Genomic DNA, 469,424 nt, shown 5'->3' with positions numbered 1-469,424 from the left:
GTCAGGAAAGACAATGAGTAGTGTCTTCACTTCCTACTGGCAGCAAGCCCTAGAATCAATCAAGCAGGGAGTCCACTCTGGGCTATTGTGCTCAAGTCAGATTGCATTTCACCACTCTAACCACCCAGATGGACAGTTTGGGGGCAATGGAGTTAAAATCACCACTGACTAAGCGATGTCCCCTTGCTGGAGACATTTCTAAGAGCTACAAACTAACAAAAAGGTTGCTCTGTGAAGAAACAGTCACTTCAGGGAACGTGAAAGTGGAATGTCATCAGTTAGACTGAACAGCATAGCGATAAGCCTGAAAAGCACTTTCACACTGAGCTTTGAGGGAGGGTGTACCCAGGGCCAACTTTTTCCTATGGAACCTACGTTGCAGTTCTGTTTCGGCAAGTGTTACTGAAAGCAAAATTTTTTTCAAGTCAGCTGTTATTGGTTAGAGTCCTGTGCTTGCAAACAACAGAAACTACCCCTGGCCAACCTAAGCCTACAGAAAGTATTGGAAAGACATGAGGTAGCTCAGAGAATGGAAATAAACACTGAAGAAGCAAGTCTCAGGCAGGATGGGAAGCACAGCTGATGAACAACAAAAGCCAACAAGCAGCCTCCTTATCAGCTTGACCTTTTTCAATCCTTGAGTCTCTCTCCTCAAGATTCAAATGCCCCAGAGAAGGTGATTGATCTAGGCTGGGTTACATGCCCATTTCATGGCCAGAAGGGTGCAGAACTTTGAAGGACAGTCCCACTAACTCTATATCTAATGGAAGAAGGATGGTTTCCCAAAGCTGTTGCCAGGAGAAGGGGGAAGGATTTCTGGGCAGGCAAAAGCATTAGATGTCCATTCATCAGCTTATTCACTGAGTGCACATTCAGGAAAATTAGTCTTCTCCTTGAGCCCCATAGCAAAGAACTATAGCTACCTATGGAATCCAGGCCAGTAACTTCCTGTGTGACCTTAGACAAATCATAAACCCTCTCTGGGCCACAGTTTCCTCATTTATAAAATCTATTGAATGGTTTGGACCAGATGATCCCAAGTGGCTTGTAGAGAGAAAAGAGCCAGAAGAGAGGATCTCCTCCCAGATACTGGCAATATGACCTTGGCTGACTCATTTGCCAATTCTGGGTTTCCCAGTGTGTAAAGGGGGTGAACTAGACACCTTCAGGTTACTTCTAGCTGTAAAAGTCCATGATTCTAAAAAAGAACAGATGGAAGTACCCAGGTCAGTCTTTCCTCTCAGAATCAATGAAATATCCCTGTTTTTAGGAAATATACACTGAAGTATTAAGGAGTAAAAGGGCCTTATGTATACAACCTACTCCCAAATAATCCAGAAAAAAAAACCTCATGTACATACATATATACATACGTGTGTGTGTCTCTGTGTAAAGAAAGGGTCTACAAATGTTAAAAAGTGTCCAAATGTTAAAAAGTAGTGAATTTGAATAAAAAGTGTGTGGGAGTTCTTTGAGCTATTCTTGAAACTCTTCTCTAAGTGTAATTATTTCAAAATGAACTCCAAAAAAAAAGTCAATGGGAAGGACAAAAGGAAATCTGTTCCTCTGCCTGCTTGTCCAAAGGCTTTCTGATGAATTATTTGTGTGACAAGTGAGTATTTGTATGTCTGTACTGCTAGATCCTAACTCTCTAGGGGAAGTTTTTAGTGCCAAAGCATGGACTCTACAATGCATTCTCACTACTAGTGTGACAAAGCTCCACTGTGAACCTGGAAGATACTGGATAAGGCCTGACTATTTACTGCTCCTGAGGAGTCTGACTAAGTGGGTGGAGATTTCCTGTTGGCTCTTATGCTTTTCTTTTGTTTTAACAGTGGTTTAGGGGAACATACTTCAGACACAGCATATATATTTAATGCTTTGTACTTTTAAATATTCATCTATAACTCAACAAATGTCTCTACCAACTACTTACTAACTTGATTTGAAGCCAAACATTACTACCTTCACACAATCACTTCTTACTGAAAATTGATTTCAGTATCTAGAAGGGTATTCATTGCAGGATCATATTAGCAAAATATTGGGACCAACCTAGGGGTCCAACAATAGTGTACCGGTTAAATAAATACATTCACGCAATGGAATATTGCGTAGATGGTAAAAAAGAATGAAGAAGCTCCCTAAGAGTGGCTGTGTGTGTGATCTCTAAGCTAAAAATAAATGAAGCACCCACGTATGAGTAAATATGGAACAATCCTCAAGGTATACTTTTAGAGAAATGTGCACAATTATGTGTAGGTATCATACAATTGTATTTTAAAATTGCTTGAAGGAGTAAGCAATGAGTGGACAATTAATGTTTTTGCCTGCTCAGCATATGCCTGTATATATATATATATATATATATATATATACACATATATATATATATATATATATATATGCAGAACATTTTCTGGGAAGAGATACAGGAAATCAGTAACAGTGGAAAACTCTGGAGAGGGGAACAATGGGTGGGGGTAAGAATCTGGGGAAGAAGGACAGGAGGGAGACTTGATTTTCACTTACATCTGTTGAGTTTTGTACCAAATTTAATGGAGGACTCAGTGCCCCTTCAGGAGTAGATCCTTCTGATCCTCCCTCATCATGTAGGCTCAAGGGAGGATAAATCACTGTAGTCAAGGAAACTGTCCTGTTAGGGTATGAGTATTCTGCACACTGGGTTCATGACTTATCTTTCTGTTCCCAGCAGCTATTCTTATCTTTGCTTAGTAATTGTTTATTGAATTGAGTTCAACTGGATTGATTTGCTGTGCTTTTAGGGGCACTTATTAGCCCTTCATGTGTTTCCCTCTTTTCTACCCTAAAGGGAAAAATATAAAACAAACATTTATTTTCCATTCTTAAGAATTTAAAACTTAGTCAGTGGATGTAAATTGGTGCCTCCTTTTTGGAGGGCATTTCGGTATCATAAATCAGCATGTAAAACGTACTCATGCTGTAACCCAGTACAGCATTTTGTTAAGATATAGAAACAGATCTTACATGTGTATGATCCCATTTTTATCGAATGTCATCCATATATCACTATATGTATATATGCATAGATATCTAGGAGAAATGTCTTCAAAATATTTAAAATGTTTATTCCTCCATGATGGGTGGTTTTCCTCTCTGTATTTTTTCATATTATTCACATTTTTCTGGAGTACACATTGTCATCATTTTTACCCAAAAATGAAACTATTAAAAAGAAAAAGCTGGGAATTCCCTGGTGGTCCGGTGGATAGGACTCAGAGCTTTCACTGCCAAGAGCCCGAGCTGGATCCCTGGTTGGGGAACTAAGATCCCGCAAGCCTTGCAGCATGGTCTAAATAAATAAATAAATAAATAAATAAATAAATAAATAAATAAATAAATAAATGATAAAGAAAAAGCATTCAAGTGATTTCACTAGTTTTACTCTTTGACTCATCAAATATTTGTTGATTGTACCACATTATTCTAGAATTATCTTTCCTATTTTACAGTCTGCTGAATTTTCTATGCACCCATTTGAGAAAGCACTGAAGCTAAATACTTATCAAGTACTTTTGAAAAATTTAAGCTCCAGAAAAAAAAAAATCAGAACAGTAGTTGTCTCTTCGGAAGTTGGGGATGAAGATAAACTGGGAAAGGTATGAAGGAAACTTTTAGGGTGATGGATAATGTTTTAAAGGTTTGGGTCACAGAGGTATATGTATTTGTCAAAACTCAACAAATTTAGCCAAGATTTGTGCATTCCTCTGTATGTCAGTTTTACATCAGAAGGAAAAAAAACAAATTGGATTTTAGTAAGTGATATTGATATCTGGAATTTACTTTGAAATGCACCGAAAACAAGATAGATTAACGGATGGTTTGAGGAATGGATAGATGAATACATAATAAAGCAAATATAATAAAATGTTAATTGTAAAATCTAGGTGATGTGTATATATATATATGTGTTCATTATAAAATTCTTATAATTTTGCACTTTAACAATTTTCATAATAAAATGTTGAGGAAAATGTAATCACCGATCTATTGATATACTGATATGTTGAATATGCTTATATTTTATTCTTATGAACTAAATTCAACAGATTAAGTTCTAGAAGTTGCGTCCCCCACCCTCCCAATTCAAACTTCTTGGATAGTTAAGCTATTTAAATATATATATATGATATAATTAGTGACAGGGCTGTCTTCATGACCGTGTTAACTATGCAGTCACACAGGGTCACGAAGTTGGTTCAATGCTCTGCTGTTGCTGTCTTGAAATTCTTATTACTTTTTAAACAAGGGGCCCTGTACTCTCATTTTACAATGGGCCTCGCAAATTATGTAGCTGGCCCTGACTAATGAGCAGTAATAATAATTACTAACATATATTATCTTCTCTTTTTGCCAGGCACTATGTTAAACACTTTATATACACTATTTCATTGAATCCTCAAAGACAGACTTAAGAGATAGTCTTAATATCCCCATTTTACAGATGAACATAATGAGGCTCAAAGAGGTTAAGATATTTGCTCAAATTCACACATTTAGTGTACCCTCAGTATGCATAGTAGCAAAGTACACATGGTAGATACTCAATAAATATTTACTAAATTAATAATAATAATAGTAATTATTATAGCAGCTCCCATTTATTGAGCACCTTCCAGCAGCCTACAATGCTCTGACTGAAACCCAACATGTTCTCCCTAACCCAGGCTCCCCACCTTTGGCATCACTACCTTAAGACCACATTCCCTGCCAGCCTAAATTGGGTCAAGTCTTCTCTTATGTTACCCTGTGCTTCTTTGTCATAGCAGTCATCACAATTGTAATTAGGTAGTTCTTTGTTTAATGCCTGTCTTCCCTTCTGGACTGGAACCTCAGTGAAGACAGTGACTCATTTTTATCTGCTCACCACTCTATTCCTACCATCCAGTGCTGTAGCTGGAGTGTAGCCTGCTTGCCAGGGCTGGATTATATATTTTTTCATTTACTCCTCAACTCTGTGAGGTAGAGATTGTTACCATCATTTTACATCATTTACAAGGCTCAGAAAAGTTAAGTCTGAGTTACCTCACCATAAGGGAAGCATCCACCATAACGTGGACCTACATTTGCCAGACTCCAAAATCTCTTGTCTTTTCACCGCAGCCCACTGTTTCTATATGACAATCTGCCTGACATTATTTTCTATCTCCAGGCACTACTTATTCCCTTCAGCTCCTATTTTTGCTGTCTGACCTCTGGGCTCTGTGATGAAGAGGAGACATGCTTTCCAGGACGTAATTACGGCAAGTGATATAACCAGGCTGGCTGAAGCCAGGATTTTATTTTTTAACCTTGATGAGTAAAGCAGCTGGAAATACTACCTTCTAAAAGCAAAGGATCCGATTTCCCCATGGTACTAACTCTTCCTTAGTGCTAGGAAACACCCTGAAGTCATCTCTTGGGCTATGTAGATATAAAGCAATCTACCCAGGTCTAGTCTTGGGGAAGGCCTAAAATAATTAAGGTAAAGCAAACGTAGATGCTTCAGGCTGTTAACAAGATGTCTCAGTAGTTTTAGGCTTCGATAGATTAAGATTTCTATGCGAAAATGTTTTTCCCTAAGTGTGGATTTGGACTATCCTATGCTTATGCATTGCTGCATATCTTTGCAGAGTTGAGAGGACTATTCTTTGGATTATTCTTTGTTTGTGAGGATCATAGAAGTGGGATGGAAAGGAATGCTGGGAGAGTGCACAGGCTTATTCTCTTCAGCTAGTGCTGGAGGACAGGCTGTGAACAAGAAATGGAGAGTGCTTGGCCCAGCATGCCCTGGCGTGGATGGTTGAGTTCTACCTGTGGTACTAAAATCCCAGACTGAAAATCCCAGACCTTAGGAATTAAGACTGATGACAGATTGTTCTGTACTTTGTCTTTTGTAGGACATAGGGCATCTGGTAGTGGTAGAGTTTCCAGAGGACCTAGGTTTGTACCATTCTGAGGATGTTCAGACTGTGGACATCTCAGAGTAGCCACTACTAATACCAGTGTAAGTTACCTGTCTATTACACTTCTTTTCTGGTATTCCCAAGCCTTCTGAAAAGACTTGTTAACTGTCACACCCTGGCCTCAGTTGTGCTCTTGAGCTTGTTCTACTTTCTTGGAAGAATATCAAGCGCTTCCTAAAGCTAATGATAGAAGCAATGGTGACAGTCATCTGTGCAAAACAGTGGTGCCCACTGTCCTCACAAGGGTGAGAGATAGTAAGGCTGCAGCAGGTCTAGAAAGTTGGGGCAGAAGTACAGGAGGGACTGTTTCTGAGAACACAAAAGCTATGTCAGAAATACAGAAGAAGAAAAAAAAAGAAATACGGGAGAGAAGGAGGTTGCCTTTTCCAGGAAATAGGCCATGAGGGCTTATGCCATCATAATTTGAACAATAAAAATAAGTATGATCATATTTTGTAGTCACTGGTTAGTGAGATAGGATGTACTGTATCTGTTACTCTATATGCCGTAGCCAGTCTCCAAGATGGTTCCCAGAGATCCTTGCTTTTTTGTATTTATGTCTTTATATAGTCTTCTTCTTCAATGAATCAGGGCTAGTCTATGTGAACAACAGTGTATGGCAGAGGTTACAGTGGTTGACTTCCAAGGGTAAGTTGTAAAAGACTTGCAACTTCTGCTCTGGTCCCTTGAATTGCTTGCTTTGGGGTAGGCCAGCAGTCATCTCATGAAGCCTCTTATTTATTTATTTTTGGCTATGCCACGCAGCATGCGAGATCCGAGTTCCCCAACCAGGGATGGAACCCTTGCCCACCTCCATTGGAAGCGTGGAGTCTTAACTACTGGACCGCCAGAGAAGTCCTCATGAAGACTCTTAAGCTGCTCTGTGGCAAGGCCTACAAGAGGAGGAACTGAGGCCTCTACCACCATCCAGGACCAACTTGCCAGCCAAGTGAGTTAATTCATTGAACGTGGATCTTCCAGCCCCATTCAAGCCTTCAGATGACTGCAGCCCCAGCTGACATTTGACTGAGCCTCATGAGAACACCCTATCCAGAACTCCCTAGCCAAGTGGCTCCCATATTCCCAGCCCATAGAAACTATAAGAGATAATAAGTGTTTATTATGTTTTAAACTACTAAGTCTTGGGATGACTTGTTATGCATCAATAAATAAAACACTATACTATAGCTTCTATGGAATAAACGTCTATGTGAAACTCTGCCTAAATAGATCAGCCAAGTCTTCAGAAAAAAAGAGGACATGGGTTGAGTCTTCAAAGATGAGTAGGAGCTTGCAGGTGGAGGTAAAGTGGAGAAAGGGGAATCATTTCAGGCTAAAGGAACAGCTTGACTATAGGGCCAGAAGTAAGAGGGCATGGCTTGTTTGAAAAAACAGCAATTAATTGAGCATGACTGGGGTGCAGTATGTTTAAAGAATGAGGTAGAGAAAGATTACAGGAGTAGACAGGAACAAGCTCAAAAAGGACCTTAAATGCCATGTTCATGTATTTGTTTTTTATCCTGAAGGCAATGAGGAGCCACTAAAGAATTTTTAAGCAGGCAACTGACATGATCAATTGTACATTTTAGAATGATGGCCAAATGGAAGATGGATTGGAGACAGAAAGACCATTTAGAAATAATTGCAAGTCCAGGTGAGAAATGATTAGCGCCTGAATTAAAGTCTTAGCAGTGTGAACGGGGGGCGGGGAATGGAGGGCTATTAGGAGGTATAATTTTCAGAATATGAGGGATGAGGAAAAGGGAATATGTGGGATCCAGGAGGAGGAGCAAGTTTTTTAAAATATTTATTTATTTATTCGGTTGCGATGGGTCTTACCTGAGGCACGCGGGCTCTTTGTTGTGGCACACGGGCTTCTCTCTAGTTGTGGCATGCAGGCTCAGTAGCTGTGACGCATGGGCTTAGGGATCGAACCCGTGACCCTTGTGTTGGAAGGTGAATTCTTAACCACTGGACCACCAGGGAGGTCTTGAGGAGCAAGTTTTGAAGGGGTGAGTTTGAGTGGTGTGTAGGACACCGAGGTAAACATGTACAGGGGACAACTAGAAACACTGGTCTGGCTTGGAACCCAAGAGGGAATGAAGTCAGGCTGAAGATGCACAGAAGTTTTGAAGGCTTTTTCATACAAGCATCCCTTCTTAAAAGGTAAGTAATTCCACGGGTGAAATGAAATCAAACTACAATTTAGAATTTTAGATTTATCTTTCATTGATAGCAAAGCCATTTAGAAATAAGATTTACAGTAAAAACCTGGGATAGGATCAATGGCATGAAGTCAGAACCAGGTACAGGTGGAAGGCCATTTTGTAGTATCTTCCAGTTTTGCTGGGGATTCAACCATCAGCAGAATCTGGTGACTAATTAAGTATAGAGATTGAAGGAGAGGGAAGAGTCTAAAAAATTAGTTCCCTCCCCCAAAGTTTCCTTTCTTAGATCTACATTTTCCATCATGTATAACATCTTATGATCTATGCCCCATTTCGATATCACTGATTTTAAAATTCTCTGAATTAAATTTTGCTTCCATTTTCTTCACCTATTTTCCAGTAAATTTATATGAGTTTCATGATCTTCTACTTCCTCCTTTTTTCCCCTTTCTCCTCTTCCTGCTTTTTGTGAACAAAAGAAAATAAAACCTCTTCCTTTACTGACTATATAACAGGTGTAGCAGAATTCTTGATTTTTTTAATTGAATATTTTACAGGCATTCATTCTTGATTCATTGTCAATAGCTGTCTAATTCTTTGAAATTGTTTTTCAACTAATACAGTGATTTTCATCTCTAACACCTAAGTATGGCCTAGTAGTCAACGCTCCAAGACTTGGAATTCACCTGATTTGACCTGATCTACTTATCCAAGAGGTATATATTTAGAAAGATCACATAGATAAATGCAGTGTCCATAGCACTAGCATTTCAAGGATTAAAGAAAAAGTAACTTGCCAGGTTATATAGTTTTGTAATCAAGTTGAGAAGAAAGATCACTATGATAAATGTGCTACAATCCCAGATTTTGAACAGGACTTTTTCTTTTAGTTGTTTCAAAACTATTTCTGCCTCAGTAAAAATTAATAGCAGTGGACTTCATGTCATCTTATTTGTGGAAATAACTGCGGTTAAAAAAAATAATTACCACTTAATTTTTGTTAGCAAGAAAGCCCAAGGAAAGTAATGTTAAAAATAAGGAAATGGAGCTGAGTGCTTAGTGATTAGCATCTGGAGACACCACTTAATGTACTTAACTTTTTCAACATTTAATTGATGAAAATTGAGGCTCAATAAAAATTTTCTAAGGAGCAAAATGTCTAATGAATATTTTATATCTAGCTTTAGATAAAACAGTTTTACAGCATAATTAAAGGTAAATCTGCAAAATCCTAGGTAATAGGGCTTCCCTGGTGGCGCAGTGGTTAAGAATCCGCCTGCCAATTCAGGGAACGTGGGTTCAAGCCCTGGTCCGGGAAGTTCCCACATGCACTGAAGCAACTAAGCCCGCGAGCCACAACTACTGAGCCTGCGCTCTGGAGCCCGCGAGCCACAACTATGGAGGCCCGCGTGCCTAGAGCCCGTGCTCCTCGACAAGAGAAGCCGGCGCACAGCAAGGAACAGTAGCCCCCGCTCGCCATAACTAGAGAAAGCCAGTGCGCAGCAACGAAGACCCAACGCAGCCAAAAATAAATAAATAAAATAAATTAATTAAAAAAAAACTTAGGTAACAGATTTTTTTCTAAGATGAAAAAGTTCCTTTGATTACATAATTGAGACATGCTCATTTAAAAAAAATTCAATTGATCCAGAAAAGCAGGAAATAAACTAAATTACATAAACCTCACCAGCCACAGATAAGCATTGTTAAAATTTTGTGAACTTGCTTCCAACCGTCTCTTCATACATATATTTGTGTATGCATATGTATGCCCGTAGCGTGACCTACACAGAATCATACCGTTCTGTAAACTGATCCTTTCATTTTGCAACACGTTGTGGACACCTTTCCATTTCCATAAATATAGATCTGGTTCCAGCTTTCTAAACAGATGCGTAGTATTACGCTCTATATAAACACCGTAACTTAACCAACCATTCCCACACTGTTGAACATTTGGGTTGTTCCCAAGGCTTTTTTTTTTTTTTTTTTTTTTTGCGGTACGCCGGCCTCTCACTGTTGTGGCCTCTCCCGCCGCGGAGCACAGGCTCCGGACGCGCAGGCTCAGCGGCCACGGCTCACGGGCCCAGCCACTCCGCGGCATGTGGGATCTTCCCCGGCCGGGGCATGAACCCGAGTCCCCTGCATCGGCAGGCGGACTCTCAACCCCTGCGCCACCAGGGAAACCCCCAAGGCTTTCTTTTAATTAGCAATACCATGGTAAACATCCCTGTCATATTTCTTTCTTTCTTTTATTATTATTATTTTTAAAGATTATTTGATGTGGACCATTTTTAAAGTCTTTACTAAATTTGTTACAAGATTGCTTCTGTTTCATGTTTTGGTCTTTTGGCCCTGAGACATATGGGATCCCAGCTCCCCGACCAGGGATCAAACCCACACCCCCTGCATTGGAAGGCAAAGTCCCAACCAATGGACTGCCAGGGAAGTCCCCTTATTATTTATTTATGTATTTATTTATTTGTTCATTCAAATAAAACATGGCTCGGGACTTCCCTGGCAGTCCAGTGGTTAAGACTCCGTGCTTCCACTGCAGGGGGAACAGGTTTGATCCCAGTTCAGGGAACTAAGATCCCACATGCCGCACAGTGCGGCCAAAAAAAAAAAAAAAAACAGAAACAGACAAAAAAAATATATGACTCAGAGCCCCCACTCATCAAGGTGGACAAGAGTTATTTCTGGGATTCTTTTCCCCGCTACAGTGAATTATATATGACCTCCAGGGTTTGAGTGGCCCTAGGAAACTGGATTGGGGTTATGCTATTGATCCTCCTTTGTCTGGCCAGAGACAGTCCTCTCCAGAAGTCTTCTCCATTCTAGGCAGGGAAGCAGCCCCGCAACACTTTTAAAGCTGCTTTCAGGATCTCAGTGCTTAGTGACCTGTCTCCCAGGCATCCTGCAGCCATCCCAGCCTGGGTCTGTTCTTTTCGAGGGAGATACTTGGAAATCCTAAAATTCCACAACCCCTCCCCAGCCTTAGTGTTGTCTTTATACTAGTAAAGGCTATTTTCTTGAGGAGATGGGGAAAAGGAACTACCACTAAACCTCTCCATATAAACCTATAACAGACAACTAGACAGTTGACTGTGGAGGAGTTACTTAACCTCCTGAAACCTCAAATTCTTTATCTATCTATAAGATAACAACAAATAGCAACTCCATCCTGCCAGTTGTAGAGACCAGAAAATTTAGTTGTCTTTAGCTTCCCTCATTCTCTCACTGCCACTCATATTCTGCCTCCTGAACCTTCAGAACAGAACGAGAATCTGACCACTTCTCTCCACCTACCCTGCTTCTACCTTGGGCCAAGTCTCCACCATGTCTCACTTGGATCTTTGCAGTAGCCTCCTAATAGGTCTCCTTGATTCTACCCTTATTCCCGTCATCAATTTTCTTTTGAAAAGGATGATGGCTTTCATCTAACTTTGAGGAAAAGGCAAAATTCTTAGACTAACCTAGAAAGCCCTCTTATATGACTTAGCACTACCTCCCCCACTTCTCTGATCTCAGTTCCAACCATCCTCTTCTTCAGTCACACTCCCCTTGCCAAAACATGTCAGGCATGCCTTTTGCATTATCCTCAGGATAATAGTTTCTCCATGCAGGTATCTGCTCAATTACCTTTAACATTATCCCCAGAGCCTGCTTCATTTTTCTCCACAGCACTTATCACTGACATAGAGTATGTTTATTTCACTATCTCTTAAAACTGGAATATAAGCCTGTTGAAGGAAGGACTTGTCTATTTCTATTTAGGTTTTCAGTGCCTAGAGAGTACCTAGCACACATTAGGGGCTCAATAAATATTTGCTGAATAAATGAATGGACAATTATATCTTTCAGAATTGGAGTGAGGGTTCATTCTGATAACGTTAATGCCTATCGAATAGGAAAGACTATTTGAGCACAGATTGTTGCTGTATCATCATTATTATTATATTTATACTAGTCTTTGAAGACTATATTAGAAAAAGGGTATTCCAGCAAAGAACTGACTGAAGCAGAGGCTTACAAGTAGGAAATACCCTGTAGGTAAGTGTGACCTGCACTGAAAACTAAATATTGGTAAGAGCTAGTGTTGGAAATGTAGGGATGAATATGGAGGGAACTGAATTCAAGGCTCAGAAGTACGGGTTTGTCCCTAACAGTGGGGAACCATGCAGGATTTTCAGCCAAGGAAGATGTGATAAAATCTTGGTTTTTGAAACTTCTGTGGTGATAATCAGTTATCCTGTGTTGCAAAGTTGCATTTTGTGGCTCGTGGGAGGTGTGTTTGTTAATCAGAGAAAACGGTGTGTTTCTTTAAGAAACTTTGCTGGACCTTTTTGTCTGATAGGACCTGGCCTGTGACCTTATTTATGATCCCCTCTTTTCATGCAGACACCAAACATCCTCCATGTGAAGAAAAAGAAGGCTGAGATCCAGAGCCTTGGTGATTCACTTTTAGTTATTTCCCCTTTCATGATTCTAATTTGCTCACCCTTTGGATTGTCTTCTTCAGACTGTGGCTGTATTTCATGTCTTGGTTTTCCACCTCACAGGCAATTTCTGACCATATCTTTCTCCATGACATAACCCCACTGTCATTTAAAATCTCGCCATCCAAAGTGCGGTCCTGGGACCAGTAGCACTGGCATCACCTGAGAGCTTGTTAGAAATACAGAATTATCAGGACCCACCTGAATTAGAATCTGCATTTCAACAAGATCCCTGGTGATCTGTGTGTACATTAATGTTTAAGAAGCACAACACTTAAGTATCCCTTAACCAATGGATGCACCAGTGTCCCCCAGGATCCCCTCATCACCTCAAATAAACATACAGAGAGGGCTTCCCTGGTGGTGCAGTGGTTAAGAATCCGCCTGCCAATGCAGGGGACACGGGTTCGAGCCCTGGTCCGGGAAGATCCCACATGCCGCGGAGCAACCAAGCATGTGCGCCACAACTACTGAGGCTGTGCTCTAGAGCCCGTGAGCCACAACTACTGAAGCCCGCGCACCTAGAGCCCGTGCTCCGCAACAAAGAATAGCCCCCACTTGCTGCAACTAAAGAAAGCCCACGCGCAGCAACGAAGACCCAGTGCAACCAAAAATAAATAAATAAACTTATTTTAAAAAAAACAAAACCAAAAAGCATACAGAGTGTTTGCTTTCTAAACAAACTTCCAGACAATTCCCCCTAGCCACCCTTTCCAACTGGAGAGCTTTCCACACTCTACCTTCTGTGCAGAAAATCTGAAGCAGCAATGCTTTGAATGTTCGGTGTTTCTCAAGGTACAATCCTCAGATCGCCTGCATCTGAACAACCTAGAGAGTTTGTTAAAAATGCAGATACCCCATCCTACCTACATTTACTGAATCTGACTCTTTAGGGGAAGGGCACTGCAAACCACTTTTTCAACTAACATATGATACATACCAACAATCAGAGAACCATCAGAAAACTCCTGGCTGCAAAAACAAATGCAGCTTTAATAGCTCCCCCTTCTTGGTATTGAAACCTTTTTCCAGCTTTGACTCCATTCCCTCATCCAGCCCTGCACTGGGTTATTTGAAATACAGTAATTTTAGCTATCATCCTATTGTTAGAGAGTGCTATTTTTGCAAGAGATCTCATCCAAGTGCTGCTCTGATACCTCTTTTACAAAACTATGTAAATAGCATTCCAGAATTTCTTTTTTACAGGTTATCAGTCTTAACATACAAATGAAATATAAATGTTTCTATCAAATAATTTAATGTTTATTTTTCTGCTTCTTAGTATTTTCTTATGCAATAAAAGATTTTTCCTGCGTCTGATGCTTCTTTAAAGTCACTGTGCTCCTCTTCATCAACGTCTCATATCAGGACGGTTAGTTTCATAGTCAGTCCTATTGGAAAAGTACCTAACATGACTTTATAATAACATTCTCTAGGGTCTGGGAGTTTGGGGGCAGGGATAAATGCTGAAACAGGGACTTGGTGCCTGCAGTTTGCTGGTCTACCTCTATTGCTACAGTCTACATCAAGGCCTTCTACCACTGACATGAAAGTTGAGCAGAATGGGTGAAAGAATGGCAGCACTAGTTGCATAACTATTATGAAATGAAATTACACAGTTTGAATCCACATTAATAGATATTAAATGTTAATATCTATTAACATTAGATGTTAATAGAAATGTTAATATCTATTATCATTTTATTACTAAATGATACCTCTTGCAAATAAAATTTAAACAAAGTCTGAATCTTAATGAAGAGGGATCAAGAGAGAATAAAATGTTTTCCAGACTTCCGCATCCACCCCCAACAGTGCTGTTTTAGATCTTAAAATCCTTCTTTCAAAAAACTAGAAAATCAAAACGAAAAATCTCTTTTCTCTCTTAAAGGGGTTCAAGACTTCAAAGGCATTCTTTAATGAGTCTATCTTTATGTATCCTTTTCTGAACCCTCAGCAAGATCTAATCTTATTCTTTTAGAGTGCCTATAGTACTTCCTTTTCTCATTTCCAGTTCTATTACTCTTCCTTGATTTGTGGTCATATCTGGGCCTCTCCTTCTCAGTTGTACTTCCTTGGCCAGTTGTAAATTTCTTTAGGCAGAAACTGTGTATTCTCCTTTTTGTACCTATCAACAATATTTATTGCATTCGTGTTTTTTTTTTTCTTTTTAAAAGCAACGTTAGGGGTTGAGCTATTCTTTTTTATTTATTTATTTATTTATTTATTGGGTCTTCTGTTGCTGCGCGCGGGCTTTCTATAGTTGCAGCAAGCGGGGGCTACTCTTCATTGCGGTGCGAGGGCTTCTCATTGCAGTGGCTTCTCTTGTTGTGGAGCACAGGCTCTAGGCAAACAGGCTTCAGTAGTTGTGGCACATGGGCTTCAGTAGTTGTGGCTCACGGGCTCAAGAGCGCAGGCTCAGTAGTTGTGGCATGTGGGCTTAGTTGCTCCGTGGCATGTGGGATCTTCCCGGACCAGGGCTCAAACCCATGTCCCCTGCATTGGCAGGAGGATTCTTAACCACTGCGCCACTAGGAAAGCCCTATTGCATTCTTTATGCTCAGCAAAGTGAGGCCTACAAAAGTATAAATTATAAAACAAACAGTTTAGCTTGGAAGAAAAATTTTACCCATGTAAAACTGTAGCAATTACTGTAAGAGAATATAAAAGTATATAACTAATAGAGACGTGAGTCTTGATCCCATACAGTTCCGTCATGGGAGGTGCAAAACCACTGAAGAAGGTGAGTATGGAAGCCCGGGCTCTCAACACTAAGCACATTTAGCCTTAGGATCTACACTTAAAATCCCAGTGGTCTAGAGAGGGTAGACGCCCTCAGTAAGAGCTGCTGAGATTCAAATTGAAAATGAGGTGGGAGTGAATATCTCCAAGCTACCATGATGAACCAAGGCCAAAGCTCTTGGTTCAATTTTTCTGGATTCCATAATTGCCAGCATTTCTGTATGCCTCAAGGGGCAAGGAGCACCTGAAGATCATTAACATTAGCCAGGCAGGTGCCATTCTAGTCAAGTCATTATTATCTCTCACTTGGATGGATGATTGAAATTGCTTCTTAAATGTTTTTTCCACTTCATTGTTATCTCCTCCTCCTCTGTGTCAGGGGTCCCCACGACCACTTCTCGTGTTCAATGATTTGCTAGGAAGACTTTAACAGGACTCAGAAAACATATAATCATACTCATGGCTATGAAGTATTACAGAAAAAGTGTTCAAAACAAAGTCAGCAAAGGGAAAAGGCACAGGGGGCAAAGTCTAGGGAAAACCAGGCCCAAGCTTCCAAGAGTCTTCTCCCACTAGAGTCACACAGGATGTGCTTAATTCCCCTGGCAATAAGTTGTGACAGCACATGTAAAATGTTGCCAACCAGAGAAGTTTGTTTAAAACTCAGCATCCAGGGACTTCCCTGGTGGTCCAGTGGTAAAGAATCTGCCTTCCAGTGTAGAGGACACGGGTTCGATCCCTGGTTGGGGAACTAAGATCCCACATGCCATAGGGCAACTAAGCCCGTGTGCCACAACTACTGAGCCCATGGGCCTCAGTGAGAGAGTCCACGTGCTACAGACTACAGAGCCCACATGCCACAACGAGAGAGAAGCCCGTGGGCCACAACAAAAGGTCCCCATGCCTCAACGAAGAATCCTGCGTGCCGCAACTAAGACCCAACACTAAAAAACTAAAACTTTTTTCTTTAGCCCAAAAAACTAAAGAAAATTAATAAATATAAAATTTTAAAAAAGAAAACCTCAGCATCCACAGATTGGGGGCAAATCACATAGACATGTTCTGCCTAGCAGGTACCAAAATCCCAGATTCCTCAAAGGAAAGCAGGTGTTCAACATACAGCACATTGTTTATACAAACAGTTCATGCAAAGTGAGCCAATCTTATCAACGGGGTGATGGGAACCCTCCCAAAACCCGAGTTTCCAGACACCTGCCAAGGACCAATCCTGTAAGCCAGATTTTCAAAAGACAGCACTCAGGCCTACTATGTCAACTCATTTCTGCACATCTTCTAACCCATTCTCCAGTCAATAACCAAAGGAATCTTCTTGAAATATAAACCAAATTATGTGTATTGTATTTGGACTAAAATCCAAACTCTTTACCATGGTCCACAAGTCCCTGCATGATGTCAATAACTCCTTCCCCTCAAACTCATCTCTTGTCACTCTCCTCAGCAACACCCTGCAGCCACTTTGGCTTCCTCTAAGTTTTGAAAACATCACTGCCCAACAGAACTTTCCTTGCTAACGGAAATGTTCTTCTGCACTCTCCAGTCATCTCTTGGTGTCCACCAACCACACACAGTTATTGAGCACCTGAAATATGGCTAGTGCAATTGAAGAAATGAATTTTTAATTTTATTTAATTCTAACTAATTTAAATTTAAATAGCCAAACGTAGGTAGTTTGGCTACCATACTGGGCAATGCAGCTCTAGAACACATTGAGTTTTTCCCATTTTAAGGCCTTTTGCTGTATGGGAACTTACAGATCAAACTAAAATGCTTGAATCACATAGTTTATTAAATTAATTTAAAACACAGCACAGAGCAAGGGAAAAGAGAAAGGGTAAGTTAACACACTATTAGGAAAGGTTGCATGAATGGTGGAAGGATCACACTGCTCAAATCCTGGGTTATGTAATGCTTGTATATCCTCCCTTTCTTTGCTGTGTCAGCCTTCTCTGCTGACAGACCAGAGTTGAGGTCCAATCAAGAGGGCCCACAGACAGAAGGTGCCCTGGGCCAGTGGTACACACTTGTTCTACCAGAAAGATGCAGGGACAAGTACACCTGGCCAATAGCTGTAGCTTGCCAATTACCCTGCTGAACAGCTATGAGTTTTTATGTTTTGGGCAGAAGACACATACACCAGAACAGTTATTACCAGTGAGTGGCTGGATTAAGAGTTCATAAATATTAAGTGCTCATGTATATTTAGTGTATCCTAGACATTAAATATCCTAGGATGTTCAACCACCAACATCCTAGACATTAAATATCTTGTATATATTTAATTTGTCATGAATATTTATTTAGTGCTTATGTGCCTTATGTATACTTAGTGCCTCTCAACTATTACTCTTGGTCTTTTAATTCCTTTCTATTTACATTTAACACACATGCTCTACCCACTAACTACTTATCTAAACTTAATATATGTTATGAGTTTCATTGATCCCATTTGCTTTTTCTTTTCTTCTGCCTCATAACTCAGTATTCTCAAGCAGTGTAACTAATGCACCTTATACCTCTGCACATATTTCTTCTCTGCATGGTGACCATCCTCTGGCTCATCCCATAACAAGCTCCAAGAGCCTTTAGGTCTCAGTGGAAACGTCACCTCCTCAGAAAGGCCTTCTCTGATCACCCATCTGCTATGGACTGAATTGTGTCCCTTCCCAAATTCACAGTTGAAGCCCTAACCCTAATATGACTGTATTTGGAGATAGGGCCTTTAGGGAGGTTAAATGAGGTCATAATCTGATAGGATTTGTGTTCTTATAAGAAAAGGAAGAGACACCAGAGATTTCTCTCTCTCCTTGTACACACTAAGGAAAGGCCATGTGAAAACACAGCAAAAAGGCAGCTATCTACAAGCCAGGAAGAGAGGCTTCACCAGAAACGAATCCTGATGGCACCTTGATCTTGGGCTTCTGGTCTCTAGAACTGTGAGAAAATAAATTTCCGTTGTTCAAGCCACTCAGTCTATAGTATTTTGTTATGGCAGAAATTTTTTTTACTCATGATACTTCTAACACCAAATGTATGGATATTTTCCTCACACTAACCAATTCTCCAACTCTTCGGACACCAAGTGGGTGTTCAACAATTCGATTCAATTCTAACACTATATACCTCGGGTTAGCATCGGATCCCTCAGGTGAAAGGGTTCAGTTCCACAAAACTGCCCCCACTTCGGACACCAGTCACGAGTCCCAGGTACTTCTGACCAACTGTCTATTAATCAGGAGTTCCCACAATTCCCTCCTCAGGTTTGATAATTTGCTAGGACAGCTCACAGAACTCAGGGAAACACTTTACTTACTATTACTAGTTTATTATAAAAGATGCAACTCATGAACAGCCAGATGGAAGAGATGCATAGGGCAAGGTATGGGGGAAGAAGTGCAGAGTTTCCATGGTCTCTCCTAGCACCTCCATGTGTTCACCAACCCAGAAGCTTTCTGAACCCCATCATTCAGGGGTTTTTATGGAGGTTTCATTATGTAGGCACAATTGATTAAATCACCAGCAACTGGTGATTAGCTCAATCTCCAGCACCTCTCCCCTCCCCTTCTGTGGGGTTGAAAGTTTCAACCCTCTAATTATGCCTTTCTGGCAACCAGCCCCCAGTCTGAAGCTATCTAGGGGGCCCCAGTCACCAGTCATCTCATTAGCATACAAAAGTCCCTCTTATCACTCCAGAGACTCCAACGGTTTTAGGTGCTGTATGCCAGCAACCTGGGACACAAATCAAATATTTATTTTTATCATATAATTCAGCCCTAGCAGACTAATACACCATCTATCAAATCCTTCTAAAGTAGGTCTTTCCCACCCCCATTAATCTGTATCTTACCACAATATTTACTTCTTTACACATAATTCATCATTATTTTTAGTTATTTGCTTGCTTACTTTTAAAAAAAATTTTTGGCTGTGCTGGGTCTTAGTTGTGGCAAGTGGGATCTTCGTTGAGGCATGTGGGATCTTTAGGTGCAGCATGTGGACTTCTTAGTTGCAGCACGCAGACTCTTAGTTGCGACATGCATGAGGGATCTAGTTCCCCAAACAGGGATCAAACCTGGGCCCCCTGCATTGGGAGCACAGAGTCTTACCCACTGGACCACCAGGGAAGTCCCTTGTTTACTTTCTTTTTACCTGTTTCCCACAACAAACTGTAAGCTCTGCTATGGCTGCAACTATGTCTGTTTTGCTCATTTTTGTAACCTCAGCTAGTTGTCAATGAATATTTATGAATGAAACTTCAAAGTACTTATTAAAAAATGAGTGAATGAAACTCTGAAGTACATATTATTGTTTGACAACAAACAAACCTATAATTCAGCAAACCTGGCTCTTGAAAATAATTGAAAATTATTTTCAATGTATGATTGTGCCTGAAGCCAACATTTTATCGTGGTAAAATATACATAACATAAAATTTACCATTTTAACCATTTTATGTATACAGTTCAGTGACATTAAGTCCATGCAGACTGTTGTTCAACCACCAAAGCTATCCATCTCTAGAACTTTTTCATCATTTCAAACTGAGACTCTGTACCCATTAAACAATATCTTCCCATTCCCTCCTCCTCCTAGTCCCTGGCAACCACCATTCTACTTTCTGTCTCTGAGTCTTATATGAGTCTCTAGGCACATCATATTAAGTGGAATCATATAATATTTGACTTTTTGTGTCTATCTTATTTCACTTAGCATCATATCTTCAAGGTTCATCTATGTTGCAGCATGTGTCAGAATTTTAATCCTTTTTCAGGCTGAATAATATTCCATTGTATGTATATACCACATTTTGTTTATCCATTCTCCTGTAGATGGACATTTGGGTTGTTTCCTCCTTTTGGCTATTGTTAATAATGTTGCTATGAACACTGATGTACAAATAATTGTTTGAGTCCCTGCTTTTAATTCTTTGGGGTATATACCCAGAAGTGGGATTGCTGTATTATGTGACAATTCTTTTTTTTTTTTTTAATGTGACAGTTCTATGTTTAATTTTTTTGAGGAACTTCTATACTGTTTTCCACAGTGGCTGCATCATTTTACGTTCCCACTGGCAATGTGCAAGGATTCCAATTTCTCCACATCCTCACTAACATGTGTTATTTTCTTTTGTTTTTGATTGTTTGTTTTTGATAGTAGCCTACTTAATGGGCGTGAAGTGGTTTCTCATGGATTTGATTTGCATTTCCCTAATGATTAGTGATGTTGAGCATCTTTTCATGTGCTTATTGACCATCTGTATATCTTCTTTGGAGAAATGCCTTTTTAAGTCCTTTGCCCATTTTTGAATTGGGTTGTTTTTTGTTGTCTTTCAAGTTGTAGGAGTTCTTTATATATTTTGGATATTAATCCCTTAACAGATTAATGATTTGCAAATATTTTCTCCCATTCTGTAGGCTGTCTTTTCACTCTGCTGATGGCATCCTTCGATGCACAAAAAATTTTTAATTTTGAGGAAATCCAATTTACCTATTTTTTTCTTTTGTTGCCTGTGCTTTTGCTGTCATACCCAAGAAATCATTGCCAAATCCAATGTCAAGAAGCTTTTTTTCTATGTTTTCTTCTAAGAGCTTTATAGGTTTAGCCCTTATATTTAGGTCTTTGATCCATTTTGAGTTATTTTTGTATAGGGTTTAAGGTAAGGGTCAACTTCATTCTTTTTTCATTCTTCTTCTATCTTATGGATATCCAGTTTTCCCAGCACCGTTTGTTGAAAAGTGTATCCTTTCCCCATTGAATGGTTTTGGTACCCTTGTCAAAAATCATTTGACCATATATGCAATGGGTTATTTTGGGGCTCTCTATCCTATTCCATTGATCTATATGTTTGTCTTTATGCCAGTGCCACAGTATTTTGATAACTGTAGCTTTGTAGTAAGATTTGTAATCAGGGTGTGTGAGTCCTCTGACTTTGTTTTTCTTTGAAACCAAATTTTTAATCCTACAAATAATTTCCAAAATTATTTGTAGGGGTTGCCATCTCAGCAACAGTGCAAAAATACACATTTCACAGCAATTATTTCCAATAAGAACTGGTCTTCTATGTAAATTCTTCACAAGAAGGTGTCTAGGAATAGCAGTCCTAGTTTGGAGTCACTGTATCTCTTTTATTTTCCTTAGACAAAACTCTTACTCACACTTGAATTAGAATTTGCAGTATCTTAGCCTTTTGTTCAGGCTGGCACTGCCCAGCTGGGATATCAGCCAAAGAAGACTTCCTGGATTAAGTTTAACTTAGGTAACTCTTTCAGTTTGGGCTATCAGGCTCCATTAGTTTGCCCAGAATACAGAAGAGAACAAACATGTTCAAAACAAGCTGGTTGGGATTTTATCAGGCAGGGTTGCTGCACATTCAAGGTTAGACTAAAAAAAAAAAAAAAAAAGTCAATGAGAGAAAAATCATAACAGAAAGTTAAAGGCAAACTCTCAAAACTAGGCAGAGCCTTTCTGGATTGCCTCTGTGTATGACAAAAAGAGAATCAAGCTTATTTTAGTGGGGTCTTTGAGATTTTCTCTCCATTTCAGGTTGTGCAGAAGAAAAATTATAGTTTGAGAAAGTTGCCTGGTATTTTGCTTTTCTCCTAACAGAGGTAGGGTGGGGTAGTAAGAAAGAATGTTGGACTGTGTCTAAGGAGCTCTGGCTTCCAACAGGATTTTGCCACTGACTTGCAATGGGAAATAAGTCACTGGCTCTCTGAGCTACAATTTCCTCAACCATGTGCTGAAAGAATTGTTGGATTTTTAAGAACTCTAACTGCTCTAATAATATGACAGAATCATGGTTTTTTGTGGGTTTTTTTTAACCTCCTCTAGATACTTCTCTCATTATTCTCTAATTCTTAGAAAATGGTGTAAAACGGTTATTAGCATTCATGTTTTGTCTGCTCTGCTAAATTGTACGGTCCTAGAAAACATCACATTCAGTTTGCTATCCCTCACAATTTAAGACTATAGCTTTTATAAGGTAAATATTTGAAGGAAGGAAGGGAGAATGAGTTGAGCTATCTTTTTTCGTGTGTGTGTGGCACGCGGGCCTCTCACTGCTGCAGCCTCTCCCATTGCGGAGCACAGGCTCCGGAAGCGCAGGCCCAGCGACCATGGCTCACGGGCCCAGCCGCTCCACAGCATGTGGGATCCTCCCGGACCGGGGCACGAACCCGCGTCCCCCGCATCGGCAGGCGGACTCTCAACCACTGCGCCACCAGGGAAGCCCTGAGCTATCTTTTTTTGAAGATTATGTTTCAGTGATAGTTGCTTCATAATTTTGTAGAGATAAATATCCTTTAGCTAGGTGATAATGATTATATTATAGTAATAGTATTTCTCCCTGTTTTGTCCAATTAAAAATAAATTGTGGATTATTTTATAATATAAAAACCCAGAAGCAATGCATTATGTGAGTTAGTATTCTATTATACTGCTTTTTTGGTAAATAAATTCTCAGGGAAGATTTCCTATGAGCAACTCGATGTGATAAAAGGCTAATGTAATGAATCAGGATTATTTACCATGTGCTGCAAATGTTAGAAGAGCTAGCTCAAACTAGTTCAACCAAAAAGGAAAATTTATTTGACTCATATATCTGAAAAGTTCAGGCTTGGCTAAATCTAGGGCCAAATGGATCTCTAGGGCCATTTCTTCATTTATGGTGGTAAGGCTGCTAACAGCGCCAAGCTATCCTCTCAGTAATTCTGGTGTTTGGACAGTGCCTCTTTCAGAACAGTTCTAATGCCTCCCAGAGTTGAGCTGCATCATTTAAATGAGTCACACATGGAAATGTGCCTGCATTCGTCATTGCTCTAGGTCTATGGAATACACTGATTAGCTAGGATTGGGTTGTATGCCCACACTGCAGTTCAGGGGTAGCATTTACCTCCTCCTGAACCTCATGGACTGAGAATGATCATGGGGTGGCTTCCTGTTGGGAAACTGGGGACTCTTTTTGCGTTTTTTTTGGCCGTGCCATGCGGCTTGCAGGATCTTAGTTCCCTGACCAGGGATCGAACCCGCAGTGAAAAGCGCGGAGTCCTAACCACCAGGGGATTCCCAGAAAACTGGGGACTCTTAAGCAGAAGATGCAATGAGTGATAGCCGAGTAGGAGCAGTGGGAATTCACAACAAAAAACAAATACTAGGGCTTCCCTGGTGGCGCAGTGGTTGCGAGTCGGCCTGCCGATTCAGGGGACACGGGTTCGTGCCCCTGTCTGGGAAAATCCCACATGCCGCAAAGCGGCTGGGCCCGTGAGCCATGGCCACTGAGCCTGCGCGTCCGGAGCCTGTGCTCCGCAATGGGAGAGGCCACAACAGTGAGAGGCCCCCGTACTGCGCAAAAAAAAAAAACAAAACACAAATCCTAGCTCTGCAAAACAAATTATTTTTAATTTTGTTTTTATATAAAAGTAATGAACTGAGAATCAACTCTATACACAAACTTGTTTCTAGCATTTAACTTCTAAAGCTTTCTGATGTAGCTTTGTACACTGTAAAAGCTTTAATGCAAAAGCTGACTCATGTCAGTTATGAATCACATCTGGCTGCAAATGACAGATCTAACTATAGTGCCTTGAACAGATAAGGGTTAATTTTGACGTTCAGAGGTAGAACTGCCTGCTATATAAACATATATTTTTCTTTTTTCCTGTGTACTTTTTTTTTTTTTTTTTGCGATACGCGGGCCTCTCACTGCTGTGGCCTCTCCCGTTGCAGCGCACAGGCTCCGGACGCGCAGGCTCAGCGGCCATGGCTCACGGGCCCAGCCGCTCCGCGGCATGTGGGATCTTCCCGGACCGGGGCACGAACCCGTGTCCTCTGCATCGGCAGGCGGGCTCTCAACCACTGCACCGCAGGGAAGCCCTTCCTGTGTACTTTTTAAAGAGTATAACCAGATGTTCTAATCAATACTCTTGCATACATCACATGGTCACGTATATCTTCTGTGAAGCTTGAGAAATGTAGTCTTTTAGTTGGGCTCAGTGCCACTCCAAATTAAACCAGCCTGCATTACTAAGGAAAAGGGGGATAATGGACATTGGGGGGCTGTCTCAGTCAGCGGGAGCTGCTATAACAAAGCAACACAGACTGGGTGATTTAAACAATAGATATTTCCTTCTCATAGTTCTGGTGCTGGCTAACTCAGTTCCCTGAAGAGGGCACTCCTCCAAATGGCCCTCTTCTTGCTGTGTCCTCACATGGCAGAGAGAGAGGTCTAGTTTCTTCTTACAAGGACATTAATCATATCAAGGGGCCCCACTATCATGACCTCATATAAACCTAATTATCTTCCAGCTCCAAATACCATCACATAGGGGGTTAGAGCTTCAACATATGAATATTCAGCCCATAACATTCCACCCCTGACAACCCCCCCAAAAAGTTTACATCCCTCTTGCATACAAAATACATTCATTTAATCCTGATGGCCCCCAAAGTCTTAACTCATTCTAGTATCAACTTTAAAGTCTACAGTTCAAAATCTCATTTAAACCAGATATGGGTGAGACACGAGGTATGATTCATCCTGAGGCAAAATTCCTCTCTAGCTGTGAACCTGTGAGACCAGGTAAGTTATGTGCTCCAGAATACAATGGTGAGACAGGTACAGGGTAGACTTTACTGTTCCAAAAGGGAGAAATTGGAAGGAAGAAGAGGGTATCAGATCCCAAGTAATTCCAAAACCTCATAAGGTAAATAATATTAGATCTTGAGGCCTGAGAATAATCCTCTTTGGTTCGATGCTCTGCTTTCCAGACCCAATGGGGTGATCCCACCTCTGTAGCTATGCCAGGTGGGGGGCCCCACCCCGCAAGCTCCAGGTGGCTGCAGTCTGGCCCAGCGAATCGGAAGCAACAGATCACCCCAACCCTTGAAACTGAGGAGGCAGCCCCGATGATCTCTGAATCACCTTTGTGGTCATTCCTCCTTTGCCTTGAAGAACAGCACACGTTTGCAGCTGCCTAGATCCACAGTCCAGTTCTGTGGGGTCTAAGAAGTCTGACAGCCTTCCTTCTGTGCTGGGGTGGCTGATTAGGTCTGTGGCTCACACTCACTATAAACAGGGTGAGAATTTTCCGAATTTTAAAGTTCTAGTTCATTTTTTGTCAACAATTCATTGTTTTGACTCATTTCTCTCTTTTGCGTTTAATGCTAAGTGGCCAGAAGGAACCAAACTGCTTCTTCATCACTTTGCTTAGAAATTTCCTCAGTTAACTATCCAGTTTCATAGCTTGCAAGTTTTTCCTTCCACAAAACACTAGAAAATAGTTCAGCCAAGTTCTTTTGCCACTTTATAACAAGGAGCACCTTTTCTCCATTGTCCAATAACATGTTCCTCATTTCCATCTGAGATCTCACCAGAATAGCCTTTACCACCCATATATATACTAACATTCTACTGATGATTTACATATTCTCTAAAAAGAGGGAAGCTCTCCCTCCAGTTCTCCCCTTCTCTTTGTGAGTCCTCACCAAAATCATTGCCCTTAATGGCCATATTTCTAGCAGGCACCTCCAAACTCCTCCAGCCTCAACCCCTTGTCCAATTCAAAGCCACTTCAATATTTTCAGGTATTTGTTACGGTAGCACCTCACTCTCAGTACCAAAATCTGTATTAATTAGCCTCCAGAGAAAAAGAACCAATAGGACTGAGATACATATACAGAGAGAGAGGGAGAGGGAGAGACTTATTATATGGAATTGGCTCATGCGGTTGTGTAGGCTGAGAAATCCCATGATCGGCAAAGGCAAGCTGGAGACCCAGGAGAGGCAATGGTATAGTTCCTGTCTGCGTTCAAAGGTCTGAGAACAAGGAGAGGGGATGGTGTAAGTTCCAGTTTGAGTCTGAGTCTTACCTAAGGCAAGATAAGACTGTTGTCCCAGCTCTAAGACAGTCAGGCAGAGAGGGAATTCTCCTTTATTCAGCCTTTCTTGTTCTATTATGTCTCCAATGGATCGGATGAGGCCCACCTACACTGGGGAGGACAAACTGCCTTACTCAAGTCCAGCAATTTAAATGTTAATCTCATCTAGAATCACCCTCATATACACACCAGAATAATATTTAACCAAATATCTGGGCACTCCATGGCCCAGTCAAGTTGACACATAAAATTAATCATCACAGTGGCATAGCAATTTCTGCCACAAAGATATTAGTGAAAACATTGTGATTTAATTCCTTTCCTTTGTTTCAGTTGTTTTCTTATTATATAAATATATATATAAAGAAAGCTTTTAGTTAAATAGATATTACACAGATAAAAAAAAGAAATGTTTAATTCTAAGCAAAAATTTTCTCCTAAGTCAGGATATTTTTTTATCAACTCCAGTGTCTTTTTTTTTTTTAGATAGTCTTACAAACAGGATCATTCATTATATTTTGTGACCTACCTTTTTCTACTTAAAATATATAATTTGAATATTTCTTTGCTACAAAATATTCTTTTATGACTTTTTTAACATCTTTATATGACATTTTTAATGACTGCTGAATTGTCTATTGAATGGCATTTTTCAGTCAATCTCCCCTTGTTAGACATTTAGTAGTTTCCAATTCTTCACTATTATAAGCAACTCTAACACACTCTTGGACAGTAGGACTCTCTCTTTTTTAAAAATTTATTTATTTTATTTATTTTTGGCTGCTTTGGGTCTTTGTTGTTGCGCGCGGCAAGCGGGGGCTACTCTTCGTTGTGGTGCGCAGGCTTCTCATTGTGGTGGCTTCTTCTGTTGCGGAGCATGGGCTCTAGGCGCGTGGGCTCAGTAGTTGTGGCTCGTGGGCTCTCGAGTGCAGGAGCAGTAGTTGTGGCGCACAGGTTTAGTTGCTCCGCGGCAGGTGGGATCTTCCCCGACCAGTGTTCGAACCCGTATCCCTTGCAGTGGGAGGTGGATTCTTAACCACTGCGCCACCAGGGAAGCCCTCGTTATCTCTCAGTGTTTAGTTACAAAAGCAATACATGCCCTCTCCAAATAACTAAAACAATACAGAATTGTGTAAGATAAAAAGCAAAGCTCCTTATTTCTATTCATCAGCACTTCTTTCCCCCAGCGTTTCTATTCCCCATGGGGCAACCACCATTAATAGTTTACTGTGTGTCTTTCTGAATTTGTTTTCTGACTTCTTTCTTCCTTTTCCTTCCATTCTGTTAACTGTAGGTTTTTGCTTCCTGCTCTTCTCATCCTCAGCCTCAAGCAGCCTCTTCACTCTTATTTGCTGCTTAGTCTGGAAAACCAGACTAGCACATCTACTAGAATTATGTGTAGATTTAGTCAAAATAATTTATGAGTAAAAGCCTCACACCTCTCTGATTAAAGAGCATGAACTTCACTGGTTATCCTTTCTGTTTGGCATTTCGTAGTGAGCCTTTTAAAGCTACCTCCTGGTACTAACTGGGTCAAACCGTTGGTCAAGTAACCTTCAAATAAAGTGAGGTGTTACTATGTTTACTTTTCATAAGCTAAGAGTGAACTACATTTAAGAAACATTTTTATGTTAACTTTTCACGTGTTCATACAACTGACCATGAAAGGAAATTTTTGTAAAATAGGAGAAGAGCAATTAAAGATTTTTTTAGTGTTTTCATTCATTCAGTAAATATTTGCTGAGTACCTGTCACATGTATAGATATTAGGAATGTAAAAATGAAAAACCGAAGCTCTTCATCTTCTTTTTTTACAGCTTTCACAAGTACTATTTAGGAAACACCTAACAGTATATTTTGTCTTCTTTGCCTGGATCCTCCCTTCAAAACGTGCATTTGAGCATCTTGTCTCTGAGTCATGTGGCAGTAAACTCAGTTCTCTATTGATAACACATTGGCACTTGAGCCCCTGTATTCTATGTTCTTGCCTGAGCAGCTGCAGCAGCATTTAGCTCAGGAGCAAGAGGAAGTCCTCTGGCTGCCCAAGTAGGTAGATATCCAGGACATCTGGATTCCCTTCAGGTCCTTTTGGTAAAACTAAGTCCAGAGACCTTGGCATTGCAATTCACACCATTATCTACAGCTCACCCTTTCCTTTTATCTTTCTTCTTCTTCAACTATGAAAATTGCTGAAATGCCAGGAGTTTGGTTACAGGTGAATAGGGAAGTATGGAATGTTTTTAATCCTGCTCTCAGTATTGCTGGTAATATTAGAAGATCAGCAGAGCCGTGAATCCAGTCACGCTCTTGGCTATAGCAGCCTACCCTGACTTAAGTGCTCCTCACATGAAAAAAGACCCAGGGCTTTAGTTGACAGTAAAAGCAACCTGAGCCAGCGATGTGACCTAGCTGCCAAAACTAGCCAATGTGATCTGAACCAGCATTAATCGAAGGCTGTGGCTGGGACAAGTAAGGTAATAGTCCCAGAGTACACTCTGCAGTGGTCAGACCACACCTGGAGGATGGTGTTTCCTCCTGGGCACAGCATTTTAAAAGTGATGTTGACAAGTTGGAGTACACCCAAGTTGGGCAACAGGATGATGAATGGCCTAGAAACTACATCCTTTGAGGAACAGTTAGAGGAACTGGGGTAGTTCACCCTGGAAACTAGAGGCATAAGGATGTGGGATAACCACTTCCAAATACTCGCAGGGCTATCATGTAGAAGAGTTGAACTCTTCCGTATAATCTCAGCAAGCACAACTTAGACCAATGGGTGTACATTACAAAGCGGTTGATCTTGTCTCCATAAAAGGAAGAATTTTCTAGCCCTTACGAACATCCAGAAAATAGGAGCTTTGCAAGGTAGTGACTTTACCTTAATAAGGGGTGTTAGAATGGTGACTGGCTGACCAAACACAAGAAGATTCACGAATAGGATGGGAGGTTTGGAGAGACAAACTGATCTAAGATCCTTACAGATTCAAAGGTTCTAATGACAGAACCTCAAGAAGGAAAGAAGTGTTAGTACCTTTTTGCCTCAGATCTCATACAAGTATTAACCATAGAAACTATGCTAAAATTGACTCTAAGGTCAAATATCAAAGTTATGAGGATGGAAGGAAAAAACGTCATAGGAACTTTCTCTTTTCCCTCGTGGTTGTCAATTTTGTGCATAAAGATTTGTGTAGTAGTGTTTATTTGTTATTTTCGAAGCAGATGGAATGCTTTTTTTTTTCTAAGATTCTTTAAAGCCCTGGTTTGCTTTCTTTCTCATCAAACTTATGGTTCTCTTAATAGTTTTCAGGATATTACATTTTGAAAAGATTACTCTTAATCCAAAATTATAAAGCAGCATTTCAGGGAATGGCAGTCTGTCCACATGTCAAAGAAGCAGTCCTGTGGAACAACTGGTGTTTAAAGCTCATTAATCATTAATAATGAGGTAGTGTCCAGTAAAACGTGTACGTTGCAATAGCTTGGCTCTTCCCCATAATCAGTTATGTAAGTAGACCAGAATGATCATTCCTATTTTACCAATGCAGAAACGGGGTCTTGGAGCAGCTTGCCTACCATGATTGTGGATGGAGCAGGTGCTAATAATCCAAATCCACTAGCACTTGTCTAGTGCTCTTTCTAATACTGTTTTCAATACTAAAAACTGTTACTGTTTTTTCCTAATAGCAGGTCTAGAGACTTACTTAAATGCAGAATATATTTTTTCTCTCTAACTACAGTGGTTCTCTGGAGTAGAAGGGCAGATAGCTTCGGGCAAAGAATTGGCCTCCTAACTTTAATGCTGTCTCTAGTTCATCTTAGGTCCTAAAGAAAAACTCTTGCAAACATCACTACTGATGTCTGAGAATGCTTGACCCTCTCCTTGAAAAGAGAGATGCTAACACTTACTTCAAATAAAAATCCTATGGATGTGGACAGAACAACGCTTGTCAGACAGGGTAGATTTGACTGGGTGGTGCAGCAAAATGCTTAGGAGCTCAGGTTCAGTGAGAGAGATGTGGGCTTAAGTCTTTGTTTTGCCACCTACTGGCTGTGACATTATCATCATCTCATGGAGCCTCAGGGCCCTTATCTGTAAAATGGGAAGAATAGGACCTACCTTTTTGGCTGTTGGGAGGATTAGGTAAGATAATGTGTGTAAAAGCATGAATACTGTGCTGTTTTTTAAAAACACGTTTATTGTGAGTTATTATTCATTGTCTTTTACTCACTTTTCTATTGGGGCATTATTGTGTGTTTCTGATTTACTTCCACTTTGCAGTTTATGCTCAGCACAGTAGGTGCTAAATAAATCCTAGTCTGTAGCACCACGCTGGACCCATAATCAGTAACAATTCAATAGACTAAGTGCCTCCTGGGTGCCCAGCCCAACGTCGATCTCCAAGAATACTAAGCTGCCTGAGACTAGACCTCTGCTGAGAGAAAGTGATCCTCAGGTTGTTGTAGAGGTGTTCCAGAAAGGTCTGGCGATGGATGAGTGCTGAGTGAGTCACAGGCAACCAGGCCAAGAAAGGTGGGAGGGGGCTCGGTGGAGAGGGGGCTGCTGAATGAAGGCACAGATCTCTGTCAACAGATTGCCTGAGTGAACTGTAAGCCTGCATCAGAGTTTTAATACTTGCTTGGCTAGTCACATAACCTCTCAGAACCTCAGTTTACCTGAAAAGAAATATACAATGATGACTACCTACTAGATTCAATGAAGTAATATTTGCAAATACTTTCTTGCCATATCATCTGGCACAAAGTAAGTGCTCAATAAATGTTAGCCACCGTTACCACTATGTTCTAACAATTTGATAATACCTTATAATTATGAACGGTGTCATTCCAAGAATAATTCATTCCTTGGCCGTTGGACTGCGAAGGAGGATTCCAGGATTCACTGCTTCAGTCTTGAAGAGCTTTAAAGCAAGGAGGCTTCACAATCCCAGTCAAGGGCCTGCGCGACGTCTTTTACTCCGGGAGGCCGGTACAGGAGGACCCATGCAGAGCCGGGCTCCCAGGGTCACATGGGCCGCGGCCCCGCCCCGGCCGAGCCCGTCCCCCGCGGCTGCGGCAGCTGTGGCTGCGTCTGCGCGGAGCCGAGCGCGCTCTGTGGCGCGGTCCGCAGTGGAGGCGGCGCAAACAGCCAGGGGGCGGCGGATGGCTCTGCGGGGCCTGGCAGGCTCGGGGCCCGGCTCCCGCGGGCCGCTGGGTCAGGCGGGGGCAGCGGACGAGGAACGCGAGGCGCCGGCCGTGGTGGCGGCGGGAGACGCGCCAGAGGACGTTGAAGAGGACGAGGGCCGCAGCCGGGGCCTGCTGCGCTGGGACGGCTTCTCAGCCTGGCTGCATTGCGTGTGTGTGGTGGGCTTCGACCTGGAGCTGGGCCAAGCCGTGGAGGTGAGGCCCGGCCGCACCTGGCCCCCGCGCCCCGTCCCGGTCCCCGCGCTGGGGCAGCCCCAGCAGAGCTTGTGGCCCGCGGGCCGACCGGCCTGGACCCTTCCCGCTGCGCATCCGGGCGTGGCCGGCAGCCCCTCCGCCGTCTGCCGGGCTGCGGTCCAGAGGCAGTTCCCGTGGGAGGATCGTGGGCTGTGGCTAAGGGTGAAAAGTTCTCTCTAGCCCCCTCCTAAATACTTGTTGATGGCCCTGTTTTCTTTTCTTTTCTTTTTTTTTTTTTTTTTTTAACCCGGTGTCACAGGAATAACTAGAATGGTTAGCGGCACCCGGAGAAGACTGCAGGCAGGATGTTTGGGACTTTTTCAAGAAGCAAACAATGCCCCTGACATATGGTGAACTATAATAGCCAGACCTCACACAACCAACTTTTTTTAGACTCATGGATTGTTTTGGTCATTTGCAGCGACTCTCAGAACATTCCACTTAGCCTGAGCCGAAATGCTTGTCTCAGTAGGGGTTTTCTCCTTTTCCTCCTTTTGTTCCTCATCTCTGTTATTTCTTGATGTTGCTTATGAGACGGCCTGAAAGCTAATAGCAAAACGAACATAAGGAAAATCGTTCGCTTGTGAATTTGTCAAGTTTTCCATTTTTATAGCGCCTTGTTGAAAGGCCTTGTAATCTTGACATTATTTAGGGTTCCTTTTGTAGCATAAGAGATTGCTTGTCTTTATGTAGCCAAGAAAAACGTAGAGTCAGAAGGACCTATGTTTAGAAGATTTTTTTGTTTGTTTTGGTGGCAATGACAGATTTTAATGAATCATCTCATTCTGACTTTAGTGGCATGAGTGGGCTATGAAAATTGGCCAGGGAGGTGTTTCTTAATGTGGAGTGTGTATTCAGCCTGTCTTCTCTGTGTTTTATCATTACACAGCTCAATACACTTTAAGTTTCCACTAAGATTTAGGCATTATCTTGGTTGTTGAGCAGACGTATATGAAAGATATACTCTAACCTATATTTATAGAGTAAGACTACAATTTAGAGGAGAGCCAAGAATTAATCACACCAGCAGATAGGGCTAAATGCAGTGCTTGGCACGTGACAGTGTTCAATAAAAAATTGATAGAGTGAATACATGAACAGTACTTTGAGCTGGAAACAACAGTTCCCAAAGACTGTGAAGAAGAGATTTATGTCATCTATCATTTACACTGACATATTAACCTGAAGCTATATGTATAGCAAAATACGATTTAATCAGAAAGCATAGGATTGAGTTGTTGTAGTCGATTACATTTTTGAATAGTTAAAGTATGGAGATCTTTTGGACTCTGACCCTTTGGGCATGCTTTATAACGTGTATGTTTTTTTCTGACCTAATAAACAATACTTAGCAAGTATTGAGGTGCTACAAAAATGTGAATCACTGAGACTATTTTGAATTTCATTTCCCATAGTATATGCTATTGCACAGAGTTTTCTTTAGGTCTTTGGTTCTTCACATTTTTAAAAGGTCCAGAATGCAGTTAAGTTATGAACTTCATGAACTCTCTCCCTAAGGAAAATGGTAATACAAAATCATGTATATGCTTCCATTGACTATCTGGGGGTCATTTATGGAGTTTCTGTTGCATTGTCCTCAGGTTAAGAATCACTGATTTTAGAAAGTGTAGGGTGAGGGTGGGGAAGATTCCCTAATAAAGGATCCCGAGAAAGATAAACACATTGAGAGGCAACACAATTTAATTTTGTTTTGTTTTCCTGAGGAATGTAGAATATTGCCACTTTTAAAATGGAGAAAAAGGAATACAAATTAATAATTAATATAACAAAATAGTTGAAAATATATTTCACTTTTGTAATATGGCCATATCCAGGCCAAAAATGGACAGGAGGGGTGGCTGTAATGGGGCAAGAAGGTAAGTATAGAATTGTTTTGGAGAAATGACGTAATAGCCCCACCTACTTCCTATAATGCACAACCATAGGGATTCAGAAGGGAAGTTAATTAAATAGGTTAAAAACTAAGTTTGGACAGTATATCCTCCAACTCAGTTGTGTTATCAGAAATGCAGTCATTTAGTCTTAGGCTTGAGAGAGACTTAAGAAGTCAGTTCTGCCATGATAGAAAGTACCAGTTGCAAATTTTAAATGCATAAACAGTGCCACTTATTTAAGCTTAAATCCCTACTAAAGAGATAATGTAAAATATTGACCAAGAACTCAGACCCTAGAGCTAGACTGCCTAGGCTTGAATCTGTGTGACTTGGGGTACGTTACTTAGCTCATCTGAGCCTCACACTCCTCTGTGACAGGATAACAGTGCCTATATCATGGCACTGTTGTGAGGGTTAGGTAAGTTTATGTTGATGAAGCATTTGGAACAGTGCCTTGGACTCAGCAAGACCTAGGTAAGTCTGTATTTGGGAAGCACTGAAATTCTCTTTTTCATTTTCAATGAAGAGAACCCCTAACTTTTGCTTTGTGAAGATGAAGCCTTCGGACCTTAGTTTTCTCACTAGAAAAATGAAGTTGAAGTACTAGAATCAGTATTCTTCTTTTTTTTTTTTTTGCGGTACGCGGGCCTCTCACTGCTGTGGCCTCTCACTGCTGTGACCTCTCCCGTTGCGGAGCACAGGCTCTGGACGCGCAAACTCAGTGGCCGTGGCTTACGGGCCCAGCCGCTCCGCAGCATGTGGGATCTTCCCGGGCTGGGGCACAAACCCGTTCCCCCTGCATTGGCAGGCAGACTCTCAACCACTGTGCCACCAGGGAAGCCCGAATTAGTATTCTTTGTAAAGTAGGGGAACTTTTTTTCTGGGTAGATGAAAATCAGATGTACCTCAGTGGCTAATCTGGTTGAAATGGGGCCTGTGTGTATATATTTGGTTGTGGACAACAGAAACTAAGCTATAGCTGAAGGAGAAAAGGCACATTTGCTGTAAGGCCACAGAGGTGTTTCAAGATGTCCAAGGTACAAATCTAGAGGGACTTCCAGAAAATGGCTAGAGCCCAGAACCAGGGAAGTCTCTTGTTTATGCTCTTGTTTTATGGATTTTGTTCATGCTTCATGCTCTCCTTTAAACTAACTTCTCTGCTTCTGTGATCTTTATGGCGAAGTTGCCCTTTTCGGCCACTTCAGCGAAGAGAGTGAATGTCATTCTCATTCCAAACACTGGAGGAAGGTACTCAGGCCTGGTTTGGAGCAGATTCTCACTCTGCTATTATCAGCTGAAAACCTGAGTGGTTGGAGGAGTGGTCTGTGTTGCATAAAATGTCTGTTGGGAACCCTGTCCTAGAAGAAGGGGACAGTAAAGGGGGTCTTTTGAGCTGGGAAGAGACTGCAAAAGGTGTTGACTACAGGAGGTATGCTCAGCCTCTTTCTTTTCCCCTGAGATGGCTCTGGCATCACCACAGTGACACTAAGGGTCTTCTGGAACAAGGTTTGAAATCCTCTGAATTTTATATACTCTTTGTCACTTCCAGCTCTGTGAAATTACCTGATTTTATAATAAAGCCTTAATTAATTATCTGAATCCAGAATTGCCTCATTCCAGTTTTTTTTTTTTCTCATTGAGTAATAATATGTTCATTGTTGAAAACTTGGCAAGAAAGGGAATTATAAACACTAGAAAACATCACTCATAATTATATTAAGAGATTAATACTTGGCATTTTTGTTAATGCTTTTTTTCTTTATATAATTTTGTATCTGTCAAGGATAAGTTTGATTGTTAAGAACAGAAATCCTCTCAAATTTAAGTGAAGAGAAATTGATTGTAAGGAATCTTTTGGAACCAGTTGCAGGAAGCAGGGTTGAACCTCATGGGATTTGGAAAGCCCCAGGCTTTTGCCTTTGTCTCTGTGGAGCTGTGTGGTCTTTTGTCTTTGCTTCTCTTTGCATGTCTGTTCTATTCTCTGTGCTGAGGCTGATTTCCTCTGCAAGGGTCTCAATTTCTGCTCCCCCATTTCACTTGACTTCGGGTTTCCACGGTACTGTTATTAGCCAAACTTCTACTTTTGTATTCTGGAACCAGGCAGAAGCTTAATTCAAATACTAGAGTATCTGATTGGTTCAGCATGGGTCAGGTGCTCCCTTTTGTTCAGTCAGTTGCGGTAAGGAGACAGTGTTTCAGTAACCGTAGTGGCCACTTAGGCTCACCCCTGCAAAAGGAGAGGACACTTGAAAGCATGGTCTGGGCAGCAGTCCCCCAAATAGGTCTGCTGTAAGAGTCTGCCATTACTGATAAGCATTCTCACAATTTGCCATATCGTTAAAGAGTCCTCATAAATATTTTTTTATGGACCATAATTTATTTAACCATTTTCTCTAATTTGGATATTTAGTAGTTTCTTTTTTTCTTCATAGTGTGAAGAGTTGTTTGCCACCTGTACACACTTCCTTAGAGATGGTCTTCATTTTTTGAGGGCCTTTAAATCATGTGAATTTACGGAACTCACAGAACATCATGGGAGGTGACACATCTGTAATTTGAGATTACCTCTTGAACCTCTCCAGCCCCCACCCCAATTTTATAAGAATCGAGAAATCATTGGTGGCTTTCCCCCTGTTGAAGGCTATGACCTATCAACTTTTTGGACAGTATCAATCTAGTGAAAAGAGTACAAGCTTTGGGGTGTTGAACATATGCTAATTGTCCGAGTTTTGACCAGTTTCTTCAGTCTCTGTGTCTCATTTTCCTCAATTATAAAATGGCAAAATAATATCCTGAGCGTTGTTGGAGGTACTAAGTGAGATAAAGCATGTAAAAATTAATTTCTGTCATTTAATGCATACCCAATATGTTAGCTACCCTTTTTAAAAATTTTTTAAATTTTTTTTTTTTTTTTTGGCTGCATTGGGTCTTCGTTGCTGCACGCGGGCTTTCTCTAGTTGCGGCGAGCGGGGGCTACTCTTTGTTGCGGTGCGCGGGCTTCTCATTGCAGTGGCTTCTCTTGTTGCGGAGCACTGGCTCTAGGAGTTCGGGCTTCAGTAGTTGTGACACGCGGGCTCAGTAGTTGTGGCACGTGGGCTCTCGAGCACAGGCTCAGTAGTTGTGGCGCACAGGCTTAATTGCTCCGTGGCATGTGAAAGCTTACTGGACCAGGGATCGAACCCGTGTCTCCTGAATTGACAGGTGGATTCTTTCTTTCTTTTTTTTTTTTTTGCTGTACGCAGGCCTCTTACTGTTGTGGCCTATCCCGTTGCGGAGCACAGCCTCCGGACACGCAGGCTCAGCGACCATGGCTTACGGGTCCAGCCGCTCCGCGGCATGTGGTATCTTCCCAGACCGGGGCACGAACCCGTGTCCCCTGCATCGGCAGGCGGACTCTCAACCACTGCACCACCAGTGAAGCCCGACAGGTGGATTCTTAACCACTGCGTCACCAGGGAAGTCTCTAGCCCCTTTTTTATAATTAGTGGCCTTGCACATTCAATAATCAGTGTGGGCCTATCTTGGCTATTCCCTCACTCCTATTATTTTGCCTTAAATTTATTTATAAAAACACACGGCTTTGGATGTGAATCATCCAAGCTAAGCTTGTGTCAGTCACAAGTACTTAAAGCACTTTCTGGGAATCAAGTTTATTAGGTTTCACTTTGCTGATAATCTATGACATAGCCTATTTGTATGTACGTATATGTGTACATACGTATATGTATATGTACATAGTTTGTATTTCACCTCTTTGGTGAAAAGAATTTCAGGCCAGTTAAATTATCTATAAAAAGCAGGACAATTTATAATCATTTCATTACTGATCCCCCCCTACTTTTTTTCTAACAAATTGAAGATAAATCCCTGCTTTGGGGTGAAGGCAAACTTATGCCGTTTTTAAAAGAGCAGGTAGCAGAATTGACTCCCCTTTTTTTCCCACTTCTGTTTTTTGTTGAGTCACTGCCTATTTATTACCCCTTATCCCCTAACAGGGTGGAACCTGGAGTAGTCAGCACAGTTTTCTTTATCTTAGCAAAGTTTCTGTTTATTTTTCTGAGAAGGGTAAAGGCAGTTGTGTGAAAGGTTTTCGTGTTTCTTCCTCTCTTCTGGGTGACCCATAGCCTCAGTATTTGATCCTCAGCATGTTCACTGTTTTAATTGAAATGGGTGTGTATAATTGCATGCTGCTATACTGTCTCAATGAGCCATCTATTCAGATATTTACTGGACAACTACCATATCCAGACAATGGTATGTTCTGGAGGTAAAGCCTTGATTATCCCTTCCTCATTGAGTTTGCAGTCTAGCATGGAAGGTAGACCATTCAACAGTGAATGATAGGATAGGATTTGCAGGGTACTAATAATGGCCTTTAAATTTCCTTGTGAAATAGTAGCACTTCATGGTAGCTTGATGTAGTTCTATGATTTGAGGTTTAAAACCTTAGTGACCTCTTGAGCTTCTTAGGCTCCCAGATTCTACAAAAGCTTCCTTGGTGTTACTAATCTCTGATTCAGTTATGAAATTATATAATCTGGAGATAATCTGGGACGTTCTAGTTAGTTAGTTAGTTCTGTCTAGTTAGTTCTTTCACAAGTACTTTATGGTTTTGTACTTACTGTGATGAATGATGTGAAACGTGGAAAACTGTACCTAAACTTTACTTTTTTTTGAGAAATGCTTTACCATCCATTCCATTTTCAAACTGATCAAGTTTTCTAGTAGAGTAATTTAACTTCAATCTTGAGAAAGTGGGAATCTTAGACTTGAGGATACTGTGATTTCAGGCCATTTTTTCCACTTTTTAAAGTAAGTAACATTCTCATTGAAGTGTAACACACATGTAGAAAAGTGCACAAATCCTAAATCTGTATTTTGGTGAATTTTCAAAAAGTGAGTATACCATGTCACGACCCTAGAGATCAAGAAGCAATATTATTACTGCCCCCAAATTTCCCTTACATTCTCTTTCAGTCATGACCCATTCTCCTTTCCCCTCCAGCTCCTGGCAACCACTTATCTACTTTGTCTCTATGGATTCTCCTTTTCTGTATATTTCATATGAATGGAATCATACAACACGTGGCCTTTTGTGTCTGGCTTCTTTCACTTAGTATGTTTTTAAGATTCATCCATGTTGTAGTATGTATTGGTACTTCATTCCTTTATATGGTTGAGTTTTATATCATTATATGGATACAGCACTTTTTTTTATAAGTTTATTTATTTATTTATTTTTAGCTGTGTTGGGTCTTTGTTGCTTTGCGCGGGCTTTCTCTAGTTGCGGTGAGTGGGGGCTACTCTTTGTTGCGGTGCGCGGGCTTCTCATTGCGGTGGCTTCTCTTGTGGAGCACAGGCTCTAGGTGGGTGGGCTTCAGTAGTTGTGGCATGTGGGCTCAGTAGTTGTGGTGCACGGGCTTAGTTGCTCCGCAGCATGTGGGATCTTCCCAGACCAGGGTTCGAACCCGTGTCCCCTACTTCAGCAGGCGCATTCTTAACCATTGCACCACCAGGGAAGTCCAGATATATCACATTTTGTTTATCCATTCATCATTTGATGGAAATTTGGATTGTTTCCACTTTTTGGCTATGATGAATAATGCTGTTATGAACGTTCGTGTACAGGTTTTTGTGTGGATGTATGCTTTTCACTTCTCTTGGATGTATACCTAAGAGTGAAATTGCTGGGTCATATGGTAACTCCATGTTTAATTTTTTTGGCTGCTTTGGGTCGTTGTTGCTGTGCACAGGCTTTCTCTAGTTGCGGCGAGCCGGGGATACCCTTCATTGCGGTGCGTGGGCTTCTTATTGCGGTGGCTTCTCTTATTGTGGAGCACGGGCTCTAGGCTCGCAGGCTTCAGTAGTTGCAGCATGGGGGCTCAGTAGTTGTGGTGCATGGGCTCTAGAAAGCAGGGTCAGTAGTTGTGGCACACGGGCTTAGTTGTTCCGTAGTATGTGGGACCTTCCTGGACCAGGGATCGAACCCGTGTCCCCTGCATTGGCAGGCGGATTCTTAACCACTTTGCCACCAGGGAAGTCTTCCATGTTTAATTTTATGAGAAGCTACTAAATGGTTTTCCAATGTGACTTCATTTTCACATTTTCATCAGTAATGTATGAGGCTCCTAATTTCTCCATATCCTTGCTACCACTTTGTCCTTTTGATTACAGCCATCCTAGAGGTATGAGGTGGTATCTTACTGTAATTTTATTTGTTTTTCCCTAATAACTAATGACATTGAGCGTCTTTTCATGTGCTTATTGACCTCTTGTATATCTTTTTTGGAGAAATTTCAAATCAGATCCTTTGCCCATTTAAACATTGGGTCATTTGACTTTTTATTGTTGAATTATAAGAGTTCTTTATAGATCCTGTACTCTAGACCCTTATCAGATATATGATTTGCAGATACTTTCTCCCATTCTGCAGTTCGTCTTCACTTTCTTGGTAGTGTTCTTAGAAGTGCAGAAGCTTTAAATTTTGATGAAGTCCAATTTATTTATGGTTGCTTGTGTTTTTGGTATCATAGCTTAGAAACCATTGTCTAATTCAGAGTCATAAAGATTTATTCCTATATTTTCTTCTAAGAGTTTTATAGTTTTAGCTTTTACACTTAGGTCTTTGATCCACTTTGGGTTACTTTTTGAATATGATGTGAAGTAGAGGTGTTACTTTTTTAAAAACCTTATTTTGAGATAATTTTAGAGTTATGAAAGTAATTCATTCAGCTTCCTTTAATGTTAACATTTTATATAAACATAGTACAATTATCAAATCTAAGAATATAACATTGGCATGATACTGTGTACTGAGCAACAGAGTTTATTCAATTTCACTAGTTTTTCTATTAATGTCCTTTTTTTTCAGGATCCAATCCAGGTTCCTGCATTGCATACAGGTGTCATAACTCCCTCTCCAAAATCTGTGGAAGTTCCTCAGTCTTTTCTTATATTTCATGACTTTGACACTTTGGAAGAATATTGGTCAGATATTTTGTAGTATGTCTCTCAATTTGGGTTTTTCTGGTGTGTTCCTATGATTAGTCTGGGGTTATGCATTATTGGGAAGAATAGATGTGCCCTTCTTGGTGCATCATATCAAAGAGTACATGGTGTTAAAATGTCTTATTATTGGTGATTTTAACCTTGATCACTTGGTTAAAATGATGTCTGCCAGATTTATCCACTGTGAATTTACTGTTTTTCTCTTCATAATTAGTAAATATTTATTTTGTGGGAGATACTTTGAGACTGTGCAGTATCTTGTTTCTCAAATTTGCTTGCTAATTTCAGCATCCAAAAGTGGATCTTTCCTGTAGTAACTATTATTACTCTGGTGTTCTAATAGTGATTTGCTATTTTCCATATTCCTTCTGCATTTATTAGTTGGAATTCTTTTTTTTAATACAGTATTTCAGTTTCATTTTTATTATTTTTATTTTTAAATATTTATTTATTTTTGGCTGCATTGGGTCTTTGTTGCTGTGTGCAGGCTTTCTCTAGTTGCAGTGAGCAGGGGCTACTCTTCGTTGCGCGGGCTTCTCATTGCGGTGGGTTCTCTTGCTGCGGAGCACGGGCTCTCCAAGTGCGTGGGCTTCAGTAGTTGTGGCACGCAGGCCCAGTAGTTGTGGCTCACGGGATTAGTTGCTCCGCAGCATGTTGGATCTTCCTTGACCAGGGCTCGAACCCACGTCCCCTGCATTGGCAGGCAGATTCTTAACCACCGCACCAACAGGGAAGTCCCCAAGGTTATGATGATGTTTGTTTGTAAGTTAATGTTTCTGTAGGAGATCAAGGCAAGGTTTCTTGGGAAATGTAGTCTCTGTCAGGCCTGGGACACCAGGCAGGGTCATGCAGTAGAGACAGATACCCAGTCACATGGCATCAGGTAGACACCCATTCACACACAACTTGGGTGCATGGCAGGCATGAATTTTTCCCATGTCCAAATGATACTGGCAGTAAGTTAGCTGGTATTTCTAATTTTCCTCCTCCTGGGACCATGATTATTTTCATACTGAGTTGGGAATGCTAGAGAGATGTAGATGTATGCAGAGAAATGTACCTTTGAATAGACCCATTTAAAACATTTTGTAATACTCTTTTCCAGTATATATATTAATATTTTTCTGAGACACATTTTTTCTATTGTAACATGATGTGAAATATGTCATCATTTTTAAGCCTTAATAATTATATCAAATAAAACTCACTTTTCTCTTCGGTTATTACCTGGCCACCTCTCCCTTATTTGCTGTAACATGGGAGATCTTAACATAGGTAACAAAACCAGAGTGACATTAGTTGATGCTCTCTGTCCCCCTTTAATGCCACCCAGAATGCCAGTGGTTGGGGGAATAGAGATGCCTTTACTTGAGCTATGGAGAGAGGAAGCTTCAAGTGAGAGGCATCTCCAGGTACTGGAGCTAATCCACAGTTGATTATTTCCCATATAGCTATCAGGAGCTAACTGACTAAAACTAAACTAACAGTGATTGCCCAAACTTATATTTAAACTTTTTTTTTAACAACATAAAGTATGTACACAGGTAATAATTCTAGTAACTGTGGCAATTTGCACAGTTCTAGATACTTGGTAGTGGTTACTTTTCTTTCTTTTGTTTTTTAAATAGGGAGTTGATGTTTTTAAAGTTAAGTATGAATTTTTCTTTTTTCTTTTTTAAAAATCTATTTTCACTTGTTTATTTTTTTCTTTTGCCTGTGCAGCAATCAGGATCTTAGTTCCCTAACCAGGGATCGAACCTGTGCCCCTGCAGTGGAAGCATGGAGTCTTAACCACTGGACCACCAGGGAAGTCCCTGAATTTTTCTGATTTTTCTGATCTTAGGTACAGTGTGGCCATTTCAGTAGCTGTAGCATATAAATATGCATTGTTTCTTTTTGAATATCATATTTGTTCCAAAATAAAACACTGAGTAGTTCTAACAGAGTACATTAAAATGAAATTCTAGATACTATTTGACAGTCTAGTACAATCAGAGTTTTTACTTTACTTTTTTTTCTTAAATTTAATTTTTGGCTGCGTTGGGTCTTCATTGCTGCGCACGGGCTTTTCTCTAGTTGTGGTGAGCAGGGGCTACTCTTCGTTGTGGTGTGTGGGCTTCTCATTGCAGTGGCTTCTCTTGTTGCAGAGCACGGGCTCTAGGCGTGTGGATTCAGTAGTTGCAGCTCGTGGGCTTAGTAGTTGCGGCGTGTGGGCCCTAGAGCGCATGGGCTTCAGTAGTTGTGGCGCGCGGACTCAGTAGTTGTGGCTCACGGGCTCTAGAGCGCAGAATCAGTAGTTGTGGTGCATGGGCTTTGTTGCTCCGTGGCATGTGGAGTCTTCCCGGATCAGGGATTGAACCTGTGTCCCCTGCATTGGCAAGTGGATTCTTGTGCCACCAGGGAAGTCCCACAGTCACAGTTTTTAAAAGGCAGACTGTTTTTTTGTGGGGTTTTTTTGGGGCTGCGCTGTGCGGCTGTGGGATCCTAGTTCCCTGTCCAGGGATCAAACCCGGGCCCCCTGCATTGGAAGTGTGGAGTCCAAACCACTGGGCCACCAGGGAATTCCCTGAAAGACAGATTTGATAGGTTCTGTAGTTTTTATATCCTTTTAACTTACTTAAATATATTGAGCATATATAAGCCCCTTAAATACATACATATACACACATATATATACACACACATGTTATATATATATATTTAAGGTACTCATATATATGGGTAAAACATACCAACATTTTTCTTCTATACTGTCTTGCTAATATTTTAAACCTTAGGAAACCAATGTCCAGATGAACCATGGTTGATATCTTTATGTAATAAAAAATGGAATTTTGTATATTTGCTTTTGAGTTGGTATTTTAATTTGAGGAAATAAAAATTTGAAGGGCATTCACATAAAAGTGAATTTAGAGTCTAAGATTAAGCTGTTACAGGCCACTAAACTTCTCAATATGTTTTAGACCAGCAAACTCCAGGTTAACTTAGATGTAAAGAGATTTTCATGAATATGGCCAAATAGGTTATAAGTTTGCCATTTCTCCTTTATTTTTATTTATTTATTACATATTTATTTATTTATTTATTTACTTGGCTGTGCTGGGTCTTAGTTGCGGCACGCAGCATCTTTGCCATTTCTCCTTTAAAGGTAACAAAGTAAAATGGTCTCAAGGTGAAGCAAGGAAGATCTATGTACACTTAAAGAAGAATTACATATTACTAAATACTGAGTTGTTTAACAGAGCTAATCTGAGAGTATATCCACTGATTGAAGAAATATTTTTTTAGTGTCTACTATGCACCAGAAACTGTTCTAGGTGTGAAGATAGACTGTTGAACAAAACAGACCAGGTTCTTGCCTTCATGAATTGTGGAGACAGAGGTTAAGTCAGGTCGGTCAGAACATGGGATACAAAGCAAAGTAGAGCGAATATTGGCTTTGGTGTCATTTTCTATTCCAGGAATGCTGGGTGGTTTTCATGTAACAATGCCAGCTCTGTAGACCCTCCTTATACTGCTGAATTGAGAAGGATTATATGCCACATCCTGGCTAGGGGAGGAAGAGGGTTGTGATTGTGAGTTAATGATTGCTACTATGGGTGGAGTGAGGAATGGTGGCTTGTGTACTTTGGAATCAGGCAGACCTAAGTTCAAGTCCTGGTTGTGGCACTTACTAGATGCTAAATTTTGGGAGAGTTATTTAACTACTGTGAACTTGTCCCCTCTTCTATAAAGATGTGAAGAATTGACAGAGTTGTGAAAATTAAAAACTCTAGAAGATGGTCAGTAATGTGAATTCTCCCCATCTTTTTTCTTACCTTAGTTTTCTTATAGGTAAAGTGGGGATACCATTACTAGCCTTGTCTATTACTGTGAGAACTAAATAAATGAAATAAATATGTGAAACCACCTTAATACAGTTTATAATGTGCTATTACTGTATGTTATTTCTGGAAATGTAAGATTTTCAGGCACCTGGGCAACTCTGGGGAATAGAAGAACTCATGGATTCTTCCAGAACTGGAAGAGCAACCTAGTATTAATGCAGTTCCGCTACACTTTGTGTTGTTTCCTCTCTTTTTGGTTACCAGCCACTAGCTAACCTGCTGCTCCGAATCCCATCTCTTCTTCACATTCCCGAGAGAATCTGTACTGGCCCACTTGAGCACTGGTATTCTCTTGGGCAGAATTTTCATACCCAGCCCCATCTGGGCACTTGGTTGATTGGCCTGTAGAGTGGGTGCCCTTGGGTCTGGTGTTTACTAGTACTTGTTCTGACAGGAGCTGTGCTGGCCTAGTCTTGCTTCCTTCGTGGGGCTGTGGGGCAGGAATTTCCCTCAGAAGGTGGCTGGGTCACTGCAGGCACTAAATTGACCTATCTAGGGAAGTGCTATGACTATTTAAAAGGATTGGAGGAAAACAGGATAGGCTTTATGGTGGGAAGATGGCCTTTGAGATTTCTTAAATTGCAGATGATCGTTTTTTCCTTTTCATTTTTCTTTTAATAAGTAGTTAGTAATTTGTATTACTTCTTGGAATCAATTGAAAATTATTATTTCTTGAAGTAGCTACAAGCTTATAGATCAAGTTCTCTTTAGATTTTAGGCTTCCAAAGAAAAGACTCAAAAACCTTTGAGTTATTAGCAATTCAATTGGTAAATTATTCTTTTTTTTAAAATATTTATTTATTTATTTATTTGGTTGCGCTGGGTCTTAGTTGCAGCACATGGGTTCCTTACTTGTGGCAGGCAGGCTCCTTTAGTTGCAGCTCGAGGGCTCCTTAGTTGTGGCTCACCGGCTCCGTAGTTGCAGCACATGGGCTTCCTAGTTGAGGCACGCAGGCTCCTTAGTTGCGGCTCACGGACTCCCTAGTTGTGGCATGCAAACTCTTAGTTGCAGCATGCCTGTGGGATCTAGTTCCCTGACTAGGGATCGAACCTGGGCCCCCTGCATTGGGAGCGCAGAGTCCTAAGCACTGCGCCACCAAGGAAGTCTCAAATTATTCTTGATAACTCAAAATTTCACCAATTTTTAGAGATAACTTTGAGTCAAAACTTTTTTTTGCCAAATGTAAATCCTCCTCAATTCTCCCAGCTTCTCCTGTGTTTCATTGTTAAATTTGTGAACTGTTTCTTAAACCAATTTGATCATAGCCGACTAGTATTTTAGAAGTACCTGCTAATGTTTACAATATATACTCCATATATTTGTCTAACAAAATTTAACTCTTCTTCTCCCAGGTAATTTATCCTCAACATTCCAAACTTACTGATAAAGAAGTAAGTAAAAATATTGCTCTATATAGTTTACTGTTTTATTTCTGTTTGTTTTTATTGGTGTATATATGTCAGCATATATAGTTTTTGTTTTCTTTTTCAGAAAACCAATATTTGCTATTTGTCTTTTCCAGATTCAAATTCAGGTAACTATTTTTCATGTGGTGTTTCTGTTGAATTTTATACTGAGAATACTGATTATACTCTTAATATATGAAAATTAATTGAAATAACATAGTAGAATGCAAACTCAATTTCATCCTAACAGATTAGTGATTTTGATTCCTACTTTTATGATCCTAGTCGTGTCTTACTTATTTTCGTTGGTTCAACTTTGAAAATAACTGTTATCTTGTAATGAGGTAAAACATCATGGAGCCGTAAACTGTTGAAATAATGAAGAGATTGAAAATCATCAACGCTGGTATGTTTGAGGATTTATATTAAGCAGTGTTCTTTTAGTTTAGGATTTGGGAGCTTGCCAAGAACTCTGTAAAAGCAGGGATTTAACAAAAATCAGGGTAAACATGGTTATAAAGCATGGCCATCAATTATTTGCAATAGTTTATGTGAGTTAGTATATATAAAGCATTTGAAATAGTGCTTGGGTATAGAAAGTACTTTATAAGTGTTTGCTATTATTATTAAGCTTGGTTTTGCTGGTCTCCTTCAAGTTCTTCCTTTGTGTGGTCCTATAAGTTGATATCTTTCAGGTTACCTTTTGTGTTTCACTTTGAAAATAATTTTTCAGGCTTACAGTGACCAGAACACTTAACTTCTTAGACCACACACTCAGAATCCCATGAAGCAAAGGCACTACAGTTCCCTTTCCTTTTGTGGTTACTTCTAATATACTGTTAATTTAATTTAGACAATCTGACTTGGGAGACTTGACATTTTAGCTTTTTAAAGCATTTTCTCTTTTCCTTATAAATGCTTCCAGAATTTTTTCCTATAGTTTTGGAACTCAGCTTTCATGAAATATGTTTAAAAAAAAAAAAGTTAAAAGGATGGCTTTGAGCGATCCCAGGACGGCTTTTGTTTTGACCTGGAATCATTGGAATCTTTTCACATGTTTTGCCTGTTAACGAGATAATGATACAGCAGTCTTATAGGATCTCCCCTTATTTCGGATAACATTTGCCTTACAAAGTGCACACATGTAGTTCTGATTGTAGTGAGTATTGGATTGGACTTCCATGACTCAAGGTCAGGTGAGTTGTGTGGATTACAGGATAAACTGACTTCATGTGATTATACTGCATGCTCTTCTTCAGGTCATGGCTGGTTTTCATGGCTCTCTCCCTTTCACCTCTCTACATGAGCATCAAGACTAAGAAGTTAAAAAAAAAAAAAGACTAAGAAGTTAATTGTATGATGTCTGATAGTCTTTTTTATTTCTAGTTTTGCAGTTAGTCTCTGTATGAGTCACTTTCTTACTGGAAGTTAAACTCAAGTGTAAATCTGTGTAAATGAGCATTTGTTCAGGGAATTCCCTGGCAGTCTAGGGGTTAGGACTCCGTGGGGCCAAAAAAAAAAAAACAAACCAATTTGTTCATTATTTTAGGCATTTGAATGACCTACAGATGTTTTGTAATGCCTTTTTTATAAGCTGCATATCAAAGGAAGTGTGGTTCATTTTATTCAAAGTATGGTTGGTACTTAGAAGTAAAGTCAACAAAAGATCTTAAAAATAGACACCTTGCCGTCTTAACAGAAGAATATTAATCTAGACAGCAAGAGACTATGCATTTATATATATTTGAGATCACTGTTCTCAATTGTGATTATCCAAATAGTTTGTTTCATTTATGTGTTCATTAAATGGAAGTTGGAATTAGTACTATGCCAACTTTGAAATGGATTTAATTTTTCCCAAGATAGCTTTATTGTTACAGAAGGTGCAGTAGAGCAGTCTTTAGGAAAGAATCATAACCTAGCTTTTGTTTCCACGGTGCACACTTAAAAAAAGTAAAACAACATTTAGACTCTATGGTAAATTATACAGATAAAGAAGAATACTTTTGGGATTCCCAATGGGAGGATTTGCCAGTCCTCCACTTCCTCCACCCACTACCCACACACAACTTAGATACTGTGACTTTAGAAAAAAGTTTTGTTTTGTTTGTTTTTAGCTTTCAGCTTTTTGTTCCATTTGAATGGCTTTTATCTTTAGGAGCCTAAGTTTAAAGAATGTTTTCTCTCATAAATATTTGTCAGATATTTTTCTCGTTATTTACCATTAATATCATCTGGATATATGCATTCCTGAGTCTTAAGCTGTGATAGGTACCCACGGACTGTAATCACTATGCTCTAAACAAGGCCAGAGAGAAAACTTAGCATGAGTAGAGAGAGTTTCAAGTGATGATGAATCCGAGGGAAATATCAATCCTTGTTCTGGATGGATTAGATGTGCAGATAATATTTGTCTCAACAGATTTTTTTCTATGTAAACAGCTGGGATGTCGTCATGTACTTTACACTTCCCAGTGGTGAAAGGAGTGCTTCTCACACTCATCTGTGTTGAAGGGCCATTTGGGTGTTTTAAGAATTTCCAGTCTGTTGTGGACCGGTGCTTTTATAAAATGCTGTATACATGAATTATTAGAAAAATGAAAGGGAGAAAAACCAAAGAATACAAAATAAAAGTCCAAATTTGTCATGGCAATATCAAATCGCTATAAGGGTTTCTAAGTGTGTATTCTCAGTTTGGGTATTTATTTTGTCATGTATTGTAACAAGAGTTTGTGGACTCGCATCACTCTATGGACTACACTTTGAGAAGTGTAGTCCCTGGTCTAAACTCCTGCTTCTCAGCGTTTCCAACTCTAATCACAGAGAGGGTGACTACATAGAGCTGAAGGCCAAGGATGGAGCTAGCTCTTAAGGTCTCATGTTTTATTTTAGTCTTACTCTGAACTGGCCTATAGCTGTTTTCCGCTAATATAAAAATACTCTGGGACTTCCCTGGTGGCGCAGTGGTTAAGAATCTACCTGCCAATGCAGGAGACATGGGTTTGAGCCCTGATCCAGGAAGATCTCACATGCTGTGGAGCAACTAAGCCCATGCGTCACAAATACTGAACCTGCACTCTAGAGCCCATGAGCCACAACTACTGAGCCCAGGAGCCACAACTACTGAGCCCATGTGCCATAACTACTAAAGCCTATGCGCCTAGAGCCCATGCTCTGCAGCAAAGACAAGCCACCGCAATGAGAAGCCTGTGCACCGCCATGAAGAGCAGCTCCCGCTTGCTGCAACTAGAGAAAGCTCACGTGCAGCAACGAAGACCCAACGCAGCCATAAATAAATCAATAAATTTATTAAAAAAACAAAAACAAAACTGATCAAGGGTCTTCCCTGGTTGTGCAGTGGTTAAGACTCTGTGTTCCCAATGCAGGGGGCCCAGGCTCTATCCCTGGTCCAGGAACTAGATCCCACGTGCATGCCAAAACTAAGAGTTCTCATGCTGCAACTAAGGAGCTGGTGAGCTGCAACTAAGGAGCCCATGAGCTGCAACTAAGGAACCCGCCTGCCACAACTAAGGAGCCCACCTGCCAGAACTAAGACCTGACGCAACCAAATAAATAAATTAATTTTAAAAAATAGTCTGAAGTTGTCTTTTCCCTTTAGAAGAAATATTTAAGCTTTTTTTCCCTCAAATCTCAAGTAATTTTTTAAAAATAAATTTATTTGTTTTTATTTTTGGCTGTGTTGGGTCTTTGTTGCTGCGCGTGGGCTTTCTCTAGTCATGGCGAGCGGGGGCTACTCTTCATTGCAGCACGTGAGCTTCTCATTGTCATGGCTTCTCTTGTTGCAGAGCATGGGCTCTAGGCGCATGGGCTTCAGTAGTTGTGGCACACGGGCTCAGTAGTTGTGGCTCATGGGCTCTGGAGCGCAGGCTCAGTAGTTGTGGCGCATAGGCTTAGGTGCTCCGCGGCATGTGAGATCTTCCTGGACCAGGGCTCGAACCTGTGTCCCCTGCATTGGCAGGTGGATTCTTAACCACTGGGCCACCAGGGAAGCCCCTCAAGTAATATTTTTGATACAGGCAAGTGTCTTCTGTTTATCTATAGCTTTGCAGTCTTGGTTTGATTGGCAGATGTAAAGAATAAAATCATCTGTGCCCTTGATAATTTTAAAATGGGAGGAGAGCAGTTTGTGGCTTACTACATGGCATTCGCATAGGAGGAGCCATGAAACCAGTGAGTGTCCCAGAAACCAGTGAGTTCAGCAACTCCTCAGTTGGAGGGGTGCTTTTCAGGACTTCGTTTTCTAAGTGAAGAATAGAAGCTTTTGATCTGCTCCAGTTGGCAGTGACGTAGCATTTAAAAAAACAAAACAATTTTATTGAGATATAATTCACCCATGTAAAATGTACAATTCAGTGATTTTTAGTACATTCAGAGTTGTGCAACTATTACCGAAGTCAATTTTAGAAAATTTTCATCACCGAAAAAGAAACTTCCTGCTCCAGTTTCCTCCTACCCACCTCTCCCCCTTAGCAACCACCTGTCTACTTTCTGTCTCTATGGATTTACCTATTCTGGATATTTCATATTAGTGGAAGTGGTGTTTTTGAAGTCCATTTTGACTTGAAAGAGCCAGTATAATGTAATGGTCAAGAGCACCAGCTCCAGAGTCAGATGTCATGGGCTCAAATTCTTGCTCTGCCATTTAGCAGATTTATTTCTTTGGATGATTACATAACTTTTCTGTGCCTTGGTTTCCTCCTCGCAAACAGGACTAATAATGGGACCTACTTGAGAAGCATGAAGACCAAATGAGTTAATGTATCTAAAGTGTTTAGGACAGTGCCTGCCACAGAGTGAGCATTCAGTGAAAGTGGTGCTCAATTCATGTATTGAAAGGGTGGAAAATCACTTCTGAAAGCAGACAAAATAATGAAAATAATTTTGACCTGGGATTCTGTTTGATTTCTGTTGTAAGAACTTAGTTGTTTGGAAAAGGATGTTGGGGGAAGGTTACAGGAATTTTCTTGGTTTAAAAAGTGTTGGGTTATTAGTTCTGTTTTCTGGGCTCGTAAAGATTATCTTAGATTAATTAAAGTGGAACTTCTCCTCAAGCTGTGGGGGTTTGCTGAGCAAATTTGCTGTTTCCTTAATTCCTGCTGCTTTATCAGGGAAAGAGTTTATGTGGTGCTTAGTCAAGAAGCCACGTGAAGGTGTATTTTCTTTGGAGAGCTGTCATTTAATCTTAAAATTTGTATAAATTCATCTTTATTCCTTGATTTATGTGAAGAAAAAATACTTTCCATTAAAGCTTTTTACCTTTTTTTTTGTTTGTTTTTGTTAATAATCAGAAAGCTATGGTGCACATAGCATAACTTTTAGGTCTTTTTGGATCTTTATATAGGTCTTTAGTTTTCTTAGTGAATACAGTGGGTAAGATGCTTGGAATTCAGTACAATCGTAGGTCAGTTGTGGAGATTTATTTTAGAATTATTGCATATTACTGCTGGAAGTGACTTTAGAGATTATCTTATGATGCCCCTTAACTTTTGTTTACAAGAAAATTGAGAACCTTGGGCGAAGTGACTTCTAGAAGGCTAATTATTGATGGACCTGGGACTAGATCCCATTGATTGTGGTTCCTTTTTCCTCAGATTATAACCTTTCCCTCATGTGCACAGTCATTTAACCATCTTTCATATGTAATCATTATACTGCTTATGTAGAGGTGCACTCTCCTGTTAAATAGGCAAATTGGATGGGTCATACTAACAAGGTAGATTTATTTTTGATGAGGTTGTAGGTTATCAGGATTGCCCTGCCCTCCACAGGTATCATTTTCTGCAACACAAATGTAACTAACCTGGTTGCCAATCTGTAACACCTCTTTTCCTGTCCCGTTAATAGTGAGGTCAGGATGGAGAACAAAGGTCTACCTAGATAAAGAGTTGGTTTTTCTTTAGTAACCTTTTGTGTGTGAGGGAACAGACTTCTGAAACATAAAATGGGAACCGTTTACCTCACTTCACAAAGACACTATGGTTAAAGCCTTTTTGACCTGGTGAACTAGCTTCCTGACCAGTTCTGTACAGCTTGCAGGTACAGCTGGTCATCGGAAAGTTATTACAGCATGCCCATGGTTTGGGAGTGGAGCCAGCGGTGGGTTGGGATTTAAGGCTGTGGGAGCTTCATTACTTTCTTTCCACAAAGCTCAGCATTCCTTACATTTTCCAGAGTTCATACATCTTTCTTAAAATCCATTGCATTTTTTCTGCTACATCTTGCTAGGTGTCTCAGAGAAATTAGTGTGTACTTCTCAGTGGATCTTTCTGTCTTCTGAAGAGAAAAACTGAACCATCTGTATATAAATCTGTTGAACTAAAACAATGCTAGGAGTATTTTCCATTATCTCAGGTCTCATGTATTTTCCTTATTTTGAACCATCTGCTATGACAAGTAAAGAAACTGAACTGACTCACCCTCCAGTCCCCTTTGTTTCTTCCCTCCTCCACCAAAGAAATACTAGTTTCTATAAGTGCATTTAGGTATATGTACTGAGTTGCTTTTTTTAAAACTTAAACATAATATCAAATTTCTGCTTCCTTTTTGAGAACTTGATGTGCTAAAGAAATATAAGTACTTCTGTGTGTAATAAAATCTTGAGCACATTTTGTATTTAATATAATCTCATTAGTTTTAAATACAGTAACTGGGAAGAATTTGAGTGACAGGCTACTTCTTGTGTCTTTCACTTTTTAGAGTATTTACAGTTTTTTGTAATTATTGCCTGACAGTTTAGGTAATATTTTAAGAGGTTTGCTAAAATGATTGAAGTTTAAAAACTTTATAATTAACATGATTAATATAGTAAGTCTATTACTTGGGCTCTTCCTGAGTCTGCTATGTTTTTGTTTTTTTTTTAAATTCTCATTGTGAAATATAAAACACATATAAGGTCAAGAAATAGAACTTTGCCAACACCGCAAAAGCCCCCTCATGTCTCTTCCCAAGCAGTATTTCCCTCCCCCGCACCTAAGGTAACCACTATCTTGATTCTTTTTTCTTTTCAATTTTTTACTTTTTATTAAAATTTTTTAAATATAATTTTTAAAGTTTGCCTTCCATTTACAGTTATTGCAAAATAATGGTTATATTCCTTGTGTTGTACAATAATCCTTGTAGCCTATCTCACACCCAGTAGTTTGTACCCTCCACTCCTCCACCCCTATATTCCCTGCCCCTCTGCCACTGGTAACCAACCATTAGTTCTCTATATCTGTGAATCTGCTTTTTTTTTGTTAGTTTTGCTTAGTTTGTTGTATTTTTTAGATTCCACATGTAAGTGATATCATACATATGTCTTTCTCTGTCTGACTTATTTCACTTAGCATAATGCTCTCCAGGTCCATCCATGTTGCTGCAAATGGCAAAATTTTGTTCTTTTTTATGGCTGAGTAGTATTCCATTTGTGTGTGTGTGTGTGTGTGTGTGTGTGTGTGTGTATCATATCATCTTTATCCATTCATCTGTTGATGGACACTTAGGTTGCTTCCATGCCTTGGTAACTGTAAATAAATAAGGCTGCTATGAACATTGGGGTGCATGTATCTTTTCAAATCACTCTACTGATTCTTATAGTAATAAGATTCTTGCTTTTCTTTATAGTTTTATCACCCAACCATGTATTCCTAAACACTATTGTTTAGTTTGCCTGCTTTATTAAAAAAAAAAAAACTATGTAAATTTGAACAATTTGTGTTCTTTTATATTTGGCTTCTTTTGCTCATAATTATGTTTGTGAATTATGTTTGTGAATCAACATGACATGCACACAGTTTTCAAAAAGTTTTAATTACATAGAGAAAATGGAATAGGAAAAACAGTAGAGGGACATAGGAGTTAAGATGCATAGTTTACTAATGGCTTTGCCTTTAACCAGCAAAGATAGCTTAGAGCAAGTCGAACTGTCAGGATCTCTTTTTTCTTCTCTAAAGCATGATAGAATGTGTTTCAGTAATTGATAGGACCCCTTTAGCTCTAAGATGTGATGAAACTGGATAAATAAATGTTATACTGTGCTGCCTTTAATTTCTCTCATTTTTGTTTTCATTAGGTTGCCTTGGAGATACCCAGTTTTGTTTTAGATTTCGACAGTCTTCTGGGAGGAGGGTGTCACTGCATTGTCTCCTGGATCAATTTGAGAAAGATTTACCAGTTTACTTAAAGGTTGGAAAAGTAGTAATAGAATAATGTCTATGTGAGAGGAAACTTTAGAACTCAGTTACTCAGTTACCTCTTATAGCATTCAGAAATATTGTGCTTTTGTTTTGTTACTGTATTATACTGCTGAATTTCCTGAGTCTAATTCATAAGGATTTAGCATGTGAAAGAGACTTTATAAAGTTACTATTCTTAAAACATAATGCCATTGTGAATTATAGAAATTAGAATGTTGAATTAATTTTCTTTCACGTGTTAAAACTCTTTGTTTAGATGTGGAAGTGGGGTGGTAGTATACCAGTAAATATCACCCAGAGTTGAAGATTCCCTGCGGTAATCCCTACCTGCTTTATAGTAGAATTATTGTTGTCTCTTTTTGATTTTTGAATAAGCTTTGGTTTATAGTTGTTGTTTATCAAAAACAATTTTAATAATTCAGATGATTCCTGAGTGTAGAATTTCTGTTTGGTACTTCATAGTTTTATCTCTAACTACATGAAGAACATTTCCATCTGGATGTCCTATTAGCACATCCAATAAGAACTTGACATCTTTTGCCTAAAATAAGTATTTACAGCTTACCTTCCTGGTTCCACTAATGACAGGAATCCTCTTCCAGTTAGCAAAGATGTTACCTTTTGAAATGTCTCTTATAGCCATCTTGTCCTTTTCATGACCATTTGCTATCACTAATAACATATTCTGTCAACTGCTGATAATAATAGCTACTACTTATTAGAGCTTTTTATGTTCTTGGCATTGTATCAATAAGCACATATTATCTTATTAATCCTCCCTATATTGTTCCAAAAGAGTTCCTTTTGCAAATGAAGGAATTGAGGGCTATTGAGGATAAAAATATTTGCCCAAAGACGTCCATCTTCTGTCTTTTTCAGTGCAATATATCTTACACAGTGTTCCCAGCTAAAGTGTACATATATATTACATAAAATAAATAAAATCTAAAATGATTACTTATTGCTTAATGAATAAAGAGCTAATGATAGTAATATTTCCTGGTTCTCACTTTTTGGGCCTTCCAAAATAAAACCTTTGCCTTTCAGATTTCCAGCTTAATCTCCTTTCTATACATGTGCCATATATTAGCTAAACTGAACTGTATGCTTTTTCCTGAGGTAGCTTGTATTTTTCTATCTCTGCGTGGTTTTGCTCAAACTCTTGGCTGTGTAAACTTGAAATGTCTTTGTCTTTGTTTAAATCATATCCATCCTTCAATGCCCAACTCAAAACCAGCTGCCTCCGCAAAATACTGATCGCCATAGACAGAAGTAACCTCTTCCCCCTTGGCCTCTTTGTAACACTTTGTGCTTTTTTGCATGGTACCTGCCCTCCTATCACATACTAGTCATTTTTGTACTTTTCTTATCGCTCTTAGTTTGTGATCTCCTTAAGGAACTGTGTCTTACACATCTTTTTATCTTTTCTAACACAATGCCTTGTTCAAAGTAGGTAGTCAATAAATATTTGCTTAAAGAATAACAATCAAATAAGGAACTGGACCAGAGTTTATTCCATTAGGATATAAAAACTTTTAAGTTTTTTGGACCTTTCAAATTGTATGTTGATAAATATTCCAGTGTTTCATTATTGTTGGGTAAAAATATAACTGTCTATGTAAGATTCATATTGGCATTTAACTCCTTTTATTTTCTCTCTTGAAATTTTGCATTAGTATACCTCATAAGACTGATGCCTAACTCAATTGTAGGCAGAATTTTTTCAAAACTAAGTATAGCATTGGGGAAAACAGAATTTGATTGTTTTCCTAACTTCCATTAACTACCACAGATATGAATAAAGAACATAAACAGAGTAAGTTATAGGGGGTAAAATCTGACCTTAGTACTTTAGTTATGATTATTTCATCTGTGGGCAAGTTAGCAGGTTTTTATCTGCCAGTTATTGTCATGATTGTTGTTTGCATTGGTGGAAAAGCATAACTAGTTCTTTGTGTGTACCTCATATCTCAGTTCAAGTTTATAAAGGAATCTGCTTTTAATAAGAAAGGATGGCTATATATATATATATTTTTTTTAATTTGTCACTTCTTTTATAGAAGGATCCTGCCTATTTTTATGGATATGTGTATTTTCGACAAGTTCGAGACAAAACTCTAAAAAGAGGCTACTTTCAGAAGGTAATTTTCATATACATTAACAGAAAAATATTTTTACATTGTGGTTAGAAGAATAGAAATTATTAGAATGAACAGTCTTTAAAGTGTTTGATATTTTATCTTTAAATATACTAGAATTTATATTTTATCTTTTTTTTTTAGATTGTAGACACCTGTCCTTAGTTTTTTTTGGCTGCATTGGGTCGTTGTCGCTGCATGCGGGCTTTCTCTAGTTGGGGCGAGTGGGGGCTACTCTTTGTTGTGGTGCATGGGCTTCTCATTTTGGTGGCTTCTCTTGGAGCACGGTCTCTAGGCACGCGGGCTCAGTAGTTGCAGCACGCGGACCCTAGAGCGCACGGGCTTCAGTAGTTGTGGTGTGTGAGCTCAGTAGTTGCGGCGTGCGGACTCAAGGGTGTGCGGGCTTCATTATTGTATTGTGCGGGCTCAGTAGTTGTGGCTCGCAGGCTCTAGAGCACAGGCTCAGTAGTTGTGGCACATGGGCTTAGTTGCTCCGCGGCATGTGGGATCTTCCCGGACCAGGGATTGAACACGTGTTCCCTGCGTTGGCAGGCGGATTCTTAACCACTGCACCACAAGGGAAGTCCCTAGATTTTTAACTGCTATTGAATTTTGCCTTCCTGCTATCTCTGTACTAGATTCCTGACAGTAAGTTACAGTTATTGTATGAAACTGTCAAAACTCAGAAGAATCTGTTTAATTTTCACATTTTAGAATAAGGGAAAGAGTAAACAGATTGTAACATAGTTACAGCTAATAAAAGCCTGCAATATCTTTTTTTTGAAGAACTAGTAAATATACTTGATCAACATCTTAGTCATTATTGTTCCCACTCTAAATGTACAATCTTTTTGTTTCTAAAGATATATATATATATATAAATATCAATTAATTCCAATTTAATCCCAGCTAACAGGGACACACCTTTACCTTTTGTAACCAGAACATGCCCTGACCACTAATTGATGCTTAATGGAAAGATAAAAAGTAGTTTTCAAGAAAATAGATTTTTAAAAAGTCAGCATAATCTATATCTGAAGTGGTCACAAACTATAGTCACAATTTCTAAGAATGTGGCTAAAACCATTGAACTCTAAAATAGTCATAGGTCTTAGTCAGAAAAAGCATCACAATTTGCGCTTTCCTTTTTAGGAAGAGTTTACCTAGCTAATTCCTAATATTGCTTTGCTGACAGCAGTAGTAGCCAGGCTTTGGAATTATCCATGACATTAGTTTGTTTATAGGAAATTCTTTTTCCTGCACAGCAGGAAAATCTATGAATGTGTCTTTATGCTCTTAAAATGTAGTAATAAGGTTAAACTTCTGGTGTTCTGCCACTATAGTTTTATGTTTCTTTTAACCATCTACTGTAAAAGCCTTTTTATTTTAAAATCCACACTTTTCGCTGAATTTGGCTTGTTAGTAATTGATTATATAAGAAATGGCAAACTAAAATTATAATCATTAAGAAATTAAACATTGTTTCTTTTTTCCCTCCAGTCCTTGGTTTTGATCAGCAAACTACCTTATATTCATTTTTTTCACACTGTGCTCAAACAGATAGCACCAGAGTATTTTGAAAAGAATGAACCTTATTTGGAAGCAGGTAAGTTAAACATTGTGTGAGTTAGGTACCTTTATGAAGGAGTTTTAAATTTTTTACTGGAAATGAATGAAAAAAAATTAGTTAAGAATTTTAAGGACTATAAGGTAGGAGAGAGAGGTAAAACAATTCTTCTGGCATATTTACCTACAAACACCAAAGATCCTATCTTTTATTTCTCCTTTTGCAGCACGGATGATGCCTATTTTTTAGGATAATAATAAACAAATATTGAGTTGCCAATTCTGATACTCAGAGTACTGTTAAACAGAAATCCTTATGTCACTCAATACAGAGAGAAGACATCTGCTAGGTGGTGTGCTTTTGTAGCTAATTTTAGTAGTAATAAATGAGTAGGAAAACTCCCTTTAAACTTATTCTGTTGCTTTCAAAACATGTATTAACCAATTTATATCCTAGAACATAGATGTATATCTGGTGAAATATAAGATATTTTCAGTACTTTTGCCTTTTATCTTCCATCCTTCCCAGTGTATTTTTTCTGCTATATAGAAAGCATAAAGTGGAGTTCCAACTTCTAATGTTCCATTTTTAATATTTTAGTATTTCCACTTATACTAAAGAAATATTTTACTATATTTTTCAGCTTGTAATGATGTTGATCGATGGCCTGCACCAATGCCAGGGAAAACATTACATCTGCCTATTATGGGGGTAGTAATGAAGGTAATAATAGCTTATATTTCATTTGTCTCCTTTTTTAGGAAGCTCACACATGAATTTTGCTTTTTAACTTCCTAATAACATTCAGTCCTGTTGTTGCTTTCACTTGTCATTGATGTGAGGAGTTACAAAGATACCGCAATTTATCCTGCTGCACAGAACCATTAGTCACACAACTCCAGGGGTCACCAGTCCCATTTTCATCCTGTAGAGTTTACATGATGCTGTCATTCTTATACAATGCATGTGAATGTAAATGCCACCTCCTAGAATTGTGCAACTTCATGGCCCTCCAGAAATGGATGGTATTGCAGAACACTTGTAGAATTGAGTATGAGTTAGTAAAATTTAAAAGAAATTAGGAAAGCCATTGGTTCTTAGTCGTTTTTTGTTTTTTTTTTTAATACAGCAGGTCATTGGTTCTTAGTCTTAAGTGATTTTTTTAATGTGTATTTTCAGACCAACATGTCCATCCCAGGGTATTGTTCTCTACTAAGGTTTTTTTTTAATACAATGAATTAGCATTTTGCTCTCAGGCTTTGTATGAATGTGCTGTAAGTGCTTTTGCAGTTCATTTTCAAGTTGAACTTATTTTTGGCAATGTTCTCTCTTTAGATGTGCTCATTTCTGTAGGACCTCTGTTCTGTTTTTTCCATGGGAAATCATCAAAAGTAGGTCTGGGTTGAGAGTTCTCATGGTTCCCTGTGAGATTTATCCCATAGTTTGGCAAGCTTGAGAGGGTGTGTTTGGGTGTGTGTATATTAATGAAGCAAAGATTGGAACAATAAACAGGAAGTGGTATGTAGTTGATGTCCTTTTCTGTTTTTCAGCACGTTTGCTTCTCAGTGGGTTAGTGATTTCTGTGTGTATGGGAATGTGGAGACCTTGGTTCACTTACCTTCTGTTGTGACTAAAAATAAATATGACTTTAGTTTTTAATCTGACATAAGTATTTTGTTTTTATGGCATTTTAGGCATTGTTGAGTGTACCTTTTTAGCATCAGGATAGAGTGCTTCTGATCCCTCATTGTAGCAGGACTCCCAAGTTATAGAAAGGTCATTCTTTTGTAGCCAAAGTTAATTTCTTCTCTTTTAGGTACGGATTCCCACATGTCATGACAAGCCTGGGACAACTCAAATAGTGCAGTTAACTCAGCAGGTAGTGTGCTACTGTGGTAGAATAATCCAGCATATATAGTCTCTTTAACAGAAATTTTAAACTAGCAAATGTAGAATTTCTTGGGTTTATGATTCATTTCTGAATATCACTGAAATATCCCATTAAATAATTTTTAATGAATTTATAATAAGCTTCCTATCAAAAAAAAGCTTCCTATTTTCCGATTTTTTTTTCTTGTTCTTTCTCTAGTAGACACTGGAGAACTCAGAATTTATACTGTAATTGTGAGGACAAGGAGAAAATTAGCTCTTGAAAAAGATTAAACAAGGTTTAATTCTAATAAAACCTCTTATCTTAGAAGAGTGGTCAACAGACTTCTGGTTTTAGGAAACTTAATCAAAAGGATTCTGTAGTTATAATTGCCCTTCATTTTCCCCAAAGTTACATTTGTTCATGGGTGGGGATGAATTTTTCATTTGAAATGATTTAACTGGTATATTAGCACTCCCATTGTCCTTTGAATTAAATAAAAATGGAGAGCAATAGGAAAACAAATTTTGCCTGTTATATATGTCAACTGGTATTATGGTAGTATTCATACAGTTGAGAATTAATCTAACACCTGACCACTGGATTAATGTTTTATCGGTGGAATCTATGTTGTCCTTGACCTGCTGTGTTAGGGGAGACTGTTAAGACCCATTCTCTTTGCAGCTGCTTCTGGAGGAAGAGACTCTTAGAAGACAGGGCAACATGGCTGATTGATTATGAATAGATAGGCATATTATAAAAGTCAGTTTTTGGCAATTTTGGTGACATCTTGTCTATTTTTTTTTTCTTTTTTATCTCTTAGGGAGACACACATATATCTGTTATTTTACCTACTGTTCATGAGGTGGATCTTTTCAGGTAAAGACTAAAAAATTTTGTTAACTGCCTTGTCTCATTTGCTTTATGATATTGTTGTTAATTTCTTTAGAAAGTGAATATTCCTATATAAAATGTGGAAAAACCTGGAAGAAAATAGTCATATTTCACATGTTGTAAATCAGTGGTTCATCCCTGACTGCATGTCAGTTGCTTTGACTACTAGGGAAATTTGGATATGGATTGGGTATTACATGGTAGACACAAATTATTTTTGTTTGGTTGGGTGTGAGAATGGTAAATAGATAATTTTTTTTCTAGGGATGGCCTTTTTTTGGGGAGTTGGGGGGAGTGGGTTGAGAGCATAAAGCATGATACTCCAGAATGGGAATATAAAAGTGGTGCTAAAAGAAGACTGTGATTTCCCTACAAACCCCTCATTTTAGTAATTCTACACTGCCGTTAATTTGATATATACCACCAATATCTATTAAAGGTTTCCTCTCTTGAATATTTAATACTTACCTCCCCCCAATAAAAACTACTTTGTGTAACAGATATTACTAGTGTAATACAGAGGTTTCAGAGAATGCTTCATCTTGCAATTGTACTTCCTATCTGTTTGTGCCCTTGCTGATAGATAACATTACTATACTTCAGAGAAAAACTAATTTGCAACTTTGATGCCTTAAGGGCATCGCACTATTAAAGTCAGTTGGTCAGATGTTTCCATATAGGTCTTTTCCATTTTTCCTTTGCTTATTTTAAAATTATAAATATACATATATAATATATATAAATTATATATTTTAAAAATTATACATATATACTGTACTGATCACTTTTCTGTAAATTTGTGATTATTTCAAAATTTTACATATATAAATATTTATATAAAGTTTATGTATCTGTATAAAATTTTGAAACAATCACAGATTTTACAGAAAAGTGGTCAGTATAGTAAACTTTTTTTTCCTAGACCCATTTGATGGTAAGTTGGAGAGCTGATGCCCCATCTTCCCTTAATACTTTAGTGTCTGTTTCCTACAAGTAAGGACTCAATGCAACCATAAAAATTGGGAAATTAACATTGATAAATTAATACTATCTAATACTAAGACCACATTCAAATGTGTCCAGTTGTCACAATAATATCTAGTTCAGAACTGTCTGTTGCATTTAGATGTCATGTCTGTTTAGTCTCAGTCTGGAATAGCTCCTCAGTCTTCCTTTCATGGCCCTGACATTCTTGTGGATTACAGGACAGTTATTTTACAGGAAATCCCTCAGCTTGGGTTTGTCTGGGATTCACTCATAATAAGATTCAGGCTCTGCATCTTTGGCCAGGAGGTAGCACACAAGGTTGGCTTGCCTCATGGCTGATAATGTTCACTTTGATCTCTTTATTAGTGTGGTGTTCTCCAAGCTTCTCCATTGATAAATTATTCTTTTTCCTTTTGTAGTTAAATATTTTGTGAGGAGATACGTTGTGAGGAGATACGTTGAAACTATGAAACTATTTATTTATTGTTGTGTAATAAGTTACCCCAATACTTAGAAGTTTGAAAGAACAAACATTATTTCACACAGTTTCTGAGAGTTAGGAATCTGGGGACTGCTCAGTTGGATGGTTCTAGTTCTAGATCTCTTGTGAGGTTGCAGTCAAGATGTCAGCGGAGGTTTTAGTCAGTTGGACAAGTGGGGCTGGAGGGTCTGCTTCCCTAGAAAGCTACTTTAGCTGTTGGCTGGTGGTCACAGTTCCTTGTGACTGTTGGCAGGAGACTTTCATTTCCAGCCATATGGACGTTTCCAAAGGGCTGCTTAAATTTTCTCACAACATTCAGCAGGTGATCTGAGAGAAAGCTGAAGTCACAATGTCTTTTATGACTCAGGCTTCAAAGTTGTATATTATTGGGACTTACCTGGAAGTTGAGTGGTTAGGACTCTGCACTTCCACTGTATGGGGCGCGGGTTTGATCCTTGGTCGGGGAACTAAGATCCCACATGCCACACGGTTGGGGTGACCTCGGAGCACAAAAAGACCTCCGAGTGATTAAAGCTTAGGCCCACTAGCCAAAGCATAATATCACTTATTGATCCAAAAATTGATCAACGGAACAAGTTACCCTAGGGATAACAGTGCAATCCTATTCTAGAGTCCATATTGACAATAGGGTTTATGACCTCGATGTTGGATCAGGACACCTCAATGGTGTAACCGCTATTAAATGTTCATTTGTTCAACGATTATTGAAAAAAAAGTTGTATATTATTGCTTTAATTTACTCTGTTCATTAAGTGCAAGCCACTAACCCAGCCCACCTAAGAGGGTGAGAAATAGGCTCAGTGCTTTAAAAGGAGTGCCAAAGAATTTGTAGAAATATTTTAAAACATTGCACCATGTATGTATATCTGTATGGATTTTTGGTTTCTTGTTTTATTCAACAGGTTATTAAAATCCATTATTCTCATCAGTTTTGGATGTTCAAATTGTCCCCAGTTTGGCCAGTGAGAATCCATTTCAAGCTGGCTTCTGTTTTTCTTTTTTTGTCATATCCTTTTCATTCTTGAAACACTAACTTGTTTGTTTCAGGCTTATCTTTTTTTTTTTCTAACTAAAAAAATTGATATATAATTCACATACATAATATTCACTCTTTCAAAGTATACAGTTCAGTTGTTTTTAATATATTCACAGAGTTGTGCAACCATTACTACTGTCTAGTTCCAGAATATTTTCATCACTCAAAAAGTAACCTTGTACCCCATTAGCAGTTAGTCCCCATGGCCTCTTCCCCGCAGCCCCTAGTAACCACTAATCCACTTTGTCTCTTTGGATTTGTCTATTCTAGGCATATCATATGGATAGAATCATACAATGTGTGACCTTTTATGTCTACCTTCTTTCACTGAGCATATTATTTTCATGGTTTATCCATGCAGTAGCATGAATCATTACTTCATTCTTTTTATGGCTGAATAGTATTCCATTGTATGGATATACCACATCCATTAATCCATTGAAGGACATTTGGATGGTTTCCACTTTTTGGCTGTTATGTATAATGCTGTTGTGAACATTTGTATATAAGCCTTTGTGTGGACATATGTTTTCAGTTCTGTTGGGTTCCAAGATTATCTTGTATTTTCTCTTCCCCAGCCCTGGAATCAGCTACTTAGTAGAGAACAGGATTTAGAAGTCAAGATCTGGGCACTAGTTGTGCTCCTTGCTAAGGGAATATCCCTCTCAGTGGGCAGAGCTAAGGAAAATATGTATCTGTAAATGCATGTATATATACACACTCATATATAGTATTTAAACACTTTTACATACATATTTATTTCTATATCCATATATATTGAAAACTATAAAGTCACACCAATACCCCTAATTCCGGTGCAGCATGACAGGGTTCACTCTACTTTTTTCCCTTTTCATATTTGTATTTCTTTTCTCTGACAGAGGAGCTACATCCTATTATCCTTGATTCATTTACTTATTTGATCAGCCCATGTTAGTAACCAATCTCTCGTCTCTGCTGCAACATTCTTCTCTGAGCAAATGCCTTTCTTATCCTTCTTGGGCTCTGAAACTGCCCACGTGGCTGCTCTTCTTCATGGACACCCTGCTTACCCTGCTTAGGCCCTGCTCCATGCCTGATTGACCCCCCACGTGGTTCCCCTCTTGCCCCAGTCAGGCTTCTATACCCCACGTTAGGCCACCTCTCTATGTGGATGCCATACTCACCCTGTCGTGCTCTGACTCCCAATGCCAAGCCAGCCCCCACATGGATCCCTCCTTTCCCTACTTGTGCTTCTACACCTTACTGCAGGCCACCCTTCCATACGTTCACCCTCATTCCTCTTCTCTGACATCCCACCATGGACAGCCTCCTCAGCCCACTCTGGCTCTGACCCTCTGCACCTGCTGCCCCTCCATGCCCCTCACAATTCCTGGGCTCTGTCACCCCAAATCAGATCACCTCCACACATGCACACCTTTCTCACTACATTAGGGTTCCAACACCCCCACGACAAGCCACCCCCTCCACATGGATGTCTGCCTTATCTCACACAAGCCCTGATACGCTCTTCAGGCCAACAGGGCTCTCTTTCCCTCTTGGCAGAGATGCCTACCATGCACTGTGTTTTGCTGTAGGATTGAATTGTTTAAGAAGGAAGGAGGAAGAGCTCCTTTGCCTTATCCTTGAACTGTTTATTGTTTTTATTTTTGGTTTTTTGCCCTTCCTTCACATTTCTCTTCTTGCCTTTGAATAGTTAAAATGAACTTTCCCTAATTTCCATCTCACAAATTTGTTTCATATTTTTACACTTAAAAGTTACTTGTATTTTTTTCCTTTTCTTTCTTGTGTGTGTATGTTTTCAGGTAGGTAGATTGGTTACTTTTTTTTTTTTTAACATTTACTTTATTTATTTGGTTGCACCAGATCTTAGTTGCAGCAGGCGGCATCCTTAGCTGCGGCATGTGTGCTCCTTAGTTGCGGCCAGCAGGCTCCTTAGTTGTGGCTTGCCAGCTCCTTAGTTGTGGCATGTGAACTCTTAGTTGCAGCAGGCATGTGGGATCAAGTTCCCTGACCAGGGATTGAACCCAGGCCCCCTGCATTGGGAGCACGGAGTCTTAACCACTGTGCCACCAGGAAAGTCCTTTGGTTATGATTTTTATAAATAATGTAGTTTTTTTTTCCCTCTAATCTACTAGGAAAAATTTTGACCCTACTAGGAGGAAATTACTAAATAAGTAAAAGTTATCAAATTAGGCTAGATAATGTACCAGAGTTTTGTCCTATAGGCCTCTGCCTAATTCCAGGGCTACTGTAAAAATATGCAACATTTCTGTAGGGGGAGGATCTGCTTAGGAAAGCATTCTGTCATTTGGTGTTAGAACACCTCCTTGTGATTTGTCTTCCTCATTCTTTAATATTGAAAGCATTGGCTTTGAAATTAAGTACATCCAGTAAACATCCTTTGGAAAATTAATTTTTCTTGTTTCCTTCAAAATAGAGTAGAAATTCAAATGTAACAGCAATATTGATAAACTAGATATACTATATGGTACAATAATTTAATAATTATTTTATATGCTTTTATCGTTTGTTAGCCATTCTATGTGTCAATATATTACATTTAATTTTGTAAAACTTGGAACAAGTAAAATTGCTATATATTTTTGTGTGGATAAAAGGAACTTATATCTATGTGCATCACCATATTATTATTATTATTTTTTGCCTGCGTTGGTTCTTCATTGCTGTACTTGGGCTTTGTCTAGTTGCAGTGAGCGGGGCCTACTCTTCGTTGCAGTGCGCAGGCTTCTCATTGCGGTGGCTTCTCTTGTTGCGGAGCTCGGGCTGTAGGCGCGTGGGCTTACAGTAGTTGTGGCTCACGGGCTCTAGAGCGCAGGCTCAGTAGTTGTGGAGCACGGGCTTAGTTGCTCCGCGGCATGTGGGATCTTCCCGGACCAGGGCTCAAACCCGTGTTCCCTGCATTGGGAGGCGGATTCTTAACCACTGCGCCACCAGGGAAGCCTGGCAGGTGGATTCTTAACCACTGCACCACCAGGGAAGTCCACATCACCATATTCTAAATGAATTTGTATATCAGGTCAAGGTACACATAGCTGGAAGAATTGTATCAATGTGAAGTTTTTAGAATGATTATATGGGAACTTAAAAAAAACAAGGATGGATAAATAACAGTGTCTCTGCTGCGTAAACACCTTTCAGGTGTTTCTGCCCAGTTTTCCTTCATAGTCAGATGCTTTGGGAGCTGGTGCTGTTGGGTGAGCCCCTCGTGGTCATGGCACCGTCACCATCAGAGTCGTCAGAGACTGTATTGGCACTTGTTAAGTGAGTATATTTGGTTCCTCATGGTGATAGTTGCAACAGTTTACCACCTGTGATATGTTTGCACACTAATTGCATTATCTACACAATAATCCTGTAAGAAGGTAGTGCTCATTATAGCACCATTTATTGATGAGAAAATTAATTCAGATTCCATGTTTTTGTTTTTCTGGGCAATAAGCACATTCATTCACTTACATAAAATTAGCACCTGATAAAAATCAGTTGTGTGAATGGTCAGTGTCTAGTAAAAGGTATGTAGCTAATGAATGATAGAGCCAGAATTTCACCCCGTCTTCTGCCCCCAATCCAGTGTGTTTTTGGTATGCCATCTACATTACATTTTTCCATTTGTCTTTCTAGTTTCCTTAAATGAGTTATAGATAGATGATCCCAGTGGGGTAAACTCTGTGTTTAGATATTTCATAGTTATTGAGTAGGGCCTTTAATTTCTGTCCTTTGTTTTACATGTTGTTCTTGCTCTACAGCTGTATTTCTCCATTAAAGTACTTCAGTGATTTCCGACCTTATTTCACTATTCATGATAGTGAATTCAAAGAATATACCACCCGTACTCAAGCCCCGTGAGTAAACAAAATAACTTTTATTGACCAAGTATTACCTTTATAACCAAATTATGTAGAATTATTTTTGGTAATAATTGAAAAGTTTAAATTTTGAACTTATTGGCAGATTGATTTTATAAAGGAAGCTTTGAGGAGCTGCTGGTAATAATTTCACATTTCAAGAGTCATTATCCTATTTTCTTTGAATGATCTTATTAGTGGAAGCTATATTGTCTTCCGCTAATTAATAGCTAATTCCTCTAATTTAATAGCTATCTGACTACTTTTACTTCTATCTTTGTTCTTTACTTCAGGACCCCTTATAGCATCAGTTATCTCTTCTTGCTCTGTAACTTCCTTTTCCTTCTCCCTCTTCACTGAATCAGCATATAAACATATAAAAATTCTTCCCAATCCGTAAAAGGGGAAGAAATATCTTACCTTTCCCCTTTAGTTCCTGCTCTGTTGTTCACCTTCTTTTCATAGCTGTTTCTAGAATAACAACAGAAATTTCCATTTACCCTCTCCACTTCTTGGTTTCCTGGTTGCTTCTCAGTTCGTTGCAGGTTGATTTCTTCATCTCCGCTGAAGTTCTTGCCAAAGTCATCAAGACCTTTCTCACTGCCTTGAACCTGTGGGCACATTGTTGCCCTGTTTCTCCTGCCTTCCCTTTCTTGTAACACTTACTCTATGGACGTTGAAAACATTTTAATCTTTGGTACCGTCTCACCTGGCTGGCTGGTGGTGCATCTCAGTCTCCTGTGCAGACTTCTTTTTCTCTGCCAACCCCTTAAATGTTGGTGTTCTCCAGTATTGTGTTCTGGGTTCTGATTTCAGACTGATATTTCTTTCTGTACAGTCTTATCTGTACCCACAGTCTCTGTTAACACCTATATACTGATGACTGAAATTTATCTTCCTAGTTCAAATCTTTGCAAGGTCTCGACCTCTGTCCAGGTTTTTGTTGTTGTTTTTTTATCGTATTGCCACCTGGACATCTTAATGGCACCCAAAATTAAACATGTTCAAACTGAATTCTTTTTGTCTCCTTCTTTTCTTCCCTAGTTCCATGCTTCTTCCTACTTCATGAATGGTGCTTCTTTTCACTTAGTTATCAAAAACCTAAATTGTCATAAATTTCTCGTTCTTAATGTTCTCCACGTGAAGTTTTACCAAATTCTGTCAATTCAACATCCTAAAATATCTCTCATAACATTTGTTATCTTCTTTCCAGAGCTCTCTTCCTAGTCTTACTACCTCCAGTCTTTCTCGTATTTGCTGTTGCTTTTCCCAAACCTCTTCCCCTTTTTGCAGAGCATCTTCCAAATTTCCCCCAGAGTGATCTTTCTAATAAGTACATTTTTGTTCATGTAGCATTCCTCCACTCAGTTCTCTAGTAGCTTCTGTTTGCCTACAAGATAACATCTGAATTTCTTAGCATATTAAGTTGGTACTGAATCATCTGGCCAGCATCTGCCCATCTGCTTTCATTTCTGACTATTCATTCTTCCTGCTTTGTGCTCTAGGAATGCTTAACTATATGTAGTTTTACAAACAGACCGTGATCTCACTTCATTGCTTTGCACATACTATTCATTCTCCTGCATCACATTTTCTTCCGTTATCCACCTGGCAAAAGACTCCTGTTCATAACTTATATCATGTTATATATCAACTATCCTTCAAAAAAAAACCTCCTATTCATCTTTCATAGCTTTGTGCAAATGTCATCTCTTTGGTGAGGCTGTCCTTTAATCCCCTGGTAGACATAGTTTCTCCTTTGTAATAATTGTACATTTTATACCACCTTCACTGTATTCTAATTTCTGGTATCATAATTGGTTATGTATACCGCTTTTCCTGTGTGCTTTTAGAAAGACTGTGTCTTTTCATCTTTATATACCTAGTGCTAAAAATGGTGCCTGGAATGTAGTTGATATGTGGTACCAATGAAGGAAAAGATTATCTTAGTAATCTTTGAGTAAACAGTAGTTCACTCAAAATAAATTGTAAACTGATGGAACATTCATTTTTTCCTCACTTTGGTTTTGTTTTGTTTTGTTTTAATGTAGGCCCTCAGTCATATTAGGAGTAACCAACCCTTTTTTTGCAAAAACACTCCAGCACTGGCCACACATTATTCGGATAGGAGACCTTAAACCTGCAGGTAAAGTATAAACTTGGTGTTCTCGTTGTAGTATGTAAGGTGGATGAGCAGGTTTATTTCTTCCTTTGTTTTCACTGCTTCGTTACTTTTTAATTATGTTGATGGCAACCTTCTTTGAGGCAACTTGAATAAAAGCCTTTGGAGAAGAGCATAACTTCCAGCTAAAATATACAGATTCTTATATGTATAACCCATCGTGCCCACCTACCAAAAAAATGCACTTACAGTGTTTTAAACATTGAATTATTTTGAGGTTTCATGAAACCTCAAAAATTTGAGCTACATTTTGTATATGTATAAGCCCAATTAAACAGGATTTTCCAACACTGCTTGAATAAAACCTTATAGAAAGTTCTAATTAATCAATTTGACACAAAATTCTCAACTAGGACTCCAAACAAGAATTATACATTTCTGTGGCACTGGTATTGATTAAGGAAGCGGTCAAAAGGCTGTGCTTTCCTTGAAAAAAGACATGTAGTACCTTGTTCATGGTAGCTGTTTAATGAATGTTTACTAAATGAGTAAATGATTCTGAAGTTGGCAATTTTGTTAACCTGGATGACAATTTAATGGTACCTCTGACATTTTCTCACTGGACATTCCTGAATTTTCCATGGAAATAGTTGAGACGTGAGCTATCTAGAATATTTCTAATAACTTTATGATATGTTACTTTTAAAGACTTTTCCTTTGGTGTACATGGGTATTATATTTAAGACATTATTTAATATGATTATTTTATAAAATATCCCTTCTGGAATATAAATAAATCTAGATGACATATTAGGGAATAACATTTTAAATCATATTATTTACAAATATCAGACTCAATCTTAGACTGAAATCCTTAGAAACCTTATGAAATAGAGGAAAGGGCAAAGGGCTTTACCTTGGCCATCAGATCTGTGTGACCTTAGGCAGAACAGCCTCTTTAAGCCTGCAATTCTTTGTCTGCTGGGAGGATTGAACACAGTATCTGACTTATGGCACTCTGTAAAGATCATGGTCCCTTACCATTTCATTAGTGTTCTGTCTGATAATTCAGAGCACAGCAGTCACCGGAGTCTCATCTATAAGAAGATATGGAAAGGTTTTTTTTTTTTAATCTTAATTTAATCTTGACATTTACTTTCTTGTTTTTTTCCTATTAATCTGGACTATTTGGTTAATCGTAATATAGTAGACTACTGTTTATTGTCTTTTTCCAATAAGAAAAGGCTTTCTGTTGGGGCTGTAAGTAGAGGAACTTTTGCAAAGATCACTGGTAAAGTAGCATGGGTTGATAAGTCTGTTTAACTTTTTAAGAAACTGCCAACCTGTTTTCTGGAGTGACCCACTATTTTACATTCTTACCAGCAGTGTATGAGGGCTCCTGTTTCCTCACGTCCCTGCCAACATTTGATATGGTCTCTTTTTTTCATTATAACCATTCTAGTGGGTTTAAAATGCTGGTTTTAATTTGCTTTTTCTTATTGACTAATGATGTTGAGCATCTTTTCATCTACTTATTAGTCATTTGTATATCTTCTTTTATGAAATGTTGATTTAAATCTTTTGTCCATTTTAAAATTAGGTTATTTTATTATTTTGTTGTACGAGGTCTTTATTTTGGACACAAGTTTGTTTTCAGATATATGATTTGCAGATATTTTCTCACAGTATTTGACTTCTCTTTTTGTTTTTTTAAAATTAATTAATTTATTTATTTTTGGCTGCGTTGTGTCTTTGTTGCTGCATGCGGGCTTTCTTTAGTTACAGCGAGCGGGGGCTACTCTTCGTTGCAGTGTGCGGGCTTCTCATTGTGGTGGCTTCTCTTGTTGCAGAGCACGGGCTCTAGGTGTGCGGGCTTCAGTAGTTGTGGTGCGCGGGCTTAGCCGCTCTGCAGCATGTGGGACACTCCCGGACCAGGGCTCGAACCCGTGTTCCCTGCATTGGCAGGCGGACTCTTAACCACTGTGCCACCATGGAAGCCCTCTTTTTTGTTTTCTTAAGGACGTCTTTTGAAGAGCAAAAGTACTTAATTTTGATGAAGTCTAGTTTATCAAATTTTTTATTTTATGAATTAGGCTTTTGATGTTTATCTAAGAACTTGTTGCCTAACCCAAGGTCACAAAGATTTTCTTCTATGTTTTCTTCTAAAAATTTTATTGTGTTAGCATTTACATTTAGGAACCACTTGGAGTTAATTTTTGTTTATGATGTGGGGTAAGGGTATAAAATCATCTTTTTTTGCATGTTGATATCCAGTTGTCTTAGCATCATTTGTTGAAAAGACTATCCTTTTGCCACTGAATTGCATTGATACCTTTTTGGAAAATCAGTTGGCCATAAACCTGAGGGTTTATTTCTGGACTCTTGTTTCTGTTGCATTGATCTATATGTCTTATCTTTGTACCAGTACAACCTCTTGATTACTGTAATTTTATAGTAAGTTTTGAAATCAGGAAATATGTCTTCCAGCTTTATGGTTCTTTTTCAAAATAGTGTTTTGCATTTCCATATAAATTTTAGGATTACTTTGCCAATTTTTGCCAACTGAACAGAAAACAAAAAAGCTAACTGGGATTTTGTTAGGGATTGTGTTGATTACATAGGGAATATGTAATCAGTTTGGAGGAGAATTGCTGTCTTAAAAATACTGAGTCTTCCATTCCAGGAACTTGGAATGTCTCTCCATTGTTTAGATCTTCTCTAATTTTTCTCAGCAATGTTTTGTAGTTTTCAATATACAGGACTAATTATGATGTTAGATGTAGGTTTTCCATAGATGTCCTTTATCAAGTTGAGGTAGTAGCCCTCTGTTCCTAGTTTGTTGAAAAAGATTATAATGAATTGGTGTTGAATTTTGTTAAATGCTTTTTCTGTATCTGTGGAGATCATCGTGTACTTTTTGTCCTTTATTAATACAGTATACTAAATTAATTGATTTTTTATGTTAAACCAACCTTACATTCCTTAAATAAATCCCTTTTGGTTATGGTGTATAGTCCTTTATTATTATTATTAGTTTGCTAATTTTTTTTGAGGATTTTTACATCTTTATCCATGAGGGATATTCTTTTCTTGTGATGTCTTGATAGCTAATATTTTTGCTGCTCTGAGAATCCTCTTCAGACAGGTGAAGTTACCATTTAAAACTAGGACCTAGGACCAAGGGAGGGAAGGGGACACTTCTTGAGTTTATTTTTCAAAATGGGCATAAGGGCATGTATGGAATATTAATTACACTTTATTTTTTTGTTTGTTTTTGTTTTTTTTGTTTTTGCGGTATGCGGGCCTCTCACTGCTGTGGCCTCTCCCGTTGCGGAGCACAGGCTCCGGACGTGCAGGCCCAGCGGCCATGGCCCACGGACACAGCCGCTCCGCAGCATGCGGGATCCCCCCGGACCGGGGCATGAACTCGTGCCCCCTGCATCGGCAGGTGGACCCCCAACCACTGCGTCACCAGGGAAACCCTACACTTTATTTTAAGCAGCCTATTTTAGGGATGAGATGCTGTGTTCCCTCTGATTATTTGTCACCAGAGTATTTGGACCATATCATATAGAAAAAGGTATCACTTTTTCTATAGGAGAGTGATGATGTTGTATGGAAACGTGTTTTATAGATCCTTAGTGGTCATTGAGGAGTGGATGGTAGAGAGTGTCAATGTCCTCAGTTTGGTCCTTGTTCAATTAGTAGAGGTGATACATTGTGAGCAATGACACCAGGGGTGTTTAAATAATTTTGAGCAAGACTATAGTACCTATTTCTGGGACTGGATTGTGTCGTTTGAGCACAGATCTTAACAGACGTGCAGAATTTCATTAAGTTTAGTATGTTTACGATACTTTTTCCCACTTATCTTAAAGTTTTTTTTAATATAGCAAAATATATATAACATAAAATTTACCATTCTAACAGTTTTGAAGTGTACAATTCAGTGGCATTAAGTACATTAACAGTGTTGTGCAACTGTCCATTTACACAACTTTGCATCATCTCAAACAGAAGATCTGTAGCCATGAAACAATAACTCTTCATTCCTGTCATCTCCCAGCCCCTAGTGAACTCTATTCTAATTTCTGTTTCTATGAATCATACAGTATTTCTCCTCTAGTGTCTGGCTTATTTCACTTAGCATAACATTTTCAAGATTCATCCATGCTGTAGCATGTTTTAGAATTTTATTCCTTTTTTTAAAAAGCTGTGGTAAAATATACATAACATAAAATTTACCATCTTAATCATTTTTTAAGTGTGCAGTTCAGTGGCAGTAAGTACATCGACGTGGTTGTGCTGCCATCACCACCATCTCCCCACAGAACTCTTTTCATTTTGCAGAACTGAAACTATTGCACAGTAGCTCCCTATTCATTCCACATCGCCCCACCTCCCACCCTTGGCAACTACCATTCCACTTTCTGTCTCTGTGAATCTGACTACTCTGGGTATCTCATGTAAGTGGAATTCTACCTACTTGTCCTTTTGTGACTGGCTTATTGCACTGAGCATAATGTCCTCCAGGTTCATCCATGTTGTAGTATGTGTCAAAATTTCCTTCCTTTTTAAGGCTGAAAAATATTCCATCATATGTATATACCACATTTTGCTTATCCATTCATCTGTTGATGGATACTTGGCTTGTTTCCATCTTTTAGCTATGTGAATAATACTGTGAACATGGGTGTACAAATATCTCCAGTCCCTGCTTTCACTTCTTTTGGGCATATAGTCATCCCTTGGTATCAACAGAGGATTGGGTCCAAGACCTGCCACAGATACCAAAATCCGAGGATGTTCAACTCCCATAGTTGGCCCTTTGTATCCACAGTTCCACATCTGTGGATTCAGCCAACTGCAAATCTTGTAGTACTGTATATATTCATCAGAAAAAGAAAATAATCCATGTATAAGTGGACCTGGGCAGTTCAAACCCATGTTGTTCAACATGGGTCAACATGTATACCTAAGGGTCAACTGTATACCTAAAAGTGGAATTGCTGGACCATATAGTCATCATGTTTAATTTTTTGAGGAACTGCCATACTGTTTTCATTTTATATTCTCACCAGTGGTGCACAGGGTATCAATTTCTCCACATCCTCACCAGCACTTGTTATTTTCTGTTTTCTTGATAGTAGCCTAATGGGTGTGAGGTCGTATCTTATTGTAGTTTTGATTTACATTTCCCAAATGATTAGTAATACTGAGCATCTTTTCATGTGCTCATTGGCCATTTCTATGTCTCCTTTGGGGAAATGTCTTTCCAAGTCCTTTTCCCTTTTTTTTTTAAAAATTAATTTATTTATTTTTGGCTCTGTTGGGTCTTCATTGCTGCGCACGGACTTTCTCTAGTTGTGGTGAGTGGGGGCTACACTTCATTGCGGTACGCAGGCTTCTCATTGCGGTGGTTTCTCTTGTTGTGGAGCACGGGCTCTAGGCACGTGGGCTTCGGTAGTTGTGGCACATGGGCTCAGTAGTTGTGGCTCGTGGGCTCCAGAGCGCAGGCTCAGCCGGTTGTGGCGTACAGACTTAGTTGCTCTGCGGCATGTGGGAACTTCCCGGACCAGGGATCGAACCCATGTCCCCTGCATTGGCAGGCAGATTCTTAACCGCTGCACCACCAGGGAAGTCCACTTTGCCTGTTTTTTAATTGGGTTGGTTTTTTTGTTGAGTTGTAGTTCTTTATATTCTGGATACTAATGCCTTATTAGATGGATGCTTTGTAAATATATTCTCCTGTGGGTTGTCTTTTCACTCTCTTGATAGTATCCTTTGATGCGCAGAAGTTTTTAATTTTGATGAAGTCCAATTTATCAATATTTTCTTTTATTGTCTCTGTTTTTGGTATCACATTCATGAAAATCCATTTGTCTTTTAATTTATGAGTACTGGGCATATATATTGGGATATATTTCTTTTCTACCCATTGATCTCAAGACTAGGACCACTGCATATGCTACACAAGTTAGGAAACACAACAGCTCTGCCTAGGATCCTGGCTTTGAAAATTCAAGACTATCTGAGAGGGTCAGTAAAACTGCAGATAAAGTATGTTCTGTAGGACCAGCAGGGAAGGCATAGCAGAACTGAGATTTTGCTCTCCTGGGCCCAGAAGTTCATAGTTTTATTAGAAACATATATATAGTTTTAACCCTGCAGAGAGGTCATTCCTCGTGCTATAAAGGGATTACTTCTTATGGGTTATACCTAGTTTTAGTTCACCCAAATCCTATTAAACGAAGAAATGTAATGCTAGGATAATGGTACTGAACAAGTATTCCTCAAAGAGAAAGTAATTCTACTAGTGTATATTGGATCACATTATAAACTGAATTTCTAACCAGAAATTGGGTTTGATGATTTAATCAAAGGTAAAACATTTGACCTAAATGTAGAAGATTCTTATGCAAATGTGCAGAGGTGCAGAACATTATTAATTTAATAATATTAAACCCCTCTCTTATGTGCATGTACATAACAGACATTGAATAATTATTTTTTAATTAAAATAAACAGCTGTAATTGTAGGACTTCAGTTCATTTTCTGGCATTCTTATTTTATTTTCCAGACGTATTTGACAAATACCATTTAACTTTTTTTGGCAATAGATAGTGTATCTTTATGACTAGTTTTCTTTATGTCTATTATGTACTGCAGTGTAAGAATTATGGTGGCTAGGGTTAGAGTTCGGTATGCATCTTACACCTGATGAGGTCCCTTGAATCAGAGGGGAATTGTGTGAGTGAAGATTGCTGCGCAGGTAGTATTCTTGTCTTTGCCTTTTAAAAAAAGCTGATATGGATCACTATATATCTTCATTGTTACCTAGAACTTATTGAATGTAAAGAATATATGAAACCTACTGCTGAATTATTCTCTTCCCTGATATTTGGTTCCTCTGCACAGTGAATTTCAGAAAATAATATATAATAAATGGCATTGGTGGATACAGGAGTTGCAAGTCCTTTGTGATCTAGACAAAAGGAAACAGAAAGTAGGCACAGGAATATTTAGACTTATTCAAAGCGCTGTGGTTTTGACATGTGATGTTCTTTGGGTTCTCAGAGGCAGAGGCAGATAGTGATTTGAATTTAGTTATCTGTATAGTTAAATATGCATTAATTCCGCACTTTAAGAAAAAAAAGTTTTACAAATCTTCTGCCGAGAAGCTACTCTGAACTCTGGAAAGCAAAACCGTGAGATAACATTCAAGATGAGAGACATTCTCATAAGAATTAGTATGTGGGGACTTCCCTGGTGGCGCAGTGGTTAAGAATCCGCCTGCCGATGCAGGGGGCCCGTGTTTGATACCTGGTCTGGGAAGATCCCACATGCCATGGAGCCACTAAGCCCGTGCACCACAACTACTGAGTCCGCGTGCCACAACTACTGAAGCCCGCACGCCTAGAGCCCCTGCTCCTCAAGAAGAGAAGCCACTGCAATAAGAAGCCCATGCACCACAACAAAGAGCAGCCCCCGCTCACCGCAACTAGAGAAAGCCCACGTGCAGCAACGAAGACCCAATGCAGCCAATAAATAAATAAATAAATAAGAATTAGTATGTGGGAATATATAGAATAAGTTGCCAAAGTAAAAACTGTGAGCTAATAAATCAGAAACATTCCAGAAACCTGAGTGTTTCTGGACTCTTTCCTATTGTTTCTCAGTCTGTCCCCAAAGCCCCTTGTTTTTAAATCTCCTCCACAGAGCTACAGTAGCTCACTTTCTTCTCTTTCCTTGCTGCACATGTCTTCAGATTTTCTTTCTACCCAGGAGCAGTATTCAACAAAGCATACATTTCGTCCTGTAATCTTTTCTCTCTTTTACTTCATACTCCTTTTTGCAACACAGCACCCCTGCTTAGGAGTCCAGAGTCCAGTCCACCTGTGGCTCAGGCCTGTGGTTGTGGCTTCCACTATCACCACCTGGTGGCAGTGTTTCTACACTGCAAAAGCAGAATTTGGGGCGGTACCAGAAAAAAAATCTTTGAATACTACATCTTCATACTAACTTAGGAGTTGCTTTCAATTCTCTTTACTCTTAAATGGTATTATATTTGGCATCATATTCAAAATGGTATCTTATTCATGTTTCATATATTTAGCACAAAGATTTTAAATTTTAAGTTGAGTGACAAAAAGGGAAATTTTAAAGTAGTGATAGATATTAATGAAAGATCAAATATCCATTTTATATAATTTACACAATTGTTTCTGTAATGCTGTTATATAGCCCAGTGTTCCCTTTATCCAGTTTTAAAGTACTAGGAATAAACTCTTAAATATTCACTGATGTTAAGAATACCTTAGCTACAGCATCCCTGACTAAGTACATAACAGTTAGTGGATTATCAGTCTTAGAAAATTCCAGTTTTGTGATATGTGAAATTCAAATAACTATAAGAATCTTTATGATGTTTCCTTCAGGTGAAATTCCTAAGCAGGTTAAAGTGAAAAAATTGAAGAACCTAAAGACTCTGGATTCTAAACCTGGTATTGACTTTTATTAATTTTTAAAACATATACTATATGGGTAAATGGGTCATACTGCTTACCTCATTTTCTTTTCTTTACTTCTTAGGAGTTTATACTTCTTATAAGCCATATCTAAATAGAGACGAAGAAATCATGAAACAATTGCAGAAGGTGATTACTTGCTCATATTATTAATTTAAATTTCCTTACTCAGGTATGCAGTATCCAGTAAAGCAACATGTGCTTTATGTACAATAATATGAAAAGAGGTCTTTCTGGACTCTGGACTTTGAACCAAAGCTTCATGAAAATCAGGAGACTAATGTAGCAGCAATTATGGGCTAGAAATATGGGACTGCAGCTACCAACCTAGTGCCAATCTTCCTGAAAACTTAGGAGTTATAGTGAGAAAGTCGTGGACTGTACTATGAGGTAGCTTAACACCTAAGAGAATAGTTAGCATTTTTTTGGAAAATGTAAATATTGTTAATACAACAAGTATGAAATAAATATAGTCTTTGTTGTGAGCTAATATTTTAAAGTATGGGATGAATGTCTTATATTTTTCTCTAAGGATTTTTTTACAGGATATTGCACAGTGAACTTCACATTAAATTACTTCAAGATGAAGTTCTAGGGTTTTTTTCCTATCAAGTAAAATACATATTTACATATCAGCTAAACTTCTATAAGCATTCATTGTTTTGTATTCTCTGACACTAGAGTATAGGTTCTCATTTTTTTCCTCTTTTAAGGGTGTACAACAGAAGCGTCCTTCTGAGGCTCAAAGCGTCATTCTCCGACGTTATTTTTTGGAACTGACACAAAGCTTCATCATTCCATTAGTAAGTTAGCATATGTATTTGCTTAATTTAATGATTTGTTGAAGGGCACATGAATGTTTTTTTCATCCATCAAAACTTTATCTTAAATTGTTTTGCATGCTCGTGTGTGTAGTGATTAAAATAGAGCCCTTTGCAAGACACCTGAATTCTTTGTTCTGGTATTAGCTGTGTAATTTGGTAAGTCACTTCCTTTCTTTGACCCTCAGTTTGTTTATCTGTAAAATGTGGCTGATTACACTTTCCCATAAAGACTTTTCAGGGTTGTTGTGAATCTTAAATGAGATAACTTTTATGAAATATTATATAATTATTGAATTTTGCACCTTAAAAGGTTCTACTGGAGCTTCTTTCCCTGATGTTATTTATTTATTTATTTATTTATTTTTGATCGGTACTTTTTATTTCATGCTAAGAGAGTCAGGTTGTGCTCCCCAAGCAGATGGGGAGGTTTTAAGCAGTGATGTTGTATGCTCATATTTCCATTTCGTCTGAGGTATCAGGACAAAGCTTGAACTGGTTGAAGGAGGCATTGGGGTAGAGATGAGGTTGAACATTTTAGGATTCTGTTATTAGTCCAAGATCCTACAATAGTACCTCTTCCTTGCAGAGCATACCCAAGACTTCCAATATTACATTCCCAGGATACTGTGCAGGTGAAAAAACATGTTTACTGATTATACTTTCTAAAGAATTAAATAGCAACTCCCTAGGATCATGGTCTGGGCTAAATAGATTTCACTGGGAAGAAGAACTTCACTATGCAGAGCTAAACAGGTGCTTTCTTAAGACTGCCAAGCACTGGCGCTAGAGACCAACAATTTGTTTAATTCTCCTAACAACTCTGTGAGGTAGCTGCCATTATCATCTGCATTTACTATAATGGAAAGAGCAGAAGTTTTGAAATCTGATATTATTTTCTTGAGCACAATTTGATATGATACCTGTGAGAATGTAGTTCCGTGATGTAGTTCCTTATCTGTCTTGTTCATTACCTTTTCCTCAGTCTGTCACATGGTAGCACTCAATAAATATTTACGAAATAAATGACTAGATGATATAGTTATTTTTTGAAGTTCAGTGGAACATCATGTTAAATTACTAAAAGTTATGCCTCACAGTATAAGGCAGTACCTTGATGTGGTCCTAGTCTGGAGACTGCATCAGAGAGAGACTCGTGTAGTTGTTAATGTAATCTATCTAAGAATATTATAGGAGGGCAGTCTGGAAATCTTTGCTATTATACTTTGAGAAGAAATATTTTTTCTTAGTCTATAGATGTCAATTTATTTTGTTCCATTTAAATCAACTTGCTTAAGTAAGTGAACTTTACTGTAGTGCTTAATTAAGAGCATGGGCTGAAGTCAAGTACACCTGAATTCAAGTTCAAGCTGTGTGAATTTGGGCAGGTTACTTAGCCTTTCGAAGCCTCAGTTTCCCAGTAATACCTGCCACAAAGGATAGTTGCAAGAGTTAAAAGAGATCACGCATGTAAAATGTTGAGTACATTTTCTGGCACACAGTTAGTCGATAAGGTTAATTATTATCATTAAAAATAGGTAGTTCTTTGGATTATCTGAGATTTAGTTAAATTTTTATTGAAAGTGTGACTTCTCAATTCAATCTGAATTTAGTGTATCTATTGAGACTGGTGATGGTGTTGTTGATGTCCATTGAAAGAGCATATGATGAAAAACTTGGAAGCCCACTTTTTTTAAGTAGGTCAGTTTAAACATTTTTGAAGACTCTCGGTAAGGACACCTAACTTTGACTAACTTTTTTTTCTTGGACTTAGGAAAGATATGTGGCAAGCTTGATGCCTTTGCAGAAAAGCATTTCTCCGTGGAAGGTATAAATATATTCAGTTAAATTCCTATTTGAGTTGTCTAACTGCAGTTAACTTCTGTGAATATATCCATTTTTAATTTTAAAATACAGTATGTCATGTTTTCTAGAGTCCACCCCAATTAAGACAGTTCCTTCCAGGAGAATTTATGAAAACACTTGAGAAAACAGGACCTCAGCTGACCTCTAGAATAAAAGGCGATTGGATTGGACTTTACCGGTTGGTCCTTTTTTTTCTATTTCATCCATCTATAGAGCTTTATTTAAAAATGAAACAAAAAACTGGGCTTAAACATATTCTTTTTTTTTTTTTTAATTTTTTGGCTGCGTCGCGTCTTAGTTGCGGCATGCAGGATCTTCATTGCAGTGTGCGGGCTTCTCTCTAGGTGTGTTGTGTGGGTTTTCGCTTCTCTAGTTGTGGCACAGGGGCTCCAGAGCACGTGGGCTCTGTAGTTGCAGCGCACGGTCTCCAGAGCTTGTGGGATCTGTAGTTGTGGCGTGTGGGCTCTCTAGTTGAGGTGCGCGAGCTCAGTAGTTGTGGCGCACAGGCTTAGTTGCCCCGCTGCACGTGGGATCTTAGTTCCCTAACCAGGGATTGAACCCTCGTCCCCTGCATTGGAAGGCAGATTCTTTACCACTGGACTACCAGGGAAATCCAACATATTCTTTTTTTAAAAAATTACATTGTTTCACATGGTTCTCCTAGCTATTGGTAGAAAAAGTATTGAGAGGAAGTTAAGTCATAATCAAACTTTGCTTTTTAAAAATTTATTTTTATAGGCATTTTCTAAAATCTCCAAATTTTGATGGTTGGTTCAAGACCCGGAGGAAGGAAATGACCCAGAAACTGGAGGCACTCCATCTGGAAGCTCTTTGTGAAGAGGTTAGAAAACAGCATGTTTGTGTGATGATTAACAACTATTGAAAATAAAGTTATTCATAGAGGCTGAAAGGTTATATCCATATCCACTACTTTATAAATAGTAATAGCTAACTTTTCCAGATCATGTGCTGTGTGCCAAGGACTGTGCAGGTGCTTTAAATGGACAGTCTTTTCATATTCATAGTTCATTGAAGTAGGTGTGTTATGATCTGCGTTATGAGACACTTGAGTGATTAATTGAGACACTTGAGTGATCCATTAATCAATTAAGTGATTTGCTTCAGATCACATCACTGCTAAGTAGTGGAACCAGCAGTGTGCTCGAGCCCACTTGCACTGGCTCACAAGAGCCAGCCGTGTGCATCTCTTCCCAGCTCTGTATTCAGTGATCTCAGGTTGGTAGCTTGAAATCAGCTACAGAGGGAGAATTACACCAGAGCAACTGGCAAATGGTATAAACCAGGAACTTTTCCTGAGAGCCAGTTGTTAAATATTTACTAGCACACCACTGGATGGAGTTAGAATTCAGATCCGAGCAGTCTAACTCAACACCTTTTCCACCATGCGTTATTCACCTTTCCCAGTTATTAATATATTTTTCCTGTATTTGGACTTTTTCGTATTCTATAATTTGTCAGCAGACTATTTTAAATTAAGCTACTTTTAAAAATATAAAGGATAGTCTCAATTTGTGTTTAGCTTGAGGTGGGCTAGCCTCAGTGTTAACTTTCTAATCATAAACTCTCAGTGACTGGTTTTCAGAGAAAGAATACCATGAAGGCAACGACAAATAAGCCCAGGAAGAGCTTATTTGAAGATGCAAAGTTTGTATACAGTAATATATTCATGTTCGCAATTATCTTGATTTGTTAGTTGATGTACCTTATAAATTACTCAATACTTACTGGGGTTAGGGGTTAGTATCGTACCTTAAGTTCCAATTTTGTTTTTCTTGATTGATCTAAAAGGGCCAGAAAGGAATTTCTTCCATTGTGTTTTACTTCTGAATATTAGACAGTCATTCTGGCTAATGTCAAAAAGTATCTGATTCACATTGTCAGAATATTATGTACAGAATTATACTATAATGCTATGTCTGGGTTAAATACCCTGTTCTCCTTTTCCTTCCTGTCCTTTCTTCCCAGTAGCCTTGCCTATTGAAATAGAACGATTTGAATATTATTTTGAGTATTTACTGATTTGAGATTTGTTTATTCTTCTAGGACTTACTTCACTGGACCCAGAAACACACAGAAGTAGAAACAGTAGACCTTGTATTGAAGCTAAAAAACAAGCTGGTATGTAGCCAAAGCAGCCAAAGATCTGTGAAGTTGTTTTGCTCTTATTTGAGGTGATAGCTTTGATGTATCACAGAAGTAAATTTTTAAATGAGAGGACTTATGATTGGTCAATTGATGGTAGATCTGACTGAAAATACTTGGTCACTCAAGCAGATCATAATGAAGCCATATATTTTTTTTAGTTATTTACATGGAGTCTAATGAGCTTTACAAAAAACATTGTGACTTATATTTAATACCACATGGTCTGCGTTGATATTATCTATTAATTTACATGAAGTCTTTTTTCGAGCTCAGCAATTGTACTGTTAAAGTGGCACGTTCTTTGCTTTTTTATAGATTCTGTAAATTCTGGTCTCAGTCTGAAGTTTCCAAATCTTTGACCATTAAAACTGTTTATTTAGAGAATATACTGTATTAATACAGCCTCAAAAGGTAATTTAAATGCTTCCAAATGTTCCTTATATAGTTGCAGGCTGATCGAGAGCATTTACCTGTGAAACCTGACACTATGGAAAAGTTACGGACACACATAGATGCAATTATTTTAGCATTGCCAGAGGACCTACAAGGCATACTGCTCAAAACAGGCATGACATGATATTTGCCAGGATTTTCCAGCCAAAAGGATTGTACACCATGAAGCATACTGACACTTCAACCAGACGCCCAAGATCTCTCGGAGCGGAAAATAGCCGTGAATGCTAGCTACAGGGTTGAAAGACTATACTGTATAAACAGACCTTTTTAGTGCATTAGTTTTAAAAAAATGGATATCTGTGGTGGTTCCACTTTAATACTGAAACACCAAAAGGCATTTCTATATTTTTAATCATGTTCTAAAGTGCTCTTATGAGAGACCTGTGGGGCCATCAGTTTAAGTGATTCCAAACTGCAGTGCTGGCATTGCAGATATTTTTTTTAAATTGGTGCTTCTCTGCCCAATCATGATAAAACTCAGGGGGATATAAAAATGACATTCACACTGGCTATCTTCTTAAGAAGAAGGAAAAGACTGAACTGTCAGACTGTAGTTAGGAGTGATTAATGCTTTTGTAGTGCCTTCCGTTGTCCTACGTGTTTCACAAAGCCCAGCTGCTAGTCTTGAAGCTTTTTCTTAACTTTATTATGATATGTAGTTTTTTATAAGGCATTCTTTTGAGTAATCATTGCTTAAAAATATGTTTTTTGCCTCCCATTGTTTTCATTATTAGTGGCATTGGTGTTTTTTTTTTTCAATTGTCATAGAGGTTTCATTTCATTATTTTCTATACCAGTTTCAAATTTAATCTGTTTCACCAAAGGGAAGAAGACATCTAGTATTAATTATGGAAGAGTTTATTTCCTCTTACCCTTTGCTAATTGGGCCCAAGTTAATTAGCTTGTCTGTTTTTCAAAGACATTCTAATTATAAACCTCATAATCAGCTACTTTTTAAAACAACTATTCTTATTTTAAAGGAATTTGTAAAACTTTTTTTTTTTTTTTTTTTTTGCGGTACGCACTGCTGTGGCCTCTCCCGCCGCGGAGCACAGGCTCTGGACGCGCAGGCCCAGCGGCCACGGCCCACGGGCCCAGCCGCCCCGCGGCACGCAGGACCTTCCCGGACCGGGGCACGAACCCTTGTCCCCTGCATCGGCAGGCGGACTCCCAACCACCAGGGAAGCCCTAAAACTTTTATGTGATAGTCATTTGAGCGATTATAAGATTGATTTCTAGCATTATTTGTTTGGTAGGGTTTTTTCCCCCAAAATTAATATTTCTCAGAATACTTTCCCTACTGTTGTTTGACATGGAACTTTTGCCTCAATCACTGTTATAGCTAGTTTTTTGTCATTGTTGTTTTTCTTTGTTTCTGTTTTGTTTACACTATACTACCTTGCCAAAAATAGAAGATTGTTGTTTGGTAGAATAAGGTTTTTTCGTTAGTGTTTGAATAGGAGTGTCCTGAAGAAGCCACTGTTTAAAATAGGCACACATGACATAGCACATATGTAAATAGCTGTGTCTTGAATTACCCTTTACATATCCAAATTTAGTTGTAGGTTGTAAAAGAAATGGCTTCAGGAGCTATCTCTTATTCTCTGTTAATGTAACTCTTAAGGGCACTCCTGACCTAAGAAAGGGTCCTTGGTGTTTGTAACTGTGGTCTTCTATCCAAATGTGCCCTTTTCTCATGGATACAAGTCTCTTGAAGCATACCTCAAAGTCATGGAGAGAATGTGGCATTTGAAAGGAATCATTTGCCTTGAATCACATGAGTTATTTTGTGAAACAACAGTTGTCCTCATGGAAAAGGGGCAACTACTTTTATATGCTAAAGTATTTCATATCTTCCTGGGAAACCTTATTTAGGTATAAATGGTCATCTTATTATTTTTCAAAAAGGTGTATTTTAATAATCTAACAATTTATATGTAGTTTGTGACCAGAGTTTGAAAGTTGTTAGTGTCATATCAAGGATCTTTTAAATTATACCACTACAGGATGTATCATTTCAACTTTATTTTGCACAGCTAAAGAGAAGCAAAGGATGCCACTTAGCATAATAACGGTATCTTCATATTTACTGTACTTAACAAAAAGCCTAACACATGTTGAAAACCATATCATACTTACTGGGTTTATCTATTAATTTCAAATTATGTACTTGTAAAAATAACTTAAAATTGCATTGGGAACCTGAGAAAGACTGATCACTTTAATTTTTGGGGTGATTTTCAGAGCTGTCTTTTTTTTTTTTTCCCGGAGGAGACATTAAGATCTAAAACCTGCCATTTAATGTGTATCTTCACCAGCACCAGAAGGAATCACTGGTTTCAGGGTGTTATGTAATGCCTAGTGCCTTCTGGTTTCAGTGAAAGGGGTTTTGAGAAGGCATTTATGGTCATTACTGAAAACCTAATTAAAGGCCTTAGATTTTAAAGCCCTTGGATATCTTGTATTATTTCTGAGTAAGATTGGAATGCTTGAAAAAATGCAGAGTAAGTGAAACCTTTGCATTATGGGATTCCTTTTAGTTTCTAACTTATTTTTTTTATTTAAATGAAAACCTTCCTCTGTTTACTTCATTATGAACAGATGAATAGTCCATTTTATTAACAGACAGAATTAAGTGATTTCATATCCTTCCTACCAGTGTCTTGATTTTTGTGAAATGTTCTGATGAAAAATTTTTAGCTTAATAATCTAGGTATTGTTAGATTCTCCGCTTGCTACCTTTTCTTTTCTAACCTTAAATCTCAAATTACTTTTATTTCTTTCTCTTCTTTTTTGAAAGTAGCTAGTATATAATACCGTTCTTTAGATTTTAATTAATTTATTTTTAAAAAAATTGTTTTCTTTTTGCGGTACGCGGTCCTCTCACTGTTGTGGCCTCTCTCGTTGCGGAGCACAGGCTCCGGATGCGCAGGCTCAGCGGCCATGGCTCACGGGCCCAGCCGCTCCGCGGCATGTGGGGTCTTCCCGGATCAGGGCACGAACCCGTGTTCCCTGCATCGGCAGGCGGACTCTCAACCACTGTGCCACCAGGGAAGCCCTTAATTTATTTTTTAATAATAAAATATATTGGATGTTATTCCTTTTTGAAGTTACTGGGTAATATCCTTCAAAGTATACTGTAAGATATATTGGTACATTTAGGAGAGATGCCATTAAAATTTGTCCTTTTGTTTTCACTTGCCCATAACTTAACTCACTTGTTTTTATATACCTGAATTTTACTTTCTTCTTTTAGCATAACTTGGGGGAAAAATTTTAACTACCAACTTTCTAATATTAGTCCTTTAAAAACAAATAGTTGAAGAAGGCAAAAACCTTCTCTAATTATGGATGAATGTCATTTAAATAACAAAATATGTTAACTCATAATAATGACTAAATTATCACTAATAACTTGATATCCCTTCTATATTGAAGATACAGTACTTATATGCCATCTACAACTTGGTTGAATTATGGTATTTATTATTATATCAATAGAAATTAGCATTTGTTAATAGAGCTCTGAGAATTTTCGTTGTTTGTTTGAAATAGATAAAGCATTTGATACAAGGTACAAAATCATGATTCCTAACATATATCCCACATCTAACCAATTTTTAGAAAAGCAAGTTTAAGGTTGATGGTTAGTTAGTGAAACAGGTTTATGACATTTATTTTGCAGTTATAACATTGCCTATCTCATGATGCACAAATGTTGAGGAAAAAGAAGATGGCAGTAGAATTCTGCTATATCCTAGTCTCCAGCGTTATTTCTGGACTTTTGAACACCAGCCTTTCTCTGTTACCCATTACTTGAATACCATGCTATGCCTTTCTTCAAATTAAGATTATTGTTGTCTAATTATCATAGGTTTCATCCGTTTTACTAGTGTTAACGCTAGGCTTGCGTTCTGTTTAAATTTTTTTTTTAAGTTTTATTGGAGTATAGTTGATTTACAATGTTGTGTTAGTTTCTGCTGTACAGCAAAGTGAATCAGTTGTACATTATACATATATCTGGTCTTTTTTAGATTGTATTCCTATATAGGTCATTACAGAATATTGAGTAGAGCTCCCTGTGCTATACAGTAGGTTCTTATTAGTTACCTATTTGATATATAGTAGTGTGTATGTCAATCCCAATCTCCTAGTTTATCCCTCCCCCCTTTTCCCCCTTGGTAACCGTAAGTTTTTTTTTCTACATCTGTGACTCTATTTCTGTTTTGTAAATAAGTTCATTTGTACCATTTTTTAGATTCCAATTTTAATTTTAGATTAGGTCCATTCATGTTGCTGCAAGTGACATTATTTCGTTCTTTTTTATGGATGAGTTATATTCCAGTAATCTTCCAAAGACGGTATGTACCACATCTTCTTTATCCATTCATCCATCAATGGACATTTAGGTTGCTTCCATGTCCTGGCTATTGTAAGTAGTGCTGCAGTGAACATTGGAGTGCATGTATCTTTTTGAATTACGGTTTTCTCCAGATATGTGTCCGGGAGTAGTATTGCTGGATCATATGGTAGCTCTATTTTTAGTTTTTTAAGGAACCTCCATACTGTTCTCCATAGTGGCTGTATCTATTTACATTCCCGCCAACAGTGCAAGAGGGTTCCCTTTTCTCCACACCCTCTCCATCATTTATTGTTTGTAGATTTTTTGGTGATGGCCATTCTGACCGGTGTGAGGTGATACCTCATTGTGGTTTTGATTTGCATTTCTCTAATGATTAGTGATGTTGAGCATCCTTTCATGTGTTTGTTGGCAATCTGTATATCTTCTTGGGAGAAATGTCTATTTAGGTCTTCTGCCCATTTTTGGATTGGGTTTGTTTTTCTGATATTGAGCTGTATGAGCTGCTTGTATATTTTGGAGATTAATCCTTTGTCAGTTGCTTCGTTTTCAAATATTTTCTCCTATTCTGAGGATTGTCTTTTCATCTTGTTTATGGCTTCCTTTGCTGTGCAAAAGCTTTTAAGTTTCATTAGGTCCCATGTGTTTATTTTTGTTTTTATTTCCATTACTCTAAGAGGTGGGTCAAAAAAGATCTTGCTGTGATTTATGTCAAAGAGTGTTCTTCCTATGTTTTCCTCTACGAGTTTGATAGTGTCTGGCCTCACATTTAGGTCTTTAATCCATTTTGAGTTTATTTTTATGTATGGTGTTAGAGAATGTTCTATTTTGTTCTTTTACATGTAGTTGTCCAGTTTTCCCAGCACCACTTATTGAAGAGAATGTCTTTTCTCCATTGTATATTCTTGCCTCCTTTGTCATAGATTAGATGACCATAGGTGCGTTGGCTTTTCTGTTTATTTTTGCCTCCCCATTTTCTTTGTCATCATACTATTTCTGCTTAGCCATTAGAAAGCTAAACTTCATAAATCCTTTTTTTTACTATCCCTCATGTTTTTCCATATCCACCAGGATGAATACTTTGTAGTATAAGTTGCTTCTATATTGAGATAATTTTGAAAAATAGTAACTTTATGTTCCCAAGTTATCATACTTGCTATTAAGTGAGTGGATATTTAGACTTCAGTAGGAAGCTATCAAAATGATTGATTTTGATCGAACGAAATGGGTAAATATTTTTACAGCCAAAGGCTCTGGTGATAGAATCCAGAAATTTGTGTTTTAAAAAAACAGCTTTACTGAGGTGTAATTGACATACAATAAACTGAACACAAAGTGTACCATTTGATAAGTTTGGACGTTTGAATACACCCATAGAACCATCAGCACAGTCAAGATAGGTACATGTCTTGTCACCCCCCAAAATCTTATGTTCCTTTGCACTCCATCCTGCCTCCCCTTTCCAAACAGCCACTGATCTGTGTTCTGTCACTGTAGATTAGTTTGTATTTTCTAGGTTTTACCCACAGTATGTACTTCTTTTTTTGATCTGGCTTTTTTCTTTCTTTTTTTTTTTAATCATCTTAACATAGTATTTTTTTGTCTTCCCTCTGTCGAACCCTGAGCCAACCACTTTCCCCAGGCTGCCTGGGGATGTGTAGGAAAAGGAACATACAGGGCCAATTAGACACGGTAGAAAGAACTATGGGAGTTAGAGAGGGAGGGCTCCTTAACATGGCAAAGAGAATGGAAAAGACTGCCATCAGGGAAAAGAGTCCCATGGCCTCCAAGAGGGCAAAGCCCAGAATGGCATAGGAGGAGAGCTGTTGCATCAGAGAAGAGTTCCCGGCATAACCAAGGATGAGGCTCCCAAACACAGTGCCAATCCCAACCACCCCAACTGTGGCAGCCCCAGCCCCAGTGAACGTGGCTGCTGTGTCAGTGTCCCTTCAGTGGCACTGGTTTGGAAGCTATGCCTAGGGATAAGGGAGATCAAGAACCCTGAGGCTGCCAAGCTGCTGAGGCTCTCATCTGTCAGCATCTGCAGTTGTTTCATCACTACTGCAGACAGTGGTCGGCCCAGCAGCTCAGAGGTACTCCTCACCAGGGAGGGGAGTAAGGGGCTGTGGCAGGAAAGTGGCTCCCAGTGCAGAGAGTGATCTGACTTCTTCCACTCAGCATAATGATTTTGAGATTCATTCATACTGCATGTTTAAATAGTTGATTCTTTTTATTGCTCAGTGGTATTCCATTATATGGCTATAACACAAATTTCTTATCCAGTCACCTGTTGATGGACGTTTGGGTCATTTCTAGTTTTTGTCTATTACAAATAAAGCTGCTATGAACACTCATGGACAAGTCTTTGTATGGACATATATATCCTTTTATCTTGGGTAAATACTAGGAGTGATAGTGCATGTGATAGCTGAATCATATGGTAGGTGAATGTTTAACTTTTTAAGAAATTGCCAGACTGTTTTTCAGAGTGGTTGTACTAATTTGTTTCCACCAACTGTGTATGAGAGTTTCAGTTTCTGCACATCCTACTCAACACTTGGTATGCGCAGACTTTTTTTTTTTGCCATGCCATGTAGTTTGCAGGATCTTAGTTCCCCGACCAGGGATCAAACCTGTGCCCCTTGCAGTGGAAGCATGGAGCCCTAACCACTGGACCACCAGAGAATTCCCTGCCCAGTCTTTTTAAATTTAGCCATTCTAATATGCTTGTATGGTTGTCTCACTGGGATTGTAAGTTGCATTTCCCTAATGACCTGTGATGTTGAACATCTTTCCATGTGCTTTCCATTAGTCTTCTGTATATGTTCTTTGGTAAAGTGTCTGTTAAAATCTTTGCTCTTTTTAAAGACTGAATTGTTTAAATTCTAGTGGTTGAATTTTGAGAGTTCTCTATATATTTTTTCTTTTTTAAAATTATTTATTTATTTTTTGGCTGCATTGGGTCTTCGTTGCTGTGTGCAGGCTTTCTCTAGTTGCGGTGAGCGGGGGCTACTCTTCGTTGCGGTGCGTGGGCTTCTCATTGCAGTGGCTTCTCCCATTGTGGAGCACGGGCTCTAGGTGCGCAGGCTTCAGTAGTTGTGGCACGCGGGCTCGGTAGTTGTAGCTCGAGGGCTCTAGAGTTCAGGCTCAGTAGTTGTGGTGCACGGGCTTAGTTGCTCCGCAACATGTGGGACCTTCCCAGGCCAGAGCTCGAACCCGTGTCCCCTGCATTGGCAGGCAGATTCATAACCACTACGCCACCAGGGAAGCTCGCTATATATTCTTGATGCAAATTCTTTTTCAGATATACGGTCTACAAAATTTTTCTCCGAAGTTTATATACCTTTTTTCATTTTCATAACAGATCTTTTGAAGAAGCAGAAATTTATGAATTTCTACACAAATTACTGCTGGTGATTGGGATTGTAAATTGGGGGAGAAGTGATATCTTAAAATTGTCTCTGATCTATGAACAAAATATATCTCTCCATTTATTTGTGTCTTCTCTAATTTCTTAGCAGTATTTTATAGTTTTCAAGGTACAAATCTTTCACATCTTCTGTCAGATTTACCCGTATGCCTATCATATGTTTGATATTGTTGTAAATGATATCACTTCATAAAATTCAATTTTCAATTTTCATTAAAAAGTCCCGTTCAAAATTCTTATAGTTGATTTTTGTATATTGATGTTGTATCCCACTACCTTACTGAATTCATTTATTAGATCTAGTAGCTTTATTTTGGCATATTCCATCATATTTTTTTACATAGAAGATCATGCCATCTATGAATAAAAATTGTTTTACTTCTCCTTTCCAATATGGATGACTTTTGTTTATTTTTGTTGCCTGATTTCACTGGCTGGAACCTCCAATGGAATGTTGAATAACATGTATGAGACTAGACATCTGTCTTATTCCTGATCTTAAAGGAAAGCATTCAGACTTTTATCATTAGGTCTGATATTAGCTGTAGGTTTTTTGTTGATGTCCTTTATCAAATTTATGAAGTCCTCTTCTAGCCCTAGTTTGCTGAGTTTTTATCAGAAATGGACTCTGGATTTTGTTAAATGCTTTTTCTGAATCTATCAAGATGATTATATGGTTTTGTTTTTTTTTCATTTTATGAATATAATTGGTTTGTTAACACTGATCAACTTTTGAATGATAAACCAACTGTATTCCTGGGATTAAACACCACTTAGCCTTGATATGTTATCCTTTTCATATAGTTTTGGATTTGATTTGCTAAATTTTTGTTTAGAATTTTTGCATCTGTGTTCATGAGCAGTATTGGGTTGTAGTCTTTTTGTAATGACTGTCTGGTTTTGGTATCAAGTCTCATGGACTGAGTTGGAAGACTTTGTGTCAAAATGGTATTATTTCTTCCTTAAATGATGGTTGGTGGGAAGGTGTTTACATGTTCAACTTTTAAAAAGATACAAGGCTGTTAAGGTTATCTATTTCTTCTTGAGTAAGCTTTGGTATTTTGTGTTTTTCAAGAACTGTGTCCATTTCATCTAAGTGGTGGCATTTAAGGGAATAAAATTGTTCATAATATTCCCTTGTTGTTCTTTTATTATCTGTAGAGACTATAGTGATGTAACTTTTCTCTTTCCTGATACTTATGAATTTTATTCATCTTCTTAAAGAACCAAATTTTGGTTATATTGATTTTCTGTTTTTCTGTCTTCCATTTCATTGATTCTTACTTTTGGCTTTCCTTTCTTCTGCTCACTTTGGTTTTAATTTGGTCTTCTTTTTTTTTAGTTTCTCAAGGTAGAAGCTGAGGTCATTGCTCTGAGACCTTTTCTCTTCTCTAATATAGGTTTTTAGTGCTATACAGTTTCCCCTAAGTACTGCTTTAGTGGCATCCCATAAATTCTGATATGTTCTATATTTATGTTCATTCAGTTCAAAATACCTTACAATTTCCTTTAGGATTTCTTTGATCCATGGGTTATTTAGAAGTGTTATTTCCTTTTCAAATATTTATAGATTTTCTAAAAATCTTTTTGTTCTTGATTTCAAATTTCATTTAATGTGGTCTGAGAACATACTTGGTATGATCTGAGTCCTTTTAAATTTTTAAGATTCGTTTTATGGTCCAGAATATGGTTTATCTTTGTAAATGTTCTGGGTACACTTGAGAACAACGTGTATTTTGCTGTTGTTGGGTAGAGTGTTATATAAATGTCAGGTCAAGTTTGTTGATAGTGTTGTTCACGTCCTTGCTGATTTTCAGCCTTCTTGTTCTGTCAGTTATTAAGAGAGGGCTATTGAAATCTCTTGACCATAATTGTAGATTTGTGTATACTTTGCTCAGAAATCTAGTCTGACATTAATAGAATTCCAGGTTTCTTATGACTATTGTTAGCATGATATATCTTTTCCATACTTTTACCTACTTGTATTTTTACATTTGAAATACTTTCGTAGGGTCTTCCCTGGTGGTCCAGGGAGTAAGACTCTGCACTCCCAATGCAGAGGGCCTGGATTCGATCCCTGGTCGGGGAACTAGATCCTGCATGCATGCCACAACTAAGAGTTTGCATGCCGCAACTAAGAAGTCCACATGCTGCAACTAAGAGTCTGCATGCCACAACTAAGAAGTCCACATGGGGGCTTCCCTGGTGGCACAGTGGTTGGGAATCTGCCCACCAATGCAGGGGACACGGGTTCGAGCCCTGGTCCAGGAGGATCCCACATGCTGCGGAGCAACTAAGCCCGTGTGCCTCAACTACTGAGCCTGTAATCTAGAGCCCGCAAGCCACAACTACTGAGCCCGCATGCCACAACTACTGAAGCCTACACGCCTAGAGCCCATGCTCTGCAACAGGAGAGACCACCACAATAAGAAGCCCACGCAGCGCAACGAAGAGTAGCCCCCGCTCACTGCAACTTGAGAAAGCCTGCACGCAGCAATGAAGACCCAATGCAACCAAAAAGAAATAAATAAAATAAATTTATAAAAAAATAAAAATTAAAAAAAAAGAAGCCTGCATGCCTCAACTAAGGAGTCTGCGTGCCACAACTAAGACCTGGTGCAGCCAAAATAAATAAATAAATATTTTTTAAAAGAGCCAGCTCTTCAATAAAATAAAATACTTTTGTAGGTAATGTAGTTCTTGCTTTTTTTTTCTTTTTCTGGCCACACTGAATGCCTTGTGGGGTCTTATAGTTCCCTGACCAGGGATCAGACCCAGGCCCATTGCAGTTAAAGTGTTAAGTCCTAAACACTGGACTGCCAGGGAATTCCCTAGTTCTTGCTTTTTTATCCAATTTCACAAATTTTGCCTTTCAATTGGTATAATTATATCATTTACAATTACTGTGATTATTGCTATGGTTACAAAAAAACTACATTTGAATCTATTATCTTGCTATTTGTTTTCTGTTTGTATTATCTGCTCTTGTTCCCCTTTTCTTTTTTTTCTGACTTCTTTTGTATTAATGGAATATTTATGATCTCGTTTTATCTCCTTTGTGGGATTATTAAGTATAACTCTTTGTTTTATTATTTTAGTGTAGTTGCTTTAAGATTTACAGCACACATTTGTAACTTATCAGTTCCCCCTCAAGTGATATTATGCCACTTGATGTATAGAATATTATAATAGTGTACTTCTGTTTGGCTCCTTCCAGTCTTTGTAATATTATTGTTCATGGATTTTACTTTTACATAAGTTATAAATACCACAATACATTATTGTTAGTTTTTTGTTTTTGTTTTTTTTGCGGTACGCGGGCCTCTCCCGTTGCGGAGCACAGGCTCCGGACGCGCAGGCTCAGCGGCCATGGCTCACGGGCCCAGCCGCTCCGCGGCATGCGGGATCCTCCCAGACCGGGGCACGAGCCCGTGTCCCCTGCATCGGCAAGCCCACGCTCAACCACTGCGCCACCAGGGAAGCCCTATTGTTAGTTTTGTTTAAATAGTTCATTATTTTTTTTAAAGTTTTAAATAGTAAGAAAACAAATTCTTACATGTATACTCTTATACCTAACCTTTTCTGGTGCTCTTTATTCCTTTGTGTAGCTTTTTATGGTATCATTATCCTTCTGCCTGAAGAACTTCCTTTAACGTTTCTTGTAGTGCAGATTTGCTGTTGATGAATTTTCAACTTTTGTATGTCTGGGAATATCTTTATTTTACCTTCTTTTTAAATGATGTTTTTTGCTGCATATAGATTTCTAGGCTGTTTTTTTTGCCTTCTAGTATTTTAAAATGCTGCTCCACTGTCTTCCTGCTTGCATTATTTCCAGTGAGAAATATGTCATCTTTATCTTTGTTCCTAGGTAGCTAATAAGTCTCTTTTTCTCTTGCTACTTTTAAGATTTTCTCGTTGTCACTGGTTTTGAGTTATTTGATAATGATAGGCTTTGATGTAGTTTTATTCAGGTTTCTTGTATGGGGTCAGTTGAGCTTCTTGAATATGTGGTTTTATAGTTGTAATCAAATTTGGAAAACTTTTGGTCATTATTTCTTCCAGTATTTTTTCTGTCCCCCTTCCCTTCTTTCAGGGACATCAGTTACCTCATGTGTTAGGCTGCTTTAGGTTGTCCTACAGCTCACTGATGCTTTTCATGTTTTTGTTTTACTCCTCTATTTGTATTTCATTTTGGATACTTTTGTATTGCTATGCCTTTAAGTTAGTCTTCTCTTTTGTATTGTCTAATTTGCTGTTAACTATCTAGTGTATTTTTCTTCTCAGACATGGTAGTTTTTATTTCTAGAAGTTTGATTTATGTCTTTCTTTTGTCTTTCATGTCTGTACTTTTTAAAAAAATTTATTTATGTTTGGCTGTGTTGGGTCTTTGTTGCTGTGCACGGGCTTTCTCTAGTTGCAGTGAGTGGGGACTACTCTTTGTTGCGGCACGCGGGCTTCTCATTGCGTTGGCTTCTCGTTGCAGAGCATGGGCTCTAGGTGCGCGGGCTTCAGAGCGCAGGCTCAGTAGTTGTGGCGCACAGGCTTAGTTGCCCCACGGCATGTGGGGTCTTCGCGGACCAGGGCTCGAACCCGTGTCCCCTGCATTGGGAGGCGGATTCTTAACCATTGCGCCACCAGGGAAGTCCTGTAGTTATTTAAGATAACATCTCTCTCAGTTCTGAGTTCATTTCGATGGACTACCTCATTATTATGGGTCATGTGTTTCTGCTTCTTTGTATACTCAATAATCTTAGGTTAGGGACTTCCCCAGTGGGCCAGTGGTAAAGAATCCGCCTTCCAATGCAGGGGACGTGGTTTCAGTCCCTGGTCAGGGAACTAAGATCCCACATGCCACAGGGCAAGTAAACCCTCACGCGCCACAACTACTGAGCTCACGTGCCTCAACGAGAGAGCCTGCGTGCTGCAAACTACAGAGCCCACGCACTCTGGAGCCCACGCGCTGCAATGAAGGAGAAGTCCATGTGCCGCAACGAAAAGCTCCCACATGCCTCAACGAAGATCCTGAGTGCCGCAGCTAAGACCTAATGCAGCCAAAATAATAAAGAAAATAAATAATAAAATAAAATAAATAAATATTTAAAAAATAATAATCTTAGGTTAGATGCCAGAATTTTACCTTGTTAGACGTTGGATATTTTTGTATTCTTAAAAATTTCTTGAGCTTTGATCTAGGGTGCAATTAGGCTATTTGCAAACAATTTGGTCCTTTCAGGTGTTTTATGACTTGTTAGGTAGGTTCGAAGTAGTCCTCAATATAGAACTAATTATTCTTCACTACTGAGGGGAGACCTTCTTGAGTATCCTACTCACTATCCCCTGAATTATGAGTTTTTTCAGTCTTGCTGATGGGAACAGGCACTGTTCTCTTTAATCCTTTGATGAGTCTTTGGCTTTTCGGTCGTTTCTGCACATGCATGTACTTATTGGTACTCTGCTGAATATTCTAGGGGAAGCCTTCTGTAGATCTCTTTCTATACAAGGTGTTTTTCTTTCTTTACTCTCTCTCTCTGGCATTCTGCCCTAAAGTTTGGTTTCCTCGGACTTACAGCTCAAGGAGTTCACCAGCCTACCCCTCTGTTCCCCTTTCTGTGCTATGGGCTGGAAACACTTTCAAGGCAGTAAGCAGGGGCAGTCTCAGATTCAGGCCTTACTGCATTCATTTTCTGTCTTTCAGGAATCATTGTTTTTCATTGCCTGGTGTCCAGGGTCTTGAAACCATTGTTTAATAAATTTTGTCTGTTTTTTAAAAAATTATTTTAGGTGAGGGGTAAATCTGGTCTTTGTTACTTTATCTTGACTAGAAGTGAGAGTCCCAGCAATCTGGTTTTAACAATCCCTCTAAGGAATCCTGATGCATGTTAAAATCTGAGAAACATACAGATATTTGAATTTAATGTTAGATGATTGTTTCACTATCAACCGTCATTTACCATGAAGACATGAGTCAGTAAATCTAAGTTTTGGAGGAAAAAATTTTTTGAGTAAATTCATTTCTATTTTGTAGCATGGAAGATATGTGAGTAATTATGAGACATTTGAAATATTTATACAGTCAGGATAGATGGAAATTTGGGTAAGGAGAAGAAGGTTTTCTGAAATAAAAAATGATGTTGATGTTGTTATGGTACATAGCAGTCTTAGACATTCAGCTTCATGCTACCTAATAATTTCTTTAACCATTGTTAAACACAAGGTCATTTCTGGGAGGAGTTGGAACAGCAGTTAAGTCCTGGTTTGCTGTAGTGGGTAAGGGGAAGCAAATGACTCCATTTTGGGTCTGCTTCTTCTTTAACAATTCCCCCCTTCTGATCAAACTCTCAGCATAAATGAGATGTGATAAAAAAAATTAAGGCATCAGTGCCACTCTCAGCTGCCATAGGTCACTCTCTGCATCCATAGGTCATGACACGTTTCCTTAAGCCCTGTGACATTCACAGGTCATGGTTCATAATCCTTAAATTGGTTACTCTCTTTGTTTCTTTTCTGTTCAAGTCTTAGGGTGATCATTTGCATGGTGGTTAGTGGCTGCAAACACGCATTTAAAGCTTTTGAGAGGATACAAAGCACCAGGGGGATTACTATGATTATAATAAGCAGGATAATTTCCAGTGTTTGGAGTGGACTTTGAAGCTATGGTCTCCAAGACCCAAACCAATCAAAGAAAGACCCCATTCAGAGTCATCTTCTTAAGCCAAGTGGCTTGCTTAATATGTAACTGAATTTCAACCCCCCCCCCCAGAAAGTCCAAGGATCTTTGCTGGGAGGCTATTGATTAGCAGTGGATCCTGCTGTACTTTCAAGAGTTAAGGAAAGGTTCCTGATCATAGCATCATTTGTATTTATTCCTAACCAGGGAAGTAGGGACCTGCCAAGGGAAGCAAATCCTGAATCATAAATGCCTCCTGGTAGGCCCTTTCGAGAACAGTTAGGGTCACAGTTAGGTAACTTAGGAGGCATTGCCCAGCTGTGCACCAGCCATCTAGGCATTCATATGCCCAAGGAGAATGATAACCACCAAAAAATAAATCCTTTCCACTAAGGTGGCATTGTTAATGGATTCATCTGCAAGAATTGTTGCATTTGCCCATTTAAGGCCGGGGTCGGTTAGATTTTTTTCCTAGCTTGCAATAAAAAGTTGTTCTAAATTCTAGAGATTACCTTCCTTAGCAGTGGCCTGGAAGATATGGCTGATGGCATTATCTTTCCAAGTCAGTGCCAGAATAAAGGAAAGAAGAAAAGATTTTATGTTTAGCTGAAATGGGAAGTCTTGATCTGGCGTCTTGGATGGAAGCAGTCTACATCGATGTCCACTACTTCTCATCCTTGTCAACTTGATTTGGAGGTCTCCCGTGTTTGTACAGGACCAGATGTCAGTTGGAGCCTCCTTTAGCTATGATATATGTATACAAGGCTTATTGCCTTCTAGTTTTGCAGCAGTGCAAGTGGCCAGAAGCACTTGATAAGTTTCCTTCCAGTGGGGCTTTGAGAGTGGTTTTTTTCTGATAATGCCTCCAGAATATCCAGTCACCAGGATTCAGACTCTGACCAACAAGTTTTCCCTAAATTGGAATATGGGAAAGCTTCTTTAACCTGTTGGTAATAGGCTTGAAAATAAGATATTAAAGACTTACAGTAGCTGATCATGCTAGCATGGGGCTACAAAGGATCAGCAGAAGGTTGTATACCAATAGACATTGGTCTGCCCATGATTATCTCATGTGGAGTGAGTTTATGTTTCCCAAAAGTGGTATTATGAACAGTCAGCAAGACCACAGGCAATACCTTAGGCCAGGGGAGTCCAGTATAGAGGTGTGACAGCAGCACTAAAATCTAATATCTACAAAGGTAAAAACTTAATTTTTCTCCTATAATTACTCCCATTTTTTTTTACTATAGATAATCACAGTAAAACTAAATTTGTTTGTATTAAACTTGGCCTGATTATTTATATACATGCAGCAAGAACAGTGATTGACCATATAAGTATTTTTGTAAGATTGCTTTGCTATAACCTTGTAAGCAAAATAACAGCTTGATTTTTCCAAGCAGTTCCTTGAAGCTGTCTGGTCATATGAGGCTATGTACGTTTCTCTCAAACATTACATTCCAGTGAAAGCCTTGGTAATTGTGTCCTTTTACAAGGAGAACAGGTTCTTTTTCTTTATTTCTTTTTTTTTTTTAACTTTCCTTTGCTATTAAATAAAACAAAAGCTGTTATTTTCCTCCATCTTCCATAGATTCCATGAATTCTAACATGGAGCCATAAAAGCAGTAGATTTTAGAAAATGTACTTCATAACATTACCTATGTTGACAGGATACAATCCAGAATGGTAATCTCCAACTCTAGATTTTATTGTCCTATCACAGGTCCCCCTTGTTAATGCAAAATCTGTTATTCATATCCCAATTAGAAGTAATGACAACAAAAGGCAGAAGATGAAAAGAATACTTCACATGTGACGATATAACAACCTTTGTATACTTAACAAATTTATGTCAACTAGTTACTAGCAAGGAAAATGGAAAAAGGCTCTTCTGGCCAACAAAATGTAATTTTTCTTATAGGAAAGATGAAATATATATAATGGGTAAGATATCCAGAACCTCCCACAGGAGGCCAGTTGGAAAAGTCCAACAAATGTCAGAGTGTCATTTCTCAATGACCCCTTACTTAGAAAACAGTTTTTTAACTATATAAAAATTGAAGCTCCTTGCATATTCAAAGTACACTTCAATTTACCCATGGATCCAGCAAACTTCATAATGGAAAGACAAAAATGTTATTAACTGATTTAATGAAAAAACATGACTTATTAAACTTATGTACTAGGGCTAAGAGTACTTACAGAATCATCTCAATTCAGTGTACATTGGTAAAAGTAACAAGCAGAATCCATGCTCCACAGAATTACTTTATGAATGAGGGACTGATTAAAAAAAATATATATTTATAACTGATAACTTTCATATTGTAAATTTTCAGGAGCATTATATGTGAATTAATTTGCATCAGGCTTTCCAGTACTACTTGTATTCGTGGGATTTCTCTCCAGTGGGAGTTTACATATGACTTTGATGGTATTTGTTGAAATTGAAAAATTTCCCATGTTTTTCACATTTATCTCGTTTCTGCCTGGTGTTCATTCTCACGTGATTTTGTAAGGATTTGGGCAAATTGAAGGCTTTCTCACTTTGCTTACATTCAAGAGATATCTCTCCATTCTGAGTTCTTTCATGGCTTCAAAATGTACTGCAGTAACTGAAGGCTTTCCCACATTCCTTGCATTCATAGGGTTTCTCTCCAGTATGAGATCTCTCACTTATCTTAACATAATTGGAACAATTGAAGGCTTTACCCATTGTTCCATTCATAGGGTTTCTCCCCAGTGTGACTCTTTTCATGTCTTTGAACAGACTGGTATTAACTGAAGGCTTTTCCACATTGCTTACATTCACAGAGTGTTCTTCTGGGGTGAGTTCTTTCATAGGAACAGATTTGTGGTAACTGAAGACTCTCCCACATGCCTTACATTTATATGACTTTTCTCTGTAGTCCTCATATTCGTATGGTTTGGGTGCAGTGTGAGAAGGAGAACAGATTCTTATTGAACTTATGCAGATAAATATATTGTCATGAAAATAAGAATATTCACTGAGAGATTCTGAATTCTGGAGGGACCAGGTAGGGAGAAAAGTAAATGTTTCATCTTTGTTCACAAAGGTATACTTTGCCAAACTTCCATTAAGTCCTAGATAGCTTCAGAGAAAAGGTTTCCTTAAATCTGGAAATCCAAAATGTTAGAGCATCCTCCTGAGTTTATGCAGTCCCATGTAATTAATATTTGCTCTGCTTGAAACCAGTATTTCCATTAGTTCTCTTGACCTTACCCGATGATTGAGGGTGATATAGGGACAGTGGTAATTCCAAGTAGTTTGTCAGTTTTTCATTAAGGCTCATATAATTTGCCCAATGAAGTGGGTACCTTGATCAGTGGAGATTGTGAAAGGTCTACCCAAAGTGGGAAACCAGTTGTCTAACAATTTCCTTGCCACTGTGAGGGCATCACACCTTATGGCAGAGGAAGGCATCAGCCCATCTGAAAAACATGCATACAATAACAAAAGCATATTGATAGCCCATACTAAGTGGCAGTTGAATGAAGTCCAGCTGCAGGTGTTCGAAGGGTCCAGAGGGAAGAGATGAGGCCTGTGCAGAAGGAATGCAAAAAATGAAAACTGGGGTTTGCCAGAGAGCCTGGAAAATCCAAGTGGCTGTCTTGGGTTTCCTATAGCCATGATTGTTTAAATTACAGCCATTGTTTACCCATCTTAATTTCTCTGTTTCTGGAACAGACCGTTGCCATGTTGGAAGGATATCAGAATGGCAAAGGTCTGGCAATGAGGGGTCTTTTTTTTTTTTTTCCAGAAGTAGAATAGACGTCATCCACAGGTACCACAATCTTTACGGATTCTGTTGCTACTGCCTTTGCATAAAAGCTAGGGCATTTCCCTGATATTCAAGTTCAGTCCTTTTATTGTGAGCCTCAATTTTGATGACAGACAACATTATGCCAGGACATATCAGACTTCCATGAATTTCATACAATTTCTGGAACACTTATTAACACATACCTATACAGACACAACATAAAGAAGGCTTAATGTTACTTATTAGACGATGCTTCCCATGTAATTTAACATGTCAAATAAGCCTAAATTGGTTTAACATCTCCCTTTTTATGAGATGAGAGAATAAATTCTTTGAGATATTTCAGGGGCCGCCTGAGAAATCCCGAAGTTAACTAGAGATCAAAAGGACTTCATATAGCATTTGATTTGCGGAAGCTATCAAAGAATATCAAAAGTTTGGACACTTGACTAAATAGGATCACAGATCGTGAAACAATACTTAATTATCTATTTGGCCAAAATGATAAAAAAAAACCACTGTCCTTTTAACAGATGAAAGGTAATCAAGTTTTAGTTTTACGTAAGTACACTACTAATTTTAAAGTGTAATTAAAAAACCCTTATAATTCAGTTTTATCCAGCTTGATTACACAAGGTAAAATTCTCTCTCACTGTCTTCTGAAATAACCAGAAGTTCTAGTTTAGACAAAATTACTCTCATTTCCTTCAACAAATTTGCATCTTTATTCCTCAAACCTCTTCTTAACCAAAAAACACATCATGCTGTCCTTACATACAGAGCTGTCTCCTCTACTATTTCCAGTAGTCTTAATTATAATACATGCATTAATTATAACTTTTAACCCTTGGAAACTTTTATTTCTACAAGCATGTTCTCCTTTTTCTTTAGTTTCTCTATAGTAGGAAGCCAAAAGTAGATGAACCTATATTTAGCAATTAATGTATCAGTATTTTATCCCATTTGGAAATGATCCAGATATTCAATAAACCCTATTATTATTATTATTTTTTTTTTTGCTGTATGCGGGCCTCTCACTATTGTGGCCTCTCCCGTTGCGGAGCACAGGCTCCGGATGCGCAGGCTCAGCGGCCATGGCTCACGGGCCCAGCCGCTCCGCGGCATGTGGGATCTTCCTGGACCGGGGCACGAACCTGTGTCCCCTGCATCGGCAGGCGGACTCTCAACCACTGCGCCACCAGGGAAGCCCAAACCCTATTATTTAATTTAACTTGCAAAATCTTTAAAGTTTCAAGTTACCTGAGAGATTTGAGAAATTTTTTTAAGTACACATAAAATATAATTATTGCTAAAGAGTTCACCTAAAAACGTTTTATCTTATATCTATTACCTGCTCCTAACACTCATACTTTGATTACTTTCATGCTGACACATTTTTTAAAAGAGGCAACATGAGCCTACCTGACCAGTTAACCCAGGTAAAATAAAAAATTTTATACTTGATGCTGATAATTCTAGAAACATGCCTGTTTTTACACCAGTGAACTTAAACTAGCTTTAATTTATCCTAGATCATACCAACTTGAAAAACATCTGGGTTAGTTTCTATATTTCTGAGTTTTAGAATACCCAATCCTTAATTTATATATATATATATATATATATATATATATATATATATGCACTTGTTTGTTTTTAAGCCAATCAAATAGAGCACTTTACAAATTTTTTTATAAGGGTTTCTTTTTTCCACAGTTTTAAATATTTTTATTTTATTTATTTTTTTGGCTGTGTTGGGTCTTTGTTGCTGCCTGTGGGTTTTCTCTAGTTGCAGTGAGCTTGTTACTCTTCGTTGCAGTGCGCGGGCTTCTCTTTGCGGTGGCTTCTCTTGTTGCAGCACACAGGCTCTAGGCGCGCAGGCCCAGTAGTTGTGGTGCCCAGGCTCTAGGGTGCACGGGCTTCAGTGGTTACGGCTCAAGGGCTCAGAACTTGTGGCTCCCGGGCCCTAGAGTGCAGGCTCAGTAGTTGTGGTGCACGGGCTCGGTTGCTCTGCAGCATGTGGGATCTTCCCAGGCCAGGGATTGAACCCTTGTCCCCTGCATTGGCGGGCAGATTCTTAACCACTGAGCCACCAGGGAAGTCCCTACAAATTAGTTTTGATAATACCATCCAGAGGTGGAGAATATCACACATTTACAACATGTATAAATATAAATGCACAGAGACACAGAGACCTTATAGTTACTAGTATTGTGTAAAAGTCACAAAAGTTTTTTTTTTTTAATGATTTTTACCCCTTTTGATAAGAATTACCTCCCTGGTGTTTGCATGTCCAAGAATGGCTTTTAGGTCCTAGAGAGAATGGGAGTATAAAATCTATATCACAAAGGCACAAAGTATCCAAGTTTTTTACAAGATGGATTTTTGGGGTATATCTGCAGGACAATTCTGTTTCTAATGTCACAATGTCTACAGGTATTTTAAGATGAATGGGGAGGTTTTAGGATTAAAAGGACTGACACACCGATTCACCTATTGTTTGAATGCCTCTTTCCCTTTGAGTATATTTAACTTAGGAGAGAAGGCCTAAAAAAATTCCTAGGAGGCCCTGAATATCAGCTTCTCCCATTTGGCCAAATTTCTAATCCTAAAGTTATCAAATCCTTTCAAATATATTGTCAGGTTTCATCCAGGACAAACAATAAATATTTCTGGTGGTATTCAATAACCTCATCAATTTTAATTTTTGTTTCCCCTTGGCTGTTTAAGGAAATACATAGTAGTTTGCCAGAAAATCCCTCAGAGAGTCATCAAATCTGGGAGGGACCCATATGAGGCCATTTAAGTTGATGCTAAAGAGTTTACATAGGGTTTTTGAGGATAGTTTTTTCCAGTGTCTCAGTTGATTGAAATTGAGACATCATTTTGGGGGCCAATGTTTTGATGAGGAAGCCTAGGAGGGTATAATGGGTTAGACCTAGTTATTGTTTTAGATACCTTTTGTGCCTGATTTTTCATTAGCCTTTTACGACAAGTATTTCAAAGAGGCTATCTGGGAATTTCGAAATCTTTTGGAGGCTTCTTCACACTAATTAAAATAGGTATTCCATTCTGTTTGTTCCATATGGGAACCCTTGCTTTTAAGCGTACTTAAAAGAAAAAAAAAAAAAAGGCAGTAGTACCATGGTTAAGGGTGTTGACATGAGAAGAAATGGGTTCTTATCCCAGTTCTTACTAGCTGTGATACCTTGGGCAGTTACTTAACCTCTCTGACTCTGATTATCCTTATCTTTACAATGAAGACATTTCAGTGGGCCATTATCCTGTTTTGTAACCTCCATTAGCTTCTTGATGCGTAGAAAATCTTAAAGGGAAATCTGAAAAATCTATTCCTGACATCTTCATTTGATTTTTTGGTTTAGGTTTTAGAGGCTAGTGATGGAGATCAGGATTCTTTCCATCTGTTTTGCTTAACTAAGAAGAACATATGGATTATATTTTGGAAGAAGTTATGAGGAAGGGGACCCATTTCATTTGTCTCGAGAAATTTAGAAAATCAATTTAAGAAGACCCTTAGATCAGGTGAACATTGTTTTAAGGAATTCTATAAAAACTCAAAGCAGACATAAAAACTTAAAGGATACGAGAATGTTTTATCTAGCAAGCTTCCAAAATGCAATTTTAAGTTATTCAACTGCTAAGCAACTCTTTATACGTATTTCCAGTGAAAAGGAAGTTTTCTTCTCAAAAAGGGAGATATAGTCTATAATTCTGTTTAAGTCAAATTCTGGGAAAATATGTGGATCTCTCAGGTAATTGCATAGACTTTGTTATTACAAAATCAAATAGCATTTTGTTGCACACCAGAAATTAATAAACATGTCTATTAAGTTGCTTTTAAAAAGTTTAAAAATCTGAGTGCAAAAATCAGTTGCTTACCCTTTGCATTTCCCTGTTCTTCAAATGTTGTATATTTAATTGAAATTTAATTTCACTTTGCTTAAGAATATTATTGGAACATTTGGAAATTTTTTAAAAAGAGGGCGGGGCAGAATAAACCGACTGGAATCTGTGAGTGGCTTTAACTTATCCACCTGAGTAAAGAAGGTTTTGGTTTTGATTGCTCAGGGTCACTCCTGAGAAATGACAGTTTCTGAAGGGTAGTTCTACGAAACGTAGTTTTACTCAGTAGGCCTTCAACAATATAAAGCTTACTCTTTTTGAAACTTTGCAGGTTTTTCTTATTCAACCCCATCCTGCAGAATGCACCAGCTGGAATAAGCAACTACAGAATCGCCTAGGATAGCACTATTAGGAAAAGATATTAAATCTTTATCCTGGCAATGGGTCTAATAACTGTCTTCATTTATTACTGGCGTAAACTCATAAAATTGCAGCAAAGCAAAAGCAAAATTGGAATGTCTGGACTAGTGACCAGTGAGGAAAAGAAACAAAGGAGTATTTAAATATTTGTTTTGGGAATTCCCTGGCCATCCAGTGGTTAGGACTCCACGCTTTCACTGCTGAGGGCATGGATTCAGTCCCTGGTCGGGGAACTAAGACCACACAAGCTGCACGGCCAAAAAAATATATTTATTTATTTTAAATGATGTTTCCAGTTTTCTCCATTACAGTGCTGTAATAAACACTGAACATCTTAAAAGTATTACATAGGAAACTTGAGGGAAATTTTGGTACCATAGATTATTGAAAGTGGAATTTTGATCAAAGAAATTCATGTTTTACAATTTGATAGATCAGTTAAATAAGTTATCTTACATGCATACAATGAAATGCAACCCTTAAAAAGAATGAGTTAAATCTGTAAGTACTTATATTTTAAAATGGCCACAGTATATTAGTAAATTGAAAAAGGAGTTGCTTAGCAGTATAAAATCCCATTAATATTTATAAAGGGATGTTAATATTTCAGAGAGTAAGATCTGGAAGAATAAATGTCAAACAGTAGTGAACTTATTCATTGAATTAAAAGATTATTTTTTAAATTACATAAGTGCATGAATAAATTCATCTTGTAAAAATAAGTTAATACAGATTCACAGACACTTGTACTCAAATGTTCAGTTTTATTCATAAAAGTCCAAAACTTCAAACAACCCAAATGGGCCATCAATTGATGAATGGATAAAGAAATTGTAGTATATCCATACAATGGAATACTACTCAGCAATAAAAAAGAACAAAGTATTGGTACATGCTATAACATGGATGAATCTCAAAATCATTCGGCTAGGAGAAAGAGGCCACACACAGAAGACTGACTACATACTGCAGTATTCCATTTACATGAAATTTTGGAAAGGGCAAGTCTATAGTGACAGCACATCAGTGGTTGGCCAGTGGCTTGAAGTGAGGGAAGAGAACGACTACAAAGGAGTATGAGAGAACTTTTGGGGGTAATATAAATGATTAATATCATGATTATGGTGTTGGCTACACTACTGTATACATTTGTTAAAATTCATAGAATTGTACACTTAGAATTGGTGAATTTTGTTGCATGTAAATTATATCTCAATAAAGCGGATTTTTAAAAGTATAGATAAAGCTCTTTTGACTACCACCCCCAAACTAGGTTCCCTCACTCTGGGGAAGGTGCCCTCCTCGCTCCACAAAGGTTAGACAGGTAACCAGTAACTATCATTACTGCAGATTCTACTTGAAAGTTATTTTTCTGCATTCACACACACACACACACACACACACACACACCCCACCCCGGGTGAAATCTACATTTTTATATTCCTTCACGGTACTTAGTCATTATTTGGCGTTTTTTCAGTAACTGTATCTCGGAGATCTTTTCATTAGAATTTATAGTTCTACATTCCTTTAACTCCTGAGAGTATTCTCAGGAATAGTAATGGATACACCATAGTTTACTCAGCTATCCCTCTATCATTCAACCATACGTGAGTTTCGCGGTGTGCCAAGCCCAGCGAAAACAACGTAATATAAAAACGGGCTAGAGGCCGGCCTTATAGAGTTTTCAGACAAGTGGGAGAGGGGAAGAGGGTTGTCAATAGTAATATTAAATGTGAAATCATAACTGTGAAGGGCAGTTATGATTTTTTTGAGCCTGAGTAATTTAGGAGGTCAAGAATGTATTTTCCCAGGGAGTTAAACTCTAAAGAGATCTGAAAGGTGGGTGAGCATGACTTAACCAGCATAAGGGTGTTGGTCGGGGGTGCTACTAATCCTAAACTGCACCAACAGTATGGAGGAAGGATGTAGGAGGCGAAGACTGTGGGGAACTTACGGATATATGTGTAGACATGTGTATTTTAAACAAGATGTACACCTTATTTTGTAGTCAGGAAAACACTAAGATCGTAAATATTTTTTAAGTGAGGAGGCTTTCCATTTTCTTAACATCGGGAATAAATCTTCCATGTTTCTTCTGGGAGAGAAGAGATACAAGAAAAGCCTTCCCCGTTGGCTTCTCTTAAAAAGCTTCAATAGTCGACGAAAATGTCTCGGAGTTCTCTTGTTCTGACAAAGGATTAGGAATCTTCAGTATGACCTGGCGTGGGGACCGAGGTGTTTAGGCCTAGCTTCATATGGGGTTGCTACAGCCTCTTCGCCTGCACGTCAGCTTTTAACAAGTTATCTCTTGGGAAAGCAGGGCCCGTTTTGGCCCCTCCATTAGGGCAAGTGTGTGGTGCCGTGCGTGAACCGCGTACCTTCGTAGAGCAGGAAATCCCCAACGCGCGTTCCCTTGAAGAGGCGGAAAGAATGGAGGTTCACTACCTAACCCGTAATGCACAGCCCGCCTTTCCGGAAGCAAGGAATACAACCGCCAGGATGCATTTCTCTGCGCAGAAACGTCCCTCCTTGAGTCTGATTGGACGTGGTGAAGCGAGGCAGTGTGGGACCGTGTCCGTCGCCCTTTACACAGGGGCTGACTGGCCTCGCCCAACTCCAGGAGCCACGTCCGGGGGGGGTGACGCCGGCCAGCGGCGCAAGTCAGCGAAGATGGCCAATTCCCCTGGTGCGCAGGCGCACTGGTTCGGGCAGCGCCGGAAGCGCAGGGGGATGGGGCGACGGTGACGCGATTCTGTCCGCGTTGGAGGGGCCGGGCCGCTGCCGGAGTCGCCGCCGCTGCTGCGTGACGTGGCATAGCCGAAGATTTAACGCCAGAGCCGGAGCAGCCCCGCCAGTCGTCAAGCAGGTCATCACCCCGCTAATTCCTTCCCGGAGGGGAGCTCCGTCCTACACATCGGCTGGCGAGCCGTCCCTGCGGCCCTCAGCTCCTCTTTCCTCCCTGAGTTTGCCGGGAGCGTGAAAGAAGGCTCGGGGTCGCGCCAAACCCCTTCTGCTTCTGCCCATCGCAAGTGCCACTACCGCCATGGGCCTCACCATCTCCTCTCTCTTCTCCCGTCTCTTCGGCAAGAAGCAGATGCGCATTTTGATGGGTGAGTCAGGGGCCGAGGGAAGAGGCCAGGCCCTGCTGGGGCGGCCAGGTCTCTTCGCTTGGGGCGGCCTCGGGGCCTGTTTCTTTACCCCCCGTCAGCTGTGGTGGGGGAGGGGCGGCGGGCTGGGGGTCGGGAGGAATTCTTAAGGGGGAACAATGGGGCGAAGGGTGGGCGGTCGCCCGAGATCTGTCGAAGAGGCTGGAACGGGGCCGCGGGCAAGGTTTCCTCCTGGGTTTGGCTTTCTCTTCGTGGTCTTATTGAAAGCCCGACACAGTTTGGCGGAGATGTGAGAGTAGCGGACTGTCGGATCTTGCCGAACCCGAAAGACACTGGCGAGGCCCATTCTGTGAGTGCGATCTGGCTCCCTTCTTCCCCGGGTGTGGGCAACGGTCGGGAGGGAGGCCGAGCGATTCCAGCCTTCCTCCTCCCCCTTTCTGCCCCGTGTACACACTCTGCCCAGTCCAATGGTGTGTGAGCGAGCGGTCGCCGAGAGCCCGGAGCCGGCCGGGGCAGGAAGTGACCGGGCCCAGTGTGGTGGCAGGGGAGCACCCACGGTTTCAGTAGAGTCCGGAGTCCTCAGCGCTCACTTCGCTAAACTTTGCTTCGCTCAGGATTCCGCCTCATATTTTTTTTCTTTTCCTTATTAATGTCCCTGAAAACTGAGTTTATCATGAATGTTTCGTTTGGCCACTCTCAAGGGCTAAATATATTTGGTTTACTCTCTTTGGTTTTAAAACTATGTAGTTTTTATACAGCTGGCTAAAGTTTAATGAAAAAAAAAAGGCTTAGAAACTAATTTTTTTAAGCCGGTGACAAATTTTCAGTAAGTGAACATCTTGACGCATAACTTTAGGGAGGCCTTGTTAAGCAGTAATTACAAGGGTGTTTTTTAAAATTCTTATGGAAAATGGGCTTTTTAAAAATTACTTTTTAGGGTCGGTTTTTCGCTCTGTTGAGGGAGAAGGGGCTTGTCACTTGAGTGATGTAAGCAACGCCTCCCTCGTAGTACTGTGAGTAGTCTTTACATCACAGCTAAGCTCCATGGACCTAAATAATGCTATAATGAGCCTCGCTAACTTTAAACATTGAATTTTGTTGGTTCATTAGCTTGTTTTCTAGAGAAGTGCAGTGGGGGAGGTTTTATTTGAAAGTTTCCCAAAGCAAGGTTCAGTAGTATTTCAAGGTATGTGAAGATTAAGGGTGTGCACATTTGGTTCTTTTTTCACTTTCCTCTTATTGCAGCTTATTCACAATCCATGAAACAATTGTTGATAATTCATTCACAAAGATAAATGAAAATGTTTTCTCTTTCAAAGTTTGTCAGGTTTCAATTATGAAAAAGATTATTTTAGCAGGGTAAACATATTATTTACGCTTTAAAAGTGCCTGAAAATCGACCGTCTAAAAAAGGATCTGAAGTCACTGGGAGAACTTTGGACTGTGCTAAATGATTTCCAGCCTGTTCCTTGAAGAGATTAGCTAGTACATGGTTCTGTTCCTGGAAGTGTAGTGTGTTATATTTGAAATGTAATGTGTAGTATTTTACTTAAGATTTTTTGTAAATTGTTGTTTCTCATTTCACTAGTTTTTTGTGATGGCTGACAGTTTCAGAGGGAGAAGAAAGGTAGAATTATATACACTATAACCACTTTCATATATTTACTATATTAGGGAAGCATTTCTCCCCCTTACTCCCCAGAAATGATTGATAGAAAATGGAAGAAGAAAAGTAACTTTGTGCATTTGTGCAGGGAATAGAAGTTATGATTTGAAATTATTCATTCATGTTAAATGTTTTATTACTCAGGTTTGCTGTTCTTGTTTTGCACTTTAACTCAGGATAATTAGGTTTCCTTGATTAAAAACAGGTTAGTCACAAGGTCACCTTTTATGGTAGCTCATCAAAGGAAGTATAACCTTATGGAGAATATGTGTATGGATAGTGAAATAGGTGATTTGGGGGTTTGATCATTCTTAGATTTTTATATCTAGCTTTATGAGTGATTGCATATATTATAGATCACTCTTAATGTGCCTGCCCCTATCCTAGTTTAGAATTACCAATTAATGATTGTTTTTTCCATATTAATTTTCTTTGACAGGCATGTGTTCTTTTCCTTTATATGGCTTAGGTAAAATTCATGCTTTCTTGAGTCAGTGACCATTTTAAAATGTTGTTGAAAGATAGCAGTTAGCTATTGAATCTGGTTTGCCAGATTACTTTTGGAGAAGTTTTAAATTTTATTTGTACACACTTTCCTAAAAGTTAAAGTAATTTTAAAAGGTGTTTGAAGTTGCAGCTTATGTTAACTAATTAAATTTTTTTTTTTCTTTTTGACCGTGCTGTGAGGCGTGCGGGATCTTAATTCCCCGACCAGGGGTGGAACCCACGTCTCTTGTGTTGGAAGCATGGAGTCTTTAACCACTGGACCGCCAGGGAATTCCCTAATTAAAAAATTTAAAATCGGGCTTACCTGGTGGCGCAGTGGTTGAGAGTCCGCCTGCCGATGCAGGGGACACGGGTTCGTGACCCGGTCCTGGAAGATCCCACATGCCGCGGAGCGGCTAGGCCCCTGAGCCATGGCCGCTGAGCCTGCGCGTCCGGAGCCTGTGCTCCTTAACCGGAGAGGCCACAACAGTGAGAGGCCCGCGTACCGCAAAAAAAAAAAAAAAATTAAAATCAACACAATGTATCAAATGTAACATCACTTAAACTATAGATTGACAGAAATTTTGTAGTTTTACAGAAAAAAATCTTGTAAATGATATTATTGAGCTTAAATTCAAAGATGACCAAGTTTTCACCTTAGAGTCCTCATGTAGTCCGTCATTATCCTGTTTTAAGTCTGATCTCCATATCTGTGGTGAGATGTAATTTTGGTAAATGACTGCCCAAATTTTGTTTATATTTGAAACAATATGTTCTGTAGAGGAAGTACTAATTCTTCTCTCTTTGAACTTGCAAGTTCTTGCCTGTTGAAAAGCTGAGAAAGTATTGCTTTCGAAAAGATTGCTAATACATACCAGTGTAGTTTTGTGTTGTCTTTCATGTGACAGTGGCTTTTTGGGACCAGAGAGGTTTTGGAGGAAAGGATCTTTTGCCAATTTGAAAAATACTAACAATATTTTAAAGTGAGTGGTGTCTCATACTTTTTTCCTAGCATATTTTATAAATACATTTACTATTTAATTTAAAATTTTTGGTCCTGATTCTAAAAATAATGTCCTTTTTGTTAAATTCAGAAAACATGAAAAACAATAAAGTGATAATTTCTTATCATTGCACCATTCCACTTTTAATATTTGTTATATTTACTCTCAGCCTTTAAGAGGAGGTTTTTGTTTCTCCAAAATTGTAGTCCTTTTGACTTAGTTTATTATGATCATCTTCTTAGGTCATTAGTTGAAAACATAATTGCCAGCCTTTAAAAAAGGGGGGGCGTGTCTTCTGATTAGTTATGTGATATAGGTAAACAATAAAAAAGGCAAAAATCCTTAGCTTCATGCCATTAGAAGTTGATACAACCACCCTTAGGTGTACCCTCCTGCATTATTATAAAGTATGACTATCAGAGGCTGATAATTTGCTGTTAATTAACACATTGATGGAAGTGCTGATATTCCTGACCTGTTAGGTAGAAGCAAAACTCAAGGTCATTATAGTTTTTCTGTACATATGGTAGCCTCAATTTCAGTTTTGATGGTCAAACCTCTGAGGAATTAGATAAAATATTAAGATAGTGTGTGTACACCAAAAAACCCTAAGGGCAGGATGGCAATATATGAATACTATTTGAGAGCTCTGGCATCAGACTTAGGATTGTTTCTTTTTAATTAAAAAAAAAATTGAGATGTAATTCACATACTGTTCCTTAAAAGTGTACAGTTCAGTGGTTTTTAGTATATCCATAAAGTTGTGTAACCATTACCACTGTCCCCCTCCCCGGTACCGCACAGCTTGCGGGATCTCAGTTCCCCGACTGGGGATCTACCTGGACCACGGGGCAGTGAAAGCCCGTAATCCTAACCACTAGGCTACCAGGGAACTCCCACCACTGTCTTAATTCTAGAACATTTTCATCAGCCCAGAAAGAAACCCCACACACGATAGCAGTCACTCCCCTCCTCACCCCTCCCTCTTGCAACCACTCTTCTGCTTTCTGTTTCTGTGGGCTTGTTTATTCAGGATGTTTCATATAACAGAATCATACAATATGTGGCCTTTAGTGTCTGGCTTCTTTCACTTAGCGTGTTTTCAAGATTCATCCATATTATAACATGTATCAGTACTTCATTCCTTTTTATGGCTGAATAGTAATTCTGTTGTATGGATATATTCCACATTTTGTTTATCATTCATCAGTTGATGGAAATGTAGTTGTTTCCACTTTTTGGTTCTTATGAATTATGCTGCTGTGAACACTCATGGAAAGTTTTTGTGTGGGCATATGTTTTTAATTTTCTTGGGTAGATAAGCTAGGAATAGGGTTGTTGGGTCGTTGTTAACTATGTTTAACATATTGAGGAACTGACAAACTTTTTCAAAGCAGCTACACCATTTTCCATTCCCACAGCTATATATGGATCTAATTTCTCCAAAAGACCTAGGGTTTTAAAATCTGTTTTACTACTCCTGTGATTCTGGGGATGTTTCTGAATCTCAGATTTTGCATCTGAAAAATGGAGAGTTATTGTGAGAATTAAATTACAAAATGTATGGAATCACCTAGTATTGTGTTTGGAACACAATAAGCACTCAATTTTTAATTATTGAAAAATTATGAAGTTTTTTTCAAGCTTCCTTGTAGAAAATTTGAAAGATAAAACATGAAGAAAAATATCCTAACTGAAACTTAACTGAAAATGTACTTTTTTCTTCTCAGTCGTTTTCTTTTCTGCGTTTGGTTGTTTCTCCAAGTTGAGATAATTGGAATCTAATTTTAAAACTTAAAATATAAGTATATCTTGCTGCCTTAATTTGGTAGACATACTTTTTAATGATTGGCAAAGATTTTGGGGAAAGTTTTGCTGCTTTTGACACTTTGGTTAAAGTGCAGGTCCAGTCAAGGAGAACAAGTAATTCCAGTATATCTTTCAAAACAGTGACTTGTTTATGAGGGTGAGAGGGAGGGGAGGACGTTACTGGACTGTACAGATTAGAGTCTTATCTTGGCTAGTTGAGAATTGGTTATAGTTTCATTTTGTGGAGAAATTTCATTGCCAAATATTGCAACATTAAGGAAATACATACTTAAGAAATCACTAAATGGGCACAGAATTGTTAGACCAACATGTTTTTGAGTGAGGAACTATATAATGAGTGATATACATTAATTTGTGCATCTTAAATCTCACAATAGAAATACCTTAAAAAAAACCTTCTGGTTTGCATTTATACAACACGATTTAATTTATTTATTTATATATTTATGGCTACGTTGGGTCTTCGTTGCTGCTCACGGGCTTTCTCTAGTTGCGGCGAGCGGGGGCTGCTCTTTGTTGCGGTGCGCAGGCTTCTCATGGTGGTGGCTTCTCTTGTGGAGTGCGGGCTTCAGTAGTTGTGACTCGCAGGCTAAGTAGTTGTGGCACACGGGCTCAGTTGCTCCGCGGCATGTGGGATCTTCCTAGACCAGGGCTCGAACCTCTGTCCCCTGCATTGGCAGGCGGATTCTTAACTACTGCGCCACCAGGGAAGCCCTACATTTTTTTTAAACTAAGGTCTGAGGTCAAGTTGGACCACCAGTGAGGACTGGTGTGTACCTTAGTTCTCAAAACTTAACGCAAGTGTTTTTTGTAATCATTATTTCAGTTTCAGTTCTTCCTACCTGGGCTACTGGTATTTGGACTTAGCTAAAGGTGAATTTTGCTTTATTTTAAAATTTGATCAAAATCTCCTGAGGAGGACTTAGGCTGTAAGGGACTTAGCTTTTTCTAACAATGAAAATATCCTGTTGTTCGCCTCCTCATTTTCTATATTTTTATTAAAGATGCCAAACTCTAAGGTAGCTGCTTTTGTTTCTTTGTGTATTTTTAGAATTATGTTTTCTGATATGTTTGCTCTTCTGTTCTGTAGTTAAAACATAAAACAGTTCCTGTTAACAGTTGGTTTTTCTTATGCCCGTGAGTGAGGGGGCTACTCGTTCTGACTAGGAAGTGTCATAGTATTTTGGACAGAATAAACAATCTCAGTATGAAGAAGTGGGGAACAGAGTTTGATCATAGGATAGAGGAGTAAGAAAGCATAAAATGCCTGAGTCTCCAGGGAGATCTTTTTTTTTTTTTTAAGCAAGGGTTTCCTGTGCTAAGTCATGCTCTGATATAAATACTAAACAACAACAACAAAACTATCCTTAAAAAACAAACAAAGAAACACGAAAAACTATCCTTGCTTAAATCAATACTCGGTTGAATTGATTTCAAAATCTGTGATAGTGTTAATCTAGGTGGCCAAATGTGATATCCTTAGACCAATAATATTCAGTGAGGTTTTTAGATATTGACCTTCCATTTATGAAGGCTTTAACAAACAATGTAGAATATGCAGCTTTTCAGAGATTCATACTTAAACATTTAATTTGCTTTTCACCCTCTTCTATACCTTCTTGTTGTAGTATGGATTTTTTTTGTTTTGGAAACAAGTACGTTCCTCCCTACTTCTATCTGCCTGCCTCAAAGGAATTATTTTAAGAATTTAGACATTATATTGGAGATGAATATGACAAGGCCTTCTTTACAACCCAAATTAACCAGTCTTTTGTTATCATTTCTGCACATGTGATGTTGAAATGGATTTAGGTAGGGGTAAAATTGGCCTCATCTTCCTTTCTTACATGTATATTTTCTCCCCTAGCATCAAGACCTTTTACCTAAAATTTGCTTGTTATATTAAAGGAAATTGAGTTTTTGAATCTTAAAGATAGTTCTTAATTTGTTTTTATGTGTTCTCTGATTCAACTTATAATTTGTGTTTTTTTTTTGTTTTTTTTGCGGTACGCGGGCCTCTCACTGTTGTGGCCTCTCCCGTTGCGGAGCACAGGCTCCGGACACACAGGCTCAGCGGCCATGGCTCACGGGCCCAGCCGCTCCGCAGCATGTGGGATCTTCCCGGACCAGGGCACGAACCCGTGTCCCCTGCATCGGCAGGCGGACTCTCAACCACTGCGCCACCAGGGAAGCCCTATAATTTGTGTTTTTAAAAATGGTAGTAGTTCATAGAATTAATGAGGACTTGAATTGGAAGAGATCTTAGATTACTTGATCTAGTCCCCTTATTTTATAGCTGATTTCTCTGGCCTCTTTCCCAAAGTGATTGTTTAAAGCCATTCAGCTATTGTGTGGCAAAGCAGATCTTGAGATTAGACCTTGTGCTGTCTCTCTAGGTCTAGAAAGAAAAATGGAAAGGCTTTTGTAGGAGGTGTTGCCTTTGGGAATCAGAAATGAGGTGATTTCATTTCTAACTCATTTGTGCCTTGACCAGTCAGCTTTTGCTTTCAAAATAAAAATTTGTTGTAAAATTGTTTCGTAGTGTGTGCTTTTGGTCTAGATTTAAAATCTGAAATGTCTTTTTCTAGTTGGGTTGGATGCTGCTGGCAAGACCACCATTCTGTATAAACTGAAGTTAGGAGAGATAGTCACCACGATTCCTACCATTGGTAAGAAAGTTTACAGTGATTTTAATTTATATCATTATAATGTATTATAAAGTAAAATAGAATATAGTTTAATTCTATTTTTTTTTCAGAGGAGTTTTTGGTTCACAGAAAAATTGAAAGGAAACTGCAGAGATTTCCCATATATCCACTCCCCCAACACGTGCATAGCCTCCTCCATAGTCAGCATCACTCAGTAGATGAACCTACATTGACACATCGTAATCACCCCAAGTCCATATACCTTAGGGTTGTCCTACATTCTTTGGGTTTGGACAAATATACAATGACATATAGCCATCATTGTAACTGTCTTGGGTTTTTACGTTTGTTGATTATCTATTAGGACTTTAAAAAAAAGCAATTCTGGGAGAATTCCACAATAAAGGGATTTATTTTCTGAATGACATTGTGCGCAGCAAACTTTTTTTTTCTTTTTTCTCTATAGGTTTTAATGTGGAAACAGTAGAATATAAGAACATTTGTTTCACAGTATGGGATGTTGGTGGTCAAGATAAAATTAGGCCTCTCTGGAGGCATTACTTCCAAAATACCCAGGTAAGTTAGGAATGCTATACATTTTTATAACTTTTTTTTATATGTTTCATGTTCCAAAGTTTATGTTAATATATAGTGTTTACTTGGATATTGGTGTTTACTCCATGAGTTGGCATTCTTCTTATCACTACTTCCATGTTCTTCAGTGGACTCTCTCATTCATGCCTTTGTAGGCTAAATAACCTAGGGTGGAAGAGTTACATAATTATCGTAGTAATATTTTGGAAGATGGGATGGGGTGTTTCTCAGGGTTGAATTAGATGTTTCTTCAGTAGTTCTATTGGTTTGATTCGTAGTTTAGGAAGTGAGATCTGTATAACTTTCTGTCATTGTAGTTTTAAATGAATGTAATACAATTAATAGCCCTTCATTTAACCCAGTTAAGTGTTTACTTTATTAAAATACATTAAGAAAAAATATATTAAGGTAGATCTGCTCTGTTGATTTGTACATAATTTTTATATTATCATGTAGTATGTGTAATGCTGGCATGGTAGAGACCTTAGTGATCCTGTAGAGCAGGAATTCTCAAATTTGACTGCACATTAAAATTACCTGGGGAGTTTTAAAAATCCCAAAGCCCTGATCATGACACCTGACCACTTGAATCAGAATCTCTGGGGAAACACAAAAGACCCCGAATAGCCAAAGCAATCTTGAGAACGAAAAATGGAGCTGCAGGAATCAGGCTCCCTGACTTCAGACTATACTACAAAGCTATAGTAATCAAGACAGTATGGTACTGGCACAAAAACAGAAAGATAGATCAGTGGAACAGGATAGAAAGCCCAGAGATAAACCCACGCACATATGGTCACCTTATCTTTGATAAAGGAGGCAGGAATGTACAGTGGAGAAAGGACAGCCTCTTCAATAAGTGGTGCTAGGAAAACTGGACAGGTACATGTAAAAGTATGAGATTAGATCACTCCCTAACACCATACACAAAAATAAGCTCAAAATGGATTAAAGACCTAAATGTAAGGCCAGAAACTATCAAACTCTTAGAGGAAAACATAGGAAGAACACTCTATGACATAAATTACAGCAAGATCCTTTTTGACCCACCTCCTAGAGAAATGGAAATAAAAACAAAAATAAACAAATGGGACCTAATGAAACTTCAAAGCTTTTGCACAGCAAAGGAAGCCATAAACAAGACCAAAAGACAACCCTCAGAATGGGAGAAAATATTTGCAAATGAAGCAACTTACAAAGGATTAATTTCCAAAATTTACAAGCAGCTCATGCAGCTCAATATCAGAAAAACAAACAACCCAATCCAAAAATGGGCAGAAGACCTAAATAGACATTTCTCCAAAGAAGATATACAGACTGCCAACAAACACATGAAAGAATGCTCAACATCATTAATCATTAGGGAAACGCAAATCAAAAGTACAATGAGATATCATCTCACTTCGTTCAGAATGGCCATCATCAAAAAATCTACAAACAATAAATGCTGGAGAGGGTGTGGAGAAAAGGGAACACTCCTGAACTCCTGGTGGGAATGTGAATTGGTACAGCCACTATGGAGAACAGTATGGAGGTTCCTTAAAACACTACGAATAGAACTACCATATGACCCAGCAATCCCACTACTGGGCATATACCCTGAGAAAACCATAATTCAAAAAGAGTCATGTACCAAAATGTTCATTGCAGCTCTATTTACAATAGCCCTGAGATGGAAACAACCTAAGTGCCCATCATTGGATGAATGGATAAAGATGTGGCATATATATACAATGGAATATTACTCAGCCATAAAAAGAAACGAAATTGAGCTATTTGTAATGAGGTGGATAGACCTAGAGTCTGTCATACAGAGTGAAGTAAGTCAGAAAGAGAAAGACAAATACTGTATGCTAACACATATATATGGAATTTAAGAAAAAAAAATGTCATGAAGAACCTAGGGGTAAGACAGGAATAAAGACACAGACCTACTGGAGAATGGACTTGAGTATATGGGGAGGGGGAAGAGTGAGCTGTGACAAAGCGAGAGAGAGGCATGGACATATATACACGTGGACATATATACGTAAGGTAGATAGCTAGTGGGAAGCAGCTGCATAGCACAGGGATATCAGCTAGGTGCTTTGTGAATGCCTGGAGGGGTGGGATAGGGAGGGTGGGAGGGAGGGAGAGGCAAGAGGGAAGAGATATGGGAACATATGTATATGTATAACATTCACTTTGTTATAAAGCAGAAACTAACACACCATTGTAAAGCAATTATACTCCAATAAAGATGTTAAAAAAAAAAGAATCTCTGGGGATATAAACTAGACATCAGTAGTGTTTCTCAGATGTTAATCTGCATATGAATCACCTGGGTATTTGTTAAAATAGAGATCAATTCAGTGGGACCTGGCTGAGTAAGGCCTGAGATTCTTCATGTCTAGCAGTTTCTCAGGTGGTGGTGCTGATGTTGCTGGTTTGGGACCTTACTTTGCATAGCAAGGCTCTATCTAGTACAGGGTTTTTCAACAGCAGCAGCGTTGACATTTCAGACTGGTTAATTCTTTGTCATTGAGTGAGGGGAGGGCTCTCCTTTGCATTGTAGGATGCTTAGCAGCATTCTTGGCCTTTACACACTAGTTGCCAGTAGTAGTCTCCCCCACCCAATCCAGTTGCAACAACCAAAAATGTCTCCACATATTGCAAAATATTTCCTGGGGACAAAATTGCTCCCTCTTGAGAACTCCTGTGGTAGTCTAACTCTTATATAAGAGGAAACTGAAGCTTGGAATGACTTAATTAAGAGTGGAGAGCTGGTTCTTGTTTTACATTTTTTATTCAAGTAGTTCCCAACTCTGTGGTGTTTTCTACCACGAGAGGTTTCTTATCATTTTTTGTTTACTACTGGAGTTGATAAAATTTTTTTAAAATAATGTATGAGGTTAGAAGCACTTCATATGTTTAAGATGTACAGATGTCTTTCTTGATCTCCAGCTCTTATAACATTGTAGACAAGTGATGTTTATTGCCACCGGGTGGCAGTGAATACCCTAGGTGAGTGGCTGGAACAACCAGGTTTAAGTAGCATGTCATGTTAAGTAAGTGGCATACATTTTTATTTAAAAATTAAAATGTTTCTGTTCATTAACAAAGCTGTGGTTAGGAAAGATGTTTTGATATGAGTTACATGCTTTTAAAAACTTTACTATGGAAATTTTTGAAAGTATACAAATGTAGAGAATAGCATAATAAGCTCCCACATATCTATGATATTACCCAACTTCAGTTATTAGGATATGGCCAGTATTCTTTAATCAGTACTCCTTTATAATGTATTTCACCTTTTGGATTATTTTAAAGTAAGTCATAGGCATTTCACTTAGGGAACACGCTTTTTAAATACATTTAGGTATGAAGTAAAACTGCTAATCCTAAGCCTGTAATTCTTTTTATTTTATTTTTAAAAATTTTATTGAAGCATAGTTGATTTGTGTGTTAATTTCTGCTGTACAGCACAGTGACTCAGTTATACATATATGTATTGTTTTTCATATTCTTTTCCATTATGGTTTATCACAGGACATTGAGTATAGTTCCCTGTGCTATACAGTAGGACCTTGTTGTTTATCCATCCTATGTATACTAGTTTGCATCTGCTAATCCCAACTCCCAATCCTTCCCTCCCCCATTCCTCCTCCCCCTTGGCAACCACAAGTCTGTTCTCTATGTCTGTGAGTCTGTTTCTGTTTTGTAGATATGTTCATTTGTGTCGTATTTTAGATTCCACATATAAGTGATATCATATGGTATTTGTTTTAGTCTTTCTGACTTCGCTTAGTATGATAATCTCTAGGTCTGTCCATGTTGCTGCAGATGGCATTATTTCATTCTTTTTTTATGGCTGAGTAATATTCCATTTATATATGCACTGCATCTTTATCCATTCATCTGTCGATGGGCATATAGGTTGTTTCCATGTTTTTATTTTTAAGCCTTTAATTCTTGACCAAGGGTAACCCTGCTCTTATCCCTAGACTTGTTTAGAATGCTTTTTAATTTACTTTAACTTGCAATTAGACCCATTCCTGGCCTCTGTGGACCACCTTAGAATCAAAAGTCCAAGTACTTCTGGGACTTCCCTGGCGGTCCAGTGGTTAAGACTTTGCCTTCCAGTACAGGGGGTGCGGGTTCATTCCCTGGTCAGGGAGCTAAGATCCCATATGCCTCATGGCCAAGGAACCAAAACGTAAAACAGAAGCAATATTGTAACAAATTCAATAAAGACTTTAAAAATGGTCCAAATTAAAAAAAATCTTAAAACCCCACAGAAATCCAAGTACTTCCTAGGGACTTCAAGGCTGCCGGAGAAAGCTTTACATCAAGGTTGCCTGATATAATCACAGCTAAGCTATTAAAGCTGTCTTTTGCAGCACTCATGATCAGTTCTTTTAGCTGTAAAATTTAAAAGAAACTAATTATTCCATTTAACCATGCTTCTAACTTTTATTAGCAATTCAGGACACAGTGTTTACTGTAGTAAATTCCTCTTACCTCATTATATAATTCAAATTATTTTCCTGTTCTAAATATTTGGCCTTTTAAGTAATCTTTTCTTAGAGTAGCTATCTTTAGAATCCTAGCTTTTCTACACTCTTGATTGTGCTGTCCCAGGAAGTGAATAACTTAGAATTTCTCAAATAATCCTCCCTGTCAGTAATGTTACTTTGGGACTGACAGTGTTATTTGCATTTTAAAACGATAACGGATTCTTAGTAGTCTAGATAAAATTAGATCCCTTTTAGAGGCATTACCTCTTCTAGAGAAGTAGGTTCTAAATAAGAGCGGTTTGGGGGATAGGAGGAAAAGGAGGAGACATTTACTAAGTGCCCGTGATATGCCAAGGACAATGCTTCATTCTTTTATACCTCTATGATTATGTTTAAAAATAGGCTTAAAAAATTGGTGGTATTTTATTTTCTAGAAGAGGAGGCATGTTCAAGGATTAGGTAATTTATATAACTAATAAGCATTGAATTTGGTATCTTCCCACTATGCCATACTAGCTCTGAGAGCACCAAAATTTTTTTCAAAGGGTAGGATGTTTAAAAATTAAGATTTCCTGCAGAGATAAAGGAAATGGGTTTCAAGTTTTTTAGACCAAAAGAAATTATGTCATTTAATGACCGTAGCCTAAAATAATTATTAAGTACCCTGGCAAGCTCAGTACTATGGTAATACTGAGGGGATTAATCCCTCAGTGGATTTAATCTGGTGACTTCCACAAATCAGTAGTGGCACAACACAGTTTATGATAAAGTGACAAATGATTAAAAATACTTTAGGGGTCAGGGTTGTGGGGAAAATAATACTTTAGTGTATATACTAAAGAATATACTTTAGTGTAATAGGAATAGATTTTAACAAAGCTATAAAATTCATCTGCCCTGTCTCTCTCTAACTGAAAATTTTATACTTTCCCATTTGAAAGTTTTTGGAAGAGTCTTCATTCAATTAATTCCTTCCCAATTCTACTTCTTTTGTAGTATAAAATTCTAATATTTGAATATCTTTAAGAATGGTTACTACCTTCCTTTTTGTTAAGAATTTCTTATTCGATCAAGTCAGCCTTGAATTTTTCTTGATAGATTTTGCTGAAGACTTTCTTCTCCTGATTCTAGAGCTGGCAGGCAGCATTCTACAGCAAGACTCTCTTTTCCTGATGAACTATATAAAAGCTACTGTAGTGCACTCCTTCCGCTTCTTTTTTTAGTTTCATTTTGTGCATGCTTTTGAATAAGGTAATTCAATTAGTAAATTCATGAATCCTTAGGATCTGTGGATTGTTGTTTTTCCTTTTGTGCCCACTTTGTGGCCATTTTGTTACTTCTACTTACCTGCATTTAAATGTGCAAAGGTAGGGGAAAGGGATAGAATTTATTCTTCTTAGCATAGTTGAAAAAAGTGATCAGTTGTTAAGAGGTAGATTTTTTTTTGGAAATAACATTGATAAGTTAAAATAACAAATAGTGCTCAAATCTGTAATGCCCTGTCTTTCCCTTTTTTTTTTTTTTGTAAGGAGACTTTCTCCCTTTTTTTTTTTTTTTTGTAAGGAGACTTTCTTCCTAACATGTTATTAACTCTTGATATGGTTTTGCTGCCTATGTACTTAGGTTTCATATTTAGTGTGTGCTTTAAATTTAACTTTTAATTTATTTCAGGGTCTTATTTTTGTGGTAGATAGCAATGATCGTGAAAGAATTCAGGAAGGAGCAGAAGAGCTGCAGAAAATGGTGAGAATAGTTTTTAAATTTATCATTTCCAAGATATGTTTTTCTGGGTGATAGTGGTGGTGTTAGTGGTCGGTACATTTTAACTGTAATTTGATTACATAAATCAACTTTTTAGAGCTAGAAAGAACCTTGAAAAACTATATATTATCACAGGTTCTTAAGACTGCACATAAAAATCTCCTGTAGAGCTTTTAAAAAAACTCATGGATGAGCAGTTACTTCAGTAAGTTGGGAGGAAGGCCCAGTTTGTTTGTAGAATGCTCCATTGGTGATTTTGATGCATATCTCTGGTTGAGGATTTTTACTTTAGTCCAGTCTTTTATTTTCTAGTTATAAAATCACCAGTTTTGAAGCTTTTGTGACCTAGGAATGCTGGTTCAAATCCCTTGTTCCCAAGGTCATTGGGTTCAGTTTTCTCTATACTATACCTATAAAATATACTTCAAAATGTCACATAATAGCAACCATGGTAAAAGAATTCCACCTAAGGCATGTGGCATTTTGGTTGATGGTGGCATTTTGGCCTTGCCAAATATTGGATAAATGTTTTCATATGTTCATACTGTTAAAAATCCTGAGGGGGAAAATTGTTGAGGAACTTTGCTAGAGGAACGTTGTCATGGTTTCAGACTTGTAGGTGTAAAATATTTACTGAAATATTCTCATTCAGTGCTCCTAAGACTGTAGTGCAGTTTGTAAAACCATTGTGCCCGTATGTGTGTAACTGGTGCTTTTTTTGTCTCAGTTAACTATTACCCCTTCTACTCTTTTTTTTTTTTTGTAAACAGCTTTATTGAGATATAGTTCACATACCATAACTTCACTCATTTGAAATGTACAAGTCAGTGGTTTCTGGTATACAAAATTGTACAATCATTACCACAATTGAATTTTAGAACATTTTCATCACCTCCAAAAAGAAATCCTATAACTATTAGCATTTGTTCCCCATTCCTTCCCCCATTCTACCCTGCCTGCATAAAATATGTGGTCTTTTGTTACCTTTTTAAACTTTTTGTTTCTTTTCACTTAGCATAAGTTTCCAAGTGTTGTGTCATACATCAGTATTTCATTCCCACCGGCTTCTGCTCTTGGTATAATTCTTGTATTTTACGTGATACTACTAATGCCCTAATCACTGTATTGTTTTCCCACTGTCGTTTGATCCAACTGGCTGGAAAGGATAAAAGTCCAAAAAGAATCATCGTCTAAGTATGTTTACTACTGAGTACCATAAGATCCTGCCATAAATGTTTATTCCCATGTGTGTTTCTTGTCCTTGCCAATCCTGACCATCCATGGATTATCATCAAGACTGAATGAATGATTTACCTTAATGGAGCATAGGATGATTGACTTGGAAAATAGTTTTGCTTTACTTGAAGGTGTATGATTATTGATTTGATGTTTGATAATGTATTTAATGTTGAATAAATGATGTACATACGTAGGAAGCCTGTTTTACTTAGTTTGTTACAATAATTGGATTCCAGTTTGGTAGTTGTTAATGTCTTTATTTTCAGCTTCAGGAAGATGAGCTGCGAGATGCTGTGTTGCTGCTTTTTGCAAACAAACAGGATTTGCCGAATGCTATGGCCATTAGTGAAATGACAGATAAATTAGGTCTTCAGTCTCTTCGTAACAGAACAGTAAGTATTTGGAGTTTCATATTAATCTCCTGACTATTAGATTATTAGCATGATTGTTTAAGCTGATATTTAGTTTAAACATTTATTAGTTAATTGTCCCCTTTGAAATAGATGATGAGCACATCATTTAAAAAACTACAGGAGGGCTTCCCTGGTGGCGCAGTGGTTTAGAGTCCGCCTGCCGATGCAGGGGACACGGGTTCGATCCCTGGTTGGGGAACTAAGATCCCGCATGCCTGGCAGCACAGCCAAAAGCAAAAAACAAAAAACACTAAGAGACTAAACAGTAAGAGACTCTTGCTTATATAAAAATGAGCCCTTTCAGGCTTTATTTCAAACCTTTGTAAATGTTGTATTCAACTTTAAAGTACGTTGATATCTTCTCCATTCTTAAACTTTTTAATATATATCCTTTAAGGATCCAAAGGTTTTAAATATCTTTATTTCGTTTGACTTTTGTTAACATTTTTTATTTTTTTGTGGTACGCGGGCCCCTCACTGTTGTGGCCTCTCCTGTTGCGGAGCACAGGCTCCAGACGCGCAGGCTCAGTGGCCATGGCTCACGGTCCCAGCCACTCCGCGGCACGTGGGATCTTCCCGGACCAGGGCACGAACCCGTGTCCCCTGCATTGGCAGGCGGACTCTCAACCACTGCACCACCAGGGAAGCCATAGCAGCCATATTTTAGATAATATTTTGTACTGTGTGCGTGGTAGCACTAAGAGCTTGTGGAGGGGCCTGTAATTATGATGTTAAACAAGTTTTGAGTTTAAAATTATAAAAAATATCTACTTGCTCTCCAGTAGCTTTACCATTTGAGATCAGTGGTTTAAATATTGGCGAAATACAATATATTGTTTTATTTATAAAGATGATATCACAAACTATTATTATGGTTTGTGCCTTACAGTAGTTTTTCATTAACTTGTCAACAAGGTGAAACTGTGGTGTGGCAATAACTGTATACAGTGTTTAAGATGTCCCAGCCCAATTTAAATAAGACAGACTGTAAATGATGCAGTTTTGCATGCTGTGAGGATATGAATTCATGCCTTTTTCCCAGCCTTCTAGGTTATTGGGGTCCTTGGTATTAAAGTAATAATTGGCAGCATATGGTAGACTTGAAGTGACTTTGCAACATTAAAGCAAGGTCTTTATTTTAAGGCAGAATAAAACTGGTCAGTAAAGAAAATTAATAAACCATCTCTAAAAGGTAATTAAATTGCTTTCTAGGTCTTTTTCTTGATATTTGAAACTTTTCATGGCATTTCATACAGTTACTGAAGATAATATTCATAAACATTTTAAAGATTGGAACTTGTGGGGGTACATGAGACTAAAGATAGTGAAACTCCCGAAAAAGCTTGCCTCTAAAATATCAATAATCCCTACTCTTTCAAAATTTTGCCTCTTCTACTCTGAACTTAGTTTTGTGGGAAACAAGAGCATCATAAGGACCAGGTGGGTAGTTTATTAGTTACTAATCTTCCCATGAATTTTCTTTTCAGATTAAGTAGTAGTTGGTTAAATGTAATGAATGGGTAGTAGTAGCTTTAGATATGAGAGGAGTTTTGTGAGAAGCAAGAGGTAGGAGAACAGTTCTAATCTATACAGTTACTGAGATCATTAAATATAAAATTAATCATTTGTGAAATATGATACTTTTAACACATTTACAACTTTAGTTCCTATGGCTTTATGTATTTTTCCTTTTTCTCTATACATTTATGGCACCTGCTCACTAATACCCCTGGAAAATAATTTTCTGAGTAAGGAATTTTAAACACTGGTTATATTAATCAAGTGTTTTCTCATTGTCCTTTCTTTACAGTGGTATGTTCAAGCCACTTGTGCTACACAAGGAACCGGTCTGTATGAGGGACTTGACTGGCTGTCAAATGAGCTTTCAAAACGTTAAATGAAACTGGATATCTAACCAAGGACATGTTTGATAGAATTGGTCTAGGCTTGTTACAACAAAATTAGTTTGCATCTTGGTTATTAAACAGTATGTGGGACTGGTTTGGGCAGAATATTACAGCGTTTAAACTTATTTTGTTGCCAATTATTGTTTACCAAGTATAATGTTGCCATTTAGCAATATGCTTGGTTTTAAAGAGATTCTCTTAACTTGGGGAAAAAAAGTGTCCTCTTTTAATTTTACTTCCCTTAAGCCTAAATGCCTGGACATAGCTAATGTGACACCTTTAAATAAATCCATTTTGAATGTTTTTTTGAGCCCACAACAAATAATGTTTTAAAGTTATCCCCTTGCTACTTTACTGATACGTTTATCATTCCTGGGACAGTCTGCTGATTTAAAAAATGTAGCATTCCATTTGTATTTATTTTTCTCCCTTGCCAAAAAAGATTTTTTAATACTGCTTGTACCAGCCAGGGAAATGCTCCAAAACACTATTCAGATCTTTTGCACTGAGGAACTTATATTTCCCTCCCATTATTAACTCCTGGCTTCCATCAGCCAAGCTTACCTTGGTGTGGTTTGGATTTGATAGCTAATTAGTTCTGTGCTAGTTGCAAAGAGTTCATATTGAGATGATTTTTAATACTCAGCAGATTGTCTTCCTTTATATTGTATCTTTTTTATGTTGCATGTTGCTTTTGGTATCAGCCTGACTCTTGGCCCAGTATATGATAGTTCTGCTGATGTTTTATTGTTTGTTGGTGAACATGTCTTCATTAAGAGTTTTGGAAAACTCATCAGACTCAATAAGTTTTCTTCATAACCCATTTGGAATTATTCCTAATAAAATGATAAAACATGTAATGGTGTTTGTTTTTCTTGAGTCTTGAAGATGTTTGAAATAGATTTTTCTTAGTTGATTTGCATATAATACATACTGTGAACAATAATAAAGATCCCAGTGAGTTTATTTATTGTTTGAATTGGAAATAAAATGTGGGTTGCTATTGTGTGTAACAGAGTGAGGAGCAATTTCAAGAATTTAGCCTTCTTTGATAAAATACCATTTTGATGCTGTACATTTCTAAAGTCAGATCAAGAGTAAAAAGCTGTAATAAAATGAATTGCTCCCAAAGTATGTATGCATGTGTTTGTTTCACAACTAACATTCGTTTTAAAAAAAATTCAAGTGTTTTTTGTATCTCATAATACATAGACGGTTAGTGATGCTGCTCTCCTATGTAGGAGAACAAAGTTCACAAACACTTTTCTTTTTTAGCTTCACAAATTTCAGAACTTCTGCAGAAAGTGACTAAATCTTTGTCATAGGGTAGTACCTCATGAATTACATGTCTGTTTATTTCTTAAGAACTCAACTTGGTAACCTTATGAGTAACTTAGTTTTTGTCTGTACTCTAACGTTTTATGTATTTCATAAACCTTGCATTTTTATGATTATTAATGGCTTAGATTAGGTAAATTTATGGATTGGAATCTTGGTTTCAAAGCCAATACATGCTTGTAAAATAATGTGTATATTTGAATTGTAAAAAAAACAAAACAAAAAAACTACTGGACAAAGCGAAAGGAATTTAGAATTAAGTAGTTGGTGATTGTGAAACAGGTTACTGGGAGAAAGTGTATGCTAAACTTGTGTTATTTCATGTAAGTGCATCTTCTCTAGCCCACTGGATGAATTCTTCCTTCTTCCCTCCAAATAAGAAAGGTCTCATTTCTTGGATAAAACTAAGATAAGGGTATATAGTATGTGTGGTTTTTATGGGGTTCAACTAGGGGATACAAAACTTCAGAGGTTCAATGATAGGATCATAGTTACCTATGATCAATGAACAATTACCATTGTTGTATTAATTTTTAAAAGACTAAACCAAGTAAGTCAAAGATGCTTTCATGAACTCTGAAGATAGAATAAAGAGAATCCATATAATCTTACTTTCAAGATATGGCAGCTCATACTACCATTGTTGGAAATAACTGCATTAGGAACCTAAAATTGCCTAAGTTTTGCTAAATGGGTTAAATAAAGATTTGCAAGATTGCTTGTTCTTTTTTATTTTTTAAAGAAAACATTAACTTGGCGATTTGGCATGGTTTTTTTTGTTTTTTTTGTTTTGTTTCGTTTTGTTTTTTGTGGTACGCGGGCCTCTAACTGTTGTGGCCTCTTCTGTTGCGGAGCACAGGCTCCGGATGCGCAGGCTCAGCGGCCATGGCTCATGGGCCCAGCCGCTCCACGGCATGTGGGATCTTCCTGGACCGGGGCACGAACCCGTGTCCCCTGCATCGGCAGGCGGACTCTCAACCACTGCGCCACCAGGGAAGCCCGATTTGGCATGTTTTTACCCCAAGAAATTATTCTTTTTCTTCAGTCCTTGTGGTAGTTTTTTGTTTTTGTTTTTAAATTAAATTGAGAAGTTACATTTTTTTCCAAGAAGAAGTGAGTAAATGCTTTGGGGAAAAGTGTAAATTGAGAGATAATCCCTAGAATGCCTTTCACTGTGTTTTAACATTGTTTGAAAACAATGCAAACTTATAAAATCACTATCACTGTCCTAATTTATTGACATGATCAGTACTCTTTTATGAAATACTTGACATTATATTCATTGCTTACTGTTTACACAAATGTTAAACGTAGTGTTGATCAATCAAAAAGAGGTCTCTGTGACCCTCCTGTATTATACAGAACAGTTGATTATACCCACAGATTAAAAAATACTCTGTCAAATAATTGTTAAGTATGTTAACAGAGAAGCTGAAGAGGGATTGTGGTTCCCTTAAAGGCTGACTAGCAGCATCAGAGTTGAGGATAGAACCATTTTCTGTTTTCTGTCCTTCTGTTAATAGGCTTTTTTGTTGTTGTTGTCCATAATATTCCCCATTGTCTTTTTTTCTCAAATCATTCAGTTGCTTTTCTGTGGTGGTATTTTGTTACATGTTTGCTTCCATGGATTCCCCCCTTTACCTTATATATTCTTCAATGAAAATAAAACGTTAAGTGAAATGTTTATCTTAATCTTCCAGAGTATCAATGTCTCATTTACTGAGACTTCATTTTCATTAGTGTATACACAGAATTATCTCATATGTAGTAATAATTATTTCCAGATATTTACTGGGATCAAACTGCATTTTTTTTTTTTTTTTTTTGGCCACGCTGCACAGCATGTTGGATCTTAGCTCCCCAACCAGGGATCAAACCCAAGCCCCCTACATTGGAAGGATGGAGTGTTAACCACTGGCCCACCAGGGAAGGAAGTCCCCAAACTGACTTTTAAAGTCCATGGGATGTGTAGTGATGTCCTCACTTTCATTTCTGATAATGGTAATCTGTATCCTCAGTCTGGCTAGAGGCTTATCAATTTTATTCATCTTTTCAAAGAACCAGCTTTCGGTTTAGTTGATTTTCTCTATTGATTTCTGTTTGTGTTTTTTTTTTTTCTTGGCTGCACTGCATGTCCTTCAGGATCTTAGTTCCCTGACCAGGGATTGAACCTGCCCCCTGCAGTGGAAGCGTGGAGTCCTAACCACTGGACTGCCAGGGAATTCCCACATTTAAATGTTTTTGAATTATGTTTGGAAAACTGGTTGGCTATTAGGAAAGATTTTCCCTCTTGAGTTGCCATGTGGGTCTTATGATAAACCAGTAGTGCAAACTTTTATCTTTCATTATATATGGGTTTTGGTTTTGTCTCAGACTAGTTTGTAGGGAATTTCTGCCTGTATTTCATAGCTGGAGAATGTGAGATCTAAAGGTGTCAATTTCCACCAGGGAGATTTTCCTACAGTAGTGTTCTTTGGACTTCTCCCCCTTATATTATGTTGCTCAGAGATCTACCTTTGGACTGAAACCACCACATTTTGATGACTCAAAAACGTCACCAACCAGTAAAATTCTTGAAAATTTGAAACAACTGATTTTAGTTTCTAGAATTTTAAAGAACATCACATAGCCAGAAATGATTTATTCACTAATGAATTATGAACTACCAGTGTGTATGTCTGTAGTGGCAACTGTATAAGAATTCATTTAGGGCTTCCCTGGTAGCACAGTGGTTGAGAGTCCGCCTGCCGATGCAGGGGACGCGGGTTCGTGCCCCGGTCCGGGAAGATCCCACATGCCACGGAGCGGCTGGGCCTGTGAGCCATGGCCGCTGAGCCTGCGCGTCCGGAGCCTGTGCTCTGCAATGGGAGAGGCCACAGCAGTGAGAGGCTCGCATACCGCAAAAAATAATAATAATAAAAAAAAAATTTTAAAAAAAAGCATTTAACAGGATATGTTCTGTAATAGTAGTTTGTCATTGATAACAAAATTTTCAGAATGTTAATTCCTATAGCAAGAACTTGTAACATCGTAAAATGTGGTTCACCAGAGTTACTACTTTCCATATTTTATAATTAAATGTACTAAAAAAAATCTAAATGTAATAGAAAAATTCAGTCACAGAGATGGCTTTAAACACTTAAACATTTCTGAATAACACTTTATTCTAGCTCATATACAAGGACATTTTGGTATGCTATTTATACAGTTTTCTTAGTGTTCCCTACATTTGGACTAACCATACTAACATATCTATATGCTAGAGATTTGACCAAAGTATATGCACTTCAAAATAATATTCTATATTCTAATATTCTGAAATGCCTGTGTACAATCTGATCATTGTTTAGTCAGCAAATATCAAATTTAAAGTATCAGGATGTGGAATGTTTGGTAAGTGTTGAGAATTTTTCTGACCAGAGTTCCATCTAGCTAGCTGTGGTGTTAATACAGGACCTGTATGTTTTTCTCATGGGCATGAGGATGTCATGTTACACTTTTATGTTTCTCAACTTTTTTGCTTAAACTTTTTCTCTCAACTTACTGTAATAAGTCCTGTCAACATGTTTGTTTGAAAGCAAACCAAAACCAAATATTAAAACGGAAAAAAAAATTGCTAAAGAATCAGATTCTGGCTTCAATATATTATTTCTATATTTGTAAACTGATGTTAAAAAATGCTTTCAAGATGCTTTTTAGGAAGGCACAATTTGGTAGCATCAATTTTTCACTTACAGCCTTTTCTAAACAAGATCCCAGGAAACTGCCACCCTAATTTTTCCGGCACGTACTTTTAAGCACTTCAAGTTTCAATCTGAAGTGCAAGTAAAACCCTCTCATTCTCAAAATTACTAAGAGTAAACAATACATTGGATAGTGAGCAGAATATGAAAATACAGGTTACTTTGTCAAAAGATGAAAGTTCTTACGGTATCGGGTTAGAGACTAAACGTGGAACGAAGGCCTTCATGACTGGAAAATCAGAGCTCTTGAAGTGAGCTCTAGCTCTCTAAGCTTAGAAGTTAAATGCAGAAAAATGAGAACATTTTGGTTCTTTTGAACAAGAGCACAACAGCTAAAACATTAAAAATAAGGTATGGTGATAATTGAGTTAGAAAAGCTCAGTTACTACTCTAGGCTAGACTCTAATCAGTAAAACTATACTTGGTAATTTTCAAGAGTTTGGCTTCATATTTAAAATTTTTTTTACAGTATGTAATTACATATACAGTGTTCTGTAACTCAAACTATAATGCTCAAGTCTATAAGAAGTTTATTCGAGAGATGCTCAAAAGCCCCACTACTACTCTCCCTTTCTCCTATTTAGAAAAAAACAACAATTTTGAAAATACTTGTAGCACAGAAATGCTCCATGGTTCATCCACAACTGCAAGCCCGTATCAATAGGCAGTTTCTCATATCTAACGTATTGTGTTATAGTCTAATATATGTCAAATACCCTGTTGATTTATGAACATTTTCCATGGGCAAGGGTGTTAAAGACAACAGGATCAAGTTGACGATGGTATTGTTCACTTTAAATACTAAATTGTGCTTGCATACTGAAAGTTAAAATGAGCTGCAAGTAAGAATGGGAATATAAATATGTCCATTTGTACCATACACTAAAAATTAAAATCCTAAAAGAATGAAGATGCCTTATGATAACTGAAAAATGAAAGATGAGAAGCAATAGGAATTGGTAATGGTATATTTTAATTTTTTGTTAAAGCTCTGAAGTTGTATTAAATTGCTAACCAAATTGAGGTAGAGGTAGACCCTAATGTTATTCCTTCCATGTGTCAGAATAAGCCTCTCACTTTAACTTGTATGCGCTTTCCCCCTAATTATATATACACGATTTAATTTGAAATGTGTGTTATGATAGAAAAATTACAGGATCATTCAAATGGTTATTTTTTTTTACAAAATTCTTAATTACTAGTAAAAAAAAGTATAAAAAGTACCCAATGTTCTTCTTGCTAGTCATAAATATATGTTTTCCTCCAAGTGTAGAAAAAAAAGTGTAGAGAAACTATATTATGCAACCATTATGATAGTCATGTAATGAAGACACTAGAACATAACTCGCATGGTAAGAATATTTTACCTTAGTGCCTAGTTTTCCTCTTTGAAGGTTACACATAGCTTTGATTCATATTAAATTTCCTACTAAAGCAGATTTAAATTCCATCAGACACAAATCTATTTCCATTTTAAATCACATACAAGTGCTAAGTGATCAGAGGGATGGGAAACACTAGGTAAGGCCTGGTGGGTGGTAACTTCTTCATGAGTAGGTAATGGAATCACCTGTTCAACCTCTAAAGCATTTAAGTCAATGAAAATGTAATCCAGACATCCATGAAAGCCACCAACGTAATTTGTGTAAGCAGGTTCACCACAAGCACTTTTCAGTTTGAAGAAATGGGTAAGAGACATGTTGCATCGTTCCTCTTCCCCATTGGAAGTCCAGTCTTCATGATCCTCTGGAATATTGCCACTGATGACAAAGTGATACATTCCTGTTGATGGGGTACTATTAAAGTCCCCACAAAATATAACTGGTATGCTGGGATACAGATCACAAGAGACGTGTCTAATGTGAGCCAAGGCTACTGCCATTTGAATGAGACGAATGTACCCACCTATGAATATAAAAAACATTAATGTTAAGTACTTTCTAAAGTTGCCTTTAAGTTAAAAAAAACAAAGAAATTAAAAAACAAACCACAGTATCTGGGTGACATTCAAGATATGTATTTGTATGTGTGGGGAGGAAGTGGATGAAGGTGGTCAAAAGATAAAACTTCCAGTTATAAGATTACTGGTATTGGGGATGTAATATACAACACAATGGCTATAGTTAACACTGCTGGGTGGTATATTTGAAAGGTGCTAAGAGAGTAAACCCCAGAAGTTCTCATCACAAGGAAAAAAACCTTTTGGGGGATATTTATATGAGGTGATAGATTTTAACTAAACTTATTGTGATAATCATTTTGCAATATGTATAAGTCATTATACCATACACCTTAAATTGTATAGCGCTGTATGTCAACTATATCTCAATAAAACTCAGAAAAAAAAAGATGTATTTGTGTAAAACAGCTTTTACCGACGTTACGTTACCACGTTCAAGCCACTTGAGAAAACCAATAAAACTTACCTTTGGGGTGCCAGTAGAGATGGGTATTAGCAACACATATCTTTTGAGAAGAGTCCTTTGTAGACTGAAGAACAGAAACCTAAAATAAACAGAAAATGCCAAGTTCAGATGCTATTTCCCAATCTGAATTTTTAAAAAATCTAAAACTATATGATGAACTGACATTTTATTCCATATGCCTCCCTGCTGATGAAGTATGATTGAAATTATGAAATTTAATTTTAAGTTTTGGAATATAAATGAATGGGATTCAGCATAACATTTTAGTAACAGTCCAATACACAGAGGTAGCATGAATACATTTTAGATGACAACACTAAGGTTGGAGCCCGTGTTTTAATGTGGGTAAGCGTGGGCTTTGGAGTCAGGCAGAACTCGCTTTGAATACCCACTCTACCATTTACAGCAGTGAGACCTGGAGAGGGACACTTCTTTTTCCTAAACCAGCTTCATCATGAGTAAAAAAGAGACAATATCATCCACCTCAAGGAGGACATTTAATTGTGTGGATTCAATTAAATAAGCTTACTCAGAGGTGCATGAGACACAGTAGGTGCTCAAAAAACGGCAGCTGCTCTTCTTACTATGAACAAAACCAACTACCTAAAAACTCTGGACAACAGAGTTTTAGAATAACATCTATAAAATGGGAACATTAGGATTACTATGAGCCAAAATTAAAATAACAGCTAATATTTACGGAGCACTTTGTACAACATGCCAGAGACTTAAAATTCAAATTCTTTAAAATGTGTCAAAACAGTGTTTGGCAAGTAGTAAGAAAATATTAGCTATTAAATTATTGTATTTAGCTAAACACTAAATCATAAGCACTATGAAAAGTTCCTGTTTGTCTTGTTCAAGGCAACCTGTAGTGTGCCTGGCGCATTACAGGTACTCAATAAGTATCTGCTCAATGATGAAGGAAGGAAGGAAGGCTAAATTACGTGCTTAAGATACAAGAGCAAACACCTTTCAGTAAAATCTGGGCTGTTTCTTCTCTATAAGCACCCCCGGCCCCGGCGCCCCTTCCAGAACGAGTATGTCGAGACTGGCGGAGTTACTCTACCTGAAGTACAGAAGATCTCTGGAGCACCCTCTCCTGCGCTGATGGGTACAAGGCCAGTTTCTCCAGCAGTTCTTTGTGAAGTGGGTCAGACTGCAGGGCTTCATGGAAAACAATGTCATGCTGGCTAAGGAGGCTGAACTTGGACTTCCGGTAGAAAGTGGCCAGGCCTTCGTGCTGCTTGATTCGAAACACGCCCTCCAGCCCAAAGGCCTCCAGGGCCGGCACCAAGCTGTCTGTAAACACGTTGCGGTCAACTTCCTGCAAACAGATGAGGTCGGCGTTGTAGCCCGTGAGTTCCTTTTGGATAAGGTTCTGGCGGTAGTCGAGTTCCAGGGCGTAAGGGGCACAGTACGGGTACAGGACCGTCCGCGAAAACTCAGTCTGAGCGTATGTGTCGGCCAGGATGTTGTAGGAGACAGTGCGGATGAGAGCGTCGTCCGTCACCTTCTTGGTGTACAGATGCCGGTGGTCAAAGGTGCAGGTGCCGGGCCCGGCCTCCACTGGACACACACTTTCCAACTCCCGGCTTGGCCCGAAGCGCTGCCCATTGCCTGGGGTGCAATGAAGTTTGAGCCGTAGCCCGATGTCGGCATTGGACGGGGTATAGACGCGCTCGTCCACACCCGTCTCAGTCCAACCAGGAGAGGGCGAAGAGGGAGACAACGATGAGGGTCCTCCTCCCTCAGGTTCTGCCGCGCCGGGTTTGGTTTCCTTGTACCAGCGGAAGAGGGAGCCGGCGGGATCCCCAAATTCGACGCCGAGCTTGGGGCACACCGGGAAGCCGGCCATGATGTAGCGCGGCAACTGCAGCTCGGTGAAGGCGGGAGGGTTGCGCTCCACCTTGTACTTGACATCGCCGATCTGCAGCACCGCACCGTCCTGCCAGGCGTCCACATTGAGCACGTCTTCAGCCACTGCCTCCTCCCGGTAGTACAGCTTCACCACGGGTTCGCAGGCTGCAGCCGGCTCGGGCCCAGGCCCCGCACAGGACACGCCGCCGCTTGCGTTTGGCCGGTTCTTCCTGCTCTTCTTGGCGGCGGCCGCCTTCGCGTGGCCTTTGAGGGCATTGGTAGCGATCCGGCTGAGGGCCCGACCCAGCGGCTCGCTCTGGTCGCGCTGCATGTTCTTGTGGCTGCCGTCGGCCAGCGCGAACGACAGACTTAGCTTAGGCTCCGAGGGCACACAGCGCACCACAGCGCGCTCCATCGCGCCTGCCACGGTCTCAGTCGCCGCCTCGGCCCGACTGTGCCGCTCCACTGCCGTACGGACCACACGAAGCGCGGAGCGGGCGCCTGGGAGCCTCCACATGAACCTGGTGGCCCAGAGGCTGACGACCTCTGAGGCTGGGCGACCGTTAAGCGTCAGGTAGAAACAGAAGAGGCGCAGCCGCCGGTTCCGGAACCCATTCAGTTCCTCAACTTCCGGCCGGCGAAGAGAGGGCGTACTGTGCTCCTGCCACGCACTTTCGCCAGGCCCGCTTACCAGCTCCTTTTTTCCATAGTCACTCCTGTCTCTAATCCATCACAGCTTAATTTTTATCTACAACCAAAGTCATACGGATGGAAAAATGAAGAAAATATAGAAGTTCCAGAGGGAAATATTAGACTCCATGTTTTTATCGAAAGTGCAGTTAGCGGGCGGAAGCGAAGGCGCGCCCAAGACGGAACTGGCTGGGGTGGTGTCACGGGTTTCGCTTCCCCGGCGGAGGCTGGCGCAGTTCCTGGTTGTTAACCCCGTGCCTTCTGGTGCTTGCTGGGGCTTCCTCGCGCGAGGGCGTAGGGAACTCCACCCGGATTGCCAGCCTGGCTTCGGGTGTGGAAAGTGTTGCTCACTTTTCCACAGCATTCCCGAGGCTGCTCACCGTCTTCCGAGGTGTGGTGGGTTCACCTCAGGCCTAGCCAGCGCCGACGCGCGGAGCAGAGCTTTTGTGGTATTAACTACGAACGATATATAGTAGCTCCCAGTCAGTGAGCGGTGACTGTGCTAAAAACGTCTTTTACGGATGTGAGGACCAGAGAGATTAAGTTACCTGCTCAAGACCAAACAGACATTGCTGAATGAATGGCAGGAGACTGAGAATAGCCAGTAAGTAAGAGGATATGAGAAATGTAGCTTCTTTGAAAGCCAAATGAAGCAAGTATTTCAAGAAACAGATTTTGTGTTAAATATAATTAATACTCTGATTAACTGAAAAAAAAACAACTCTTGAAGATTCAGAGAACAAATTGAGAATTCGCTTCTCTCGACAGGTGATATGTTTGTATGTACTTTCTCGTCTCCTACAACTAGAATGTTTATTTATTGGGTATCTAATAATAAGCCATACCCTTTCCCCTGGCTTACAATAAGGAAAATAAGCCTTTTCTAAAAGAAGGATGAATTTTGCAGTCATTTGAAATGTATATTCCTGTCCTCCCCTCTCCCCACGCAGCAAGCATTTGACAAGGTAACGATGCCTGGTGGTATGTATGTAATCTGGGGCTACAGTGTAGTGTAAAAGTCATTACATTGTATCAGTTGACTTAAAATAAGTCTCAGTACTCCAGTTCATAGTATCATAGTACCCACATTAACAAATATAAATTTTGAAATGGCATTTTTCTTCATGCATCTTTGCAGAACTCAATCTTAAATAAGCTGAAAGGTAAAAGCCCTATTAGGAAATGTGGGAATTCCCTGGCGGTCCAGTGGTTACACCTCGAGGTTTTCACTGCTGAGGCCCAGAGTTCAGTCCCTGGTCTGGGAACTAAGATCCTGCAACCTGCTCCGGGAGGCTAAAAAAAAAAAAAAAACCACCCTATTAGAAAATGACTCTCCTCCAAGCAAGCTGATCTAATTTAACTCTGTAGCACTGTAGCAGTCTTAATCCGAGTTTGAGACACATGCCTTGAAGTGTCATACTTTCTTTTAGGATTTATTTTTTTGATATTTAAATTTTTTCCAAGAGTAAAAATATATTTGTAGTGAAAAAAAGGTAATCTTCCCGCCTCTGACTTCTGTGCATGCACAAACATTTATGAATTTATACCCTTCCCCCCACTTTTTTGCACAGATAGGAACGTAGTATACCCATGGTTCAGTACCTTCCTCTTTTCACTATCTTACATTATCTTTTGTCAGTTCTTTCAAGAGAAAGTATCTGCAAGTGTTCTGAAAGTGTCACAACTTCCCAAAGAAAGTTTAATCTGAACTCTGCAGACTTAAAAATAATAAATGGTGTGTTTATTTTATGAGGCTAAACTGTAGCACAATTATGTATATAAATTATATACATTATATAATTAAAATTTGAGATTACAAGACTGAACCAATACTATGCTTTTCCTCATGCCAAAAGGAGAAGCATCTAATAGAAATCATTTTATTCATCCATTCTCAATTCATACCAAGAAACACAAGCTAACTTTCACTAATCAGAAGTTACGGTTGTTGGAGTTATTTTTATTACTTATACGTATATCTGCAGGAATTAGTGTGTGAAGACAAGTTTCTTGTAATTACCCTCACTTAGTTAATAACATTGGCATAGATCATTAATATACTTTTATCTTTTTTAACTTAAGGTCAACATGAAACTAATTTTGAGGGATAGCACTCAGAAATTTTGAGTAATTTTGGTGATAATCACTTCAGGGCAATCTATTTGCTCATATATTCAAAATTTAATAATTTTTTTTTTTTTTTGGCTGCATTGGGTCTTCATTGCGCGTGAGCTTTCTCTAGTTGCGGTGAGCAGGGGCTACTCTTCGTTGCGGTGAGCGGGCCTCTCATTGTGGTGGCTTCTCTTGTCACGGAGCACAGGCTCTAGGGCACGCGGGCTTCAGTAGTTGTGGCATGTGGGCTCAGTAGTTGTGGCACAGAGGCTTAGTTGCTCCAAAGCATGTGGGATCTTCCCAGACCAGGGATTGAACCCATGTCCCCTGCATTGGCAGGCGGATTCTTAACCACTGCGCCACCAGGAAAGTCCCCAAAATTTAATAATTTCTATTTGCTTTCTGTTTAAGGGAATCAATCTCTTCTATTTATTTGTTTTTTTAAAATTATTTTTTCCAGTTTTACTGAGATATAATTGATATATAACATTGTATTAGTCCAAGGTGTACAGCATAATGATTTGATATAGGTATATATTGCCAAATGATTACCGCAATAAGTTTAATTAACATCCATTATATCAATAGTTACAATTCTTTTTCTTGTGATGAGAATTTCTAAGATCTATTGTTTGCAACTTTAACATATACTGTAGTCACCATGTTGTACATTATATACCCAGAGCTTGTTTGTCTTATAACTGGAAGTTTTTACCTTTTTGATCACCTTCATCCATTTCCTCCATCCATCCCTACCCCCACACCAATCTGTTGTCCGTATCTATGAATTAATTTTCTTTTGATTCCACATATAATTGAAATCATACAGTATTTGTCTTTGTCTGACTTATTTCACTTAGCATAATGCCCTTGAGGTCCATCCATGTTGTCACAATGGCAGGATCTCCTTTTTTATTGTTGAATAATATTCCATTATATATCTATATCTATATATCTACATCATTTCTATATCTATATATCTTACATTTTCTTTACCCATTTATCCATCTATGGACACTTAACATTTAGGTTGTTTCCATGTCTTGGCTATTGTAAATAATGCTGCACAGAACATGGGGGTGTAGAGACGTTTTTGGGATATTGATTTTGTTTCCTTTGTGTGTATATATAACCAGAAATGGAATGCTGAATCATACGGTAGTTCTACTTCTAACTTTTTGAGGAACTTCTGTTTTTATAATGTTTTCCATAGTGACTTCATCAATTTACAGTCCCACCAACAGTGCTATTTGTTTCTTATATTTTAAAATATTTATCATAATTTATGATTACATTATATATTAATATACTATATAGTATAGTATGTATATGATACAGCTATATCATTTTTCTCATTTTTAAAATTGAGGTACAACTATATCACTTAATATAAGTATAATTAATGTTACTATAATAGCAATCATAAACTTAGTTCGAAGAAAAGAAATTCAGTCAAAGAACTTATGTAAAACAACACAGTTTAGCTCCATAAAGAACTCTTAAGCATATGGACTCATTTCTTTTTCCTGCACTCCCATTCTTAATTTTGAAATAACAATACATAGTTTAAAGCATAGTAAGTTTGTTTCATAAGTTCTCTTAGCATCTTCATCATTTCTATTAAGAAATAGAAAAAAACTTTTTGTATAGTATTGGAGAATCATATTTTTGTGTCGTTATCCATAAGTGCTATTATATAATCAAGCCTGGGCTTCCCTGGTGGTGCAGTGGTTAAGAATCCGCCTGCCAACGCAAGGGACATGGGTTCGAGCCCTGGTCCAGGAAGATCCCACAGGCTGTGGAGCAATTAAGCCCATGAACCACAACTACTGAGCCTGTGCTCTAGAGCCTCTGAGCCACAACCACTGAAACCCGTGCGCCTAGAGCCTGTGCTCTGAAATAAAGAGAAGCCACCACAGTGAGAAGCCCACACACTGCAACAAAGAGTAGCCCACACACACTGCAACTACAGAAAGCCTGCACGCAGCAACAAAGACTCAACATAGCCAAAAATAAAATAAATAAATTTATATTAAAAAAAAACCCTTACCATTGAGGACGATGTTGGCTGTGGGTTTGTCATATATGGCCTTTATTATGTTGAGGAAAGTTCCCTCTATGCCTACTTTCTGCAGGGTGTTTATCATAAATGGGTGATGAATTTTGTGGAAAGCTTTCTCTGCATCTATTGAGATGCTCATATGGTTTTTCTCCTTCAATTTGTTAATATGATTTATCCCATTGATTGATTTGCGTATATTGAAGAATCCTTGCATTCCTGGGATAAACCCCACTTGATCATGGTGTATGATCCTTTTAATGTGCTGTTGGATTCTGTTTGCTAGTATTTTGTTGAGGATTTTTACATCTACATTCATCAGTGATACTGGCCTGTAGTTTTCTTTCTTTGTGACATCCTTCTCTGGTTTTGGTATCAAGGTTATGGTGGCCTCGTAGAATGAGTTTGGGAGTGTTCCTCCCTCTGCTGTATTTTGGAAGAGTTTGAGAAGGATAGGTGTTAGCTCTTCTCTAAATGTTTGATAGAATTTGCCTGTGAAGCCATCTGGTCCTGGGCTTTTGTTTGTTGGAAGATTTTAAATCACAGTTTCAATTTCAGGGCTTGTGATTGGTCTGTTCATATTTTCTATTTCTTCCTGATTCAGTCTTGGCAGGTTGTGCATTTCTAAGAATTTGTCCATTTCTTCCAGGTTGTCCATTTTATTGGCATAGAGTTGCTTGTAGTAATCTCTCATGATCTTTTGTATTTCTGCAGTGTCAGTTGTTACTTCTCCTTTTTCATTTCTAATTCTATTGATTTGAGTCTTCTCCCTTCTTTTCTTGATGAGTCTGGCTAATGGTTTATCAATTTTGTTTATCTTCTCAAAGAACCAGCTTTTAGTTTTATTGATCTTTGCTATCATTTCCTTCATTTCTTTTTCATTTATTTCTGATCTGATTTTTAGGATTTCTTTCCTTCTGCTAACTTTGGGTTTTCTTTGTTCTTCTTTCTCTAATTGCATTAGGTGGAAGGTTAGGTTGTTTATTCGAGATGTTTCCTGTTTCTTCAGGTAGGATTGTATTGCTATAAACTTCCCTCTTAGAACTGCTTTTGCTGCATCCCATAGGTTTTGGGTCGTTGTGTCTCCATTATCATTTGTTTCTAAGTATTTTTTTATTTCCTCTTTGATTTCTTCACGGATCACTTCACTATTAAGTAGTGTATTGTTTATCTCCATGTGCTTGTAGTTTTTACAGATCTTTTCCTGTAATTGATATCTAGTCTCATAGCATTGTGGTCAGAAAAGATACTTGATACAATTTCAATTTTCTTAAATTTACCAAGGCTTGATTTGTGACCCAAGATATGATCTATCCTGGAGAATGTTCCATGAGCACTTCAGAAAAATGTGTATTCTGTTGTATTTGGATGGAATGTCCTATAAATATCAATTAAGTCCATCTTGTTTAATGTTTCATTTAAAGCTTGTGTTTCCTTATTTATTTTCATTTTGGTTGATCTGTCCATTGGTGAAAGTGGGGTGTTAAAGTCCCCTACTATGAATGTACTACTTCCGATTTCCCCTTTTATGGCTGTTAGTATTTGCCTTATGTATTGAGGTGGTCCTATGTTGGGTGCATAAATATTTACAATTGTTATATCTTCCTCTTGGATCGATCCCTTGATCATTATGTAGTGTCCTTCTTTGTCTCTTCTAATAGTCTTTATTTTAAAGTCTATTTTGTCTGATATGAGAATTGCTACTCCAGCTTTCTTTTGTTTTCCATTTGCATGGAATATCTTTTTCCATCCCCTTACTTTCAGTCTGTATGCGTCTCTAGGTCTGAAGTGGGTCACTCGTAGACAGCATATATATGGGTCTTGTTTTTGTATCCATTCAGCCAATCTGTGTCTTTTGGTGGGAGCACTTAGTCCATTTACATTTAAGGTAATTATCGATATGTATGTTCCTAATCCAATTTTCTTAATTGTTTTGGGTTCATTATTGTAGGTCTTTTCCTTCACTTGTGTTGTGCCTAGAGAAGTTCTTTAGCATTTGTTGTAAAGCTGGTTTGGTGGTGCTGAACTCTCTCAGCTTTTGCTTGTCTGCAAAGGTTTTAATTTCTCCATCAAATCTGAATGAGGTCCTTGCTGGGTAGAGTAATCTTGGTTGCCGGTTTTTCTCCTTCATCACTTTAAATATGTCCTGCCAGTCCCTTCTGGCTTGCAGAGTTTCTCCTGAAAGATCAGCTGTTAACCTTATGGGGATTCCCTTTTGTGTTATTTGTTGTTTTTCCCTTGCTGCTTTTAATATGTTTTCTTTGTATTTAATTTTTGATAGTTTGATTAATATGTGTCTTGGTGTGTTTCTCCTTGGATTTATCCTGTATGGGACTCTCTGTGCTTCCTGGACTTGATTAACTATTTCCTTTCCCATATCAGGGAAGTTTTCAACTATAATCTCTTCAAATATTTTCTCAGTCCCTTTCTTTTTCTCTTCTTCTTCTGGAATCCCTATAATTCAAATGTTGTTGCGTTTAATGTTGTCACAGAGGTCTCTGAGACTGTCCTCAGTTCTTTTCGTTGTTATTTCTTTATTCTGCTCTGCAGTAGTTATTTCCACTATTTTATCTTCCAGGTCACTTATCTGTTCTTCTGCCTCAGTTATTCTGCTATTGATCCCATCTAGAATATTTTTAATTTCAGATTGTGTTGTTCATCGTTGTTTGTTTCATCTTTAGTTCTTCTAGGTCCTTGTTAAATGTTTCTTGCATTCTGTCTATTTTATTTCCAAGATTTTGGATCATCTTTACTATCATTATTCTGAATTCTTTTTCAGGTAGACTGCCTATTTCCTCTTCATTTGTTAGGTCTGTTGGGTTTTTATCTTGCTCCTTCATCTGCTGTGTGTTTTTCTGTCTTTTCATTTTGCTTATCTTACTGTGTTTGGGGTCTGCTTTTTGCAGGCTGCAGGTTCATAGTTCCTGTTGTTTTTTGTGTCTGTCCCCAGTGCCTAAGGTTGGTTCAGTGTGTTGTGTAGGCTTCCTGGTGGAGGGGACTAGTGCCTGTATTCTGGTGGATGAGGCTGGATCTTGTCTTTCTGTTGGGCAGGTTCACGTCTGGTGGTGTGTTTTTGGGTGTCTGTGGACTTATTAAGACTTTAGGCAGTCTCTCTGTTAATGGTTGGGGTTGTGTTCATGTTGTGCTAGTTGTTTGGCATAGGGTGTCCAGCACTGTAGCTTGCTGGTCGTTGAGTGAAGCAGGGTGCTGGTGTTGAGATGGAGATCTCTGGGAGATTTTCACCATTTGATCTTATGTGGAGCTGGGAGGTCTCTTGTAGACCAGTGTCCTGAACTTGGCTCTCGCACCTCAGGGGCACAGCACTGACTCCTGGCTGCAGCACCAAGAGCCTTTCATCCACACGGCTCAGAATAAAAGGGAGAAAAAGTAGAAAGAATTAGTAGAAGTAGAAAGAAAGAAAGAAGGAAAGAAAGAAAGGAGGGATGGAGAGCAGGAGGAAGGAAGGGTAAGAAGGAAGATAAAGTAAAATAAAATAAAGTAAGATAAAATATAATAAAGTTATTAAAATAGAAAATAATTATTAAGAAAAAAATTTAAAAAACCCAACCACAACAACAACAAAATGGACAGATAGAACCCTAGGACAAATGGTGGAAGCAAAGCTATACAGACAAAATCTCACACAGAAGCATACACATACTCACAAAAAGAGGAAAAGGGGAAAAAAATCATAAACCTTGCTCTCGAAGTCCACCTCCTCATTTTGGGATGATTCTTTGTCTAAAGGAGGGAAGGAAGGAAAGAAAGAAAGAAAGAAGATAAAGTAAAATAAAGTTATGAAAATAAAAAATAATTATTAAGAAAAAAAATAAAACAAAACAAAACCGACGGATAGAACCCTAGGACAAATGGTCAGGGCAAAGCTGTACAAACAAAATCTCACACAGAAGCATACACATACACACCCACAAAAAGAGGAAAAGGGGAAAAAATAATAAATCTTGCTCTCAAAGTCCCCCCTCAATTTGGGATGATTCGTTGTCTATTCATGTATTTCACAGATGCAGGGTACATCAAATAGATTGTGGAGATTTAATCCACTGCTTTTTAGGCTGCTGGGAGAGATTTCCCTTTCTCTTCTTTGTTCACACAGCTCCCGGGGTTCAGCTTTGGATTTGGCCCTGCCTCTGCATGTAGGTCGCCTGAAAGCGTCTCTTCTTCTCTCAGACAGGACGGGGTTAAAGGAGCAGCTGATTCGGGGACTCTGGCTCACTCAGGCTGGGGGGAGGGAGGGATACGCACTGCGGGGTGGGCCTGCGGCGGCAGAGGCCAGCGTGACGTTCCACCAGCCTGAGGTGCGCCGTGCGTTCCCTCAGGGAAGTTGTCCCTGGATTCCGGGACCCTGGCAGTGGCGGGCTGCACGGGCTCCCCGGAAGGGGGGTGTGGATAGTGACCTGTGCTCACACACAGGCTTCTTGGTGGCGGCAGCAGCAGACTTAGCGTCTCATGCACGTCTTTGTGGTACGCGCTTTTAGCCGCGGCTCGCACCCGTCTCTGGAGCTCCTTTAAGCAGCGCTCTTACTCCCCTCTGCTCATGCACCAGGAAACAAAGAGGCAAGAAAAGTCTCTTGCCTCTTCGACAGGTCCAGACTTTTCCCCAGACTCCCTCCTGGCTAGCCGTGGTGCACTAACCCCCTGCAGGCTGTGTTCACACCGCCAACCCCAGTCCTTTCCCTGTGCTCTGACCGAAGCCTGAGCCTCAGCTCCCAGCACTGCCCACCCTGGTGGGTGAGCAGACAAGGCTCTTGGGCTGGTGAGTGCTGGTTGGCACCGATCCTCTGTGCGGGAATCTCTCTGCTTTGCCCTCCGCACCCGTTGCTGTGCTCTCCTCCGCGGCTCCGAAGCTTTCCCCCTCCGCCACCCACAGTCTCCCCCCGCGAACGGGCTTCCTAGTGTGTGGAAACCTTTCCTCCTTCACAGCTCCCTCCCACTGGTACACGTCCCGTCCCTATCCTTTTGTCTCTGCTTATTCCTTTTTCTTTTGCACTACCCAGGTACGTGGGGAGTTTCTTGCCTTTTGGGAGATCTGAGGTCTTCTGCCAGCGTTCAGTAGGTGTGCTGTAGGAGTTGTTCAACGTGTAGATGTATTTCTGGTGTATCTGTGGGGAGGAAGGTGATCTCTGCATCTTACTATTCCGCCATCTTCCCCTCGTCCCCCGGAACATACATTTTGATAATTACCTTAAATGTAAATGGATTAAATTCTCCAACCAAAAGACATAGACTGGCTGAATGGATACCCCCAAAAAATACCTGTATATATGCTGTCTACAAGAGATCCACTTCAGATCTAGGGACACATACAGACTGAAAGTGAGGGGTTGGAAAAAGATATTCCATGGAAATGGAAATTAAAAGAAAGCTGGAGGGCTTCCCTGGTGGCGCAGTGGTTGAGAGTCTGCCTGCCGATGCAGGGAACACGGGTTCATGCCCCAGTCCAGGAAGATCCCACATGCCGCGGAGCGGGTAGGTCCGTGAGCCATGGCCGCTGAGCCTGCGCGTCCAGAGCCTGTGCTCCGCAGCGGGAGAGGCCACAACAGTGAGAGGTCTGTGTACCGGAAAAAAAAAAAAAAAAAGCTGGAGTAGCAATATTCATATCAGACAAAATAGGCTTTAAAATAAAGACTGTTACACGAGACAAAGAAGGTCACTATATAATGATCAACGGATCAATCCAAGAAGAAGATACAAAATTTGTAAATATTTATGCACCCAGCATAGGAGCACTTCAGTACATAAGGCAAATGCTAACAGCCATAAAAGGGGAAGTTGACAGTAACACAATCATAGTAGGGGACTTTAACACCCCACTTTCACCAATGGACAGATCATCCAAAATGAAAATAAATAAGGAAACACAAGCTTTAAATGATACATTAAATAGGATGGACTTAATTCATATTTATAGGACATTCCATCCAAAAACAACAGAATACACTTTTTTCTCAAGTGCTCATGGAACATTCTCCAGGATAGATCATATCTTGGGTCACAAATCAAGCCTTGGTAAACTTAAGAAAATTGAAATCATATCAGTTATCTTTTCCGAGCACAACTCTATGAGAATAGATATCAATTACAGGAAAAAGACTGTAAAAAAATACAAACACATGGAGGCTAAACAATACACTACTAAACAAGGAAGAGATCACAGAAGAAATCAAAGAGGAAATAAAAAAAATACCTAGGAACAAATGACATTGAAAATACGATGACCCAAAAGCTATGGGCTGCAGCAAAAGCAGTTCCAAGAGGGAAGTTTATAGCAATACAATCCTACCTCAAGAAACAAAAATCTCAAATAAACAACCTAACCTTCCACCTAAAGCAATTAGAGAAAGAAGAACAAAAATAACCCAAAGTTAGCAGAAGGAAAGAAATCACAAAGATCAGATCAGAAATAAATGAAAAACAAATGAAGGAAACAATAGCAAAGATCAATACAACTAAAAGTTGGTTCTTTGAGAAGATAAACAAAATTGATAAACCATTAGCCAGACTCATCAAGAAAAGAAGGGAGAAGACTCAAATCAATAGAATTAGAAATGAAAAAGGAGAAGTAACAACTGACACTGCAGAAATACGAAGGATCATGAGAGATTATTACAAGCAAATATATGCCAATAAAATGGACAACCTGGAAGAAATGGACTAATTCTTAGAAAAGCACAGCCTTCTGAGACTGAACCCGGAAGAAATAGAAAATATAAACAGACCAATCAGAAGCACTGAAATTGAAACTGTGATTAAAAATCTTCCAACAAACAAAAGCCCAGGACCAGATGGCTTCACAGGTGAATTTTATCAATCATTTAGGGAAGAGCTAAGACCTATCCTCAAACTCTTCCAAAATATAGCAGAGGGAGGAACACTCTCAATCTCATTCTACGACACCACCATCACCCTGTTACCAAAACCAGACAAAGATGTCACAAGAAAAGACTACAGGCCTATATCACTGATGAACATCGATGCAAAAATCTCAACAGAGTACTAGCAAACAATCCAGCAGCACATTAAAAGGACCATACACCATGATAAAGTGGAGTTTATCCCAGGAATGCAAAGATTCTTCAATATACACAAATCAATCAATGTGATACACCATATTAATACACTGAAGGATAAAAACCATATGATAATAGATGCAGAGAAAGCTTTCAACAAAATTCAACAAACACCCAATTATTATAAAAAACCCTCCAGAAAGTAGGCATAGAGAGAACTTACCTCAACATAATAAAGGCCATATATGACAAACCCACAGCCAACATCATTCTCAATGGTGAAAAATTGAAAACATTTCCTCTGAGATCAGGAACAATACAAGGTTGCCTACTCTCACCATTATTATTCAACATAGTTTTGGAAGTTTTAGCCACAGCAATCAGAGACAAAAAAGAAAGAAAAGGAATACAGGGCTTCCTTGGTGGCGCAGTGGTTGAGAGTCTGCCTGCCGATGCAGGGGACGCGGGGTAGTGCCCCGGTCCGGGATGATCCCACGTGCCGTGGAGCAGCTGGGCCCGTGAGCTGTGACCACTGAGCCTGCATGTCCAGAGCCTGTGCTCCTCAATGGGAGAGCCCACAACAGTGAGAGGTCCGCATACCGCAAAAAAAAGAAAAAAGGAATCCAAATTGGAAAAGAAGAGTTAAAACTGTCACTGTTTGCAGATGACACAATACAATACATACAGAATCCTAAAGATGCTACCAGAAAACTATGAGAGCTAATCAATGAATTTGCTAAAGTAGCAGGATACAAAATTAATGAACAGAAATCTCTTGCATTCCTATACACTAATGATGAAAAATCGGAAAGAGAAATTAAGGAAACACTCCCTTTTACCATTGCAACAAAAAGAATAACACACCTAGGTATAAACCTACCTAAGGAGACAAAAGACCTGTATGCAGAAAACTATAAGACACTGATGAAAGAAATTAAAGATAATACCAACTGATGGAGAGATATACTATGTTCTTGGTTTGGAAGAATCAACATTGTGAAAATGACCCTACTACCCAAAGCAATCTGCAGATTCAATGCAATCCCTATCAAACTACCAATGGCATTTTTCACAGAACTAGAACCAAAAATTTCACAATATGTATGGTAACACAAAAGACCCTGAATAACCAAAGCAATCTTGAGAAAGAAAAAGGGAGCTGGAGGAATCAGGCTCCCTGACTTCAGACTATACTACAAAGCTACAGTAATCAAGACATTATGGAAGTGGCACAAAAACAAATATAGATCAGCGGAAAGGATGGAAAGCCCAGAGATAAACCCACACACATATGGTCACCTTATATTTGATAAGGGAGGCAAGAATATACAGTGGAGAAAAGACAGCCTCTTCAATAATTGGTGCTGGAAAGCCTGGACAGCTACATGTAAAAGAATAAAATTAGAACACTACGTAATGCCATACACAAAAATAAACTCCAGATGGATTAAAGACTTAAATGTAAGACCAAACACTATAAAACTCTTCAAGGAAAACATAGGCAGAACACTCTATGATATAAATCACAGAAAAGTCCTTTTTGACCCACCTCCTAGAGAAATGGAAATAAAAACAAAAATAAACAAATGGGACCTAATGAAACTTCAAAGCTTTTGCACAGCAAAGGAAACGATGAAGAAGACGAAAAGACAATCATCAGAATGGGAGAAAATATTTGGAAATGAAGCAACTGACAAAGGATTAATTTCCAAAATGTACAAGCAGCTCATGCAGCTCAATATCAAAGAAACAATCCAATCCAAAAATGGGCAGAAGACCTAAATAGACATTTCTCCAAAGAAGATATACAGATTGCCAACAAACACATGAAAGAATGCTCAACATCATTAATCATTAGAGAAATGCAAATCAAAAGTACAATGAGATACCATCTCACTTCGTTCAGAATGGCCATCATCAAAAGATCTACAAACAATAAATGCTGTGGATTGTGTGGAAAAAAGGGAACCCTCTTGCACTGTTGGCAGGAATGTAAATTGATACAGCCACTATGGAGAACAGTACGGAAGTTCCTTAAAAAACTAAAAATAGATCCACCATATGACTCAGCAATCCCACTACTGGGCACATACCCTGAGAAAACCATAATTCAAAGAGTCATGTGCCATAATGTTCACTGCAGCTCTATTTACAATAGCCAGGACATGGAAGCAACCTACGTGTCCATCGACAGATGAATGGATAAAGAAGATGTGGCATATACATAGAATGAAATATTACTCAACCATAAAAAGAAATGAAATTGAGTTATTTGTAGTGAGGTGGATGGACCTAGAGTCTGTCATACAGAGTGAAGTAAGTCAGAAAGAGAAATAACATATGGTAACACATACATATGGAATCTAAAAAATAAAATTAAATTGTTCTGAAGATCCTAGGGTCAGGACAGGAATAATGACACAGATGTAGAGAATGGGCTTGAGGACACAGGGAGAGGGAAGGGTAAGCTGGGACGAAGTGAGAGAGTGGCATTGACATGTATACTCTACCAAATATAAAGTATATAGCTAGTGGGAAGCAGCTGCATAGCACAGGGAGATCAGCTCAGTGCTTTGTGACCACCAGAGGGGTGGGATAGGGAGGGTGGGATGGAGACGCAAGAGGAAGGGTATATGGGGATATATATATATACGTATAAGCTGATTCACTTTGTTATAAAGCGGAAACGAACACAACAATGTAAAGCAATTATACTCCAATAAAGATGTTAAAAAAAAAAGATACCATTAAGAAAACGAAAAGGCAAGCTACAGGCCAAGAGAATATATTTGCAAATTATCTGATAAAGGATTTGTATTCAGAATGTAAAGAACTCTTACCCCTTAATGATAAAAATGGAAATATTCCAATTTAAAAATGGTTAAAAGATCTAAATAGACATTTCATCAAAAAAAAAGATATGTTAATGGATAATAAGCACATGAAAAGATATTCAACATATTTGCACTTAGGGAAATGCAAATTAAAACCACAATGAGATACCACTGTATGTCCATTCAAATACCTCGAATAAAAAAGATAGACAATACCAAGTGTTGACAAGGATATGGAGAAATTGGAATGCTTATATTTTTCTGGTAGAAATGTATAATCTTTCAGCCACTTTGGAAAACAGTTTGATAGTTTCTTAAAAGGTCAAACATACACTTATCATTTATCCCAGCAATTCCTACCAATGAGAAATGAAAATGTATGTTCATCCAAAGATTTGCACACAAATGTTCATGGAAGGATTATTCATAATAGCCCCGAACTGAAAGCAATCCAAATGTCCATCAACTTGTGAATGAATAAACCAAATATGATATATCCATATAATGGAAGACTATCCATCAGTAAAAAGGAATGAACTTCTCTCACATACAACATATAGATGAACCTCAAACACATTATTAAGTGAAAGAAGCCAGACACAAAAGACCACATAATACATGATTCCATGTATATGAAATTTTCAGAAGTTGTAAACCTATAGAGACCAAAAGCAAATCAGTGGTTGCCTAGGACTGGAGGTGGGAGTGAGGATTGACTGTTTATGACGTCAAGGGAACTTTTTGCAGTGATGGAAATTTTTTAGAACTGGATCTTGGTAATGGTTGCACAACTGTATAAATTTATTGAAAAACCCATTGAATTGTATACTTTAAAATGGTGAATTCTATAGTATGTAAATTATACCTATTAAAACCTGTTTGACAAAAGATGTACATTGTATTAGTTAGGATCTAATGAGGGAAGCAGAAGATTAAGATTATAACCAGTAGATTATATATATACCCTATATGTATCCATTGTTTGTATGTTTATATATAGGGTTTCTTACAGGGAACTGGCTTATGTAACTGTAGGGGCTCATGAAGCAAGTCCACAATCTGTAGGGGCAGGCTGTCAGGAAGGAAAGAGCCAGAAAGGGGAGAGCACCTGTACACCTAGCTGCTGTTTGGAGTCTAACTCAGGGCATGTCTAAAACTTTTTAAAAGGACTTCCACTGACTGAGTGAGACCCACACAGATAATCTCCCTAGATTAACATCAATTTACAGGGGACTTGAATTACATCTGCAAAATCTCTTCACAGCAGCCCTAGATTAGTATTTGATTGAGTAACTGGGAGAAGGTGAGTGCATGATATAATACTGTCCTCTGTTCAGTTCTGTAGTTTAGCCTAACCAAATTGACATGTCAAAAAACCATCACAGAAAGACAAATATCATGATATTGCTTATATGTGGAATCTGAAAAAATGATACAAATGAATTTATTAACAAAACAGAAATTGACTCACAGACATAGAAAACAAACTTACGGTTACCAAAGGGGAAAGGTGGGGGAGGGATAAATTAGGAGTTTTTGATTAAAATATGCACACACACACACACACATATATATGTATATATACATAAAATAGATAACAAATAAGGAGCTACTGTATAGCATGGGAAACTATACTCAATATCTTGTAATAACCCATAATGGAAAAGTATCTTAAAAAAGAATATATATATATATATATATATATATATATACTGATATATATATCACTTTGCTGTACACCTGAAACTAACACAACATTGTAAATCAACTATATTTAATAAAATTTTTTAAAAAGACACTGTGACAAAAAAATCACAAGTGTTTTGTTTTCCACAGAAAATAGTTTGTTTTTACAAGCTAGGAGGAATTTCAATTTGTTCATTCACTGACTCAAATGACATTTCTAGAGGAACAACTGTTTGCTAGACACAATAATGTAGGCTGTACTCATTAAAAAAAAATTCTTTACATGCCGACTGGCAATAGAAGATGCTCAAATATTTGTTGAATGAATATGCCATTAATACACCACCAGGATTTATTTATCTACCAATTTTATTTATGCACATGGTATTTGTGTAGGCTATTATCATTTAGATGGAGTATCCATTGTGCAGCCTCAAATAGCAAAGTTTCACATTTCTCTCTTCATGCATACTCAAAAAATTTACACAGCTTAATCTTCTCTGCCAAAAATTTTCTGAAAGAAGTGCTGTCTAAACAAATATTGGATAGAGAAAAAAGATAAATTAAAATCTTGATTAGTTATAATATTTACAGGGAAGTCGCTATGGGGACACTTGAAGACTTGATCCTCCTTGAGAGTGTTTATATAAATCTATTTTCCAACGGATCTGAATTTCCAGTCTTGCAGTTTTCCACAATTTGAAGATCCTGATTCCGTGCCCTTTCTAAGGGAAGAGAGTTAGGTAAAAAAGTCTCATTCACTGACCCTCCATTTACTCGAGTAATGAATTATTGTTGTGACAGGTAATCCTAATCTGTGGCAGCTCAGCAACTGCCTCTCCAGGCAACATTTGCCCAGTCTCTCTAGTTGCGACCGCGACAGTTTCTATGGCGACAACTTTGTTTCTACGGAGGCGACTGCCCAGCTCGGCAGGACCCCGTAGGGCGTTCCGGAGGATTCAACCCTGTTTTCTCTCTTCCTTTCACCAGTTCTGCAGGACCCCGTAGGGCGTTCCGGAGGATTCAACCCTGTTTTCTCTCCCGTTCACCATTAGAGAAGTTCATTGAGCGTACCCCTCTTATCTGAGCAGCCGGGAAGTAGTGAAAACAATCAGAGAGGTACTTTCTTGTTCTCAGCTTTTCTCTTCACCCCTCTCCCAGGGGAGGAGATTTTGAACTGCGCGCCAGGAGAAACTGTCTTTTTCAAGGCAGGAATCTCCAAATTGTGTGGGCATCTGCAGCAAATGCAGTTGATATCACAGTTAATTATTCAGCATTTATATGACATTTTAGATTTCTTATGCACTTAGCATGCCTATTTTTGTTTGGTCATAGTATGGCTTTCTAGGAAGGTAGCAAAACTAAGATACAATAGTGATGTTTAAAAATATTAATGATGTTAAAGTAGCAGCTTTTTGGGGAGAGGGTTTATACCTCAACAACTGGATTTTGTTGTTGTTGTGATTTGCTTCTTAGGGAAAATTTGAACTCAAAATTTTAGAACTGTACAGGTATTTAGAGAGCATCTAATCCAGTTCCTTAATTTCAGCCATGAGGAAACTGAAGCCCTCACTCACTGGGAAGTGACTGGCTTCATTTCTTCATAGCAATGAATGGTAGAGCTGTAACAGGAATCCCTGCCCATTTATCTCAACTGCCATCCTTGGGAAAAAGATATAAAGAGGCCTAGAATTTTTGGTATTGATATGTAATGAATATATCGAGGCTAGCTTTTACAATAATGGCTTTACGGACTTTTTCTCCTCAGAGTATATTTTAATCTTTAAGGGACCAAGATGTCAGATACAAACAAAACTGCCATTGCAGCAGAAAAAGAGGCTCTGAACTTGAAGTTACCTCCCATCGTTCGTCCCCTGGAAGACATAGGTGTTGGCGCACCAGCACAAAGTAAGCTGCTGAGTTACAGAAGATCCAAGGAGCAGCAGAAGACAATTAATCAGTTAGTGTAAGTAGCATATTAGTAAATAATCCTTGTTTGGAATTTGAGTGAAATAATTAGTGTTTGTATTCTCATAAAAAGTTTAACTATTTAGGTTGTTCATGGTCAAAATATCATCTTCAAATTCAAGTAGGAAAACAATTGAAAAAGTAATTGTAATGATAGTAAATGTTATATAGTGCTTACAGTGTTTATTCTAAGCATTGTTTTTATTGTTTTACCTATACTTCTCACAACAACCCTATACGATGGGTACTATTGTTATTTCTATATATAGATGAGTAAACTGAGGTGCAGAGAAGTTAAGTAACTTGCCGAAGGTCTCACAGCTTGAGTTTAGGCCCTGACAGTCTGGTCCTAGAGTTCACATACTTTGAACACCACGCTATTCCTCCTTGTGATATATTATAACCATACTGGTCCCTGAAAGTAAGACCAAGTAACTGGGCCTCTACAAATAGCATTGCACTGGAGCAAATACTTAATAAAATACCTTGAAACTACTTGTACTTAAAATTTTTTCTATACAAAAGAAAATACAGTCTAACATCCTACCCTTTCTCCTCCAATTTAGTGGAAATTAAAACTAATTTAGGTACCAGCTACCAAAGGCACTGATAAGGATGGTTCAGTCAATTCAGTAGTTACTGAGAATTTCCTAGGTACCTGACTCTGCTGGGCTCTAGGGATAAATAAGAAGAAAAAGATATTGAGCTCTGTACGCTTTGAACCTAACACTGAACTATAAAACAGGGAATTTCTTTCTGGTGGATTTCTGCTTCTCTTTCTGCATTCTCTTTCCCTCTTTGGTCTGCCTCCTTTATACCTATTTTTGCAACGGACTAAGTTTTATTCTCTGTTACATTGTTGATGATCATATTGTTGATGATCATATTGTTGCTAGTTAAAGTAATTTAAGTTTTTGCTGATTTTACTTTCCTTAAAATTAAACAGGTCTGTTAATCATATAACTTCTTTAAATTTACATTACTATTAGCCTGTCAATCTTCTAATCATATTTAAATCCAAACTTATAAGGTATATTAACTAATGGCAGTATATGTATTGTTAGATACCCTTTACCCCTTTAATTTCTAAGACTCTAACCAATGTTTCAGTAGATTTAGAGAATAGAAAAAGGGGTTCCTTAGGAGTTACATATTGTTCTTGCTCCAAAACCTTTTATAATCTCAGAATGTTGAACTACTTGCAGTTCCTTATTTTTACATTTAGTGAAAAATAAATTTCACAATTGCTCCCTGCAGTTTCCTTCACTGAAAAGTCTATCTGAATACTTATACAATTTATTCAAGGCTTAGTTTATGAATCACCTCCTCTGGAAAGCTTTCTCCTAATCCCCTTTGTGCAGCTTTAACCCTGTCTACATATTCTCTTACATCTATTTAACAGATATTAAATATCTACTGTTACCCAAACACTGTGCTTGTTACTAGAAAGACCACAGAGAACACAACAGAAAGGACTTTAGTCTTTCAGAAGCTTATATTCTGGTGGGAGGAGGCAGATAGTAAACACATTAAAAAAAATTATGTTAACCCTTTAAATGGTGATAAATACTATGAAGAAATAAAATAGTGGGATAGAGAGTGACAGGGAAGATGTTTCTAGGAACATTGCAGGAAAGTCCCGTGGAGATGATATATAGAGATCTAAAGAATAAGAAGTTTGTCATTTAAATAAACATGAGAACACCACTGTAGCAAAGGGGATAGCAAGCATGAAAGCCCTGAAATATGAATGCTTTCACTGTGTTCTAGGAATTGACAAAGGTCAATGTCACTAGAGTATCAGGGACCTGGGGAAGAGTATTATCAGGTGAGGTCTGTGGATAGAGAGTTCCAGGAGTAAGGTGGGATGTAAGGAGTCCTGGGCAGAACAGAGCCCTCTGCTGGGACCAGTTCCTCAGAACACTTGGCTGAGCAAAGATCGAAAATTGTTTTGTAGCTTTCCAGATTCCCATGAATGAGCCACTTCTTCCTTGGCCACTAGGAATCCCTCTTGATTCAGACCAGCCTTTCTCTCCTTCACCATATGTAGTCTCTTACACAGTCCTTTGAAATTATCCAATTTTGTTTATTTATCTGTTTTTGATTGTTAACACAGAAAGCAAAAACAGGGAGTGAAAACGCTAGCTCTTACATTCTTCTCAGCTCTTTTTATTTATATGAGTAGGAGAAAACACACTCCAGGAAATTATTGCTATATTAAAGGGTGACATTTATATATAAAGAGCTCAAGGAAGTTAGGCATATTTATGTTGGGATCATTACAGTGCAAGGTAGCTAGTGCCAACTAGCATACCAAAGTATAATCCTTGAAAGTATTGATCACTGAGAGCTAGGCTGCTCACAGAGAAAATGATGGATGAAGGGGAGTCTGGCCTGGGCCTTGACAATTAACAAAGAAAAGAGGAAGGAGGATATTCCAGGCACATTTTCTACTCCATGTGAGAAAGCCTTAGGAATTTTGTTTTTAATAGATCTTTATTGGGGTATAATTGCTTCACAATACTGTGTTAGTTTCTGTTGCACAACAAAGCAAATCAACCATATGCATAGATATGTCCCCATATCCCCTCTCTCATGAGCCTCCCTCCCATGCTCCCTATCGCACCCCCTAGGTCATCGCAAAGCACCGAGCCGATCTCCCTATGCTATTTTCCACCAGCCAACTATTTTACATTCGGTAGTATATGTATGTCGATGCTACCGTCACTTAGCCCCAGCTTCGCCCTCCCACCCCATGTCCTCAAGTCCATTTTCTATATCTATCTCTTTATTCCTGCCCTGCAACTAGGTTCATCAATACCTTTTTTTTTTTAGATTCCATATATATGTGTTAGCATATGGTATTTGTTTTTCTCTTTCTGACTTACTTCCCTTTGTATGACAGACTCTAGGTCCATCCACCCCCCTACAAATAACTCAATTTCGTTTCTTTTTATGGCCGAGTAATATTCCATTGTATATATATGCCACATCTTCTTTATCCGTTCATTTGTCGATGGACACTTAGGTTGGTTCCGTGTCCTGGCTATTGCAAATAGTGCTGCACTGAACATTGTGGTACATGTCTCTTTATGAATTGTGGTTTTCTCAGGGTATATGCCCAGTAGTGGGATTGCTGTGTCATATGGCAGTTCTATTTTTAGTTTTTTAAAGAACCTCCATACTGTTTTCCATAGTGGTTGTATCAATTTACATTCCCACCAACAGTGCAAGAGGGTTCCCTTTTCACCACACCTTTTTCCAGCATTTATTTTTTCTAGATTTTTTGATAATTGCCATTCTAACCGACGTGAGTTAATACCTCATTTTAAGGAGCTTCAAGGTGGTGGAAGAGTAAGACACGGAGTTCACCTTCCTCCCCACAAATACATCAGAAATGCATCTACATGTGGAACAACTCCTACAGAACACCTACTGAACGCTGACAGAAGACCTCAGACCTCCCAAAAGGCAAGAAACTCCCCACATACCTGGGTAGGGCAAAAGAAGAAAGAAAAAACAGACGAAAGAATAGGGACGGGAACTGCACCAGTGGGAGGGAGCTGTGAGGGAGGAAAGGTTTCCACAAGCTAGGAAGACCCTTCGTGGGTGGAGACTGCGGGTGGCGGAGGGGGGAAGCTTCGGAGCCACGGAGGAGAGCGCAGCAACAGGGGTCCGGAGGGCAAAGTGGAGAGATTCCTGCACAGAGGATCGGTGCCGACCAGCACTCACCAGCCCGAGAGGCTTCTCTGCTCACCTGCCGGGGTGGGCGTGTGCTGGGAGCTGAGGCTTGGGCTTCGGTCGGATCCCAGGGAGAGAACTGGGGTTGACTGCGTGAACACAGCCTGAAGGGAGCTAGTGCGCCACAGCTAGCTGGGAGGGAGTCTGGGAAAAAGTCTGGAGCTGCCGAAGAGGCAAGAGACTTTTCTTGCCTCTTTGTTTCCTGGTGCGCGAGGAGAGGGGATTAAGAGCACAGCTTAAAGGAGCTCCAGAGACGGGCACGAGCCGCGGCTATCAGCGCGGACCCCAGAGACAGGCATGAGGCACTAAGGCTCCTGCTGCAGCCACCAAGAAGCCTGTGTGCGATCACAGGTCACTGTCCATACCTCCCCTCCTGGGAGCCTGTGCAGCTGCCACTACCAGGGTCCTGAGATCCAGGGACAACTTCCCCGGGAGAATGCACGGCACGCCTCAGGCTGGGGCAACGTCACTCTGGCCTCTGCCACTGCAGGCTTGCCCCGCATCTGTACCCGTCCCTCCCCCCAGCCTGTGTGAGCCAGAGTCCCTGAATCAGCTGCTTCTTTGACCCCGTCCTGTCTGAGTGAAGAACAGATGCTGTCAGGCGACCTACACGCAGAGGCGGGGCCAAATCCAAAGCTGAACCCTGGGAGCTGTGCGAACAAAGAAGAAAAAGGGAAATCTCTCCCAGCAGCCTCAGGAGCAGCAGATTAAATATCCACAATCAACTTGATGTACCCTGCATCTGTGGAATACCTGAATAGACCACGAATCATCCCAAGTTGAGGAGGTGGACTTTGGGAGCAACGATATGTATATATTTTTCCCTTTTTCTCTTTTTGTGACTGTGTATGTGTATGCTTCTGTGTGTGATTTTGTTTGTATAGCTTTGCTTTCACCATTTGTCCTAGGGTTCTGTCTGTCCGTTTTTTTTACTTAAAAATTTTTTTCTTAATTATTTTTTATTTTAATAACTATATTTTATTTCATTTTACATTATTTTATTTTGTCTTCTTTCCTTCCTTCTTTCTTCCTTCCTTCCTTCCTTCCTTCCTTCCTTCCTTCCTTTCTTCCTTTCTTTCTTTCTTTCTTCTTTCTTTCTTTTCTCCCTTTTATTTGGAGCCATGTGGATGACAGGCTCTTGCTACTCCAGCCAGGCATCAGGGCTGCGCCTCTGGGGTGGGACAGTGAAGTTCAGGACACTGGTCCACAAGGGACCTCCCAGCTCCACGTAATATCAAATGGCGAAAAGCTCCCAGAGATCTCCATCTCAATGCCAAGACCCAGCTCCACTGAATGACCAGCAAGCTACAGTGCTGGACACCCTATGCCAAACAACTAGCACAACATGAACACAACCCCATCCATTAGCAGAAAGGCTGCCTAAAATCATAATAACACCACAGACACACCAAAACACACCACCAGATGTGGACCTGCCCACCAGAAAGGCAAGATCCAGCTTCATCCACCAGAACATGGGCACTAGTCCCCTCCACCAGGAAGTCTACACAACTCACTGAACTAACCTTAGCCACTGGGGACAGACACCAAAAGCAATGGGAACTATGAACCTGCAGCCTGCAAAAAGGAGACCCCAAACATAGTAAGTTAAGCAAAATGAGAAGAGAGAGAAACACACAGCAGATGAAGGAGCAAGATAAAAACCCACCAGATCTAACAAATGAAGAGGACAAAGGCAGTCTATCTGAAAAAGAATTCAGAATAATGATAGTAAAGATGATGCAAAATCTTGGAAATAGAATGGAGAAAATACAACAAACATTTAACAAGGACCTAAAAGAACTAAAGAGCAAACAAACAGTGATGAACAACACAATATGTGAAATTAAAAATTCTCTATAAGGGATCAATAGCAGAATAACTGAGGCAGAAGAACGGATAAGTGACCTGGAAGGTAAAATAGTGTAAATAACTACTGCAGAGCAGAGTAAAGAAAAAAGAATGAAAAGAATTGAGGAGAGTCTCAGACCCTCTGCGACAACAAGAAATGCACCAACATTCGAATTATAGGGGTCCCAGAAGAAGAAGAGAAAAAGAAAGGGATTGAGAAAATATCTGAAGAGATTATAGTTGAAAACTTCCCTGATATGGGAAAGGAAATAGTTAATCAAGTCCAAGAAGCACAGAGAGTCCCATACAGGATAAATCCAAGGAGAAACATGCCAAGACACATATTATTCAAACTATCAAAAATTAAATACAAAGAAAAAATATTAAAAGCAGCAAGGGAAAAACAACAAGTAACACACAAGGGAATCCCCATAAGGTTAACAGCTGATCTTTCAGCAGAAACTCTGCAAGCCAGAAGGGACGGGCAGGACATATTTAAAGTGATGAAGGAGAAAAACCTACAACCAAGATTACTCTACCCTGCAAGAATCTCATTCAGATTTGACAGAGAAATTAAAACCTTTAGAGACAAGCAAATTCTAAGAGAATCCAGCACCACCAAAGCAGCTTTACAACAAATGCTAAAGGAAATTCTCTAGGCAGGAAACACAAGAGAAGGAAAAGAGCTACAATAACAAACCCAAAACAATCAAGGAAATGGTAATAGGAACATACATATAGATAAGTACCTTAAATGTAAATGGATTAAATGCTCCAACCAAAAGACATAGACTGGCTGAATGGATACAATGACAAGACCCATATATATGTTGTCTACAAGTGACCCACTTCAGACCTAGGGACACATACAGACTGAAAGTGAGGGGATGGAAAAAGGTATTCCATGCAAATGGAAATTAAAAGAAAGCTGGAGGGCCTTCCCTGGTGGCGCAGTGGTTGAGAATCCAACTGCCGATGCAGGGGACACAGGTTTGTGCCCCAGTCCGGGAAGATTCCGCATGCCGCGGAGCGGCTGAGCCCGTGAGCCATGGCCACTGAGCCTGCGTGTCTGGAGCCTGTGCTCCACAAGGGGAGAGGCCACAACAGTGAGAGGCCCGCATACCGCAAAAAAAAAAGAAAGCTGGAGTAGCAATTCTCATATCAGACCAAACAGACTTTAAACAAAGACTATTACAAGAAACAAAGAAGGACACTACTTAATGATCAAGGGATCAATCCATGAAGAAGATATAAACATTGTAAATATTTATGCACCCAACATAGGAGCACCTCAATACATAAGGCAAAGACTAACAGCCATAAAAGGGGAAATCAACAGTAACACATCATAGTAGGGGACTTTAACACCCCACTTTCACCAATGGACAGATCATCCAAAATGAAAATAAATAAGAAACACAAGCTTTAAATGATACATTAAACAAGATGGAATTAACTGGTATTTATAGGACATTCCATCCAAAAACAACAGAATACACATTCTTCTCAAGTGCTCATAGAACATTCTCCAGGATAGATCATATCTTGGGTCACAAATCAAGCCTTGGTAAATTTAAGAAAATTGAAATCGTATCAAGGATCTATTCTGACCACAATGCTATGAGACTAGATATCAATTACAGGAAAAAATCTGTAAAAAATGCAAACACATGGAGGCTAAACAATACACTACTTAATAACCAAGAGATCACTGAAGAAATCAAAGAGGAAATGAAAAAAATACCTAGAAACAAATGACAAGGAAAACACGACGATCCAAAAACTATGGGCTACAGCAAAAGCAGTTCTAAGAGGGAAGTTTATAGCAATACAGCCCTACCTTAAGAAACAAGAAACATCTCAAATAAACAACCTAACTTTACACCTAAAGCAATTTGAGAAAGAAGAACAAAAATAACCCCAAAGTTAGCAGAAGGAAAGAAATCATAAAGATCAGATCAGAAATAAATGAAAAACAAATGAAGGAAATGATAGCAAAGATCAATAAAACTAAAAGCTGGTTCTTTGAGAAGATAAATGAAATTGATAAACCATTAGGCTCAATCAAAAAAAAAGGGAGAAGACTCAAATCAATAGAATAGAATTAGAAATGAAAAAGGAGAAGTAACAACTGACACTGCAGAAATACAAAGGATCATGAGAGATTACTACAAGCAACTATATGCCAATAAAATGGACAACCTGGAAGAAATGGACAAATTCTTACAAATGCACAACCTTCCGAGACTGACCAGGAAGAAACAGAAAATATGAACAGACCAATCACAAGCACTGAAATTGAAACTGTGATTAAAAATCTTCCAACAGGGCTTCACTGGTGGCGCAGTGGTTGAGAGTCCGCCTGCCGATGCAGGGGACACGGGTTTGTGCCCCTGTCCAGGAAGATCCTGCATGCTGTGGAGCGGCTGGGCCCGTGAGCCATGGCCGCTGAGCCTGCGTGTCTGGAGCCTTTGCTCTGCAAAGGGAGAGGCCACGACAGTGAGAGGCCCGTGTACCGCAAAGAAAAAAAAAAAAAGAAATCTTCCAACAAACAAAAGCCCAGGACCAGATGGCTTCACAGGCAAATTCTGTCATACATTTAGAGAAGAGCTAACACCTATCCTTCTCAAACTCTTCCAAAATATGGCAGAGGTAGGAACACTCCCAAACTCATTCTGCAAGGCCACCATCACACTGATACCAAAAGCAGGCAAAGATGTCACAAAGAAAGAAAACTACAGGCCAATATCACTGATCAACATAGATGCAAAAATCCTGAACAAAATACTAGCAAACAGAATCCAACAGCGCATTAAAAGGATCATACACCTCGATAAACTGGGGTTTATCCCAGGAATGCAAAGATTTTTCAGTATACGCAAATCAATCAATGTAATACACCATATTAACAAATTGAAGGAGAAAAACCATATGATCATCTCAGTATATGCAGAGAAAGCTTTTGACAAAATTCAACACCCATTTATGTAAAAAAGCCTCCAAAAAGTAGGCATAGAGGGAACTTTCCTCAACATAATAAAGGCCATATATGACAAACCAACAGCCAACTTTGTCCTCAATGGTGAAAAACTGAAAGCATTTCCTCTAAGATCAGGAACAAGACAGGGATGTCCACTCTCACTGCTGTTATTCAACATAGCTTTGGAAGTCCTAGCCACGGCAATCAGAGAAGAAAAAGAAATAAAAGGAATACAAATTGAAAAAAAAGAAGTAAAACTGTCACTGTTTGCAGATGACATGATGCTATACATAGAGAATCCTAAAGATGCCACCAGAAAACTACTAGAGCTAATCAATGAATTTGGTAAAGTTGCAGGATACAAAATTAATGCACAGAAATCTCTTGCATTCCTATACACTAATGATGAAAAATCTGAAAGTGCAATTAAGAAAACACTTCCATTTGACATTGCAACAAAAAGAATAAAATATCTAGGAATAAACCTACCTAAGGAGACAAATGACCTGTGTGAAGAAAACTATAAGACACTGATGAAAGAAATTTAAAATGATACAAATAGATGGAGAGATATACCATGTTCTTGGATTGGAAGAATCAACATTGTGAAAATGACCCTACTACCCAAAGCAATCTGTGGATTCAGTACAATCTCTATCAAACTACCACTGGCATTTTTCACAGAACTAGAACAAAAAACTTCACAATTTGTATGGAAACACAAAAGACCCTGAATAGCCAAAGCAATCTTGAGACAGAAAAATGGAGCTAGAGGAATCAGGCTCCCTGACTTCAGACTATATACTACAAAGCTACAGTAATCAAGACAGTATGGTGCTGGCACAAAAACAGAAATATAGGTCAATGGAACAGGATAGAAAGCCCAGAGATAAACCCATGCACATAAGGTCACCTTATATTTTATAAAGGAAGCAAGAATATACAGGGGATAAAAGACAGCCTCTTCAATAAGTGGTGCTGGGAAAACTGGACAGCTACATACAAAAGATGAAATTAGAACACTCCGTAACACCATAAACAGAAATAAACTCCAAATGGATTAAAGACCTTAATGTAAGGCCAGACAGCGTCAAACTCTTAGAGGAAAACATAGGGAGAACACTCTATGACATAAATCACAGAAAGATCCTTTTTGACCCACCTCCTAGAGAAATGGAAATAAAAACAAAAATAAACAAATGGGACCTAATGAAACTTCAAAGCTTTTGCACAGCAAAGGAAACCATAAACAAGTCCAAACGACAACTCTCAGAATGGGAGAAAATATTTGCAAATGAAGTAACTGACAAAGGATTAATCTCCAAAATTTAAAAGGAGATCATGTAGCTCAATATCAAAAAAACAAAAATTCCAATCCAAAAATGGGCAGAAGACCTAAATAGACATTTCTCCAAAGAAGATATACAGATTGCCAACAAACACATGAAAGAATGCTCAACATCATTAATCATTAGAGAAATGCAAATCAAAAGTACAATGAGATATCATCTCACTTCGTTCAGAATGGCCATCATCAAAAGATCTACAAACAATAAATGCTGTGGATTGTGTGGAAAAAAAGGAACCCTCTTGCACTGTTGGTGGGAATGTAAATTGATACAGCCACTATGCAGAACAGTATGGAGGTTCTTTAAAAATCTAACAGTAGAACCACCAGCAATATGACCCAGCAATCCCACTACTGGGCATATACCCTGAGATAACCATAATTCAAAATGAGTCATGTACCACAGTGTTCATTGCAGCTCTGTTTACAATAGCCATCGACATGGAAGCAACCTAAGTGTCCATCAACAGATGAATGGATAAAGAAGATGTGGCACATATATACAATGAAATATTACTCAGCCATAAAAAGAAATGAAATTGAGTTATTTGTAGTGAGGTGGATGGACCTAGAGTCTGTCATACAGAGTGAAGTAAGTCAGAAAGAGAAAAACAAATACCATATGCTAACACATATATGTGGAATCTAAACAAGAAAAAAAAGGTCATGAAGAACCTAGGGGCAAGATGGGAATAAAGTTGCAGACCTACTAGAGAATGGACTTGAGGATATGGGGAGGGGGAAGGGTAAGATGGGACAAAGTGAGGGAGTGGCATGGACATATATACACTACCAAATGTAAAATAGATAGCTAGTGGGATGTAGCCGTGTAGCCCAGCAAGATCAGCTCAGTGCTTTGTGACCACCTAGAGGGGTGGGAAAGGGAGAGTGGGAGGGAGGGAGACGCAAGAGGGAAGAGATATGGGGACATATGTATATGTATAACAGATTCACTTTGTTTTAAAGCAGAAACTAACATGTCATTGTAAAGCAATTATAGTCCAATAAAGATGTTAAAAAAAGAAAAAGGTACAGATGTAAAAAACAAAAAAAAACCTCATTGTAGTTTTGTTTTGCGTTTCTGTGATAATTAGTGACATTGAACATCTTTTCATGTGCTTCTTGGCCATCTGTATGTCTTCCTTGGTGAAATGTCTATTTAGGTCTTCCACCCATTTTTCAATTGGCTTGTTTGTTTTTTTGATATTGAGCTCCATGAGCTGTTTGTATATTTTGGAGTTTAATCCTTTGTCTTTTGTTTCATTTGCAAATATTTTCTCCCATTTTGAGGGTTGTCTTTTGGTCTTGTTGATGGTTTCCTTTGCTGTGCAAAAGCTTTTAAGTCCCATTTGTTTATTTTTGTTTTTATTTCTGTTACTCTAGAAGGTGGGTCAAAAAAGATTTTGCTGTAGTTTATGTCAAAGAGTGTTTTTCCTATATTTTCCTCTAAGAGTTTCATAGTGTCTGGTCTTATTAAGTCTTTAATCCATTTGGAGTTTATTTTTGTATATGGTGTTAGGGAGTGTTCTAATTTCATTCTTTTACATGTAGCTGTCCAGTTTTTCGAGCACCACCTATTGAGGAGGCTGTCTTTTCTCCATTGTATGTTCTTGCCTCTTGTGTCATAAATTAGGTGCCCATATGTGCATGGGTTTATCTCTGGGCATTCTATCTTGTACCATTGACCTATATTTCTGTTTTGTGCCAGTACCATACTGTCTTAATTACTGTAGCTTTTTGGTATAGTTTGAAGTCAGGGAGCCTGATTCCTCCAACTCTGTTTTTCTTTCTCAAGATTGCTTTGGCTATTCGGGGTATTTTGTGTTTCCATACAAAATGTAAATTTTTTGGTTCTACTTCTGTGAAGAACGCCATTGGTAGTTTGATAGGGATTGCATTGAATCTGTAGATTGCTTTGGGTAGTATAGTCATTTTCACAATATTGATTCTTCCAATCCAAGAACATGATATATTCTCCGTCTGTTTATGTCATCTTTGTTTTCTTTCATCAGTGTTTTATAGTTTTCTGAGTACAAGTCTTTTGCCACCTTAGCCAGGTTTACTCTTAGGTATTTTATTCTTCTGTTGCAGTGGTAAATGGGAGTGTTTCCTTATTTTCTTTTCCTGATTTTTCGTTGTTGGTGTATAGGAATGCCAGAGATTTCTGTGACTTAATTTTGTATCCTGCAACCTTACCAAATTCATTGATTAGTTGTAGTAGTTTTCTGGTGGCATCTTTAGGATTATCTACATATAGTATCACTTCATCAGCAAACAGTGACAGTTGTACTTCTTCTTTTCCAATCTGGATTCCCTTTGTTTCCTTTTCTTCTCTGATTGCTGTGGCTAGGACTTCCAAAGCTATGTTGAATAGAGTGGCGATAGTGGACATCCTTGTCTTGTTCCTGATCTTAGAGGAAATGCTTTCAGTTTTTCACCATTGAGAATGATGCTCTCTGTGGGTTTGTCATATATGGCCTTTATTATGTTGAGGTAGGTTCCCCCATGCCCATTTTCTGGAGAATTTTTATCATAAATGGGTGTTGAATTTTGTTGAAAGCTTTTTCTGCATCTATTGAGATGATCATATGGTTTTTATTCCTTAATTTGTTAATGTGGTGTATCACATTGACTTATTTGCGTATATTGAAAAATCCTTGCATCCCTGGGATAAATCCCACTTGATCATGGTGTATGATCCATTTAATGTGTTGTTGGATTCTGTTTGCTAGTAATTTGTTCAGGATTTTTACATCTATGTTCATCAGTGATATTGGTCTTTAATCTTTTTTTTTGATATCTTTTTCTGGGTGATGGTGGCTTTGTAGAACGAATTTGGGAGTGTTTCTCCTGCTGCAGTTTTTAAAAAGAGATTGAGAAGGATCTGTATTAGCTCTTCTCTAAATGTTTGATAGAATTCGCCTGTGAAGCCTTCTGGTCCTGGACTTTTGTTTGTTGGAATATTTTAAATTATGGTTTCAATTTCATTACTTGTGATGTGTCTGTTTATATTTTCTAATTTTTCCTGGTCAGTCTTGGAAAATTGTACCTTTCCAATAGTTTGTCTATTTCTTCATGGTTGTCCATTTTATTGACATATAGTTTTTTGTAGTAGTGTCTTATAATCCTTTGTATTTCTGCAGTGTCAGTTGTTACTTCTCCTTTTTCATTTCCAATTTTATTGATTTGCATCCTGTGCCTGTTTTTCTTGATGAGTCTGGCTAAGGGTTTATCAATTTTATTTATCTTCTCAAAGAACTAGCTTTTAGTTTTATTGATCTTTTCTATTGTTTTCTTCATTTCTATTTCATTTATTTCTGCTGTGATATTTATGGTTTCTTTCCTTCTACTGACTTTGGGTTTTCTTTGTTCTTCTTTCTCTAGTTGTTTTAAGTGTAGGGTTAGATTGTTTATTTGAGATTTTTCTTGTTTCCTGCGGTGAGATTGTATTGCTATAAACTTCCCTCTTAAATCAGCTTTTGCTGCATCCCATAGGTTTTGTGTCATCGTGTTTTAATTTTGATTTAGTCAGGCTCAGTAAGGCACAACAGGGAAATGAGGCTACTCATAAAAGCTAATTCAGTCTTAGTCTCTTTTAATAAATGAAGAATGTCTAGAATGTGGGAGAGAAAATTTTCACCCTCCATTGGTCAAGCAACATCTGCAATTCTGGGGTCACACTATAAGAGGGATGTTGCTAAACCATTATAGCTACCAATGAGAGTGAGGAATTTTGAAACTACCTAATTTGAAGGGAACTGATTTGCTTAATGGGGAGGAGTTTAGACAGGCCTGAATTCATATCCCATCTCTACAACTTATTAATGTGAATTTGGCAAGTCAGGTAACTTTGCTTATCCTCATCTTCCTATCTGTAAGATGGGGATAATATTATAATAATGGTTACCTCTTAGGATTTCTGTGAGAGTTAAATGAGATCCATGCATATAAAGATCTTAAGCCAATGCCTACAACGTCAGAAACTCACTATAAATGGTAACTTTTATTGACAGGAATGGTCAAAGGAACTGGATAGGTATTACTAAGTTTTGGAAGGGTAACAAAGAAGAGGAATATGACTTTTTTATATAGCTTCAGAGAATATAATTTAAAAGGATACAACTCAAGAAATTTATTTCGAAGAATATGAGCTAGCTGACAATAAATTGAGCTACCTCAGAAAGTGATGAATGTCATCTCCCCTCACCCATCCTGGGGTACAACTTGAAATTTTTGAGAGTATTCATGCATTAAAGAAAGTACTGAACTAGATATGCAGAATCTTTTCCACATCCACTACTCTGATCATTCATTCTACAGATATTTACTGACCTTGATGGACACTATCTAAGTGCTATGGATAGATCGGTGAGCAAAACAGACATGATCTTTTTCTTTATGGCATTTACTAGTTTATGCTTTTTTGGTGCTGGTGGCCATCCTTCCCTTCAAATTCCTTTTAGTTCTCCTTTTGCCTCTGACCATGTCTCCTTTGCCTCCTTCAGTTGTTCTTCCTCATTCCTGTCACGCTTGGCATCCTTCAATCTTCTTTCTTAAGTCTCTTTTTTTCCCTTGTATACTTTCTGCTTTGGCCATCTCTTCTAGTGTATTTAGCCTTTACAAACTGGTAGATTTGTCTTTCTAAAAATGTTCTCATGCTTAAAAACTCTTAGTGACTCCCCATTGTCTACTAATAAAAAAGCTTGCTATTTGAGACCCTTAGCTAGATATTCCAGTCCACTTCTCCAAACTTATCTCCATCTGGTTCCATAACTTCTGAGCAGATTGGACAACTCCTTATTTTCAATTTTTGCCTTTGATTGTTCCCTTGTCTTCCTGTTTCTTAGGGTCTTTATCTTTTCAGATCCATCTGCCCAGGAAAGCCACATCTCCAACTGAGATCCTCTTCTTCATTTCAAGCTTATTGCAAATGCTAACTTGTTCACATAACCTTCAAATATACCTTCAGGTGGAAGTGAACTTGTCCCTCCTCTGAACCATCAGGGTCCCATACTTTTTTTTTTTCTTTTTTGTGGTACACGGGCCTCTCACTGTTGTGGCCTCTCCCATTGCAGAGCACAGGCTCCGGATGCACAGGCTCAGCGGCCATGGCTCACGGGCCCAGCTGCTCCACAGTATGTGGGATCTTCCTGAACCGGGGCACGAACCTGTGTCCCCTGCATCGGCAGGCAGACTCTCAACCACTGCGCCACCAGAGAAGCCCTCCCATACTTTTTATATGGCGCTCTGATCTTATCTTCCTACACTTTCAGTTTATAAATTCCTTGAAACTTGTTGCTGCTATGTTTTAATAAAACCTAGTAGGGACTTCCCTGGTGGCGCAATGGTTAAGAATCCGCCTGCCAATGCAGGGGACATGGGTTCCATTCCTGGTCTGGGAAGATCCCACATGCCACGGAGCAGCTAAGCCCATGTGCCACAACTACTGAGCCTGCGCTCTAGAGCCCACGGGCCACAACTACTGAGCCTGCGTGTCGCAACTACTGAAGCCTGCATGCATAGAGCCCATGCTTCGCAACGAAAGAAGCCACTACAATGAGAAGCCCGAAGAGTAGCGCCCATGAGCAGCAACGAAGACCCAACGCAGCCACAAATAAATAAAAATAATTAAATTAAAAAAAAAGGTACTTTCCAAAAAAAAAAAACCTAGTAGGGTATCTTGCAGAATATAAACATTCAGTAAGTATTTGGTAACAGATGAACAGATTATATGATGATATAATTTTATTTAAAGAAGAAACTATATTTTATGGATGATAAATTCCTACATTCACAACTTTTTATTGAGCACCTACTATGTAGCAGGTACTATTCTGAGCATTGGGATAAGGCAATGAATAAAACGGTCTACAACATATAGTATGTCAAATGGTGGTAAGTACTATGAAGCAAGGTAAGTGAGGATAAAAGGGATGGATAGTGAAGGAAGTGCTACTTAATATAAGGGGTAAGGGTAGTCTTCTCTGACAGTGCGGCATTTGAACAGAGATAACACATACATAAGGGCCCACATGCATCAGGATGAACTTAAAAATTGTCATGTTATAATTGAACATTATTGATTATTGTTTTTAGTATCCTTTTATATTATACATGAATAATTTGAATATTAGGAGTCATTGATAATGGCAATTGAGATTTATTTCTTACAGAAAATTCAGTAAGATAAAGAAGTCTTGAATATCTCTTCTTCAAGTATAGTTGAAAAAATGTTCAAATTGTTATGTTTTAATGATATATCTTAATGTTATATTCAAGAAAGTCATACATTGTTCTAACTATAAATTTCAGAATTGAAGGAGCCAAACGAAATTTAGCCAGAACATTGGATAAAAGAACACCTTCATCACCAGAGCCAGATTATCCTCCAACTGTAGGTTTATATTTTCTCTTTAAAAAGTGTATCTTTATACTATTTTAATTCTTATTTTAAATCAGTCTCAATATAACTAGTATTTTTTAAAGAATAATACATATATTTAAAACTATTTATATTTTTGATTTAAAAAATATAAAATTACTTTAAAAACTTTCTTCTTGATTTAATTGTCTTGTTTGTTTGCTTTTGACAGATGACCAGTGAAATTAAAAAGAAAGGAGTGAGTTCAATTTTTTATATTTCTTGCTTTGAAAATGTTCAAACAAATTGTTACAGAGTAGCTCCTTCTAAGACCACCTGCTAAATTCCATCCCAGAGAAGAAAGAAATTTAGAAACAGATTATTTTCTCTGCCAAAGGTACAAGCGTGCCATGATGACAATACAGGTTTTATTTATTTATTTTTGGCTGCATTGGGTCTTCATTGCTGCACACAGGCTTTATCTAGTTGCAGAGAGCAGGGGCTACTCTTCGTTGCAGTGCGTGGCTTCTTATTGCAGTGGCTTCTCTTGTTGCAGAGCATGGACTCTAGGCACACAGGCTTCAGTAGTTGTGGCGCGCGGGCTCTGTAGTTGTGGCTCATGGGCTCTAGAGCGCAGGCTCAGTAGTTGTGGCACATGGGCTTAGTTGCTCCACGGCATGTAGGATCTTCCTGGACCAGGGCTCAAACCCGTGTCCCCTGCATTGGCAGGCGGATTCTTAACCACTGCGCCACCAGGGAAGGCCCGACAGTACAGGTTGTTTGTTTTTGTTTTCGTTTGTTTTGTTTTTTTTTTTTGTGGTATGCGGGCCTCTCACTGTTGTGGCCTCTCCCATTGTGGAGCACAGGCTCCGGATGCTCAGGCTCAGCAGCCATGGCTCATGGGCCCAGCCACTCCGTGGCATGTAGGATCTTCCCAGACCGGGGCACGAACCCATGTCCCCTGCATTGGCAGGTGGACTCTCAACCACTGCGCCACCAAGGAAGCCCCTATACAGGTTTTAAGAGTTACATTTTTGTTGCTATTCATTATTTGAGGATTAATTGTAAATATTTTTGTTGTTATTCCAAAGAACTGAAAAAATATCCAAAGTGGTAGTTATAAAGGAAAATACATCTCCCTTTTCATTGTCTTGATGTTGATATAATGATGACTGCTTATTTTGAATCCATTATGTGCCACCCACATGCTAGATGATAGAGATTAAAAAAAGACACTGACTGCATGGGTGACAACATGGGACTGTGATGTGATTGTTGGAAAGATGAAAACATGTAAAATTTCCTTAACAGCAAAGGATATGGAAAGTTATGGAGCTGGTTACACAAAAGAAGAATTTATGCAGCATGTTACCAGATGGGGGTACAGGCTTTCCAGAACCCTTGAAGTTCCCTCTTGGGATAGAGGGCTAAGGATACCTTCCTACTGACTGAGGATCTTTGGAAGAATCTCATTTTAGCTAATCCAAGTTTTTTGTCTTTTTAAAATACTCCTCCTCCTCCTCCCTCTGCCTCCCAACTTTTCCGGAGACTTGGGCTGTGGATTTGCCTCTTTCCTAGATGTAAGAACTGATATAAAACAACCCCAAAACATTTATAAATATTTAATGTGAGGCTGGGTGAACTGCAAGATATTTTTGTGTGTATGTGTTTAGCATCCTTATCCTTCCTCCATAGTTTTTGCCTTTAGTGTCTTACAATCTAAAATAGGTAGCTGGGTATGAAACAGTAATTCACTCTTAAACCCACTGCCTTGGCAATCTGGCTTCTAGGAACTCCACCACTTCATCATAAATGTCACCAATGACCACTAGTTGCCAAACCCAAAGGATATTTTTTCAATATTTCTCTCACTAGACCTTCAGCTGACTTTTCAAAACGTTTTACTTTTAAATAATTGAACACATGTATCAGTAGAACAGAAGAGATGACTCAGAAATAGACACACTCAGCTACAGCCAACTGATTTTTGACAAAGGTGCAAAAATCAGTTCAATGGAAAAAGGATAATCTTTTCAACAAATGGGGTAGAGCAATAGGACAACCATAAAATAACAAAAGAAATAAACAGCAAAAACCCCAAACCTCAGCCTAAACGTTGCCTCTTGTACAAAAATTAACTAAAAATTGATCATAGATTTAAATGTAAAACAAAACTATTTAAAAACTTTTAGAAGAAAATCTAGGACTTGGCCAAGAATTCTTAGACGTGACATCAAAAGCACAATCCATATTAAGGACCTAAATGTAAGATTGGAAACCATAAAACTCCTAGAAGGTAACATAGGCAGGATACTTTTTGACATAAATTGTAGCAATATTTTTTTTGGATTGGTCTCCTAAGGCAAAGAAAACAAAAGCAAAAATAAATGAATGGGACCTAATTAAACTTGAAAGCTTTTGCACAGCAGAACCATCAACAAAATGAAAAGAGAACCTACTGAATGGGAGAAAATATTTGCAAATCATATGACTGATAAGGGGTTAGTATCCAAGGTATATAAACAGCTCATACAACTAACTTAATGTCAAAAAAACAAATAACCCAATTAAAAAATGGGCAGAAGACCTGAATAGACATTTTTCTAAAGAAGACATACAGATGGCTAACAAGCACATGAAAAGATGCTCAACATTCATTTATCATTCATTCATCAGAGAAATGAAATCAAAAACCACAATGAGATATCACCTCACACCTGTCAAAATGACTACCATCAAAAAGACCACAGAGGCAGCCACTCCCATGGGCAAAAGCCCAGGGGCTGTTCCTGCCCTGTGCTCCCTCCCTCTGCCTTTCACTTCCCAGCTCCCAATATCTTGGAAGCTTTGAAGCTCAGCAAAGAAGGGAAATCCATTGAGAACAGTCTGTAAAGTGTCAAGCAATATCCAGATATCACCTGCACTGTGCCTGTCCCCTGCCTGAACCCGGAATTCTTCCACCGAGTGAATGGTACTGGGTCCCACATTGGCGTTGCTCATATGGTTGATGAAGACATATTGACAGAGTTATTGTTGCCATGTGGCTGACAGGGTCTTGGTGCTCTGGCTGGGTGTCAGGCCTGTGCCTCTGAGGTGGGAGAGCTGAGCTCAGGACATTGGTCCACCAGAGACCTCCCAGCTCCATGTAATATCAAATGGTGAAAACTCTCCCAGTGATCTCCATCTAAATGCTAAGACCCAGGTCCACTCAATGACCAGCAAGCTACAGTGCTGGACATACTATGCCAAACAACTAGCAAGACAGAAACACAACACCACCCATTAGCAGAGTGGCTGCCTAAAATCATAATAATGCCACAGACACCCCAAAACACACCACTGGACTCGGCCCTGCCCACCACAAAGACAAGATCCAGACTCGTCCACCAGAACACAGATACCAGTTCCCTCCACCAGGAAGCGTACACAACCCACTGAACCAAGCTTACCCACTGGGGGCAGACACAAAAAACAACAGGAACTACGAACCTGCAGCCTGTGAAAAGGAGACCCCAAACACAATAAGTTAAGCAAAATGAGAAGAGAGAGAAACACACAGCAGATGAAGGAGCAAGGTAAAAACCCGCCAGACCAAAGAAATGAGGAAATAGGCAGTCTACCTGAAAAAGAATTCAGAGTAATGATAGTAAAAATGATCCAAAATCTTGGAAATAGAATGGAGAAAATACAAGAAACGTTTAACAAGGACCTAGAAGAACTAAAGAGCAAACCAACAATGATGAACAACACAATAAATGAAATTAAAAATTCTCTAGAAGGAATCAATAGCAGAATAATTGAGGCAGAAGAACAGATAAGTGACCTGGAAGATAAAATAGTGGAAATAACTACTGTAGAGCAGAATAAAGAAAAAGAATGAAGAGAATTGAGGAGAGACTCAGAGACCTCTGGGACAACATTAAACCCACCAACATTCAAATCATAGGGGTCCCAGAAGAAGAAGAGACAAAGAAAGGGACTGAGAAAATAGTTGAAGAGATTATAGTTGAAAACTTCCCTAATATGGGAAAGGAAACAGTCAAGTCCAGGAAGCACAGAGTCCCATACAGGATAAATCCAAGGAGAAACACACCAAGTCAGATATTAATCAAACTATCAAAAATTAAATACAAAGAAAAAATATTAAAAGCAGCAAGGGAAAAACAACAAGTAACATACAAGGGACTCCCCATAAGGTTAACAGCTGATCTTTCAGCAGAAACTCTGCAAGCCAGAAGGGAGTGGCAGGACATATTTAAAGTGATGAAAGGGAAAAACTTACAACCAAGATTACTCTACCCAGCAAGGATCTCATTCGGATTCTACAGAGAAATTAAAACCTTTACAGACAAGCAAAGGCTAAAAGAATTCAGCACCACCAAACCAGCTTTACAACAAATGCTAAAGGAACGTATCTAGGCAGGAAACAAAAGAGAAGGAAAAGACCTACAATAACAAACCCAAAACAATTAAGAAAATGGTAATAGGAACATACATATCGGTAACTACCTTAAATGTAAATGGATTAAATGCAAATGGATTAAATGCTCCCACCAAAAGACATAGACTGGCTGAATGGATACAAAAACAAGACCCATATATATGCTATCTACAAGAGACACACTTCAGACCTAGGAACACATACAGACTGAAAGTGAGGGGATGGAAAAAGAAATTCCGTGCAAATGAAAATCAAAAGAAAGCTGAGGTAGCAATTCTCATATCAGACTAAAGAGACTTAAAATAAAGACTATTTCAAGACACAAAGAAGGACAGTACATAATGATCAAGGGGTCAATCCAAGAAGAAGATATAGCAATTGTAAATATTTATGCACCCAACATAGGAGCACCTCAATACATAAGGCAAATGCTTACAGCCTTAAAAAGGGAAATTGACAGTAACACAATCATAGTAGTGGACTTTAACAGCCCACTTTCACCAATGGAAAGATCAACCAAAATGAAAATAAGTAAGGAAACACAAGCTTTAAATGATACATTAAACAAGATGGGCTTAATTGATATTTATTGGACATTCCATCCAAAAAGAACAGAATACACTTTCTTCTCAAGTGCTCATGGCACAGTCTCCAGGATAGAGCATATCTTGGGTCACAAATCAAGCCTTGGTAAATTTAAGAAAATTGAAATCGTATCAAGTATCTTCCAACCACAACACTATGATACTAGATATTAATTACAGGAAAAAATCTGTAAAAAATTCAAACACATGGAGGCTAAACAGTACACAACTAAATAAGCAAGAGATCACTGAAGAAATCAAAGAGGAAATCAAAAAGTAGCTAGAAACAAATGACAGTGAAAACACAATGACCAAAACCTATGGGATGCAGCAAAAGCAGTTCTAAGAGGGAAGTTTATAGCAATACAATCCTACCTCAAGGAACAAGAAACATCTCTAATAAACAACCCACCCTTGCACCTAAAGCAATTAGAGAAAGAAGAAGAAAAATAACCCAAACTTAGCAGAAGGAAAGAAATCATAAAGATCAGATCAGAAATAGATGAAAAAGAAATGAAGGAAATAACAGCAAAGATCAATACAACTAACAGCTGGTTCTTTGAGAAGATAAACAAAATTGATAAACCATTAGCCAGACTCATCAAGAAAAAAGGGAGAGGACTCAGATCAATGGAATTAGAAATGAAAAAGGAGAAGTAACAACTGACACTGCAGAAACACAAAGGATCATGAGTGGTTACTACAAGCAACTATATGCCAATAAAATGGACAACCTGGAAGAAATGGACAAATTCTTAGAAAAGCACAACCTTCCGAGACTGAACCAGGAAGAAATAGAAAACATAAACAGACCAATCAGAAGCACTGACTGTGATTAAAAATCTTCCAACAAACAAAAGCCCAGGACCAAATGGCTTCACAGGCGAATTCTATGAAACATTTAGAGAAGAGCTAACACCTATCCTTCTCAAACTCTTCCAAAATATAGCAGAGGGAGGAACACTCCCAAACTCATTCTATGAGGCCACCATCACCCTGTTACCAAAACCAGAGAAGGATGTCACAAAGAAAGAAGACTACAGGCCAATATCACTGATGAACATAGATGCAAAAATTCTCAACCAAATACTAGCAAACAGAATCCAACAGCACATTCAAAGGATCATTCACCACGGTCAAGTGGGGTTTATCCCAGGAATGCAAAGATTTTTAAGTATACACAAATCAATCAATGTGATACACCATATTAACAAACTGAAGGAGAAAAACCATATGATAATCTCAATAGATGCAGAAAAAGCTTTTGACAAAATTCAACACCATTTATCATAAAAACCCCCCAGAGCGCAGGCATAGAGGGAACTTTCCTCAACATAATAAAGGCCATATATGACAAACCCACAGCCAACATCGTTCTTAATGGTGAAAAACTGAAACTATTTCCTCTGAGATCAGGAACAAGACAAGGTTGTCCACTCTAACCACTATTCTTTAACATAGTTTTGGAAGTTTTAGCCACAGCAATCCGAGATGAAGAAGAAATAAAAGGAATCCAAACTGGCAAAGAAGAAGTAAAGCTGTCACTGTTTGCAGATGACCTGATACTATACATAGAGAATCCTAAAGATGCTACCAGAAAACTACTAGAGCTAATGAATGAATTTGGTAAAGTAGCTGGATACCAAATTAATGCACAGAAATCTCTTGCATTCCTATACACTAATGATGAAAAATCTGAAAGAGAAATTAAGGAAACACTCCCTTTTACCATTGCAACAAAAAGAATAAAATACCTAGGAATAAACCTACCTAGGGAGACAAAAGACCTGTATGCAGAAAAGTATAAGACACTGATGAAAGAAATTAAAGATGATACAAACAGATGGAGAGATATACCATGTTCTTGGATTGGAAGAATCAACATGTGAAAATGACTATACTACCCAAAGCAATCTAGATTCAGTGCAATCCCTATCAAACTACCACTGGCATTTTTCACAGAACTAGAACAAAAAATTTCACAATTTGTATGGAAACACAAAAGAGGCCCAAATAGCCAAAGCAATCTTTTTCTTTCCCCCTTAGGTTAATTTTTATATTACTTATCATTGTACTGCTATAGCTAAATCAACTAAATATAATTTTACGTAGTGTTGCTCAAAAGATCTACAAACAACAAGGCTGATGCTTACCTTAAAAAGGAGCATTTTTAAAATAAAAGAAGAAAACAGTTATGTTCCAAATGAATGGAACTGGGCAAAATACATATTACCAGTAACATATTTAGACAGTGAGTATCAGGTGCCGATTGGTTTCTCTTAATATGCATAACAGGCTTGAATAAGATCTTGAAAATAATGTTCCTCCCTCTAAATTTTTAGCTTCTACATAGTGTCAGATGTTATAATTGATATGAAGTATAAATGCGTTTAGGCAAAAGTAAAAATCCACATACAAAGTAAAATAGCAAAATCTGTAGAGACTTTCTGTAGAAGGCTCTCTTCTCTTGTGGTAACATCCTTTAGTACATATCCAGGATAGATTAAATTGAAACAATATATTTTGATACAGTAGCAATACTTTCATATACTCTTACTAAATATTATAAAATTCCAAAAATACATAAATATTCCTTGTACCGTGCATTGTGCTCCATTTTGGGCCTGATGAGGTTGTGGTTACTATTTTAACAGTTAAACAGTGCACCTCAATAGTTCTGCCATCTATAAACAGTGAATGGAAACAGTGGTGAGGTCTCTAGAGAGATGGCAAACTACCTTTAAAGTGAAAATTTTTTATGGAGTGTCTCCAGATTAGAGGAGAGGAGGATACAGGGTAGGGGAGGTAAGCAGGGTAAAACAATTTTAAAATGACACTGCTTAGGAGTATATATTTAATGATAGCTACTATACCTTGTCTATCCTTTATAGTAATCTGGAATAACTGCATGTTTGTGCAAAATAAAGTTTCTACTTTATAGGAAGAGGGGCAGTGTGTTAGGAAAAGCATGTTCTTAGTCAGGGGAAGATGTGAAGACATCTCTCTCGTAAGTGCTATTTTATTTGGTAAATCTTTTGGCTACATCACTATATGCTATTTCAACCTCCTTATCACTGGGGCAGGTAGCCAAAGCAATGTTGAGAAAGAAAAACAGAGCTGGAGGAATCAGGCTCCCTGCCTTCAGACGATACTACAAAGCTACGGTAATCAAGACAGTATGGTACTGGCACAAAAACAGAAATATAGATCAATGGAACAGGATAGAAAGCCCAGAGATAAACCTACACACATATGGTCACCTTATTTTTGATAAAGGAGGCAAGAATATGCAATTGAGAAAAGACAGCCTCTTCAATGATTGGTGCTGGGAAAACTGGACAGCTACATGTAAAAGAATGAAATTAGAACACTCTGTAACACCATACACAAAACTAAACTCCAAATGGATTAAAGACCTAAATGTAAGGCCAGACACTATCAAACTCTTAGAGGAAAACATAGGCAGAGCACTCTATGACATAAATCACAGCAAGATTCTTTTTGACCCACCTCCTAGAGAAATGGAAATAAAAACAAACAAATGGGACCTAATGAAACTTAAGAGCTTTTGCATAGCAAAGGAAACCATAAACAAAATGAAAAGACAACCCTCAGAATGGGAGAAAATATTTGCAAATGAAGCAACTGACAAAGGATTAATCTCCAAAATTTGTAAGCAGCTTATGCAGCTCAATATCAAAAAAACAAACAACCCAATCCAAAAATGGGCAGAAGACCTAAATAGACATTTCTCCAAAGAAGATATACAGATTGCCAACAAACGCATGAAAGGCTGCTCAACATCACTAATCATTAGAGAAATGCAAATCAAAACTACAATGAGATATCACCTCACACCAGTCAGAATGGCCATCGTCAAAAAATCTACAAACAGTAAATGCTGGAGAGCGTGTGGAGAAAAGGGAACCCTCTTGCACTGTTGGTTGGAATGTAAATTGATACAGCCACTATGGAGAACAGTATGGAGTTTCCTTAAAAAACTACAAATAGAACTACCATACGACCCAGCAATCCCACTATTGGACATATACCCTGAGAAAACCATAATTCAAAAAGAGTCTTGTACCATAGTGTTCATTGCAGCTCTATTTACAATAGCCAGGACATGGAAGCAACCTAAGTGTCCATCAACAGATAAATGGATAAAGAAGATGTGGCACATATATACAATGAAATATTACTCAACCATAAAAAGAAATGAAATTGAGTTATTTGTAGTTGGGTGGATGGACCTAGAGTCTGTCATACAGAGTGAAGTAAGTCAGAAAGAGAAAAACAAATACCATATGCTAACACATATACATGGAATCGAAAAAAAAAAAAAAAGGTTCTGAAGAGCCTAGGGGCAGGACACGAATAAAAACGCAGATGCAGAGAATGGACTTGAGGACACGGGGAGTTGGAAGGGTAAGCTGGGACGAAGTGAGAGAGTGGCATGGGCATATATACACTACCAAATGTAAAATAGATAGCTAGTGGGAAGCAGCTGCATTGCACAGGGAGATCAGCTCAGTGCTGTGTGACCACCTAGAGGGGTGGGAGGGGGATGCAAGAGGGAGGGAATATGGGGATATATGTTTATGCATAGCTGATTCCCTTTGTTATAAAGCAGAAACTAACACACCATTCTAAAGCAATTATACTCCAATAAAGATGTTTAAAAAAAAATGACCACAAATAACTAATGTTGGTGAGGATGTAGAGAGAAGGGAGCCCTTGTACACTGTTGGTGGGAACATAAATTGGTGCAGCCACTATGGGAAACAGTGTGGAGGTCCCTCTAAAAACTAAAAATAGAACTACATATGACCCCGCCATTCCATTTCTGGGTATATAGCCAAAGAAAACAAAAACACTAATCAAAAAGATAAATGTACCCTAATGTTCACAACAGCATTATTTACAAAAGCCAAGACATGGATAAGGAAGATGTGAATTTATATACATATATATAATTTATATACATATATATATATATGTAATGGAATAACTCAGCCATAAAAAAGAATGAAAATTTTCCATTTGCAACAACAAAGATAAACCTGGAGAGTATTATGCATAGAGAAATGAGTCAGACAGAGAAAGGTAAATACTGTATGTTATCATTTATATGTGGAATCTAAAAAATAAAACAAATGAAGGAATATAACAAAAGAGAAACAGACTCACACATACAGAGAAAAAACTAGTGGTTACCAGTGGGAGAGGAAAGGGAGGAGGGGCAAGATAGGGGTAGGGGATTAAGAGGTACAAACTACTATGTATAAAATAAATAAGCTATAATGATACATGGTATAGCACAGGGAATATAGCCTATATTTTATAACTTTAAATGGAATATAATCTATAAAAATTTTGAATCACTATGTTGTACATCTGAAACTAATATATATTGTAAATCAACTGTACCTCAATTTAAAAAATCAGTCTGGGACTTCCCTCGCTGTTCAGTGGTTAAGACTCTGCACTTCCATTGCAGTGGGCATGAGTTCAATCCATGTTCGGGGAACTAAGATCCTGCATGCTGCGCAGCACGGCCAAAAAATAAATAAAAAGCACAATCCATAAAAAAACCAATAAATTTTATTTCATAAAAATTAAAAACTATAGGTGAAAGATTCTGTTAAGAGGATGAAAAAACATGCTACATACTGCAAGAAAATATTCACAAATCACATATCCAACAAAGGACTTGTATCTAGAATATTTAAGAACTCTCAAAACTCAACAGGATAAGAACAAAAAATCCAATTAGAAAATGAGTAGAAGACATGACTAGACATTTTACCAAAGAGGGTATATGGATGGCAAATAAGCACATCAAAGATGCTCCACATTATTAACCATTAGGGAAATGTAAATTAAAACTGTGATGAGTTATCACTACATACCCATTAGTATGGCTAAAATAAAAAATAGTGACAATTCCAGCTGAATTTTGACACTGCTGAATATTCATTTCCTTTTAAATGCCCTTATACTTGTTTTTCTAGTTCTCTAAATATTATTTCTCTGTCATCTTCATGGGTTTCGCTTCCCTGCATAACTGTGGCCCAGTGTTCTCTTTCCTTGAATCTTCCTGGATGATTCTCTTCTGATTTCAAGTACCTTCCATATTTTGATGACTCCCATAGATTTTGATGCACAAATACCTCAAATTCAACATGTCAGAAAAAATGAACTTATCAGCTTCTTCCATAAGACGTCTCTTCCTCCTTATTCTCTCTTCTGGTTATCACTATTTACCCAATCACTCATGCTTAATACACCTGAGTCTTAACTTCTTTTTCCCCCTCTCTCTGCCATACAATTAGTCCCCAAATGCTACGAATATTTCTCCAATCAGTCCTCTTTTTGTCCTAGCCTTACATCAGGTCTTCCTCTTTCCCCTTGACTACAATAGCCATCAGTGGCTTCCCATAACATACAGAATTAAATCTTAATGTGTATGCAAGGCTTTCTGTAATATGACTCCTACCTATTCTCCTGCCTCTCCTCTCACCATGCTCTGTATCATATTTTATGCTTCACCAACGTGGACTTTCTTATTCATCCTTGAGGAAACATAATTTATCTATCTATCTATCCATCCATCCTTCCTTCTATCATCTATCTATCTTAAAAACCATGAGTTTACACTTATGCCTCCTATTCCAATTTAATATCACTGGGTTCATTCTAGTCTTCCCTCTTTCCTTATTTGTTGCTCCCTTCTCTCCCAGTCAGAAACCTAGCTTTTATGAACCACAGTATATTTACTTATTTTGTTAAATTCTAGAATACACATAAACTGTTTTTAAATTGCTAACCCATAACATGTGAGAAACCTACTCTACACCACCAGGGAAGTCCCACCATCATAACTATTTTAAAATGTACTGTTCAGGACTTCCCTGGTGGCACAGTGGTTAAGAATCCACCTGGCAATGCAGGGGACACAGGTTCGAGCTCTGGTCCCGGAAGATCCCACATGCCGTGGAGCAACTAAGCCTGTGCCACCACAACTACTGAGCCCATGTGCCACAACTACTGAAGCCTGCATGCCTAGAGCCCATGCTCTGCAACAAGAGGAGCCACCGCAATGAGAAGCCCACACACCGCAATGAAGAGTAGCCCCCGGCAACCAGAGAAAGCCTGTGCGCAGCAATGAAGACCCATTGCAGCCAAAAATATATAAATAAATTAATTAAAAAGAAATAAATAGGGGCTTCCCTGGTGGCGCAGTGGTTGAGAATCTGCCTGCTAATGCAGGGGACATGGGTTCAAGCCCTGGTCTGGGAAGATCCCACATGCCGCTGAGCAAATAGGCCCGTGAGCCACAACTACTGAGCATGCGCGTCTGGAGCCTGTGCTCCGCAACAAGAGAGGCCACGATAGTGAGAGGCCCGCGCACTGCGATGAAGAGTGGACCCCGCTTGCCGCAACTAGAGAAAGCCCTCGCACAGAAACAAAGACCCAACACAGCCAAAAATAAATAAATAAATAAATATTTAAAAATAAATAAATAAAGTGTACTGTTCAGTGGTGTTAAGTATTTTCACACTGTGCAACTAATCTCCAGAATATTCTCATATTGCAAAACTGAAACTCTACACTCATGAAACAGCTCTCCATTTCCTTTTCCCCCAGTCCCTGGCAAGTGGCATTCTATTTTCTGTTTTATTAATTTGACTACTGTAGATACCTCATATAAGTGGAATCATAAGGTGTTTATCTTTTTGTCATTGGCCTATTTCATTTAGCATAATGTCCTCAAGTTTCACCCATCTCCTAAATTTTTAAGCATTCTTTCCCCTTTATTTGAGATATACTTTGCAAATATTTTCTCCCAGATTGTCAGTAGTCTTTTGACCTTTTTTATTATGATGTTTTTAAAACATGCAAACATTGAAATTTTATGTAGTCAGAATTTGTCAATCAGTTTTTCCTTTTTTGTACCTGGAATTTGAATCATAGTTATAAAGTCTTTCCCTATGCTTAATTATAGAAGAATTTTATCAGGTTTTTTCTGGCCTTGTATAGTTTTATTATTTAGTTTAATTAAATTTCTGATCTATTTGGAATTTATTCTTGTGTATGTTGGAAGATATGTGTTAAATTTATCTTTTCCCAAATGGCTAACCAGTTGTCCCAGAAATATTTACAAAAATCTTTATCTTTGCTTCAGTGATTTGGGGTGCCACATTTATCATATGCTACATTTTCCTATGGACTGAAGCTATTTCTGGACTTTCTATTTTTCTTTTTTTCCCAGTGGTGTTTCTATTCGTGTACCTGTACCACACTATTCTCATCAGGGAGACTTTATAGTATGTTTTAATGTCTCCTAGGAATAGTTCTTCCTTACAAATATTCTTTCTCAGGGATTTCTTGGCTATTTATTTTTCCACTTGAACTTTAGTCTCTACTTGTCTAGTTTCTTAGAAATGTGTGTAGATATTTTTATCGGTATTGCATTAAATTGATTTTGGGACAACTTTAAATTTTCATGATGTTAAAATATCTTTACCAAGATCAAGTACTGTCTTTCCATTTGTTCATGTCTATTTTTGTCAGACTACTCATTGTTATGGGAGAATTTATGAAATTATATTATGATGCTACTATACCAGAATAGTATCTCCATGAGAGTGGGGCTTTGTCTGTTTTGTTTATTACTATATCCTCAGCATTTGGAACAATACCTGAATATTTGTTGAATTAATGAATATTTGTTAAATGAAGGAATAGTAAGTTAGATTAAGGATGTTTGTTTTGCCTTGAGAAAGTGAAGAGTATACTAAGAACATTAATTTGGAGAGAACTCATCATAAATAAAAATGTAAAATAGTTTCTTTGTAGGTTGTACTTTTGGATAAAATATTTTTATTCTGAAAACATGTTATTTTTCATGATATTTTTACTCTGGAATGCTACATTTCACATGTATCATTGAAATGCTACACCATTTAGAACATTTAATTTTTTCTTATTACATTCTCAGTTCAACTATATTTATTTGAAACAATGTGTAGAGAGTAGTCCCATAGTACCTATTCAGCAGGAATGGCTGGATCACATGTTAATGCTGATACCTGAGTCTTTAAAGGAAGGGAAAGAAAGAGAAGAACTCATTCAAAGTCTCATAAATGAGGTGTCAAGTGATTTTGAAAAAAGCATGAAGAGATATTTGGGTAAGTGGCATTTAACACACACCAAGCTTGCTTGTTCCCCCACCTCTCCCAATCGAAAGTAGAAATATGAATAATGAACATTATATGTTTAGCTATATATATTTCTTAGATATTTATAAAGTTTTAACTTTGAGCCTATAACCTAGTCAAATCTTTGTAATTTAAGGACACTTTTTAAGGGTACTTTTTGTAATTTTTATGTGCTTAATAGCTTTTTAATTTTTTACTTTGTCTTTATGGTTATACTATTTACAGGATTGTAAGAAAATATTAATGTGTTTGGGGAGATTTATTAGGGATTTAACCTTTGCAATTTTTAATTGGGTTAATTGTTTTAAGTGACCATGCCAGTGACCTTTGAATAGATAGGATGAGAAAAACTGAGAACTTATTAAAGCTTTACTGTATCTGAATTCACCTCCAAAGCAGGGCTGAAATTGTACCAAGAGCATGATTTTGTTTCACATAAGGGATTTTTTTCTTATACTCATTTTGATTCATATTAAACTATACTATCCATTATCAAAAGTTAGAAACTTTGATTTCAGTTAAGTCTTGCAAGGATTTTCAAGAAGCATTAACCTATCTATCTATCTATCTATCTATAAAATATATGTATATATATACTTTTTTTTTTTTTTTGAGTGAGGAGTGTTCTTGTGAGACCTCCAGTTAAATGGCTTGAAGATGAAGGAGGCCATTTACCTGAATCCCCTGTGTAAGTAAAATTTTTATAAAACAGTACTGTATCTAGGTTTTGATAACAGATTGAAAATAAACAGATCTTTCATTCAAGGCTACAACTGTGAAGCTCAAAAGTGTTTTGAAAACATGTAAAAAAAAAATAGTACTACAGTTTTTGTTTTTCCCCAAAGGTATCCTCTACATTGAACTTATCTAGTTGTTGCTTATGCAATTAGTGGGAACATTTATGGATGTATAACTCAACTCGGCCTTAAGTAAGCTTTGGAGTATGCCAGACAGATTTCTCCGTCTCTTCTCTCCAATCCTAAGGACTGAGTTTGTTTATCTCTACCCAGGGTAACTGAGCCAGAGCACAGTGGAAGTTAGGGAACTCATGCCTGGCCCATCAGCCTGCCTTACACACAAATGATCTCTGATGTCTCCGAAGATAATGAACTCTCAAGATCTTGATGTATTTTTATTACATGCTTATCTCCTAAGTTTCCCATTGCTGAGTATATTTCTCTCTTCTCAATCCCCAGTCTTCTCACTTTGATACTAATTCCATGTCATAAATATTATTTCCTAAAATTTAGAATGTATCATTTGAATCCTGTTTGATATGGTGTTTTGCTTTTCCAGAGGCCTGGATTATTCTAAGCTTTGGCATTCTAACTATCTGCAGACAAGAAAACAAATATTAGCTAGTTTGTACATTGTTCATCCAACTATGAAAATGTTATTGGACCTTGGTTATACAACATTTGCCAATACAGTTTTGCTAGACTTAACTGGAATTAGGTAAAATCCCATATTTATTAATTAACATTTAAAATTTGAATGTCTCCTGCTTGAGTCTATATTTTGACTGTATAATTTTAAAAACTGATAAATACTCAGGACTTTTCTTAGGTTAAAAATAATTTTAATTTATCTTGTTTCAGTAATTTTGTATCATGACCAATATCTATTGTTTGCCTTAAATCATTTTTTTTCATAAATAGAGGTAAAGGCCCAATTGATTGTGGATCACTGAAAAATGATGTATCAATACAAGCTAGAAAGGCAGAAGAGAAGATAATGAACACTTGGTATCCAAAGGTTATAAGTCTCTTTACCAAGAAGGAGTCACTAGAAGGAATTAAACCTGAGAAACTGGATGCATTTTATAACTGTGTTTCCACACTTATGTCAAATCAGGTAAATAGGTTTTGTATATTTTAAATGATAATGTTATTGAAGTTACTTTAGTATTTTAAATACATCTTCTTTAGATATAGTGCTATATAATTATTTTGAAATAAATTAAGAAAGACTTTTACTATAATTTTGTTTAAATAACTTTAGCAGAAAAATGCTTCATTTCTGGAAGCAGTCTAAAAATGAGAGGTAAGGGCTTCCCTGGTGGCGCAGCAGTTAAGAATCTGCCTGCCACTGAAGGGGACATGGGTTCGAGCCCTGGTCTGGGAAGATCCCACATGCCACGGAGCAACTAAGCCCGTGCGCCACAACTACTGAGCCTGTGCTCTAGAGCCAGTGAGTCACAACTACTGAGCCTGTGTGCCTAGAGGCCTGCTCTGCAACAAGAGAAGCCACTGCAGTGAGAAGCCCGCATGCCACAACGAGGAGTAGCCCCCACTTGCTGTGACTAGAGAAAGCCCGTGCGCAGCAATGAAGACCCAACACAGCCAATGAATAAATAAATAAATAAAATCTAAAAATAATAAAAATAAAAAATAAAATGAGAGGTAAGTCTAGAAGTATGTGTCAATATTATGATTGATTACTGGATTCATGCTTAAAGGCTATAAGCTAATTATCTATAGCTTTATTGGAGTAAATTAACAAAAGTACTATCCTAGTGAACATATTTTTGAACTTATGAAATTACAAGTTAATTGATTCTTGTTTTGTTCTCAATAAAATCTTGGTTCGAAACGTTATTGATCGTCTTTAAATGACAAACAGAAAGAGAATATGAATTTTATACAATTATTTTATGGGCTCCTTGAATTTTTACTATTGTAGAAATATAATCCTAGAAAAATAGTTTTGAATAAAAACTTTTCCTTTTGGTAAAGACCTCCAAAGATTCCATGAATTTTGCCTCTTTTTTTTTAAACACAGGTAGAAGGACTTCCAAGCCTGCTGTATTTTTAAAATTAATTAATTTATTTTTATATTTATTTTTGGCTGTGTTGGGTCTTCGTCTCTGTGCGAGGACTTTCTCTAGTTGTGGCAAGCGGGGGCCACTCTTCATCGCGGTGCGCGGGCCTCTCACTATCGCGGCCTCTCTTGTTGCGGAGCACAGGCTCCAGGCGCGCAGGCTCAGTAGTTGTGGCTCACAGACCTAGTTGCTCAGCAGCATGTGGGGTCTTCCCAGACCAGGGCTCGAACCTGTGTCTCCTGCATTAGCAGGCAGATTCTCAACCACTGCGCCACCAGGGAAGCCCGAATTTTGCCATTTTTAAAGGGAATTTATATATATATATATATATATATATATATATATATATCTGGTATGTAATACTGTAACGAATATACATGATTTCCTTTTTACCTTTATCCTCTTAAGAGGACTATGATTATATGATAAGAAGTAAAGAGTTGAGGAATGTTTTGAAGATTATTTAGATATATGTTTGTGTACCTTGCTTAAATTTCTAATAGTTGGTTCTGCATAAGAAAGCATTATTCATACTTTGGTAACTTACAGTGCACGTTTCTAAGTTCCAGTGGCTTCACTCTCACCTAGTGAAGTGCTGGAAATCTGACCCCAGGAGAAAAAGCCCTGGTTTGTAGTGTTTGCCAATTTCCATGGGGTAAATATTCCCACCATGGTGATTTTCAAGCATCCAAGAGTTTAGTATCTGGCTCACAAGATTCTTGAATGTTTAACAATTGGCTCTTATAATTGTAGGAGCTAGCTCTAGTACACTACTGTCCCTTGCCCTGTATACATGTCACCTCATGAAACCCCCAAACTTAGGTTTCAGGCCTCTCCTCCTCTCAGTCTTTACCATATTGTTGGGTCTTCTGGAACTTTTTCTGTACCAGGGACAGAATTACTAAAGGATGTAGAAGATTCTGAGTTGCCATTTTAAGATTGTTGATATTCCATAGAAAAATTAAAGTTTGTATATATTGTCCTATTTATTTTAGACTATATTTATTAAGAACATATTGTGCTGAATGAAGATAATTTTCAGGACTAAATGGATTGGTAGAGTGAATTAATTATAGGCAATAGGTTACTGATTTTAGTTAAAGGTTCAGTTTGTACTTTCTAAAGTAATAATAACTTATGGCATCATGCAGCTAAAAGAGCTCTTAAAGAGAACTGTAGAAGGATTTGTAAAACTCTTTGACCAAGAAGATCAACGAGGGCTGCCGATATTTAAGATGGAATTGATGTTTGATGATGATAAAATGGAATTTTATCCTACTTTTCAAGATTTGGAAGATGTTGTTTTGGGTTTGGTTGAGCGAATAGCTGAAGCTCTGCAGGTATTTCTTTATTCTTATCCATTGGGTTTCTTTTTTTAAAAATTTTTATTAGAGTATAGTTGGTTTACGATGTTGCATTAGTTTCAGGTGTACAGCAAAGTGAATTGGTTATACATATACGCATACCCAGTCTTTTTTTTTAGATTCTTTTCCCATATAGGTCATTACAGAGTATTGAGTAGAATTCCCTGTAGGTCCTTATTAGTTATCTATTTTATATATAGTAGTGTGTATATATCAATCCCAATCTCTCAATTTATCCCTCCCTCCTCCTTACCCCCTGGTAACCATAAGTTTGTTTTCTACATCTGTGACTCTGCCCATTGGGTTTCTTTATATGGCCCTTTTTTGAACTTTTAAATTGACTTGAAGCTCTATAAAGTGTATATGTACATTAAATGTTATAACTCGTTGTTTTCTTTCCATCCTCCAGGTTATTTTAAGTTAAAAGTACTTTCTCTTTGAGAAAGTTTCCTGGCTTGAGATGACTTTTTTCTTCTTATAACTTTTATTGCAGTTATTGATTTATTGCAGTTATTGATATTTTTGTGTATGTCTCATGTTCCCTACTGAGTTGTGAACTTCTTAAGGACAAGATCCAAGTCATGTTTGTTCTTTCTAGAGCTTTCTAGTATAATTATTTCAACATTATAGTTCCTCAATAAATATTTGTTGAATGATAGAAAGCTAACCCAACTAAGGTGATAGAAAGCTAACCCAACTAAGGTTTTATATTAGACTACAGACAATTTTAAATCATTATTTTGCATCAAGTTATCTTTTCTTGGACCGCTGAAATCTGAAATGAATTTTTAAAAGTATAGTATAAGATCTACATATAGATCAATTGCACAGATATTTATTTCATGAATTGTCATTTTTATTTATGTTAGAATGTCCAAACAGTACCCTCTTGGCTATCAGGAACTTCAACAACTGTGAGTCTTGACACAGAACTTCCTGAACATGTGTTACAATGGGCTCTTGATACACTGAAGGTGGCAGTACATCATAACTTAGAAGGTGCAAGAAAACATTATGAGACATATGGTATATATGACACATAATATTATATCTCTTTTTTTGCCATAAAAGAATGCCATTTTATTTTTACTAGAATTTGGTCAGTTATTTGGTTGTCTGGATCTGTCATGAATGAGCAGAGAGCCAGCAGTGAGCATAGGCACGGCTTTTGGCAGAGTCATGGATCAAACCCAAGAAACTTGAATTCTGTTGTTCAGTCCAAAGGGTGAATGTTAACTGGAGCAGGGTCATAAAGCCAAAATGTAGAGAGAAGAGTTGTTGGCATAAGGAGAAAGTTAAATCAAGGGCAAAAGCAAGGTAATTTCTAAGAATAGTTTTGAAGAGTCTGCAGCTCAGTAGCCTCCTCAAGTGTGTTATGGGCTCAGGATAGATAGTTGTTATTTGACATTCTATTAACCAAAACCTTTTATTGACTGGCTTATCTGTACCTCTAAGTTATTTTACATACCCTATTATCTTTATTTTAAAAGTTTGCATTTAACCTGGTTTGCTTATTAAGTCTATTTTATGTTATTCTGTCTGTTCCTATTAGTGTATGTTAATAGTCTATTAATAATATTTAATTGAATAGGCTACTCCATTCTATGACTATACAAAACAAGCACTTTACCTTTTTAAGAGGATGTTACTGAGATTTAAGTTAGATTATTAATTTTCAGTTGAAAAATACAATTGGCTCCTTGATGGGACTGCAGTTAAGCTGATAGAGACTTTTCAGGCAGAAGATCATACTTTTGATGAATACACAGAGGTAAGTGTTAATTCTGTTTTTCATTAATGTCTTTGAATTTCTTTTTAAAATTAAGATCTTTTTGTTCTAAAAAATAAATGCTTCAGTCTAAGTTAACAGAATTTCTTATTCAAAACGTCATTTTAGTAAACTCATATGTTCATCTAATAATTTCCCTAGTCATTCATTTTTTTTTTTCCCTAGTCATTCATTTAACTCATTCATTGATTCCACAAAAATATCTTTCATCACATTCAGAGACATAGCAAGATTTTGGTGATGCAAAAATAAATAATACGTAAGCATTATCCTCAAGAGCTTGTATTTGGCATGGAAGCCAGACATCGAAATAACAACTGTAATATATTGAGATTAGTACTAGAATGGAGATAGGGACAAAGTGTTGTGGAAGCTCACAAGAAGGAATGGTTACTTTTGCTTTTGGAAATTGGTGGAGGTTTCTAGAAAAAATGAAAAGTGGGCTGGACTTTGAAGTAGATGTTTATAGTTGGAGAAGAGAGGAAATGTAACATAAGAAAAGGCCAAAAGTATTTAGAGGTGTTCAGAGAACGTCAAATAAACCCCAAATGGCTGAAGAGTAGGTAATTAGGGAAACAATATATGGGGTATTTTGTGTTTCCATACAAATTTTAGAATTAATTGTTCTAGTTCTATGAAAAATGCCATTGATGCTTTGGTAGGCTTGCACTGAATATGTAGATTGCCTTGGGAAGTATGGTCATTTTAACAGTATTAATTCTTTTACTTCATGAGCCTGGTATATCTTTCCATTTGTTTGTGTTGATTCAATGTCTTTCATCAATGTCTTATAGTTTTCAGAGTACAGGTCTTTTACATCCTTGGCTAGATTTATTACTAGGTATTTTATTCTTTTTGATGCAGTTGTAAATGAGACTGTTTTCTTAACTTCTCCTTCTGATAGTTCATTATTAACATGTAGAAACAGAACAGATTTCTGTATATTAATTTTGCATCCTACAACTTCCCTGAATTTATTTATTACTTCTTACACTATTTTGGTGGTGTCTTTAGGATTTTCTATATGGGTTATCATGTCATCTGCAAACAGTGACAGTTTTACTTCTTCCTTTCCAATTTGGATGCCCTTTATTTCTTTTTCTTGTCTGTTTGCTGTGGCTAGGACTTCCAATACTATGTTGAATAAAAGTGGTGAGAGTGGGCATCCTTGTCTTGCTCCTGATCTTAGAGGAAATGCTTTCAGCTTTTCACCATTGAGTATGACATTGGCTGTGTAATATAGCCTTTATTATGTTGAAGTATGTTTCTTCTATACACATTTTTTTGACAGTTGCTATCATAAATGGAATTTGCATTGTGCCAAAAGATTTTTCTGCACCTATTGAGATGACCAGATGGTTTTTATTCTTCATTACGTTAATATGGTGTATCACATTGATTGATTTACAGTTATTAAATCATCCTTGCATCCTTGGGATAAATCCCACTTGATCATGGTATATGACCCTTTTAATGTATTGTTGAATTCAGTTTGATAATATTTTGTTGAGGATTTTTGCATCTATGTTCATCAGTGATATTGGGCTGTAATTTTCTTTTTTTCAGTTGTCTTTTTCTGGTTTTGGTATCAGGGTGATGCTGGCCTCATGTAATGAATTTGGAAGCATTCCTTCCTCTGCAATTTTTTGGAATAGTTTGAGGATAGGTGTTAACTCTTAAGTGTTTTGTAGAATTTACCTACAAATCTGTCTGGTCCTGGACTTTTGTTTGTTGGGAGTTTTAAAATTATTGATTCAATTACTTTACTGGTAATTGGTCTGTTCATATTTTATATTTACCCTATTCAGTCTTGGCAGATTGTACATTTCTCAAAATTTGTCCATTTCTTCTAGGTTGTCCATTTTATTGTCTTATAATTGTTGGTAACAATGCCATGTGATCCTTTGTATTTCTATGAGTCAGTTGTAACTTCTCTTTTATTTCTGATTTTATTTATTTGGGCCCTCTCTTTTTTTCTTAATGAGTTTGGCTAAAGGTTTATCAATCTTGTTTATCTTTTCAAAGAACCAACTCTTGTTTTCACTGATCTTTTCTATTAATTTTTAAATCTCTATTTCCACTCTGATATTTATTTCTTTCCTTTTACTAATTTTAGATTTTGTTTTTCTTTTTGTAGTTCCTTTAGCTGTAAGGTTAAATTGCTTATTTGAGGATTTCCTTGTTTCCTGAGGTAGGCTTGTATCACTATAATTTATCTCTTAGAACTGCTTTTACTGTATCTCATATATATATATTTTTTATTGAAGTATAGTTGATTTACAATGTTGTATTAGTTTCTGGTGTACAGCAAAGTGATTCAGCTATACATATATATAAATATTCTTTTTCATATTCTTTTCCATTATTGTTTATTGCAGGATATTGAATATAGTTCCCTGTGCTCTACAGTAGGACCTTGTTGTTTATCTAATTTATATATAGTAGTTTGCATCTGTTAATCTCAAACTCCCAAGTTATCCCCCAACCCCCTTTCCCCTTTGGTAAACAAAAGTTTGTTTTCCCTATATATTTTGGATCATTGTGTTTCTATTTTCATTTGTCTCCAGATATTTTTTTATTTCCTCTTTGATTTCTTCAGTGACCCATTGGTTGTTTCATTGTGGTTTTAATTTGTATTTCACTGATGACTAATGATGCTGAACATCTTCTAATGTATTACTTTCCACCCATGTATCTTCTTAAAAATAAAGTGTCTGTTCTAGTAATTTTTATATTTTAAGTTGTGTTTTTTATTCTTATTAATTATAATGGATTTATTTTATTGGGCTATATTATTATAAAATTCTTATTATTGAGTTTTAAGCTGTCTTTATATATTTTGGCTAAAAGTCTTTTATCTGCAAAATGTTTTGCAATATTTTCTCCCAGTATGTGCCTTGACTTTTCACTTTTTGTAACCATGTCTTTCAAGGAGCAGGCATTTTAAATTCTATTGAATTCCAGTCTATCAGTTTTTTCTTTTAAGGTTCATTCTTTTTAAGGTCCTGTCTATCTTTTTGTTTCCCTACTCCATGGTCACAAAGATTTGTGCCTATATTTTCTTCTAGATGTTTTATAGTTTCAGCTTTTACATTTAGGTCCATTACCCATCATACATAATTTTAACATATGGTGTGGAATATGAGTCATGGTTCGATTTTTTCCATGTGGGTATCAAGCTGTACCAACATCATTGATTGAAAATACCATCATTGGGACTTCCCTGTTTGCGCAGTGGTTAAGAATCCTCCTGCCAATGCAGGGGACATGGGTTTGATCCCTGCTCTGGGAGGATCCCACATGCTGAGGAGCATCTAAGCCCATGTGCCACAACTACTGAAGCCCACGCACCTGGAGCCCATGAGCCACAACTTCTGATCCCACACGCTGCAACTACTGAAGCCTGCATTCTCTAGCGCCCACATGCCACAACTACTGAGCCCATGCGCCACAACTACTGAAGTCCACACGCCTAGAGCCTGTGCTCCACAGCAAGAGAAGCCACTGCACTGAGAACCCCGCGTACCTCAATGAAGAGTAACCTCTGCTCGCCACACTAGAGAAAGCCTGTGTGCAGCAATGAAGACCCAACACAGCCAAAAACAAAAAAAAGAAAATACCGTCTTTTCCCCATTAAATTATCTCGACATCTTTATTGAAATTCAATTGACTCTATGTTTGTGGGTCTATTTCTGGATTTTATATTCTTTTCCATTGATTTATAGATCTATTCTGATGTCAATACCATAATCTTGATTTCTGCAGTTTTACAGTAAGTTTTAAAATTAGGTATTAATTATAAGTTCTCTACTTTTTTCTTCTTTTTCAAAACTATTTTGAATACTCTATGTTTTCTGTATTTCCGTGTACATTTCAAAATCAATTTCTATAAAGAAGCCAGCTGGGATTTTGATTAGGATTGAACTGAATTTCTTTTTTTTTTTGGCTGCACTGCACAGCATGCAGAATCTTAGTTACCCAACCAGGGATCGAAGCCTGGGGCCCTGCAGTGGAAGTGTGGAGTCCTAACCACTGGACTGCCAGGGAAGTCCTGGTCATTTATTCACTTTTAGTATTATTAATATAGTTTTATTTCTGTCTGCTATTTTACTTTTTGTTTTCTATATGTCTCATGTCTTTTTTGTTCTTCTATTCTTCCTCTTTTACTGCTTTCTTTTACATTAAATGAATATTTTCTAATGAAGCAATTACGTTTCTTTAATGATTTTTTTCAATTTTTAAAAAAGTTTTTTTCAGTGTTTATTCTAGGGCTTATGAGAGAAGCCTAACTTAAATAGCTTCAGATTTATGCTAGCTTAATTCCAGTGAGATATAGAAACATTATTCCTATATAGTTCTATACCCTTTCCCCCTTTTTGGGGTATTATTGTTATACATATTACATATATTAATGTTACAAGCCCAACAATACATTGTTATAATTATTACTTTACCACCTGTAGTCATTTCCTTAGCCCAGTACAGCTTTGCCTCCACCTTTCTTCTTTGTACTCTTATGTTTATGTTTAAAATATATTTACATTTCTGTATGTTAGATGCCCAACAATACATTATTGTACATGTTATTTTATGCATTAAATATAATATAGATATATATGATGTGTATTATACATATTATTTTATACATCTCTTTTTAATATTGGTTAAGAGAAAGAGGGAGAAAAATATGTACTTATACTATCTTTTATACTTACGTAATTTGTTTTACTTGTACTCTTTGTTTTTCCTTACGAATTTGAATCATCATCTGGGGTTACTTGCTTTCAACCTGAGGAAGTCCCATTAGTATTTCTTATAGGACAGGTCTGCTTAAAAAATTCTCTCAGTTTTTGTATATCTGGAAATATCTTTATTTTATCTTGATATTTGAAAGATAGCTTTTCTGAATTTAGAATTCTTGGTTGACAGTTTTTAACTCTTGCTGATTCAAGATTTTCTCCTTGTCGTTGGCTTTCTGTATTTTTGCTATCATGTGTCTGTTTCTGAATCTCTTTGCATTTATCTTAAAGTGCTTTGAACTATTGGATGTGTAGATTGGTGTTTTTCAATCAGTTTGGGAATCTTTCAGCTATTGTGGTCTTGAATATTTTTTGTGCTTCTTTCTCTCTTGTGCTTCCTTCTTCGTTACACATGCATTGGTCCACTTAATCATGTCCCATATTTAACAGAGGCTCTGGTTTTTTCTTCATTTTTTTTTCCATTTGTTTTTTGGATTGCATAAATTCTATCAACCTACCTTCAAGTTTGCTAGTTCTTTCTTCTGTCAGTTCAAATCTACTGTTGAGCCTCTCTAGAGAATTTTCCATTTCAGTTTTTGTACTTTTCAACTCCAAAATTTCCATTTAGTTCTTTTTTTTTTTAATGTATAATTTCTAAACCTTTCATCTATCTGATGAGACATGGTCATTGTACCTTCCTTTACTTCTTTAAGCATGATTTCCTTTAATTCTTTGAACATATTTGTAATGGCAACTTTCAAGTTTTTTTCTGTTAAATTCGATTGGTTTTGGTTGTGCTGACAGGCAGTTTCTGTTGCCTGCGTTTTTTAAAACCAGTGTATGGGTCCTACTTTCTTGTTTCTTTGTATGTCTCATAATTTTCTGTTGGAATCTGAACATTTTAGATAATATATTTTAGCAACTCTAGGCCCTGTTCCCCCTTCCAGTTTGTTATTTTTATTTGCTTGTTTATTTGTTTAGTGACTGGGTAGATTATTTTAGTGAAGCCTGTTTCTCTCCCCCACCCTCTGAAGTGTTAAGCCTTTGATGTTGCTCCTTCAGGAGCCACAGCTTTTGGTGTGCCCAAAGTCTTCCTGGGAGGCCATGCTTTCAAATGGCTTTCTTCTCTCTTTCTCTGGCCACACATAGCTGTTAGTTTTCACTTTTTGTTGGCTAATTGCTGTATTGTTTTCAACAATGCCATGGAAGTATAAATTGCTCTACTGATTAATCAAATTCAGACTCCCTTGAAAGAGCAGTTCCCAGGGTCAGTGTTTGATAGTTATTCTACCCTAGGAGGGCTTCTACCAGCAGTCTCCTTCCCTGGCTCTCTCCCTCAAACTAGCCGGTCTGTGATTTAGCCCAAATCTTCACCAAATCCCTGAATCTTCCTCACAGTTGCTCCCTACCACAACCTCCAATGTTTTTGAGGGCACACTTAGGCTTGAACTTTTCCATGCTCTATTGCAAATGAAGTCAATTCCTTTGGGAAAAGATTAGGAGGTATCTATTTTATGACCTGCTTCCCCTTCACTTCCAGGCAAAATCTCTGAGCCAAGGCCCTGGAGCTGGGAATGGGGATAGTGACATGCTTCTCTCAGTGACAATCCCACTGAAGGGGTTGAACCCTCAGTGGAGTGAAGAGCCGTAACCTGAGGTTTTCCTGTCTTTCTTCTGATGTGGAACCACCACCTTACCAGCCAGGGAAAGTGTGATTGATGTCTCAGTATTCTCAGTGGTACCATGACCAAGGTAGACCCTTCCTTCCATGAGTGGTATCTGGGTGGAACAAGGGAGTCCCCACCTTCTAATTGTACTCACCAAGAACGTAGCTTTATCAACAGCTATTTAAGCCCTCCAGCTGGAACCTGTGTGGAAAGATAGCCCTGTGTTCTTGAGTACACTTATCTGGAGTGGAGTATCAACCTTGCTGAGCTGGGAACACGGAGGGAGGGAGCAATCCAGGTTCAAATACCACAGATTCTCACTTTTCTTACCAAATATTCATAGATTTTCGTGAATAGATGTTTCTTCATTTTCTGTATACTCTTATGACCATTTTCAGAGGCTTTAAATTAAATGCTTGTTTTTAAAATAATTTTCACCAGTTTCACTGGGGAGCAGGTCCACAAAGCTCCTCATGTTGTCATGCTGGAAGTGTTTTCTGGGTTTCTTTCTGTAATTTAAAAAATCTGGCTTCTTTTAAGATTTTCTCTTTTTTGTTGTTTCTCAGCTATTTGATTGTGAAATGCTTTTATATTGTTTCTTTTTTATTTCTTTTGTTTGAGAAGAAATACTGTTGAGATTCTTAGGTCTGTTTAGTTCTTATCAAACTTGGAAAATATTCAGACATTATTACTTCAAATTTTTTTGTTTGCCTCCTTCCCCCAATTATGGAATTCCAATTTCATGTATATTAGACTGTTTGATATTATTCCAGAGGTTACTGAGGTTCTGTTCAGAGTTTTCAGTTTCTTCTCTCTATACTTCATTTTGGATAGTTCTTTTCCATCATTTTAAGTACACTAAGGGCTTTCCTGGTGGCGCAGTGGTTAAGAATCCGCCTGCCAATGCAGGGTACACAGGTTCAAGCCCTGGTCCAGGAAGATCCCACATGCCGTGGAGCAACTCAGCCTGTGTGCCATAACTACTGAGCCTGTGCTCTAGAGCCTGTGAGCCACAACTACTGAGCCCTCGAGCCACAACTACTGAAGCCTGCACGCCTACAGCCTGTGCTCCGCAACAAGAGAAGCCACTACAATGAGAAGCCCTCTCACCGCAACGAAAAGTAGCCCCCGCTCGCTGCAACTAGAGAAAGCCCGTGCACAGCAATGAAGACCCAACGCAGCCAAAAATAATAAATCAAAATAAATAAATAAATAAATACATTTATCCTTTCTTCTCTGGTGTTAAACTGCTGTTACTTATATTAAGTAACATTTTTGTTTCAGATATTGTATTTTCCAAATTTTTTTGTAAATATTATTTTTGCTTTACTATGTTCATATTTTATTTTACATTCTTGAACATAATAGAGCATATTTCTAATAGGTTACAGGGAGGCTGGTCTGTATCATTTCAGTCCATCATATAGTGCTTTTCCATTTTCCCCCAACATTTTTGTGTTCTATAAGTCTTGTACTTGTTTCATAAAATATAATTGCTAAGTATTCTATTTTTTGAAGATGTTATACATGGAATTGTTTTCTTAATTTCATTTTTGTATTGTTGATTGTTAATGTCTAGAAATACAGTTGATTTTTGTATATTGGTCTTACATCCGGCAAACTTGTTGAACTTTATTAATCTTCATAGTTTTATGTGTATGTGTGTATATTGTGTAGGGTTTTCTATATATAATATGTCATTTGCAAGTAGAGATTGTCTTATTTCTCCCTTTTTAATATGGATGCCTCATTTTTTTTTCTGCTTAATTACCCTGGCTAGTACCCCTGGTATAATGTTGAGTTGAAGTAGTGGGAGTAGATACCCTTTTTGTTCTTGATCTTAGAGGGAAAACATTATTTTTTAAACCATTAAATATAATATTAGTTGTAGATTTTTCCTAGATACTCTTTATCAAGCTGAGGACGTTGGCTACTATTCCTGGTTTGTTAAGTGCTATTACCACAAAAGAGTGATAGATTTTGTTAAATCCTTTTTTAAAAAAAATTAATTTTATTTATTTTTTTATACAGCAGGTTGTTATTAGTCATCCATTTAATACACATCAGTGTGAACTTGTCAATCCCAGTCTCCCAATTCATCATACCACCACCACCACCTCCCGCCGCTTTCTCCCCTTGATGTCCATACATTTGTTCTCTACTTCTGTGTCTCAATTTCTGCCCTGCAAACCAGTTCATATGTACCATTTTTCTAGGTTCCACATACATGCGTTAATATACGATACTTGTTTTTCTCTTTATGACTTACTTCACTCTGTATGACAGTCTCTGGGTCCATCCACGTCTCTACAAATGACTGAATTTCATTCCTTTTTATGGCTAAGTAATATTCCATTGTATATATGTACCACATCTTCTTTATCCATTCATCTGTCGATGGGCATTTAGGGTGGTTCCATGACCTGGCTGTTGTAAATAGTGCTGCAATGAACATTGGGATGCATGTGACTTTTTGAATTATGGTTTTCTCAGGGTATATGCCCAGTAGTGGGGTTGCTGGGTCATATGGTAATTCTATTTTTAGTTTTTTAAGGGACCTCCATACTGTTCTCCATAGTGGCTATATCAATTTACATTCCCACCAACAGTGTAAAAGGGTTGGTTCCCTTTTCTCCACACCCTCTCCAGCATTTGTTGTTTGTAGATTTTCTGATGATGCCCATTCTAACTGGTGTGAGGTGATACCTCATTGTAGTTTTGATTTGCATTTCTCTAATAAATAATGATGTTGAGCAGCTTGTCATGTGCCTCTTGGCCATCTGTGTGTCTTCTTTGGAGAAATGTCTATTTAGGTCTTCTGCCTGTTTTTTGATTGGGGTGTTTGTTTTTTTAATATTGAGCTGCATGAGCTGTTTATATATTTTGGAGATTAATACTTTGTCTGTTGATTTGTTTGCAAATATTTTCTCCCATTCTGAGGGTTGTCTTTTCGTCTTGTTTATGGTTTCCTTTGCTGTGCAAAAACTTTGAAGTTTCATTAGGTCCCATTTGTTTATTTTTGTTTTTATTTCCATTACTCTAGGAGGTGGATCAAAAAAGATCTTGCTGTGATTTATGTCAAAAAGTGTTCTTCCTATGTTTTCCTCTAAGAGTTTTATAGTGTCCAGTCTTACATTTAGGTCTCGAATCCATTTTGAGTTTATTTTTGTATATGGTGTTAGGGAGTGTTCTAATTCCATTGTTTTACATGTAGCTGTCCAGTTTTCCCAGCACCACTTATTGAAGAGACTGTCTTTTCTCCATTGTATATCCTTGCCTCCTTTGTCATAGATTAGTTGACCATAGGTGCGTAGGTTTATCTCTGGGCTTTCTATCCTGTTCCATTGATCTATAGTTCTGTTTTTGTGCCAGTACCATATTGTCTTGATTACTGTAGCTTTTTTTTATAGTCTGAAGTCAGGGAGTCTGATTCCTCCAGCTCGGTTTTCTACCCTCAAGACTGCTTTGGCTATTCGGGGTCTTTTGTGTCTCCACACAAATTTTAAGAATTTTTGTTCTAGTTCTGTAAAAAATACCATTGGTAATTTAATAGGGCTTGCATTGAATCTGTAGATTGCTTTGGGTAGTATAGTCATTTTCACAATATTGATTCTTCCAATCCAAGAGCATGGTATATCTCTCCATCTGTTGGTATCACCTTTAATTCCTTTCATCAGTGTCTTATAGTTTTCTGCATACAGGTCTTTTGTCTCCCTAGGTAGGTTTATTCCTAGGTATTTTATTCTTTTTGTTGCAATGGTAAATGGGAGTGTTTCCTTAATTTCTCTTTCAGATTTTTCATCATTAGTGTATAGGAATGCAAGAGATTTCTGTGAATTAATTTTGTGTCCTGCAACTTTACCAAATTCATTGATTAGCTCTAGTACTTTTCTGGTGGCATCTTTAGGATTCTCTATGTATAGTATCATGTCATCTGCAAACAGTGACAGTTTTAACTCTTCTTTTCCAATTTGTCTTCGTTTTACTTCTTTTTCTTCTCTGATTGCCATTGTCCCTGATCTTAGAGGAAATGCTTTCAGTTTTTCACCATTGAGAATGATGTTTGTTGTGGGTTTGTCATATATGGCCTTTATTATGTTGAGGTAAGTTCCCTCTATTCCCACTTTCTGGAAGGTTTTTATCATAAATTGTGTTGAATTTTGTCAGAAGCTTTTTCTGCCTCTATTGAGATGATCAGATGGTTTTTATTCTTCAGTTTGTTAATATGGTGTATCACATTGATTGATTTGCATATATTGAAGAATCCTTGCATCTGTGGGATAAACCCCACTTGATCATGGTGTATGATCCTTTTAATGTGTTGCTGGATTCTGTTTGCTAGTATTTTGTTGAGGATTTTTGCATCTATATTCATCAGTGATATTGGTCTGTAATTTTCTTTTTTTGTAGTATCTTTGTCTGGTTTTGGTATCAGGGTGATGGTGGCCTCATAGAATGAGATTGGGGTGATCCTTCCTCTGCAGTTTTTTGGAAGAGTTTGAGAAGGATAGGTGTTAGGTCTTCTCTAAATGTTCGATAGAATTCACCTGTGAGGCCATCTGGTCCTGGACTTTTGTTTGTTGGAAGATTTTTAATCACAGTTTCAATTTCATTACTTGTGATTGGTCTGTTCATATTTTCTATTTATTCCTGGTTCAGTCTTGGAGGGTTATACCTTTCTAGGAATTTGTCCATTTCTTCTAGGTTGTCCATTTTATTGGCATAGAGTTGCTTGTAGTAGTCTCTTAGGATGCTTTGTATTTCTGTGGTGTCTGTTGTAACTTCTCCTTTTTCATTTCTAATTTTATTGATTTGAGTCCTCTCCCTCTTTTTCTTGATGAGTCTGGCTAACGGTTTATCAATTTTGTTTATCTTCTCAAATACCCAGTTTTTTGTTTTATTGATCTTTGCTATTGTTTTCTTTGTCTCTATTTCATTTATTTCTCCTCTGATCTTTATGATTTCTTTCCTTCTGCTAACTTTGGGTTTTATTTGTTCTTCTTTTTCTAGTTCCTTTAGGTGTAAGGTTACATTGCTTATTTGAGATTTTTCTTGTTTCTTGAGGTAGGGTGTATAGCTATAAACTTCCCTCTTAGAACTGCTTTTGCTGCATCCCATAGGTTTTGGATCGTTGTGTTTTCATTATCATTGTCTCTAGGTATTTTTTGATTTCCTCTTTGATTTCTTCAGTGATCTCTTGGTTATTTAGTAATGTATTATTTGGCCTCCATGTTTCTGTGTTTTTACCTTTTTTTCCCTGTAATTGATTTCTAATTTCTTAGCTTTGTGGTCAGAAAAGATGCTTGGTATGATTTCAATTTTCTTAAATTTACTGAAGCTTGATTTGTGACGCAAGATTTGATCTATCCCGGAGAATATTTCATGTGCACTTGAGAAGAAAGTGTAATCTGCTGTTTTTGGATAGAATGTCCTATAAATATCAACTAAATCTATCTGGTCTATTGTGTCATTTAAAAGCTTGTGTTTCCTTATTAATTTTCTGTCTGGATTATCTCTCCATTGTTGTAAGTGAGGTGTTAAAGTCCCCCACCCTTACTGCGTTACTGTCGATTTCCTCTTTTATAGTTCTTAGCAGTTGCCTTATGTATTGAGGTGCTCCTATATTGGGTGCATATATATTTATAATTGTTATATCTCCTTCTTGGATTGATCCCTTGATCATTATGTAGTGTCCTTCCTTGTTTCTTGTAACATTCTTTATTTTAAAGTCTATTTTATCTGATATGAGTATTGCTACTCCAGCATTCTTTTGATTTCCATTTGCTTGGAATATCTTTTTCCATCCCCTCACTTTCAGTCTGTATGTGTCCCTAGGTCTGAAGTGGGTCTCTTGTAGACAGCATATATATGGGTCTTGTTTTTGTTTCCATCAGCAAGCCTGTGTCTTTTGGTTGGAGAATTTAATCCATTCACATTTAAGGTAATTATCGACATGTATGTTACTATTACCATTTTCTTAAGTGTTTTGGGTTTGTTTTTGTAGGTCGTTTTCTTCTTTTGTGTTTTCCACTTAGAGACGTTCCTTTAGCATTTTTTGTAGAGCTGTTGGTGGTACTGAATTCTCTTAGCTTTTGCTTGTCTGTAAGGCTTTTGATTTCTCTGTTGAATCTGAATGAGATCCTTGCTGGGTACAGTAATCTTGGTTGTAGTTTCTTCCCTTTTATCACTTTAAATATGTCCTGCCACTCCTTTCTGGCCTGTAGAATTTCTGCTGAGAAATCAGCTGTTAAACTTGTGGGAGTTCCCTTGTATGTTATTTGTCATTTTTCCCTTGCTGCTTTCAATGATTTTTCTTTGTCTTTAATTTTTCCAATTTGACTACTATCTGTCTTGGCATGTTTCTCTTTTAGTTTATCCTGTGTGGGACTCTCTGCCCTTGCTGGACTTGGGTGACTATTTTCTTTCCCATGTTAGGGAAATTTTTGACTATAACCTCTTGAAATATTTTCTGGGGTCCTTTCTCTCTGTCTTCTTCTGGGACCCCTCAATACGAATGTTGTTGTGTTTAATGTTGTCCCAGAGGTCTCTTAGGCTGTCTTCATTTCTTTTCATTCTTTTTTCTTTATTCTGTTCTGCAGCAGTGAATTCCACCATTCTGTCTTCCAGGTCACTTATCCGTTCTTCTGCCTCAGTTATTCTGCTATTGATTCCTTCTAGTGTAGTTTTTATTTCAGTTATTGTATTGTTCATCTCTGTTTGCTTATTCTTTAATTCTTCTAGACCTTTGTTAAACATTTCTTGCATCTTCTCAATCTTTGCCTCCATTCTTTTTCCGAGGTCCTGGATCTTCTTCACTATCATCATTCTGAATTCTTTTTCTGGAAGGTTGCCTATCTCCACTTCATTTAGTTGTTTTTCTGGGGTTTTATCTTGTTCCTTCATCTGGTACATAGCCCTCTGCCTTTTCATCTTGTCTATCTTTCTGTGAATTTGGCTTCTGTTCCACAGCCTGCAGGATTGTAGTTCTTCTTGCTTCTGCTGTCTGCCTTCTGGTGGATGAGGCTGTCTAAGAGGCTTGTGCAAGTTTTCTGATGGGAGGGGCTGGTGGTGGGTAGAGCTGGCTGTTGGTCTGGTGGACAGAGCTCAGTAAAACTTTAATCTGCTTGTCTGCTGATGGGTGGGGCTGGCTTCCCTCCCTGTTGGTTGTTTGGCCTGAGGTGACCCAACACTGGAGCCTACCCAGGCTCTTTTGTGGGGCTAATGGCAGACTCTGGGAGGGCTCTTGCCAAGGAGTGCTTCCCAGAACTTTTGCTGCCAGTGTCCTTGTCCTCACGGTGAGACACAGCCACCCCCCGCCTCTGCAGGAGACCCTCCAACACTAGCAGGTAGGTCTTGTTCAGTCTCCTATGGGGTCACTGATCCTTCCCCGGGGTCCTGATGCGCACACTATTTTGTGTGTTCACTCCAAGAGTGGAGTCTCTGTTTCCCCCAGTCCTGTCAAAGTCCTGCAATCAAATCCCACTAGCCTTCAAAGCCTGATTCTCTAGGAATTCCTCCTCCCATTGCCAGACCCCCTAGGTTGGGAAGCCTGACGTGGGGCTCAGACCCTCCATTCCAGTGGGTGGACTTCTGTGGTATAATTGTTCTCCAGTTTGTGAGTCACCCACCCAGAGGTTATGGGATTTGATTTTATTGTGATTGCGCCCCTCCTACCTTCTTACTGTGGCTTCTCCTTTGTCTTTGGATATGGGGCATCTTTTTTGGTGAGTTCCAGTGTCTTCCTATTGATGATTGTTCAGCAGTTAGTTGTGATTCTGGTGTTCTTGCAAGAGGGAGTGAGAGCATGTCCTTCTACTCCGCCATCTTAAACCAGTCTCATTAAATGCTTTTTCTGTATCTATGAGATGATTGTATGTTTTTTCTAATTTGCATACTTTATACCTTATTTGGTTTTTGTGTGTTTATAAAAATACATAATGGATTCATAAATGCATTATTACTTTCATAAAATCAGTGATGGTATATTCTCTTTCATTTGTATTTTACCATATATCTCAATACAATGTTCTTCAGAGAATAGGCACAATAAATATTCTTTGAGCTAACAGCTAAATTTTTTGATCCTGGCCATAACTTTTAGCATCTGGAAACCCTAAATCTCTAGGCTGGGAACATGTTTCATTGGGTTTCACAGTGACTGTCTTCTTCGGCCTAGTATTTTGCTGTGAAATTTTATAGAATTTCATAATTTCTGGATGGTTTACATAACTATATAAAAATTTACTTTTAGGTTTAGTGATCTACCCCTGGACTTTTTGTCAATTATGACATACTATAGTTGTGAATTGTATGCCTATTTGGGAGAAATAAAAAATTATGAACTACACATATATGTAGAGGAAATGATATGATGCTTGGGATTTTTGTAAAAATAAAACAGAAGGGGAGTGGTTAGAGGTATAGAGAAAACAAGATTGGCCATGAGTTCGTAATGGTTGAAGCTGGAAAATGGGTACATTTTACCTACTTTTGTACGTTTAAAATATTCCATTAAAAAGTGTAATATAATACAAAAATCATGTAAAGCATATATGTACCGATTTATAGGTAATTATAACTTAATAACTACCTAGATTAAGAGTTAGAATTTTGCAGTATTCCAGAAGCCACCCATGTGCCTCTTTCCAACCATAAACTTCCCCCTTCTTTATTGGGAACTATTATCCTGACATTTCTTGCTGTTCTTTATAGTTACCACCTATGTATGCATTCTTAAATAATATAGTTTAGTTTTGCCCATGGTAAGTTTATATGAAAGATATCATATTACATGTATTTTTTGTGTTTTTAGTCTTTCATCATTATGAAATTCATCCATATTTTGCATATAGTCCTAGTTTATTATAGCATAGCACTCCAATATATGAATATGCCATCAATTCTACTGTAAATGGACATTTGTGTTGTTTCCAGTTGCCATGTTTTCTTTGATTCAGCCCAGTTTATTTTCCATATATGTTAATTACATCCCTGAAAAACTGGATGATGGCCTTTGAGAATGAGAAAACATCTTTTCTCCCTTCTCAGGTGCCATCAGCTCTATCAACTCTCTATTTGGTATATTTTTAACCAAAACCCAAGACTACTGAATATGGTCTTTAAACTAACTAATTAATATCCTCATTTCCTTTAAACATTGAAAATTTTAAGCCCAAACCACTAAATACTGGAGACTATAAAAATAGGGTAGATTTGAGAGAGAGGGAAATGAAGAAAAAGTCTCCTTAAGGAAGAATAAAAGGAATGTGAGGCCTTTTGGTGGAGGGTGGAGATGAGGTGAGGAGGAAGGTAGAGGCAACATTAAAGATGGATTGTGAGGGACTTCCCTGATGGTCCAGTGGTTAAGACTCCTGCTTCCAGTGCAGGGTGTGTGGGTTCAATCCCTGGTCAGGGAACTAAGATCCCACATGCCACGCGACATGGCCAAAAAATTAAAAAAAAAAAAAAAAAGGAATTAAAAAAAATGGATTGTGAAATTAAGTCAAAGTTACCCAAAGTTGGTAGATATGTTTCACTTTCCATAAAACTTATCACAACATAGCTTGCCAGGTTTTATTCCATACTACTTGGCTCAATTTAAAAAAATTATCCCAGTGTCTGGGTATTAGGAATTTGTATAAATTCCAATATCTTGGAATGTTAGTAACAGCAGGGCACAATGTTTCTCTCCTGGATTATTTTGACCCAAACCAAAAAATTTCTTTTATTTATTTTCCTGAAGATTGAATTAGAATTTTCAGTGAGGCCTCAGTAATGGCACAAGCAAGTATTGATATTAGTCAGCTACACAAATTGTCACATGATACAGATTTGTTTTTAAACCAAGAGATGAGTTGGCTTTGATGATAATTTTTTTAATAGTTACTGAGGGAAATTTCACCTTGTGTCATGTCCAGATATTGATGCTATAAATGTCATCGTATTGGATATTTACTGGTAGATTTGTCAATTCCTTAATGAAAGGACAGGTGAAAAAACATTCATGCAATAATGGAAAAAATATTAGTCACTTAACAAAAAGAAATGAATTTACATTTATATCATATAATTAAGAATTTCACCATAATACTGTACTATAAAATCACAGCTGAATTTAAAAATTCTAAGCATTTTTGTTTTAAATCCTTTTTTTTAAGTTTGTAGGAAAATTTTTCAGTCTTGCTTCAGAAATAATGCTTTTGCCTCAGTGGGCTCATTTTCCTATGGTCTGTTTGGATTGTGAAGGTTTGAAGACAGGCCTAACAAACAAAGCAAAAGCCTTTGCAAACATATTACTAAATGACATAGCTTCAAAACATAGGAAAGAAAATGAAAGGTAAGTAGAATTAGTTGCCAAACTCAGAATTATAAGGCTAAAAGAAATAGTTTGCTAGTAACAATTCTTGTTTAAAAATAAAAGATTAAAATATAAGTACTTGCAAGTTTTTCTCCATAGCTACTTCCTAAGAGGGTTTCGTTATAGTCTTGTTGGTTTGGTTTCTTTTCGTTTGATACTGTTTGAGACTAGTTTTGAGGCAACCCAGGATTTTTTTAAAAAAAGAAATTGACATACATCAGCTTTTGGATACAGGTTGCATGGTAATGAAAAAACCATAGACTTTCAGTGATATTGGGAAGATCTGGGATCATTCCTGACCATGATATTGACTTATTGTGTCACCTAGTTTATTTTTTGCATCTGTAAAATGGAGACAGTAATACCTAGTTGGCAGGATGGCTATAGATTGGATTCATGAACTAGTGGCCTACTAGCTGAATGTGTCATGCAAATGTGTTTTATTTGTCTCACATTGTTTTTTATTTTGTTTAAACTAATTTTGAATTTGCTATCAACATTTCAAAATTAGGAGTTTTCACACACACACACACACACACACACTCTCTCTCTCTCTCTCTCTCTCTCTCTCTCTCTCTCTCTCCAGATCTCTTACTTTTCTTGAAAAAGTGGGAAGACCATGCCACATTAGGCCTATAGTGGTAAATGGAGTTGAGATGAAACTTTCCCATTGACAGGGAGAATGGCCTCTGGTTTGTTCATCCAGTGCTCAAGCAACTGATCCTCTAAATAATTTAACTTATTTGTTACCTGTCTGGCTCCAGAGGACTTTTAGTTTGCAAATTCTATAAGGATTAAAACTAATATTTATATAAATCACCTAGCACAGTGCCTGGAACATAGTACTCAAGAAATGTTAGCCATTATGTTTATTTTCCCGGAAGCAATGTAAGAGAATTATGTGCCTTGGAATCAGAGAGGCCTGGATTTGAATCCTGTCTCTGCCATGAACTAGTTCCGTGACTCTAGGCAAGTTACTTAATTTCCCTAAGCCTCAATTTCCTGCGGTGCCAACTATGAAAAATAATACCTTCCTTGCAGGACTAATGTTAGGATCACAGATAACATTTGTAAAGTATCTAGCACCATGCTTGGCATAGAATAGGCACCCAATAAAGGGAGCTATCACATCAATAAATATTTTTAAGTGAATAAAAAATATATGACTCTCAGAAAGTTAAGTATTGGTCAGCTGTACTTTGTACAAAATTATACTACAAAAAGATGTTGAAGATGGTAAAGTATTAGACTCTTCATTTCTATCAATCCCGTTGAGTAAGAGCAGTGACAATAACATAGTTAATTAAAAAAATTTTTATGTTTGACATGACTTTTTTGGTATTTATTTTTGTAATATCTGTCACTTTTCTGGAAAATTCTTTCAACAAAATAACTGTCTTATTATAAACCCATGACATAAGAGCAGCTGAAAAGTCCATTTTCCTCTGCCTCATTCATTCTTTGATTCTTTCCGGTTTAAGTTCCATACTTGAGATAGGTAACATCAAAAGGAGGAAATATGTGCCCCTATATTAAGCACAATTTATTAAATAAATTAATAATTATTAAAGAACAATTTTCTTACTTCATAGTTTGGTTTAGTATCTGCTTGGGCCACCTTGCCCTCAGTAATATTGTTTGCCTCCTTTTCTTTTCTTTTGTTTTTGTTTTTGTTTTTGTTTTTGGCCATGCCACGCGGCATGTGGGATCTTAGTTCCCCGACCAGGGATCGAACCCATGCCCCCGCAGTCGAAGCACGGAGTCCTAACTACTGGACCGCCAGGGAATTCCGGCCTCCTTTTCTTTTGCTGTAATGTCACTCCCCAAGGAACTCAGATTCTGCTCTAGTAAGAAGAAAGCACCCACAGTAGAATCATCTGTCTTTTTTGCATTATCGACATTAATGCATCCTCCTAAAATTTTGATAATCAAGAATTAACTGTCAAGCCCTACATTATCTGATTCCTGCTTATCTCTGCAATTTCATGTTATGTCCTCTCCTTTGTATTCACACTGCCCTGCTTGCCATTCCTAAACTATGCTTTTGTATTCACACTGCCCTGCTTGCCATTCCTAAACTATGCGAAGCTTATTGCTACCTCAGGCTTTAATCCTTGCTATTTTTTCTTCCTTGGAAGCTTTTTTCCTGATATTTGAATGACTCATTTTTTCCTTCTCTCATCTTGAATATCACCTCTCTAGAGAGATATTTCCTGGCCACTTTATATGAAATACTGGCCCCTTCTCTATACTCCATCATTCTTTATCCCTTTACTTTGCTTTTTTTTTTTCTTCATAGCACTTTTTACTACTTAACATTGTGTTATATATTTATGTTCTCTTGTCTCTCTCATCAACTTGAATGTAAGCTTTATGATGGTAGGGACTTATCTATTTGCTGTTATATCTCCAGTGCTTAGAACTTTGCTTAGCACATTGTAGGTACTCAATTATTTATTAGATGAATGAATAAGTATAATTACTCACATAATATAAATGAAATACCTGCATGAACTAAAAGTTATTTTTAAAATCACTTACCTCTTTTGTACTTTGTTTTTGCAAGGGTTTTTTCTGGTATTTCTAATAATGGCATGACAGTACTGATACTGCCAAGTACAAGGAAAAAAATTCTATGAAATATACCTTTAGTTGAATAATGGCTATAGGGTATCTAGGTTCATACTTACATACATATATATTCTGAAAGAATCATAGATTTTTAAATGTATACAGAGGTTTGATCTTTTTACTTACCGCATTTCACAAGGGACACTAATAATAATAATAATTAAGCTGATGATTATACTAAAAATTATAGTTACCAGTAATTGAGAGTGTACTGTGTGCTAGGCTCTTTTACATTCATTATTCATTATTGTATTACAACAATCCTGCAAGATGAATGTTAATAACTTCATTTTACAAATATGGAAGCTAAACCTATGAGATTTACATAAGTTCTCAAAGCTAGTAGCAGCTGAGGCAGGATTTAGACGTAGGGCTGCTTGATCCAAAGCATGCTCTATGTCACACAGAAAATGTTACCTTAATTTTATAGATTTTATAGATGTATGATGTATCCTGAGTTATATCAGATAAGTTATGCTTAAATATTTTAAGATATATTAGTGAATTAACCAATTTTTTTAGGATCACAGTTCCTATTTTATAGTAATCATAATAAAATTTATTTAGTGTGATAGAGCATTAATTACTTTAACTATAATAAAGCAGGGTATTATGTCAGTATTTGCAGTGAATTTGAAGCAATTAAAGAGCATGCATTAAAAGTCCCTGAGACAACAGAAGAGATGATGGAGCTCATATCTTATGTAGAAAAAGCCCGGACTGTAAGAATTAATGAATTGGTTTCACGGATCAAGGTAAGACTTTTAAAATTTACATATTTTAAAATATTTTTTTCATTGTGAAATATGATAAACATATTGGAAGTGTATAAAACATATAGTTAAACAAAGTTATAAAAAAAAAACAAAGTTATAAAGTGAACACCTATGTTGCCACCACCAAGGTCAAGAAATAGGATATTGCCAGCACCCTAGAAACCCTCTGCGTATGACTATCTGACCATAACTCCTTCCCTTCCTTTACCTCCTAGAGGTGTCGACTTGGTTTCTACAGTAATCTTCTTTATTTTTCTTTAGTTCCACCATGTGTGCATCCTTAACAAAGGTTTAAAAAAATTTTTTCTTTTATAGTTTCTACATTTAGTAGTACATATGCTTATACTTTCCCCACCACAAGGTTATATACCTATTCACCTATATTGTACTCTAATTTTTGTTTAAAAATGTGAAATATAGCGACTTCCCTGGCGATCCAGTGGTTAAGATGCCGTGCTTCCACCGCAGGGGGCATGGGTTTGATCCCTGGTCGGGGAACTAAGATGTCACATGCCGCACGGCATGGCTGAAAGGGAAAAAAAATAATAATAATAAAAATACAATACACACCAAAAATTGCATAAAAAATAAATTGTACAATTTAAAATGTTATAAAGTAAACATCCAGTAATTATCATCCAGGGAAAGAAATAGAAGCTTGTCAACACCCTAGAAGCCCATTACAATCTCCTGTCTTTTTCTGGGTGTGAACACTATCCTGACTTTTATAGTAGTCATTTCCTGCTCTTCTTTGTAGTTTTACCATCTAAATATGCATTCCTAATCAATATAGCTACTTTTTGTTTCATTTTGATCTTTATATAAATAGAATCATACTATTTCTATTCTTTTGTGTCTTGTCAACATTATGTTAGTAATGTCATTGTTCCTTAACTTTCATTTATTTTCACTGATGTCTGGTACTCATATAACCATAGAATAATTTATTATTTTAATTTTACTGTTCTGGATAGTTGGGTTGTTTCTACTTTTGCTACTAAAAGCAATCCTTCTGGGAACATTTCTGTATGTGTACGCTGGTGCGTATATTCATGCATTTCTTCCAGGTGTTATAAGATATACTTATTTTCACCTTTACTAGCTAAGACAAAACTCTTTTCTAAAGTAGTTCCAATTTTATACTCCTATCAGCAGTGTTTAAGAGTCCTGTTGTTTTATATCCTTACCCATACCTGCTATTGTGAGATATTTAAAATTTTGCCAGTCTGTTGGGTGGAGGTTACTGTATTTTTAATTTGCATTTTCCTGAAAAAAAATGAACTGAACACTTTTCGTATGCTTATTGACCGTTTGGAGCTCCTCTTTTGTGAAATACTAGTATTTTTTTTTAATTAAAAGAAAATTTTATTTTTAAATTTTTCTTTATTTATTTATATTTAAAATTGAAATATACTTGATGTACAATATTATATAAGTTACAGGTGTACAATATAGTGATGTGCAATTTTTAAAGGTTATGTTCCATTTATAGTTATTATAAAATATTGGCTCTATTTCCTGTGTTGTACAATATATCCTTGTGGCTTATTTTATGCATAATAGTTTGTACCTCTTAATCCCATACCCCTATAATGCCTCTCCCCCTTCCCCCTCTCCACTGGTAACCACTGGTTTGTTCTCTAAATCTGTGAATCTGTTCCTTTTTTTGTTATATTCACTAGTTTGTTGTATTTTTTAGATTCCACATATAAGTGATATCATTCAGTATTTTTCTTTCTCTATCTGGCTTTCTTTCTCTCTATTTCACTTAGCATAATACCCTCCAAGTCCATCCATATTGTTACAAATGGGAAAATTTCATTCTTTTTTATGGCTGTGTAGTATTTCACTCCAGTACATGTCTTTTACCTATTTTTCTTTTGGGTTGTGTGTTCTTTTCTAATTGATTTATAGTAGTTTTTAAAAAAATTGTGATAAGATACACATAACATAAAGTTTACCATCTTTACCTTTTTTTTTTTGAGGGGGGGTTACGCGGGCCTCTCACTGTTGTGGCCTCTCCCGCTGCGGAGCACAGGCTCCGGACGCGCAGGCTCACCAGCCATGGCTCACGAGCCCAGCCACTCCGCGGCATGTGGGACCTTCCCAGACCGGGGCACGAACCCGTGTCGCCTGCATTGGCAGGCGGACTCTCAACCACTGCGCCACCAGAGAAGCCCCGTCTTAACCATTTTTAAGTGTATAGTTCAGTGTAGTAGTTTTGAATATATTATTGATAAATATCCTTTCCTTCACTCTGTAATTTATTTCAGTTTTTAATGGTGTTTTGATGAATGGAAGTTCTTAATTTTAATGTAGTCAAGTGGAGCAAATTTTTTTTTTTTTCTTTTTACAGCTACTGCTTTCTGTATCTTGTTTAAGAAATCCTTTTCTACCCAGGGTCATCAAGATTTTTTTCTTGTGTCCTTTTCTGGAAGCTGTTTAGTTTTGCCTTTCAGGTTTAGATTTTCAGTCTTCCTGGATTTTATTTCTGTGAATGATGTGAGGTCCTATTTAATTACTTTTTCATATGCATGAGCAGTTACATATTTATTGAAGAGACTATACTTTCCCCACTGCTCTGCAGTGCCATCTCTATTATATATCAAGTGTCCCTATATGCACAGATCTGTTTTAAGACATTCTATTCTGTTTTATTGGCCTTTTGTCTATCCTTGTATCAATACCACACTGACTTAATTACAACAGCTTAATTGTAATAGCAATAATAATTCTTGATTCCCGGTAGAGCATGTCCTCCCACTCTATTCTTCATCAAGTTTCTTGTTTGTTCTTGGCTATTAGTATTTTCATATAAATTTTAGAATTAGATGATCACAGCCCATAAAATAACGTTTTGGGATTTTCATTGAGATTGCATAAAATTGATAATAAACGTAGAGAATTAGCATCTTTCCAATATAAATTTTAGAATCAGTTTTTCACATTCTGCAAAAATCTGTTGGAATTTTGATTAGAAATGCATTAAATAGATGGAGAGAATCAGTACATACACTGTGGAGTCTTCCAGTTCATGATATATCATTTATTCATTTACCTCTTCTTTAACATCTCTTAATATTTTATAATTTTCTCTGTAGAGGTCGTGCACATCTTTTGTTAGTTATATTTTCAGGTACTTGATATCTTTTAATGTTATATTAAATTATATCTTAAATTTTTCATCTTATCTTAGTTACTTGAATACAAAAATACAATTAACTTATATTAATAGACCTTAAAAAAATAGTTTTAGATTTACAAAAGAAACCTAGTAGATAGTACAGAGAGTTCCCATATTACACACACATCCTCACACACTCAATTTTCTCATTATTAACATCTTACACTAATATGGTGCATTTGTTATAATTATTAAACCAATATTGATATATTATTAACTAAAGTCCATAGTTTATTTAGATTTCCTTAGTTTTTACTGAAAGCCCTTTTTCTATCTCAGGAACTCATCTGAGATACCACATTGTATCTAGTTGTCATGTATCCTTAGGCTTCTCTTGGCTCTGAGAGTTTCTTAGGTTTTCCTTGCTTTTGATGTTCTTGATAGTTTTGAGAAGTAGGAATTTGTCTGCTATTTTTCTCATGATTAGAACGGGGTAGTCGGTTTTTTGGAGGAGAATCACAAAGGAAAAGTGCCATTTTCATCACATCATGTCAAGGATACATATTATCAACATGGCATTTGATGTTGAGCTTGATCACCAGGCAGAAGTAGTGTTTATCATGTCTCTCCACTCTTTTCTCCCCCTTTCCATACTGTCTCCTTTGGAAGGAAGTCACTGTATGCATCCACACTTAAGAACCGGGAGTTGTGCTTTCCTCCTTTACAGTAGGGTAGCTACATTATTTATTTGGAATTATTCTGCATAGGAGACTTGTTTCTTCTCCGCTGCTTTTTAATTTATTCAATCATTTATTTATATGAACTTATGGATATTTATTTTATACTTTGACTATAATATAATATAAAATTTATTTTTATGTGCAAAGTAATAGCTATCACTAAATTTTTTCTTAATTAAAAAATTTTATTTAAATATCTTAACTTTAAAATTTATATGTTTTTTTTTCTCTTTTTAATTTTAACAGTTTATCTGAAGATTCTTTTGGAATGTCTACATATACTATTTTATAACTAGTAGTTAATGACAGTTTTGGTTTTGTCCTTATCAAACATTACACATTTCCAAAACTTTATTTTCTTTGCTACAATGGACTGGTTAGGATCTTTAGTACAATGTTGGATAGAAGTCATCTTGATCCCAATCTCAAAGGGAAAGGCTTCAAGATTTCACTATTAAGTATGAAATTTGCTATAGGTTTTTTATAGGTTCCCTTATGAAATTAGTAAATTCTCTTCTATGGGAGGATGGGGAGGATGCATTGGGAGATTGGGATTGACATATGCACACTACTATATATAAAATAGATAACTAGTAAGAACCTACTGTATAGCACAGGGAACTCTACTCAATACTCTGTAATGACCTATATGGGAATGGGATCTAAACAAGAGTGGATATATGTATATGTATAACTGATTCACTTTGCTGTACAGCAGAAACTAACAAAATATTATAAATCAACTATACTCCAATAAAAATTAAGTGAAAAACATTACTGTGAATGCATGTTGAATTTTATCTTTTTTTTTTTTGCATCTATTGGGATGATCTTATGCTTTTTCTCCTTTAATCTATTAATATAATTGATTACATGAATCAGATTTTATTAGGTTAATTTCTACATGCAACATAATACATATATGATGCATTCTGCATATTATATATATTATATACATATACAGCAAATATGTAAGCTATAGAGGGTAAAGATATTCAACTTCTCTATTCAGGTAAATCTATTGGTTTTAAAGGTTTTTGTTTTGTTTTGGTTTGGTTTTGCCATTCACCCCTAAACTCTTTCTAGACAATTGCTGTATGCTAATGGTAGGCAAAAAAAGTGGTACTGTCACTGAAGATGCAAAACAAAATAAAAGATGCTAAAATCTTTGTCAACAAAGATTCAAAAATTAAATACGTAAGAATAAAAAATGTAAAATCTTTTCAAAGAAAAAAATTTAAAGGGTTGCTGAACAAAAGCTGCATATTTCATCATCATTTTCAGTCATCTACATGGACACTCAAGAGTACCTTTCTGTTAAGTCAACTGCAAGTGAAAACTTTTAAAAAGCTTTGTTTCTGGTATAAAAATCTGCAATTGTGTGGTATGAAGCTGAATAAATAACCCTACAGTTATTGAAATACCCATGTGGTTTGGGTAATATGAAATATCAGTTAACGATGTGAGTCAGATTGAAATTTGAGAGAGTATTAGAAATTGTTATTGGTTCTCTTTTTCATAATGCTTTAGATTTTCTATATGGTTTAATATATCTGGAGTTTCTTCTGTAGGAATCCAAACGCCGGATGAGTTACTTTTTAGATGTATTTCTATTTCCTCCAGAAGACTTAACTTTAAATTCAGCTGTCCTTATGTGGCCTTGGAAAATTAATCCCATCTTTGATGAAAATGATGAGGTGAATATATTTTTCAATATGTATTTTTGTATTATGATATTTTAAGCACAGTGTTCATTTAATTTTCATACATACTTGCCATCTACCTTTAAAAATTATCTTCATGTGTCCATATGATTTTGGGGTTAGCCACATTTATGGCCCTGCAGGCTTAGGCTTAACCCACAAAGTTGTAAAGAGTGGGACTGACAGGGCTTCCCTGGTGGCACAGTGGTTGAGAGTCCGCCTGCCGATGGAGGGGACATGGGTTCGTGCCCCGGTCCGGGGGGATCCCACATGCCGCGGAGCGGCTGGGCCCGTGAGCCATGGCCGCTGGGCCTGCGCGTCCGGAGCCTGTGCTCCGCAACGGGAGAGGCCACAACAGTGAGAGGCCCGCGTACCGCAAAAAAAAAAAACAAAAAAAAGTGGGACTGACATTAAAAAAGTCAGAACTATTTACAAATAATAATTGTAAGCTCTGTGCTATTAAATCATTTAATACTCACAAAAATCCCAGGTGCTCCTATTTTCCCCATTTCATAGATGAGAAAAATGAGTTTCAGAGAAGTTAAGTAACATTCCCAGGAAGAAGTAGCAGATTCAGGATTTTATATAAGACTGAATATAGTTCAGATTTTGAAAAAGTCCTAATGTAAACTAGTTTCTCCTAAACTGGGAAGTGAGATGGTATAGTAGTAATGAAAAGCATGGACTTCAGTTAGATAAGCCAGAGTTCTAATCCAGATTTTGACTTTTATGATTTTGTGACATTGGACATGCCTCTTAACCTCTATATGCTTAAATTTCTTTACCTCTGAAATGAGGATACTAATACTTGTGGTAATATAGGTAGAGTGTTTAATAAATCTTGACATAACAAGTGCTCAATATATGGTAGCTTTTATTATTTTCCCAGAATCTGTTAAATAGTTAAAGTATCTATTTAATAAATAAGAATTGTTACAGTCACTTCAGAGATATAGGAAAGTTTTTCTGTGTGGTTTTGTGGTTTATTATTCTTTTCGTTTTTATATCAGTCAATGTTTTATTTTTGTACAATGTTTTATTTTTACTTCGCTGATGCTTTTTGTTACTGTATAAAGCATTCGGATTTCTGATTTGATGATTCTTTGCTTTGTAACAAAATAGTTAACATGAATAATTTTCTTTTAAAGCTCCTTGAGAATGCTAAACATAAAAAAGAAAATGAGCTAATAGAAAAGAGAGAGAAACTGATTTTGGAAGTAGAAAAGGAATCACGCCTCATGGAAGAGTTTGCAGAATTTGCAGAACTGGACCACATGCAGCAGGTCTGATAAATATAGACAGTAGCTATGACAGGCTGGTAGATTAATACAGGACATGTTTCTATAATATAGAAAAACCTGTGCTTACTAAGGCAAACAGAGTCCTGACTCTTAGGCCTGGGACTGCTGCTAATTATGTAATCTTTTTTTGTGATTTAGTTTTCTATTTGTAAGATAGACATAACCATACCTTTTGCTCTGTGTCATGGTAATGTTGTGAAGTTGATGTTTAAAGTTGCTATATAAATGCAAGGACATAGCCTATGCAGTATTATATAATTTTATTTTTATAACATTTCTTGGGTATTTCTTGAAATGAAAAATTATTTGCTTTCAGTATGTGACAGATGTAAGACAACTACAAAAACGTATTCAGGAATCTGAAGAAGCAGTTCAATTTATTAATAAAGAAGAGGAACTTTTCAGATGGGAACTGACAAAATATCCTGAACTGGATAAATTAAAAGTTAACATTGAGCCCTATCAGAAGTTTTTTAATTTAGTTTTGAAGTGGCAACGAACAGAAAAACGGTAATTTCTGGTAATGTAATAAAAAATTAAGTAAAGATATAAAGAGATTTATAAAATGTACATTGATTTTTGTTGTTGTTGTTGGCTAGGTGTTTAAAAGTAGGATTTATCTGTTCATTTGAAAGAGAAACCAAATATTATATAGGAGAAGCATCAAATGTTGCTAAGGCGCCACCTAGCCTTACTAATATAATATCTAAAGTCTCACCTGGGTTTTCCAGAGTTGATTCATTTTTTAATCCAATTAATTCATTTGACTCATTCATTTGACACTAAGAATTAGAAGTATGGAGTCAAATCAGCATTTCATCTGGATACTGTTAGTTGTCCGTTTACAGTCTGATTCATATTTTTGCACCTGCAGCATAGCTGAAATTGTGTTTTTAGTATTGTCTGTCATCGTTCTATCTGTGTGACTGAGAAAAACTGTTAATTGCTCGTGTTCTCAGTTGTTTCTATTATAAAATGAAGGGCCTAGCCTAAAGAATCTCTAAGACCTTTTCACACACCAGAAGTCTCTGAGTTTAATATTTTTTTAATTAAAATATCCTATTTTTTTCACTTAATTTTAATTCTGTTTTTAATCATTCTTCCTTAGTCTTTTTTTAAAGATAAATTTATTTATTTATTTGTTTATTTTTGACTGTGTTGGGTCTTCATTGCTGCACGCAGGGTTTTTCTAGTTGCGGCGAGCGGGGGCTACTCTTCGTTGTGATGTGCGGGCTTCTCATTGCAGCAGCTTCTCTTGTGGAGCACGGGCTCTGGGCGCGCAGGCTTCAGTAGTTGTGGCTCGTGGGCTCTAGAGCACAGACTCAGTAATTGTGGCTTGCGGGCTCTAGAGCACAGACTTAGTAGTTGTGGCGCACAGGCTTAATTGCTCCACAGCATGTGGGATCTTCCTGGACCAGGGGTCAAACCCGTGTCCCCTGCATTGGCAGGCAGATTCCTAACCACTGCGCCACGAGGGAAGCCCCTCTGAGTTTAATATTACTTTTTCTTTCAATTCAGGTGGATGGATGGAGGGTTTTTGGACCTTAATGGGGAAAGCATGGAAGCTGAAGTAGATGAATTTTCCCGAGAAATTTTTAAGACTCTGAAATTTTTCCAAACAAAGCAAAAGAAGGAATTACAAGAAAAAAGAAAGGCAGCAAAAAGACGATCTCTGGGAGAAGAGAAACTTGAAGAAGAACCAAAAGAGAATCCTACTATTACTATGTGCACTGCAGTAATGGAGCAGATAAAGGTTATTAAGGTATAAACACATTTAATGACATTTTTAAAAGCCCTGGTAGAGTTGTTTGCATCAAGTGCTAGTGAAGAGAAATGGAAAAACTGGAAAGCAAAACCAAAGCTGAATCCAGAAAACTTGACCTATTAATACATGCTTCATTCTTTCCTGATGATGTCATCGAAATCAATCCCTTCATAGAACAATACTTAACAAATAGAAAAGACTGTAATGACCAGTTACAATGATTTGAAGAGGGTAAAAAATTACTAGAATAAACAAGTTAGCCTATACTATGGGCAGCAACCCAGGGTACCAATTAGCTGAGAAAGGTTTGGAGTCACACTACCTAGGTTTATATCACAATTCTGCGCTTGGTAATGGCAATATGCCACTTGTGCAAGATATTTAACTTCTCATGCCTCAGTCACCTCATTTATAAATAGAGGATAATAACAGTTTTTGTGACAGTAAATAATACATCTACGTTCCCAAGGCAGTACTGGCAGTGGTTCTAGTGGTAGTGCCAAGTTTCCACTGTCGGCATGCTCAGAGTGCAAACTCTGCTTTTCAACATTGTTCCTGTCTGTGTCTAGCACTCTCAGATATACTATGAGCTACCTGAAAAATTTTTTAAAGTAACTACTTAAAATTTTTTTCAATATTTAGTAAATTTTCATGGTTTAAAAATATAAAAAGATATACCTGAACGGTCTCCTTGCTGTGTTTCTCACCTGTTATTAGGTTATCAATGTTACTACTTTCTGTTGTATACTTCAGAGTTTTTTTACATGTATAACAATGTGAATATATATTCTAATCCTTCCATCTTTTTACATAAAAACAGCATACTGAAAAAAAATAGCATACCGTTTATATTATTTCCCCCCTTTGTTTTAATTTATCTTGGAGACCTTTTCTTATTGTATATAGAGTGTTTTCATTCTTTTTTACACCTATAAATATTATATATTGGTGTAAAATTTCTGTGTGTGAAGGTGTGACTGTAAGGTAAATTGCCAAAGAGTAAATTCCAGGTTAAAATCTACAGTTGAATTACCTTCTGTATGGGTTTTACCAGTATGTACTCTCACCAACCTTGACAACAGAATATCATCAAACTTGGGTGTTTGTTAATCTGCTAGAAGAATTTCATTTTTCTTATTACATAAAATGTTAAGCCTAAATTAATATATTTAAGAATATTTTGTATTTCTTTGCCTGTGAACTATTTGGTCTTCTTGTCTATTTTTTAAATTGAATTAATGGTCTTTTTCTTACTGATTTCTAGTCCTAGAAACAGGAATAGGGAGATTAGGCTTTGTATGTTAATATTAATAGTATATTAATATTTTATTGAAGATTTTTGAGATTATGTTCAGAAGCGATGTTGGTCTTAATTTTCTTTTCTTGTAATATCTTTGTCAGGTTTTGCTATCAGGATTATGTTGGCCTTATGAAACAAATGGGAAGTTTTATCTCTATTTTCCAAAAGAGTTTTGTATAAAATTATTATTATCTCTTTTTTAAATATTTTAGAGAAACGTTTACTAGTGAAACCATTGACCTGGAGCTTCATGGGAAGGATTTTGAAAACAGTTTTAATTTTTAAAATAGATATAGGGATATTCAGATTTGTGTTAATTTTGTGTCAATTTTGGTAAATTGTATTTTTCAAGGAATTTTTCCATTTTCTAAAGTTGTTAAATTTATTGCCGTAAAGTTGCTCATAATATTTATTTATTATCTTTTAATGTTGGTGGAATCTATAGGGATAACTCCTTTTTCATTCCAAATATTAATGATTTTAATTTTCTCTCTTTTTTCTTAATCAGCCTAGTTAGGGATTTAGTTATAGTTTATTGTTAACATTTAAGCCTTTGGTCATTTTTGTTTTGTTTTGTTTTGTTTTGTTTTCTGGTACGCGGGCCTCTCGCTGTTGTGGCCTCTCCCGTTGCGGAGCACAGGCTCCGGACGCGCAGGCTCAGCGGCCATGGCTCACAGGCCCAGCCGCTCCGCGGCATGTGGGATCTTCCCGGACCGGGGCACAAACCCGTGTCCCCTGCATCGGCAGGCAGACTCTCAACCACTGCGCCACCAGGGAAGCCCGCCTTTGGTCATTTTTTAATTTATCTAAATGATATTCCTCCTTTCCTTTCTTATCAGTACCATCCATTATTCCTATCTTCATAACAGTGCATCATCATGTACTCTGAAAGTCATCTTGAAATGGAAGATAAACAAATTGTCCCATACCACTAGTAGTATCGCTAAATTTTTTCCTTGCAATTTTCTTTTCTTTTCTTTCCCTTTTTATTTTGGCCGCAGCATGTGTAATCTTAGTTCCCCAACCAGGGATAGAACCCATGCCCTCTGCAGTGGAAGCACAGAGTCTTAACCACTGGACTGCCAGGGTATTCCCATCCTTACTATTCTCTTCTTATTCTTTTTAGCCTCTTAATGTTGGAAAGTCTTAGGGCTAAGTCATTGGTCCGTTTCTTTCTCTACCCTCACTGTCTTGATGATTTCATCAATCTCATCAAAAATATAGGTGACTTTAAATACCATCTATATGCTAGCAACTCCCAAATGTTTAACTCCAGTCCAGACCTTTCTTCCAAACCCAAGATTCATATCTATAACTTCCTACTTGTAATTTTCCCTTGGATGTCCAATACACATGGCAAACTCAAAATTCATTTTTCCCAGTGACACCAATCTGGTCCAAATTACATCTTCTTTTACATCTATTTCTACAAGAAGGTCCTGTTGGGACTCCCTGCTTCTACCTTTGCCCCATCCCCTACCCCATTATCTATTTAAAATATAGCGACTAGGGACTTCCCTGGTGGCACAATGGTTGGGAGTCCACCTGCTAGTGCGGAGGATGTGGGTTCTAGCCCTGGTCTGGGAGGGTCCCACATGCTGCGGAGCAGCTGGGCCCGTGCACCGCAACTACTGAGCCTGCTGCCTAGAGCCCATGCTCCGCAACAAAAGAAGCCACCGTGGTGAGGGGCCCACGTACCACCGCAGCAGCAAAGACCCAACACAGCCAAAAATAAATAAATAAATTAAAAAAAATATATATAGCAACTAGAGTAAACTTAAGTCTATGGTTCTCCAATTTAAAAAAATTTACCTTATTATTATTTACAAAAAAACATGAAAACGTGACTGTCATACAAAAATAAAAATGAACATGTGTCAAATATTTTATTCTATTTATTAATTAATGGGAGAACCACTAAGGTGGTAAGGCTGGTTCAAAGAGCATTTGAGGGGCTGAGTATTTATAGACAATTTAGTAAAGGAATGTTGGCAAAAGTTGCTAGTATTGATATAAGGCTGGTTAATGTCATACAGGACAATAAACTCTAACATTTGGAATTATCCTTCTTATTAGACAGGAATTACTTGCATTTCTACTGGTCAAATCTACAAGTTAACATGTAATTTCTCAGTCTGGGACTTTAAGTAGTAAACAGTGAGTTGAACAAAATACACTCTTTAAACAGTTAAATTTTCCTTAGGTGACCCTGTACCCCATATGGCATTGAAAGGACATACCACCTCCCTCTTTTTCCCCAAGTTTTTAAATAATTTTTATTAACGTCTGCTGTAAAACCCCAAATTTGGGGAAACAGGGCCCTATAATATGATACTGGAAACAAAGTCATTGCTGGGTAATGTTGGTTGTTTGCTTTCTTTTTTAAAATTATTTTATTTTATTTTATTTATTATATAGCCGGTTCTTATTACTTATCTATTTTATACATGTTAGTGTATATATGTCAATCCCAATCTCCCATCATCCCACCACTCTCCCTTCCCCCCGCTTGGTGTCCATACGTTTGTTGTCTACATCTCTGTCTCTATTTCTGCCTTGCAAACCAGTTCATTTATACCATTTTTCTAGAATCCACATATATGTGTTAATATACGATATTTGTTTTTCACTTATATATATATATATATATGTATATATATATAAGTGGACTTATATATAAGTCCATGCCACTCTCTCACTTCATCCCAGCTTACGCTTCCCCCTCCCCGTGTCCTCCAGTCCATTCTCTACATCTGCATCTTTATTCCTGTCCTGCCCCTAGGTTCTTCAGAACCTTTTTTTTTTCTAGATTCCATATATATGTTTTAACATATGGTATTTGTTTTTCTCTTTCTGACTTAATCACTCAGTATGACAGACTCTAGGTCCATCCACCTCACTACAAATAACTCAATTTCGTTTCTTTTTATGGCTGAGTAATATTCCATTGTATATATGTGCCACATCTTCTTTACCCATTCATCTGTTGATGGACACTTAAGTTGCCTCCATGTCGATGGCTATTGTAAATAGAGCTGCAGTGAATATTGTGGTACATGACTCTTTTTGAATTATGGTTTTCTCAGAGTATATGCCCAGTAGTGGGATTGATGGGTCATATGTAGTTCTATTTTGAGTTTTTTAAGGAACCTCCATACTATTCTAAATAGCGGCTGTATCAATTTACATTCGCACCAACAGTGCAAGAGGGTTCCTTTTCTCCATACTCCCTTCAGCATTTATTGTTTGTCGAATTTTTGATGATGGCCATTCTGACGGGTGTGAGGTGATACCTCATTGTAGTTTTGATTTGCATTTCTCTAATGATTAGTGATGTTGAGCATCCTTTCATGTGTTTGTTGGCAATCTGTATATCTTCTTTGGAGAAATGTCTATTTAGGTCTTCTGCCCATTTTTGGGTTGCGTTTGTTTTTTTGATAATAAGCTGCATGAGCTGCTTGTAAATTTTGGAAATTAATCCTTTGTAAGTTGCTTCATTTGCAAATATTTTCTCCCATTCTGAGGGTTGTCTTTTCGTCTTGTTTATGGTTTCCTTTGCTGTGCAAAAGCTTTTAAGTTTCATTAGATACCATTTGTTTATTTTTATTTTTATTTCCATTTCTCAGGAGGTGGTCTAAAAGGATCTTGCTATGATTTATATCATAGAGTGCTCTGCCTATGTTTTCCTCTAAGAATTTGATAGTCTGGCCTTACATTTAGGTCTTTAATCCATTTGGAGTTTATTTTTGTGTTTGGTGTTAGGTAGTGTTCTAATTTCATTCTTTTACATGTAGCTGTCCAGTTTTCCCAGCACCACTTATTGAAGAGACTGTCTTTCCTCTATTGTATACTCTTGCCTTCTTTATCAAAGATAAGGTGACCTTATGTGTGTGGGTTTATCTCTGGGCTTTCTATCATGTTCCGCTGATCTATATTTCTCTTTTTGTGCCAGTACCATACTGTCTTGTTTACTGTAGCTTTGTAGTATAATCTAAAGTCAGGGAGCCTGATTCCTCCAGCTCCATTTTTCTGTCTCAAGATTGCTTTGGCTATTTGAGGTCTTCTGTGTTTCCATAAAAATTGTGAAGTTTTTTGTTCCAGTTCTGTGAAAAATGCCATTGGTATTTTGATAGGGATTGCATTGAATCTGTAGATTGCTTTAGGTAGTATAGTCATTTTCACAGTGTTGATTTTTCTAGTCCAAGAACACAGTATATCTCTCCATCGTTTGTAGCATCTTTAATTTCTTTCATCAGTGTCATAGTTTTCTGTATACAGGTCTTTTGTTTCCATAAGTAGGTGTATTCCTAGGTATTTTATTCTTTTTCTTGTAGTGGTAAATGGGAGTGTTTCCTGAACTTCTCTTTCAGATTTTTCATCATTACTGTATAGGAATGCAAGAGGTTTCTGTGCATTAATTTTGTATCTTGCTACTTTACCAAGTACATTGATTAGCTCTTGTAGTTTTCTGGTAGCATCTTTAGGATTCTCTATGTATAGTATCATGTCATCTGAAAACAGTGACACATTTACTTCATCTTTTCCGATTTGGATTCCTCTTATTTCATTTTGTTCTCTGATTGCTGTGGCTAAAACTTCCAAAACTATGTTGAAGAATACTGGTGAGAGTGGACAACCTTGTCTTGTTCCTGATCATAGAGGAAATGGTTTCTTCAGTTTTTCACTATTGAGAACGATGTTGGCTGTGTTTGTCATATATGGCCTTTATTATGTTGAGGTAAGGTCCCTCTATGCCTATTTTCTGGGGTTTTTTATTATAAATCGGTGTTGAATTTTGCCAAAAGCTTTTTCTGCATCTATTGAGATGATCATATTGTTTTTCTCCTTCAATTTGTTAATATGGTTTATCACATTGATTGATTTGCATATATTGAAGAATCCTTGCATACCTGGGATAAACCCCACTTGATCATGGTGTATGATCCTTTTAATGTGTTGTTGGATTCTGTTTGCTAGTATTTTGTTCAGGATTTTTGCATCTATATTCATCAGTGATATTGGTCTGTAATTTTCTTTTTTTGTAGTATCTTTGGTTTTCATATCAGGATGATGGTGGTCTTGTAGAGTGAGTTTGGGAGTGTTCCTTCCTCCGCAATTTTTTGGAAGAGTTTGAGAAGGATGGGTGTTAGCTCTTTTCTAAATGTTCGATAGAATTCACCTGTGAAGCCATCTGGTCCTGGACTTCTGTTTGTTGGAAGGTTTTTAATGACAGTTTCAATTTCATTACTTGTGATTGGTCTGTTCATATTTTCTATATCTTCCTGGTTCAGTCTTGGAGGGTTATATCTGTCTAAGAATTTGTCCATTTTTTCCAGGTTGTCCATTTTATTGGCATAGAGTTGCTTGTAGTAGACTCTTAGTATGCTTTCTATTTCTGCGGTGTCTGTTGTAACTTCTCCTTTTTTATTTCTAATTTTATTGATTTGAGTCCTTTCCCTCTTTTTCTTGATGAGTCTGGCTAAAGGTTTATCAATTTTGTTTATCTTCTCAAATACCCAGTTTTTTGTTTTATTGATCTTTGCTATTGTTTTCTTTGTCTCTATTTCATTTATTCCTTCTCTTATCTTTATGATTTCTTTCATTCAACTTACTTTGGGTTGGTTTGTTCTTCTTTCTCTAGTTCCTTTAGGTGTAAGGTTAGATTGCTTATTTGAGATTTTTCTTGTTTCTTGAGGTAGGCTTGTATAGCTATAAACTTCCCTCTTAGAACTGCTTTTGCTGCATCCCATAGGTTTTAGATCATCGTCATTTGTCTCTAGGTATTTTTTGATTTCCTCTTTGATTTCTTCAGTGATCTCTTGGTTATTTAGTAACATATTGTTTAACCTCCACATGTTTGTGTTTCTTACATTTTTTCCCCTGCAATTGATTTCTAATCTCATAGTGTTGTGGTCAGAAAAGATGCTTGATATGATTTCAGTTTTCTTAGATTTACCAAGGCTTGATTTGTGACCCAAGATGTGATCTATCCTGGGGAATGATCCATGTGCACTTGAGAAGAAAGTGTAACCTGCTGTTTTTGGATGGAATGTCCTATAAATATCAATTCAATCTATTTGGCCTATTGTGTCATTTAAAGCTTTGTTTCCTTATTAATTGTCTGTCTGGATGATCTGTCCATTGGTGTAAGTGAGGTGTTCAAATCCCCCACTATTATCATGTTACTGTCAATTTCCTCTTTATAGGTGTTAGCATTTGCCTTTTGTATTGAGGTGCTCCTGTGTTGGGTGCATATATATTTATAATTGCTATGTCTTCTTCTTTGATTGTTCCCTTGATCATTATATAGTGTCCTTCCTTGTCTCTTGTAACATTCTTTATTTTAAAGTCTATTTTATCTGATACGAGTATTGCTACTCCAGCTTTCTTTTGATTTCCATTTGCATGGAGTTTCTTTTTCCATCCCCTCACTTTCAGTCTGTACGTGTCCCTAGGTCTGAAGGGGGTCTCTTGTAGACAGCATATATATACGGGTCTTTTTTTTTGTATCCATTCAGCGAGCCTGTGTGTTTTGGTTGGAGCATTTAATCCATTCACATTTAAGGTAATTATCGATATGTATGTTCCTATTACCATTTTCTTCGTTGTTTTGGGTTTGTTTTTGTAGGTCCTTTGCTTCTCTTGTGTTTCCCACTTAGAGAAGTTCCTTAAACATTTATTATAGAGGTGGTTTGGTGGTGCTGAGTTCCCTTAGCTTTTGCTTGTCTGTAAAGCTTTTGATTTCTCTGTTGAATCTGAATGAGATCCTTGCTGGGTATAGTAATCTTGGTTGTAGGTTCTTCCCTTTCATCACTTTAAATATATCATGCCACTCCCTTCTGGCTTGTAGGGTTTCTGCTGAGATATCAGGTTTTAACCTTATGGGAGTTCCCTTGTATGTTATTTGTTGTTTTTCCCTTTTTGTTTTTAATAATTTTTCTTTGTCTTTCATTTTTGTCAGTTTGATTACTATGTGTCTCAGCATGTTTCTCCTGGGTTTATCCTGCCTGGGACTCTCTGCACTTCCTGGAATTGGGTGTTTATTTCCTTTACCATGTTAGGGAAGTTTTCGACTATAATCTCTTCAAATATTTTCTCAGGTCCTTTCTCTCTCTCTTCTCCTTCTGGGACCCCTATAATGCAAATGTTGGTGCATTTAGTGTTGTCCTAGAGGTCTCTTAGGCTGTCTTCATTTCTTTTCATTCTTTCTTCTTTATCCTGTTCCACGGCAGTGAATTTACCATTCTGTCTTCCAGGTCATTTATCCGTTCTTCTGCATCAGTTATTATGCTATTCATTCCTTCTAGTGAATTTTTTAAAATATATTTATTTTATTTATTTATTTTTGTCTGAGTTGGTTCTTCATTGCTGCACACGGGCTTTCTCCAGTTGTGGCGAGTGGGGACTACTCTTCATTGCAGTGTGCGGGCTTCTCATTGCGGTGGCTCCTTTTGTTGAGGAGCACGGGCTCTATGCGTGAGGGCTTTAGTAGTTGTGGCATGTGGGCTTAGTAGTTGTGGCTCATGTGCTCTAGAGTGCAGGCTCAGTAGTTGTGGCACATGGGCTTAGTTGCTCCATGGCATGTGGGATCTTCCCGGACAAGGGCTCGAACCTGTGTCCCCTGCATTGGCAGGCGGATTCTTAACCACTGTGGCAACCAGGGAAGCCCCTTTCTAGTGCATTTTTTATTTCGGTTATTGTATTGTTCATCTCTGTTTGTTCTTTAATTCTTGTAGGTGTTTGTTCTTTAATTCTTCTAGATCTTTGTTAAACATTTCTTTCATCTTCTCGATCTTTGCCTCCACTTGTTTTCCGAGGTCCTTGATCATCTTCACTATCATTATTCTCAATTCTTTTTCTGGAAGGTGGCTTATCTCCACTTCATTTAGTTGTTTTTCTGGGGTTTTATCTTGTTCCTTCATCTGGTACATGGTCCTCTGCCTTTTCATTTTGTCTGTCTTTTTGTGAATGCGGTTTTCATTCCACAGGCTACAGGATTGTAGTTCTTGCTTCTGCTGTCTACCCTCTGGTGGACAAGGCTATCTGGTTGATTGCTTTCATATCTGAATAAAAATTGTTATGTACTTATTATTTTATCATTAGTTTACTGTTTTTTCTTTGTTATTGGCTTGAATTTTTAATGATAGATTTATTGAGATATAATTCACATATAAATATTACAGAGTTGTGTGATCATCACCACTATCTAATTTTAGAACAACTTCCTTGCTCCAAAAAGTAAGCCCCTGACCATTAGTAGTCACTGTCCATTCCCTCCTCCTCCCAGGCCCTGGTGTCCTATGAATCTACTTTCTGTCTCTATGGATTTATCGATTCCAGACATTTCATATAAATGGAATCATGTTGTTATATGGCCTTGGTGACTGACTTCTTTCTTCCTAGCATGTTTTCAAGGTTAATCCAGGTGGTAATATGCCTCATACTCCATTCTTTTTTTTTTTTCTTTTTTTAAATATTTATTTATTTGGGTGCGCCTTAGTTGCGGTCTTAGTTGCGGCATGTGGGATCTAGTTCCCTGATCAGGGATTGAGCCTGGGCCTCCTGCATTGGGAGTGTGGAGTCTTAACCACTGGACTGCCAGGGAAGTCCCCATTCTTTTTTATTGATAAATAATATTCCATTATATGGATATACCACATTTTGTTTATCCATTCATCACTTAATGGACATTTGTGTTGTTTCTACTTTTTAGCCATTATGAGTAATGTTGCTATGAGTATTTATGTACAGATGTTTGTGTGCTTATATGTTTCACTTGACTTGGGTGTATATGTGGAAGTGGCATTGCAGGGTCTCATGGTAATTCTATGTTTAACTTTTTGAGGAACTGCAGACTGTCTTCCGAAGTGGCTGCACTGTTCCCACTTGCAATGCATGGGAGTTCCAGTTTGTCCACATCCTTGCCAACTTGTTATTGTCCATCTTTTTTTTTTTTTTTTTTTTTGCGGTATGCGGGCCTCTCACCGTTGTGGCCTCTCCCGTTGCAGAGCACAGGCTCCGGACGCGCAGGCTCAGCGGCCATGGCTCACGGGCCCAGCTGCTCTGTGGCATGTGGGATCCCTCCGGACCGGGGCACAAATCCTTGTCCACTGCATCAGCAGGCAGACTCTCAACCACTGTGCCACCAGGGAAGCCCTGTCCATCTTTTTGATTATGGCCATCCCAATGTGTGTGAAGAGGTGTCTCATTGTGGTTTTGATTTGCATTTACCTGATAACTAATAATGCTGAGCATCTTTTCATATGCATATTGGCCATTTCTATGTTTTCTATGGAGAAGTGTGTGTTCAGATCCTTTGCCCATTTTTAAATTGGGTTACTTATCTCTTTTTATTCAGTTGTACAAAATCTTTATATATTCTAGATACAAGTCGCTTATTAAATATAGATTAATTGATCAGAAGTGTGCGGATTTATTTTTCTGGGCTCTCTATTCTGATCCGTTGATCTATGTGTCTGTTTTTGTGCCAGTATAATATTGTTTTGATTACTGTATCATTGTAGTATAGTTTGAAATCAGGGAACATGATACCTTCAGCTCTTTTTTTTTTTTTTCTGTATTTTTGGCTGCGTTTTATTTTGGTCTTCATTGCTGCACGCAGGCTTTCTGTAGTTGCGGCAAGCAGGGGTTACTCTTCATTGCAGTGTGTGGGCTTCTCATTGCCGTGGCTTCTCTTGTTGGGGAGCACAGGCTCTAGGTATGCAGGCTTCAGGAGTTGTGGCACATGGGCTTAGTTGCTCCATGGCATTTGGGATTTTCCTAGACCAGGGCTTGAACTCATGTCCCCTGCATTGGCAGGCAGACTCTTAACCACTGTGTTACCAGGGAAACCCTGATACCTTCAGCTTTGTTCTTCCTTCTCAAGATTGTTTTGGCTCTTCAGAATCTTTTGTATTTTCATACAAATTTTAGAATTATTTGTTCTAATTCTGTGAAAAACCCTGTTGGTATTTTGATATGGATTGCATTAAATCTAGATTGCCTTGGGGGATATAGTTATTTAAAAAATATTAATTCTTCCAATCTATGAGCATGGTGTATCTTTCCACCTGTTTGTGTTGTCTTCAATTTCTTTTCTCAGTGTCTTGTAGTTTTATGAATCCAGGTCTTTTACCTCCTTAATTAGATTTATTCTCAGGGGTTTTATTCTTTTTTATATGATCGTAAGTGGGGTTATTTTCTTAAATTCTCTTCCTGATAGTTCATTGTTAGTGTATGGAAATGAACCTATTTCTGTATGTTAATTTGGTATCCTGTAAGTTTACTGAATTCATTGATGAGTTCTATTAGTTTATTGGTGGCATGTTTAGGATTTTCTATGTCATTATCATGTCATCTGCAAATAGTGACAGTTTTATTCCTTCTGTTCCAATTTGGATTCCTTTTATTTCTTTTTCTTGTCTGATTGCTGAGGCTAGGACTTCCTATACTATGTTGAATAAAAGCAGTGAGAATGAGCAGCCTTGTCTTGTTCCTGAACTTAGAGGAAATATTTTCAGCTCTTCACCATTGAGTATGATGTTATCTGTGGGCCTGTCATATGACCTTTAATATGTTGAGTTATGATCCCTCTATACCCACTTTGTTGAGAGTTTTTATTACAAAAAGGTGTCGAATTTTGTCAAAAACTTTTTCTGCATCTATTGAGATAATCATATGATTTGTATTTTTTCATATGGTGTATCACATTGATTGATTTGCAGATATTGAACCATGTATGTATCCTTGGGATAAATCCCACTTGATCATGATGTATGATTCTTTTAATTAATTGTTGAATTCAGTTTGCTAATATTTTGTTGAGGATTTTTGCATCTATGTTCATCAGTGATGTTTGCCTATAATTTTTTTTTTTTTGTGTTGTCTTTGATTTTGGTATCCAGGTGGTGCTGATCTTGTAGTATGAGTTTGGAAGCATTCCTTTCTCAGCAAACTTTTTGGAATAGTTTCAGGAAAGGCAATCCTTCTTTAATTGTTTGATAAATTCACCTGTGAAGCCATCTGGCCTGGACTTTTGTTTTTTAGGCATTTTTTATTATTAATTCAATTTCATTCCTGGTAATCAGTTTATTCGTATTTTCTGTTTTTTCCTGATTTGGTCTTGGAAGATTTTACATTTCTAGGAATTTATTAATTTTTTTCTAGGTTGTCTATTTTAGTGGTGTGTAATTGTTTGTGTAGTCTCTTATGGATCCTTTGTATTTCAATGGTGTCAGTTGTAACTTCTCTTTCATTTCTGATTTTATTTATTTGGCCTTCTTTTTTTTTTTTCTTAATGAGTCTGGTTAAAGGTTTATCAATTTTGTTTATCTTTTAAAAGTATCAGCTCTTAGTTTCACTGATCTTTTCTTTTTTCTTTTTAGTTTCTATTTTATTTATTTCCACTCTGGTCTTTATTATTTCCTTCCTTCTACTATCTTTGGGTTTTGTTTGTTTTTCTTCTCCTAGTTCCTTCAGGGTAAGGTTAGACTGTTTGAGAATTTTCTTGTTTCCTGAGATGGGCTTGTTTGCTATAACCTTTCCTCTTAGAACTGCTTTTACTGTGTCCCATAGATTTTGGAATGTTATGTTTTCATTTGTCTCAAGGTATTTTTAAATTTTCTACTTGAGCTTTTCAGTGACCCAATGATTCTCTTTTTTTGTGTGTATCTGTTATACGTTTTTGGTTTGTGGTTACCAGGAAGTTCCTATATAACAACAAATAGGTGTCTATTTTAAGTTGATTTCTTAAGTTTGAACACCTTACATTTTTACTAACCCTCCAAGTGTTTTATGCTTTTGATATCATATTTTACATCTTTTAATTTTTGCCATAACTACTTTGTAGATATAGATGATTTTTACTACTTTTGTCTTTTAACATTCCTACTAGATTTATAAGTGGTTGATCCAGTATTTTTACTCTATGTTTGCCTTTACCAGTGAGATTTTTCCTTTCATATTTTTAAATTTCTAGTTTTGGCCTTTTCCTTTTCCTTTAAGAAGTCCCTTTAACACTTCTTGTAACGTCTGTTTGGTGGTGATAAACTCTTTTTGCTTGTCTGTAAAACTCTTTATCTCTCCTTTATAGATAAAGATAAATCTGAAAGATAACCTTGCCAGGTAAATTATTCTTGGTTGTAGTTTTTTTCCTTTCATCATTTTGAATATATTGTTCCACTTCCTTCTGGCCTGCAAAGTTCCTGCTGAAAAGTCTGCTCATAGTCTTATGGGAGTTCCCTTATACAGTACATAACTAATTGCTTTTCTCTTGCTGCTTTTCAGGTTCTCTCTTTATCTTTAATTTTTGTCATTTTAATTATAATGTGTCTCAGTGGGTACCTGTTTAGGTTCATCTTGTTTGGGATTCTCTGTGCTTCCTAGAGCAGGATGTTTGTTTCCTTCTCTAGGTTAGGGAAGTTTTCAGCTAATGTTTCCTCAGATAAGTTCTCTGCTCCTTTCTCTCAATTTTCCCCTTCTGGAACCCCTATAACATGAAAGTGAGTACACTTGATATTGTCTCAGAAGTCTCTTAAACTATCCTCATTTTTTAAAATTCATTTTTCTTTTTTTCTGTTCAGCTTGGATTATGTCTAACACTCTGTCCTCCAGATCACTGATCTGTTCTTCTATATTATTCTATCTGCTGTAGATTCCTTCTAGTGTATTTTTCATTTCAGTTAATGTATTATTTAGCTCTGATTTGTTCTTCTTTATGTTTTCTAACTCTTAGTTAAAATTCTGTGTTCATCCATTCTTCTGAGTTCAGTGAGCATCTTTATGATTATTACCTTGAACTCTTTATTGAGTAGATTGCTTATTTGCATTTAATTTAGTTCTTTTTCTGAGGTTTTGTCTTGTTCCTTTGTTTGGAACATACTCCTCTTGCCTCCTCATTTTACCTGATTCCCTATGTTTATTTCTATATATTGGATAGGACTGTTATGTCTCTTGATCTTGGAGAAGTGACATTATATAGGAGACATCCTATGAGCTCAGCAGCACACTCCCTCCTGGCTACTAGACCTTATGCTCCAGGGGTGTCCTCTATTCATGTTGCATGCTCCCTTCTGTTGTGGAAGAGCTAACTGTTGACGGCATATTGGTTGGTGGGGCTGGCCCTTGGCCTGTCTGGCTGTGATGCTCTGACTCATGCAGTTGTTGTGGGTGCCCTGGTGGGCAGGGCAGTCTCCTGGTGAGGCTGACTGTGTAGCTAGGCAATGCACCCTCTTCGGGACCACAGGTAGGTGGGGTAGGATCCCTGTGCATTTGACTATGTGGCCTGGTGGTGCAGAATTGCTGTGGGCCCTCAGGTGCACAGGGCAAGCCCCCGGCACTAATAGGCTAGAGGGAGGATTTCTAAATGGTGCTTGCCAGTGCTGGAGTCAGTCCAATAGAACAAGATCCCAAAAATGGCTGCCACCAACATCTGCATCCCCAGGGGGAGTCCCAGAGGCCTCCTGCCTCTCTGGTAGGCTCTCCAAGATCAGCAAGTGGGTCTGACACAGGTGACTTTCAAACTACTGTCTTTTTGCTGGGACTTGGACCATGTAAGATTTTGCCTGTGCCCTTTAAGAGTGGAATCTTTTTCCTATAGCCCTCCATCTCTCCTGAATGGAATCCCCACTGGTTTTCAAAGCCAGACATTCTGGGGGCTTGTCTTCCCAGTGCAAGACCTCCAGGATGGGGAGGCTAACGTGGGTCTCAGACCCCTTGCTCCTCGGAGAGGACCTCTGCAGTGATGATGTCCTTTTCATTTGTGTGTCACCAACCTTAGAGTTTGGCTCCTGACAAGATTGCATCTCCACTCCCCTACCCATCTTATTGTCACTCCTTCTTTATATCTGTCATTGTGGAAAATCTTTTCTGCTACTCTTCAGATCATTCTCATAGATAGTTGCTCTATAAAGTAGTTATAATTTTGTGCTGTGCTCATAGGAGGAGGTGAATTCAGGGTCTTGCGATTCTGGCATCTTGATCCCCCTCCTCCCCCCATATCTTTTATTTATTTATATTATCTCAGTGGCTGAGACACTCAATACAGTGTTGATTAGAAGTATTAATAATGGGTATGCTTATCTTGTTCCTAATTTTAAAGGAAGTGTTCTAATGTCAGTATCAAAAGTGATGAACTGGGCTTCCCTGGTGGCACAGTGGTTGAGAGTCCGCCTGCCGATGCAGGGGACATGGGTTCATGCTGCGGTCCAGGAGGATCCCGCGTGCCGTGGAGTGACTGGGTCCGTGAGCCATGGCCGCTGAGCCTTCATGTCCGGAGCCTGTGCTCCGCAACGGGAGAGGTCACAACAGTGAGAGGCCCACTTACCGCAAAAAAAAAAAAAAAAGTGATGAACTAAGTGTTTTTGCTGGATATTTAATTTTTATTTCCAAACAGTTACATTTTGGCATTTTGTTTCAGGCTTTTTGCCATTTATGTTTTGTGTGTGAGTTTATAACTATATATTATATTATGTTGTGTTGTACTATATTTTTCTCCATATAATATATAGAATAAACTTAACTTTGTATTTCCATAATAATAATATGACAGTTTTAATTACTGTAGTTTTATCATATACTTTAATATCTTATAGAACATTTATATCCCCCCTTTTTCTTACTCTTATAGTTTTCCTGGCTATTTCTACATGTTTGTTTGTGCAGATGAACTTTAGAATAATTTTATTACTTTTTCTCCCCTTCCAAATCTAATTGGGATTTTGATTGTACTCATTAAGTATATTACCTAATTTCAAGTGTATGTGTATGGAATTCAAATGAGTGACTCATTATTGTTTCTATTTTCACCATTAGGAATACATCCCTACTGTCTCCATCCTATGCAATCCAGGAATGAGAACACGTCACTGGAAGCAGTTATCAGAAATTGTAGGCTATGACTTAACTCCAGACTCTGGAACTACAATGAGGAAAGTTTTAAAATTAAACCTTACACCATACTTGGAAAAATTTGAAGTTATAAGTGCGGGTGCAAGCAAGGTAAATATGAAGATCAACTGAAATACTTTATTTGATGAGTTTGTTAATCAAATAATCATAGTTTTTGTTGTGGTTGAATGTATAGTACTGGCTAGCAGTGGGAGGAGATGGGGTAAAGTGGTAGAAGACCACTCTTATTTTTCCCCACAAAGTGTCTGCTTCTCTATGATTTCCTTGTCCCGAATCCAGAGTAGAAATGGTTCCTTTGACCTCTTGTTAATTCTGCCACATTCTGATATGCATGGATGATATGCTAGTCTTGATATATAATTGCTCCATTAAGAATGGAAATAGATGCATGTGTGTGTGGCATGTGATGTGTGTGTATTCTAGCAGAGTAAGTAAGGCTGTCTAGTGTTCTCAAAATACACTGAAAACGTCTTCAGACTATAGACTGCAGAAAAGCCACTTTAGGGAAAATCCATCAGGTCTTTCATTCTGCTGTCTATTTTAGTACTGATAGCAGTAGTTTTCAGAGCAAGTGAATTTTTAAAAACTACATTGTCATTTTCCATAGGAATTTTTTAATTGTTTAAAAACTTTTCTAACTTACAGACAATTGCAGATTACCTTACAAAAATTGCTGTGTAATGCACTAAATTCTTTCTTCTTTTTCTCATTTAGGAATTTTCATTAGAGAAATCCATGCATACAATGATGGGAACTTGGGATGATATTGCTTTTCATATAAGTCTATATCGTGATACCGGAGTCTGTATTCTTTCTTCAGTAGATGAGATTCAGGCTCTCCTTGATGATCAAATTATAAAAACGCAGACAATGAGAGGCTCACCTTTCATCAAACCATTTGAAAAGGAGATCAAGGTATGTTAAATATGATAGTCAACTCCTAGTCATTTATAAAAACTGCAATCTTATTACATATATGCTCTTGTGAAAATAAGTCAGTTTGTTGGATAGCTTTGGTGAAATATAGAAACAGATAACTTAAAATTAATGTGAAAATATATAGAACAGATGAGCCATTAACTCTAATGATTTTTAAAAGAACAAATGATATTTTTATTAAGAAAAATCTTCTCCAGTGACAGTGATAGATTTGGAAGGAAAACGGTATTATTTAATCTAACTGTAGACAGCCTAGACCCTGTTTCATGCTATATTCTTTTTTTATTCCACTTTACTGAGTATTTTATTGACATAATCTTTGACCGAGAAACATAAAGTTTTCAAAATGTCTTTTCTTATAGGCAGAAAATCAATCTGGTTATTTTAATAAATATAATTGTGCAAAATGGTTGGCTGAGCAGTTAAAGAATATCTGCTGTCATTATTTAGTGGATGTGGGGCAGGAAAATGGTGTTGAACATGGAGGAGAAAAGAAGAAATAAATTTTCAACACTGGTGGTGCTATAAGGAAATGGTATTAAAGTGAAAGAACCAATATAATAATTTTGAGTTTATGCAGGAGTGTTATGTTATAAAACAAAATAGACTTTGGACATTTCTTATTTTTTTTTATAGAATTCAATAGCAGATAAGACAAAACATGAATTTTACACTCTGAATTAAAAGAAATATTTTCTTCAAAGGGCAATGAATAAATTCTCATTTAAAGATTGTTTCAAGTTGATGCTAATCTTCTTTTTTTTTAACATCTTTATTGGAGTATAATTGCTTTACAATGGTGTGTTAGTTTCTGCTTTTTAACAAAGTGAATCAGCTATACATATACATATATCCCCATATCTCCTCCCTCTTGCGTCTCCCTCCCACTCTCCCTATTCCATCCCTCTAGGTGGACACAAAGCACAAAACTCCCTGTGCTATGTGGCTGTTTCCCACTAGCTACCTGTTTTACATTTGGTAGTGTATATATATATGTCCATGCCACTCTCTCACTTCATACCATCTTACCCTTCCCCCTCCCCATGTTCTCAAGTCCATTCTCTACGTCTGTGTCTTTATACCTGTCCTGCCCCTGGGTTCTTCAGAATCATTTTTTCTTTTCTTTTTTTTTTAGATTCCATATATATGTGTTAGCATACGGTATTTGTTTTTCTCTTTCTGACTTACTTCACTCTGTATGACAGTCTCTAGGTCCATCCACCTCACTACAAATAACTCAATTTCGTTTCTTTTTATGGCTGAGTAATATTCCATTGTATATATATGCCATATCTTCTTTACGCATTCATCTGTCAGTGGACACTGAGGTTGCTTCCATGTCCTGGCTATTGTAAATAGAGCTGCAGTGAACATTGTGGTACATGACTCTTTTTGAATTGTGGTTTTCTCAGGGTATATGCCCAGTAGTGGGATTGCTGGGTCGTATGGTAGTTCTACTTTTAGTTTTTTAAGGAACCTCCATACTGTTCTCCACAGTGGCTGTATCAATTTACATTCCTACCAACAGTTCATGCTGTATTCTCATAAATTGTAGTGAAGTTCTATATACTATACTTTATATTTGGGAACAAATAACTTGAGGGTCTTTTAGAATAATTAATGAAATATTGTCCACTTGACAAAAACAAATGATATTTGAGACTGTAAGATTATTTAATGTCCTTATAGTTGATGTGGTTAAGTACACAAAGCAAGTAAATTATAATAACTAATAGTTTTATAGGTAGTATCAAAATTCAAACTGGAGACTATATAAAATGGTGAAAAGATCAACAGCAAATGGATTTTTCCCCTGATATTTATTGACTTCTAAATGTGTGCCAGATAGTACTCTAGGGGTTTTACATTTATTAGCCCATTTAATCCCCATAGCTGACCCTCAAGGTAGGCACTGTTATTATCAGTAGTCATAGTTAAGGGAACCAAGGCATAGAGGGATAGGTAAGTTACCCAAGTTCATGCAGCTAATAAACGACAAACCTGGAATTCAAAAAAGGCAGTTTGGTTTTAATTTAAGTATAAATAGTGTATTTATAGAACACCTTGGCTTTCAATATTTGGAGAAGACAAAGAGTTGTGTTCTTCCAAAAAGACATGAAGCTGCACATTTTCCCTTGAATCAGGCTGACCTACCCTTTCCTGGTAAGAAGTTATGCTTTTGCAGATATTTCTTGTTTAACAAAGGAGAATTTACAAGACAAGTTTGAAACCTCTCTTAGAGCTTTTAAAACAAAAATATGAGGCCAATCTCTTGATATATAGGACCTTAGGCCATATATTTAAGAAACAAAGAGATTATATGAATGATCTTTGGCTAATGAAATACCTTATGGATTCTAGGAGATGTGACAATAAGGAAGATTTTTCCCCCAAATGCATTGATGTACAGCACGGTTTCTCAACCTGGTTCTAATGACATTTGAGGCTAGATAATTCTTTGTTGTGGGGGCTGTCCTGTATATTGTAGGAAGTTTAGCAGTGTCCATGGCCTCTACCCACTAGATATTAGTAGAAATCTCACCCCACCAGTTGTGACAAATGAAAATGCCTCCAGACATTGTCAAATGTCCTTTGGGGTGGGGGCAAAATAGCCCCTAGGTTGATAGCTACAACCCTAGGTTGTAGAGCAGGATGTATTCCTGTATGCTTTTTGGACATGGGACAGTTCACCTAGAGATTAGGAAATTGGTCTAAATAACTACAGTCATTTGCAATTGTGAGTTCCAATGATTTAGGAAAATTTCAGACCTCCTAGAGTTTTTCAAAGCCCATGTGAGACACTATAAGTGACTTTGAGCTGTTTTGCATTGATTCAAAAATAACAATAAATTTAAAATACATATTCCTTGCTATAAGTTATGGGTTTTCTTTAATAACTGGAACTTAGAATACTATGCTTTTCATTAAGGCCTGGGAGGACCGTTTGATTCGAATACAAGAAACAACTGATGAATGGTTAAAAGTACAAGCTCATTGGCTGTACTTGGAGCCCATTTTTTGTTCTGAGGATATCATGCAACAGATGCCAGAAGAAGGGCGTCAGTTTCAGACAGTAGACAGATATTGGAGAGATATCATGAAGTTTTGTACAAAAGATCCAAAGGTGAAGTGTTTGTTTTCTCTGTTTCAAATAAAGGGGAATCTTTATTTTTGGCTATTACAGAAAGCATCTGGCTTTTTTTCCAAGTACAAAAATAAAACCTGCTCATTGTATACAAACGGGAAAGCTCAGAAAAATATAAGAAAGCATAGATAATTTTACTTTTCAATTCATAAGATACACTACTCATAACTCTTCAATATGTGTAGTGGAGCTGCTTCAAACATTCATTTAACTCACTTGGCTTCTACTATGTATACTCAGTGATCCCTCTTATAAAAATAAATAGTAAAATAAAATAAAATGAAGAAAGCAAGAGGGTGGGAGAGAGAGACAGAGAGAGAATGAATACAAACGAATGAGTTGCATGTGATTCACCTGAGTTTCTACTCAATGACTCTATATGCTTGGGGGTGATGGGAAAAAAGAGCAATTCTCTCAGTTGGTTTCACTTGCTGTGTGTCTCTCCTAGTGAGTATAGCACCTTGTTGAGTGTGATTTTAATGTTGAAAGACAGACCATGTATTTTTCATATGCATAGTATACAAAGTTCATAGATATATATATCCACTTTTTAATCTGGTACTCAACTTAAGAAATAACGATTTGTTTCAATGCTGGATGAAAAAGTAGCTGTGCTGGGGACTTCCCTGGCAGCACAGTGGTTAAGAATCTGCCTGCCTATGCAGGGGACACGGGTTGGATCCCTGGTCCAGGAAGATCCCATATGCTGTGAAGTAGTTAAGCCCGTGCACCACAACTACTGAGCCTGCACTCTAGAGCCTGCGAGCCACAACTACTGAAGCCCACGCGCCTAGAGACTGAGTTCCACAACAAGAGGATCTCCCGCTCACCACCCATGCACAGCAATGAAGACCCAATGCAGCCAAAACTAAAAGAAGAAAAAAAAAAGAAAATCTAGCTGTGCTGAACTGTTGAGGGTCAATAGTACTGAAATTTATGAGTTTCAAGGATTTCCCTTACATGTTGACTTTAGAACCTTTGTAAGACATTATTTCTTATGGAACAGAAGTCAGCAGTTTTTTCCTGCAAAGGGCCACATGGTAAATATTTTAGGCTTTGTGAGGCATACAGTGCTTTTTGTAACTATTCAATTCTGCTGTTGTTGTAGTAAGAAAGCAGCCAAAGACAATATGTAACTGAATGGATGTGTCTGTGCTACATCAAAACTGTTATGGACAACTGACATTTTCAGGTACCATGAAATGTTATTCTTCTTTTAATTTTTGAACCTTTTAAAAGTGTAAAAATAATTCTTAGCTTGATGGCCATGTAAAAACTGGCAGCACACAGAAGCAAGAAGAGCTACAATCCTGCAGCCTGTGGAACAAAAACCACATTCACAGAAAGAGAGACAAGATGAAAAGGCAGAAGGGCTATGTAACAGATGAAGGAACAAGATAAAACCCCAGAAAAACAACTAAATGAAGTGGAGATAGGCAATCTTCCAGAAAAAGAATTCAGAATAATGATAGTGAAGATGATCCAGGACCTCGGAAAAAGAATGGAGGCAAAGATCGAGAAGATGCAAGAAATGTTTAACAAAGATCTAGAAGAATTAAAGAACAAAGAAACAGAGATGAACAATACAATAACTGAAATGAAAAATACACTAGAAGGAATCAATAACAGAATAACTGAGGCAGAAGAACAGATAAGTGACCTGGAAGACAGAATGGTGGAATTCACTGCTGCAGAACAGAATAAAGAAAAAAGAATGAAAAGCAATGAAGACAGCCTAAGAGACCTCTGGGACAACATTAAATGCAACAACATTCACATTGTAGGGGTCCCAGAGGGAGAAGAGAGAAAGGACCCCAGAAAATATTTCAAGAGATTATAGTCGAAAACTTCCCTAACATGGGAAAGGAAATAGCCACCCAAAACCAGGAAGCACAGAGAGTCCCATACAGGATAAACCTAAGGAGAAACACACTGAGACACATAGTAATCAAATTGGCAAAAAATAAAGACAAAGAAAAATTATTGAAAGCAGCAAGGGAAAAATGACAAATAACATACAAGGGAACGCCCGTAAGGTTAACAGCTGATTTCTCAGCAGAAACTCTACAAGCCAGAAGAGAGTGGCATGATATTCTTAAAGTGATGAAAAGGAAGAACCTACAACCAAGATTACTGTACCCAGCAAGGATCTCGTTCATATTCGATGGAGAAATCAATAGCTTTACAGACAAGCAAAAGCTAAGAGAATTCAGCACCACCAAACCAGCTCTACAACAAATGCTAAAGGAACTTCTCTAAGTGGAAAACACAAGAGAAGCAAAGGACCTACAAAAACAAACCCAAAACAACTAAGAAAATGGTAATAGGAACATACATATCGATAATTACCTTAAGTGTGAATGGATTAAATGCTCCAACCAAAACACACAGCTTGCTGAATGGATAAAAAACAAGACCCATATATATACTGTCTACAAGAGACCCAATTCAGACCTAGGGACACATACAGACTGAAAGTAGGGATGGAAAAAGAAATTCATGCAAATGGAAATCAAAAGAAAGCTGGAGTAGCAATACTCATATCAGATAAAATAGACTTTAAAATAAAGAATGTTACAAGAGAGAAGGAAGGACACTACATAATGATCAAGGGATCAATCCAAGAAGAAGATATAACAATTATAAATATATATGCACCCAACATAGGAGCACCTCAATACATAGGGCAACTGCCTACAGCTCTAAAAGAGGAAATCAATAGTAACACAAAAATAGTGGGGGACTTTAATATCTCACTTAGACCAATGGACAGATCATCCAAACAGAAAATTAAAAAGGAAACACAAGCTTTAAATGACACAGTAGACCAGATAGATTGAATTGATATTTATAGGACATTCCATCCCCAAACAGCAGATTACACTTTCTTCTTAGTGCGAATGGAACATTCTCCAGGATAGATCACATCTTGGGTCACAAGTCAAGCCTCAGTAAATTTAAGAAAGTTGAAATCATATCAAGCATCTTTTCTGACCACAACGCTATGAGATTAGAAATCAATGACAGGGAAAAAATTGAAAAAAACACAGACACATGGAGGCTAAACAATATGTTACTAAATAACCAAGAGATCACTGAAGAAATCAAACAGGAAATCAAAAAATACCTAGTGGGCTTCCCTGGTGGCGCAGTGGTTGAGAGTCCGCCTGCTGATGCAGGGGACACAGGTTCATGCCCCAGTCTGGGAGGATCCCACTTGCTGCGGAACGGCTGGGCCCGTGAGCCATTGCCGCTGAGCCTGCGCGACCGGAGCTCCTCAACGGGAGAGACTGCAACGGTGAGAGACCCACATACCACAAAAAAAAACAAACCTAGAGACAAATGACAATGAAAACATGACGATCGAAAACCTATGGGATGCAGCAAAAGCAGTTCTAAGAGGGAAGTTTATAGCTATACAAGCCTACCTCAAGAAACAAGAAAAATTTCAAATAAGCAATCTAACCTTACACCTAAAGGGACAAGAGAAAGAAGACCAAACAAAAACCAAAGTTAGCAGAAGGAAAGAAATCATAAAGATCAGAGCAGAAATAAATGAAATAGAAACAAAGAAAATAATAGCAAATATCAATAAAACTAAAAGCTGGTTCTTTGAGAAGATAAACAAAATTGATAAACCAGTAGCCAGACTCATCAAGAAAAAGAGGGAGAGGAATCAAATCAATAAAATTAGAAATGAAAAAGGAGAAGTTACAACAGACACCACATAAGTACAAACCATCCTAAGAGACTACTACAAGCAACTCTATGCCGATAAAATGGACAACCTGGAAGAAATGGACAAATTCTTAGAAAGGTATAACCTTCCATGACTGAACCAGGAAGAAACAAAAATATGAACAGACCAATCACAATTAAAGAAATTGAAATTATGATTAAAAATCTTCCAACAAGGGCTTCCCTGGTGGCACAGTGGTTGACAGTCCACCTGCCAATGCAGTGTACACGGGTTGGTGCCCCTATCTGGGAAGATCCCACATGCTGCGGAGCGGCTGGGCCCGTGATTCATGGCCTCATGAGCCTGTGTGTCCGGAGCCTGTGCTCTGCAACAGGAGAGGCCACAACAGTGAGAGGCCCCTGTACCACAAGATAAAATAAAATAAAATAAAATCTTCCAACAAACAGAAGTCCAGGACCAGATGGCTTCACAGGTGAATTCTATCGAACATTTAGAGAAGAGCTAACACCCATCCTTTTCAAACTCTTCCAAAAAATTGCAGAGGAAGGAAAACACCCAAACTCATTCTATGAGGCCACCATCACCCTGATACCAAAACCAGACAAAAATACTACAAAAGAAGAAAATTACAGACCAATATCACTGATGAATATAGATGCAAAAATCCTCAACAAAATACTTGCAAACAGAATCCAACGACACATTAAAAGGCTCATACACCATGATCAAGTGGGTTTTATCCCAGAGATGCAAGGATTCTTCAATATAGGCAAATCAATCAATGTGACACACCATATTAACAAACTGAAGAATAAAAACCATATGATCATCTCAATAGATGCAGAAAAAGCTTTTGACAAAATTCAACACCCATTTATGATAAAAAGTCTCCAGAAAGTGGGCATAGAGGGAACCTATGTCAACAAAATAAAGGCCATACACGACAAACCTGCAGCAAACATCGCTCTCAATCGTGAAAAACTGAAAGTATTTCCTCTAAGATCAGGAACAAGACAAGGATATCCACTCTCACCACTATTATTCAACATAGTTTTGGAAGTCCTAGCCACAGCAATCAAAGAAGAAAAAAGAAATAAAGGGAATCCAAATTGGAAAAGAAGAAGTAAAACTGTCACTGTTTGCAGATGACATGATACTATACATAGAGAATCCTAAAGATGTCATCGGAAAACTACTAGAGCTAATCAATGAACCTGGTAAATTTGGAGGATACAAAATTAATGCACAGAAATCTCTTGCCTTCCTATACACTAACAACAAAAGATCAGAAAGAGAAATTAAGGAAACACTCCCATTTACCATTGCAACAAAAAGAATAAGATACCTAGGAATAAACCTACCTAGGGAGATAAAAGACCTGTATGCAGAAAACTATAAGACACTGATGAAAGAAATTAAAGATGATACCAACAGATGGAGAGATATTCTTGGATTGGAAGAATCAATATTTTGAAAATGACTATACTACCCTAAGCAATCTACAGATTCAATGCAATCAGTATCAAATTACCAATAGCATCTTTTACAGAACAAGAACAAAAAATCTTAAAATTTGTATGAAGACACAAAAGACCCCAAATAGCCAAAGCAGTCTTGAGGGAAAAAAACGGAGCTGGAGGAATCAGACTCCCTGACTTCAGACTATACAACAAAGCTACAGTAATCAAGACAATATGGTACTGGCACAAAAACAGAAATATAGAAAAATGGAACAGGATAGAAAGCCCAGAGATAAACCCACACACCTGTGGTCAACTAATCTATGACAAAGGAGGCAAGGATATACCATGGAGAAAAGACAGTCTCTTCAATAAGTGGTGCTGGGCAAACTGGACAGCTACATGTAAAACAATGAAATTAGAACACTCCCTAACACCATACACAAAAATAAACTCAAAATGGATTAGAGACCTAAATGTAAGACCGGGCACTATAAGACTCTTAGAGAAAAACATAGGAAGAACACTTTTTGACATAAATCACAGCAAGATCTTTTTTGATCCACCTCCTAGTGTAATGGAAATAAAAACAAAAATAAACACATGGGACCTAATGAAACTTCAAAGCTTTTGCACAGCAAAGGAAACCATAAACAAGATGAAAAGACAACCAACCCTCAGAATGGGAGAAAATATTTGCAAATGAATCAATGGACAAAGAATTCATCTTCAAAATATATAAACAGCTCATGCAGCTCAATATTAAAAAAAACAAACAACCCAATCCCAAACTGGGCAGAAAACCTAAATAAACATTTCTCCATAGAAGACATACAGATGGCCAAGAAGCACATGAAAAGCTGCTCAACATCACTAATTATTAGAGAAATGCAAATCAAAACTACAATGAAGTATCACCTCACACCAGTTAGAATGGGCATCATCAGAAAATCTACAAACAGCAAATGCTGGAGAGGGTGTGGAGAAAAGGGAACCCTCTTGCACTGTTGGTGGGAATGTAAATTGATATTGCCACTATGGAGAACAGTATGGAGGTTCCTTAAAAACTAAAAATAGAATTACCATATGACCCAGCAACCCCACTACTGGGCATATATCCTGAGAAAACCATAATTCAAAAAAACACATGCACCCCAATGTTCATTGCAGCACTATTCACAATAGCCACGACAGGGAAGCAACCTAAATGCCCATCGACAGACGAATGGATAGAGAAGATGTGGTACATATATACTGTGGAATATTACTCAGCCATAAAAAGGAACAGAACTGGGTGATTTGTAGAGACGTGGATGCATCTAGAGACTGTCATACAGAGTGAAGGAAGTCAGAAAGAGAAAAACAAATATCGTATATTTACGCATATATATGGAACCTAGAATATGGTAGAGATGAACCGGTTTGCAGAGCAGAAATTGAGACACAGATGTAGGGAACAAACGTATGGACACCAAGTGGGGAAAGTGGTGGGGGGGTGGGGGTGTGATGAACTGGGAGATTGGGATTGAATGTATACACTGATTTGTATTAAATGGATGAGTGGGGCTTCCCTGGTGGCGCAGTGGTTGAGAGTCCGCCTGCCGATGCAGGGGACACGGGTTCGTGCACCAGTCCGGGAGGATCCCACATGCCGCGCAGCGGCTGGGCCCGTGAGGCATGGCCGCTGAGCCTGTGCGTCCGGAGCCTGTGCTCCGCAACGGGAGAGGCCACAACCGTGAGAGGCCCGTGTACAGCAAAAAAAAAATAATAATAATAATAAATAAATAAAATGGATGACTGATAAGAAAACAATAAATAAACATTAAAAAAATAGTGGCAGCACAGTGTATACAGATATCAAAGCATCAAGTTATGTGTCTTAAATATATACAATTTTTATTTGTCAATTATACCTCATAAAAGCTGAAAAACAACAGCAACAAAAAAAGAAACTGGTAGCAGACTGGATTTAGCTCATGGGATGTAGTTTGCCAACTCATACCATAGATTGTTTATAGTTGACAGTTGTTAATGCAAAAATTAAATCACACACCAACCTAGCAGACTCTTTCCACATCATTGAAAACAATATAGGAGAAATGAAAATATGCATGACAATCATAATTTCTCATTTATAACTAGCATCTTTTGGTAAGAATATTTGTGATTTATTGAATTCTAATAGTTTTACATTATAAAAAAATTTCCTGACAATTTTCATAAACCTTTTGACACCTTAACATTTTTGACATATAAGTTAATGTTTAAGTCTTATCATCATATCTGATATATAAGTGCTGACCTGAACGAATTGGTCTCTTTTAGGTTCTTGCTGTTACTTCTTTAACAGGTTTACTGGAAAAACTGCAGAACTGCAATGAACTTTTGGAGAAAATTATGAAAGGCCTTAATGCATATCTTGAAAAAAAACGACTTTTCTTCCCTCGGTATGATGGATAATCAATTGTGCTATAATTAAAGCATTTTCTGATGTGTGATGAATTATAACTAAAACTTTTGTATTTGCATGTTTTTCCCTAGTTTTTTCTTCTTATCTAATGATGAAATGTTAGAGATTTTGTCAGAGACCAAAGATCCACTTAGAGTTCAGCCTCATTTAAAAAAATGCTTTGAGGGCATCACTAAATTGGAGTTCCTTCCCAATTTGGACATTAAAGCCATGTATAGCTCTGAAGGTGAGCGAGTGGAGCTGATTGCACTTATTTCCACATCTGCAGCGCGAGGTGCTGTGGAAAAATGGCTCATTCAAGTAGAAGATTTGATGCTCCGGAGTATTCATGATGTGATTGCTGCTGCCAGGCTGGTATGTTTCCTAGGACTTAATGTATATCCTATATTCTGTAAATGCTTTCTTTTAGGAGGCTTTGAATGGGTACCAGTAAATGAACACTTAAGGTCTTACTATTTTAAGGCTTTTATTATTTTCTTTACTCTTTGTTCCTAACATTATTATTAAAATAATAATAGTAGTAAGAATTGATAATAATATGTGATTAAGTGCTACAAAAGAAAAAAGGTGTTATGAGAAAGAATAATAAGGTGTATATAATTTAGAATGGGGGAGGTGGGTTGCTAGTGATAGGCTTTTAGAGAAAGTAAAATTGAAACTGAGACCCAAAGGTTAAGTAGTAACCAGATAAATAGCAAATGGGAGAGCACCTAAGTATCCTGTGTTAAGCCCCTGAGATAAGAAAGAACCTCAGACATGGGTGTTAAATGCATGATCTAGTTTACTTATTGCTATTTACACTCAAACAATTACTTAGAAACTCAAAATGAGATGAACCAACATTAACGGAGGATCTGTAATATTTAAGAGAAATATAACATGTAGGCACTACATGTACCTCACTTTTGCTAATTCAATTAACCTAATCTTGAATGATAAACTTCAGTATATTTCTTCCATTAGGATCACAAAGGAACAGTTGTGTAGCAAAAATGTCATTTAAAAAGGCTTTGCAGCCTTATATCCAGCAACTCACTTTATATGAGTGAGGAATCCTTTTCCTTCACCAAGAGCCCTATGAGAATCATCTTCTTGCAGTGACTATTCTGTTCAGCTTCAATGTTCCTGCAGATAAATCTTGACTTTTTCTCTCCTTTTTTCTATTTATGTTCCAAACAAACCAAAACACATAGGAAAGAATCAACATTGTCCATGAAAGTATTTCCTTAATCCATATAGAAATTTACCTTCTATGTACCTAGCAATGGCTCATCAATTCTTTGAAACTCAGCCTTCTTTGAAACTTAGGTTAATTTGTCATTTGCATTTATCTATAAATATTGCTAATAAAATGCATTTTAATAATAGATATTTGTATCCTTATGTTTAATATTCTTATATCTAAGGTGGTGTCATTGTATTAAAAATATAGTTTCCAGGGAACTCCCTGGCAGTCCAGTGGTTAGGACTCGACGCTTTCACTGCTGTGGCCCGGGTTCAGCCCTTGGTTGGGGAACTAAGATCCCGCAAGCTGTGCCGCATGGCCAATAACAAAAATATATATATATAAAGTTTCCTTCAGTATCGACTCTTCATACTTTGTTCTGCGGTTGTTTTTTTCAGTTTTTAATTTGGATCTGCTATTATCATTTACTTTTGAAACAAGTTATTTTTAAAAAGACTACCCCATCAATAAATCTATTTAAATGCATTTTGAACATAAAAATGTTAGAAGAAATGAAAGTATACTTTGAACTCAAAAGCATAGATTGTTCAGTTGTATATAAATGAACAAATATATTATTGTTTAAATTATATATGCTGGTCATACAAGTTTTTTTTTTTTAATTAATTAATTTATTTATTTTTGGCTGTGTTGGGTCTTCGTTTCTGTGCGAGAGCTTTCTCTAGTTGCGGCAAGCAGGGGCCACTCTTTATCGCGGTGCGCGGACCTCTCACTATCGCGGCCTCTCTTGTTGCGGAGCACACGCTCCAGACGCGCGGGCTCAGTAGTTGTGGCTCACGGGCCTAGTTGCTCTGCGGCATGTGAGATCTTCCCAGACCAGGGCTCGAACCCGTGTCCCCTGCATTGGCAGGCAGATTCTCAACCACTGCGCCACCAGGGAAGCCCCATACGAGTTTTTAGATAAGCTATGGATAAATAATATAAGGGTTCTAGCTACTAGGTCAGTTTTCTACTAGATGGCATAGTCTTCTTTTCAATTAAATATTGGTATCAATATATATAACCTATTAGACTGATTTATTTTGTACTTTAATAAACCCTCATATTTCATTATAATAGAAGTAATATGTATTCTATGTAGAAAATTGACAACTCCCCACAGCAAGGAAACCTAAAATTCCTATGGAAAATAATTTCCAGAAGAATCAATAGTCAAATCCTTCCAAAGATAACTGATTATTAACATATTTGTGCTCATCTTTCCATTCTTTTATAAATAAATATTTCAAAAATATGATTTGTAAAAAATTTTCAGGTCTTTTAAATAGTCATCTAAAATGTTTCATGACTACATTCTAGCCTACAAATGTACCAAATATTGCAATTCTTTATTGTTAAACATTAAGCTTTTTTCCCCTTTGTAAACTTTTAAACTTAGAAATGCATTTTAATTACTCAGGCTTATCCAGAATCTGCAAGAAGAGACTGGGTTCGAGAGTGGCCTGGCCAAGTTGTACTTTGTGTTTCTCAAATGTTCTGGACCTCTGAGACACAGGAAGTTATAAGTAGTGGGACAGAGGTAAATCATTACCTTAAATAACATTCTTTTTAAATAACTTTCTTTTCTACATGCTGTGTTCTTTTAGTTAGCTTATCTATTATTTGCAAAGGTAATCTTCCCTCCATTTCTACATGTAGCATTAAAATTGTACAATTATTTAAAAACTTGTTCTTAATTTTTCTTATGCTTAGACAAAAATCACTCTATTCGAGAACTCATTTCTATATTGGGCTAAATTATGATGTCAGAATTGTTAAAGAGTAAATGCATGAAATACATGTTTTAGCTACTATATAACATTAGTTTAATTGCTTTTCTTATTTTGTAGGGATTAAAGAAGTACTATAAGGAACTTCAGGATCAACTAAATGATATTGTAGAGCTGGTAAGAGGAAAACTGTTGAAGCAGACCAGGATTACTCTGGGGGCTTTGGTTACTATTGATGTCCATGCTAGAGATGTGGTTATGGACATGATTGACATGGGTATGTGACTCTTTTTAATTTTAAAAATAAGATATAGATAGCTTTTAGAAACAAGGACTTACACTGTATGTCTTTTTCTCTCTCAACAGAATTTATTTTATATGATCTTTTCTATAAGTTAGAAAACATGAATTATTTTAATATTTGCTGTTGTAAAGAAGATAAAATACTTATTTTTCAAATTATTTCCATTTCAGGATTATCTGTCTTGTTTTACTTTATTCCTTTTAGGTGTCTCACATGATACAGATTTCCAGTGGCTTGCTCAGCTTCGATATTATTGGGAATATGACAACGCTCATGTTAGTATCATTAATTGCAACGTAAAATATGCTTATGAATACCTTGGTAACTCACCTCGACTTGTCATTACTCCTCTAACTGACAGATGTTACAGAACATTGGTATGTGTTTAAATTATTTTAATTCACACATTAAAGATTCCTTTTTGGTTTGGTGTCATATTTTCTTGTCTAAATTTAACATGGCTATCCTCATTTTATTCTCTTATCTGTATAGTTGAATACAGCTATCCCTTCCTAATCCCAAATTCCCTTTATGTGAAGTTATAGTAATGAATATTTACTTCTGCGTGCTTTTGTAGAATACAAGAGTGTGTGAATTCTAATGTTTGAAAATCGTGAGTCACTCCCATTGGGGATAATTAGAAAAAGGAAGGTACTGGAGATTTAAAGAAGAAACCAGAGCTTCGGAAAATGGTATCAGTTTTTGCAGTGGAGTTCTGGGAGAGATGCCAAGAAGATGAAGGAAGCACATTTGGGCCTTAGAACTCCAAGTTAGTTTTGTTGAATAGGAGAGGGAGAGCTGAAATGTAGGCAGGTAGTACTGAGGGCTGTGCTTGTTGGGAAGCTATGGAAGATAAAGCCATGACTACAGAAAACAACAACAACAACAAAGTGAAACCCTGGGAATTGCGTTGTCCGATAAAATACAGGACTTTCAGGTAAATTTGAATTTCAAATAAACAATGAATAATTTGTTAGTAGAAATATGTCCTAATTATTACATGGGGCATACTTATACCAGCAAATTATTCATTGTTTATCTGATTTTCAAATTTAACTGGGCATCCTGTATTTTTATTTGCTAAATCTGGCAATCCTACCTGGGAATTGAGGAGATGCATCAAGAAACACCAATCCACCTGTGCTGAGTAAGTAAATTAAAGTGTCTGAGTTTTCTGGAAACAGAAATGAAATGGGGATTATTGGGCAAATGATTTTCTAGGGAATGCTCTCAGTAAAAACCCATAAGGAAATGAGGAAAGCAGGTGGGAAAGCTAAACAAAGATGTGGTTTTGATGGATGTATGGCCTTAGCCTGATCTCATGGGGAGCATTAGAGCATGAATGGCATCTCAGGGGTACTTCACTTTAAGGCAAAGGGGTCTAGCTTTTCTATCCCTTTATTATCATTGGCTATGGTTCACTCCTGCGGCTGGGGGGGTGGGGTGGGGGGTGAGTAAGCTTTCAGGTGTTTGTGGATAAGGGAGCTCCTATTAATTGAGGGCAAATCTCAGGAGAAAAGGACAGTTGTGAGCTATTTGTAGATGACTGACAGCAATTGGAAGGATGGATGCAATGACCAGTAAAAGAATCTGAGTAAGGTTCTAGTGCATCTATGATAAAAAGTTTCACCAAATCCTCTTTCTCAGGAAGCTACCTGAAGGCCAGACCACATCTGTCTTGTTCTCTCTCTAGTGATTGACAAGTACATAAGTTACTCCCTAAATGTTTGTTGAGTAAATGAATCTCAAGCTTCTGTGTCCTCAGACCTCACTGAAATGAGCTGTGAATTTGTAAGGTGGACGCTAAGGACTTTGAGTTATATAATCAAAATCACATTAAACACTTGTATACAACACTAAACATTGAAAGTCTCCTATTATATTTACTATCCATAATAAAGGGAACACATTTGTAAGCATTTTTTGGAAATTATAAAGAAGGGAAAGACTGAGGTTTCCAGCAATCAAGTTAATGGACATTAACAGTATAGCGTTTACTATAAATTTAAGATGGGTAAAATATCATTGATATTGCCTTTATTTAATGAGCTCTCTCTATTTTTTTATTTTAGTAAATGTGAAAATATTTAAGATTTTCATAGGTCTATCTATTAGTTTTTTAAAAACTTTATTTTTTTAGAGCAGTTTTAGGTTCACAGCAAAGTTAAGCAGAAGGAACAGAGCATTCCCATATACCCTTTGCCTCCCCAAATGTACAGTGTTGGTCCTTGAACCCTGTTTTACCTAAAAGGAGTTAAGTTTCACAAACTCTCATAGAAGTTTTCATGAAACAAACTTCATGGAGAGAGTTGACTGTAACTTGTATGCATATAAAAATTTCCAGCCATTTTTCTAGTCACTGTGGGGACCCAGAAAGAATTCAGATACTGCTGATGTTACTCTAAAGGAGCTTAAGGACTGGGACTTCCCTGGTGGTCCACTGGCTAAGACTCTGTGCTCCCAACGCAGGGGGCCTGGGTTCAATCCTTGGCCAGGGAACTAGATTCCACATGCGTGCAGCAACTAACAGTTCTCATGCCACAACTAAGGAGCCCACATGCAGCAACTAAGACCCAGCACAAACAAATAAATAAATATTTTTTAAAATTATTAAAAAAATAAAGGAGCTTAAGTACTAATTGAGAGGGAAAAAATGTACGTAGTTAACTGTAATGTGAGCGTTGCTGAACCAAATGAACCAGGTTCATTTGTCTGACTCTGCAGTAAGCCAAATGCTGAAATGCTGAGGTTTGCAGCAGAGAAAGTGCTTATTCACAAAGCAGCCAAGCAAGGAGATAGGAAAACAACTCAAATATGCCTTTCTGAAGGCGAAGGGCTCAGGATATCTATGGGATAAAGCTGAGGTGTGGGGAGCGTGGGGAAATGTAATTGAAAACAAGAAAAAGGTGAGGCAATCGTTGCTCTGCGCATATGCACCCAAGCCGTAGGCTTTTTCATGGGAGGAAAGCTCAGGAAGTAGCCTAGTTAGCAAGCTCTGAGGGTGGAGTTTTTGGCCTCTGACATCAAAATGTCACCGAGTGGACCCTTGCCCATGCCCAAGTGGAGGGTTGATGGTCTTAACCGTCTTAATCAGCTCAAGCTTGATTTGACACAGTAGACTCCAAATATGTAAAAAGCAACTTGGGCAAACATCCAAATGCCCAGGCTACAGGACGCTTGGAGGATATGCCAGCTTTCGTAAAAACAACACAAGTGAGTCCAACCAGCGAAGGTAGGTCACAGTTTACCATTTATCAGTGGGTAACTGATAACTACTCTGGGTTTCACAAGGTTGAAAGTGATACTACTGGTTAGAGAAGTACAGAACAATGCTATGGGGATGGATAAAATGAAGAACATACCAAGAGTGGAATGCAACAGCGAAGGTGAATCATAGACAAAATTATATAGTAGGTCATCTGTTTATTTTCCCACTGATGGGCCCCCACTTATGACCCTCACTTTTAGGTGTTTTCTCTCTTCGCAGCTAGCCGTAGAGGTTGTCATCATTGATCGCTACAACCATCTCCATAACCACTTCTTTTTTTTATTTTTATTTTACAGGAGATGGAGCAATCTGCTCTTTTTTTTTTAATTAATTGGTTCATTCATTCATCTCTGGGTGCATTAGGTTCTCATCGCTGCGTGCGGGCTCTCTCCAGCTGCAGTGAGCAGGGTCCACTCCCCGCCGCAGTATGCAGGCTCCTCACTGCAGTGGCCCCTCCGGGAGCTCTAGTTGTGGCACACGGGTCTAGGCACTCCGCGGCATGTAGGATCTTCTCGGACCAGGGCTCGAACCCGTGTCCCCCGCATTGGCAGGCAGATTCTTAACCATTGCACCACCAGGGAAGTCCCTCCATAACCACTTCTAATTAAACTTTTCTGACCAAATGTTAACACTTCAAGGCTGGATTCTCTTTGTTTTTAAAGGCAAATGGGATACACATGAAGTATTATAAAATAAGGAGACTTTGATGCAGTTTCACTTTTTTTTTAGATCCTTTAAACTGCTTTTTCTTTGTGCAGCTAGAAAATTGAGTGCTAAAAATTAACTGAATGATGTAATTGTATTATTGCCTCTCTGAAGCTACAAATAAGACTAAATCCACTTTATAAGCAATTGTCCTATTATGGGGTTTTTTGTTTGTTTTCAGTTAAGCATGGATTTCTCTTCACGTTTATTTTTCTTTTCAGATAGGTGCCTTCTATTTAAACCTTGGAGGTGCTCCAGAAGGGCCAGCAGGCACAGGAAAAACTGAAACCACCAAGGACTTGGCTAAAGCTCTTGCTGTACAGTGTGTGGTATTCAACTGTTCAGATGGGCTAGATTATCTAGCAATGGGAAAGGTAAAGTTACATATTAAATGTTACAAATTTACAGCTAGGTCAACCTGGATAAACTGAAGCAACTCATATAAAACACTGTGGTTTAAGCATTACTTGACCTTTTTTTTTTTTAGGGGTAAAGACGTTTTTATCCTTGGGGCTTTTATTAACTGTCACTTTTGACTTAAAAAGGTTAAATTTTTGTTTTATGGGCTTCCCTGGTGGCGCAGTGGTTGAGAGTCCACCTGCCGATGCGGCGGCGGACTCTCAACCCGTGTTCGTGCCCCGGTCCGAGAAGATCCCACGTGCCGCGGAGCGGCTGGGCCCGTGAGCCATGGCCGCTGAGCCTGCGCGTCCGGAGCCTGTTCTCGGCAACGGGAGAGGCCACAACAGTGAGAGGCCCGTGTACCGCAAAAACAAAACAAAACAAAACAAAAACCCAAAAAAGGTTAAATTTTTGTATTAACAAATGATGCCCTTTCCTACGAAAATCATCTCCTTTTTTCTTGTCCTCAGTTTTTTAAAGGATTGGCTTCTTCTGGTGCTTGGGCTTGCTTTGATGAATTTAATCGAATTGAATTGGAAGTGCTGTCAGTGGTAGCTCAACAGATCCTTTGCATTCAGAGAGCCATTCAACAGAAGATAGAAGTGTTTATTTTTGAAGGGACAGAACTTAAGCTCAATCCAAACTGTTTTGTAGCTATTACTATGAATCCTGGCTATGCGGGACGTTCTGAATTACCGGATAATCTTAAGGTAATATTTTTTTAAAGAGTGTAAATTTGGTAATCAAAAGTAACAGCATAATCTACTCAAAATGGTATAATTTTCTCACATGTATTTGTAATCTCCCTTTTACCTTTTCCATTTGCTATAAGGTAAACCTCTAAAAACTTTTTTAGATGTCTAAAAAAAATATTAGAGTACATAAAACTGTTAAAGTGCTACTGAAAAAATTACAAAGTTAATGAAAAGGTGCTTCACTGGGGGAGTAAACTTGGATATCAACACATTATCTTTGGGTGCTTATGCTCAGCTTTAAAAATGGTTTCCTTTATGTAAATAATATATTTCATTTATTATATACTTCAGGTTCTTTTTAGAACAGTGGCTATGATGGTTCCAAACTATGCCCTCATAGCAGAAATCTCCCTCTACTCCTATGGATTTTTGAATGCAAAACCTCTGTCTGTGAAGATAGTAATGACCTACAGGCTCTGCTCAGAGCAGCTCTCATCACAATTTCATTATGACTATGGAATGCGAGCAGTAAAAGCAGTTTTAGTGGCTGCTGGAAACCTAAAACTAAAATTTCCAAATGAAAATGAAGATATACTTGTAAGTATTAAATATACACGTTGTGAAAATGTAGAAAGTGTATCTGTAGAAAGATAACTTTTTCAGCAAGGTTGATCATGAACTATAGATAGGCAGATAAGAGAGTTGTTGCTTTGAGCCTTTTTACATGGGGTTGAAATGATAGTTTTGAGGTTCTGTTTTTCATTATACTTTGTATGAATCCAAGGACCATTAGGTTTGATAAGTGTAGTATTGGCTTTTTAGTATGGGGATTCCATGGAACCATGTAAAAGAAACTTTGACTTTGGTGGGGTGGGGGTGAAAGTAGGGCAAATACTGGCACTTAACTTATCTTGCACTTTTTGGATGGTTTTAGCTTCTTCGATCAATTAAAGATGTAAATGAACCAAAGTTTTTATCACATGATATACCCTTATTTAATGGAATAACTAGTGACTTATTTCCTGGTGTTAAACTTCCTGAAGCTGACTATCATGTAAGTAAACCTGTGAGAATGACTTGTTCTGCAAATAAATTCATCTGGTGACTCAATAGTTTTCCAAGTTTTATTAAATGAGCGACTTATTCTGTTTGGAGGATAAACCCCTATTTTGGCCACTTTAATTAATGAGGAAGAGTAAATTTTAGTACCTTATGTTATATGATAGTAGAGTTAACAAGATTCAGGTCAAAGATAATGTTTATTGTAAGAGAATACATATTTTATTTCCTATCTTGTGATTTATAATATTTACTACTATGTATACAATAATACTATTATATACCTCCACAGGTAGAAAAGTTGATAAACTGAAAGTGGTAAAACATCCTATAGTTTTTTTGTACAGCAAAGTGATTCAGTTATATATATATATATTTTTTGGATTATTTTCCATTGTAGGTTATTACAAGATATTGAATATAGTTCCCTGTGTTATACAGTAAATCCTTGTTGCTTATCTATTTTATGTATAGGAATTTGTATCTGTTAATTCCAAACTCCTAATTTATCCCTTCCCCATCACTTTCCCCTTTGGTAACCATAAGTTTGTTTTCTGTGTCTGTGAGTCTGTTTCTGTTGTGCATATAGATTCATTTGTATTATTTTTTAGATTACATATGTGAGCGTTATCATATAATATTTGTATTTCTCTGTCTGATTTACTTCACTTAGTATGATATTTCTAGGTCCATCCATCTTGCTGTGAATGTTAGCCTTCTTTTTTTTTTTTTAAATCTTCAAATTCAAATACTACTGTACATCCTATGGCAGAATCAGAATAAGGTGATTCTAGGCTGTTTTCCAATACCAATAACGAATTCTCTGATTCTCTAGACACCCACTGGGTGTTCAAAAATTCAATTCAATTCTGACACTAACTGCCTAGAGTTAGTGTCAGTCCTACAAGACTGCCTCTCACTTCATACGGAAGTCTCAAGTCCTGGCCACCTGTACTTCTGACTGACGGGCTATAAACCAGCGGTTTCCCTGACCCCTCCCCTCCCAGGTTTAATAATTTGCTAGAACAGCCCACAGAACTCAGGAACACAATTTACTTCTGCTTACCAGTTTATTATAAAGGATACAACTCAGGAACAACCAAATGGAAGAAATGTATAGAGCGTGGTATGGGCAGGTGGCAGCGTGGAACTTCTGTGCCCTTTCAGGGAGAGTCACCCTCCCTGTACCAGAAGCTCTTGAATCTCATTGTTCAAGAATTTTTATAGAGTTCAATCATCAGCCCCTTCTTCCCCAAAGCCTGGTAGGGCTGAAAGTTCCAACCCTCTAATCACTGCGTCTTTTTGGTGACCAGCCCAATCCTGAGGCTATCTAGGTTCCCACAACAAGTCACCTCATTAGCATAAACTCAGGTGTTATTGAAAAGGGCTCTTTATGAATAACAAAAGATACTCCTATCACTCAGAAAATTCCAAGAGTTTTAGGAGCTCTGTGCCAGGAACCAGGGACAAAGACTCTATATATTTTAGTATTATACCACAGGTGATTATCAAGATGATTCAAAATACGCTAATATGATTTTTTAAATCAAAATAAAAATACATAATTTTAATATTCTCTTGGAGAACTCTTGTACTCCTATGAATATAGCAAATAGTTTCATGGATTCATAGAATCCAGTTTGAAAAACACTACTAGGAGTCAATGCTGGGAGGTGTGTGGCTGAGCAACTGTGTATGCCTGCAACTGAGCTGCAGGGGAGCCAGGGTCATAGAAAAAAAAAATACTACAAGCATACCTCATTTTATCGCGCTTTGCAGATGCTGTGTTTTTTACAAATTGAAGGGTTTTGGCAAGTCTATCAGTCAAGTCAAGCAAGTCTATCAGTGCCATTTTCCCAATATTTGCTCACTTCTTGTCTCTGTGTCACATTTTGGTAATTTTTGAAATTTTGAAAAATTTTCGTTATTATTATATCTGTTATGGTGATCTGTGATCAGTGATCTTTGATGTTACTGCTATGCCTCACTGAAGGCTCAGATGATGGTTAGTATTTTTTTAGCAAAAAAATATTTTTAATTAAGGTATGTGCATTGTTATTTAGACATAATGCTATTGCACACTTAGTAGACTCAGCAGGGGTCCCCATACCCTGGGCCTCAGGCTGGTATTGATCCACGGCCTCTGGGCTGCACAGCAGGAGGTGAGCAAGCCAGGGAAACTTCATCTACCACTCCTATCGCTCCCTGGCGCTCACATTACCACATTATCGCCTGAACTATCCCCTCCACAACCCCACGCCCGTCTGTGGAAAAATTGTCTTCCACAAAACCAGTCTCTGGTGCCAAAAAGGTTGGGGACCACTGGACTACAGGATAGTGTAAACATAACTTTTATATGCACTGGGAAACAAAAAATTTGTGTGACTTGCTTTATTGAGATATTTATTTTATTGCAGTGATCTGAACCAAATCCACAGTATCTCTGAGGTATGCCCGTACTAAATATAATATCTTGCTTTTTTAATATGTACCGTATTACTTTGTTTTTCATCTACTGACTTCTTTTGGGTTTCAGGTAATGTTTATTACTTCATTAATCTTCTCTGTTGGCTTTTTAATTTTATCTCAGTGGTCACTCACAGGTTGCAATACACATCCTTGATTTATGACAGTTTACCTCGTTTGTATTCTAAACCATTTCAGACACAATATAAGAATTTTAAATGGTATAATTCCATTATCCACTCATCTCTGCCCATTGTACTGTTGTCACGTATTTTACTTCTACATATGTTATAAACTCCACATTTTTTGCTTTATGTATTTGAAAAAAAAAAGTCTTTTATATTTACCCTTTCTAGTGTTTTTTAATTGCTTCCAGCAGATATGTGCTTTAAACTGGGATCTTTTCCCTTCAACTTTAAGAACTTTCTTCAGTATTTATTGTGTACATGTTGAGTCTTCTGGCAACAAATTCTCTCAGTTTTTCTTTTGAAATATCTTTATTTAGACTTCATTTTTTGAAGAATATTTTCACTAGGTATAGAAGTCTAGATTGGCAGGAGTCTCCCCCGCCCCATCTTTTTAAAGATGTTGTTCCATTAATTCTTGGCTTTCATTGTTATGCTTAGAAGTCAGGAATTTTTCTTATGTATATTTCCCTGAATGTAATATGTTTTTTCCCCTCTGGCTGTTTGAAATATTTTCTTTCTTTCCTTGCTTGACTATGTGCCTAGTGTTGTTTGCTTTTTACATATCCTACGTGGGATTTGCTGCACTTCTTGAATCTGTGTATTGCTTTCTCCAGAAAATTCTCAGTAATTATGTTTTAAAATATTTCTTCTACCCTATTTTCTCTCCCCTGTCCTTCTGGGGCTCCAGTTACATGAATGTTAGAACATTTTATGTCATCTCACATGTCTCTTATGCTCTGTTTTTGCTTTTTGTTTTTTATTATCTGTACTTCAGTTTGGATAATTTTATTGACCTGTCCTTAAGATTAATGATCCTTTCCTTGGCTTTGTTCATTCTGCTGATAAGCCTATCCAATGAATTCTTTTCTTTTTTTTTGTGGGGGGGAGTACTGCACCATGCGGCATGTGGGATCTTAGTTCCCTGACAGTGGATCGAACGCTCGCCCCCTGCAATGGAAGCACCGAGTCTTAACCATTGGACCACCAGGGATGTCCCTATACAATGATTTATTTATTTATTTAAATAGCTCTGTATTGGAGTATAATTGCTTCACAATACCGTGTTAGTTTCTGTTGCACAACAAAGTGAATCAGCCATATGCATACACATGTCCCCATATCCCCTCCCTCTTGAGCCTCCCTCCCAACTTCCCTATCCCACCCCTCTAAGTTATCTCAAAGCACAAAGCCGATCTCCCTGTGCTATGCTGCTGCTTCCCACCAGCCAACTATTTTACATTTGGTAGTGTATATATGTCGATGCTACTCTAATTTCACCCCAGCTTCCCCCTCCCACCCTATGTCATAAAGTCCATTTTCTATGTCTGCCTCTTTATTCCTGCCCTGCAACTAGGTTCATCAGTACCTTTTTTTTTTTAGCGTCCATATATATGCGTTAGCATATGGTATTTGTTTTTTACTTTCTGACTTCACTTTGTATGACAGACTCTAGGTCCATCCACCTCACTACAAATAACTCAATTTCGTTTATTTTTATGGCTGAGTAATATTCCATTGTATATATGTGCCACATCTTCTTTATCCATTCATCTGTCAATGGATATTTAGGTTGGTTCCATGTCCTGGCTATTGTAAAAAGTGCTGCACTGAACATTGTGGTATATTCACTTCAGCACATAACTCTTTTTGAATTATGGTTTTCTCAGGGTATATGCCCAGTAGTGGGATAGCTGGGTCATATGGTAGTTCTATTTTTAGTGTTTTGTGGAACCTCCATACTATTTTCCATAGTGGTTGTATCAATTTACATTCCCACCAACAGTGCAAGAGGGTTCCCTTTTCCCACACCCTTTCTAGATTTTTTGACAATGGCCATTCTGACTGGCATGAGGTGATACCTCATTGTAGTTTTGATTTGCATTTCTCTAATAATTAGTGATGTTGAGCATCTTTTCATGTGCCTCTTGGCCATCTATATGTCTTCCTTGGCAAAATGTCTATTTAGGTCTTCTGCCCAATTTTTACGTGGATTGTTTGTTTTATTGATATTGAGCTCCATGAGCTGTTTGTATATTTTGCACATTAATCCCTTGTCTGTTGTTTCATTTGCAAATATTTTCTCCCAGTCTGAGGGTTGTCTTTTGGTCTTGTTGATGGTTTCCTTTGCTGTGCAAAAGCTTTTAAGTCCCATTTGTTTATTTTTGTTTTTATTTCTGTTACTCTAGAAGGTGGGTCAAAAAAGATCTTGCTGTGGTTTATGTCAAAAAGGGTTTTTCCTATGTTTTCCTCTAAGAGTTTTATAGTGTCTGGTCTTACATTTAAGTCTTTAATCCATTTGGAGTTTATTTTTGTGTATGGTGTTAGGGAGTGTTCTAATTTCATTCTTTTACATGTAGCTGTCCAGTTTTCCCAGCACCACCTATCAAAGAGGCTGTCTTTTCTCCGCTCTATGTTCTTGCCTCCTTTGTCATAAATTAGGTGCCCATATGTGTGTGGGTTTATCTCTGGGCTTTCTATCTTATACCATTGATCTATATTTCTGTTTTTGTGCCAGTACTATACTGTCTTGATTACGGTAGCTTTGTGGTATAGTTTGAAGTCGTGGAGACTGATTCTTCCAACTCTATTTTTCTTTCTCAAGATTGCTTTGGCTATTCGGGGTCTTTTGTGTTTCCATACGAAATGTAAAATTTTTTGTTCTAATTCTGTGAAGAATGCCATTGGTAGTTTTATAGGGATTGCATTGAATCTGTAGATTACTTTGGGTAGTATAGCCATTTTCACAATATTGATTCTTCCGATCCAAGAACATGTATATTTCTCCATCTGTTTATGTCATCTTTGATTTCTTTCATCAGTGTTTTATAGTTTTCTGAGTACAGGTCTTTTGCCTTCTTAGGCAGGTTTATTCCTAGGTATTTTATTCTTTCTTGTTGCAATGGTTAATGGGAATGTTTCCTTAATTTCTCTTTCTGATTTTTCGTTGTTGGTGTATAGGAATGCCAGAGATTTCTGTGCATTAATTTCGTATCCTGCAACCTTACCAAATTCATTTATTAGTTGTAGTAGTTTTCTAGTGGCATCTTTAGGTTTATCTATGTGTAGTATCACATCATCATCAAACAGTGACAGTCTTACTTCTTCTTTTCCAATTTGTATTCCTTTTGTTTCTTTTTCTTCTCTGATTGCTGTGGCTAGAACTTCCAAAACTATGTTGAATAAGAGTGGCAAGAGTGGACATCCTTGTCTAGTTCCTGATCTTAGAGGAAATGCTTTCAGTTATTCACCATTGAGTATGATGCTTGCTGTGGGTTTGTCATATATGGCATTTATTATGTTGAGGTAGTTTCCCTCTATGCCCATTTGCTGGAGAGTTTTTATCATAAATGGGTGTTGAATTTTGTCAAAAGCTTTTTCTGCATCTATTGAGATGATCATATGGCTTTATTCCTTAATTTGTTAATGTGGTGTATCACATTGACTGATTTGCATATATTGAAAAATCCTTGCATCCCTGGGATAAATCCCACTTGATCATGGTGTATGATCCTTTTAATGTGATGTTGGATTTTGTTTGCTAGTATTTTGTTCAGAATTTTTGCATCTATGTTCATCAGTAATATTGGTCTATAATTTTCTTTTTTTGTTACATCTTTTTCTGGTTTTGGTATCAGGGTGATGGTGGCTTCGTAGAATGAATTTGGGAGTGTTTCTCCGCCTGCAATTTTTTGGAAGAGTTTGAGAAGGATCGGTGTTAGCTCTTCTCTAAATATTTGATAGAATTCACCTGTGAAGACATCTGGTCCTGGACTTTTGTTAGTTGTAAGATTTTTAATTATGGTTTCAATTTCATTACTTGTGATTGGTCTGTTTATATTTTCTAATTCTTCCTGGTTCAGTCTTGGAAAATTGTAGCTTTCCAAGAGTGTGTCCATTCCTTAGTGGTTGTCCATTTTATTGGCATATAGTTGTTTGTAGTAGTCTTTTATAATCCTTTGTATTTCTGCAGTGTCAATTGTGATTTCTCCTTTTTCGTTTCTAATTTTATTGATTTGCATCCTCTCCCTTTTTTTCTTAATGAGCCTGGCTAAGGGTTTATCAATTTTGTTTATCTTCTCAAAGAACCAGCTTTTAGTTTTATTGATCTTTGCTATTGTTTTCTATGTTTCTATTTCATTTATTTATGCTCTGATCTTTATGATGTCTTTCCTTCTACTGACTTTGGGTTTTCTTTTTTCTTCTTTCTCTTGTTGTTTTAAGTGTAGGGTTAAATTGTTTATTTGAGATTTTTCTTTTTTCTTGAGATGAGATTGAATTGCTATAAACTTCCCTCTTAGAACTGCTTTTGCTGCATCCCATAGATTTTGGGTCATCGTGTTTTCGTTGTCATTTGTCTCTAGGTATTTTTTTTTTTCTAGGTATTTTTTGATTTCCTCTTTGATTTCTTCTGTGATCTCTTGGTTATTTAGTAGCGCACTGTTTAGCCTCCATGCATTTGTGTTTTTTAGTTTTTTTCCTGTAATTGATTTACAATCTCATAGCATTGTGGTCAGAAAAGATGCTTGATACAATTTTAATTTTTTTTAATTTTCTGAGGCTTGATTTCTGACCTAAGATGTGATCTGTCCTGGAGAATGTTCCGTTTGTACTTGAGAAGAAAGTGTATTCTGCCAATTTTAGGTGGAATGTTCTATAAATATAAATTAGATCTCTCTGGTCTATTGTGTCATTTAAAGTTTGTGTTACTTTATTTATTTTCTGTTTGGATGATCTGTCCATTGGGGTAAGTGGGGTGTTAAAGTCGCCTACTATTATTGCATTACTGTCGATTTGTCCGTTAATGGTTGTTAGCATTTGCCTTATGTACTGAGGTGCTCCTATGTTGGGTACATAAACACTTATAATTGTTGTATCTTCTTATTGGATAAATCCTTTGATCATTATGTAGTGTCTCTCTTTATCACTTGTAACAGTCTTTATTTTAAAGTCTATTTTATCTGATACGAGTATTGCTACTCCAGCTTTCTTTTGATTTCCATTTGCATAGAATATCTTTTTCCATCCCTTCACTTTCAGTCTGTATGTGTCCCTAGGTCTGAAGTGGGTTTCTTGTAGACAGCATATATATGGGTTTGTTTTTGTATCCATTCAGCCAGTCTGTTTCTTTTGTTTGGGGCGTTTAATCCATTTACATTCAAGGTTATTATCAATATGTATGTTCCTATTACCATTTTCTTAATTGTTTTGGGTTTGTTTTTCTGGGTCTTTTTCTTCACTTGTGTTTCCTGCCTAAAGAAATTTCTTTAGCCTTTGCTGTAAAGCTGGTTTGGTGGTGCTAAATTCTCTTATCTTTTGCTTGTCTGAAAAGCTTTTGACTTCTCCATCGAATCTGAATGAGATCCTTGATGGGTAGAGTAATCTTGGTTATAGGTTTTTCTCTTTCATCACTTTAAGTATATACTGCCACTCCCTTCTGACCTGCAGAGTTTCCTCTGAAAAATCGGCTGATAACCTTATGTGGATTCCTTTGTATGTTATTTTTTGTTTTTCCCTTGCTGCTTTTAATATTTTTTCTTTGAATTTAATTTTTTTTAGTTTGATTAATATGTATCTTGGTGTGTTTTCCCTAGGGTTTATCCTGTATAGGATTCTCTGTGCTTCTTGGACTTGGGTGACTCTTTCCGTTCCCATGTTAGGGAAGTTTTCAACTATAATCTCTTCAAATATTTTCTCAGACCCTTTCTTTTTCTCTTCTTCTTCTGGGGCCCCTATAATTCGAATGTTTGTGTGTTTAGTGTTGTCCCAGAAGTCTCTGAGATTGTCTTCAATTCTTTTCATTCTTTTTTCTTTATTCTGCTCCTCAGCAGTTATTTCTACCATTTTGTCTCCCAGGTCACTTATCTGTTCTTCTGCCTCAGTTATTCTGTTATTGATTCCTTCTACTGTATTTTTCATTTTAGTTATTGTGTTGTTCATCTCTGTTTGTTTGTTCTTCTGTTCTTCTAGATCTTTGTTAGACATTTCTTGTATTTTCTCAATCCGTGCCTCCATTCTATTTCCAAGATTCTGGATCATCTTTACTATCATTACTCTGAATTCTTTTTCAGGTAGATCGCCTCCTATTTCCTCTTCATTTTTTTGGTCTGATAGGTTTTTACCTTGCTCCTTCATCTGTGACATATATTTTTTGCCTTCTCTCTTTTTTTTTTTTTAATGAGTGGGATTGTGTTCCTGTCTCACTGGCTGCTTGGCCTGAGGCTTCCAGCGCTGGAGCTTGTAGGCTCTTGGGTAGAGCTGGGTCTTGGTGCTGAGATGAGGAACTCTGTGAGACCTCACTGATGAATATTACTCGGGGTCTGAGGTTCTCTGTTACTCCAGTGGTTCGGACTTGGAACTCCTACCACAGGAGCTTCCGTCCAGTCCCCAGCTCATGACCCAAGATCCTGCAAGCCATGTGGGGTGGCAAAAAAAAAAAAAAAAAAAAAAAGAGAACAATAGCAAAGTAAAAAATAAAATTAGACTAGGAAACTTAACAGATATGTTAGAAAGAATATAAAAATGAAAATATAGATGAATCAGCAACTGGAAGGTACATCAGTAGCACAATAATAAAAAAGAGGAAGAGGGAAAAGAAAAAAAAAGGTGAGGGGGAAGGCCCTGGCTGTGGAGGGTGGGGCCTAAGCAAGGGCAGGGTTTGGGTGGTGGGTTGGGCCTATGCTTAGTACCCACAGGGCTGGAAAAGGCCCTGGGGCTGTGGAGGGTGGGGCTTAGGTTCAAGGAACAGAAGGGGCCCAGGCATGCCCCCCACCCCTGGTCTCAGAGGGCAGGGGACCTCATCTGGGAGCCCAGCAGGCTTCCTGGGCTCGAGTGGGCAGGGAAAACACCCTCCTCTCCTCTCCTGCTCCTCCAGTGTGGGAGGACCCCTCCTACCTGCCTCTCCTGATCTCCCTGACCTCCCTCCTATGCTCCCAGGACCCACACGGGGCTTTGGAGCTCAGCAGCCTCCCCAGCCCGAGTAGGCCAAGCGATCACCCTCCACTCCTGTCCTGCTCTTCCCGGAGAGTCCCTCTCACCTGCCTCTCCTGATCTTCCCTGCCTCAGGGGTGCCAATCCTGTCTGGCCTCCACTTCTCCTCCCCTGTCAGTCCCCCCTATGTCCTACTGGTTCACTTTGGGGTTCCTCCCATCTCCTTGGGCATTGGAGTCCCCCACCAGCTGAGAGAAGGCGCCCTAGTTGTGGGGAGAAGCTAACTCCACGTCTTCCCACACTGCCATCTTGACTCCAGCTCCCCAATGAACTCTTAATTTCACATATTTTATTGTTTTCAGTTTTAGTGTATCCAATTTGGTTTTATTAAGAGATTCCATATCTTTGCTTAAATTCTTCATTTTTCATCTGTTTTTTGTCATATTGTCCATTTTTTAATACATTTATAAAATTTATTTATTTATTTGCCTGTGCCAGGTCTTAGTTGTGGCACACGGGATCTTCATTGCCGTGTGCAGGATCTTTGTTGCAGCATGTGGGCTCCTTTAGTTGTGGCATGCAGGATCTAGTTCCCTAACCAGGGATCGAACCTGTGCCCTCTGTATTGGGAGCAGAGTCTTAACCACTGGACCACCAGAGAAGTCCCAAAAGTTATTTTAATGTTTTGTCTGCTAATTATAACATCTAGGTCAACTGTGATTTTGTTTTATTTCATTTTTTTTTCTACTGATTATCAGCTTTTTTTTCCTCATGACTTGTATTAAAAATTGTGGGGCTTCCCTGGTGGCGCAGTGGTTGAGAGTCCGCCTGCTGATGCAGGGGACACGTGTTCATGCCCCGGTCTGGGAGGATCCCACATGCCACAGAGCGGCTGGGCCCATGAACCATGGCCGCTGAGCCTGCGCGTCTGGAGCCTGTGCTCCGCAACGGGAGAAGCCACAGCAGTGAGAGGCTTGCGTACCGCAAAAAAAAAAGAAAAAAAAGATTGTATAGAAAATAATTGTAGAGGCTGAACTGGTATTATTTTCCTACAGAAAAACCATGTTCTTCCTTTGTCAGATAGCTAGATTGAGCTGTTGATCAGTTCAATCAGGAGTTGACCTAAGCCAGAGTTTTGTTGCAGAATTATTGAGCTTTAGTTTACCTCTGGTTTCAAATGTCTTTATAGTGAAAATTGTCCTATTGTATAATAAGGCCCTTCCTATAGCAGCATTCTGGGATATAAGCATCTGAAGACTAAGAAAATCTCTCTCTTTGTGCCTTTCTAGCTAAGCCTTTGATTTCTTATGTCACTTCAGACTCAGCAAAAGCATAGGCCATGGGAAAACCAGCTTTGCATTTGAGGCTCCTCCAGTTTTTTGAGGTTCACATAAGTCCACATGACCATTAAAATATCTGTTATTTTCTCCTTACTTCAGCAAAGTCCCTCTGCCTATAGCAGGCTCAATCCAATGCCCACCTATGTCTATACTTGGTCCCAGAGGCAAAATTAGCTGTTGATCTGTGTTCACCTAGGAAAGGCTCATCCCTTTCTGAAGTTTAATTCCTTTAGACTTATCTGCATCCAAAGTTCTCCTGTATCTTTAAAAGCCTTATAATTTTTGTAACCTCTGTTTATTTCTCTTTACTATAGTGTGAAGGATTGTTTGGCATGTCCTTCTATATCCTAACCAAAAGTGAAATTCTGGAAAAACTCTTAAGAGGAGTTGTTTTCATGCAGTGTACACCCAATGCTATGGTGCCATGATCATTGATAACTTATAATGGGGAATACTAATATTTTTAAAGTATTTTAATTTTATTTGTTCCTCCTTTTAATTAAAAAATAAAGTTTCAAGAAATAATTTATAAATATAAGAAGATACAATTTTCTTATTTCTAAATGAAAAGTCTACATTTATAAGACATGAATGACATGATTTATAATACGATTTTGTAGAAATGCATTCCATTTTTCTTTTATTTTAGGAATTTTTGGAATGTGCTCATGAAGCCTGCAAAGTACATAATCTTCAGCCTGTTAAATTTTTTCTTGAAAAAATGATTCAGACATATGAGATGATGATTGTTAGACATGGGTAAGATTATAGATTATAGATAGTGTGCCAAAGTTAGATGTTGTTTTTTAAGTTAAACTATTAAAACAACTAAAATTTGTGAACTAAAAGACTCAGCAAACTTTGTATGCGAGGTAGGCTAGGGAACAACGCCCCCCACCCCCATCTCCATTCCAGTAGCTTAAAAACAAAGGTTTATTTCTCTCTCATGTTACCTATCCAAAAAGGAGTGTTAAGGAGTACTCATTCAGTGATGTAGCACTAATGACCACCACAATTTGCCCTTTTGATCATCAAATATGTTATTTGCTGTACTTCATGCACATAGAACACACTTTTCCTTTCCCAGGGTGACAACCTAAAAGATCTGATCAATCAATGAACCAGACTCAAAGTATAGGATCTCTAGGTGATGCATGATAGTTTGTGTATCAGATTTGGAAGTTGTTCTTGCTCCAAAGACCTAAAACTACAAAGACAAGTTATCTGCCCTGCATACATCCAGTATTATAATGGTGGGTTTACCAGAGCAGGATTATCAGAGCAAATACTCCCATTTAGAAACTGAAGAATGGGAGACAAAGCCAACACTTGTCAGTAGCAGTTCTGAAACCCAGCTGTGCGTGTGGGAGCCCAGTTCCAGAGATAGATTGTGAAACTACTGGAGTTTAAACTTCAGGACCTCTTATTAGTAGAGGCCCCTCCAGGGAGTCATAATCATTTTATATATAATTTATTGGAAAGGGTGTCATTAAAGTGGCGGTGGACATTTTTGTATTTGTAATTACATATATATTTTTTTCCTTAGAGAGCTTTCCCCACCAATTGTATAAACTGAAATCCCCATAAAACCTGGATCTATTTCTGCTTGATTTTGCTCCCTGAGAGAGTCTTTCCAGTAACCTCTGCTCTGTGGACTTCGGTTCAACCTTTTGAGAGGTCTTTCTATCTCCATTTTCTTCCCTGGTCACATGTGAGGTGGACAATAGAGAAAATATCCTTGGGAGCTGAGAAATGTTTTCAGCCCACTTACTGCCTATAGAAAGTTGAAATCTCAAAGGTCATGATTTTTTAAAGGCAAAATTAAAAAAAAAAAAAAAAACCTTTGTATCATATAAATTTTCAAACATATATAATAATAGAGGGAATTAGTACAGTCAACCCTCGTGCATTCAGTACCTGAGTCTTCTTTACATCTTAAACATTCACATGTGTTTTAGCCTAGACTCATGGTTTCTTTGTCAGTAAACTCTCTCAAAAACTATTTAATAAGTTTTTTTTCTATTTGATTCTAGGTAGTTCCATGTGCCAGTAGCCACAACGATAGTCCTTATTAAGTCATACCTTTCTAAACTTCCTCGTAGTATCCTTGAACATATTAGGCTTATTGATTTGATCCTTGATACTAGGCTGAGTTGATCTTTGTTGTTCAAAGATTTTCTCAATTTATGTTTTACCAATTGCAGGTGAGAATAAATGACCTCATTCAATCCCTCAAGTCTCTGAATTTCTCAACTCCCTCTACTTTCATTCCTGCTTGCAAACTGACCATATTTTCTTAAGCTTATTTCCTTGTTAAATACAGCCATCAGCTGCCAATATATACTAATAATATTCTGTTCACTATCCTTTTCCCCTAAAACTACAATTTCATTAGATATATTATCTATCTTCCAGGTTATCTCAGGGATAAATTTACCGAATGTTTGATCATTGCATAATATTAATTGCCAATCCTTTAGCCGCCACCCACAACCTAGCCTCTAAGCCAGTGCCACTTATTTTAGTCTTTTTTATTATGGCAAGAATACCTTTTGCCCTTCTAGTTACCAATTTCTATCAATAAGGATGGGCTAGGTTATTCCATAGAAACAATCAGCACCCAAATCTTAGTGACTTCAAAACAAATATGTATTTCTCATTTGTACTGTTTCCATTATAGTTTAACAGGGAGGTTCTGCTCATCATAATCACTCAGGTCCCAGGCTGTTAGAGCAGCCACCATCTCAGCATTGTGGGTCCCAGGTGTGCTAGAGGGAAAGGAGAGCTCTGTAATTTCCCTCACTGGCAATTGTCTATCCCCTAAGAAGTAACACTCATCATTTGCACTTATTACTCCTCAGTTACCTAGTATTCATTCCCACAAGAGAGTGCGGAATCCTATGCGCCAGGAGAGAGGAGATTCAGAAATATTTGGCAAGGAGCACTGTAGCAAGTGAAATCTTGAGGAAAAGTGAATCGTCTCCTCTCCTCTGCTTAGGAAACCCCAAGTCATTAAAAAAATTTTTTTGAGTATGCAGTTACTAAGTTTCCATTTTCATTTGGAAATTTTTTATTCTCTTTTGTAGATAATGGTATTAATGTCGAGAATTTGATTTAGAGATCAATCAGTTAAGTTAAATGTATTTCCCTTATATCTGAGAAAAATTAATATAATTTCAAAAATTATATGTAGTAATTATCATAGGGTAAAATTTCATATACCAATATATAGGGAAATAATTTAATTTACCATTATTTTTTAGAATTTTATTGTATAATGACTTCTTTTCCTTAATAGTTTTATGTTAGTAGGAGAGCCTTTTGCTGCTAAAACAAAAGTTCTGCATATGCTGGCTGATACTCTAACTCTTATGAATGAACGTGGCTATGGAGAGGAAGAAAAGGTCATTTATAGGACTGTAAACCCCAAATCCATTACTATGGGCCAACTTTTTGGACAATTTGACCCCGTGTCCCATGAGGTAATCTACAGTATAAACACTCTCATTGACAATGCACATTAAGCCAAGAAATTTGAAATGTTTTTGTATTATCACTTTATAATTTTTTAAGGACACTTTCCAACACTTCCTTTTTTCCTCCTCAGTGGACTGATGGTATTGTGGCTAACACTTTTAGAGAATTTGCCTTATCAGAAACACCTGACCGGAAATGGGTTGTATTTGATGGTCCCATTGACACTTTGTGGATAGAGAGCATGAACACAGTATTGGATGATAATAAAAAGGTAAATCATCATAATTAAAAGCAAAACAGATGCACAATATGAATATATTTAACACTACTGAACTGTAAAGTTAAAAATGGTTAATATGGTAAATTTATTTTTTTTACCACAATTTAAAAAAGCAAAGCAGATGCAGATAGGCTTAAACAATGTTATGTGTTCAACAACTAATCATCTCAGACTATATATTTAAAATAAGGGATGCAGCAAATTGAATAAGTTTATAAATTATCTTTTCAATGAAAACTATGCTGTAGTAAATTCTTTGCTTAATTTTTTAATTAGAATGCAAGTATATTAAAATTACTGTATTAGCAGCAAGGCATAGTAATGTAATGGGTGGCAATAAGTTAAGCGACTACAGTGTTAAGGTTTCTTATAGAACTTTAGTATTTTAGAAGAAAATAAAAAGCCCTCATTCTTTTTTGAAAACATCAGTTGCTTCAGTGCTTATATGTGGTACATTACCTTAAACCTATGAGATATACAAAAAAAGAGAAAATGGAAGTCTTCTAGTATTTAATTGAGAGATAACATAAGTATAAAATGTGCACTAACTTTAAGTTTAGATTCTAAGATTTTTTTACATATGTGTACACTCACATAACCATCACCTAAATAAAAGTGCATAAAATTTATTGTGCCCTACAAAGTTCACTCATGTCCCTACCCAATCAGTATACCCTCCCCAAGGGGCAATCACTATTCTGACTTCTACTCTGATAAACTAGTTTTGCCAGTTCTTGAACTTAATATAAATAGAATCATACTCTTTAGTGTTTTCTTTCATTTGGTCAATATAGTGCTCTGTGATATTTATATTGTAGATCCATTTTATTTGTTTATTATTCTTTTTGTGTCTGTATTAGTATTCTGTGTTAGTATATCAATTTATTTTTTTGCTTTTATGAAATAATTATAATACTAAATAAGCAAACTAATTTAATTAGCATTCAAACATATACTCCAGTACTTTATCATAGGTGGTTAGTCATTTGTTCATATTCTTTTTTTCATTCATTCAGTCAGTCATATTGATTGAACTAAAGGGGAAAGTAAAGAGAGGAGAAATAGTGATGATTCAGAAGAGAGGGGTTAATCAGTCCAGTCAAGTCTAAGGATTCAGAGCCAAATGGCAGGATTGTTTCATATTGGATGAGAGGAGAGCAGGAAAGGTGAATGTATGGCTTTCATAGTGGAAATTTGAAGGCAAATCCTTTTGATGATTTATGTTTTCTTTGTGCAGTGGCAGGCCCTGGTTCTTTGTATACTCAAGGAGAAAGGGGAAGATTTAAATTAGCCATCATGGAAAATGGGAAAGACAGCTGCCTGGGAAAACATAGAAGCATATCTGAGTGTTATAGAGAACCTGATGGAGTTAAAGACCATGAATTATAAACTATAGTGCCAAGGTCTGCCTTTGTGAGATTTTCTCTACCAATTTAAGCACCTTGGATGTGGGTGTAGACAATGTTGCCAGACTGGAAATACAGAAAGACTTTAAAGATATTGGCATGAGAACGATAGAAGTGCTGGACCATAGAACAGAAGCTACCTAAAGAAAGAAGTAAAAACAACAGGGATATGAAAATCTCTATGAAAATGAAGAGCAAATATAGTAGGAGTCAATGAGTGAGAGCGCTGGATGGAGCAGAGACTTGAATGCTCAGAACTGTGTAGTGTTCCAGGAGAGAAGGTCCCAGGTAGATAAGGTAGATGGCTGGAGTGGAGTAGGGGAGAAGTAAGTGAAGACAAGGTAGTTAAATACCGGAGGCGGGGGGCGGGGGTGCTGTAATGAGATGTTTCCCCTTATGAACATTGGATCAGGCCAGAGTTATAGTAGAGAGAAAGAGACTGAGCCAGATGCCAAAGGCTTTAGCCAAGCAGGGGTTGTCAAAGGAGCAAGGGCTGTAATAGAGGATGGAATAGAAGTAGTTGGGAAATAGCATGGGGGAGCGAGGAGAATGTTGACTCCCCCTCCCAAATTTGTAGCAAGGAGAATGTTTGCTGAAACAGCCTGGTAGAAACTTAAAAGTATTCTAGACAAGCATTGTCCAATAGAACTTTCTGTAGTGATGGACATATCTGCACTGTCCAATAAGGTAGCTACTAGTCACATGCAGCTATTGAGCATTTAAAATGTGGCTAAGTGCAATAGAAGAACTGAATTTTAAATTTTATCTAATTAAAATGAAATATAAATAGCCACATATGATTACTGTCTTATTGGACAACCCAGCACTAGACTGTTCATTCATTTTACAGGTAAGAAACAGATCCAGAAATGTTAAATGCTGAATTGTTGACGAACTAGATAGGGGCAAAATTGGGATTAGAGTAATGAATCAGAGATGAAGCACTGAAAAATAAATGTAGAGGAAGAATTTTAAAGACTTAATAATGCAATTAATTTGGGGTATCAACAGTTTATAATTATTACCAACATTATTAAAAGATAATGATAATTCCAAAGGTGGAAGCCAAGGAGATTGAGGGGATACAATGGCTTTAATAATAATGGACAAGATAGGAATTTGGCAGGAAGGACACAGTTGATAAATTCAGTTTTTCACATATTTGATTAAAGAGGAATGTTTTAGATTAAGAGAGACCAAGAGGACATGGCAAGCCCAATGCATAGTCCTTGATTGAATTTTGGTTTGAATCAATCAGTTGAAAAGACATTTGTACAACTGAGAATATTTGAGTGTTGGCTGAGTGTTAGATGATATTAAGGAATTATTGGTAATTTTGTTAGATGTGATAATGTTCTTGTGGTTATATAGAAAAGTCCTTATTTTTAAAGATGAATATTGACATATTTGGATGTGAAATGCCATGATGTTTGTAATGATCTTTAAAATACTTTTAAAAAAGACTAAGTAAATATGGCAAAATATTAACATAGGTTAAATCTACGAGATGGGTATGTGAGTGTTCATAGTATTCTCTATTTTTTCTATTTCTCTTTTTTTATTAATAAAAAAGGTCTTATGACAACTTTATAAAATCAGGAGTATTTCATGTAATTTTTTAATAACAAAAGCTGACGTTTGTATAGGATTTTATTTTTTTTTCAATATATCATGTAGTTCCCCTCTCCCTTAATTCTATGAGAGGAAAATTATCCCTTTTTATAGATGAAGAGACTGAGAGTCAGAGATATTATATATTTGCTTACGTAGTAAGTAATTGACAGAACTAGACCTAGAATTAAGATTTTTTCTGGCTTCCATTCTAATACTTATTCCATTATATCATAGGAGATACTTTAATAAATAGAATAAATTTTTACCTGAGAAGGTTGAGATTTTTTTAAAATAAACATTTGAAAAATTATTGCCTTCAGCTCTGCCTTATGAGTGGAGAAATCATTCAAATGTCCCCTCAAATGAGTCTCATCTTTGAAGCAATGGACCTTTCCCAGGCCTCAGTAAGTTCATAATTTAATCTAACAGTAGTTTTTGTTTGTTCATTTATTCATTTGTTCACTTTGTCAATAAGTACTTTTTATTGTGTCAGAAAGCGAGTTAGGCACAAGGAATACAAAGATGAATAAGACACAGTGTATGCTCATTTAGGGAGGATGAGAACCATGCTAATAAATATATATATATTCCAGTACAGAGCTACATGTTAAGTGCTCTAAGAATATGGAGGGGGCGAGCACCCAAGAGAGGAATGGGTAGAGGAGGACGACAATGGAAAATGTTTGAGTGTTTGATCTGGTTTTGAGGGGTAAGACTTCTCCACAGAGACTTGTTGGGGCTGGGCATTCCAAATCATGACAAGATAACTTATAGAGACATGGAGCCATGCCATATCTGGGGAACTGTAACTGCAAATGGTTTCATCTAGTGTATGTGAATGCTGTAGAGGAAGATAGGAGCCAGATCATGAAGGACCTTATAAGTCATGCAAAGAATTAGTTAATAACTACAAGATTAGTAAAGGAAAACTTGTCTTTTTTCTGTAGCCTGCCACTGTAAGCCGCTGTGGCATGATTTATTTGGAGCCCTCACAGTTGGGATGGGAACCACTTGTGTCTTCTTGGTTGAATTCACTGAAAGGACCTCTACAGGAACCAGATCATCAAGCTCTTCTGAGAGGACTTTTTGACTGGTTAATACAGCCCACTTTAAGTCTTCGTAAGAAAAAATGCAAGGTAACACTATAATTCTCTTATACACTCAAATTTCTTTACTTTCCATTCAGTTTGACTAAGTCTAAAGTCAGAATGGTAGGATAAATAACTAAAATCAGTTTCTCCTTAGACTTGTAGTATCCACTTTTTTAAAAAATTGAAATATTTATTATGACAATCCATGATTCACATGCAGTTGTAAGAAATAATACAGAGAGATCCCACATACACTTCACCTAATGTCTCCCCATGGTAACATTTTGTAAGACTGTATTATAATATCACAACAAGGATATTGACATTGATAATATCTATTGATCTTATCTACACTTCCCTAGTTATACTTCTACTTGGGGTGTGTGTGTGTGTGTGTGTGTGTGTGTGTGTGTTTGTGTGCATGCATTTAATTTTTTAATTTTAAAAATAAAAGTTATAATACTTAAAGTGTACATGTTGATTTGATATACATATATGTAGTGAAATGATTACCACAGTCAAGCTAATTAACATATCTCCTCAAATAGTTAACATACTTTTGTGTGTGTGTGATGAGAGCACCTGAAATCTACTCTCTTAGCAAATTTCCAGTACTGGTACATATTGCATCAGGTATTATTAACTAAAGTCATCATGTTGTACATTAGATCTCTAGACTTATTCATCCTGCATAGATGTAACTTTGTACTATTTGCCCAGTATCTCCCCATTTCTCTCACCTCCCCACCACTGGTAACCTGTTTTACTCTCTGCTTCTTTTTATGTGTTCAACTTTTAGATTTTGCATACAAGTGAGATCATGCAGTTTTTTCCTTTCTATGTCTGGCTTATTTCACTTAGCATAAAGTCCTCAGGTTTTGTTTATGTTGTTGAAAATGGCAGGATTTTCTTTTTTAAGAATGAATATTATTCCATTATATATATACCACAATATCTTTATCCATTCATCCACCAGGGGACACTTAGGTGTTTCCATATCTAGGCTATTGTGAATAATGCTTCAATGAACATGGGAGCACAGATATCTCTTTGAGGTACTTATTTCATTTCCTTTGGGTGCTGTATCTAGAGGAGGCATTGCTGGATCATATTGTAGTTCTATTTTTAGTTTTTTGAGGATCCTCCACACTGTTTTCCATAATGGCTGGACCAATTTACACTCCCACCACCAGTGCATGAGGGTTCTCTTTTCTCCACATTCTCATCAACACTTATTATCTTTTATCTTTTTGATAATACCCATCCTAACAGGTGTGAGGTGATATTTCATTTTGGTTTTGATTTGCATTTCCTTGATGATTAGTGAGGCTGAGTGGCTTTTCATATATGTGTTGGCCATTTGTATGTTGTCTCTGGAAAAAAATGTCTATTCAGGTCCTATGCCCATTTAAAAAATTGGGTTGTTTGTGTTTTTGCTGTTGAGTTGTATGAGTTCCTTATATATTTAGGATATTAATTCCTTATTATATATATGATTTGCAGATATTTTTCTCCCATTCAGTAGGTTGCCTTTTCATTTTTTGATGGTTTCCTTTGCTGTGCGGAAAAGCTTATTAGTTTGATGTAGTCCCACTTGTTTATTTTTGTATTTTTGCCTGAGCTTTTGATGTCATATCCAAAAAAATCATTGCCAAGCCAATGTCAAGGAGCTTCCCCACCCCCACCACCATGTTTTCTTCTAGGAGTTTTATGGTTTCAGGTTTTACATTTAAGTCTAATCCATCTCAAGCTGATTTTTATGTCTAGTGCAAGGTAAGGGTCCCATTTCATTCATTTACATGTGGACATCCAGTTTTTTCAACACCAGTTATTAAGGAGACTATCCTTTCCTCATTGTATATTCTTGGCACCATTGCCAAAGATCAGCTGACCATATATGGTTGGGTTTATTTCTACTCTGTTCCACTGGTTTATATGTCCGTTTTTATGCCTCTACCATTCTGTTTTGTACTAGAGCTTTGTAATATAATTTGAAACCAGGAAGTGTGATGTGTCCAACTTTACCCTTCTCTCTTAAGATTACTTTGGCTATTTGAGGTCTTTTGTGGTTCCATACAAATTTTAGAATTGGTTTTTCTATTTTTGTAAAAAATGTCATTGGAATATTGATAGTGATTGCATTGAATCTGTAGCTCACTTGGGTAGGATGGACATTCTTCCCAATCCTTGAGCACAGAATATCTTCCCATTTATTTGTGTCTTCAGTTTCTTTCATTACTGTTTTATAGTTTTCAGTGTACAGATATTCCACATCCTTGGTTAAATTTATTCTTAAGTATTTTATTCTTTTTGATGCTATCATAAATGGGATTGTTTTCTTGATTTCCTTTCTAAATAGGTCATTGTTGATGAAAAGAAATGCAACTGATTTTTGTGAGTTGGTTTTGTATCCTGCAGCTTTATTGAATTTATTAGTTCTAAAATGTTGTGTCCCCCTTCCCTCCCATCTCCGTGGAGTCTTTAGGGTTTCTACAAATAGGATTATGTCATCTGCAAAGAGAGATAAATTTACTTCTTCTTTTCTGATTTGCATGTTTTTTGTTTCTTTTTCTTGTCTCATTGTTCTTGTCTCATTGTGCTAGTACTTCTGGCGCTGTATTGAATAAAAGTGGTGAGAGGGGGCATCCTTGCCTTGTACCAGATCTTAGGGGAAAAGCTTTCAGTTTTACCCAATTATGATTTTAACTCTGGGATTTTCATAAGCGGCCTTTATTTTGTTGCAGGGATTTTTATCATGAATGGATATTGAACTTTGTCAAATGTTTTTTTCTGAATCTCTTCAGATGATTATGTGGTTTTATGTTTCATTCTGTTAATGTGTTGCATCACATTGATTGATTTGCATATGTTAAACCAACCTAGGATCCCAGGGATAAATCCCACTTGGTTATGGTGTATTCTCTTTTTGATCAGCTGTTGAATTCAGTTTGCTAGTATTTTGTTGGGGATTTTTGCATCTACATTCATCAGAGATACTGACCTATAGTTTTTTGTTTTTTTGTTTTTTTCTTGTGGTGGCTTTCTCTGGCTGCTGGCTTCAGAGAATGAGTTCAGAAGTATTCCCTCTACTTGTACTTTTTGAAGAGTTTGAGAAGGATTTTTATTAATTCTTCTTTGAATGTTCGGTAGAGTTGTGAAGCTGTGAAGTCATCTGGCCCTGGGAGTTTTTGTTGGGAAGTATTTGATTACGACTTCAATCTCCTTATCTGTTATTGGTCTATTCAGGCTTTCTGTTTCTTCTCTATTCAGTTGTGGTAGGGTGTATGTTTCTAGGAATTTATTCATTTCTTCTAGATTATCCAATTTGTTTGCATATAATTGTTCATAATAGTTTCTTATTATTTCTTTTTATTTCTGAGTCATCCATTGCAATGTCTCCTCTTTCATATCTGATTTTATTTATTTGAGTCTTCTCTCTTTTTTCTTGGTTAGTCTAGCTAAGGGTTTGTTTATTTAGTATATTTTTTTAAGAAACCAACTCTTAGTTTTGTTGATTTTTTTTCTATTGTTTTTCTAGTCTCTATTTGATTTATTCCTACTCTGATCTTTATTATTTCCTTCCTTCTGCCAACTGTGAAATTAGTTTGCTCTTATTTTTCTAGTTCTTTGAAGTGTAAAATTAGGTTGTTTATTTGAGATCATTTTTCTTTTTTAATGAAAGTGTTCATTGCTATAAACTTCCTCTTAGTACTGCTTTTGGTGTACCTCATAAGTTTTGGTATGTATTATTTCCATTTTCATTTGTCTCAGGATATTTTTTGATTTCCTCTTTGACCCAGTGGTTGTACTTATGTTATTTAGTTTCCACATATTTGTGAATTTTCTCTCTTTTTTTTTTCTGATTTCTAGTTTTAATCCATTGTGGTCAGAAAAGATACTTGGTATAATTTCAATCTTCTTAAGTTTCTTAAGACTTGTTTTGTGATCTGACATGGGGTCTATCCTAAAGAGTATTCTTTGTGCACTGGAAAAGCATGTATATTCTTCTGCTCTTGGGTGAAAAGTTGTGTATATATCTGTTAGGTATATTTGGTCTATGGTGTTCAAGTTCACTGTTTCTTTACTGATTTTCTGTCTGGATATTCTATTCCTTATTGAAAATGGGATATTGAAGTCTTCTAATATTATTGTATTGCTATCAGTCTCTCCTTTCGTATCAGTTAGTATTTGTTTTATATACTTAGGTGCTCTGATGTTGGGTGCATATGTATTTACAGTTGCTTTATCTTCCTATTCAATTGATCATTTTATCATTATGTAATAATAACCTTCTTTGTCTCTAGAGATAGTTTTTGACTTAAAGTCTACTTCATATTATTTAAGTATAGCCATTTCTGCTTTCCTTTGGTTACGGTTTGCATGGAATATCTTTTTCCATCCCTTCATATTCAGCCTATGTGTGTCCTTAAATCTAAAGTGAGTTTCTTATAGACACCATACAGTTGGATCTTCGTTTTTTTTATCTATTCAGCTGCTCTGTATCTTTTTACTGGGGAGTTTAACCTATTTACATTTAAGCTATCTATTGATAGGAAAGAATTTACTATTGCTATTTTAAAAACTATTTTCTGTTTATCTTGTAGTTCTTTTGTCCCTCTTTTCTATCTTGCTGTCTTCCTTTGTGTTTTGTTTTGTTTTGTATTGATAGGATTTGATTCCTCTTTTTCTTTTGTGTAACTTCTATAAGTATTTTCTTTGTTGTTACCAAGGAGCTTACATATATTATCTTAAAACAGGGTACTTTAAGCTGATAACAACTTAATTCATTTACATGTAAGAACTCTCCACTTTTATCCCTCCTTTCCCCACATTGTAGGCTATTGATGTCACAATTAACATTTATTTATAGTATGTATCCATTAACATAATTTAGTTATAGTTGTTTTTAATACTTTTGTCCTTTAGCTTTTATAGTTGAATTAAAAGTGATTTTACACAGCACCATTATAGCAATATCCACCTTTGGTTTTTATTTTATTTTATTTAGTTAGTTATTTTTGTCTGTGTTGGGTCTTCATTGCTGTTTGCGGGCTTTCTTTAGTTGCGGTGAGTGGGGACTACTCTTCGTTGTGGTGCACGGGCTTCCCATTGCGGTGGCTCCTCTTGTTGCGGAGCACAGGCTCTAGGCACATGGGCTTCAGTAGTTGTGGCACATGGGCTCAGTAGTTGTGGTTTGTGGGCTCTAGAGCACAGGCTCAGTAGTTGTGGCACATGGGCTTAGTTGCTCCGCGGCATGTGGGATCTTCCCAGACCAGGGCTCAAACCCATGTCCCCTGCATTGGCAGGTGGATTCTTAACCACTGCGCCACCAGAGAAGTCCCCACCACGCTGTGGTTTTATATTGCTGAAGTTACATCCGAATAACCCAGAGGTAAAATTTATTCCAGCTATACTCTTTGGATTAAAATTATCGTGACTAAAGATTTAAAAATTCCATATTTTAAAGTTATTTTAGGGAATTCCCTGGCAGTCTAGTGGCTAGGACTTGGCGCTTTCACTGCCAGGGCCTGGCTTCAATCCCTGGTCAGGGAACTAAGATTCCACAAGCCAAGTGCCCCCCCGCCAAAAAAATAAATAAATAATAAAAGGATTTTAAATATGTACCTTTAAAAACTCACATATACATATAGTATTTTGTGAGAAAACTTTACATATTGTGTTAGTTTCCTGGGGCTGTTGTAACAAATTACTATACACTTGGTGACTTAAAGCAACAGAAATTTATTCTGTCACAGTTCTGGGGCCAGAAGTCTGAAATGAAGGTGTTGGCCAGAATGCGCTTCCTCTGGTAGCACTAAGAGAGACTCTTTACTTATCTCTTCCAGCTTCTTTTGGCTCCAGCCTTTTTTTGACTTGTGCCTGCATAACTCTAGTCTTTTTCTTCATGTTCACATGGCCTTCTACTCTCTGTGTCTCTCCACTATGTGACTTTTATAAGGATTTAGGACTTTGAATTTAGGGCCCACCAGATAATCCAGAATGATCTCCTCATCTTGAGACTTTAACTTAATTACATTTTCAAAGACCCTTTTTCCAAATAAGATCACCTTTGTGGCTTCCTGGGATTAGGATGTGGATATATCTTTTTGGGGACCACCACATAATAGAGAAGGGAAAAGAGTATTCAGTAGATTTTTATCCTAAAATACTATTTTGGAGATAGGAAAAATACCCTGCATAAAATAAAAGAAGACAATTTCACTTTATGAAGATTCTGTACAACATCTCATAGAAAAAATATACAAATAATCATTTTTCAGTTTCTAAAATTTTAAAGCTAATACTATACGTTGTAAAAAATACAAAATAGGGGCTTCCCTGGTGGTGCAATGGTTGAGAGTCCGCCTGCCGATGCAGGGGACGTGGGTTCGTGCCCTGGTCCGGGAGGATCCCACGTGCTGCGGAGCGGCTGGGCCCGTGGGCCATGGCCGCTGGGCCTGCACGTCCGGAGCCCGTGCTCCGCAGCGGGAGAGGCCACAGCGGTGAGAGGCCCGCATACCGCAAAAAAATAAATAAACTTCATCTTTCTGATAATGAGTGATAGATTTTCTTTTCATAATTCATTCCCATATTTTCCATAGCCAGTTAGTCCCCAGCATCTATTGATTTTTCCCTCATTGCTAACTTTCGTATCTGTCTTCTCTCCATCGCAGTTCCTCTGACCACCCTACTTCATCCTGTCATAATAGCTTCAGTTCTGACCTTCATCATTTCCTACCTGAATCAGTACAATAGAGCTACTCTGGTCCAGTCTACATCCTGCTACCAGAATGAGGATTCCAAAACACAAATTCATTCCATTTACTCCCCTACTTAAAACCCTCCATTGGAACCCTCTTCGTCTTAGCATGACATCCTTAACATAGCCTATAATGCCTTTCAGGATCTGACCCCTGTCTGCTTCTCAGGTTTTATTTCTTGCCATTCCTCTCTCACACCCTCTTTTCACATCCTACAGAATCCCTTTAATACTCTGTGTCCACTCACATCTCCATGTCTGTATATATGTTGTTTCCCCTGCCTTGAACATTATTCCCTTCTGCACCTGGTTAACTCACACTTTCCTTCTAAATTCATCTCAGCTATTCCTTCATCTGGGAAATCTTCCTTGATTATTCCTCTCCTATTTCCCTCCTTGTCTTCCTACCTGGGTCTGGGCTAATTGTTTATCCCAAGTAATCTAGTAGCCTCCCACTACCTTGGGACTTACTCTGTCATGTCATTATTATACCATATTATTTTAGTCTATTTAATTTCAATATCACTTCTTTTCAGAGATCATGTGTTTTATTTTCATATCTCCTAGCTTGGTATATAGGTATACTGTGTTTTTGATAAATGTTTGTTGAATAAACAGATGAATAAATGGGTGTTACAAACTTCTTTTCTACTATCTCTAGAGCATTGTTTATTCTCTTACTAGTTTTCATTTCTCAAAGAATTCAGAATAAGAATATGTTTTGCATAACTGTGTAATGTAATATGCTAGACTAAAATATTTGAGAGATTTTTATCATGCCTACAATTTAAATTCCTTAAGTTTAAATTTTATAAAGACCTTAGGAAAACTACATTTTTTAAATGAAATGTTTATTTTCTTTTATTATGTAAATAAGATGAAAGTAAAGTATCTTATTCTTTTCACTTTGAAGGAACTGATTCCTACAAGCGATAGCAATGTAGTTGTATCTCTCACACGCCTCTTTGAAGTACTCCTGTGTAATGTGGTAGAAAACGATCCTACCAGCAAGCACATTCGTGTTTGGATTATGGTTGGTTTTATACTTATTGTGTTTTTTAATTATGGAATAAAATATGCCTCTGGCAAATGATACTTGTGTTGAGAAAGACATTACAAGACCTAGAGCGGTTTTTTGGTGAGCACCAAAAGAATACCTGAAGACATTAAAGTTGCCCTGACCTGGTATTCTGATTTAAAAAACGATTTAGAGAAAGTAAAATATGTCAGAATGAATCAAGACACCCTATTACTTATGAAAGATCATAATTTGATAAACACTTAATAAGGTGACAATATTAAACCAATATGGACTTCAGGTGAATTGATCTTGTCTAAATGTTAAGCTAGAGTTAGGCTACAACAAACTGGCTATGAAAGACTAGGAGCAGGCATCCAACCAGCTGGGTGGAGCATTGCAGGCAGAATTCATAGAGGATATATGTAGGAAGGAGTCAGTGGTCCAGGTTAGTTAATGTCTAGAGATCATAGAGAATGGCAGAGAATAAGGCTCTCAGGGAGCCAAAGGAAAGAGATGTTCTGTGCTCTTCCCTGGTCTATACTACTTTCCTATCCACCACCTTATTCTCAAATACCTCGATCTCCTCTTTCAATCTATCTTCTATTCTACTCTGTGGTAATAGCAGTTCCCTCCCATGGTTTTCCCTTCACTTTGTTGCCACAGAAAATTTTCTCTCAAAATATTTTTGATAGATTTTTCTAACTAGATAAGGCATGTACCTAGAGCAAAATTCAAAAGAGCAAAGTAAGTTTTCCACCCATACCAGTCCCCCAGCCACCCTCAAGGCAACCACTATTACCAGTGCCTCATGTAGCCTGCTAGACATATTTGATACATATCCTCTTCTATATGTATACATATTTTATACATGTTAGCGTACTATACATACTGATTTGCATCTTTTCTCACAATATATTTTGGAGATCTTTCCATATCAGTATTGGGTTACCTTTTTTTTTTTTTTTTTAAATAGCTACATGTATTCCAGCGTATGTAGCATATTCCAATTAAGCTGACTTCTATTGAAGAACATTTGGGTTGCTTCAGATATTTTGCTACCACAAACAGTGTTGCAGTAAATATTCTTGTACATATATCGTTTTGTCCAGTGGGAATATATTTGAAGATAAACTCCTAAAAGAGAAATTCCTAGGTCATTTGGCATGAGAATTTTAATTTAGATACATAGTGCCAGAGGAATGATTCGTTACGTGACTTAGATGTGCTCCATTCTACTTTATTTGTAAATCTGACCTTTTCCAAGTAGATTAATTAGAACTTAATGTACTATATTTTAGTTAATCTGTTAAAATTTCCTTTTAAATAGTTTAAATTAGTTTTTCTTTTTAACCAACAGGCTTGCTTTATATTTTCTTTGATTTGGTCCATTGGAGGAAGTTGTGATACAGATGGTCGCATTGTTTTTGACATTTACATACGATTAGTCATATTGGGAAAAGATGAAAGCAACCCAATACCTGACTCTGTGGGTAAATGGGAATGCCACTTTGATGAAAAAGGCCTAGTCTATGACTACATGTATGAGGTATGATATAAAATGCTTGTTATGATAAGCTGTAAAACACAAAGTCTTAGATCAGCAGTCAAAAGTGGGTTCCCATCCTAGAGTTACTTTGACTCCTGTGGTTAGCATTTTAGTCCCTTCTCTTCAGTTTCTCCTCCTATAACTTGTGGACAGTATAGATAAACTTATTTTGAGAATATTTTATAATTTCAGATTTAAATTAAATCTATTTTCTCCAATTTAAAAAAGAATTCACAAGAAGATTCTTTTAAACAGTAAGCATTTGCATAATTATTTGATTCATGCAAATTTTACTTCACAGTGCCATAAGATCTGGATAGAGACTTATTACAATTTTACCTAAACCTAGAAATACAACTGACTAGCACAGCCAGGACTTGTACCCAGCTCTCCTGATTGCCAGTGCAGAAATCTTTCCCTAAAACCATGTTAACACAGAATTTTAAGAATATGACCAGAAAGAGAGTTTCATCCTCATTAGTCACAGTGGGAAGTGAATAGAATAACCTCTAAAACTAAAAAATCAAGAAGTGATAACACAAGCATATTCTTTAAGAATTGAAGGTAAATATCAAAATATCCAGCTTAAAGAGGCAAAGGTAGTTGCTGTTAGAGAGGAGAAAAGAGTGGGAAACTGCTGTTTTTCCTTAACCTTGTAAACTTTTGACTCTAAAATAGTGCATAAATAACTTTGATAAAAATAAAAGCTAAAACCTAAGAAATTAAGAATATGAATTACTGAAGAAACACTCACCCAAACTTGCAAAATTACCGTCACCCAGACACAAACCATATACATATACAACTTGCCAGAAAATATTTAAAGATTCTTAGATGCCAGCCATAGCACTGGAGTCCAAGAGACCTCCCTCTTTGCCAGGTGCTAACTCTTTTGTTGACTGATGGTGAGAGGCCTTAGGATCTCCAGGGAAGGGCAGGACAACTTGGAGAGGAAGATATCTGTGTGGGGGAGGGTGGATTCCCTAATCAGGATCACTTAGGGCATCAAGACAGCAGCTGTTTAGCCCCTGGTTCAGAAGAACTTCAGTAATGTAACAATCAGTCCAGCCATTCCAATATGTCCTGGCTGAGAATCAGCCTGGATCAATATGCCAAAGAGAATAATTTTAGAGAAACAAATACGAGTTTATTTGATATTTTGTTTCTAGTTAGATTATTGCCCATTTACTTTAAAATATGAAAACATTAAGCCAAAGTCCTGTCAATTGTAACTTCAGCCACATCAGAGTGGCTCTCAGATAAATTCTTGATATATGCACAAGGACATCTTGAAGTCAGTCTGGAAAGATTAGAGTGTTAAGAGGACAGGGACTTCCCTGGTGGCACAGTGGTTAAGAATGCATCTGCCAATGTAAGGGACACGGGTTAGATCCCTGGTCTGGGAAGATCCCACAGGCCGCGGAGCAACTAAGCCCATGTGCCACAACTACTGTGCCTGCACTCTAGAGCCCGCAAGCCACAGCTACTGAGCCTGCGAGCCACAACTACTGAGCCCATGCACCACAACTATTGAAGTCCGCGTGCCTAGAGCCCATGCTCCACAACAAGAGAAGCCACTGTATTTCACAATAAAAAGGAGGAAAAGGCTGTAAAGTTTTTAAAAGCAAATATGATAACTGTGCTAAAAAGAGCCTTTTAGATAGCAAGTGCATGGTTATAATACTTTAAAATTTATGTTCTCTTATAGTTGAAAAACCGAGGTCGCTGGATCCACTGGAATGAATTAATTAAAAGTACTAATTTAGGAGATAAATGTGTCAAGATTCAAGATATCATAGTCCCTACAATGGATACAATTAGATATACATTTCTAATGGATTTGAGTATTACCTATGCAAAGTAAGAAACTCTATTATAAACATGCATTTTAAATATTATAGTACCTTTCTAATAGGATCATAGGATTTTTTAAAATATTTTTTTTTATTTTTATTTATTTTTGGCTGTGTAGGGTCTTTGTTGCTGCACACGGGCTTTCTCTGGTTGCGGCGAGTGGGGGCTACTCTTTGTTGTGATGTGCGGGCTTCTCATTGCAGTGGCTTCTCTTGTTGCGTAGCACGGGCTCTAGGCGCACGGGCTTCAGTAGTTGTGGCACGCAGGCTCAGTCGCTGTGGCTTGCGGCGTCTAGAGAGCAGGCTCAGTAGTTGTGGTGCACGGGCTTAGTTGCTCCATGGCAAGTGGGATCTTCCCAGACCAGGGCTCGAACCCGTGTCCCCTGAATTGGCAGGCGGATTCTTAATCACTGTGCCACCAGGGAAGCCCAGGATCATAGGATTTTTGAAGTGAACTTTGAGGTCATCCATTTTCAGATAACTAGGACCCTGAGGGACTAATTGACATTTCCATAGTGACATCTGTTACTTGTGGTAAACCTGAAATCCAGGTTTCCTATTGCCCACTTCAAAGTCTTTACCATCATACGGCTCATATGCCATATGCCGTATGCTCATAAGCCATCTTTTATTTCTTTTATTTGTAATAGCAGATTAAAAGTCAGTTACAGTGTTACTGTTAAAAAGGTATGCATTCTACTCACAGGTTCATTGTACTCCTGAGGGATCAGACTAACCATGATCCACATTTTCCCATTTGGCGTTTTTGAGATCTGTCCTATGCTAGTTCTTCATAACTTAAGACGAGCATAAAAGACTCAGACTTAAATAAGAAGAGCACATCAAAAAAGATGAAAAGCCTAGCACGTACCATAGACATATCCATACCAATTTTCTTAATAACACTTTTATAGTTATTTTTCTTTGAAACACTAGCCATAATTTATCATTAATATTATTTAAACTGGGGCTTCCCTGGTGGTGCAGTGGTTAAGAATCTGCCTGCCAATGCAGGGGACATGGGTTCAAGCCCTGGTCTGGGAAGATCCCATATGCCACGGAGCAACTAAGCCCATGTGCCCCAATTACTGAGCCTGCGCTCTAGAGCCTGTCAGCCACAACTACTGAGCCTGTGGGCCACAAGTACTGAAGCCCACACACCTAGAGCCCGTGCTCCACAACAGGAGAAGCCATGGCAATGAGAAGCCCACGCACCACAACGAAGAGTAGCCCCCGCTCGCCACACCTAGAGAAAGCCTGCGCACAGCAATGAAGACCCAATGCAGCCAAAAGTAAAAAAATAAATAAATAAAATTATTAAAAAAATATTATTTAAACTGGACAAGCTTACATTATATACATGAATGTCATGGTTTATTTGTTTTTGATGAAGAACCTGTTTCTGCGTGAATTTTGTGACAGTTTTATCCTGTTTATTAAAAAAAAAGAAAAATAGCTTATGAGGGAACATTATTTTATCCCTATTTTGTACCCATAGTTGCATTTTTGCATTTAGAGGGTAATATTAAAAACTTCATTAAGCAAGGAAAGTACTTGTCAATGCTGGGGAATTCCTGGTACAGGAATTCTCTTGTTCCATGAACCATTTGTCAGAATAATGCTTTTGAATGAATAAGTACAAACATAGGATTATAAAGCAAACTACATATTAAAATATATTTATTAAAATATTGAACAGATTTGAGCTATAGTAGTAGTAATGTGCTTTTTATTAACACATTAAATAATAAGATCCAGCCGTGAGTCTGATGATGATCATAATTTTGAAGAAGCAATGGGCATAAGTGATATTTTTGAGATACCTCTAACAATTGTAATATTTAGTATAATATCTGTGATTTCTACTGATGACAAATATTAACAATATTATTATTGATAATAAAGTACACAGGTACTATATTATAAATTGCTCCATTTTAGTTAAGGGTAGTGAAAGTAAAGGTATAAACTCTATGTCATCTAAGTTCACAAACTCTCAATATTGTCTAAGAATTTCTTCAGTTTGATCCATGAACCTCAAGTTAAGAACAGTGTTTATTTAGTAAAATTATTTTAATAAATAGTTTTCCATAGCATGTTACTCAGACTGGCAAGCGTAGATGAATTCTCAGGCATCACTGTAGTTCTAAATGATCTTTTTTTGTTTATAGTATTAATTTTATGTTTCTACTTCAATGATAATTTTAAAAATTAATATTATCATTATTTGGGTCATATAGATGACTCTTTATACCTGATTACTGCTGCTCAGTTTTAGTGCCAGCCTTTGTGTTTGTCTTTATGTAGCATGTGATGCCAAGTTGTCAGTTAAAGTGACAGTATTTAATTTTTAATTCAGTATGTCTCAAACTGGGATTCTCCAGGGTTCTGTGAACATAAACTCTTAGGATTTTTTTTTTCCCTTTAAAATTAGTTCAGACCACTCAAAAATGAGAAACCCTGCTTTTGAAACCCTTGGAATAGGGAATTCCTTAGAGTTTGCTTTTAGACAAGTATTTTCAGTTAGTAACACTGACTTGATTCAAAAATGCTATTAATGGGCATATATAACCGTTACCTTTAGAATTCATTGTTATTTAGTTTCTCACAAAAACTTTGTGCTATTGAGATAACTGCGAAACACTTTCAACCTCTCTTATTGTCATCATCCTATTAGTCTATTCCACACAGCACCCTCTTGCCTGTATCTCTAACTAAAAAGTACAAATACATCACTTTTCTGAGGAGACAAACTTTGGCTTTTTTTTTTTTTTTTTCTGAAAAGTTAAGCATGTTACTACTCGTTTTATGAGTGTTTTTGCATATAGCAATGTTACATTTGTTCAAATCATAGTATGTTACTATTTAAATTTCAGTAAGTAAGCAAAACTGTGTGCCAATTGTTACTTTCACCGGTCTTTTATGAAATTACAATGATAAATTGAAATGTGAGTTTTTGGATGAAGTTGATTTGATTACTATTTAGGTTTTCAACTAAATCCAGCCTCCTTTAATTGAAATGTATTCTGACTTTTTCTCCTTTTGAATGATATGTTCACTGTTTCATTAAGGCCGCTACTTTTTGTGGGTCCAACGGGTACAGGAAAATCAGTGTATGTGAAGAATAAGCTGATGAATCACTTGGAAAAGGACCTGTACTTTCCTTTTTATGTTAATTTCTCCGCACGGACCAGTGCCAATCAGGTTCAGGTTAGTTAAAAGCCAGAAACATGGATCTATAGTTATTAATTTTTTGCCTTTTTGATTAGCATTTAAAATGTATTTTAAATGAGCAGCTGTGTAAATCCTCTATGAATTTAAATAAAACTTCAAAATTTCTTTTTGGCATTACAAGTAAGTTTTAAAAATCAGATTTTAAGGACAAAAGTTCAAGAGAACATTTTTGCATTAATACTGAATTGTTGAGCTTTGTCATCATTTTTTTCAAGCCCAAGAAGCAACAATTGATTTCTTAACTGGAGAAGTAAAGGAGAAGGGAGGGAGGGTGGAAGAGAGAGAGGGAAGGAGAGAGAGAAGGAGACAAGGGGAGAGAGAGAGAGAGAGAGAAAACTTGTTCTTTCGAGACTCTCCTAGATGGTCCCCTAGGGGTATTTGCTGCCTACTGAAGTTCTGTCAGTGAAAGATCTTTCAAACCATATACTGTTTATTGTATGACCTTCTGTGACAGGAAACTGTGCATCCCACCCTTTACCCCCAGAGGTACCAAGATGAAAGTACTGCATGAGATCTTTTCTAATCACCATTTTTATCATCCATTCCTAAATTTATATCTGTCCATTCTCTCCTGATCTATGGTGCTCATTTTCGTTGTTTTAAGCCAGTAGAATTCCCTAATTTCAAAATACTACAGATTTAGATTAGTGCTTTTAGATATTAAGTTAAAGTTAATAGATATGTTGGGGTATCCAATATAGAAAATATTTTGTGTGTGTGTGTGCATATGTGTGTATACAATATAAATATATAAATAGGTGTAACAATTGGTTACATATAAACATGTAACAATTCTGAGCACATAGAAGGATTTCAATATATGCTCTCTGAATGATGTTGAATATGAAGTTTGGTATAACCCTAAAATGAATAAATATAAATGAATAAACATGCACATAGTGTTGCTTGGCATTATTTCCTTACATAATTAGACTGTTAAATTTCTTTTTTTTTTTCTGGTGTTAAGTATGGCTTTAAATATACTACTATTTCTTTTTTAAATTTTAGAACATTATTATGGCTAGGCTGGATAAAAGACGCAAAGGAGTTTTTGGACCACCTATGGGAAAGAAGTGCATAATTTTTATAGATGACATGAATATGCCTGCATTGGAGAAATATGGAGCTCAACCTCCTATTGAATTATTACGACAGTTTTTTGACTGTGGGAATTGGTAACTATTTAATTAAAGTCTTAAGTAGCCATGCTGAAGTTATTTCTTGTTCTCTTTTTCTATTTTAATTTCTCACATCAAAATAATACATTTTCTCAAATTACTTATGGAAGAAAATGGTTGCTCAGATTTTCCTATAAAGAAAATTTTAGAAGACTTTTCTATACCTTTTTATACCATGGAAGAATAATCCAGTATTAATTTTTGTCCTTTTTATCTACTACTTTCAATTATTAAATATAATTTACAAATTACATCTTTCACCATCACCCAGCACTGAGAATTTGTGGGTAGCCTCCAACCTAAGTAACCGTAATCAGCACCCTATGTTTCTACCATTTTAAAATTCTTTATATTATCTATAACTATTTGGGACTACTGTATCCTTGGGATGGCTTGGTTTTGACAGCAATTTCGTAGATAACTCTTCCATTCCTCCCACCCTATTTTATGATAACATGGTTAGTTTCCAACAAATAAGACATTGTATCTTTTAGTTCGGATTAATAATTCTTCATTTCCTCCTGTTAAAATACTTTCCTAATCCCTAATATCCCATGATTTTTATCTCAAGGCAAGGGTAACCTAACTGTGAAGCTAAGTCATATTTTGGGATTATATTTTTGTTGTTGTTATTGCATGCCCTTGGAATCCTGCCTCCAGGAGATAACCACTGTTAATAGTTTATTCCCTATTCTTCCAAGGTTTTTTTCTATATAAATATATTTTTATTAAAAAAAGACCCATATTACATATAATGTTTTTGCAACTTATTTGCACTTAAATATTTATCGATATTATTTGTCTGTCTCATTCATTTTGTTGCCTTTTAATACTGTTTAGTTTTGTGGATCTTGCTATAATTTACTTAACCAGTCCCTTATTGACAGTTACTAGAGTTGTTGCCAAAAATCAAGTCATATTTTCATACTTTCTATGGTACTTTTAGACTAAGAACTGGCTGTATAGATTTCTTCCATAACCACCCCCCTTTTTTGCAAGAACTTCAATATTAAAGGACTTTATGACCTGTTGGAAATAAGCAGCTTTTCACTTTGAGTGGTTCCAGCTAAACTGAGTCATTTGTATACCCCTTCTGATAAAAACTTCTTTGAAGCTTTGTTATTCCCTAATGGGTCTCTTTTTATATAACAAAATTGTGTATAGGTTCTATTTATACATCATTTTGTGCTCCGAAGATAAGATTTGAGATGAGAAAAAGAAATCAGGACTTAGCTGTAAGTAGAATAAGTATATAGTTTATTGTTCAAACCAGGATATTTCTGAGAGAAAAAGGGGAGTGTTACTAGTTACTACAGGACAGGCACAAACAACAATTGTCCTAGGCAAAGTGGGACATATTGTCATTTACCTGTAACCATCCACAAAAAAGATTGATCTCTCATCCATACTTCTGGATTTGGAGTGTGAAGAGGCAAAGGAGAGTCAAATTGGAAAGAACTGAAAAAAAGAAAGGCAAGAGCAAGAGGAAGGGACCTTCTAGATACTCAGAATCTGGGCAACAGAATCAGTGTCACTGAAAGGAGAAATAGAGTGCTGCTTTAAAACAAGTTTTCTCTGCAGATTGGTGGTTGCCTGAGGTGGGGGATAGGGGGAGCAAAATAGGTGAAGAGGGTCAAAAGGTACAAATTACCAGTTATAAAATGAGTAAGTCAGGGGCTGTAATGTACATCATGGTGACTATAGTTAATAATACTGTATCGCATATTTGAAAGTAGCTAGGAGGGTGAATCTTGAAAGTTATCACAAGAAAAAAAATTTTGTAACTATGTATGGTGACAAATGTTAACTGGACTTATTGTGGTGATCATTTTACAATTTGGACAAATATCAAATCATTACGGTGTACACAGACACTAATATAATGTTATGTCAGTTATACCTCAATTTAAAAAAAAAGAAATAAAAATTATAGAAATCCTTAAAAAAAAACTTCTCTCTTACTCCAAGCATTATCTAATCTTCTTCCATTTAAAGAAGCTAAAATCAGATTAATTTTCTAAGGAGATCTACTTTTCAATCCATCTTGTTGGCTTTATAACTGATTGTTTTGGAATTTTTATGTGCTTTCAAGGTATGACCTTAAGGACACAAGTAAAATCACGTTGGTTGACATAGAACTGATTGCTGCCATGGGCCCTCCAGGTGGTGGAAGAAATCCAGTCACTCCCCGTTTTATTAGACATTTCAACATCTGCACTATTAATACTTTTAGTGATGAAACCATGGTCCGAATCTTCTCATCAATTGTAGCATTCTACCTTAGGACTCGAGAATTTCCTCCAGAGTACTTTTTAGTTGGGAACCAAATTGTCAATGGGACTATGGAGGTGAGCAAAGAATGCAATAGAGAGTTTTAGTACTACATATATCCTTATTTGATCCTTCCTTTTTGTTTTTTTTTAACTTCTTTTTTCCCTTAGCCACTTTAGTCTTCAGTGTCAGAGAAGCTGTTAGGAAGGCTTGAGAACAGGAAGATCATAGGCTTTGAAATTGGGGAATCTAACTGGGTTTGAGTCTTGACTGCTATTTCCTAGCTATCTGGCCTTGAGCAAGTAACTTGACCTTCCAGAAACTTACTTTTTAATCACGAAAATGGGAGATAATACCTATTTCACAAGGTTATTATAAGGAAATCATCCAGAACAAATATCTGCCATACTGTGGGTGTTTCCCTAATTGTTGGGTTCCTACTCTAGTATTTACTAATTTTCCCTTCTCTCTCTTCCCTCCCATTCTTCATGTTGTGTCAAAAAAAAAAAAAAAGAAACTTAAGAAGCTTATGAATACATTATTTTTGCCAGACCACATAACTTAGGAGTAGCAGTGAAAAAAAAGAGAATACAAGGGTGGGACTAGAAAACAAGATTGCCCATATGGCCAAAGAGCAGCCCTTAACTTATTCAGGGTGTGTTACCTGCTTCTGCTAGAGGCCAGAGCCAGCCTCATCGCTGATGGTAAAAGGGGAAAAAATGTATTTAAGGTAATTTAGTGATAATCTCATTGAACTAAGCTTTCTGGAGCCTTGATACAGTGGGGTTCACTTTGGCATCACTGCAACCAGAAGCAAAAATCTCCCTAGAATCATTCCATCAGTTTCCAAGAGCACTGTATCTTTCTAAAGTTCTTCTGCCCCTGTTCTGGTGGAAAATTGGGTTGTTAAAATAGAGAAACTATGAGCAAAGAGATAGTACATTATTATAATTTCTGTACTTATACAGAAAAGTTCTTCTATTTATAAAATATGGTAGTTATATTTCAGGCATCTCCTGGAAAGAGAGGGGAGTTGGTTAGGCAAAAGAGGATACAGAAAGGATCCTCTTTTTTTTTCTTTGATGTATTGTAGACCTACCATGTGTGGAGATTAGGGGAGATGAATTAGAGAACATATATAAATAAAAAATAATTTCATTTGGATTTTTTTTCAGGCTATATTATAAAAGGTTTAATTTACCTTTCTTAAAGAGAATGTTAAACTTCATTTGGTGAATTCAGCTTGTAGTAAAAATATACTTCATTTTGATATTATAGCCAATTAAGATAGGAGGAGGAGAGGGGAGAGAGAAAACAAGAGAGAGAAGGGAAGGGAGAGAACACGTTGATTTGTTTTGAAGTCAGTGGTGGTCAAAGAAAATTGTTTCATCATCCTCTTCATTTCGAACGCTTCAGAATGAGTTATCTGATTTCACTTTCTACTAAAGTTTTTGTTAACTATTTAATCCCAGGTCATTTGCCTTTAAATGGAACAACCATAATTACTGGGAAATAAAAGCTTTGTCACTTCTTGAGCTTGGATGGAATCAGATAATAATAAGTTCCCTCAACTTTGTAATGCCTGGTTGAGTGCTATAAACCAAAAGAAATAGATATATGCTATATTAGACTCAGTACTATACAATTTTCCAAGTCAATATGATCTGATAGGATAAATAAAATATTTTATATAATATACTGTCTTTTACAGTATATTACATTGTTTTTGACTTTGTATTATTGACTTTGCTGATTATAAGCATTTTATTTTTGCTTTGTTGCTTTTTTCATATTCAGATATATAAACAATCCATGGAAAATCTTTTGCCCACTCCCACAAAATCTCATTACACTTTCAACTTGCGGGATTTTTCACGTGTCATCCGGGGCTGCTTGCTCATTGAAAGAGATGCCGTGCAGAGCAAGCACACTATGATCCGTCTGTTTGTGCATGAGGTTCTCCGAGTGTTTTATGATCGTCTCATTAATGATAATGACCGATTCTGGCTGTTCACTTTAACCAAAAATGTTATAAGAGACCATTTTAAAGAATCATTTGATAGTATCTTTTCACATTTGAGGAAAGGGAATGCACCAGTGAGTATATTTAGTGATTAAAAATATATTAAGTTAAAAAAATCCAATAGCATGAATTATTACAATCAACTTATCTTTGAAAGAATACTATTACTTCTTTTTTTTTTAACATCTTTATTGGAGTATAATTGCTTTACAATGGTGTGTTAGTTTCTGCTTTATAACAAACTATTATTTCTTAGTGATCATATTCTTTAAACTTTCCTCATAGATAGGTATTTATATTGAGAAGATTTGCTTTCAGAGGAATTATGTGTATAACATAGAAGTTATATGATAAGGATTGAATGATATAATAGATATAAGGTGCTTAACATGGTGACCATCCCTTAGTAATGACTCACAAAATGGGAGTGGCTTTTCCTGCCCCTGGGGGCAAAAAGCTTATATGATAGAAAAAACTGTTTTCTTTTTACTTCCTAAGGATATAATATAATTTCAGGTGTTAATTTTACAAGTATATTATTTACTATCCTAATATTTAAAAGAATTATCTAATTGATAATCATCCCATAACATAGATGAAACAAAATTTTGTGTAATGTTTTCTTAAATTTATTTTAGAAAAAAATTTTAAACTTTCTTAAATTTATTTCAGAAAAATTTTTGTTTTAAAATTATTTTAGAAAAAATTTTAAATTTTAATATAATTTGTTGATTTCCATTTTATAGGTAACTGAAGAGGACTTAAGAAATCTCATGTTTGGTGACTATATGAATCCTGACCTTGAAGGAGATGACAGAGTTTATATTGAAATTCCAAATATTCATGATTTTAGTGACATCGTGGAGCAATGCTTAGATGAGTATAATCAAACTCACAAAACAAGAATGAATCTTGTCATTTTTAGGTACCTGTATTTGGTATTGATGATTAAAATTACTGTTTATAAAATTTTATTGTGAAATATTTAAAATGTACAAAAAGATATAAAACTATGATGAACAACCTTGTACCCATCACCCAGCTTGAGACATAAAATACTAAACACAATATTGTAAATCAAATATACTTTGATTTTAAAAAAAAAGGGCATAAAATACTAGCAATTTATTTGAAGTCCCTTGGGTAGCCAGCCCTCCCTCACTGCATCCCTATTGTACCTTACGGGGATAAAAAGAAACTCACGTGTTTCTTTGGCCTTTTACTACATGTGTGTGTTCCTAAACATATATGCAATCTTATTTTGCATGTCGCATACTGTGCACATTCCTCTGCAAGTTGGTTTATTCTAGATTGTTTGTGAAATTCACAGAAGATGAATTATTACTACTGTATTGCACTGTATTGTATAATTTTAACAGAATGTAGTCATTCTTCTGAGATAGACTTCTAGGTAATTTCTAGTTTATGTAATTAAAAAAAAGGTTTGAACATTCATGTCTCCTTAGTTACATGTGTAAGAACTTCTCTAGGCTATATTCTTAGAAATGGAATTATTGTGTCATGGTATGTAAGCATCTTCTACTTTACTAAGTTTTGCCAAAGTATCTTCAAAAACAATTATTGTTTTTAAGAGCTTCCATTGTTTCTCACCCTTCACAACACTTAGGATTGCCAGACTTGGTAAGTTTTGTCAGTCGAAGGAGAGTGGAATGGTATCTGACTGTGACTTTAGTTTTTTTGTTTTTATTTTTTTAACATCTTTATTGGAGTATAACTGCTTTACAATGGTGTGTTAGTTTCTGCTTTATAACAAAGTGGATCAGTTTATATCCCCGTATCTCTTCCCTCTTGCATCTCCCTCCCTCCCACCCTCCCTATCCCACCCCTCTAGGTGATCACAAATCACCGAGCTGATCTCCCTGTGCTATGCAGCTGCTTCTCACTAGCTATCTATTTTACATTTGATAGTGTATATATGTCCATGCCACTCTCTCACTTTGTCCCATCTTACCCTTCCCCCTCCCCATATCCTCAAGTCCATTCTCTAGTAGGTCTGCGTCTTTATTCCCGTCTTGCCGCTAGGTTCTTCATGACAATTTTTTTGTTTGTTTTTTAGATTCCATGTATATGTGTTAGCATACGGTATTTGTTTTTCTCTTTCTGACTTACTTCACTCTGTATGACAGACTCTGGGTTCATCCACCTCACTACAAATAACTCAATTTCATTTCTTTTTATGGCTGAGTAATATTCCATTGTATATATGTGCCACATCTTCTTTATCCATTCATCTGTTGATGGACACTTAGGTTGCTTCTATGTCTTGGCTATTGTAAATAGAGCTGCAATGAACGTTGTAGTACATGACACTTCTTGAATTATGGTTTTCTCAGGGTATATGCCCAGTAGTGGGATTGCTGGGTCGTATGGTAGTTCTATTTTGAGTTTTTTAAGGAACCTCCATACTGTTCTCCATAGTAGCTGTATCAATTTACATTCCCACCAACAGTGCAAGAGGGTTCCCTTTTCTCAACGCCCTCTCCAGCATTTATTGTTTGTAGATTTTTTGATGATGGCCATTCTGACCAGTGTGAGATGATATCTCCTTGTAGTTTTGACTTGCATTTCTCTAATGATTAATGATGTTGAGCATTCTTTCATGTGTTTGTTGGCAATCTGTATATCTTCTGTGGAGAAATGTCTATTTAGATCTTCTGCCCATTTTTGGATTGGGTTGTTTGTTTTTTTTGATATTGAGCTGCATGTGCTGCTTGTAAATTTTGGAGATTAATCCTTTGTCAGTTGCTTCATTTGCAAATATTTTCTCCCATTTTGAGGGTTCGTCTTGTTCATGGTTTCCTTTGCTGTGCAAAAGCTTTGAAGTTTCATTAGGTCCCATTTGTTTGTTTTTATTTCCATTTCTCTAGGAGGTGGGTCAAGAAGGATCTGGCTGTGATTTATGTCATAGAATGTTCTGCCTATGTTTTCCTCTAAGAGTTTGATAGTGTCTGGCCTTACATTTAGGTCTTTAACCCATTTGAGTTTATTTTTGTGTATGGTGTCAGGTAGTGTTCTAATTTCATTCTTTTACATGTAGCTGTCCAGTTTTCCCAGCACCATTTATTGAAGAGGCTGTCTTTTCTCCACTGTATATTTTTGCCTCCTTTATCAAAGATAAGGTGACCATACATGCGTGGGTTTATCTCTGGGCTTTCTATCCTGTTCCATTGATCTATATTTCTGTTTTTGTGCCAGTACCATACTGTCTTGATTACTGTAGCTTTGTAGTATAGTCTGAAGTCCAGGAGCCTGTTTCCTCCAGCTCCATTTTTCTGTCTCAAGATTGCTTTGGCTATTCCGGATCTTTTGTGTTTCCATGCAAATTGTGAAATTTTTTGTTCTAGTTCTGTGAAAAATGTCATTGGTAATTTGATAGGGATTGCATTGAATCTGTAGATTGCTTTGGGTAGTATAGTCATTTTCACAATGTTAATTCTTCCAATCCAAGAACATGGTATATCTCTCCATCTATTTGTATCATCTTTAATTTCTTTCATCAGTGTCTTATAATTTTCTGCATACAGGTCTTTTGTCTCCTTATGTAGGTTTATTCCTAGATATTTTATTCTTTTTGTTGCAATAGTAAATGGGAGTGTTTTCTTGATTTCACTTTCAGATTTTTCATCATTATTGTATAGGAATGCAAGAGATTTCTGTGCATTAATTTTGTATCCTGCTACTTTACCAAATACATTGATTAGCTCTAGTAGTTTTCTGGTAGCATCTTTAGGATTCTCTATGTATAGTATCATGTCATCTGCAAATAGTGACAACTTTACTTCTTCTTTTCCGATTTGGATTCCTTTTATTTCTTTTTTTCTCTGATTGCTGTGGCTAAAACTTCCAAAACTACATTGAGTAGTAGTGGTGAGAGTGGGCAACCTTGTCTTGTTCCTGATCTTAGTGGAAATGGTTTTAGTTTTTCACCATTGAGAACGATGTTGGCTGTGGGTTTGTCATATATGGCCTTTATTATGTTGAGGTAAGTTCCCTCTATGCCTACTTTGTGACTTTAGTTTTAATTCCCCTAATTACTAGTGAGGCTACGTTTCCTGAATTTACTATTTTGTATATAACTGATTTTCTATTTCTCACATAGAAATCCCAGTATTAAAAGATTGAATAAATTTGGGGGTTTTTTTATTTTGTTTTGTTATTAGCCGAGCTGTGTGGCTTGTGGGATCTTAGTTCCCCAACCAGGGATCGAACCTGGGCCCTTGTGAAAGCCCAGAGTCCTAACCGCTGGACTACCAGGGAATTCCCAAAGAAATGTTTTTATTAAAAGCAATAATATACTCCCAGTATAAATGATTACCATTTCATTTTATTTTTATAATTTGTATAGTACATTTCCTGAATTTGTACCTCAAATAGTTTTCCTTTACATCAAATGATCCAATTGCAACTGCATTTGAAGAATCATGCTTTTTGATGATTACCTCTTTAAAATTGGGATAGTAATGTATGGGGCAGCAAGGTCCATTTTTCTAGGAAAGCAAAATGATACTTATGTGTAAATATACATTTATATTAATATTTTCAAGTATAATAACATCGATATTTCATAGGTATGTATTGGAACATTTATCACGAATATGTCGAATTCTAAAGCAGTCTGGTGGCAATGCTTTGCTTGTTGGACTTGGAGGAAGTGGTCGTCAATCTTTAACTCGTCTGGCTACATCCATGGCAAAAATGCAAATTTTCCAACCAGAAATTTCTAAGAGCTATGGTATGAATGAATGGAGAGAGGACCTGAAGGTAAAATTGTGAGCAAATCTAGTGTCTAAAATAATATCAGTGCATTATTTTTTTTAACATCTTTATTGGAGTATAATTGCTTTACAGTGGTGTGTCAGTTTCTGCTGTATAACAAAGTGAATCAGCTATACATATACATATATCCCCATATCCCCTCCCTCTTGCATCTCTCTTCCACCCTCCTTATCCCACCCCTCTAGGTGATTGCAAAGCACTGAGCTGATCTCCCTGTGCTATGTGGCTGCTTCCCACTAGCTGTCTATTTTACATTTGGTAATGTATATATGTCCATGCCACTCTCTCACTTCGTCCCAGCTTACCCTTCCCCCACCCTGTGTCCTCAAGTCCATTCTCTACGTCTGCATCTTTATTCCTGTCCTGCCCCTAGGTTCTTCAGAACCATTTTATTTTTAGATTCTACATATATGTGTTACAATGCATTATTTTATCTGTAAAGAGAGAGCCAACCTGTATAGCTGTGTGCTAAATACACTGGTGATGATGATAATAATATTATCCCTAGAGCAGTTACTGTGTGTGCTGAGCACTGTTTTAAGTTCTTTATATACATGCTGTCATTCTATAGGTATGACAGTTCAATGCAGCAGGTATGGTTGTCTCTGTGTTTTACTGATGAGGAAACTGAAGTTGAGAGAAGGTATGCACAGCAGAGCAGGATTTATGACTTAAGTCTTATCCACTGCTGTTACCATGGCTGCTGCTGATTTTACCTTTATTCTAGTTCAGAGAGGCCTTATTTCAGGTAAATGTATGTTTTCCAGTAGACTTAAATATGAACCTCAATGAGGATGATGATGTCATTAATGTTGTCAAATCTTAATAGTTTCTTTGGAGCTGTGTTGCTGTTCCAGTAACAAATAGAATAGTGGAGTGCATACTTGGGGCTTCATCCTCATGTGCCTAGGGCTCTGCAGGCCCCAGAAGAGAGATGACCTAAAGTGGAAAAAAATAAGAGAGACATTGCTGGACTTTTTAAACTTTCTCTGACCCTGACATACTAAAGTTCTACATCCTAAAAGTTAGTGTAGAGAACTGGTCTTTATATCTTCGATCTTAGATGGACAGAGATTCTTTCTGTTTTCAAATCCATCTCAGTCCCTGAAGTAAGACTCTGAATCAATGAGTATGTCTAAGGGGTTGGCAAACTGGCCAGTTGGAGTCTCCCACCAAAAGGGTGGGAGAAATGGAGGCCCAGATTGACAGCCCCACCAAAATGGAAAAGGTACTACTCTAAATTTGAGATGTTATCAAAAGAAAGGAAAGCAAAACCAACAGATTTCCACCAGATGCTGGTTATAAGTACATTTTTATTTGAAGGTTCTATTAAGGAATGTGGGCATGAGGGGCCAGAAGACAGTCTTTCTAATCACGGACACTCAGATTAAAGAGGAAGCTTTTCTAGAGGATATCGACAGTGTGCTCAATACTGGAGAAGTACCTAATATTTTTGCAGCAGATGAAAAACAAGAAGTGATGGAGGTAAGTGCTTTTTAGGGAGTGCTGCTCCCAACATGTCTTGAAGCTTTTCTGCTCTTCAGGACAAATATATCTTGTGCAGAGGATTTTGGTAATTGAAAAATTAATGTATATTATTTTAATACTTTTTTGGTGAATTTTAAATAGCTTTGATAGTTATGAGACAGAATTTTTATTCATTTTTTCCATAATGATGACAGTGTGTTTCATCCATTTGATCTTATTTAGCATGTTTTCTGAGTGATTAGAGATTTAAAATCATATCTTAGGGTTATAGTGATATGAGAAAATGTAGCTTTAAAACACTACTTGATTAGCTTTTATGGTTTACCACTGGTTAGTAAAATTTTCAAATTTTAACAAAACAACTTGTATTAATTCTGATATATCTGAGAGTCATGCTTTGTGATTTAATTGACAAAAAAATACATTTTTGAAGCACCCACTACTTCAGATGTCCTGACCTTTGACCCCCATTTGTAAGATCTTCCCATACAAGATTTCAGCTAGTAATTTCCCCTTTCATGTACCATAACTACTTTTACCCACAGATTTTATCACTCACACCAGGATGCTTCATTCCAGCCTCTAGTGATAGCATGTGGAGTAAAATGGTTTCACCCTGGTTGTTCAAGCACTCTGCTTTTCTTGTCTATGGAATGAAACTGTTATATACATAAAATAGTTCCTCCTACATAGCGTTGTTGTGAGTTCTGAGGATCAAGTGAAATAAGGCACTTATGGAATGTCAGGCACTTAGAAAGCCCTCAGTAAATCTGATACATTACCAGTTCATGGCCTGGCGTGGGGAAGAAGAAAGAAAAAAAAAATCCCAAGTAGCGTCCAGGTTGTGGCTAAGGCTGCTGAAGAATCGTAATTCTCCTAATTTATAGGATAAATTCATCCCCCACACTCCTACCCAAGGAATAGGACACCTTGGGGAGTGGGATTTTCTAAGCTTTGCAAGGCTTTTCTGCTCACTGTAGCTATTGTTTATCTTTTCTTCTCATCACTTTGCTACAAAACTTTTCCATTGCTTCACTCTTTTATAGTATGACCCAACAGTAGCCTTAAGAACTTCTTTCCTTCATATTCCACCCTAGGAACACCGTATAAGTTTTTCCACAAGGAAATAGTCATGGTCAGAACTCAGGGGTACCAAAATGCATTCCTGTTTTTGCTTGCTTTATACTAATTTTTAAAAATATAAAAGGTAATGTAAAAGAAGTTATACTAATTTCTTTACATACCCTTCATCCCACTTTGAAGACCACTTTGCTTATTTCATCCATCTGGCAAACATTTTACTGTAAACCTCACTTCCTATAACTGACCTCTGTAGCTTGGCTCTGGTACTGCCTAGAGGGCACCTCTTATGGACTCAGCACATCTCTCTGATGTCAACATCAGCGTTCTAGACTCAGAACCTCTGAGTTCTAGAAACCTCTGTTTCCTGACTACCTTTTCCACTGTTCCATTTGCACTCCTTGCAGAATAAAATTATTGCAGTATTTTTCTCAGTGTGGCAGTGACTTATTTACCACATTTAGTGATATTTTCTCAGTTCCCTTTTAAAATTGTGATTCATCTTTGAAATAATTCATCATTCCTCCTTTTAAACTCTGCTTTCTCTGGACTGCTATGAAATTTCACTCAGTTTGTTTCCTATCTCCCTAATTATTCCTTCAGTAACTAGTCTTTTTCTTGCTCCCCAGAATCAGTTGTGCTCCCAAAGTGTGTGTGTGTGTGTGTGTGTGTGTGTGTGTGTGTATTACTCCCTACTTCTACTCTAGAAGCATTAACCAATATTTCTGTGTAAATAACCCCTATATTTATATCACCATCCTGGCCCTTTCATGAACTCTTGTTCTACAGTTACAACCATGTATTACCTTTGTCTATCTGAATGTCCCTCTGTTAACTCAGAGTTAATGCAGGTAGACCACCTGAACATGATTTCATAGATTGACACTGATCATAATAGTCGTAATTTGAGAATTACTGTCAGAATGAATATACAGAGTTTCCCATAGATATAGCTATCATATATCTATAGTAGAGAATTCTTTTAGAAATAAATTCATTGTTATAACATTAGAAATTGTATGATCATTGTGATCACTCCCTAAATTTGCTATTGAAAAAATTTTAAATCTATTTATAAGATAATTTATTGACTATGAAACCTTTTCTGCTTTGAACAAGGAGAAAGGTGGGATATAAAAAGCTGAAAGGTACTTACCTATGTGGAAAGAACTATTTTAAGTATTCACATGTAATGGCTTTTTGATTCCTCAACAATCCTTTGATATAGTTACTCTTTTCCCCATTTTACAGATGAGGAAACTAAGGTACAGAGAGGTTAAGTAACTTGCCTTCAGGTCACGTAGGTAATCAGCTGCAAGCGGGGATTTGAATTCAAGAAGTCTGGTTCTAGAGCCATTATTCCTAACCACATATAAGATGCCTTTCTCATATAGAGATATACAAGGGAAGAAAATTAAAAGTGACCTATAATCTCATTACCAAACAACTCTATTAACATTTCAAAAAATACAAATATTATAAGAATAAAATTAGATAATTCAAACAGCATAAGAACGTCCAAAATGGAAAAAAATATGATATAAACCAAGAAGAATGTCCAAGATAAAATATAAAGGCCTCTCTCTCACTCTCCCTTAAGTCCATCTCACCCAAAGTAACCACTATTAATAGTTCTTTGTGATTGCTTCCATAAAGAAGTGTGTATGTGCTCACACATATGCCCCTATATATTTTTTAATTTAACAAAAAGGATCATATTATACATACTGTTGCACAGTTTGTTCTTGCATTTATTTTATCTTGTTGATCTTGCCATAGCACATGTTGATGCATCTCATTATTTTTAACAGTTGTATAAAATTACAATATATGGATGTTTAATAATGTTTTTATTTTTTATTATTTTTAAAATATTTATTTATTTATTTGGCTGTACCGGGTTTTAGTTGCGGCACGCAGAATCTCAGTTGTGGCATCAGGCTCTAGTTCCCTGACCAGGGATCGAACCCGGGCCCCCTGAATTGGGAGCGTGGAGTCTTAACCAGTGGACCAGCAGGGAAGTCCCTATAATGTTTTTAACTGGACACTTTAGTTGTTTATATTTTTTCCTCCTAAAAACAGTGTTGAATTATAGTCCCACACATATATCTTGGTGAACTTTTGTATTTTTATAAGTTAAGTTTTTGTCAGATATTTGTTTTTAAATTATAGAATTACAGAATTGAAAGTAGTCTTCTAAGTGCAAGCTATGACAAAACCATTATTTTGATATAAAAGCAAAAATTTTAAGATATTTATAAGGGGAGTAATAAAAATTCTTAATATTCCAATATCTAGTAATCTTATTATCAGCATACCTGTTTTTATTTATGAGGTTTTTTCTGGTATTCCCTAGGGTGTTCATCCTGTGGCTCAGGCTGGCAGTAAACACGATGAATTCAGTCCTTTAGCGCTGTTTGCTTTCTTTGTGAATCGCTGCAAAGATAATCTTCATGTTGTAGTGGCCTTTAGTCCCGTTGGAGATGTCTTTCGAAATTGCTTGAGGCAGTTCCCATCCCTCATCAATTGCTGTACCATTGACTGGTTTCAGGTTTGTAATTTGGGGGGGAAGGACAACTAAATCTTTTGGAATTTTGCTGAAATCTTACTCAACTTCTATTAATTTACATTCATCAAGTGTTTCTTGATCACTTACTCTAATGGCAGCACCAGGGACTGGTAAGACTACATGATCCCCAAAAGGAGCTCACACTCTAGACTGGAAGACAAAAAAGGCAGTCAGCAAATGAGCAGTCAACAATTATATAAAAGAGCCATAGTCTTGGTGTGGGAAAGGTGTACTTATTAAGACAGTGACTCTCTGAAATAGGAAAATGAATTCGTTACATAGAGGAGGGGGTGTATAAGGAACCAGCAGAATGTATTTTATATATACATATATATATATACACACACGTATATGTGTAAAGATATATATAGAGAGAGATATATATTTATCTATCTGTACATATATTTACTATAAGGAATTGGCTCACATGATTATGGAGGCTGACATGTTCCAAGATTTGCAGCTGGCAAGCTGGAGACCCACAAGAGCTGACGGTGTAGTTCCAGTGTGAAGGCCAGCAAGCTTGAGACCTAGGAAGAAATGATATTTCCATCTGAGTCCAAAAGCAGGAAAAAACTGATGTTCCCGCTTGAAGGCCATCAGGCAGGAGGAAGTCCCCCTTACCTGAGGGAGCGTCAGCCTTTTTGTTCTATTCAGGCCTTCAACTGATTGGATGAGGCTCACTCACATTAGGGAGAGCAGCCTGCTTTACGCAGTCTGTTCATTTAAATATTGAACCCATCCAAAAATGCACCTCACAGAAACACCCAGAATAATGTTTGACCAAATATATGGGCACCCTTTGGCCCATAGCAAGTTGACACATAAAATTAACTATCACAAGATGTTAGTACGTGCAAAGGTGGAACAGTGGGGAGAGCATGGCTCATTTGGGCAAATAGTTTGGCATGGCTGACTGGCAATGAGGGCAGCAGAAGTTAAGTTGGAGCTTTAAGTGGGTGCCAGGCTATAAAGGAATTTGTAAATGTGCCTAGGAATTTGGTTTTATCCCAAAGACATTGTGGAGGCATTAACATATATTTAGCTAATCAATATTTTAGGAATAACCCAAAACACTTGGAGGCTATATGGTGGATGATTTGGAGTGGGGCAAAACAAGAAACAGGAAGACCAACTTGGTGGCAATTTCAGTCATGCCAGCAGCAAATGATGCAGGCCACCACCTCATTTAAACAAGGCAAATCGTCACTGCCTGTGTAAAACCGTTAAGTATTTATGCTCTTGAGAAGGGTAGCTCCTGGTGCCTTCTATTTGTTTGTTTTATGCCTAATGGAATGTGGACTATAGATTGACCCTGGATAATTTCTTTTAAAGATAAATTTCTGACACTAATTTGTTTTATTCTCTTTTGCCTATTTATCAATTGCATGTTTGAAAAACTAATTCTGCCCTTTTGAGGATTGCAATATGTTTCAGCTAGTGGATGTTTTAGTGTTTATACAACAATAAAACTGTGTGAAACAGTTTTGCTTTATGCAAACTATATCTTAATATTGCTTCCATTAAGTAGCCCCAAACCAAAACCAAACAAATGAACAAAGCCTGTCCAACCATAAGTTTTTCTTTTGTGAAATCTTAAAAATACAATTCTACGACTTCTGGATTTTTTTTTTTATAACCATGAGGCTTTCTGTTCTGTTATATGTGATTCATACTTGTTGGGGGAAATTTTTTAAAAGGTGGAACTAGGAGTTGCAAATAGATAAGGGAGATTAAGTGGATAACAGAGAGGAACAGAGATTTTATAGTGGAAAATTGGGGTTATAGAACCTGTGTCAGGGGCGCTGATGGCATTGTTTGGGGCCTGGCTCTTTTAAACTCAGGAAGTGAGTGTAAACCACTGTGTCACATAGTCAGGAAGTCACTGACTTTTTGGATAGATCTCTGTTCTCCCAAGTAGGGAGTACTCTCACCAGAGGTGCCAAAACAACTCAGAGGATAACGGAAGGATTTACTGGAATATTCGCTTTTGTATGAAATATTTCACATGGATTAACATTGATACCCTTGCTCAGTTTGTACGTCAAATGGCCATGTGTCATAGATGGTATGCAAGGTACCCTGAGGGATTCCTGCAATGAACTAAAAATTGAAGATACATAATGCAGTTGTATGTGGACAGTAAGAGAATGTCATAAACCAGTAGCAGCTAGCTCAAGCTCTGTGTCAGCTACATTATAAGGCAAAAACAATGACTACTTAACAAGATCTGGTAAGACATTGGTAAAAACAAATTTAAGCAGGCTATTTGGAATATGGATTTATATCAACTGTTTAAATAATAAAGGTTATCCCCAGGGTGTGTCATGACTTGCAATATTAGCTTATGATAGCGTGGTTACCTATCAACAGCCATTTTCTACCCACTCCATCTTTGCTGACAGAATTCTGATTTTGTTTGGGAAATCACTATCCATGTAGCCATGTATAATAGGGATTCATTCCTGGTCGGTCTAATTCAGCATTGGTGCTCTCACTCCCCTTACTGTTGACCATTTTACACATGAGCCTGTTCATGACCCATTGCTTGCCAATGGATCTGGATTTAAAGTCTGCCAGGGAGCTTTTGGGAGAAGCTTTCTCAGTATAAAAAGAGTTACATGATCGGAAAAGTCATATGACACTTATTTTGGCATTTTACAAAAATTCATTATCTTAATAATCTTTAGATGCCTCTTTTGAGGTTTAAAAATATATATTAGTACAGTAATACCATATGCATATAATCTGTTAATAAGTATGTGCACACTGGTAGTGTGTGCTTAAAACTTTTTTTTACTAATAGGGTGCTTGATCAAAAAAGTTTGACTTTTACCAGGATAGAGGGCCAGACACTGAAAAAATTGATCTTAAAATGCATATTGTCTACTATAAAGAAAAAAATTATAAGCATCTTGTTGAATCTAAATGAAATGAAGTTTGGAAAATACTCTAATGAGAAAATGGAGATTAATTACTCATTTAACATAAATTATTTCATTGAATAAATATTTCAAGTATTTATTTGACAAGAACTGTTTTAGGCACTGAAGATACCAGCAGTGAGGAAGAAGTCCTTGCTTTCGTGGACTTTATGTTTTAGTGGTGAGTCAGGGAGACAGACAAAAACAAATAAATATATATGTCAGATATTGGTAAGCGCTAAGAAAAAATTCAGGATAATGGAAAGAGTAATGAGGGAAGGAATGCTGTTTTAGAAAGAGTGCATTGGGAAGACCTTCCTGGTAAATTTGCATTTGCACAGAGATGTGAAAAAGTGAACCACATGGAGGTCTAGGTGGGGAGGGTTCTAGTCAGAGGGACGGCAAATCCAATGGCCCAGAGGCAGAAGCACACTTGATATATTCTAGGAAAAGCAAAGGAACCATTTCACTGAGATGGGGAATACTGGAAGAAAAGTGAATCTGTGGGGAAGAAAATCAAATGTTCAATTTTGGATGTTATAACAGGTAGGAATTATAATGGGCTGCTAGTAACAGAAACCCAAACTAAACACATAGGTTTTTTTTTTCTTTTCCTCTTTCATATAGAAAAAAATTGAAGGTAAGCAGACTAGGACTTTTGTGACTTAACAAAGTCATCAGAATCCCATGTTCTTCTTTTTTTTTTTTTGCTGTACGCGGGCCTCTCACCGCTGCGGCCTCTCCCACTGCGGAGCACAGGCTCCGGACGCGCAGGCCCAGCGGCCACGGCCCACGGGCCCAGCCGCTCCGCGGCACGCGGGATCCTCCCGGACCGGGCACGAACCCGCGTCTCCTGCATTGGCAGGCAGACTCCCAACCACTGCGCCACCAGGGAAGCCCCCCATGTTCTTCTTTACTATCCTTAGCATGTGGTTTCCATCTTCAGAGTCATCATATGGTCTAATGTGGCTGCTAGATCTCCAACTTTCACATCTGTGCTACGGAAACGAAGTAGAATAATGGAAAGTAGGGCAAAAAGGACCCATGCCAGCTCTATGTAATTCTCTAGAGAGCTTGCTTATATGTCATTATTTACTCTGAATTGCAAAGGAGTCTAGGAAATGTGGTATTATAACTGGGCATATTGCTATCTAGAATAAAATTGGAGTCCTAAGGAAAGAGGGCTGATAGGAGAGCAACTAAGCAGCCTGTGCCATTGTCCTACTAAATTTGGGGTGCCTACTAGATGTCCAAGTGGAAGAGTTAGGGAAGCAGTGTAGTATATCTTTGATATGTAAATTATTATCTACCTTTCCTTTATATTGCGTTATCTTTAATTTTACTGTATAAAATATTTATTAGATCTTTCATTGTGCCCTTAGTCCCCCTAATTCTGTTTTCCCTATTAAGGTTTTAATTTTCTCAACCCCAAATTCTTCTCACACAGGAAGACAATTTATATAACTGAAGTGTGACTAATCATCTTAACTTTTATTTGCTTTTCGTTTTCTTATTTTTAGCCATGGCCCGAAGACGCTCTTGAACTTGTAGCTGTGAAATTCTTAGAAACACTGGAGCTTACTGAAGTTGAACGACAAGAGATAGTTCCAATCTGCAAACACTTTCACACTTCCATTATGCATCTTTCCGAAAGGTTAATATTAATAAATTTTACAATAATGCCTTGTATTTTAAAGCATCTTTTTTTGTGAAAGCCCAAAATTTTAATAAGATTTCTATGGCTTCTAAGTCTCTCCAATCATTTAATTAGTTAAGACTTGCAAGTAATAGAAAGCTACTTGATCTAGGTTTCACAAAGAGAGGAATTTATTACAAAGATACAGGGATACCTTACAAAGTTTAAGGGAAAGAATACAGCTGTATCTTAGAAGTGACTGGAAGCAGGAGTTAAAAAGCCACCACAAACCCAGAAATGCTTTTTCTCTGTTTCTCATCGGGCATCTGCTTTCTTCTTTCTCTTTACAGACTGAATTTTTTACTTCCCAGTATATATGGAGGAAACTGTGTGCCTCTCGATTCTCAATTTTACTTCTTGCAATTCCAGCTGTAGCAGAGATTGATTGGCTGTTTCCAGCTCTCTATTCCCAATTTATTCCAAAATATGATTAGCCTTGTTTGTGTCCAGTGCCCAATCCTGCTCTGATCTGCTGTGGTTATGGTGGCAGGTTTCACAGAACAAACATTGCTCTTGGGGCACTGGTTGGAAGTTCTCAGACAAGGAGGGAGATGGTTGGTGGGCTGTGGATGCCTTAAAAGTATAAGTTTTACCTCTGTTCATCTCTGAGATCCTCATTTCAAAGATGCTCATAGTATATTGCCAGAGTTTTACAGCCAGCTAGCATGTTTGGCTTGGACAGTTAACACCAATCAGTGGGCTCTAGTCTACATACTTGCTGTGAAACATCATTGCATCCATTGTTTTTATGTGTATGGGTAGTAGTCTTATATTTCTGGCCAAACCCTGTTCAACCAACATGTGACACGTGTGCAAGGAATGATGACTCATTCTTCCTATGCTATCTGCAGTCCCCTTTCCTACTATACTTTTGTACAGTATCTTGGGTCTCTTAGATCCTCCTGGCATATGAAACATGTAAAAAGACCTACCTGTATCTTTCTTGCTGTAGTTCTCTTTTGAGACATATCTTTGTTGATTTGTGCTTTTTAACTACACCATTGCTATTTGATATTTTGTAGACAAGAAATTAGGAAATGGTTCTGTGTAAAATTCTAGGATTTTGTAAACTTCAAGTATTCAGCAGCTTCTGAATAAAATTAACCTTTATTCTTAAATGTTTGTTGTTAATGCTATGTCGAATTTACTTCTTACTTTGTAAAACCCATTACTTATAGTAAGATATGCCATCTGCCTCTCTTTTAGGTTCTTGCACACATTAGGACGACATAACTATGTTACTGCTACTTCTTACCTTGAACTTATTGCCTCATTTCGACAGCTTTTGACTAAGAGGCAACAAGCTATAATGGAAGCAAAACAGCGATATGTGAATGGACTTGACAAATTAGCTTTTGCTGAGTCTCAGGTAAATTTGAGGAGCTGCTCAAATGGTAATACATAATGGGAAATAGAAGAGCTATAATTTATTGAGAATATATTATGTGCCAGGTACTGTGTTATGTGCTTCATGTGCATTCCTTCAATTATTCCTCATAACAACTCCATGAGGTAGACACTTTTATCATCCTCATTTTACAGATGAGTAAAGTAAATTTTACAGAAGTTCAGAGTTTCCCAGACCACACAGACTCAAATACACCCAGTTTTATTCTTAATTCTTTGGCATTTGGAGAGAATATAATGTCAGGGTTGACTTTTTATTGTAATAGCTGGTTAAATATAAGATTGGGTTTTTTTTAAAAATGAGTCAAGTGCTAGTAATACTTATTAGCATTATTTCAACATAGGCAACAGAGTGTTGGGGTGGCCTGGATGCACTGTATACCAGGCACATAGTATAATAGAGATAGCCCGAGCTGCCACCTTTTTTCTACCTGATTTTCTTCCTCAACAACTGCATTCTTCCACTGCCCTGTCATACTCAAGGAAGATAAAGTCTTTTGTGAAGAAAACTGGTCACACTCTCATGGTTTTGTTTATCATGTAAAGAACTGGAAAAAAAAAGTTAAGGTTTTCTGTCCCCAATACCTTATGATACATTTAAGTTTCAATTTTCTCTGTTTGGCTTCCGTAGCTATTGTAGTTATGAAAACTAATGACAAATTGTTTACTTAGGTTGGTGAAATGAAAATAGAGCTTGTTCAGTTACAGCCCAAGTTGGAGGAAGCTAAAATTGAAAATGCACATATGATGCAGGTAAAGTATCCTGAATTTTTAAAAACTGATGTCAGAGGACAATTGAAATATGTAAAATCAGCCTTGAAAATAAGCCTTAATTTTTTTGCCACTAGATCTTAGGGATGTTACCCTTTTCAGTTGACTCATTGGGTTCCATGTGGTTTCTGTTGTTTTTGAAGAGAGATGGGGAGCCCATTACCAAATTAGGTCATGTGTATTTACATTTCTCCTCATTTTATCCTTCAAAATGATATGTCAGGTTCCCTAATCTTCAAATGTTCCTTTGTCTCTAGGATAGAGAAAGCATTAGGATGTTTAAGGAAATGTCTTTATTTTTTTCTTTCTTTTCTTTAGATTATTGAGATAGAATCTGCACAAGTGGAAGCAAAAAGAGAGTTTGTGAAATTTGATGAAGAGATAGCCAGTGGAAAGGCTGAAGAAGCCCAAGCTCTGAAAAATGAGTGTGAAAGTGATCTAGCTGAGGCGATTCCAGCTTTGGAAGCAGCTCTGTCTGCACTGGATACACTGAAGGCAAGTGTTTGAATTAGCTTATGTTTCATCAACAAAGTAAAACTGCATACAGATACTTGGTTAATTCGGTGTAGTTCACTTTCAGTGGGTGGTATTATATTGTTTTTGTCCAGTCAAATGAAACTTGACTCTTAACAATTCCTTTTTGCTATACTGTTATCTTATATTTTTTGCTTTTCATATATTATTTATAATTTTCATTCAGGATATTCTAGTGGGAATGGAATAATCTCCAAGAGGCCACGGTGGTTCTGTACATGGACAAGGAGGCATATGTTAAATAGAATGTTGAGCTACCTTTCTGCAGCCTTTTGGACATGCATGTACAGCAAAACCTAAAGATCATTTCCAATATAGATGTGGGTCACACCTGTCTGCATTACACTATGTTGTGTATGACTCTACAGGGTCTTTAGGCAAAACTAGAATAACCTCACCAAACAGAGCAGAGAGACCAGCTTCTGTGACTAGGAAGGCCCAGTGTAGTATGGAAGTTCAGGATATTCAGACCCCATTCTTTGCCTTTTTTCCTAATCAATGCCCTAACCCAGGGGTCCCCAGCCCCCAGGCCGCAGACCGCTACTGGTCCGCAGCCTGTTAGGAACGTGGCCGCACAGCAGGAGGTGAGCGGCGGGCAGGCGAAGCTTCATCCGCCGCTCTGCGTCGGTCGCATTACCGCCTGAACCATGGCTTGCAGTATCAACTGAACCATCCCCCGGCCACCCTCCACCCCCCATCCGTGGAAAAATTGTCTTCCATGAAACCGGTCCCTGGTGCCAGAAAGTTTAGGGACTGCTACAACTTTCACATGAGATACCTGACAAGATGGTGAGCTCAACCTATCAGTAATTCAGCATCTTCAGGATCAAACTCTATATCTGATTTTCAGTTATATCAGACTTGTAGTTGTAAGACTTAAGATTGTGTTAGGTCATTTATATTTAGAAACTGTCACTGTGCTGTGAACCAGGAATTTAACCAGAATTTTAATATTAAAATTCTGAGCTTATTATTTTCTTCATGTCTGCTCTCTGTCACATTTAAAAGCCACATTCTACCCAGTAGTCTTTCTTCATTCTCTCCTTAGACGTTTATCACAGGGGCCAATCATTTTGACAAAGTTTGTTTTTAATAGACACTCCATTCTAGACGACCATGAGCATGAATTTAGGTAACTTTTATCACTGTGTACCATGGACTTTCAGTACTGTATCCCCTGATACTCACAGGATTCTTGATGCCTTTAAACACCACCAGTTCAAGTTATCAGTATCAGGTTTCCCTTTCAGTTGTTTGTACCCTTCCTAGTATCAAATACTGTATTATAGAAAAGAGTTAGGGTTCAGTTGCAGAGAAGGGAATTGACTATTTAGTGTTAGCAAAGATTCTTTAGGGAATTTTATAAATAAATTACAGAATTCTTGGAAGAGCTAAGTAAATAGATTCTAGGCCGAGCTGCCAGGAATGACTCACAAAGCTAAACTGAGGCACTAATCTACCAGAGGAATGATCCCTCTCAGTTGGAAGCCTGCAGAGCCTTCTTACAGAGCCATATTGCCTCCACCATAATCCATATCAGCAAAACAGATGCCTCGTGCCCTGCAAGTCTCCTCACTTATTCATTCTGAATTCTAGTATCACTCAAGTGATCTGATGGTAGGACCTAACGACCTCCCACAACTCTAGCTACATGGGAAACTAAGATAAATGTTTAGCTTTCCAGCAATTGCAAGGGAAGTCAGAAGGATACTGGAGTGGATAATAACTAACTGAATCAGTTGTGTCTGTCGTAATAATGTATACCGTTTTAGAAAATAAGTTTGGAATTGGAACTTACCTCTTCTTTCATTTTTGGTGGGTAAAGCTACCATGTAAGCAAATATAGAATTAAGTCTTTATTTAACTTAGGGTTATTAACGTGGATTCCATGTGTGGGCTTGGCATGTGACTATATAAAAATTTTGTGCATGTGCGCAAAAATATTTTCTCTGGAAGATTCTTAGCTGTCACCATATTCTCATAAGGACCTATGAACTCTCAAACACTTGGGAACCATTGGTTTACTGTACTTAAGTTCTCTTTTGTTAATTCTTTCATAACCATGCAAAGCAAAAAACAATTAGTTTCAAATGAAAATTTATGCTTTTATTATTCTCCAACATTATTTTTGAAACTCTTATTATTTAAAAGTAGGCTATTCTGAAGATACCCTGTTTTCTTTTTATTTAGCCAGCTGACATTACAATTGTGAAGTCAATGAAGAATCCTCCATCTGGTGTTAAACTAGTTATGGCAGCTGTTTGTGTTATGAAAGATATAAAACCAGAAAAAGTTTCAGATCCTTCAGGAACTGGAGGCAAGGTAATAACTAGACACAGATTTATATCATATTCATGAACGTACAGAACACTTTACAGCAACTATTATCAAATTAAATGTCAACAGTACCCAGTTCAGGGAAGACATATTGTTTTCCAGATTATAGGTATCCTAGATAAAGCTAAGGCAGTATAGCATCAGAAGAATGTAGTTCTGGTTGTTTCCATCTCCTTTTCTGTCTGTGCGGAATTCCCCACTGTCATGGGGTGGGGTTGAATGAACAGTGAGACACCTGTGCTTTAGCTAAGAGTCTCAAGAACATGATATGGTTATATAGGTGTTTCTGAGCATTCAAAAAATTCTGCTGTTAAGCAGTACAGTGATGTTGTTAAGAGCATTTGCTCTGGAGCCAGAATGTCTATATTCAGAAATTCTGACCCTCCTAGCAATGTGACCCTGGGGACAATGCTTAACCTCTGTGGAACTCTGTAAAAAGAGGATTGTCATAGTACCTGCCTCACAAAGTTAATGCAAGGATTAGATTAGTTAATACATATAAAGCTCTTATGTATAAGGCCTTATAAACAGTAAGCTGTTTATAATAATAAATATTACACATTTATTACTAAATGTTAGTTGTTGTTATTACAATTATTATTCAAAGGTATCTCCCTTAAAAAAGATGGTGTAACATCTATCCTAAACTAAATTTATAGACTTATTTTCTTTTCAGGTTTTTACAATACCTAGGTTTGAACTCCTGAATTGGAAAATTGGGATTTTTTTTTTTGGGCCATTCTATCCTTCGTTGACGTAATAAAGATAAAGAAAATAAATAGGCTCTTACCTTAACAAGTTATTCTCACGCACACACAGATAGACATACACACACACACATACACCCCATCAGGCTTCTGAAATTAATAAAAAGAATGTTCAGCTACTTATTTAACACCTTTTATTAGCACAAGTACCATGTGCTTTATCTTATAACTGACAGCAGTGTATAATCTTTGTCTTTCTGCTTTCTCTTCTTTATTCCACTTGGGAAGTCTAGGTAGGTGAGGAGATTTTCTATAAGAAAAATATTTGCTACCTGTTTTAGTCCATTTGGGCTACTATAACAAGTTACCACAGATAGGGGTGGCTTATAAACAACAAAAATTTATTTCTCACACTTCCGGAGGCTGGGAAGTCCAAAATCAAGACTACAGTAGATTCAGTGTCTGGTGAGGGTTCACTTCCCAGTTTATAGACTACCATCTCTTTGTTGTGTCCTCACATAGTGGATGGGTGAGGGACCTCTCTGAGGTCTATTTCTCAGACCAAAGACCACCTCCCAAAGACCCCACCTCCAAATACTATTACACTGGGGAGTAGGCTTCAGCATACGAATTTGGGGAAAGGACACAAACTTTCAGTCTATGGCACTACCTTTCTGGTTTGAAAGTCAAGATTAATGGAAAATAAAAGTTGAAATTAAAAAAATATATTTTCTTATATGAAAATTGTGATGGTGTTTATACCAGCTGCTTTTCTTAAGTTTTCTAAAGAGAAATAATCATATCTTTTGCCTTCTAATATTTAATTTTTAATAATAAAGTCAATATATAAGTTCATATACATATTTTAAATATCTGATATACTTAACATGTTCTCAGGGAGAGAAGTCTCTTTATTTCATTTCCAAGGAGATGTAGGTTTATATTTTGAAAGTACAGTGTATAGTTTCTCTGGATTAATATATCTTAAACCTCAAGAAGAAAAGTTTTATATCAAGCATATTTAATTGCACATCTAATAAGTTTCCATAAATTTTATTTATAGATATTAGATTACTGGGGACCTAGCAAAAAACTTCTGGGAGATATGAATTTCCTAAGAGATTTGAGAGAATATGACAAAGACAACATTCCGGTAAGTTTCATTGGATTTTTTCTACAAATGTAATTTTACCAAGATGTATAAAATCTTTAACATTTTGCAATATTATATAAAACATAAGAAGATAGTCTGTCTTTAGAATTAAGATAATAAATGAATATTATATTTATTAATGACTATTATAAATTCTCATAATACATAAAACCTCTCCTCTTTCAGAGTCATGGAATAAATTGCTGTTTTAGTGTATTATTGACATGAAAGAGTTCTCCAAGTGTCTTATAATAGTTTATTTCTTAATAAATTGGATATACAAATTTGTGAGGTAAAAAAGTATAGTTGTTTTTCATCCAAACTTCTATTTATTTATGTTTAATTGTTCTTCCTTATTTCCATATGTTTTCCCAAACTACACAAGTCTTTTAATTTTTTTGGAAGAAATACCTTGTTTCACTATCTGTAATAAGTTTGCATATTTTGCTCACAAATATGACTGCTACAATTATGCTTATTTTAAAAATATCTCAAAGTACTCACTTTGGTTTTTAAAGGCAACATAACTTTTTTATATACTTTCTTTTTTACTGTGTATGATTAATTTTTCATCTATGGTTGCGTGATATATGTTGAAATCTTAAGATCTAAATCTTTGTTTTATAGGTGACTGTTATGCAGAAGATTCGTGGTGAATACTTAACAAACCCTGAATTTGATCCCCCTAAGGTTGCTAAAGCTTCCTCTGCAGCTGAGGGTCTGTGTAAGTGGATCATGGCTATGGAGGTGTATGACAGAGTTGCAAAGGTATTTTGAGGATCAGCGCATCCATTTTGTGTTGATATATTCCCATAAGTTAAAATCTATGCCAATATTTACTAGTTAAGAAGTTTCTAAAAGTGATACCACAAAGAATTTGTCCTGCTGCAGCATAATCATCAGGCATTAACTGAGTATCTAGTACATGAAGAGAATACTTATGTGTGACATAACCTGGGACCAGTGTAAGTGAGAGCAGGGATGATCATTGGAGTTGGCCAGACTGACCTATAGCTACAGGGACCTGGGGCAAAAGAGAATTAAGTTTTATGAGGGGACTGCAGAAGCAAAGAAAAATCCAAAACACCAAGGGCAAAGTGGCAGATTAAAATCTTGATGCAAAGGTCAGAAGTAAGAAATTCCAGTAGGGTTAAGAGGCGGAGCATGGAATCAAGCCATGGCATGCAGTGAGAGGGAGTCTTTTTTGGAGTACCCACTGAGGCCAAATTCCTGGGAGAGCAGAGAATGGTTAAGAGCATTTTGTAAATTTGACTAGCAAAGGACCAAGGAAACACTGGCCTTGTCCTCAGGAGCTTGCACAATTCTACCAAGGGGAGCAGGAAATATAAATAAAAATACCCATGGAAATACATGATAGCATGTGTTTAGAACAACCTCAGAGTATAGGATGAGTGATCAGGCTGTGATGATTGAGAAGATATTCTTAATAAGGTATATGTACCTGTAGAGAGGTACAGACTGTGACTGTAAATTTCAGGGGAGTAGACCTTTATACACCTGTTAAAGAAATAAAATTAATTTTTTTAATAAATTCACTTTATTTTTATTTATTTTTGGCTGCGCACAGGCTCTCTGTAGTTGCGGCGAGTGGGGGCTACTCTTTGTTGTGGTGTGCAGGCTTCTCACTGTGGTGGCTTCTCTTGTTGTGGCACATGGGCTCAGTAGTTGTGGCTCATGGGCTCTAGAGTGCAGGCTCAGCAGCTGTGGCGCACAGGCCTAGTTGCTCCGTGGCATGTGGGATCTTCCTGGACCAGGACTCGAACCCGTGTCCCCTGCATTGGCAGGCAGATTCTTAACCACAGGTCCACCAGGGAAGCCCTAAAATTAATTTTAATGGATGTTCTGCCATTTGAACATCTTGTCCCTCCCCATAGTAATCTCAGCAGGTCGGCAAGCTCTCAACTCAGCTAATTAACACATGTGGAATCTTCTGGATCCTTTCTATAAAGCTGAGAATCTAAGGTATTCAGGTTGTTTTCTGACTTTCCACTCTACACCTCCACACTGCTATTTTAATTCTGATGCACCTGTCCCATGTTTTTATGGAGGGGTTGAAGGGAGATATCCAGCAAGGTCTTCTCCAAAGTCCAAAGCAGAAAGTGGAGCTTCCTAATTCAATATCTGATCCTTTTATTATTATTATTATTTTGTCTGCACTGGGTCTTGAGTGCTGTGTGCAGGCTTTCTCTAATTGCAGTGAGCGGGGGCTACTATTCGTTGCAGTTCACAGGCTTCTCATTGCAGTGGCTTCTCTTGTTGCGGGGCAGGGGCTCTAGGCACACAGGCTTCAGTAGTTGTGGTTCCTGAGCTCTAGAGCGCAGACTCAGTAGTTGTGGTGTGGCTTAGTTGCTCTGTGGCATTTGGGATCTTTCCAGACCAGAGTTCGAACCCGTGTCCCCTGCATCGGCAGGCGGACTCTCAACCACTGCGCCACCAGGGGAGCCTGGCAGGAGGATTCTTAACCACTGCACTACCAGGGGAGCCCCAATATCCGATTCTTTGCCTCACTCTTCCTCTTACCCTTCAGCTCATTCACGGCAATGTACCAGAAGACTTAGGTCTCCCTTCTTTCAAATAGACATATACTCTCTTTGGTCATCTTGTAAATTCCTTCTACTGGTGGCTTATAGTACATTCTGATCAAGTTGGCCAAACCCCATTCTTGATATATTGATACTAATGAGCATAATAAAATAAGAAATTTAGAAAGTTCTTTTTCTCTCAACAAAGTGTCACTTTTCAAGATTTGTTGAGGAAAATTCAGTTTTGGTAGTGAAGCTGAACACCGAGACTTTATTTCTCTTTGTATTACTGCTACTGTCTTAATCCCCTCAAGGCAAATGTAAGCCTCAGCTGACTGGGAAGACATTGAGAATTTCCAAGCTGACTTGGAAATGGCAAAAAAAAAAAAAAGCACTTTCATGTATTTTTAAGCATTTGTAACTCCTGTTACATGTTTTTCTATTTTTTTTGCAGCAGTTGAATGGCAACTTCTCATTATTTTGAGATATTTTGCTATATGTTATGCTATTCTTGCTACATATTATGACATTTTATTAGTCCAGAATAACTTGCCTATTTTTTAGATAACTGTTTGCTAGTCCAGAATGATTTTATATATTTTATAAGACATAGAAATATATTTTACTTTTCTGCATATAAAAATATGATGTAAGATTTAAGGCATTTAAAATTTGTATAATTCATTGTTATAAGTGATGTATTTATAATCATAAATAAACATTTAAAATTCATAATATCTATAAAGGATTATGTCGATTGTCAGTTTTATATAGTACACATTATAGCTGCATATATTGTTCCCAAACAGGTAGTGGCTCCTAAGAAAGCCCGCTTAACAGAAGCTCAGAAGTCCTTAGCTGAGACAATGGAGCTTTTGAATCAGAAGAGAGCAGAACTAGCAGAAGTAGAACATCATCTGGAAAATTTACAAGCAACATTTCTTGAGAAAACTGAGGAAAAGGCTCGTTTAGAAGACCAGGTGGAACTCTGTGCTAAGAAACTTGAAAGAGCCTCAAAACTAATTGGAGGACTAGGTGGAGAAAAATCAAGGTCAGATTTCTACTCCTTTTAACAATATTTTACAAGGTCGGGCTTGAATATGTGACTTTTTTTGGGTATTTATTATGATTACTGATTCTTAAATGGCTGGTTGAGATTGTGGGACTTTCTATAAAGCACCTGGCTAAGCTTCTCCAAACAGAATATCAATGTCAAGGATGGTGCTTGCAACTTGCTTTCAAATGTTAAAAAAGAGAGAGAGAGAGAGAGAGAAAGAAGCAAATAAAACAAATGATAATTTTTAAGTGGTGAGTATGTGGGTGATCATTGTGCAATTCTTTCCAATTTTATGTATGTTAAAATTTTTCATAATAAAATGGGAGGGAGTAGTGGATATATGGTTCATTTTGTTAAATTTATTTCGGATAACTGACTTGATATAACAAAGCCAGTTAGCTTTATTTTAATCTATTTATTTATACTGGCCAGCCAACTATCATAGTTATTAACTACATTTGTTGAATGAATAGCATGATAAAGTTACACACTTTTGACAATACTTTGTAAGGTAGATTGGATGGTTTTGTAATGCACTTTTTATTGTAAAGGTTTCATTAAATGCAAAAAAATATCAACCTTAACATTAGTATGTCAGCTGCTATACAACTTAAATGTAATTTTTGGTAATGAATTGCAAATGTTCCTATGTTTTTCAGGAACAAATAGCAGGGCCACTAGACCAAATCATCCTGATTAAAATTATTAGACAAAATGCTGGTGGTTTTTTTGTTTTGCTTATTCTGAAAGAAAAAGTCGTGTAAGAAATGCCTAATATTCTAATAATCAAAGGTAGATTATCATTTGTATAACATAGATATATATTATAGCATGTTAGAGCTAGAAGGGACCCAACCTCCTTGCTTATAGATAAGCAAGTGCCCAACATTTCATGGCATTTTGTTATAGAGTTTGGACTAGAAGCCCCTAGCCCTTTCAATTAGTATCATAGATCATTCTCTATGATGAGGCTATTTTGCCTTTGATTAATCTCCCAGATGGTCTCAAGCTGCAGATGACCTTCAGATAGTATATGAAAATTTGACTGGTGATGTCTTAGTATCAGCAGGAGTAATAGCCTACCTTGGTGCTTTCACTGCTGGCTTTCGACAAACATGTACAGAAGATTGGAGCATGTTGTGCAAGGTAATGGTTTTATATTTCATAAGTTTCTTTACATAGAACACTTAAAGTATGTGTTGGGGTATCTGGGGGGAAAAGATGATAATAAAAACAGAGAAGGGGAGAAATGACTGAAAATATGGGGTTTTTCTTTTTTTCTTTTTGTTTGATCAGTAAAATACTTCCATAGTCCAACTTTCCTTTCAGTTTTCTTTTTGTTCTTTAGAATTATTAAACAATATCTAATAACAATTAAATCAGTATTTTAATGTTAACAATATTTCAATCAACAAGACAAGAGAAAACATCAAAAGAAATTTGTTTATTTCTTACAGCAGAAAAAAATCCCATGTTCAGAGGAGTTCTCATTGAGTAAGACCCTGGGTGATCCAGTAAAAATTAGAGCTTGGAATATTGCTGGATTGCCTACAGATACTTTCTCCATAGACAATGGAGTGATTGTTAATAACTCCAGGCGTTGGTAAGGAACATAAAGTATTTATTTTTCAATTATTTTATTTTAAGGTTTTCAAATATAGAGAAAAGTTGAAAGGATTTTAAAGTGCCTGTATAGCTACTACTTCCTAGATCCTACAATTAACATTTTATTATTCTTATCTATCCCTCTATCCATCCATCAACTCATCCTTTTTCTTGTATTTCAACATATGTTGCAGACATGGATCTACTTCCTTCCAGATACTTCAGCATGCATATCATTAACTAAAGTTCAATATTTTTTTTTTCTTTTGAGGTAAAATTTACATACAATGAAATACACAAAACTTAAAACTATACCATTCAATGAGTTCTAACAAAAGTATGCACTTGTGCAACCCAAACCTCTGTCAAGGTATAAAACATCTCTTTTGTCCCTTCCCAGTAAATCCCCACCCTCATCCCATAGGAGATTATTATTCTGATTATTTTCCATCACAGGTTAGTTTTGCCTATTCTAGAACTTCATATAAATGGAATCATACTGTATGTAGTCTTTTGTATAAGGCTTTTTCCACACAGCATAATCTTACTAATTTTTGTGCTGAGTAGTATTCCATTACATGACTATATAACTTTATGCATTTTCCTGTTGATGGACACCTGGGCCGTTGGCAGGTTTTGGCTATTCAATGTATTTATTTTAACTAGGTATTTCTACCCATTTTCATGATACTATAACAATAATTTATGCAATTTCATGTATATTTTTCAACACTATCACTGATAGTGTGATAACTATATGAGTTTTCCAAATGGTTTTTATTGTTATCCTTTTATTTATATCACTTTCAAAAACTTGGGAAATTACTCTCATCTGAGAAATAGTTTCTTATAAATGGTTATTTAGTCATGTTGTCATCTAATTTAAGTCTTTTCTTGGGATCTTATGTCAAATATACTATGATAGATACTATTGAGTTCTTATATTCATGAGGTACTTTGTAAGTGCCTTATATCCTCACAAATTCCTATGAGTTAGTTCTTATTATTCCATTTTACAGATGAGATGACTGAGGCCCACAGTGATTTACTAATTTGAAATGTAGTGAGATAACTGAGCTAATAAATGGTGGAGTAAGAATTTGAACCCAGGCAATTTAACTTCCAAATCCTTGTTCTTATTTATTATGTTAAGTGAAATGTGGAATAGGGTATCCCATTTGCTACCTTTATAACTGTAACGGAAATTTCAGTCTTCTTTTGGGATATAAGATACGTTAAAGATACAAGGAAATCTTACATTCTGAAAGTTTGAGGTATTGTTTATTATATTCTTTGGAAAACTTACTAGATACTTCAAGACGTCTAAGTCTCCTTTATATTGATAGCATCATTTTACTGAAATACTGATGTATGTGTTTTGAGTGCTTATCCACTCAAAATTTTACTTGAGAGTGAACATCCTTAGGTTGAAACTTCTAGGCAATTAGTAAAGTTTATTACAATCTGAGGAAGTGTAATTAGCTATTCCAGAAAATGTGTTCTTTTGTAAAGCAGGGCAAGTTCTATTTAACAGAATATTTGACCCTGAGTATTCTGTTTTAGAACTCTTTTCTATGCATTTGGTGGCCATTCAGATTTTTTAAATTGCAGTTCAGAAATGCTATTAGGATATCTATAAGGCTTAACTGAAATCCAGGGAAACCAGAGGTTTCAGGATTGTATGTAAATTGAAGAAAACAATCTCATTTTCTGGCAGAAAGATGACTCTTCTAATACAGTAATATTTCAATGGTGTTACTCCTTTCTACCTGTTATTTTTGGACTGTCTGGTCAATAAGTCATGGACTGGGTCAGTTCTGAGGGATGAGTCTCCATCCTTATAGACCAGACTTCACTTCTTGCCAGTTGTGACCAATGTGTTCATCTATGGCTATCATCCTTCTGGACACTGTAAGTGACCACAGAGGCTTAATCTCTTCTCTCTGCCTCCTAACAGCAGAACCCAGTAATGTAACTAATGTTCACTCTTTTGGCTACTCACTTTAGAGTATCTTAAGTGTACCTCAGAGAAAAGTTGAGCCAGTAGGCTTTTGTAATGAAAATACCAATGAAAATTGGTATCTCTCCCAATCAGTCTCAATCTCTCCCTCTGTCTCTCTTTCTCTCCCTCACTGTAGGACCTATTTTCTGTGTTTTTCTCTGTGCAGCTGCTTCATTGGTCTGTCTCTGATTATATGCTGATTCTGTTCTTCTGTACATATGGCCATTCCCTAATGAAGCCTTAGTTCCTAAGTTCACAAAACACATCAGTTGAATAATATACATTAACCAGAACCATTAAGTACAAGTTCAAATTCCCATGAGAGAAAAATCTGATTAGTTTAGTGTGGGACAAATATCCATACTAGGTCTTGTCACCTATGGTTGGGGGCCAAGCCGTTGTAGTAACACACATGAGTAGGTCAAGAATACAGTTCTCAGAAAAAGAGTCGTGAACTGGGAAAGCAGTTTACAGTTAGAACCCTGTTGCTTGCTTCTTTTTGCATCTTTGGATGTGATGAAAGGTAAGGATCTAATTTTATTTATTTATTTTATAATGATAACCATTTACCCCAGCAGCATTTATTGAGTTATTCTTCCTTTCCTCACTGATTTGTAATGCTATCTTTGTCCCTTCAGTCTTTCGTTTAGCAAGGACTTGTGAATTGGTCTGAAAATGTCTTTGTTTTTCTCCTCACTTTATTTTTTCTTTAATTTTATGTCAGGTTTATTGAGATATGATATATACAGTAAAATTCACCCTTTTTAGGTGCAGTGTTTTATGAATTTTGATTAAGGCCTATGGTCATATGATCCCTGCCACAATCAAGATGCAGAACATTACCAACCATTTGAAGCTTTTAAATGGGAGGGATTACATGACTTTTTTTCGTTTTTTAAAATAGAGATATAATTGATATAATTCTCACTTGTAATCAGAGTATTTAGATCAGTTATACTTAATGGAATTATTGATACATTTAGATTTAACTCTACTGTCTTACAAGTTCTTTTCTGTTTGTCTCATCTGTTCTTTGTTCCTTTTATCTTCTTTTTCCACCTGGCTTTGGATTAATTGAATTTTTTTATGATTCCATCTTATCTCCACTATTTGCTTGTTGGTTATATATTCCCTATTTTAAGTGTTTGCTCTAGAGTTTACAATACACATCTTTAGTTTCTGAATACTTTCAGATAGCAATATACTGCTACACATATAGTATAAGAACCTTTCAACAGTATAGTTCCAATGTCTCTCTCCTATTTATTGTGCTGTTATTGTATATTTTATTTTTCATATGTCATAAATCCCACAATACATTGTTACTATTTTTGCTTTAGACAGTAATTATGTTAGGGTGCTTAAATATAAGAAAAATGTCTTTTATGTTTATTTTTTCCCCATTTTTGGACTTTTTGATTGGTTTTTTTTTTTGGCCTTGTGGTGGCACGGCTTACAAGATCTTAGTTCCCTAACCATGGATTGAACCTGGGTCACAGCAGTGAAAGAACCAAGCCCTAACCACTGGGATGCCAGGGAATGCCCTTAGACTTCTTCATTTCTTTATGTTTCTATCTATTTTCATATTTCTTCTGCCTGACAAATATTTTTCAGCACTTCCTGAGTACAGGTCTATTGGCAATTAATTAATTTAGCTTTTTTTCTTTATTTCATCTTCATTTTGAAAGATATTGTTTGTTGGGTTTAGAATTCTGAGTTGACAGTTTTTTGGATTCTTTTGGTTTTCCTTTTTTCCTTTAAAGATGTCACTCCATACCATGGAGTACCACCAGGGAAGCCCCTTGCTTACTTTTTTTTTTTTTTTTTTTTTTTGCGGTACGCGGGCCTCTCACTGTTGTGGCCTCTCCGGTTGTGGAGCACAGGCTCCAGACGCGAAGGCTCAGCGGCCCTGGCTCACAGACCTAGCTGCTCCGCGGCATATAGGATCTTCCCGTACCGGGGCACAAACCCGTGTCCTCTGCATCGGCAGGCAGACTCTCAACCACTGCGCCACCAGGGAAGCCCCCCCTTGCTTACTTTTTAACCACAATGAAAATACTTACTCTTCTGCTTTATTATTGTTTACTAATACAACACTGGCTACTGGCTACTTAACAGCAAAGCTTTGTTTTCCCCAAAATTACTACCTCTGTCAGAAGCATAGATTGATAATGCTTTTTTCTTCAGACCACCCAAAGATCTCAAATGTAGATGAGCATTACTTTCATACCTACAGTCATGTACATACAGAATACAAATAACTTGGCATGGTGTTATTTCTCTGATGGACACAACTCAATTTTCCAATTGTATTTGTAATACAGAAAGTTGTATTAAGTAGAAGTTGGATTTCTTTTAGAATAAACAGGATCTCTAATTATTGCATTACTGAGAACATTGATTTAGGTTTTACCAAGAATATTGATAGGCATTAAAAATCTTAATTGACAGAAATAGTTACTTTTTGCAGGGGAATGAACAAATACCATATTTTTCCAATAATAAGGATATGTAAGGAAGAAAAAATGTCCCTTTAAACAGGGCCTTGAAAGGTACTAAAAACATCTAGTCTAATTACTAGACAACTTTTAAGCAATTGTGTGCAAAATAACTTTCTCATTTCCGGAACACTTTTCCTCTGTTTGCTATGATAGCAAAAGTAAATTTTAACTAGTGTCTGTACTTTTTTGTGCTTTCAACAGGATTTCAGCACAGTTTGAGCAGAGAAAGAAAACAACCAGTCAGCTAGTATTGGATTGTTTTGTTTTTTGGAAAGGAAAGAAAATAAAAGAACAAAGTTATCCGGGAGTAGTTGATTAAAGAGCTTATTTTTAGGCAAAGGGAAAGGGGATTTTTATCCCTAGAAGCTGTTGAAACAGAAGGAGAATGGGAAAGCCAAAGTGACATGGAATGAAAACTCCCCTTTCTGTGCTAATATTTTTAAAAGATAATTTAATGCACTGTACTGAATATAAAAGGAACCTAAGACAGCATCATCACTGAAGAAGAGGAAAGCACATCATATTTTGATTCTCTGAAACCATGAATCATATGTTCTTAAACACAAAGTCTGTACCATACTTACATAGAAAACATTCCTAAATAGATCTCAAATATATACTAAACTAAACTTGGAAACTTAGTTTATGGTTCTACTCATAACCTAAGGAAATCCGTTATAGGCTAGTGGATCTCTTATTTTAAGTTTTTATTAAATACGTAGGATTATTTTTTATATTATGTTAACAGATGACATGTATTGAAATTACCATGAAAACAGTATGTTATGTTGGAAAAAACACAGCTCTTTATCCTACTTCTGACATTGAACTAGTTTTTTAACCTTAGAACCTTGGGCAAAGTACTCCCTGAGACTGAATTTCTTCACTTCAAAAATAAATGAGTGGGGGCTTTCCTGGTGGTGCAGTGGTTGAGAGTCCGCCTGCCGATGCAGGGGACACGGGTTCGTGCCCGGTCCGGGAAGATCCCACATGCCGCGGAGCGGCTGCGCCCGTGAGCCATGGCCGCTGAGCCTGCGCGTCCGGAGCCTGTGCTCCGCAACTGGAGAGGCCACAACAGTGGGAGGCCTGCGTACCGCAAAAAAATAAATAAATAAATGAGAATAAAACTCCTTTTCACTTTTTTCCCACAGGAATTTTGTGAAGATTAATCCTGATAATGTACGTGAAACACTTTGTATTTGTACAGACTGATGGTGATGTTTATTATGTAAATTATATAATTTTAAAGAAATCTCAACATCTATTTATTCCCCTCAGAATATTTCTTATTATATTCTAGGCCTTTAATGATTGACCCCCAGGGTCAAGCCAATAAATGGATCAAAAACTCTGAGAAAGAAAATCAGCTTAGTGTTATTAAGCTATCAGATTCAGACTATATGAGAACACTGGAAAACTGTATTCAGTTTGGAACTCCACTTCTATTAGAAAATGTTGGTGAAGAACTGGATCCATCTTTGGAGCCTTTACTACTTAGACAAACTTTTAAACAAGGTAGAAATCAATTGATATTAGTTGGTAGGACTGAAAGGTGATTGGATTATCTCTGAGGCAAGAAAAGCACTACATATTTTAATAATAATGTTAACGCAGAACTTCTGTGTCATTGTTATGCATGAAAGGAAATTTGGAACAAGTATCAGATATTCTAATGTAAATACCTTCATTGCCTTAATCACTGTTACCTAGACTGTTGTTCAGTAGAGAACATGAAGTTGAAGCCAGCCTGAAATTCCTTTATCTTGTGACTAAGGACCACACAAAGTCCATTACTATGAATAGTAGTGGTTAATGTGGACCAGAGTTGACTTTAGGTAAACGTTGCCCACCATATATCTTTCTGCTTATAAAAATTTTATCTCTGTCAAGCTCTAGTACTTTTAAGAGCTTTAGCAATATTTATATATTGAAAAGTAATGGAAGAAGTAAGATCAAAAGGAATCTTGATTTAGAAGGCTCCATGACAACCAGAGAAAATGTCTTATAGTACCCCAGAATTAATGAGTCCTGCTGTATAATTGCTTACTTGCCTCTGTGTTATATGTGACTTTTGCAACACCTTTTTGTATTCTATTTGAAATTACTTTATGACTTTTTACTTGTAACCTAGGAAGGGCTTTAACAGGGGGGATGGGCTATGTAACTTTGGCTTATTTATTCTGCATTTTTTTCCTGAAATACAGGTGGCATTGATTGCATCAGACTTGGTGAGGTCATTATTGAGTATTCCTTTGATTTCAAGTTTTATATCACCACAAAGCTGAGGAATCCACACTATATGCCAGAGCTGGCTACAAAGCTATCTTTGCTCAATTTCATGATAACTCCAGAAGGACTTGAAGATCAATTACTAGGTATTGTTGTTGCAAAGGAGAGGTACGTGTTTTTTTAAATACTTCCAGGGGGTATAGAGAGGAATATTTGTAGGCCATTAATACTTTTGTTATGTGATTATTTTGAAACCTTGTCAAAATTTTATATTTTGTCATTATAAATTAAATAAGTGTTTAATTCTTTAAAATAGCCATTCTATAACAAGTAAGTTATAAACCAACCATGTTATATTGGGCTTTTAGTATGTGTAGCAGGATTCAGGTGATGTGCCATGACTTCTGACTTGTATCTGACTGTTTGAGCCAAAAAATTTCATCCCTAGGAATGTATGCTACAGACAAAATCAGAAATGTGTTCAAAGACATATACAGGATATTAATGAAATAAGAAAATACTTAGGACAAGAATGAAAAAGCAGGATACAAACCTATATATGGTAGGGGTAATATTTGTTTTTAAAAAGTTAATGCATGAATGGATATCCATATATACCAAAAAAAGATTGAGAAAGAATATTGACAGTGATAATCCTTAGGATTGGTAAGATTATGGATAATTCTTATTATTTTCTTTATACTTTATGTATTTTTCCATTGCTAGCATGTATTATTTTTTAAATGAGAAAAAATATTATGATACCTAGAAGGGCTACTAGTAAAGAATTGCTTCCTGAAGGAAACCTTTGATTCCACTTGAAGCTTAATATAACACTATCAAGTAGTCTATTACATGAAATCAACTTATAAGTGAAAATATGTACCATGAAGTTCTTCTGTTATTTTCAGTGTTTATCCCACTTGCTCAGTATCCAAGACAGAACTATGTCATAACATATTCTATAACATGGTGAATTATGTTATTTTGGAGTTTCATACCTTCATTGTTAAGATATAAGTGCGAGTTTTGTCTTTTACTTGAAGAGCCAGTTGTAGGATGAGTCATCTTTTCTGTCTCCTGTTGTAGAAGAGATGATGAAAATGGGACTGAATATGATTAAGCCAAGGAATAGATAAGAAGTCTCATATTCTGAGTTTCTTTTCCAGTTCTTATTCTCACACAATGAGCTAAGCCATATGGTAAATTTAACATATTCTTAGACTTACTGTAGTATATGTTATTGCCACATTTTACATATATGTAATTAATGCTTTTTTTTGCTTGAATTTCTCAAATTATTATTTTCATGGGAGCATTTTTTTCTTAGGTTAGGATAAAGAGATTACTCATCTTAATTTGTATTATATGTCTACAAAATTATTTAACTGTCTACAAAATTGGGATATCTAATATTTGGATAAAATACTACAAATTTAGACTAAATGTTTTTATCTTTTTAGACCAGAATTAGAAGAGGAACGAAATGCTCTTATTCTTCAGTCTGCAGCTAATAAGAAACAGCTAAAAGATATAGAGAAAAAAATTTTAGAAACATTATCATCTTCAGAAGGGAACATTTTAGAAGATGAAAGCGCAATTAAAGTCTTAGACTCTGCTAAATTGATGTCCAATGAGATAACAAAGAAACAACAGGTAAAAAAAGAATCCTAGAAACTTTTAGATTCTTAAGAGTCCAATGTGCTCCCACTCCCTAAGGAAAGTGCTATACTAGGCTTATGGGAAGAGGAAAAGAATTCATAAAATACCAAAAGATAGAAACTAATTTTAAACTCATAAGAGAATATCTTATACTGTTGAATCATTCAAAACCTGGTGTCATCTCTGTGGCACCTATACACAGAAGAAATAAATTTGGAATGAAAAAAATTTTAAACATACTTTTTATTATTGTGTAGGTAGGGTAAGCTAGTCAGGTTCATTCAAACTTTAATTGACTCTTCACCTAAAACTTAAGTTTGAGAATATGGCTTGCCTCTGTTCCTGGTTGGAACTTAAGATGTGTGAAAGGTAATTGCTGGTTAATTGGACAGTAAGTGGTTCTAGGAACTAATAAGGATGATCTTCTGACATTGCCTTGTCTTTTGTCTGGGAGAGAGGTTTGAGAGTTGGGAGTGGCAGGTAGAGGAAGGAAGACACATACAATAATGTACTTATTGCAAATTCATCTAACACAGCTAAATGGTATTTTTATATTGCATCTTTTAAAAAATATAATCCTACAGTGTTATGGGTGGAAGAAGCCTTAGCTATTTGTCATCTTTAGCATTTCATAGTTGAGAAAAGTAGGGCCCAGAAAAAGTAGTTAAGGCCCAAGTTCACACAATGAAATGATAATACAGAATGACTTTAGTAGGCTAACTTTACTGATTTTCAGACCTTTCAACCCTCCTTGGCCCACCCAATGAATTAAACACATCTTAATATTGGCGTAATTAAAAAATAAAAAGAAACCTAATAGAAATTTCACTAATTGCTCAGTATCCTTCTGTTTGCACCCTATCCCATGCACCCCAGTTTTGGGGTAGAGGATTTCCAAAAGGTCTAGGCACCTTTCCCCTTGGGATGGGTTTAGTTTTATGTGAATGTGATGGTAATGACTCTCTCTAGCCAGGTGTACTGCTTTGTTTTGTGTTTGTGTTTTTCATTTCAGGAGAGCCAAAAGGAGTAGTGTCTTAGAGTAATATGCTGTGGTAGCCTCCCATCTGGGGACCATGGCTGAGATATTCTATAATGTCTGCCTTTCCAATTAATGTTCGTCAGAGCAGAACCCATTCCTCATTTTCCTCTCACCACAGTGTTTTTTCAAAGGGAAGAAAAGACAGGAAGCATTTATCAGCTTATTTCCTATTAGACTCAAAGAGGAAAGTAGATATCAATATCTATTGGTTCAAATACTTCATCTTACAAAACGAGAGAAATTTAATCATAATGTCTTTTTGACTGGGTCTCATTAATCATAACAAACATAATTTAGAATTCACTATATATTTTGATTTAACACATGCTCTGTATCTGGCCCTGACTTTTATCCACCCACCCACCCAGATGTAAGATAAACCATCTTCAGAGCAAAGTGTTCCCACATAGTCTAAAACCTGCTTTTCCCTTTTATCCCAACCCATAAGATTAAATAAACACAAACAAAACTTTAAGAATTTGTTCTGGACTTCCCTGGTGGCGCAGTGGATAAGACTCCGCACTCCCAATGCAGGGGGCCTGGGTTTGATCCCTGGTCAGGGAACTAGATCCCACATGCATGCTGCAACTAAGAGTTCACATGCCACAACAAAGACCCTGTGCAATTAAATAAGTAAATATTAAAAAAAAAAAAAGAATTTGTTCTATAAGTTTCAAAGCCTTCCCTCCCTGCAAAAGTTGTCTTCATTGAAGTTTAGTCTTGTGGATTCTTGGAAAGTATAATATATATAAATAGCACAGCCCCGGAAATTTTTACAATAATAAATTCTCCTCTTTTAACATCGTGTGCTCACAATGTTTATTTGTTAGAAAATGTCTTGTCCTTTGATTTTAGGCCATTAATGGTAATTAATCAAAACTCTATATGTCTTGAGTTTAGTGTTTCATACTAAGCGGCCAAGTATATATAAATATAACACTATTTATAAATACACTGCAGATTAAGCCTTGGAACCTGAGTTAAATTATTATTTACTCTTTAAAAATAATAACAATATTTGCTAAATGTTTTTGCTTACTGTTGCCGTTAATGGTAAATGGCATTTAGCTGAAAAAATTAAGGGTTAAATAACAGGAGGTTAAAATAAGAATACCAAGATTATGCTTTCTTTTGTAAAAATGTCATTAATTTCCATTGTTGATAACTTTGTTTCACTTATAGTCAAGTTTGAGGTTCAAACCTTACTTTTAATTGTAGCTACACTGTAATTTGGGGGAAAGTTTGCTTGCAAGGAACAGAAACCTACTCAAATTAGCTTAAATAAAAAATATACAAGGGGATATTTTATTTTCCCAATTATAGGAAGTACATACAGACCTCAGGAATTAATGGAAAGCATTAAGTTTCTATGCTCTGTCTCTCCCTTTTCTCTAAGGTTGTGTCGTTCTCATATGTGCTTCTTTCTGCTCCATCTGGAGACCAATTTTTTCTGTAAAACTTTTGTACTGTTCCTTCATACGTTTATCTTGCACATAGAAACCAACTCTGATACCATTACCTTTTAGCACTAAGGCCAAGTACCACCTGATTTCAGTTTTGATGCTCCTAAAGTTCTCATTCTCTGGCGGGAAAATTAATTAGCTTATTTTGGGTCTGGTTCTATCCCTCCCACCTGATTTAATCAGCTACAAACAGGATCATTCAATATAAACATGGCTACATAGGCACATTTATTCAAGAGAGTCTGTGGCTAGCATTTCCAAAGAAGGGAGAGAGGGTTGGAAAAATGCTCTACATGTTTTTCCTGTAGAATATCAACCTATCAGATTGAGTTGTCATTTGAAGGGCTGTTATCTTGGAGAAATTTTTTCATTTGGGGTTAAATATCTATACCATTATTAAGCCTAGAAAAGTTAAAAATTTGAGAATTTCACTGAAAAAAGGTATTCTTAATGTATCAAACCATCAGCCAACAAATATTTCTGAATTCCTACTTTGTCAGACTTTGTGCTGGGTTCTGGTACACATGTTGACACCTTAAACCATACACACATGCATACTTGCTGTCTCTCTCTCCATCTCCCTCTCTCTGTATCTCTGACCTATTAAAATAAAAGAGGGTGAGTGACAATAATAGATACATGTCAGATGAAGGCAAAGAATAAGCAAAGATTGACAGTTTTGTATTCCTCAAATAAGAAAGAGGTGATTGGTGGATAGTTACACCTTCAATCTGTAAAGAGAGTTTTCTTTCTTTTACCTCCCTTCTTTCCACCCTCTCTTCATCTTCTTCCCTCTCTCCCTAGTTCTTTCCTTCCTTCCTTTTCCTTTCTTTCTTTTTTAGACTTTTTTTTTTGGCTGCGTCGGGTCTTAGTTGCAGCATGCAGGAGCTTCGCTGAGGCATGTGGGAGCTTTAGTTGCAATGCGTGGGCTCTTCATTGCGGCACATGGGCGTCTCTCTAGTTGTGTCATGCAGGGTTTCTTTTCTCTTCTCTAGTTGTGACCCGTGGGCTCCAGAGCACGTGGGCTCTGTAGTTTGTGGCATGCAGGCTCTCTAGTTGAGGCGCGCAGGCTCAGTAGTTGTGGTGCACGGGCTTAGTTGCCCTACAGCATGTGGGACCTTAGTTCCTGGACCAGGGATTGAACCAGTGTCCCCTCCTTTGATGTAAACTATGCCTGTATAATTTTGTCATTAAGTTAGGGGATATTTTTAATATAAATTTCATTATATGAAAAATATATAATTAAAACATCTCCTATTTCTTAATCTTGATTTTTCTCTTCTTCTAGATTGCAGAAAAAACAGAACTCAAAATAGCAGAGTCTCGAGAAGGCTATAGACCTATTGCTAAACATTCATCAGTATTATTCTTTAGCATTGCAGACCTGGCTAACATTGATCCCATGTACCAGTACTCTCTTATCTGGTTTGTGAACCTTTATATCAACTCTATTCATGACAGGTAAACATTCTCTAGCTTCATTCATGCTCCCTAGGTTGGATTTTCACCATCCTTCCATTTAAGATATATAATTTTTTTCTTACTGTTTATATAATACATATTCACTATAGAACATTACAAAATATGGGAAAAAAGGAAGGAAGGAAGGAAGGAAGGAAGAAGGGAGGGAAGGAAGGGGAAGAGGGAAGGAAAGAAGGATGGGAGGAAGGGAGGAAGGAAGGAAAGAAAGAAGGAAAAAGCAAGCAAGCAGGCCTCATTTCTATTTTAAGTTTTGTTTCACTTCTACTCAAGATTTAGGCATAGAGGGATTAACTTTAGGTCTTTTTGCCCCTCTCTTTTAAATATTTTGATAAAGCACATGACCTATCTTTGCTAGCAACTCCAATATACCTTTCTCCAGCCTTGAGGTCTCTAAAAAATTTCAGCTCCACATTTCTAATCATTTGCTAGATATTTTCACTTTAACTAATTACTGAATGTACACAGATTTTGGAGTTAGACTGGAGTAAGGGATTAAATTTCAGTTCTGCCACATAACAGCTGCATGAATACAGGCAAGTCAGCTAACTTTTCTGTAATTGCCTCAATTTTTCTTATCTATAAAATAGGGATAATAATAATACCTACCTTTAAGAGTTGTTATGAGAATTAAAAAGATAATATTTATAGAGTATTTTTAAACAATATCTGGTATTCAGTAACTTGTTAAGTAGAATAAAAATATGATTTGAGCCTAGCATATGTGTTCTACATGGGCTCTTGGTAGAACAATCTTTCCTGAGTGATTGAAATCCCTAAGCTTTCCCAGTTGGGATTTGGAATTTGAATTAACATACCCTACATGAGGTAGGATGTTCAAGTTGAAGAATTGACATAAATGTCAATAATGGGTGTCGAGGATGTGAAGTCATCAGAACCCTCATATACTGCTGGTGGGATTGTAAAATAATGCATCCACTTTGGAAGCATTTTTAGAAGTTCCTCAAAATATTAAACATAGATTTGCCGTATGACCCAGTATTTCCAGCAAATCTAGCAATTCTTGGGTATACACTAAAGAGAATTCAATGCATGTATTCACACAGAAACTTACAGTCTTTTTGATTTTATATGCAAAAAACTATATTCAAAAGTTACTTGGGTTAGTTTTTCCTCCTTTAGTATGGTGATGTTTGTTATTCATGTGAAATACAGTTAGGGTAATTTGTTTATTTTTATATTTCATTTTAGAGTTTCCCCCTTTTCCTTGTTGATTTTAATTATATTTTTGAGTACGTAAGCCATCAATATGACTCCAAAAGTAAATCCCATACAGAAGGTCTGCTCAGAGAAGTGTCACTACCCCCTCCCCTTCCATCCCATTCCCATGTATCCAAGTATTACTTTTTAAAAATTAAACTTTTAATTTTGAGATAATTGTAGATTTACATGAAATTATAAGAAAAAATGCAGTGATCCCGTGTACTCTTTATGCAGTTTGCTCAATGGTGACGTCTTGAGATACTGTAGTACAATATCACAACCAGAATATTGATGTTGACACAGTCAAGATACAGAGTACTTTCATCACCACAAGGATACCCATGTTGCCCTTTTATAGCCATACTCATCTTCCTCCCATTCTCATGCTGACCGTAACCCTTGGCAACCACTAATCTGTTCTCCATTTCTATAATTTTGTCACTTCAAGAATGTTATATAAATGGAATCATACACTATGTAACTTTTGGGAATTGGCTTTTTTTCACCCAATATAATTCTCTGGGGATTCATTTAGATTGTTTACTCCTTTTTATTGCTGAGAGGATTTAATGATATTGATGTACTACAGTTTGTTTAATCATTCACTTGTTACAGGACATCTGGGTTATTTCCAGGTTTTGGCTTTTACAAATAAAATTGCTATAAAATGCATGGACAGGTTTTTGTGTGAACATAAGTTTTCATTTCTCCAAGATAACTGCCCAGGAGTGTAATTGCTGGGTCATGTGGTAGTTGCTTGTTTATTTTTTTTTAAGTAACTGCTAAACTTTCCTAGAATGGGTGTATCATCTTAGATTCCCATAAGTATTACTGAAAAAATTGAACTAAAAAAATGAAAGCAATGTATTCTTATTGCAAAAGTTTTAAGCATGTAAGAGTATAAAGAAGAAAATAATTATTAGTCATAACCCATCCAGAAGTAATCACTTTTGTCCATATGTTTTCTTACTTTTCTTTTTTTTTTTTTAATATATGGATCTTGATCTAGATTTTATGCTTCTTTGAGGCAGGTAAATGTTTCATAATTCTTTATCTCTTACAGTTCCCTCCCCAGCTTAGATTCTCATACTAATAGATATTCAGTAGGTGCTTTTTAATTAACTGACTGCTTTCAGTCATTTGGGAGCACAATAAGAAATTTAGAATTTTGAAAATAGAGAGATGGTGTAAACCATATTTCATTTTCTCATAGAATTATACCCCATTTTTAACATATAGCTTCATACGAAGTTGCACACACACAAAACTGTACAGGGAGGTCCCATGTACCCTTTACCCAGTTTCTCCAGTTCTTACATCTTTTGTTTTTTCAGTTGAAGTGTAGTTAATATACAATATTATGTTAGTCTCAGGTGTACAACATAGTGAGTCAACATTTAAATACATTAAGAAATGATGACGACAATAAGTCTAGTAACCATCTGTCACCATACAAAAGTATTACAATATTATTGACTATATTCCTTATGCTTTGTTGCATCCCATGTCTGATTTATTTTCTGACTGGAAATTTGTACCTCTTAATCCCCTTCACCTATATGGCCCCCACCCCATCCCCTCTGGCAACCACCAGTTTGCTCTCTGTATCTATAAATCTGTTTCTGTGTTGTTTTGTTTGTTCATTTGTTTTGTTTTTTAGATTCTACATATAAGAGAGATCATATGATATTTTTCTCTATCTGACTTATTTCACTTAGCATATACACTCTAGTTCCTTCCATGTTGTTGCAAATGGCAAATTTTCTTTTTTTATGGCTAAGTCTATGTTGTGTATATATACCACATCTTCTTTATTCAGTCATCTATTGATGCACACTTAAATTCCAATCAAAAAATGGGCAGAAGACCTAAATAGACATTTCTCCACAGAAGACACACAGATGGCCAAAAGGCACATGAAAAGATGCTCAGCATCGCTAATTATAAGAGAAATGCAAACCAAAACTACAATGAGGTATCATCTCACACCAGTCAGAATGGCCATCATCAAAAAGTCTACAAATAATAAATGCTAGAGAGGGTGTGGAGAAAAAGGAACCCTCTTACACTGTTGGTGGGAATGTAAACTGGTACAGCCACTATGGAGGTTCCTTAAAAATCTTAAAATAGAACTACCATATGATCCTGCAATCCCACTCCTGGGCATATATCCAGAGAAAACCATAATTTGAAAAGATAATCAGCTCAGTACTTTGTGACCACCTAGAGGGGTGGGATAGGGAGGGTGGGAGGGAGACACAAGAGGGAGGAGATATGGGGATATATGTATATGTATAGCTGATTCACTTTGTTATAAAGCAGAAACTAACACACCATTGTAAAGCAATTATACTCCAATAAAGATGTTTAAAAAATCAATCAATATGATATACTACATTAATAAAAAGAAGAGAGAGAAAAAAAGGTGTGGTATATATGTACAGTGGAATATTACTCAGCCATAAAAAAAGAATGAAATAATGCCATTTGCAGCAACATGGATGGACCTAGAGATTCTCATACTAAGTGAAGTATTCTAGACTGAGAAAGACAAATATGGCATCGCTTGTATGTGGAATCTAAAAGAAAAAGACACAAATGAACTTATTTCCAAAGCAGAGAGAGACAGACACAGAAAACAAATTTATGTTTACCAAAGGGGAAAACAGGAGTCGGGGGAGGGATACATTAGGAGACTGGGATTAACATATACACACTACTATGTATAAAATAGATAACCAACAAGGACATACTATATAACACAGGGAACTATACTCAATATTATATAATAACCTATAAGGGAAAAGGATCTGAAAAAGAATATATAGATTTATATGTATATATATAAATGTATAACTGAATCGCTGTGCTGTACACCTGAAATGTACACAATATTGTAAATCAACTATACTTCAATTAAAAAAAAATAATGTTGCAGTAAACATAGGGTGCATATATCTTTTTGAATTAGTGTTTTTGGAGTTTTGTGGTGGGTAAATACCCAGAAGTGGCATTGCTGGATTGTATAGTAGTTCTATTTTTATTTTTTTGAGAAACCCCCATACTGTTTTTCATAGTGGGACTATGTACCAATTTACAATCCCACCAATAGTGCATGAGGGTTCCCTTCCAATGCTAATATCTTATATAACTATAGTACAATATCACAACCAGGAAGTTCACACTGGTACAATCCAGAGAGCTTACTCAGATGTCACCATTTTTATTGGGCTGACCAAAAAGCTCTTTCGGGTGTTTTCCTGAATAAACTTTTTGGTGAACCCAATATATGCACGTGTGTGTGTGTGTGTGTGTGTGTGTGTGTGTGTGTGTGTAGTTTCATATTTTTAACAGTGGTTATTTCGATAAAATGAAAACAACTTGTATGTTAATTCATATGTTACTTATTTTTTCTTAGTTTTACTTGACTCAATATATTTTCCTTTTTTTTTAACCTTTCAGTAACAAATCCAAAATTTTGGAAAAGCGCCTACGATATTTAAATGACCACTTCACATACAACTTATATTGTAATATATGCCGATCACTGTTTGAGAAGGACAAGCTATTGTTTTCTTTTTTATTATGTGCCAATCTTCTTTTGTAAGTTACTTGCTTTTTCTTTATTTTAAAAACTTGCCTGGGGCTTCCCTGGTGGCGCAGTGGTTGAGAGTCCGCCTGCCAATGCAGGGGACATGGGTTTGTGCCCCGGTCCGGGAAGATCCCACATGCCGTGGAGCAGCTAGGCCCGTGAGCCATGGCCCCTGAGCCTGCACGTCCGGAGCCTGTGCTCTGCAACGGGAGAGGCCACAACAGTGAGAGGCCCGCGTACTGCAAAAAAAAAAAAAAAACTTGCCTGGAAAACCTAATCAATGGCTTCTCACAGAAGGATATCATGTTTTAGCTCTGCATAATTCATGATTTTACTTGTACATTTCTCTATAGTAGTATTGGTGTTTTGATGTTTGATTTTTAAAATTTGGATCATACAGAAAAGCTCACAAAATGTTCAGGTACAGTTTGGTAAATTTGTACAAAGCAAAAATCTGCATAACTACCACTCAGATCGAGAAATAGAGCTTTCAGGGAATTCCCTGGCAGTCCAGCGCTTAGGACTCGGTGCTTTCACTGCCGGCCTGGTCAGGGAACTAAGATCCTGCAAGCCGTGTGGCGTGGCCAAAAAAAAAAAAGAAAGAGAGTTTTTAGATTGGCTTCTTTCACTTAATAATACGTATTTAAGATTCTTCTATGTCTTTTCATGGCTTGATTGTTCATTTCTTTTTAGCACTGAGTAATATTTCATTGTCTGGATGTACTGTAGTTTATCTATTCACCTACTGGAGGACAACTTGGTTGCTTGCAAGTTTTGAAAAGTATGAATAAAACTTCAGGTTTTTGTGTGCACATAAGTCTTTAACTTATTTGGTTAAATACTAAGAAGTGTGATTGCTGGATCATGGGTAAGAGTATGTTTAGTTTTATAAGAAACTGTATTCCAAGAGATTCCATGCAGCATCTCAGCATTTTTAGGAATCTTGGCCTGTGGTCCTTGATGTCCTGAATGTTGAAACTGACCCACACTCTGGAAAAAGCAAAAACTCGGGCCAGAACATATTGGGCAGGGGAAGGTGCTGAAGGAGCACATTTATTTTCTCACTCATGGGACCATTAAAATATTAAAAGATTTTTCTTCTTGACTAATATTTTCTCTGTGAAAATTACTTTGAAAATGGGTCCTAAGTGAAAGTCTAAATCCATTCTGCATCACAGATCCCAGAAGAGGCTCAACAAGCATATAGGTTACATTCCTTAATCCATTGCATTCTACCAGCAATGAATGAGAGTTCCTGTTGCTTCACAACCTTGCCAGCATTTGGTCTTGTCAGTGTTCTGGATTTCACCATTCTAATAGATGCGTAGTGTAATCTTGTTTTAATTTGCAATTCACTAATGATATATAATATTGAAAATATTTTCATTTGCTTATTTGGTATCTTTATATCATTTTTGGTGAAGCATCTGTTAGGTCTTTTGTCCATTTATTAATCAATTTGGTTGTTCATCTTTTGTTGTTGAGTTGGATGACAGTCCTTTATCAGATACATCTTTGGGAAATATTTTCTCCTAGTTTGTAGCTTGCCTTCTTATTCTCTGTCTTTTGCAGAGCAAATGTTTTAAATTTTAATGAAGTCCACTTCATCAATTCTTTTTTTCATGGATTGTGCCTTTGGTGTTGTATCTAAAAAGTTATTGCCATACCTAAAGCCTCCTAGATTTTTTCCTATGTTATCTTCTAGGAATTTTATAGTTTTGCATTTTACATTTAGGTCTGTGATCCATTTTGAGTAAATTTTTGTGAAGTGTGTGCATGTGTGTTTATATATATTTGTTTATGTTTTTCTTATTTTCCTTTCTTACACAAAGGGGATACACTGTAAATGTTCTTGTGCACCTTTTTCTATTAATATAAATGTAAGTCACTCAATAGAGATATCCTCTTTTTTTCAGCTTTATTAGGTGTAATTGCCACATTATGCAATTCCCCCATTGTAAGAATACAGTTAGATGATTTTTAGTACATTTATATAATTGTGCAACCATCACCAAAATCCAGTTTTAGAACACTTCCATCATCCCCAGAAGTTTCCTTTTGCCAGTTTAGTCAATTCCTGCTCTTACTTCCAGCCCCAGGTAATACTGATCTGCTTTCTGTCTCTATAGTTATTCCTGTTCCAGAAATTTTATGAGTGAGACATTAGATGGCCCAGAATATGATCCATCTTTGTAAATGTTCTATGTGCTCTTGGAAAGAATGTGTATTTTGCTGTTCTTGGGTGGAATGTTCTAAAATGTCAAGGAGGTCAAGATGGTCCATATATCGTCTATATCTTTATTGACTTTCTATCTACTTGTTCAGTTATAGAGAGAGAGCTGGAATCTCTAACTATAGAGACTTTTCCTTGCAGTTCTATCAATATTATTTTGTGTTTTGTTGCTGTTATTAGATGTATAAATGTTTAGGACTGTTATGTCCTCTTAATAAATTGACTTGACTTTTTAAAATCCCTGGTAATATTTATTGCTCTGAAATCTACTTTGTATGATATTATTGTAGCCCCTCCAGCTTTCTTTTGAATAGTGTTAGCATGGTATATATTTTTCCATACTTTTACTTTTAACCTATTTGTTTTATATTTAAACTGTGTCTATAGACAGCATGTAATTAGGTCTTACTTGTTTTATCCAATCTGATAATCACTACCTTTAATGAAATTGTTTAGACTATTTACATTTAATGAGATAATAGATAGAGTTATGTTTAAATCTACCATCTTATGATTTATTTTGTTTTGCCCGTCTTTTCTTTGTTGCATGTTTCCTCATTTTCTATTTTTCTTTTTTTTTGGGAACTTAGTGTCTGTTTTATTTATTTTTTTAACCTGTGGGTTTTATTTTTATTTATTTACATAACAGGTTCTCATTAGTTATCTGTTTTATACATATTAATGTATACATGTCAATCCCAATCTCCCAATTCATGCCACCCCCCTTCCCCCCTTGGTGTCCATACATGTGTTCTCTACGCCTGTGTGTCTATTTCTGCCTTGCAAACTGGTGCATCTGTACCATTTTTCTAGATTCTACATATATATGTGTATATATATACATATATATGTATATAGATTATACATATATATGTTAATATACGATATTTCTTTTTCTCTTTCTGACTTACTTCACTCTGTATGACAGTCTCTAGGCTCATCCACGTCTCTATAAATCTATTTTTCTTTAAATTGAGCATTTTTATGATTCCATTTTATCTCCTTTGTTGGTTTATTAGCTATAATTTTATGTTTTATTATTTTAGTGATTTGTTTAGGGTTATAGTATACCTTTGAACTTATAGTCTATCTTCAGGTAAAATTATACTACTTCATATATATATAAGAACTGAAAACAATATACTTTTATCTTTCCCCTCATAGCTTTTGTTTTATTGTCATACATTTTACTTGTATATATGTTATAAAGCCCACAGCATGTTGTTATTTTGCTATAGTCAATTACTTTTAAAAGAGACATAAGTAACAGAAAAATGTCTTTTATGTTTATCTACTAGTTACCATTTCTGATGCTCTTTATTCTTTTTTGTTGATTCAAATTTCCATCTACCTGAAATTTCCTTGAACATTTCTTATAGTGTAGGTCTACTGGTAATGCATACTTTCAATTTCTGTAAATCTGAGAAAAAGTCAGTGAATTTTTCTTTCAGATTTTAATTTTTTATCTCTAGAAGTTTCATTTGGTTATTTTTTATTTTGCCCACTTCTCTCTTCATTATGTTCATGTTTCACTTTCACTCCTTCAGCATGTTTATAATAGCTCTTTTAGCATTCTTATCTGCTTGTTATATCATCTCTATCACTTCTACATCATATCTATGTACTGACTTTTCTCCTGGTTATGGATGTTGTGAATTTTACATTGGTAAGTGCTGGGTCTTTTTTTTTTTTTTTTTAACATCTTTATTGGAGTATAATTGCTGTACAATGGTGTGTTAGTTTCTGCTTTATAACAAAGTGAATCAGTTATACATATACATATGTTCCCATATCTCTTCCCTCTTGCGTCTCCCTCCCTCCCACCCTCCCTATCCCACCCCTCTAGGTGGTCACAAACCACCTAGCTGATCTCCCTGTGTTATGTGGCTACTTCCCACTAGCTATCTATTTTACCTTTGGTAGTGTATATGTGTCCATGCCACTCTCTCACTTTCACAGCTTACCCTTCCCCCTCCCCATATGTTCAAGTCCATGCTCTAGTAGGTCTGTGTCTTTATTCCTGTCTTACCCCTAGGTTCTTCATGACCTTTTTTTTTTTTTCTTAGATTCCATATATATGTGTTAGCATACAGTATTTGTTTTTCTCTCTTTTTTTTAATTGCTTTAAAGAGCACTAGACTTTACTTTTGCAGGTACTTAAATTATACTGAATTCATTTGACCTCTTCAAGTCTTATTTTTAAGATTTCTTATGACAGTTTTAGAGTAGACTTTATTCTACAGCTAGGTTAGCTTCACTACTAAAGTATCTCCAGTGTCACCACTGAACTCCTCTGGTGTTCAATAAAGATTCAACTCTAGTTGGCAATAACTCATATATTCAGTCCTGTGTGAGCTCTGGTAGCTACTTAGTTTGCAGCTCCCCAGATATTCTTTGCCTGTCCTCCTGGGGTTTTACCCTACTCATACATAACTCAGCATTTAGCAATAGAATAAAAAGGATATCTATGCAGATTTCTGGAGCTCCTCGTCCATGTATCTTCCTCCCTTCTGGTACTCTGCCCACAAATTGCAGCCACCTTAGCCTTCCTTAACTCTGATCTCTGTCTCTTCAACTCAGCAGTACTCTTAGATTCTGATTTGATTATCCTCATGCTTTGTAGTCTGAAAACTGCCTCCCGGAGGTTAGCTGAGGCAATCATGGGGATCACCTTGTCTCCCTTTTTTTCATGGACCACAGTCCTGCACTAGCTATTATAATTTCTAAAAACAATTGTTTATTTTTTTTCCAGTTCCTAGTTGTTTATAGCAGTAGGGTAGGTCAGTTCTGATTGTTTTATCCAGGCTATATAAGCAGAAATTGACTTCATTCAATTTTAAAACAACAATTTACAGCAGTCCTTATTTTGGGAACACAGGGCAAAGAAAGAGATTGAATACCAGGAACTGATGTTTCTTTTAACTGGAGGTGTAAGTCTTAAGAGTTCTGAGAAAAATCCTGATCCAACTTGGCTACAGGATAAAAGCTGGGAGGAAATCTGTCGTGCAAGTGAATTTCCTGCATTCAAAGGACTCAGGTAATTGTTTAAACACAATGACTTAGCATTGAATAGTAATGGGTAAATTTGTAATCTAGTGATTTTTTAATTTCATCTAGTGATTTTTAAAAAATATCTCTATAGCTGTCTTGATCCATCTCCTCATTTAACAATCTCTTTTTAAAATTTTTTCCCAATGAAAGGATAATCATTAAGCTTTTCTTTCCATTAGGAATCATTTTTGTGACAATATAGCTGAATGGCGGGAGATCTACAATAGTAAAGAGCCACACAATGCTAAATTTCCAGCACCAATGGATACAATGCTAAATGAACTACAGAAAATCATAATTCTTCGGTGCTTAAGACCTGATAAGGTAAAAGACAAATGTGTTCTATTTGGAACCCAGATAATTTGCCATTTATGAAGTACTAGGTTTAAAGTTATTGTTATTTGGTACTTTAACCTTTATTTCAGATGCTCACATGGGTTCATTGAGTTCCTTGGATCTATAGGTTTATAGTTTTCCTCAACTTGAGAAAAACTTTGGCCATTATTTCTTCAAATACTTTTTTCCCATGATTCCAATTAAATATACATTAGACTGCTTGATATTATACCATAGGTGACTGATACTCTGTTAATTATTTTAAAATCCTTTGTATCACTGTACTTCAGTTTGGACAGTTTCTATTGCTATCTTTAAATTTGGTGATTTCTTCTTTTATAGTGTCTAATCTGCTATTAATTCCATCCAATTAATTTTTGTTTCAGCAACTGTATATTTCATTTACAGAACGTTAATTTTGTTCTTTTTTATATATTCTATTTCTCCTTTCATTCTGTTTATACTTTTCTTTAAATACTTGAAAACAGTTATAATAACTGTTTTTAAATCCTTGACTGCTAATTCCATCATTTCTGGATCTGTTTCTATTGACTGATTTTACTCTTGGTTATAGAGTATATTTTCCCACATCCTGGCATGCACAGTAATGTTTGATTGGATGCTCAACATTGTTTATGATTTTGATTTTGTCATCTTCCTTTAAAGATTGTTGACTTTTGTTCTGCTGGTTCAGGATTAGCAAACAACACCTCTGGGCCAAATGTAGCCAGTGACCTATTTTTGTCCAGCCCATGAACTGTAAATGATTTTTGCATTTTAAAGGGTTGTTTTAAAAAAAAATAATAGGGCTTCCCTGGTGGCACAGTGGTTAAGAGTCTGCCTGCCAATGCAGGGGACATGGGTTCAAGCCTTGGTCTGGGAAGATCCCACATGCCACAGAGCAACTAAGTCCGTGCACCACAACTACTGAGCCTGCACTCTAGAGCCCACAAGCCACAACTACTGAGCCCACATGCCACAACTCCTGAAGCCTGCACGCCTAGAGCCCATGCTCCGCAACAAGAGAAGCCACCGCAATGAGAAGCCCACGTGCAGCAACGAAGATCCAATGCAGCCAAAAATAAATAAAATAAGTAAATTTAAAAAAGAAAAGAAAAAGAATAAGCAGCAGAAATTGTATGTGGCCCACAACACCTAAAATATTTACTATCTAGCTCTCTATAGAAAAGGTTTACCTACCCCTTTGACTATACAGTTAAATTCAGATTGCTCCTTTCAAAGATTGTTTTAAGATTTGTTAGCGCAGGTATAGAATAGCCTTTACTCCATGGATAGTTTAGTTCCATGGCTAAAGTGTGGTCCTTCTAGGGCCTTTACTGAACGCCCCAAGTGATCACCAAGGGCTCTCCATTGTGGCTACTGGGAACTTGAATGATTCCCAGCCTTTCATGAACTCTGGTAGCTCCTCATATCCCAAGTTCACAGCTCCCCAGTCACTCTTTGCTTGGCCTATGTATACACACCATGGTGTTCAGCAAAGATAGAAGGACAATATTATGCAGATTTCTGAGCTCTTTCTCTGGATACTTCCCTTCAAATTTGAACTCTGAAACTTCCAGCAGCCTGAGCCTCCTTGAACTCTGATTCCTGTCTTCCCAATTCAGCAACACTGTGTTGTACCACTTTCAGTTGCTCTCCTTGTTCCACAGTCTGGAATGTATCTCCCAGAGGAAAGTCAAGGGGATAATAGGTCTCACCTTGTTTGTTTCTTTTTTTATCAGGAATCACTGTCCTGTACCGCCTATTGTCTGAACAGCCTTATGTCTGAAAATGGCTGTTTCATTAATATTGCCCATTTTTTAGTTCTTTATGGCAAGAAGGTAAATCTGGTCCATTTCCTCAATATTGACTAGAAGCAGAAGACAGTAGAAAATCTTGAATGTGTCATAATTTTATTAGTTCAAACAAGCACAAAAATCTTTCTTTAGGTGAAATAAATAGGCTGATACCAATTTTCATACACTCGAGAAAAGAGTTATAGTGTTACAAAAGGAAAAATTTTAAACAAAAAACTAAAAGCTAACTTATAAATACTACCAAATGTAAAGTAGATAGCTAGTGGGAAGCAGCCGCATAGCACAGCGAGATCAGCTTGGTGCTTTGTGACCACCTAGAGGGGTGGGATAGGGAGGGGGTGAGGGAGACGCAAGAGGGAAGAGACATGAGGATATATGTATATGTATAGCTGATTCACTTTGTTATAAAGCAGAAACTAACACACCATTGTAAAGCAATTATACTCCAATAAAGATGTTTAAAAAAAACCCAAAAAACTAAAAGCTATGCTTATATATGTAGCTTAAAACTTTGAGTAAGTCACTTCACCTTTCTGAGTTCCAGTTACAACCACATATAAAATGAAGGTATTGAAAGTGATTGCAATGGTCCTGTCTTTTCTTTTTCCTTTTTTTTTTTTTAACATTTTTTTCACAAGGAGCATTATCTAATGCTTCATTCAGTCTCTGAGTAGGTTCAAACAGAGGCCTATATAATTACGTGACTTCTGAGTATTTCTCCTTACTCTAACTCCCAAAGACCTTTGTACATTATTAAAATGTACCTCATTCTTTCCTACCTGATAGTTGTATGTATATATATATATGTTCCTTTCACTAGAAAATAAGTCCCTTGAAGGCCAAAACAGTGCTTTATTCATTATTTTATCACAAATAGCTTCCCTTGTTCATGGTAAACTTTAGGAATGAGTAGCTCTGCATCTGGGAAACCCCTGCCTATTTGCATTCCACAGAATGGCTCTCTGATGACCAGTGGAGATGTTGTTTCAGTACCACGTGTGGGGTTACTGGTTTGTCTGCCATGCTTGGGATCCTGTGCTTAAACACCACACTGACCACACTGGAATACACAGTAATTGTCTGTCTACTTGGTAGGGTCTCTCACTGGACTCTGAGCTTCTTGAGGTCAGGACCCGTGTCTTATTTTGTTCAGTATCTCCAGGACTTAAAGCAGTACCTGGCAGATGGTTGGACATCTCAGTAAATATCTGTGAGTTGAGTTGAATTTAATTGCATTAAACCAAATTCAGTTAAAGTCTGTGTTAGTCAGGATTCTCCAGAGAAACAGAATCAGTAGGATTCTGATGATTTTAAGGAATTGGCTCACATGATTGTGAGAAGCTGGCAAGTCCAAAATCTGCAGGCTGCAGACCCAGGGAAGAGCTGATGTTGCAGCTTGAGTACAAAGGTGGTCTACTGACAGAATTCCCTCTTCCTCAGTAGAAATCGGTCTTTTTTTCTCTTAAGGCCTTCAACTGATTGAATGAGGCTGAATCACATTATGGAGAGTAATCTACTTTACTCAAAGTCTACTGATTTAAATGTTAATCTTATTTTAAAAATACCTTAACAGGTATTTAGATACTGTGCCCTAGCCAAGCTGGCACATAAAATTAATCATCACAAAGCCCATATCCAGGTCTGTTTAAGTCTCCATAATTTCTTTTCTAGAGTATCTTACATGAAGGATTAAAATATATATTTTAATATTATAGAAAAGTCTTATAACTTCTTCTCATGTTAAATTACTGGAACAAGATACTTTTTCTATAGAAAACTATCATACTCGATTGCAGTTGCATCATGTCAGGGAGCATTGCCCCTGGCCAGTGCGTAGGGTAATGCGGAGCAAGGTCTCTGTGTCCTCAGCATCTCCCTTTCCTTAAAAATGTATACTGAAGATCTCCTGTGCTAGGTGGAAACTCTACATTGTGTTAATGGTAAAAGGATGAAAAAGATTTCATCATTGCGCATGTGTAGTTATTAAAGAAAGAAATAAAAAGCTGCTATGTCATTGTGAGCTCTTTATTAAAAAAAAACCTTCAGGAGCCTGTCAATACCTGTAGAATAATGACAAAAGTACAGCTTTGCAGTCTTATTACCTTGGCTAATCAGACCTCTTTTCAGCTTGAAACTTCTATTTAAAACTACAGAATTGCTCACAACTACACAAAATTACCCATATAGAAGCTTCTTGAAACTTCTAGTATTCTTCTCCTTGAAACTTCTACTATTTAGAACTACAGAATTGCTCACAACTACAGTAAATTACCCATATAGAAGCCTCTATCCTTCCTCCCCATGTATTCCACAAACCTTCCAGGACCAAAGAAGCCTGTGATGATCACTCCTCTCTCCATCAAATTCTTACACATTCCCTTTAGAAATTCGTTTGGCATTTAGAAGATAATGTCTGATACCTCTTTGTACTGATTTTTCTGCTGCTAATATTGATGAACAGCCTTCTTTTATTTTTAATTAATTTTAATATAATTTATAAGTAAGTCATATCTTCCTGTGGTTCAAAACTGATGCACTGTTTTGAATCATATGAATATATGAATACAATGAAAAGTGTGCCTCCAGTCTCCATCTCTCAGTCACTCATCATCCTTCCTCTCAAGCAGTTAATGTTATCTGCTTCTTGTTGTCCTTTTATACACATATAAATGTACATACATATAAATTCTTTTTCCATTTATTTTCAACACAAATGGTAGCATCCACTGTTTTGCATATTGCTTTTTTCTCTACTAATTCGTAAATAGTGTTCTCTTTCTTTTTTTTTTTACAATTGCATGGTATTCCATTGTATGAGTGTACAATATTTTCTTTAGCCAGTTCCTACTGATGGATCTTTATAATATTTATATATTATTTATTATAAAAATGCTGCAATGAATAACCTTATTCAAAAGTCATTTCTCACATGTGCAACTATATATCAGAATAAATTCCTAGGAACAAAATTGCTGTGTCAGTGGATTTGCCCTCTGTTTACCTGTACTTTTGCCCACCCAGTATGTTGCCAAACTTTTTAAAATTTATTTATTTATTTATTTATTTTTGGCTGTGTTGGGTCTTCGTTGCTGCGTGCAGACTTTCTCTAGTTGCGGCGGGCGGGGGCTACCCTTCGTTGCGGGGCGCAGACTTCTCATTGTGGTGGCTTCTCTTGTTGTGGAGCAGGAGCTCTAGGCATGTGGGCTTCAGTAGTCGTGGCACATGGGCTCAGTAGTTGTGGCTCATGGGCTCTAGAGCACAGGCTCAGTAGTTGTGGTGCGTGGGCTTAGTTGCTTCGCGGCATGTGGGATCTTTCTAGACCGGGGCTCGAACCCGTGTCCCCTCCATTGGCAGGCGGATTCTTAACCACTGCACCACCAGGGAAGCCCTGTTGCCAAACTTTTGGATCTTTGCCAATCTGTGCAGAGAGGTTGAGGATTCTGGGGCTGATCGAGGTGGCAGTAACGCACATGAGTTTCATTAGATGTTACTTTGACAGGTTTGTTTGTTGGGGGGGAAAGAAATCCCTCATAGCAGGTGTCTGTCCAGAGGCTGGGAGTGAGGAGAGGTCCACAACTCCAAAGGAGAGGGGAAGGCAAGGGAACCCCTAATGGAGAGGGGACTTGTGTAGTATCTGGACGACGTTATTCATCAGCATGGCGGCTGAGAGTCTCTGTGTCAGAGCTCTGAAGGGCAGTAGTGGCTTGGGCTCTTTATATCCTGGGGCTTATCTTTTTATGGCTAGCAGATGTTGGGTGAAAAGTAGGCAAACTCTAAATGGTTAAAAATCTGCTTATTTGGGCTATGTTTAAAACAGTTGAATATGCAACATTTTGAGTTTGGTGCCAGTGGACTTTTGAACTAACAGGTTTTAGCCTACTGTGAAAAATAAACAATCCAGCGGTAAATACACACAGGCTATCTTTGTCCCATTTATATAACAAGCTGATGGTAAAAAATGGTATCTAAGTATAATTATAATTTGTATTTTTCTTATTTATAAGTATTAGGGTATAGACAAAGCTGCTGTAACAAAGGGACCTAAAGTACAGTAGCTGAAACAAAATAGAAGTTATTTTCTCTCTCTCTCCTAACAGCCCAGAGTATTTGCTTGAGGGCCGGCAGGGCATCTCTGTTCTTGAGATCATCCAGAGATTCAAGTTCCTTCTCTCATGCTAGAGAAGACTCCTAAAGTGTGGTCCTTGTCAGTGAGATTGAAGCTGGGTCATGAACACCACATCTGTTGAACAGGAAAAGAGAGTGTTGAAGGCAAACAGTTTGCTTATAAAAAATAGGATCTGGAAGCTCCATATATAATGTCCATTTGTATTTCTCTGGCCAAGACTTAGTCACATGGCCACATCTAGCTGCATGAAAGGTTGGGAAAACTTGGGGTTCTGTTACCAAAAGGAGACACAGAATGGGAACAGTTTGCAGTCTCTGCTATACTAAATGAGGTTGAGCATCTTTTCCTATGTTTAAGATCCATTTCTATTTCATTTTCTACAAACTGTTTATCTTCTTTGCCCATTTTCTTTTGGATTGTTAGTCTTGCCCCATCAATTTATAGATACCTTTTATATATTAGGAAAATTAGCGCTTTGCCTATGATATGCTGCATGCTTTTCTTATCCATTAGACTCATAGTTTACTCTGTCGGTTTTCAGTAATAATCAAAGTTGTTATGTGGAATGTTATGTTATGTTGTGGAATGTTGTTATGTTATGTGGAATAGAAGTTACTCTAAAGATCATATTTTTTCTCTCTTCAACAGATAACTCCAGCCATAACTAACTATGTAACTGACAAACTAGGGAAAAAGTTTGTAGAGCCTCCACCATTTGATTTGACGAAGAGTTATTTGGATTCAAATTGCACCATTCCCTTAATTTTTGTGTTATCTCCAGGAGCAGATCCCATGGCCAGTAAGTGCATAATGTCAACTTAATAAATTATAAATAAATCATCTCGTTCCATATCTATTTCTTAGATGAGTGTAAATCAGTAAATTCGGTGTTTATAAGGAAAGGTAACTAGAATTTTTCACAATTAAATACTTATACACTGAAACATAAGGCATATTTTATAATTTTAGAGTAAGCAGTGAAACCATTTATTTTTTTGTGCCCTCTTAGGCCTACTGAAATTTGCAAATGATAAAGCTATGTCTGGAAATAAATTTCAAGCTATTTCACTGGGACAGGGACAAGGGCCAATTGCAACAAAAATGATTAACGCAGCAATAGAGGAAGGAACTTGGGTTTGCCTACAGAACTGTCACCTCGCTGTCTCCTGGATGCCCATGTTGGAAAAAATATGTGAAGATTTTTCTCCCGAAGGCTGTAACTCATCCTTTAGGCTTTGGCTCACAAGTTACCCATCTCCAAAAGTATATTTATTTCCTATGGAGTGTAGTACATTTATTTGGTTATGTGTTATTGATACATTGTATATCTTAAATGCTTAACCTTAAGAGGTTTTAAAAATATTTCTGGAGTCCTCCCTTATACCTATTTTTAATCCACTAGTGTATGTATTTTTAGGACTTGAGTTGGTCATCTAGAGTAATGCTCTTTGTTTATTTTGTCTTAGTTCCCAGTAACAATTCTACAGAATGGAGTAAAAATGACTAATGAGCCTCCTACGGGTCTTCGGCTAAATCTCCTCCAATCATATCTCACTCATCCAGTTTCTGATCCTCAGTTTTTCAATGGATGCGAGGGAAAGGAACTGGTAATATTCAGCCTCTGGAACTTTTAAAATGTGTTTTTATAGTGAAAAAATATGAAAACATAAATATTTAATATTAAACTTTAGGCATTTCCTAAGAAGATAGAAATTCTACCTGTTATTTTATTCCCAGTTGTTTGTGTTCTGCTTCCCATGTAGTAGATACTCAAATAAATATTTGTTAAATGAATGAACATTTCTTAGTTTGTACAAAAGTCCAACAGTGCATTTGATTAAGACAATTAAGACCCAAGAGTAGCAATCTATTTTAACATTATTCTTTCAACAGATATGTTTGTTAGGTACGATATAATGCAGTGAGAGTAAAATAGACACTGCCATCACCAAAAAGGTCTGTCTTCATGGAAATTCTAGTAATAATGTTTTGACATATTAATAACACTCTTCAATGTATCCGTATGTAAAAAAGTTTTGCACATGGTATTGAGGACGTTAGGAGTTCCAATAAATAGCACTCCTTTTCTCTGCCCAAATTCTTACCAGTTAAGAAACAGGAAAAAGTACAAACATATGGGAACCAAATTATAACCTTAATTACTGATATAGACTAGGTTGGAAGATGTAGTTTACATCTGTGAACAAGTGGGCTTAGTATTACTGAACCCAGAATTAAGTACATTTATCTACCCAGAGGAACAGAGGAAAACTTCCTTCCCTGCAGGAAGCTCACTTCTAAGAGAGAAAAGGGAAAAGCTGAGCAAAGCATATTCGCTTGACTTTCCCCAAATTTACCCGTCAGATAGGTACTCCTCCCTCCACCAGTGAGTATAAGGATGGAGAAAATCCAGGAGTGTTACATTAATTGAAGTTTCCCTGCATGGAAGGAAACATCAGTACTAAGGAGATTTTGCACACGCCCTTTAAGAGTGGAGTCTCTGTTTTCTATAGCCTACCAGCTCTCCTGAACATAAGCCCTGCTGGCTTTCAAAGCCTGACGTTCTGGAGGTTTGTCTTCTTAGTGCAGGGCCCCTACACTGGGGAGCCCAATGTGGGGCTCAGACCCTTCAATCCTTGGGGAGGACCTCTATAATTGTGATTTTCCTCTCATTTGTGGGTCAGCAAACCTGGGTCCTGACTACAGTATGTCTCTGATCCTCCTACCCATCTTGTGGTTCTCTCTTTATGTCTTTCGTTGTGGAAAATCTTTTCTTCTACCTTCAGTTTGTTCTCATAGATAATTGCTCTGTAAGTAGTAGTAATTTTGGTGTATCAAGGAAGGAGGTGAGTTCAAGGTCTTCCTATTCTGCCATCTTGGCATGTCTCTCTAGCACTATTGCATTTTAATAAAGTATAATGTTATTGTAGTTTGTCTAGCTTGGAGATTTTGGATAAGTCATAAGATTAATACTTTTTATAGTAAGCATTATTTTGGATAGTCTTTCTAAATAAAAGTTTGTAGAGATATATGATCATAGAACCTTATAATGAAAGATCATCAGTTCCCCTCATTTTAGTAATGGAAATCTGATCAGATTTTTTTCTTGTTGCATATTTTTATCTTAAAGGCATGGGAGAAGTTACTCTTTGGAGTTTGTTTTTTTCATGCCCTTGTGCAAGAGAGAAAGAAATTTGGTCCTCTTGGTTGGAATATTCCATATGGATTTAATGAATCAGATTTACGCATCAGTATTCGACAGCTACAGGTAAAATTAGAAAGGAACTAACATTGATGGAGGATCACTGTGCACCAGGCCCTAGGCAATTCCCTTTGCTTAGAATGACTTATTCAGTTCTCCCAACACCACTAATAGTTGGCTAGATGGTATTAATAATTATAATTTTGGCTTATAAAGCATAATCTCCATCTGCATTTTTCTGCTGCAAATAATGGGAAACCTGATTCAAACTGGCTTAAACCATAATGAAACTTTTTATCTCACATAAAAAAGAGTTGCAGAGGAAGGACAGACTCTGGAGTTGGTTGATTCAACAAAAGTGTTGCCATCAAGGACCCTAGTTCTTTCTTTTTGCAGTGCCCTCCTCAGCGTTGGCTTTATATAGGTCCTCACTATACTCTACTCTTAGCCTCCACTCAGTCAGATCTACAATTTAGCTCTATCAGTCAACAAAAACAGTAGAAAAGGAATTTATTGAAAGAATATTGGGTAGGTCACAGAATCACCAAGATGGCTGGAGAGCCAAGGCATCCACAGTCATATCCAGAATCATATCATGTCTGGTAACAGCATTCCTTCTACTTTTATTAAATATCGGACACCACAGCTCATAGCTGCCACACAGACACTAGTCTACTACATACTCTCTGATGTCATCAAAAAAATTCTTTGCTGTTCCTGCTTCTTTGCACCCTAAACCCCAGTTCAGTCTAGGATGGCTACATCTGAGTTTCCAAGCCCAGGTCACAGGCCTAGGCTTTAGCCATAATGGAGGCTAAGAAAGTGAGTGGTCGGCTTTTTCAGTTTCTGTAGACTTACAATGAAACATGAGATGCATGAGATGGTCAGCAGCCCCCCACCAAAGGAAAAAGATCAAATGTCCGCTATAAATTACTACTCACTCAGACTTTGAACTAGGCACATTACTTACATGAATTTTAATTCTCACAGCAACCCTGTAAGATGGGTATTATCCCTATTTTGGAGAAAACCAAAGCTAAGAAGTAAATTTACCCATTGAGGTAAGATTTGAACTCGGGTCTGTCCAACTCCAATACTTTCCCATTATTTCTGTCATGTTTTACCAAATATATTAATCCAACTAGACAACCACAGAATATTGTATTTTTCTGCTTCTGTGCTGTGATAAGGGCCTTTATGACATGGGGCTTCAAAACAACCATGATGATAATTCTTCCAACCCCACTTCCATGTGTATAGATTGATGGATGATTGATTGATTGATAGATATTTAAGGCCATCTTAAAATGGAAATGAAGTGAGATACTTTAAGGTTTTTCTCATTTCATTTTTCCTTTGTTTCAGTTATTTATAAATGAATATGATACAATTCCATTTGAAGCTATCTCTTACCTGACTGGAGAGTGTAACTATGGAGGAAGAGTGACAGATGATTGGGACAGACGTCTCCTCTTAACCATGCTGGCTGACTTTTATAACGCAAACATAATTGAAAACTCTCATTATAAGTTTTCTCCCAGTGGAAACTATTTTGCACCTCCCAAAGGCACTTATAATGAGTACATTGAATTCATTAAGGTAACTGATATCACTGAAAATAGGGTGAGATTCAAGTGTGATTTTTCTAAAAAGCAAATAGTGAAGTAGTCCCCCATAATGTATAGGATTAGACAAGTACTATGGTTCAATCAGCTTTCAATATATTTTGCTTCTAGTAGTTACTGAAAACTGGAAAAGTTTGATTCCTCTGTTGTTTGATGTTTAGTTGATTTTTAACCCTTTTTGGTCTGCACATGTCTACCTTATGAATTAACGTATCCAGTGAAAATGTGATGCTTGTTGAATCTATTTTCTGGTAGAAACTTCCATTTACTCAACACCCTGAGATATTTGGATTACATGAAAATGTTGATATCTCCAAAGATCTTCAACAAACAAAAATCCTCTTTGAGTCCTTGCTCCTCACCCAAGGAGGCTCCAAACAGACAGGATCCTCAGGAAGTGCTGACCAGATTCTACTAGAAATTACCAAAGATATTCTCAACAAGGTAATGTTTAGCTTAAGATATGTTACTTGTAATATAACATAAATCAAAATGGCACTGAAATGTCAACTTGAAAACTCCATTTAGCAGCATTATGACCTTGAGTGAGATACTTTGCCTTTCTGAACATTAGTTTTCAAATCTGTAAAGTGGTGATAATAGTACCAGCTGTATAATGTTCTTGTGAACATTAAGGAGATCATTAAATTAAAGTGCTTTGTATAATGCCTGGCAAATAGTAAGTTCTTAGTAACTACAGTTGTGGATAAGCTACTGAATATATGATTTATTATCATTTCTAAATAAAGATGGTGGGCCTACTTTTTTTTTTCTTTTTTTTTCTTTTTTTGCGGTATGCGGGCCTCTCACTGTTGTGGCCTCTCCCGTTGCGGAGCACAGGCTCCAGACGCGCAGGCTCCGTGGCCATGGCTCACCGGCCCAGCCGCTCCGCGGCATGTGGGATCTTCCCGGACTGGGGCACGAACCCATGTCCCCTGCATCGGCAGGTGACCTCTCAACCACTGCGCCACCAGGGAAGCCCGGGACTACTTTTTTTAAATGGAGGAAATGGTCTGAACTTGCTGGTTCAAGGAGGGAATGGTTTTTAATCTATACCTTCAGAAGTGAGGAGGCACAGGGAAATAAGATCAGCACTAAATTAACAGCTACAGCCTTTTTTTCCCCCCCATACTACAGCCCAATGTACTTAGCCCTCTTGGTAAAGTGGAATGATAATCTCTTTTCTCACTTTTTTCTGTGTCTTAAATTCAGTAAAGAACTACTAAGAGGACTTCATGGTGCTAAGCACAGATCTTCACAACTCCCCTCCAGGATAAATACTATAATTATCCCCATATTTCATTGTCAGGCACTCTGACAGAGCAGAACCTGACCCCTACCCCATCTGCCTTGAAAATCCACGGATGGCACCTACTCTACTCTCACAGTTGGTACCCTTGCCTTACACCAGTCCTTAAGTAGAGCCTACTCACCTTAAGCCTGGCTGTGGCCACTGGAGAGGAGAAGGGAGCAACACTGCCTTCTACCCCTGGGTAAAATCAAGCTAGTCTCCTCCAACCTCCACCCCTGGACTGCTGCTTCTGCCATTTGCCTCTTCTCACCCTCAGCCCCTTCTTCTTGTGTGGTTTATCTCTTCGGGGCAAGGTTCTTGCCCTCCCAAAAGGGCTCTTACAAGATCCCTAGCAGGAAGTTTCCTGGGAGTGGCATATAGATCTTAATTGGGGTAGAATGTTTGTGCTGAGCCAGATGTGCCTTGAGTGACACCACCTAATATGACTTAGAATTCTTTTGTACCACCCAAGGACCATTGCCTGGGGACAGTCTGGGCAGCTCAACTTTCTTAGTTTGGGAGTTCCCCCATAGGGAAATTCCTTTGCCCCTTTAAGAGTGTGAATTCCATTGTCTTGGGGCTTGATCACCAACCCCAAAGTCCCCTTTATCACGTCTCCTCAAGTGTCTCTGAGATGCCTCATTGAAATCAGACACTCAGTGGCCTTCTCTTTCCCTATGCCCTGGAACCTTGCTACATTTATACATTAATTATTTGATAGTGGTGTAAGCAAATCCATTTTGAGCCAATTGATAATTTATTGGAAATAAATTAAAAAGAGTTATGAAATGGTACATCAGTTTTATTAATGGAAAATAAAATTCAATTTACAAAAGAAAATTACACAACTTTTCAGAAATGTATATCTTCTTCATAGTACTCTATCCTGTAGTAAAGAGCATGGGCCTTAGTGTTAGAGATCTATGGATTTAAACAGACCACTTTTGGACTCTGTACCTTTGGGCATTTACTTAACCTATCTGTACTTAAATGATAATGATGGCCACCTAGTAGTGAATGGTAAAGATTACATGAGATAATGTTTGGAAAGCAGTTAGCATAATACTTGGCACATAGTAATTGCCTAATGTTAGCTATAATTGATATTATAGCTGAATGAAACTAATTATTTATTCTGAGAGTAATATGTGATCTTCAAAATCTATTCTCTTAGCTACCAAATGACTTTGACATTGAATCAGCACTACTCAAGTATCCCGTGAGATATGAAGAGAGCATGAATACTGTTTTAGTACAAGAAATGGAAAGATTTAACAAGTAAGGAGCTCTATACCCAGTTATTCAGAAGGCTACCAACCAAAGTTGATAAAAAGTTACACTGGTATTGAATTAAAATTTTAAGAAAAAATTATCAAAACTTGCCATTTCATTAGAGTTCTTCTCCGTTTTTAAAGTCGCGTAATCTTCTGCTCCAGAAGGGAAGGTATCTTTTATAATGTAAAAGTGGTGATGAAATAGAGATCTGCTTTGACTGGTTAAAAATGTTCATTAATCATAATTTCTCATCCACCTATTGCTCTTCTCCTCAGGAAGTGAAGATGGAATGAGCCTTATCTTGGTCTATGTGTAAATACATCTCTTGTCATTTTTCTGCCATTGACACATATTCACCCCCCCCATTTTCTTCCTGAGTCTATCTGGATTGACTAGGTACCCTAAAATAGCAAACAAATTATTTGCTTTGAATTTTTTAAAATAAATAAATTTATTTATTTATTTATTTTTGGCTGTGTTGGGTCTTTGTTGCTGCACATGGGCTTTCCTCTAGTTGCCACGAGCGGGGGCTACTCTTTGTTGTGGCGCGGGCCTCTCATTGTGGTGGCCTCTCTTTTTGAGAAGAACGGGCTGTAGGCGCATGGGCTTCAGTAGTTGTGGCAAGTGGGCTCAGTAGTTGTGGCACATGGGCTCAGTAGTTGTGGCTCGCGGGCCCTAGAGCGCAGGCTCACTAGTTGCGCTGCATGGGCTTAGTTGCTCCGTGGCATGTGAGATCTTCCCGGACCAGGGCTTGAACCTGTGACCCTTGCATTGGCAGGCAGATTCTTAACCACCCTACCACCAGGGAAGCCCCTGCTTTGAATTTTCAAATTGAATTTTCTACAGTTAAATACTGGCTTAAGGAATGGAGAATTGTTTTGGTTATGAATTTTCTAGTGTTTCCAAGTTTGTTTCAGTTTCCAGACTTTTTGAAACTTTAAAATAAAGCATATTAAAACACTATGATGCCTTAATTAATTTAGTAATTGTTATACAAAGACCATATGTATTTACATATCATAACATACTATCTCTCAGTTGCTTAGGCTTCTAGGCTAAAACCCTCACTTCAGGTATATTTATGGTGTTCTTAGCAGTTTGGGCCTCAGTGGGAAACAAAGTACTTGCAAGGGTATAAATGAATATACACTGTGTGTTTTAATTCAGTGTTTCCAAAGTTTCAGCCATTGTATCGTACCTTTATAACTTTCTTCATATTTGCATGTCACCTATAACATTATTTACCTGATATTTTTCCTTAAATTATTCTCTGTTTAAATTTGCCTGGTCTTAAGCAATAATACCTTGAAAGCACCAATTTTGATATGCAAGTTATATTATTTTCTATATTTAAAAATACATATGTAATAAATAAGATGAAAAATGTTCATCCAAGTATCACGTAAAATTACTTTATATTATCAAGTGGGAGGTGACCACACTTTGGGAATACACTCCCATAAAGCTGTGAATGGTATCCTGCTATTTCTTCTTCTGGAAAGACTGTATGTTGGTATTTACTATCATATATGTTGATGACACAATTTCTTTCCTTGCAGTTTAATTAAAACTATACGCAACACTCTACAGGACCTTGAAAAAGCTATTAAGGGCGTGGTTGTCATGGATTCTGCTTTGGAGGCACTCTCTGGCAGTCTGCTTGTTGGAAAGGTTCCAGAAATATGGGCCCAACGATCATACCCAAGTCTTAAACCCCTAGGAAGTTACATCACAGACTTTCTAGCCCGGCTGACCTTTTTACAGGTTAAAAATTATATATAATATCTATATGTTATAATGTATATATTATTTCATTTTTTTGGAGATACTAGAAGAGATACTAGAAATTGGCTGTGGTCACTTGAATGTCTCTGAGTTAGATGAAATGGATTAGTAGTTTCATGATAATCTAATCAAAATTTTAGAATATTGAAAATTACACACATTTCAAAGTACTAGCAGAAAATTAAAATTTTATTTTACCCAAACCCAAGTAATATGTGACATTTATATTTTTGAAGATTCACAACTTGGTCTTGTGATTTTCCTACTGATGGTAAATCACAAAAAGAGCCTGAGGCTTGGATTTATCAATAATTGTCCATTATCTAGAAATCGGTGCTTCTTATCTCTTATCTCATAAAACCAGGGAGAAGATGGAGTGCTTTGAAATCTCCGAATGCTTCACCCTGCAATCTCACACATAAAGGATGTGTAAGGCAGCACACTCTTTTTCCTCCCCAACTCCTCCGCTTGCCCCCATCGTATGGTTGATGCTTATGTGAGGATAGTGGGTGGGGAGAGCCCCCAAAATACATTTTGGAAATTCACATAGGTATATGACCTCTCAGTGTTCAGTTGCCCTTTTATTATACAAACGCTTTATTTGTTTCGCTATAGAAGCTAATAACAAAATAACCCTACTTGTGAAGATGTGGAGCGATAGGCTTTCTCGTACATTGCTTTTTAATTTTTGCCAGTCTGATAGGTCAAGCATATCTTTGTTTCAATTTGAGTTTCTTTGATTATTAGTGAGTCTGTGCTTCTTTTGGTATGTGTGTTTGCTGTTTGTGTTCTCTCCTGTGAATTGCCTATTCATCTCCTAAACCGATTTTTCATGGGACTATTTTTGTTTGTTTTAATTTTTTTATAAAATTTTTAAAGGTTACTTTCCATTTACAGTTATTACAAGATATTGGTTTTATTCCTCACATTGTACAATACATCCTTGAGCCTATCTTACACACAGTAGTTTGTGCTTCCCACTCCTCCACCCCTACATTGCACTCCCACACTGGTAACCACTAGTTTTTTTTCTATATCTGTGAGTCTGCTTCTTTTTGTTGTATATACTAGTTTGTTGTACTTTTTAGATTCCACATATAAGTGACATCATAAAGTATTTGTCTTTCTCTGTCTGACTTATTTCTCTTAGCATAACTTCCTCCAAGTCCACCATGTTTCTTCAAATGGCAAAATTTCATTCTTTTTAATGGCCAAGTAGTATTCCATTGTATATATATACCACATCTACTTTATCCATTCATCTGCTGATGGACTCTTAGGCTGCTTCCATGTATTACAATTATAAATAAGGCTACTATGAACATTGGGGTGCATGTATCTTTTCAAATTAGTGTTGTTTTTTTCCCGATATATATCTGAGACTGGAATTGCTGGGTAATATGTTAGTTCTATTTTTAGTTATTTGAGAAACCTCCATATTCCACAGTGCCTGCAACAAGTTAAATTCCCACCAACAGTGTACAAGTGTTCTTTTTTGTCCACATCCTTGCCAGCATTTGTTATTTGTGTTAATTTTGATGATAGCCATTCTGACAGATGCAGGGCGATATCTCGTGTGTGTGTGTGTGTGTGTGTGTGTGTGTGTGTGTGTGTGTGTGTTTTAACATCTTTATTTGAGTATAATTGCTTTACAATCGTGTGTTAGTTTCTGCTTTATAACAAAGTGAATCAGCTATACATATACATATATCCTCATATCTCCTCCCTCTTGTGTCTCCCTCCCACCCTCCCTATCCCACCCCTCTAGATGGTCATAAAGCACCAAACTGATCTCCCTGTGCTCTATGGCTGCTTCCCACTAGCTATCTATTTTACATTTGGTAGTGTATATTGGTTGTACCTTCTCCCTTTTCATTTCTGATTTTATTGATTTGGGCCCACTCCCTTTTTTCCTTGATGAGTCTAAAGGTTTATCAATTTTGTTTATCTTTTCAGAAAACCAGCTTTTAATTTCATTGATTTTTTCTATTTTAATTCATTGATTTTTTCTATTTTATTTTTTTTCTATTTATTCTTTTTTAGCCTCTATTTCATTTATTTCTGCTCTGACCTTTGTGATTTCTTTTCTTCTATTAACTCTGGGTTTTGTTTGTTCTTCTTTTTCTAGTTCCTTTAGGTGTAAGGTTAGGTTGTTTATTTGAGATTTTTCTTGTTTCCTGAGGTAAGCTTGTATCTCTATAAACTTCCCTCTTAGAACTCCTTTTGCTGCATCCCATAAATTTGGGATTGTTGTGTTTTCATTTTCATTTGTCTCTAGGTGTTTTTTTATTTCCTCTTTGATTTGAATCGCCTCTTCATCTCCTAGGCCCATATTTATTTGAAAATTTTTTAAAAAATTAATTTATAGGAGCTTTTTATGTAGATTATACACTTAACAAAAGAATCAGTATATAAGGGCTTTTTTTACATTTTTTTAAAAAAATTATTTATTTTTTGGCTGCGTTGGGTCTTCATTGCTGTGTGTGGGCTTTCTCTAGTTGGGCGAACAGGGGCTACTCTTCGTTGCAGTGTGCAGGCTTCTTGTTGCAGTGGCTTCTCTTTTTGCAGAGCACAGCCTCTAGGCACGCGGGCTTCAGTAGTTTCTGTCCCTTATCAAAAGTATCTGACATATAGTTAATTCCATCCTCCCCTTGACATAATCTTGCTTTTTTTCATTTCCTAAACTTTTCTGAAATTTTAATCGGAAGTGCTTACATTTCTCGTATACTGCTTTGTTCCTGAAGGGCTTTGAAGAGGCTTTAGCTTGGTCCCCTAGAGGGGTCCTGGCATGATGCCAGCTGGAATAATATCCAGGACAAATTTCCTTTGTTGTTATTGTTAATATAAAGTTCATATCAAACTCTACTTTCTGAAATTGGCTTTCCCGTTGGAATCATTCTGTTTGAATGAGAAAGGAAAATCTCACTCATTATTGGGCATGTTTATCATCCTTCACCACAAATCTCTTCCCCTGAATGGATCTTCCCTATTGTTTTCTTACCCTTACAGAAGCTGCACAGTTTTCCCATCATCTTTCTCTCCCCTGGACTCTTAACTTTACCTCCTAATGATTCTTAGAGTTAACAAATTAAACAAATTGAGTCATCTGGAGTTTTTTCTTCTTTTCTCATTTCTCTCTCACTGTTCACCCTACTTACCTTCCCTTCCTCCTGCCTGTGCCTTTTTTTTTTTTTTAAGCTTTTTGCACACTGGCTGGAATCTCAGATTAAATCTGGGATCCGACACTTAGTATCTGTGTGACTTTGAGCAAGATACTCATCTTTCTACACCCCAGTTTCCTCATCAGTAAAATGGAAGGAATAATTCCTAACTCACTGAATTATTTCGTGGACTAAGTGAGGTGATGCATGTAAATTACTTAGCGCCTACGGTATGCATTAAGTGCTCAGTAAATGGTAGCTGATTCAGAGATTGTATGTAAGTAGCTGACCTAGACACTCATGACATTCTTGGCTAAATGAAGCCCTGGAGTGAGCAAGGGAATGTTCTATACACTTGCCTCTGGGTTCTTATAGCTTTCTTGTGCATGATACTAGTTCTGCTTGGTTTGTACCCTTGTCAAGCTCCATCTCTTTCTCTTCTTCTTCTTGATCTGACAGCTTGTACTGTTGCAACGTCTCCAGCAGTGGTTTGTTCTCTTCTTCCCAGGGAGCAAAGCTGGCTTCTTCCCATAGTGTGCTGCTCACTCAGAGACAAAGTTCATTTTGTTAATTCATCTGTTCATTCAAATGTGAATTGAGACCCACTTTGTCTAAAGCGCTTTGTTGCTGCATAAAGTTGCAAGGTTACCTTCAAGTTGCCAATAGCCTACAGGAAGATAATCTGTGTATCTAAGAAAAAGCTAAGAGCAACATATAAGATGCTCTGGGAATTCAAAGAAGGGAGAGAGTTCTTTTAACTTAGGAAAGCAGAGTTTGTTTATTGGATGAGGTAGCATTTGAGCTGGTCTAAATGATGAATGGTTTTGGACACTGCAAATAAAGCAAGAGGACTTAAGAGACAGCTGTAGGATGAAAGGCACTATTTCATTTAGGATTGATTCTGTTGTAAAAATTTTGACATAAGCAAAAATTGTTTGTTCCCTCATGTAATTGAAAAAGCCAAGGAGTAAAGTGACTCCAGGCAGCATTTGGCCTAGGGTGCAAATGTAGTTGCCTGATCCTGGTTTCTTGCACTTCTCTCGGCTCCAATCTCTGTGGATTAACTCCATTCTCAGTTAGGTTCTTGTCTGACGGTAGCAGGATAGCAACAGCAACTCTGGCCTTACATCCACAAAACTTCAAAGAGTTTAGAGTGAATCTTTTCCCCAAAAGTCCCAGCAAAAGTCTCTACATCTCTGGCTTTGATTGGGTCACATGTCCATTCCTGAATCAGTCACTATGACTGCAGGTATGATCAGCTAGGCATGAATGACATGCCCACTTCCAGAAGGTGCATTTCCACCACCAGAAGTGTTTCGATTGAAAGTGTAGGAGGGTTCATCCTCCAGAGAGATATAAGAGTAGTGCCACTTTAAGATAAGCAGAAAAAACAACAGATGTCCACCCAGTGCAGAGAAGAGACCACCAAAAGTACATTCTGATTAGAATGTAAGATTTTTAAAGGGGAACTAAAAGGGATGGATCTTTAAATACAATTTGGGGCCAGGTTGTGAAGTATCTTGAATAGGAGACTAAGATGTTTTAGACTTTAATTTGGTAGGGTAGTAGTAGATTGCTGAAGAATTAAAGATGCTAAAACTTGATCTAAACCATGCATGGAGAAGTGTACTCTGGCAGCATTGTGATAGATGTACTGAGCAGACAGAGGGAAGAAACAAGAAGAGGTACACATGATACAGAAAGAAGGCCAGGATATCTAAACTGGAACAGCGATAGTGGTGTGGAGGCAGGGAGTTTAAGAGGATTAAGGAACTGGAACCAACACATGAGGGCTATAGTTAGACAATGCATAAGATGTCTAAAGATGTTTGCTTATTTTTTTTTTAATAAATTTATTTATTTTATTTATTTATTTTTGGCTGAGCCGGGTTTTCGTTGCTGCATGTGGGCTTTCTCTAGTTGTGGCGAGCAGGGGCTACTCTTCGTTGTGCGTGAGCTCCTCATTGCGGTGGCTTCTCTTGTTGAGGAACACGGGCTCTAGGTGTGCAGGCTTCAGTAGTTGTGGCTTGCAGGCTTTAGAGCGCAGGCTCAGTAGTTGTGGCACACGGGCTTAGTTGCTCTGCAGCATGTGGGATCTTCCCGGACCAGGGCCCGAACCCGTGTCCCCTGCATTGGCAGGAGGATTCTTAACCACTGCGCCACCAGGGAAGCCCCAAGATGGTTGCTTTTGAGTGGTATTTTTTTTTCCCTCTTCAGTTGAGTGGTATTAAGTAATGTAATAAACCCTCAAATAATTTACATTTGCCTTTTTGCAGAAGATTTGAATCTTTCAAATTTTGTTTTATTCAGGTTAATGTTAAGGTTAGTTTGAATTTTCCAAGAAGAGTAACTAGAAGGGATAAAAGGTAGAAGGGCCAAGATAGGTTGTGTGTTTGGTGTCAGGAAAGAGTCCTGTGATGGAAAGTGTGGGCAACATACACAAAAACCAGAATCAGGAATTGTATGTCAGGTGATTCTTAAGTTGAAAAATGAACATAATGCTTTTTTTTTCCTTTATAGGACTGGTATAATTCAGGAAAACCTCGTGTGTTTTGGCTCTCAGGTTTCTTTTTCACCCAAGCCTTTTTAACTGGAGTGATGCAGAATTATGCCAGAAAATATACCATCCCTATTGATTTACTAGGATATGAATTTGAGGTACCGTAAACTCCTTAAACTCCAGAGTATATCATTACATCAAAGGCATGTATTTAAGCAAGGAGGATATGGGGAATTCATATTTTTATAGCCCATTACAAACAATTCTACTTCTTTCCATTCTTTGTGTTCATGAAGAAAGTATATAATATTTGTCTTGCTATCTTTATGAGAGAATTTTTATATATCTCAATATTCAATTCAAATAATCTAATGCTGTTTTTCTATCTTAGCAAAAAATCAATATGAGGTACAGTAAAACCATATAAAATATGTCAAAAGGAATCGTATTATATATTTTTAGATTTACATTTTACTGAAAAAGTCTTACGGTTTAAGAAGCTATTATATGGAGGAGTTTTCCTGAATATGTTCTGAAGATTTAGCTACTGCTTTCTTTATGAGACAAAGTTGTCTAGGGAGAAAATCATTGCTAGTGTGTGCTTCTGCCTTCAGGTTATTTCTTCTGATACATCTGAGGGAACACCTGAAGATGGCGTTTATATCCACGGATTATATCTGGATGGAGCACGCTGGGACAGAACAAGGTCAGTAGTTTCAACTGCAAAGACCTATTCATTTGTAGCTGAATCATAGGTGAGATAAGCTGTCTGCTACCTTTCCCCCTGCCATCCCCATCAACCAAAAGACTTCTTCTAGAGAATACGACAAGTAATAAATAATATCAGAATTCTTGCCGTAAGTCATTACTCAGGCTCGGACAGTTAATGAGTGAGTAATTTCAGGTTCTGAACAATTTTGAGTTAATATTTCAATGGTCTTACTAGTAGAAAAGTTAGTTGAAATTATTTTCCTTCTTCTGTTTTATAACAGTTACGTTCTGTTTGGTAATGTGTAGGAGCACCTCAGTTTCAAACAGTTTATAGTAAAGTTCCCATTTCTCCTGGTGAATGGAAAACAGTTTCTTGCATTTTGATGACATAATAAGTACATATTTTAAATAAATACTGAATTTCCAGCTTAGGAAACAACAATGCATATGTGTGTATATATATATTTATATACACACACACAGACATATGAGAAAGGGAAAGATTATTTCCCTTGAAGCCCTGCTCTTTAACAATCCATTACGAAGCATAATCTTCTATTTCCAGAGTCAGGGTTACACTTTGCTCTCAAGGGAGGGTTAAAGCCGGAGGCAGGGAAAGTCACTTAAGAAGGAGCATGAAGGTGGTTTTACAGAGATGGCTCTAAGACAGGGATATGAGGAGACTTAGCTGCACATAGTTCATTTGATTATTTCGCTTTTCATTTTCATCATTCTGCTGACATTTCTGTTAACTTACGTTTCCTTATATATGTATTTATCTTTTCATCCCTTTCTTCCCTCCTCTTGCAAGCAAACAAGCAAGCAAAGAAACAAACAATGTAGCATAGGGAAAATAAACCACGTTTTCTAGATAGATAGATCTGTGTTTGAATCCTCATGCTGGCATTTAAGAGCTGTATTACTGTGAGAAAAGTACTCAGTCTCTCTGAGCTTCCTTCCACTCTTCATCTGTGAAATAGGATTAGGAATGGGGACAAGACTATTGGGAAGGTTAAATGTGACAGCATAGTGTCGGCCTCATGGACAGTGCTTTTAAAGTGGCAGGAATTGATATTTGTCCACTGTTTGACACATTGCCTTTCCATATTTTTCTTCTGTTTCTCTCGATTCTTCATTGCCTCTTCCTTGGTTTTGTTTGGTTTTGTTTTTACATTTCTTTTCCTGCATATCTCTGGTCCTCTCTTGTATTAAAAGCCAATAGCTAAGTAGCAATTTCTAAGATGCAAATTTTATTTTATTTCTAATAAACATCTGTCAATTTCTCTTCACAGTGGATTGCTTGCCGAACAATACCCCAAACTTCTGTTTGACCTGATGCCCATAATATGGATAAAACCAAGTAAATATATTTCTAACAAAACTTTGTAGAGTTTTAGGAAAGATAATGATAGATATTATAACTGCTTCCCCAAATAAGTCTCTGTTCAAACCTATTAAGATTTTGTTCAATTATAGTAAATAGTGACTTAATGTTTACAATGGAAATATATTGTTCTGCCTTTTTGGGTTGCATTTATATTATTTTAGGAATATTATTCTGCCTCTTTTTGCTCTTATCCCATGGGATGTAATGTTTCCTTTGCCCCTCCCCTACAGTTCTTTTTCAGTCTAGAGCTTCCCATCAATATTTTGATTCTGAAGTGCCTTTGCATACCTCTCAGAGACACAAATAGGCTTGACACAGTCTCCAGCTAGTGACTAGAGTTTTCTGGCTATAAGAAACTCCTAGGCCTAGGAGCCAGCCAGGTGCCCCAAGGTACAGATGTTGCAAGCCACACGGGGTGGAGGCCAGTTTTGCCCCCTTGGGAAACCTACTTGTTCCTTCCCTCCTTCTGCAATCATCATTTCCCCACCAAATCTGAACAATTGAAGCTCATTCTTTAGTTTTTTCTTTCTTCTCTATTTTTTAATTCTCAAATAACTATAAATGAAAAATTTATAAATTACCCCATCACCACTCAACCCATTAAGCATTTTTTATTATTAAAGCAGTTCATTTATAACTATGACAAATGTGGCCTCAGTTTAGAAAGATTCCTAATATCTCATATCTGGCTTTTCAAGGATTGTGTATAGATTCTTTCTGTGAGTAGGTAAGAGTTGGTATATTTTTCTTAGTAATAACCTGCTGAAAAACATAGTAACTTCAGCTTCTAATTTATGGATTTCTTGTATTAGAGCTCTAAGCAGCTGTGTTTCTTTTTCTGCATCTCCTCCATTACCTATGCTGTATCTTATTCCTTCTTCCCTAATTTCTCCTTCTCTCCCAAGTCCTCTTGAGTGTTTTCATACCTGCTAAGTGATAGGTCTTTAAAATCAATTTCTGTCCTCCAGACCTAGAATCATGCACCATATGAAATCATTTACCTTGTTTCACAACCATAATTATATGCCAACTGTAAAAACACAACAATAATAACTTTAAAATGTTCAATATCATAATCATGATCTTAGATTTACTACTGGTCATTTTATTACAAGATAAATAGTTGTTCTTTTAGTACCAGTGGCTGTTTTCCTTTTATCAAATGAATATATTTCCTTTTTCTTCAAGCTAAAAAGTCTCAGATTGTGAAGTCGAATGCTTATGTCTGTCCTCTTTACAAGACAAGTGAACGTAAAGGAACTCTTTCCACCACAGGACATTCGACTAATTTTGTCATTGCAATGCTGTTGAAAACAGACCAACCCACTCAACACTGGATCAAACGTGGGGTTGCTCTGCTTTGTCAGTTGGATGACTAAATTGGACAAATTAAGAAAACATCTGAAAGAAGTTAAAAAAAATTGCCTTCACTTACTTGAAAATATATATATTATAAAACCCAAGTATCTTGGTGTAATTCTTTTAAATGATCTTTGTGAGTGGTCTTTGCATTGTTCTCCTCCCTGATGTACCAGTCTCAATTGGAGCACAGCCTTCCACATGGACTCTCAAGGTCACAGACATCTGTGGAAGAAAAACGTGAAAAGAAATGTGGAAAATCTTTGAAACTTTTATTTAGTTCCTCTTTTTAGTTTGATATATATGTGAAAAACAGATTTAGGAAGACTGGATAAAATTTAACTAATATCAGAAATTATCTGTTTCACAAGTGTTAAGTCATTTCATCAGCTTCAGTAATAATTTCCACTCACCTATGTGAAGTGATTATACACAAACATTTCAAATACATAAATAAATAAATTGTAAATAAGGAAAATGTTGAAACAATTTCAGAATGAAACGCCTTTCTTCATACTTTTAAAACGTTAGTTCCATTTCTCACAGTACCCCTGTGACAAGGAAAGGAAACGCAAAGCAGTGAATTGACATGCAAAGGCAGTTCGATGACTGGAGGGAAATCCTACACACTTGAGGTGGTATCATGCTTCTTGGCATCTGCTTCATATTTAATTGGAAATGGCAAGTGGGCTGTTTGTTATTTTTAGTAGTTATTATTCTTATTATTTAGTATGCACTTATCGTATTAGTGTATATTAACAATTTTTAAACATTTCAACAAAACAAAATTATAGTCAAAATTTTATTATCTTGTTTTTATTATCTTATTTTATTATCTTTTATTCCTTCCTTAGGATTCCCTGGACATTTTAGGCCACAGCTGTGTAATCCAAAGAAAATGTAGGTGCAGCATCCCAGTGAATCAGGACCATTGGGACAGTCACTTTTGATAATTCAGTCAGTGCAAAATGTTTGGCCTCTCTTAAGTAGAAAATTGATTCTGGTTTGTAGTGTCTATGTGCATGAGCCCTAAGAGAACGAATTCACTTCACATGGCCAACCCCCTGCAAAAGCATTTTATTCCAGGAATAGAATGTTTAATCTTTTAAATTTAATGAATACAGCAGTGAAAAAAAGAGATCATGTTTTCAAACAGAGCTAAACCACATATAAAAAACAAGGAGAATGTGCCAGACTGTCTTATGATCAAGTATTTATAGTAAAGCTATTAATGGAATGGTCACTACACGGGAGTGGAGATCCTAAATATAAATGAAAATTCTGATGTGCTAATCCTTAACAGTGAAAACTTCAGTGCTGTCCTAAAGGATATAATAAAAGGTAAAGTCTTTGGTATGTGATCAAACCTATTCTATGCTAAAACTGAAATGTTCTTTTAAAACCATTGAGATGTTGCCTAGTAAAATATATCGGGGTTTTTTTTCCCACTATTCCTGTTACATGTTATGAGAATACATTTATTCCTATAACATGTTTATTTTTAGTATTTACTAACTAAATAAAATATTATTTTCAGCATTATACCCCCTGCGTGTAGGAAAGATATTCTTTGGAGTGAGAGCTACAATTAATGAGAAAAACTCATAAGTCAAGTTTAAAATAGATTGATATGAACATTTTCATAGTTACAATGGCACTGACCTAAGTTTTATATGAAAAGTTGTGTTTCCTGAATAAGCTTTAAGTAGATGGCTGCTCATGGAAAACTTCTAATTTATGTTGAATCTGTGTCAGTTCAGAAAACTGTTTGGGGTTTTCAAAAAGATTTTTAATGAATATTTTGTGTTCTAAATTTTGCACTTTTTCATTTATCAATCCTATTAATTTTTTAGTTTTCTGAATTTCATTTATAATTTTAATCAGTTGATAATCTTTCACAACTGGAAAAATATTTTTAATTCATTTTGACTTTAAAGTAAATCTGTCTGCATTTCACATGGATAATTACACCAGTGATGAAGACATAGACAATGAGTTTGACACCCAGCTCATCATTCAACAGAGTTTACAGGATATTCACAAGCCGGAAACTACACAGCAGTCACCTGAAGATGAGAGGTAATGGTATCTCATTGGCAACATAGTATAAGTATTCAACAGTTGAGCCTTGTCATAAGCACCGATGCTAGTGTTGTGACAAAAACAGAAGAGAGGGTCAGAATCCAAGGAGCTGAATATCTATGAGACTTGATATGTGACCAGACAGGAGAAATTTGGAAATAATTCAGAATTTAATCAGGCAGTAAAGAAAATAATAGCCAGGACATGGAAGCAACCTAAATGTCCATCAACAGAGGAGTGGATAAAGAAGATGTGACACATATATACAATGGAATATTACTCAGCCATAAAAAGGAATGAAATTGGGTCATTTGTAGAGACATGGATGGACCTAGAGACTGTCACACAGAGTGAAGTAAGTCAGAAAGAGAAAAACAAGTATCGTATATTAACGCACGTATGTGGAATCTAGAAAAAATGGTATCAGTGACCTTATGTGCAAAGCAGAAATACAGACATAGACATAGAGAACAAATGTATGGATACCAAAGGGGAAGGGGGTGGGGAGGGAGGAATTGGAAGACTGGGATTGACACATTGATATTATTGATACTATGTATAAAATAGACAACTGATAAGAACATACTTTATAGCACAGGGAACTCTACCTAATGCACTGTGGTAACCTAAATGGGAAGGAAGTCCAAAAGGGAGAGGATATCTGTATGTATATGGCTGATTCATTTCGTAGTGCAGTGGAGGCTAACACAACATTGTAAAGCAACCATACTCCAATAAAAATTAATTTAAAAAAAGAAAGAAAATAGTTGGAGGAGGTTACTAGCAAATATGGGTGAGGAGAGGCAGATGGGAAATCAGAAAGAAGAAATACATGAGGATATGTAAGACTAGAGAACACTAATGCATCTTGTCTTTGGGGAGCTAAGGAAATGCATAAATCCAACCAAGACACAGAAACCTTAGTAGGGTAAAGTCTTTAATCTATTCAAATCAAAAGGAGTAATTATGTAAACTTAAACCCAGAAGAGACTAACCCCTTCTGAAGGGTGTGAACTCAGAGTTCTGGTATGACAACACTAGAAAAGGACCCCATGGATCCCTCAGTGGAGTAAGAGAATTGCCCTGGATATGGGCTGTCTGCAGCCAAGCACAGCTAGTCAAATGCTCTCTGGGTGATCAGCAACTTCAAGCCCCTGAGTAGTTACAATTATTTTTCAGGGGTATTAAACCCATTTGCTTGAGGTGGTGACCTCTATTTGCCTGATGGAGGTAAAATGGGATAAATGTGTTTTAACCCCAAGAGATTTTGTAATTAAATACAGAGATGTTGGAGTATATCAAACCTACAGTATTTTTTTTTAAGTAACATACTCATGGAGTGATCACTGTGTGCCACACTATTCTGAGCATTTCATAAATATGTATTAACTCATTTAAATTCTAATTCTCATTACCTCTCTATGTGGTAGGTACTATTATTTTCCCCATTTAGAGATGAGGCGACTGAGGCATAGCATAGAGAAATTAAATGACTTACCCAAGGTCACAGAGCTAGTAAGTAATGAGCCAGGCAGCCTGGCTTCAGAGTCTGCATTCTTTACTACACTATTCCTACACTTTTATGTTAAATTTAGGAATAATCTTTAAATAGTTAAAAGTTTTGTAAATAAATTGGATTTCATTGGGTTACCTGTTGTATTAACCTTGTGATTAAACCTTGTGATTAACTTTGAAGTCATGATTTTAGGTTGAAAGGCATAAGAGATTTTGATTAAGAGTACTGAAATGTTTCAAAGAAATTAAAATTGACTACAGTTATAAATTTCAGTCATTAGACTTGCAAGAATTGTATGATACTTAGCAAGGCTTGCTGATTTGATCAGGCACTTGAAGGAATTAGGAAAATAGAATATACTTGAGACAGGAGCAATAAAGGCCCCCCTCACCAAAAGATGTCCCAAGTCCTAATCCCCAGAACCTGTGGATATGTAACCTTACATGGCAATGGAGAATTAAGGCTGCAGATCGAATTAAGGTTGCTAATCAGTTGACTTTAAGATAGGGAGATTGACTAAATTTTAAGTAGGACAGATTGTCTAAGGGAATTTATTTTTTTCAAGCTGGGTTCATTGAATAATCAAAGAAAAAGGGAAGGTGACAATCCTTATTTACTAGAGTTTAAAATAATATAAGTTGAGCTTTAAAACTTTAAATATTTTAATAGAAATATTACTTTAAAAAACTAATTGTTTTTGAACACAGATTCTGATCATGAATATTTTTTAAAACTTACACCATGATTATTTACTATTTTTTTAAATAATAATTTTTGCTAGACTGATTGACATTATAGAGTGGCCATTTAAATTTTACCATGTGACAATGTGACATTTCAGTCCTAGGCATGTTTGATTCAGTTCAGCAGACACTGATTGAAGGCTAACTGTAATCCAGGCTCTCAAAGTTCTTGCCCTAAAGAAGCTGATGAGGGAAGACACATGGGAGGGGAGTTTCCCTGGAACACATTAAGGGCCATACTACGTTTTCTTTTTCCTTTTTTTTTTTCTGAATATGTATACATATATCTTTTATTTATTTTTTTTGAAACATCTTTATTGGAGTATAATTGCTTTACAATGGTGTGTTAGTTTCTGCTTTATAACAAAATGAATCAGCTATACATATACATATATCCCCTATCTCCTCCCTCTTGCGTTTTGAAGTATTTCTATTATGCCTCAGTCATTGCCTCATGTGAGTTCATTCCTCGTTAACTACTATTGCCTTTACCCGTTCCTTTTGTTTTATCAAATGCCTTAGTTTTTTCCTCAGTTTTGGAATTACATTCATATGTTTTTTCTCTGCAGCTTTTTGATTGCAGACTGTAAGAGGATAGTTGAAACAATAGAGACAGTTAAGTACTCTTCCTATTCTATCCCCTTCAACTTACGGTAAGATGTAATGGTGACAACTGGTAGCATTTCCCCTCTAAGTTCAGGAAGCTTAGAAGCAGGATCTCCCAAGTGCCGAACACTATGGGGTCAACAGCTAATTGTCAAGAGTCTGATGGGGCCTTTCCTGGGAGAAACTACTTCAGCAAAACTTAGCAAACAGCTCCTGGGCTCCTCGGTGGACAGAGCTGTTTTCTGTATGTAACAAGATGACGGGTATTCACAGGTCCAGGTGGTATGGAATGCTAGATGAAAGGCCTTACTGCTTGTTTGTCCTATGCCATTTAAATTTGTCTTTCATTAAAGGTAGTGCTAAAATACTGTTGTCTCATGCACTAACCTTGATGATGGAATTCAGAAGCAGTATGGGCTGCCTTGTATATGTGCCAAATGTGAATATGTTCTCATTTGACTTGTTAATAGGTAAGGAAGATGTATTGTCAGGGTTGACCAAGTACCATTCTGCTTTTGATGAAGCAGATGAGATAGGCTGGCTTCCTCTCCATAAGGCTGCAGTGCAATTAAATAAGAACATTTTGGAAATAACCCTGAACGGTAAACTCCCTTTATAACTCTTATTGATGCTTCTGAGAAATAAATTTAAAATTTATTTCTGTATCTTAATCTGTGTGGTCTAATGGATTTATTTCAGCTTCAAAACCCAGTGTGTGGGAGCAAACCACCAACAATGGTGAAACACCACTTTTTTTGGCTGTCAGCAATTGCCTCTTAGAAAATGTCTGTTTTCTTCTTCTCAATGGCTGCAATCCAAATGCCAAGAATGTCGAAGGCAATTCTCCTCTTCTTACAGGTAAATTAACACGTTAGCTCTGGAGAACAGTCTGTGGCTCTGAGTGTCCTCCAGGCCCACAGGTTTCAAAGGCAGTTTCTTGTGCATAGTTGTAGCACTGTCACTCTGGTGCTAAATAACCACACATGGGTACCTGACCCTCAAAAAGCTTTATATAGGCTGGCCTGTGAGGTGGCCTGAGGGAAAGTCTCTGCCCAATTATGAGCTGATCATTTTTACATGGTACCTCAGTTGAACAAGTTAATTCTGGTATAAGAAATATAGGAGAGGAGCAGAGTAGGAAGAAGCAGCCAATGGTTGGGTAAAGATGGCAGATTAAATACGAATGAGTAATTCTGCTGCCTCCTGAGTCTTCAGGAGGATTACAGTTCATCAAGTGTTTTAAAGGGTTAAGATACAAAGAATGGGAAGAATGGAAGAGGAGACAACAATAACATGATTTTTAAAAATCAGAAGAGCAGATGGATGAGTAGTAAGTGTCAAGAAAGCCAAATCTTAACTTGGAGTGGGGAAAGCCAGAAACCAGCACAGTTATATCAAAAGGCCTGGAAATTGTTGGCTATAGTTACCTCATGGAGCAGGGATGAAGGATGGGCAGCTAAAATAGAAAAATTGGTTGAAAACTATTAAGAAACAAGTAGTCAGGTATCTAGATCACTTCTCTCAATCCACCCTGCTGGGTCAGACCCTTTCCCCACCCAGCAGAATTTTGGAAGTTTTTTCTCTCAATAGTGTGAGCAAAGGCTCTCTGGACTGGGGGTTATTTGGCAAGGGCAAGAGTACTGGATTGAAAACACTGGAGGAATTAAGCACATAGGCTGAGATCTCCCAGTTCTTCACCAAATTCTAGAAAGCCGGCAGCTAGAACTTCTCCCTCCAAGAGGAGGCTTCTTTGGAGAATCTGATCAGCTCAAAGAGAAAGAACTAAAAATACTAAAACTGGAGGTTGCCCAACAAATAGCCCAGGCATATTAACCTACAGTTAAGACCACAGTCAATGTTTAGAATTTCCAGGCAGATTTTTAGTCCCCAGCTCTTAATCATGAGCAGACATCCAAGGACTATCTGAGGAAAGCCTTCAACAAACAAAGATAAACAACTTGGAGGAAACGGATTATTTAGGGGAAAATAAAAGGTAGGGGGAAATTATCATTAATTTCCTCAGAGAAATCAATGAAAATTAATGAACTAGCAGGACACTACTAAAAAAAAAATGAACAAAACAGAAAACACTCTTGAAAATTAAAAATATGATGGCAGAAATTTTAAAAAACTCAAATGCAAGGAGATAAAGTTAGGAAAGCTTCCAGAAGAAGAAGATAAGAAATGAAAAATCAGTAAGAAGAATAACTAAGAGAACTAGGATGATAACTGAAGAGGAGCAACCTGTGAGTAACAGGAATGGTAGAAAGAGAACAGACAAAATAGAGGCAATATACCGTCAATGAGACAAGTCTAGAAAATTATTTCCTAAAACAAAGGACATGTTTCATCTTTCCAGAATGAAACAGCACACAAAGTGCCAGCTCAATGAATTACAAAAGACCCAACACTCTTGGCGCTCTATATTCCTAGTCTTAGTGCAGTTATAGCCCTTGATATGGCTATAATTATATATAATTATATAATTACATTATAAATGGTTGTGAGCAGAATTCATACTGATTCAGTGTCTAACACCTAGCAAGATTCCCCAAACACAGCTGGTGCCAACAATTAGCAAATGGATAGGGAGATGGATAAATTAAGGTGCTCTAGAATCTTGAAAGACTAAAGATTATCATCCAATGCAAATTAACAGCAGAAATGCAGAAATGCCAATTAGAGAATATTGGTTAACAAAATGTGAGGTTAACAATAATTTCCTAATTATTGCTGTTTTTGTTTTTCCTCATGTAAAGCAGCTACAAACATTTCTAGGACTGTACTAGGTACTTAAGTTCCCATTTTCTTGAGAACATAAAGATGATAAATGAAAACTTTGTTTTTCAGCTACATAAGCCTCCAACAGACAATGAATAATTGGTCATGGTTTACAGAAAAGCAAATAGCCTATTGATGTAAAACACTGTTAATATTATTTGATATATGCCTCATTTTACAATCCGTTTCCTAAACACCAAATGCTGGTACATGGGGGATAGGTAGGAAGAACTCCTTAAGAAGCCTGAGGGAAACTAGCTGATCTGATACTCTGGCCTTAATTTCCGGTTGAACATGATGCCTCCCTCACTTCTAATCTCCCAGCTGTTCTACAGGACTCCTACAATATGGCCGCCTTGCTGATCAGCCATGGAGCAGATGTCAATCTGCGGTGTGCCAACGAGAAGACAGCTCTCCACGAAGCAGCCAGGCTGGGCAGACGGGACATAGTGAAGCTCCTGCTGGTTTCTGGGGCCCACCCTGACCCAAAGAGCTCCTACGGATTCACTCCTCTTGCTCTTGCTGCCCAAAGTGGACACACTAAAATCATGGAACTATTACTGCAGAAAGGCAAGATCTTCCTATACAGTCAGCATACTACTAAAGGATAACATGACCTAAGCATTCTCCTCTTTCTGGAGAGCTTCAGTGTAATAGAAGTTAACATTTTATTTAAGCCTAACTTAATATTTTATTGAAGTGTGTGTTAATATTAGCTATTGAAAGAGCCTAAAATAGGGATTGAATATTTCTTATTTGCTGTGAAGCAGTTTCCCTAAAATTACTAGGATGCAGGTTACTCTTTTATTTAATGTACCCTGACCATGTTAAGAGGATGGTTGTTTTTTGTTTAATTTTTTGTGTGGTGGTGTTCTTTTCTAGATTCATAGAATGAAACACTCCACAACATCCCCTTCACGTGTCTCTGCTTAAGCTAAGTTATGAGGCAGTCCAACCTGTTACCAGATGAATTAAGTTGTTAGGAAATTCTTCCTGATTTCTTCTCTTTGGGTCCCACTTCTCCCCTCTAGTAATAAACAAAACTCTGAGAGAAGGGGAAGGCAATTTATATGTATTGAGTACTCTCTAAGCACCAGGTATTAAGCTACTTATTTTATCTCAAATAATCTTCTACAAACCCTGTGAGGTAGGCATTATCCTCATTTTACCCTTGAGGAAAGTGAGGGTCAGGGATGGTACCAGTTGTAGAACTTCCCTTCAAACACGCCCTCCCCTGCCACCCGTGCTATAGCTGTGGCCATCTTAGATCCTGGTTTAACTGGCAGAGATCCTAGCTCAGAGAACTGTCTTTGAGGAGACCCTCACTGATGACACTGTTAGAAGAAGCAGTGTAATATCTAAAGCTTTTTTTCGAAGAAGCAAATCTTTACCAAGATTTAATAAAGTCCCAATATTAGAATTATCTTCTTTATTCTCCTCCCCATTTGTATCCAGAAGTCTTATTTCTTTCTCTAACAATAGACGGTCCTGGTGTCCAATTTTCTAGACTGCAGGGACTCCTACATTTAAGAACAACTTTCTGCTTTTTAGACTTACCTAAATCTTTCCTATCATATAGGGGAGGCTAGTTCCCAATCAATGGCTGTAAGACATTTTAAGTAAGATGTTTTAAATGAGTGATACCAGAGATGTCTAAAGTTATTAGCTGGAATAACAAAGTAAACACTGGATCCTTCATCTACACAAAAAGAGCAACCTTTTGTGTAGATCATTGATTAAAATATAAAGAAACAGGAGAGGGCTTCCCTGGTGGCGCAGTGGTTGAGAGTCCACCTGCCGATGCAGGGGACACGGGTTCGTGCCCCGGTCCAGGAAGATCCCACATGCCGCGGAGCGGCTGGGCCCGTGAGCCATGGCCGCTGAGCCTGCGCGTCCGGAGCCTGTGCTCCGCAACGGGAGAGGCCACAACAGTGAGAGGCCCGCGTACCACAAAAAAAAAAAAAAAAAGAGAGGCGACAGATTTTAAATCCTTAACCTTTCAAAGAAACCAGTATCGGTTGACCTCAGTGAGGGAGCATTTCCCTTAGGTAAGCCCCTTATACAGTCATTTGCACATAGCTACTAAATAGAAGAGCCAAGCTTTGAACCCACATCTGTCTCATTCCAAATCACATTACTTTATTACCCTGCACTGCTAGAGTGGCAACATGGCATCACAGAAATAGCACCTGGGTCTGGCCCACCTGTATATGAATCCCGACTACCTTTCTTACTAGTTGTGCATCTCTGGTGAAGTAATTTAATCTCACTGAAACTCAGTTTCTTCATCTTTAAAATGAAGATATTAGCATCTACTTCCTAGGGTTGTTGTGAAGTTTAGAAATTATTACATACATAAAGAAACCAGCACATAGTGAGTACTCATTACATGGGGGCTTATTAGACATTTCTTAATGCATTCTAGGAATGGGGTTCTGGGGGAGCCACTATATTCTTTTTTTTTTTTTAATTTTCAAAATATTTTAATCCATTTACAAATTTTTCAATTAGACAAAAATATGCAGGAAGGGGTTATCTAATTGAGCGATGATAATCAGCACATATATTTTATATGTATTAGCAAAAAATGTAAGTTCTTCAGTAAAAGAAAAAACATGGTGCATATAATAGATTTCTCATAGTTCTATGTAGAACCTTCACTAAGAGAACACCCACCTAAAATGGATTATTCCTCATCAAATGCTACAGTGAGAATTCTTCTGTAGGAAGCATTTTATGGATTCCTTCCAGAACATAGAGAAGATAATCTGTCTTCTAGGAATTCATTTTCAAGATGGATTATTCAATGAATGGCATCATTTGGGTACCCCATTCTGCACTTGTAAGGAGGGGACATAATCTTCCAAAGACTGAAGTCACTTTCATCTCTCCTCCTACGGTACAACTCCACTTAAGTCTGGAGTTTTGCATCTAAAACTATATGAGCTTTTAAGACTGAGATCTGATTCATCATAATCTTTTCCATGAAGAAAGATCTTTCAATTTCCTCCAAGTTGAAACAGCAGTAGAGTGCCATTCCATGTAAAGCACAATGACACCATATAAATTAGGAATAATATATTGAAATAGAATTTGTATGTGGATGATATTGCCAAAATAAAGAACAGAGAAGAACAAATGACTGTGATGAGCCAACATACACCTTAAATGGGCTTTGGCTTACTGCTTACACATGCAAGACAGTCAATAAATATTAGAGTCCTTATATTCTGAAGATTATGGAGTCCACACTAAAGTCACTATATCTTTTTTATATGAGTTGTGAAGGTGCCCAGAGTGTCCTCCTTTTCTTTTGTCCATTCAAATGCTACTCTTTCTTCAAAGCCTTTACTGAGAGGCCTTCCACAACTGACCCCAAATTCCTCCCTCCTTCCTTCACCTCCCAGCCCTGCTCACAACCCCAGCCCCGAGATCTTCAAGAAGACAGCCTGTATCTGTACTCTTATTATCCACACCACTCACACAGCACTTAGCTTACAGGGTACTACAATATACCCTTTTAACTATCAGCAGTCCCTATCTTCAACTAAAAACAGCTAGTGTCTCTTAGTATGAACAGTCTCCTAGGAACAAGTTAAAACAGAACAAACACGCTTTTCCACCGTCTAAGATCTTCATTAGATGTCATGGTGACATAGTTCAACAGGATTGTTAGACCATCTTATAGTGTGTTATGAGGTAAGCGAGCTTTTGTATGCTGGTCTGGAAATAAAACCATCTTCTATAAAATTACTTCTCCTGGGATTTTTAAGTTAGAAACAAGTAACTTATAAAATTACTCTGAAAGCCAACCTACTTATAACCTAGAGACTGCTTACAGCATTTTCTCTCCCCAACTAGTTTGTAAACTGTCTGAGACAGGAGGTACATGCTTTATGTCTTTGATTCTTAGTGTTTTGCTAAAGTAGCTGCTCAATAATTGCTTTTTGGTAGTGGTGGTACACTTTTAAGAATACTTAAGCAATACGGTGGAAAAGACTCTTTGCATAACATCACTCTTTCTCCTTCTAGGAGCTAATGCTCTTGGTCAGGCCTCTGATTCTTCTTCCATCTTACTTGAAGCAGCTAGTGGAGGAAATCCAGACTCTGTGACTCTCTTGCTAGAGTATGGAGCTGATGCCAACATCCCTAAGAATTCAGGCCACCTGCCCATTCATGTGGCAGCTGACAGAGGCCACTTGTTGTAAGTTCAACTACATTATTGCAAATAATAGAAATAGTAATAGCCATGGGGTTTTGGAGGGGGGGCAGCTTCTGGGAATTTTATATTCTTCACCTCTGATCCTACAACTCCAACACCCCTTTTAAAGGTGAGAAACTCTTGACCAGCTAGAAAGTGGTAAATTCAGACATCCTCTGTAGACCCTGAAGAGACATAAAACTATTTTATTTTCAGGTCGTTTGGCAATATGGGGAGCCTCAGGTTTCACTGACTGGGGTAATTCTGAGTTTTATATCTATACCTTAGTTTCATTTAACTTTACGTGGTATCTGAGTTTTTGGATGCAGGACCATGCTTTTTTTTGGTTGGGGTGTCTAAAAACCAACTGATGCTAATACCATCCAGTGCTAGTATAAAGCAATCATATACAGGTCAATGCAGCATCTTAACAAAAACTATTTTTTAATGCACTTTGAAATTCTTTCTCAGAGCTCTGAAGATTTTGGTTCCAGTCACAGATTTTGCTGCCATTAAGCGGAGTGGCATCAGTCCAGTTCATTGTGCAGCAGCAGGAGCACACCCCAAATGCCTGGAACTTCTCATCCAGGCTGGATTTGATGTAAATTTCATGCTAGACCAGAGAATTCGCAAACACTATGATGACCACAGGAAGTCAGCTTTGTATTTTGCTGTATCAAATGGTGACCTCTCTTCAGTTAAGCTGCTTCTGAGCGCTGGAGCTCTGCCTAATCAAGACCCAGTTAACTGCCTCCAGGTAGCCCTAAGGATGGGCAACTATGAGCTGATAAGCCTGCTGCTACGGCATGGGGCCAACGTTAATTACTTCTGCAAAGTCAACCCTTTACATTTCCCATCAGCACTTCAATACACGCTGAAAGATGAAGTCATGCTCAGGATGCTGTTGAATTATGGGTATGACACAGAGCGATGCTTTGACTGTCCTCATGGAGACAAAGTTCATCCTTTCTATACTTTTGTTGAAGGCTGGACATCTACAGTTATCAAAGATAGTATGGTAAGTGCACAGTATCGGCTGTGTCACCCTATGTAGTCATTATCCGTGTCCCTGAACTACAGCAAAAGATAAAACTCCATCCCCTCCAGAAGCTCATGGAGGGAAAGATTTTAATATGATAAATATATGATAAAATAAACATGATAGTAGAAAGATGTAAAAGGTATAGAAACAGAGGAAAAAGTGATTTAACTCTAGTTAGGGAGTTTCACAAATGAAGCAACATCTGAACAAGGCTGTGAAAAATAAATGCAGCCTTATATACCAGTTATGTTTTTTCTTTGAAGAAGTGAGTTATCTAGCTAAAATGTTTCTGGGTTCCTGATACTTGTACCCCTAGGTTTTTGGCTCTAACATTTGATTAATGGATTTCTTTGGTCACATTTTGATGAAAAAAGGATCACAATAAATATAGTTGACCACTCTCTTCTTGAGACATTTTTCTCTTAGCTGTCATCACACCACAGTCTCCTATTTTCCCCCTACTTAATTGGTCACTTCTATTTTCCCCAACTTGAGCTCTTCCCCTGATTTTTCAAATAGCTGCCACCCTTCAGGTCTCATTTCAAGTGTTACCTCCTCAAAGAGGCCCTTCCTTACGCATCTTACCTAAGGTAGTTCTGTTCCCTAATCATTCTCTTTAATGCTTTTCATTTCTTTTATAGTACTTATCGGTTTCTGAAATTCTTAATATTTTACTGATTATGTATCTCCCCCACAAATACATGAATGTAAGCTCTTGTTCACCACTTTCCTCAGCTTACAGATCTGTGCTTAGCACACAATAGATGCACTATAGATACTTGAATTCATATTATTAAAATCTGAAAATATAAATAAAATGGAGAAAGAACTTTGAGTCAATTCTGAAAAGGAAAATATTTTAATATTGTTTATTACTTTTAGGTTATGATTAATGTAGGACTTGGTATTTAAGCAATATGTCATCTTGTATTATTTCCTGACTTTTCATATAGTATTATTTGCCTTCTTACATGGGCATCTTGTGTAAGGACATGTAAATTACTTAAAGGCAGAAACTATCATACGTTTCAAGTATCAGAGTGGGAATAGGTTATGAATGATAGAAAACCCCAAATAAGAGAGGCTCTAATAAGATGGCTTACTTCCCTCTCCTATAAATAAAGGCGAGAGTAAATAGACTTCTAATTGGACAGTTCCATGATTCACAGGAGAAACTCACATCCACAGTCCAACCAGCAGGAAGGCAGGCAGGAGGAAGCAGCACACACCTTGCTCTTCCTTTAACAGCATTCTGGAAGTTGCTCACACTTCCATTGACATCTCATTGGCTAGAACTTAGTCAGATGGCCACATCTAGATGCAAGTGAAGCTGGAAAGGTAATCTTTATTCCACACAGCCATGCAGGCAACCAAAGGGGATAAAAGCTATTAGGTAACAGTCTGTTTTAAACCCTTGTATCTTATAAAGTTTGGAAGACTTGGTAGTAAATATTTTTCCAAATGTTAGAGCTAAGAAATATTTTCTTGTTCAACACCTTGGTTTATAAATGAGGAACTTCAAACCTTGGTTCTTGACTCCGAGTTTAGTGTTCTTTTGATTACTGTGTTAAACCACAGATACTTAGTTTTCCATTTACTTTCATAGTTCTGATTTTCTTCCTCAGTTCTGCGAAGTAATAACTTTGTCATGGCTGCAACATCTCTCTGGAAAGGTTGTTCGAGTGATGCTTGATTATGTTGATCAAGTTAGGATCTGTTCAAAGTTGAAAGCTGTGCTCCAAAAACAGAGGCTCTGGTCAGAAATCCATTTTATCTTGAGTGAGTATCTTTCTTTCTTGACGATTCTTACCAAAAAATACTAACTGAACTCTTATTTCTTTTGTAGAACATTGTTCTCTTCAGTTAAAAGCTTGACCTAAAGAAACCAAGAAAAATACTATTCCTATCTAAAAAATGTTACCATTTATAACTGCACTTAATTTGTACTTACTACCATTTCCCAATAGATAAAATCTGTTAGGTAATTATTTATTATATAGGTAGATAATACTTTTCTTCTGATCCTATGGTACACCATAGACACAGGAATTAAAAACTATGAAATGGCACTAAAAACAGGGATGAGAAAATGCTAAGATCTAAGGCTACAGAGGATATTAAATGACCCTTCAAATCAAATTCTTTCACAGTAGCACATAAGTCAAATTAAGAAGAATTTCTTTCATATAATTTCCCCACAGGTAGTGATCTTTAGTTTTTAGCCTGACCCCAAGGGGCAGGACAGGGGGTTAATACACACAGATGTAGGAGCGTTAGGTCTCACAGGCCAGACCCACAACTGATGCCAGCCTTTGGACTCTAACATGACATGGCTCTGAAACCACAGCTACGAGATCTGCAGTGAGAAGTGGAAAGCTATTTCCCAATTACCTTTTCCATTTAGTCACAGCAAATGAAAATCTTGGTGGCTTAAGTATAAAATACATTTGCTAAAGATCACTAAAAAATGAAGCAATTCTTTCTTTTGGATAATGTGCCTGTTTTTCATTTTAGCAAACCCTCGCTCCCTGAAACATTTGTGCCGCCTCAAGATCCGGAAGTGTATGGGACGTTTACATTTGCGCTGCCCCATCTTCATGTCATTTCTTCCGTTACCCAATCGTCTAAAGGCATATGTCCTTTACAAAGAATATGACCTTTATGAACAAGGAATTTTCACAGGAACCTGGTAATCAAACTATTCTGGATGAAAAGGTATATAATTCCGCAGATGTCTTTCTTAAAATGTGACTTGTTACATTGATTCATATTGATCACTTTACCTAGCAACTAAAATCTCAATGCAGTCTACATTCTTTAAAAAGTCACTCTGAACATAGCCTCTCAACAGATGGCTGGCATTCTGAAAGGCAGTTTTGTAAAAATAAAACCCAAACAGTAAAAATTTCAATTAACTAAGATACATCAGTTCTAATGCTGTATTCATCTTACATTAAATGTATAAATCCACATTTCTACATGCTCAAAATAATAAATGCTACCTCTGATAATTCAAGATAATTCTGAATTAACAGTAATCCTTCTTATAGAGAAGTACATATATAAAATGTCTTAGTGACTGCAATGAATAAAGTATTGACCCCAGTACATGACCCTAAAATTAGCTGTTCTTGTACAAAAGTCCCAAGGCCAGCTTAGTGTCTGTTTACTTGCAGAGTCCATTACTGAGGTAATTCAGTTAATTGAAAGAGAACCTTCAATTGCGATTTCATCATTAATGGGATACATGCGTTCCTTCTTTCTGCAAAACCCTGGCTAAGGGTTGCCATTTATTGGTTAATGTGATCACTACAAGTGTTTTCGAATGGATGATGGCTTATGATTTCTGTACTGAACCTAGTCGACTACTAGACACAGAGGAGGGGCTCACTGATAGAAGCAGTTATAGGTGTTAGTTTAAAATTTTATTTCTATATATTCTATGCTGCATTTAAGTACAGGTTTCTGTATGTGGAAGCGAGGAAAGAAACTAAGAAGACATTCATTCAGCCATACCTGTGTACCATTATATGGCACATCAACAGAGAGAACAGAGAGGCAGGATGATGACCACAGGCCCAGTCAGTTATAGCTTGATGTTTATATGTTTAGTCTTAGCATACTTTTTTTTTAGCATAAATAGTCTTTCTTAAGGAAACTGAAGTTATATGATTTCTTTCTGATGTAGGAATTCATGGCTATACAGACTATTTCAGTAAGCACAGACTTAAAATTACTAATAATACAGTTTTCACATAAAAAATTTGCAAAATTAGCTGGCATGAATAGTTTTTATTTTTTTTAAATCAAATTGTGGTGTCTGTTTATAAATGGGTGCTAGATTATATGTATGTCGATACACAAATATATTTAAGATATACATGCACCTAGATAAATTACATAATTCTGAAGTTAATTTCATCCACTCCCTGGACCTTCTACAAGTGTATACATTTTATAAAATTCAAAACAAATTAAAACAAACTGCCAGTAGAAGAACAGAACTTGGTAAGTGCTACAGGAAACCATAAAGAGCACAGGGGATGAATATGCATTAGTATTAAAACTACAGGCCCAAGCCACTTAAGCTGGTGTACACAATAACCTGACCCTTTAAATTACAGGAATTTCTTTGAATAGGACCCAACATAGCAAGTATACATTGTAACATGTCTAGGGTAATTACTGAAAATTCTCTTAATTTTTCTAAAGGAAAAAAAGTCACTAGATATGAATTAGTATTATTTCCCCATAAGTGACATTTTTTTCCCATTTTAGCTGTTATGGAATTGCAATAGGGTTAGATGTGTAATAACAGTATCATAACAGATTAAGAAAAAGTCCAATTGTTTTATAAGCATCATTTGAAATTACTTGGAGAAGTAAAATTCAGAGTATATATCAAATATTTCATACAAAAAAGACTATAAAAAAATCATGGACTTTATTATACATTAAAAATATCCTAACAGCATATTTCCTGAAGCCTTGTCAGGAATACTTATTTTGACGAAATGAAAAAATAAGTTCTTCACTCCACATGTATACCACCATTACATAAAGTCGAGTTTTTCAAATTTAGTTCTAAAGGGAAATGAAGCATAATTTTTAATTGTATATGCATGATTAACAATATCAGTGAAATATGAACCAATTCACTTACATTACAAAATCACCAAATATACAAAGTGGTTTTGCACATTAGTTATAACTTAATCCCCAGTTCTCATATTGACCTAAGTAAATTACACGAGTACAGCCACAAGAGATTAGTTAAAAAGTATAATATAGTTCCAGTTTCAAATTATTATGTATTATTAATTAATACGGAAGAAAAAAACTCATGAAAGAAAAGTAAGCCAAACTTGATAAAAATAAAGTCAAAGGCTTGCTTGCTACAATCAGTGTGTTTGAATATTTAAAGTACAGTCTGAATGCTAGGAGGCTGTTATCAAAACCAATGTTAATATTTTCATTTTATTAATTTGGGTGGCAGAGGTTTTACAAAACACAGGCTCTTAGGGTCTGTCAGCAGGTATAAGAAGATTCAAATCTTAAATACTTGCAGTTCCTATGTATAACTCAAAATTAACTCAGATGCCTTTACCACATATGATTATATGTTATGTAGAATGGTATGCACACCCTACTATCCTTTCCTCAAGCATAAAAGTAACATAAATTTACCACCCCTAGACTGTGGAATCTGAGAATTCTTTTGAAATTAAACACAAAGTAATCATTGTAAACATGGCAAAAACTAGACTGGGGACTGTGTTCAAGGCAACAGTTTTAGTCCCTTGTTAGCAAGTTTTCCCAATTTTACAAGGGGGAAGGAATCATCAGTTTCCTATCTATTGACTTCACTACCATAGTTACAAAAGTACTGTTGACATAGGTAGCAAGAGTGCCTAGCAGAATTAAGTAGACTTAATTTCTTTCCTTTTAAAGAATCAGTTTTGTTAATTTCTAAAACCATTAGGTGCAAGTTCAATCTAATTCAATCACCACCAAAACATCCAAAAGCTTGAAGGGATTTCAAAGGGTAACAAAGATCAGCTTTAACATTACACAGAAATCCATGGGGAGCCTTCCTTAAACAAAACACGGAATTTATTAAAGTTGATCCTTAAATATCTGCAGTAATGGAATTGTTCTATGGTCCTACAGTAATGGAACAGAAGTTGAATCATCTAAAATTGTTAAACCCACACATAACTTCTATTTGGCACTGGAAAGCACTTTGGTCTGACCTATAGACATGGGTGTATTATTGTGGAAATTCCTATCAAAACATGACGTAAAAGGAACCACAAGTCGGTCCAGCATCCCTAAGTCTGCCAGTACCCTTAATTTTAGCCTACACTTTGACCCAGAGTGCTCACCAAGGGCTGTGGTACACTACCATGCAAAGCACCAGCCTAGTAAAACTGCCTCCTAATGCTGACCACCTTCCCTGCACGGTGGCTGACAAGTTACACCTGAACTAAGTGAGGTGACAACTTTATAGTAAAAGACTTACTGAAACAAAAGCTTACTAATTCTCAAAAAGGTCTTAAAAGCAGGACCGCCATGACTAAGCAAATGCTGACCACAGAAGAAATTTCAATTTCTACAAAAGGAATGATACACAAACTACTGTGAAAGCATTCCCTTTAGCAAGGACAAAATAAACTTTTTTCAAAAAGTATTCCATAAATTTCTACTTTTTTACTATATGTTTTGGTAACATAAGGCTTCAAAATAATGATTAAGTAATCATTATTCCCATTTGGCACATGGCTAAAAAAAATCATGATCCTATATATAATTATCTATCCCATTCCTACAGAAAACAATGTATATACAGTGTGAAACACCCACACTATATTGTGAGAACTATATGCCATTTCTAAATCAGAACTAAAAAGAAAAAACTATATGTTAAATAACAAAAGGCTTTTCCCTTGTAAAATTAGTCTTAGTGGCTAATCTCTTGAAAATTTTAAATGCATGACTGTGTAAAATATTTTATTCAATGTATTTAACTTGGCCATATATACTTTTACATGTGAAACACAGGAACATAATTTCTATCAGCAATGTTAAAAATCCAAGTTAAAAAAAAAAGTTTTGACACAGAATTAGGCAGTAGAGAAACGTCATTTTAACCTTGGCACCAGGTTAAAATCCTTCCTGGGTTGACTCTCCTATAACAAGCACTCAATTGCTTTTCAGTCTTTCATGGAATTAGACCTTTCACTCTACTTATTTAAAGAGGACAAGTATTTACAATAATTAGTGCAAATTATTCTATTCTCATATATTATTTGCCTTCACGGATATAAAGTGATGATCAGTATTTTATAAAAACATGGAATTATGAAAATACTGTGGGCTATCAGTCTGAAATTTAAAAGATTACATTTTTAAACTAAATTCTGAGAATTTTTAAGCAGGAAACAATTGCTATAGAACTTCTTTCTAAATGTCACTTGATTTTCAAAAAAAATTTTTTCACACAATGCAGAAAATACAATGTATCCTGTAACAATATCTTTACATGTTAAATCCTAATCTAAAATGTATTTGAACAAAAAAAAATCCCTTTTAATAAATTCCAAAATCTTATTTTAACCATTACTGCTCTGCAGCAACAATTCAAGTCCCAACCTGAGAACTAAGAATGTGATAATAAAATGCCAAGGGCTGTAGCAATCTTGAACTGAAGACACTTAAGCTTCTTTCCCACTGGCATCAGGTGTAGTACATCAGAGAAATGCGAGCAATCCAAGAAAATGCCCTGAAATCAACAGTACCACCTGCCACAACTTGAAACCTTAAGTCTAAAATCTCTATTCTAATTGTTTTGTAAAAGTTCTATTGCACATTTAACATTGTTAAAATATTTGCAAACTTGTAGAATTATCTGTATAAGGATTTTAAACCTATTCAGTCAAAAGCTTCCTCACTGCCAGCAATTGTTCCTAATGAAAGAGAGGGAGCATATCCATGAATACCTGAAGCTGAAGAATAAATGATTTCTTATGGTCACAGCCAATTACAATGCAAGGTAATAAGTTCACAATTTGAAGGAAGAAAAGGCTTGAGCAACTGTAATTCCTCAGCAGTCTACTTCAGGGATATGAACAGGTTTCTTTTAGACATGTGGAATTTGAAGTTACTGCATAGTATATTATTTCTAAGGGGAAAAAAAAATCAATGCAAACCTAAGTTATCAAGGTCAGTCATAGTTTAAAAAATGAAGTTAAAATAAACAAGCAAATATAAATTTTAGTCTCCTTGATAGTTCAGCATTGTTGTTACCTTGTGCCACTTCACCACAGAAATTGTCAACAAATTCAAAGGGGTGGGGGGCGAATATCAACCAAAAAGTAAGGATAAGTTTATGCTTCTGATTCTCTCTTCTTTCCTTCTTCTCCCAAATCACTCTCTTCTGACTGGCTACTGCTAAGGACAACAAACTGCCCCTCACTACTGGCTTGGTTTGGTCTACTGGAAGCAGCTATCAACCGACTTTGTTCTTCTAAGTCCTAGTGGAAAAGACAGAAAAGAAACTTAAAGTTAATTGTTTGCAATCAAATAGGAAACTAAGCAGTTAAATACATACTTGAGAGCCACTTCAACTCTTCTGTCATAAATATGTATGCATAATTCTGGCAACTTACTGAAAAGAAAGACTACACACAACCAATGCAACACCAAAGTAAATTTTGACACTTTTCTAGAAAGCCTATAAAAGCCAACATGTCACTCTTCTCCATTTTTATGGCCAACAACTTACATTCAAGCCATCATTATCTCTCATTATAAACTACAGAAAAGGCTCATAATGAATCACTCCACATCCCCTCCCTTCCCTCTCTCTAATATATATGTATGTGTGTGTGTGTGTGTGTGTATACACACACACACACACAACTACCATTGATGAAAGCCATATATATATCTCCTCTCAAAAGACCTACTTTGACAGAGACAACCTTCCAACCTCTTCTGGAATATGTAGTATGTTTGCTAAACAGCAAGTCACACTACATGTCAATATAACTATAATGTAAACATTGTATCAGAAGACAGATGTCAGGAATTCCCTGGCAGTCCGGTGGTTGGGACTCCGAGCTCTCACAGACAAGGGACCCGGTTCAATCCCTGGTTGGGGAACTAAGATCCCACAAGCCGTGCGGCGCAGCCAAGAAGACAGATGTCATCCTTTTCTACTATGCTATGAATCATCTGGTTATGTATGAAGTGGCTGAGCAAGTAGAAACAGACCTTCACTTGAAAATTCCAATATGAAAGTCACAGTGCTGAATTAAGGAAACTCTTCATAAACATCATATCTAGTCAGAGAAGATCTAGACATTAGGACTGCATACCTTTTCAATTTGTTTTTGTTTACTGAGTTCTTTCTGTTGCTTCTCTTTTACTCTCTCTATTTCTTTTTGTTTTTCTGATGCCCTGCGATCCTGAAGACCAGATGAATACAACTAATGAATTAAATATGAAATAACTTTAAATTTTAACTTGTCAATTAATATTACCTTTGTAACCTTTTCAAATTATTATTTGCATTTATATGAGAAAGCACACCAAAAATTTACATTCTAATGTTAGCCATTTATCCAAATTCTAAATGCTATGTATCAGCAATAGCATCTATTGTTAACCTTGCATAGCAAAATCATTTTTATTTACTTGCTAATATGAAAGATCTTATATTACTTTAGTTAACATTCTTGGATAATTAAGTGTCTTGGATTCTTACCAGTTCTGCATGCAAAGCTATCTGTTTTGCCAGTCCAACAGAATCACAAATCTAAAGGGGGAACAAGTAAGAAAAACTCAGGCAGTTCTTACATCAAGTATCCAAATGGCTGATGTTAACTAGTTTTATAACTCATTTTAATACACTGCTTCAAACAAAAGCTGATTTAAGAATGTTCCAGTCCCAAAACCAATCCTTTGTGTATTTTCTTCAGAGTCTGTGAGCTCCCACTGCTGGCTCTCATCTCTTTCACATACCCCACTTCTTGTTATCTCAGATTCATTACTGAGATGGTAAAGTTGCAAAGAAGAAAGCAAGCAGCTGCCGCTGCTACTCTAAGATGAAGACATTTGGAAATGGCTGATTATGGGAATATTTTGCATTCCCAGGATAAGTTAACAAAGCCAGAAGATTGCAACAGCTATCAATGGCCAGGAAGATACAGGTTTGTGGAGTCAGATGGCCCAACCCATCAGCTCAGCTCTCCTCAAAACAAGAGGCTTTGGTCAAGCAACTCAGTTGGACTAGGCAAAGTTTGGGAGTTTTTCTCCAGAAATCTTAGTAAGAACTTTGACTATGACATGTATTTCACAACACATTTTGAAAAGCCACGTACCTTTTCACCCTCATTGTTTGATTCAAATATATAGCAGACTGATGACAGATTACTTTCACTTCTCCCTCCTGATGTCCGAAGAACAAATCCAAAAAGCCTCTTATTTTCCTGGTGTGTAGCATACAAAACTACACTGGGTAATGGAAACTGCCACAGAAAACATCAGAAGCAAACATGAAATTTTTCAAACCATTAAAACAGCCCTCTTATATATGACAAACTCATGTACTAAGTTGTTTAATATCCTAAATAGAACATTAGAGTCAATTGTTTTTCTTAACCGAATGGTAATCCAAGAACAAACAATGTCATATTTGGTTTGGATTGTCAGGAAATTAAAAGGTTGTTGAATACTGAATTTGTTTTATTAGTCATTAACACATTTTACAAATTCAAATTCAGTAACAAAAATGGTCTATATTATTAAATGATTAAATAGAAGCACATGCCTGCAGCTATTTCAAAACAGATAATTATAAAACAAACCCAATCATGTTGGCCTTTTAATCCCTTAATTTACTTTTTAGTTTCTTTAGTGTATGATATATGCTTCCTAACTGAGGGATAAATATAAATACTAAGTATCACACCAGATTGCACTGATTCTTTAAGTTACACGGAATGTTACAACTTTTTTGTAGAGATAGCCATAGACTCAATTATAACACCCCAAAGACCAATCATAATTCATGCTACCATATCTGAATATACAGAATCAGGATTATTATAAAGATGTAAGATGTGTATATGTACAAAGAGACTTAAAATAAAGCTTTAAACATTGCAGAACTCACCATGAGCCTTGTAACTTGTGTCTGTGGATCAATTAACCTATAATAATAATTAAAAATTTGGGAGACAAATTTTAATTAGGCTAAAGTTATGTAAACATTTTTTCCTACAGTTTTTTGAGGGACAGGTTACTACTTACTTTAAACAATCACAAGAGACTAATAAATGTGATTCTGTCATACGAAAGATGTTATGGATGGCCCGGGCAGCTAAGATTTGGCGCATTGTTTCATAAACAACATCTGGATTGTCATCTGATTTCACCTCCATAGAACCAAGGAATCGGACAATAAACAACTGATGAAGAATAGAATCTACAACAAAACAAGGTACATTATGTATTTTTAAATCCCAAATTTCTTTTCCTAAGGAATAAAATACACTGCTTTCTTTAGGTTTTCCAATGAAAAATTCAACACAGCAGAAGCATTTAGAAATAACTCCTAACTACAGTGTTCATCTTATAGAAAAATTAAGATCTCAAACTCAAAGAGCAAAAGGTTATGCTTTGGCAATTGGTACTTCTGAGTTAAAAAGAATTCCTTTTACTATGCTTACAGCTTTTCTGTAAGTTTGAAATTATATCAAAGTAAATAGCTATGGGAAAAAGAAAAAAAACGTTGTGCTCCAAAACCAGAAGAAAACAGCTGTTAGGAAAAGGTCAAAGGATATCTTATGGAATGAAAATTTGACTATGAGGTCAAAAGTATCATAATCTATAATTTTGTGTGAATAATGAAATCTTAAGTTTGATTAAGTTCTGTTATTTAAGTGTACTATGAGTGAAAAGAGAAAACTGTGAAGTATAGATACCATTAAGACAGCAAACAGCAAAACAAATGTAAACATCAAATTCTTCACACAGTTTACTGCTCTGAGAATTTCTAAAATATAAGAATACTACACTTGTTTTACCTTCAGTTTCAGATTTTGTACCTCCTCCAGATTCTCCAAATGGATTTGTACGCCTGAAAAGTATTTTAAAAAATTATGAACCAGAGGTCAGTTACCATGAGCCACATGGAAGGAATCTCAATCATTGAACCCAGAGTTAAAAACTAAAAGTCACAAAACCTTGTACACACATTTTAAAAAAGCTCCAAAATACCCCTTCCTGTTAAGGAACACTACTGATGACCAACTAACTTGTGATGAAGGCCTCTGCCCTCACACTAAGTTAATAGGCTGAACTCAAAGTTGCTGTATTTTAGAAGATGTGGACAGATTGCATGTTTAGCCATAAACACACAAAAATCAACATTATAATACAACATGTTGCAAAAGTTCTTGAATTTAAATAAAGTAGGACAGAGGAATGGCTAATTTAGCTTCAACTTTAGGTACATGAGAAAAATGCCAGAAATTTCCTTGGATTGTAAAAAACCTTTTTTTAGGTCCTCTAAGTACATGTCGCAAGTTAACTATGATAATTTGAACATTTTCTAGTTTTAAACCTGTATTTCTCAAGACATACGTAACAGAATGCAAGAAGAAAAGCTAACTAGAGATGGAAGCTACCTCCCTCCTTAGTGTGCATGGCTCATGACACACCCACAACGAAGGAAGAAAAGTACAATCCAAAGTAGGTTTTATAGACAAACAGAGAGCTAAGTGGTTCTAAAATAACACTGGCTTTAAGATAACATGAAATTGATCTCCCTAATACATGTCTGACCTATCATATCAAATGCTAAGTATATTTCTGTGATCAAGAGTAAATTATCTTTTCTTGGTCATGGCCATGTATATCCAAATTACTACATTGTCAATTTATTAGGTGCCCCACGTACTTAATAAATGATTTGCCTTAAGCCACGTTTCCTTCATCCATAGCCAAAGAAAAATTTTAACTGCTTTGACAAGGATTCCTCATTATATAAATAAAAGATAATTCATTAATAATTCATAGCATGACAATGTTTTAGTTCCTTCCTGGAGATTTCTTATTCTGACACAAGATAACTTTTTTTTTTTTAGTTGCGGCATGCGGGTTTCTTAGTTGCATCATGTGGACTTCTTAGTTGTGGCATGCATGCGGGATCTAGTTCCCCAAACAGGGATCGAAGCCAGGCCCCCTGCATTGGAAGCACAGAGTCCTACCCACTGGACCACCAGGGAAGTCCCCTAGATAACGTTTTCTAATAAACCTGTAGCACATGTATTACTCTCAAGAATTTTAAAAATATTGTCATGATGTAAAAATAGGACTGTCAACTTTCTTCTGTAATTTTAAGAGTAAATACCTTAGAAGTAGATCTGATAAACAATTCAGAATTGAGTATTTTTAAAACTAAATTATCTTAACTCATTTAACTGAGGCAAAAAACAGAGAAAAGCCTGCATGATTCTTCTTCAACTATCAAAATTCTGTTAGGTAATTAAACAAAGAAAGCAAAACATAGCTGATGCACAAGGTATATGAGAGATGGCTCTCAACTGTAGAAATTGGCTCATAAGCCTTACAGCCCTACAGACCTTCCTATTACCCACCTGCCTCCCTGGCCAGAGGCTTTTGCCTGGCCAGGCTGATCTTCACACACAGGAGAAATGATGTCAAACTGTATTGGGGTGTCTGGAGCAACGAGAGAATCTAGAGAGAGGGCAGCCAAATTTGTGGACTCAGATCCTATGGATCCTGAACTGCTGGTTCGAGCTGTCAGTGGCCAAGATTGTCTAAGCACAGAAGAAAACAAGAAGGCATTGCATTTAGTTTTCTCTTTTGGAAATTAAACACTTAAACTATGAGAAAAGAAAATAAAATTTTATAAGTCGATGAGAACAAATTTTAATAAACACAATCCCAAATCACAGCTACTTTGTCAAAAGACTTTATCAAAAGACTTTTTCTTTCCAATTACTAAATTCAGAAACGTAAATCACTTTAACCTAGAGATAAACACAAGGGAAATTTGGAATCATCATTTATTTAGCACTCTTGCTGGTAAATTTACCGATTTGAAATACATTTTCTAGAACTATTTCGTACTAATGTAACTAGCACTGCTAAAATCAAAGTGTTTGCTAACACTTTCAATAGCCCATATAGTTCTTTAAAGAGCCCAGAGACTGGTAACTCACCCTGCTGGCCGCAGGCTCTCGTGCCTCTGCTGGAAAGACGGGGAAGGAGTGACAGCTTCCAAAGCTGACTGATTTACCCGTGCAGCAATTTCCTATTTTTTTTTAAAAAAAGGATGAATTAGTAAAGCAAGAAAACCAAAAGTTTAAATATAACTCTCTGAACTGTCAGAATGTCCCTGAGTTACACTTAAAATGTAAATTGAAGTTACTAAAGTTGTTCCACATTCTCTTGTCTTAGTATTAAGACACATAATTAACTTCATAACATTATAACTTAAGTTTCCTCTTACTTCCTGTAAATCTAGGGGGAAAATCTGATTTTTTTCTACTAATATACATAATAGGAAATATTTTTTCTTTAAATTTTAACTATCAAATTTTTTTTAGATTAAGGTTTGTATTGCTAGCGCCTAGTACAGTGCCTAGCATATGGGCACTCAAATTTGCTAAATAAAGAAATTTAAAAGGAGTAGGAAACAGTCACAAAATATTAAAGTATTTTATAACCATGATCCTGAAGTTTTCATGATTTTCCAGAATGTATTTATGCTCAGAAATATCTGTGTATTTATTAATAAAGTTATCATGGATATTTTCGGCCAAATTTGAAAAAAGCTTTCCATAAGAAATATTTAAAAACTTATTAAATAATTTAAAACATTATTTAAAACACAAGCTAAATAAAATAGCATGTACATTAGAAAAATTAATCACAAAACATTTTTGCACTTCTGTGTCTTAGCAAAAGTATAAAGACAATGCCACAAATTGATCAAAATTTCTTCTCATTAATATAAATAAAATAATTCTGGATAATCTGGAAAATATTAAAACTCTGACTTCTGATAATTGGCAGGAGAGTACAATAAGCCTGACTTATTCAAATCCAAACACTATATTCCCTTTGTATTCCTTAGGTATTAACAAGTCATCTAATTTGCATTTTAATTTTTTGTTGTTCCCAAGTGACATAACAGAAAGAAAAAGCAAGTTTGGCAGGAGATCAAGTTACTAAAAGCAGAAGACTTCTCTACAGTTAGCACTGATATTCTTAGATTAAACTCATTAGATCATTATAAAACTAACAGAAATAACTAATATTTTTCAGGTCATGAGATTTTGCTTCTTTAGTTCAGAACTTTTTTCCTAGGCATCCAAATCATATGTGTCTTGGATGGCACCTCAAAACCATTATGGTAAAAACAGAACTCCTCTTTTCCAAATTGTTCTTCCCTTCATTTGGGCTTAAAACCTGGAGGTCATCTTTATCTCCTTCATCCTTTATGTTGGTCGGTTTCTTCATCCTTTACATCCGTCAGTTACTAACTAGTCCAGCCAATTTCTTTCTACCTGTTTCTATGATTCATTCTTCTCTCTTCCTTCAGGTTACCACCATGTTCAGACCCTCAATTTGTGCCTAAACTATAATGGCCTCCTACATGTCCCCCAACAGTCCTGTCTAATTAACCGCTACACCAACAACAGTTTAAGACTTAGAAGGGTAGGGCTTCCTAGAGAAATTAGCCCCCATCTGCCTCAACTGAAACCGTAACCCCTACCCCCAGCCTCCCATCAGCCCCAAACAGCCCTGGGAGGCTGCCGGGTTCACAGCCTAGCTGGGCCTACCAAGACTGGCAGAGGTCAGATGGCTCCTCTCTTAAACCAAGTCTTTTCCCAACTACACTGCAGTTAGGACTCACTGGTCCTTCCAGAGTTCTCTGCACCCCGGGTTCTGCCTGCATGTTTGGACTGCATCTACAACTCTGTCTACACTGCTGAGTTCATGTGATTTGATACCCACTACTCAAAGCATAACTGGCAAAACTTGAGAGTTCAGGCTGCCTCACCCCAGACCTACTGAAACGTAATATGCATTTTAACAAGGTCCCCAGGTGATTTGTATGCACATTTCAGTTTTCTATTATTCTCCAACAAGACCTTTCAATTCTAATTATACAACTAATTTCACAAAATTCCTCAAAATCTGGACAAATCCTACCTAGCTCAGGTTTCTGCCATCTCCACAGAGTTTTCTCTAAAACTAAAATCCATACTGATCTTAATATTATGAAATCTTAAGCTTTCAGTCATCACCATACACTTTCAATTTATATGAAATGTTACTTAAAGTTTTAGTTTTTTCTTCCCACATACATAAGCTCCTGGAGGGCAGAGGCCATGGCCTATTTTTCTTCTATATCCCCTTTCTCCATGGTGCTCAACATGGTGCTAAACACAAGGTTGATGTCTACTTACATTTGTTGGTTGACTGATTTCAGTACGTTCTGAAATAATTTACTGTTCTAGGAAGACCAGATACTCATTCTATTCATGATATATGAAAGCTGCCCATTCAAGGGCAAATTAAAAGATTACAGAACTTGAGAAAATACAATAAAAGCCATATAAGCCACAGAATTATTCAATTTTGCCATATCTGGATACATAAAATAAAAATATTACCTCTGGGTTTTCACTTAAATATATCTGTTTAGATATGTTATTTATTGTACAGATCCACTGCAAGAGGGAAAATAGAAAAATACGATTAATATTTTTTTCTACAATGCTTCCCTTCTAAAAGAGAATGTTTAATATTTAACTGACATAGAAGTTTCACTAGAAGAAATAACATATAATCTTTCTTATGAGATAAATACCTTCCTATATACAAAAGCATATATATGTACAACATATGAAGGTATAACAGAACACTGAACAGATTTGTTATTTTTAAATCCCAGATTTATTTCATACAAGGAAATAAAAAATATAGCTATCATGTTAAACTGTAATTTAATAGTCTATATTTATCTTTTTATATCACACCCCCCTCTAATCCCCACCAAATAAGACAGTCTGGACTCAGATACCATGATTAATACCAATGTAAAAAAAGTTAAGAGCTAAATATATTCCTTGTGAACGTATTTTACATACTTCCCTTTCAGGTTTATAAATAACACAGAAAACACTCTCTGCCCCACATCCTCTGCTTCACTCTCAAGTATTCCAGTGCCTGAGGAGCCTTACAAAGCTAACCCAATATTCTGTTTGGTAAACCCTGCAAAGAACAGCCATATGTCTGTATTCCTCAGAGACCAGAAGCACGTTTTAATACCTACTCTTTTCCATAAGAAGTAAATAAAAGTTGATCTCTACATAATTTCTAAACTTGTCTTTTACCAGCACAATTATATAATAACAACTTACCTTCCATATTTGGTGAACGACAAGTAAAAATGGAGCCAAAAACAAAAGACTCACGAGGAAGAACAAACACTCCCAAATTTTTGTTTTTCTGTCTTTCATTTCCCCAAGGTTTTAAGCTTTAGTTGCTTCCTGCCATGCTACATCTGCCACTATGTTCTTAATGCAGCAAATACTGTCTCAGAGAGTTGGTAAGAGAAGGGAGTAGATTAAACTCGCCTCATGATACTAACAGCCTGCCAGAAAGCAGCAGTCACAAGGTCATTTCTGAATTTGAGCTTTTAAAAAGACAGCAAGAAATGATCTCTAAGGTCTCTCCTTATAGGTCCAGTTGTAAAATTCCATGTGAAACTTAAGAATGTTGCTTGAGGACAATAGACTTTTTTGAAAAAAAGATTTGTAATTAACTAGGATTTTCCAAATTTCTATAATGAACACATCAATATGTTTTGTCATCAGAAAAATATCTTAAGATGATGCTGAAGAAATTAAGTAGATAAAATTTTACCTCTTCATGGTCTTTTTTACTCTCTGCTTGCAAAATTGAAGACCTGAAAAAAAAGGAGAAAAAGTTTGACAGTCAACTTTTTTCTAAAGTACTTTTAACATGAGTGAGAAATTTTTATCTTTAAAGATACACATCAGTATGAAACAAAGAGAAAACACATAACCAACCAGTATCTTAAGGAAAGGAGACTATCAGAGGTATCAGGACTCAGATTTTAACAACTCTTGACTTTGTCTATCTATGCCAAGATGTACCAAAAAAGAAATGTGCTGGTTTTCAGAAGGCAGCCTATAACAAAGGTACATTGACACTAAGACAATGCATTTCAACTTTCTGATACTTACCATATATATTTCAAACGTAAATCAGTGGTCCTAATAGAAAATACTAATTTTACTTCATTATTTATTATTTTTCCTTGAATATGGTTAAGTAAAACTTTTCAACATATTAATCGCTAACATAGGGATATGCAGCTTTTCTATAGATGTTAATATTTTAAGCGTTAGAAAAAATTTTTTTTCACTAATTTTGAATCACACCAGGAATGTGAAATGGGAAATCATGTTAAGCATTATAGCAAAAAACTGGAAATACAAAAATGTAAATACATCCAGTAACATTAACAGTTTGGTAATTTTGACAAATGAACAAAGGGACTCCCAACATCCAGTGTGATAAATGACACACAGTAATTGACATTCATTGTTTGTTTATAGAAGGAATATGAAATAAACATTCAGTATTTCCTCAGCTATTTTAAAAATGTACTTAGAATAAAAAATAAAAACTGTAAGGCAGTGACCAAAAAGTTAATTATTGCTTCTGGTTAATGAGATTATAGCTTTTTTTCATACATCTTTTTGTATTGTTCTGTGCTTCTCAAAAATTTGTTTTAAAAGCTGCTCTATGGGATTCTTGTTTAATGCAAAGGTAATAGAAGTTTAAAAAATGGCACGTAAACATTAATGGCCTAAATAATTAATTTGATCAGAAATATGTGATTAACACTTAAAAATATTATTATTAGCACCTACTACATGCTAGGCACATTACATATGTTAGATTTCTATTCTACATAACAATTCACAAAATAGAAATGAAGGACCCCCCCACCTCCATTTTACATGTAGAAAAATGAAGCTCAGAGAGGTCAGGTAACTTGTCTAACACTGCAAAGTAGGTAGTGGATCCAGAATTTGAACTTTCTGACCCCAAGGTTGGAGCTCTTTCCACTAGCTTGTGCTACCTTCCCCATACCATGCTGGATTTTCAGTGACCAGTCTCTTAACATGAAATCCCAGGTGTTTACCACATAAACTTGCTTTGACAGCCTCAAAATATTAAGACATCATTTATCTAAGTCAAAAAGGAAAATTCAACTAATTTCTACAAGATTAAAAAGAAAATTATCTTAATACATAATAATTCTAACATATGTGTACAATGTCCAAGTGAAAAGGAATTATCCTACATTTCAGTAGTTTAAAATATGACAGGTTTTTTTTAATAGTAGGGAAAAATACTAACTTTTTGCCATCAAAAGAAGTGATCTGAAAACAGTATCGCCTGTCTTCACAGTCCACAGCCATTACTGAACAGTTGTCTATGTCCATGGCCAGGCCTCCTGCTACGTCCCCACGGGCCTGACTCATTAGGTTTCCACCCTGTGTGAAGTAAAACTGTCTGTCCCAGGTAGATGACACCAAGCCTGTTTTACTAAATGAAGAAAGTACATTCACTCTTTAATAACAACACACCTAAAATCCCACCATCAGCCAGACACAAGATAAAGGTAAAGCACATCACAAAGAACCACCTTGCAAAAAGGCACCAAGGTGCGTAGAAAATATAAACATCAGGTTTTCAGTCTCTAAAATAAATTCACATAAACTGACCCACTTGTGTGATTCTGCATGTATATATTTCCAAAACAAGGCTGGAAATGATCAAATTACAGCTGTTATGATGCTCCATAAAATACAGTCCAACTGTATTTCAAGGGAATAAATTCAAAACAAAAGACTTTATTTTACTGCTAGAGTTAACTTGCTTTATCCTATCTTCAGGTAAAAACTAAAATTTGACTTGATGGTGTAATTACATATATTTTAAAGTATGATAATGATATTTAATAGCATTCACATGTTATGCTAGATTTATTTAAACTCAAATTGGTTTCACTTTTTAAAATAATTCTAAATCATTTGATAAATATCTAAATAGAATTTTACTTTTGAAAATTATTCATGTACCTCATCTGTCAAAAAGTTGGCATAAATACTAATAGTGTATTAGTAAAAAGTTTCAACATTTAGTAAAATCAGAACAGTTTGGAGATATCATTTATTATATTCACTTGCTATTACCTTAATTGATACACAATATATGAAAATAACAATAGTTTTCTTACTTCCTAGCATTAAGGTATCCAGCCTTTCGGGTTAAGTTTCGATTAACAGGAAATTTTGTAGGATCTGGGTCAGGCACATACAAGGGGTCACTGGCTACTTCCAAATCCTCTATTGTCTGCTGCATGGTCTCTACATCACTGTCCATTTCCCTGCGAACACTAACAGAGGGAACAGATTATTTACTACCAACTACAACAGACAAAGAACTCCTTACCAATCTTATTTATCTGTATATTTGTTCTGTATATATTTTCCTAAAGAGAACAGCAGTGGCATGGGTGGTTAAAGTGGCGTGTTATAAAGCAGCTTTACATTTTATTTGAAACTTAGATATTTGGTAACAATACCAAATTCCAAAACTAATGAAGCCACACTGAATGACTCATACTCTGGAGGAATTTTCAAACTGCTCTGCCCTGTGCGTTTAAAACAATCATTTTCATCTCCCTCCATATCGCAGATTAACCACATCACTGCTCAGACTTCGAACCTGATTAGAACTACTTTCTCTGTCTCTTTAATCTCTCATGGTTTGCAAAGCAAGATTCATTTAGTACTCTCCCATCCATCCCCTACAATTCAGATAACTGTGAAGATAATTCACTTATGGATAATTATTATGTGTCTGTTGTATTCAGACATAAAACCTAGTTACAATCAATAAAATACCATCAGATTTGACACTGTTATGAAATTCAGAGTTCAAATTCTGTGGAAAAGATGGTGAGAAAACCAAGAAGCATCCACGAGCCACTCGAGAAACACTCTCACGGCAGGGAAAATAGCCCCTCAGAAATTAAGTGGTAAATATTTTTAGATTATGGTATTTAGCTGTTAACTTATCATTCTCATAACTTCATTTTCAATTTTAAGGAAGAAAATACTTACTTCTGTACACTTGTTCCAATATTAGTTAAGAATTCTTCCAGTTGGTCATTGAGATTTTCAGAACCCATCTTAAAGAAACTTATCTGGGGCAAGAGGGTGTGGGAATGGGAGGTTGAACAACAGAAGCACATACACACAAAATACTTAGAGTGAATCATATAAACAATCACCAAGATACATAGTTAAGTAAAAAACAAAGGATTATTTCCATCTGTGTAAAAATAGGTTGTAGTTTACAATGATTTCTACTGGGCATAGAGCCACTGAAGAAACTACACTTAAATTTCACTGTGCATCATCTTATATATTAACACATGCATATAGTAAGCAAGTTTTTAAAATTGGAAAATATATTTTAAAATATTTCAAGTAAGTCATATGGATAAACTATTTCATGTTTACTACAAAGATAAGTTTTATATCTGAGGAATAATAAGTACTCATATTCAAAGGAATATTCAAATTTCTTTAAACTCTTGCTTTTAGGGGACTGCTATTTCATCTTACGTTACCCAAATTTAATTTTCTAGCCTCCTTCCTGATGTACAACTCTTGGAATACTTTGGAGTTCATCCATTAATTTTAACTCGGGAAGTATGCCAGGAACATGAGACAAGCTCAAACATGTCCATTCTCTTTCAGATCTATTATGAAGCAAGAGTGAGTGGAAGCTTGAGCAATAGGAGTAGCTTTGGAATTCATTTATCTTTCTGTTCCCTGTCGCCAGCTGTGATAGGCAAGGTCTAAATACAAGGTAAGTGGTTTCATCTACCCTAAAATATTTGAAATCTTCATTTGCTAGGAAAACCCTTCTCCCTAACTTCCTTAAAACAGCACTCTGACATTTTAAAAAATGCTTTAAAATCACAGACACAAATGAGTATTTGACCTTAGTTTGTAATATCCTTACATTTAACATAAAAATCAAACTTAATATAAAGTTCTTAAGACAGTTATAATCCAGAACATAGTACAATATTCACCTGAGCTTGCATGTACCCAAGTAGAGGTTCTAACAATGCTATTTTCTTTTTGTATTGAAGAGTATTTAATGCACAAAAATAATGCATCATGGTCTGGTGTTGTTTTTTTCTGGAAGTGTAGACATCTTCTGTTACTTCATACTTCACCTTTGAGTGAAAGATTAAAAATACTATTATTTATTTAATTTTGAATTATCTTTAGTAGTGGCTGAGGGGAAGAGACTACCCAAGGAAAAAGGTGCATCACCAGCAATTGTACATAGCTGTCTTATTTTCTGAGATAGAAATCCTGCAGAATATTGGCTAAGATAGTTTTCCTGTTTTACTACCAACCACCTTATTTTTTAAAATGCACATTAAAAGCAGCATTCTACACATAGCTATGAACTATAGTAACTATAGTAGCTATAGTAACTAAACTAAGCATGGCAGATAAGGTCTACCACATGGAGGAAAAGCAGACAACAGTCTGGTATTAGCTTAGTCATTAATCTTTGACCTTTTTCAGTTCACAGCATACCACTTGCCTCCTAGTTCTCTGGTTCTCTCCCTACTGCTCCTCTTTTCTTGTACTTGTTTTCCTTCACCCACACTTAAACTATGTCCCTTGAGTTCTTGTATTCAGACAACAAATATTTATTGAGCACCTGTTACGTAACATACATTGTCTCTTCTCTTTTCCTGTTTTTTCTGCTTAAGGTACTTAAAGTGTAACCTTTCCCAACTTACCAATCAAAGATATACTGTCCTCTCTCTGCTCTCCCAGCATTTTGTTAAGACTTCTTTACTGCACTTAACTCAGTGTTAATTCATGTGTTCTCTTCATCCTTGTATTCTGGCAGCTGCTCTAGTCACATGCCTTCATACAGGAAGCCTTTGATAGATGTGGATTATCCACTCCTTGAGGGCAGAGGTGGAGCCTACTCACATTGTTCCCCCATAGTACCCAACATGTAGTAGGTGCTCAATAAATTTTTCAAATCAATTGAATTAGTGGAAGAATGTATTTAAAAATACCTGGAACAGCCAGAAGCAATGTAAAAACAAAGTTCATACTTAGAGCCTTAACTGCTTCTCTATGGCAAAGTAACAAAGTAATGTAGATCTAAAAATGTATGTATTTTATAAATACTTGCACCATCAAGTAATCAGTGAAAGCAGATCTTTGTACTGAATTTGTGAGAGAAACATTCCCTTTTTGGGTCACAGTGGCTGTTGCATAGTAATCATACCCAACTGTGGATTCCCAGAGTGGTCACTGTGTCCCTACCAGCAGCCGCAGCCAAGGCTGCAGACGCCAATTCCTGGGCACAGAGACCACCTCGCTCACAAGCATCTAGAGGAGGCCTACTCTGATCAAGCCTTGGACTAGGCACTGAGAGAGAAATGATCTTAAGGAGCATCTAGATGAACTGGTTAATACTCTGTTCTTTGCTCTTTACTCAAATGCATCTCTCCTCAAATGTAGTATAATATTTCTGAATTTCACTCCTTGAAGAAGCATAAAATATATATATATATATATATATATATATATATATATATTCCCTGTAAATGAGGAGGTCTTCAAAACAGAATTTCATTCAATTATGTATGTAACAATTCAACTTTTTAACCACTGTATATCAGAACACACTTTTGAATACATATATAAAACAAATGCAGTGTTATCAAAATACAAAGCAAAAGGAGGCAATGTTACACCTGGGCATCAGTTACATTTTTGGAATAGTTATGTTTACTTATAAAACTCTATCAACAGAAAAATATTTTGTTTAAAAAGACAATTATTAATTGTCTGATAATTAACAATTAACAGAAAGGCTTTGAAATAACTAGAAGGAAAGAATAAACTAAGGGCAATACAGCAAAGCATACAAAGCAACTGCTGGCTACCATTTTTAAACTGGAAAAAGGAGACCACCTAATGAAACAGTTGTTAATTGTGATACTGAAGGAGTAATATGTATCACACCTTGTCGTTTTCTCTTTTTTTTGACAATCTGCTATATCTGTTAATTGCAGCATCATGATCTGGAAAACAGAAATGACTATTAACAAAAATACAACAGTACTTTGCAAAACCTTTAAGTGCTTTAATGGTTTTCACATGTGCATCTTTCAACAAATGTACTAAAGCAAAATAAGAATTCCCTACTATGTGATCACTCCACCCAAATGTTCCCCACAGCCAAATTTCCCCCTAAAGTATGTTTCTGTTTATTAAATTGGTAAAAACATTTAATTCCAAGGAAACAGTAGTCCACTAAAAGTTTCTTGAAGTATTTTTTAGTACAGAAATAGCAAATGCTCATTAAAGAAAATATGGAATAGACAGGAAAATAAGGAAGGGAAAATATACCGCCTTCTTAGGTATTATGAAGATAACAAACCACAAGATTTAACTTCCTTTAAAATATTTCTTCTAGCATAAATAGTGCAACTTAAATAACAAGGATTTAAATAATATTCACTTAAACTTTTAATTAGGTTCATTCTTTTCAATTATTACATAAAATCTGGCCACAGATTTGTATTGATAAAGAAATGCATCAATACAAGAAATAAATGTACAAAGTATTCAGAGCTTACCATTACTAGCAATCTGAAACACTTCCTTTAATGTCAATATTTCTGGAAAAGTTCAAGAATAATTTCAGTTTAGCATATTTATGAACTATCTTAAATTTTGTTTAGAAAACAGTAACTGCCATTTAAGCTACTATTAAAACTCCAAATATTTCAAAAGTTCAACGTTTAAAGTGAAAAAGTTATTGTGTTTCAACTAGCCTAACATTTACTATCATTAACAAGTTACACCACCAGAAATTGTACCTGCCACAAATTGTAATATGACCCAAAAACAAAATTTTAAAACCATTGCAGGGCTTCCCTGGGGGCGCAGTGGTTAAGAATCCGCCTGCCAATGCAGGGGACACGGGTTCGAGCCCTGGTCTGGGAAGATCCCACATGCCGCGGAGCAACTAAGTCCGTGGGTCACAACTACTGAGCCTGCACTCTAGAGCCCGCGAGCCACAGCTACTGAGCCCATGCACCACAACTACTGAAGCCCGCATGCCTAGAGCCCATGCTCTGCAACAAGAGAAGCCTGTGCACCGCAACGAAGAGTAGCCCCTGCTCACCGCAACTAGAGAAAGCCTGCACACAGCAACCAAGACCCAACGCAGTCAAAAATAAATACATAATATAAGTAAATTTTAAAAAAAAAACAACACGGCAAATTCTAAGATATACAAATGTTCTGATTTAGTACCAGAATGCAACCTACTGATTTTTTGATACTGACTCTAATAAGTTCAAACGCTGAATGATAAAAAGAACATTTTATTGACAAGATTATGATATTCAGTCCCCTTAGATGGAGAAAAGAGGTCTTGTTTCTTGACCTTGGAAAAGATTATTCTTGAAGAGCACCAAGACAAATATTAATTCTATCTCTAAAATACATTTGTCTTTATTCCATGTATAATTTAAATACTTTATCATCCACTGATACATTAGTACAATGTTTTTACTCTATCTATACATACTTTGTAAATAAGTCTGTATGATTGTCTGAGATTGTAAATTATAAGAAAGCAGAGCCAAGTCTATAAACGCTCTCATTTTATCACATAATAATCCTAAATGGGAAAAAAAGAAAGCCACCACAAGCTACTGAAACATGGGTTGTTAGATGGACCAGCCCCTACCTCCCACCACTCCAGCCCACCAACACGCCTCATCTCCTGTGCCACTGTCCCAGTTCAGGCAGGCCCTGGTCACACCTCACTGGAGTGTCACAACTTCCTAGCATCAAATCCATCCTCCAAAAACAAAGGTATACTTCTTAAAGACCTCCATTGTCTTCTCTTTGCTTATAAACTCAAGTCCAACATCTTTAGCATGATCTAATCCCAACTAATCTATTTCTAGAGTTGTCTCCCGCCATCCCCCCAACACATCCAACACTGCAGCCACACTCAATTTCTCAAAACAACACATGCATTTCTACCCATAACTCTGTGCTTTCTGGTCCCTCCAGTAGAACAGTGACTCTCTTGTCCTGGCAAATTCTTCTTCCTTGCTCAGTGCTCATGGCACATCCGTGAGGGAGCCTTTCTGACACCCTCCTCTGAGCCCCCACACCTTGCTCATCCCTAATTATAAGAGTACCAGAATTATCCGTTTACCCATCTCCTTCTCTGGGCTTTCTCAAGGGATGTGACATCTTATTCATATAAGTACTCCTCAGTATCTAGCTTAACATCTAGCAGGAGCTCCTGTAAATGTTTAGCAACTAATTAAAGTAAAAGTGACACTTGCTACAGTCAGAAATGGTTAAGGTATAGAGTATTACACATTTTACAAGCAGTGATCTTCCGACAGCTAATGAAAGTAAACATAAGCTTGACTTCAATACCTTTCAGATCTCTTTCTTTAAACTGGGTAATGGGGAACATCATGGCATCAGCAAGCTGCGTTGAAAGTACCGCATGACAAGAGCTAAGCTGGTAAAAGAAAGACCAAAAAGGCCAAATAACTACAAAGAGACAATCAACCAGCATTATGGAAACTGAACAAAACCTAGTAAAAAGGTGTTGGTATAGGGATTCCCTGGCAGTCCAGCGGTTAAGACTCTGTGCTTCCATGGCAGGGGACACAGGTTCGATCCCTGGCTGGGGAACTAAGATCCTGCATGCCAAGTGGTGCGGCCAAAAAGTTAAAAAAGGTACTGATACATTTACATAAGGGAACCCTAAAATTATGTGATGTTATCACATCATTAGGTGACAGTCAAAAAAATTCCATTTAAAACTCTCAGAAGAAAACATGTGATAACCTTGAATTTAGCAATGGTTTCTAAGATATGACACCAAAAGCACAAGCAAACAAAGAAAATATAAACTGGACTTCATCAGAATTGAAAACTTTTGTGCATCAAAGGATACTATCAAGAAAATAAAAAGACAACCCACAGAATGGGAGAAAATATTTACCAATCACATAACTGATAAGGGACTTGTATCCTTTAGAATAAAGAACTCTTAAACTCAGTACTAAAAGACAACCCAATTAAAAATTGGGCAGGGAATTCCCTGGTGGTCCAGTGATTAGGACTCCTTGCTCTCACTGCCGAGGGCCGGGGTTCAATCCCTGGTCGGGGAACTGGGATCCCACAAGCCGTGAGGCGCGGCCAAAAAAAGTAAAGCAAAATAAACATGAAAAAATAAACATATTTTTTTTTAAATGGGCAAAGGTCTGAATAGATACTTTTTCAAATATATAATGGTCAATAAGCATAGGAAAAAATGCTCAACATCATTAGCCTTCAGGAAAATGCATATCAAAACTACAATGAGGGGACTTCCCTGGTGGCGCAGTGGTTGAGAGTCCACCTGCTGATGCAGGGGACACGGGTTCGTGCCCCGGTCTGGGAAGATCCCACATGCCGCGGAGCGGCTAGGCCTGTGAGCCATGGCTGCTGAGCCTGCGTGTCCGGAGCCTGTGCTCCGCAATGGGAGAGGCCACAGCAGTGAGAGGCCCGAGTACCACAAAAAAAAAAAAAAAAAAGAAAAAAAAACTACAATGAGATTCTACTTCATACCCACTTAGATGGCTATAGTAAAAAAAATTAATGAAAATAACAAGTGTTGATAAGGATGTGGAGAAATTGGAACACTCCTACATTACTGGCAGAAATGTAAAATTGTGCAAGAGCTGTGGAAAATAGTTTGGCAGTTTCTCAAAAAGCTAAACGTAAAATTATTCTATGATCCAGCAATTCCCCCTCCTGGGCATATACCCCAAAAAACTGAAAACTGGCGTTTGAAAAAACAAAAACAAAAAACTTGTACATGAATGCTCACAGCAGCACTGTTCACATTAGCCAAAAGATGGAAAACAACCCAAATCAAATGTCTGTCAACTAATGAATGGACAAATAAAATGTGGTATACATACAATGGAATTTTATTCAGCAAAACAAAATAAAAACAAAAAATGAAATTCTGATACTTTCTACAACATGAATGAACCCTGACAACATTATGCCAAGTGAAAGCAGACGCAAAAATCCACAAATTGTATGAGTCCATTTGTATGAAATATCCAAAACAGGCAAATCCATACAGACAGAAAGCAGATTTGTGGTTGCCAGGAGCTGAGGGGAGGGAGGCAGTGACTACTTAATAGGCACCTAGTAGGTTTCCTTTGGGATGGTGATGAAAATGTTCTGGAACATCAGTGGTGGTTGCACAACATTGTGAATGTGCGAAATGTCATTAATGGTAAATTTTATGTATATTTTACCACAAAAAAAAATTCCATTTCCTATAAATATTTCTTTAAATTGATATCCTGTGACAATATTTTGCTATGATGAGTTATTAAAATATTTCAAAAAACTACTTTTCCAGTTAAGAGACTAGAAGAGACAGAACTACCTAATGGCTCATCTGAAAAGAAGAGCTTTCACTGCAGTAGTACAAAATAGTTACGGATGGATTCTCTGAACATTTCTCACCAACCTGCTTCCTCTTGGCTTCTAGGTCTTAATGATTTGTTCTGCTGACTGGTAGAGAAATTAAGGGTTGGTATTGGTTGTTTGGGAAGCAAGGATTAATGAAATGAATGGTAAAATACTGCTCAATGTAAAAAACAGAGAAACCATAAAGAGCCCAGCTATGGCTAACAGCTTAACTCTTCTCTCCCTGCCTATGTCAAACTACACAATTAAAGGCTGAATAGTACATGAAAGTAGAGACAGCACATCTATATGCTTATTCCTTGAAAACAATTGGCTTTAATAAGACAAAGATAGTGTTGTTTTTACAAGACAGCCACCAAGATTTGGAAATAAGGCCCTTCTTTAAATAGTAATCTTTTATCATTGAGATTTACTCATAAAATCCTAATAATAAAACTTCCCAATAAAAGCTAAACAACTTCAGTAACTTAATTATAAGATCACTTATCCAAGCAAAATAAAATAAGCATTTACCTCATCTATAACTTTTGAAAACTGTTGCAAAGTAGAACTCATAACTTCATCATCACCCCCCAGTGGAAAACGCTGAAAAGTGAGAAGCAGAGATGAGGTAAAGGTCCAATGCTGTATGTCTTTTGTGAGTGACATTATAATTTTTAATTTTTAAATAACTTCGGAAAACTTCTAAAATTTTGAATAAGCTCTAAAAACATCATTTTAATAAAATAATGTAATTCATATAAGTAGTACACATTAATTAAAATGTTTGCTAAGTGACCAATCAACATGGTGTACAGGAATGCACACCATACTAGTTCAAGGATTTAAAATTAGCTCCAATTTCTCTACTAGCCAGCTCTGTAACCTTGAGCAAGCCTCAGTTTCTTCATTTGAAAAGAGAGAGGTAAATTAGATAACCTCTGTGTCTAACATTAAATCATTAAAATTAGATATAAGTGCATAACGGAATTTCAACGGCATATCAAAATTACCTTCTGTGAATCCCAAAAGGCTTAGAATTATTGATAAGAAATTCTATTTATCTATACAGATACTGTATCACTGCATATTTTAAATTATACTTTTAAAACTTTCATATATAGTACCTGTTTTTCATATTCTTTTAAAAGTTTTGAAGTCAGGTGTGTTGCTGCACTTAATTCATTCTACGGGAAAAGATGAGCATTCAAATTAACACAGTAGTACAGATTAAGAAAAAAGTTTTAATTGAAGATTCCTATGCCACTTTTATTTATCACTTAACATAAATATTGTACAACATGTTCTCAAAACCCCTCATTAAGCCATTGGAAAGGGAACTACCACTAAGCACTTTAAAGGGAAACTCAAACCACGAAATAGACACCATCAAGGAATTCAGCAGTGTCCCAGGTGTGTGCTTTTTCTTTTTAGCCAATAAAAACGAATAGTTAAAGCTTTAAAGCTAGAAGTAAACTGTACAAAATGTTAGCCAGAATCTTCAGAGAGTCTACATTGATAACTGATTATCCCTCTCTCTAGATGCTGATACTAGACCATGAGAAGCATTTAATAACATACAACCATACGACCTAGTCATACCATATAGCAATGTAGCCATATGAAGGAAATACTTTTTTTAATTTAAAGGGTTTTTTTCAGTGATGAATATAATGACACATGTAATGTTTCTTTTACATATTAATCTGTGTGGTCAGAAATCAAATTCTTGAGCAACCTATCACTAAGAAAAATAAATAAGTAACTATCACAGTAACTGTAAAGTACATAATGAAAATTTGAGTCCAGAAAGAAGAGAAATTGAGAAGGGGCAAAAAAGAAACTTGTACACTTAATTAACCCCAAAGAGAGTTTATCATAGAACCCAGGTTGCTGTTAAGGCTTACAATTAAGTTACATAAACAGAGCCTCAAATCTTATGCCTGTTCAACCAAAATAATCTAGTCACATCCTTTTAAAATTCATCTCCTAGTACCCCAGAGCTATATCTACTCTATAGATATAGCTATATCTACTAGAGCTATATCTATTACCTTCTAAGTAGATAGAGGCTAGCTACTTACAAATCCTCTGCTCAAAAAGGGGAAGTATCCCATAAGATTAAAAGCACGATTAGGGAAAATACTGGTGACAATACAGGGTTTTAAGTCAAATCTTACGCAAAGATCACTATCAATGAGTTTCACTAAGAAAGTCCTTACTATGTTTGGGGAAAAGGAGCAGATGCTTCAATCTTCATCACTTTTGTAGTGCTACAAACTATACACTAGTAATTGAAATGTAAGCTCTGTAATACAAAATACTTAATGTTCATTCATCCATTCAACAAATGTTTATTACTAAGCACCCTGGACAGGGCTAGGCACCAGTAAATAAGACAGACACTATCTCTGTCCTCATGGGCTTAAAGATTTATTTTATAAATGCACTGAGTCAGCCTTTAGTTCTTTACCTGTGCATCATAAATCCGATGCATAGCTTGATACAACTGGTTCATATAGTTGGAAATAGCTGTAGCATCTTCTTCAAATACACCCAGTAAAGACCTTGTCTGTATAAAATAAAAGCAGTAAGTTTATGTTAACCATTATATAAATCAAGTGGAAATCTTTTTTTCCTAAAAGATGCAAAAATCACAGGATATCAGAACTCTAACAATTCTGAGTTTTGATCTATTTTCTCTCTTTTGATAGTAATGCCAAGATGCTAGGGTTCTTTATTCTCAATTTCACTTCATTAAAACAGATTTTCCAACCATGTTATATAAACCTTAGAAGGAACAACAAAGGTATATTTTTATGAATTAAAAAGTCTGTAATTAAGAACAAATCTACAGAATCAGTCAAGGCTATATTAACAGTATTCTATGTATAAATATTTTAAATATCTTTTTTCAGGATAACTTAGTATGATTATTTCCCTCTCTCTCTCTCTCTCTTTTTTTTTTTGGCTGTGTTAGGTCTTCATTGCTGCCCAGCGGCTTTCTCTAGTTGCAGCAAGCAGCGGCTACTCTTCGTTGCGGTGCATGGGGTTCTCATTGCAGTGGCTTCTCTTGTTGCGGAGCACAGGCTCTAGGCACGCGGCCTTCAGTAGTTGCGGCACGTGGGCCCAGCAGTTGTGGTGCACGGGCTTAGTTGCTCCGCAGCATGTGGGATCTTCCCGGACCAGGGATTGAACCTGTGTCCCCTGCATTGGTAGGCGGATTCTTAACCGCTGCGCCACCAGGGAAGTCCCTGGTTATTTCTCTTTCTCCATAGTCTCTTCTAGTAGTGCCAACCCCCTCCCCATTATAATCCAAAATAACATCATAGTACCCTTTCCCCTCCCCAACGTGGCCTGTAAAATGCTAACTAGGTTTTTTCTGAGTGCAGAATTTGGAATCATTTTTCTTCTTCTTTATACATTTCTATGTTGTTAGGCTTTTTTTTTTCCCCACAATGAGCATAAGCGTGTAAAAATTACCTTCACTTTAAGAGTAAAAACTTGTCAGTCAGTAAATGTTAAGACTGTCAATAAAAAGGATCAGAGATAAGGAAACTCAGCATAAAGGCAAAGTATGTTCACCTTTTTATATCCCAAAGGCAGGATAAGAATTAAATTCCAACAATTATTGAGATAACTACAGCTTAAAATCTAAAAGATGACCTTGTACTTTTATTCTACAAATAGTTAATTTACACCTCAGCCTTAGAAGCTGGTTTCTAAAAATCAACTTATTCCTTAGCTTCCTATTTTCAGAAGAGAAAGCTAAGTCACTATGGTTGTTTTAAAAAGCAGCGCAAAATCATTATGCCAGTATATGAAGTCCAAGTTATCTCAATCCTCTACTTCCCAATGCCCCAGAGATTTAGATCTGGCAGAATCTTTTTATTTTTTAGCTCTAGTGCCCTACTGCCATTCCCCAAGTGCTATTTTAAGATGTAAAAAAGAAAGCATCATGAAATCTTGTTTCGCTAGTGCCATTCTTAAGAAAAGTGTGCCACTTACATTTTTTTTCTTCAAAAATTAGCATTCTAATTCAAGGAATAACACATTTATGCAAAAATGTGTAGTGGACTTAAATTAAAAAGATGTTCTTAGCCTCAAACAGGGTTGAAACAGCTTCCTTATGTAAAGCTAATAAGATTGAGTTCAACACTGTATAATGACTGTTTAAAGTTAGCAGCTTACAAAAATGCAATCAATATGGTACCATTTCATTGAATCTATGACGGCATCCACTGTGAGCTGTGCCAGTTTAATATACTACTGTCACAAACAAAACAATGCTGGCAATTAAGCTATGAATTCAGGTTTTCTAATGTCTTGAAGTTTTTACTTTATATTTATGGAAACAGATCTTTGACAGAATTTTTTATATAACTCTCATATAAACACAAAAAAGAAAACACAAGTTGCACAAATTTAATATAACCCTAAAATTTCAACTCTTGTGGGTAATTTTTTGACATAAGAGACACCGCTAGCCATGTTTTCACATCCAATATTATTCTGTGCCACGAGCAGGTGACAAATATTTCTCAGAAGTGCTCCACTTTTATCTCCAATATTTTCTTCCAAATTATTGATACCCAGTCAGCAAGTTTTGATGGCAGCACTTGCTGCATGTTACTAGCTGTCAAAGAAATATTTTCAGACAAAAAACAAGACTGATAATCCTTCAAGTGGTTGTGAATTGATTTGTTGGCTGAACATTAAAAGGCTGCACTTAGCCACTCACGTCACTAGGAGAAATAACCAAGTGTGTACATTTGCAGGCAATTACAAGTAAAACAACATCAACTGTAAGGGGCATCTCAATATAAGAGATGTCAAAATGTGAATTTAAAAAAAGTACATCTCATAATCTTTGAGTATTTCATATTATGCCAAAGAGAAAAGCCTCCATTTGGGATTGGAGTTTGCCTTCACAGTTCTGCCTTAGGTGGATCATTGATAAGATTTTTATCTACATATAAAATCAGTTATTTTTTTAAAGATCATATCTTTTCTTACGAAATAGAAAGTTTAATTTTGTTTCTGATTTTCAAAACAATATATAAGCATTGATAAGGCATCTAGTATAGTCTTAAGATTTCCTACTTCAACAGATGGTATCTTTTGCAGAATGGTATGGTATGGTTTGTGCAAGATAATTCTAAAGATGTTTATGTGCAATCAGCTGGATTTGGACTTGCAAATATACCCCTATTTTAATACTTCGCTACTTTAAATTAAAACTAAAAAAGGATAATTGTAATTCAGGGTAGTCCTTCAAGACTCCCAGGCTCTAACTTTTTTACATAGCAACTGGCAGGCCATTTTTGACTAGGATCAAATAATCTAATAAAAACATCTCTATCAGGAGCTTTAGAAGTTTTCCTCCTCTTTGTTACTCAACTTCTTGGACTCTATCCTAGATAAATAGTCCAGATGAGAACAAAAAATGATGCCCAAAAGCATTAATCTTAGCACTATATATAACAGCAAAACTTGGGAAAAACTCTAAAAGTCCAACAACAGGACAACTATATTAAGTGAGTCAAGGAAATGTGCAACCTTTGAATTTTTTATTCAGTATGTAATAATGTGTGAAGGTACTTAAGCTACAATGTGTAGTTAAAGCCAAATAAAAATCGTTATGCGCAATATAATCTCAATCACATTAGAATGTGTAAGAGAAAAAAACTAGAAAAAAGAAAGCAAACTGTTAACAGAGTTTGCTGCTGGGCGCACGACAGGTAACTGTGTGGTTTCTGTATCTTCCAATTTTTCTGAAGCAAACAACTATTACTTTTATAATCAAGTACAAAGATTAAAACATTCACTATCTATAACAGCTGAAGTTCAGACAAGTTAAGTGACTTGCCCTAAGGTAGAAGGTACTAAGCGGCAGTAATGACTAAAACCCTTATATCCTGAATCCCCAATCCAGGGCTTTCCATCTTGCCACAGGTTTTCCCCAAGAATTGCTTCTCAGTGTCTTACCCTTCTAAATCCCAGTTGTCCCAATTAATTTTCCCAGGTAAACATTAACTAGTTCAAATTTACTACTTCTAGAAATTGAAAGACTATCAACGTGGCTATTTCATTAAAAATTACCATAAAACTAATACTAATACAGCACATGCTTGTAAAAAAAGAAGCTCAAGTTGTAAACTAATTGTGTGAAAAGTTCAAGAAGTTAGATGAGTCAAGAGATTATACCCTCCTAAGTCATGGCTAGGGCACTGCGTAACCCATTCTGAGCAGTGTGTAGTCTTTATGAGCTATAAAAGCGAGCCCAGGTATGAGAAGAAAGGTAAGGCACCTGTTGAGTCTTATAAAATAAAAAAGTAAAATGACAAAAGTACACCTGAGCAATACACCCCACAAAATTTTTGCTAAACATCTGAAACAAATGTAGCTTATGACTTTATACTACAGAAATCGTTAAGCATTTGAACTGGCTATTCTGGCAGTCAAAATAAGCCAAGAAGTCAGTTTCTCTTTGTGTCAATACAGGCTGATAAGAGTACATTACCAGCAGGCAACTGGCCTGTGAAGATAACTTTCAGCGTGAAAAAAAACAAATCAATTCCACAATCAGAGCCCAACTTCAACTTGGCAATCAAAACTGGCACCACATCCATGGCAGACATATCATACAGTAAAGGGGGATCCAGCCCCTCCCTTCTGTTCTTTTGGAGTCATATTAAACCGTCAAGACACATGAAATATGTGCAGTTGTAGTTCTAAATGAACAACATTTCAGAAAATTTTCTTCATTCTTAGTGGTAGCCAACCAGCAACACCGTCTTAAATCCCTTATTCTGTAAGAGACAGACCTAGGGATGAAGTTTCTCAACGCAAGTTACAGCGCCTACCAACATGGTTTTTAACATCGCTGATTTCATTCTTCAGTACTGAAAACATCAGTAATGGTTACGTGTTCCTAGACTATCTTAAGCTAGAGCAACCACACTAGCATCATCCCCAACGCACAAAACACAGGGCTTTTATTTTGATGAGTTTACTAAAGCCAAGTCTGCTACTAGGGCGCAGCAGTCGTGGAACCGCGAAGGCGCCGTCCTCCACTCGGCGTGCATGGTCGGAGTGACAGCGGCTACACTCACGGCCACGACACTCGGCCGAGAGGCTCCGGGACCCTTGACGGGCTTCGCCGAGGACTCTACGCACGGGCATATCAACAGCCTTTCAGCATCTCCCCCCCCAAAATTATCCATTTCCTTCCCTAGCTTGGTCAGAAATCATTAAGTCTACGGGGTCTTTTCTCCTTCTGCATTTTCTCCGAAGAGGTTTTCGAAGAGAAAATTCCAGGATCGGGATTTACCACCTCACATCACGGCGATTATAAAGCATCTTTTGTCAAATACAAGGGAGCCCCGCGCGCGTATGTGACCGCCGGGCCCACGAGCCAAGGCGGCCGCGGCTCTGTCGCAGCCTGCCGACGTCCCAGACCCCGCGCGCGGCTCTCGGCCCAGCGGAGCAGGCCCACGCGGGCCTCGGTAGGGCGGCCCGGCCTCCGCGATCGGGGCGCCGCCCGCTACCGGCGGGGGCACTTGGGGGCGGCGCCCACCTAGGCCAGGGCTGGCACCTGCGGCCGCGGCGGCGCCAGGCCTGGGGTCGGCCAGCCCCGCTCCTTCCCTCGCAGCCCGCCGCCGCCCGCGCCTCACCTGCGGGCTGTCCTCCAGCGTCTCCTCGATGGGCAGCTTGTCGATCCCCGGCATCGTGGTGGAGGGAGGGCCGCAGCAAAAGACGCGGCGGCCGCCCACAGCTCCCGCGCCCGCCCGCCTGCAGCAGCTGACCCCGACCCGCCCTCTCTCGATGGGTCTGCCGCCCTCGCCAGGCGCCAAGGGGCTGCGCTGCCTCGCGGGAAATCCCGCCCCCTTGGCCTGACTGCTCCGCCTCCCGGCGCGCTCATTGGCTCGCGGCGACGCCCGTCACCGCGACGGGGCTGGCCCGGAGGTTCCTTCACTGCTCCGGGCTTGATTGCGAGCTTGGGCCTCCGAGGCGGCGGAGGCGGCTCTTACTGCGCCCCTCGGTAGGTTGTAAATCGTAGGGGACCGTCTTCCCAGCAAGGCGTGCGTCTCCTGGAACCAGAGCCTCGAGTGAGGACAGCACTGGGGAATTTGGGGCGGTTTGACTACTCCCGCAACGTTTTTCGTCAGAGACCATGAAGGAGACCTCCCTGCTGGCGCCTTCTTTAGTTTCCTCAGATTATAACCTTCCCAAACCTGCCTGAAGCGTCCAGTTTCCCCTCTCCAGCAAAATGGTGCTGGCTAACTCAGATCTGAGCGATCAGTTGTGTCGTTAACTTGGCTTTCTGGTAAATTCGTGGACAGTAGACTCCGTAAGATTTTTTTCTGAGCACTTGCATATCAGTATATTCAGTTAAAAACATGACTTTGCTGCCAATTCGTCAGTTCTTACCTGGCCTTGAGAGACTGACATGCCACAATTCAGACTTCCATATTTCCTATAAATCACAAAACATCTTTTTAAAGTCAGGGTGCACTGATTTATTATGCTGGTAACTGATTAGCATTTCTATTAAAGTTTTGGAAGAATCTTTAAATAGCTTCTTCAGCCTCTAACTTTTTTTACAGGAAAGAAAAGTGAAGCTCTACTTCTAGAACTCGGTCTGGATTAGAACTTCTGCCTCTTTTGTCCATCTCTATATGTCCACATTCCTTAGAGAAGAATCATTATACAGAGAAAATGGCAAAATCACTAGTGTCTTCTAAATATCTAGCCATTAATCCCACCAATCCATCCCATTTTCATTCAAGAAGTATAAGAAATGATGAATAAAAATTATTAGTTGCCCGATTCCACAGATAAGTTGGAATAAATCCAGGTACAGTGGAACAAATCCAAATACAGTAACCGGAATGGAAGTTACTTATTTTAAACTCAAATACTAGATTTTACCATGATCTCTTGAAGGACAAATAGAATCAAGTTTTTAAAGTTTTACCAGTTAGACTTGCAGTATAGTTTCACAGAATAATCCTTAGATTTCAATAAACTTTGAATAAGAGCTCTCCCCTTAGATTGTTTATCAACTAGTCACCCTGTAGAAGAGATCTTTAGTTTTTGAAAGGTGGTTTGGAGTCAGTTCTTACAGTGTTACTGGTTCCCAGCTGCTTGGATGTACCCGACATCATACAGATCTCAGCAATACAACTCTGGCCTTCGACATTTCTCGTCTATCAGCACAGTGGCATGCAACCTGGCTATAAAGAAGGAAGATTTTCAGGGTAAGTAACATTCTTGGTTGAACTGTAATTAGATTATAAGTGAAGAAGAAGAAAGTTAGTGACAATTGGTAAGAATCAGGAGTAAATGATATGTGAAAACAAAGTGAAGAAGAGTTATATGGTGCAGCTGAAGGGGTTCGGCCAGTTAACTTGGCCAAACTAAATAATTCTAATGAAAAATTATCTTAGGTATCTGAATTATCTGGGTGGGGTATTATCATCAAGTTAAATGGTTTCCTTTTTTGTATGTTATGTGCACCTAAACTGTACAAGGATTCTCAAGAGGCTATTATATTATCAGAGAGAGGCAAGGAATTCTTGCCAGGCTCAGCTGATTAAAAAACAAGTTGATGTTCAATTGGGTGGAGAGGCAGTTTAGTCAAATTATAAAGCTAGAAAGAATCTTAAAAGGCTTTCCATTTGGATCCTCTACCTTTAGGCTACTGTTCACTCTGCTCAACCAGAAAAATGATTGTATTTCCTATTTTAAAACACCTCTAAAACTGCAGAATTGCAGTCTCCTTTGATAACCAGTTTAAGTTTAATCAGCCTAAGTTCTGTACAGTTGACCAAACTCGGTTCCTTTTATACAGAAAATGAGTCTTGTTCAGAGAATGCTTCAAGGGTTACTGGAGACTTGTGTGGGTAGCATAGTAAAAACTGGCTAGCAGGTTAATTTTATGGAAGGCAAGACAGCATTAAACCACATCCACCAAAGAATTCATTTAGACGTTTCACAATATAATTTACAACAAAAAGACATACAGTCTTGTAAGTAGATTTGTTAATTATCAGTCTCCTAAAATTATATTTGATCTTCTTATAATTAAGTTTTTACATGATACCTCTTGAAGTTCTGGTCTGTGGTATATAATAGGAAAGAATCCAACAACCCAAATGACACTGGTGCTTTACCTTTTAAAATTGTCCCCTTAGGTTAGTGGTTACCAGACTTATGCACACATGAAAGTCATCTGGGGGAGGTTGTTAGAATGCAGATTACTGAGCCCAGCTGAAGATTCTGATGCAGTAGGTCAGAGGTAGGACTGGGACTCTCCCAGGTGAATCCAAAGCAGGTCATCCTCAAACCACATGATGAAAAACTCTATCCAAAATGGAAAATAACCATTTCCCTTTACCAAATAACCTTGTATTTTAGAAAATTTAAAGGGTCAAGTAAATATTTAGGAAAGAGTCTTTGGTTCCAGCTGAGGATGGTGAGAGGCGCACCATTTCCAGAATCACCTAGAGAGCTTGGGAATCTTCCCACTTACAAACATCCCCTGAAAGACTCCATCAATCTGAAATTCTGGGGTAATTCATGCTCATTTTGAGAGTACAATATATAATGCAAATAATTCTAGATGTTACCTAATAAATCACTCCTTAATGAGACTCACTTTAACAGATAATTCAGCTGTTTTCTTAGCATTTAGCTGAGATGAACCAAATTCAAGAAATGAGTATATTAATTGATATTTGGGGAACCTGAGTCATTCCATCGACTCTAAAACATTTGAACCAGTGGTCGAGTGGGGAGAAGCTTTGGGTAATTGGGGGGTAGAATCAAAAGCTCTGAGGAGTGTGTTCCAAAAGAGGTGGGTGGGCAGCCAGGACCAACCGATTCTTCATTGTGCCCATTGCAAACCACCCTCTAGTCTTTGACCTTAATATTAATGTTGCTTTTGCTCTTTGCCACAGCATCCTTAGATTGCAAATTTGTGGCTAAAACATAAATCCTTGGAAAGGCAAATTCCATAGCTTCTACTTTCTTGACTGAAAAGAATAAAACTTTATTTCTAGGATAATTGTATATGCCTGTTTCTTTTATGGTTGCCTTGATTCATTTTTGGAAGATGAGGACATTGTAAACTAATTTCTTTGACCAAGCCAAGAGCTGTGAAACCAAGCAGCATCATTCCTGTTTCTGTTGGGAGGTGAATAAATGCATGGGCGTGAGCTCATGGACATGGGCTGTGGAGCCAGCCTAGCTGGCTTTGAATCCTGGCCTTTACTAGTTCTGTGACTTGAGTCAAGTTACTTAACTTCTCTGTGTCTCCATTTCGTCATCTAAAAAATGGGGCTTAATATAGAGAACCTACGTGATAGAGTCGGGAAGGTGATTAATGAGCTTTCAGAATAGTGCTGGGCACAATAAGCATCCAGTAAAAATCAGCTAAGTGTTCCCTTCATGATTTACTCTTAAATATTAAATGTTTCAGTGCTTTTAAGGCAGCTTTCATTTTCTTCATTTGTCCCTCTTTATCATAACTAAAGAAGCCAATATTTTCTAAATCAGAAGATTGTCCTCATTGTCTTAGAGAATCCTGATACTATTTTAAATAATATTACCATTACCCTTGCTAATGTTTTTTCACTTTGATTTAGGGGCTTTTGTGGTCAAATCAAAAAATGTTTAATCAATATATATATATATTGTGATATTCTGGAGAAATGGTGTAGGTACCAAACCAGCAAAGGCTATTACCCTGTTTTTGTTTTTTGGTGTTTGGCAGTGTGGGGAGGGGAGATGCCCTCAGATTAAAAGATATAAGATCTTCACAACATTCCTACTTCCCAGAAGTTCTGGGGAGCAATAGGCAAGTCAGTGGAGAAGAGGTTGCTCTTAGAGAAACCAATAAGTCCCATGACAGGTTAATCACTGAAATCATTTTACTTTCTATGGAACCACAGAGGGCAGTGAAAAAACAGTTACAGAGAATTGATTAAACCAGCACTGTTTATATCGTGGCTGATGCAGAGAAGCCTCAGAGTTAATCAGGACATCCTTCTAAGAACACTAGATGGTGCTCTGAATTTAGTTTTAGGATTCACACTACCTCAGGAAATGGCTGTCGTCATTCAACAAATATTTATTAGGTAATGAACAAAATATTCGAAATCTCTGCCCTTGCGGAGCTACAGTTTAGTGGAGATGGTAGGAAGAGAGACAGTGAAAAATAAACATAATATGTAGTATTAGAAGTATATCAGTAGTATATTAGAAAGTGGGGAGCGCTATGGAAAGCAGCAGGGAAAATGGGATGAGGGGCAGTTGCAATTTTAAATAAGCTTGTCAGAGTAGACTTCATTGAGAAGGTGACATCTGAACAAAAACTTGAGTCACTGGAGTGAGCAATGGGGACATCTGAGGAGAAGGTGTTCCGGGAGAGGAGCAACCTGGCAGACGCCCTAATCCCTAAGGCAGGAGTGGCTGGCTATTTTGAGAATTGCATAGAGATCAGGGTGGCAGGAAAGGTGTGAAGATTTTGACTTCTACCCTGATTTTGGATAAAAACACCTTTATTTATTTTTTTAATATTATTTATTTGTTTTTGGCTGCGCCGGGTCTTAGTTGTGGCACGTGGGATCTTTTTTCAGTTGTGGCATGTGGGCTTCTTAGTTGCAACATGCGGGCTTCTTAGATGCGATATGCAGACTCTTAGTTGCAGTGTGCATGTGGGATCTAGTTCCCCTACCAGGGATCGAACCCGGGCCCCCTGCATTGGGAGCACAGAGTCTTACCCATGGGACCGCCAGGGAAGTCCCAAAAACATCTTTAACTGAGGTTGTGATTTGAAACAAATGTTGGAGAAACTGTATAAATTAGTGATATGAGATATCATAAATCATGGGCAAATTAACATTGTCTTAAGTAAACTCAATACTTTATGAGATGTATTGGTTTAAAGGAAAAATTACATGAGTGATTTAGCTAAGTCATGTTCTATATACAGGGTCAAAAGTAAAGTCTTAATAACAGAAGACAATGATTTCTTGTAAAAACAGCTGTATGTTCTTTTCTCTTCCCTTTCTGAATAGTTCAGCCCTAAAGCCATTAGGTGTGGCCAAATAAAGTAGGAGTCTATGCAGGGTGGGTAGGCATGGGGGGCTCAGAACGGGGTGTTGGAGCCAGCAGGGGCGAGGAGGGCGTCCTCACAAAGGGGCACCCTGGTGTGGGGTGCCAGAGCCCGTGCAAGGTGAGCCCCCTCATCTACATAGGGGGGCGTCAGAGCACAAGATGGGTAAAAACAGCATTTTGGTTGGAGGGGCAGCCCCCAAGCAGCAGGATGTTGGAGCAAATGTGGGGTGAGGGTGCCTGAGACGGCTGTTTCGGAGTCCAAGCATGATGAGGAGGGCTTTTGTTCAGGTTGGAAGCCTGCTGCAGGACTTCAGAACACAAGGGGTGTGGAGAATATCCATGAAGAAGGGCAGCCTAGTGCAGGGTCTCAGAGTCCCAGTGGGGTGAAGAAGGTATCCACACAGAGTGCTTGGGTGTGCGGTGTCAGAACCCAAGCAGGGAGAGAAGGGCTTTTGTGCACCTAGGATAGGTTATTGGTACTCTAGTGCAGTAAGGAAGGCTTCCATGAAGTAGGGCAGCCTGGGACGAGGCGTCAGAGCTCAAGTGAGGAATTAGGGCATCTTTGCGGGGAAGGAGTGGTAGCAATGGCAGTTTGGTTACACAGGGGGATAGATGCAATAGGTAAATATATTGAGGATAAGGGAAGCCAGATTTCTCACTGTCAGAGAAGGGAATTACAAATATGGAAAGGGGGAAAGTTTAGAATGAATCCTCTGGTACGAGACTGGACTTAGAGGTGTGTATGTGAACTCACAGATTTCAATAAATGTATAGGAGTAAACTGGATGTAAAGTGTGTATATGTCACATACCTGCATGTGTTTCTTAGCTTTTTCATCGAGAAGGCTTGTGAGCAGAGATGCCCCAATAACAATGAATGCACATCTGAGTCCATATCTTGGCTTCCAAACCCCATTCTCCGTTAAAAAGAACTAGGGCTCCTTGGAGAAATGGCTGACACTAGGGCTAGAGCAAGAAAAGAACAAGATGTGCCTGAGACATCTTGTTGTGCTAGAAAGCAGAAAGTGCTCAAAACTGATGTGTCAAAAGAACACAGAAGTCAGCTTGAAGGGGGATCCCATTAGCCAAATCAGGGGAAATTTCAACGTCACAATAAATAATGAGATTCTAACTCATTAAATAAAATAGGAGAGACTTCCCCAGTGGCGCAGTGGTTAAGAATCCGCCGGTCGGGCTTCCTTGGTGGCGCAGTGGTTGAGAGTCCATCCGCCTGCCGATGCAGGGGACACGGGTTCGTGCCCCAGTCCGGGAAGATCCCACATGCCGCGGAGCGGCTGGGCCCGTGAGCCATGGCCGCTGAGCCTGCGCGTCCGGACCTGGTGCTCCGCAACGGGAGAGGCCACAACAGTGAGAGGCCCGCGTACCGCAAAAAAAAAAAAAAAGAATCCGCCTGTCAAGGCAGGGGACACGGGTTGGAGCCCTGGTCCAGGAAGATCCCACATGCCACAGAGCAACCAAGCCCATGTGCCACAACTACCGAGCCTGCGCTCTAGACCCTGCGAGCCACAACTACTGAGCCCGCGAGCCACAACTACTGAAACCTGCATGCCTAGAGCCCGTGCTCCGCGACAAGAGAAGCCACCACAATGAGCAGCCCACGCACCGCAATGAAGAGTAGCCCCTGCTCAACGCAACTAGAGAAAGCCCGCGTGCAGCAACGAAGACCCAACACAGCCAAAGATAAATAAATAAACAAACAAATAAATAAATAAATAAAATAGGAAACCATGAGTCCCTGCCGATATAAAGAAGTGAATAAATAGAAAGTTTGTTGAGGAACAAAATATTTACATAGGCTTAAAATACCTCGCCAAAAAAATACTACATTATAAAGGTGAAAAGAGTAACTTTATAGTGGGAAAACCTGGCAGATGCCATCTTAATCAAATGCTCAAAGTTAAAATCACCACTAATGAGACAAATCAAATTATGTGCTACCTGCTAGGAAATGAGAACACAACATCACTTTCGTGTCATCCTGCCAAAGATGCTTAATCTGAATCTAATCACGAGGAAACCTCAAACAAACCCTAAATGAAGGACTTTCTACAAAGTAACTGACTGTAATGTTCAAAAGTGTCCAGGTCATGAAAGTCAAAGAAATGCTAGAGGATCTGTTGCTGAGTGGATGAGACTAAAGTAACACAATTGAAGGCAGTTTGTGATTCTGAACTGGATCCTTTCACTGTAAAGGATGTTATTTGGGACAATCGTGAAATTTGAATTGGGTTTGATGATTAGGTGGTAGTGACGTATCAGTGTTAACTTCCTGACTTTGATGATTTTATTGTGATTATTTAGGTGAATGTCCTTGTTTGCAGGAAAACACACTAAAGTATTTAGGGGTGATGGAGCATGATGTCAGCAACTACTCTCAAATTGTTGGAGAGAAAAGTTTTTTGTACTATACTTGCAACTTTTCTGAAAGTTTGAGATTCTTTCAAAATTAAATAGAAAACATTAAATATTAAAATGAAAATTGGTGCATAGGTATATTCATGAATAGACCAATGACATATGTTGCTAAATTGTTTATTTTTCCCTTAAAGTATTTTCAGATTTTAAAGAGAAATTATTAAGTAAATAGATGTCATGGCTGTTGACAGGAAGAAAGCGTAGCTCCTGGAGAGGGGTATGACCTCAGGGTACTCAAAGTGAAATATTCCAGAGATGATTTTTGCTCTTTTCTGCCCCTGCCCCCCATACATATATCTGCTTTAATGGGGACCCAAACACTGCCGAGAATTCTCAGGTAGTACTTATGTAAAAGGATCCAGTGGTAACCATGACACCTGCCTTATTTGATTATAACCTTTTAGAAATATGTATTTATTTTAAGGCAATTCCACTAATATCTGAGTTGCTAGATTTCTGAAATGTTATTTCCAGTTATCTTCTAGTACTAAAATGAACTCATTTATTTAGGTTATATATGTGAGCTGTATAACAATAATGTTTACTATTCCAGATAAAATCCCCTAAAGTATTTTTAGAATCTTTATCATTTAACTTGCATGCTGCCAATTTTTCATCAGTTTTTTACTTTCTCAATCTGGGAACTATATTTTAATTCTGAGGTAATTCAGTTTGCTAAATACTTTGTCATTTGTTTATATGATTAGAAATACAGTTTTCAACTGGTAAACTCTCCTTCATCTCTGTTCCCTCTGTTAATGATGTCATTATCCATTTGGCCACGTAAGCTAGAAATATGGGAATCAGGTTCACTTCCTCCCTCTTACTCCCCTCAACACACACACACACACACACACACACACACACACACACACACACACACACACACACACACACACACACACACACACACACACACCTATACCTGACTGGCCTTCATTACGTTGCTTTTCTCTGACCTTTTCTTGAAACATCTCTACCTGAAGACATCTCTGAAAAGCCTTCATAGTAACATTGATAATGGTAATAAATGATAGCAAGCAGTTTACATAATGTTTACTATGTGTCAGGTGTTACTTCAAGGGCTTTGCAAGTATTATCTCATTTCATCCTCAATTAGGTACTATAATTATCCCATTTAATTATAGAGGAAACTGAAGCACAGAGAGGCTAAGTTACATGCCCAAGGTCACATAGTTAAAAAAAGGCGCAGTGCTGGAATTTGGACCGAAGTAGTATGACACCAGAGTTGGGCTCTTACCACTCCTCAGCCCTTCTCAGTCTCACTCAAGCGATCTGGGCCCTTTTCTGCTCCCATAGCCTCTTTTTTTTTTTTTTTTTTTCCGGTACGCGGGCCTCTCACTGTTGTGGCCTCTCCCTTAGCAGAGCACAGGCTCCGGACACGCAGGCTCAACGGCCATGGCTCACGGGCCCAGCCGCTCCGTGGCATGTGGGATCCTCCCAGACCAGGGCACGAACCTGTGTCCCCTGCATCGGCAGGCGGACTCTCAACCACTGCGCCACCAGGGAAGCCCTCCCATAGCCTCTTGTGCACACATCTTTATTATATTCTTATATTGAAATTTTGTTATTTATTGATTGGTGTTCATAGAAGAATGAGAGAATTTTGTTATTTATGTTTACAAAAGTAGAGAAAATAATGAACCCACATTACTATATTTCTATTCATTAGAGACAATGAATCCACGTATACCCATCAGTCCAATGCAGCACTTATCAACATTTTGCAACACTTGCTTCAATTACCTTTGTTTTCTTTCTGGGTTTTCCTGAAGTATTTTCTTTTCTTTTTTTTTTCTAATGTAAGATTTTAAAAATTTTATTTATTTAATTTATTTATTTTGGCTGCATTGGGTCTTCTTTGCTGTGCACAGGCTTTCTCTAGTTGTGGCGAGCAGGGGTACTCTTCGTTGCAGTGCGCGGGCTTCTCGTTGCGGTGGCTTCTCTTGCTGCGGAGCACGGGCTCTAGGTGCGCAGGCTTCAGTAGTTGTGTTGTGTGGGCTCAGTAGTTGTGGCTCACGGGCTCTAGAGCGCAGGCTCAGTAGTTGTGGCACACAGGCTTAGTTGCTCCGCGGCATGTGGGATCTTCCTGGACCAGGGCTCCAACCCGTATCCCCTGCATTGGCAGGCAGACTCTTATTCACTGTGCCACCAGGGAAGCCCTCCTGAAGTATTTTCAGCCAAAACCCAGAAGCCAAAAATTTCAAATTCTGAAATTTCACCTGTAAATACTTAAGTAGAATCTCTTTTAGAAGGACATTTAAAAAAATATAACCATAATCTCATTATCACACTGAACAAAATTAATATTAATGACTACCTTCTTGATCATGAGTTTCTTGAGGGCAGAAATCATTTCATCCCCTGGTTACCTAGTACATCCCTGATATATGCTGGAGTTTAATAAATGTTTGTTGTGATTCAAAAGGGTTGTTTTTAAGTTGATAAGAACCATGACATTTATCCTCCAGAAACAATGTTATAAATGACAATCAGGTTCTCAGGTTAACTGACAACTCTCATTTAATCTACAATGATTAGATTAAATGGCACTAACGTGTAGGCCTGAGCCTCTGGGAGCCTTAAATCCTAAACTATTTTATCTTTGATTATTGAGTCTGGGGAAATCCTGAGTCTAATTTAACCTAGCCCTGAGTTTTCTTGTTCCCACTGTCAATCTGGGGAGGACATAAAGACAAGGGCTAGATTGGGTGGGAGTGTTCATTGATAAAGATTTCTTAGAAGGAAATATGGCAGAATCCAGCGAAAAAATAATATATATTTTTTTCATAATAAATTTTGGTTTATTTTTGGGTGATAAAGAAATAATATATTCTTCAAAGAAACTTTTTCATGGAAATACTCCTGAGTATGTGCTAACAAGGTAGTCATTGTTTGTTATAGTTTAAAAAATTGGAGACAAACGTAAGTGCCATTATCAGGGGTATAGTTCAGTGAATTACGGTTCTTCCACTTGATGTAGCACCAAGCAGCTGTTGAAGAATGAGGTAGAGCTGTGCGTGCTGATGTCATGTCATGTCAGTGTGGGGGAACCACATTGCAGAATAGTATGTGTGTCTGGCTCCATGTGGATAAAAACGTGTGTGCATGCATCTACCTCTTTATGTCAAGGCATTCTAAAAAGACAGGAAGGAGCAGCACTAAACTGTTAGTGGTGGCCAGTGGGTTGGAGAGTAAAAATGGGGTAGAATTGAAGGGGACTATCATATTTTACTCTATGTACCATAGTATTAAATGAATTTTTTAAAAAAATAGAAATGTATCAGAGTTTTAGATGATTTTATATCAAATTTTTAAAATCAAGAGCTTGATATATGCAAGGCACTATACTGAAAACAATTTTGACTGATTTGAAAGTGTAAAAATATGAAACTATACTCTTGAGGTTGAGAAGAGCAAAGCCTAAGATGTTTTCTAAATGTTATAAATAGAGTGAACTTATTCTACAAATCTTTATTTAATATCTCCTGTTTGATGGGCACTGTGAGCCATGCTGGGAGAGACAGAAGTGTGTGAAATAGTCCCAACTCTCCTGAACCTTGTAGCCACTGGGAAATATACCATGTGTCTCAAGTAACAATGATGGCTGAGGAGGGCCTGAGGAATGACAGAGTGTCACAGGTATGAATTGTGCCTCAGGATTTTTAAATTTTAAGCTCAGATTTTAAAAATGAATCCCCCATCTCACTTTTTATTTAATTATAGTTTCAGAATGTCATAATGTCTAATTTGTGGATTACCCTGGAGTCATACATAAGTAGTTCATAGAAAACTGGGACTACTTTTACACATTAAAAAGCAATGACAACAATAGTAAACACACAGAATTTACATTGCCTGTCCAGCTTACAAATGTCACTTCTTCCTAGTCCCATCCATCCATCCATCTATCCATCCATCTGTTTATTCACTCATTCAACAAATATTTATTGAATGTCTACTTTAGTGTTGCTCTAGGAGATACTGTATGTGTAATAGTAAAAAATATTTTATTTTAGAAAACACATTTTAATATTTAAAAATACTGAGGGTCTCAAATAGAACAGTGTAATTCCTGTGCAAAAGTAAGGGGCAAATGTCATTAAAGCTTTGCTTATTGCATTTCTTTCTTATTATGCTCACAGGCTGATTTTATTTCTTATTATGCTATGACTGGTTTTTAAAAATCTCTGCCAAGGGGCTTCCCTGGTGGCGCAGTGGTTGACAATCTGCCTGCTAATGCAGGGGACACGGGTTCGAGCCCCGGTCTGGGAGGATCCCACATGCCATGGAGCAACTAGGCCCGTGAGCCACAACTACTGAGCCTGCGCGTCTGGAGCCTGTGCTCTGCAACAAGAGAGGCCGCGATAGTGAGAGGCCCGCGCACCACAATGAAGAGTGGCCCCCGCCTGCCACAGCTAGAGAAAGCCCTTGCACAGAAACGAAAACCCAACACAGCAAAAATAAATAAATAAATTAATAAACTCCTACCCCCGACATCTAAAAAAAAAAATCTCTGCCAAAACACCTAACACATTGGGCATTTTTCCTGGTAGTTAATGATTTGGGACTTAATTGAAATACATAATTAGAAAATAAATGTTAGCAAAGCCTGAGTTGATTTATAAGTTACTAAAGCAAAATAAAACATAAACCTCTCAACTTTTACTTCACCTTGAACATGTAGAGGTTTAAAATATAGGCTGTCCAATTTTACAATTCCTAAAGTCTCTTCAATGTCAATGTGTCAGGCTTTTATTTCTCATCTCAAAATAATTGTTGAAAGATATTGAGGATTGATCATAAGCAAGGTTTCACAACCTTTTTCTTTCTTTTTAACTTTTTATTTTATATTGGAGTATAGTTGATTAAAAATGTTGTGTTAGTTTCAGTTGTACAACAAAGTGATTCAGTTATACATATACATGTATCTATTCTTTTTCAAGTTCTTTTCTCAGTTAGGTTCACAACCTTTTTCTTAATTGATCAGTACACTTTGATGTTTATATCATGAGATCATTGGTGAAGATGTTACAGTGGCCATTAATTGATAAAATCAATAGAACAGGGAATTTGGAGACAGAAAAGTCAAGGCTCTGCCACTGCTATTTGGTGACTTCTGCAAATTACAACTGAACTCTCAGTTTGTTTTCTCAGCTACCAAATAGTGGAGGATTTATTAAAGGATTAAGCACAAATACACAAAAGTGCTTTAAAAGCTATAAATCACTATAGATATTTTGTGTTTGTATTCATTATAACATTACTCTAGATAAACAGCACTTATTAGAAACCAACAGTAGACATTATATTAGTGGTGAAACACTATTCTCTTGTCAGGAACAAAACAAGGATGTCTGTTTTCATCATCACTATTTTCAACATTGTTCTGTACTTCTAGACCAGCATTGTCCAACAGAACTTTCTGCGGTGATGGCAATATTCTCTGTCTGTGCTGTTCAGTATAGTAGCCACTGGCCACAAGTGGCTACCTAAATGTAAATAAATTACAAGAGAATTAAATTTAAAATTTAATTGCACTAGCCACTTTTCAAGTGCTCATTAGCCACATGTGGCTAGTGGCTACCATATTGGATAGTGCAAGCACAGAACATGTCTCTCATTTTAGAAAACTTTATGGGACTAGAAGTTCTATTTGTTTACAATTATAGAATAATGTTTAATTATAACCACATATCTATCCATCCACCAATCTATTTTTTATGCATTTTAAAGTTACAGACATCAGTATACTTCTCCCCTAATCTCTTTAGCATGTGTATCATTAACTATAGTTCAGCACTCGTTTATGGTTCAACAGATAAAATTTTACATATAGTGAAGTGCCTAAATCTTAGAGTATTAATAATTATTGACAAGTGAATACATCTGTGTAATCCAAAACCTAGCAAGATATAGAACATTACCATCACCCCCCATGTTTCCTGATTCTTCTTCCCATTCATTCTCTGCCTCCAACTCCAAATTCTGATTTTTTCAATATAAACTAGTTTTGTCTGTTCTGGAACATCACATCAGTAAATCAAACTTCACGTATTCTTTTGTATAAGGCTTCTTTGACTTATAATGTTTTTGAAATGCTTTTGAAATTCATCAGTGTTTTTCCATATATTGATACTATATATCAATACCTTTATATTGTTGAGTTGTATTCTACTATTGTATTATACCATAGTTTATCTGCATTCCTGTTGATACACACCTAGTTGCCAGTTTGGGCTATTATCAGTAGAGCTTCTGTGAATATTCTCATGCAAGTCTTTTTGTGGACCTGTTTTCATTTTTCTAGGAATGGAATTGCTGGATCATAGCATAAGTATATGTTTGTTTGCTGCTAATGTATGAGATTAAATTGATTTTTGTATATTTACCTTTATAGTATGACTTCGCTAAATTCACTTATTAGTTTTAGTAGCTTTTGTAGATTCTTAAAAGTTTTCTATTGTAAACAATCATGTCATCTGTGAAAAGAGACCCTTTACTTCTTCCTTTCTGATCTATATGATCTTTATTTCTTTTTCTTTCTTTATTGCACTGGTGTTCAATAGAAATGGTGAAAGTGACCATCCTTGCTTTGTTCCTTATCTTAGGGAGAAAACATTCAATTTTTCACCACTAAATAGTATGTTAACCGATTATTTCTATAGATGCCCTTTATCAGATTGAGAAAGTTACTTCTAATCCTAATTTGCTGAAAAAAATTTTTTTTTTTTTTTTTTTTTTTGCGGTACGCGGGCCTCTCACTGTTGTGGCCTCTCCCGTTGCGGAGCACGGCTCCAGACGCACAGGCTCAGTGGCCATGGCTTACGGGCCCAGCCGCTCCGCGGCATGTGGGATCTTCCCAGACTGGGGCACGAACCCGTGTCCCCTGCATCGGCAGGCGGACTCTCAACCACTGTGCCACCAGGGAAGCCCCCCAAAATTTTTTTTAAATAAATTTATTTATTTATTTTTGGCTGCGTTGGGTCTTTGTTGCTGCGTGCGGGCTTTCTGTAGTTGTGGCAAGCGGGGGCTGCTCTTTTTTGCGGTGCGCTGGCTTCTCATTGTGGTGGCTTCTCTTGTTGCGGAGCATAGGCTCTAGGCGCGCGGGCTTCAGTAGTTGTGGCACATGGGCTCAGTAGTTGTGGCTCGGGGGCTCTAGAGCACAGGCTCGGTAGCTGTGGCGCACGGGCTTAGTTTCTCCACAGCACGTGGGATCTTCTCAGACCAGGGATCGAACCCGTGTCCCCTGCGTTGGCAGGTGGATTCTCAACCACTGCGCCACCAGGGAAGTCCCAAGATTTTCTTTAAATGTTTGATAAACTTCACCAGTGAAGTTATCTGGGCCTGAAGTTTTCTTTGTGGAAAAGAATTTGATAACCAAGTCAGTTTCTTTAATAGATATAGAACTAGGCATGTTTTCTATTTCATGTTGTCTGTTTTGGTAATCATATATTTTTCGAGACACTTGCCTATTTCATGTAAGTTGTTGAATTTACTGATATAAAGTTGTTCATTATATTCTTTTATCTTTTTAATGTCTGCAATTTCTGTAGTGATATCACCTCTTTATTCCCAATATTGGTAATTTGTGTTCTATCTTTTTCTCTTGACCAGTCTACCTACAGGTTCCCCCTTCCCAGTTTTTTTGTTTTTTTTTTTTTTTTGGAGTATAGTTGATTTACAATGTTGTGTTAGTTTCTGCGGTACAGCAAAGTGAATCAGTTATACATATACCTATATCCACTTTTTTTTTTTTTTTTAGATTCTTTTCCCTTATAGGCCATTTACAGAATATTGAGTAGAGTTCCCTGTGCCCAGTTTTTTTTATGAGGAGCTTTTTAGATAAATTATCTAGTGCTGTATAAATCACCCAAAGCTTAGTGGTTTAAAAAAGTAGTATTCATTTAATACCTCTCACAGTTTCTCTATGTCAGGAATTCAGGAGTGACTTGGATACCCAGTCCTGTCTTGGAGTCTCTGTTAATATTGTGATCAGGTGTCATTTGGGGCTTCAGTCACGTGAAGACTTGAGTAGGGCCAGAGGATTCACTTCCCAAGTGACTCATTCACATAGCTGGCAAGTTGGTGTTGACTATTGACAGGAAACCTCAGTTCCTCTCCATGTTGGCCTCTACACATGTCATGGTAACTGGCCTCATGTGCTTGCCAATCTTTGATTGTGAGGTTATATTTGCTTACTTTTAATCTGTGGGAATCCTGTGGACCTAAATTAGGGAGGCTTTCTTCCAGAGAGAATTTGGCCTGCTTTTGCCAGGAACCATTATTGAAGTGGCCTGAAGTAAGAGAGTTCAGTTCAGTGCCCCCCCGCCCCCGTCTACCGCTAGCCTGAGGATTAGAATCCTGGTTTCAGTGATGCTAAGGATTTTTCCCTTGTGGGTTACCTCGTATTTATCATTTGTTTACTGATCACTGCTCCCAGTTCTGATTTCATTTCTTGGTTGTTGGGTTTTTATTGTTTTGTTTGGTGAACAAACAAAATTTTCCTTACTTATGGGGATCTCAGCAATGTATTTGAAGGTGTTTTTTACCCAGGATCTAATTGTTTTGTAGTTGAAGGGTCTTTCAAGGAATATGGTCAAGCATATTGCTAGAACAGAAATATCCCATTTACTCTCCAGTTTACTTCAAGTCTGGCTTTTTTCTTTACCCTCCAGTTTGCCAAGGTTGACAGTAACCCCCTTGTTAACAAACCTAGTATATTTTCACTCAGCCTCTCAGCAGCATTGACACAGCTGACCATTCATTTATTCTTTCATCTAGTATGAGCCGAGTACTGTTTTGGATGCTAGAATGAACAGAACAGACGAAAATTCTAGAGATAGGAAACAGGCAGTAAACAATAAACATAATAAACAGATATATAAGGGACTTCCCTGGCAGTCCAGTGGTTAAGCCTCCATGCTTCCACTGCAGGGGGCATGGGTTCGACTCCTGATAGGGAATTTAGATCCTGCACGCTACGCTGTGCTGGCAAAAAAAAAAAAAAAACCAAAATCAAAACAATAACAAAAAAGGATATATAAAAAGTCAAAAGGTAGTAAATGCTTTTAACAAAAATTGGAGCAGGGCAGAGGGCCTCAGGAATCCTGAAAGAGAGGTTGAAATTTTTAAAGGGGCAGGAAGAGTAAGCCTTATTGAGAAAATGATATTTGAGGAAATACTTGAAGGAGGTAACAGAGTAGTCCATGAGGATATGTGAAGGAAGAACATTCTAGGTAGTGAGAACAACCAGTGTAAACTCCTGAAGCAGGATTGTGCCTGTGTTTTCAGGAAGAGGTCCAGTGTAGCTGGAACAAAGTGAGCATGGGAGATGTAATAAGACGTAAGATCAGATCGGGAAGGGGGGCTGGCAAATCATGTCAGAGCCTGTAGGACACTATAAAGACTGACTTTTACTGAGATGGGAAGACATTTTTTGAGCAGAGTTATGATATGAACTGACTTTTTTTTTTTCCCTCCACACTGCACGGCTTGCAGGATCTTATTCCCAACCAGGCAACCAGGGATTGAACCCGTGCCCCCTGCAGTGGAAGCACGGAGTCCTAACCACTGGACAGACAGAGAATTCCCTGAACTGACTTGTTTTTAAATGATCCCTCTAGCTGCTTACTGTGTTGATAGAAAACCATAGGAGATCAAGGATGGGAAGGAGATCAAGGAGATCAGGAAGACCACTTGAGATGCTATTGTAGCCATCTTTCTCCTTGACCCTTTTTCCTTTCTTGGGTCAATTACTGTATCTCCAGATTTTTCTCTTGCCTTACTAACTGTTTCCTTCTATAGTTCCTTCTCCAGCACATCTTCTCCAATTTCCAAATGTTGGAATACCTCAGACTTGGTCCTAAGATCCTTCTTGTATCTAGGTCCATTCACTGGTGATCTCATGCAAACCTCTAGCTTTTAATGGCTTTAATACCTATGATTTATGCTGGTAATGCACAAACTTGAGAGATTCAGCCCGGAGCTCATACTCATAAACCCAGTAGCCTACTTGCTATCCAAACTGGAACTCTTCATTTCTTGCCAAACCTTTCCTCTCCTAATCCAGGCTTTCACACCCCAGTAAATGACACTATATTTGCTCAAGGTGAAAAACAGTCATCTTTTTTTTTTTTTTTTTTTTTTTTTTTTTGCGGTACGCGGGCCTCTCACTGCTGTGGCCTCTCCCGTTGTGGAGCACAGGGTCTGGACGTGCAGGCTCAGCGGCCATGGCTCACGGGCCCAGCCGCTCCGTGGCATGTGGGATCTTCCTGGACCGGGGCACGAACCCGTGTCCCCTGCATCGGCAGGCGGACTCTCAACCACTGCGCCACCAGGGAAGCCCAACAGTCATCCTTAATGCCTCTCTTTCCTTCATTTCCACCAGTCCATCAGCAGGATGTGTTTTTCTATCCCTTAATGGATGAGCTATTTCCTCCACAATGCTATGTGTCAAATAACTTCAAAAATCTCAATGGCTTAAACAATGAATATTTTTCTCACTCACAATACTGTCAGTCAGTTGGTGTTTGGCTGAGTTTGCCTGGGCTTGGCCTACTTGACTGCAGGCCGCAGGATGGGTTGAGGTCTGTGTGTTCATTCTGGGGCTCAGGCTGAGGGGCAGCAGCTACCCCAGGGATGACCACATGGTGATATCAGAAGCTCAGGAGGGAAAACCAGTCATGCTGGCACATTTCAAGCTTCTGCTCACATCACTTCCCATTGGCTGAAGCAAGTCACATAGACAAGCCTAAAGCTAAGGAGTGGGAAGTACACTATATCCACTATGAGGCCACAGCAAGGGGGTGGCTATATAGTATATTATGGGGATTGAAGAATTGGTACTAATTATTCAATTACTCAGTCTCCCACAACCTCCTGAAGAATTGTATCTCTCCCCAAATCCACTATTAGCCTTCATCTCTTGCCCCAGACAGCTATCTCTGTTTCCATCATACCTAGAGCAATGCCTGGCATTAGTATATGCTCAGTAAAAAGGTATTGAATAAACAACTCCCAACTGATCTTCCTGGTTACATTTGTCACTCTTTGGTCTCTTTCTACGTAGCAGCCAGGGTGGGGTTTTAAAACTGTAAATCCTATCTGTGATATAATAAAAAGAAATATATTTGGTCTTTGTCCCAAGTTCCAGACACACAGCTACTAAATTTCTTGGAATTTCCTGGGTAATAAGAGTGATAGGAGCATCTTTTATTCTAATGACATGACTCTTGATGGGTTCTAGATAGCTTCAAGGTGGGGGCTGGTTGCCAGAAAGACCAAACCTAGATTAGAGGCTTGCAACTTTCAGCCCCACCTCCCAACCTCAGGGGAGGGGAGAGGGGCTGGAGATTGAGATCAATCACCAATAGCCAATGATTTATTCAGTCTTGCCTATGTAATGAAACTTCCATAAAAACCCCTAAAGGACAGGGTTCAGAGAGCTTCCAGGCTGGCGAACACATTGAAATGGTGTTCACTGGGAGGGTGGTGTGCCCAGTGAGGGCATGGAAGCTCTCTGACCTTTCCCCCGTACCTTGCCCTATGCATCTCTTCTGTTTGACTGTTTCCGAGTTGTATTCTTTATAATAAACTAGTAAACATAAGCAACATGCCTTCCTGAGTTCTGTGAGCCATTCTAGCAAATAATTGAACCTGAGGAGTGGGTCGTGGGAACCCCAGATGTACAGTCGGTTGGTCAGAAGTACACGTGGCAACTTGGGACTTGCAAACTAGTTTCTAAAGTGGGGGCAGTCTCGTGGGACTGAGCCCTTAACCTGTGCGGTCTGCACTAGCTCCAGGTAGTTAGTGTCAGAATTGAATTGTAGGACACCCTGTTGATGTCTGCAGAGAACTGGAGAATTGCTCGGTGTGGAAAAACCCATACACATTTGGTGTCAGAAGTGTTGTGAGTAAAAACAGCTCAGACTATCATATTAGTCCCAATTTAAAACCCTGCCGTGGGTTCCCTTTGCTCTTGAACTCCTTACAATGGTCTTTATAAAGGCATCTCTTATCCAGCCAGGCCTGGCTCTCCAAACAATAACATCTGGTACCACTCACTTCCCTCTGGCTAACTGCCCTTTTCTTCCTCAAATATTCCAATGCTTTTCAGCTGCAAGACCTTTGTACTTGCTGTTTTTCTGACTGGAATGCTTTTTCTCAAGATCCTGGCATGCTAGCTTTCTCTCATCCTCAGCTTCAGCTAAAATGTCACCTCCTTAGAGGCCTCCCTGACCATCAATACTTAAAGACCCTCTTCCCATTCCACCCCTACCCCTGTTATGTTTTATCACCATCACCTTGTTTATTCCTTTCATTGAGTTTATCACTCTGTAAAATTACCTTGTTTTGTTTATCACTAATCTCTAGCACCTAGAATGGTGTCCGGCACAGGTTAAGTGCTGTATAAAAATTCATTATATGAGTATATGGGAAAACATTTCCTCCACATTTTAAAAGAAATTCTTTGCTATCTTTTATTTCCATCTACTCATCCATATATAAAATGTTATAAGTAAGTCCAGATAAAATCAACTCAGGAGAAATAAAAATAGTGCAATGTTTGTGTTCGTAAAGAAGAAATTAGGGACTGGAGTTGCTTCAGCCTGTGTTGTGGCATCCTTGAAACTTGTGCCTCTAGGGCACTGATCTGTGGGGTTGAAGGTCTCAGTGAGGCCTCCTTCCACCTCCCTTACCTGACTTACCTTTTCTCTTTTTCCATTCTCATCCCTAGTTAATGTACGAGATTATTTACTTATTTACAATTATTGTTTGTTGCCTGTCTCCCCACTCCCACCCCCGCTGTGAGCTTCATGGGCACATGAAGGCAAGGATCCTATTCTGTTTTTTCTGGTACTCAGTAGATGTTCACCCAACTGTGGGGTGAATGGATGAATGCATGAATGTTTCAAAGGAGAGAAAGGAATCTGGGAGGTTCTGAATCAATCTCTTCCTCCAAGTCTTCCCAGAGTAAGGTCACCCTCACCATTGCACAGTCTACCTCCCAAGACACTACAGGCAAAACCTCCACAAGGTATAAATGTTTTACTAGTTTATTCATTGTCAGGATGGCTTTACTTGTATATTTATAAATCTATCTTGTGTGCCTGTTGATGCTTTGTGTGTGAATCCTTTATTCACTCTAGAGCTAGTGTAAGGAGGAATTTAGCTTGGTATTTATGACATTGTGATAGGAAGTGACATCATGATAGGGCAAAATCTGATGAAGTTGAGCTCAGTCCTGTAGAGGCTGTTTCCTCTATGACACAGACTACTTTTCCTCTTCCCACAAGAAAAGCCTAATAGTTGTTTAAATGCTGGATAAAGCTGAGCAGTTAAATTTATCATCAAGAAGGTATTGGAAGAAGAGGAGCAGGAGAGTACAAGAACTAAAAGTGTCACAACTTTGGTAGGAAGTGGCCACTTCAGAATCTTCCCAATTAGCAGGTGTGTTTCTCTTTTAATTTCATGTTTTCTTAGGATGATGACATTAAAATATTCTGTTCTTGGTTATTTTTCACAAACCTTATTGTCCTCATGGAAACCCTCCAGTCCCTCAAAATATCAACAGAGAGAAATCTTTCTCTAAAAGATAAACTGTTTTTTTTTCTTTGAAACAACTATGTTGGGAGAGAAATTCTTCCTTTAGTTTGAATAGTCATACTTTTTAGTTGCTTGGAGGCGGTTACATATGAATCTTCATATAAACTTGTATCTATCTCATTTAAAAGAAAAGATGAAAGAAGAGAATTAGCTCATTAATTATTTAAAATACTTGGTGCAACTGTTCCTTATGAATTAATCGAGGCACTTGGAAGACAGTTAAACTCAGTGTTAATAACATTGCCAACCTTTTCCAGTATGCTGCACTCCAAATACTATTGTGTTTTCATTGACAACATTCACTATTACATATGCATGTGAAAAACAGGCCTTTTCATCAGAATTACTATAATAGCATTAAGGGATTATTATTTTTTCCGATTTCTTTGGAAGAAAATTCACTTAAATTAGATTATTTATTACTTGACTGGTCTCCTATCTTGCCTGTATTAGGTAACTGGAGTTCATGAAAGTATAAACTTCAGAATAAAAAGCATGATTTTATACATTAATAACTTCCAATAAAAGAGGAGTGTTAGTCTGTGCATCACTTCTTTTCGAGAAAGTTAAGTCTGTGTTCTGCTTAGGAGAGATAACACTTTTTGTCCCTGTACGTGGCCCCCCTGGTGTAACCATTAGTTGCTAATTACTTGCAAACAAATAAACAATTAACTCCTGGAGCTGCTGGCTGGGCCAGTGTTCATTGACATGCTAAAACTTTCTAAGACGGGATTTTAATTAGTGACGTTCTAAATCCAGCCCCCATCGTCAGCGGAGCCATAAGGTGAACTGCAGGAAGGTTCAGCCCGGTACACGTGGGGCAGAGCCAGCCAGGGAGGAGTGGAGAGGCCAGAGCTATAGCTCTGTGCAGCCCACACGAGGATGTCTCCCAGCCTTCAAGAAGGTGCTCAGCTTGGGAAAAGCAAACCCCTGCCCTGCTCCTTTTCAATTGAGAGCATCTTAGGACTGGACCAGAAGAAAGACTGTGTTCCATCAATGAAACCCCACAGGCCCTGGGCAGACACCTGCGGCTCTTCAGGTACGCCACAACTTAATTTTTAAAATTCTTTTTTAATTAGTTTGCAATGTTTAATTTGACCTTTTTTTGTACTACATAGACTTAGAGAAAAACTGCAATTTCATCCAATTACATAATTGAAGAATCTAGCACTTTTAATGCCTCCAGCTGAGTCCTATGGGAAATAAAAAGAACATCGGCCTTAGATCCAAGTGGATATGAAGTTCACCCACAGGAAATGCCAAGAACCTTCATTTTCTTCAGAAGATCTCTGGGTGTATTTGCCATATCAGATATTCTAAATCTCTTTTCACTGAAAAATAAATGACATTCAGAGGCCAAAATATGTCCTCTATCAGCAAGGCAGGGTTTTCATTTTTGTTTGCTTTTTGGATTTTGGTCGATGAAAGGTCAGTTCTCCTGTGAAACCCAGAAGAATTCTACTAGGAAAATTAAAGACAAGTTCCTGAAATTACTTCTTATAGAACTTTGTGGAATATAGAATTGGACATCTAAGGTGGGATTTATTTTTCTGTTTTTAGGGAAAGAGGTTAACCTATGTCTACATGTCCCGAGTCTTCCTAATGGGATCTCATTACCTTGTACTGTGGATCACTCAGTGCCGGAAGAAAGTGTTTTGAAATATGAAGATTACTTTTCAGCCTCAGAAAGACTTTCTTTGAAAAGAGAGTTGAGTTGGTATAGAGGCCGAAGACCCAGAACCGCTTTTACTCAAAACCAGGTAGGAAGTTTTTTCAACCAACGATCGTAATACAAAGGCTTTAACTGACACCCTGTTGGGCAAAAGCCTATCCACCTTGGGATCTCAGTTTAGAATCCTTATTAATGAAACAATAGACTGTATCTCTCTCTCTCTCTCTTTAACAGTTTCTGGATAGTAATTTTTTTAAAAAAGGCATACAGATTAATTGCCCAAGATTTAAATGCAATTATGTTGCTATACAAATTAAAGTCTATTTTATGATAACATACCAAAGATCAATACTTTAAATAACTGTTTCCTTATTCTTAGATTGAAGTGTTGGAAAATGTCTTTAGAGTAAACTGCTATCCTGGCATTGATATCAGAGAAGACTTAGCTCAAAAATTGAACCTAGAGGAAGACAGAATCCAGGTAATTTTTTAATTTAGTTATTACTCGTGGTAATTAAAATGTTAAGAATAATAAAATAACATTTCTCAGATCTGTTTTCTTTTTCCTTAATTTTAGATCTGGTTCCAAAATCGGCGTGCAAAGCTGAAAAGATCCCATAGAGAATCACAGTTTCTCATGGCCAAAAAAAATTTCAACACAGATCTCCTGGAATAGATATAAAACTAAACATGGGGAATTATCTTCCAATTGTGGAATATAAAGAATCAATGGGGATATCAAGTGTTAAAAATGTGATGTTTTCTTTTCTGTGTTTAATCTGAGTATTGTCTTTTTTTTCTGAAAATATATTGTAAATAATTACTATTATAACATGGTACCTATTATACTTGGGCACTTTTAGTTACAATAAAGGCCTTTCCTATATATTTTAATAAACATTTTCAGAAAAAACCAGCTATTTTTTGTGAGCAAATTTAATCTAATAAATTAGTTTGCTAAAATCAGTAAATTCATGACTAATTGACTCCACAAATGGATTCCATTTACAAAATAATTCAAGACAAATAATCTGAAGAATGGCACAAAGGTGTGATTTGTTTCAATAAGTTTCCTTCAACTGCATTTTGAAACATTATACTTAAACATATTAGTGTGATGTATTCGTGAATCTTTTGTTCCTCTTGATTTCTGGCAGAAAGCAGTGAGAATTTCTCACTATATATCAATACAAATCCGTATAGCATTCCAGTTTCAAGTTGTTTTTTTTTAAAGCAAAGTTATTATTGCCAAAGTAGAGATGTAAAATCATGAGTTGTCTTATTCATGCCATTAGTATTGCATTGCACAAAAGAACTGAGCTACAAATAAATGCAAATTTTAAAATATTTTTCTAGTCCACTTAATGTTGTGCTTTACTTGCATTCATCAAAGTAAGAATGATCATCTGGCTTGTATCTATTTCCAGTTTAGTGATTTCCAATCACCTGTATATTTTGTTACAAGTAATATGTTGACTGAGGAGGTAAGATAACTCTCCTGCCTTTTGTATATGTTCTGACATTGTCACTGGAAATAATCAGGGCACTTTCTGGGCCAAAACTGTATTTTCTTTGCATTTGCCACTGTACCTGCCAGTTAAAGACAGGAATAAGATAAGATGCGTCACAAGGGAGTCCTGCCACTGGAGATCTGGGTATTTATTTTCCAGTTAATTAACGGAAGGCCAAAGTGGGTGTTCTTTTTGATATGAGCTGGAGAACGCTGACTTTGTTTCCTGGAAGCTGTATTTCAAGTTTGCCCATTTGGATTGAATTCTCCCTTGCTTGCATTTTTTTCCTTCCTATTCCTCTGCCCTTCTTTTCTCTTCCGGTAATGACCAGAGTAGAATAATTCTTGTTGAATTATTGAGTCTCTGCCCATTATATATTTTTTTCTTTCATTTTTTAATTGCATGGAAAAGACTAGAGGAGTTTGTATCTTATTGCTGAGGAAAAGTACCATGACTCAGATTTTAGAGCTTTTAAAAAATCATTTACTGAGAACAATTTGGGGTAGAGAGCTCTGTGTCCCAACAGCTGGTCAGCAGTAAACTGTGCTTATCCTGTTTCACTATTGCTGAGATGGAGAGAGAGGAGGAAGAGAAGGGCAGCAGGGAAGTAACTGGAAGAGCAGAAGCATTAAATGTTTTCCAAGAAGTCTGTGCTGTCACCCTGTGGGGCCACTTTTTCTAACATAAAGAGCTGCTTTCAGTAATATTATAAAATTCAAAGCACTATTTATAAAATATATCAGTCACAATTTATCCACCAAGAGCTTTCTTTGCTCTTCGTAGGTTCCTATGAAATCATATTAAGGTGGAGGACTAGAAGTCACCAGGAGTGGGTTTGAGGGGAAAGGATCATGTGATGGGTAAGCTTTTTCAAATAGCCATTTATTTTAATCCCAAAGGTCATGTTTACATACTGTAAACAATTCAAGCATTATAGAAGTAGAGTAAAACCTCCCTCAAATCTCATCCTTCACAGATAACCATCATTAAACATTTTTGTAGATCTTTCTGTGTATAAAAGCACATATATATCTATACATGTATATACACACATGTGTATATGTTTGTTGTTTTTGCTGTTGTTATTTTTTATAATGTCATCACACTTGACATTCTGTGCATCTTTCTAACATCTTGCAGTTTCGGAGATATAGCTCTGTCTCCATCTTAATGTTTGCTTGGCTTAGCAAGTCCTGTGTATAACTAACTATTTCACAATGTTAATATTTAAGTATTTTTGAACTAGTACTTTTCACAAATTGAGATTTTTCAAAGAGTAATCATAGGTTATCTAGAATTTATCTAAAATTAAACCTAACCCCCAAATCTGAGAAGTATGAGGATTCTGTATAAAATTATAGACTTTAGAAAAAAATGAAACAGCATCACAAACATTGATCAACAACTAGAAGTGCAATTAAACTTTTTTTTTTTTTTTGGTCACACTGCACGGCATGCGGAATCTCAGTTCCCCCACCAGGGATCGAACATGCACCCCTTGCAGTAGAAGTGTGGAGTCTTAACCACTGGACTGCCAGGAAGTCCCTAAACTTTTTTTTTTTTTTTGCGGTACACGGGCCTCTCACTGTTGTGGCCTCTCCCGTTGCGGAGCACAGGCTCCAGGCGCACAGGCTCAGCGGCCATGGCTCACGGGCCTAGCTGCTCCGTGGCATGTGGGATTTTCCTGGACCGGGGCACGAACCCGTGTCCCCTGCATCGGCAGGCGGACTCTCAACCACTGCGCCACCAGGGAAGCCCCCTAAACTATTTTTTAATTATACAAACTTACCATATCTATAAAAAGTCTGGTGAGGAAAGAATTGTAGTAACCCTAGAATATCATTATCTCATTATTTTCCAGTGACAGCTTAATATAACTGATTTATGCGATTCTAAAATTCAATTTTGTGTATAACTGAAATAGTGTTTATAACCAGTTATGTATTTATAACTGAAATCATTAATAATAGAAATTATGCATCTATAACTAGAACAAGTAACATTTCGAAGTCAGAAAAAATTAAATATAGAATTTGTAATATTAAAGAAGTAACTATGAATGTAATATGCATATCCTTCTATATTTTCAGATACTAATAACAATATTATTAAATATTGTGAAGTGAGTTCATAATATGTAAGAATATTCAAGAAGTAAGATAATATACAAGATCACTAGTGTATTTACCCTAAAATCATTTCCAAAAACCTAAAAGATAAAAGGCTGATCTTGTTAAAGGAAATAATGGGTCAGTAACTCTCTTTAACAATTAAAATTGCTAGTAAATTGGAGAGAATATGATGATATTCAAGGGAAAAACTGGACTTCAGCTTTGAGGAAAAATCAAGCAAGATGAAAATGGAAATGAAAACCCCAGATAAAATTATCTTTCCCTCAAAACACGAAGGCTCTCTCTAATCCACAGCTTAACTCTGCTGCAAGTAATTCCAAGCCTTTGTCTCCATTAATGCCTAGGACAAGGTGAACAGTAGTAACAAATCAAACTAATGCAGTCAGGCTAATACCTGGAGCGTCTCTATTATCTGTCGACTGCCTAAATAAGGTTATTTGGTCTCCCGTAATGGCATTTGTCTCTTGTGAAGCCAGCCAGACAAAGCCCGTCACTAACGAGTGCTGGTGGAAACAATGGCTGTGTGTGCTGGTGGTCAACTTTTGAGTTAATCAGTGTTAATAGCCGCTTTCACCCCCTGCATCTTGTCACACATTTATGTGAGTGGCATAAATCCCCCACTACCAAACCCAACACACACCATCAACCTGGGCCTTGTGCTTACTTCTAGTCCGTTTGCTGTATGCTAGTCCATTTATTGATACTTGACGTGGAACCCAAATCAAAGTACGACAAATAGTGACTTGCTATCTCCATTTCACCGAGCCCCATAGGACTAAAAGGCCCTCCATGTGCCTTTGGCTAAATTTAATGTTCATCTTGACTGTTCTGTCTCCTGCTGGGGCACCAACCACAGCAGCAGAGCAGCCAAGGCAGTTCTTGGTGGCTCCCACACTCTACATTCCATTAAACTCACCTTTTCCATTTTCCTCCCTCCTGTTCTCTTGTTTTCCACCCTTTTCCTTTTTTGCCTGCTAATGCCTTGGTAAGCTTGTTGGTGTCAACAGGCTTTACTGCCTCCAGCAAATGAACTTTCAGCCTAAAAACTTTATTGCTTACCTTCAGTCTAGTAAAGAGTCACCAACATGTAGGAACTTAGAGTTTGTTCTCTTCCTCCAGACTTCCATGGGTGGCCTAGTGGGCTATCTCCTTTATTTAGCATTTTATGGCTGGGTGATTTCAGTGAAATAAATGATACCATAGTTTATGTCCTATTTACCACATTGTAAGCTTGAAAAACTATGCACCTATTATATCTAGTGTTGGTCAGGAAATTGCATAACAACTTGTCATTTTTATGAGGCCCAACCACTTTGATTGTTATTTATGGATTTGTGTTGTGCCACCACTTGATCTCTCTAGTTCAGTCAAGTCAGTCAATCAAAACATACTCATTGGAGGCAGCCTAGCCCTGTAGTCAAAAATCGGGCTATTGTCTGGTCACCTGGGTTCAAACCCCAGCAGCTATTTGACTTTGGGCCAGTTACTCAATCTCTTTAAGCCTCAGTTTCCTCATCTATAAAATGGGGATAATAATGGGACCTATTTCATAGAATCATTGGGGGAATTAAGTGAGTTAATAGATAAGACTTAGACTAATGCCTGGCACATATAAAACACTCAGTAAATGTTAGCTCTTGTTATAATAATGTGCTAGAGATAATGTGCTAGGGAATATAGAAGTAAAGGCAGTGGTCTAGAACAGTGTTTTCATGTCTGGAACAATGTATGGCACATATTAGGTTCCAAATCAATAGTCGAAGAGCAAATGAAAACAGTTCTTGGTCTCCAGGAACTCACCATATGGTGGAGAGAAAACCTATTCAACAGTTATTTAACAAATATTTATTCAGTGTCTGCTGTGAGCCAGTCACTGTGTGAGGCTTTAGGGAAGAAGTGGTGAACAAGTCAAACAAGGTCTCTGCTGTTTTAGAACTTAGCATACCCAGTGCCCAGCACAGTCAAGGCAAGTAAGTTGGCCCATGATAGATGGTGAATGAGTGAATGAATGAATGACACAGAAAAAACACAGGGAAGTATATAGTTAGGGACTAAATTAACGTGTGTAGATGGTTAGGACTACTGTAGACTATAGGAGGGGAAGGATCAGAGAGATATGTAAAGATCATTCCTCAACTTGTTGCCCCTACTTGAATGCATCTGGGAAAAGGCTAAGGCTTAATGTGGGAAGGAGCTGGGTGTTGGTGGAAGGGTGAGGGAACAATACGTGAGAAGACTCAAAACCTGGACAGCATGAACAGTGGCTTCCTTAGGGTGGCAGGTGCCTATTGGCAGGGCCAAATTCATGGCCGTGGAACCCACGCAGTTACACAGGGCCCTGTGCTCAGAAGGGCCCTACATTTGGTTTCATGCTCTGCTGTTGCCATTTTGAAATTCTTAAGTTTTTGACCAAGAGGTGCCACATTTGCGTTTTGCACTGAACCCCTAAAATTCTGTAGCCAGTCCTCCCTGTTGGAGGTAGATACAGAAAAAGGCCAAGGAAGTAAAATTTGATATGGTGGTAAATAGCCACATTTGGCTATTGAACTAGTGTTGCAGCATGGCTTAGGAAGATAGAAGCAGGACGCAGGGAGAAGAAAAAGGCTGGATTGAGGGGATCAACCTATCTGCAGTTGCAGTATGTGCTTTTGAAGTTGTTGAGGGCCTGGATGAGGGTGGGGTGGTGAAGATGGAAAGAAAAGGGGAGATTATAGAGAGAAGGGAACTTTGGCAGGTTTTGAAAACTAAGTATGTGGGAAAAGGAAGGAAGAGTGAATTAAAAGTGCTGCAAGCTTTGGGACGTTTGAAGATTGCTAAATATGCAAGAACTGGATCATATTTAGCCCACAACTTACACACTCAGGCAGCGAACTTTACTTACCCACTTTTACTTCCGATGTTATCATGAGAAAAATTTTTCCTTAGCAATTTGCAAAGTAATCCCTGCAAATAATTTTGCAAGTAATTATCATCCTACGAGTAATAACAGTAACTCTGCTGACAAATTTTTCTCATGATCTACAATTCTTTGATTTCTGCGTGGTTTTCCCACTGTGCTCTAGCTTTCCAAGAGGGTACCAAAGCTTTAAAACATTTGAAAATCATTCTTACTAGGAGATGAACAATAGAGAAAAATGTTAGAAGTATTTTAACAAGGCAAAAAATTCCTGCAAAATTAATGAGATCCAAAATGGTTGTGTGTGTGTGTGTGTGTGTGTGTGTGTGTGTGTGTGTGTGTGTGTTAGATATAATAAGCATGGAAATTGAAATTTAGGGAAAATTTTACTTTTTTGATGAGTTATCTCAAAAATTCAAACTGTATTCAGAAAATTAATAACAAAGCTTTTAAGTACCTTTAAAGATGACATTGCTTCTTTGCACTATTACTACAAAGATGAAAATCTTTTAATTATTCCTTGTTTTACCTCATCCTAACATTGAGTAGAATAACTTTTTTTTACTTTTGCTAATTTCATAGATTAAAATTGGTTTCTCGTTATTTTAACTTGATTTTTTGAGGTTTAACTTTGTGTATGTAAACTGATATCTTGTATTTTCTCACTTGGTCAATCCTACTTCACCTATATCTTTCCTAGCAGTCTGTGGTATGTTGAATCATTGTTCACAATTCTTCATGCCCTCCATATTTTAAAATTATTCATCCATATTCTTTGCCATGTGGCCTCCCAGTGCCACTCATTATTGAGAGTACAGTATATTTTCCCATCCCATTGATGTTGGGTTTGGTCATGTGATTTTCTTTAGCCATTGGAATGTAGAGAGAAGTGATACTGTCCCAGTTCTAGGATGAGGCTTCAGGAGACAGTATATCTTTCCCCTCGCCTACTTGCCTTCTGCTATTGCTAAGAGAGGAACATACCCAAAGTAGCAGCTACCCCTTTAGGCTGGGCTCCAAATTGAGAGTCGTGAAGCAGACCTGAACCCAACCTGCAGTCTGCAACCAAGCCCAGCCAACCCGCCTACGTTCTCCCCAGTCCCAGACCTGTGAGAGAGTTTTCAACCACCAAGTTTGAGGGCTTATAAAAACAGCATTACTCTACTAGTACAGAGTCTGATAGCTTTTCTTGTTGATTTTTAGCAGCTAGTTATATAGTAAACATTTGATTACCATATTTTAACTCATAACTTCTTAACATTTGCCCTTTTTGCAGATAGAAATTTAAATTTTTTAGACAAATATCAGTCTTTTCCTTTATGATTTTTCCCACTGCTTTATCTGACACCTTCCCATCCCTGTGATCACCTAGTGTTCTTCTCATTTATTAAGTTATTTCTATGGTTTTTAGATCTCTGTTACTTTTTTTTTAGTCCATCATATCTATTTGCATAATGAATAGAATGAATAGAACAAGCCTCCTCACCAAAGTCATAAAGGTGAAAGATGATGATACTAATAATATAAACAATAATTAATACCACCATTTATTAGGTGCCCGCTACAAACTAAGCAGTATGGTATTTCACATGAATTATCTCATTTAATTTTCATAACAGCTCTGCAAGGTAGATATAGTCAACCCACTTCAAAAATAAGGAAACCTAACCCAGATATTTTTATTGTGGTTTATTATCCCCATTTTACAGACGAGCAAACTGAGGGATACCGAAAGACTAAATAACTTTCAGGGCCACACAGGTAGCAAGTGGCTTAGCCAGGATTCAGGCAGGGCAAGTTCTGTCCAACTCCAGAGTTGCCTCCCCACACTAAGCCTTCCAGCAGACATAGTCACAGTCAGATGTCAATACCTAGAAAAATACACTGAAATTTTATTTTCTTCCATTCTTTTTTTTGGGGGGTGGCAGTATGAAATATGAGTGTTTGATAGCTAAGGTAATCAACATCTCTTAAGTTCCAAGAATCCCTTAGAAGTAATACATTCTCCAAATATAAGTGGTATTTTGGCTAGAGAATAGGTACATCCTTGTGTGTATAAATATTAAACCTTACAATTTAGATTTAACAAAATCACTAGGTTAAAGTCCTTTTCCCCAAAATAGCAATAAGAAATTTGTAGAAGGAATCCAGATCTACTCATTCATATAGAAGATGCCAGTATTCCACTTACAAAAACCATGCTAATAGACTTTTAAAAAATAGAATATCAAAAAAAAGAAGCAAGTTACCGAATATGTATATTATAACATTACTTCTGTAAAAAAAATGAAAGTAAACTAAAATAAATCTGAGTGTGTTTAAATGCAGGGACAAGATCTGAAAAGATATATAATAAGTTGTTGAAGCTATAACAAGTGGTTACTATGGGGAGGGCATTAAGGGGAAGGTCGGGCACGGGGGTTACTTTTTACTCCTTTATGTGTCTGTGTGTTGTAGGATAAGGATTAGGAGTAGGGGCTCTGAAAGGGATTCGGTTAAAAGCACCACCAGAAAGAGAAAGTCTAGAAAATGCAAATCAAAACCACAATGAAATACCACTTCATACCCATGAGGATAGATATAATTTTTTTAAAAGGTAGATAATAACAAGTAGTAGCAAGGATATAGAGAAATGAGAGCCTAAGACATTGCTGGTGGAAATGTAAAATGGAGCAGCAACTTTGGTTATCATTTGTCTGTTCCTCAAAAAGTTAAATGTAGAATTACCATATTACTCATCAGTTTTACTCCTTGATATATACTCAAGAAAACTGAAAACATATGTCCACACAAAAACTTATACATAAATAATCATAGCAACATTATTCATAGTAGCTAAAAAGTGGAAACCACCCAAATGACAATCAACAGATAAATGGATAAACAAAATGGGGTATAGTCATACAATGGACTATTATCCAGCCATAAAAAGGAATGAAGTATTCATACATTATACAACTTTGAAAACATTATCCTAAATAAAAGAAGTAAAATACAAAAGGCCACATATTGTATGATTCCATTTATATGAAATGTCCAGAATAGGCAAAACCATGGAGACAGAAAGTAGGTTAAGTAGTTGCTAGGGGCTGGAAACAGGGATGGGGAATGACTGCTGATGGGTATGGATTTTTTTTTTTTTTTTACATCTTTATTGGAGTATAATTGCTTTACAATGGTGTGTTAGTTTCTGCTTTATAACAAAGTGAATCAGTTATACATATACATATGTTCCCATATCTCTTCCCTCTTGCCTCTCCCTCCCTCCCACCCTCCCTATCCCACCCCTCCAGGTGGTCACAAAGCACGGAGCTGATCTCCCTGTGCTATGCGGCTGCTTCCCACTAGCTATCTGTTTTACATTTGGTAGTGTATATATGTCCATGCCACTCTCTTGCTTTGTCCCAGCTTACCCTTCCCCCTCCCCATATTCTCAAGTCCATTCTCTAGTAGGTCTGTGTCTTTATTCCTGTCTTAGCCCTAGGTTCTTCATGACATTTTTTTTTCTTAAATTCCATATATATGTGTTAGCATATGATATTTGTCTTTCTCTTTCTGACTTATTTCACTCTGTATGACAGACTCTAGGTCCATCCACCTCATTACAAATAGCTCAATTTCATTTCTTTTTATGGCTGAGTAATATTCCATTGTATATATGTGCCATTTATCCATTCATCCGATAATGGACACTTAGGTTGTTTCCATATCCGGGCTATTGTAAATAGAGCTGCAATGAACATTTTGGTACATGACTCTATTTGAATTATGGTTTTCTCAGGGTATATGCCCAGTAGTGGGATTCCTGGGTCATATGGTAGTTCTATTTGTAGTTTTTTAAGGAACCTCCATACTGTTCTCCATAGTGGCTGTACCAATTCACATTCCCACCAGCAATGCAAGAGTGTTCCCTTTTCTCCACACCCTCTCCAGCATTTATTGTTTCTAGATTTTTTTTTGTGTGTGTGTGGTATGCGGACCTCTCACTGTTGTGGCCTCTCCCGTTGCGGAGCACAGGCTCCAGACGCACAGGCTCAGTGGCCATGGCTCACGGGCCCAGCTGCTCTGTGGCATGTGGGATCTTCCTGGACCAGGGCACGAACCTGTGGCCCCTGCATCGGCAGGCGGACTCTCAACCACTGCGCCACCAGGGAAGCCCTGTTTCTAGATTTTTTGGTGATGGCCATTCTGACTGGTGTGAGATGATATCTCATTGTAGTTTTGATTTGCATTTCTCTAATGATTAAGGATGTTGAGCATTCTTTCATGTGTTTGTTGGCAGTCTGTATATCTTCTTTAGAGAAATGTCTATTTAGGTCTTCTGCCCATTTTTTGTTTTTATTTTTATTTATTTTTTGCGGTACGCGGGCCTCTCACTGTTGTGGCCTCTCCCGTTGCGGAGCACAGGCTCCAGACGCACAGGCTCAGTGGCCATGGCTCATGGGCCTAGTAGCTCCGCGGCATGTGGGATCTTCCCAGACCGGGGCACTAACCCGTGTCCCCTGCATCGGCAGGCAGATTCTCAACCACTGTGCCACCAGGGAAGCCCTTCTGCCCATTTTTGGATTGGGTTGTTTGTTTTTTTTGTTACTGAGCTGCATGAGCTGCTTATAAATTTTGGAGATAAATCCTTTGTCAGTTGCTTCATTTGCAAATATTTTCTCCCATTCTGAGGGTTGTCTTTTGGTCTTGTTTATGGGTTCCTTTGCTGTGCAAAAGCTTTGAAGTTTCATTAGGTTTGTTTTTTTTTGTTTTTATTTCTATTTCTCTAGGAGGTGGGTCAAAAATAATCTTGCTGTGATTTATGTCATAGAGTGTTCTGCCTATGTTTTCCTCTAAGAGTTTGATAGTTTCTGGCCTTACATTTAGGTCTTTAATCCATTTTGAGCTTATTTTTGTGTATGGTGTTAGGGAGTGATCTAATCTCATATTTTTACATGTACCTGTCCAGTTTTCCCAGCACCACTTATTGAAGAGGCTGTCCTTTCTCCACTGTACATTCCTGCCTCCTTTATCAAAGATAAGGTGACCATATGTGCGTGGGTTTATCTCTGGGCTTTCTATCCTGTTCCACTCATCTATCTTTCTGTTTTTGTGCCAGTACCATACTGTCTTGATTACTGTAGCTTTGTAATATAGTCTGAAGTCAGGGAGCCTGATTCCTCCAGCTCTGTTTTTCGTTCTCAAGATTGCTTTGGCTATTCGGGGTCTTTTGTGTTTCCATACAAATTGTGAAATTTTTGGTTCTAGTACTGTGAAAAATGCCAGTGGTAGTTTGATAGGGATTGCATGGAATCTGTAGATTGCTTTGGGTTGTAGAGTCATTTTCACAATGTTGATTCTTCCAATCCAAGAACATGGTATATCTCTCCATCTATTTGTATCATCTTTAATTTCTTTCATCAATGGTTTATAATTTTCTGCATACAGGTCTTTTGTCTCCTTAGCTAGGTTTATTTCTAGATATTTTATTCTTTTTGTTGCAATAGTAAATGGGAGTGTTTTCTTGATTTCACTTTCAGATTTTTCATCATTAGTGTATAGGAATGCCAGAGATTTCTGTGCATTAATTTTGTATCCTGCTACTTTACCAAATTTATTGATTAGCTCTAGTAGTTTTCTGGTAGCATCTTTAGGATTCTCTATGTATAGTATCATGTCATCTGCAAATAGTGACAGCTTTACTTCTTCTTTTCCGATTTGGATTCCTTTTATTTTCTTTTCTTCTCTGATTGCTGTGGCTAGGACTTCCAAAACTATGTTGAATAAGAGTGGTGAGAGTGGGCAACCTTGTGTTGTTCCTGATCTTAGTGGAAATGCTTTCGGTTTTTCACCATTGAGGATGATGTTGGCTGTGGGTTTGTCATATATGGCCTTTATTATGTTGAGGAAAGTTCCCTCTATGCCTGCTTTCTACAGTGTTTTTATGATAAACGGGTGTTGAATTTTGTCAAAAGCTTTCTCTGCATCTACTGAGATGATTGTATGGTTTTTCTCCTTCAATTTGTTAATATGGTGTATCAGGTTGATTGATTTGCGTATATTGAAGAATCCTTGCATTCCTGGAATAAACCCCACTTGATCGTGGTGTATAATCCTTTTAATGTGCTGTTGGATTCTGTTTGCTAGTATTTTGTTGAGAATTTTTGCATCTATGTTCATCAGTGATATTGGCCTGTAGTTTTCTTTCTTTGTGACATCCTTGTCTGGTTTTGGTATCAGGGTGATGGTGGCCTCGTAGAATGAGTTTGGGAGTGTTCCTCCCTCTGCTATATTTTGGAAGAGTTTGAGAAGGATGGGTGTTAGCTCTTCTCTAAATGTTTGATAGAATTTGCCTGTGAAGTCATCTGGTCCTGGGCTTCTGTTTGTTGGAAGATTTTTAATCACAGTTTCAATTTCAGTGCTTGTGATTGGTCTGTTCATATTTTCTATTTCTTCCTGATTCAGTCTTGGCACATTGTGCATTTCTAAGAATTTGTCCATTTCTTCTAGGTTGTCCATTTTATTGGCATAGAGTTGCTTGTAGTAATCTCTCATGATCTTTTGTACTTCTGCAGTGTCAGTTGTTACTTCTCCTTTTTCATTTCTAATTATATTGATTTGAGTCTTCTCCCTTTTTTTCTTGATGAGTCTGGCTAATGGTTTATCAATTTTGTTTATCTTCTCAAAGAACCAGCTTTTAGTTTTATTGATCTTGACTATAGTTTCCTTCATTTCTTTTTCATTTATTTCTGATCTGATTTTTATGATTTCTTTCCTTCTGCTAACTTTGGGGGTTTTTTGTTCTTCTTCCTCTAATTGCTTTAGGTTCAAGGTTAGGTTGCTTATTCGAGATGTTTCCTGTTTCTTAAGGTAGGATTGTATTGCTATAAACTTCCCTCTTAGAACTACTTTTGCTATATCCCATAGGTTTTGGGTCATCGTGTCTCCATTGTCATTTGTTTATAGGTATTTTTTTATTTCCTCTTTGATTTCTTCAGTGATCACTTCGTTATCACTCTATTGTAGTGTATTTTTTAGCCTCCATGTGTTTGTATTTTTTACAGATCTTTTCCTGTAATTGATATCTAGTCTCATAGCGTTGTGGTTGGAAAACATACTTGATACAATTTCAGTTTTCTTAAATTTACCAAGACTTGATTTGTGACCCAAGATATGATCTATCCTGGAGAATGTTCCATGAGCACTTGAGAAAAATGTGTATTCTGTTGTTTTGGGATGGAGTGTCCTATAAATACCAATTAAGTCCATCTTGTTTAATGTATCATTTAAAGCTTGTGTTTCCTTATTTATTTTCATTTTGGATGATCTGTCCATTGGTGAAAGTGGGGTGTTAAAGTCCCCTACTATGAATGTGTTACTGTCGATTTCTCCTTTTATGGCTGTTAGTATTTGCCTTATGTATTGAGGTGCTCCTATTGTTGGGTGCATAAATATTTACAATTGTTATATCTTCTTCTTGGATCGATCCCTTGATCATTATGTAGTGTCCTTCTTTGTCTCTTCTAGTAGTCTTTATTTTAAAGTCTATTTTGTCTGATATGAGAATTGCTACTCCAGCTTTCTTTTGGTTTCCATTTGCATGGAATATCTTTTTCCATCCCCTTACTTTCAGTCTGTATGTGTCTCTCGGTCTGAAGTGGGTCTCTTGTAGACAGCATATATATAGGTCTTGTTTTTGTATCCATTCAGCCAATCTGTGTCTTTTGGTGGGAGGATTTAGTCCATTTACATTTAAGGTAATTATCGATATGTACGTTCCTATTCCCATTTTCTTAATTGTTTTGGGTTCGTTATTGTAGATCTTTTCCTTCTCTCGTGTTTCTTGCCTAGAGAAGTTCCTTTAGCATTTGTTGTAAAGCTGGTTTGGTGGTGCTGAACTCTCTCAGCTTTTGCTTGTCTGCAAAGGTTTTAATTTCTCCATCAAATCTGAATGAGATCCTTGCTGGGTAGAGTAATCTTGGTTGCAGGTTTTTCTCCTTCATCACTTTAAATATGTCCTGCCAGTCCCTTCTGGCTTGCAGAGTTTCTGCTGAAAGATCAGCTGTTAACCTTATGGGGATTCCCTTTTGTGTTATTTGTTGTTTTTCCCTTGCTACTTTTAATATGTTTTCTTTGTATCTAATTTTTGACAGTTTGATTAATATGTGTTTTGGTGTGTTTCTCCTTGGATTTATCCTGTATGGGACTCTCTGTGCTTCCTGGACTTGATTAACTATTTCCTTTCCCATATCAGGGAAGTTTTCAACTATAATCTCTTCAAATATTTTCTCAGTCCCTTTCTTTTTCTCTTCTTCTTCTGGAATCCCTATAATTCGAATGTTGTTGCATTTAATGTTGTCACAGAGGTCTCTGAGACTGTCCTCAGTTCTTTTCATTCTTTTTTCTTTATTCTGCTCTGCAGTAGTTATTTCCACTATTTTATCTTCCAGGTCACTTATCCATTCTTCTGCCTCAGTTATTCTGCTATTGATCCCATCTAGAGTATTTTTAATTTCATTTATTGTTTTGTTCATCATTGCTTGTTTCATCTTTAGTTCTTCTAGGTCCTTGTAAAATGTTTTTGCATTTTGTCTATTTCCAAGATTTTGGATCATCTTTACTATCATTATTCTGAATTCTTTTTCAGGTAGACTGCCTATTTCTGCTTCATTTGTTAGGTCTGTTGGGTTTTTATCTTGCTGCTTCATCTGCTGTGTGTTTTTCTGTCTTCTCATTTTGCGTATCTTACTGTGTTTGGGGTCTCCTTTTTGCAGGCTGCAGGTTCATAATTCCCGTTGTTTTTGGTGTCTATCCTCAGTGGCTAAAGTTGGTTCAGTGGTGGAGGGGACTAGTGCCTGTGTTCTGGTGGATGAGGCTGGATCTTGTGTGGTGGAGGGGACTTCCTGGTGGAGGGGACTAGTGCCTGTGTTCTGGTGGATGAGGCTGGATCTTGTCTTTCTGGTGGGCAGGTCCACGTCTGGTGGTGTGTTTTGGGGTGGCTGTGGACTTACTATGATTTTAGGCAGCCTCTCTGCCAATGGGTGGGGTTGTGTTCCTGTCTTGCTAGTTGTTTGGCATAGGGTGTCCACACTGTAGCTTGCTGGTCGTTGAGTGAAGCTGGGTGCTGAGATGGAGATCTTTGGGAGATTTTCGCCGTTTGATATTATGTGGAGCTGGGAGGTCTCTTGTGGACCAGTGTCCTGAAGTTGGTTCTCCCACCTCAGAGGCACAGCACTGACTCCCGGCTGCAGCACCAAGAACGTGCTAGTGTTGGAGGGTCTCCTGAAGAGGCAGGGGTTGGCTGTGTCTCACCGTGAGGACAGGGACACTGGCAGCAGAAGTTCTGGGAAGCACTCCCTGGTGTGAGCCCTCCCAGAATCTCGGGTATGGGGTTTTTTGAGGAGTGATGAAAATGTTTTCAAATTAGATGTGCTGATGATTGCATAACCTTGTGAATATACTTTAAAAAACCACTGAATTGTATACTTTTAAAGAATGAATTTTATGATATGTGAATTATCTCAAATTTAAAAAGAAAAGGGAAAGTCCATCTTTTTAAATTATCTCAAATTTTAAGAGAAAAGGAAAAAGAGTCTTGGTAAATAAAAGAACTGATTACAGGGAAGGGACTAAAAAGTGCGCATGAGCAGCCTTTGGAAAGGCAGTGCTTTGGGGGAGAAATGGGTAAAAAGGAGGGGAGAGGAGATTGTATGGGGAAAAGGAACAGGAGGGAGAAACTTAGGATTCTACAAGACAAAAGAAAAGCAAGAATATCTATGTTAATCTATGATAATGAACCTATATATATGAATCAATGGAGGGCTTCCCTGGTGGCACAGTGGTTGAGATTCTGCCTGGCAATGCAGGAGACACGGGTTCGAGCCCTGGTCCAGGAAGATCCCACATGCCACGGAGCATCTAAGCCCCTGCGCCACAGCTACTGAGCCTGCACGCTACAGCCGGCGAGCCACAACTACTGAGCCCGTGTGCCACAACTACTGAAGCCCGCACCCCTAGAGCCTGTGCTCCACAACAAGAGAAGCCACCACAATGAGAAGCCTATGCACCGCAACGAAGAGTAGCCCCTGCTTGCCGCAACCAGAGAAAGCCCATGTGCAGCAGCAAAGACCCAATGCAGCGAAAAATAAATAAATACATTTTTAAAAAAAGAATCAATGGAAAATATATATAATGCAGTGATGATAGGAAAATTCATATCACTAACCACATATATCAATAAAAATGAAAGAATGCTAGTAAATTATTTTTCAATCTCGAGTCAGAAAAGAATTTCAGAATAAACAACAATGAAGTCAAGGATGGAAATAATAAAGGTAAGATAAAATCAGAAATTAGTGAGTAGAGAAGAGGAAAATAACATACCTAAATAAGTCAATGTCCTGACTTTTGGGGTGGGAAAAGTTAACAAAATAGATAAGCCACTCGCTAGCTTAATCAAGAAAAAAGGGAGAAAACGCAAATATCCAAAATAAGAAATGATACAGGGAAATAGTAATTTACACAGAAGAAAAAAAATTTTTATATAAATTTATTTATTTATTTAATTTATTTCTGGCTGCTTTGGGTCTTCGTTGCTGTGTGCGGGCTTTCTCTAGTTGCGGTGAGCAGGACCTACTCTTCGTTGCCGTGCACGGGCTTTTCAGTGTGGTGGCTTCTCTAGTGGCGGAGCACAGGCTGTAGGCACGTGGGCTTCAGTAGTTGTGGCACACGGGCTCAGTAGTGGTGGCTCAGGGCTCTAGAGTGCAGGCTCAGTAGTTGTGGCACCCGGGCTTAGTTGCTATGCGGCATGTTGGATCTTCCTGGACCAGGGCTCGGACCCGTGTCCCCTGCATTGGTAGGCGGATTCTTAAGCACTGGGCCACCAAGGAAGCCCCAACAGAAGAAAATTTTAAAATCATAAGAGTTTATTTGGTAGACCTTTGAGCAATTACATTTAAAAACATGGACAAAATGGTGAATTTCCTTTTAAAAAAACCCAGAGTTTACCAAATTTGATTCCTTTAGAGATAGAAATCTTAAATGCACCAATTTCTGTAGAAGAAACAGAACATCATTTCACTAAGAAAAACACCGACACCATATGGCTTCACAGGGGAATTCTATTGAACCTTCAAAACCTGGTAGTCCCAATGCTACATAGATTATTGTAAAATATAGCAAATGAAAGAAAATTTCCAAGTTATTTTTATGCAGCGAATACAACATTGATACCTAAATCAAATGAAGTTGATTTTTAAAAGATAATCAAAAAAAAAAGAAAAGAAAATCACAAAACTATTATCAATTGTGAATAGTGATGCAAAAATACTAAATAAAATATTAGCAAACAGTATCCAACACCATGTTAAAAAGTAATACAGGGCTTCCCTGGTGGCGCAGTGGTTGAGAGTCTGCCTGCCGATGCAGGGGACACGGGTTCGTGCCCCGGTCCGGGAGGATTCCACATGCCGCGGAGTGGCTGGGCCCATGAGCCATGGCCACTGAGCCTGCGCATCCGGAGCCTGTGCTCCGCAACGGGAGAGGCCACAGCAGTGAGAGGCCCACGTACCAAAAAAAAAACAAAAAAAAAAACACCATGGCCAAGTAGGATTTATTCCAAGAATTCAAGATTGGTTCAACATAAGGAAATCGAATAATATAATATACCATATTAATAGACCTTAGGAGAAAAATCATATAATTTTTATGTCCATTGATCCCCAAAAAAGTCTTTATCAAAAGTTTACATCTATTTTTGTTTAAAAAAAATCACTTATGAAAGTAGAAATTGCTGGGTACTTTCTTAACATAATGTATTTTATTTCACTGGGAAACACTAAGGACATTTCCACAAAGATCAGGAATGAGGCAAGAATATCCCTATCTCTATTACCAGAAATACCAATGAGGTTCTTTATGGAGCTGGAAAGTTAATGTTAAATTTCCTATAGAAAAATAAAAATGAACAACAGTAAGGGAAACACCAAAAGAGAAATCTACAGCAGCCCAACTGGACCTAAAGACATTGTATTAAAACTGTAATTTTTTAAATATTCTACTGGCACATGAATAGACAAATTTATGGGATAGGATAAAAAATTCACATATAGACCCAAATGCATTTAGAAATTTAGTAAATAAAATCATGGGGGCGAAGATGAACTTTTAAATAAATGGTACTGGGAAAACTGGATAACCATTTGGAAAGAAATTAAATGAAATTTATGTCTCATACCATACACAAATGGGTTTGAGATCGAAATATTAAATATGAGACCATACAAGTACTAGAAGAAAACATTTTAATTTTTTTGAGGAATCTCCATATTGTTTTCCATAGTGACTGTACAAATTTACATTCCCACCAGCAGTGCACCAGGGTTTCCTTTTCTCCACAACTTCACCAACACTTGTCACTGCTTGTCTTTTTGATAGTAGTCATTCTCGCAGGTGTGAGGTGGTATGTCACAGTGGTTTTAATTTACATTTCCCTGATGGTTAGTGATGTTGAGCACCTTTTCATGTACCTGCGGCTATCTGTATGTCTTCTTTGGAAAAATGTCTATTCAGTTCCTCTGCCCATTTTTTAATCACATTGTTTGTTTTTTTGCTATTGAGTTGTATGAGTTCTTTATATATTTTGAATATTAACCCCTTATCAGATATATGATTTACAAATATTTTCTCCCCTTCAGTAGGTGGCCTTTTCATTTTGTTGAGGGTTTCCTTTGCTGTGCAGAAGCTTTTTACTTGTATTCTCTCTTGTTTATGTTTGCTTTTGTTGCTTTCGCTTTTGGTGTCAAATCCAAAAAATCATCATCAAGACCAGTGTCAAGGAGCTTACCACCTATGTTTCTTCTAGGAGTTTTATGGTTTCAGTTTTTTGTAAAGTTAAACATATATTTATACCATATGACTCAGCTATCCCACTTCTAAGTATTTACCTAAAATACTGTACACGGATATTTATAGAAGTTTTATTCATAATCAGCAAAAACAATCCAGATCTTTCAATGATTAAATAGATAAGCAAACTGTGGTGCATCCATACAATAGGATGCTACTGGGCAGTAAAAAGAAACAAACTATTGGTGCACAGAATGACATGGATGAATCTCAAAGAGATCATGCAGAGTGAAAGTAGGTATCAAAAGGTTATGTGCTCTGTGACTCTATTTATGACAAGACATATTTATGATATGAGGACAAGTCACAACTATAGGGATGGAGAACAGATTAGTGATAGCTAGAATTTGTGGGTGGGGAGAGCGTTTGACTAAAAAGGGGCAGCATAAGGGAGTTTGGGGCAGTCATGGCAATGTTCTATCTCTTGACTGTGGTTAAACAGTCTATACATATGTTAAAGCTCATGGAATCATACACCAAAGTTTGTTTACTAAATAGAAAATTTTTTAAAAACTGCACTGAGATAACATTTCTTCCTTGTCAGATTAGCAAAAAATTTAAAATTTGACACAGCATTCTGTTGGCAAGGCTATGGGAAATAGGCACATTCATATTTTGCTGGAAGGTACGCAAATTACTAGAACTCATATAAAGGGAAATTGAACAACATCTAAGAAAAAATATATATGTTTAACATTTGACTCAGCAATGCAACTCCTAGGGATTTACTCTCAAGAAACATTTCCAACAACACAAAAATCCTTATGCATAAGATTATTCACTGAAGCACTATTTGTAATTGCAAGATATTGGAAGCAACCTAAATGCCCACACATAGGAGAGTGGTTGAGTAAACCATAATACATGTACACAGTGGAATATTATGCAGCTCTAAAGAAAGATCAACTATCTCTATGAACTGTTAAGAAGTGATGTCCAGGATACATATTATTAAGTGAACAAAGAAAAATGCTAAAGAGTGTCTATAGTGTGAAAAGAAGAAGAAATAAAAAACCACAGATGTATCTACTTATTTTTGAAAAGAGAAACTCAGGAAGGATAAACCAGGAAATGAGATTGGTTACCTTCAGAGTAGGGGTGGCTGGAGGGGATGGGAGCGTAAGAACAGGGTGGAAGGGACGGGGGCAGGAGTTAGACTTGCCCGAGTGTACCATTATGTGTGGTTTGACTCTTAGAACTGTATTCATGTTTCACATACTCAAAAATTAAAATCAACAATTTTTTATTGTTGATCAGAGTCCCTTAAATTTGAACGTAAGCAGAAACAACAAACAATGTTATTTCAGATGAATAACGTAAACATACTGAAGTGGGGAAAGGGTAACTTTTGCACACTGTGTTCTGACTATATCCCCTCAGACTAAAGATAACTAATTATAAACAAATATTGAACTCTAGTTAGTATACTTGCTTTTTGTAGTTGTATGGATTAGCAATTCTGAAACAATTTTCTATGCATCATAGGTTTAAGCAAGTAAGTATGTTGAGGACAGTGGGAGCTGGGTTTCTCACTGTTGGGAAGGAAGTTATAAGTATGGAAAGGAGGAAGGCTGGAATGAGTTCTGTGGTGTTAGGTTAGAGTCGGAGGCATCAGTGTAGATTCACAGTGTATGAGGGCAGAGCATTTGGGCGTAAGAGCTGTGACACTCCTCCACAGAACAGCTTCCAAGAGCTGTGAATGGGAGGGTTGTGCCTGGCCTGGTGTTCATAGAAGCGCCCACCCTGTAGGAGTGTAACATGGCCCATCTACATTCCGAGACTGGCCTTCACTATTACATAACAAAGACAATTTTCTGCCAAGAGCACATTTTTTATTCGGAGACTTGGAACAATAACGAAAGAAACAAAGGCCTGTGCGTGAGTCAGGCCTCTTTCTGTTGCAAGAGAAGAGACTGAGCTCAAACTAATTGTAACAATAAGGGGATTTATTAGCACCTATGGTGGGAAGACTAGGGGTGGATCCAGCTTCAGGTCTGTCTGGATCTAGAGGCTTGTATGATGTTATTAGGACTCTCTCTTTCTCTTCACTGCCCAGGCATTCTCTGTTGGGTGGGCCTGATGGAACTGGACAGCACAAGGTTCATCTTGGGCCAGGTTAGCAAGCCCAGTGGAAGAGAGCCTGCCCCTCAGAGTCTGGCAAGGAGGTCCAGGGGGAGACAGGACCACCTTGACTAGCAGCCCCCTGGAACCACAGGGAGTGAGGAAGGGGGTTCCCAAAAGGGAGCACAGAGAGGAGAGGCCAACAAAAAAGTAATGACTCCATTGCTTTTCCTGCCACAGCCTGCTTGTAAAGTTCTGGCTTCTCTTTGTGCCCACTGGGTAGGACTAGGTGAATTCCTTGAAAACAATAAAAAACAAAACTACCCTAACAACTTTGCACCAAGGTAAGCTCCTCCAAGGGGCCGCAAGTCCTCATGGGTGGGCTGGGCTGGGCAGACCTGGGTACATCTTCCTGTGGTGTCCCCCTGCCACCACTACATCCCATGCCTGGCACAGGAGCTTGCCCTGAGTGTAAGCTCAGAGTGCATTTGTACCATTTTTCCAGTACCTTCCAAGGCTTTGTCCTCCATGGGGGCTCCAGAGTGAGCTAGTTCTCAGGTAGTAAACGTCTAAGGCAGGTGTCTGAATGTATTTGCTTCAGAACTCTTCCTGGCTCAGTCTCCAAACCCACCTTAAATGAATTTGTTGTAGATACTTCATGTTTAATTTACTAATAGATGAATAAATAATAGTCACCACTGCAGAATTTTCCTAGCTAAAATTCTGGCCATAATAGCTTTAGGTGGAGGTACTATGGGGTACTAAAGTCCCATCCTTCTGGGAGCCAACACACCTAGGTCTCTCTTGAGGAATATCTTGGTCCAGAGGATCCATGTGGCCTTGCAAGGGGCTGAGAGAGCATCGCTGTACTCAAGGTATCTGTCAGAAGTTTGTTCTTGCACTCCCTGCCCCTTGAATGCTCATCAAAAGCCAGTGCTTTAGAATGGGGATTCTCAAACATGAGTGTGCATGAGAATCATGTAAAATACATATTTAAAATGCAGATTCCTGGCCCCCACTCCTGGAGACTCTGAGGAGCAGTGTCGACCATGTGAGGAGCTTAGGGAAGAGTTATCTCAGCTAGGGACAAGCAAGTGCAAAGGCCCTGAGGCAGGAAAGAGTGCCCCAGGAACTATCAGCAAAGTGAGCCAAAGGAAAAGGGACAAAGGCCAGAACAGGCAGGGCCTTGAGGTTAGGATGAGGTTGGGTTTTTATCTAGTGCAACTGGAGGCCTCTGCAGGTTTTAAGTTGGGGGGAACTACAGATCACATTTTCACTTTAAGAAAATGATTCTGGGTGTTCTATAGAGAATGGATTATTAAAAGGCAGGTAGACAGAAGGACCAGACAGGAAGCTTCTGGAGGAGGGGTGCAGGCCAGAAGGGATGATGGTCTGGCAGGGGATGGATATGGAACAGGACAGCAATTGAGGCTGCGAGGATTTTGAGTGCTAACCTCAGTTCTGTTGCATCCTATTGTTCCTGCTTGCATTTTCTTCTATTCCAGTTATTTTATTGCTTACCCCCCATTTTTGTTGCCTCAAAATGAAAATGTCCTTTTTATTATGAAAATAATATATTCTCAATATTTAAAATGTAAACAATACAGGAAAGTAAAAAGAAGAAATTAATCGCTAGTAATCCCACCACCCCGTGATACTCCTCTCCTTCCAGACATTCTCCACATGAGTAACATGCACTTTGGACAAGTAGAATCACACCACACATGCTGCTTTATAACGTGCTTTTCTCTCTGTATAAAAAAATCACAATTTCAGGTGCACAGATGATGTGCATTCTATGGGGGATGTTGAATCTCACTCGGCCAGATTACTTTGCTATTTGTACAAACTTCCTAAGTCAAAGAGAGACTTTCAAAAGGTATAGATTTGAGTCTATAAAGTTAGAAAACACAAGTAATTTTCCTAAAAGGCAGGAGAAGGGCTAGGGGATTTAAAAATTAAAATATCAGAAAATATACTCCAAAACAGAGGAGCTGAAACACCAGTGTAGTAATTTCCTCCCAGAAGGGAATGTGATGCCTGGGCAAAATTCCATTGTTTATTTTGCACGGTCTTAACTCAAGCTACACACACAAAAAACAGAGAACAGTGGCAGGAAGTGCCTTTCTGTGTCCCGGCTGAGATGGGGCTCCCTATGCGAAGCCTCTGGAAGTCTCAGGATTAGCCAAGAATCCTCAGAGCAACTTGCCCAAAACACTAATTGTATCTGTGTCTCTGTCTTTGATTAGTGGCTTAGTCAACTTTCTAGCTCATTATCATCTTAATCATTTTTCCTTTAATGTAATGAGGCTAAGACTCTAGTTTTATTTTTCCCCAGAGGAAAATAAATACAAACTTGAAGGTATTTTATACACTCTTTATCTTTAGTTATTTAACAACCTTGATGTGGGAATGTTGTCTCCTTTCTCACCTCAGTCATCAAATGGTTGAAATAGAAAGCAAAGGCCTTGGGAATACCTGGACTCTGTCCTTGGCTCTTAGTTGCTTTCCTCGGGTCAAATATCCATCCTACAGCTCAGCAAAGAAAAGAATCAAAGCAGCGATGTAAACTGGGGTTTTACATTTCAGTGATTTAATGTGATAGAGCAGGACTAGTCAAATGTTAACTGTAGAATACAGGTGGTGTGTATATGGTGTTCACTGTGCATCTGGGTTCTAAGTTATTGCATTACTTACATTGCTTGCTTTTATTAGCAGACAGCAAGCCTTAGTGGCAGGCAACTTTTAGAAAAGTATTTACATTTTATGGGAGAGAGAGAGGTAGGGGCTCCTTGTCATTTTCCAGAATTTTCTGTAGGAGGGCAGATATTGACTGACTGTGTCACGTGTTTCCCCAATAGGTTGTAGTCCCTTTTCAAGGGTTTTGAGATTTAGTTAATGTAGTCAGTGTTTTGTTTATTTGTTTGCTTTTAATTATACAAATAACACACGAACACATTAATATTGAAAAAGTGAACACAATACAGATCAAAATTTCTTTTGAAATCCTGTCCCCAAATCTTGTCTCCTCCACCCCAGCCCCTGCCAAATGAAATCACTTTTTCAGTTTGATATACATGCTTCCAAACCTTTTTCTTCTGGATTTTTACACATATATATGTACCCACATATAATATGTGGTATTGTTTTATTTATTTGTTGGTTTTCATAAATGGTATTCTAACATATTTATCTTTTTATAATTAGCTCCTCCCCTCCCTCAGCAATATGTCTTAGAGCTTTTTCTAAGTTCCTTATAACTCTACCTTGTTAAAACAAACAAACTCATTGCATTGTATACTGTGCCAGGTTGGCTATCCCCATTGTATGGGTTTTTTTTGTTTTTTTTAAATTTATTTTATTTATTTATTTTTGGCTGCTTTGGGTCTTCGTTGCTGTGCACAGGCTTTCTCTAGTTGCAGCGAGCAGGGGCTACTCTTCGTTGTGGCACGTGGGCTTCTCATTGCGGTGGCTTCTCTTGTTGCGGAGCATGGGCTCTAGGTGCGCAGGCTTCAGTAGTTGTGGCATGCGGGCTCAGTAATTGTGGCTCATGGGCTCTAGAGCGCAGGCTCAGTAGTTGTGGCGCACTAGCTTAGTTGCTCCGCGGCATGTGGGATCTTCCCGGACCAGGACTTGAACCCGTGTCCCCTGCACTGGCAGGCAGATTCTTAACCACTGCACCATCAGGGAAGCCCCCATTGTATGTTTTTAGCCAAGTCTCTATTGGTAGATATTACAGTTGTTTCTGGTGTGTTTTTCTACCATTAAAAATAATGTTATAGAAACAAAACACATCTACCTGTGCACAAATGTGATTTTTTCCCCCAAGGTTAAATATTGGGAAGTAGAATGGCAATGTGGTAGAAATTCATACATTTTAATAGAAATGACCAATTTGCCCTCCAACGTGACTTTCAGTGGTCAGCTTCAGCAAATATTTCTTTTTATTGAGCTTTGGGATGGACTTACCTTAGCCTTCAAACAAAGCAAGGACAGGAGGAATATGACACTAAGTCTTTGCCCTCTAGGAAGGCTTGAGACTCATCTATAGGCCCCCATCTATCAAATGGCAAAATAATTCCAGCAAAGTTAAACCAGAATCTAAAAAGACTGGATACTTATAGAAGGTGTGTGGATGGGAATGGGATGGAAAGAAGGAGGGGATGGGAACAGGTAGATGGAAACTCAACACTCTTAGAGTATACCTGTACACTTTTATGGAACCAGGGTAATTGTTCATATACTCCCAGAATAAATAAATCATTCAAATCAACCAGGATGAGAAGAGAACCCCAAACAGAACACCAGCAGTAAGGAATCTAAATGTATTACAAATAAATAACGTAACCACACAGGATGAGGTAGGGAAGAAAAGACCTAACATAATTAACTCTGGAAAACAATATTTTGACTGGCTACTATAAGACTAAAGTTGAAAGGGACTATACAGAAAGATCATAGCTTAGTTACTAAATTTGTTTCTCTCTGTGGCTCTCACAAGGGAATGAGTTAGCAATTCTGAAACTATTTTATGTGCACACTAGTCTGGGTCCAGTTAGGAGGCAGAAACCACACAGAAATTTGAACAAGGAAAGTTTAATGTAAAGTATTATTAACTATAACAAGAGCCTGGAGAAATGAGGAATTGGCAACTAAAAAGTAGAAAGAACTCTAAAGAATACAGGAAGAGCCTGTAACAGGAGCAGCCACTGCCTAGGGCTGAGAAAGACAACCCAAGGAAAAGCCTCCCTCCCAGAGCCGAGATCCAGACCTGTTGGAGAGGGCACGGCTATGTCTCAGTGAATGGTGGGTGCTGTGTGGTCAGAACTTTCCAGAAATCCATCCATTATGGTTCCAGGAAAACTGTTCATGGGGAGGTGTCTCCCTGGAGGCATTCTGCTATGAAACTGCCTAAAAGGGGTGCCAGGGGAGACTACTGGGCCATGGAGCTTCTGGCTGCTATGCACTGCAGGAGCCCAGCTGCTAGAATCTGGTATTGGGGAATCTGGTACTGTCTACACAGCAGGAACTGGAAAAGCCATCTATGCTGCAGGAGCTGAGTGATGGGAAAAGCAGCCCACACTGTGAAGCCTGCCAGAAGGAACACACCAGACCAGGCCTTCCTTCTCCTCCTGCAGCATCTCTCTGTCACCCTCTACTGGCAAAGTTTAACATGGTTCCAGCTGACAAAAGAAAATAACGGAACCAGCTCCATTCCTGCATATCAGGTCATGAAGAATGAATTTTAGATTTGAGAGGCAGTCAACTGATATCTGGCAGAGTCTACCTCTTTGTCTACTCACCTTTCATATGCTCCTTTTTACACACACTTGAACTCTCATACAACAAAACCTCTCTATAATTCCATCTAACAAGATATAGCTTTTTATCTTAGAAATGAAGAAGCGGGACTTCCCTGGCGGTCCAGTGGTTTAAGATTCTGTGCTTCCACTGGGGTTCCATCCCTGGTTGGGGAACTAAGTTCCCACATGCTGCACCACATAGCCAAAAAAGAAGAAAAAAGAAAAAGAAATAAGAAAAGAAATGAAGAAGGCTTCACGCTGTCCCCAAAATGAAGACACACACAGTCCCAACAGTTACTGTATCCATTGCTGGCTATGTTAATTACTCTTTAAATTCAGTCACAGTCCCACTGAATATTCTTGTTACTTAAAGACTAAACTGAGGAATTCCCTGGTAGTCCAGTGGTTGACTCTGCATTTCCAGCCCCCCCCCAAAAAAAAGAAAAGAAAAGACTAAACTGTAAAGTTAACTTAGGCAACTTGTATATAAAATTAAAATGAGGTGAAAGTCTGAGAAACTATCACAGCCAAGAGGAGTCTAAGGAGGACATGAAACTAGATGTAAGGTAATATGATGTTTAGATGGGATCCTTGAACAGAAAAGTGACATTAGATAAAAACAAAAGAAATCTGAATAAAATATGAGCTTTAGTTAATAATAATGTACCGATATTGGTTCATTTATGGTGGCAAATGTATCATACTAATATATGATGTTAAAAAAGGGAAAACTGGGTGTGAGGTATATGGGAAGTCTGTACTATCTTCTCAATTTTTATGTAAATCTAAAACATTTTTAAAATTTAAAAATTTATTTTTTAAGAGAAGGGACAAGGCCTTCCCTGGTGGTCCAGTGGGTAAGACTCCACACTCCCAATGCAGGGGCCCTGAGTTCCATCCCTGGTCAGGGAACTAGATCCTGCATGCCGCAACTAAAGATCCCGCATGCTGCAACTAAGACCCAGCGCAGCCAAATAAATAAATAATAAAAAAAATTTTTTAAATTGCGCTTGAAATGTTGCCAGTTTTTAAAAAGGAATCCAGTCTATGGCGTTGCACACCATTCTCAACATAGGCCTTCGACAATATACGCATACTTTTAAAGGTACAAATTATGTCAAGAGTAGCCAGTGTATATATATATGGCTCAATTTTATGGAAAGCAGTTTAGAAGTCATGAACAAAGCGGGAAGCACAACTAAGGC

General features: G+C 37.4%; 7 protein-coding genes and 1 pseudogene across 46 annotated transcripts; 5 read left to right on the top strand and 3 right to left on the bottom strand.

Moving 5' to 3' along the window:
• Nucleotides 1–31,185: 31,185 nt before the first annotated feature.
• DENND6A (DENN domain containing 6A) lies at nt 31,186–85,841 on the top strand. Of its 2 annotated transcripts, none has more exons than XM_029243672.1 (20): nt 31,186–31,686; nt 45,869–45,907; nt 46,008–46,050; nt 53,994–54,106; nt 56,178–56,258; nt 57,816–57,861; nt 58,466–58,545; nt 59,639–59,701; nt 60,516–60,571; nt 66,274–66,396; nt 66,882–66,977; nt 69,032–69,126; nt 77,542–77,607; nt 77,696–77,760; nt 78,345–78,434; nt 80,227–80,280; nt 80,387–80,496; nt 81,057–81,159; nt 82,383–82,457; nt 82,930–85,841. In XM_029243672.1, exons 1-20 carry the CDS (start codon nt 31,291–31,293, stop codon nt 83,059–83,061), a joined length of 1,926 nt encoding a protein of 641 aa, XP_029099505.1. In that variant the 5' UTR covers nt 31,186–31,290; the 3' UTR covers nt 83,062–85,841. The 2 variants fall into 2 exon arrangements, with proteins under 2 accessions (XP_029099505.1, XP_029099504.1); XM_029243671.1 differs by having other exon boundaries at nt 57,756–57,861.
• A 2,367-nt stretch (nt 85,842–88,208) lies between these two features.
• On the bottom strand, nt 88,209–90,129 carry LOC114907489 (annotated as a pseudogene).
• An 18,056-nt stretch (nt 90,130–108,185) lies between these two features.
• ARF4 (ADP ribosylation factor 4) lies at nt 108,186–127,480 on the top strand. Its single transcript, XM_029243511.1, has 6 exons — nt 108,186–108,579; nt 116,151–116,231; nt 116,677–116,786; nt 122,972–123,043; nt 124,567–124,692; nt 126,524–127,480. Exons 1-6 carry the CDS (start codon nt 108,513–108,515, stop codon nt 126,608–126,610), a joined length of 543 nt encoding a protein of 180 aa, XP_029099344.1. The 5' UTR covers nt 108,186–108,512; the 3' UTR covers nt 126,611–127,480.
• Nucleotides 127,481–131,100: 3,620 nt separating this feature from the next.
• Nucleotides 131,101–136,603, bottom strand: PDE12 (phosphodiesterase 12). Its single transcript, XM_029241659.1, has 3 exons — nt 135,197–136,603; nt 134,128–134,206; nt 131,101–133,606 (listed from the first exon to the last, which is right to left on the bottom strand). The coding sequence occupies exons 1-3, from the start codon at nt 136,502–136,504 to the stop codon at nt 133,164–133,166; spliced, it is 1,830 nt and encodes a 609-aa protein (XP_029097492.1). The 5' UTR covers nt 136,505–136,603; the 3' UTR covers nt 131,101–133,163.
• Nucleotides 136,604–137,033: 430 nt separating this feature from the next.
• On the top strand, nt 137,034–369,938 carry DNAH12 (dynein axonemal heavy chain 12). 31 transcript variants are annotated; one of them, XM_029241719.1, is made up of 75 exons: nt 137,034–137,281; nt 153,387–153,515; nt 154,165–154,362; nt 170,597–170,678; nt 170,878–170,904; nt 184,675–184,864; nt 185,510–185,582; nt 186,191–186,349; nt 186,553–186,748; nt 188,867–189,055; nt 189,949–190,105; nt 190,759–190,850; nt 207,432–207,610; nt 210,882–211,017; nt 216,474–216,599; nt 217,754–217,888; nt 218,223–218,416; nt 219,425–219,668; nt 235,783–235,968; nt 236,593–236,793; nt 239,747–239,941; nt 247,448–247,569; nt 247,664–247,946; nt 250,238–250,357; nt 250,668–250,824; nt 251,056–251,228; nt 255,046–255,198; nt 255,694–255,933; nt 256,270–256,515; nt 256,853–256,972; nt 268,548–268,657; nt 271,197–271,380; nt 271,506–271,646; nt 274,996–275,079; nt 275,623–275,811; nt 283,440–283,559; nt 284,905–285,093; nt 286,802–286,953; nt 290,018–290,156; nt 291,189–291,355; nt 293,451–293,706; nt 295,427–295,726; nt 296,399–296,577; nt 300,242–300,434; nt 301,773–301,934; nt 305,374–305,568; nt 310,031–310,164; nt 311,413–311,575; nt 312,286–312,366; nt 312,703–312,879; nt 315,109–315,240; nt 317,026–317,115; nt 317,743–317,883; nt 320,468–320,709; nt 321,714–321,861; nt 322,173–322,318; nt 328,124–328,338; nt 329,028–329,220; nt 330,516–330,708; nt 334,505–334,677; nt 339,382–339,522; nt 344,623–344,781; nt 344,975–345,119; nt 351,723–351,873; nt 352,084–352,337; nt 352,541–352,681; nt 354,205–354,342; nt 355,642–355,875; nt 356,157–356,345; nt 358,367–358,470; nt 360,027–360,231; nt 365,934–366,071; nt 366,528–366,619; nt 367,917–367,984; nt 369,200–369,938. In XM_029241719.1, exons 3-75 carry the CDS (start codon nt 154,193–154,195, stop codon nt 369,388–369,390), a joined length of 11,883 nt encoding a protein of 3,960 aa, XP_029097552.1. In that variant the 5' UTR covers nt 137,034–137,281; nt 153,387–153,515; nt 154,165–154,192; the 3' UTR covers nt 369,391–369,938. The 31 variants fall into 31 exon arrangements, 23 of the variants coding, with proteins under 23 accessions (XP_029097552.1, XP_029097535.1, XP_029097530.1 ...); XM_029241702.1 differs by lacking the exons at nt 207,432–207,610; nt 210,882–211,017 and adding an exon at nt 168,605–168,652 and having other exon boundaries at nt 169,149–170,678; XM_029241697.1 differs by lacking the exons at nt 207,432–207,610; nt 210,882–211,017 and having other exon boundaries at nt 154,185–154,362.
• ASB14 (ankyrin repeat and SOCS box containing 14) lies at nt 369,931–392,216 on the top strand. 5 transcript variants are annotated; one of them, XM_029241725.1, is made up of 11 exons: nt 369,931–370,005; nt 370,225–370,711; nt 371,308–371,449; nt 374,281–374,919; nt 375,017–375,175; nt 377,423–377,668; nt 381,131–381,302; nt 381,771–382,317; nt 383,967–384,120; nt 384,856–385,056; nt 391,887–392,216. In XM_029241725.1, the coding sequence occupies exons 4-10, from the start codon at nt 374,574–374,576 to the stop codon at nt 385,032–385,034; spliced, it is 1,803 nt and encodes a 600-aa protein (XP_029097558.1). In that variant the 5' UTR covers nt 369,931–370,005; nt 370,225–370,711; nt 371,308–371,449; nt 374,281–374,573; the 3' UTR covers nt 385,035–385,056; nt 391,887–392,216. The 5 variants fall into 5 exon arrangements, with proteins under 5 accessions (XP_029097558.1, XP_029097557.1, XP_029097561.1 ...); XM_029241724.1 differs by lacking the exon at nt 391,887–392,216 and having other exon boundaries at nt 384,856–386,561; XM_029241728.1 differs by lacking the exons at nt 369,931–370,005; nt 391,887–392,216 and having other exon boundaries at nt 370,214–370,711; nt 374,281–374,325; nt 374,786–374,919; nt 384,856–386,561.
• On the bottom strand, nt 386,770–418,403 carry APPL1 (adaptor protein, phosphotyrosine interacting with PH domain and leucine zipper 1). Of its 5 annotated transcripts, XR_003796547.1 has the most exons (23): nt 418,244–418,403; nt 413,041–413,139; nt 411,695–411,754; nt 411,102–411,173; nt 408,522–408,609; nt 406,691–406,732; nt 406,074–406,132; nt 404,099–404,245; nt 403,116–403,198; nt 402,227–402,385; nt 401,344–401,532; nt 399,814–399,856; nt 398,559–398,615; nt 396,096–396,187; nt 395,508–395,690; nt 393,933–393,985; nt 393,157–393,331; nt 393,020–393,056; nt 392,226–392,372; nt 391,610–391,660; nt 391,221–391,331; nt 390,148–390,374; nt 386,770–390,022 (listed from the first exon to the last, which is right to left on the bottom strand). XR_003796547.1 is itself a non-coding variant. In XM_029241720.1 (22 exons), exons 1-22 carry the CDS (start codon nt 418,295–418,297, stop codon nt 390,228–390,230), a joined length of 2,148 nt encoding a protein of 715 aa, XP_029097553.1. In that variant the 5' UTR covers nt 418,298–418,403; the 3' UTR covers nt 386,770–390,227. The 5 variants fall into 5 exon arrangements, 4 of the variants coding, with proteins under 4 accessions (XP_029097553.1, XP_029097555.1, XP_029097556.1 ...); XM_029241720.1 differs by having other exon boundaries at nt 386,770–390,374; XM_029241721.1 differs by having other exon boundaries at nt 389,369–390,374; nt 391,221–391,310.
• A 21,913-nt stretch (nt 418,404–440,316) lies between these two features.
• Nucleotides 440,317–442,743, top strand: HESX1 (HESX homeobox 1). The gene is made up of 4 exons (XM_029243385.1): nt 440,317–440,795; nt 441,317–441,516; nt 441,808–441,909; nt 442,006–442,743. The coding sequence occupies exons 1-4, from the start codon at nt 440,639–440,641 to the stop codon at nt 442,102–442,104; spliced, it is 558 nt and encodes a 185-aa protein (XP_029099218.1). The 5' UTR covers nt 440,317–440,638; the 3' UTR covers nt 442,105–442,743.
• The last annotated feature ends 26,681 nt before the right edge of the window (nt 442,744–469,424 follow it).

Source organism: Monodon monoceros, unplaced genomic scaffold (genome assembly GCF_005190385.1).
Source record: "Monodon monoceros isolate NGI ecotype Baffin Bay Population unplaced genomic scaffold, NGI_Narwhal_1 Super_Scaffold_3, whole genome shotgun sequence".
NCBI lineage: Eukaryota > Metazoa > Chordata > Mammalia > Artiodactyla > Monodontidae > Monodon > Monodon monoceros.
Note: the sequence above shows the minus strand (reverse complement) of the source record. Positions and strands in the feature narration are given on the sequence as shown.

Bases quoted from the DNA above. Each gene is read 5' to 3' on its own strand.
- DENND6A (XM_029243671.1), top strand. From the start codon at position 31,291: ATGCAGAGCCGGGCTCCCAGGGTCACATGGGCCGCGGCCCCGCCCCGG. The intron at 80,281-80,386 runs GTATAAATATAT...CATGTTTTCTAG, and splicing joins AAAGCATTTCTCCGTGGAAG to AGTCCACCCCAATTAAGACA. The intron at 82,458-82,929 runs GTATGTAGCCAA...TTCCTTATATAG, and splicing joins TGAAGCTAAAAAACAAGCTG to TTGCAGGCTGATCGAGAGCA.
- ARF4 (XM_029243511.1), top strand. From the start codon at position 108,513: ATGGGCCTCACCATCTCCTCTCTCTTCTCCCGTCTCTTCGGCAAGAAG. The intron at 108,580-116,150 runs GTGAGTCAGGGG...GTCTTTTTCTAG, and splicing joins GCAGATGCGCATTTTGATGG to TTGGGTTGGATGCTGCTGGC. The intron at 123,044-124,566 runs GTGAGAATAGTT...CTTTATTTTCAG, and splicing joins CAGAAGAGCTGCAGAAAATG to CTTCAGGAAGATGAGCTGCG.
- PDE12 (XM_029241659.1), bottom strand. From the start codon at position 136,504: ATGTGGAGGCTCCCAGGCGCCCGCTCCGCGCTTCGTGTGGTCCGTACG. The intron at 134,207-135,196 runs GTAGAGTAACTC...TGTTTATTTTAG, and splicing joins AGAGATCTTCTGTACTTCAG to GTTTCTGTTCTTCAGTCTAC. The intron at 133,607-134,127 runs GTAAGTTTTATT...TTATATTCATAG, and splicing joins TCTCTACTGGCACCCCAAAG to GTGGGTACATTCGTCTCATT.
- DNAH12 (XM_029241719.1), top strand. From the start codon at position 154,193: ATGTCAGATACAAACAAAACTGCCATTGCAGCAGAAAAAGAGGCTCTG. The intron at 211,018-216,473 runs GTAAGACTTTTA...TTTCTTCTGTAG, and splicing joins AATTGGTTTCACGGATCAAG to GAATCCAAACGCCGGATGAG. The intron at 312,367-312,702 runs GTAAAGTATCCT...TCTTTTCTTTAG, and splicing joins AAAATGCACATATGATGCAG to ATTATTGAGATAGAATCTGC.
- ASB14 (XM_029241725.1), top strand. From the start codon at position 374,574: ATGACGGGTATTCACAGGTCCAGGTGGTATGGAATGCTAGATGAAAGG. The intron at 377,669-381,130 runs GCAAGATCTTCC...TTCTCCTTCTAG, and splicing joins GGAACTATTACTGCAGAAAG to GAGCTAATGCTCTTGGTCAG. The intron at 384,121-384,855 runs GTGAGTATCTTT...TTTTCATTTTAG, and splicing joins AGAAATCCATTTTATCTTGA to CAAACCCTCGCTCCCTGAAA.
- APPL1 (XM_029241720.1), bottom strand. From the start codon at position 418,297: ATGCCGGGGATCGACAAGCTGCCCATCGAGGAGACGCTGGAGGACAGC. The intron at 406,133-406,690 runs GTAAGCTCTGAA...TCTGTTTTCCAG, and splicing joins GTTTCAGATTGCTAGTAATG to ATCATGATGCTGCAATTAAC. The intron at 391,661-392,225 runs GTACGTGGCTTT...TTCCCCCTTTAG, and splicing joins CAAACAATGAGGGTGAAAAG to ATTTGTGATTCTGTTGGACT.
- HESX1 (XM_029243385.1), top strand. From the start codon at position 440,639: ATGTCTCCCAGCCTTCAAGAAGGTGCTCAGCTTGGGAAAAGCAAACCC. The intron at 440,796-441,316 runs GTACGCCACAAC...TTCTGTTTTTAG, and splicing joins AGACACCTGCGGCTCTTCAG to GGAAAGAGGTTAACCTATGT. The intron at 441,910-442,005 runs GTAATTTTTTAA...CCTTAATTTTAG, and splicing joins TAGAGGAAGACAGAATCCAG to ATCTGGTTCCAAAATCGGCG.